The sequence below is a fragment of the Columba livia genome, chromosome 25 (assembly GCF_036013475.1).
Source record: "Columba livia isolate bColLiv1 breed racing homer chromosome 25, bColLiv1.pat.W.v2, whole genome shotgun sequence".
NCBI classification, from domain to species: domain Eukaryota; kingdom Metazoa; phylum Chordata; class Aves; order Columbiformes; family Columbidae; genus Columba; species Columba livia.
Window position 1 is genome coordinate 4,144,734 of NC_088626.1, and position 559,164 is coordinate 4,703,897.

At 49.9% G+C, this 559,164-nt stretch overlaps 26 protein-coding genes, 7 long non-coding RNA genes and 1 pseudogene across 52 annotated transcripts in view; 25 read left to right on the plus strand and 9 right to left on the minus strand.

Moving 5' to 3' along the window:
* Window positions 1-4,537: 4,537 nt before the first annotated feature.
* BMP10 (bone morphogenetic protein 10) lies at window positions 4,538-9,752 on the minus strand. Its single transcript, XM_005505239.3, has 2 exons — window positions 9,249-9,752; window positions 4,538-5,651 (listed from the first exon to the last, which is right to left on the minus strand). Exons 1-2 carry the CDS (start codon window positions 9,580-9,582, stop codon window positions 4,708-4,710), a joined length of 1,278 nt encoding a protein of 425 aa, XP_005505296.1. The 5' UTR covers window positions 9,583-9,752; the 3' UTR covers window positions 4,538-4,707.
* A 14,900-nt stretch (window positions 9,753-24,652) lies between these two features.
* Window positions 24,653-28,286, minus strand: GKN2 (gastrokine 2). The gene is made up of 6 exons (XM_005505237.3): window positions 28,179-28,286; window positions 27,595-27,648; window positions 26,942-27,073; window positions 26,352-26,462; window positions 25,476-25,629; window positions 24,653-24,903 (listed from the first exon to the last, which is right to left on the minus strand). Exons 1-6 carry the CDS (start codon window positions 28,188-28,190, stop codon window positions 24,812-24,814), a joined length of 555 nt encoding a protein of 184 aa, XP_005505294.1. The 5' UTR covers window positions 28,191-28,286; the 3' UTR covers window positions 24,653-24,811.
* Window positions 28,287-36,078: 7,792 nt separating this feature from the next.
* Window positions 36,079-39,433, plus strand: GKN1 (gastrokine 1). The gene is made up of 6 exons (XM_005505236.3): window positions 36,079-36,569; window positions 36,921-36,974; window positions 37,344-37,484; window positions 37,681-37,791; window positions 38,556-38,697; window positions 39,159-39,433. Exons 1-6 carry the CDS (start codon window positions 36,507-36,509, stop codon window positions 39,254-39,256), a joined length of 609 nt encoding a protein of 202 aa, XP_005505293.3. The 5' UTR covers window positions 36,079-36,506; the 3' UTR covers window positions 39,257-39,433.
* Window positions 39,434-42,971: 3,538 nt separating this feature from the next.
* LOC102085574 (gastrokine-1-like) lies at window positions 42,972-45,816 on the plus strand. Its single transcript, XM_005505235.3, has 5 exons — window positions 42,972-43,229; window positions 43,999-44,124; window positions 44,583-44,690; window positions 44,948-45,089; window positions 45,457-45,816. The coding sequence occupies exons 2-5, from the start codon at window positions 44,053-44,055 to the stop codon at window positions 45,552-45,554; spliced, it is 420 nt and encodes a 139-aa protein (XP_005505292.2). The 5' UTR covers window positions 42,972-43,229; window positions 43,999-44,052; the 3' UTR covers window positions 45,555-45,816.
* Window positions 45,817-47,565: 1,749 nt separating this feature from the next.
* LOC135576318 (gastrokine-1-like) lies at window positions 47,566-50,437 on the plus strand. The gene is made up of 6 exons (XM_065040721.1): window positions 47,566-47,861; window positions 48,213-48,266; window positions 48,545-48,685; window positions 48,903-49,013; window positions 49,508-49,649; window positions 49,960-50,437. Exons 1-6 carry the CDS (start codon window positions 47,799-47,801, stop codon window positions 50,064-50,066), a joined length of 618 nt encoding a protein of 205 aa, XP_064896793.1. The 5' UTR covers window positions 47,566-47,798; the 3' UTR covers window positions 50,067-50,437.
* A 2,296-nt stretch (window positions 50,438-52,733) lies between these two features.
* LOC135576319 (uncharacterized) lies at window positions 52,734-53,307 on the plus strand. Its single transcript, XR_010467982.1, has 3 exons — window positions 52,734-52,794; window positions 52,886-52,954; window positions 53,225-53,307. It is a non-coding gene; the product is annotated as an uncharacterized LOC135576319 (long non-coding RNA).
* Window positions 53,308-56,354: 3,047 nt separating this feature from the next.
* LOC135576320 (gastrokine-1-like) lies at window positions 56,355-60,153 on the plus strand. Its single transcript, XM_065040723.1, has 6 exons — window positions 56,355-57,780; window positions 58,132-58,185; window positions 58,464-58,604; window positions 58,822-58,932; window positions 59,416-59,557; window positions 59,869-60,153. Exons 1-6 carry the CDS (start codon window positions 57,718-57,720, stop codon window positions 59,973-59,975), a joined length of 618 nt encoding a protein of 205 aa, XP_064896795.1. The 5' UTR covers window positions 56,355-57,717; the 3' UTR covers window positions 59,976-60,153.
* A 3,120-nt stretch (window positions 60,154-63,273) lies between these two features.
* Window positions 63,274-64,461, plus strand: LOC135576321 (uncharacterized). Its single transcript, XR_010467983.1, has 4 exons — window positions 63,274-63,438; window positions 63,530-63,598; window positions 63,869-63,946; window positions 64,038-64,461. It is a non-coding gene; the product is annotated as an uncharacterized LOC135576321 (long non-coding RNA).
* Window positions 64,462-67,256: 2,795 nt separating this feature from the next.
* On the plus strand, window positions 67,257-70,971 carry LOC135576361 (gastrokine-1-like). The gene is made up of 6 exons (XM_065041115.1): window positions 67,257-68,424; window positions 68,776-68,829; window positions 69,108-69,248; window positions 69,466-69,576; window positions 70,060-70,201; window positions 70,512-70,971. The coding sequence occupies exons 1-6, from the start codon at window positions 68,362-68,364 to the stop codon at window positions 70,616-70,618; spliced, it is 618 nt and encodes a 205-aa protein (XP_064897187.1). The 5' UTR covers window positions 67,257-68,361; the 3' UTR covers window positions 70,619-70,971.
* Window positions 70,972-73,117: 2,146 nt separating this feature from the next.
* Window positions 73,118-74,521, plus strand: LOC135576362 (uncharacterized). Its single transcript, XR_010468068.1, has 4 exons — window positions 73,118-73,347; window positions 73,439-73,507; window positions 73,778-73,855; window positions 73,947-74,521. It is a non-coding gene; the product is annotated as an uncharacterized LOC135576362 (long non-coding RNA).
* A 3,750-nt stretch (window positions 74,522-78,271) lies between these two features.
* LOC135576382 (gastrokine-1-like) lies at window positions 78,272-80,731 on the plus strand. Its single transcript, XM_065041221.1, has 6 exons — window positions 78,272-78,334; window positions 78,686-78,739; window positions 79,018-79,158; window positions 79,376-79,486; window positions 79,970-80,111; window positions 80,423-80,731. Exons 1-6 carry the CDS (start codon window positions 78,272-78,274, stop codon window positions 80,527-80,529), a joined length of 618 nt encoding a protein of 205 aa, XP_064897293.1. The 3' UTR covers window positions 80,530-80,731.
* Window positions 80,732-83,899: 3,168 nt separating this feature from the next.
* Window positions 83,900-84,775, plus strand: LOC135576322 (uncharacterized). The gene is made up of 4 exons (XR_010467984.1): window positions 83,900-83,960; window positions 84,052-84,120; window positions 84,391-84,468; window positions 84,560-84,775. It is a non-coding gene; the product is annotated as an uncharacterized LOC135576322 (long non-coding RNA).
* A 7,630-nt stretch (window positions 84,776-92,405) lies between these two features.
* LOC135576323 (uncharacterized) lies at window positions 92,406-93,800 on the plus strand. Its single transcript, XR_010467985.1, has 3 exons — window positions 92,406-93,170; window positions 93,460-93,531; window positions 93,628-93,800. It is a non-coding gene; the product is annotated as an uncharacterized LOC135576323 (long non-coding RNA).
* Window positions 93,801-99,160: 5,360 nt separating this feature from the next.
* LOC135576324 (gastrokine-1-like) lies at window positions 99,161-102,132 on the plus strand. Its single transcript, XM_065040724.1, has 6 exons — window positions 99,161-99,584; window positions 99,936-99,989; window positions 100,268-100,408; window positions 100,626-100,736; window positions 101,220-101,361; window positions 101,673-102,132. The coding sequence occupies exons 1-6, from the start codon at window positions 99,522-99,524 to the stop codon at window positions 101,777-101,779; spliced, it is 618 nt and encodes a 205-aa protein (XP_064896796.1). The 5' UTR covers window positions 99,161-99,521; the 3' UTR covers window positions 101,780-102,132.
* Window positions 102,133-105,077: 2,945 nt separating this feature from the next.
* Window positions 105,078-108,452, plus strand: LOC135576325 (uncharacterized). Its single transcript, XR_010467986.1, has 3 exons — window positions 105,078-105,403; window positions 105,674-105,751; window positions 105,843-108,452. It is a non-coding gene; the product is annotated as an uncharacterized LOC135576325 (long non-coding RNA).
* A 4,080-nt stretch (window positions 108,453-112,532) lies between these two features.
* Window positions 112,533-114,728, plus strand: LOC102086250 (ciliary microtubule associated protein 1A-like; annotated as a pseudogene).
* Window positions 114,729-122,355: 7,627 nt separating this feature from the next.
* Window positions 122,356-223,748, plus strand: ANTXR1 (ANTXR cell adhesion molecule 1). Of its 2 annotated transcripts, none has more exons than XM_065040687.1 (18): window positions 122,356-122,824; window positions 133,995-134,066; window positions 134,733-134,804; window positions 136,726-136,807; window positions 137,975-138,008; window positions 139,216-139,295; window positions 139,931-139,999; window positions 142,014-142,094; window positions 148,476-148,536; window positions 151,412-151,510; window positions 162,936-163,005; window positions 163,279-163,357; window positions 179,292-179,387; window positions 189,954-189,995; window positions 198,519-198,614; window positions 199,090-199,257; window positions 204,111-204,191; window positions 221,728-223,748. In XM_065040687.1, the coding sequence occupies exons 3-18, from the start codon at window positions 134,746-134,748 to the stop codon at window positions 221,992-221,994; spliced, it is 1,464 nt and encodes a 487-aa protein (XP_064896759.1). In that variant the 5' UTR covers window positions 122,356-122,824; window positions 133,995-134,066; window positions 134,733-134,745; the 3' UTR covers window positions 221,995-223,748. The 2 variants fall into 2 exon arrangements, with proteins under 2 accessions (XP_064896759.1, XP_005512471.2); XM_005512414.3 differs by lacking the exon at window positions 122,356-122,824 and adding an exon at window positions 126,706-127,255.
* Window positions 223,749-235,050: 11,302 nt separating this feature from the next.
* On the minus strand, window positions 235,051-280,826 carry GFPT1 (glutamine--fructose-6-phosphate transaminase 1). 4 transcript variants are annotated; one of them, XM_065040680.1, is made up of 20 exons: window positions 280,712-280,823; window positions 269,782-269,889; window positions 268,814-268,921; window positions 267,395-267,520; window positions 266,349-266,407; window positions 263,662-263,796; window positions 262,737-262,798; window positions 261,879-261,958; window positions 260,958-261,011; window positions 257,493-257,598; window positions 256,092-256,255; window positions 255,415-255,510; window positions 255,023-255,120; window positions 253,754-253,874; window positions 251,450-251,607; window positions 248,847-248,961; window positions 248,441-248,568; window positions 247,732-247,899; window positions 247,257-247,418; window positions 235,256-235,592 (listed from the first exon to the last, which is right to left on the minus strand). In XM_065040680.1, exons 1-20 carry the CDS (start codon window positions 280,716-280,718, stop codon window positions 235,563-235,565), a joined length of 2,085 nt encoding a protein of 694 aa, XP_064896752.1. In that variant the 5' UTR covers window positions 280,719-280,823; the 3' UTR covers window positions 235,256-235,562. The 4 variants fall into 4 exon arrangements, with proteins under 4 accessions (XP_064896754.1, XP_064896752.1, XP_064896755.1 ...); XM_065040683.1 differs by lacking the exon at window positions 235,256-235,592 and adding an exon at window positions 241,774-246,666 and having other exon boundaries at window positions 280,712-280,826; XM_065040682.1 differs by lacking the exon at window positions 260,958-261,011 and having other exon boundaries at window positions 235,051-235,592.
* A 4,079-nt stretch (window positions 280,827-284,905) lies between these two features.
* On the minus strand, window positions 284,906-299,778 carry NFU1 (NFU1 iron-sulfur cluster scaffold). 2 transcript variants are annotated; one of them, XM_065040694.1, is made up of 8 exons: window positions 299,664-299,778; window positions 297,004-297,110; window positions 294,439-294,574; window positions 291,344-291,410; window positions 289,783-289,897; window positions 288,946-289,009; window positions 287,141-287,315; window positions 284,906-286,470 (listed from the first exon to the last, which is right to left on the minus strand). In XM_065040694.1, the coding sequence occupies exons 1-8, from the start codon at window positions 299,708-299,710 to the stop codon at window positions 286,426-286,428; spliced, it is 756 nt and encodes a 251-aa protein (XP_064896766.1). In that variant the 5' UTR covers window positions 299,711-299,778; the 3' UTR covers window positions 284,906-286,425. The 2 variants fall into 2 exon arrangements, with proteins under 2 accessions (XP_064896766.1, XP_064896767.1); XM_065040695.1 differs by lacking the exon at window positions 299,664-299,778 and adding an exon at window positions 297,292-297,459.
* A 1,479-nt stretch (window positions 299,779-301,257) lies between these two features.
* On the minus strand, window positions 301,258-389,826 carry AAK1 (AP2 associated kinase 1). Of its 10 annotated transcripts, XM_065040697.1 has the most exons (23): window positions 389,465-389,825; window positions 389,038-389,365; window positions 362,847-362,965; window positions 360,939-361,047; window positions 357,671-357,813; window positions 351,272-351,393; window positions 349,804-349,885; window positions 347,342-347,474; window positions 346,056-346,159; window positions 345,052-345,131; window positions 343,473-343,627; window positions 343,096-343,361; window positions 342,075-342,272; window positions 338,810-339,039; window positions 337,502-337,659; window positions 337,006-337,122; window positions 335,239-335,334; window positions 322,835-322,936; window positions 321,163-321,264; window positions 320,339-320,449; window positions 303,648-308,134; window positions 301,609-303,427; window positions 301,258-301,576 (listed from the first exon to the last, which is right to left on the minus strand). In XM_065040697.1, the coding sequence occupies exons 2-21, from the start codon at window positions 389,198-389,200 to the stop codon at window positions 307,008-307,010; spliced, it is 3,717 nt and encodes a 1,238-aa protein (XP_064896769.1). In that variant the 5' UTR covers window positions 389,201-389,365; window positions 389,465-389,825; the 3' UTR covers window positions 301,258-301,576; window positions 301,609-303,427; window positions 303,648-307,007. The 10 variants fall into 10 exon arrangements, with proteins under 10 accessions (XP_064896769.1, XP_064896768.1, XP_064896770.1 ...); XM_065040696.1 differs by having other exon boundaries at window positions 301,258-303,427; XM_065040703.1 differs by lacking the exons at window positions 301,258-301,576; window positions 301,609-303,427; window positions 303,648-308,134 and adding exons at window positions 313,605-315,675; window positions 317,038-317,142 and having other exon boundaries at window positions 389,465-389,818.
* Window positions 389,827-398,507: 8,681 nt separating this feature from the next.
* Window positions 398,508-410,621, plus strand: ANXA4 (annexin A4). Of its 3 annotated transcripts, none has more exons than XM_021281178.2 (14): window positions 398,508-398,776; window positions 398,877-398,965; window positions 403,034-403,090; window positions 403,984-404,059; window positions 404,775-404,869; window positions 405,147-405,260; window positions 405,441-405,531; window positions 406,695-406,774; window positions 407,185-407,241; window positions 407,453-407,546; window positions 408,056-408,151; window positions 408,562-408,620; window positions 408,952-409,074; window positions 409,322-410,621. In XM_021281178.2, exons 3-14 carry the CDS (start codon window positions 403,088-403,090, stop codon window positions 409,379-409,381), a joined length of 948 nt encoding a protein of 315 aa, XP_021136853.2. In that variant the 5' UTR covers window positions 398,508-398,776; window positions 398,877-398,965; window positions 403,034-403,087; the 3' UTR covers window positions 409,382-410,621. The 3 variants fall into 3 exon arrangements, with proteins under 3 accessions (XP_021136853.2, XP_005513813.2, XP_021136854.2); XM_021281179.2 differs by lacking the exons at window positions 398,508-398,776; window positions 398,877-398,965 and adding exons at window positions 399,146-399,406; window positions 401,934-401,990; XM_005513756.3 differs by lacking the exons at window positions 398,508-398,776; window positions 398,877-398,965 and adding an exon at window positions 399,066-399,406.
* A 2,023-nt stretch (window positions 410,622-412,644) lies between these two features.
* Window positions 412,645-433,201, plus strand: GMCL1 (germ cell-less 1, spermatogenesis associated). Of its 2 annotated transcripts, none has more exons than XM_065041118.1 (14): window positions 412,645-412,945; window positions 413,788-413,911; window positions 416,705-416,801; window positions 417,404-417,501; window positions 417,966-418,078; window positions 418,758-418,823; window positions 418,998-419,082; window positions 419,297-419,387; window positions 420,529-420,669; window positions 424,605-424,674; window positions 429,530-429,605; window positions 430,426-430,571; window positions 430,772-430,859; window positions 431,868-433,201. In XM_065041118.1, the coding sequence occupies exons 1-14, from the start codon at window positions 412,764-412,766 to the stop codon at window positions 431,994-431,996; spliced, it is 1,506 nt and encodes a 501-aa protein (XP_064897190.1). In that variant the 5' UTR covers window positions 412,645-412,763; the 3' UTR covers window positions 431,997-433,201. The 2 variants fall into 2 exon arrangements, with proteins under 2 accessions (XP_064897190.1, XP_064897192.1); XM_065041120.1 differs by having other exon boundaries at window positions 413,788-413,896.
* Window positions 433,202-433,730: 529 nt separating this feature from the next.
* Window positions 433,731-465,293, minus strand: LOC102090555 (hexokinase-2). Its single transcript, XM_065041116.1, has 18 exons — window positions 465,160-465,293; window positions 456,653-456,815; window positions 449,942-450,090; window positions 448,940-449,059; window positions 447,557-447,652; window positions 447,321-447,420; window positions 446,890-447,073; window positions 446,163-446,318; window positions 445,140-445,373; window positions 443,704-444,008; window positions 443,076-443,224; window positions 441,543-441,662; window positions 440,793-440,888; window positions 439,722-439,821; window positions 439,394-439,577; window positions 438,984-439,139; window positions 438,306-438,539; window positions 433,731-437,242 (listed from the first exon to the last, which is right to left on the minus strand). The coding sequence occupies exons 1-18, from the start codon at window positions 465,220-465,222 to the stop codon at window positions 437,098-437,100; spliced, it is 2,754 nt and encodes a 917-aa protein (XP_064897188.1). The 5' UTR covers window positions 465,223-465,293; the 3' UTR covers window positions 433,731-437,097.
* LOC135576364 (uncharacterized) lies at window positions 465,212-471,164 on the plus strand. Of its 2 annotated transcripts, XR_010468069.1 has the most exons (3): window positions 465,212-465,349; window positions 468,026-468,209; window positions 468,809-471,164. It is a non-coding gene; the product is annotated as an uncharacterized LOC135576364 (long non-coding RNA). The 2 variants fall into 2 exon arrangements; XR_010468070.1 differs by lacking the exon at window positions 468,809-471,164 and having other exon boundaries at window positions 468,026-468,314.
* A 7,576-nt stretch (window positions 471,165-478,740) lies between these two features.
* On the plus strand, window positions 478,741-483,697 carry FIGLA (folliculogenesis specific bHLH transcription factor). Its single transcript, XM_065041122.1, has 5 exons — window positions 478,741-479,146; window positions 481,318-481,470; window positions 481,711-481,856; window positions 482,091-483,096; window positions 483,555-483,697. The coding sequence occupies exons 1-4, from the start codon at window positions 478,922-478,924 to the stop codon at window positions 482,245-482,247; spliced, it is 681 nt and encodes a 226-aa protein (XP_064897194.1). The 5' UTR covers window positions 478,741-478,921; the 3' UTR covers window positions 482,248-483,096; window positions 483,555-483,697.
* Window positions 483,698-484,083: 386 nt separating this feature from the next.
* ADD2 (adducin 2) lies at window positions 484,084-496,805 on the plus strand. Its single transcript, XM_065041117.1, has 14 exons — window positions 484,084-484,336; window positions 485,206-485,344; window positions 486,763-486,914; window positions 489,599-489,679; window positions 489,763-489,912; window positions 490,032-490,175; window positions 490,252-490,350; window positions 491,381-491,557; window positions 491,642-491,899; window positions 492,813-492,932; window positions 493,050-493,139; window positions 493,224-493,380; window positions 493,471-493,557; window positions 494,328-496,805. The coding sequence occupies exons 1-14, from the start codon at window positions 484,157-484,159 to the stop codon at window positions 494,609-494,611; spliced, it is 2,118 nt and encodes a 705-aa protein (XP_064897189.1). The 5' UTR covers window positions 484,084-484,156; the 3' UTR covers window positions 494,612-496,805.
* A 1,020-nt stretch (window positions 496,806-497,825) lies between these two features.
* Window positions 497,826-501,991, plus strand: SNRNP27 (small nuclear ribonucleoprotein U4/U6.U5 subunit 27). Its single transcript, XM_005513753.3, is given in 6 exon segments — window positions 497,826-497,877; window positions 499,045-499,165; window positions 499,288-499,400; window positions 501,103-501,182; window positions 501,268-501,332; window positions 501,745-501,991. Coding segments are annotated over 6 exon segments (471 nt in total). The 5' UTR covers window positions 497,826-497,840; the 3' UTR covers window positions 501,800-501,991.
* A 554-nt stretch (window positions 501,992-502,545) lies between these two features.
* On the plus strand, window positions 502,546-511,761 carry MXD1 (MAX dimerization protein 1). Its single transcript, XM_065041121.1, has 6 exons — window positions 502,546-503,115; window positions 503,201-503,297; window positions 505,890-505,919; window positions 508,434-508,548; window positions 509,948-510,107; window positions 510,182-511,761. The coding sequence occupies exons 1-6, from the start codon at window positions 502,920-502,922 to the stop codon at window positions 510,367-510,369; spliced, it is 786 nt and encodes a 261-aa protein (XP_064897193.1). The 5' UTR covers window positions 502,546-502,919; the 3' UTR covers window positions 510,370-511,761.
* A 4,706-nt stretch (window positions 511,762-516,467) lies between these two features.
* MRPS24 (mitochondrial ribosomal protein S24) lies at window positions 516,468-520,360 on the minus strand. Its single transcript, XM_065041124.1, has 4 exons — window positions 520,275-520,360; window positions 519,017-519,085; window positions 518,804-518,915; window positions 516,468-516,795 (listed from the first exon to the last, which is right to left on the minus strand). Exons 1-4 carry the CDS (start codon window positions 520,305-520,307, stop codon window positions 516,512-516,514), a joined length of 498 nt encoding a protein of 165 aa, XP_064897196.1. The 5' UTR covers window positions 520,308-520,360; the 3' UTR covers window positions 516,468-516,511.
* Window positions 520,361-526,211: 5,851 nt separating this feature from the next.
* Window positions 526,212-531,761, plus strand: SFTPB (surfactant protein B). Its single transcript, XM_065041126.1, has 8 exons — window positions 526,212-526,354; window positions 527,088-527,209; window positions 528,045-528,113; window positions 528,200-528,325; window positions 529,106-529,204; window positions 530,206-530,544; window positions 531,488-531,595; window positions 531,675-531,761. Exons 1-8 carry the CDS (start codon window positions 526,288-526,290, stop codon window positions 531,708-531,710), a joined length of 966 nt encoding a protein of 321 aa, XP_064897198.1. The 5' UTR covers window positions 526,212-526,287; the 3' UTR covers window positions 531,711-531,761.
* Window positions 531,762-531,900: 139 nt separating this feature from the next.
* Window positions 531,901-539,081, minus strand: USP39 (ubiquitin specific peptidase 39). The gene is made up of 12 exons (XM_065041125.1): window positions 538,682-539,081; window positions 538,063-538,132; window positions 537,870-537,964; window positions 536,954-537,090; window positions 536,726-536,878; window positions 535,414-535,639; window positions 534,242-534,319; window positions 534,072-534,139; window positions 533,659-533,990; window positions 532,421-532,556; window positions 532,226-532,312; window positions 531,901-532,066 (listed from the first exon to the last, which is right to left on the minus strand). Exons 1-12 carry the CDS (start codon window positions 539,034-539,036, stop codon window positions 532,019-532,021), a joined length of 1,785 nt encoding a protein of 594 aa, XP_064897197.1. The 5' UTR covers window positions 539,037-539,081; the 3' UTR covers window positions 531,901-532,018.
* Window positions 539,082-539,175: 94 nt separating this feature from the next.
* Window positions 539,176-541,486, plus strand: C25H2orf68 (chromosome 25 C2orf68 homolog). Its single transcript, XM_065041127.1, has 4 exons — window positions 539,176-539,428; window positions 539,503-539,618; window positions 541,046-541,164; window positions 541,244-541,486. The coding sequence occupies exons 1-4, from the start codon at window positions 539,334-539,336 to the stop codon at window positions 541,364-541,366; spliced, it is 453 nt and encodes a 150-aa protein (XP_064897199.1). The 5' UTR covers window positions 539,176-539,333; the 3' UTR covers window positions 541,367-541,486.
* A 2,143-nt stretch (window positions 541,487-543,629) lies between these two features.
* Window positions 543,630-546,728, minus strand: VAMP8 (vesicle associated membrane protein 8; the record flags this gene model as incomplete). The annotated part of the gene is made up of 3 exons (XM_065041222.1): window positions 543,630-543,842; window positions 545,025-545,225; window positions 546,555-546,728. Coding segments are annotated over 3 exons (519 nt in total), but the record flags the coding sequence as incomplete, so codon positions are not given.
* A 136-nt stretch (window positions 546,729-546,864) lies between these two features.
* GGCX (gamma-glutamyl carboxylase) overlaps window positions 546,865-559,164 on the plus strand; it is a 21,111-nt gene continuing 8,811 nt past the window's right edge. The window contains exons 1-8 of one of the 2 annotated variants that reach the window (XM_065041129.1): window positions 546,865-546,955; window positions 547,029-547,253; window positions 547,840-547,998; window positions 549,652-549,817; window positions 551,557-551,635; window positions 551,709-551,815; window positions 554,071-554,234; window positions 556,755-557,017. In XM_065041129.1, the coding sequence (XP_064897201.1) occupies window positions 546,940-546,955; window positions 547,029-547,253; window positions 547,840-547,998; window positions 549,652-549,817; window positions 551,557-551,635; window positions 551,709-551,815; window positions 554,071-554,234; window positions 556,755-557,017 (1,179 nt within the window). In that variant the 5' untranslated portion in view covers window positions 546,865-546,939. Of the gene's footprint in view, window positions 546,965-547,028; window positions 547,254-547,839; window positions 547,999-549,651; window positions 549,818-551,556; window positions 551,636-551,708; window positions 551,816-554,070; window positions 554,235-556,754; window positions 557,018-559,164 lie in introns of both variants that reach the window. The other variant, XM_065041128.1, reaches the window with a different exon arrangement.

Genomic DNA, 559,164 nt, shown 5'->3' on the forward strand with positions numbered 1-559,164 from the left:
CGTTTTGCAGCTGGTTTCTGCTTTTTGCAACACGGGCACCTCCCCGACCATTCACTCCCAACATTGCCTGTGCTAGAAATACAGAGCTCTGGCCAAAATGCCTTCTCCCAGCACTAATATTCAGTAATAATTCCCTCTATATAATAAACCTCTTCTCCCAAGGGGTGCTGATAAGAATTTCCATTTTTAGCCAAGGGCAACTGAACTATTCAGCCTTTATTTGTTGCTGTTGCAATTGAAGAAGGGGCAGAAGCTAATTTTTTGAACTTTTCCTGTAAATAATGCATTAATGAAGACAGATGGGTCAGCAGTATAAACAAAAGCTCTATCTCAAGCTAGTTTGGTTCTGGCTTTGTTTCCCAATATAGTAAGGAAAGCACCACCACCCCGGTTCCCAGCCTATTAACAGTGTTTGCACTCCAAATGTTGAACTGGGTTATAAGGAAGTTTAAATTAACACTGGGCTGTAGTTTTTCAAACGCTTGAAGCAGATGTTCAAGTGCCAGGAAATCTTCCTCTCTTTTTTTTTTTTCTTAAAAAAAGATAGATTTTGCTGGGGTTTGGCTCAGTGTGTTTCACAGACAATACTTAACTGAACCTCTCCTGTTATGCCGTAGGTGACAAACTGTCCACGTTAAAAACTGCGGGATCCTTTGATGTTTCTGGGCTGCTGGTGGGTTTTGTTCACTTTGCTCTCCGGGCCGTGTAAAAAGGGCAGCGCAGTAGCTGGAGCTCGGGATGAGGAGCTGGGCACACATTTTTGCGGCTGCTTTGGGTGACAGTTGCTTTGGGAGATGATTTTCCCCCATTTATGGGGTGGTTGACCCTCATGCCTTTAGCTCCAGAGTTGCTGCTCACCTGCCTTTGGAAGAGAGATGTGGCCATAACAGTCAGGAATGATTTCCCCCTCTCCCCCCTAAAAACTGGTATTTGGGCCCCTGCAAAGGGGAGAAGCAGGAGCTGGTAGGGAGAGGGGGTCCCCACTTTCCTCCCAGAACAACGTGGGGCTTTGTCCCTCCCCCCCAGCTCCCCAAACCACCCCAAACAGCCTGTCCCCTCAGAGCAAGGGGGCTGGGGCAGCCCTGGCAGAAAACATCAAGTTCAAAAAGCTGGGAATCTGTATTTTCAGCTACACAGGGCACCACAGAGCGAGCCCGGACCCCAGAGATCACACCCCAAAAAAGGGTTAACACCAGAAAGCTTTGGGGAGAAATCCGTTTGAGGCATTTTAGTCCATGCACAGAGAGCTGAGAGATCACGGATCAGTTCAGGGAACCCCACGTTCCCAAGTGTTTTGTGAAATCCGGTGCTGAGTGTTTGCACAGGAGACACAGGTGGGGATTCCTTCAGAGGCCAAGACATGAGGAAGTTCATGCCCTCCTGGAGCATCGTGTGTGTTGGTTTAAGAGCAGCAATCCAAGACCAAAGCTCTTCCCTCAGCTCCCTCGTTGATACGTTATCCCTTTCTATCATTTATTTCTGCAAAAACCCAGCTGGTATTGCTGGTTTCAGTGAGACAGGGTTGCTGCCTCCTTTAGGTGCATGCAATAATTCAGAGATGGATGGGTGGATGGATAGAAAGACAGAGATTTCCATTCTGAAACCGCCTTTAAGATTTAAGTCAAACATCTGCCAGCATGTCGAGAAAAAACAGATCAGAAATGAAAGGAAAATCAATGCACGCTACTATTTAATGTGAAAAATCAACTCTTTTAGAAACAGAAGTCACAGTACGGATGTGGATGGAAGGAAGGGAGTAAAGAAACAAAGGAAATGAAAACATGCAGTGGAAGATTTTTCCAGGGCCCTCTTGCTGACGTTGCCAGCACTGAGAGCTCGTAGCACCGGCTCTTGTTGTGCACTCACCACGTTATTTGTGTGTGTTGTATCTATACGGACAGGTGCATTTAAAGCCAAGCACTTCTGAGTTTGCAGAGGCAACCTTAATTTACCTACATAGGTCAAGCTCTTTAGAAAATAACTGCCTTCATTTTTTTCAGTGCTATTTTGCCTGATCTCCGCCATCTAATTGCATGAACACCCAGCGAATGTCTTTGCACAGTTCTAGCCAAAGGTGGGGCAGAATTCAGGTACGGTTTTGCTCACAAAGCAGCCATGCAATCCTAGCAGACACACAATGAAGTGAAATACTCTCTGATCTCAGGTTATGAATGGTACAGATGCTGCTGAAGGATTCAAGAGATGCTCAGTTTTCCTCCCAAATAGCACTGTAGGATTCATCTCGTGCTTTATGGTTTTTCACCACGAACTCTGGCTGACATCCCCTTGTATCAGTACAGTCCTTATTTCTTTATGAAGAAAAGTTACTAATATCAAAAGACTGGCTGGCCCCTAATCCTGGGTCTTTTAGTTCACACATGCCGATTTACTAACTGATCAAATCCCCTGCCTACCCATGTCTGCATTGCTCTGTTACTGTATCCCATCTGCTCCAATACAACAAAGCTCTGGCAACAAGGGAGCACCGAGGCAGCCACTCTGCTTTGAAAATGTATGGTGGTTATGGGCGATCAGAGTGGGTTATTTATTATATTTAAGGCACAGGTTCTCCACGTTGTTCAGAAATGTTGGTGCTGTTGGGCAAAGGGCAGCGGTGCAAAGAGCACGCGGGTCAGATCACCGCCCAGCAACAGTCGCGGAAAAGAGATGATAAAAGCAAATGTCGGATTATCTCCCTAACGCTGGATTATCACTCCTAACAAGGTGAATGGTTTGTCTTGGCAAATGGCTTCAGAAGAATCATGGATGGTTGTGAAAGGATCTGAGCGGTCACACTTCAACCGTTGGCTGCCGCAGTTCATGTCAGCAGGGGGAAATATCGCACCTCTCACGGATTCTTTTAGCGTGCCATTAACCACAGACTGAGATTGCATGCGAGCCGTGTCAGTCACTCGCAGGGTGACATCTGTAGCAGGAATAAAGCGATACAGCCCCACGGCGCAGCTATCTGGAAACACGCGGCACGAGTGGAGACTGCGTAACTCGACAATAAACTACATGGCTGAGCACTTAAGGCAGAGATACCCTTGCAAGAGTGGTTATACATTGGACAAGACTATACTATACTATTTAAATCACCGCGGCGAGCAGATGTTTCTGTAAGCAAGGGAGATAAATGTGACATACGCTATTTACAAGTATCTAGGGGAGAAAATGAATCAGCAACCCCGATCTCTGTACAGCACAACTCAACAGAGGGATTCCACGTGGAACAGGAGCGGTACAAGGTTTGATCCAAGCGGGATTACACACAAGCACAAAAATAAAACGTTCTGTATTCTACATTATATTACAAAAGCAGGCAGTCAATAAATAGGTCAATAAATTATGGGAAGCGCAGAAGAGTATGTGTGAAAAATCAGTGAAACTGGTTTTAGTTGGTGTATGATAAAGACTTTTGTGTTCATTCCCATGAAGTGTTAGAGTGATTCTTTCAAAGGCCCTTATCACTTCCAGGGTAGATAACTTTCCCTTAAAAGTGTAAAACCGATGCAGGGACAGTACAGGAGGCTCAGGGACAGGCTAAAAGAGTCAACGTCACTTACACTTTCCCAAGAATCTGACAAATTTGCAGCTTAGTATAAATAAAGTGACGGGTCTATTGTTTCTCAGCTCCGACACCTTCTTATCAGCAGGATTTGTTGTAGAAGAGTGGCGGAAACATGGCATGTGACTCCGTCCTATGGAGTTTACATGGGGGGGCAAGATCTTTATGAATTGACAACTTCAGCACATAAATAAAGGAAAGATCCTTCTCTACCTATGCAGACTAAATGCAACACCACCGCCTGGCCATTGGAACTGGATTACACAGCTGGATTGTAGGTGATGTACTGGACTGGGTAGGGAGACGAGTTTCTTAAGTGGTCTAAACTGGTACAATTTCAAGGGTTCAGGAGATTTACTGCACTTATTTCTGCCACCTGAAGCTCTGGCCCTTGAGAGACAACACAAGGCTAAGGCAACAAAGCCAGCGCTGCTTTATCCAGGGTGCTTGGTAATAAACATGCACAGGGGGAATTTCTTGCCATTGCACGTTGCTCCTGGGCCTGTTGCTTTACTAAGAAAAATAGGAAAGGGAACGATGCCAAATCATCCCTGGGACAGGGAAAGAGTAAAGAAAGGATTAAGGAAAAAGGGAAAAATCTAACACCTTGCTGTGTCTTAGTGATTTAGGAGCTTGAGAATTATCATGACATAAGATCTACATTAAAAAAAGAAAACTGAGCATGAAAAGATCTTTATAAAGATTTTACACAAAACTAGACAATCTAGGTGTGTATTGCTCATACTTCACCTGTCTTGAGTAGCTCTGGAAAGCCCTAGAGATGCCAATCAACATTTCTAAAGTACAAAAATAAGCCTTTATTTCTGTGAATTTGAATGTGCCCCTTTGGCACGAAATGCCCTCCCAAGTAATCCAGTGATCTGCTCTACGCCCTTATAGGAAGAGAGACTCGGTCATAATTTGGACAGCGAAGAACAGCAAGAAGCAAGCAATGGAACAAAATATACACTCCCTACAGTCGCACGACTTGCCCATTCCCCGTAACAGGAAACATACAATTATCTGTACATGCCTCATTAAATAACCTTATTAAATAGGAAATCTGAAATGTACAAATTTACAGACTGAATCATTAAATACTCCCCCTGTGCACTCCCCTGTGCGCGTGTTCCCTGTTACTATCTGCAGCCGCACTCCGATACCACCATGCCTTCATATTTGAACTTGTAGGTGACCACCCCAGCATCTAAGTAGAGAATGGAGATGGGATCGAGTTTGGTGGGCACGCAGCAGGCCTTGGAGGCTTTCTGGGGATTCTTCAGGTGAACCAAAGTCTGGACAATGGCATGTTTCGTCGGCGTGACGTGCTCCGTCAAGGGGTAGGCGCACACCCCGTGGCACTCGTAAGCTTCATATCCCGCCGGGGCGATGATCCAGGAATCCCAGCCGATCTCCTTGAAATCTATGTAGAGCGGAGTCTTTTTGCAGTAGTTGCCCTTCGCGTTCCTCCGGATGCGGGCAGTGGAGTCGTAGATGATGTTGGAGCGCATCTGGAGCAGCGCCTCCTCGCCAGGCTGGCCATGGAAATTGCCAACCTCCAGGTTCTCCAAGTCCAGGAGCTGCTCGTGGTCGATCATCTCGTTCAGCTCTTGCTTCTCCTCTTTTTTGTCGTTGCTTTGGTCGTCAGAGAACACAATCAAGAGGGGCACGTGCTTCGCCTCCGAGTTGATGTCGATATCGAGTTTCCCCTCGCCGTTCTGCTCCTCCCCTTCCCTGCTCTCTATGTGAACTTCCAGCCGGTGCGTGGTCAGCCCGGCCCTTCGCCAGCGCCTGATGGCTTCAGTGACCTCGAAGCTCTCCCACTCGCTGCTCGTGCCGTAGATCTGCCTGGATGCCAGTGCCACCGTCTTTCTCTCTTCTCCTACCCCTATATGGTCGTTTTCCAGCACTTCAAAAATCGTGACCTTCCGGTCAAGCCCATCGTAGAGCCTCTGGTCCCGCTCCACCAAGGTGTAGAGCCTCAGCTCTGCCATTGTGATTTCTTCATGGTGAGGGATGGAAACATTGAACAGAAGAGGGTATTTCCGAATTCCTGTAACACCAACGGGGTGGGAAGCCAAGTCTGGAAATGACAAAGATCAAATATTTTAGAAGGGTCAATACATCCAGCAAGACATGCACTGAAGTTCATCTGACATGTGTTGCATTGCTTCAGCTGAACAGTTCCAGGACAACGGTTTTTCATCATTTCCCAAAACCGTACTTGTAAAAAAGGCTGACTTTAATTTACATGTCGAAGGACAGCAAGATCCCAGACACAATAAACACCATAAATGCGGATTTATAGATTCTCCTCTCCTGTGCTTTCCAGGGACTTCCTTGTCACCTGATTACATATTAAAAGTGTTGCCTAATATTGAAATCACTTCTAGGTTGCTGCACAGCAACTATTTAAGAAATGAGGGAAAACAACAGCATAGGAGAGGAAGGGAAGAAAGTTATGACACTGGAGTGAATATGGGATGGGTGATACATCTGCATAGGCAAGAACAGCAGGCTGTATCTGGGTTTGCTTAGTGCTTCTGTGCTAGACAGTGTTCCCCTCTGCTGAAACAGCCCTCAGAAAGGGAGGAAAAGTGCTTTTGGAAGATGTAAAGGCTCCTGGTTAGGAAGAGCAGGCGATGAACACCCAGCATGAACCACCAGTCCACAGGAATCCTACCATGGACTCAACAGGCTTCCAGGGAGCAAACAGCTGGACCCAGCCAGGCACTTTTGGCAGCTTTACTTAATAAAACATATAAGAAGGACGTGATATCTGCTTGTCAGTCAGGCTCTGTCCTATCTGCGCTGTTTGTTTATACATAGGAAAATGCACTTCTCCACACAATGCAGGGATCTTAGCTAACAATCATGTGTTGGTTGCTGAATTACCGCGCTGTCTACTCTGTCAGAAGACAGATAGGACAGAGTTGGGCATCATGACAACAGGTAACATTTCTGCAAAGGCAAATTGCTTCCAACCTGTTACTGTCTTCATCTCTGACCTCTCCCATTTTGATATGTTTGTAGAAAAATGACACTGATAAAGCTGCAAGTACTGGCCGTGCTCCATCAGTGCACTTCAGCGAGCAGTTCACTTAAGCACGTGACTTGTCTTATTTAATTCCAGTTTTGAGGTTTTAAGGCACCTGCCTTTTTTTTTTTTCCATTTTGCACTTTCATCTGTTCATAAATAAAAAAATGAGGGGTGAGTCTGCTTGCATTTCTCTACTTGTCAACTGATAAAGGTGGGAGCTGAATACGCGCTGCACAGCATCAGAGTAGGAGCGGACTGAAACACGAAGCCATTAAATCTCAGCTCTAATCTCCGTACTGGAACTGATCTTCGGGATTTCCTAGACGCTGAGATGCTAAAGCAAATCTGCAGCGATCACATATAATGACAGGGTGGAGAAAAACCACCTGAGCACACAGAAGATGAGCACGAGTCATTAATCAGGAGGCAGGGAAAGGCCATGCTGTATGTGAGAAGCCGGGTGAGCGCTACCAGGGCATGAGAAATGTTTATTTCTAGGTCAGGATGTGACTCTGCTCTTTAGCTGGAGTGAACATGGGATGGGTGATACATCTGCATAGGGAAGAACAGCAGGCTGTATCTGGGTTTGCTTAGTGCTTCTGTGCTAGACAGTGTTCCCTTCTGCTGAAACAGCCCTCAGAAAGGGAGGAAAATCCCTTTCCGGAGGGTGACATTTCTCCTGCTGTTACCAGTGCAGCCCTGGCGGGGTCAGGAAGGGAGATTTGAAGTCTGGAGGGAAAGAAAACTTTCCCTTCAGACCTTTATTCAAGTTTTAAGAGCTGATTACAGTCCGTTTACAATGGAGACGTGCTGGTCTGTGGGTTAAAACAAAGAGCTAATTCCAGCCGTGCAGCACATTATATTTCTAGAACATTCAAGTTTAATAAAAGCTGCAGTGGATAGTAATGAAACTATCACTACTGCTGATTATCGGTAGAAAGAAAAAATACCATAGTATGATCTGTTTCTACTGTCCTGATTATTGCAAGTAATTAATTTCTCTATCAAAAGAGCTCTTTAGCATGTCATGGATGGTTCATAGTTCTACAGACACATAACAAACATTAATTGCACGGTCCCTCTCAGTGCGTGTGATTCTGAAGCTGTCTGAACACCAGCAGTCTCACTCTGCATCCTGCTGGTTTGGGTAGGAAAAGGTCAGAAATACTGAAAGCACGGAAAGTTACATTTAACCCAATGGGTGCAGAACTTCTGCAGTGATGAAACAGGCAGCGAACATCACAGTTACAGAAAAGCCCACAACTGCGAACCACTGAGTGTGTTATGGTGAAAGGTCAATCTGTACCATCCACTAACCTGAAAGAATTTCGGTTTTACCAGTGGCGTCACTTCAGATTTATGTCACTAAACCACACCGTATTCTATTCTTTAGCACATTGTACTTGGCAATTTTTATCTCGTTTATTTTCCAAATAGTGCAAAATGAGCAAAGAGCAGCACGCATTCCTGCTCGTGTGTTCATTGATACTGAGGGGCAGTGACAGACACGGCTTTGGGATGACTGACTGGTCACCAGTGGGTGTAACTGGTTTGGCATCAACAAATTACACTGGAGAAAATAAGATTTAAACCACAAGTGCCTCTTCAAACCAGAAACACTTTGTTGGTTGAGTGTGAGGGCCTGGTAGATTCTCTCCTTTCATCTCACTGTGCTGCAAAACCAAGGAGACTTGCACGTAGCCTCTCCCTATAGCTCATCTCTGAAACTGCAAATGTAAGAAAAAAGCAATTATGACTTCTATACTTCATTAATTATATGATGAGAGAACCTCCATGGCAGTTTAAACAGTCACATGTACCCCAGAGTAGCTAAAACGCATCAAAGCACTTTGCCAAGTGCAGTAAATTGGGATTTGGAAATGACCAGCTGAAAAATGTTTTTAACATAAAATCTGTATTGGTACAAATAGGGGTTGACAAACTATTGAATGTTAGCACTGAAACGCTGTCTGGTCCTCGTGGAACTGAGAGGAAATGCTGAAGCAGAAACATACAGTGAAGGTACCTATGGTCACAATTAGGCTTTTTCTTTTTTAATAGGAAATATTCTAGTCCTCAAAAGTAGCACCTAAGTGTTACTCAACATTCTGCTCTAGGTATTTCTATGGACTATGCTCAGATGTCAAAGAAAGAAATCATTACAAATCCCATGAGGATCAATAGTGAGAGGATATTAACAGAAAGCTGGGTTTGGTTAAATTCACAATGGGAGAATATTGCACCTTTGAACAGTGCGTAAAAACATTTCTTGCTTTAATTTCAAACGTTACTTAAGGTATCCATTTGAAAAAATCAATCAGGTGATTGCAAATGATGTCTGTCACCATGGGGATAACGAGAACTATGCACCCAAATTATAGTTGGTGCTGTCCAAACATTAAAGAAACATCTTCCTCCAAAATCTCACAGTCTGAAAGGGAAGGACGAGGGATCTGTCTCGCAGAGGTGGGATCTGGGTGACGCTGGGACCAGCAGCGTTAGCTGCCGGTTTCCAATGCCATCCTCGCTGAAAGGCCTTTTTTCCCCTAGTGCTGTTCACGCTCCACACCAGGTAAATACATTTCACACTGACTATAAGGACACTTATTTCTATTTACTTTCAAGATTCACATATCTTACCTTCATTTTTGAAGCTCCTAATAATATTTGCGGATGGCATAGACGTCCTATCCGTGGCAAACCTGTTGTACAGCTCTAGCATGTACTCTGGCGGATCCACCTTGGCCGTTTCGTGCAGGGGAATGTCCGAGAGGTTCAAGGTCTTCAAAAACTCATTTTTCATATTCTGAAGCAGCGTGTTGAAATCAACGCCATCCTGCTCGGAGAGAATCTCATCGAAAAGAGGCACGTCTTCCTCCAAGGAAGAGTGTTCCAGGCTCAGGATGGGGCTACAAGTGGCAAGGTGACCCAAGAGACAGAGGGCAGCCCCCAGCTGGAGGACCACGGAATCCATGGCTTTGCTCAAGCCTCCAACCGCACTCAACAAGCAATAGCTCTCGTGAGGGCTAAGTGGCGGTTTTATCCCCTGGGTTGTAGGCGGCTCGTGTCACAGAGAGATGACAAGTTTGGAAGCTCTTGTCTTGAAACTTGTGATCTCCCCCCTTCCCCCTCCCCAAAAGCAGGTCTCGGTAATTGGATATGGCTCGTTCTCTTCTATGGTCGCCTTTCCTCTTATCTCGGGTAGTGTAAGCTGTTCACCAGATTTGTTGCTATCTCGCAATCCCCTTTCCCTTAATGAGCATTTTGTAAACATTCTGCGCTAGGACACTCAGATAGGATGAGTTTCTCCTCCGAGAAGAACTGTCTTTTCTTTCTGCCTCCTGGTAGCCGACTTCCTCTGCTGTGCGCAAACGGCTTTGATCCGCGCAGATTTGAAGCTGTAATAACACACAGATTCTACACAGCCTCTATCCAAACTCATAGATTTTGCGCAAACAGCAAACAATACCCCTTAAGGTAACAACTCTGCCCTTCTCAAAACTATTTTAGAGCTTAATCTTGATATTGCAATTACAAAGGAACCTCTTTGGGAAAAGGTCCATTCATCAAGGGTGACCCCTGGATTTTTCGTGCAGGCACAATACACCTGCATTGGCACCACCCAAAGGACTTGATTTTCTTTGGTTCAGTGCCTATTTTTGCTCTAAACCACTCTTTCTTGACCCCCGACACTAGTTGAATGCTGGCACTCGGTGCTGCGTGTCGTGTAAATGCTCAGAGACAGAGGACCGGAATATTTGCAAACGGCTCAGAAAACTCTTTCCTTCCTTCTTTATCTTGTATATGTGACTTGGCAGGTTACAGTTATTCTTGATTAGAGTGACATTCAAGCCATGACTGGTTTAATTGTTGTTTGTTTGTTGTTTTTTTAAGTAAATATCAGTATCTTTGTGAAAATCTTGTTCGGTGTTGATGTCACAGAGCCAGACTTTGGCACAGCCTTTAAACCTCGTTCTATTCAACTTTTCTCCTTCGCACCATGGGGAACTTGACAATAAACGCTAAGTTCATTACCAAGGTCCCTGTTATTGCTACACTACATTAGAAGTAGATGTTTGAGCTTAGGAAGATTGATTTGGATGTCATTGTGGAGTTCATGGTTATCTGTGCAAGTTTATCTATAAGTCCTCTGCAGCCTTGTCGGAGGCTCATCCCCGAATATTGTGGCTTTGCAGAGCCAAGCACAGAAAACGTGGGGAAATTTTGGAGCTGAGTTCAGGCCGCTTCTGTTAATTAACTTAAAAAGAAAAGCGCAATCTTCTTTTTGTTGGTGATTCATCACCTGACTATGCCGAACTGAGGTCCTTGTGACCATAGGAAGTGAGATTAACATTAAAAGCCCTGAGAACAGACTTAGGCTTAACTCTTTCATGCAGCACAATGCTGGGGACTGTAAAGGCAAGTCCTCAGGGTGGTTTGGCCCATCCGGCTGTGCAGGGACTGGATTTGTCATGAGAGCCATAGCACCTCCACAAGTGGTTTCCCTTCTTTATGCTAATTTCAGAAATGCAATTATTTCATATATAGACACATATTGTAAGAGCTGCTGCTTGCTACCCTCTCAGCACCTCCCAGCATGTGGCCTTATCCTCAGTCCTTGCTCATTTTTGGTTTTGCTTCTCAGACAAACACAAATAAAGGCTTCATTGCACAGGCAACAGCCTTGCAGAGCTTGTAAGCACTGAGATCTATGGTATTAAATTAAAGTTTTTCTGAGGGTTTGGGGGTTTTGATGAGATTCAGAGCTGGAGGTTTAGAATTTAAAAGGATTTCTTTAGCATCTGTATGGCTCCAAGGCTTTTAGCTGAATCTCCTCCCTCCCTACGAACACACTGGCCGCCCATCAGACATCGAATGAAATTCTTCTCTCTGTAACTCTGTTAATCCAAAAGAAGGATTCTAGAGGAGCTTTTCTAGGTTCACTCCTCTTTCCTATGTACTAAAACTTAGCCTGCTGTGCAACTCTGGTTCACTGGGTGACAAAACTAAACAGCGTTATTGTGACTGCTCCAAATAACATAAGCAGCGCTGACACTGCCTTCGAGCAGAGGCCGGGCCAGTGACCTCTCCAAGCCCCGCTAAGTCCAGACATAATTTCTATGAATCTGTAATTTCGCAGTCTGCAGATATAAATATGTAAAGTAAAACGTAGTGCGCACACAGCGATCTGACATAGATTTCCTAACCCACAAATATGCCATCTCGATTCAGCAGCTCATTAGGAACACAATTACCGCCCAGACATTCCAACTGCCTTTGCGTTTCCGCTTGGGGTTTGATAACTCCTTGAACAATCGTGTACCGAAGGGCACTGCAGCCCGCTGTGCTATATCCAAACCGGCTTTTGCCGAGTTTCCTTGCTTATTCCATTTAGAGCCTGCTGGGGATTTGCCAGATGAGGAATAACTATGGAGTACATCGGATATAAAAGCAGTTTCCTGTTTCCTTAGCTGCAGGCTGAGCAATTTAACATATACATATTTTTTGTTTTCTGAATTAAAATGTATAACAGAGGAGCTTTATACCATGTCACTGAATTGAAGAGGTTTGGCCTTAAGTATCTTAGAAAGCAAATTGCCCTCAAAAAAATCTACGCTAAATAGATTAACTCAGGTAGCTGGAGAGGGACCATTAATAAGCATCACTGATTAATTATTATTAAATCTGCAGCATAAACAATGAGCCCATTTTGCTAACGGTGCATCAGGCAGGCAGACTTATAGAACTCACTCCTAGGAAGTTTGTGTTCATTTCCCCAGTGAATTTGCAGCTGTACATGGGAGAATGTAGGTAAAGAAAAGCTGAGCCTCTGCTCTGACCCTGGCAGTGCCAGGGAACAACATCACTGTGTATTTAGCACCGTTTAATTAATGTTTCGCCCTTCCTGTGGGATCTGGCACTATGGGCTGGACAATCTCCGTTCTTACGCCGTGGTAAGAACTGGAGGGGAAAAATAAATCAGCCCAGAGAGCACTTTCCTACTCACAGCACCAAGCAGGGCAGCTGACACAGCAACTCCTGGGAACAGCTGTCGAAAGGGTCAGTCCTGAAGATTGTGGGGCTCCAAAATAGCCGCTAATCTCATGCACCCCACAAGTTCCTCCAGGCCGATGCCTCCATGGCTTCTTCTGTCAAGAGGCAGCAGAAGAACGGGCTGGAGCAGGAATGTGTGAAGCGAGCTGGGTGCTGAAAAGCTGGAAAGCGAAGCAGAGCTGACCAAGTGTCAAGGTTGCCGATATCTGGGATCAAAAGGGGGTGATGCTCCTCTGGGGAAGAGGAAGTGGAGAAAAGGAACGTGAAGTGGTTTTTCAAGCATCCTCACCCTTCCTCAGGCTGGTTTTCGGAACAGAGGAACACCTGCTGTCCACTAACACACTCCAAGCAGATTGGGATGGGCAACGTTTCCAGGAGAAAGGGTTTCATGTTTATGTGTCCTGGGCTTTCTGGACACAAATGGTTCCTCAGTGAATAAAAAGAGAGTTTGCCAGTTACTTATTATAAATCACATATAAGTTCTCCACATGTTAACTCAGGTGGATTTTGGTTCAGTAGCTCAGACCTTAACAAATGTAATAAAGATTTTTAAATTATTCATTACAATTACTTAAAATTATGATTTAAAATTATGATTTTAAATGATTCTATGATTCTAAGTATTAGGCTTTTTTAAAACATTCAGGTTTTGGGTTTTTTTTTCTTTTTTTTCCTTTTGCTCTGATTGTTTTTAGTGGCTTCTATTGAGAGAGCATCTCAGCAAACCCCACCAAGGAAACCCAACGAGATGAAGGTTTCAGCACAGGAAAATACAACTGTTCTTGGTCTAAATACATCAGCTTTACTGAAAAGCAGATGTTCCTTAGGGTTCCTGTCTTGTTTGTTTGTTTGTTTGTTTGTTTTAGAAAATATTTGAAGAGCCATTTAATGAAAAAAAGTCAATTCAATAATCTGTTAGAGGGGGAGTCCAGTTTATATATGAAGGTAAATATCACAGGTAAAACTGTGGCTGGGATGTGGAGCTAAGAGCATTTCATTTCAGATTTCACAAGGAAGGACTTGTATCCACTACCGGCTTTCAGGGACATTTCTTATAGATCTTCCACCTGCAATTCCAAATGCCCATATTTAGAGCAGGTGGGACAGGAAACCCAACAAACATCAAATAATTCCAGTAACTTATGACCTCAAAGAGCTTTATAATTTTCATTTAAGCTTTATGCTTATTTGTCTGCAGCACAGTTAGACACTTGCATGTGCAATAGATAAGACATACACATGAAGAGATACACAGAGTAGCAGAGGGAAACATCACTGTTTCGTAAAAGAAAATGTATCTAAGGATTTGCCTGAGGTAGCAGAGGACAGAGAGCAGAGCCAGCAATAGCACCTGCATTTCCAGAACTCAAAATGCAGCGTCCTGTTTCACCACAAGAAAATAGCCTTTTCCATCCTGCTCCTGCAAGGGATTGCATTGTGGCACAAGGGAACCTTGGTTTCTGTGCTAAAACCTTTAAGGAAAATAATAATAATAATAATAATAATAATAATAATAATAATAATAATAATAATAATAATAATAATAATAATAATAATAATAATAATAAAGGCTGAGAGTCTTTTCTATATGAGGCAAAGAGCCGCCGTCACTTGGGAGTGACACAGAGAGCAGCCACATGACTGCTTTTGCCCATAAGTACTGGGGCGTCAATAAAGCACAAAAGGGTGTGTTTTGATGGAAGGACAGAAGCGTCTTCGGTGACGTTAATCGGCCCTCAAAACACTGAGTTCAATGTGAAAATATCCCACCTATTTTTCCGCGGCACAGCGTAAGGATGTACAAGACACTTCTCTATCACTCTATCTGGATCGAATCTCAACGTTCAGACTGGATCAACAGCAAGATATCTTGTTGAGAAGGTTTTAAAACTCGTGCTGGGCAAACCTGAGCTCCTTTTCCAAAGGGATTTCAGCTCCGGGCTGCTCTCTAATCAGGACACCGCGGACGCGTGTGTGATTTCAGAGGAGCAGGAGTGATGCAAGCTAATGTGCTCTAGCAACCATCACGGCATGTGATTCCAAGTTTTCCAAAATACAGGGATGAAATTATTACAAAAATGCCCCACAACGGTCTCTGTCAGGAGATAACTGTGGCATGAGGTAACCGTCGGATGTGATACGGGAGATAAGGACAAGTGTGACACTGACAGTGTGATACTGACAGTGTGATGAGCTTGCAATGGAATAACTAAAATTAGTTTCCATTCCTGCATCTGCCTGAGTCCTTATTCCTGTGTCCCTCGGTTCGTGACTGCTCTGGATTCCCCTTCCATAAACGGGCTGTTCCCAGCAGCTCCATGTTCTGATTTCGGGTGTCACTGGAAAATCAGAAGACGGTATTGAATGAAAGAGCGGGGAGGGAAGTGTAGGAACACATTACAAACAGAGTGATGGGGAAAAAAGAACAGAAATTAGGGAGAAGGAAAGTTGCTGTGCAGCAGCAAGGGCAGGGAACTACTTAAAGAACTACTTAAAGGGTATAACAGAGACAACACAAACGCCATCGATAGCTTTACATGGGAAGCCAGCGGCACGTCGTCTTCACCAGCGATTTCCAGGCAAGTGACAAGGACGGGGGACACACTAATGAGCAGAGCACACTAACGACCTGCGCTATTACTGGTAATTCCCTTTCCTGTCGTCTTTTTTCCCCGCTGAGGTGGCAAAAGGTCCAAGCAGGGACCCCATCACATTTGCACAAGCGCAACCTGGCCACAGCTGCAGGTCTCTGGCCACGCAGCGTTACAGATAAATAATGATAAGCAGAGATTTTTAAGCCAGTGGAACTGAAACAGAAATAAAAGAGCTGGAGATAGGTGGGAATTGCCTTCCTGGCTGTGTCCTCATGGCCACGTGCGGCAAATTCATGACGAGCTCATGGCTTCGTAGTTACCGTGAGTCCCAGCTCCCTGTGTGCTCGTTGTGCGAGCAGCTATTTGGAAGAGCTGCTGTTTTCTAGCATGATTGGGTTGGCTTTGTGTTTCATTGGGAAATTTCTAGCACGTGCTTGCATACATCGCTCTGTCCTGCAGTCAGAGAACCTTACACAGAAAATTCTTCAATCTTTCCATGAGGAAGACAAAGCAGGCCCTTGGTTTTGTATCTGCTTCTGTACATTCCACATATAACCTGTCTTTTTTTCTTGCTAGGCCTCAAAATGAACTAAAACAGGCAATCAAAATGCTTATATTTAGTGCAAGCACCTTACTGCTCCTGGAAGTAAATATTTGCCTACAGGGAATGGGAGATGTCCCAAGAAATCCATGGATTTGTCTCCACTCCCATTACCTCCATGCAGACAGAGGCCCGAAATAATATTAAAATTTAGTACCCTTAAAGGTGACCCAGTGTATTCAGTCTAACAATTCAAACCTGCTGAGACACGGCCAAAAAGCAATCAATTACTATTTGAGAGCTCGACGCAGAAAGCAATTGTGCTGCAGCACTAATGAACAGCATGGTAGCCATGCTGTTAATACCAGGAGGTTTGACTCCGCAGGCTTCTTATCACACTTGCTTCACAGAACGAGGTCAAGAGAGAGTTTTAATTTTACATTTTTGAAATTCTTTCATCATCTAGTTATTTTATGGAGCTTTGGCATTTGTGTGTGTGTGTGTGTGTTAAACTTCGGGCAACTCTGAGCAGCTCCAGTGACACTGACAAAAGCAAGAGTCCTGAACAGAACTTGACAGAAACCTCCCAACTTGTTCCTCTTTCTTTGTCAGCTACCTCCGAATGGGCTGTTTGCACAATACCATTATTTTTCATAATGAGAACTCCATTTAAATACTCCCACAGCCCTTAAAGCACAAAGTTCTTGGGAACAATTACTAAATGTATCGTGTCTTTGGTTTTTAGAACTGTGGATTCTTAATCTCGAATGATGGGTTGGAAGCAAACAGGCTCTGTTCACTCCAAATTATTTTGTTGACAATTTTGATTAATAGCTTGCAATTATTTAATTGACAAGTTGAGTACTAAGCAGAGGTGGAATATTTTCTGGCAGTGTTAGCTGATATCTCAGCACGAGTTAGTAATTACAAAGCCAACAGCTTGTAATCATATCAACAAAACATGAGGAAAAATTAGACAAGCATGTCTAATATTTGCTCTGTTTATTTGATGTTAGGGCTGGGATCAAAAAGGGAAAGCAAGTTGTACATAACAGCAGAAGAGATTGATTTAGTAAAAAATACTGGTTAAGCACAGCTTTAAAAATGCAAAGATTAAAATGTGTTACATTTCAGTTTCTGTAACTTGATGATTTGAATGATACTGGATAAATTAGGGTTGTCAGCAGCTTCTCTCATTTATGTTTGCGGTGAAACTGAGTATCAAATTTTGTCTATTTTTAAGGGAAACTGTACAGAACTTCTCGCTAATTTTGGCTTCAATTACAGCAAGAATTCCAAAGATGGCCTGGCCTTAGTCTGGTTTCTGCAGCTTTGTTTAGGATGTTCAGAACACTTACGTATAGGTCAGAATTACTGAGGAATTTGATAAAGGCTGTTAAGAGCTCACTTCACAAGGCAACTACTGAACTCTCCTTGCCTGAAAGAGTCTTAAATATATCCAAGACCAACAAACTGAAGGACTAATTGCACTCCAAATTTAACTAGCGCATAAAAGACGGTACTTTATCTTGGCAGCTTTAAAAACAATATCACAACAGGCAGGGAAAATGAGAGTCCAGAGGTAAGAGCTCTACAGCCAGGAAACTCACCTCAGTGATACACAGATTTGGTTTCTGATTAGCTCTCACATCAGTTTGAGACCATTTTAGTGGCAGCATATGCATACAGAGACTAGTCTCGGGTACTATTTATACATTGTTAACATTTGTGAGGCTCAGGATCATGAAAACACGTATTAATTGGAGAATTTGGAATCACTTTCCCACTTTTTAGCCTCAATTTCTGCTAGCTCCATCATTCTAGTTGTGCTGCAGTTATCTCCTCCCCAGCTGTTTAACACCTGTAAGCTGTGCATGAACACCCCTCTATCTGCAGGATTCCACCCCTCTGGTAATTTTAATTAGCAAGACCCCCCCATTTAGGATTGTGGCTTGAGAGAGGGGTCTGTAATGTGCTTTAAATCACGCTGCACATCTCCCAGTTTTTCTCAGAGCAGCTTGGCAGATCGGAGTGTCTCGTGAAGCGCGGATGGCAGCTTATCTCACTGAGAGCACGGAACAAGCCCCTCGCAGTCCATAGTGTTAAAGGGCTCGACTTATCTGGAATGAGTGGCAGAGTGGCCTGGCTCAGCTCCCCGTGTCGCACCCAGGGACATTGCTTAATGTGCTGCTGTCAAACACCTCCGGGTGTGCTCAGGGCAAATTTCTTAATCAGGGAGCTTCTTTAGGTGAAAACAGCCCCTGCTGCCTATCGCAGGGGGTCGGAAAGGTTCTTGGCTGCCATTGTTGGCTCGAGCCTTAACGTCCTTAGGTCTCTATTTAAATATATTTTCAAATGCTTACCGATTTTTACATGATCATCTGTATAGCGGTGCCGACATGAGAAAGGGGAAACTCTGCGTCAGTTGGCATCCTGACTATCATGGGATGGACGGGATGTGCTGTGTCCTACCTGGGAAGTGCCAGGCAGGATTTACAGCCTGCAAACAGATAAAGGCTTCAGCCACCTTCATAGTCTGGGTTGTCCTGGAAGCTCTCGGAATTACAAGAACCTGCTCAAAAAACACAGCTCAGCTTCACCCCTCTGCTTTATATCCCCACATCTGCTCTCATTATACCAGTATTAAGTGATTTTTAAAGGATGCTTTCTCCAATCCGAGCATAGCCACAAAAGGGTCTGTTTTATGCTACATACGCTCTTCTACCCAACGAGAAATGGCTGGAGTGACATGAGGACCCCACTCAACAGGTCTGAATCACCTCCATCTCTTCATACGCACCCTCAGAAAAGGAACCACCAAGTCACATGAGTCTGGCTGCCTCTTACTGAGCTGAAAGAGCAATGAAAAGAACATGGGGAATAGGAAGACAGATGCTAAAACCTGCAGAGGATGTGGCCATGATGAGAAGTAAGAACAGCAGGACCTGCCAGCAAGAGACAGAGACCTCGCTACAAAACTCCGGCCACATTTCTCCCAAAAATTCTCCAAAACAAACAACAAGCCAAGTGACTCTGTGAGATACTCCTGAGGAAAGAGCCTGGCTCAGCAGGACTGGGCAGAGGCAGAGACAGTTGAGGCTGGTTAGATTTCACTTGGTGGCAACAGGGTCATGATAAGGAGAGGGAGATAAGAAAAATGCCAAAGTGTTGGGGCTTCCCCCCTTACCGGTGCTCACGGTCGGTGTGCGATCGGCCTTTGTCAGATTGATTTTTCATCTCTTGCTGCATCCCTTTTCTGAAAGAGAAAACATTTCACTCAGTCTTCCCCAGGAGGGTGGTGAGACACTGGAATCGGCTGCTGTGGATGCCCCGTCCCTGGAAGGTTCAAGGCTCTGCTGGACCAGGCTCTAGCAACCTGGTTTAGTGGAAGGTGTCCCTGCCTGCGGCAGCGGGGAGGAACTAGATGATCTTTAAGGTCCCTTCCAACCCAAACCATTCTATGATTCATGTTAGATCTTGTGAATCTTTGCTACCTATGTTTCTAGAACTTTTCAAAATCTTTCATTAGTAAACCTTGTGCAAATGTAATGCCTTATTAGATAATGGAATATGTATACTTAAATTAATGAAAAAAAAAAAAAAAGACAACTATATTAAAGGATCAAAAATATTTCCATTAGTCACCAGATTTACACGTGAAACAAATATCCTACTGGTTTGGAAATCTGAAAGAATTCCAATCCTCTGCATCCTGACTCAGCTTTTACATCCCGGGGAACAGGTCTCAGGTTGACAGGGATTCATTTGATTTTAGAGTTATGGTTTCCTCCTAGTCAGTCTTTTTAGTAGCCTAGTGACAGTAAGATCTGATTTAATAACAACCCTGGGCTTGGTTTGCAATAAGACGACTCAAACTGCTGAGGTTGCTGTAACAATTTGCCATCTAGTGGTCAATGGACATCACACTCTGTTCTCAGCTCCAATAGAAAGCAAAAATGTACCAACAGGATTGGATTCTTATTCTTATTCTTATTCTTATTCTTATTCTTATTCTTATTCTTATTCTTATTCTTATTCTTATTCTTATTCTTATTCTTATTCTTATTCTTATTCTTATTCTTATTCTTATTCTTATTCTTATTCTTATTCATCTTAGAAAATCTGGGATGGCTCACTGGCCAAGACATTTACTTGTTTTAAACAAGTAACCGTGCAAAACCCAGCTCTCCAGACAATCATTTAAAACCTGAGGATTTAAGATTAGGCACCTTGTTTTAAACTGAGCACGTACTTTCCCTTTACTGGGATGTGTCCTCTTATCTTCTTGCACAGGGATCTTGCCATGGTGTTCAGTGCCTGACCACAGCAATTTGCTCCTGAGTGCTTAGTGGTTATAACGACACACTCAAGGGGCAAGTTTTCGTCTTCTAAAATTAAGGGGTTATTTTTTTCCCCACTATTATGCACTGTTAGTGTAGAAAGGGTGGGAAGACCCATGAAATGAGGACACACATTCACACCTTTGCCCAGACTGCACCATTTTTGTTTCAAACAGCCACTCTCCAAGGCTGATCTTGTTTTTCTCTGCTAGTGGAAATTCTCCCTCTAAGTGAAAATTTGCTGACGTTAATAGCTGTCCCTTTCTGTTACTTGATAGACACTGGAAAGCTTGTTTTCTTATATCAGACAAGATATATGAAAATCTGCCACTCTTAATTTAAGCAGTCTCTCTTATTTAAATGGTATTGCTCACCAGGGTAAGAGTTTCCAGGTTAATCTCTGATTTCAAAACGATCACAACAGGCAAGGGTGTCGTTCAGTGCCCTTGGTAGTCTTGTACACTGGGAATTTTGGGGAGGTTCTCAGTGGGATGGATTCCACACCAAGAAGATCTTGGGTGACTGCGCAGCACAGGTGACTGGACAAACTGGTGTCCTTGGCAGTGAGGAAGCATCGAGGCTTCCTGCCCACTGATATGCGCAGGGATCAGGAAAGGTTAATTGCAGCAGAGCTGGAGATGTGACTGGAATGTGTGCTAATTCTGCCCTCCCCAAAATGCTCCGCATATTTTAGCTGCCTGTCAGTGTGCATCCAATGATACCATTGTTTGGATTCCAGGCATGTCTTTAAACACCTTTCAGGCTTTTTTAAAAAAGCTGGGAGCAAATAATAAGCATTATTCTGATATCCCAGCCTAGGATAAATATTGTTTTAACTCACAAGAGCTGCCAATGCACGCACAGATACTCAGGCACACCCGGACACCCTCCCAACGTGCCCTCTTCCACACAAAAGAAATTCCCTACCTTTTATAGAATAAGCCTAGCTGTGAAGCTGGCTTAACTTCCAAAATGTGTATATTACTCTGATGGAAACTCTTGGAAAGATCAGGTAACTTTCAAGACAGTAAGAGTCACATCCTGATACTCTCTTCCTTTCTAGACTCTTCCTGCCAATATATCTTCAGGATCTAAGCTTGTACACTGGCTCCTTTCTTTATTTTTGTGATAGAGCTGGGTACGATCACCACAGCCCTGCCCCTCTCCCGATGCAGATATACCAATGGCCCGTGCTGTTTTCAAGGTGTTAATCTCAGGCTTAAGGCTACTAAAGCCTCATGGACAACCCACTCTGCATATTAACCTTAAGCGGTTGTTACTAGGATAAGCTTTGTTGACTCTCCCATTGTTTCTGGGAACAGGCACTGGCTGCTTTCCACTTAGGAAGCCTCCGCAGGCCCCAGCTGTGGCAATCTGTGGGAATTTTCCACCCATTCCATGGATCATAATATAAAAAGATCCTTAATGACCAACTACCCATGAGGCCACAGATGCCCCACGAGCTCTACGACAGCAGATGCTTCATATACACGTCTGAATTAAGTCATAAATAAGAGCAAAACTATATATTTCCTTCAGATCATGAACATTCATTCCAGAGCCTCTGCTGACAGGCCATGGATTTCAAGATTGCAAACATTTTCAGACTACAGTTATTTAAGGTGACAAATGGACCATATATTCAGAAACACTTTACCTGCTGTTGCTGTTTTTTACTTCATTGGTCTTTCCTTTTCCACAAATAACATCCATCACCTTAAATGATAAGAAGAATAGATTTATTATAGTCCAAGGCACGCAGGTAAAACATGAAGTAAACTGTGGCAAAGTCAGCAAAGAAGGAAATAGCACCGGCCAAGCATTGAATCAAATAGATAAAATATTAAAATTCTTTCTCCTGTATAGGTCCTTTTCTCTGTTTTTGTTCAGAGCTGGGTGTACATTCCTGTTTGTCCTGTGGCTAGTTACTAAATTCAGAATATACTTCTTTTGCACTGTGGTTATTTCTAGCATGATCTTTGAAACCAGCAATATGTGTGTGATAGCAATAGACCTGGGCTCAACGCCTGTAAATTCAGAGCTGCAACGTGTCTGTGATACTGTGATACTGTGTCCATCCATGTGCTCATGTGAAAACAAACCGTTGTCTGAAAACCAGGGGGAAGGAGAAGGTGGGTGTATGGGGCAAGCGGTACATGATTCCTCCTGTGCTTCCTTTTCTCTTTGTTGTGACCTGCACCCCAAAAGGGGCAGCAATGTCACAAGAGATTTGCCTCCAGGGTGCTCCATCCAGAACGGTTTCCTGTCAGCTGCACACCCTGGATTGGAGGCGCTGGTTATCAAACTCTAAACACAGGAGTCAAAACGCAAATATGTTGCTAACAGGCCTCACTGATACAATGAGATTGCAAACTAAAAAGCAAGGAACAATTTTCTTCCTTGTTTGAGTACACGAAGGGCAGAAACACTACCTCCCTAGCTCAAACAAAATTAAATAGCAGATAATATGGTATTGAGGTGTTTCAGAGTCCTTTGTAGCAATATTTGCTCTAGTATTGAGTGCGAATCAAACTGAGCTTGTAACACTGCCTGCAGAATTAGTAGGTAGTAAACACTAGAAGTTTATTGGTAAGCTTTTAGATGTATATGCAATACCTGCTATGCACGAAGTATAAAAGCTCAGATATGTTTATAATTTAAATGAAATTCAGTCAAACCGTAGAAAGGGATTTTTTTAAGCCATCGGGGAAGACTGAAGAGCTGGACTGAGTTCCTGCCTTGGTCACAGACAATTTCCATGACAGCTGTCAAACCACACGAAGTAGATTATGCTTCAGTTTCCCATTGACAGTGTTAGGGCAGCAACACATCCCTTATTTTGTCAGTTCAGAAGAGTCCTCACGATCTGTAATCAACTATACAAGAGGAGAACAGGACTCTTCACACGAGCAACACTATTTATCCCTGGGTCAACGGAAAAGTTTAGCCCTGCTTTCTTTATAACCATGTATCACCACTCTGTTTTATTCAGCTCTCAGCACATGTGTCATAAATAACACTGTTCAATTAATAAAATGAATGTGGTATGAAGAAGGTTGCTTGAAAGTAACTAATTCTGATTAAACTTGTAGTGACAGGATGAGAGTCCCAAAGGACCGATCATCACTATACTGCACACACAGTAAAGGTTCAGATTCATCTATAGAGCAGTTAGACAGAAAAACAGATTGCAGCGATAAGAGGGTCATTAGGGGCAGTCAACATGGCTTCACCAAGGAGAAGTCGTGCTTGACCAACCTCATTGACTTTTATGAGGACATAAGATGGATGGATGATGGCAGAGCGGTGGACGTGATCTCCCTTGACTTGAGTAAGGCATTTGACACAGTCTCCCACAGCATCCTCACAGCTGAACTGAGGGAGTGCAGTCTGGATGAACAGGTAGTGAGGTGGACTGCGAACTGGCTGAAGGGAAGAAGCCAGAGAGTTGTGGTCAATGGGGCGGAGTCCAGTTGAGGCCTGGATCTAGTGCAGTGCCTCAGGGGGCAGTGCTGGGGCTTGTATTATTCAATATATTCATCAATGATTTGGACAAGGGAATAGAGTGACTGTCAGCAAGTTTGCTGATGACACCAAGCTGGGAGGAGTGGCTGACATGCCAGAGGCTGTGCTGCCATCCAGAGACCTGGACAGGCTGGATTGTTGGCCAGGGAAAAATTTAATGAAATAGAACAAGGGCAAGTGTAGAGTCTTGCATCCGGGTAGGAACAACCCCGGGGTCCAGTATAAGCTGGAGAATGACCTATTAGAGAGCAGCGTAGGGGAAAGGGACCTGGGGGACCTGGGGGTCCTGGGGAGAGCAGGATGACCATGAGCCAGCACTGGGCCCTTGTGGCCAGGAAGGCCAATGGTACCTGGGGTGGGTTAGAAGGGGGTGGTCAGTAGGTCAGAGAGGTTCTCCTGCCCCTCTGCTCTGCCCTGGGGAGACCACACCTGGAATCTTGTGTCCAGTTGTGGCCCCTCAGTTCCAGCAGGACAGGGAACTGCTGCAGAGAGTCCAGCGCAGGGCAACAAAGATGCTGAAGGGAGTGGAGCATCTCCCGGGTGAGGAAAGGCTGAGGGAGCTGGGGCTCTGGAGCTGGACAAGAGGAGACTGAGGGGGGACTCATTCATGTTTCCAGATATCTAAAGGGGGAGTGTCAGGAGGACGGAGCCAGGCTCTTCTCGGTGACAACCAGTGACAGGACAAGGGGCAATGGGTTCAAACTGGAACACAAGAGGTTCCACTTAAATTGAGAAGAAACTTGTTCCTGGTGAGGGTGGCAGAGCCTGGCCCAGGCTGCCCAGGGAGGTTGTGGAGTCTCCTTCTGTGCAGACATTCCAACCCGCCTGGACACCTTCCTGTGTAACCTCATCTGGGTGTTCCTGCTCCATGGGGGGATTGCACTGGATGAGCTTTCCAGGTCCCTTCCAACCCCTGACATTCTGGGATTCTGTGAAACCTAGCAAGGGACATTTTACTTCTGCTTTTGAATGAAGAAAAAGGACAGGGCATTTTAATTACTGCATCAACTTTATTTGTGTATCACAGGTGTGTTGCACTCAAAGCTTAGGACAGACAAGTTGAGTATAACACCGAGTGCTGTTCCAGATGGAGAACAAGGCATCATAAGAGCATGCAAAGAAACGAGCTGTTTCCATGCAGTGGAATTTTCAATATCCCTCCGCAGTGAGGTTTTCACAGATATTAATGCCCAGAATGCTTGGAATCCCTGCACTGGCACAGGCGCTAGCATTCGTTGGTGCTAAAAGAACCAAGAAAATGAAGATATTATCAAGGTACAAGATTCCAGTATCCAGCAAGTCTGTTAAATACACAAATTTCAAATCCCCAGTTATGGCCCTATTGGAAGCTCCTGTTGGTCTCAATGGATATCGTGGAAAACGTCTGTGGTGTAACTCAAAGGGAGGAAAATGTCTGTATGGGCTTAAATCAGCTTTGTGCTCCTCCTTTCCCATAACCCGCATACGGCAGGTATCATATACTGCCATACAATAGATGCCTTGTGGGACCATCATACCGTTGGGGCATAAGCTGGGTACAGCAGCTCACAGTGGCTTCCTCTGACACAAGGAAAACCACTTGGGAAAAGCTGCTGCAGATATTTAGATGCCTTACAATGAAAAACTGCTTTACTGGATCTTCCGAATCATCCCAGAGCTTTACCCTTTCAATCCTGCTGGGTAGTTTACTCCTCTTTGCTAAAACAGGGCAATATGTTCCTGCCTCAAAGGTACCACGTGGACTTTAGTTTAAAGGATGGAAAGGTGTTTATGCACTGTAACAGAAATGTATCTTTCTGATCACGGAACTTACGCTGAGTGTTTGAAAGCTGGTAGAGAGGCAGACCTGCGCAGAGGCGCTCAATGGGTTTACCATAGCGAAGCCAGTCTTCCACATCCCCCAACCTGGAACGGCCAGATTGAAACTCTACCCACACATTGTCTGGAGAGTATACTGTCCTCATGGTCTGAAAAGAAAATGTTAGATATCATCAATAATGTAGGTTTGGTTCCATTCTACTAGGACACCCTTTGAGAAAATCCCCAAATCTAAGGTCAACTTCCTTTGCCTCACACAAAGCACGAGCTAAAGAAGCTACATGTTGTTAAATAAATATTTTCTATCTATTCAGAAACAAAGTTCACTAGATACAAATTCTGTCAATATAGCAAAACTGAGCTGTATTACTATCACAATAAGTTATGTTAATTAGCAGTACGTTTTGCTGTAACTTCACTACTGTTAGGCTGTCAGAAATCAGGTCAGAACTCAAGTTCAACTGCAGAGAATATTTCCAGTCACCTGCATGAAACCTTTGCCTGAATAGGCAACTTAAGGTCTGGTCGAAGCGAACTGATTTCTAAATTCTGTTCTGCAAACAAAATAATTTCAAGTTCTGTCAAGCTCAAAATATCCACATGACAGTGAAAGAAAGGAAAAGCCTGTCTGAACTCACACTGCGAGCACTTCAAAACAGATAAATGATGCTAATTCCAAGAACAAGGGATCTTACAGTTTTAGTCACAATGACAACCCACTACAAAACTGCAGAGGACGCCGTAATTGCATTTAATAATCTTAAACCAATGTTCTATATGATATACCCTTGAGGTTCTATGTTGTCAGTAAGAGACATTGCTCAGAACAAGCTGTTCCTTGGATACAGTACAGGTTTCGCTACAAAGTCACCTGTCTCTCAAAAGCCACGCGGCTGAGTCTTTCCAGCCCTGGGATGCGGTCCTTATCTAGTTTCATGATAAAGCAGGCGTTCCGTGAAAATAACCTTGTTGCAACATACCCCTGTGGTTAAAAAGAAATAAATACAGAGAGTTAATTAATTAAAAATGGCTACCACTAATATTAGTTGATTCTCTACTGTTTAGGACAATCTAGAAGAAAGATGAAGTGGCTACACATGCTACTACTGTGGAATGACTCTGCATTTACACTGTTGCCTTTGGGGAACAGAAGCAGCATGGGCACACTAATGTCTGTCCAGAAGACTGGAAAAATCTTTCCTGCTGCATTTACTATCCTGTTCTCAACCCTCTCGCATTGAGGTCAGTGGCATTCTTCTCACTTTGATGAATCACCAACACAGGTTTCATTATAAGTCTTTTAAACTGCACCATCATATGGGTGAAACAGATGGAAAGGCAATGGAGTCTTCAAAGAAACAGCATTTCAGGGCAACTCATGGTGAGAATATACTAAAATAATTTCTGAGTTTAAAAACTCCCTTAGAGATTAAGCCTAGGTAGATTCTTAGATGTACTTACAGTTGAGTAGTCAAAAATGGTATCAGAGGAGAACACGCCAGAACGGACATGGACATCGACAACGTGATTCCCACCGTCGATGGTCATAGTTCCAGTGACGTAGCCATTGACAGGGTCCAGCAGGGAAAAGCCCTTTGGCAAAGAAAACACAAAATCATTGTTGATCATCTGGCTTGCACCTCTAAAAGGTGGAATATAAACAAATGCTTTCTCTCAGAGAAACAAGTACAATTGCTTTATGTAAACACTAAATCCCTTAAGAGCCCTCTAGCAGTCTCAGGAGGCCCTTGAGGTGGAGATCAATTATTCAAGAGCTCGTCGGGGTGAGAGAGGAGGGGACATTGCAGGCCAAGGAGAAACAACGTGGAGCAGCCCAGTTGTTATGTGTGGCAATAGGGACTGTCGGGAGATAGCAACAGTCTCCACATTTGAGCTTGAACTAAGGGGACCTATGGCCCGACCCCCTTCAAATTTCCTTTTTACCGTTCACCTGCACACAACTGCCTCTTTGGCTGATATAACTGTCACCTTTGGCAAATACTATTTTTCTCTACACTTGGCAATAAGCTTTTCTTCCTGTATTTGCCCTTGGCCCCAGGATCTAACATATTTTTAATGAGTACATGCACTAGGAGGCTTATCAGTGTACTTACCTCCAATGCAGAAATCGGAGCCCAAAGGACTCCCAGCAGAACGACGGCTGCAGCCTGCAAAAGGAACAAGAATTGTCACTCAACGGAAACACTGGGCAGTGCTGTAAAAATAACCCCGTTCATTAATTGAGGGAAGCAGCTGTAGCATTAGGTTCAAAAATTACCCACTTAAACATGTGTATTAGTTAAAAACTATTACAATTCTCATTGTAAAATTCTTGCTATTAGGCTGTTTTGTCTGTAACTGAAAAAGTAGAATAACTTAACCGCTATGCTTTTTGTATTTTTTGAAAGTGTTTTTTTTCTCCTTGATTTGCCTCTACAACTGTAATTATTAAATTATAACTAAAGCCCCCTTCTGAATTGTAATCAAGCTGTACACTCTTTGGTCAAGCGATGCTGCCACCAACTACAAGGGGGTTCCGCACACCCAGGAAATGCACGTTTCCCACTGAACAACCCAAAGAAACAATACACAGATCATATTAGTCCCAGTACTGTACCGCTTCCCCAAGCATCTTCTCTATTTTTTAAAAATAAAGAGCTTTTTATAATAGAAGTTCAGCAAAAATGGATATACTCACAAATCCGTTCATTTTTCTTTCAGATAAGAACAAGAGGCTGCAGAAAGGAAGAATGCAAGAAAAGCCCAGAGACCTTCAACTTTTATATCTTGCTGGAGGTGTGGGAAACACTTCCCAGAACTTTTCTTCATGACTCAAGCAAGCCCATATCTGCAAGCCACACTACCGTAAGCCTCATATCTGAATTTTGGCTTGACACAGATAACCTGACCCCAATATGTTAAAAGCACTCAATAAGTCAGCTTTTGTAAAATCAATCACTCCACAAATGGCTGTTATTTACTGGTTTAAACTTTAAAGGAGTTCCCACTCTTCTGGTTCAATTTTTTAAAATAATTAACAGGATATTGTCCAGAATTAAACGGCATCAGGGATAACTATGCTATTCATTCACACAAACTGCGTTTTGTTTTCTCAAATATAATCCCTAACAGCCCAATTATCTGCAGACAAATGCTGGAAAGAAATATCTACGTCATGCTGGTTCTTCCATCTAATACATGCACAACCTCTTAACAAGAAGTGCTGCTTGTTTTCCATCAGTTACCCTGACATAAAAACACACACACTGAAATGAGTGGTTTGAGTAGGAATAACAACTGTGCTTCACAAGACAACGCGAGTAACCTCTACCCTCCTCAGCATGCAAAGGAGGGACGTGAAACTTGAGACGACGTGTGGTTCACACAAGGTCACAAAACAAAAGGAGCAGGATGGAGATTCCTTCTTTATAGCTACCACTGTTCTGTATTTTATGAAAATATAATAACTGTATGATTTTGCCATGGGAATTGTTCTCCCATGTCTACGACCTTGCCTGGACTCCTCATCTGTGACTCCGTATCAGCCAGTGCCGGAACCTTGACAAAAACCACATTCTACTTTCTACTAGAAACTAATAATTGAGGTTTATTCCCTTCTAATAAAACAAAAACTCAACCTAATAGCCAACTGATTCCTGTAATCTCACGCATCGGAAAAAAGGTGAAAGAGATTATATGGAAATCTCTCTCAGCAAACAGGCCTCAAGGAAAACAACAAGGAAACCACACACATTTGCTTTATTCCACCTAACCCCACGTGGAAAATGTTATCTCAAGTGTAACAAAGCTGTGCTACTAGGCAGTATATCAGAATACGTATAAACAGATATCAAGTTGTGACAAACACAGATTAGATTGGTGCTCCCCTCCTCCCGAAAGCTGGCGCTGGCCCTTCTTCTCAAAAGATTCTTTGTTTCTAAGATCACAGATATGTCAGAAATAGAGTAGATTTCAGCAGTCAAACCTTTCATAGCAGGAGTCTAACAGGATTCAGGCACCACAAAAAACTTTAGCATGTTGTAAATGCTTTTAAACTAAAGGTTAAATTAACTTTCTATTAGTCATTGTGTCTTCATATACTCATTTCTTTTGAAAAAACACCCAAGAAGCACAAGCTTCTGCTTTCTTAAGCATTAATATGTTTAGGCCCAGGTAAGAGCAGAGCAATATCTGAAATGGACAGTTATTTAGTGGAGGAGAATTACAACAACAGCCACAACCTCATGTTTTTCAGCTTACATTGGACTGAGTGTTGCTGATCCAATCAGACAAGGCCAAAAATTCAGGATTAATTTCTAAAAAGCATTTGATAAATTGATTTGATTGGTCATATTAGGGAAGCCAACAGAAAATGGAATTTGAGTAATGTTCAGAACAAGTAATATATTGTTACAACACAACAACGTTTATTGTCACAGTAAACTTAATTTGTTATTGTCATAAGGCCAAATATTTTCAAATACATTCTAATTCACCATGAAGAAACATGGTTAAACTACAGAATTACTTCTAATCTAAGTAAGTAAAATTCCCAGAAGAATTTGACCCATTATTTGGAGCTGTCTTGGAACCATTTAAACAAAAGAACCTTGAACATCAATTGAAGAGAATAATTGTACCATTTCAGTTTAAGTCTAATGACCAAACAGGAATCACAGAATCCCAGGATGTCAGGGGTTGGAAGGGCCCTGGCAAGCTCATCCAGTGCAATCCCCCCATGGAGCAGGAACACCCAGATGAGGTTACACAGGAAGGTGTCCAGGCGGGTTGGAATGTCTGCACAGAAGGAGACTCCACAACCCCCTGGGCAGCCTGGGCCAGGCTCTGCCACCCTCACCATGAAGAAGCTTCTTCTCAAATTTGAGTGGAACCTCTTGCGTTCCAATTTGAACCCATTACCCCTTGTCCTATCACTGTTGTCACCGAGAAGAGCCTGGCTCCATCCTCCTGACACTCCCCCTTTAGATATCTGTAAACATGAATGAGGTCACCCCTCAGTCTCCTCTTGTCCAGCTCCAGAGCCCCAGCTCCCTCAGCCTTTCCTCACCCGGGAGATGCTCCACTCCCTTCAGCATCTTTGTTGCCCTGCGCTGGACTCTCTGCAGCAGTTCCCTGTCCTGCTGGAACCAAGGGGCCACAACTGGACACAATATTCCAGGTGTGGTCTCCCCAGGGCAGAGCAGAGGGGCAGGAGAACCTCTCTGACCTACTGACCACCCCCTTCTAACCCACCCCAGGTACCATTGGCTTCCTGGCCACAAGGGCCCAGTGCTGGCTCATGGTCACCCTGCTGTCCCCAGGACCCCCAGGTCCCTTTCCCCTACGCTGCTCTCTAATAGGTCATTCCCCAACTTATACTGGAACCTGGGGTTGTTCCTGCCCAGATTCAAGACTCTACACTTGCCCTTGTTCTATTTCATTAAATGTTTCCCTGCCCAACTCTCCAGCCTGTCCAGGTCTCTGATGGCAGCACAGCCTCTGGCGTGTCAGCCACTCCTCCCAGCTTGGTGTCATCAGCAAACTTGCTGATAGTACATCTCCCTCAGCACCCACAGGTAATTTTAACTTGTAAGGGAGATGGATTCAGGCAAGTTAAGGTGAGATTATACAATCATAACAAACTCTCCTGGTGACTCATGGGGGTTTTTTCAGGTACTTTCTTTTCAGAAGTATTTACTTTATCAGGGAGGGAGCAGGTAGTGGGAGAAAAGTAAAGAATGAAGCAACACCTCACAAAATCAACAAAGTTCTCTATGCTTCCATTCACATTCAGCTGCTCACACCACACACGAGATAAAGATGGGGTGGCACAGTCTAGGAAAATAAAAAATATGTGGCACAAGGACAGGTCAAACAGAATTAATCACATTCTGTAGTTACATAATAAACGAAGTTTCAAGAATGAATCCAGAGATAATTTCAGCAGTTGTATTCTTACTGGAGAGTAAGGCCTAGAAAAACATGGGAAAACATGGACGTGTGTACAAAATTAATTTGAGAAAAGGGTTAAAACGGAACAGCTTTTGGGAGTTTGCTGTACAGTGGTACAAGAATTTAGGATGGAAATGGAAGAGCTTTAAAAATGAAACAAACTTATATTGGAAAAAGAACAGGGTCTCACAGAGTGAAAGCTCCTTTCCCTGCCCCTTTTCCTGGCTTCTACCACTATAATTAGTTTGTTAAGCCATTCTTAATGTCAAACGCTCCAGCTGTCCGTGTTTGCCATACAAACTACTCAAGAAATCAGAAGCTGATGGAAGATTTGGAGATTCAAGATCCCAAGCGTGACACATTACTGTAATGGCCAAATTGGCTACGGTTGGTGGAAGCAGCAGACAAAGCGCTTGCCAACTCATCGCTAATGACACCGCAGGGATTAGCATTATACTGTGCAGTTTCCTAAGAATCAGATGATTAATTAAGTTTCCAGAGAGGATTTCGTGACATACAAAATAAGACTTTGCTGTGTATTTTGGATCTTGGAGGCTAAGGACATACCTGTCTCCATTTGGCATCCACAAACCTGGCTGATTAGGAAGTCTGTAAATATTTTCCCTTCATAATTTATCACTTTCATTCACCATATTTTGCACCTCGTGCAAATTGCAGAGTGGGTGCAAAAGAGATGAAAAGCAGAGCTCTCCACTCAGTGCTGGCAGATTGCTGCACTTCCACACTCACCACATCACTTCGTAGCAGAATGATGGGGTAACTGGTATAAATGAGAATTGGAAAACAAGATTCCCAGGCTTTTCCAACAACAGCTGCAATGATGATGCTCAGCAATCGCTGACAGTGGAGAAGTTAGTGCAGAGACATTAGTTTATAAAGCCACTGAGTTCCCATCCTGCCTTTCTGGCAACAAAAAGGAAACTTTGAGGAAGTTGATGAGGCCTCTACAGACAGCTGAGAGCAGCCTCACAATCACAGGCCCTGGTTGTGGTGGGGATTTTAACTTCCCTGATGTTTGTTGGAAGGACTACTCGGCCAGCCAGCCACAATCTAGGAGGTTCCTCCAGTGCATTGACAATAACTTTCTGATGCAAAGGGTGGAGGAGCCGACTAGGAGAGGTGCACTGCTGGACCTCATCCTCACTAACAAGGAGGGTCTGGTTGAAGCGGTAAAGTTTGAGGGCTGCCTTGGTTGCAGCGACCACGAGATGGTGGAGTTCAGGATCTCATGTAACAGGAGCAAGATAGCAAGCAGAATTGCAACCCTGGATTTCAGCAGGGCAAACTTTGGCCTTTTCAGGCAATTGATGGGGGAAATCCCATGGGCAAGGCTGCTTGAAGGTAAAGGGGCCCAAGATAGCTGGTTAGTGTTCAGGGACTGTTTCTACCGGGCACAAGATCGGAGCATCCCGACACGTAGGAAGTCAAGGAAGGGAGCCAGGAGACCTGCGTGGTTAAACAGGAACTGCTGGGTAAGCTCAAGTGGAAGAGGAGAGTTTATAGATCATGGAAGGAGGGGCTGGCCACTTGGGGAATATCTAAGGCTGTTGTCAGAGGGTGTAGGGAGGCAACTAGGAAAGCTAAGGCCTCCTTAGAATTAAACCTGGTGAGAGGGGTCAAGGACAACAGAAAGAGCTTTTTCCAGTACGTGGCAGATAAAACTAACACCAGAGGCAATGTAGGCCCACTGATGAACGAGGTGGGTGCCCTGGTGACAGAAGATGCAGAGAAGGCAGAGTTACTGAATGCTTCTTTGTCTCTGCTCTGCCGGAGGCTGTCCTGAGGAGTTCCGTACCGCTGAAGCCCCAGAGGAAGGCAGGACAGTGGAGGAATTTGCCTGGGTTGATGAGGACTGGGTTAGGGAGCAGTTAGGCAATGTGGACATCCATAAATCCATGGGTCCGGATGGGATGCACCTGTGGGTGCTGAGGGAGCTGGCTGAGGTCATTGCTGGACCGCTCTCCATCATCTTTGCCAAGTCTGGGGAAACGGGAGAGGTACCTGAGGACTGGAGGAAAGCAAATGTCACTCCAGTCTTCAAAAAGGGCAAGAAGGGGGACCTGGGTAACTATAGACTGGTCAGCCTCACCTCCATCCCTGGGAAACTGATGGAACGACTTATCCTTGGTGCCATCTCAAGGCATATCAGGAATAAGAGGGTCATTAGGGGCAGTCAACATGGCTTCACCAAGGGGAAGTCGTGCTTGACCAACCTCACTGACTTTTATGAGGACATAACAAGATGGACGGATGATGGCAGAGCGGTGGACGTGATCTACCTTGACTTGAGTAAGGCATTTGACACAGTCTCCCACAGCATCCTCACAGCTAAACTGAGGGAGTGCTGTCTGGATGAGCGGGTAGTGAGGTGAGTCCACTTCAGTGAACTGGCTTCTCCAAGCTAAAGAGCCCCAGCTCCCTCAGCCTTTCCCAACATTCTGAGATTCTGTGAACTTCAGTGTTCAAACCTGTAAAGAGCACAATTAGTATACAGAGGGACAGACAAAGTACTGAGCACTCTTATAAATGATGACCTCTGAAAGTACTACTGCAACGGGCACAGCTAAGAATCAACTCCACTTTATCTGAGGCTATCTAGAGATACCTCTCAGTTATTAAACAGCAACGGACAATATTCCTGGGCAAAAAGACTCACACATCTATAATGGCCAATTAAAAAAAAAAACCTAAAGGTTTTGCTAAATAACTAGACTAGATGATCTTTTGAGGTCCCTTCCAATCCCTAACATTCTGTGATTCTGTAACTCAGTGACTTCTATTATTTAGAACCAACCTCACAGTTTCAAGGAGCTGACTTAACATTTTTAACAGAGCAAGATTATGACTTCTGTTGATTTAAGAGATGGTATCAACTCTGGATAAAATATCAGGGCAAGTCCTTTGCCACGTAGGCACAGAGCATTGCTACAAGTTTTAGTAGGAGTCTATTCGCTGATTCGCATTATTTTTTTCTGTTTAAAAGTTACTATAAACTACACTGAATTAATTACATACTGGAAAGATGAAAGAAAACTTGTCCTGGTAAGTTCAATCAGGCCGGTATCCAAGCCTCCTCTTATCAGAGCACTTCCCCAGGAAACCCGTCACGCTTCTGTGAACACAGAGCACGTGCCAATAAGATAAACTCATTTCAAGATTTAACTTGAATCTACAAAACTGGTTGTGTCTACTCTTGTAGTATTAGCCTTGTACTCAGAGGCATGAGATCTACTCTGAGGATTCAAGGCCCTTTTCTGCTGTGTTCCAAGTACAGAGCTGCGCACCCAGATTCTAACTCTCTACAACAGGTGCCCATGCACATGGCCACTGCTTGGATCTGCTCTGTATCTAAAATCAAAACCTCAGGCTGAAAAGTTCACTCTTGATACAAAATACTTCAGAACACCTTTTCCAAGGAGTTTACTAAACTGTGGCTGAACATATTTCAAATCCCACTGTTTTTTCAAGGATCTTCTTACCTGTGCAAAGTAAATCACTGGGGTTAACACTAATTTATATGAATTGATGATCTAGTGTAAGCTCATTAATAAAGAATTCTTCTGCATATTGGAAATAAGCTTCAGCTAGACCTCACTTCAGAAAAGCCCTAAGCATGTACACAAACTTCAACAGGAAGTCAAAATCATTTTAAGACGGCAAATAAGTTGATGCAAGACAAGCAGTCACAATGTTCAGTGTTGTGAATCTCAGCTGTGCATTTCAGATTGTGGCGGCTTCCGTGTAACCTCATCTGGGTGTTCCTGCTCCATGGGGGGATTGCACTGGATGAGCTTTCCAGGTCCCTTCCAATCCCTGACATTCTGGGATTCTGTGATTCTGTGACGCTTAATGCATCTCCCAGCTTTTTTTATTCCATTAGAAGCTTACATGAATCATGTCTTGCTCTTCTTGCAAGAAAAGATCCTGCTCAACAAGGACGAGGCCTGAGCTTTATGATCTAGAATGATCACTTCAGTAACTCAGGTTGTCTCATCACCTTCCCTCATTTAATTACAATTGTCATTTAAATCCTGAGGGCCACCCAGGCCACAAGTCACAGGACTTTCTCCTCAGTTCTGCTGCTGCTTTTCTCACATTCTGGATGCTGAGACAACCTGACCTCTCAGGAATTATTTTTTTTTAAAGAGAAAAATAAATATTCTCATTCGAGACACCAACAAGAGGCCTAGCAAGAGTCTTTTGAGAAAAAAAATGCATCATTGACTGTAAACTAATAAAGCTGGAGCTACATAAATGTGCGGAGCCCTTGCTGTCACCTCAGCCATCTCTTCCCGCTGTTTTTCCTGCCCCTCGTGCTTCTCCCCTCAGGGCCCGGCGGCCCCTCAGTGTATCCCGCCACCACTGATTTTTATACAGTAAAAACCCTCTTTTCTTAAATAAAGTGCTGTTCACAAGTAATTCTGGAATCTTTACAGTGATTCTCTGCCACAGGGTCAGTTTGCACACAAAAGAAAACGGAGGAACTTGACACAAAAGCCCAAGTGTTCATGAACCTCCCTAACTGAACAAGCATGGCTTTCAAGAAGAATTGACATCACAGAAAATCAGCTGAGGCAAGGTGAAAAACATTATTGTTGCCAGATACCAACAGCCTTGAGTTGCTTATTTATTGTAAAACAATTTCCAGTGGCAATGTTGTATTCGGGCCATGTATTTTAGTGGAGTCTATGGTTACATGGTACCTTAGAGCACATTTTGCAAGGCACAAAGACTCTTATTTATTTTGTCTACTGTAAGATCTTTTTTTTTAAAACGACAGTCTATCTCTGCTCTAAAGTTTGATGTCAATTTTCAAAAGTAATTAGTAAATGCCGGAAAGTTCCTATTAAAAAAAATCCACTGCAAATGGATTCTTATCTGATAATGACCTGACTCTGGCCAAAAATCTGCACAAGTACAATCCCCATGTTGATGAAGTACTTACAGCAGGAAACAATTTTCAGTGACACGCAGACAGAGATACAAATGACAAAATAAAATTAATTCAACACTTAAGTGCTCCACACCTAATGCCGAAAACGTATATAAGTGGATGGTTCCCATTGCTCATTCCACCTGCACCAGCATCCGCTCTGCAGTCAAGATGAAACTCACCGTGAGTATGCGGCTTTTTTCCTTATACACTACAACGTTGATTCGACACCATTGCCTTTGTCTCTCTGAAGTGTCTTTAGCAAAGTGTCTCTAGAAAATAAGGAAATTATCTAGGGAGGGTTTTGTTCTCCACAGTGAGCAACTCAGACCCCAGTAAACTAATCAGACGAGGAGGTAAGGATTTTGTTAATGGTTTAACTGCACATTATTCGATCTACAGGAAGCCTAACCCATGTCCATTTTTGTCAACGCTTTTGCACAACTGGATAAAGGAAAAAGGCCCTCGGATTCTCCTGACCAGCTGTGTCAGCCAGAGCTGCAGTTACACTCTTGGTTTTGCTTTTCCTTTCAGGTTGTGACCACCGTCCTGCTCGGACTCTTGCTGACTCCAGCCCTCGCTCAATACGTGAGTACAGGGACCAGCTCTCACACACCTTGTCGCTGTTTCTCTGGGCCCTGCTGCCGGAGCTTTCCTTGCTTCTGTCCCATCCCTTGGGCACAGAGAAATCTGAACCTTCTTTCATGCATAAACCGCTAAAACCTCCAGATGACCGTTGTAAGAAACAAAAATTATTCATTGAATCTATTAAAAGAATTCTTTCAGCTACTCCAGAATGTCACAGCCTTAATTCTTTGTCATTTTGACAATACTCTGCTCACTAGAGGGGCTCCCTGTGAACCCACATTTCTTCTACTACAGCCGTGATTTTCTAAAGCTTGGGGGAGAGAACTGACTAACTTGCAAGTCTAAAGTGTTTTTCATTGTGTGTTCTAGTTTCAGAACCAGCAAGTCACCAGGGAAATCAGAGTTAATGGCGGTGTCCAAATCCTGAACATCAACAGGGAATTGCGTGTGGTCACTGTCGAGCAAAGGAGCGAATTTGGGACATGGAAAACCATTTGGAACTTCAACACGGTGAGTGGCAAGGAGCAAGCTTGTGCAGAAAATGAGAGAGACTAAAATACAGGACTTGTTTCTTTAGTCTTAACGTTTTCAGTCCCAGTGTGTCGGTAACAACTCTCTGCATTTATGACTTTTTGAATGCGGTTTTAATTCCAATCTTAATTATTGGAAAGCTGAATTTCTAGTTGTGAATAACTTTATTTTCCAGGGCTTTATTGCAACTGAAGTGTTCCCAGAGAGAACTTGCTTCATTTCCCCAATGAACAGAAACCTGATACCCACCTTTGAGACATTCCCCACAGTGGTTGAGGGCTTCCAGGTAAGACCATAAAGGAGTTGTTACTTGTAAAGTTGTACAGCAATAACTCAAAGTAAACTGATGTCAGAGACTTTGCAATTCTCAAAAGCTTTTAAACTAACCATTTAGATCACATCATTTACATTAACATAATTTTGGACTCTGAAAAGTTAGAAAACTGAGGCTGTTTTAGGGTTATAGAGTTTAGATTATTGGCATGGTACTCTTCATAATCTCACTTTGCTCCAGCTGAGGAAGAACAACTAACCCAGTAATGAGGGGTCCCAAATAGGATTTGAAGCTTTGAAACCTTTTTGAAAAGAACTCTGCACCACAGTAGCATGAGTTCAGCCCACAGAATTAGCACAGACATTGTAAAAATTATCTCAGCATCCAGCATACAAAGCTTTTGTAGACACTGGCTTCTCCTGAAGTCTGGGAGCTGAGTCCTTGTAAAACTCCAGGCTTTGAAGGGCAGGAAGGCCTGATGGGGAAGGAATATGGGAGAGTTCCATCAGTACAGGCTGAGCAAAACCATTCCCCTTGCGCTGCAGTTCCAGGCTGGTTTGTAGTGAGGTCCACCTCTGTGACCATGAAGCTCATCTCAACTCCTTGCTCACCAGCAAGAGGGCAGCACATTGCACTGGGATTTCAGGAACCCTGGGATAGAACACACTCCCGAGGAAAAGACCAAACACTGAGTCATTCTTCCAGACACAGGAACATGCACAGCATTAAATGGACCAAGACACTGATCTTGCTGAATTCTGTTCTTTGATGTGCAGGGTCTGAAGGGTCAAATACAACCAACACGTGTGATCACATTCGTCCTCAGCCAGAGACTTGTCCCTGACCTCAGGATTTATGGACCTGACATCTTCAACATGTGCAGAGAGGTCACAACTGTGGTGGCTACTCCAGTTGCCGGTGAGTACAAATTAATTATCTCTGCATAACATATATGTACAAATAACTTGTGTTTCTGTGGATGCCATAAGCATACTTTGATCACTTGCAAGGGAATGAATTTATTTTATTGTGGGGGGTGAAAAAAGTATTATTTAAAAGTACAAGTAAAGGAACCATGTTTTACTCAGAGGAGTTAACCTTGAAGCAAAGTACTCAGAGCCTTACTGCAGGCTGATTGTCTGCAAACCCTGTATGACAAAGACGCTCTACAGATCAGATGCAGGCTGTTGCATTTGGAGACAGCAGCATTTCCAGCCCCTCATGTTTGTTTTTCTTTTGTCATTGCTTTGGTACTTGAGAAGGCTCAATTTGATTAAAACACGAGTGCAACATGCCAGTATTAAGGGCTGCCAAAGAGCGTACAGATCACTTAACACCTTATCTCATGGTATTTGTTTTTGCTTTTCTTGTTTGTAAAGAACTCCCCGTCTACAACGAAGGAGCCTGCACTAGACTCAATGTCCTGAACCTTGTGCAGCTGAACTACTGCCGTACCAACGTCAACATCAAGGTCTGAAAATCTCACCTTTCTGGAACCACGTACAGATGCCCGATCACTGCTGCACAAAGCCAATCCCAATGCTGTTCTTCCCTGACATCTCCTCTGCCAGGAGTTCCCTTCCTGATGATTCTAATGCTGAAACAGGTCAATTGTTGACCACAACTTTCAATAAAGCGCCTTAGCATGGATTAACTCTGGCTACTTTCTTGTTGCTGTACCCTCCATCATCTATGAGCACATCCAGAAACATAGTTTGATTGTACCTACCCCTTTTGAGCCCTTCAAATGCTCTTTCAAAAGCCTGATCTTGACACAGGGCACAACCACAGGGGTGGGCGAGCATCAGAGTGTGGCCATCACAAATAAGCCACTGTCCTAGACAAGAATCAATAATTCAGAGAGTACAAAGCCAATGCTAAGGATCTGAAAGTAGAGAAGTTTAGAGGGAATTAAAGGACAATTTTTAAAAGCACTAGGGTCATTAAAGGCTAAAGCTTTAGTAAGGCAAGGTCCCTGTAGCTCAAAACTTTAACATCATAATTATTTCCTCTGTTCTAACGAAGATGGCAGGATGCCCTGCGTTACCCAGTGAATACAAATCTCTCTCTCAGAACACCAGCCATGCAACATCCCGCAGTTTCTGTTCCCCTCCCACCCATCCCCAGAGGTTTATTCTGCAGCAGTTGGGAAGGAGACAGAGTTCACTTTGGCCCATCTCAGGCCAAAGCAGCTGATTTCCCTGCATTAGCACACACCAGTCCCTGTAGAGGAGACAGACAGGAGTTTGTTGCTGCTCATCTCCTTCCTTTTGCTGTTACACAAATTATTGGAATCCCCTTACATACCATCAGTTCTCCTTTTGCTCAAGCTGACACTAAATATGACAGAAAGAGGCAAGAATCAAAGCTGCTGAGGGATTTTCACTTTATTGATAGTCACTAGATTCTATCCTAACAGAACCCTTCAGCTCTCATCATGCCCTGCTCTGCCTTGGTAGTGGCATTTCGCTATTGAACTCCCTTCCTAGCGGAGACTGGAAAGAGACATTTTAGCACTAGTATGTGTGTTTTAATGCCAAATGCACATGAGTGAAAGAAAAGGAAATGTCACCTACTTAACAAACCAATGAAACTTCTCACATCAACAGATATACAGCTCTGATGCTGATGGGATTTATTTTTAAATCCTGCAGGATTATGTGAAATGTAGTCAGTAAAGCTGCATCTTTCACTCCATGCAGCTCTGCTCCCTCCTGCTGGCCACATGTGTGTGTACTTGTGCCTTAAACCAGGGAAAACCAACTGCAGGAGATACGAATATTCATTTAACCAAACAGCGCTACATCAGAGCTGTTTGCGTGTTCCCCTGCTCAAAGTCAGATGTGTGTTTCCAGATAATCACTGTTACTTTAGCCTTAACTGTTTCAGGATTCACACACCTTAATGTCTCCAAGGGGTTAATTTCTGCTGTGTAAATATCTGATGAGACTGAATAGACTGTGAAGGAAAATACTGAGTTTGCATCTTGGGAGTCGCAGGGAAGTGAGAATCCGGACACCTGTGCCGAGGGTTGGACTCAGTCTCTAGAGCATTTGGAGTTTTAGCTCTGGTTCCTAGAACGTGGCTTTAACTGAATGCTGTCATTTATGACAGGAGGTCAAGCTCAGCCACCCAGTTTTCAGAAATGCAGAAAACCAAAAGCTCCTAATGATTTTCTCAACATTCGCTCCAAACTCAAGATCAGTGGGAACCAGGCAGATCACCTTTGAATTCAGTTAGAGAGAAAGACGCCGCTAACAAGAGATGTCCCTTTGAGTAGACTGGGCTGAATTTCGTCCAGCTATAAGTGAACGTAAAAACAAACAAACAAAACCAACACAAACCACAACCAAACCAAACCAGGGGTGCAGAGGTGCCGCAAGGCTGCTCCAGCCCTGGGAAAATGCTCAGAAATGGTTCAATTAAAGACAAACAAAACGATAGACATGCAGCACTGAGAAGCGAGGGCCGGCTGTTGAGGAGCGCACAGCCCTGTTACACAACCCTGTTTCCTACAGCACCAAGCAGAGGGGACAACAGCTCGTCTGACTGCACCCCTGCTCCTGGGCAGGTTTGGGCAGCAATTAAACAGCACTTGGAAATCAACTGCATGGCTACCTTAGGTTATGCTCAAATTATTCCCTACACCACATTTTCTACTGTTTTATTTCCTACATTATTACAGTATTTTATTTAGCACATTACAAGCAATATATTTCCACCAGCATACTTAGCATAATATTCCTCTTCAGGAATATATGCAGAGTGAGCACCCTTGTTAAAAAAGCTTATTCTGGTGCTGCTTTTCTCAGTGTCACAATAATGATGCTGCTATTACCAGCTCATAAGGATACATTCTTAAGACAGGCCTATGAAGAGGACTAGCCCTAAAAAAAGCCAGAGTTAAACAGCAATGGACAACTGGGCAAAAAGACCCAGACATCTGTACTGGACAATTAAAAAAAATAAACATTTTGCAATGTTGCTGCAGCAAACAAGGCAAATAAGCTCTCATGCTCTGTATATGATTACCAAATATGGAGAAATATTAAATTCCACATTTTAAAGAATAGTTGATGTAAAATGCCCGTTCGCTCTGCTCCTCCCTTCCTCATTTCTTGTCACCTCTAGTTTATGATCCCTTCCTAGAATTAGCCTCAGTCCCTAATCAGGTACTATTGTCATAAAGCGGCTCTGATGAAGATAGAGGCCATGCCTGAAGACTGGAGAGCAGATCCCAACTGACCAAACCCAGAAAGGAAGGCTAACAAAAGAACTCCGTGATTTCTGTGATTTAGAGCCAACTTCACAATTTCTGCAAACTGACTTAACATTTTTAACCTAGCAAGGTTACCACTTCTGTTGATTTAAAGGATAGTATCAGCTCTAGATAAAATATCAGGCCAAGTATTTGCCACGTAGGCACAAAGCATCGCTACAAGTTTTAGTAGGCATCTATTCCCTGGTTCTTTTTCATTTAGAAGGTACTATAAAAGATACTGGAGTTACCATAACAAGTTATTTTTCTTTTCTTTTCTTTTCTTTTCTTTTCTTTTCTTTTCTTTTCTTTTCTTTTCTTTTCTTTTCTTTTCTTTTCTTTTCTTTTCTTTTCTTTTCTTTTCTTTTCTTTTCTTTTCTTTTCTTTTCTTTTCTTTTCTTTTCTTTTCTTTTTTCTTTTCTTTTCTTTTCTTTTCTTTTCTTTTCTTTTCTTTTCTTTTCTTTTCTTTTCTTTTCTTTTCTTTTCTTTTCTTTTCTTTTTTCTTTTCTCCCTGTATGTAATGAATTCTATCAGGCCGGTATCCAAGCCTCCTCTTATCAGAGCACTTCCCCAGGAAACCCGTCACACTTCTGTGAACACAGTGCACGTGCCAATAAGATAAACTCATTTCAAGATTTAACTTTACGATATTACTGTATAAAAAGTAAGAGTACACACCAATTGCCAGCAGATCGTGCCTCACCTACCATCACAATGAGGTTCACTGTAAGTACTTGTATCACTTTCTCATAAAAATCATGAAGGTGGACAGCTGGAAAAGTATTCGGAGTCTTTCTTGGCGCCTAGTGAGCCATTACTGATTGATGTAGGGATTATGGAGTAAAAATGACAAATGGGTCGTTACTGCACGGGTGAAATGTCACTTTTGGCAGGGACCTCACGCCGTGTGCCTCCTCAAACGTGCAAGAGAGAAGTGCTGTGTTACGGGGTGAGACGCACCCGTGGAATGTTGGAAGGGCAATGTCCTCTCATTCACGGCTCAGATGCAAATCAATAGTCTCCACTGAGCATGTGCACAAAGCTAAACAGGAAATAAAAATGTTATGACAGCAAATAAGTGGATGTAAGACAAGCAGTCACAATATTCAATGTTGTGAATCTCAACTGTGCATTTCAGATTGTGGTGGCTTCTCTGCTGGGAGTTCTCTTGGCTCCAGCCCTTGCTAACAGGGTAAGTCCGGAGCTGTGTGTGCTCATACGCTGCTGCCATAGGAACCTCTAGCTGTGGCCTCTGAAAAAGCTTTTCTGAAAGGGATGCTGGATTTTAAAGACTGATACCTAGCAGGAAACTGTCTTTTTTTGGTTGTTATTATTACACCACAGAAAATGTTTCAGTGCTTGATAGATCAAGGGAAAGAGACACTTGCTAGATATGAAATCAAATCTTGTCTTGAGGTTGGTATAAATACTGAAAATAATTCTGTTCAGGGAAACAATACTATTAGCATGAAGGATCTGACCACAACATACAGTGAAATACTGTAAATAACCCTCTGCCTACAAGGTCCTGCCGGGGAAAGAGCAAGAAGGAAGCATTTTATTTTCCCAGAAATTTTTCTGCAAGTCTGGCTCTGCACATCCCATTTAGTGCTTAACTTTAAAGGGAATTCTCCAGAGTTTAAATGAAACCATGTTCTTTTCCACCTGGTCTCATAGGCCTGCAGAGGCATAGAGCCGTACTGTTAAAGCTGCTGTCTTGCTGAGCTGGATGCAGCAGGCACAGGAAAACCAGGGCTGGATACAGCATGAATGTGAGGTTTGACCCAACAGCATTAGTGGCTTCCCAGCCTCCCCTCTGTGGCCAGAAATTATCTCTCCTCTTGAAGAACACTAATTTTGCAAAGCATGGGCACTAGAACTATTGATTTCTTCAGTGAAAGACTATGGGGAATGTGCACACCTCAATCCTTACACCTCCTTTCAACTTCTTCACAAACCAGAATGACACGGAAAACTTTAAGAAGCACCATGGTGAGAACTCGCTCCGCTACGTCATGGACACTGGGGTCTGCGTCGACTCTGAGGAGGGTTTGGAGGGCTGGAAATCTGCCTGGGACATCAAGACTGTAAGTGGTGGCCACCATGGCTCAGAAATGGAAAACTATTAAATGGTTTAAAAAAAACCCTAAACTCCAACAAAACTTAACAGGATTTTAGAGGAGATGCAGAAAGCGTTCTCATTTAACCATTTCGTTGTTGCTGCTGCGCTGTCTGTGCTGCAGGCACCTCCAGCAGTGAATTCCTTCACCTGACTCAAGTCTTGGGATGACGTATCGTACACGTGGCACTGCTGGGGAAGGCAATTCACAATTCACTTGCCCTGTCCCCAACGTCCCTCATCATTCCCCATGACACATTTACCTAGACAGCATAATTGAAAAAACAATATTTTCCTTCCCTATGACTATTTGCACTGTAGAAAGCTTTTGGTTTTTTTTTTTTTTTAGCCCGTCTTTCTATCTGGCAACCCACTTATCTTTCACTGTATATTATCCGCAACAATGAGCTTTTTGTATGTTAACAGGGCTACGTTGCAACCAAGGTATTTTCAAAACACGCCTGCATCGTTGCTAAAATGGACAGGAGGTTTTTACATGATAGACGGTTTCCTGCAGCACCTCAAGGACACAAGGTACGACAGTGAACAACACAGTGAGAAAACAATTCCATGTGCAAAGTACTCACCCCTGACCCACCAAGAGGAGAAAAGGCTCCAAGAACCAAAGACAAGATTCTCAGCAGGGCTGAGCCACTTGAGTTCAGGCTTTCAAAAGCTGCGCTGCACTTGAATAACCCCTTCTCCATGCCCAAAGATGCACGTACAGGTACTGAATGCCAGGTTTTATTTTTCTAAATGCACTTTCATGTGTTTGTTTCTTTGATGCTTAGGGACCCGGTTCTCGCCAATATCTCCCCAGGGAGAATCGCTTCATTATCTCCAGAAACAGACTCCAAAGCTTGCGCCGATATGGAAAACGCATCCAAACCCTGTGCAGAGGAATCCCCGCTTACCTGGCTTACCCAACTGTGGGTGAGTATCCCAGTGACAGTGCTTTGTGTGACAAAATAAAGAGTAACTTGTTCACCTTCACTTAAACATTATACATCCCTGTTTGTAACACTGTTATTGAAATCCTGAGGTTGCCCTATGATTTTCCAGAAATCAGCAAACGCGTACATAAAGAAAAGCAGCAGGTCTGTCCATCTGCTGCACCCAACTGCAGACCAGACCAGGCTTTTGCTGGAAGGTTTTGGGATTCAGCTGTTGACAGTCTGAGTTTTGTAGGCAGCTTCCCGCATATACAATACGAGCTTCCAATATGAAGTAGAGCTATATAAGCCACATTGTCCTCTTATTGTGTCAGTCCAAGTCTAATCAGTTTTTCCTTTTCTTTCAGGTTCAAACCTCTCAAAGCAAAATGTTTCCTGCTTGAAAGTTAAGATTAATAAACTGCCCATCTACTACTGTGATTATTTATTCCTGATGAAGTTTTGAGGAAGAATATTCTTAGAGCTTTGTACCCATGAACACGACTTTTCTCCTTGATAATCTTCTCTTGATCACTTTCTCAATCATTCACATGTCTCTTGTGAAGGAGGCTCTTGTGTCTCAGTAAAATTTATCATCAACCTACATTGGTCTGCCCTGTGTTTTTATGAATCCTTTAAAAACATGGAAGCAATTCCCAAGACAGGTTGCTAAACTAGTCTTCTTGCAAAATCCCAATTTTGGCATTTAAACTTCATCCTGTACAATTTCCCAGTGAGATTTTTCATGTGCTACTCTAAGCAATTATTCATCGCTACTCAAAGCAAGTGGTGCTGGATCTACTGCACAACCATATGTAAGGTGATATGAAATCCAGATTTACAGAAATATGTGTAGCTGAGATATTTTAACTTCTTGGTAGCACGCCAGGTACTACACTGTGTGATTTTCAAAATAAGCACTGCAATGCAGTATGGCCAATTACAAATAGACAGATCAACCCAGAAATCAAGCTGCAAATCATAGAATACGTGTATTAAATGCAGTTTGGAGTTGAATATAGATGTTAGTTCACAATGCTTGATCAATGTTTAACACAGGCAGCAAAAAAAGCATACCCATACCAATTAAAAGTGGAGTTGGAAATGTCAAGGAGTCAAACGATGGGCCTAAAGTTGGGTTCTGTAATAGTTAGTTGACCTGAAAACTGAAGCAAAATGTCATCCAAAATATTTTAACACCTGCAATGTAAAGCAACCATATGGTTCAGTTTTTAAACAAAGTTCCAGCCTGACGTGCTGGGGAGTTTCTGCAGAACGTCTCCTCTCCTTTTCCAACATAACCCTGCATTTTCCAGGGAAAGATTTCCAGAGGGGAGGGCAGAAAACATTTGTCCAGCTTTTCACAAAGCTAATTCAATTGCATGTCCATCAATCCTCATTTTACTATCATATTACGCATTGCGATGCTTCATGTATCTCCTAGCTTTTTTTATTTCATTAAAAGTTACATGAACCATGTCTTGCTCACTGTGCAAGAAAAGATCTTTCTCAACAAGGAGACCTGAGCTTTACCACTAAACACAACTCCCATGATCTACAATGATCATGTCAGTAACTTGGCCTACCTGGAAAATACAGCTCTTCACCCTTCCTCATTTAATTACAATTGTAATTTCAATTCTGAGGGCCACCCATTAGCATTACAAAGTCACAGGACTTTCTCCCCAGTTCTGTGGCTGCTTTTCCCACATTCAGGATTCTGAGACAACCTGATCTATGAGGAATTTTTTTTTTTTTTTTTTAAGAGAAAAATAGATATTCTCATTCGAGACACCAACACCAGGTCTAAGAAGAGTCTTTAGAGAAAAAAAACCCACTTCCATTACTGTAAACTAATAAAGCTGGACCATCATAAACATGGCTCCACGGCCGCCTCAGCTGCCTCTTCCCGCCCTTTGTCCCACCCCTTTTTCTCCCCTCAGGGCCCGGCGGCCCCTCAGCGTCTCCCGCCGCCGCTGCCCCTGCCCTGCGCCGCGCTGGCGGGACTGCGAACGGGGACTTTATACATTAAAAAACTATTTTCTAAAATAATGTGCTGTTGACAAGTCATTCTGGAACCTTTTCAGTGATTCTCTGCCACAGTTCACACACAAAAGGAAACTGACCAACGGGACACAAAAGCCCAAGCATTCATGACCCTCCCTAACTGAACAAGCACGGCTTTCCAGAAGAATTGACATCATGAAAATAAGTTGGGGCAAGGTGAAAAACATTATTGTTGCCACCTAAAGTAACAGACACCCACAGCATTGAATTACCTATTTATTGTAAAACAATTTCCAGGGGCACTGTTATATTTGGCACCTGTACTTTGGTGCACTCTATGGCTACATGGTACCTCAGAGCACATGTTGGAAGGTACAAGGGCTTTTATTTACTTTGTCAACTCTAAGGCGCTTTTTCAAAAAAACCCGTAGCCTATGTCTGCTCTAAAGTTTGATGTGAATTTTCAAAAGTAATTAGTAAAGGCCGGAAAGTTCCTATTAAAAAAAAATCCACTGCAAATGGATTCTTATCTGATAACAACCAGACTCTGGCTGGCCAAAATCTGCACAAGTACAATCCCCATATTGATGAAGTACTTACAGCAGGAAACAATTTTCAGTGACACGCAGACAGAGATACAAATGACAGAATTATTTCAACACCAAACCGCTCCACACCTAATGCCGAAAACGTATATAAGTGGATGGTTCCCATTGCTCATTCCACCTGCACCAGCATCCGCTCTGCAGTCAAGATGAAACTCACCGTGAGTATGCGGCTTTTTTCCTTATACACTACAACGTTGATTCGACACCATTGCCTTTGTCTCTCTGAGGTGTCTTTAGCAAAGTGTCTCTAGAAAAAAAGGGAAATCTCTGGGGACGGTTTTGTCCTCCACAGTGAGCAACTCAGACCCCAGTAAACTAATCAGACGAGGAGGTAAGGATTTTGTTAATGGTTTAACTGCACATTATTCGATCTACAGGAAGCCTAACCCATGTCCATTTTTGTCAACGCTTTTGCACAACTGGATAAAGGAAAAAGGCCCTCGGATTCTCCTGACCAGCTGTGTCAGCCAGAGCTGCAGTTACACTCTTGGTTTTGCTTTTCCTTTCAGGTTGTGACCACCGTCCTGCTCGGACTCTTGCTGACTCCAGCCCTCGCTGAATACGTGAGTACAGGGACCAGCTCTCACACACCTTGTCGCTGTTTCTCGGGGTCCTGCTGCTGGAGCTTTCCTTGCTTCTGTCCCATCCCTTGGGCACAGAGAAATCTGAACCTTCTTTCATGCATAAACCGCTAAAACCTCCAGACGACCATTTGTCTCCGGTCAGTGTAGGCGCTTACAGTGAGCCCACATTCCTTCTGTTATAGCAGTGATTTTCTAAAGCTTGGGGGAGAGAACTGACTAACTTGCAAGTCTAAAGTGTTTTTCATTGTGTGTTCTAGTTTCAGAACCAGCAAGTCACCAGGGAAATCAGAGTTAATGGCGGCGTCCAAATCCTGAGCATCAACAGGGAATTGCGTGTGGTCATTGTCGAGCAAAGGAGCCAATTTGGGACATGGAAAACCATTTGGAACTTCAACACGGTGAGTGGCAAGGAGCAAGCTTGTGCAGAAAATGCACAGAGAGACGAGCTCTGCTAAAGCTGACTAAAACACAGGACTTGTTTCTTTAGTCTTAACGTTTTCTGTCCCAGTGTGTCGGTAACAACTCTCTGCATTTATGACTTTTTGAATGTGATTTTAATCCAAATTTAATTATGGGAAAGCTGAATTCCTAGTTGTGAATAACTTTATTTTCCAGGGCTTTATTGCAACCGAACTGATGTCCGAAGGAATTTGCCTCATTTCCCCAATGAACAGAAACCTGCTGCCCACCTTTGAGACATTCCCCACAGTGGTTCAGGGCTTCCAGGTGAGATCAGAAAGGATGCTTGCAGTGGGGGTTTTCATGGGTTTGTGCCGCTGTAGATAACCCTTGGATAAAATTCCACCCTCATTTTAAAGCCAGTCTCAATCCCCGACATCCTGGCTGCCTACGTCCTTACCGTGGCCCCTGTGCTTTTTCTTTGTTAGAGGATGAGATTTTCCAAGCAGCAGGACTGTTGTTCTGAACAGTAACGTTGCCTGGGATTTGGCCACGGGGACGGTTTTCCCTGAGCAGGTTTAGGTTGGCAGGTTGCTCTCTTTAGCCTCCCGGCACCTGGACTCCCTCAGGAACATCTGCCGCAGGAGCTGAATCCAGCGCTTGCCAAGGGCCCCAGAGTCACCCAGGGGATGAAAAGCCCACACTAAATACACTGCTGAGGAAAACACCAAACACCGAGTCACCATCCAGACACAGGAACATGCACAGCAACCCAGGGGCCAAGGCACTCATCGTGCTGCATTCTGTGCTTTGATGTTCAGGGTCTGAAGGGTCAAATACAACCGACACGTGTGATCACATTCGTCTTCGGCCAGAGAGTTGTCCCTGACCTCAGGATTTATGGACCTGACATCTTCAACACCTGCAGAGAGTTCACAACTGTACTGGCTTCTCCAGCTCCTGGTGAGTACAAGCAAATGAATTATCTCTGTAACTAACCGGTATGAACCGGAGCCTTACTGCAGGCTGATTGTCTGCAAACCCTGTATGACAAAGATGCTCTACAGATCAGGTGCAGGGTGTTGCATTTGGAGACAGCAGCATTTCCAGCCCCTCATGTTTGTTTTTCTTTAGTCATCGCTTTGGTGCTTGAGAAGGCTCAATTTGCTTAGAACACGAGTGCAACGTGCCAGTATTAAGGGCTGCCAAAGAGTGCACAGATCACTTAACACCTTATCTCATGCATTTGCTTTTGCTTTTCTTGTTTGTAAAGAACTCCAACTCCAACCCATCTACAACGAAGGAGCCTGCACTACACTCAACGTCCTGAACCTTGTGCAGCTGAACTACTGCCGTACCAACGTCAACATCAAGGTCTGAAAATCTCACCTTTCTGGAACCACGTACAGATGCCCAATCACTGCTGCACAAAGCCAATCCCAATGCTGTTCTTCCCTGACATCTCCTCTGCCAGGAGTTCCCTTCCTGATGATTCTAATGCTGAAACAGGTCAATTGTTGACCACAACTTTCAATAAAGCGCCTTAGCATGGATTAACTCTGGCTACTTTCTTGTTGCTGTACCCTCCACATCTATGAGCACATCCAGAAACATAGTTTGATTGTACCTACCCCTTTTGAGCCCTTCAAATGCTCTTTCAAAAGCCTGATCTTGACACAGGGCACAACCACAGGGGTGGGCGAGCATCAGAGTGTGGCCATTACAAATAAGATCTGCAGACTTCAGTCCTTCCTCAGGGAAAAGGAGTCTAATTGGTAGGATTTAGAGAGTTGGTGTGTTCCTAGAGTGGAGTCCTGTATTGCCTCTGCTCTAACAAAAATGGCAGGATGCCCTGCATTACCCAAGTGAACATAAATTTCTCTCTCAGAACACCAGCCATGCAACATCCCGCAGTTTCTGTTCCCCTCCCACCCATCCCCAGAGGTTTATTCTGCAGCAGTTGAGGAGGGGAAAGAGTTCACTTTGGCCCATCTCAGGCCAAAGCAGCTGATTTCCCTGCATTAGCACACACCAGTCCCTGTAGAGGAGACAGACAGGAGTTTGTTGCTGCTCATCTCCTTCCTTTTGCTGTTACACACGTTCTTGGAATCCCCTTACACACCATCTGCTCCCCTTCTACTCAGGCTGAGGCTGAACACGACAGAAAGAGGCAACAATCAAAGCTGAGAAGGGATTTTCACTTTTGCGGCTGCTCAACCCCTCCAGGGATGGTGACTCCAGCACTGCCCTGGCCAGCCTGTTCCAAAGCCCAAGAGCACTTTGGGGAAGAAATTGTTCCCAAGATCCAACCTCAGCCTCCCCTGGCACAACCTGGGGCCGTTTCTTTGCGTCCTGATGCTCGTTCCTTGGGAAAAGCGACAAATTCATCGGATGTTGCCAGCTGACTTCTCTATTAGCTTGCACAAAACTTTCTTTTCTGAGAAGCAGGGATGAAGTGGATCCATACTGGGACACTGATCTATACCACACTGTGCTGCCCTGCTTGCTAAGGCCTTTGTGTCACTGGATCTGGTATTGTCTGACTTAAGTCCCAACCCACCAACACAAGAAAAGAGCATTTTTAAGGATGCCAGAGCAATGAAGACACTTGTGTATCATGGGACATTCCACTCTATGGCTTGAATATGAACTAAGGAGCATCAATTCCTACAAGTTTTACTCCATTTGAAATATGGCATCTATAAATCTATATGGTACTCTAATGAGGCGTGAAGAAAGGAAAACTCATGACTACTGTAAAGCCTATGTAATAAAACTGCCCAGATTTAAGATCACAGATATATTCCAAATATTTCAACGTGACCATTGCGCTTGCAGGCTCTTGATCTGCTCAGGGACTCCAACCATTCCATCATCTGCATGGCTTTTGAGACCATGGAATAGCCCTGGGGGATGAAAATTTGGGCGCGAGTCGACATTGTGAGCTGGCAGCTCAGAAGGCCCATGGTATCCTGGGCTGCACCTTGGGCTGTGAGGTCACAGAGCCGCTCTGTGTCACACCCTGGTGTGTAGTGCTGTGCACGGACACCGCTCCGGCAGTGCTGGCAGCGGCAGCAGCAGCGGCAGCAGCATCTGCAGCGGCAGCAGCATTTGCAGCGGCAGCAGCAGAAGCGCCAGCATCTACAGCAGCGGCGGCAGTGGCCAAAGCAGCAGCAGCATTTGCAGCAGCAGCGGTCACAGCAGCAGCATCATTTAGAGTAGCAGCGGCAGTGGTCACAGCAGCAGCAATTATTTGCAGCAGCTGCAGTGGCCACAGCAGCAGCAATATTTGTGGCAGAACTAGTGGCAGAGCCACGATGAAGGGGTGGGGGGTCACCTCACTCCTTATCCTCCTCCTCCTGGTTCTGCAAGCCCAGGAGGTCGGGGCAGCGCCGTGCAGACAACGGGAAACTGGTAGGCAGGAGGGCGGGGGTGGGCACCCAGTGCAACGATTTCCAGTAAGAAATCCCCGAGGATCCGTGTGTTTGTCCATCCAGTCCTTGAGGGGTGTTGCACACGGCCTGGAAACAGTATTTTGAGAGCTGCCAGGAGCCAGCAAGCAGGTCATCATGGACCCTCTGCAGCTTTGGGAACCTCCACCCACGTCTGGGTCCCACATCATTACCTGACCTCCCCTCCAGTCACCGCAGGTCACTGAGAAAGAAGGAGATGACAAGATCTAACAGAATGTGCTTGATTCCAGATGTGCCTGTAGCCGATGGCCTTGCCACTCCACAGCCGGCTCTTGTCCAGAAGCATCGCGGCAATCCCTCAGGTCTGTTGCTTGAACGAGTGAGCATTTAGGGTTTAATATTCTGAAGACGTCCATTGAAATATTTCCTGGGAGCTTCTCTGTTGTGTCTGTCTGCAGACACGGCTGGACGCAAGGGATTTCTAGGGTACCAACTGGCTTCCGGAACTGACACTCAGGGCCGTCTCATGGGTACGTCGTGGCTTTTTGCTTCCTTCGGGAGCTGCCAGCTCAAAGCTATTCAGTGATGATGGTATGCATCACAGTGTGTGACGGAAACTTCTCTTGGGTGTTCAGGTGCAGGTGTGAACACCGGGAGGGCTTTTCCAGCATCGCAGCTCACCTGGCGTCACCAGGGTGAGTGCTCAGCCTTGGCTGACTTCACGGGCTACGCACTCGTGTACAGTATTTTATTTCTCAGGAATTTAACTTCATACTTTCCGTTAAGGTCATCAAAGAGCAAAGCCTAAGGCAGGAGTACAAAAAGCTTCCCAGCATCCCTCAATCGTCAACGATGGTGGGTATATATCACTCTTCAGCAGAAGTGCTTCTCACAAGGGCGCTTTCCCCAACTGAACTGGCACCCTCAAATGCTCTGACTTTGTTTCTGAGTGTTGTCCATGTATTTTGAGAAATATTGCCTCCTGAAGATATTGGTTCTCGAAGAGGTTACTTGTAATTAAACAGACTCAATTTCTTTTTCAAGACCTAGGCCGTGAGCCTGCAGAACGAGCTGTTCTGTGGTGTGTGTCACAAGGTCTAATGGAAACTTCTCGTGGCTGTTCAGGTGCAGGTGTGAGCACAGGGAGGGCTTTTCCAGCTCCTCACGTGGGTCCCGAACCACAGCTCACCTGGCATCACAAGGGTGAGTGCTCAGCCTTGGCTGACTTCACGGGCTGATCACTTGTTTTCGGTTTTTTATTGCTCAGGAATTTAACTTTCTACTTTCTGTTAAGGTCCACAAGAAACAAAGCCTAAGGTATTAAGACGAAAGTCTTCCCAGCATAAATCAGTCCTCAACCAAGTCCTGGAGGAACTGGACAAAGTAGAGCATGGTGGGTATATATCGCTCTAGAGCAGAAGACTTGGGAAGTGGAGGTTTAGATACACATGCTCTTCAGAAGGGCGCTTTCCCTGACTAAATTGACACCCTCAAATGCTCTGGCTTTGTTTCTGAGTGTTATCAATGTATTCTGAGAAATATTGCCTCCTGAAGATATTGGTTCTTGAAGAGGTTACTTCTCATTAAACTGATTCCATTTCTTTCTAAAGACCTGAGCCATGACACTGGGGAGACCGTGGCGTTTCAGAAAAGAGGAGACCAGGTAGTGCCGATCTACGATGAAGGGACTTGGACAATGAAATCACGAGGCATGCCAGGTAATTGCTGTCCTTTGGTCATCCACTGTCATGAACCAAAATCCCTGTGTCTGCAGGCTCTTCAGCAGCCAAACTCTTGCCTTGAGTGCCCCCCCAGCACAAGGGAGGGGTCCCTCCTGTGCACTGAGGTCCAAAGGGATGCACTGAGAGATCGAGCACGGTTTAGGGGGAACCTGCCCCGAACTCCTGCATCCTCTGCTGAGGCTTTACCTTTCTGTGATTCTTGGCAGAGCTGCCCAACCCCGGGGAAGCCCGCCAGGCTGGAATCAACGGCCTCCTTGACAAGATTCCAGGTACGGAGCAGCCTTGCAGGGCCAGAAGTGGGAGACAAGGCCTGAAGGCTGGGGGCATGCGAGCAGTGCCCGTGCTGGAGCAAAGGCAAAGGGGGGAGCGGGGTTCAGGTGTCTCCCCATGGGCCGGACTCTGTCCTCCTGGGGTGTGGGTTCCCCGGGGAGGGAGAGCTGGGGGTGGCATTCCCTGACACAGGGATGGTTTTTGTCTGTCTCGCTCCAAGGGACAGTTGATCAAACTGCTGTCAGACCTCATGTGAGATCAGCCGTAGTGTGCAGGACACACTGAGGTACATAATTGTTCATCCAGGTTGGAGCGTCAAGAATAAGAACAATACTACTGACACCGCGACCTACAAGAACCACTGCTTAGAAGCCGTCGTGGGGGTCTTGGGCTCCATCCTGTTTGGGATAGTGCTGTTTTGTGCATGCTGGCTGTGCAAGAGGAGAATACAAAAGTGAGTTGTTGAGCAGGGGGTGTTGCCAAACTCCTGTATCAGATGGCGGCCATTAGCCTTGAAACATTTAGAGGCAGGATATTCTGAAGTGCCCGCTTAGTTACTGGCCAAACTCCACTGAGGTTCCTGCTGAAAGATGGCTTAACCTGCGCTCAGCTCCTGGCTGCTCTTTTCCAAACCCGCTCTTCCTTTTCCAAGTTTTAGTTTAAAGTGCCCCAGCCTCGACGAGGGCTGACCCAGCAACAATCGTACGCAGAGCAAGGTCAGGAAGAAAAATGAGGGATGACATTGCCATGGACAGGGAGAATCACAATAGTGATGTGTTCCTACGAGCAGAAATCACCCTCTTGGGTCCTGCTGTAAATCCCAGGTGTTCACCTCGGCCAGGGTGTCCCTGCAGCTCCAACTGCAGCTCCCCCGTGCAGCCGGGTGCCCGCACCCCACGGGTCGCCCAGCGCTGCCCCGCAGCCTCGCACCCCCCGGCACCACGGCCACGGCGGGGCCTCAGCAGCCTCTTCTCTCCGCAGGCGCCGCGAAGCCAAGGCCAAGGCAGCTGGGAACGCGGCATAACAATAAACACAGTTGAGCAGCACAATTGTCTGGGCACTCACCAGTTCTGCGCCGAACTTCATGTCAGGGCACGCAGGGAGGTGGATGCCGCGGTGCCAGCGGGCAGGGAGCTGGGCGGGGGACGCTCCGTCGGGCTGGGGCGACACAGCTTCCCTGGTGGGACCGGCCTGCGGAGCTGGGCCAGGAGGGAGAGCTGCAGAGAGAGGAAACATTGGGGGCTGTTCACAAAATGACGTCAACCTCATGTCCATCAATTCCCACTTTTACCATCTCATAACACATCGTGATGCTTAATACATCTCCCAGCTTTTTTATTCCAGCAAAAGCTTAAATTAACCACGTGTCCTACAGTCACCATTAAAGCTTTACAGAAGACAGGAAACTACTGCTGAACCACGTGCTGCTGAACCACGTGCTGCTGAACACGGGCCACGATTTCTTTGTATGAGCTGCCATTTCTTTCTGACAGTAATTGCAATGTATGGAGCAAGAGACCTGAGAAAACGCCTTTTTTAGATTCCAGATCAATAAATATGTATGTGTGTGAAAAGTTTAAACTCATGAAGGAAGTCCAAGTTATGTTTATATCACGGGCCATGGTAATTTCTGCAGGTGTGGAGTGCTTTATTCAGCTTTATTCACCAACTGAAACATTTTCATTGAAATAGTTTCATCAAAATAAAGTAGTTTCCTGTCAGTCTGCTGATTTTCTTAATTTTTGAACGCTATTCTGTTTCACTGAAACACAGAGGCTTTGTTACCATTACTTCCAAGTAACTTCCTGGAGGCTTGACATATTAATTTGATGCTATTTACTGCTATATTTTATTATTTTGTTTTGACAAGTGTCAAATGCCGTGTGTCAGAGTGCTGTGATACTGGTCCCACAGGAAAGCGGAACTTTTTGTATCTGCATAGTTGGTGATTAAATCTCATACATTCACAATAAGCATCTAAATGAGCTTCTGAGCATTAAGTGGTCTGTCAGAAGGAAATCCCATATTCCAGTAGTAACCAACGAAGCAAAGTGTCTGCTGCTTACAGACCACAGGAATTTAATTGTCATATCACATTTTGGCAGGTTTCTTGCACTGACGGGGCTCTCATGACATTTCACAATGATAATAATTATTCAGATTTCAATGGATTCAAATTTAGACTGCCGAGGAAGAGAAGGGGACTCAAAAAGAGATTGCTGAGCAGAGACATGGCAGCAAAGACTCCGGTGAACCTGAAGAGACGGCAATACTGGGACTCTCAAACTCTCCATGTCTGCACATAGATAGATAGATATTCTTAACAGCGCAGAAATGTGGAGCTGCTCACCTTGCAAGAAAAGATCCTGCTCAACAAGGAGGAGGCCCAAGCTTTACCAGTAAACACAACTTCCATGATCTACAAACATCACTTCAGAAACTCGGGCTGCCTGGAAAAACTGCTCTTCACCCTTCCTCGTTTAATTGAAACTGTCCTTTCAATTGCAAAGGCCACCCATTAGCATTACAAAGTCACAGGACTTTCTCCTCAGTTCTGCTGCGCTGCTTTTCTCACATTCAGGATGCTGAGACAGCCTGATCTCTGAGGGAAGTTTATTTTGTTTTAAGCAGAAGAAGAGATATTCTCATTCGAGACACCAACAAGACGCCTAACAAGAGTCTTTTGCGAACAAAAATACTTAAAGTACTGTAAGCGAATGAAGCGGAACGCGACAAGTGCGGGGCTGGCCCTGCGGGTCCCTGCGGCGCAGCAGCCCCGGCCCCGCCGCCGCCTCAGCCGCCTCTTCCCGCCCTTTGTCCCGCCCCTTTTTCTCCCCTCAGGGCCCGGCGGCCCCTCAGCGTCTCCCGCCGCCGCTGCCCCTGCCCTGCGCCGCGCTGGCGGGACTGCGAACGGGGACTTTATACCGCAAAAACACTCTTCTCTAAAATAATGTGTGTTGACAAGTCATTCTGGAACCTTTTCAGTGATTCTCTGCCACAGTTCGCACACAAAAGGAAATTGACCAACGGGACACAAAAGCCCAAGCATTCATGACCCTCCCTAACTGAACAAGCACGATTTCCAGAAGAATTGACATCACAGAAAATAAGTTGGGGCAAGGTGAAAAACATTATTGTTGCCACCTAAAGTAACAGACACCCACAGGATTGAATTACCTATTTATTGTAAAACAATTTCCAGGGGCACTGTTATATTTGGCACCTGTACTTTGGTGCACTCTATGGCTACATGGTACCTCAGAGCACATGTTGGAAGGTACAAGGTCTTTTATTTACTTTGTCGACTCTAAGGCATTTTTTCAAAAAACCCATAGCCTATGTCTGCTCTAAAGTTTGATGTGAATTTTCAAAAGTAATTAGTAAAGGCCGGAAAGTTCCTATTAAAAAAAATCCACTGCAAATGGATTCTTATCTGATAACAACCAGACTCTGGCTGGCCAAAATCTGCACAAGTACAATCCCCATATTGATGAAGTACTTACAGCAGGAAACAATTTTCAGTGACACGCAGACAGAGATACAAATGACAGAATTATTTCAACACCAAACCGCTCCACACCTAATGCCGAAAACGTGTATAAGTGGATGGTTCCCGTTGCTCATTCCACCTGCACCAGCATCCGCTCTGCAGTCAAGATGAAACTCACCGTGAGTATGCGGCTTTTTTCCTTATACACTACAACGTTGATTCGACACCATTGCCTTTGTCTCTCTGAAGTGTCTTTAGCAAAGTGTCTCTAGAAAAAAAGGGAAATCTCTGGGGAGGGTTTTGTCCTCCACAGTGAGCAACTCAGACCCCAGTAAACTAATCAGACGAGGAGGTAAGGATTTTGATAATGGTTTAACTGCACATTATTCGATCTACAGGAAGCCTAACCCATGTCCATTTTTGTCAACACTTTTGCACACCTGGAGCAAGGAAAAAGGCCCTCGGATTCTCCTGACCAGCTGTGTCAGCCAGAGCTGCAGTTACACTCTTGGTTTTGCTTTTCCTTTCAGGTTGTGACCACCGTCCTGCTCGGACTCTTGCTGACTCCAGCCCTCGCTGAATACGTGAGTACAGGGACCAGCTCTCACACACCTTGTCGCTGTTTCTCTGGGCCCTGCTACTGGAGCTTTCCTTGCTTCTGTCCCATCCCTTGGGCACAGAGAAATCTGAACCTTCTTTCATGCATAAACCTCTAAAACCTCCAGACGACCATTTGTCTCCGGTCAGTGTAGGCGCTTACAGTGAGCCCACATTCCTTCTGTTATAGCAGTGATTTTCTAAAGCTTGGGGGAGAGAACTGACTAACTTGCAAGTCTAAAGTGTTTTTCATTGTGTGTTCTAGTTTCAGAACCAGCAAGTCACCAGGGAAATCAGAGTTAATGGCGGCGTCCAAATCCTGAGCATCAACAGGGAATCGCGTGTGGTCATTGTCGAGCAAAGGAGCGAATTTGGGACATGGAAAACCATTTGGAACTTCAACACGGTGAGTGGCAAGGAGCAAGCTTGTGCAGAAAATGCACAGAGAGACGAGCTCTGCTAAAGCTGACTAAAACACAGGACTTGTTTCTTTAGTCTTAACGTTTTCGGTCCCAGTGTGCCAGTAACAACTCTCTGCATTTATGACTTTTTGAATGCAATTTTAATTCCAATCTTAATTATTAAAAACTGAATTCCTAGTTGTGAATAACTTTATTTTCCAGGGCTTTATTGCAACCGAACTGATGTCCGAAGGAATTTGCCTCATTTCCACAATGAACAGAAACCTTCTACCCACCTTTGAGACATTCCCCACAGTGGTTCAGGGCTTCCAGGTGAGATGAGAAACGATGCTTGCAGTGGGGGTTTTCATGCGTTTGCAGTGTTCTGGATAAATTCAATATCAATCCCACTCATTCCGGCTGCCTACATCTTTACCCTGGAGTTCATCGAGCTGTTTCTTCCCTCTGCTTTTTCTTTGTTAGAGGATGAGATTTTCCAAGCAGCAGGACTGTTGTTCTGAACAGTAACGTTGCCTGGGAATTGGCCACGGGGACGGTTTTCCCTGAGCAGGTTTAGGTTGGCAGGTTGCTCTCTTTAGCCTCCCGGCACCTGGACTCCCTCAGGAACATCTGCCGCAGGAGCTGAATTCAGCGCTTGCCAAGGGCCCCAGAGTCACCCAGGGGACGAAAAGCCCACACTAAATACACTGCTGAGGAAAACACCAAACACCGAGTCACCATCCAGACACAGGAACATGCACAGCAACCCAGGGGCCAAGGCACTCATCGTGCTGCATTCTGTGCTTTGATGTTCAGGGTCTGAAGGGTCAAATACAACCGACTCGTGTGATCACATTCGTCCTCGGCCAGAGAGTTGTCCCTGACCTCAGGATTTATGGACCTGACATCTTCAACACCTGCAGAGAGTCCACAACCGTACTGGCTTCTCCAGTTCCTGGTGAGTACAAGCAAATGAATTATCTCTGTAACTAACCGGTATGAACCGGAGCCTTACTGCAGGCTGATTGTCTGCAAACCCTGTATGACAAAGATGCTCTTCAGATCAGGTGCAGGGTGTTGCATTTGGAGACAGCAGCATTTCCAGCCCCTCATGTTTGTTTTTCTTTAGTCATCGCGTCGGTACTTGAGAAGGCTCAATTTGCTTAGAACACGAGTGCAACGTGCCAGTATTAAGGGCTGCCAAAGAGTGCACAGATCACTTAACACCTTATCTCATGGCATTTGCTTTTGCTTTTCTTGTTTTTAAAGAACTCCAACTCCAACCCATCTACAACGAAGGAGCCTGCACTAGACTCAACATCCTGAACCTTGTGCAGCTGAACTACTGCCGTAACAACGTCAACATCAAGGTCTGAAAATCTCACCTTTCTGGAAACACTTAGGGATGCTCGATCGCTGCTGCACAAAGCCAACCCCGATGCTGTTCTGCCCTGACATCTCCTCTGCCAAGAACTCCCTTCCTCATGATTCTAATGCTGAAACAGGTCAATTGTTGACCACAACTTTCAATAAAGCGCCTTAGCATGGATTAACTCTGGCTACTTTCTTGTTGCTGTACCCTCCACATCTATGAGCACATCCAGAAACATAGTTTGATTGTACCTACCCCTTTTGAGCCCTTCAAATGCTCTTTCAAAAGCCTGATCTTGACACAGGGCACAACCACAGGGGTGGGCGAGCATCAGAGTGTGGCCATTACAAATAAGATCTGCAGACTTCAGTCCTTCCTCAGGGAAAAGGAGTCTAATTGGTAGGATTTAGAGAGTTGGTGTGTTCCTAGAGTGGAGTCCTGTATTGCCTCTGCTCTAACAAAAATGGCAGGATGCCCTGCGTTACCCAGTGAACATAAATTTCTCTCTCAGAACAACAGCCATGCAACATCCCGCAGTTTCTGTTCCCCTCCCACCCATCCCCAGAGGTTTATTCTGCAGCAGTTGAGGAGGGGAAAGAGTTCACTTTGGCCCATCTCAGGCCAAAGCAGCTGATTTCCCTGCCTTAGCACACACCAGTCCCTGTAGAGGAGACACACAGGAGTTTGTTGCTGCTCATCTCCTTCCTTTTGCTGTTACACACGTTCTTGGAATCCCCTTACACACCATCTGCTCCCCTTCTACTCAGGCTGAGGCTGAACACGACAGAAAGAGGCAACAATCAAAGCTGAGAAGGGATTTTCACTTTTGCGGCTGCTCAACCCCTCCAGGGATGGTGACTCCAGCACTGCCCTGGCCAGCCTGTTCCAAAGCCCAAGAGCACTTTGGGGAAGAAATTGTTCCCAAGATCCAACCTCAGCCTCCCCTGGCACAACCTGGGGCCGTTTCTTTGCGTCCTGATGCTCGTTCCTTGGGAAAAGCGACAAATTCATCGGATGTTGCCAGTTGACTTCTCTATTAGCTTGCACAAAACTTTCTTTTCTGAGAAGCAGGGATGAAGTGGATCCATACCGGGACACTGATCTATACCACACTGTGCTGCCCTGCTTGCTAAGGCCTTTGTGTCACTGGATCTGGTATTGTCTGACTTAAGTCCCAACCCACCAACACAAGAAAAGAGCATTTTTAAGGATGCCAGCGCAATGAAGACACTTGTGTATCATGGGACATTCCACTCTATGGCTTGAATATGAACTAAGGAGCATCAATTCCTACAAGTTTTACTCCATTTGAAATATGGCATCTATAAATCTATATGGTACTCTAATGAGGCGTGAAGAAAGGAAAACTCATGACTACTGTAAAGCCCATGTAATAAAACTGCCCAGATTTAAGATCACAGATGTATTCCAAATATCTCAACGTGACCATTGCGCTTGCAGGCTCTTGATCTGCTCAGGGACTCCAACCATTCCATCATCTGCATGGCTTTTGAGACCATGGAATAGCCCTGGGGGATGAAAATTTGGGCGTGAGTCGACATTGTGAGCTGGCAGCTCAGAAGGCCCATGGTATCCTGGGCTGCACCTTGGACTGTGAGGTCACAGAGCCGCTCTGTGTCACACCCTGGTGTGTAGTCCTGTGCACGGACACCGCTCCGGCAGTGCTGGCAGCGTTAGCAGCGGCGGCAGCAGCATCTGCAGCGGCAGCAGCATTTGCAGCGGCAGCAGCAGAAGCGCCAGCATCTACAGCAGCGGCGGCAGTGGCCAAAGCAGCAGCAGCATTTGCAGCAGCAGCGGTCACAGCAGCAGCGTCATTTACAGTAGCAGCGGCAGTGGTCACAGCAGCAGCAGTTATTTGCAGCAGCTGCAGTGGCCACAGCAGCAGCAATATTTGTGGCAGAACTAGTGGCAGAGCCACGATGAAGGGGTGGGGGGTCACCTCACTCCTTATCCTCCTCCTCCTGGTTCTGCAAGCCCAGGAGGTCGGGGCAGCGCCGTGCAGACAACGGGAAACTGGTAGGCAGGAGGGCGGGGGTGGGCACCCAGTGCAACGATTTCCAGTAAGAAATCCCCGAGGATCCATGTGTTTGTCCATCCAGTCCTTGAGGGGTGTTGCACACGGCCTGGAAACAGTATTTTGAGAGCTGCCAGGAGCCAGCAAGCAGGTCATCATGGACCCTCTGCAGCTTTGGGAACCTCCACCCACGTCTGGGTCCCACATCATTACCTGACCTCCCCTCCAGTCACCGCAGGTCACTGAGAAAGAAGCAGATGACAAGATCTAACAGAATGTGCTTGATTCCAGATGTGCCTGTAGCCGATGGCCTTGCCACTCCACAGCCGGCTCTTGTCCAGAAGCATCGCGGCAATCCCTCAGGTCTGTTGCTTGAACGAGTGAGCATTTAGGGTTTAATATTCTGAAGACGTCCATTGAAATATTTCCTGGGAGTTTCTCTGTTGTGTCTGTCTGCAGACACGGCTGGACGCAAGGGATTTCTAGGGTACCAACTGGCTTCCGGAACTGACACTCAGGGCCGTCTCATGGGTACGTCGTGGCTTTTATCCTCTTTGGGGAGCTCCCAGCTCAAAGCTGTTCAGTGATGATGGTATGCATCAAAGTGTGTGATGGAAACTTCTTGTGGGTGTTCAGGTGCAGGTGTGAACACCGGGAGGGCTTTTCCAGCGTCGCAGCTCGCCTGGCGTCACAAGGGTGAGTGCTCAGCCTTGGCTGACTTCACGGGCTAAGCACTCGTTTTCAGAAGGCGGGTAAGAGGTTGTAGGCACCCAGCCCAGAGATCTCCAGGTAAGAAATCCACGAGGATCCATGTGTTTGTCCATCCAGCACTTGAGGGGTGTTGCACACAGCCTGGAAACAGTATTTTAAGAGCTACCAGGTGCCAGCAAGCAGGTCACCCCGGTCCCTCAGCAGCTTTGAAAACCTCCACCCACGTCTGGGTCCCACCTGATCTCCTCCACATTTTACCGCAGGTCACTGAGAAAGAAGCAGATGACAAAATCTAACGGAATGTGCTTGATTCCAGATCTTCCTGTAGCCGACGGCCTTGCAACTCCACAGCCGGCTCTTGTCCAGAAGCATCACGGCAATCCCTCAGGTCTGTTGCTTGAACGAGTGAGCATTTATGGTTTAATATTCTGAAGACATCCATTGAAATATTTCCTGGGAGCTTCTCTGTTGTGTCTGTCTGCAGACACGGCTGGACGCAAGGGATTTCTAGGGTACCAACTGGCTTCCGGAACTGACACTCAGGGCCGTCTCATGGGTACGTCGTGGCTTTTTGCTTCCTTCGGGAGCTGCCAGCTCAAAGCTATTCAGTGATGATGGTATGCATCACAGTGTGTGACGGAAACTTCTCTTGGGTGTTCAGTTGCAGGTGTGAACACCGGGAGGGCTTTTCCAGCATCGCAGCTCACCTGGCGTCACAAGGGTGAGTGCTCAGCCTTGGCTGACTTCACGGGCTACGCACTCGTGTACAGTATTTTATTTCTCAGGAACTTAACTTCATACTTTCCGTTAAGGTCATCAAAGAGCAAAGCCTAAGGCAGGAGTACAAAAAGCTTCCCAGCATCCCTCAATCGTCAACGATGGTGGGTATATATCACTCTTCAGCAGAAGTGCTTCTCACAAGGGCGCTTTCCCCAACTGAACTGGCACCCTCAAATGCTCTGACTTTGTTTCTGAGTGTTGTCCATGTATTTTGAGAAATATTGCCTCCTGAAGATATTGGTTCTCGAAGAGGTTACTTGTAATTAAACAGACTCAATTTCTTTTTCAAGACCTAGGCCGTGAGCCTGCAGAACGAGCTGTTCTGTGGTGTGTGTCACAAGGTCTAATGGAAACTTCTCGTGGCTGTTCAGGTGCAGGTGTGAGCACAGGGAGGGCTTTTCCAGCTCCTCACGTGGGTCCCGAACCACAGCTCACCTGGCATCGCAAGGGTGAGTGCTCAGCCTTGGCTGACTTCACGGGCTGAGCACTTGTTTTCGGTTTTTTATTGCTCAGGAATTTAACTTTCTACTTTCTGTTAAGGTCCACAAGAAACAAGGCCTAAGGTATTAAGACGAAAGTCTTCCCAGCATAAATCAGTCCTCAACCAAGTCCTGGAGGAACTGGACAAAGTAGAGCATGGTGGGTATATATCGCTCTAGAGCAGAAGACTTGGGAAGTGGAGGTTTAGATACACATGCTCTTCAGAAGGGCGCTTTCCCTGACTAAATTGACACCCTCAAATGCTCTGGCTTTGTTTCTGAGTGTTATCAATGTATTCTGAGAAATATTGCCTCCTGAAGATATTGGTTCTTGAAGAGGTTACTTCTCATTAAACTGATTCCATTTCTTTCTAAAGACCTGAGCCATGACACTGGGGAGACCGTGGCGTTTCAGAAAAGAGGAGACCAGGTAGTGCCGATCTACGATGAAGGGACTTGGACAATGAAATCACGAGGCATGCCAGGTAATTGCTGTCCTTTGGTCATCCACTGTCATGAACCAAAATCCCTGTGTCTGCAGGCTCTTCAGCAGCCAAACTCTTGCCTTGAGTGCCCCCCCAGCACAAGGGAGGGGTCCCTCCTGTGCACTGAGGTCCAAAGGGATGCACTGAGAGATCGAGCACGGTTTAGGGGGAACCTGCCCCGAACTCCTGCATCCTCTGCTGAGGCTTTACCTTTCTGTGATTCTTGGCAGAGCTGCCCAACCCCGGGGAAGCCCGCCAGGCTGGAATCAACGGCCTCCTTGACAAGATTCCAGGTACGGAGCAGCCTTGCAGGGCCAGAAGTGGGAGACAAGGCCTGAAGGCTGGGGGCATGCAAGCAGTGCCCGTGCTGGAGCAAAGGCAAAGGGGGGAGCGGGGTTCAGGTGTCTCCCCATGGGCCGGACTCTGTCCTCCTGGGGTGTGGGTTCCCCGGGGAGGGAGAGCTGGGGGTGGCATTCCCTGACACAGGGATGGTTTTTGTCTGTCTCGCTCCAAGGGACAGTTGGTCAAACTGCTGTCAGACCTCATGTGAGATCAGCCGTAGTGTGCAGGACACACTGAGGTACATAATTGTTCATCCAGGTTGGAGCGTCAAGAATAAGAACAATACTACTGACACCGCGACCTACAAGAACCACTGCTTAGAAGCTGTCGTGGGGGTCTTGGGCTCCATCCTGTTTGGGATAGTGCTGTTTTGTGCATGCTGGCTGTGCAAGAGGAGAATACAAAAGTGAGTTGTTGAGCAGGGGGTGTTGCCAAACTCCTGTATCAGATGGCGGCCATTAGCCTTGAAACATTTAGAGGCAGGATATTCTGAAGTGCCCACTTAGTTACTGGCCAAACTCCACTGAGGTTCCTGCTGAAAGATGGCTTAACCTGCGCTCAGCTTCTGGCTGCTCTTTTCCAAACCCGCTCTTCCTTTTCCAAGTTTTAGTTTAAAGTGCCCCAGCCTCGACGAGGGCTGACCCAGCAACAATCGTACGCAGAGCAAGGTCAGGAAGAAAAATGAGGGATGACATTGCCATGGACAGGGAGAATCACAATAGTGATGTGTTCCTACGAGCAGAAATCACCCTCTTGGGTCCTGCTGTAAATCCCAGGTGTTCACCTCGGCCAGGGTGTCCCTGCAGCTCCAACTGCAGCTCCCCCGTGCAGCTGGGTGCCCGCACCCCACGGGTCGCCCAGCGCTGCCCCGCAGCCTCGCACCCCCCGGCACCACGGCCACGGCGGGGCCTCAGCAGCCTCTTCTCTCCGCAGGCGCCGCGAAGCCAAGGCCAAGGCAGCTGGGAACGCGGCATAACAATAAACACAGTTGAGCAGCACAATTGTCTGGGCACTCACCAGTTCTGCGCCGAACTTCATGTCAGGGCACGCAGGGAGGTGGATGCCGCGGTGCCAGCGGGCAGGGAGCTGGGCGGGGGACGCTCCGTCGGGCTGGGGCGACACAGCTTCCCTGGTGGGACCGGCCTGCGGAGCTGGGCCAGGAGGGAGAGCTGCAGAGAGAGGAAACATTGGGGGCTGTTCACAAAATGACGTCAACCTCATGTCCATCAATTCCCACTTTTACCATCTCATAACACATCGTGATGCTTAATACATCTCCCAGCTTTTTTATTCCAGCAAAAGCTTAAATTAACCACGTGTCCTACAGTCACCATTAAAGCTTTACAGAAGACAGGAAACTACTGCTGAACCACGTGCTGCTGAACCACGTGCTGCTGAACACGGGCCACGATTTCTTTGTATGAGCTGCCATTTCTTTCTGACAGTAATTGCAATGTATGGAGCAAGAGACCTGAGAAAACGCCTTTTTTAGATTCCAGATCAATAAATATGTATGTGTGTGAAAAGTTTAAACTCATGAAGGAAGTCCAAGTTATGTTTATATCACGGGCCATGGTAATTTCTGCAGGTGTGGAGTGCTTTATTCAGCTTTATTCACCAACTGAAACATTTTCATTGAAATAGTTTCATCAAAATAAAGTAGTTTCCTGTCAGTCTGCTGATTTTCTTAATTTTTGAACGCTATTCTGTTTCACTGAAACACAGAGGCTTTGTTACCATTACTTCCAAGTAACTTCCTGGAGGCTTGACATATTAATTTGATGCTATTTACTGCTATATTTTATTATTTTGTTTTGACAAGTGTCAAATGCCGTGTGTCAGAGTGTTGTGATACTGGTCCCACAGGAAAGTGGAAATTTTGTATCTGCATAGTTGGTGATTAAATCTCATACATTCACAATACGCATCTAAATGAGTTTCTGAGCATTGAGTGGTCTGTCAGAAGGAAATCCCATATTCCAGTACTAACCAACAAAGCAAAGTGTCTGCTGCTTACAGACCACGGGAATTTAATTGTCATATCACATTCTGGCAGGTTTCTTGCACTGACGGGGCTCTCATGACATTTCACAATGATAATAATTATTCAGATTTCAATGGATTCAAATTTAGACTGCCGAGGAAGAGAAGGGGACTCAAAAAGAGATTGCTGAGCAGAGATGTGGCAGCAAAGACTCCGGTGAACCTGAAGAGACGGCAATACTGGGACTCTCAAACTCTCCATGTCTGTACATAGATAGATAGATATTCTTAACAGCGCAGAGATGTGGAGCTGCTCACCTTGCAAGAAAAGATCCTGCTCAACAAGGAGGAGGCCCAAGCTTTACCAGTAAACACAACTCCCATGATCTACAAACATCACTTCAGAAACTCGGGCTGCCTGGAAAAACTGCTCTTCACCCTTCCTCGTTTAATTGAAACTGTCCTTTCAATTGCAAAGGCCACCCATTAGCATTACAAAGTCACAGGACTTTCTCCTCAGTTCTGCTGCGCTGCTTTTCTCACATTCAGGATGCTGAGACAGCCTGATCTCTGAGGGAAGTTTATTTTGTTTTAAGCAGAAGAAGAGATATTCTCATTCGAGACACCAACAAGACGCCTAACAAGAGTCTTTTGCGAACAAAAATACTTAAAGTACTGTAAGCGAATGAAGCGGAACGCGACAAGTGCGGGGCTGGCCCTGCGGGTCCCTGCGGCGCAGCAGCCCCGGCCCCGCCGCCGCCTCAGCCGCCTCTTCCCGCCCTTTGTCCCGCCCCTTTTTCTCCCCTCAGGGCCCGGCGGCCCCTCAGCGTCTCCCGCCGCCGCTGCCCCTGCCCTGCGCCGCGCTGGCGGGACTGCGAACGGGGACTTTATACCGCAAAAACACTCTTCTCTAAAATAATGTGTGTTGACAAGTCATTCTGGAACCTTTTCAGTGATTCTCTGCCACAGTTCGCACACAAAAGGAAATTGACCAACGGGACACAAAAGCCCAAGCATTCATGACCCTCCCTAACTGAACAAGCACGATTTCCAGAAGAATTGACATCACAGAAAATAAGTTGGGGCAAGGTGAAAAACATTATTGTTGCCACCTAAAGTAACAGACACCCACAGCATTGAATTACCTATTTATTGTAAAACAATTTCCAGGGGCACTGTTATATTTGGCACCTGTACTTTGGTGCACTCTATGGCTACATGGTACCTCAGAGCACATGTTGGAAGGTACAAGGTCTTTTATTTACTTTGTCGACTCTAAGGCATTTTTTCAAAAAACCCATAGCCTATGTCTGCTCTAAAGTTTGATGTGAATTTTCAAAAGTAATTAGTAAAGGCCGGAAAGTTCCTATTAAAAAAAAATCCACTGCAAATGGATTCTTATCTGATAACAACCAGACTCTGGCTGGCCAAAATCTGCACAAGTACAATCCCCATATTGATGAAGTACTTACAGCAGGAAACAATTTTCAGTGACACGCAGACAGAGATACAAATGACAGAATTATTTCAACACCAAACCGCTCCACACCTAATGCCGAAAACGTGTATAAGTGGATGGTTCCCGTTGCTCATTCCACCTGCACCAGCATCCGCTCTGCAGTCAAGATGAAACTCACCGTGAGTATGCGGCTTTTTTCCTTATACACTACAACGTTGATTCGACACCATTGCCTTTGTCTCTCTGAGGTGTCTTTAGCAAAGTGTCTCTAGAAAAAAAGGGAATTCTCTGGGGAGGGTTTTGTCCTCCACAGTGAGCAACTCAGACCCCAGTAAACTAATCAGACGAGGAGGTAAGGATTTTGTTAATGGTTTAACTGCACATTATTCGATCTACAGGAAGCCTAACCCATGTCCATTTTTGTCAACACTTTTGCACACCTGGAGCAAGGAAAAAGGCCCTCGGATTCTCCTGACCAGCTGTGTCAGCCAGAGCTGCAGTTACACTCTTGGTTTTGCTTTTCCTTTCAGGTTGTGACCACCGTCCTGCTCGGACTCTTGCTGACTCCAGCCCTCGCTGAATACGTGAGTACAGGGACCAGCTCTCACACACCTTGTCGCTGTTTCTCTGGGCCCTGCTGCTGGAGCTTTCCTTGCTTCTGTCCCATCCCTTGGGCACAGAGAAATCTGAACCTTCTTTCATGCATAAACCTCTAAAACCTCCAGACGACCATTTGTCTCCGGTCAGTGTAGGCGCTTACAGTGAGCCCACATTCCTTCTGTTATAGCAGTGATTTTCTAAAGCTTGGGGGAGAGAACTGACTAACTTGCAAGTCTAAAGTGTTTTTCATTGTGTGTTCTAGTTTCAGAACCAGCAAGTCACCAGGGAAATCAGAGTTAATGGCGGCGTCCAAATCCTGAGCATCAACAGGGAATCGCGTGTGGTCATTGTCGAGCAAAGGAGCGAATTTGGGACATGGAAAACCATTTGGAACTTCAACACGGTGAGTGGCAAGGAGCAAGCTTGTGCAGAAAATGCACAGAGAGACGAGCTCTGCTAAAGCTGACTAAAACACAGGACTTGTTTCTTTAGTCTTAACGTTTTCTGTCCCAGTGTGCCAGTAACAACTCTCTGCATTTATGACTTTTTGAATGCAATTTTATTTCCAATCTTAATTATTAAAAACTGAATTCCTAGTTGTGAATAACTTTATTTTCCAGGGCTTTATTGCAACCGAACTGATGTCCGAAGGAATTTGCCTCATTTCCACAATGAACAGAAACCTTCTGCCCACCTTTGAGACATTCCCCACAGTGGTTCAGGGCTTCCAGGTGAGATGAGAAACGATGCTTGCAGTGGGGGTTTTCATGGGTTTGCAGTGTTCTGGATAAATTCAATATCAATCCCACTCATTCCGGCTGCCTACATCTTTACCCTGGAGTTCATCGAGCTGTTTCTTCCCTCTGCTTTTTCTTTGTTAGAGGATGAGATTTTCCAAGCAGCAGGACTGTTGTTCTGAACAGTAACGTTGCCTGGGATTTGGCCACGGGGACGGTTTTCCCTGAGCAGGTTTAGGTTGGCAGGTTGCTCTCTTTAGCCTCCCGGCACCTGGACTCCCTCAGGAACATCTGCCGCAGGAGCTGAATTCAGCGCTTGCCAAGGGCCCCAGAGTCACCCAGGGGATGAAAAGCCCACACTAAATACACTGCTGAGGAAAACACCAAACACCGAGTCACCATCCAGACACAGGAACATGCACAGCAACCCAGGGGCCAAGGCACTCATCGTGCTGCATTCTGTGCTTTGATGTTCAGGGTCTGAAGGGTCAAATACAACCGACACGTGTGATCACATTCGTCCTCGGCCAGAGAGTTGTCCCTGACCTCAGGATTTATGGACCTGACATCTTCAACACCTGCAGAGAGTCCACAACCGTACTGGCTTCTCCAGTTCCTGGTGAGTACAAGCAAATGAATTATCTCTGTAACTAACCGGTATGAACCGGAGCCTTACTGCAGGCTGATTGTCTGCAAACCCTGTATGACAAAGATGCTCTACAGATCAGGTGCAGGCTGTTGCATTTGGAGACAGCAGCATTTCAGCCCCTCATGGTCGTTTTTCTTTCGTCATCGCTTCGGTACTTGAGAAGGCTCAATTTGCTTAGAACACGAGTGCAACGTGCCAGTATTAAGGGCTGCCAAAGAGTGCACAGATCACTTAACACCTTATCTCATGGCATTTGCTTTTGCTTTTCTTGTTTTTAAAGAACTCCAACTCCAACCCATCTACAACGAAGGAGCCTGCACTAGACTCAACATCCTGAACCTTGTGCAGCTGAACTACTGCCGTAACAACGTCAACATCAAGGTCTGAAAATCTCACCTTTCTGGAAACACTTAGGGATGCTCGATCGCTGCTGCACAAAGCCAACCCCGATGCTGTTCTGCCCTGACATCTCCTCTGCCAAGAACTCCCTTCCTCATGATTCTAATGCTGAAACAGGTCAATTGTTGACCACAACTTTCAATAAAGCGCCTTAGCATGGATTAACTCTGGCTACTTTCTTGTTGCTGTACCCTCCATCATCTATGAGCACATCCAGAAACATAGTTTGATTGTACCTACCCCTTTTGAGCCCTTCAAATGCTCTTTCAAAAGCCTGATCTTGACACAGGGCACAACCACAGGGGTGGGCGAGCATCAGAGTGTGGCCATTACAAATAAGATCTGCAGACTTCAGTCCTTCCTCAGGGAAAAGGAGTCTAATTGGTAGGATTTAGAGAGTTGGTGTGTTCCTAGAGTGGAGTCCTGTATTGCCTCTGCTCTAACAAAAATGGCAGGATGCCCTGCATTACCCAAGTGAACATAAATTTCTCTCTCAGAACACCAGCCATGCAACATCCCGCAGTTTCTGTTCCCCTCCCACCCATCCCCAGAGGTTTATTCTGCAGCAGTTGAGGAGGGGAAAGAGTTCACTTTGGCCCATCTCAGGCCAAAGCAGCTGATTTCCCTGCATTAGCACACACCAGTCCCTGTAGAGGAGACAGACAGGAGTTTGTTGCTGCTCATCTCCTTCCTTTTGCTGTTACACACGTTCTTGGAATCCCCTTACACACCATCTGCTCCCCTTCTACTCAGGCTGAGGCTGAACACGACAGAAAGAGGCAACAATCAAAGCTGAGAAGGGATTTTCACTTTTGCAGCTGCTCAACCCCTCCAGGGATGGTGACTCCAGCACTGCCCTGGCCAGCCTGTTCCAAAGCCCAAGAGCACTTTGGGGAAGAAATTGTTCCCAAGATCCAACCTCAGCCTCCCCTGGCACAACCTGGGGCCGTTTCTTTGCGTCCTGATGCTCGTTCCTTGGGAAAAGCGACAAATTCATCGGATGTTGCCAGTTGACTTCTCTATTAGCTTGCACAAAACTTTCTTTTCTGAGAAGCAGGGATGAAGTGCATCCATACCGGGACACTGATCTATACCACACTGTGCTGCCCTGCTTGCTAAGGCCTTTGTGTCACTGGATCTGGTATTGTCTGACTTAAGTCCCAGCCCACCAACACAAGAAAAGAGCATTTTTAAGGATGCCAGAGCAATGAAGACACTTGTGTATCATGGGACATTCCACTCTATGGCTTGAATATGAACTAAGGAGCATCAATTCCTACAAGTTTTACTCCATTTGAAATATGGCATCTATAAATCTATATGGTACTCTAATGAGGCGTGAAGAAAGGAAAACTCATGACTACTGTAAAGCCTATGTAATGAAACTGCCCAGATTTAAGATCACAGATGTATTCCAAATATCTCAACGTGACCATTGCCCTTGCAGGCTCTTGATCTGCTCAGGGACTCCAACCATTCCATCATCTGCACGGCTTTTGAGACCATGGAATAGCCCTGGGGGATGAAAATTTGGGCGTGAGTCGACATTGTGAGCTGGCAGCTCAGAAGGCCCATGGTATCCTGGGCTGCAGCTTGGGCTGTGAGGTCACAGAGCCGCTCTGTGTCACACCCTGGTGTGTAGTGCTGTGCACGGACACCGCTCCGGCAGTGCTGGCAGCGTTAGCAGCGGCGGCAGCAGCATCTGCAGCGGCAGCAGCATTTGCAGCGGCAGCAGCAGAAGCGCCAGCATCTACAGCAGCGGCGGCAGTGGCCAAAGCAGCAGCAGCATTTGCAGCAGCAGCGGTCACAGCAGCAGCATCATTTACTGTAGCAGCGGCAGTGGTCACAGCAGCAGCAGTTATTTGCAGCAGCTGCAGTGGCCACAGCAGCAGCAATATTTGTGGCAGAACTAGTGGCAGAGCCAAGATGAAGGGGTGGGGGGTCACCTCACTCCTTATCCTCCTCCTCCTGGTTCTGCAAGCCCAGGAGGTCGGGGCAGCGCCGTGCAGACAACGGGAAATTGGTAGGCAGGAGGGCGGGGGTGGGCACACAGTGCAAAGATTTCCAGTAAGAAATCCCCGAGCATCCATGTGTTTGTCCATCCAGTCCTTGAGGGGTGTTGCACACGGCCTGGAAACAGTATTTTGAGAGCTGCCAGGTGCCAGCAAGCAGGTCATCATGGACCCTCTGCAGCTTTGGGAACCTCCACCCACGTCTGGGTCCCACATCATTACCTGACCTCGCCTCCAGTCACCGCAGGTCACTGAGAAAGAAGCAGATGACAAGATCTAACGGAATGTGCTTGATTCCAGATGTGCCTGTAGCCGTCGGCCTCGCCACTCCACAGCCGGCTCTTGTCCAGAAGAATCATGGCAATCCCTCAGGTCTGTTGCTTGAACGAGTGAGCATTTAGGGTTTAATATTCTGAAGACATCCCTTGAAATATTTCCTGGGAGCTTCTCTGTTGTGTCTGTCTGCAGACACGGCTGGACGCAAGGGATTTCTAGGGTACCAACTGGCTTCCGGAACTGACACTCAGGGCCGTCTCATGGGTACGTCGTGGCTTTTTGCTTCCTTCGGGAGCTGCCAGCTCAAAGCTATTCAGTGATGATGGTATGCATCACAGTGTGTGACGGAAACTTCTCTTGGGTGTTCAGGTGCAGGTGTGAACACCGGGAGGGCTTTTCCAGCATCGCAGCTCACCTGGCGTCACAAGGGTGAGTGCTCAGCCTTGGCTGACTTCACGGGCTACGCACTCGTGTACAGTATTTTATTTCTCAGGAATTTAACTTCATACTTTCCGTTAAGGTCATCAAAGAGCAAAGCCTAAGGCAGGAGTACAAAAAGCTTCCCAGCATCCCTCAATCGTCAACGATGGTGGGTATATATCACTCTTCAGCAGAAGTGCTTCTCACAAGGGCGCTTTCCCCAACTGAACTGGCACCCTCAAATGCTCTGACTTTGTTTCTGAGTGTTGTCCATGTATTTTGAGAAATATTGCCTCCTGAAGATATTGGCTCTCGAAGAGGTTACTTGTAATTAAACTGACTCAATTTCTTTTTAAAGACCTAGGCCGTGAGCCTGCAGAATGAGCTGTTCTGTGGTGTGTGTCACAAGGTCTAATGGAAACTTCTCGTGGCTGTTCAGGTGCAGGTGTGAGCACAGGGAGGGCTTTTCCAGCTCCTCACGTGGGTCCCGAACCACAGCTCACCTGGCATCGCAAGGGTGAGTGCTCAGCCTTGGCTGACTTCACGGGCTGATCACTTGTTTTCGGTTTTTTATTGCTCAGGAATTTAACTTTCTACTTTCTGTTAAGGTCCACAAGAAACAAAGCCTAAGGTATTAAGACGAAAGTCTTCCCAGCATAAATCAGTCCTCAACCAAGTCCTGGAGGAACTGGACAAAGTAGAGCATGGTGGGTATATATCGCTCTAGAGCAGAAGACTTGGGAAGTGGAGGTTTAGATACACATGCTCTTCAGAAGGGCGCTTTCCCTGACTAAATTGACACCCTCAAATGCTCTGGCTTTGTTTCTGAGTGTTATCAATGTATTCTGAGAAATATTGCCTCCTGAAGATATTGGTTCTTGAAGAGGTTACTTCTCATTAAACTGATTCCATTTCTTTCTAAAGACCTGAGCCATGACACTGGGGAGACCGTGGCGTTTCAGAAAAGAGGAGACCAGGTAGTGCCGATCTACGATGAAGGGACTTGGACAATGAAATCACGAGGCATGCCAGGTAATTGCTGTCCTTTGGTCATCCAGTGCCATGAACCAAAATCCCTGTGTCTGCAGGCTCTTCAGCAGCCAAACTCTTGCCCTGAGTGCCCCCCCAGCACAAGGGAGGGGTCCCTCCTGTGCACTGAGGTCCAAAGGGATGCACTGAGAGATCGAGCACGGTTTAGGGGGAACCTGCCCCGAACTCCTGCATCCTCTGCTGAGGCTTTACCTTTCTGTGATTCTTGGCAGAGCTGCCCAACCCCGGGGAAGCCCGCCAGGCTGGAATCAACGGCCTCCTTGACAAGATTCCAGGTACGGAGCAGCCTTGCAGGGCCAGAAGTGGGAGACAAGGCCTGAAGGCTGGGGGCATGCAAGCAGTGCCCGTGCTGGAGCAAAGGCAAAGGGGGGAGCGGGGTTCAGGTGTCTCCCCATGGGCCGGACTCTGTCCTCCTGGGGTGTGGGTTCCCCGGGGAGGGAGAGCTGGGGGTGGCATTCCCTGACACAGGGATGGTTTTTGTCTGTCTCGCTCCAAGGGACAGTTGATCAAACTGCTGTCAGACCTCATGTGAGATCAGCCGTAGTGTGCAGGACACACTGAGGTACATAATTGTTCATCCAGGTTGGAGCGTCAAGAATAAGAACAATACTACTGACACCGCGACCTACAAGAACCACTGCTTAGAAGCTGTCGTGGGGGTCTTGGGCTCCATCCTGTTTGGGATAGTGCTGTTTTGTGCATGCTGGCTGTGCAAGAGGAGAATACAAAAGTGAGTTGTTGAGCAGGGGGTGTTGCCAAACTCCTGTATCAGATGGCGGCCATTAGCCTTGAAACATTTAGAGGCAGGATATTCTGAAGTGCCCGCTTAGTTACTGGCCAAACTCCACTGAGGTTCCTGCTGAAAGATGGCTTAACCTGCGCTCAGCTCCTGGCTGCTCTTTTCCAAACCCGCACTTCCTTTTCCAAGTTTTAGTTTAAAGTGCCCCAGCCTCGACGAGGGCTGACCCAGCAACAATCGTACGCAGAGCAAGGTCAGGAAGAAAAATGAGGGATGACATTGCCATGGACAGGGAGAATCACAATAGTGATGTGTTCCTACGAGCAGAAATCACCCTCTTGGGTCCTGCTGTAAATCCCAGGTGTTCACCTCGGCCAGGGTGTCCCTGCAGCTCCAACTGCAGCTCCCCCGTGCAGCCGGGTGCCCGCACCCCACGGGTCGCCCAGCGCTGCCCCGCAGCCTCGCACCCCCCGGCACCACGGCCACGGCGGGGCCTCAGCAGCCTCTTCTCTCCGCAGGCGCCGCGAAGCCAAGGCCAAGGCAGCTGGGAACGCGGCATAACAATAAACACAGTTGAGCAGCACAATTGTCTCGGCACTCACCAGTTCTGCGCCGAACTTCATGTCAGGGCACGCAGGGAGGTGGATGCCGCGGTGCCAGCGGGCAGGGAGCTGGGCGGGGGACGCTCCGTCGGGCTGGGGCGACACAGCTTCCCTGGTGGGACCGGCCTGCGGAGCTGGGCCAGGAGGGAGAACTGCAGAGATAGGAAACATTGGGGGCTGTTCACAAAATGACGTCAACCTCATGTCCATCAATTCCCACTTTTACCATCACATAACACATCGTGATGCTTAATACATCTCCCAGCTTTTTTATTCCAGCAAAAGCTTAAATTAACCACGTGTCCTACAGTCACCATTAAAGCTTTACAGAAGACAGGAAACTACTGCTGAACCACGTGCTGCTGAACCACGTGCTGCTGAACACGGGCCACGATTTCTTTGTATGAGCTGCCATTTCTTTCTGACAGTAATTGCAATGTATGGAGCAAGAGACCTGAGAAAACGCCTTTCTTAGATTCCAGATCAATAAATATGTATGTGTGTGAAAAGTTTAAACTCATGAAGGAAGTCCAAGTTATGTTTATATCACGGGCCATGGTAATTTCTGCAGGTGTGGAGTGCTTTATTCAGCTTTATTCACCAACTGAAACATTTTCATTGAAATAGTTTCATCAAAATAAAGTAGTTTCCTGTCAGTCTGCTGATTTTCTTAATTTTTGAACGCTATTCTGTTTCACTGAAACACAGAGGCTTTGTTACCATTACTTCCAAGTAACTTCCTGGAGGCTTGACATATTAATTTGATGCTATTTACTGCTATATTTTATTATTTTGTTTTGACAAGTGTCAAATGCCGTGTGTCAGAGTGTTGTGATACTGGTCCCACAGGAAAGTGGAAATTTTGTATCTGCATAGTTGGTGATTAAATCTCATACATTCACAATACGCATCTAAATGAGTTTCTGAGCATTGAGTGGTCTGTCAGAAGGAAATCCCATATTCCAGCACTAACCAACAAAGCAAAGTGTCTGCTGCTTACAGACCACGGGAATTTAATTGTCATATCACATTCTGGCAGGTTTCTTGCACTGACGGGGCTCTCATGACATTTCACAATGATAATAATTATTCAGATTTCAATGGATTCAAATTTAGACTGCCGAGGAAGAGAAGGGGACTCAAAAAGAGATTGCTGAGCAGAGACATGGCAGCAAAGACTCCGGTGAACCTGAAGAGACGGCAATACTGGGACTCTCAAACTCTCCATGTCTGCACATAGATAGATAGATATTCTTAACAGCGCAGAAATGTGGAGCTGCTCACCTTGCAAGAAAAGATCCTGCTCAACAAGCAGGAGGCCCAAGCTTTACCAGTAAACACAACTTCCATGATCTACAAACATCACTTCAGAAACTCGGGCTGCCTGGAAAAACTGCTCTTCACCCTTCCTCGTTTAATTGAAACTGTCCTTTCAATTGCAAAGGCCACTCATTAGCATTACAAAGTCACAGGACTTTCTCCTCAGTTCTGCTGCGCTGCTTTTCTCACATTCAGGATGCTGAGACAGCCTGATCTCTGAGGGAAGTTTATTTTGTTTTAAGCAGAAGAAGAGATATTCTCATTCGAGACACCAACAAGACGCCTAACAAGAGTCTTTTGCGAACAAAAATACTTAAAGTACTGTAAGCGAATGAAGCGGAACGCGACAAGTGCGGGGCTGGCCCTGCGGGTCCCTGCGGCGCAGCAGCCCCGGCCCCGCCGCCGCCTCAGCCGCCTCTTCCCGCCCTTTGTCCCGCCCCTTTTTCTCCCCTCAGGGCCCGGCGGCCCCTCAGCGTCTCCCGCCGCCGCTGCCCCTGCCCTGCGCCGCGCTGGCGGGACTGCGAACGGGGACTTTATACCGCAAAAACACTCTTCTCTAAATAATGTGCTGTTGACAAGTCATTCTGGAACCTTTTCAGTGATTCTCTGTCACAGTTCGCACACAAAAGGAAACTGACCAACGGGACACAAAAGCCCAAGCATTCATGACCCTCCCTAACTGAACAAGCACGATTTCCAGAAGAATTGACATCACAGAAAATAAGTTGGGGCAAGGTGAAAAACATTATTGTTGCCACCTAAAGTAACAGACACCCACAGGATTGAATTACCTATTTATTGTAAAACAATTTCCAGGGGCACTGTTATATTTGGCACCTGTACTTTGGTGCACTCTATGGCTACATGGTACCTCAGAGCACATGTTGGAAGGTACAAGGGCTTTTATTTACTTTGTCGACTCTAAGGCGCATTTTCAAAAAAACCCATAGCCTATGTCTGCTCTAAAGTTTGATGTGAATTTTCAAAAGTAATTAGTAAAGGCCGGAAAGTTCCTATTAAAAAAAAATCCACTGCAAATGGATTCTTATCTGATAACAACCAGACTCTGGCTGGCCAAAATCTGCACAAGTACAATCCCCATATTGATGAAGTACTTACAGCAGGAAACAATTTTCAGTGACACGCAGACAGAGATACAAATGACAGAATTATTTCAACACCAAACCGCTCCACACCTAATGCCGAAAACGTATATAAGTGGATGGTTCCCGTTGCTCATTCCACCTGCACCAGCATCCGCTCTGCAGTCAAGATGAAACTCACCGTGAGTATGCGGCTTTTTTCCTTATACACTACAACGTTGATTCGACACCATTGCCTTTGTCTCTCTGAAGTGTCTTTAGCAAAGTGTCTCTAGAAAAAAAGGGAAATCTCTGGGGACGGTTTTGTCCTCCACGTTGAGCAACTCAGACCCCAGTAAACTAATCAGACGAGGAGGTAAGGATTTTGTTAATGGTTTAACTGCACATTATTCGATCTACAGGAAGCCTAACCCATGACCATTTTTGTCAACACTTTTGCACAACTGGAGCAAGGAAAAAGGCCCTCGGATTCTCCTGACCAGCTGTGTCAGCCAGAGCTGCAGTTACACTCTTGGTTTTGCTTTTCCTTTCAGGTTGTGACCACCGTCCTGCTCGGACTCTTGCTGACTCCAGCCCTCGCTGAATACGTGAGTACAGGGACCAGCTCTCACACACCTTGTCGCTGTTTCTCTGGGCCCTGCTGCTGGAGCTTTCCTTGCTTCTGTCCCATCCCTTGGGCACAGAGAAATCTGAACCTTCTTTCATGCATAAAGCTCTAAAACCTCCAGACGACCATTTGTCTCCGGTCAGTGTAGGCGCTTACAGTGAGCCCACATTCCTTCTGTTATAGCAGTGATTTTCTAAAGCTTGGGGGAGAGAACTGACTAACTTGCAAGTCTAAAGTGTTTTTCATTGTGTGTTCTAGTTTCAGAACCAGCAAGTCACCAGGGAAATCAGAGTTAATGGTGGCGTCCAAATCCTGAGCATCAACAGGGAATCGCGTGTGGTCATTGTCGAGCAAAGGAGCGAATTTGGGACATGGAAAACCATTTGGAACTTCAACACGGTGAGTGGCAAGGAGCAAGCTTGTGCAGAAAATGCACAGAGAGACGAGCTCTGCTAAAGCTGACTAAAACACAGGACTTGTTTCTTTAGTCTTAACGTTTTCTGTCCCAGTGTGCCAGTAACAACTCTCTGCATTTATGACTTTTTGAATGCAATTTTATTTCCAATCTTAATTATTAAAAACTGAATTCCTAGTTGTGAATAACTTTATTTTCCAGGGCTTTATTGCAACCGAACTGATGTCCGAAGGAATTTGCCTCATTTCCACAATGAACAGAAACCTTCTACCCACCTTTGAGACATTCCCCACAGTGGTTCAGGGCTTCCAGGTGAGATGAGAAACGATGCTTGCAGTGGGGGTTTTCATGCGTTTGCAGTGTTCTGGATAAATTCAATATCAATCCCACTCATTCCGGCTGCCTACATCTTTACCCTGGAGTTCATCGAGCTGTTTCTTCCCTCTGCTTTTTCTTTGTTAGAGGATGAGATTTTCCAAGCAGCAGGACTGTTGTTCTGAACAGTAACGTTGCCTGGGATTTGGCCACGGGGACGGTTTTCCCTGAGCAGGTTTAGGTTGGCAGGTTGCTCTCTTTAGCCTCCCGGCACCTGGACTCCCTCAGGAACATCTGCCGCAGGAGCTGAATTCAGCGCTTGCCAAGGGCCCCAGAGTCACCCAGGGGATGAAAAGCCCACACTAAATACACTGCTGAGGAAAACACCAAACACCGAGTCACCATCCAGACACAGGAACATGCACAGCAACCCAGGGGCCAAGGCACTCATCGTGCTGCATTCTGTGCTTTGATGTTCAGGGTCTGAAGGGTCAAATACAACCGACACGTGTGATCACATTCGTCCTCGGCCAGAGAGTTGTCCCTGACCTCAGGATTTATGGACCTGACATCTTCAACACCTGCAGAGAGTCCACAACCGTACTGGCTTCTCCAGTTCCTGGTGAGTACAAGCAAATGAATTATCTCTGTAACTAACCGGTATGAACCGGAGCCTCACTGCAGGCTGATTGTCTGCAAACCCTGTATGACAAAGATGCTCTACAGATCAGGTGCAGGGTGTTGCATTTGGAGACAGCAGCATTTCCAGCCCCTCATGTTTGTTTTTCTTTCGTCATCGCTTCGGTACTTGAGAAGGCTCAATTTGCTTAGAACACGAGTGCAACGTGCCAGTATTAAGGGCTGCCAAAGAGTGCACAGATCACTTAACACCTTATCTCATGGCATTTGCTTTTGCTTTTCTTGTTTTTAAAGAACTCCAACTCCAACCCATCTACAACGAAGGAGCCTGCACTAGACTCAACATCCTGAACCTTGTGCAGCTGAACTACTGCCGTAACAACGTCAACATCAAGGTCTGAAAATCTCACCTTTCTGGAAACACTTAGGGATGCTCGATCGCTGCTGCACAAAGCCAACCCCGATGCTGTTCTGCCCTGACATCTCCTCTGCCAAGAACTCCCTTCCTCATGATTCTAATGCTGAAACAGGTCAATTGTTGACCACAACTTTCAATAAAGCGCCTTAGCATGGATTAACTCTGGCTACTTTCTTGTTGCTGTACCCTCCATCATCTATGAGCACATCCAGAAACATACTTTGATTGTACCTACCCCTTTTGAGCCCTTCAAATGCTCTTTCAAAAGCCTGATCTTGACACAGGGCACAACCACAGGGGTGGGCGAGCATCAGAGTGTGGCCGTTACAAATAAGATCTGCAGACTTCAGTCCTTCCTCAGGGAAAAGGAGTCTAATTGGTAGGATTTAGAGAGTTGGTGTGTTCCTAGAGTGGAGTCCTGTATTGCCTCTGCTCTAACAAAAATGGCAGGATGCCCTGCATTACCCAAGTGAACATAAATTTCTCTCTCAGAACACCAGCCATGCAACATCCCGCAGTTTCTGTTCCCCTCCCACCCATCCCCAGAGGTTTATTCTGCAGCAGTTGAGGAGGGGAAAGAGTTCACTTTGGCCCATCTCAGGCCAAAGCAGCTGATGTCCCTGTAGAGGAGACACACAGGAGTTTGTTGCTGCTCATATCCTTCCTTTTGCTGTTACACACGTTCTTGGAATCCCCTTACACACCATCTGCTCCCCTTCTATTCAGGCTGAGGCTGAACACGACAGAAAGAGGCAACAATCAAAGCTGAGAAGGGATTTTCACTTTTGCGGCTGCTCAACCCCTCCAGGGATGGTGACTCCAGCACTGCCCTGGCCAGCCTGTTCCAAAGCCCGACAGCACTTTGGGGAAGAAATTGTTCCCAAGATCCAACCTCAGCCTCCCCTGGCACAACCTGGGGCCGTTTCTTTGCGTCCTGATGCTCATTCCTTGGGAAAAGCGACAAATTCATCAGATGTTGCCAGTTGACTTCTCTATTAGCTTGCACAAAACTTTCTTTTCTGAGAAGCAGGGATGAAGTGGATCCATACCAGGACACTGATCTATACCACACTGTGCTGCCCTGCTTGCTAAGGCCTTTGTGTCACTGGATCTGGTATTGTCTGACTTAAGTCCCAACCCACCAACACAAGAAAAGAGCATTTTTAAGGATGCCAGAGCAATGAAGACACTTGTGTATCATGGGACATTCCACTCTATGGCTTGAATATGAACTAAGGAGCATCAATTCCTACAAGTTTTACTCCATTTGAAATATGGCATCTATAAATCTATATGGTACTCTAATGAGGCGTGAAGAAAGGAAAACTCATGACTACTGTAAAGCCTATGTAATAAAACTGCCCAGATTTAAGATCACAGATGTATTCCAAATATTTCAACGTGACCATTGCGCTTGCAGGCTCTTGATCTGCTCAGGGACTCCAACCATTCCATCATCTGCACGGCTTTTGAGACCATGGAATAGCCCTGGGGGATGAAAATTCGGGCGTGAGTCGACATTGTGAGCTGGCAGCTCAGAAGGCCCATGGTATCCTGGGCTGCAGCTTGGGCTGTGAGGTCACAGAGCCGCTCTGTGTCACACCCTGGTGTGTAGTGCTGTGCACGGACACCGCTCCGGCAGTGCTGGCAGCGTTAGCAGCGGCGGCAGCAGCATCTGCAGCGGCAGCAGCATTTGCAGCGGCAGCAGCAGAAGCGCCAGCATCTACAGCAGCGGCGGCAGTGGCCAAAGCAGCAGCAGCATTTGCAGCAGCAGCGGTCACAGCAGCAGCATCATTTACTGTAGCAGCGGCAGTGGTCACAGCAGCAGCAATTATTTGCAGCAGCTGCAGTGGCCACAGCAGCAGCAATATTTGTGGCAGAACTAGTGGCAGAGCCACGATGAAGGGGTGGGGGGTCACCTCACTCCTTATCCTCCTCCTCCTGGTTCTGCAAGCCCAGGAGGTCGGGGCAGCGCCGTGCAGACAACGGGAAACTGGTAGGCAGGAGGGGGAGGTGGGCACCCAGCGCAAAGATTTCCAGTAAGAAATCCCCGAGGATCCGTGTGTTTGTCCATCCAGTCCTTGAGGGGTGTTGCACACGGCCTGGAAACAGTATTTTGAGAGCTGCCAGGTGCCAGCAAGCAGGTCATCATGGACCCTCTGCAGCTTTGGGAACCTCCACCCACGTCTGGGTCCCACATCATTACCTGACCTCGCCTCCAGTCACCGCAGGTCACTGAGAAAGAAGCAGATGACAAGATCTAACAGAATGTGCTTGATTCCAGATGTGCCTGTAGCCGATGGCCTCGCCACTCCACAGCCGGCTCTTGTGCAGAAGCATCGCGGCAAACCCTCAGGTCTGTTGCTTGAACGAGTGAGCATTTAGGGTTTAATATTCTGAAGACGTCCATTGAAATATTTCCTGGGAGTTTCTCTGTTGTGTCTGTCTGCAGACACGGCTGGACGCAAGGGATTTCTAGGGTACCAACTGGCTTCCGGAACTGACACTCAGGGCCGTCTCATGGGTACGTCGTGGCTTTTATCCTCTTTGGGGAGCTCCCTGCTCAAAGCTGTTCAGTGATGATGGTATGCATCAAAGTGTGTGATGGAAACTTCTTGTGGGTGTTCAGGTGCAGGTGTGAACACCGGGAGGGCTTTTCCAGCGTCGCAGCTCGCCTGGCGTCACAAGGGTGAGTGCTCAGCCTTGGCTGACTTCACGGGCTAAGCACTCGTTTTCAGAAGGCGGGTAAAAGGTTGTAGGCACCCAGCCCAGAGATCTCCAGGTACGAAATCCACGAGGATCCATGTGTTTGTCCATCCAGCACTCGAGGGGTGTTGCACACAGCCTGGAAACAGTATTTTAAGAGCTACCAGGTGCCAGCAAGCAGGTCACCCCGGTCCCTCAGCAGCTTTGAAAACCTCCACCCACGTCTGGGTCCCACCTGATCTCCTCCACATTTTACCGCAGGTCACTGAGAAAGAAGCAGATGACAAAATCTAACGGAATGTGCTTGATTCCAGATCTGCCTGTAGCCGACGGCCTTGCAACTCCACAGCCGGCTCTTGTCCAGAAGCATCGCGGCAATCCCTCAGGTCTGTTGCTTGAACGAGTGAGCATTTAGGGTTTAATATTCTGAAGACATCCATTGAAATATTTCCTGGGAGCTTCTCTGTTGTGTCTGTCTGCAGACATGGCTGGACGCAAGGGATTTCTAGGGTACCAACTGGCTTCCGGAACTGACACTCAGGGCCGTCTCATGGGTACGTCGTGGCTTTTTGCTTCCTTCGGGAGCTGCCATTCAGTGATGATAGTGTGCATCACAGTGTGTGATGGAAACTTCTCATGGGTGTTCAGTTGCAGGTGTGAACACCGGGAGGGCTTTTCCAGCATCGCAGCTCACCTGGCGTCACAAGGGTGAGTGCTCAGCCTTGGCTGACTTCACGGGCTGCGCACTCGTGTACAGTATTTTATTTCTCAGGAATTTAACTTCATACTTTCCGTTAAGGTCATCAAAGAGCAAAGCCTAAGGCAGGAGTACAAAAAGCTTCCCAGCATCCCTCAATCGTCAACGATGGTGGGTATATATCACTCTTCAGCAGAAGTGCTTCTCACAAGGGCGCTTTCCCCAACTGAACTGGCACCCTCAAATGCTCTGACTTTGTTTCTGAGTGTTGTCCATGTATTTTGAGAAATATTGCCTCCTGAAGATATTGGTTCTCGAAGAGGTTACTTGTAATTAAACTGACTCAATTTCTTTTTCAAGACCTAGGCCGTGAGCCTGCAGAACGAGCTGTTCTGTGGTGTGTGTCACAAGGTCTAATGGAAACTTCTCGTGGCTGTTCAGGTGCAGGTGTGAGCACAGGGAGGGCTTTTCCAGCTCCTCACGTGGGTCCCGAACCACAGCTCACCTGGCATCGCAAGGGTGAGTGCTCAGCCTTGGCTGACTTCACGGGCTGAGCACTTGTTTTCGTTTTTTTATTGCTCAGGAATTTAACTTTCTACTTTCTGTTAAGGTCCACAAGAAACAAAGCCTAAGGTATTAAGACGAAAGTCTTCCCAGCATAAATCAGTCCTCAACCAAGTCCTGGAGGAACTGGACAAAGTAGAGCATGGTGGGTATATATCGCTCTAGAGCAGAAGACTTGGGAAGTGGAGGTTTAGATACACATGCTCTTCAGAAGGGCGCTTTCCCTGACTGAACTGACACCCTCAAATGCTCTGGCTTTGTTTCTGAGTGTTATCAATGTATTCTGAGAAATATTGCCTCCTGAAGATATTGGTTCTTGAAGAGGTTACTTCTCATTAAACTGACTCCATTTCTTTCTAAAGACCTGAGCCATGACACTGGGGAGACCGTGGCGTTTCAGAAAAGAGGAGACCAGGTAGTGCCGATCTACGATGAAGGGACTTGGACAATGAAATCACGAGGCATGCCAGGTAATTGCTGTCCTTTGGTCATCCACTGTCATGAACCAAAATCCCTGTGTCTGCAGGCTCTTCAGCAGCCAAACTCTTGCCTTGAGTGCCCCCCCAGGCACAAGGGAGGGGTCCCTCCTGTGCACTGAGGTCCAAAGGGATGCACTGAGAGATCGAGCACGGTTTAGGGGGAACCTGCCCCGAACTCCTGCATCCTCTGCTGAGGCTTTACCTTTCTGTGATTCTTGGCAGAGCTGCCCAACCCCGGGGAAGCCCGCCAGGCTGGAATCAACGGCCTCCTTGACAAGATTCCAGGTACGGAGCAGCCTTGCAGGGCCAGAAGTGGGAGACAAGGCCTGAAGGCTGGGGGCATGCGAGCAGTGCCCGTGCTGGAGCAAAGGCAAAGGGGGAGCGGGGTTCAGGTGTCTCCCCATGGGCCGGACTCTGTCCTCCTGGGGTGTGGGTTCCCCGGGGAGGGAGAGCTGGGGGTGGCATTCCCTGACACAGGGATGGTTTTTGTCTGTCTTGCTCCAAGGGACAGTTGATCAAACTGCTGTCAGACCTCATGTGAGATCAGCCGTAGTGTGCAGGACACACTGAGGTACATAATTGTTCATCCAGGTTGGAGCGTCAAGAATAAGAACAATACTACTGACACCGCGACCTACAAGAACCACTGCTTAGAAGCTGTCGTGGGGGTATTGGGCTCCCTCCTGTTTGGGATAGTGCTGTTTTGTGCATGCTGGCTGTGCAAGAGGAGAATACAAAAGTGAGTTGTTGAGCAGGGGGTGTTGCCAAACTCCTGTATCAGATGGCGGCCATTAGCCATGAAACATTTAGAGGCAGGATATTCTGAAGTGCCCGCTTAGTTACTGGCCAAACTCCACTGAGGTTCCTGCTGAAAGATGGCTTAACCTGCGCTCAGCTCCTGGCTGCTCTTTTCCAAACCCGCTCTTCCTTTTCCAAGTTTTAGTTTAAAGTGCCCCAGCCTCGACGAGGGCTGACCCAGCAACAATCGTACGCAGAGCAAGGTCAGGAAGAAAAATGAGGGATGACATTGCCATGGACAGGGAGAATCACAATAGTGATGTGTTCCTATGAGCAGAAATCACCCTGTTGGGTCCTGCTGTAAATCCCAGGTGTTCACCTCGGCCAGGGTGTCCCTGCAGCTCCAACTGCAGCTCCCCCGTGCAGCCGGGTGCCCGCACCCCACGGGTCGCCCAGCGCTGCCCCGCAGCCTCGCACCCCCCGGCACCACGGCCACGGCGGGGCCTCAGCAGCCTCTTCTCTCCGCAGGCGCCGCGAAGCCAAGGCCAAGGCAGCTGGGAACGCGGCATAACAATAAACACAGTTGAGCAGCACAATTGTCTGGGCACTCACCAGTTCTGCGCCGAACTTCATGTCAGGGCACGCAGGGAGGTGGATGCCGCGGTGCAGCGGGCAGGGAGCTGGGCGGGGGACGCTCCGTCGGGCTGGGGCGACACAGCTTCCCTGGTGGGACCGGCCTGCGGAGCTGGGCCAGGAGGGAGAGCTGCAGAGAGAGGAAACATTGGGGGCTGTTCACAAAATGACGTCAACCTCATGTCCATCAATTCCCACTTTTACCATCTCATAACACATCGTGATGCTTAATACATCTCCCAGCTTTTTTATTCCAGCAGAAGCTTAAATTAACCATGTGTCCTACAGTCACCATTAAAGCTTTACAGAAGACAGGAAACTACTGCTGAACCACGTGCTGCTGAACCACGTGCTGCTGAACACGGGCCACGATTTCTTTGTATGAGCTGCCATTTCTTTCTGACAGTAATTGCAATGTATGGAGCAAGAGACCTGAGAAAACGCCTTTCTTAGATTCCAGATCAATAAATATGTATGTGTGTGAAAAGTTTAAACTCATGAAGGAAGTCCAAGTTATGTTTATATCACGGGCCATGGTAATTTCTGCAGGTGTGGAGTGCTTTATTCAGCTTTATTCACCAACTGAAACATTTTCATTGAAATAGTTTCATCAAAATAAAGTAGTTTCCTGTCAGTCTGCTGATTTTCTTAATTTTTGAACGCTATTCTGCTTCACTGAAACACAGAGGCTTTGTTACCATTACTTCCAAGTAACTTCCTGGAGGCTTGACATATTAATTTGATGCTATTTACTGCTATATTTTATTATTTTGTTTTGACAAGTGTCAAATGCCGTGTGTCAGAGTGTTGTGATACTGGTCCCACAGGAATGTGGAAATTTTGTATCTGCATAGTTGGTGATTAAATCTCATACATTCACAATACGCATCTAAATGAGTTTCTGAGCATTGAGTGGTCTGTCAGAAGGAAATCCCATATTCCAGTAGTAACCAACAAAGCAAAGTGTCTGCTGCTTACAGACCACGGGAATTTAATTGTCATATCACATTCTGGCAGGTTTCTTGCACTGACGGGGCTCTCATGACATTTCACAATGATAACAATTATTCAGATTTCAATGGATTCAAATTTAGACTGCCGAGGAAGAGAAGGGGACTCAAAAAGAGATTGCTGAGCAGAGACATGGCAGCAAAGACTCCGCTGAACCTGAAGAGACGGCAATACTGGGACTCTCAAACTCTCCATGTCTGCACATAGATAGATAGATATTCTTAACAGCGCAGAAATGTGGAGCTGCTCACCTTGCAAGAAAAGATCCTGCTCAACAAGCAGGAGGCCCAAGCTTTACCAGTAAACACAACTCCCATGATCTACAAACATCACTTCAGAAACTCGGGCTGCCTGGAAAAACTGCTCTTCACCCTTCCTCGTTTAATTGAAACTGTCCTTTCAATTGCAAAGGCCACCCATTAGCATTACAAAGTCACAGGACTTTCTCCTCAGTTCTGCTGCGCTGCTTTTCTCACATTCAGGATGCTGAGACAGCCTGATCTCTGAGGGAAGTTTATTTTGTTTTAAGCAGAAGAAGAGATATTCTCATTCGAGACACCAACAAGACGCCTAACAAGAGTCTTTTGCGAACAAAAATACTTAAAGTACTGTAAGCGAATGAAGCGGAACGCGACAAGTGCGGGGCTGGCCCTGCGGGTCCCTGCGGCGCAGCAGCCCCGGCCCCGCCGCCGCCTCAGCCGCCTCTTCCCGCCCTTTGTCCCGCCCCTTTTTGTCCCCTCAGGGCCCGGCGGCCCCTCAGCGTCTCCCGCCGCCGCTGCCCCTGCCCTGCGCCGCGCTGGCGGGACTGCGAACGGGGACTTTATACCGCAAAAACACTCTTCTCTAAATAATGTGTGTTGACAAGTCATTCTGGAACCTTTTCAGTGATTCTCTGCCACAGTTCGCACACAAAAGGAAATTGACCAACGGGACACAAAAGCCCAAGCATTCATGACCCTCCCTAACTGAACAAGCACGATTTCCAGAAGAATTGACATCACAGAAAATAAGTTGGGGCAAGGTGAAAAACATTATTGTTACCACCTAAAGTAACAGACACCCACAGCATTGAATTACCTATTTATTGTAAAACAATTTCCAGGGGCACTGTTATATTTGGCACCTGTACTTTGGTGCACTCTATGGCTACATGGTACCTCAGAGCACATGTTGGAAGGTACAAGGTCTTTTATTTACTTTGTCGACTCTAAGGCATTTTTTCAAAAAACCCATAGCCTATGTCTGCTCTAAAGTTTGATGTGAATTTTCAAAAGTAATTAGTAAAGGCCGGAAAGTTCCTATTAAAAAAAAATCCACTGCAAATGGATTCTTATCTGATAACAACCAGACTCTGGCTGGCCAAAATCTGCACAAGTACAATCCCCATATTGATGAAGTACTTACAGCAGGAAACAATTTTCAGTGACACGCAGACAGAGATACAAATGACAGAATTATTTCAACACCAAACTGCTCCACACCTAATGCCGAAAACGTATATAAGTGGATGGTTCCCATTGCTCATTCCACCTGCACCAGCATCCGCTCTGCAGTCAAGATGAAACTCACCGTGAGTACGCGGCTTTTTTCCTTATACACTACAACGTTGATTCGACACCATTGCCTTTGTCTCTCTGAAGTGTCTTTAGCAAAGTGTCTCTAGAAAAAAAGGGAAATCTCTGGGGAGGGTTTTGTCCTCCACAGTGAGCAACTCAGACCCCAGTAAACTTAATCAGACGAGGAGGTAAGGATTTTGTTAATGGTTTAACTGCACATTATTCGATCTACAGGAAGCCTAACCCATGTCCATTTTTGTCAACACTTTTGCACAACTGGATAAAGGAAAAAGGCCCTCGGATTCTCCTGACCAGCTGTGTCAGCCAGAGCTGCAGTTACACTCTTGGTTTTGCTTTTCCTTTCAGGTTGTGACCACCGTCCTGCTCGGACTCTTGCTGACTCCAGCCCTCGCTGAATACGTGAGTACAGGGACCAGCTCTCACACACCTTGTCGCTGTTTCTCGGGGTCCTGCTGCTGGAGCTTTCCTTGCTTCTGTCCCATCCCTTGGGCACAGAGAAATCTGAACCTTCTTTCATGCATAAACCGCTAAAACCTCCAGACGACCATTTGTCTCCGGTCAGTGTAGGCGCTTACAGTGAGCCCACATTCCTTCTGTTATAGCAGTGATTTTCTAAAGCTTGGGGGAGAGAACTGACTAACTTGCAAGTCTAAAGTGTTTTTCATTGTGTGTTCTAGTTTCAGAACCAGCAAGTCACCAGGGAAATCAGAGTTAATGGTGGCGTCCAAATCCTGAGCATCAACAGGGAATCGCGTGTGGTCATTGTCGAGCAAAGGAGCGAATTTGGGACATGGAAAACCATTTGGAACTTCAACACGGTGAGTGGCAAGGAGCAAGCTTGTGCAGAAAATGCACAGAGAGACGAGCTCTGCTAAAGCTGACTAAAACACAGGACTTGTTTCTTTAGTCTTAACGTTTTCTGTCCCAGTGTGCCAGTAACAACTCTCTGCATTTATGACTTTTTGAATGCAATTTTATTTCCAATCTTAATTATTAAAAACTGAATTCCTAGTTGTGAATAACTTTATTTTCCAGGGCTTTATTGCAACCGAACTGATGTCCGAAGGAATTTGCCTCATTTCCACAATGAACAGAAACCTTCTACCCACCTTTGAGACATTCCCCACAGTGGTTCAGGGCTTCCAGGTGAGATGAGAAACGATGCTTGCAGTGGGGGTTTTCATGCGTTTGCAGTGTTCTGGATAAATTCAATATCAATCCCACTCATTCCGGCTGCCTACATCTTTACCCTGGAGTTCATCGAGCTGTTTCTTCCCTCTGCTTTTTCTTTGTTAGAGGATGAGATTTTCCAAGCAGCAGGACTGTTGTTCTGAACAGTAACGTTGCCTGGGATTTGGCCACGGGGACGGTTTTCCCTGAGCAGGTTTAGGTTGGCAGGTTGCTCTCTTTAGCCTCCCGGCACCTGGACTCCCTCAGGAACATCTGCCGCAGGAGCTGAATTCAGCGCTTGCCAAGGGCCCCAGAGTCACCCAGGGGATGAAAAGCCCACACTAAATACACTGCTGAGGAAAACACCAAACACCGAGTCACCATCCAGACACAGGAACATGCACAGCAACCCAGGGGCCAAGGCACTCATCGTGCTGCATTCTGTGCTTTGATGTTCAGGGTCTGAAGGGTCAAATACAACCGACACGTGTGATCACATTCGTCCTCGGCCAGAGAGTTGTCCCTGACCTCAGGATTTATGGACCTGACATCTTCAACACCTGCAGAGAGTCCACAACCGTACTGGCTTCTCCAGTTCCTGGTGAGTACAAGCAAATGAATTATCTCTGTAACTAACCGGTATGAACCGGAGCCTCACTGCAGGCTGATTGTCTGCAAACCCTGTATGACAAAGATGCTCTACAGATCAGGTGCAGGCTGTTGCATTTGGAGACAGCAGCATTTCCAGCCCCTCATGTTTGTTTTTCTTTCGTCATCGCTTCGGTACTTGAGAAGGCTCAATTTGCTTAGAACACGAGTGCAACGTGCCAGTATTAAGGGCTGCCAAAGAGTGCACAGATCACTTAACACCTTATCTCATGGCATTTGCTTTTGCTTTTCTTGTTTTTAAAGAACTCCAACTTCAACCCATCTACAACGAAGGAGCCTGCACTACACTCAACGTCCTGAACCTTGTGCAGCTGAACTACTGCCGTACCAACGTCAACATCAAGGTCTGAAAATCTCACCTTTCTGGAAACACTTAGGGATGCTCGATCGCTGCTGCACAAAGCCAACCCCGATGCTGTTCTGCCCTGACATCTCCTCTGCCAAGAACTCCCTTCCTCATGATTCTAATGCTGAAACAGGTCAATTGTTGACCACAACTTTCAATAAAGCGCCTTAGCATGGATTAACTCTGGCTACTTTCTTGTTGCTGTACCCTCCATCATCTATGAGCACATCCAGAAACATAGATTGATTGTACCTACCCCTTTTGAGCCCTTCAAATGCTCTTTCAAAAGCCTGATCTTGGCACAGGGCACAACCACAGGGGTGGGCGAGCATCAGAGTGTGGCCATTACAAATAAGATCTGCAGACTTCAGTCCTTCCTCAGGGAAAAGGAGTCTAATTGGTAGGATTTAGAGAGTTGGTGTGTTCCTAGAGTGGAGTCCTGTATTGCCTCTGCTCTAACAAAAATGGCAGGATGCCCTGCATTACCCAAGTGAACATAAATTTCTCTCTCAGAACACCAGCCATGCAACATCCCGCAGTTTCTGTTCCCCTCCCACCCATCCCCAGAGGTTTATTCTGCAGCAGTTGAGGAGGGGAAAGAGTTCACTTTGGCCCATCTCAGGCCAAAGCAGCTGATTTCCCTGCCTTAGCACACACCAGTCCCTGTAGAGGAGACACACAGGAGTTTGTTGCTGCTCATCTCCTTCCTTTTGCTGTTACACACGTTCTTGGAATCCCCTTACACACCATCTGCTCCCCTTCTACTCAGGCTGAGGCTGAACATGACAGAAAGAGGCAACAATCAAAGCTGAGAAGGGATTTTCACTTTTGCGGCTGCTCAACCCCTCCAGGGATGGTGACTCCAGCACTGCCCTGGCCAGCCTGTTCCAAAGCCCAAGAGCACTTTGGGGAAGAAATTGTTCCCAAGATCCAACCTCAGCCTCCCCTGGCACAACCTGGGGCCGTTTCTTTGCGTCCTGATGCTCGTTCCTTGGGAAAAGCGACAAATTCATCGGATGTTGCCAGCTGACTTCTCTATTAGCTTGCACAAAACTTTCTTTTCTGAGAAGCAGGGATGAAGTGGATCCATACCGGGACACTGATCTATACCACACTGTGCTGCCCTGCTTGCTAAGGCCTTTGTGTCACTGGATCTGGTATTGTCTGACTTAAGTCCCAACCCACCAACACAAGAAAAGAGCATTTTTAAGGATGCCAGAGTAATGAAGACACTTGTGTATCATGGGACATTCTATGGCTTGAATATGAACTAAGGAGCATCAATTCCTACAAGTTTTACTCCATTTGAAATATGGCATCTATAAATCTATATGGTACTCTAATGAGGCGTGAAGAAAGGAAAACTCATGACTACTGTAAAGCCTATGTAATAAAACTGCCCAGATTTAAGATCACAGATGTATTCCAAATATCTCAACGTGACCATTGCCCTTGCAGGCTCTTGATCTGCTCAGGGACTCCAACCATTCCATCATCTGCACGGCTTTTGAGACCATGGAATAGCCCTGGGGGATGAAAATTTGGGCGTGAGTCGACATTATGAGCTGGCAGCTCAGAAGGCCCATGGTATCCTGGGCTGCACCTTGGACTGTGAGGTCACAGAGCCGCTCTGTGTCACACCCTGGTGTGTAGTCCTGTGCACGGACACCGCTCCGGCAGTGCTGGCAGCGTTAGCAGCGGCGGCAGCAGCATCTGCAGCGGCAGCAGCATTTGCAGCGGCAGCAGCAGAAGCGCCAGCATCTACAGCAGCGGCGGCAGTGGCCAAAGCAGCAGCAGCATTTGCAGCAGCAGCGGTCACAGCAGCAGCATCATTTACTGTAGCAGCGGCAGTGGTCACAGCAGCAGCAATTATTTGCAGCAGCTGCAGTGGCCACAGCAGCAGCAATATTTGTGGCAGAACTAGTGGCAGAGCCAAGATGAAGGGGTGGGGGGTCACCTCACTCCTTATCCTCCTCCTCCTGGTTCTGCAAGCCCAGGAGGTCGGGGCAGCGCCGTGCAGACAACGGGAAACTGGTAGGCAGGAGGGCGGGGGTGGGCACCCAGTGCAAAGATTTCCAGTAAGAAATCCCCGAGGATCCGTGTGTTTGTCCATCCAGTCCTTGAGGGGTGTTGCACACGGCCTGGAAACAGTATTTTGAGAGCTGCCAGGTGCCAGCAAGCAGGTCATCATGGACCCTCTGCAGCTTTGGGAACCTCCACCCACGTCTGGGTCCCACATCATTACCTGACCTCGCCTCCAGTCACCGCAGGTCACTGAGAAAGAAGCAGATGACAAGATCTAACAGAATGTGCTTGATTCCAGATGTGCCTGTAGCCGATGGCCTCGCCACTCCACAGCCGGCTCTTGTCCAGAAGCATCGCGGCAATCCCTCAGGTCTGTTGCTTGAACGAGTGAGCATTTAGGGTTTAATATTCTGAAGACGTCCATTGAAATATTTCCTGGGAGTTTCTCTGTTGTGTCTGTCTGCAGACACGGCTGGACGCAAGGGATTTCTAGGGTACCAACTGGCTTCCGGAACTGACACTCAGGGCCGTCTCATGGGTGCGTCGTGGCTTTTATCCTCTTTGGGGAGCTCCCTGCTCAAAGCTGTTCAGTGATGATGGTATGCATCAAAGTGTGTGATGGAAACTTCTTGTGGGTGTTCAGGTGCAGGTGTGAACACCGGGAGGGCTTTTCCAGCGTCGCAGCTCGCCTGGCGTCACAAGGGTGAGTGCTCAGCCTTGGCTGACTTCACGGGCTAAGCACTCGTTTTCAGTAGGCGGGTAATAGGTTGTAGGCACGCAGCCCAGAGATCTCCAGGTAAGAAATCCACGAGGATCCATGTGTTTGCCCATCCAGCACTCGAGGGGTGTTGCACACAGCCTGGAAACAGTATTTTAAGAGCTACCAGGTGCCAGCAAGCAGGTCACCCCGGTCCCTCAGCAGCTTTGAAAACCTCCACCCACGTCTGGGTCCCACCTGATCTCCTCCACATTTTACCGCAGGTCACTGAGAAAGAAGCAGATGACAAAATCTAACGGAATGTGCTTGATTCCAGATCTGCCTGTAGCCGACGGCCTTGCAACTCCACAGCCGGCTCTTGTCCAGAAGCATCACGGCAATCCCTCAGGTCTGTTGCTTGAATGAGTGAGCATTTAGGGTTTAATATTCTGAAGACGTCCATTGAAATATTTCCTGGGAGCTTCTCTGTTGTGTCTGTCTGCAGACACGGCTGGACGCAAGGGATTTCTAGGGTACCAACTGGCTTCCGGAACTGACACTCAGGGCCGTCTCATGGGTACGTCGTGGCTTTTTGCTTCCTTCGGGAGCTGCCAGCTCAAAGCTATTCAGTGATGATAGTGTGCATCACAGTGTGTGACGGAAACTTCTCTTGGGTGTTCAGGTGCAGGTGTGAACACCGGGAGGGCTTTTCCAGCGTCGCAGCTCACCTGGCGTCACAAGGGTGAGTGCTCAGCCTTGGCTGACTTCACGGGCTACGCACTCGTGTACAGTATTTTATTTCTCAGGAATTTAACTTCATACTTTCCGTTAAGGTCATCAAAGAGCAAAGCCTAAGGCAGGAGTACAAAAAGCTTCCCAGCATCCCTCAATCGTCAACGATGGTGGGTATATATCACTCTTCAGCAGAAGTGCTTCTCACAAGGGCGCTTTCCCCAACTGAACTGGCACCCTCAAATGCTCTGACTTTGTTTCTGAGTGTTGTCCATGTATTTTGAGAAATATTGCCTCCTGAAGATATTGGTTCTCGAAGAGGTTACTTGTAATTAAACTGACTCAATTTCTTTTTCAAGACCTAGGCCGTGAGCCTGCAGAACGAGCTGTTCTGTGGTGTGTGTCACAAGGTCTAATGGAAACTTCTCGTGGCTGTTCAGGTGCAGGTGTGAGCACAGGGAGGGCTTTTCCAGCTCCTCACGTGGGTCCCGAACCACAGCTCACCTGGCATCGCAAAGGTGAGTGCTCAGCCTTGGCTGACTTCACGGGCTGAGCACTTGTTTTCGGTTTTTTATTGCTCAGGAATTTAACTTTCTACTTTCTGTTAAGGTCCACAAGAAACAAAGCCTAAGGTATTAAGACGAAAGTCTTCCCAGCATAAATCAGTCCTCAACCAAGTCCTGGAGGAACTGGACAAAGTAGAGCATGGTGGGTATATATCGCTCTAGAGCAGAAGACTTGGGAAGTGGAGGTTTAGATACACATGCTCTTCAGAAGGGCGCTTTCCCTGACTAAATTGACACCCTCAAATGCTCTGGCTTTGTTTCTGAGTGTTATCAATGTATTCTGAGAAATATTGCCTCCTGAAGATATTGGTTCTTGAAGAGGTTACTTCTCATTAAACTGATTCAATTTCTTTCTAAAGACCTGAGCCATGACACTGGGGAGACCGTGGCGTTTCAGAAAAGAGGAGACCAGGTAGTGCCGATCTACGATGAAGGGACTTGGACAATGAAATCACGAGGCATGCCAGGTAATTGCTGTCCTTTGGTCATCCAGTGTCATGAACCAAAATCCCTGTGTCTGCAGGCTCTTCAGCAGCCAAACTCTTGCCTTGAGTGCCCCCCCAGCACAAGGGAGGGGTCCCTCCTGTGCACTGAGGTCCAAAGGGATGCACTGAGAGATCGAGCACGGTTTAGGGGGAACCTGCCCCGAACTCCTGCATCCTCTGCTGAGGCTTTACCTTTCTGTGATTCTTGGCAGAGCTGCCCAACCCCGGGGAAGCCCGCCAGGCTGGAATCAACGGCCTCCTTGACAAGATTCCAGGTATGGAGCAGCCTTGCAGGGCCAGAAGTGGGAGACAAGGCCTGAAGGCTGGGGGCATGCAAGCAGTGCCCGTGCTGGAGCAAAGGCAAAGGGGGGAGCGGGGTTCAGGTGTCTCCCCATGGGCCGGACTCTGTCCTCCTGGGGTGTGGGTTCCCCGGGGAGGGAGAGCTGGGGGTGGCATTCCCTGACACAGGGATGGTTTTTGTCTGTCTCGCTCCAAGGGACAGTTGATCAAACTGCTGTCAGACCTCATTTGAGATCACCCGTAGTGTGCAGGACACACTGAGGTACATAATTGTTCATCCAGGTTGGAGCGTCAAGAATAAGAACAATACTACTGACACCGCGACCTACAAGAACCACTGCTTAGAAGCTGTCGTGGGGGTCTTGGGCTCCCTCCTGTTTGGGATAGTGCTGTTTTGTGCATGCTGGCTGTGCAAGAGGAGAATACAAAAGTGAGTTGTTGAGCAGGGGCTGTTGCCAAACTCCTGTATCAGATGGCGGCCATTAGCCATGAAACATTTAGAGGCAGGATATTCTGAAGTGCCCGCTTAGTTACTGGCCAAACTCCACTGAGGTTCCTGCTGAAAGATGGCTTAACCTGCGCTCAGCTCCTGGCTGCTCTTTTCCAAACCCGCTCTTCCTTTTCCAAGTTTTAGTTTAAAGTGCCCCAGCCTCGACGAGGGCTGACCCAGCAACAATCGTACGCAGAGCAAGGTCAGGAAGAAAAATGAGGGATGACATTGCCATGGACAGGGAGAATCACAATAGTGATGTGTTCCTACGAGCAGAAATCACCCTGTTGGGTCCTGCTGTAAATCCCAGGTGTTCACCTCGGCCAGGGTGTCCCTGCAGCTCCAACTGCAGCTCCCCCGTGCAGCCGGGTGCCCGCACCCCACGGGTCGCCCAGCGCTGCCCCGCAGCCTCGCACCCCCCGGCACCACGGCCACGGCAGTGCCTCAGCAGCCTCTTCTCTCCGCAGGCGCCGCGAAGCCAAGGCCAAGGCAGCTGGGAACACGGCATAACAATAAACACAGTTGAGCAGCACTATTGTCTGGAACTCACCAGTTCTGCGCCGAACTTCATGTCAGGGCACGCAGGGAGGTGGATGCCGCGGTGCCAGCGGGCAGGGAGCTGGGCGGGGGACGCTCCGTCGGGCTGGGGCGACACAGCTTCCCTGGTGGGACCGGCCTGCGGAGCTGGGCCAGGAGGGAGAGCTGCAGAGAGAGGAAACATTGGGGGCTGTTCACAAAATGACGTCAACCTCATGTCCATCAATTCCCACTTTTACCATCTCATAACACATCGTGATGCTTAATACATCTCCCAGCTTTTTTATTCCAGCAAAAGCTTAAATTAACCACGTGTCCTACAGTCACCATTAAAGCTTTACAGAAGACAGGAAACTACTGCTGAACCACGTGCTGCTGAACCACGTGCTGCTGAACACGGGCCACGATTTCTTTGTATGAGCTGCCATTTCTTTCTGACAGTAATTGCAATGTATGGAGCAAGAGACCTGAGAAAACGCCTTTCTTAGATTCCAGATCAATAAATATGTATGTGTGTGAAAAGTTTAAACTCATGAAGGAAGTCCAAGTTATGTTTATATCACGGGCCATGGTAATTTCTGCAGGTGTGGAGTGCTTTATTCAGCTTTATTCACCAACTGAAACATTTTCGTTGAAATAGTTTCATCAAAATAAAGTAGTTTCCTGTCAGTCTGCTGATTTTCTTAATTTTTGAACGCTATTCTGTTTCACTGAAACACAGAGGCTTTGTTACCATTACTTCCAAGTAACTTCCTGGAGGCTTGACATATTAATTTGATGCTATTTACTGCTATATTTTATTATTTTGTTTTGACAAGTGTCAAATGCCGTGTGTCAGAGTGTTGTGATACTGGTCCCACAGGAAAGTGGAAATTTTGTATCTGCATAGTTGGTGATTAAATCTCATACATTCACAATACGCATCTAAATGAGTTTCTGAGCATTGAGTGGTCTGTCAGAAGGAAATCCCATATTCCAGCACTAACCAACGAAGCAAAGTGTCTGCTGCTTACAGACCACGGGAATTTAATTGTCATATCACATTCTGGCAGGTTTCTTGCACTGACGGGGCTCTCATGACATTTCACAATGATAATAATTATTCAGATTTCAATGGATTCAAATTTAGACTGCCGAGGAAGAGAAGGGGACTCAAAAAGAGATTGCTGAGCAGAGATGTGGCAGCAAAGACTCCGGTGAACCTGAAGAGACGGCAATACTGGGACTCTCAAACTCTCCGTGTCTGCACATAGATAGATAGATATTCTTAACAGCGCAGAAATGTGGAGCTGCTCACCTTGCAAGAAAAGATCCTGCTCAACAAGCAGGAGGCCCAAGCTTTACCAGTAAACACAACTCCCATGATCTACAAACATCACTTCAGAAACTCGGGCTGCCTGGAAAAACTGCTCTTCACCCTTCCTCGTTTAATTGAAACTGTCCTTTCAATTGCAAAGGCCACCCATTAGCATTACAAAGTCACAGGACTTTCTCCTCAGTTCTGCTGCGCTGCTTTTCTCACATTCAGGATGCTGAGACAGCCTGATCTCTGAGGGAAGTTTATTTTGTTTTAAGCAGAAGAAGAGATATTCTCATTCGAGACACCAACAAGACGCCTAACAAGAGCCTTTTGCGAACAAAAATACTTAAAGTACTGTAAGCGAATGAAGCGGAACGCGACAAGTGCGGGGCTGGCCCTGCGGGTCCCTGCGGCGCAGCAGCCCCGGCCCCGCCGCCGCCTCAGCCGCCTCTTCCCGCCCTTTGTCCCGCCCCTTTTTGTCCCCTCAGGGCCCGGCGGCCCCTCAGCGTCTCCCGCCGCCGCTGCCCCTGCCCTGCGCCGCGCTGGCGGGACTGCGAACGGGGACTTTATACCGCAAAAACACTCTTCTCTAAAATAATGTGTGTTGACAAGTCATTCTGGAACCTTTTCAGTGATTCTCTGCCACAGTTCGCACACAAAAGGAAATTGACCAACGGGACACAAAAGCCCAAGCATTCATGACCCTCCCTAACTGAACAAGCACGATTTCCAGAAGAATTGACATCACAGAAAATAAGTTGGGGCAAGGTGAAAAACATTATTGTTACCACCTAAAGTAACAGACACCCACAGCATTGAATTACCTATTTATTGTAAAACAATTTCCAGGGGCACTGTTATATTTGGCACCTGTACTTTGGTGCACTCTATGGCTACATGGTACCTCAGAGCACATGTTGGAAGGTACAAGGTCTTTTATTTACTTTGTCGACTCTAAGGCATTTTTTCAAAAAACCCATAGCCTATGTCTGCTCTAAAGTTTGATGTGAATTTTCAAAAGTAATTAGTAAAGGCCGGAAAGTTCCTATTAAAAAAAATCCACTGCAAATGGATTCTTATCTGATAACAACCAGACTCTGGCTGGCCAAAATCTGCACAAGTACAATCCCCATATTGATGAAGTACTTACAGCAGGAAACAATTTTCAGTGACACGCAGACAGAGATACAAATGACAGAATTATTTCAACACCAAACCGCTCCACACCTAATGCCGAAAACGTGTATAAGTGGATGGTTCCCGTTGCTCATTCCACCTGCACCAGCATCCGCTCTGCAGTCAAGATGAAACTCACCGTGAGTACGCGGCTTTTTTCCTTATACACTACAACGTTGATTCGACACCATTGCCTTTGTCTCTCTGAAGTGTCTTTAGCAAAGTGTCTCTAGAAAAAAAGGGAAATCTCTGGGGAGGGTTTTGTCCTCCACAGTGAGCAACTCAGACCCCAGTAAACTAATCAGACGAGGAGGTAAGGATTTTGTTAATGGTTTAACTGCACATTATTCGATCTACAGGAAGCCTAACCCATGTCCATTTTTGTCAACACTTTTGCACAACTGGATAAAGGAAAAAGGCCCTCGGATTCTCCTGACCAGCTGTGTCAGCCAGAGCTGCAGTTACACTCTTGGTTTTGCTTTTCCTTTCAGGTTGTGACCACCGTCCTGCTCGGACTCTTGCTGACTCCAGCCCTCGCTGAATACGTGAGTACAGGGACCAGCTCTCACACACCTTGTCGCTGTTTCTCTGGGCCCTGCTGCTGGAGCTTTCCTTGCTTCTGTCCCATCCCTTGGGCACAGAGAAATCTGAACCTTCTTTCATGCATAAACCGCTAAAACCTCCAGACGACCATTTGTCTCCGGTCAGTGTAGGCGCTTACAGTGAGCCCACATTCCTTCTGTTATAGCAGTGATTTTCTAAAGCTTGGGGGAGAGAACTGACTAACTTGCAAGTCTAAAGTGTTTTTCATTGTGTGTTCTAGTTTCAGAACCAGCAAGTCACCAGGGAAATCAGAGTTAATGGCGGCGTCCAAATCCTGAGCATCAACAGGGAATTGCGTGTGGTCATTGTCGAGCAAAGGAGCGAATTTGGGACATGGAAAACCATTTGGAACTTCAACACGGTGAGTGGCAAGGAGCAAGCTTGTGCAGAAAATGCACAGAGAGACGAGCTCTGCTAAAGCTGACTAAAACACAGGACTTGTTTCTTTAGTCTTAACGTTTTCGGTCCAAGTGTGCCAGTAACAACTCTCTGCATTTATGACTTTTTGAATGCAATTTTAATTTCAATCTTAATTATTAAAAACTGAATTCCTAGTTGTGAATAACTTTATTTTCCAGGGCTTTATTGCAACCGAACTGATGTCCGAAGGAATTTGCCTCATTTCCACAATGAACAGAAACCTTCTGCCCACCTTTGAGACATTCCCCACAGTGGTTCAGGGCTTCCAGGTGAGATGAGAAACGATGCTTGCAGTGCGGGTTTTCATGCGTTTGCAGTGTTCTGGACAAATTCAATATCAATCCCACTCATTCCAGCTGCCTACATCTTTACCCTGGAGTTCATCGAGCTGTTTCTTCCCTCTGCTTTTTCTTTGTTAGAGGATGAGATTTTCCAAGCAGCAGGACTGTTGTTCTGAACAGTAACGTTGCCTGGGAATTGGCCACGGGGACGGTTTTCCCTGAGCAGGTTTAGGTTGGCAGGTTGCTCTCTTTAGCCTCCCGGCACCTGGACTCCCTCAGGAACATCTGCCGCAGGAGCTGAATTCAGCGCTTGCCAAGGGCCCCAGAGTCACCCAGGGGATGAAAAGCCCACACTAAATACACTGCTGAGGAAAACACCAAACACCGAGTCACCATCCAGACACAGGAACATGCACAGCAACCCAGGGGCCAAGGCACTCATCGTGCTGCATTCTGTGCTTTGATGTTCAGGGTCTGAAGGGTCAAATACAACCGACACGTGTGATCACATTCGTCCTCGGCCAGAGAGTTGTCCCTGACCTCAGGATTTATGGACCTGACATCTTCAACACCTGCAGAGAGTCCACAACCGTACTGGCTTCTCCAGTTCCTGGTGAGTACAAGCAAATGAATTATCTCTGTAACTAACCGGTATGAACCGGAGCCTTACTGCAGGCTGATTGTCTGCAAACCCTGTATGACAAAGATGCTCTACAGATCAGGTGCAGGGTGTTGCATTTGGAGACAGCAGCATTTCCAGCCCCTCATGTTTGTTTTTCTTTCGTCATCGCTTCGGTACTTGAGAAGGCTCAATTTGCTTAGAACACGAGTGCAACGTGCCAGTATTAAGGGCTGCCAAAGAGTGCACAGATCACTTAACACCTTATCTCATGGCATTTGCTTTTGCTTTTCTTGTTTTTAAAGAACTCCAACTCCAACCCATCTACAACGAAGGAGCCTGCACTAGACTCAACGTCCTGAACCTTGTGCAGCTGAACTACTGCCGTACCAACGTCAACATCAAGGTCTGAAAATCTCACCTTTCTGGAAACACTTAGGGATGCTCGATCGCTGCTGCACAAAGCCAACCCCGATGCTGTTCTGCCCTGACATCTCCTCTGCCAAGAACTCCCTTCCTCATGATTCTAATGCTGAAACAGGTCAATTGTTGACCACAACTTTCAATAAAGCGCCTTAGCATGGATTAACTCTGGCTACTTTCTTGTTGCTGTACCCTCCATCATCTATGAGCACATCCAGAAACATAGTTTGATTGTACCTACCCCTTTTGAGCCCTTCAAATGCTCTTTCAAAAGCCTGATCTTGACACAGGGCACAACCACAGGGGTGGGCGAGCATCAGAGTGTGGCCATTACAAATAAGATCTGCAGACTTCAGTCCTTCCTCAGGGAAAAGGAGTCTAATTGGTAGGATTTAGAGAGTTGGTGTGTTCCTAGAGTGGAGTCCTGTATTGCCTCTGCTCTAACAAAAATGGCAGGATGCCCTGCATTACCCAAGTGAACATAAATTTCTCTCTCAGAACACCAGCCATGCAACATCCCGCAGTTTCTGTTCCCCTCCCACCCATCCCCAGAGGTTTATTCTGCAGCAGTTGAGGAGGGGAAAGAGTTCACTTTGGCCCATCTCAGGCCAAAGCAGCTGAGTTCCCTGCCTTGGCACACACCAGTGCCTGTAGAGGAGACACACAGGAGTTTGTTGCTGCTCATCTCCTTCCTTTTGCTGTTACACACGTTCTTGGAATCCCCTTACACACCATCTGCTCCCCTTCTACTCAGGCTGAGGCTGAACACGACAGAAAGAGGCAACAATCAAAGCTGAGAAGGGATTTTCACTTTTGCGGCTGCTCAACCCCTCCAGGGATGGTGACTCCAGCACTGCCCTGGGCAGCCTGTTCCAAAGCCCAAGAGCACTTTGGGGAAGAAATTGTTCCCAAGATCCAACCTCAGCCTCCCCTGGCACAACCTGGGGCCGTTTCTTTGCGTCCTGATGCTCGTTCCTTGGAAAAGCGACAAATTCATCGGATGTTGCCAGTTGACTTCTCTATTAGCTTGCACAAAACTTTCTTTTCTGAGAAGCAGGGATGAAGTGGATCCATACCGGGACACTGATCTATACCACACTGTGCTGCCCTGCTTGCTAAGGCCTTTGTGTCACTGGATCTGGTATTGTCTGACTTAAGTCCCAACCCACCAACACAAGAAAAGAGCATTTTTAAGGATGCCAGAGCAATGAAGACGTTTGTGTACAACGGGACATTCCACTCTACTGCTTGTACGTGAACTAAGGAGCATCAACTCCTACAAGTTTTACTCCATTTGAAATATGGCATCTATAAATCTATATGGTACTCTAATGAGGCGTGAAGAAAGGAAAACTCATGACTACTGTAAAGCCTATGTAATAAAACTGCCCAGATTTAAGATCACAGATGTATTCCAAATATCTCAACGTGACCATTGCCCTTGCAGGCTCTTGATCTGCTCAGGGACTCCAACCATTCCATCATCTGCACGGCTTTTGAGACCATGGAATAGCCCTGGGGGATGAAAATTCGGGCGTGAGTCGACATTGTGAGCTGGCAGCTCAGAAGGCCCATGGTATCCTGGGCTGCAGCTTGGGCTGTGAGGTCACAGAGCCGCTCTGTGTCACACCCTGGTGTGTAGTGCTGTGCACGGACACCGCTCCGGCAGTGCTGGCAGCGTTAGCAGCGGCGGCAGCAGCATCTGCAGCGGCAGCAGCATTTGCAGCGGCAGCAGCAGAAGCGCCAGCATCTACAGCAGCGGCGGCAGTGGCCAAAGCAGCAGCAGCATTTGCAGCAGCAGCGGTCACAGCAGCAGCATCATTTACTGTAGCAGCGGCAGTGGTCACAGCAGCAGCAGTTATTTGCAGCAGCTGCAGTGGCCACAGCAGCAGCAATATTTGTGGCAGAACTAGTGGCAGTGCCACGATGAAGGGGTGGGGGGTCACCTCACTCCTTATCCTCCTCCTCCTGGTTCTGCAAGCCCAGGAGGTCGGGGCAGTGCCGTGCAGACAACGGGAAATTGGTAGGCAGGAGGGCGGGGGTGGGCACCCAGTGCAAAGATTTCCAGTAAGAAATCCCCGAGGATCCGTGTGTTTGTCCATCCAGTCCTTGAGGGGTGTTGCACACGGCCTGGAAACAGTATTTTGAGAGCTGCCAGGTGCCAGCAAGCAGGTCATCATGGACCCTCTGCAGCTTTGGGAACCTCCACCCACGTCTGGGTCCCACATCATTACCTGACCTCGCCTCCAGTCACCGCAGGTCACTGAGAAAGAAGCAGATGACAAGATCTAACAGAATGTGCTTGATTCCAGATGTGCCTGTAGCCGATGGCCTCGCCACTCCACAGCCGGCTCTTGTCCAGAAGCATCGCGGCAATCCCTCAGGTCTGTTGCTTGAACGAGTGAGCATTTAGGGTTTAATATTCTGAAGACGTCCATTGAAATATTTCCTGGGAGTTTCTCTGTTGTGTCTGTCTGCAGACACGGCTGGACGCAAGGGATTTCTAGGGTACCAACTGGCTTCCGGAACTGACACTCAGGGCCGTCTCATGGGTACGTCGTGGCTTTTATCCTCTTTGGGGAGCTCCCAGCTCAAAGCTGTTCAGTGATGATGGTATGCATCAAAGTGTGTGATGGAAACTTCTTGTGGGTGTTCAGGTGCAGGTGTGAACACTGGGAGGGCTTTTCCAGCGTCGCAGCTCGCCTGGCGTCACAAGGGTGAGTGCTCAACCTTGGCTGACTTCACGGGCTAAACACTCGTTTTCAGTAGGCGGGTAATAGGATGTAGGCACCCAGCCCAGAGATCTCCAGGTAAGAAATCCACGAGGATCCATGTGTTTGTCCATCCAGCACTCGAGGGGTGTTGCACACAGCCTGGAAACAGTATTTTAAGAGCTACCAGGTGCCAGCAAGCAGGTCACCCCGGTCCCTCAGCAGCTTTGAAAACCTCCACCCACGTCTGGGTCCCACCTGATCTCCTCCACATTTTACCGCAGGTCACTGAGAAAGAAGCAGATGACAAAATCTAACGGAATGTGCTTGATTCCAGATCTGCCTGTAGCCGACGGCCTTGCAACTCCACAGCCGGCTCTTGTCCAGAAGCATCACGGCAATCCCTCAGGTCTGTTGCTTGAACGAGTGAGCATTTAGGGTTTAATATTCTGAAGACGTCCATTGAAATATTTCCTGGGAGCTTCTCTGTTGTGTCTGTCTGCAGACATGGCTGGACGCAAGGGATTTCTAGGGTACCAACTGGCTTCCGGAACTGACACTCAGGGCCGTCTCATGGGTACGTCGTGGCTTTTTGCTTCCTTCGGGAGCTGCCAGCTCAAAGCTATTCAGTGATGATGGTATGCATCACAGTGTGTGACGGAAACTTCTCGTGGGTGTTCAGTTGCAGGTGTGAACACCGGGAGGGCTTTTCCAGCATCGCAGCTCACCTGGCGTCACCAGGGTGAGTGCTCAGCCTTGGCTGACTTCACGGGCTACGCACTCGTGTACAGTATTTTATTTCTCAGGAATTTAACTTCATACTTTCCGTTAAGGTCATCAAAGAGCAAAGCCTAAGGCAGGAGTACAAAAAGCTTCCCAGCATCCCTCAATCGTCAACGATGGTGGGTATATATCACTCTTCAGCAGAAGTGCTTCTCACAAGGGCGCTTTCCCCAACTGAACTGGCACCCTCAAATGCTCTGACTTTGTTTCTGAGTGTTGTCCATGTATTTTGAGAAATATTGCCTCCTGAAGATATTGGCTCTCGAAGAGGTTACTTGTAATTAAACTGACTCAATTTCTTTTTAAAGACCTAGGCCGTGAGCCTGCAGAACGAGCTGTTCTGTGGTGTGTGTCACAAGGTCTAATGGAAACTTCTCGTGGCTGTTCAGGTGCAGGTGTGAGCACAGGAAGGGCTTTTCCAGCTCCTCACGTGGGTCCCGAGCCACAGCTCACCTGGCATCGCAAGGGTGAGTGCTCAGCCTTGGCTGACTTCACGGGCTGAGCACTTGTTTTCGGTTTTTTATTGCTCAGGAATTTAACTTTCTACTTTCTGTTAAGGTCCACAAGAAACAAAGCCTAAGGTATTAAGACGAAAGTCTTCCCAGCATAAATCAGTCCTCAACCAAGTCCTGGAGGAACTGGACAAAGTAGAGCATGGTGGGTATATATCGCTCTAGAGCAGAAGACTTGGGAAGTGGAGGTTTAGATACACATGCTCTTCAGAAGGGCGCTTTCCCTGACTAAATTGACACCCTCAAATGCTCTGGCTTTGTTTCTGAGTGTTATCAATGTATTCTGAGAAATATTGCCTCCTGAAGATATTGGTTCTTGAAGAGGTTACTTCTCATTAAACTGATTCCATTTCTTTCTAAAGACCTGAGCCATGACACTGGGGAGACCGTGGCGTTTCAGAAAAGAGGAGACCAGGTAGTGCCGATCTACGATGAAGGGACTTGGACAATGAAATCACGAGGCATGCCAGGTAATTGCTGTCCTTTGGTCATCCACTGTCATGAACCAAAATCCCTGTGTCTGCAGGCTCTTCAGCAGCCAAACTCTTGCCTTGAGTGCCCCCCCAGGCACAAGGGAGGGGTCCCTCCTGTGCACTGAGGTCCAAAGGGATGCACTGAGAGATCGAGCACGGTTTAGGGGGAACCTGCCCCGAACTCCTGCATCCTCTGCTGAGGCTTTACCTTTCTGTGATTCTTGGCAGAGCTGCCCAACCCCGGGGAAGCCCGCCAGGCTGGAATCAACGGCCTCCTTGACAAGATTCCAGGTACGGAGCAGCCTTGCAGGGCCAGAAGTGGGAGACAAGGCCTGAAGGCTGGGGGCATGCAAGCAGTGCCCGTGCTGGAGCAAAGGCAAAGGGGGGAGCGGGGTTCAGGTGTCTCCCCATGGGCCGGACTCTGTCCTCCTGGGGTGTGGGTTCCCCGGGGAGGGAGAGCTGGGGGTGGCATTCCCTGACACAGGGATGGTTTTTGTCTGTCTCGCTCCAAGGGACAGTTGATCAAACTGCTGTCAGACCTCATGTGAGATCAGCCGTAGTGTGCAGGACACACTGAGGTACATAATTGTTCATCCAGGTTGGAGCGTCAAGAATAAGAACAATACTACTGACACCGCGACCTACAAGAACCACTGCTTAGAAGCTGTCGTGGGGGTATTGGGCTCCCTCCTGTTTGGGATAGTGCTGTTTTGTGCATGCTGGCTGTGCAAGAGGAGAATACAAAAGTGAGTTGTTGAGCAGGGGCTGTTGCCAAACTCCTGTATCAGATGGCGGCCATTAGACATGAAACATTTAGAGGCAGGATATTCTGAAGTGCCCGCTTAGTTACTGGCCAAACTCCACTGAGGTTCCTGCTGAAGGATGGCTTAACCTGCGCTCAGCTCCTGGCTGCTCTTTTCCAAACCCGCTCTTCCTTTTCCAAGTTTTAGTTTAAAGTGCCCCAGCCTCGACGAGGGCTGACCCAGCAACAATCGTACGCAGAGCAAGGTCAGGAAGAAAAATGAGGGATGACATTGCCATGGACAGGGAGTGATGTGTTCCTACGAGCAGAAATCACCCTGTTGGGTCCTGCTGTAAATCCCAGGTGTTCACCTCGGCCAGGGTGTCCCTGCAGCTCCAACTGCAGCTCCCCCGTGCAGCCGGGTGCCCGCACCCCACGGGTCGCCCAGCGCTGCCCCGCAGCCTCGCACCCCCCGGCACCACGGCCACGGCGGGGCCTCAGCAGCCTCTTCTCTCCGCAGGCGCCGCGAAGCCAAGGCCAAGGCAGCTGGGAACGCGGCATAACAATAAACACAGTTGAGCAGCACAATTGTCTGGGCACTCACCAGTTCTGCGCCGAACTTCATGTCAGGGCACGCAGGGAGGTGGATGCCGCGGTGCCAGCGGGCAGGGAGCTGGGCGGGGGACGCTCCGTCGGGCTGGGGCGACACAGCTTCCCTGGTGGGACCGGCCTGCGGAGCTGGGCCAGGAGGGAGAGCTGCAGAGAGAGGAAACATTGGGGGCTGTTCACAAAATGACGTCAACCTCATGTCCATCAATTCCCACTTTTACCATCTCATAACACATCGTGATGCTTAATACATCTCCCAGCTTTTTTATTCCAGCAGAAGCTTAAATTAACCACGTGTCCTACAGTCACCATTAAAGCTTTACAGAAGACAGGAAACTACTGCTGAACCACGTGCTGCTGAACCACGTGCTGCTGAACACGGGCCACGATTTCTTTGTATGAGCTGCCATTTCTTTCTGACAGTAATTGCAATGTATGGAGCAAGAGACCTGAGAAAACGCCTTTCTTAGATTCCAGATCAATAAATATGTATGTGTGTGAAAAGTTTAAACTCATGAAGGAAGTCCAAGTTATGTTTATATCACGGGCCATGGTAATTTCTGCAGGTGTGGAGTGCTTTATTCAGCTTTATTCACCAACTGAAACATTTTCATTGAAATAGTTTCATCAAAATAAAGTAGTTTCCTGTCAGTCTGCTGATTTTCTTAATTTTTGAACGCTATTCTGTTTCACTGAAACACAGAGGCTTTGTTACCATTACTTCCAAGTAACTTCCTGGAGGCTTGACATATTAATTTGATGCTATTTACTGCTATATTTTATTATTTTGTTTTGACAAGTGTCAAATGCCGTGTGTCAGAGTGTTGTGATACTGGTCCCACAGGAAAGTGGAAATTTTGTATCTGCATAGTTGGTGATTAAATCTCATACATTCACAATAAGCATCTAAATGAGTTTCTGAGCATTGAGTGGTCTGTCAGAAGGAAATCCCATATTCCAGTAGTAACCAATGAAGCAAAGTGTCTGCTGCTCACAGACCACGGGAATTTAATTGTCATATCACATTCTGGCAGGTTTCTTGCACTGACGGGGCTCTCATGACATTTCACAATGATAATAATTATTCAGATTTCAATGGATTCAAATTTAGACTGCCGAGGAAGAGAAGGGGACTCAAAAAGAGATTGCTGAGCAGAGACATGGCAGCAAAGACTCCGGTGAACCTGAAGAGACGGCAATACTGGGACTCTCAAACTCTCCGTGTCTGCACATAGATAGATAGATATTCTTAACAGCGCAGAAATGTGGAGCTGCTCACCTTGCAAGAAAAGATCCTGCTCAACAAGGAGGAGGCCCAAGCTTTACCAGTAAACACAACTCCCATGATCTACAAACATCACTTCAGAAACTCGGGCTGCCTGGAAAAACTGCTCTTCACCCTTCCTCGTTTAATTGAAACTGTCCTTTCAATTGCAAAGGCCACCCATTAGCATTACAAAGTCACAGGACTTTCTCCTCAGTTCTGCTGCGCTGCTTTTCTCACATTCAGGATGCTGAGACAGCCTGATCTCTGAGGGAAGTTTATTTTGTTTTAAGCAGAAGAAGAGATATTCTCATTCGAGACACCAACAAGACGCCTAACAAGAGTCTTTTGCGAACAAAAATACTTAAAGTACTGTAAGCGAATGAAGCGGAACGCGACAAGTGCGGGGCTGGCCCTGCGGGTCCCTGCGGCGCAGCAGCCCCGGCCCCGCCGCCGCCTCAGCCGCCTCTTCCCGCCCTTTGTCCCGCCCCTTTTTCTCCCCTCAGGGCCCGGCGGCCCCTCAGCGTCTCCCGCCGCCGCTGCCCCTGCCCTGCGCCGCGCTGGCGGGACTGCGAACGGGGACTTTATACCGCAAAAACACTCTTCTCTAAAATAATGTGTGTTGACAAGTCATTCTGGAACCTTTTCAGTGATTCTCTGCCACAGTTCGCACACAAAAGGAAATTGACCAACGGGACACAAAAGCCCAAGCATTCATGACCCTCCCTAACTGAACAAGCACGATTTCCAGAAGAATTGACATCACAGAAAATAAGTTGGGGCAAGGTGAAAAACATTATTGTTGCCACCTAAAGTAACAGACACCCACAGCATTGAATTACCTATTTATTGTAAAACAATTTCCAGGGGCACTGTTATATTTGGCACCTGTACTTTGGTGCACTCTATGGCTACATGGTACCTCAGAGCACATGTTGGAAGGTACAAGGGCTTTTATTTACTTTGTCGACTCTAAGGCGCTTTTTCAAAAAAACCCATAGCCTATGTCTGCTCTAAAGTTTGATGTGAATTTTCAAAAGTAATTAGTAAAGGCCGGAAAGTTCCTATTAAAAAAAATCCACTGCAAATGGATTCTTATCTGATAACAACCAGACTCTGGCTGGCCAAAATCTGCACAAGTACAATCCCCATATTGATGAAGTACTTACAGCAGGAAACAATTTTCAGTGACACGCAGACAGAGATACAAATGACAGAATTATTTCAACACTTTCAATTGTTGACCACAACTTTCAATAAAGCGCCTTAGCATGGATTAACTCTGGCTACTTTCTTGTTGCTGTACCCTCCATCATCTATGAGCACATCCAGAAACATAGATTGATTGTACCTACCCCTTTTGAGCCCTTCAAATGCTCTTTCAAAAGCCTGATCTTGACACAGGGCACAACCACAGGGGTGGGCGAGCATCAGAGTGTGGCCATTACAAATAAGATCTGCAGACTTCAGTCCTTCCTCAGGGAAAAGGAGTCTAATTGGTAGGATTTAGAGAGTTGGTGTGTTCCTAGAGTGGAGTCCTGTATTGCCTCTGCTCTAACAAAAATGGCAGGATGCCCTGGGTTACCCAGTGAATACAAATCTCTCTCTCAGAACACCAGCCATGCAACATCCCGCAGTTTCTGTTCCCCTCCCACCCATCCCCAGAGGTTTATTCTGCAGCAGTTGGGGAGGAGACAGAGTTCACTTTGGCCCATCTCAGGCCAAAGCAGCTGATTTCCCTGCATTAGCACACACCAGTCCCTGTAGAGGAGACAGACAGGAGCTTGTTGCTGCTCATCTCCTTCCTTTTGCTGTTACACAAGTTCTTGGGATCCCTTTACATCAGCTCTCCTTCTACTCAGGCTGAGGCTAAATACGGTATAAAGAGGCAAGAATCAAAGCTGAGGAAGGATTTTAACTTTATCACTAGATTCTATCCTAACAGAATTCTTCAGCTCTCATCATGCCCTGCTCTGCCTTGGTATTGGCATTTCTCTATCTCCCTTTCCAGCAGAAACTGGAAAGAGACATTTTAGCACTAGTATGTGTGTTTTAATACCAAACGTACATGAGTGAAAGCAAAGGAAGCATCATGTACTTACAGACCAATGAAACTTCTCGCAGCAATAAAAATAGATCCATGATGCAGATGGGATTTATTTTTAAATCTTGTAGGATTATGTGAAATGCAGTCAGTAAAGCTGCGTCTCTCACTCTGTGTAGCTCTGCTGCCTCCTGCTGGCCACATGTGCACGTACTTGTGCCTGAAACCAGGGGAAACCAACTGCAGGAGATCTGAATATTCATTTAACCACACAGCGCTCCATCAGAGCTCTTTGCAGGTTCCCTGCTCAAAGTGACGCATGTTTTGGGGTAACCGCTGTTACTGAACAGACCGCAAAGGAAAATACTGAGTTTGCATCTTGGGAGTCACAGGGCACTGAGAATCCGGACACCTGTGCTGAGGGTTGGATTTGGTCATCAGAGCAAGATTATTCCTGTGCTAATCTGAGGGTGCGAGGGAAACAGTGATTTGGGGAGGATAGGATACTTTTTATAGCTGTCACATTTTTTGCAACACAGTGTTTGTGGGTCCCTGACATGGACAATCAGAGATGTGGCGGCTGAGGTTCTGTAGTGGAAATGCTTTTCTTCTGCTATTGAAGCCCAAATCTCCCTCCAACAGTCTTAGAGTAACGAATCTGGAAATATTAGTTTGCCTCAGCAGGAAAAGCCTCTGGTACCCAGCGGTGCTGTGTGAGCGCTGTGTCACTTGCCACCTCTGTCACTGAGTGTAAAGACAGTGTAAAAACCAGGTGCTTTGGAAAGCTCCCCCAGTCTCTGCTGATGTTCAAAATCAGTCTCATGTGCACCCTGAAAATACACATGGAGACAGGACAAGCAGATCTCAGGAAGGTCTGGCCCTGCAGGCCAGACGTTCCCAGTTCCACATCACCAGCTGATGCCATCACACAGCCTCCCAATGTCACAGAGCATTTCCAGGACGATCCCAGGCTGTCCCCAGGGTCCCCTGGTCGCTGCCACCACAACCTCTCTTGCCAGATCTCTGACTGCCCTCACTGACAACCTCTCTTGCCACATCTCTGGCTGCTCTCACTGCTCGCCACGCTCTGTGCTGCAGAGACGAAGCAGACACAGACATTGTCATCCTCATCCCTTTTGACTGCCGCAGCTGAGACAGGTGAAGTGCGGAGACTCCTGCTTCCCTGCCATGGTTCAGCATTGGCCATGAGCTCCCCTGTGACCAGTGGGATTTGCATCCTCAGGCTTTGAACAAATCCAGTGGTGGGGAATCCACAACTGCTCTGGGCAGAGGGTCTCGACACCCTCATCATAAAATCTGTTCTTCTAACAAGACTGTTTGTATTCTTGGGTGAGACAGGAATCACTTGGTACAGGACCAAGATGTCACCAACAGGTGACTGAGATCATTTAAAGAACCACTGTCAAAGATATTAATCAAAGTGGTTTTAATATGATGTCAGAAAAGTGTGACTTAACAAAGTTCCATGGCAAGGTTCACTAGTAATGTACAGCACAATCATTTGAACAGTAATTCAGAACTACTACAACACAAACCAAGACACAATTCTGCTTCTTCCTCAGGCTTTTGAAGCAGCTCCCAGCATGGACGGAGCTTTCGTGGGGACTTGGAGACCTCATCGTCCACGGGGCCTCATCACAGCCCAGTTCACCAGCCCTGGACCCAAATACTCAGTCCACGGGACAATGGGTAAGACAAAGATCAGAGTGGTGTGTGGCACGTTGAGCACACCCATGGTAAAAATCAGTTACAAACCCACTTTCCTTTTCTTCCTAGGTTACATAAACCACAACCCCACCAAAGTCAAAGCCCCTGCGTACACATGCAGAGGGGCAAAAGCTCCTGCGGAAGGTGGCTGCTCCCCAGGCCCTCACTATTACGTGGAGCCCTCCATGACCAGGACTGGGAAGTACGTGGCTCCAGCCTACGCCATCACTGGACTTCCCAGGATAAAGACAGAGATCATACCTGGACCCAGTGAGTAACATTCCTCCAGCTGTTTGTTCAGACAAGGCAAATATGTTTTCACCTTTCCCTGCCATAGTGGTACAAAAGATAGATGGCTACAAAAGGCTCAGCTCACCCTTCCAATGAGCTGTCGAAGTTTTCCAGCAGTTGGCACTTCTGCAGCTGTTATGGAGAGCAGCTCTTGGTGAAATTGCCTCCTTGGCTTGAGAAAAATGTCAGAAATTCACCGCCTTTGTGCTGTTGTCCTCTGCCCTAGGCGATTACAGCCCAGAGAAATCCAACAGACACGTCTTTAAGTGCCCGCCTGAGCAATCCATGGGCTTCCGGAACTGGGGCGTGAAAACCAACCTCAGTCCAGGTCCCAGTACCTACACCTTGCCCAGGGTGCTGGGCCCCAACACGGCGCACACGCCTGCCAGTCCGTGTCACTCCATGAAGAGCAGGAGTCAGCGGGATCGCTACGATGCTGACCTTGCCAAGGTGAGAGTCACATCCAGGGGCCACAAAAACACACAAAGAGAAAAATCACTGCCCATGCCTCCACCAACTTGCACTAGAAGGGCTGTGTGGTTCCCAAATCCTTTGCCCAGCTCGCTGAACTGGTGCATCCTGCGCCAGGCGCAGGTAAGAACAAACACCGGCTGTTTTCACCCAGCAGCTCCCCTGACTCTCTTACAGACCCCAGGCCCTGCAGCGCTCCCGAAGATCGAGCTGGACTTTTTCAAAACCAGAGCTCCCAGTTACACCATAGGAACCCGCTCCTAGCTCCGAGACAAGACGGTCAAACCGGGGCCGGCGGATTACCGCACGGGAAGGGTAAGGCAGCCGCCTTCTGCTCCTGCGCAGCTTTGCCAAAGCATCTCCCCTTCCGCTGGGGCTGCCTTGAGCTGCACAGTGTCCTGCTGCAGTGACAAGCTGCAGGACAGCCCTCCTGTCCCTTCCCTTGTCCCCAGCCCAGCAGAGGGAAGGCAAGGAACACTGTTTTCCCCTTACGCTGTCTCAACCAGTAAATGTTATAGGCTCATACATTGCGAGCTCTTCAGGAGGCCACTCCTCAGAAGGGACAAGCAGACACAGGTCCCTGCCTTCCTAATGCTGGGAAGATGATTTTGGAGGGGAGGGGAATCCAGTAAAGTCTGGCTGGAGCTCGACGTCCTCTGGACTCAGACCCAGCTCAGCTCAGCTCAGCTCAGCTTTCCACACCAGCTGTGATGAACTTTTCAGTCTGTTTGCTACTGAAAACCAGATTTTTGTTCACTGTCTGCAAAAACAAACTCAATGGATGTCTTTTACCTGTCACTAAACTGTTTTTCTCTTTTGTTCACATACGTCCCCCAAAATGAGAAGGAAATCCAATGAATCACAGCCTCAGGACATCTCGAGTGCTCTGCTAATACTTGAGGTTTCCAACAAGCGTGCTGCACGAATAGGTGCAGCGAGCTGGAGGCCGCAAGGCACACGTACAGCGGTGTGCGAGGAGGAGCTGCCAGTGCCCATCGGCACCCTTGTTCCGGCAGACGGCCGTCGCTGAGGACAAGTCTGCTGGGTCAGGACACTGAACTGCGCTGCACCCACAGCCAGCCCTGACCAAACAGAGACACAGAGAGATGCAGAGTGACTGTCCAGAAATGGCACTGGGCTCGGGGCCACGGGCAGGGCAACAGGCACCCAGACAAGCGATGACAAGGGCCCATGGTCACCTTTTTCTCCTTTACCTCTTCCAGGTGGTGCTGATCAAGCCCCAGGCGCCTGCAGCCACGTTTGGACTGCGCCATTCCATGTACACCACTCCCCTGATCCTTGACATTTGAGATGTGTTGAATAAAACAACGTGTTGCTCAGAGAGGTTTTCTCTTCACCTTGAGACATGGGGAGGGGTTTCTGTGGGTGAGGAAGAGCTGCTTGCTCTGTTTAACCCTAGAAGCAGCTAAATCACTACAAAGTTCAGACTGGAGAGCATTGAAATCCTATGAGGAAGCGACGCAGACAGGTCTAACTGCACATTTTCTCCTGATTGCCCTAAACACAACCAAATGAGGACCCTGATTGCTCACTTCACCCTGGACTTGTCTTGTTCTTCCTCTGACACCTGCTGCACACCTGGCTGAGGACAGATACAATCCACACAGTGCGACTGGAGCTGAACGCTGCACCCCAAAACCAGCCGGGTCCTTCCCTGCACGCTCTCAGCAGAGAGCAGAGCATCCTGGGGACAGCTCAGGAAAAGTAATCACTAATTCCTGTTTGAAAAGGCAAAAAATAGTGATACAGCAAGGATTTCTCCTGGGTGATATGGGATATTTTTTATAGGTTTGCAATGATGTGTCCTGGAGGCTCAATTGCATAGTTATGACTTTGGATAGTAACACTTTGATTTTGGTCACTAATCCTATGTCACTGAAGGATGTTCTTTAACCAGAGACACGTTTCGGGTGTCAGACCAGGCCTGTCCAAATCACTCTTGCTCTGAACCAGCTCGTAAAAGGATGCGTGTTTGCAGTCATTAGAGCTTTATCCTGGGATATGCGATGGGAGACAAAAACAAGTGTTTGCAGGGGAAACTGGCGATTTGCACATTGAAGCTGTTATTTCAGCCCCAGCAAACGTCAAGTGCCAGCAAACTCTGTGCAAACTGTGCACAGGCATAACCTGGAAACAGAGGCAGGACCTGGAAACAGAGGCACAACCTGAAAACACATGCACAACCTGGAAACATGGGTACAACCTGGCAGCACAAGCAGCAGGAGCCCGAGACAGCTCCAGTTCATGTCCTCTGCCAGTGTCTAGGTGCAAACTTAAAACACTGGAGAACATCCGCTGCCTCACCGGAGGTTCCCATGCCTTTGCCTCCCAAGTTTCAGTTTTGAAGTCCTGATCTTAACAGAAAATACTTAAATAATTCCTTTCTAAGAAGCAGGGATGAAGTGGATCCATACCGTGACACTGATCTATACCACACTATGCTGCCCTGCTTGCTAAAGACTTTGGGTAACTGGATCTGGTATTGTCTGACTTAAGTCCTGACCTACCAACACAAGAAAAGAGTATTTTTAAGGATGCCAGAGCAATGAAGACGTTTGTGTACAACGGGACATTCCACTCTACTGCTTGTACGTGAACTAAGGAGCATCAACTCCTACAAGTTTTACTCCATTTGAAATATGGCATCTATAAATCTATATGATACTCTAATGAGGCGCGAAGAAAGGAAAACTCATGACTACTGTAAAGCCCATGTAATAAAACTGCCCAGATTTAAGATCAGAGATATATTCAAAATATCTCAACACGACCATTGCCCTTGCAGGCTCTTGATCTGCTCAGGGACTCCAACCATTCCATCATCTGCACGGCTTTTGAGACCATGGAATAGCCCTGGGGGATGAAAATTTGGGCGCGAGTCGACATTATGAGCTGGCAGCTCAGAAGGCCCATGGTATCCTGGGCTGCACCTTGGGCTGTGAGGTCACAGAGCCGCTCTGTGTCACACCCTGGTGTGTAGTGCTGTGCACGGACACCGCTCCGGCAGTGCTGGCAGCGGCAGCAGCGGCGGCAGCAGCATCTGCAGCGGCAGCAGCGGAAGCGCCAGCATTTACAGCAGTGGCGGCAGTGGCCAAAGCAGCAGCAGCATTTGCAGCAGCAGCGGCAGTGGTCACAGCAGCACCATCATTTGCTGTAGCAGCTGCAGTGGTCACAGCAGCAGCAGTTATTTGCAGCAGCTGCAGTGGTCACAGCAGCAATATTTGTGGCAAAGCTCGTGGCAGTGCCACGATGCAGGGGTGGGGGGTCACCTCACTCCTTATCCTCCTCCTCCTGGTTCTGCAAGCCCAGGAGGTCGGGGCAGCGCCGTGCAGACAACGGGGAACTGGTAGGCAGGAGGGAGGGGGTGGGCTCCCAGCGCAAAGATTTCCAGTAAGAAATCCCCGAGGATCCGTGTGTTTGTCCATCCAGGCCTTGAGGGGTGTTGCACACGGGCTGGAAACAGTATTTTGAGAGCTGCCAGGTGCCAGCAAGCAGGTCATCATGGACCCTATGAGCTTTGGAAACCTCCACCCACGTCTGGGTCCCATATCATTACCTGACCTCGCCTCCAGTCACCGCAGGTCACTGAGAAAGAAGCAGATGACAAGATCTAATGGAATGTGCTTGATTCCAGATGTGCCTGTAGCTGATGGCCTCGCAACTCCTCAGCCGGCTCTTGTCCGGAAGCATCACGGCAATCCCTCAGGTCTGTTACTTGAACCAGTGAGCATTTAGGGTTTAATATTCTGAAGACGTCCATTGAAATATTTCCTGGGAGCTTCTCTGTTATGTCTGTCTGCAGACACGGCTGGACACAAGGGATTTCTAGGGTACCAACTGGCTTCCGGAGCAGACACTCAGGGCCGTCTCATGCGTATGTAGTGGCATTTTGCTTCCTTCGGGAGCTGCCAGCTCAAAGCTATTCAGTGATGATGGTATCAGAGTGTGTGCTGGAAGCATCTTGTGGCTGTTCAGTTGCAGGTGTGAATCAAGGGAGGGCTTTTCCAGCATCACAGTTCGCCTGGCATCGCAAAGGTGAGTGCTCAGCCTTGGCTGACTTCACAGGCTAAAGTACTCGTGTTCAGTAGGTGTGTAGTTGGGGGCGGGCACCCAGCCCAGAGATCTCCCAGTAAGAAATCCCCGAGGATCCGTGTGTTTGTCCATCCAGCCCTTGAGGGGTGTTGCACGCAGCCTGGAATCAGTATTTTGAGAGCTGCTAGATACCAGCAAGCAGGCCACCCTGGTCTCTCAGCAACTTTGGAAACATCCACCCACGTCTGGGTCCCACCTGAACCTCCCTCCAGTCACCGCATGTCACTGAGAAAGAAGCAGATGACAAGATCTAACAGAATGTGCTTGATTCCAGATGTGCCTTTAGCCGATGGCCTCGGGACTCCACAGCCGGCTCTTGTCCAGAAGTATCACGACAATCCCTCAGGTCTGTTGCTTGAATGAGTGAAATTTTAGGGTTTAATATTCTGAAGACATACATTGAAATATTTCCTGGGAGCTCCTCTGTTGTGTCTGTCTGCAGACACGGCTGGACGCAAGGGATTTCTAGGGTACCAACTGGCTTCCGGAACTGACACTCAGGGCCGTCTCATGGGTACGTCGTGGCTTTTTGCTTCCTTTGGTAGCTGCCATTCAGTGATGATAGTGTGCATCACAGTGTGTGACGGAAACTTCTCTTGGGTGTTCAGGTGCAGGTGTGAACACCGGGAGGGCTTTTCCAGCGTCGCAGCTCACCTGGCGTCACAAGGGTGAGTGCTCAGCCTTGGCTGACTTCACGGGCTACGCACTCGTGTACAGTATTTTATTTCTCAGGAATTTAACTTCATACTTTCCGTTAAGGTCATCAAAGAGCAAAGCCTAAGGCAGGAGTACAAAAAGCTTCCCAGCATCCCTCAATCGTCAACGATGGTGGGTATATATCACTCTTCAGCAGAAGTGCTTCTCACAAGGGCGCTTTCCCCAACTGAACTGGCACCCTCAAATGCTCTGACTTTGTTTCTGAGTGTTGTCCATGTATTTTGAGAAATATTGCCTCCTGAAGATATTGGTTCTCGAAGAGGTTACTTGTAATTAAACTGACTCAATTTCTTTTTCAAGACCTAGGCCGTGAGCCTGCAGAACGAGCTGTTCTGTGGTGTGTGTCACAAGGTCTAATGGAAACTTCTCGTGGCTGTTCAGGTGCAGGTGTGAGCACAGGGAGGGCTTTTCCAGCTCCTCACGTGGGTCCCGAGCCACAGCTCACCTGGCATCACAAGGGTGAGTGCTCAGCCTTGGCTGACTTCACGGGCTGAGCACTTGTTTTCGGTTTTTTATTGCTCAGGAATTTAACTTTCTACTTTCTGTTAAGGTCCGCAAGAAACAAAGCCTAAGGTATTAAGACGAAAGTCTTCCCAGCATAAATCAGTCCTCAACCAAGTCCTGGAGGAACTGGACAAAGTAGAGCATGGTGGGTATATATCGCTCTAGAGCAGAAGACTTGGGATGTGGAGGTTTAGATACACATGCTCTTCAGAAGGGCGCTTTCCCTGACTAAATTGACACCCTCAAATGCTCTGGCTTTGTTTCTGAGTGTTATCAATGTATTCTGAGAAATATTGCCTCCTGAAGATATTGGTTCTTGAAGAGGTTACTTCTCATTAAACTGACTCCATTTCTTTCTAAAGACCTGAGCCATGACACTGGGGAGACCGTGGCGTTTCAGAAAAGAGGAGACCAGGTAGTGCCGATCTACGATGAAGGGACTTGGACAATGAAATCACGAGGCATGCCAGGTAATTGCTGTCCTTTGGTCATCCACTGTCATGAACCAAAATCCCTGTGTCTGCAGGCTCTTCAGCAGCCAAACTCTTGCCTTGAGTGCCCCCCCAGCACAAGGGAGGGGTCCCTCCTGTGCACTGAGGTCCAAAGGGATGCACTGAGAGATCGAGCATGGTTTAGGGGGAACCTGCCCCGAACTCCTGCATCCTCTGCTGAGGCTTTACCTTTCTGTGATTCTTGGCAGAGCTGCCCAACCCCGGGGAAGCCCGCCAGGCTGGAATCAACGGCCTCCTTGACAAGATTCCAGGTACGGAGCAGCCTTGCAGGGCCAGAAGTGGGAGACAAGGCCTGAAGGCTGGGGGCATGCAAGCAGTGCCCGTGCTGGAGCAAAGGCAAAGGGGGGAGCGGGGTTCAGGTGTCTCCCCATGGGCCGGACTCTGTCCTCCTGGGGTGTGGGTTCCCCGGGGAGGGAGAGCTGGGGGTGGCATTCCCTGACACAGGGATGGTTTTTGTCTGTCTTGCTCCAAGGGACAGTTGGTCAAACTGCTGTCAGACCTCATGTGAGATCAGCCGTAGTGTGCAAGAAATACTAAGGTACAGAATTGTTCCTCCAGGTCGGAACGTTGGGAATAAGAAAAATACTATGGATCCTGCGACCTACAAGAAGTACTGCACAGAAGGCGTCTTGGCAATCTTGGGCTCCATCCTGTTTGGGATGGCGATGTTTTGTACATGCTGTGTGTGGTGGAAGAAGAGGCAAAAGTGAGTTGTTGAGCAGGGATTGTTGCCAAATTCCTGTATCAGATGGTGGCCATTAGTCTTGAAACATTTAGAGCCCGGGTATTCTGAAGTACCCGCTTAGTTACTGGCCAAACTCCACTGAGGTTCCTGCTGAAGGATGGTTTAACTGGCCGCTCAGCTCCTGGGCGCTCTTTTGCAATACCTGCACTTCCTGTTCCAAGTTTTAGTTTAAAGTGGCTCTGCCTTGATGAGAGCTGACCCACCAACAGACATAGGCAGAATAAGGTCAGGAAGAAAAATGAGGGATGACATTGCCATGGAAAGGGAGAAGCACAATAGTGACGTGTTTCTACCAGCAGAAATCACCCTGTTGGGTCCTGCTGTAAATCCCAGGTGTTCACCTCGGCCAGGGTGTCCCTGCAGCTCCAACTGCAGCTCCCCCGTGCAGCCGGGTGCCCGCACCCCACGGGTCGCCCAGCGCTGCCCCGCAGCCTCGCACCCCCCGGCACCACGGCCACGGCGGGGCCTCAGCAGCCTCTTCTCTCCGCAGGCGCCGCAAATCCAAGGCTGGGCTGTTTGGGAACCTGGCACAGCAATAAACACAGTTGAGCAGCACAATTGTCTGGGCACTCACCAGTTCTGCGCCGAACTTCATGTCAGGGCACGCAGGGAGGTGGATGCCGCGGTGCCAGCGGGCAGGGAGCTGGGCGGGGGACGCTCCGTCGGGCTGGGGCGACACAGCTTCCCTGGTGGGACCGGCCTGCGGAGCTGGGCCAGGAGGGAGAGCTGCAGAGAGAGGAAACATTGGGGGCTGTTCACAAAATGATGTCAACCTCACGTCCATCAATTCCCACTTTTACCATCACATAACACATCATGATGCTTAACACATGTCCCAGCTTTTTTTATTCCAGCAGAAGCTTAAATTTACCATGTATCCTATAGTAGCCATTAAAGCTTTACAGAAGACAGGAAACTACTGCTGAAACCACATGCTTCTGAACCACGTGCTGCTGAAACACGTGCTGCCATTTCTTTGTATGAGCTATGATTTCTTTCTGACAGTAATTGCAATGTATGGAGCAAGAGACTTGAGAAATTGCCTTTCTTAGATTCCAGATCAATAAATATGTATGTGTGTGAAAAGTTTAAACTCATGAAGGAAGTCCAAGTTATGTTTATATCACGGGCCATGGTAATTTCTGCAGGTGTGGAGTGCTTTATTCAGCTTTATTCACCATCTGAAACATTTTCGTTGAAATAAACAGTTTCATCAAAATAATTTCCTGTCAATCTGCTGATTTTCTTAATTTTTCAATGCTATTTTGCTTCACTGTAACACAGAGGCTTGGTTACCATTACTTCAAAGAAACTTCCTGGAGGTTTGACGTATTAATTTGATGCTATTTACTACTATATTTTATTAGTTTTTTTTCACATATGTCAAATGCCGTGTGTCAGAGTGCTGTGATACTGGTCCCACAGGAAAGCGGAACTTTTTGTATCTGCATAGTTGGTGATTAAATCTCATACATTCACAATAAGCATCTAAATGAGCTTCTGAGCATTGAGTGGTCTGTCAGAAGGAAATCCCATATTCCAGTACTAACCAACGAAGCAAAGTGTCTGCTGCTTACAGACCACAGGAATTTGTCATATCACATTCTGGCAGGTTTCTTGCACTGACGGGGCTCTCATGACATTTCACAATGATAATAATTATTCAGATTTCAATGGATTCAAATTTAGACTGCCGAGGAAGAGAAGGGGACTCAAAAAGAGATTGCTGAGCAGAGACGTGGCAGCCAAGCCCCCGGTGAACCTGAAGAGACGGCAATACTGGGACTCTCAAACTCTCCATGTCTGCACATAGACAGATAGATATTCTTAACAGCGCAGAAATGTGGAGCTGCTCACCTTGCAAGAAAAGATCCTGCTCAACAAGGAGGAGGCCCAAGCTTTACCACTAAACACAACTTCCATGATCTACAAACATCACTTCAGAAACTCGGGCTGCCTGGAAAAACTGCTCTTCACCCTTCCTCGTTTAATTGAAACTGTCCTTTCAATTGCAAAGGCCACCCATTAGCATTACAAAGTCACAGGACTTTCTCCTCAGTTCTGCTGCGCTGCTTTTCTCACATTCAGGATGCTGAGACAGCCTGATCTCTGAGGGAATTTTTTTTTGTTTTAAGCAGAAGAAGAGATATTCTCATTCGAGACACCAACAAGACGCCTAACAAGAGTCTTTTGCGAACAAAAATACTTAAACTGCTGTAAGCGAATGAAGCGGAACGCGACAAGTGCGGGGCTGGCCCTGCGGGTCCCTGCGGCGCAGCAGCCCCGGCCCCGCCGCCGCCTCAGCCGCCTCTTCCCGCCTTTTGTCCCGCCCCTTTTTCTCCCCTCAGGGCCCGGCGGCCCCTCAGCGTCTCCCGCCGCCGCTGCCCCTGCCCTGCGCCGCGCTGGCGGGACTGCGAACGGGGACTTTATACCGCAAAAACACTCTTCTCTAAAATAATGTGTGTTGACAAGTCATTCTGGAACCTTTTCAGTGATTCTCTGTCACAGGGTCAGTTTGCACACAAAAGGAAACTGAATACCCAGACCTTCACCCTGAAGTATTCATGACCCTCCCTCGCTGAACAACAGACGGCTCCTCGGCCAATGAGATGCCCAGGCCCAGAGAAGCCTCTGGACCATGCGTGTACTTATCACAGCCAGATCGACCTGGCTTTATTATAAAACGGGGCTGCAGCCACAGCTCGCTTGGAGTTGTGTTCTGGGAGCAGCAGGACTCCCAGCAGAGCCCTCTCCTGCCATCAGGGACGCCATCTGAGGAGCCTTCCTGGGATGGAGAGCCCTCACTTTCTCTTTGGTGAGTGATTTCCTTCTGGATATATCCTTGAGTGAGCCCTTACCCACGCCAGCCCATCAATTATTTCTTCTGGGCGCCGTTGAGTGAAGGAGGCCTCTTCTTTTTGTGAGTGCATTCCAGCATGATGTGGCTCATTCTTCTTGTGTGCTGGTATGGTAATAATATGTCCAACTGGTATATTGAACGCGCAGCTTATTAAATGTTGCTGGAGTGCTGAATACTTTAGGATAAATTCCATTTCTAGGTGGTTTCTCTACTAAGCAGTTCTGGTTAGAATGTTTGGAGCTTATCACCTGCCTATGTTGATTTCTGGGTGTTTCTGTGACAGGCCGTTAGAGGCTAAAACTGTAGTAAGGTGTGTTCACTGTTGCTCAAAACCTTAACTTAAAGATTATTTCATCTGTTCTAACGAAGATGGCAGGATGCCCTGGGTTACCCAGTGAATACAAATCTCTCTCTCAGAACACCAGCCGTGCAACATCCCGCAGTTTCTGTTCCCCTCCCACCCGTCTCCAGAGGTTTATTCTGCAGCAGTTGGGGAGGAGACAGAGTTCACTTTGGCCCATCTCAGGCCAAAGCAGCTGATTTCCCTGCCTTAGCACACACCAGTCCTAGCAGGGAGCAGAAGGAAACTTTTTAGTAGTAGTGTGTGCATTTTATTGCAAACATACATGAACAAAAAGGAAACTTCAGCTGGCTTACAAACCAAAGAAACTTCTCAGAGCCACAGAAATACACCTGCAATACCTATGGGATTTCTTTTTAAATCCTGCAGGATTATGTGAAATGTAGTCAGTATAGCTGAATATTTGATTCTGCTCCCTCCTGCAGGCCACGTGAGCTTATCCTTTTGTCTTGAAACCAGGGAAAACGAACTGCAGAAGGTCATAAAATTCATTTAAACAAACAGTGCTTTGTCAGAGTTGTTTGCATGTTCCCTTGCTCAAAGTTAGATGCATATTTCTAGATAATCTCTGTTACTTTAGCCTTAATTGCTTCAGGATTTACACACCTTAATGTCTCCACGGGATTAATTATTGCTGAGTAAATATCTGATCAAACTGAACAGACTATGAAGGAAGATACTGAATTTGCATCTTGGGAGTCACAGGGGACTGAGAATCTGAACACCTGTGTATGGTTTGGACTTGGTCATTAAAGAACTCAGAGTATTGAGCTCAGGTTCTTGGAAAATACTTTGAAGTGAGTGCATTCATCTAAGTAGAGGTCAAACTCAGCCACCCATTTTTCAGAAATGTTAAGGAAAACATAAGCCCCTAATGATTTCCTCAACATTTGCTCCAAACTCAGAGTCAGTGGGAACCAGGCAGATCATCTTCATCTGAATTAGAGAGAAAGATGCCACTGAAGAGAAATGTGTCTGAGTAGACTGGGCTGCATTTTGTCTGGCTCCAAGTGAGTTTAAGAGGTGCTGCAAGGGTGCTCCAGGTCTGGGAAAGTGCTCAGAAATGGTTCAATTAAAGGCAAACAAAAGCGATAGACATGCAGCACTGAGCAGGGAGAGCCGGCTGTTGAGGAGCGCACAGCCCTGTTACACAACCCTGTTTCCTACAGCGCCAACCAGAGGGGACAACAGCTTGTCTGACTGCACCCCTGCTCCTGGGCAGCAATTAAACAAGACTTGAAAAGTAACTGCATGGCTGCCTTAGATTATGCTCAAATTTACCCCCTACATAATATTTTCTATTTATTTACTACATTAGAAGCAATATATTTTCACTTGTATACTTAGTGAAATATTCCTGTTCAGGAAAAAGTTACATACATATGCAGAGTGAACACTCTTGTTAAAACAGCTAGTGGAACAAACTCCAGTCACCAGAAAAATAACACAGTGAAGCCTTATGTGTTGCAGCAGAGTCAAATAAAATCAAAGCAGAGCAGCCAGATAAAGGTAAGAGCCGGGGGAGTTGACACATCCCTTGAAAAATTAGAGCAATCCAGGGAAGAAAAAGGCCCTTGTGGACACTGGGTGTCAGCCTTGAGTTACATGTTGGACAGTTGCAGTGTAAAAGTGCACACCAGCTACCCAAAGCAGTCAGTGATCCTACAGCACCTAAGACGGTGAAGTTCTGCTGATACAAGCAGAGCTGTGCTGAATTATTCAATCTGAAAACACAGCCAGTGAATTTAGGGACATGGAAGTAGTTCCTTATACAGTGATGATACATTTGTGATAAAAATATTGGTCCGTCTAGGCAATTAGTTAAAATTCGGTTATCCATGCAGACTGCTGTAACAGCTTCTGAAATGCCATGAAAACTAGGGAACATGATTGTGAGATGTTGATAGAAGCCACCCTGCACATCAGACATTGTGAGCCAGTTGCAACCACCACTAAGGATGCCCAAGTGGGTGCTCACAAAACCCACAGGATGCTGTCTCGTGCTACATCTCACCTATCACAACAGCACAAACTGACAGAACCGGCTTCTTCCAATCTGTGCATTTCAGAAAAGGTGCCACAGATACATGTAGGGGAGTAGATGATAAAACGAGAAAATCTGCTGATACCACTTCCCGTCTCATTTACATATGCAAATGTGGGAAACTGCAGCGGGTCTGTGGAATCCTTGACAGAAAATGTGGGAGTAGAGATCAGCCTTCAAGATATTAAGATTTACCCTTGAGAAGGATGGGAGTAAAGGAGTATCCGGAGGTATGGAGATGTACCCTTGAGAGAGAAGGGGATAGAAGAATAACATGGATGATAGAAAGATTGACCAATGAGATGTTGGTGCTGTAACTTGTAACCAATAGTGAAGAGACACATGAATTGGTAAAACTGTATAAAAATGCACTTGTGGCAATAAATGGCATCTACTACTTTCATCCTGGAAGAACTTGGTCTATGTCATTTGTCCGTCTCAACCACGACACGCAAATTCCATTCAGACATGGGCATTACTTGAAGCTTAATTACTCCTTAGACTGTTGGATGCAATTTAAGCACCTTACTTCTGATCTCTTTCACACTAAGAATACAGCACACCTAGTCTCTCCAAGAACTGTCAGGTCTTTCACACAAAGCTATAGTCTTCATAATATTTTTCTTTCTAGTATTTTTAGTGAGGGACAGAAAAATTTCAACACCCCCACCAGTGCCTCGCCTGAGCTTCCTATTATGGAGCTGATTTTCACACGGTGTCACAATAATGATGCTGCCAGCTCATAAACAAAAAGCCACATTCTTAAGATGAACATATGAAGAGGACTAGCCCTGTAGAGTCACAGCACAAAGCACGGTGTGTTGCTTTTTCAGCAGCTCCCCCCATCTTGGAGGGTTCTAAACTTCATCTGATGTCTCCCTCCTTCATTGGCTTTTTCCCAAGTTTTCCTGTCAACCTGAATCCACAGCTACCCAGAGATTCTGATCTCCTCCTCCACCCCTCTTCTTCTCCCTCCACTAGCTTCAAGCCACAATTGTTTTCCCAAGGTACTCTGCATGTTTGTTCATCTCAGGGCCACTCAGAAACAAATGAAAGAGATTCTCAGTCTGCTTTCAATCTTTAGGCAGACACGGGTCATAAGCCAGTGACAAGAAACTTCTTTATCAGGCTGTGGCAGAGCCTGAGCTGTACCTCAGATCAGAAGCTGAGCCCAAGTGCTTTTCCAAAATTGCCCAAAACTGAGCAGCCCAGGGGTCCAACTCATGTCCAGTTTTTCATTCACCAGCGCAGTGTGTGGGCAAACCATTTCTGTGTTCGCATCTAAAGCTGCTGTGCTATGTTTTTATTATGCTCGGTGCATGAATGAGATGCTTAAAACCAGAGACTCTCGTCAGCCTGAGTTATCGCCACAAGGTGGCATTCTCTGAGCTTTTTTTGCTAAGAAAAAATAAAACTTGCCATTCTTAATAATAACAATAATAATTAAGGGGGGGGAAATACCTCAAACCCTCCCTGTATTTTCCAAAGCCTGTGACAAAGCAAGATTTGTTAGGAGGCTTCTCCTTCTCTTGCAAAACAATGGTGCTGCTTTCAGAGCTGGGAGTGAGACTGAGGGTCAAGTCCCTTTAAAAAAAAAAAAGTGAAATACAGTATTGTGCATCTTGAAATCTGAAACCAAGAAACAGAAGTGCAAGCGAAACAAGGGGAAAATCTTCCAATTCCCGAGGACGACTGTTGCGAGTGGAGTTTCAAGGAATAAAATATATGTATATACACATTTAAAGGTCATTGAATGGCTTTTTTGCAGAAAGCTGTAAAATAAAGGAGCCTTGGAAGAAGAGATTTTTTTTTACTCCTTTCTGGATAGAATGGCCATTGCAAAGCAAAGCATCTTGAGATTTGGCTTCAAATGGCTCATCCTAGCAACTTTTCTGCTAGCCTGTGACGGACAAGGTGGGAAAAGAGAGAATGGTGGTCCTGCCTGTTATGGAGGATTTGATTTGTATTTCATTCTAGACAAGTAAGTCAGTTCTACTTTGTTCTTTTTCAACTAAATCTTTGTCTAGGCATGAACTGAAATGGCATGCACTGATACCGAGGAGATCTTCTTTGCATTTTGGTTTTGTAGAAGTCACTGTGTCCCTGAGGGACCTGCCAAACTCCTTACTACTCTAGCTTTGTTTTTGTTGTGGTCACTTCTTTGGTAGGTCTGATAGATAATCCCGTTGTACTCAGTAAATCAAATTGTTCTAAATTTTGCTGTGGCTGACAGGGCAGCTTTGTTGTGTTCTTGACCCTGTAGTTTCTTAAAAGAGTGGTTGGGAAAAGGGCAGCACCCTGGTCACCTCTGGGTTCCCTGCGAAGCGTGAAAGTTGTGGTGCTCGTGAAAGCGGGGTTTGGTGAGTCCTTATTGCAAGCGTTAATTCTGTAGATGAAAACATGGAGGAGATGCTGCCTGGCTGGAGCTTTGCTGCTGTCCCGCTTGCTCCTGAGCTCTGAACCTTCTAGAGCAGCATCTTGCAGGTAAAGACCTGGCTCTGCAAGGTGCCTGCTCCCTTTGAAAGGTCTCATTGTGGTCACTGAGGTGGAAAACAGCTAGAGTGCCTTATTTAAAGAGAACTTCATTTTCTCCACTCTGAGCCACATTTTCTTTGTTTCCTGTTCATCAAATGCATATTTTGATTGCTCAACTGTTTATACTGAAGATAACTCCCTACCTCACTTTTTTCATCACTAATTATCATTGTGTCATCTTCCTGGCAGTATTAAGTTTGCCTCTTTATAGGTCTTCAGATTGTAGATAATGTGGGAGAGGGATATGCTGAGCTTTGGAAAGCTTCATATTGAAGCAATACAAGAATTTACAAAGAGGTGTAAGAAAGTACTAGCTAAAATGATTTTCCTAACTTTCTTAAGAATAGTTATTTTGAACCAAAGGTTTGGAAATACTGGAGAATATGCATACCAGAGCCATGGTGCTGACTGTATTGACCATAAATTTCAGAGACAGGAAAGTACTTGAAAGTTGCCAGAAGTGCTCGCGGATGAAGCTTTCTGACTGATCCTCTTGAGCGTTTTGCAGTAGCTCCCACATTCCATTAGTATAAATGACTTGGAATTACATAACACTTTATTACCAAGTACTGGGGGAAAATGTAAGATTGAGACACTGGATATCACAGTATGCCAGTTGTCCTAATGTTCCAGGGCAGAGTTTTGTCATGGGTTTTTTTGTGTGTTTTTTGTTGGTTTGGTTTGTTTTTTTGTGTGTTTTGTTTGTTTGGTTTTGGTTTTTTGTTTTGTTATCACAGTATCTAACAGAAAATCCTGCTTGGGCAGTTGTAAGATTCCTGTTTCTGGGATTTTTCTGGTGCAGAAATGAACAGGGTCTGATGTGAAAACACCCTTGGTCTCTGGTGGAATTTGGAGGAGAGTTTTGGTGTTTAAGCTGCTTGGAGTGGGTACAATGTGCTGTGGACCCGATATTTCAGCCTTTGAGGCTGATGAGAGACTGTGGTGGAGCAGGTTATGCTATATCCTTCATCTTTAAAGCTTTCTTTCGTTCCTGAGATGCTGCTGGAGCCCTGAATACAGAGAGAGGTGATGGCAGCAAAACATATGGCAGAAGATGGTGCCAAAGAACTTACAGCCTGGTTGTGAGATAAGATACAGGGCCTTCATTTAGAAGGAAAAGAAGGAAGCAGTGAGATGTTAATATCATCCATGCAGCTAATTAATGAAGACTATAACCCATTCCCTAATGGACATGGTGTCTAATGCTGTAGCATGTAAACACCTCACACGAGCATGGCTGGAACATTTAGAGGCAACTCCTAGGTTAATTTACTTGCAGGAAGGGAGGAAGAAGTAACAATGAGTAATTCTCTTTAGTACTCTTTTGTTGTATCCTCTGTATGTTGAAGGTGTTATTTCCTATGCTCTTGCCTGTTGTGTGCAAATAGTAGGTGTTTTATACCCATGTGCGGAGTATACATGCAAGGGCCTCTACATGTGTGAAAGAAAACTTGGCTCTCAAAGGTCCTTGGCAAAATGAAGCAAGTAATCCAAGCTGTTTCCTGTGATCCCTTCATTAGTCAGCCAGACAGCTGATCTATTTTTAACCAGTTGTATTGAAGTGAAACTCCTGCTCTAGAGAGGCTACTAGTTGTTTCTTTGAACCTAGCTTTAGTAGCTGTAGTTACCATGATGTAAGTGGGACTAAGTCCAGATTTACTCTCAGAGTGTAGGAGAATATAGGGACCATGTGGGGTGGACAGCTGACAGACACTTTGCATCACCTGGCAGGGACATTGACCTACATGAACCGCTTCTGGTAGCGGTGACTCTTCCTGTGGGAAACGTCAGCCTTCCAGCAGAGCTAACCACAGGACCCTTCCAGAGCTGAATAATATTCAGCTGCTCTGATCTGCAAAAATACAAGCCTTTAGTAACTCATGATAAAATTGTGTGAGGAAATAGTCAAAATCATCTCTGCTCTTCATTGACCAAGTCAATGATTCCTTGATGGTTTTTCTGGAAGCACAGGCCTGAATCCAAAATAATGTATGCATTTTGTTTGGATGACAGCAGGTTGGAAGTATATGGAAGGATAGTTTTTCATTGTTTGAGCGTGAGGGTTGAGGGATGTTAGCAAGGTAGGGTGGAGAAATTAGTGCGTTGCTGTGTCTTTTTCTTGTTGCCTGAAGGAATGTAATTCACTCCTAAGTCTGCTGTAGGCAGGCCTTTGCAACGAGGTTAAGTTAGTATGTGAAATCCTTGCCCATCAAGACCTTTGTACATATTTTTAGCCAGTGACAGGTCAAAAGTTAACTATTTCTTTGTAAAAGGGGTGGGCTTAGAGGTTTATCCTGCTCTGAACTGGACCTCTGCAGACTCTGTAATCTCAAATGTTTGACAGTATCCTTGGTGAGCTGTCTTGTGTGAAATGTGATACAAAATAGTGTGTCCTCAAAGAGTTGTGTCACCTCTCTAACATCTTTGTGTTATGTAGTGTTTTCAAAACTGGAGTATTTGAAAAGACAGATGACACTTTTTGGCTCATTTGTGTTGTGTTTAAAGAGCTCAATAAAAAGATGCTGCAAAACTTGGGTCAATGCCACCTCTGACAGTTATGGGACTTCTTGAAGTTAGTCCAAAACTATGGAAGTTTAAGGAGAACTTGGATCAACATCAGTCTCTGCATCAGCTCTCTTCTGTCAGCTGCAGTGCACGTAACCGCTGTGAAGTCTTTGTTTAGGAATTTGTAGGCTTGGTTCTGTTTTCTTCTAGTTTGTGAATTAGGTAAAACCATGGGTATTCTGAGAAGGTGCAATGACAGAAGTGGAAAGTGCAAGGACGTCAAAGCGTAGGCAGGTTTGAGTTGCTGCAGCTTCAGGTTACGGTGCATCTTGTCCCATTGAGGAGGACAAAAGCACCTGCTGGGGGCCAGGGCTCAGCCAGAGTGTGGCTCTCTGTGTCTGCAACCACCGATTCTCTCTCACATGTACAAAATGCCAGCACAGTTGACCACAGATGTATCATTCTCTTGTTCAAAGGCATAATGGTTTACTTAGTCTTAATTTCCATTCATTGGGCTTTTCTCCAGCAGGAGAATTTGGCATCCTCATAATGAGCCCTTTCTTAAATTGCAAGTTTATAGCGTCGACCATTCAGCTGTAAAGTGCTTGCTGATCATCTTCTTTCTCTTTAGGAATATGAAGAGATAACAATTTTAAATTTGGCTTTTTTTGTCTTACAGTTAGGCTTTAGAAATACTTATTCTATTCAGAGTTTGTGGCCTGCCTAATGAGAGGCTTTACAAGTGACAAGTGTCTTTTGCTTTGGGGTTTCCAAATAACAGCCAAAAGCTGTGGAGTTGAATGCTATAAACTAAAGTCGGTTTTGTAAACCTTCTGTTGACTGTTGAAAGTTTAGTTGTATTTGGTTTGTCCACTTTATACATAGTGAAGATTGTAAGAAGTCTGAAGTGAGTTTCAGAAGATGTTTTTTATGGATTCGAGGGGTACTTTTCTTTTTCCTAAATGCATACCTGGGCATTTATGGCCACTGACACCTGGGTATGACTAGATGAAGAGATAACTGCAAGCAGGCTGCAAGCTGTCTAGCTACAGATGGAAACTGCTGTGCTAGAAGGAAAGACAAAGGTCAGCAAAAGCAGGAGCTTTCATTTTGGGACCCTTTTACAGCTTCCTGTGGCCGAGATAAAGAATAAAAGTATTGTAGGCTATTCTGCTGCTTTTGAACCTCAGGTTGTTCCTTTTGTGTGTTATTAGATGTATGGGAGGGCTTAATGGAAAAAGGGCTGTACTTCAGCTGCTTGGAGTTTTGTTCCAGAGGGTATAGAGATGAGACTGTTTGTGGGAGAATGGAGCAAGGATGATAACGGGGAAGAGATGCAGCAGAAGCTGAAGCTGTGTCTGTGTGAAGAATTAAAAAGCACTGCTTACCTGAAAACAACTGCCCAAACACTTGGAGACCAACAGTTGCAATGGCAAACATTTAAACAGGCCGTGCGATTGACTGGCACATTGTTGAACTGAGATACTGGTTTCCAAGCTTCATTCCAGCAAATGCTGTTTTCAAAAAATACATGACTTCTCAGAGCCATGGAAAATGGCAGGAGTTTTAGGTGACGACCTACATACCTTCTGTGCTCTGTTTCTGGATCTCATTCCCAGCTGCCTTGCTGTAATAGCAATTTTGAGTGACGATCAACTTTTGTTCAGGAGTTTATAATGAAAGGGAAGAAATTATCATACCTTTAAAGGCTAATGCAGTGTCCTGTTCCAAGTGGGGACTAGTGAGAGCTTTTGTGAGGTGCATTTTTTTAGAGAGGTGGATATATGGTCTAAAGCAACATACGTTTCACTGAAGGAGGTAGTAATTGTTAACAAAGCCTTGGCTTCGTGTGTCTTCTGGAGACTGATGTAACCATTGCTATAAAATCAAGTATTTCTTTTATGCTTCACTATATAAAGATAATAAATTGTTATTTTCCAGGCCAGTTCTTGGAAATTATTTGGACTACTTGGCACTGATAGGACTGGAGTGCCTGTCATATTCAAGGTGTCAGAGTTATTCCATACATTTGAGAGGAATTTACACCTGGGTTTGAGCTTTGTGTCCCTATCAGTTTGCAGTTGGATGCAGTTGGGGTTAAATTTCTTGTTTCAGAGGAAGTCCTGATGTACCTTGCCTTTCATCAATTTTTCCACCATCTGTGTGGTTTAATTAGTTTATCAAGGCCCTTGCTATTGGTGTTTCTTTGGTCTTCTTTGATACACATTTCCATGGAGAACAAGTAATGATTTCAAGTCCTGGTCTGCTGAAAGGAAAGAGAGCCAAGAAGCACAATTAGCATTTGCTTGTGATTAAGTCTCCTCTGCGATATGTCCCTTACAATCATGAACAAAACGGGAGTGCCTATAAAGTTATCTTTAAAGTGGTACCTTTGAGATCAGGTCCTTTGTACAACGAGCGCCAGAGCGTTCATTGTTTTTCCAGATGAGCCATAACTATCTCAAAGGAGGTTGTAGCATAGAGGATGTTGGTCTCCTTGCCCAAGTAGCAAGTGATAGGGTGAGAGGAAACGGCCTCAAGTTGTGCCAGGGGAGGTTCAGATTGGACATGGAAAGGGCTGTGAAGCAGTGGAACAGGCTGCCCAGGGCAGTGGTGGAGTCACCATCCCTGGAAGGGTTGAACAGAGGTGTGGATGAGGTTCTCAAGGACATGGGACAGTGCTAGAGTCAGGTTATGGTTGGACTCGATGATCTTAAGGGTCTCTTCCAACCAAAATGATTCTATGATACGCTCTTGTATCTGCACAAGGGTCCTCATTGCCTTTGGACATATCGGGACCATCTAGAGAAAGAATGGCTTAAGGTATCATGGAGCAAGTGGGTAAGGACAGGTGTTTTACTGAACAGCTGGAATTGAAAAACAGATGTGGGGAGAACAGGGAAGGTAACTTGTCTGACCTACACAGTGTGGTCTATGCACTTGCTGTGCTTCAGGGAGGTGATGTGGTGCTCTTTGCAGTAAAGCTGGGGTTGGCGGTACCAGGCGTGCAGTGCTTAGGTGAATCTATTCATGGCTCTTCATTTGCGTTCTCAGATCTAAGGTAGAACCGAGTCAGGTCAGATGCCTTTTCCTTCTGTGAAGTGAAAAAAGTGTCTTCTCAAATGTTCACTTTTTCTTCCTCAGGCTGTGGGTCACTGAAGTTGCTCTCAAAGCTGGAATGGTTATTTCCCCTTATAAGTACTTTTAATTGTAGTCAATGAATTAAATAAGTGATGACACATTTCTTTTCCAACTCTAGGTGGGATTTTTTTCCCAATTTTAATATTCCAATGTCCATTTTATTCTCAAAATACACTTGAGCTACGAGTTCTGCATAATGGTATGGCAAGTGAGTTGGTGGGATAATCTAAAATACTGTGCAGAAAGACTTCACCCACAGGAGGTTTGTTTAAGACCGTACTAAAGGTCGACCATAACTGCCTATGTTATTGCTGAGTATAGCCTCAAACACTTGCATGGAGTGTAAATTATTCTTGCTTTCCAAAGTTAAATAGAAAATGTCTTTTGCAGTTTAATATCTCTTTAAAGGAGGAATCCGGACAGTAACTGTTAAAATAAAACCAAATGACTAGCTCAGCAATGTGTAACAAAACATTAGGCTGGGAAAACTACAACAGCAAAAATTAAACTAACATCTCCTGTAATACTTGTTTCCTTAGATCAGGAAGTGTCCTCCACCATTGGAATGAAATATATCATTTTGTGGAACACTTGGCCCGCAAGTTCATAAGGTAAGACGTGCAGCTTTCCAGATAACCGGGAGGGGCGATATGTGTGCTGGCGACTGGAGTCGTGCTCTCAGTCACAGTCAAGCAGCACATGCAGCTTTACCAGGGGACCTTGTGGAGAGTGAATTCCTAATGCTGTTTTCAGATCACCACATCGACTGCTTTTTCTTTTTTCTGTCTGACCTCCATGGATCAAATAATATTTTTCATGGGGAAGGGATCCTCTTGTTTTTGAGGTGTTTGGCTACTGCCCGATATACAGAAGTTTGGGTCTGCGGGGAGACGCCTGAGGTCTGTAGCTCTCAGGCACCGAATGCCTTGTGGCTGGATGAAAAATCCCCCAGGCCAGTGGGTGGAATGTTATGATAAACATAATTAGCCTTTCTTTGTCTCCATGGTGATACCAGGACACGCTTAAGCCTTTCTGGCTCTAGCAATCATAAGATCACACTGGAAGTGCTATTGACATCTTTTAGAAGGATTCTTCATGGTTTGCCTTGACTAGGAAGGCCCAGGGCAAAACACTTTTTCATGCTTATTCCCGTCTTTCATCCTGTTGAGTTATAATCTAGATAGCAATCAGAGCACCCTGTGTGTTTGCTGTTGTGCATACAGTGAGCTCAGATCTGGACCATCAGAATAATGTACTCTTTTTCTCTCCTTCTCCAGCCCTCAGCTGAGGATGTCCTTCATTGTTTTTTCAACTAGAGGGACAATTCTAATGAGGTTAACAGAAGACAGGTAAGAAGAGGTTTAAAGCAGCTTTTGTGTCCTTGTTGTAGCTTCGTTCATCTACCTTGCTCAATGATTTCCAGTCAACAGTGAGCAGTGTTGTGATCTCTTTGTGCTTCTCAATTTAATTGTGTGAATCACCTGCCCATTTTCATGTATGTAACTCATTCCGCTAGAACGTATTAAGGACTCTTAAGGCAGAGTTTGCTTCTTTAATTTTAACTCTTAAATGTCTGTCAGCAATAAGGGTTTTAACTCAAACTGCTTTCATTGCGGGAGTCTGATTTCCACTGTTTTTCAGGCTTCTGTCAGAGAACAAGGGCCTTATTGCCTTTGAAACATCCTGCGGGAGTTTCTTCTGCAAACAAATAGGAGACACTCTTTTCCTATAAAAACAAACTTGAAAGCTGTAGGTGATACCCATACTCTCAAGGTAGACATGAATGTGATTTCTTCAGAGGTCTGAAAGTATGTTATAGGCATTCAGTGTTTAAGAAGAATTGCAAGGGTGTATATTTTTTGGTAATGACAGTTTGGTTGCCATGTTTCTGAAGCATGTTCCTGTCATCCCCTTGTAGATTTTTACTGTGACTAAGTTGGGGATCTATAGGTTGGATGTTTTTATTCACTATTACTTCAAGGAGAACTGGATGAGGTCCTTTAAACGCTCTTGCTTCCTCTGTTAACTTCATTGCCACGTGGAGCAAAAATATATGTAACATATGTGAAGACTGTATAAGTCAGCATGTGTTTTGCATATTGGATGTCTATGAAGTTGCATACCAGAGCAGCTACTATAGAGGAATGAACAGGAAACTGGTCGCTTTCCTGAGGAGCAGTCCACATACATACCAACTGTGAAAAATGTCGTTAAACCCAGCCAGCCTAAGCATCTCTTGCCACTTACTGCAACAATAAGTGTAAAGAGAATGTGCCATATCAAACTTGGTACCAGAGAAAAACCTGTTCCCTGCCTCTGTCTCCCACTGCGGCAGCACACCCCATTGCAAAGAATCTAGTCTGTAAAGGCTCTAGACTATGAGACTTAAGTGTTTCCCATGTGGAAATGTATTTCATATTTACCCAGCTGTCCTAGAAATGTTGACTGGGAACAGGATATTGATATGGTATTAGTCTAGAAGCCAGCTGACTGGAGAGCTGTTGGTTTTTATTGGAGGACTGACAAACGAGGTGTGGGCTTCATGCTGGTCGCTTAGTTAACATTTTGTGAGGTGTACCTTGTTATTAAAGACTTCTGGCCTGGACTTGGCTTCTAGAGTTTGGTGTCTGCAACTCAGTGGAACAACAAATGGGTGCCCACCCCATTTAGCCCACACTTCATCTGTCACTGTGCCTGGAATTCCCCAAAAAAATTAAAACAGATACCCTGACTCATAGTCAGCTATTGGGAAAGGCTTTAATCCTTAAGTCAGTGTGAACAGGAACTGGAGGTCCAGCTGGGGTTGCCAGGATGGTTTGAGATTGTGTCATTTTTTGTGGCTGTTTGACTACATTTGTATAGTCAAGTCAGCAAGCGTAAGTGAGGCAAGGGAGCCAGGTGCGAGCCAGCTGCTCTGCTTCTGCATCAGGTTTGACCAGGGTTACACAGGAAGTATTTATTTAGAAAGAAATGCATGGATATTGACACAAGAGATGCTGCTGTTGTGATGCTTTCCTTGGGCTCTGGGAACAATGGGTGCACATCTGCTCTGTTTTCCACATCCATATAAAGGTATCTACTCAGACACTACCTTAGCCTATATAAACATTGGGTTAATTTTCTGGTTGGTTGGTTTGGGTTTGCTTGTTTGGTTGGTTTTGTTCCTTCCCCCCACCTCTGTGTCTGGTTCTACCATGCACGTCTTCACCTGAATATCAGCTCCTGATAAATTTGATCTCAGATCTAACAGTGCATCTGCGTTCATTTCAGAGAACAGATACGCCAGGGTCTAGAAGAGCTGCAGAAAGTCCTCCCGGGAGGCGACACATACATGCATGAAGGATTTGAAAGGGTAACTAGACGCATGCTATGGTGCCTCTAAACTGTGTCTGGGTGCTTCTCAGGAAATGTTAAACAAAGGAATGTGGCTAAAATAATTCTCTGGTAGCTAAGTGGGGCTATTTCCCTTTTATGCAACAGATGCACTGAAGTGTATGCATTCAGTGTTGGAGCTCATACAAGGGAGCTACAAAACCTACAGTGTATCTTTTTGCCTTCAGCTTTGGCATTCCAGCCCCATATTGGAACCGCATTCCTGAAGGGTGGAAAGCTCTCTAGAGTCCTGCATGGGTGCTGTAGTGGGTTTGTTAGAGCTGGGTGGGGGCTGAGGCCATGGCTCTAACCTGGCCTCACTGGTGGGCGAATAATGCTGTCCAGAAGTTGTTGCCTGCTCTGATCTTCTGTATATTTTACAAGCTCAAGAGTTTCTCTAAACTTGAACTCCTGAACCCCTTCTCACTTCTGTACCACACATGCGTTTAGGAGGATTGTGGAACTGTCTGCCTGTTGAAAATGCACATGAACACAACCAAAATTCAGGTGACCTGACAGAGATGCTGATTCTTAACTAGGAGTCCAAAACTAAATCCTGGAGTTTGGTGACTTCAGAAACTTTGCAGAAGTCCAAAAAACCCCCAAATATAAATTCAGAGCAGAAATGAAAGTCATAACCCAAATATGTCCAGGGTGGCCTCATTTCCAATTTGGAATTGGCACACACTGAAGCGTTTGTGCTTCTACCCTGCAGAAGATGCTTGTGCACAGACCAAGTGGGAGACAGAAGTGTAAGAATCTCTCTTAACTTGGTTTATTTGCAATTAGAGTAGTTGATCTAGTGGTGCTAGGGAATATTTATCAAAGGACATAGGATGTTTCTTGAGGAGGAAGGTGAATGTGATTTGCAGACAGCAGAATAGTGGAAAACTAGATTATTGTTGCCCTCTGGCCTTAGGGTTGGTGTGACTGATTTGTTCTTTTGAGAAGACCTTGGAGTAACACAATCCAAACCATAGGCAAGGAACTGGTTCTGTGAAGGAGGTACCTCTGAAAACAGAGGCCACGTGCAGGCTGCAAACACGACATCCTCACTGTCACCTTCTCTTTCTTTCTGGTGCATGTGTAGGTGCCTATGAAGTATTATTATTCATTTATTGCTAATAATCTTCTGATTTCATTTCAGGCAAGTGAACAGATTTACTATGAAAATGTTCACGGTGAGAGACTTTCTTGATCCATTGAATGTTTTATTGTTTTTCTTTTTGACTGATAACTTTAATAGATTTGAAATGCAGCTTCACCATGGGAAAGGTGGGGGGTGGCTCCTATTCTTACAGGAATACAGTGCTGCTCAGGGTAGTATTTTCATGAAAAGGAAAAAGAACGGGTGGAGCTTTAAGGCTCCAGAGTAGTCAATGGAGGAAGAGACATCTCCGGAGGTCGCTTGGGCTCTTAAATTTGTACAAGAAACACTCACTTTATTCCGACAGAAAGATCCTGGGCACTTGACTTTGGCATCTGCAACACAAATAATCCTGCTTGTTGCTTATTGTTTGTCAAGCACTTGACTTTCTCATTGCATTATTACCACCTTATTTAATATTGGGAATTTCTCAGTGGCACCGAGCAAATTACACATCACATCTCTGTTCTGCACTGATTGTTTGGATTTTGTGTCCTCAGCAAGAGCTTGTTAAAGGCACAGCTACTCGTAACGGCATGAAAAAGCCCTGGAGGGCTGGAGCAATTGAACATTTACTGCTTAACATGCCTTGACATATTGAGCCCTTACTTTTTCCATAGCAGCATTTGTGCAAAAGGTACCTATGGAGCCCTTCAGATCTGTAGCAATTCTGTTGTCAGAAATAGAAATGAGTTCTATTTGGCCATTCCTCAAAACTAATACAAACTTGGCAAACCGAAGCTATAATCAGTACAAGGGGAAGACTGCAAGGTTTAATGATGTTGCTGAAATGATACATAGGAAGGTTGAAGATTTTAGGCCATTTTCCTGCTATATCAGTTTAAATCCCAGCTGAGCTTTTTATCACAAGCTGTAAAAAAAATCTCTGGAAAAAATGCCAAGAAATAACTAGAAACACATTAGTGTTGGGGTTTTTTGATGGCTGCACTCTGAAATAGCGGTGAATGGCTGTCAATTAAAAAATCACTGGCACATCAAAGGAGTGTGGTATAAAATTGGTGTTGAAGGCAGGTGCCTGAGTGACAAAAGTGTGCAGAAATTCATGTCTTCTGAAAACTGGGTGGCTGAAGGGAGGTAAGGACATGGTGGTAAGGACATGGGCTTGACATCCGCCGTTTCTGGTCTTCAAGTGTGCTAACAGGTCACTAGCAGGATGTTTTCTAGGCTAGTTTAACAAATGCAGCTCAAAACCAAGGGACTAAAGAAGTTTGTGTATTTAGGTTACAGAACGGCAAGCGTCATCATTGCATTGACAGATGGAGAACTCCATGAAGACCTGTTTTTCTACTCTGAGAGGGAGGTAAGTGTCTTACACATTCTTAGCCAAGGAGACAGTGAAATGTCTGGGCCTGCTGCTTGGAAGGCAAAAGACAGGGAAAACCTTTCTCCTAAATAACAAGACTTCCCTATGGTGCTCTTTAGATATGAATCTTTAGGATAAACATCTACAGCAGCAATGCTTCTGACTCTTCAAAACTGACACTGTTCATAAGAAGCTTTAAACTTCCAGTTAAAAAAACAGAAATAGAAAATACCGAAAAAGTTTAGGTTACTCTTGTACGGGAACGTGTCCTAAGTGATGGAAAGAAAATGGGTTTAGTCTGTGTTGCATCTGGTGGACAGACAAACGTTAAGAAGTTGATATAGCTGGGAAGGTTAGCTGATTAGGTTTTAAAACAACCCTTTGGTTTTCTTTACTAAACAAATACCTACTCTAGTAGCAGATAAAACCTGTTTGTTGTTTTGTGGTGGGTTTTGGTTTATTTTATGAGTATTTTTTCAGAATTGGGGAGGAAAGCTTTTAAAGTGCTCTTTTGATAAGACCCCACCCATTGCTCATTTTACAGAAAAAGACTAAACTTATGTTTAAGACCTTTCAGAAACCTGCATCCCATCATATTCATATCTATGGCATCCTCTCTTTCCTTGTTCCAGGCTAATCGGTCGCGTGACCTGGGAGCGACAGTGTATTGTGTTGGCGTGAAAGACTTCAATGAGACCCAGGTAAACGAGGCGCTCGTGCGTGTTGAACACAGGCACATGCCCCTGAACCACTTTCTCAAGACTTCTCAAGGGCTCTTCCTCTCCTTCTGAGTGTTTGACAGTCTGAAGCGACTGCCTGAAGGGTCTTCATCTGGGTGTTGGGTTTAAGCTCTTTTCAGTCTAAACTTCAATATGTGCACAGCTGTTCCTCTGCATGCCACAGTGACTCTTGTTAATACTGGAGAAAAGGAGAGGAAAAGTCACAGCAAATCAGCCTGGCTTAAGCTCTAGGCAGGTGGAGATTGTGGAGAATTTCCCCCCTTGCTGCCCCCCATAAAGCTGAGGTATTGCTTTATACGCTTCACTTTCAGTCCAGCTTTTCTTTCACAGGAAAACTATGCTGTAAAAAGCAAACAGCATCATTAGTGACACTTACATTTTAGTGTCTTCCCATGTTGGTATGTCCATGAATTACATTCCCCACCAAGTGTAACAGTTGATATTATATTTTTCTAACACAAGTGTAACACTTGCACAGCCCCTAACTGCAGCACTGAAATCATTATTGGATAGCGCTTTTCCAGGTTTTCAGCTTTCTAACAAAACTTCAAGCACTGATTCAAAAAGGAGTCAAAACAAACTTGGTTTAGAACAATTTCCTTTGAATCAAAACCAGACACTAGTGTAACCCAGAGTAATTAATTGAAAAAGCAAAGAGGGAATAAAAAGAATAGAGACTAGATCTAAAGTAGCAGACCTCAAAGACAGTTGCTACTTGAAGTCATTTAGATGCCGAAGGAATTAACTGGAATTAGATGACTGTGTCTGAAGAGCCAGAATGCACAAGGAAGATGACCACGGAGAATGAGTTGAGGAAACTGTCAACATCCTGGTTTACAGAAGCTGCTGGGTCTTGGCCAGCAAGCCCTAAGCAGCTTCACTGCCCTTCCCAGAGCAGGCAGGGCAGAGCTGCCTGGAGTATTTCTCCGGATGCAAACCAGGAGGTTGCCAGGTTGGTGTTTCACTTGAGAAGTGGGGGTGACATGAGCTGGAAAGGTGGAGCCAGTGAGGTTTAGGTTGGAATGTGTGGCGCGTCTGCTGCCTCCAGCTCTCAGTGCTCCAGGAAACGCCAAAGAGGCCGGCTGGGTTGATGTTACCTCTGCCATGGGAGAGAATAACTATAACAAACATTGGCCTTGCAGCACTGAAACTTGGTTCAGCTCCCGCAGATGCATGGAGAGCTCATTACTTTTGAATTGGGCTTGTATTTTTGCCTTAACCCTTTGCATGCTGTTGACAAGTGAACCTGCACGTAGCTCTTTCAAGGTGATGTCCTGTATCCCCTTATCCTGCCACTGCCTCATCAATGGCCCCTCTTCCTTGCCATGTGGGCTTCTAAATGCTCTTCTGCTCCCTGCCTGCCCCGCCTTGGAAGATACCTTCTGTTATAGCTCCCTCTTTTCTCCTTCTTGGCTTTCAAATGCTTGAGCCCAGGGCAAACAGTCAAATCTCTCTCCTGACAGGAAAGGTGCATCAGGCCTTTATCTCCAGGTGGGGTATAATTTGCATTAGTCTTCTCTATATGTGAAAATACTGAATAATTTTTATTAGTTCCCTGGTATAAATGATGTGCTGAAGTGTTTTGCTGCATTAGTGGCGTTGATTCCATGGCCTGTTTTGGTTGGGGAGTTAGTGTGGTGGGTGATTTACAGTCATGTGGGAGAAAGCTTTTTGCAATAAAGACCATTAAGGTCTGGGCATCAGCGAAAGCCACATTCTGTCTCATCCTGAAAGCCAAGAGAAGCCTGTTGTGATTCCTGACACAGAGCTTTCTAAAATCAGTCAGGATAAAGAGATAAACTTTTCAATGCTTGACAAACTATAATGCACTAGCAATCCAAACAGAGTACTTGGGAGTATTTGGGGTTTTTTACTTGCAAGTGGATGGGTCTGGAGAAGTCTTAATTTGCTGCCTGCTGGCTAATTTATCTCATTCTTTGCATTTCTGTTTTATTTGCTTTTACCGCTCTGTCAGCTGGCTAGAATTGCCGACAGCAAAGATCATGTCTTTCCAGTGAATGATGGTTTTGAAGCCCTTCAGGGGATCATAGACTCTGTAAGTATTTTTAATTATGTGTTTGCATATGTGCATGTTAGTTTGTGTTAGCTTGCACAGCTGAAGGTTTAGTTTTCCTGTATTCACAAGGACCTGCTGACTGCTAATCAATCATAGAAACACTTGGTCCAAAGAAACTGACCTTTGTTTGTACTAATATTGCTACTTCAAGGTAGAGTTTATCAACCGGTCACAATACAGGAAGTTTTGAGCCCGAATGTTATTTTTGTCTCCGCCTTGATGGGAAATACTTGACTGAATGGAGTAGGCGCATGGGGACAGTGTACAAAACGACCACCAGACTGGGAGAGCAGAGATGTGTTAGAGCACATTCTGTTGGAAAAATCCAGGCACTCTTTCACCTCATATTTCACTTGATTAGCATCCTTTCTGTCCTGATGGATGTGCTGCACTGCTCACCTGTTTAGAATGGGAGAATGCATCGTACTATGGATACCAAAATCCCAAAAACTTGCCTTTCTACATTCGGCCTCTTGACAAATGGGCTACTTTTTTCCTCCCCGGACCTAGGTTTCCTGATTCAAATGGATCATTTCTCTAAAGGCTGGGTGTAGCATAGCAGAGCTGGCCCATTCCCGAGTGCCGGGGGTAAGAGCAGCAGTTTGGGTGACGGAGGGAGGGACACAGACCGATTCCTTCCCTACAGCCTGGGTACAAGCCACACAAATGGCCCCATAGGCTTTACTGGCAAATAAGAGGCATCCCTGTCTCTCATTCTAGAACACTGAGCAGCCTCATCCTCTCTCACCTAGGACCAACGTTTCCCTTGACTGAGGAGGAAAAGCAATATATGAGAGGATGTGTGTGTCATTTTCTTTATAAGTGTAAAATGTGCCAGGTGTTTTAATGTTTCTCTGTTCCTTTTGCTCAGTTGTGTCCCATAACTGTTCTAATTAGATTGCTTCCCATGGCTACGAGAAAGGATGGGAAATCTTTCTAAAGACATGTGTTTTGTTCATTTTGGTAGACGCTTTTTAGTTGATAAACCCCAGATGAAGTATACAACTTGAAGCCAGGCAGGGTAGATTCACCGGGGGGTGTCTCAGATTTCTGTGTTTGCAGTGGTTACACACTGTTCTGACCATGTAGTACCAAGCAAAACTGTTCCCTCAGTGCAGGCTCAGTTTTCCCTAGTGCTCTTGCGTGTAGACGGAATACAATCCCTGGCTTATTGGTTTTCCTGGCACCATCCAAGTGTGGGGCTACTGGCTCAATTCTCTTGGACAATCAGGTGTTGCATGTAATTTAAGAAAGCAACAAAACAACAAAAACCCTTAGTTTGCTTCCCAGTCCTGCATTCCCTTTGCAGCTGTTTTTAATGAATTCCAGGAGCAGTTCTGACTCCTTTTCCAGTTCTACTTAACAAAATGGGAAGACTACAGCCTGCAGAAACCTAGGCAAGAACTGCTTCAGCTGACGGGTGCAAGATTTACCAGCCCTGGAAAGGAGGGTCACAAGGAAGTGTAATCATACAGAAATGAATCTGTGACGTGATCACTTGGAGTGGAGTGATTGCAGTAGGTTGGGTAGAAAGGATGTGTGTAAAAGGAATGGCAAGAAGGACATTAATGGCTCTGTAGAACAATGAGTGTGTAAATTCTTCTTCTAGCTGGAAAACACACTCCCTCATTCATTTTTTTCTTGTCCTTGCTAAGCACCCCTGTCTTGGACCAAACAAACAAAGCATTTGTGTTCACACAAAAGCATTTTCATGTTAAAAGAGCCAGGAGATTTGGAAGCTTCTTTCAATTCCTGTGTAAGAGCTGGTATAGCAAGGATGCTCAGCCACATGTAGAGAGGATCAGTTAGGCTACTACCTGCTGTCTGATGTAACAGGGCAAGGAAAGATGAAATGATGAGCCTGGCAGACATTAATGTTTGAAATCATTCTAGAGATGTGAAGAGCTGGGTTTGTTCTGGTCTGCGGTGATTTGGTGTGACTGAGGTGGTTGGACTCTCCCTGCCTCCCCTTGTCCTGAGGGGTTGATCTATTTCAACCTTCTGTGTGTGCAGAGGTGGTGGACTTAGAAGTCCCTCTGAAATTAAGAGGGAGCTGAGAGTGCTTGGAGCTTGAAGCTGGTCTCTACATCTGCTGAGCAAAGATGTTCAGGGTGGCGGGTCTGCAAATGTCTCTGTACACCTGCCCTTCTATTTTTGTGGGAGCCAGCAAGATTTGAGTTAGCAGCTGCAGGAAGATCTGCTGCATGCTCACAGAGAACTGTCTCCCACTAAATACCACCAAGCTATTCTGGTGTGTGCTGGAGTCTGCTTAAATGAGTTGAAAATATAGACCCACGCTGAAGTCGTGCTTAAAAACATGATCCCTAAAGTGGGAACTGAAGGTGTTCAATGCCCTGTGGTAATGATCATGCTTTCTACTTTTTTATTCCCCCAAATGCATACTTAACAAGACTTCAATATATTTTTTACTTAGCTCATGCAGATATTATTGGCCAGGAAACACTTAATAAATAAATTACTGCTTTGTAATTGGCAACAGACTTCGTTATTTAGTAATTCAGCAGAGCTCAAGAGCGAGTACCTAGCCTCAGGCTGCAGTTCATTCACACAGGCACCGATTAGGGCGTAAGCTTCTATTAAACCTCAGCATCCTGTTTGCTAATTAGAATTCCTGAATTTGGTGAAATATTTATAAGAAATATGCAGCTGCTGTGGTGGAGTGATCTGCCTGCATGCTTGTGGACCAGAACAACAAATGGAAGCATCCAGCAGCCACAGGATTTCACTGCCCTTCTTCCCTTTCCTTCTCGAAGGCCCAGGTGACCTGCAGGGCTGCTCCTGGCCTGACAGGAGGCTGAATTACTCACAGGTAGTTGCTAATTCAGTTCTGTGCTGAGAAAGATAACTGAGGCGAATAATAAGCCATGCTTCCACAAGCACGTGTTGCACTTTTTATTTGGCATGTCAAGAAATATTAACAAGAGACTCTCCCAGGAGCCTGTGTGAAGCTGGAGCATAATCGGAGCCCCACAGAATACCCCAAAAAACTGCTCTGGGAATCTGCGCTTGGTTATTAAGCCTGTGCTGCTACAGACAATGAGATGTTTCCTCACAACAGCAAGCATGTGCTTCAAGTACTTTTCTGCACGGATGCCAAGGCGAGCTGCCTTGAGGCCTGCAGGCAGTTACCAAGTAAACCAGCGCTGTCGGAGTTCTCCCTGCGAACATGAGGATGCGGACTCAGTTTGTCTGGGTATGGGGTGGTTTATAGGCGCTCAGCCGGGAGATTGCATCACCACTCTTGCATGTTATTTTGCTTTCCTGGAAAGCCAGCCTGCGGTGAACAGAGCGCACCTACAGCCACACAGGGCTGCGCGGTCCTCAGGAAGACAACAGACGACTTGCTGAAACCTCCTGTGATGAATACATTGCAGTCCACTTTGGGTCTATGTTTATAAAGAAGACAAAGGAATTCTTTAGCAATAGTGCTGCCTGATTTTTCACTTTAAGTTAGGGCGGATCAACCAATAGGAAACTTATTATTCTAAATCAAAATAAATTTTGGAGTTGGCACCATCAAAAGTCGTTCAAACCAGCTTTTTGTAGTCAGATAAATTGATTGGATTGGGCTGGAAGGCAGCTCTGCATCATGTAATTGAGATACCTGCTATTTCACCCCCCCAGCTGAGTTGGCTTACAGCATAAATGTTTGCAAATGACTGAACAGACCTCATGAATTTCAAACTTAATCATGTGAGGATTTCACATACTAACTTAACCTCGTTGCAAAGGCCTGCCGACAGCAGACTTAGGAGTGAATTACATTCCTTCAGACAACAAGAAAAAGACACAACAGTGCACACATTTCTCCACCCTACCTTGCTAACATCCCTCAACCCTCAGGCTAAAACAAAGAAAAACTATCCTTCCTATACTTGTGACCTGCTGTCATCCAAACAAAATGCATATGTTATTCTGGATTCACAGAATCCCAAAATGTCAGGGATTGGAAGGGACCTGGCAAGCTCATCCAGTGCAATCCCCCCATGGAGCAGGAACACCCAGATGAGGTTACACAGGAAGGTGTCCAGGCGGGTTGGAATGTCTGCACAGAAGGAGACTCCACAACCCCCCTGGGCAGCCTGGGCCAGGCTCTGCCACCCTCACCGAGAACAAGTTTCTTCTCATATTTAAGTGGAACCTCCTGTGTTCCAGTTTGAACCCATTGCCCCTTGTCCTGTCACTGGTTGTCACCGAGAAGAGCCTGGCTCCATCCTCCTGACACTCCCCCTTTAGATATCTGGAAACATGAATGAGTCCCCCCTCAGTCTCCTCCAAGCTCAAGAGCCCCAGCTCCCTCAGCCTTTCCTCACCCGGGAGATGCTCCACTCCCTTCAGCATCTTTGTTGCCCTGCGCTGGACTCTCTGCAGCAGTTCCCTGTCCTGCTGGAACTGAGGGGCCACAGCTGGACATTAAAGGAGACATTCAGTGAGGAGGAAAAATACTTGTGTCACAGGGGCACCCCAGAAGTCAATTGAGACAGGCAATAAGCTCCAAACCAATTTTATTCTAACCAGAACCGTTTAGCAGAAAACCAACTAGAAATGTGGTTTATCCACAATTATAGTAGTCGTTTATGGTAGTGGTCCAGAAACTTGTGTCAGCTGAGGCGTTTCATTGATCGAGGGCCCTGTCCATGAACCAAGGAGTGGGTGCATGACCATAGTGCTCCAGCAGCCTGGATGTTTCTGTGCTTGGGGGATGGTGGGACGGGGGGAGTTCATCTGCCACAATGTGCAGAAATATCAACTCTTAATTGTGTTCATTAGCCTTGGCAGTCACTTTGGGAGAAATACAATATCTTCAGAGAAGATACAATACAATACAATACAATATCTTCAGAGAAGCAGAACCTGGAATGAGTAAGGGGCGGGTAGTATGGGGCTGACAGGAAATGGATAAATGGGATAGCTCCAGATGGATGCTTTGGAAGAGTGTTCTTACAGTCTTTATTTTTTGTGTATTTTCTTTATTCTGCCTTTCACATTCTTGTAGTGCTTTTCAGTTGAGGTCTCAGCTGTTGACTTTCTCTCTTTTTCTTTCCACTTGACAGTTCCTGTATAACCTTGTTCCTGCAAATCTTCTTTCTCCTCACTTGCCAGGCTGCCAGCAGCTCAGACGGTCCTGGTTCCTTCAGCCCCTTGGTACTTTCCAGTCTCTACCAGCCGTGCTTCTGAGTAACTCCAACTTTCGTTTAAAAGTTTCAGAAAATAAAGCATGGCTCTCTCTGTACCTTTTGCGATTTTGAGGCAGAGAGCCATGATTATAGAAAAAAATACATTGTCTTTTTCGTACAGAATTTACTGTGTTGGTTGCCGTTCTTTCCTTACAGATGTTTCAATTTAAAGTTGGGAAAATAATTTTCATGTTGGATTTGAGTCATGATGCTTGGCTGACATTTACTTGCCTTTTGGAGCTGACCTAAATTTTGATGGGGAATAGCTTGTCTAGGGGCTGCTCAGCCCCATGCTGGACACCCACGGTCCTTGTCGCTGCTGCCATTGCCACAGGGGCTTACGGACACTGGCACAAGTTTGCTGACTGTGTGCAGTGAAGAATTTGAGTTGGTCCTCAGGGCAGGGAAAGGCTGCTGCATGGAAATAACAGCTCCAGCGATTTTAGCGCCGTATGGGAATAAGGAGTATCCAGCCCTAGCATGCTCCTCCTGCCTCGCAAGCTGCCTGCCAAGCCTCATGCCAAAGTGTTTCTGTTAATCGCTGTCTACACGTAAAGTGGTCAAAGGCATGCTGCTTAATTTAAGTTGGGTTTAAGTAAAGAACAGTTGTCTGGACAACTTGGTTACAAATCACGGTGCAGCTTTGGGGATGTGCTCAGGTGTGCTCTCATAGATCGGGTTAAGAACTTCAGAACTGCACGTGCTGAGACTTGAGAAGTGACTGTAGATACTCCTAGGATGCTTTAGTGCAAAACCAAACAGCTTGGCTTAAACTTGCGATGTTTTATTTGGAATTTTGGGCTCCAGAATAGTTTTGGAGAGGCACATGCAAAGAGAGGGCAGTGCCATTGCCTCACGGAGCCTTCAGAGCTCACCTCGGTTGTTCCAGGTCACAGGCCAAGTGATAACTTGTACCATGACAAAGATACTGGAGGGCGGCAGCAACTGTCACGTTCCTCCACAGCAACAGCTTGGTGTGGAAGCGCAATGACACCCGTGTGGCTGCTTTACAGTGGAAAGCGAGGATGGCAGAATTGTGACATGAATGCCAAGTGCAACACTGAGTAAAGCGTCTACCTGAGAACAAGTGTCACGCCTTCAGATTTGTGTTTCTATAGAAACGAGTCTGAGATACTTCATGACGTTTTTTTCTGTCTTTTAGATTTTGAAGAAATCCTGTATAGAAATTCTGGCAGCAGAGCCTTCCAGTATATGTGCAGGGGGTAAGTATGAATTGAGGCCCTGGTTGTTCATGATTCCTAAAACACACATTTCTCTCTATCTCTAATTGCTGGAGAGTATGAAAGGAACTAATTAACTGGAGCTAAAACTTTTGCTTTGTTGGTGAATTTCTTTTTCATCTCTCAGTCACTTGCACATTTCCCATTTCTGCCAAATGATATCAAATGGGATTGTTGAGGGAAGTGTTTCTTAAGAAACTAGCAAGCAAGTCAAATGAGAACACTTGGTTGTGAAGGCTTCTAGTGTTCTCTGAACATTTCTCAGGCATTTAGGGTTGATACAGTGACTGAGGACTAGAATTTAAATCCCATTCAGGTGACCTGTGTGAGTAGCACTGTCCCCTCTGTGTGCTTGTTCTAGTATGATTGTGCTATGGACACTGTGGCTTTAAAGTCCTGGCAAGCACTTCTGCATTCAGCAGAACCCAGACTTCTTTGAAGAAAGCTTGAGAACCATTTGAGCCTCTTCCATCTCCTTCCTGTGAATTCCTCACATTTTGTGAAGTGTATCCTACCTGTTTGTTGAATGTGTAGCAAGTCATTAAGTAGAGAGGTTGGGAGCAGAGCTGAGGTTTGTAGAGGATGAGTCCCTGCATCTTCCTCTTTCTTAAATAAGTAGTAAAAATAAGAAAGCAAATTATCATTACTTCTTTGTTTTCACTTCTAAAGTATGTGCTTTAACCATCCTTCCCGCGTCTTGTTGGAGCAACTGCCTGGTTACCTAAACATATCTGGGTACTCATATTTTCCTAGCAGATGCAAGACACCAGGCTGAATACCCACTAAGTACCAGGCATGAGTTTTGCATTCCATGCATGCCACTACAGTAGTTTTGGCTTTTGAAGCCAGGATGACGTATTTGACATGAATTATAGTACTCAGTCCTTTATTTCTCACTTTGACTGGCCATTTAAATAGTTCCCGTGTTAAAAAGGTTCCAAACCAGGGCTCTGTCTGCCTGAGCGTGGCAGGTGATTGTTGTTATGACAGTCTATATGTTCCATAAATGCTTGGTAAAGGAAATGAAACTGAAGATTTAGATCCACTTTATACCCTTAGTGATTTTTTTTAATATATTTACTTACACAAGTGATACAGAGTAATGCTTACGTAATGTCATAAGCCAGAAGATGACTTGAAACCATCTTTAATGCTTTCTAATACACTTGTCAGTTGCTTATCGCTCCCGTTCATTGTGTCAGAATGAGAATGGCGGGGGAATGTACAGCCGTGTCCAGCAGAGCCAGCTGAGAGGAAACGGAGAGGGTTTTATAGAAACCATTCCTGTTGGAGTTTGGCCAATGCTTTGCAAGAGGAGAAATGTTAACCTTGAAAAATGCCAGCAGTTATTTAGACACTCAGTTCATGGCCTCATCTCCAAGTTTGGGCAAATACTCCATTGCTCTCGACTGCAGGTAACTCCATCTCTTAGGACTTTGAGACTAAAGAAAGTGCCACTGAATGTGAACGTTATGTGCACTAGTGTCTTCTGAAATGACTTTTTGTAGGTGTAGCTCTGCTACCTTGTGTTCTCTTGTTGCTGTGCACATCCTTCAAGAGTGGTGGCAATTTTTGCTGCCTTTTTGGAAGGAGAGACTATGAGAGCCCCTCTCTAGCACTGTAGGCTGGTCCCAGGCACTTGAGTAATGAATTTCAGCAGCAACCAGTCACTCTGAAATGCCAGTTTCTTGATGATTTGGTTTTGCAGCAGTACAGACGTGCAGAGAGCAGAGTGTATCTGTTCATTTTCACTCTCAAGCAGAGACAGGATCCCCGTGGTTAATCTGACATCATTGATATGCTGTTCTTTGACTGTACATGAACTCTCGTTCCCCAGCAGTTGAGACTTCTGTGATTTCTCTTAAGTATTCATCAGCCCCCGTACTCCAGAACAGAGCTCTTCTCTCCTCTTCTTCCCAAATGCTCTTGGACAACACATAATGGGCCTGCGCGGCAGCCTCCCTGGCTCAATGTGGTGGGATGATTTGCAACTTGGCTGTAAGCGAGTGGGACCTGGAAGAGAGCCCAGATTCCAGAGCAAATCTGCTTTTTTTGACAAGTACAGTGTGCGAGCCCTTAAGGGAGATGAAAGAAGATGGAGACTGTAAAGTGCAAGAGGAAAACTTCAAATCTGCAAAAACTAGGTTCCTTGTTGCTCCTGGGAATTCTAAAACCAGAGCGGTGATTCTGATTCCTCCTGCTTGTCCTGGACGGTGAAACACTTTGCGTTCAAACCACGTTCACCAACAGAACATGAGTGGGATTATCTGAGTGCCTCTCCTCAATAGTAACAGGAATTACGGGGGCTGTTTCCTTTGCTGGAGTCCCCATGGCCAGCGCCAGAACTTTTCTGGGACTGTGGCCCTGTTTCAAAACCTGAATGTCTGCAAACAGTGCTGTCCTTGCGAGGCAGCCTTAATGGTGGCTGCAGGAAGCTGGTAAACCTTTCCCAGTACTTTTCAAGCTAACAGGGCCAAAACTCAAGGTAACTGGTACCATTTTGAAGCTACGTAGGCAAGTGGCACTTCAGCTTCTCTGGGTTGTCACTGGAAGGCCTTTCTTCACCCAAAACACTCTGCCATTTAAAATGGCAACCTAGGGAGGGGAAAGCTCAGTGTCCAGATCTGAAGCTTCATGTTTTCATTGCAGGTCAGTTAAAAACTATCGGTTGTATTTCCTGGTTCTAAAAACTCAAGTTGAAATAGGGTAGGGAGAGACTTTTAAAACTTAAAAATTGTTAAACTTCAAATTATAGCTCAAGAGATCTCAAGTGAAAACTTTTGACATATATGACTTACCTAAATGACTGTTCTTTGCCTCACTGTGTATCAATAATCCTCTATCTCTTTTGTTACAGAAACGTTTCAGGTTGTGGTGAGAGGAAATGGATTTCGACACGCCCGTAACGTTGACAGAGTGCTCTGCAGTTTCAGGATCAATGACACCGTTACTCTCAGTAAGCAGTTTTGATTTTGTTCTTTCTGAGTGCACTGGCAGACGTTTGGTTTCAAAACATTTTGGACCTTCAAATAACTTTGCTGTGAAGGTAATAATTATGGGATGAGGAGCTATTAAGTTTGCAGAATGGTGTGAAGCTGAGGGAAAAGCAGCCTCAGCACGTGGCTCCAGGAAGGGCTGAGCCAGGCAGGTTAAGCTTGGATCTAAGGGGAAGTGTAATGACGTGTACTAGGCAGAGCTGCCCTGAATGTAAAAAATGTTGTGAACCTAAATGAAATCTTATCTAGTTTGTTTTGGTTTCTTTACTGCACAAGCTTTTGCTGTAGGTGACAAGGTTGGAAGAGACATGGCCCTTTGGGGTTTTACAGACAGTACTCAAGGGTTTGTAAAAGTGGCCCCAGTTTGGGCATGTCTAAGACATAGGTGAGAGGAGGAGGCTGCAAATAAGCTTAATTTGAATGGACCCTGCCAAGCAGTGAAGTTTAAGAGATGGTTATGATCTCTCTGAAACTCAGCATGCATCCTTGGGCTCCAGTAAAAGCTTAATCATCTGTTCCAGTTGAGCAATAGGCCTCTTGCAAAGAGATTCTTGTTTTAGAGGAAAATTGCTGGTGGTATTGTATGCTGTGACTCTGACAAGTATGTGGACAGATAAGCTTGAGCAATGGAGGGGACAAAATACAGACAGCAAGTAGCTTGTCTGTAAACAGCATCTCTATTTATCTTGCTGGGTTCAGCATGTAGGGGGATCAGGTGTGTTTGTCTCCTCCCCTGTATTATGTGGTACTTAGCAGGTCTGGTCATGCATCTTAGATAATCAGTGGTGTTGGAAGCTGCCTTGGAGCAGTGACTGAGGCATTGCTGGGCTCCTGTGGGTGCAGCTTGGAAAGATGTTTCCCCTACAGAGTTCACCAAGCCGAAGAACTGAAGTAAGAAGCAAATTAGAGCCTGAGTGTCTGGTCTTTTTGTGAATTGTACTGAGTGCTATTTAGCTGGAAGAACTAGTGATCCTCTTGTCCTCATTTGTCATGCCGGCAAACCCACACAGGAAACCCGATAGCATAACTCACAGCAAATACCACCAGTGACAGTAGAATTCATCTTTTCTAATATGGAATCTATTCAGAAGCTGCCTGATGTTTTGGTGGTGGCTTTGGCCCTTCTGAGTATAAAATAAACGCATAAATTAGTTTCTTACATGTGGAAATCTAATGGCTCAGTGTTGGACTTGCCCATGGTTTGAGCATCTATGTAATTTGCTCTTTGGAGCAGGAGAACAGTTTGCTGAAGCTGTTTGCCCTGTGAGGAATGCCAGTGAGCATTCAGGGTATAAGACAGCTAGCGTATAGAATTTGTCCTGCGTGGTTTGTGTACTGTTACACTGGCCTCCTCTGTAGGAGGCAGGTTCTGGAATTGCCAGCTCTTGTGTAAGTAAGTAGAGAGCTTGGCTGGCTCTGCCTCATGTTTGCTTGATTCAGATGTTGTGTGTGTTGACATGAAGAGCAGAAGCTGGAGGGCCACATCGGGAGGGCTGAAGGATCTGGGAAGGAGAAGGATCTGAGTAAATGCGCTGGGATGGGGAGAGCATGGTGAATTATCTGCTTTGGAGGCACCTCCATGTGGCCCAGAGATAAGCGCTGGAGATGTGTGAACAACTGAGAGGTGGCTTTCAAAAAAGAACAGAAGAGGCAACCACAGATTCATGCTTTTCCTTTTAAGCTCCATAAACTCAGACCCAAACCTGACATGTGGCCAGAAATCCTTCAGCCTGCATCATGGCTGCGTTTAGGTTTTAAACCATGCTTGGTTTCTCCCCAGAGTTCAGATCCAAAGTTTTGTTTGGATCATGTGTGTTACAAAGTCTCTCGTAGTTCTCTAGAGCTGGGCAGGAAACTTTCCCTTCTCTCACCACCTGGAGGGTTCCAGTGGAAATGAAATTGTTGTTTAAATATTTAGAAGTTTTCTTTTCATCAAAAGTCTGAAACTGTGTGGTGCAAACTCAAAAACCTTTGGGTTTGGTTGCTGGAAGCTGAGTTTGTAGCATTCTTAGTTTGCATGCCTGCTGTCCTTTTTTCAATTAAAATGTGAATATCCCTTATCAAACATAATTAGGGTGAAAATTCCCACTGCTTACAGTTGGAGAGAACTGTTAGTGGAGGAATTTTCAAGCAGTTCTGTTTTATGCTAAGAAATGCATGGACTTGTATAATGGAAGTTATAGGAGTTACAAGATCACCACTCAGCATGACGGAAGCCTGAAGGTTGCAAGATTTAGCAGTGCCCACGTCACGCTGCTGTAGCTTGGCCTGGCCTTGGTGTAAGTCCTGAACATCCCTCAAAGCCGATATCCCTTTGACTTGTGCTGTTGATCTCTAAAGCAAGACTCATTGGGTCAATGTGTGCAGCATTGCAGTCTTAGCACCATCAGGAGCCAGATTTGCAACCTGTGTGGGAGGGGATAAGAGCTGGGTTTTGTCTTTCCTTAGTGGAAGGGCATCATTACTCTGTTCCGCAAATACCTTTCCATTTCTCCTTCTATAAATTGCTTTCAAGAGCTGCAGAACAAAGGTCTTTGAGTGTGAGGTCTTGATCCGGAGGCCTGAAAAACTTGGGCTTAGTTTGAGTTTTTTCTTGGAAGTGTTAAAATCGATCTGTATCTTGAAGAGAAAAAGCATTGGAAGCTGTGTATGAAATGAGGAAACTCTACTGCCCTGGTTCATGGATGGGGGAACTGAAGGTACCTGCTCCAAGTGGGCTGATTGCAGACAAGCACATGGTGTCCTTACACCCAGCCTAGTGCTCTTCCTACTGGTTTCTGGGGCCTCTTCAGAAGGTGGATATTTGGTACAGGTCTCCTTTCTCCATCGCCCAGTCTTCATTAATTTCTGCCTCCATATCCATCCAGCAATTGTCCTTCTTGTGTCCCCTTTGCCTTGTGAGTCTGGGACTCTGAGCCTGAATGGAAGGTGAAAGTACCTCCTGTTACTCCAGCTTTGTGAGGTAGGGAAGCGATATTAATGCTCTTCTTCTTTTCTCTCCTATGTAAAATCTTTTCAGCACTTGATTTGCTGTTCCACTTTTTCCTGCAGAGAAGACTATTTGCTCCCTTCATGTCATGACCTTGAACGTTCCCTCTGTTACCTGAGGCTGTTTGCTGTGACCTGCTGTTGCATCCCAGTTACTTCTCGGAGCAGGTTCCTCAGGGCTGGCTGGCGCTGGAGCGAGACATTCGTTCCTGGAAACATCCTCATGTCTTCACAGCGCTAAGAATGTCATAGCTCAGCTTTCCACTATTCAGTGTGTCCTGTCTGCCGAGACACAAAAACATCCAGTGTTGCCAATGGGAGGAACTTTTTGTAAGTGTTACCTCACTCCCAAACACTGTGACCTGGTGTTGGTGGGGTGAGGAGGAAGACTCCTTCCTCTCTTTTTGTGTGCTGATTGCTTGTCTAGCTGAGTAATTTATTATGGTGTCTGTCATGATTTTGTAGTAGCTTTCAGGAAAGATCAGCTGAGCTTAGCTCAACCTGTGGGCTTTGTTCTCGTTTGAAGATGTCTTCCTGTGTCCACAAAATGGCTGTGGAAAATGAGGATAAGGGCCAAAAATGTTCCCCGCTCTCTGACCTGACACATGCGGCGTGTCCTGAATCGATGCATAGGTGAAAAGTGAGCTCATTCTCCTTGGCGTTGCACCACGGCTTCTCCGTTCATTTTGCACAGCCCTAGATAGTTTGATGGCGTGACCTGGAAGCAGGAGTCCTCCAACCCTGCGTTCAAGCTGTTCCCGGATTGAGGGAGCTCAACAGTTGCTCGTCAATGTTACAACATCAAACCCAGCTCTCCCCTGGTGGGAACTGGCACAGCTCTGTTAAATGTGAGTTGCTCTATGTGAGAATGTGTCTCAGTGTCTCTCTTTACTGGAGCCCACAGCTCCAGCCTGTGTTTTCCGTACACCTTTGTGGCGCTTGGTTGCAAACAGCTTAATGTGAGTTAACCAAATGAGACTTTTATGGAAACCTTATGGAGATTGATAGCTCAGCTGTTTTTGTTTGCTTGAAAACTCTCAGCCTCTGATTGTATCAGGAAGGGAGGTATTTTCAAAGATAACACTAAGCCAACAGTTCCTGAAACCTTAAATTATCCCAGATGAGATGTAGAGCAGCACAGCTAGGACTTGCTGAGGTTAGGAGCATGAGCTAATAGATTTTCATTAGGTTTCTTGGCAGAGAAAAGTGGCAGGTGAAGGGAGCATCGGCTCATAATGTTCATAACTATGGGCTAAAAAAAAGGAACATCTGTAAAAACCATGAAGAATATTTGGCTGAGCAGAACTGTAATCAGATGCGTGTTCAGCGTGTTCAGGGTGTTTTCTGCCAGCAGCAGGACCTGGGAGAATTGATTTCAGACTGTACAGTGTTAAAAGTGATTATCCAGTGCAGTGACTTACGACTGCTTTGCGGTGCTAAAATGTCTTTGTCTGCCCAGATGGTGCAGGAACCAGCAAAGATAGTTCTGGGCATAGAGGAGAGCTCTGTCCTATGCAATTTAAAACGGAATAGAGAGATGAAAGCTTGGTGAGGAAACAGCATGCACCACAGCGGAGGTGTGGCTTGATCCTTTCCTTCTAGTGAATGCTCTGGAGGCCTGGCCAAAGCTGATCCATCACACCAACTAGTCTGATTATGTTTTTCATCACCAAGTACCAGACCCAAGGGAAAAAGAGGCTGAGACAGTGAGAGCAGGACTGTGCCCACTATCAGCAGAGAGTGAGCTGTACAGGGAGCTGGATCCCAAAACTGCCCAACAAGTGCCTTCTAAAAATCATCTTCTGTTGCTAAACCCTAGCAGGTTGCTCCATGTCTTTCCTGGCAGCACAATACTTTTTTTGTGATATCTTCTTTACTTTTGCACAGCCTGGTCAGTCTTAGCACAGGAATGTTTTACTTTGCAGTTCCACTCTCTAATCCCCAATGTCCCCACTTGATCATGTCACTTTAACCCTCCACTGAATCTTTTTCTGTCATTTTCTCGTAGTAGCTTTTCCCTCCTTCTGCTGTGGTGTTAGAGAATGTCCATCACTGTGTACAAACTCCATCAGGTGTTTTTAGGAGTGTGACCTTTCTGAAGGATACAACCTATGCCTCAAATTTTTCCGAGGTGAAAACATACACCAAGGTGAGTTTGGTGTCCTGTTTTGAAGGGTGGCCCAAGTCATCGCTTGATAAAGAATATGAAAGCAGACAAAATGATCAAAATGCTTCCCTCAGATGCTCTCCTAGCCTCCAAGAAATTGCAGTGTAGGCACTTCTAAACCAGGATTCCTGTGCATTTACCTCCAGCAGACTTCTCTGCGGTTGTCCAGGAAAGAACAAGCACAGAGCAGTCAGGAAACTCGGTCTGAGTGAGGAGGAGAATCTCTGCGTGTTGTGAGTGCTTTCCCAAGCTCGCTTATTTATGCTGCGTGGCGACCGAGATGGTCTCTTGCTGTGTCATTAGTATATTGGTGCAAATAAGCAGGCCAGAGCTCATGGTAACCGCTCTGAGGTTGGAGTGGAGCTCTTGCAGGACTGGACCAGGACTCAAGCCTGGGAGTGAGCCTGTTGGACTGGGAGTGAGCCTGTTGGACTGGGAGTGAGCCTGTTGGACTGGGAGTGAGGCTATTGGACTGGGAGTGAGCCTGTTGGACTGGGAATGAGCCCATTATACTGGAGTGAGCCTGTTGGACTGGGAGTGAGCCTGTTGGACTGGGAGTGAGCCTGTGGGACTGAGTATCAGGCCGTTGTACTGGGAGTGAGGCCGTTGTACTGGGAGTGAGCCTGTTGTACTGGGTGTGAGCCTGTTGGACTGGGACTAAGCCTGTTGTACTGGGACTAAGCCTGTTGTACTGGGTGTGAGGCTGTTGTACTGGGTGTGAGCCCGTTGGGCTGCGAGTGAGCCTGTTGTACTGGGTGTGAGCCCGTTGGACTGGGACTAAGCCTGTTGTACTGGGACTAAGCCTGTTGTACTGGGTGTGAGGCTGTTGTACTGGGTGTGAACCCGTTGGGCTGGGAGTGAGCCCGTTGGGCTGGGAGTGAGCCCGTTGGGCTGGTAGTGAGGCTGTTGGGCTGGGAGTGAGGCTGTTGTATGGGGAGTGAGCCTGTTGGACTGGGAGTGAGCCTGTTGGACTGCACCATGAGCTGCTCTCCTGAGCTGCCAGTTGTGAGCATGAGCAAATTACTAGCGTGCTGCTTTGCCAAGTTCTCTTAGCAGTCCCAAAGCTATGTGTGCTTGTTGAACAGAGCTGTGTGCACAGCAGATGAACCCATCAGAGAAAAAGCGATTTCTTCCAGATCCCTTCTCCCCATCTAGAGATTGTTATGAATGTGATGTCATTGTTCTGTGCTTATCTGCCTCTTCCCCCATCCCCTAACTCTGAATGGCTTTGGCATTCAAAGCTCATGCATCCCTACACAAAGCAGAGCGATTATAGCATGATCTCAATGTGGTTTTCATTACAGCATTAACAAAACATTTCTAATTTATGGGTATTTCTCATAAGCAGTTTATCTAGCTCGGAGTGTCTTTCTGCATGCCTGTCTCCCCACAAAATGGGCTTAAAATACAAACTTTGCTTGCAGAGTTGTTGCAAGGAGTGGCATAAGAGGAGGAGTCAGCCAGGATGAGCAGAGGTTGTGCTTTTTTGTGCAGTGCAGAGAATTATGGAGGTATTTTATCTCATCTTAGGTGACAAAGGGACAATGGAAATGCTCAGAGCTCCCTGGTCTCACGTGGGCTGAGGTTCAGAGGAGAACAGACACCTTAACACGGATGTTCCTGAGGAGTCTTCTGTGACAACAGCCAGACTTCACACCCCCGGTGTGGCTGGACTAGTCTTATAGACCAGAATCTTCTCTCCTGCAGAAACAGAAGACTGGGTCAGAGCATTTTCTGAGATGTGCTCTAATTGAAGGCAAATCCTAAATACAAAGATAGCAGAAGGAAATTGTTAGTCCAATATACGGGAAGTTTGGCAAATAGCTTTTACAACCTTTTCTGGACTAAAATATTGCTGATATTGCAAGCCCAGCAATCAGCACTTGTAATATTGCAGTTGCAATTTGAAAACGTGCTTTCTTAAATCCTTTCGTAAAGGATGTTTGCAGTCAGTTTTCAGTATGCCAGTTAATTCTTAGATGAACCATTAACCAGAGAAAACACTGTTCATTTTAGCTTGGGTATGTGGCTAAAAGAAAGTACTATGGTCTGTCTCAGTCGCCTTCTTTGGGCTTTTGTAACTCTCTTTTATTGAGATTTGCTCTTCTTTGTTAAAACATCATTCATATATTGAGGCTTTTATTATTGTGGTTGGGAGGTACTCCAAGTCCTGGCTTGCCAAAAGGTTACACCCTGCTGATGGCAAAAGAAACTATTCATTAATGCTGGGAATAATAGATTTTACAGGCTGCAGATAGTTGTTAAAAGGTGTAGGAATGCTCAGTAGTGAATTACAGGAATTTGAGCAGTAGAAAATGCCTCGTTGAAAGGGCATCGACAGAAAACAGAGATGTTTGCTCCTTCTCCTTTCCTGCACACTGCTTTGAATGGCTGATGCCTCAGGCCTGGCTAGTTTGGGTTGCCCACGTGTGCAGTGTTTTTCAGACAGCGAGAACCTCGTTTTGCTTGATGCAGTGACTAGAGGTGCACAGGTAAGGAGGAGATTGTGCCCATTGCTGGTGGGGCATTGCAGTATTTATTGAAGATGTCCAAGCTCTACCCTTGATTGGTGTCTGAGATGCAATCGGGGCCTGAGCATCCTTTCTATAAAACTGACCAAGGAGGCAAAGCGATTCCTTCATGGTTCCCCAGCCCGCAGGACAGAAATCACTTCCTGGGCAGCAAATTCAGCGACATCGAGTCTGGCGCTCCACCCCCTGCCTTCCACTACTATTGTCAGCTGAGAGGAGTCCAAACCACAAAATCCAGATTTTGGCACAAGATGTAGAGTTAGGGAATATTCAGGCCCATCTCTTACTGCACAGGAATACAGCAAGTTTTTTGTGTAGCAGAGGAGCAAAGCGATGTCCTTCCGCACGCATCCTGCAGATACAGATGCGATAGCGGATGAGAAGTGTTGTTTTGTTTGGTTTCCCTATGTAAGTTTTCCAGGAAGAAGTCAGATGGCCAGAATTATGCAAACTAAATGGATCTTCTTTTGTTTAGAGCAAAGGAAAATAGTCACTCATTTTTGTGGTGAAACACAAACATTCTCCAAACAAAATAATCTCTCCCTGTAGGCAGCCTGGCCAGCCATCAGTCCCCTCCTGGGACGCCGGGTCTGATAAAGCTTCTAGAGAGGCATAGACTTGACTGCAAGTTGGGAGGAGGAAGGGAGAGAAAGAGACACAAAAAGCTAATGAGATCTAAGTAAAAATGCCTTGCAAAATCAAGCCAGCTTTTGTTTTAGTGGAGAATTCTTTGGCTTTTGCTACCAGTGTTAGCAAAGGAGAAAACAAGCCGTTGGTCTTCATTCTCTTGGCACGTGTCATGAATTTATGGGAGGTAATGATATCTTCAATAATCAGGGTGAGAACAGGACCATAGGGCCAGATTCACCACCGCTGTGTATCTGCCTTGCTGTGCAGAGTGGGCAATGCCACTGGTTTGATTGGGTAACTCCACTGCAAAACTGACGCCTGTGTATGATGAAAGCTCATAATAAATCCAGTGCCTGTGCTGCAGGCGATGGGAAGTGAGGGATGCGCGCTGTATCCCTGCATTGCATACTTTAAATGCCTGTTGTCTGTCTGCCTCTTAATGAGGACATAATCTGGGTAGCGTGGGGATAGCGGAGGAATACTCTGTGCTAAAAGCATCTGCTCCTAATGATCAGCGCAGTGGAGACGTTTGTATGTGTTCTTGCACTGAGGCTGTGGAAAAACAGCGATAATCCGGTGCTTTCCAGGCAAAGAGCAGGAGCAGGGTCCAGGGGGATGGCAGAACCGTGCAGGCTGCTCTCAGCAGGTGAACCACCATGTGGAAGCAAAACCTGAGCGTGAAAACCATATGGCTGTATAAAATGTCTCACATGCAGCTGCCTGCTTGTGTCAAATAGTCCTTAACAAAATAACTGCTGTGCATAACCCCAAAATTCAAGTGTCTATATGTAGGCGTGGAATCTGCTGGAAACATAAGGAAAACGTCAGTGAAGGCTACAAATTTCACTACAATATAATTTTTTTAACCGAGTGTAAAAAATAAACATTTGCTAACCCCCCTGAGGAAATAATCTTTTATATTGCTGCCAAAGGAAAGAAATACATGGGTATGAAATAGGGATCAAAATGTGTGATAGGAATTACTAGAGCAGTATTTGGTGGCAGCCCCTCCTGTAGGGATGTGTGGGGAAGAATGCTCGACTTGGTGAGTCCTGCTTCTGCGTGATGGGACCAGCTCTTGCAGTCTGTATCTCTTGTGCCTGCAGTAAAACGTGCTGCATGACGCTGCTTCAGAGACAACCCAGCTGAGCTGAGCGCTGGGAACGGGCCCAGGATCAATCGTGCACTAGTGCTCTTGCCCTCATCGTTATTAGACACCATCTATGTGAACAGGTTTCTCTCAGCAGCCAAGTGAAGAACGAACAAGGCCCACAGCTGATGCACAAATGGCTTTAGAGAAGGCTGCCACATTATTTGGTTACTGTCTCTTCATGTTTTTTCCTCTTTCCACTGGCACCTTAAATGGAATCGTAACTTGCACAACTTTCCTCAAAAACAAAAGACCAGACAGAATAGCTCAGCTCTTTGTCAGGTTGCTAAACAATTTGGTTAAACTTTTATCCTTGCTCCTTTCCCTTCCCTGTTGTTGTCAGTGATGCGCTGAACACCGAATTGGGTTTGGTCGTGGGGGGAGCTCCAGGGGTCACTTCTATGAGAAGCTGCTAGAACTCTGAATGAACTCTGTCCACACCAACCAGCCCATCCCAGGAAGCAGAGCCCTTGTCTCACAAACCGATGCTGGAGAGGAAGAAGAGGCACGAAAGCCAAGAGGCCTCTGCAAATGGCAGGACGGCAAAAGGATGAACTAATGAAAGTCCCGAACAGAACTCCCCTGGCTCGAGCAAAGAGAGCAAATAAAGCAAGGAAAAAACCAGAAGATCCCGACTCTCCTTAAATAATTAGCATGTGCTAATGGGCTGGAACACTCCCATTGCTCGGTCTGGGTGTCAGTCAAACTCTGCCTTATCTATCCCCCTTCCTCAATGCCTCACACCTGTGGGCAGAGCTCAGAACATCCTTGGCTCTCAGACCAGAGCAATTAGAAACATTAACTGTCCCGGGGTGTTACCTCTTGTTCTCAAACTAAATTCAAACGACTGTGCTCGCTATGCAAAGGAAAGGTTTCTAACTGCATGCACAAAATTAACTCATTTTTCAGTCAAACCAGCACATATGTGTACCATGGGAATTGATTAAGTGCACTCTGCAGCTGTGAAGAGACTTTAGATGGTCAGAGACCTGCGGTTTGCTGTCTGTATTTCAAATAGCAAAGCAAGGTGGTGATGGATTGTATTCCTGTTTCACATGGCCCTGTAGAACAAAGGGCTCTTGCACCCTGCAGTATGTAGAGATAAGATTCAGGATCTGGATTGAGGATGAGATTTGAAACCTGCAGGTCTGAGAGGAAAATTGTAAGAAATCTGTCAGTAGAGACGCTTAAGAAACAAACACACACAACAAAAAAACCCTGGAAAATGTTATAAAGCTGGTAATATTGGCTAACAGCTCTCAGTTCAGGTTTATAAGCATCTCCACAGAAGGGCCTAGAGATGGTTCTAAGTAGAGCTGGTAGAAAGCTTTCTGATGCAGTGACGTGTTTCTGGAAAATGCTGATTCAGCAGAATCAACCCCTTTGCGGGAATGTGGAGTTTCCAGTCCTGAAAACCAAAAACCACCCAGCCTGTCTGCCCGGTTCTCTGCCAGCCCGCCTGACCTCTGCCCAGCTGGCAAAGGGGCTTGGAGGTTCCTGGGGATCTCCATCTCTCTGGTCACTAGAGAGCTGCTGTAAAACTCTGATTTAAGTGTACAGCAGATTACAATTACCTGATGTTCCTGTTCCCCAGGCAGTTGCCTCTTGGTAACATTTCTCACTCTGCTTTTAAAACCATAGTGAACTTAGGTTGGAAGATATCATGTATCATATATTCCATAACAAATGAGTTTCTTAACCCAGGAATTTCCACTTGTCTGTGATCTGTCGCAACTCCATTTGGTCTCCTGTGTAGAGTGGCTGTGATCATTTACTCAGACCCTTCAAAAAGCTTTGTATTTTCAGTTTTATCCCTCACAACCTTGTTTATGTATCGAGAGCAAGGAAAAACTCTCAGTTTGGTCTTTAGGGCATCTGTTTCTGATCAAGCAATAAAGCCCGGTATTTCTTTTTTCCAGATGAGAAGCCTTTTGTAGTGGAAGATACCTACTTACTCTGCCCAGCACCTGTGCTACGAGAAGTTGGCATGTATGTTTTATTCTACGTACTCAAATTTTTACTTTGCCTGAGGGAAAATGAGTCTATGTTGTCTCACTATATTCTGTTGTTGCACACATCTAATTCTGGCGTTATCTCTTGTGCTTGTTGGGTTAATTGGCACTTGAAGAGCATGGGGGAAAGAGCAGTAGCAGGTGAATTAACCTGTACAAAAGGCTTTTCTGTGCATCAGGAGCCAGAGGATATTATTGAGCAGAGAACTGGACTAGCTGGCCTGACTTGGTTCTTGTGGTTTTTTTGCAGGGAAGCAGCTCTCCAAGTCAGTATGAACGATGGTCTGAGTTTCATCTCCAGCTCCGTCATCATCTCCAGCACACACTGTGTAAGTTTGGATTCATGTGCCTAAAATTACTTAACAACAGATGGTTGTTACACCAGTATTATGGCTTCCGAGTTGAGTAAGCCTGGTGTGTGAAGGACCTGTCTCCCTCTTTCAGAGGTGAGCTTGTGAGTGTGGTAATAAGACATTTTGTGCATCACATGTGCCATAATGTGGCAGACCCCGTATCCGCTGTAGGATGCAGATCAGACCAGGACTAACAGCCAGTGGTCTGGTGGTGTCTATGCCCGCTTGACCATTGCACGCTGACCAAGAAGCAGGTCTGCTGGCTTCGTTAGCGACTCGGTTTCCTCTACAGCAATGGTGCTGCTGATTGTGAAAGCATATGGCAGTTGTGCTCACACCCTTTGGCTGGAAACCAGTATGGTTGCCAAAAACAAATGTGAGATTCTCCACTGAAGCAGCTGGCTTAGAGCTGGCACCCTTCACTGCCAGGAGAGAACTGCTGGTGGAATCAGGCAAAGAGCAATGAAACCATTTATATTTCAAGGTATTGGTGAAGATGCTGCTTCTGCTAAGTCATGGTTGTTGGGAATAGAGCATGAAATGGCTTGTGCTAAAGGATCACAGAATGTTAGGGATTGGAAGGGACCTGGAAAGCTCATCCAGTGCAATCCCCCCATGGAGCAGGAACACCCAGATGAGGTTACACAGGAAGGTGTCCAGGCGGGTTGGAATGTCTGCACAGAAGGAGACTCCACAACCCCCCTGGGCAGCCTGGGCCAGGCTCTGCCACCCTCACCGGGAACAAGTTTCTTCTCATATTGAAGTGGAACCTTTTGTGTTCCAGTTTGTACCCATTACCCCTTGTCCTATCAGTGGTTGTCACCGAGAAGAACCTGGCTCCATCCTCCTGACATGTGGAAGAACTCGCTTTGAGTTCTGAGCAAGTCCTTCATGCTTCAGCATATTCAGATTTATTCATCTGTGAGAAGATCCATCTTCTCTACAGGGAATGGTTGAGGCACTGCTTTCCTTTTCCCCTGTACTGACTCACACTGTTTTGGGGAAGCCAGAGAGGTCTCACCAGAAACTCTTGAAAATCTGTCCATGGGCGGCTTTTCTCCCTGTTGGTTAAAGGTACACGGTAAGTGAAAGCCTGATCTGTACAACATTGGATTACCAGCAGTCTTCTGTGGTCCAGGAAGGCTGATGCACAAGAAGAGTCTTTCGTGTCACTCGGTCTTGATACTTGTTCAACAAGGACAAGGTTGTATGGAGAGACAGTTTCCAGCGCTTACATGAGGGGTTAGATTCGAAAACTTACAAAGGCTTCCTTATGCCTTAAAATAAGGGAATTTATTTTATTGTTTTTTTGGTTCAAGTTCTCTTTGCTCACTGGCAAAAATGTATTTGTATGTTGTCAGCAAATTACAGGAATAGTTTTTTCCTGTGTTTTGTTCATACGAGGCAAGACCTGGGAAAGAATTCTTATTCCTTCCCAATATGCTTTCTTCCAGACAGAATTATTATTTCTAGGCTATAGGAGATGAAATACCTGTTCATTTTCTATTGTTTTGATAGCTGTCAGGAAACTTTCTAAAATACTGGTGCTTCACAGCAGCAGCTACTACTCTGATGGCTCCAGACTGGGCAACTGGATCTGATTGCAGCTGAGCAGCCAGAATTCAGCTCTGGATCCTACACCCAAACCCACGTGCAGCGACATTCAGTGGTTGCTTTGAAAATTATATTGCAGGCTTTGCTAATTGAGGAAATTTCCTCTGGCTAAACAGGCGTTTTGTCTTTGTACTAGTGTTTATATTTTTCCAGTTCTTTTTAAAGACAAAACCGTTTTCCTGACACTACAATCCCCTCTGTAAGGTTGCAAGGGCTCCAGCACTGGAAGTATCTTTGTATAAAGTGTGCACTAAATGACTTGTTTAATTGACTTACAATGAAAATGAGGTCTCTTTGAAGGCGTGCAGCTCAAGTGGGACAGTCAGAAAGCTGTACAAGGAAGTGATGGTAACAATACCTATCCTACCTGTTTTCAAGGACTATTCCAAGGAAGAAAATGCAATAAGAGCACAGCTGAAGCAGACAGCTCCATTCCCAGCAAATGAACACCAAAAATGAGCAATCGGAAAAGTCAGCCAGATTTTCACTCCTAAGTCATGAATGTGGGCATTTGCAGATCAGGACAGATGGAGCCTATATGTTCAACTGTCTAATAAGCTTTTTTTATCATCTTAGCTTGCAAAACCTTTACTGTAGGTTTTCATGCTAGGGAAACTGGGCCAGTTTCTTATAGGTTAATAGAGTAAAGCTGTTTTATGCTAGCATAGGTCCTGAACTTTCTTTAATATCTAAAGACTCCTAGGAACAAGACAATAATAATAATAATAATAATAATAATAATAATAATAATAATAATAAGAAGAAGAAGAAGAAGTCTGTTTTATTGAGCTGTGGAAACTCTAAAAGAAAGAAGCCACTTTTCATCTTGGGCAGACAGGTCGCTTTTTGGAAAGAAACAACGGATCGAAACCTTGTGTGTTTTCTAGAAGCATCAGGGCTGGAACTCGTAAGGTCTGAGTCCTGCGATAGCCAGAGCGGGCGGGCAGGGTGCTGAGTTCTGCTGTGCTCACGCCCTGTCCTCTGACACCAAGTGCCAGCTGCTGCAAACGGGATATTGGGATTATTTTGCCCTGCCCAGCGCCGTCATTTTTGTGAGGTTGCCAATTCAAAGTGCTTTTCGCAGGCTGTGCTGCCTTCATATTCAAACACTGAACGCGTGGCAGAAAGTGGTGTGTGCGCTTGTCCCCTCTAGGAAACGTCACTGTTCTGTCTCTGGATGCAATAATGCACATACCTCCCTGCTATAAACTGACTTCCTCTGGGAACACACAGCTTTTGCTTGAGCCCATATGGCCAAATTGAAGGGATTATTTGCTTTTTTTCCCCTTGAGGTATAAAATCTGCTATAGCATTTCGAGGGGGACAAAATTACTGAAGGTTAGGAATGAAAATGTACATAATGACTGATTTCATCTCCTCCTTAGTCTGAGAGACACGTAAATACATCTCACTTTCCAGCATGAAGTGATACCACTTGTCAAACCTGTCTGTTCCAAATTAGACCTGAGTGTTTGAACACTGGTCGGGGTTTGGGGTTTTTTGTTTTGTTTGAAGGAGCTAAAACAGCCTCAGAGCATCTACCTACACTTGCAAGTCTGAGCACTTTGGAATCCAGCTCTGAAGCGCACGTGATCTGTTGTGCTTTGAGGGACTTGTGGTGTTCTCCTTCCTGATCTGGGGCAGGTTTCAGAGTCTGCAGCCCAAATAAAAAGTGCAGGGACTGTCAGAAATTAAACTGCTTGGGGTCCATTGGATTCACAGAATCACAAAATCCCAGAATGTCAGGGGTTGAAGGGACCTGTCAAGCTCATCCAGTGGAATCCCCCCATGGAGCAGGAACACCCAGATGAGGTTACACAGGAAGGTGTCCAGGCGGGTTGGAATGTCTGCACAGAAGGAGACTCCACAACCCCCCTGGGCAGCCTGGGCCAGGCTCTGCCACCCTCACCGAGAAGTTTCTTCTGATATTTAAGTGGAACCTTTTGCGTTCCAGTTTGTACCCATTACCCCTTGTCCTATCATTGGTTGTCACCGAGAAGAGCCTGGTGGTGAACGCGAGTCCCTCACTCACCCTCATGTTAGTTCCTCAGGAACAGAGCTTTTGTTGTGCTTTTTTCCATCTTGGCTTTGCTGCTGATGCTGGCGGCTCTGAAGTCTAATGGCAGCCCTGGCTGCACAGCGCCAGGTGCTGTCACGATGATAAAGTGTCGGAGCATGTGTCTGTCTGTCAGGGTGGAAAATAAAGGCACGCTGGAAAGAAGCCAGGGTATTGCACCCCCTGCTTTGAGGTTATAAAGCAGTCTTACGCCAGTTAATCGCATCCCCACAGGTGGTTGGGGGCTGCAGATCCCACAGATCCCCAGCTGGTGCAGGGGGGAAGGAACTGGGGTCTGTGTCCTGCTCCCCCCACAGCCCTGGGCACCCAGGCCCATGTGTCAGTACAGAGCTCTGCGCACAAAAAGCGCTTTTGCTTGTTGAAGGAATGCAGCGATTTCCATTTCTCCGTCAAAAATGGGCCAGACACAGAAGCTGTTGTGGTTGGGCAAAGCATTTGTTTTATTGAATTATGGAATGCAGATGAAACCCTCTAGCTTAGGGCAGAATGATACTGTGAGTAAATATCCAGCTTGCTTTTGCCCGCTCTCTGGATGGCCAGTGCTATATCTCATTGAAAGGTCCTGCTGACTGCACACCCCAGACTGAGGATTTCTGGCTGGCTTCTGGTAAAGCTGCTACCAGTGGATGGGCTCATTGCAGAAGCAAGAGGGTAACACCGTGTGAATCGGGGACTGCGGACAGAAGTTTAATCCTGCTCCCCACTAACTCAGTATTACCCAGTTAAACTAAGACAGGGCTCTCCTGAGCGTAATTTAGGGTGTTACTTGGCCTGGGCTGTGTGACCGTTGGCAGCTACCCCAAGAGAACAGGGGAATGGCTGGAATGAGTGTTCTTTAGGTCTGGAGACAGTGTGCTGTTTATGTGCTTAGCCGGGGGATGAGATGCCAGCATCTCCAGTATGACAAAGCTCAGCTGGCTCTAAGTGTTTGCTGAATTTTTCTCCTGGCTTGTTTGTGTTGCAGAGTTACTCATTTATTTGGTTTTTTGATATCTGTACCTTTTAAATAATGTTTTTCTTCCATTTGCAAGTTCCCTATGAGGAAGCAAATCCCCTCTTCCATACAGTGGGCAAAGAGATTGCGTTGTTATTGCATTACCTGAGCAAAAGAGAGCAAAACCATGCAGGACATCCCAGTGACCTCTGCTGCTGGCAGAAGATGCTAAGTGGCAGCCCTAGAAGCAAAGGCCGGCACACGATAGAGGCAAGGCATTGCTTCTAAGGGGATGTCTGTGGCATCACCCTGGCCCAGAGGGAAGCTGGGCTTGTTCCCCGGTGTTCTTTTGGAGAAGGTAGTGTCTTCTCTACAGAATCCAATGTGGATTTAAAACCCTTTCTCCAGCCTTTTGAATCAGTTGTGACTCCTTGAACTGAACCACCAGGAGGAGACTGCCCTTGAGAAAAGCAGGAGGCTTGCGGATGGATCGTGGGCACCTGCGTAGCAACTGGCTCCTCCAGTTCTGAGTCTCAAAGAGCTATTTTGGTTATAAATCATAGAATCAGAATGTCCTGAGTTGGAAGGGACCCACATTGATCATCAAGTCCAACTCCTGTCCCTGTACAGGACAAACCCACAGTTCACACCATGTGTCTGAGGACGTTGTCCAGTTGTCCAGTCTCTTCTTGGGGCCGTGACACCTCCCTGGGGAGCCTGTTCCAGTGTCCAGCACCTCTGGCTGAAGAACCTTTTCCTGATGTCCAACCTGACCCTCCCCGACACATCTTCTGCCATTCCCTGAGGTTCTGTCACTGGTCACTAAAGAGAAGAGTTCAGTGCCTGCTCCTCCTGCTCCCCTGCTGAGGAAGCTGTAACCACGATGAGCTCTCCCCTTAGTTTCCTCTTCTCCAAGCTGAACAAACCAAGTGACTTTGACCACTCCTCATAACGTTTAGTTATCAGAACTTGCCACTATCTGTCTTTGCTGCTTGACTCAAATTAGAGGCCCCTTCTGGGGGCCAGCACCCCCCCCACCACCACCTTCTGCTGATGTTTTTGCCTCCGTGGCCTCTGTACTTGCAATCACCATTATAGATCTGACTTGCTCGCGGTGCTGTGTAACCACCAGGGACAAAGACACATCCTGCCCTGGAATCCCTGCTGCCTGACTCCTTGCAGCAAGGCCATTTGCTGCCGGCGTGATGCTGCTCTTGCTGTCAGCCAAGCGCTCTCGGAAAGGGTCTCCCAGGGTGTGCTGGTGGCTCTGCAGGTAAATGCAGTGCCCTTGTTCTCCATCGCAGAGGTCTCGTAGTGGCCAAAAGTACCGAGTAACCAAATAAAGCTGTCAGTGATTACAGTAATGGCTTTGGAAAAATTGGACGCATTTAAGTGTGGCTTTACAGTACCTGGACACTATATTTTCACTCAGCATGAAAGACTGAATTCTTGTTGCCATGGTCGGTTTCTTCTCTTTTAGTTTTTAATACTAGAGCTCTTCTTATCGTGCCTGCATTTATTAAAGAGTCATTAAGGCAGAAAATAAAGATCAGTGTAGCCTCCAGTGCCAGTCTGGAAGTTGACAACTTACATTGCTGCAGGTGCTATCGTGTGGTTGCGCACTTTCTACCTTTTATCTGACAGAATATCTTAATTGGGTGGCAGATAATTAATGATCAGACTTTAAAAAGTAGTTTCATTCTACTGCTGATGTCAGTGGAGCTTTGATACCTGAAGGCACCAAGAACTATAGTTTATTCTCTGCTAAACATAAAACCCCATCTTGCAATAGGACCCCAAGTGCAATGGGAACTGAGCATCCTCAGCTTCCACTAGTGCTAAGACTTCAAAAAACCCTCAAAAATCCTGTTTGTTCTTCCACAGCTCAGCATGCCACCACTTTCATATGAAAAGCAGCCCCTAATACTTTAGTGGTATGAACAGAGTGTGCATTGCATTCATTTGCACCTGTAAATGTCTGGGGAGCGTGTGCTACAGGGGTTGCCCGGCTGCTTGAGGAAGAATTCGCAAGTGATGGCTGATGGAGTTGGGAAGCTCTTAAAAGGGGATTTGCTCCTGTTCGCGTGTTGGGAGTTTAAAGAACTAAAAGAGGGAGAAAGTATTAAATGCTGCATTCTGAATGCATCCACATGCACGTACACAGAGCAGGTTGCACACCCAGCATTGTCAGGAGAGCAAACGTGCAATAGAGGAGATAATTTCCAAGGCAGCGTTTAGGGGCAGGATGTCTGTCCTGCTCTGCTGACAGAAGGGCTGCTGCCAAGTTCTTCAGTGCAAAAAGAGAGCATCTTGGAGAGAAGCCAGGATGGGAATTAAAATAAGTCTTTGTTCGTTTTCTAAAATGGTCCCAGAAGAGGGAAAACCACTAATGACCTCTTGCACTAGTAACGCTCAGAACTGGAAAGAGGGTGAAAAGTGCAGGGCTGCAGTGACACTGTAAAACGGGTCTTCTGGACTGGAAGAGGAAGGAGCATCAGCAGGTGACATTGCTGTACTCCCTGTATCACGTAATGAGGAAGATATAATGCTTCTTTGCAAGAGGGTGGGACGATGGAGGTACCCACACGTGGGCTGGGAGAACGTTTCTGTGGCAGGATATTAGACTTGCATTGGACTAGCACTGATTGAAGCTCATTTTTTATTTGCTATGTATATCCAGTTCCTAAGCGGTGTCTTCCCAGGTCACAGGCTGTTCCTGTGGGAGGAGAGCTGGGGAGTTATGCTGGAGAAATGAGCACCTTTCAGCTAAAAAAGGGACATGTTGCGTCAGGGCAATTGAGGGAAGTGACCGCAGGACCTAAACTGGGCCTGCCCTTGTGAGCCAGGGTCCTATCCAGTGCCAGCAGATACCAGCCCCTCTTTACCCGAGGTGCTGGTGCTCCAAAAATGCTCTTGGCTGGGAAGATCTCAGGGTGGTTCAGCACACTGCCGGGCAGGTGCCCCTTCCACAGTCCTGGGTGGCATTTCAGATTTTGGAAACCAGAGGAGAGCTGCTGGCGAGGAGCTGTGCCAAGCCAGCCCTCAGCTGTGGGAAAGGGGCTTCTTGAAACTCTATGTGTGGAAGTGAGTGGATCACAGTATTGAAGAATGGTTGGGTTGAAGGGACCTCTGTCGATCCCCATCCCAGCCCTGCTCACGCAGGGTCACCAAGCAGATCACACAGGTGGGTCCAGGCGGGTTTGAATGGCTCAGAGAAGGAGCCTCCACACTCTGGGCAGCCTGGGCCAGGCTCTGGCACCTCCCAGCAAAGACATTTCTCCTCATACTCAGGTGGAACCTCCTGTGTTTCAGTCTGTGCCCGTTGCCCCCCACCCTGCAGTGGCTCGTTGCACCTGACAGCAGCTGGGGGTGGGAGAAGGTCTTGCACAGGCAGATTAGAGAGCTGCTTATCTTATAATGAAGCAGTTATGATGGCAACCATTAATAAATGGCTTGGGATTATCCATGAGGTGACATGTGGGGAACAGGCCTACCATTCTGGAAAGAAATAGTCCCTCTGCTCTCACATTTCCATTCGCAAGGCTGCAGAGACACTGAAGTTAGGCCAAAAGCAGAGCTCAGTCTCTTAAACTCAGCTTTTCGTTGGACAAAAGTAGGTGGGTACTGGTGCAGCTTTACTCCATCTAGGTATCCTGGATTTCTTCCCATGGTTGTTTGAAAGGCTGAAGGATTTTGCACCTTCGAGTTAAACAATAGTGGATGGATTTGATCTTTAAATGTGGAGAAAGAAAAAGAAAATCAAGAGAGCACTGCAGGCTGGTAGTGGAAACTAATGAAGGAGGTTTTTATTCCAAAGGAATGTCATGCAGTGCCACAGTTGGGTCTTTTCAATTGTGACTTTGTTCTGGGCTGCACAATTAAGGCTGCTAGTTATCAGTGTTCCTAAGTCTGGAGGCAATTAAAGTGCCTTCACTGTTGTATCAATAGAGGCTTTATGAAACTGCAGAGTAAATTTAATGAGCACTTTTCTAGGCCCTTGACCTGTATATTATTAGTTGAGGTATTGCTCTGTGGGAACTCCAGGGCATACGATTTCAGGTTTGTGTCTAAAAGAAATTGCTCTTAAATGCTTTATGCTGCAAGTATAATAGGCAGTGAAATGTTTTTGCTGACACTGCTAAGAATTAAATGTGCAGAGATGATTTTGCTCTAATGTTGCTCCATGAACCGGTTTATAATACCCTTAAGTATGGTAGGCATATTACAGACAGCGTGTTCCTATGGTTTGGGAAGCAGAGATTCACAAAAGAGACTAATAAATTGGAGGTGGGGGCAGAACCACAGAAGTTTTGATTTGGAAACATGGCAACAGTTTGTGGACATGCAGACTTTCCCTGTGACACCGCTGAGACTGGCCAGAAAACACATGCTGTGATATCCGCACGCGTGTCCTCCTCTAACAGCAAACTCCCTTTAACAGGTTGAAAAGGGGACCTGGAAAGGGTGCATTTGAAACAGTGTTTTATTTTATTGGACTATTTTTGCATTGAAAGTGTGAGTTCAGTTTAAGCTGGGTTTAAGGAGGGGATTTCTCCCAAACAGGTCTCGTTGCGTGGGTTCAGGCCGTGCTGGCAGCCTCGTGTCGAGGCGTCTCCAGTTCACCGCGATGCAGGGGCACACGGATGTTAGTTCAGGAAAGGTGCTTCTGAGATTTCTTTTTTAAGTGCTACTTTAATGCTACAAATCTCATAGACATGCACAGAAACAAGACATTCCAAGACCATAGCGTGCTGTTTTCCTTCCTTTCCCGCTTCGCAAAGAAGTAAACCCAAATCAAGCCATAAATGATTGCTCTTATGACAGTCTAATTCTACAGAATTTTGTCTGCTCTTTATTCCACTTGCTTTTCACCTCCTCAAATTGATTTATCATCCTTCTTCAGGCACAAATGGAAACCGAAATAACTACTTAGGTTTCACCTGAAAGGTTTTGTTGTTTAGCTGCAAGCGCTCGGGGGCAAGAGGTGACTGTTTGGGAACGGGAGCTCCTCAATACTTCGTCAGTCAAAACAGCAACATCTACCACCAAACGCGCTCTGTCAGGCTGCCGGTATTATATTAGTGCAGGTGTGTGTGCAGATTGAAGCTGAAAAGAGCCCTCAAGAGGCCTTTGTGCCAGCTGATGCCGGGGACGATGTCCTGGGCACAAAGGCAGGGCTGGCACACAAAACCCGAGTCCTGCCCCAGTGCTGTGACCGCTGTCTGAAGCTGCAGGGTGTGATGGTTCAGATGCTCATCTGCAGTCAGAATGCTGGAAGTTCGTGGGTAAGAGGCTGTGCTCCCTTTAATCTCTGCTGCTTTCTGACGTGAGGCTGTTAAAATGGTGACAACTGCATTTTTATGATTGACAGGTAATGGCATGACTAGTAGAGACCTGAGCAAATGTTCAGTGGCAGGAAGTCTTACCACTATTTTTAGCCTTTGTTTCAGAGGTGGTGAAATTCAGGGGTCAGGAGCTTTGATTCAGAAACAGTAACAGAATTTGGCCAGATTGGATGGGATGTCCCAGTGAGCTAGAAAACCAAAGAGGATGGCAAAGTCCTTTGGACCTCAACATCTCTGATGGGGAGGTGCCCCTCATCTGAAGACTATGGAATCCAGTACCGGTGAAGAGTGTATACAACTGAAGAGGGAAAGCTCATCAGTCTGCAGGGTTTTGTCACGTTGTGGTTTTTCATAGACTATCCCACCAGACTCTGTTGTATTTAGTGTGGGATCCAAAATGCAGCACTAGGCCTGGACTGGGCAAACTTGAATTCTGCCGTCAGTTCTGCTGTATCTGCCTTTCAGAATTCTTGCTAACACTTCTGTTTAGCTGGAAACCTTTAAGCATTTTTTTCTGAAGGAAAAGTTCAGCTTGTTTTCCTAAGCATAAACACAGCAATCAGGGATTAGAGAGTTGTTTTCCCTGACCAAAGATCTTTCCTTGTAACAGAGGGACTAATGATTACTCTTCCTTCCCACCATATGTTTGCCTGCTCTGTTTGGAGTGTGAACTCTTCGGGACAAGGGTTGAAGGGTTGCTCTGGGTTTATACAGCATGTGGTGAAGTGAGGCTTCGCTGGTGTTTATACTGGGCCGTAAAGCACATCATAGAATGTCCTGAGCTGGGAGGACCCACACGGATCATCGAGTCCAACTGCTGACCCTGCACAGGACACCGTGTGTCTGAGGATGTTGTCCAGTCTCTTCATGAACACTGTCAGGCTTGGGGCCGTGACACCTCCCTGGGGAGCCTGTTCAGTGTCCAGCACCTCTGGGTGAAGAACCTTTTCCTCATGTCCCACTGACCCTCCCTGGCACATTCTGTGATCTTCTGCCATTCCCTGGGGTCTGTCACTGTCACAGAGAGAATTGCTCAGCCCTGCCCCTCCTGCTCCCCTGGTGAAGCTGCAGCCCCATGAGCTCTGCCCTTAGTTTCCTCTTCTCCAAGCAGAACAAACCCAGTGACTTCAGCTGCTCCTCACACGGCGTCCCCTCCAAACCCTTCACCAACTTTATCCTTTTGATCCTGTGTCCCCAGCCCTGCACACAGTGAATGCCCCAGGTGAGGCCGCTCCAGCACGGAGCGGGACATGCTGGGCTGACCATGCTGTGTGGATGCACCCAGGACACGGGAGCTGCTCTCCAGCATCTCGTCCCGCAGTCTGTCTGTACAGCCAGGCTTGCCGTGTCCCAGCTGCAAAATCCAGCACTTGCCCTTGTTGAGCTTCATGCGGTTGGTGATTGCCCCGTTCTCCCATTTGTCCAGGTCCCTCTGCAGGGCCTGTCTGCCCTCCAGAGTGTCGACAGCTCCTCGCAAATTAGTGTCAGCAGCACACTTGCTAAGCAATCCCTCAAGTCCTGAGTCTGAGTCATTTATGAAGACATTGAAGAGCGTGGCCCTAAGATGGATCCCTGTGGAACCTCCTAGTGACTGGTCACCAGCCCAACACAACCCATTTACCAGAACCCTTTGAGCCCGGCCCGTCAGCCAGTTGCTCACCCACTGCACTGAGTGTTTACCCAGCCGTGTGCTCCTCTTCTCCAGGAGGATCCTGTGAGAGACTCCATCAGAGGCTTTGCTGAAATCCAAAACGATCACATCAACAGGTTCCCTGGGTCGACTAGCTGCGTAACCTTGTCATAGGGAGCAATAAAGCTGGTCAGGCAGGACTTTCCCCTTGTGAACCCATTCTTGCTGGGACCAACGAGTCCATTGTCATTGAGATGTATAATGTAGGATGCTGGAAAAGTCTTCTGTAAGCAGGCTCTCATCTTGCAGCTCTAGAAGGAGAGGAGGGAAGGAGATCCTTGCCAGAGGGGCATCTCATTTCACAGCACAGAAAACTTGGAAAAAGAAGCTGAGAATACCTATAGTGGGTGACCTGGAGCAGGCGTTTCTTGCTCCATCCCCTGCTGAGCTTGGCTCCCACTCCAGCAGCTTCACGTAAATGCTGATCCAAGCGGCCTTGCAGAACAGCGCATTCAGTGAGTTTTCATTTCCTTTTAGAAATTAGACCAGATTGTTTCTGTTATATTAAAAAAATTCCTGTGTGTGATAAAATAAATGGTAGACATCAGTTGCTGTGATGGGAGAGTCCCCAAGAGAGCTGGGCAGAAATGTTGCCTTCACAATAAAAGGGGCCTGGGTCTCTCTGGTGTGAAAACGCAGGATCATCCTTTTTCTTCCCCCCGCTGTTGACTACAGGACATTAAAAGCGTTTCTCCTTCTCTCCAGGGAGAAAACTTCTGTCAGATTTTAAATATTATTGAAAACTGTAGTCAAGATTTCCATAAAGCTTTTTTAAAAGCACTTCATTCTTTTCCTACTAGCACCTCTGAACGCTTTCAGCACGTTATTGCTCTTTCTGCTTGGAAAATGTAACAAGAATTTTTTTCTAATGTACAGGACACAGGAGACATTCACATCTTCCCTGTCTCTGGAACGACATAACCACGTTTCTCCTCTTTGTGAAGCACCCAGGGTTTAGCAGTACTAAGTGTTATTGAAGTTGCTGTTGCTGCAGAGTCCCTCTGAAGCGAGACTTGGTCGTTCGGCTGCATTTGCGCCGCTGTTCTCCGTTCCTGGTAGCAGCGCAGGTGTTTCTGCAGTAATGCCGTCAGCTTTCCAGCCTGGAGGTGACATGGCAGGGCTGCGTATCGTGTGTCCTCTGCTGCAGGTGACAGCTGGGGGGGCTCCCACGAGCTCTCCTGCCCAGCACAGGGGACTAATAGATTGTGGTCCTGAGAGTAGCTGATAGGGCACATCACTTTGGTTTGATGGAGCAGTGAGTGCAGAACCAGATTAAACAGAGCATTCAGGCTTTCTGAAGTCTGCAGGAATTAGGACTAAACCCTTTCGCTAAAGCCAAGCGCTTGATGCATGAATTTAGCAGAATTCCATCCCTCTTAGGCACAGCATGAAGTCAGCACATTTAAACACATGCTTAAAGTTAAATCCATTTACCACTGTGGTAACAAACATGCACGCTACCCACCTCCCTCCCCCTATAAATCAGCAGTGCATTAATTTGTCAGCCACAGTACAAGCTCCCATTTATTAGATGCTCCTAGTACTTCATTCATCACTCCTGAACATCAGTATTCCAGCTTTGGAGGGTTTGTGCACTTTGGGGTTGTTATTCCAGGTTACCTTTCTGGAATAGCTGATGTATGCTGCAAATGCCGGTGCAGTAAAGCAGCAAACTAGGAAATAAAATCTTAGACAAAAATAATAAGATTGGGAGGAGAAATCACAATGAAAAATGTCTCTTGGTGCACAGTAGCATTTTTTTGGAAAACCCTCAGAAATAAGCCATAGTTCCATTGAAATGCTCATGAACTGATTTATGTTTGTCTATGAACTAACTTACGTTTGTGTCTATGAACTAACTTACGTTTGTGTCTATGTTGAAAGCATCGAGGAAGAATAAGGTGAAATAGGAGGCTTCAGATGACAGTTTCTGCCTTAGCTCTGTCTCCATGATTGGGTACATGCTTCCTGGGGCAAAACTTTAGGAGCTTGGTGGTGAGCAGCGATCTCAGGACGCAATGGTGAAAGAACTCTGGAGGATGAGTCATTTCCGCTGTGGACGACTGTCAGTGGAGCGGTCATCCCTGTTCCCTGTTGAATGTGCCCACACCTGGTTTATACCAACATTTTCATTAGGTGCTTCCCAGGGATTGCATCCATGCCTTGGAGGAGCACGTTGCTTTGTAGGACAGCACACAGCTGGATGTTTGTGGGTAGATTTAAGGAAATAGAGTCATCGAATGTCCTGAGTTGGAAGGAATCGTCGAATCCAACTCCTGTTCCTCCAGCAACAACCCCCACAGTTCACACCGTGTGTCTGAGGACATTGTTCAGTCTTCTTGAACACTGTTAGGTTGGGGCTGTGACATCTCCCTGAGGAGCCTTTTCCAGTGTCCAGCACCTCTGGGTGAAGCACCAGCCCACACCATTGACTGGATCAGACTTTGCCGTTCCTCTCCTCTTCTCTCCAGGAGTCCTTACAGCCCCAGAGGTGGCCCAGGCTTTGTCTGGTGACACAAGGATTCCCCCACTCACAGGCTGGCTCCTCACGGTCTGTAACCACTCCACAATAACTCCTGAATAAAAGCATAGAGAGAGAGAGAGATGCACACACACCTACCTATATACGAGGAAATGCCTCTAATGTGTCCTGTTTCAGATTTCTTGATATATTTTATAATATCTTCCAGAAGATTAAATGCTGGTTAAAAAAATATGTTCAGAACAAAACAGTTAAAAGGCGGCTTTAATTTGTTTTGTGTTTTTGGAAATTGATTTTAGAGTATTCATAATGATAACATGTTTGTTTCAATATAGGGGCGAAAGGGGCAGATAACACTTTGACCTAAAGAGCCTTATTTCTTCTTCAGTTTCATGGCAACAAAGAGTCGGGGTCACATTCTCTAAAGCCTTGAATATCAGCAGGTTCCATTTTGCAGATGATGGATGGGACTTTATGCTGTCGGTCTAGAGGAACGGCACCAAATGTACAGCTCTGTCTTCTCAAATGAGCTTTCATTTTGTGCTGGGGTCCAAGTTCCATTTCCAGAGATGTCTTGAGTGAATTCTTCTCCTATGTGGACTCCCTCTCTTTTGTTTCCAAGTGTCAAAGATCAGGTTGTCTTGATCCAAGTTCTCCAGAAGTTCCTTCTACACCAGAAGAGAGTTTGGAAAATGCTCTAAACCTGATTGTTTTTTCCATTACTCTTCCCATTCTGGTATGATGGGAAATCGTCTGGCCATTGAATTACACTGACTTAAGCAGGCACCCAAATTCCCCGTGCTGCAGGTCAGTCTGCTCTTGAATGTGTCCTTCATCTGGCGTTGTGCTCTTGACACTTGGCTGGGGTTGTAAAACGTCTGGCTCTCACACCGAGAACGTCTCAGAGGCTGAAGCCAGGACTGGAGAACGGGGTGACCCCGGGAGCAGCGGGCCAGGGAGCTGGCACGGCTCAGGGTGCCAACAACATCTGCTTTGGCTTAAATCTGAGCAACAGCAAATAGTGCACGTTTGCTTTTGATGGAGCTGGCTCCTGCAGTATTCTGCATCATTAATCAATATCAGCGAATTGCAAACGCCTTTTTAAATGGGGGAGTATCCTCTTTAGGGAGGAGAGGGACCTTCTAGAGTTTTATGTGGATAAACCCTGTGTATTGCTGCCATGGGGTGTATGTTGGAATCTCCTTGAAAAGCTCATGGCTGGACTGCCCTGACTCAGCACTGCTCACAAGAGCAGGATGACCCCAGTCGTGGCCCCATAGAGATCGTGCTCCAAGTTTTCTGTTTGGAGCCAATTTTAATTCTAGCATCACTTTCAAGTTTATGCTGCAAGAGGGGGAAAGAGTTGCAAAGAAAGGAGAATGCTTAAACTGCAATGAAGCATGTTGTTGTGAGTTCTTTTGAAACAGCTTTTTTCAGTCTTCACAATACTCTGAGGAGAATGTTACATTAGTTTTGATCTGAAGTGAAATAAGTGTTTTACATAATTGTGAGGTTCAGAAAGCTGAGACAAAACCTACAGCCCCTCAGCAGTGAACTAGAGGTCTCAACCACTGATGGGGGGGGGCAAGGGGGCAAATGTCACATTTGAATGTATGAGGAGGGAGTAAAATTGCTTTTTGTCTGAAAAACAGTGGCACATGGCAGTGGCACGTGGGACAAGCACCTGCCTGCAAGCAGGACTCACAGGGGAGGTGTCCTGGAGAGGTTTGTGTTTGTGGTGCTCACACGCTCTGTGTTTCTCTTCCAGTCTGATGGGACCATCTTGGCTATTGCGCTGTTGATCCTCTTCCTCCTGCTGGCCTTGGCTCTTCTCTGGTGGTTCTGGCCTCTCTGCTGCACGGTGGTAAGTGACAGAGATCACTAGCACAAAACAGCAATTCAGCACTGCCTGGATGTAAGAAATGAGTGGGAAGGAGACAAAAGTTTTCCAGTAAGAAAGAGCAAAGGACTGGTCCTTGAACAAGACAGCGTTTCTTCAATTGCTGGCACTGTTTTGTGCGTTTATTACACTTGCTTGACCTTTGGATTATACCCATGAAATAGGAACATTGCTAACATACAGACCGAGTCAGGAGCCTTGTAATCTTATTTATGGATTGCAAAAAGGAAATGGTTTGCAGAAACGTGTTAGTCGCTGTGCCCTTTTAGGAAGGAATGGCCTTTCTGGATTTTAGTGTTAGTGTCCCAATGCTGCAGGCTCCTGTAGGCACACAACCCAGGCTCGAGTCCTTGTTCTGCCTCAGCTACAAGGAAAAGACATTTCTAATCATGCACATTTTTGCAAGATTAACTTTTTTTCCTGGCTCACCATGGCTGAAAAGCACTTTGAAATATCCAGGCGACACTTTCAGTCGAGGTGTGACTGTGCTTCACTGAGCAATGTCTTTCCTCCATGGTTTTTCACAAAGTATTCTGTGGGGTTCAAAAGCACAGTCGCAGAGTTAATAAAGCCAGACAGAAATCAGGAGAAAAGAGTGAAGGAAGAGGTCAAGGGAGGCAAGAAGGAAATCACAGGACTTGAGACAAGCTTTTCTCTCACACTTGGCCCTCCTGTTTGTCTGCAAGGTCCTGTCATACCCCTGTGCATCTTTGTGGATCATCCATCACCCAGGGCCACCTTTTCCAAGCTCTGCTCTTGCTTTGGGTCTTGTTTGTGCTACAAATATAGAACAGAAATTAGACATGTGTAAATGTCAGCAGAATTAGAGCCTGGTTTTGGTGACTGTGTGTAATGTTTCAGATGTTTCTTTTAAGACTGCCCAAACTGGCCCCAGTTTCTGGGTCACTGTCATGGCTGATTTTAAATCACTCAGTGTTGTAAATTTGCACCGTGTTGTACCCAACCTGCAATCTGGTGCTGAGAGCTTCGGAGCCACGAGCTGCAAGGGCCGTCACATTTGAGGATGAGTCTTTGTGGTGAGATGTATTTCTCCATCCAGAACCAAGAAGGAAATCTCGCAGGAAAAAAATCTTGGTTGTCTGTTTCTGGTTTTGGCTGGAAATGCTTGGGTAAAATGCTTCTTCTCACAGTCGTTTGGCACTTCTGTCTTGAGATGAAAACCAGAAGGGAAAAAGTATTTATTTGGGTTTTTCAGAACAATAAAAGAATGGGTTCTAAAAATGGACAAAGGATTAGCAGTGTGGTAGGTTGCTCGGAGTTATTTGTCTAAACTAGATGGCACGTTCCCAGAGAAGCTGGGCCAGGTTCTTTGTTGGCACATCTGCACTGAAGGTGATGGAGATGTGCAGATGTTTACTATGGGATTTGGTGGAGTGTTAAGGTGATAGAGAAGAAAGGATCTAAGTGATGCTGCCATGTTAAGGTTCTGTTACAGTAGAAAGGTGAAGCTGACAGGGAAAAGCATAAATGAAAGCAGCAGGGCATGGAGCAGAGGGGATGTGGAGGTGCGTGTTGTGAGGCTGGGATGGGATGGCTGCAGGGGAAGGATGTGAAGAGAGTGCTCATATAACAGCGTTCTTCAAGTGTGAGAAACACAGGCCAGATAAGCAAGGTGGGTGCAGCAGAGACAGGGAGTCTCTTGTCCACATGGAACTTTAGAAGCTTAATATTTTCCAGATTTAATTTCTGTACTTAAAAAAAGGGTTGTAGATAAAAGTCATTCCTCACCCTCTCTCCTCCTTTACCTCCCACATTCCCCACTCAGCAAGGCCTCCAGGTGGGGACTATCTCACTGATATTTTCCAAATGTAAGTCAAACACATCCCTCTACTTGCTGGAAAGATTTTTAATTCAAGATCCTGTATGAAATCTCTTGCATCTCTCCGGGTTGGCAATCTGGCGTGTTTGGCAGCAGATCAGCAGACACCTCACTGTGTATTGCTTACCCAAAGACTCTGTAAAATGAAAGATAAATCCACAGAGGGGTACCCAGCCTGTTTGGCTTGGGGTGGGGAGAAAGAGAGCAGAGCAGCGCTTATTTACTCGTTTGGTAACGGCACATTAAGGAATGTAATGTTGTCAGAAGCACAGAGTGAATTAAGGGCAGAGGAACTGGCTTGCACAACAAACAAGAGAGACAGGCAAGCAATAACCTCTAATAATCAAACCACAGACCCAGGGACACTGCTGTGGATTCAAGCCCAGGGACGTTTCGGAGATAATTGTGTTATGTGTCCAAGGGGAAAAGAAAAAAACAACAAAAACACACACAACAAACTTTTTTCTTCCCAAGTATAAATTTGTTTCTCGGTGACAAACACATTTCTAAACCCTGAAATTCCTCGTGGTGAGCTTTTTAATTAAATAGGAATCATTATTATCCAGCAGTTCTTCAGGAAAGACACCAAGCCAGCTTCGTCCCTGGAGTAAATGGACTGAAGTCAATAGACTTACTCTGGAGATTTATCTGGAGCCCGGCATCTCCTTGGCGTGCACCCATAAAGAAATGCTGTTTCCAACTGTATCCAAGTTTATTGGTCTCAGAAGTATTTTGGGATGAAGTCTGGAATTTACCACTCAGCTTACAGTAGATGCAATTGTTGCTTAGTGTATCAGAATAATAATTAGGTTCTTGCTGTGCCTGATACCAGCACTGGCAACATTTCCAGTGATATCTGTGGGAGGATATTAGACAAGCATGGGAGCCAGGTGCCAACCTTTCCAAAGGTTTTGAGGGTGTTTATTAAACACCAAGAGAAAGCAAAGGAAGATAATTCTACTGAGCTGATAACTCCAGCACTGTACACATCAGAAGAGTGATGGCAAATAAACACATCTGTAACAGGATGACCCCGCATGTCCTGAGCAGGTAATATCTGCAGCCCAGCAGATGCCAGATCTTGGCCTCCTGGATGTTAGTGAACATTTTGCTGCTGTCTTCCCATTCCTCCTCTTTCCTGAACACAGTGCAATGTGAAGGAGTCCGTGCAATCATAGAAGTGACCACGTGTGCAAGAGCCTCTTCAGGTTTCTGAGGGTGAAATTGTTCCAGGTAGGAGACCGACATAAAGCTTAGGTTTCATACTGATGTCTCAACCAAGTAGATTTTAATATAGATGTAAGCCAAATAGATAATAAGCCTCCAAAACCATCTTAAGGAGGATTTTGCAGGCACATTGCTAGATTGGCTTGCTTAATGTGTTTTGGGTGTATAGTGAAAGCATAATTAATGAAAGAGTTGGAAGGCTCATCTGTGCTGGGACAGTTTCCCTGTGCCAATATGCAGCATCACCCTGAGCAAGTGTCTCCCACAGGCACTAACACTTGGCAGGCTGAGCAGGTTGTGTTTGGACCCTGCTTTGCACCTGAACAGGATCTGGATCAAAGATCAGCTCTGGCATAGTTGAAGAGGTGGCTACAGTCAGCCTTGGGCTGCAGCTTTTCGAGGGCAGTCCAGGGGATCAAATGCAGAGGATATGAGTGGAAATATCTCCCTGGTGCAGCAGAGACTGCGAGACTCAAAGTGTTTCCCCACATGCTGGTACATCACATCTCCTTGCAGTTTTATGAGGTAAACGTGAAACTTTTCCTCCCTTATACATCCACACAGTGTGGCCTGAGGGGGCGAGGGGCATGAGAAACTGCTCTGTGTTAATTGCCCACTTAAAATATATACACCATCATAGTCATTTTTATACTGCCACTTTTTTAAATGCGTGGGTGTGGCTGGGTTGTAAATGAGGTGCTGCTAGTTAAGTATCTAACACCAGTTTTAATGTGAAAGCTGCTTTCTGGAAGGAAGCGTGGAAGAACCCAGCAATTTGTTTGGCTCTCAGTCTGTACTGCAGCTGACCAGAAGTTATGGAAAAAAAAAAGCTGGATAGAGAAAATACAGAAAATATATATTAAAACCACATGAAAATCATGGCTAAGCTGGAGGAAGAGGAGGGGAGGAAATGCATAGACTCTACAGCAGCCCTGGAGAGTCATCAAATTACATGGGACATCTTGGCTCGATGGAGATTACTTACAAGGGTCCACGTATTCTGATTCCCACCTGCTCCCATGTGCGTGAGACACAGTTTTTCTGCAGTTATGATGATTTTGGGAGAAGAGAATGCAAGTTCAGGAGTCGTCTGAAACATTATTGCGGCAAACCCAGAGAAAGAGAGAGACACAAACGTGCAGGCAAGAAGGTGCTTGTGGACCACGCTGCACTGCGCTTGGTTTGGATCTCACAGAATCACAGAATCCCAGGATGTCAGGGGTTGGAAGGGACCCGGCAAGCTCATCCAGTGCAATCCCCCCATGGAGCAGGAACACCCAGATGAGGTTACACAGGAAGGTGTCCAGGCGGGTTGGAATGTCTGCACAGAAGGAGACTCCACAACCCCCTGGGCAGCCTGGGCCAGGCTCTGCCACCCTCACCAGGAACAAGTTTCTTCTCAAATTTAAGTGGAACCTCCTGTGTTCCAGTTTGAATCCATTGCCCCTTGTCCTGTCACTGGTTGTCACCGAGAAGAGCCTGGCTCCATCCTCCTGACACTCCCCCTTTAGATATCTGGAAACATGAATGAGTCCCCCCTCAGTCTCCTCTTGTCCAGCTCCAGAGCCCCAGCTCCCTCAGCCTTTCCTCACCCGGGAGATGCTCCACTCCCTTCAGCATCTTTGTTGCCCTGCGCTGGACTCTCTGCAGCAGTTCCCTGTCCTGCTGGAACTGAGGGGCCACAACTGGACACAATATTCCAGGTGTGGTCTCCCCAGGGCAGAGCAGAGGGGCAGGAGAACCTCTCTGACCTACTGACCACCCCCTTCTAACCCACCCCAGGTACCATTGGCTTCCTGGCCACAAGGGCCCAGTGCTGGCTCATGGTCACCCTGCTGTCCCCAGGACCCCCAGGTCCCTTTCCCCTACGCTGCTCTCTAATAGGTCATTCCCCAGCTTATCTGAGCTATTGAGACCAGCACTCGCCTGGAGTAATGCGGTACAGTTTCACTGAATTTGTTGAAGCCTTATATTGTGTGAGATCCAAGCTCTGAATCTGTGCATGCCAGCACAAAGGAGTGTCTTCATGTATTGCACAGTCAATCCAAAACAATGCTGTTGCTGCAGATTTAAGGTAGTATAAATAACAGAACCTGACTTTGCAATTGCACAAAGGGCAGCAGGAGGCTAAAGACAAGTCTTTTAATCATCCAGAGTATCCGTAGCAGTTCACTGCTCATCTCAGCCTCCTGTCAGTTAGATCACAATGGCTTAGATATGGATATAATGCTCTGTAACTGGCGGTCGTTAAGCAGACTCACATGGATCCAGAAGATGCACAGCGTGGTCAGTAGAAGAGTGTGCGTGCCAGATGCCAAACTGGGGTGTTTGACATGCTGCTGGGATTTGTCATTACCAAAAAGTTAGAGCCACATTCTCCAAAGCATCCATCAGTTCTGGGGTGTCCAAACTGAAAGATCTTCCTGGAGTTTCCTTTTTGGAAAGTTAGAAGGGAGACATTTGCCTTCAGATGAAACACGTAGACTTCAGATTCACAAACCATTTGACACGCTAATGCATTTCTTTAGGGCCAGATCCATAGACCAGTGGTGTTAATCGTGACCACGCTCAGCACCCTTTGCTCCAGACCACAGCAGACAGAGGCACAGTTGTTCTTTGCCCTGCATGGGGAGTAATTAACTCGATAAAAACTAATTCTTCCTCTGTTTATTCCCTGGCCGCCTCTTTCCCCTTGCAGCAGGAGTTGGCTCAGCCCAGCTAATGAGAGATAGGTCTTTGGGACATTATCTTACTTAACGAGAAAACTCACTCAAATCAGTGCGTGCAAGCACGGCATTCTGCGTATAGCTGAAGTAACTGTGATGTTTTTCTTTAGTCCAGAGAAGGAATTGCATTTATATAGCCTTCCAAAGAAAGTGGGTCAGCCACTTGGAGCAAACCCCGCTGATTCTGGCCCGGTTTATCTGTGTAAGTGGAATTGCCTAGGAAAGGGAATGACCTTTGCAGATGCTACATTTTTTTCATGCATTCCCTGGAGAACTGCGTGTCAGCCCCATTCAGTTCCAAACTGTACCAGAGTTAATTAAATGAAGGGTTTTTTTTCGCTCCATGATGTCGTGTCTTTCATAAGTGAATGATTTTGACATGTGCTATGATCTTTGTGCACATCACCTTGAAGTCTTTGGTGTGAAACAGCCTTGTCTTCTAGTTTTAATGAGTTAAAATTGAGGTTCCTGGATCTGCTTCCAGGCTGACAAGAGAGGTTAACTCAAAAGGATGTATTAGCTTTCCTATTGAACTTCATTTACCCCTTACTGATATGTCTAGGAAGAAGAATGTATTGGAGATGAAGAAACAGGGACAGTCCCCTGCTTGTATTAGAGATTTTGAAGTGTAGACCAGATCTCCAAGGATTTAATGGGTACTTAAAAGACACGGCAGATATGAAACAAATAAAAAGGAAATGTTCCTTTACCCAGCTCATAACTAAGCTATGAAACTCTGTCATGGGACTTGGAGGTAAAAATTATAAATGTGTAAGGGTAAAAAAAATAGATGGGTCAAATGGGTCATAGTGAATGCTATAAAAAAAACCAGACCCGCTGCTTATTAGAATAGCAAAAATATGTGTTCCAGAGGAGTGAAGGCAAATTAAGGACAAGAAAATCTGCTCAGTTAACTCCATGGTCCCTTCCCAAATTTTAGTCTAAATTAGAAGCAAAGTCCTTTATTTCTTATTTTTAACTCTTTTCTCATGTAGCCCTCGTTTTCAATTATGATCTCTTCCACCTTAGCGCAGTTAGCTGACAAGAAACACATTGCCCTTATTTATCATATAAAACTCCAGAGACAGCCACTGAGTATGTGCTTGTTGGACACGATCAACTGGTGGAGTTTTCTGGTCTCCCAGGAGGCAAAACATCCTAGACACATTCCTGGAATCTGCAGAATTTGGGTTCAACATGTGCTCTCTTATGCCTGAACAGCTACAGAAATTTCAGGGTAGCATCACACCAAGGCTTTTGAGCTTCTTGGAGGTGTCTGATAGCATTCCTGTGCTTTTAGCTGGGGTGTTCATCAGAAACAGCTGTGACATCGGGCTGGGTCAGCTAACACAACTGTGTCTGTCACGTGTATGTTGGGATCCGTGATGAAAGGTGATTGATAGAAAGGCAAAGAATTACTTTGCTGTCCTGGATTTTCGCAGCTAAGTGCGTGGAAGTGCTGACAACTACTTTCGAGTTTTCTTCCGCCAAGAAAAGCCGGTGGCCGCCTCTCCATCCCACACACCTTTACTGCTTGAAAACAAAAGGCCACACTGTAAGGTTTTTATAGCACAGCAATATGAAGAAACCCTCAGATATTCCTCACCTAGCAAGCAGATATGGTCGCTGAACAGTCCTATTTTTCCTCTTTCAAACACAGGGACAGGAGATACAGTTGCAGCAGCAATCACAGAAATGGCTTGGGGTTATCAAAACAATTGCAGCACACATGAACAAACACTTGGGTCTTGCCAAGCTAAACTGGCTGAAGCGTTTTGCTTGGCCAAGCGTGTTCCCAGCTGATTGCGTTCAGCAGGTCCATGTGTGTCAACTGGCGAGGCAGAGGGAAGGCGAGAGGTGCAGCCCGAAACAAAACGTGACGGACTCGAGTCTTCCGTGCCAGCGTGGGCCGCATCCTCACTGGCTTCCCTGTAATGGCATTTGCTTTGTGGTACTTGAGTAACTGTTTCTGTTTGTGCAAAATGAGCCTTTCGCATCCAGGACCTTGTGATTCTCACTTGTGTGAGATGGCACAAAGATCCCATTTGCTTCTCTGCCTCCAGTACCCAGAGCGAGGGTCTCGTGCATAAACAGCTGTAACTAGAAGAATCCAAAAGAGAGAATGAAAAGATCTGTGCTGTTTGTGGACCAAAAGCCTTTCCAGATCTGGGCAGCAAGACAGAAAATAAAGATTTTGGTAAGGCTTGAACTTTGAAAGTTCATACAGGCTCAAAGGCAGGGCGGACTGAACTCTCCCCATCTCTGGACTTGTCCAAACTAACCAATCCATGTTGCCAAATTACGGAGTGTTCAGTTGCTCTTAGAAGTGCGTAGCACTTAAAAATGGAAGGAATCTCTTTTTTTCCCTCTTGGACCATGATAGAAAAAGCTTGATCTGTTTATAGAAATCAGGTAGTTTGCGTTATGTGTGTGCCTATGTTATGAGAAGGAATGCAGATGTGTGAAAAACGTGGCCATTTCTTCATTTCCAAGTCTGTAATCTCAAGAGTTTCTGGTGCTACGGCTGAGAAGTTGTGTTTGAATGCCTGCCTGGACCAGGTGTGTTGGATTGATTATCCTGATGTTTTGTGCCAAAGCAAGTGAGAGAAACTCCACTGAAACCCGTGGTGTTCCACCAGGATAATGTTAGAGGAGGGAATGAAGCCACTTCCAGTAGGTACATTGTGGCTCAGATGTCTGAAGTTTCTCAGCATCCTATGGGTTTGAATTGAGGGGTTTGGCTCAAAAGATGGTCTGTTGACAAGTGTCACCCCTCACACTGACAAAAATGTATCTGACAACGTGGCTAGAAAAGCCTTCTGTGTATTTTGGTGCATTGTGCACGCTGTGCAAGGATTTATCATGTCAAGAGACATTTAAGAGATTATGCTACCTCCATCTTCACAGTATCACAGTATCTTCTTAAACCAAGGAGCAGCACTTTGAGTAAACCATGCCGGTACCCATGATTTCCTTTCCACGGAGCAGCACTCTGATACAGGCGACTTTTCATCATTTGCTTTCCAACGGGGAAAGGGCTGGAGTCCCACAGAGCTGTGAGCACAAGGCTGGGCAGGACCGGGTGCTGTGTCAGATACTCATCTGAGGTCCTGTGGCCGCGCAGCCGCAGCCTGTCCCACGAGACGCTGTGAGCAGAGCAGCGACTGCACCTGCTGCACCCCTCCATTGTCATTTCGTGCTTCAACACGTGCTTTGTGCTTCTCCGTGCACAAAGATTGACGGTTGATTCCTAAAGCAGGAAGGATCTTTAGTTGCCCGAGAACAGGTAGTGGCAGAGCTGTACAACCAGCATTGCTCTGGGCTGAGATACAAAGGACTCATCCAGCCCTGCTCTCCTCCCTAGCCAGAGGCACATGCTCTTCATTAATGGCCACATTGCATGACTTGCAGAGGAAAATAAAAACAGTGAGCTCATCAGAGAAGGAAAAACACGAGTGAGAGGATTTGTTGTAAATATTTATATCTTCAGGGCCTTTAATATGATTGTCATTTTCTCTTTCTGCATTTAAGCAGCCAAGCTGTTGGGACTGTGATTTGGTTTTGCTTTGAAGGGTGGTTTTTATTCCTACACCTCTGTACCCCAGACCCAGGCAGCCTGTACACCCAACACCCTCCTGAGAAGAGCTGAGGACGCTCAGTGCTGTTCCACAGCCGCTCAGCACCCTGACAGCATCTGACTCGCAGCCGGGTGTGCAAAGAGCTGCCTCATGAGATGGACATAAACTACTGCAGAAGACCCATCCCTAGGGCAGCTGCATTGACATGACTGGCTGGATTCGATCTCTCGACTGCAATGGCTGCGCGCTGGGGTGCGTCCCGTGTCAGGCAGAGATATTTGACGTGCCTGTATGCAACTGTTTTCCCTTTGGAAGGCTCTCTGTTGCTCTTGGAGTGGAGGGCTGTGATAAAAGCCAACTGCCTTCGGAGCCCTAGATGCAAACTTTTTGCATGAAATAATAGCCTCACGCCCACATAAACTTAAATTGTTTCTATGGAGAATATCCTGGACCAGTCTAAAACCTCACCCTGCCTGCTTTATTAGAAATCAAGGAAGAGCCTCAAATGTATACATATTTTTATATTTTTAAAGCTTTTAAGAGTGAACTATATTAGCCTGATAAAGTGAAAGGCATTTTTCATGAATGCATGAGGTGGCGCAGCCTTCTGGAATGAAGTACGAGCCGCAGAGGCTGGGGGTTTATTACTGCTTTGCAATGTCTCCAGGGCATTTTACTTCACCTTGGTTTCACTTCCCAGCCTTTGTTCGGACTGTGAATTATTTGAGGCAGTATCTGTACACGTGTGCAGTGGCTGGTGGAAGGGGATGCTGATTTTAGCATGGTTGTTCAGGTGAAACAGTGATTGCTGCCAGTGTTGCACTGACTGTGGCTCCTCCTGGGATTGGGAGGCTGGAGAATCGAGGATCAATGGCTTTGATTTTGCTGTTACCTCACATAGGGCAGGGGTCAGCTAATGGGCCAAATGAGTCTGGAATTAATTAGGAAACAGGGCCTTGTGTTGCCTCCTGTTTCCCCTCTTGGTGACTGAGACACCAGTAGCCCATGCAGCCACCCTGGAGTCACGCAATATTATAACTAAGTTCAGATATGTTCACAGTGGCACATCCTGGTTTGTTGTTTGAGGGGGTTTCTAAGTGACATTTGAATTGTGCTAAAGAACAAAGTGTAGATTTACGCTTCTCTTTGAATTTTCTAGATCATCAAAGAGCCTCCTCCACCTCCCGCAGAAGACAGCGAGGTGAGTAACACTGACAACCTGATTTCCTCAATATTTAGGACAAGATTTTGTTCGGTCTCCTCACAAGAGGTTGTGATTCTGCTGCGTGGCAGAGTATGAACCATTTAAACCCTTATGCTCAGTTCTGTAACCTTAAAGCCAGTAGCTAAACTGGGGGCTGTTTAGCTGATGTCTGCTGTGTGTGTTTCACTCTGCTCACTTTGCTTTCTGCACAGGTAGAGATGTGGTTTTTATTTAAGAGATGTGTGTGTACAGAACCTCCACAGAGCAGGTCAGGAGGCAGACAATACTTCCAAACGGTCAGAACAGAACTAAAGAAAGGACAACTCTTAAGAGTATGTTTAACTTTGAAGCTAATGGAACCTAAACATATGCTTAACTGCCTTCCTGGAATGGCAGGATAATGATTTTGCTGGTTTAGCATATATAAATGCTCTTGGCAGCTGAGCAGTAACTCACAATCCCTTGGTCTGTGGGGAAGGCAGATCACAGTGTGTCTGAAGATTCTGAGCACATGGAAAACCCCAGCAAGATCATCTTGGTATCAGAAGAGCTGCACTAACCTGGGGAGTTTTAATGGAGAGAAATGATAAAGTAACATTAAAACCTTCATCTTAATTCTGCTTACTCTTTTTCAATGAATCTAGCAACAAATGGTTTAAAGCTATGTCACCATTACATAATTAGTAGACTGCTCACAGAAATGCGCCCAGTTTATCATCTGCCTCTTTCCATGTCTTTTAGCACGCAATGAGTCTCTGCTTTGCTTTCACTGTTTTGCACGTGGGATTTAATTGAAAAGTCACTGGGCTGTGTTCATTCATGTCAATGGGGGCTTTTCCATTGACTTCACTGGGGTTTGGATCAGTTTGTCTTAACTCTGCCAGTGAGGGAAGACTTAGATCTGTGCTCAGAGTCATTTGGTTGGTTAGTTCACGTTGCTTATTAAAAATTAATTGCGTGCTTCAGCTTGCAAGTGGAAAAGCTTGCTGAACTGATCCTCTTGTGCTCTCCCAGTGAGTGTTCTCTGTGCCAAGGCAGACAGACACCCTCACAGCTCAGGCCTCTGTAACGCTGGTGGAATCCAACCCGGCTTCTGCCTGCACAGGGCACAGAAGAGCAGCTCAGGGCAGCTGAAGCCAAGGCCACTACTAGAACCTCCGTCTTGGTGGGACTTCAAGCCTGAAGCAAAACTCCAAATCTGAACATTTCTGGACTCAAGGGAGATCTGCATTTGGATCCAGTGCTCCCCTGCCTCTATATGTGGGCACCTGGCCTGTTTTCCTAAGTAGACATTTCTGTAAATCCACTAGCTCTGTCAGCTTCTACCCTCTGAATGAAAAGGAAAATATGAACCTAAAATTGCACATACTGTGTTCTGCATCACACACGCCCCCAGGCCCAGGGGTTCAATTGCTGAAGTTAATTAAAATACATCATTCTGGAATGCTGGCTCACTGGCCAGAGGCTGGAAGGGGAAATGACATCTCTGTGCTTCACATACAAGGAGGCCTTTTCTCAAACCAGTAGGTGCTGCAAAAGCAGATCAGTTGCTGCAAACTAAACTAGCTGCAGAAGACGTGTTTGCCTAAGGTTAAGCTCAGTTAAGCTGTTGTCAAGATATTTCTGGACATGTTATATTTTCTTTTAGCCCTGATTCTGACAGAGGAACAGTCTCTGTTTCACAGCTTTAGCAATATATTTGCCACTGGCTTTTTATTTTAAACTAACCTGGTGTTGTAGTGTGGAGACATGGGGAAATCCGCTTTGTGTGGAAACAGAATGTTGCTCTGCTTGCTCCCTGTCGTTGAGCACTTTAAATCCTTCTAAATGCAGTCCAGGCGTTGGTTGTACCCAGCGTAGGGCACTGCACAGGACCTGAAAAACTGCATTAACTTCTACCTGTAGCTCATCTGCTCCCTCATTAATACGAGAGATCTGCACAATCTTTTGGCTGTTATTCCTATTTGTTTGGGGATGAGGGTGCTTTGGTTACAACAAAGTGCCGACATCGTAGGGACTAAAATGATGTTATAATTTCACACGTGCTTTCTACCACACCGCATCCCTGAAGTTCAGTATTGCTCAGAAAATAGGGAGGCATGAAGCTCTGACTTGTCTATGGAGTTTTTCCCATTTTGTCGGTCCGATTTACTTTTATAGAGCCTGGTCCACAGAATGCCGGTGGTATGATGCTTTCACAGAAGTTTCTATACTCCAGATTTGCTGCTTTGCTCAAAACAAATGGAAGATGGAGTTGATTTTCTGTGATCCAGGTTTTCTTACGTGTTGCAGATAGCTTTCTCCCTTGCAGAAAACCTAGCAACTGCTCGTCTCCAGCATGAGGGTGCTAATCCCTTAAACAGCAGTGTGACAGTTACAGTAAGATGTTTTTCCTCTCCCAAAAGCCTTGGCACAAAAGAAATAGGCGAGAGGAACTATTCCATCAGCAGATTTGGGAGCTGAGGCCCATATGTCTTTGCACTGCAAGGAGAACACGTTATACTGTAACAATGATGGGAAAACAGCGTTGCTGTCAAACCCGCGAAAGGTCTGATTGAACTCTACTTTAAAGGCCTTTTGAAACATATTGGAGACACACTGCCTGTTGGCGAAGGAAATAATTATTGGCTAGAAACTTCCAATTAATTCATTCAGAAATTGTAAATGTTGTCAACTTAGCGCTGCGCTCCTCAGACAAGGCAGGACACTGGAGCAGGTTAAGCCCAGCTGAAGGACAGATGGTTTAACTTACAGCCAGAGTTAGTGCCCATCGGAAGAGCTGAATGCCCCGAGGAGCCCGTGAGCACCTTCCTGGCCTGTGATTAGTCATTGGTGGTGGATCAAACCCACATTCTTCTACCTCCAGAGGATACAAAGTCTTTTCCTAGCCCCGTTGGAGGAAGAAACAGCTGCTTTTATTCACATATCCCATCACCTTCAGGCTGGGCTTATTGCGTCAACGCTTACTCAGACCAGAGTATTTACCATGAGGCTGAAGCTGGTTCTCACTGTAACCATCCAGCTTCTACACCAAAAAACCCCGACCTGCAGGACTGCAGCTTCCAACAAGTTCCTGTTCATACCTGGCCCGTGCCAGAGGTCTGTCCCACCAAAGGACAGAGCGACTGCAGTCAGAGGCTGCAGACAATGGAGCTGTCCCAAGTGTCCCCAAGAGTCACACTCTCTTCTCGTTGCTTCCCTGCCCTGTAAACAGAGACCAGGAGATGTTAAAACACACCGCTGGATCTTCATTTGCTGTCATGGTATCACTTTCTGCTGAAAAAGGGATTCAGGGACACAAAGTTCCCTGAAGACTGGCAAAACCACGCAGTGGATCTACCAGGTGAGCAGAGCGTGGTCCTTGTCACCCAGACCCGTTTTCTCCGTGCTGCTGTGTCACCCGAGCACCAGAGCCAAGCCACCAACCAGCCAGCAATTGGATAATTCTCATGTCTCTTGTCGTCTTACCACATACACCAAAGTAAACACACACAAGAAAGTCCTGGAGAGAAAGGACCATTCAGCAGCTCAGTCACGAGATGCTGAAGGAAATTGTCACTGTTATGAGAGGATGACCATGAGGATGAAGAATTGAACTCACTGCATGGCAGCTGTTAGTTAAGCCAACAGATGAAACCACCTGTTCCGCTCGAACCGCTTCGGTCTTTGTCATCTCATCTCTTTCTCCCATGGCCGAACATTCCTGAGGCCAGGAATGGTTACAAAGGGATTCATCTGCTTGGGGAGCTGCTTGCACCCTCACTCATTGGTGTTTATTAATCTTTTCCAGATTGTTTTCTTCTCTCTTCCTGAAAAGCCTTGCTGGGGAGATAGCAAAATAAGCTCCAGAGAAAGGACCTGATGGGAGTTTTTTTGTAGACACCAGGCAGGAAATGTATTCTGTTATTCCTGAACTAAAGCCAGGTCACAGTGGTATGCCAGCTCTTTTCCTTCCCCTTTACTCCCCTTTTACAGTGACTTGTGGAAATACGAGAGGAGGAGAAAAGGAACCTTTCGAAAGAGAGATATTTAAAAGATTTGGGTTGCTATTGGCAGCAGAGGAGGTGTAGGTATTACACCATGAAGGTGTGGACTTCTTTAGCCAAATTCCACGTGAAGGCCCAGCAGAGCAAACTCAGAGTAGAAGCTGTGAAAGTTGGGTTTAACCACATCACAGTTGCAATGGGAGCAGTGATATCCATTCCCTTGACCATGTCAGACCTTAGTTCATCTTCTGTAGTGTCTGAGCATTGAAGTGGGAATAACTCATCATCCTTTCTTCTTCATCTTCCTGAAAACGGTGTTTCTCTTGACTGTGCACATGCAGTGCTTTGCCCTTGGAGGATGTAACTCCTTGGAGAGGATGGGAGGGGACGGGAGGGGGAAGGAGAAGGAGAAGGAGAAGGAGAAGGAGAAGGAGAAGGAGAAGGAGAAGGAGAAGGAGAAAGAAGGAGAAAAGGAGAAGGAGAAAAGGAGAAGAAGGAGAAGGAGAGGGAGAAGGAGAAGGAGAAGGAGAAGGAGAAGGAGAAGGAGAAGGAGAAGGAGAAGGAGAAGGAGAAGGAGAAGGAGAAAGAGAAAGAAGGAGAAAAGGAGAAGGAGAAAAGGAGAAGAAGGAGAAGGAGAGGGAGAGGGAGAAGGAGAAGGAGAAGGAGAAGGAGAAGGAGAAGGAGAAAGAGAAAGAAGGAGAAAAGGAGAAGGAGAAAAGGAGAAGAAGGAGAAGGAGAGGGAGAGGGAGAAGGAGAAGGAGAAGGAGAAGGAGAAGGAGAAGGAGAAGGAGAAGGAGAAGGAGAAGGAGAAGGAGAAGGAGAAGGAGAAGGAGAAGGAGAAGGAGAAGGAGAAGGAGAAGGAGAAGGAGAAGGAGAAGGAGAAGGAGAGGAGGAGAGGGGGAGGGAGAGGGAAAGGGAGAAGGAGAAGGAGAAGGAGAAAGAGAAAGAAGGAGAAAAGGAGAAGGAGAAAAGGAGAAGAAGGAGAAGGAGAGGGAGAAGGAGGAGAAGGAGAAGGAGAAGGAGAAGGAGAAGGAGAAGGAGAAGGAGAAAGAAGGAGAAAAGGAGAAGGAGAAAAGGAGAAGGAGAAGAAGGAGAAGGAGAAGGAGAAAGAGAAAGAAGGAGAAAAGGAGAAGGAGAAAAGGAGAAGAAGGAGAAGGAGAGGGAGAAGGAGAAGGAGAAGGAGAAGGAGAAGGAGAAGGAGAAGGAGAAGGAGAAGGAGAAGGAGAAGGAGAAGGAGAAGGAGAAGGAGAAGGAGAAGGAGAAGGAGAAGGAGAAGGAGAAGGAGAAAAAGAAAAAAACAACAAGGCAGAAAGGCCCAGAGGCCTCTGCAAATGGTAGGATGACAAAAGGCCGAACTAAAGGAACTCCCAGCCAGATCTCCACTGAAATGGAGCAGAAACCCAAACAGGTCCCAGTCCCTGTCCATTGCTCCCCTAGCTGGAAGATCTTGACTCTCCTTAAATATGAAGCATGATGCTAATGGCATGAAATGTTTTCAGTGATAGTCCAGGTCTGACCCCCTTCCCGGCTGCCTCGCACCTGTGGGCCGAGCGCTCGGAAACACCCTGGCTCCCAGACAACAATTAAAAGCTTTCACTCTGTCCCAGGGTTCTATCTTCTCATTCTTAATCGAAACAACCACTGTGCTAGCTACAAAAAAGGAAGGTTTCTAACTGCCTGGAAAAGAAATGAGCTCACTTTCAGTCAAACCAGCACAATAACGTAACAAGCAAAACCTGCCCCAGCAGGGAGATGTTTCTGGAGAACGGAGCAAAGTGGTCTCGGAGTGTAACAACCCATCCGAGATGTGGCCGTGCAATTCAGAAATGAGTCCGCTGTTGGGAGAAAAGGAAGGAGCCAGAAGCCTTGAGGACGTTATATTCACCTCCATGGTTCTTCAGCTGTAAAATTAGATGATAACATCTCTTAGTCAGAGGAATGACTGTCCTGTCATGTCTTAGAGCACTTTGTGCAGGCAGAGCACTCTATAAATGCCGAATTCTGACAAGACTCTGGCATTGCAGAGGCAACTGTGAAAATAATTATAAGGGTGGGGAGAGGCGTAAGTCGTCCAGATTTTTTAATGTGTGGCCAAATTGAGTTTTAATTTTTACCCTGAGTGGCTCAAATGTCCCCAGAGGAGCCTGAATTGCCCTCGTGTTACCCACAGATGAGGTTCCCTCAGGTCAGGGTCAAGGGATGCAGAGCCCAGCATGGACTCTGAGATAAACACAGATCTTTGTTTTCTGAGATCCAGCAGTTAGGAATCTGAGATCTCTGGCTGTGAAATGGAGCTCTGTCCTGTTTCTTATTTTTCAGAAGAAACTCTAGCTCCATCTAAAGCAGATTTTGGAGGTGGAAAGATGCCAAGTTCTGTACAGTCCATTTCCAGCATCCTTAAATGCACTTAAATTTTCCGGGCTTGTTTATACTGCTGCTGGTTCCTTTTGCAGCTCTTCCTCAGGCAAAAAAACCCATTGTAGTATCTAAGTGCAGAAGAACACGGGCAAAACCGAGCTGGGATGTGAGAATTCAGCCCTGGTTTATTGGCTCAGATCTTGTAAACAGGGTGGTGAGCGGGGACGCTGGATCCTGTGTCTCTTCCTCCTTGTTTTCCTGCCCCCCATGTTTCCAATTGATTTCCTTAAGCCACGCGTGTGTTGCAAACACCTTTGCCAACTGTGTAGGACGTTACCTGCATTTTGGGTTTGGTTTGTTTTTTTCTCGTATTGCAAAACCTCCAGTGCCCTTCAAAACATGTCAACAGACTCATTTTGCAGCAGGCTTGTGACTCCTTTGTTTTTCAAGTGTCCGCTGCTGCCTTTTTGTGCGTGTGCAGTTTCTGTTGTTGTTCTGGCAGAAACGCTCCTATCTCAGATTGACTCGCAGGGCTTTTAAGGGCTTGTGGGGAAGATTTCCTAAACCTTGGTATTTCCTGTTGTGAGAAGTCCAGTCTGTGCTAAACTGAAAAGAGAGAAAGAGAATTGCTGAAGGAAAATATTTAGATGGCTTTGATTCCAATTTTTTTCAAGTCCTCATGGAAAACTTCATGCAGAGATATTAAGTTCTTAGGTTGCAGCACAGAGCTCTAACCAGAGAGAAAATCAGCTATGAGAGACGAACCTTGTATTTACAACTCAATTGTTCACTCTTCCTTTAGATCAGGATGGATTTTGCAGCCGAATTTATGTGTATTTTGTAAAAACAGAAATGCTTTTGTTTGCCATGAAGAGCATTGTTTGTCTTGGATGTTTTCCCTCCTGGGGAGTGAATTTGCAAAGCATTTTTGGCTTTCCCGGTTCTGGAAAGCTCTTAAGTTTTGGAGTTTTGCCAAATCCCTGTGAAAAATTAGCGAAAGAAAAAAGTAGACGGGCCATTTTTCATTTCTCTCCACGTTTTGCACAGGAAATACTTCACGTTTTTGGTGAACTCTGCTTTTCTGCTTTGCCAGTTCACAGCCTCCACTGCAGGAATTAAAGGGAAAGGCACTATATAGGTCAGAGCATACGTGGAGTTGTTATATAGTCTAACAAAGAATATAGAATACGTAGAGTAGACTTGCTAGAACTTTAGCTACGGGCATTTTAAATAAGCTTAAGAAGATTTTTCTCGATCTGTTCATTTTGCTGTATCTGAACAGCATCATGAAGTCCTAAAGACATTTGATGGTGATGTGCCGTAGGTTTCTGTATGTGGTATGTATGGGAGAGTACACTGACATTTGTACAGAATTGAAGTCTCATTTTTCACACCAGGCCCGACTTTGTGCTGGCGTAAGCTCATGAAAATCACTGAAGCCGCATGGGCTTCCATGGGCAGCCTTCCTAGCAGGGGCACAAGGCCAGTGTAAAGCTAATTCCATTCTGGTAACTTTTCCATTAGACTTTTCCATCCTATTACACTTGGCCAGCTCATCTTCAAAGAAACCTTCATCTCCATGTCGGGCATTCACACTGGGGTTGTTTCCGAATGTGCTCCTAACTTGCCTTCACTCAGGAGCAAATTTGATTCGCTTCGTTTCTTGCTTTCCTCCCCCAATTCTGTCAAATCTGAAATACAATATGATGATTGATCTGGGCCCTTGAGGGTTCCCCCATCACCGGTGTCAATGAAGGGATGGCAAAGAGGTAATTCCCTGCTGCCATCGCTCATGGCCAACATATCAACTGGACTTGCAGCCAAGAGATCCAGCTTTTGAGCTATGCTGAATGCCGGTTTGGTGGCTGCTTCAACAATCTTCTAAATTTGGAAACAGTTTGCTTCCCTGAATGTAAAGATGCTGAAAGAAAGAGTCTCCTATAAGGGCAAAAATCACATTCTTGTGGGAGCTGGACTGTACCTTTCAAGTGGTGGTGTTTATCTCATGAAACATTCTCTTCTCATGAGTGTGCATCCTCTAGGAAACAGCCAGTGGGAGACCTCGACTGCTCTGGCTCCAGCAGGATCAAAGGACCATGTAGCCTGGGACTGTTTATTCCCTTCCATCTCTTAATTTTGCTTCCTAACAGTGCAACCCCTTCCATCTGTTTTGTAGGAGGAAGATGATGATGGCCTTCCAAAGAAGAAATGGCCAACAGTAGATGCCTCTTATTATGGTGGACGAGGAGTTGGTGGCATCAAACGAATGGAGGTAATTAGATACCAGTTCATGTATCAGAAGATCTCGTAAGTGAACAGAGCTGTGATATACACCTACAATTTACCCAGAAACAAACTCGGGAGATAGTTACAAAGTTCTTTCAGCTTTTTTGTACATCTGAGTCCAGATCATTTTTATATAGGAATATTTGAGAGCCAAACATAGATTCCTTAGGTTTGGGACCATGTTTTTCTTCTAGTACAGTAAGATTCTGGTCCACTCCTGGGATACAGGACAGTGTTGCCATGCAAGTTACAAGGAAATAGTTTATCTGAAAACCTTCCCCACTCTCACGTTCCTCATAAATCACAAAGAAGTTGTTCAAATTTTGGGCTCTAGTCCAGCAACATGCTTCACGTGCTGCAGCTCACGCTTCACCTTGGATTAGGACACTGGGAAAATATGGGTCAGGATCTCATTATTACAGCAGCTACTATTGTCATATGCCCTGATGCCGTCTTTCCAGGTGCGCTGGGGAGAAAAAGGCTCCACAGAAGAAGGCGCTAAGTTAGAAAAAGCCAAGAACGCCAGGGTCAAGATGCCAGAACAGGAATACGAGTTCCCCGAACCCAGGAACCTTGCGAACAACATGCGCAGGCCTTCCTCTCCTCGCAAGTGGTATTCTCCAATCAAGGTAAGTCCAGCCCAGCGTTGTGCTGTGCGCGATGTTTCCAGAGCTGAATGAAGTGTTCTATCGTCCCAGGCTAAGATGTAGAGCTGTCAAGCCTGTGATCTCAGGATGCTGCTGGAGTAGCTGTGAATGAGGGAGTCCTGTGAGCACGTGCCTAGGGAGGTGCTGTAGAAAGGAGCCACGTGGGACAATGGGAATTCCCCACCAGGCTGATCAGGTTTTGGGGTTACATCTCTTTCTTAGACCAGAATAGGATCCTGATCTCTTGCGGTGGTGTAGCTAGCTTCTGTAAAGTGCTTACAGACTTGACCGCACTTCCAAGTGCAAGCCCTTTAGTCCACGCTGCTTATTCCCTGAGACACAGGGAATGAATAGCATCCTCTTTCCTTAGAAATAAGGGAGAAAATAGGAAGAAAACTGCTGCTAAACGTCACCATAGTTGTCCTCAGCGGGTGAAGGATCGCGGTGCAGCAGGGGGGTCACAGGGCCAGGGGATGTCCTGCAAGAAGTGTTTGGCTGAATTAGAGTGCCTTAGATGTGGAAGGTCGAATTCACACTGATCTCAGGTCACATGCAATGCAAATCTGCACAGCAGTTGCCCAGAGGAACTGGGAAGACTCCTCCTCTGCCATCTGTCCCAAGGGCAGGCAGCTGTTCTGCCGTTTGTCTGCCCTAATACAAACGCTTGGCAGCGCACAAAACGGGAATGAGCAAGCAATTGGATGCTTCACTGAAGCAAAACTCTTCATTGCACATGTGAATGCTTCTCGTGGATTAAGAGAAACAAACCACACAAAATAGATATTATTTGCATCATCTATGGCCTGGCATGAGGGCATTCCAGTGTCAGAAGGCCAAAGTTTTGCATTTAAGACAAATTAAGGTGTCCTCAGGAAGGGAGAACAGCTTAACTACTGTAGAATGACTCCTGTTTCTCAGGTTTAGCTCTTTTGGGAAGTGCTAATACCCTTTCTCGTCTCTTCAGTCTCTTCAGCCTGGGGCTGTTTGTAGCAGCACTGTAGTTATCAGTCTCAAATAACCTGAAAACGCTCAATTCATATCCACATGCAAACCTCAGTCTTGCAGCTGGTTCAGATCCAATGGTGGGAATGGTGAGGATGCACAAGGGAGTACGAGTGGTTTCCAGAGGATACAGAAACGTGAGCCTCTTTGAAAATTCGGTCCAGTGTCCTCTCTCTTTTCCCCCTTAAACATTATCATCTCATAAACATTGCCTACCAACAGGTCATTTGCAATTGTGTTCTAATGACTTCAAAATGTGTTCACAAAGGTTATTCATTCCCACAGTGGGACAGGTTAGAGAGTCGACTGTTTTCCGTTCCGAGTTGGGAATGCAGGAAGCACTGTCCCATATAGCTGCGCCTTTGTTCCTAAATGCATTGCATTATCATTTTGCATCAGTGCAAAGTGTTTGTACAACATACTCCTCCCCTCTGGGAGACTTTTCACTCCTACTCTGTGCTCTGGAAGTGACCTCATCCAACCGAGAGACAGAGCTCAATCTGCAATCAGAAGGGTTCACAGCACACAAAGCCCCGAGGAGGCGACAGAAACACTGATTAAGCACAAAGAGCCCTCGATACAGGCTCAAGCAACTGCAATCCGTGTGGGTACAACTTCCTGGGTCCTTTCCCATTGCTGCTTAGTTTCTCCCCTCTTCCTTCACCATTCCACGCTCTTGGCTCAGGAGACTTTCAGATGATTTTCAGAGTTTATCTGGCACAGTAGGAAATCAGTTCTGAACAGGCGAATCACGTTTGCAGATCTGTGTCCCAGCTGGAAATTCTCCAAAGTTCAAGAGAAGCCTGGAGAAAAGGTTCAATATGTGTAATGGGCTCAAGTTCAGTTCTGACTCTGACTAGTTTTTGCTTTGTAATTGCAATTATTAGGAGGCATGCAAAAATTCGGAGTATCTCATGGGTAATATATATTCTTAATTCCTTTAGAAATACCTCTCTTATTTACCATTCAAATTGTATACAGTATAAGGACAGTTCCAATCCAAGACCCCATATCCAAATACTCCCATACGTTTGGGACGTTCCACATCTGGATAGTATTAATGTTTAGCAGGCTGAGTCTGTCGGTGGTCACGAATTTACCTAATTATTAATTGCCACCACCCCCCTTATTGAACTGCACCCAAAAACACAGTGTATGCAGATCGGATACTGTATCAAACGCTTTCCCCAGATGCGATCATGAGCGCTCATCAAAAGCAGGGCATCGGTGCTCTGAAGCAGGAATCCTGCTGTTACCTTCCCTGTGCAGTAAGGAATTAGAAGAATTGGCAGAATTCTTCAGTACTCTTGGCAGAAGCTCTTCTGAAGACGTGAGCGTATGGAGCTGGACGTGCGTCGTGCGGTGCAGCGGAGCTATCGCGGAGCTGAGGAGGGACGGCCCATTAGGTCATGGGCTCTGTTCTCTCCGCCAGAGCAGGGCGGTTAACTTGAAGCTCTCCCTCACTGCTTTTTCCAGTCTGGTTTTTAAAATAACATAGAGGCTTCCACCACTTTTCAGGGGGAAATATTTCACACACTACCAGACCTCACCCATAGGAAATATCTCCTGATACTCAGCTTCAGTTTTCCCTTATTCCCATGCTCCAACTGCACTCGGCTTCTTTGGTTAAAGCAGATGTTAAATTCCTACTTGGTCCACTGCACTGGTTGAAACACTTCTTTGGAAGCAAAATAAATATGCAAATCATTGATAAATGAGGAGGGCAAGGAATTACATCTCAGGAGCAGCTGACTAAGGTGGCTTGAATCTGACAAAGAGCCAGGAAGGTCACGTTTTAGGGCCAGTCATCTGGCTTTTGTCCATGCAGCACAAGTGCCAGCCATTACTTAGAGCACTTGCCTTTTACCAGTTTTATCTGATGGATTTTTTCTTCCCTGTCTTTGTTACTCTTCCCAGAGTAATGTCTATAAGGTAGGTAGACAACTGGGAATGGGTAGATTGCTTTTGAAATGCTCCGGGGATTTATTTGCTACCAAATGTGGCTGCTGACACTTAACAGATTGTTATTACTATTGTTATGATTCTTATTTGTAGCTATTCCTTCTTAGCACAATGCCAACGGGGTTATCCTGCTTTTAAAATACCATTTCAACAGTTGAGAAGGTCAATACAAATAATCCAAGGAGAATGACAAGTCTGAAAGCTTCATAGCAAACTTGCCAAATCCTCGTTTCATCTGACAGTGGAGGGACCGCACAAAATGTAGATGCAAGTGAAGGATCATAAAGGACCGTGCCTTTTGTTTTAATTTGGTTCAGGACGTGTTCCCTGCTACAGAATACAGCTCTGTATGCTTTGGCTTGGTCAGCAGCTTTCCTCCTACCTCTGTTTCTACCTCTGCTGTTATCTACCCATTTACCTAGCTACATCTCCCTTCTTCCTCCTCCTCGGAACCATTTCTAGTCCTTCTTTGCCTTCAAAAGGACCACTATCAGTCTCTGAAAAACAACGCAGAAAGGACCACAAGGCAAGGCTAAACTCACTGTTCAGCCACAAAAACTCACGTGCAGGACCTGCCTCAAGGCTGAGGGTGACGCAGCTGGTGCTCTGGAAACAAACCTCAGGTGTATCCTGAGTGGAGGCTACTTCAGCATTTCCTAAGCCACGTGTCCCTGGCACATTTTCTAGCCCTTGTCCCTCCTGTCCCTCTTTACAAAGCTGACGTGGCACAGCTTCCTTGCTGGAAGAGGCCCGAGGGCAGCTTGGATTTACAGGCAGCGTACAAAACCACCTCAAGGTGACACCGCCGGATCCCAGGAGCACTCTGGTGTCACTAGACCAGGGTCTGTACAGTGCTGAATTAACCATTCATTCAAGAAGAGTTAAAGCGATGGCTGAAACTGTGCCCTTCTCCATTTGCCTCTGCTCTGGTTGTTTCTTCTTTCTGGACTTCATATCTAGTTGGACTCCAAGCTTTGTTTGCCTCCAGGACTTCTTTTCCCCAAGCGACCTCACGCTTCGATTGTGAAGGAAGTCCCAGAGACACAGCCCGTCCACTGGAAAGCACAGAAGTGTTTGTGTTTCCAAGTGAATGCATTCCCATTTTCACTTCTTTAAGCAACATCATCCTTTCCATGATCCACTCTCTCTTTCTTCCACCCTGATGTCTCAGGCAGACCCCGAAACTCCATTCAGACTCCTAAAGATGGAGCTCTTGGCTTTTCTCGAGAAATCTCGGTAGGCTCTTGGAAATTAGGACTGCAGAATAAAAAGGACATTTTGTTCCATGGAAAGTTGTAATTTTCCCTGGAAGGGTTTAAAAGGCGTTTAGACAAGGTTCTTAGGGACATGGGTTAGTGCTAGAGCTGGGTTATGGCTGTACTTCATGATCCTGAGGGTCTGTTCCAACTGAAATGATTCTATGATTCTGTGTCACAGTGGTCACCTAGAGATAGAGACAAGCCACTCAGCCAGCTAGAGGAAGAGGGAAAACCATTAGGAAATGCATCGTATCAATTCACTTGATTGCTTTCCGCATTGATTTAGCATTTTGCTAACGTCAGGTATCGGACTCTCAGCTCAGGAGGTATCCAAGTCACCTGTTACCTTTGGAGATTTCCAGAAGAGTATGTAAAGGCTAAACATACAGGTACTGTCAGCTGTCAGACATAATATGCTTATTGCTTGTCTGAGAGCCTCTTCAGACTTGCACACGATTCTGTGAGAGAAAACATTGCCCTCCAGCACCTTCCACAAGCACAGCAAGTGGTTAAGTAACAATTGTGTAGGTCTAAGCTGTGTTGCCCCTGCACTGTACTTCACAAGGCACTTGTTCTTGCCCAAAGATAACACTGTGTTGCTTTTGATTCCAGGGGAAACTGGATGCTCTCTGGGTCTTGCTGCGGAAAGGTTACGACCGTGTATCTGTGATGCGCCCACAGCCAGGAGACAAGGTACCGGGCCTCAAAATGTTGCTTGGTTGGGTTGGTTTGTTTGGTTTTGGTTTGGTTTTGGGTTTTGTTTTTTGGGGGGTTTTTTACAGCTATGGAAAAATAAAATCCCTCTGGAGTTTGGCCGCCTTTGCATGTGGGGCTGAAGGTAAATCTCAGGACAGCTTAGAAACAAGAATTCAGTCATGTCTGTCAGCTTTGTCTGCAATTGCAGTTCACGCAGTTTGATAGAGTTTCAAGTACAAAAACTGTCCAGACACCCATCAAAGAGCCCAGTATGGTCTTGCTCTTAGATAATGTAGCTGCTTTCAATTAATTACATAATTCATTCTAATGAATAGTAAGGAATATTTCTGCATATTGTCCTTCATTAAAATCTTACATTCTGGAATAACACTCTGGACATACACTTAAATATATATATATATATTTTGTTACATAGATTTAAGCTCTACAAAGCAAAGTTTGCAAAATGAGGTTTGGACTGGTGTGTGAGAGGGAGGAAGTATTCCCATGTATTTCTAGTAAAAACTGAGTTCACGCCAATTTCTATACATTAATGTGTGCTTACGGGTGGAAGCAGAAGCCATTGAAGAGAATGGACTAATGTCAATTTACAGGAATGATACCGTCTGAGAGCAATCCCTGTGGTAGCCATAAACCATCCCCTAAATCCATGTTATTTAGATGGTTACACCCAGTTGCTCGGGGCTGTTCCCAGTCCAAGGATGGACACTGCGCATCTTTCTGAGCCCCTGGATGTATTCACCTCATGGTCAGAAATTGCCTTTATGTCAATGTCTTTTGTGGTTGGTTTGCATACATGTGACATAACTCAAGAAAGGAGACTGGAATTGCTTCAGGAATATGTTTGGCCCAAAGTGTGAGTAGCTGTGTAGCATTGCAAAGGCTTCAAGAAACTCAGCTGCACATGAAACAACCATGTAATTTTCCAGTGGAGATTCATAGTTCTGTACCATTCATCTCCCTGTAAGGTTTTCCATTGAATGCAGGGCAAACCAGCTTTTGTGAAGAAAAGGATTTAATATTTTATTCCTTCAGGGAGAAGATTTGCTAAAATATCTTCACTGAGCGTGGTGCATTTCTGGGAGAAAAGTTCATAACATACAGATTGCTAATGCCTGGCAATTCTCCCACAGAAATAACGGTTCGAAGAACGACTCTCAGACTCGCAGGTCTGTGCCCTGTCAGCATAAGCAACTGCAGAAATAGCCCATACAGGTGTTATGTGATGAAGTAAATTAAGCTCTTTATGATTCTGTTGTGTTACATATGATTTAGTGTGAAAAAGAAGCCGGCTGAATGTGCACCCAGCTGCTAAAATACCTGGGTTTGTCCAGCTGAGTCCTGGAAGATTTGCGAATGTTTGGGTGCTTTCCTGTGTAGGTACGAAGTGCTGCTTGTATCCTGCTCCTAGAACATTCATTTTCCTTCACAGAAGCAAAACTATGAGCCTGAGCATCTTCTTTGAATAACCACGTGTGAGCCTTTGGGTGTTTTTAATCACTTTAAGTGAGCAGTGTATTCCTTTACAGTAGTGACGTGACTACCAGGTAATGTCACCACTGACAGAACAGGGAAAACCAATATGAGAACCCGCTGTAAAACACTAAAAAGACATTCATTAGTTTACACAGCTGAAGTGGCAGAATTAGGCAGAGCTTTCCCTTCCCCTGTTCAGCAAAAGTTGGGGAGGTTATTTCCCTTTAAAGATTAACCAACCTTGTAATCATAGAATCTTTGTATAAGCAGACCTTGTAACCATAGAATCTTTGTACTTAGTGATCATACCCCGTTCTTAAAATTGACATAGATTTACGACATATTCATTTAAAACAGGTAACTGAGAAACATGCAAATGTTACTTAGTGTTGCTTAAACAGCTGGTGTTAGAATAGGTGTGGAATATGTTAGTGGTTGTCAAGAATTGTAATGAATATGTAGTTTTTCTGTCAATATAAGCCATGTATGACCAACTGGTTGTTGGTGACCTCTGGAGGGGCACCCCTGGTCCAGCCCCAGTGCTGATTAAGAAATGCTGCTTTTAGAACCTTAAAATGTGGTTTTAAGAGTCTCTTTGCCAATTTTACGGTATCAAAGGGATGAGGCAATATTGCTGTTTACTACCACAGTCTGTGCCTTTGGAGACAAATTAGTCAAAAAGCAAAAGGTTGCAAAAATAGTTCCAAAATTTGCACCTCACAAAATAAGGAGACTCTAAGCCCTCTGTGATCCCTGCCGGTCTCCCTCTATTCTTCTCTGTGCCGCTGTTCCTCTAAGAGAAATGTAAATGCGTGTCCAAACCTTAGGATACTAAGGCCGCGTGATTCAGGCCGCATTAAGGTGAGTGGCTTCTCCCAGGCCAGCAAAATTCAACGTGTTTTATCTCATAAAACACATCACTGCTTTGGTGTGATTGGCAATCCAGAGGGAAGGTCAGTGCTGAACCGATGGGGACGACAGCGTGGAAACATCGGCCAGTGCAGGTCATCCTGGGTCAGCCTGTGAAGAGTTTGCTTTCCTTGCAAGAAAAAATACCAAGGAAAAGAAGTAATTCCACAGAAAATCTTTTTCTAAACGAAACCTGTGTCTGTAGGACAGCGTTGCGAAAGAAAAGGATCAGATGTGTTGCACTGAAATGATGGGGAATTTCTACCCATGCAAATGACTGTGTGGCCAGAATCCCCTGCGTGGGAGGTCAGGGCTGGTCTTGATGAGCTTGGATCCCATCCCTTCCATTAGCTTGGAGATCTCTCACCACCCTCACAATGAGAGGGCCTCCGAATTGCTTATAAACACAGCCCTTTCTCTGAAGTGGATGTTCGATAGTATAAGTTTAATAATCTGTTCATCATTTCCTTCATCCAAGCCAGGACAGAGTTCTTGGCTTCTCTCTGGCTTGCAACAACACTGACAGCAGCAGCATTTCAACTCTTTGCTGTCGAAAGACAAGACCAGGACCAGTTTTGTAACGGATGCATCACCTGTGCGCTGGGTCACTTAACAGGCACATTTATATTCCTCGTCACCTGCCGGGAGCACTGCCGAGTGTATGGTATGTCTGACAGCTACTGTGAGGAAGGGCCTTTTGACACAGCTCTCTGAGAAATGGCACATCACCTGCTTGATCTGACATGCAGACTGAGGCCACGCGGCTGCATCCAGCAGGTTTCGATGATGTGGTGCAGGGGGTGCACTGTGGAGGAATTTCACACCCAGCAGCCCTGCACATTCACTCACAGACACCTACATGCTCTCCCAGCTGCGTGTTTCTGGTGCAGGGTTTGCCAGCGGGGTAGAGCTGAAAGAGTCGTTTTGGCAGCGATGAGCTCAGCCATAAATTCCTGTGGCCTCTCCATGTGACTCCAAATAGCTCCTTTGGACCAGAGGCACAGCAAGGACAGACTCGGGCCTCACCAGGTTGCAAAATCTTCAGCAGCAAGTCTGCAGGCTTTCACAGCTGTCCAGTGCACATTTGGATTTGATGCTGGGAAGCGTAGGTAAAGGAGTGAGTGCTGTACCCAGCTGGTCAGCACAGGCCCCCTCAGAGCTGGTCTGACAACTGCAAGTCGGTCGTGCGGTTTTTAAAGTGGAGGCGCAGCTGGTTTGAAACTTCAGCCCTGATGCACTGGTGTGGACCCATCCCTGCCAGTCGTGGAAGATGGGGAGCTCCATGCGCAGGGCTGCGAGGTCTTGCTGCACAAGACAGGGCATCTCCAGCTTTTCCAGCTTTTTCCTGCCTGCCTGACTTCATCCTGCTGCCGTCCTTCCCCAGGGGCTGTGGTGTGTGCACGGTCCCTCCTACAGTATCGTGCAGTATTGCCGTGAACCATATGTTGATCTAAAGAAAATGGGAAGAGTAACAGTAACTCCAAACTGTCAGAGAATATTTAACGTTCAAACTTGTTTTCACATGGACCAAAAGCCAGAGCTATGAAGATGCTGAAGGGAGTGGAGCATCTCCCGGGTGAGGAAAGGCTGAGGGAGCTGGGGCTCTGGAGCTGGACAAGAGGAGACTGAGGGGGGACTCATTCATGTTTACAGATATCTAAAGGGGGAGTGTCAGGAGGATGGAGCCAGGCTCTTCTGGGTGACAACCAGTGATAGGACAAGGGGCAATGGGTTCAAACTGGAACACAGGAGGTTCCACTTAAATTTGAGAAGAAACTTGTTCCTGGTGAGGGTGGCAGAGCCTGGCCCAGGCTGCCCAGGGGGTTGTGGAGTCTCCTTCTGTGCAGACATTCCAACCCGCCTGGACACCTTCCTGTGTAACCTCATCTGGGTGTTCCTGCTCCATGGGGGGATTGCACTGGATGAGCTTGCCAGGTCCCTTCCAAACCCTGGTATTCTGGGATTCTGTGCCATATTCAAATACAAAGCCTCTTATCATCAGTAACAGTGGCCACTTTGGCATGATCCAGTTCATTGCATGCTGAAGCAACGTTGCTGGTCAAGAAACCAGTTTCTGGCATAGTGCTATTTGTAGTTACTTTTGCTTTCTCTGAGAGACCGCAAATAATAAGCTGTAGACATTAACACCTTGTGCATACATTTAACTTTCCATTTAGCTATAGCTTTATTCAGCATGACTGTAGATAAGGGTAGCAGCAAACAATCATTGACATTTAAAGAACATTTTTAAAATAAGTACCAACGCCTCATATTTGTTGTGAAACTGTTTTATTTTCAGGGAATACTGTTTAACTTAATTGTCTTGATTTGGTGGGAGTGCTGGGCTGGGCCCTCCGGTTCACCTGCCTGGCACTCACCCAGGCGAGTTTCAGACTAACCAGCTCAGTTCCAAGTCTCAACTTCATCACACAAGCTGCAAAAATACTCCAGAGTTGCTCAGCGGTGAACTACAGTGCCCACGCTGCCGGCTCTGTGCAAACCACCAGCCGCAGCAGCGTGGACGTGCCCTGGGAACGACAGCACCGCTGAGCAGCAGAGCATCCTGCGGCAACCAGCAGCCTCAAACAGCCACCACATTACAACCCAGCGCGTGGTGCCTCCTCGGGCTAGATAAATATTCAAATCCTTGCAGCTAAATTTATGGCTAGTAAAAATTAGCCTGAAATTTGCAGAAAGGAGCCTTTGATCATATGATATTCCTAAAAGCTACAAAGAGGAGCTGTTTTGAAAGCAATTTGCACCTTCATCTTTCTCTTTCCCGAAGTAGGATGATTTCAGACTCCTGGTATTGTCAAATGGGCACCTTACTTCACCCTCTGGTCAACATAAAAAAGTGAAGCCAGATGAAAAGTAACCAAAAGGCATCTCTGTCTGCCTCGCAGCTTGAAAAGGCGTTGAACTTAATCCCATGGTTACATCACGTTCATGTATAAGCAGTCCCTTGCTATAATCAGTTACTTTATCCACTGCAAGCACAGGAGCTGAGCTGTTCAAAAAGTCACTTGTGTAGAATGAGACGTGGATTCAGCCTCAAATACTGAGTTGACTGATTTTACTGTTTATCTGCTGTAGCCCACGCAGCTTCCGAGTTACCGTATAAATTGCCAAGGAAGACGTCCCGTGCTCTGAAGTTCACATCGGTTTGTAACAAGACGTTAGTTCAAGGGTAGTGACTAATACATTAGCAATTTATATACATCGCGGTGGATAATGTAAGGGACTGAGGCTTAGATTCCAGTCTTTGTGACCTTGGACAATCCCTTCCCTTTGCCTCTGGTCCATTCGTGCCCCGAACCCTTTAATCAAGGTTACGGTGACTTGTATCAGCAACAGTGTGTTGGAGAAGATGGGGATGTTCAGGACCTGGTCTGAAGTGCACCCGGAGAGGCTGAGATGCACAAAAAGGTTGGGAAATTCCTTCTTTGGAGTCAAACCTGGCAATGGTCTGAGGTTACCAACAGACGCAGATGTTTCCAATCAGGCAAGGAAGTCAGAGTCACATGGGATTCCTGTGGTCTTCTCACATTTTCGAGAGACTAGGTTTGCATTCTTGTCAGCATTAATGAGGTTATTTTTACATTCAAAACATCATCAGATGGGGTGATGTAAAAAGATGTATTTTTTAGAAAACCTTATCGCTTTTCTAATGGAGTAAGGGAATGCGTATTTCTGCTAATTGCTCGCTAAGCACAGCATCCAGATAATTGGTGTCTCTTTGAAGTGTGAGTTGCGTTTCCTTGATCAACCTTGTCAGGAATTTATAAGGAGATTGTTAAAACTCGTTTCAAGCTCAGACTTGGCCAGGAGCATCTCCATCTGGGAGGCAATGATATTTTAATTTGATATTTATATTTTAATTTTTTAATTGCATTTTAGTTTTGTGTTTGTATAGGTAAATATAGATACAGGTGGGTACAAACGTGGATAAAAAGTACAACAAACCCATGTGTAATTATGTGTGAAGATGTATCCTACTTCAATTAATGAAGACGCAGGGAAAGGAGCTTTTTCTGAAACTAGTTTTGCAAGTTCACTGGTGAAATCACAGGAGCTCATATCTTGTTAGATCTCAGTGACAACAGCTCTGGTACAACTTGTGGTCAGTTATGACGAGGAGATGAGTCTACAAAATACATGAAAATGTCCTCATTAAAGTGATCGCGATTGTTCTTTTTCCTATGAAAGGAAGAATGTGTGTGTGTGTGCATGTGCTGACATAAAAATGTTAATATAAACAGAACAGTCGGAGTATGAAATGAGATAGTTTTTCAGCCAAATTGCATGAATCTTCACTAGAGCAAAGCAGTGTTTTTCAACAAAGGCTTACAAAACTCCCTCTGCCCTGTGATCGCACTCATGTTTTTGTACTGCAGTGGAGTGTCAAAACCTCTAATAACTCTTTGAGTTTGCATCCTGCTGTTGTGATTCTAGATCTAAATGTCCAACTGGGCTGTTCTTGTACAGCAGCATCTGGGATTTGGGCACTGGGGTCGCTCCACTCTCTGCCACCGACTCCCAGAGTGGTCTTGACCAAGCCACTTAACCACCTGCCATTTACCAGAGGCTTTTCCTGTCCTCTGAATGAGGCTAATCCAATGTGTTTTCCTCCCAAAGCATTTGTGAAAATGAAGGCTGGAACTCTAATAAATGTAAAGGATTAGCAGCAGTGATGGCTGTGAGCAGGGACACCTGTATGTGCAGGTTTGTGTGTAGGTTTGCACAGTGGCCTGTGGGTTCTTGCAGTTCTAGCGTGATGCTCATAGTCCAGAGGTTCAGACCTGTGTGATGCTCAGATAGTAGAAAGTAGAAATCCAGCAGTGTTTCTTACATGGTGTGTTGGGGGTTGTTTTTCTTTTGCAAGCTGAGGTGTTACAAGAAGCAGCTCAGTGGGAACAGGTCTGTCCGCATCCATCTTTGGCACCTGTGTCAGAGCTGAGCTGGTTGAGCAGACTGTGATTCTCAGCTCATGGACAGTCCAAGTGCTCCTGGCTGAGCGATCGTCATCGTGTCTGAAGAAGACAGAGGAGGAAAGAAGCGGCCCGAATCATGACCATGTTAACAGTAACATTTCCTTCTTCTCTGCCCATTCTTACCCTTTTAAAAAACCTGAAAAACCTTTAATCTGCTGCACTTAATTGGGTGTTTCGCAGAGGAGATGAGCATTGGCCATGGTACTATTTGAGGAATTTTAATGTCTTTTTATTTCTGGCAAATTCAAACTCTCAGAAAACAAAGTCTCCTTTCTGTGGCTTTCCCTGTCCCTGTGTACTTGCAAAGACCTGTCTGGGAAGTAACTAGTCATGTCTCACTTCTCCCACCGTGCTGAAATGGAAGGAAATTAAATCTTAACAAAAAAAGAGAGGGACGGTGTTGTCATACAGCCTGGGGCCCTGCTCCTGGTTTATTATAGCGCTGTATTCATATGCACCATCTTAAATTAAGGCCATTGTGCCGGGTGCTGTACAGGTGTAAAATAAAACCTGGATCTCAGACCTGTTTGGGGCAAGGAGCAGAGCAAGTACAGGCAGATACACTGAGAAACACCGAGACAGTGCGGCAGTGCTAATATGTCTGAATGGCAAACGGGATCTGCAATACCAGCGGATAATTCATTAAGGTAGTTCAAATCTTCCATTAATCACAAGGAACAACTTTTCTTGCTAGTTTATTCTCCTGGAACACATCTGGGCAGGAACAACCCCAGGGTCCAGTATAGGCTGGGGAATGACCTGTTGGAGAGCAGCGTAGGGGAAAGGGACCTGGGGGTCCTGGGGACAGCAGGGTGACCATGAGCCAGCACTGGGCCCTTGTGGCCAGGAAGGCCAATGGTACATACTGGACATACTCTCCTTATCCTTATGGAAAGCAAAGTCATTTTTTTCTTGTGGGATTGCAGTAAATTCCTAAAAATGAGCAGCAGCCCCAGATGAGAAACTTGGACTGTGTTTGGGTCCATCTGCACTGAGAGGCCGTGAGGGGAACCCTGGGTCTTACATCAGCGATCAGAGGGCCCTCAGGGACTTGCAAGGCACACAAAGCCACCCAGAAACAAAAGCACTGACAGCAGATGCTTCACCTATAGTCCAAGGCACAGAAACGGATGACTTAAACTACAGCTTAATTCAATCCTTAGCTATGTGGACTCCCACTCACACCCCTACACGTCACTATGTTGCTGCTTATCTGATGATTCTTCTTTCTGCAGACTCAAAAATGCACAGACACTGATAAGGAGCTATTGTTTTACCCACTGATGAGTCTAAGCAGGTTTTTGTTGGTAAGCTGCAAAGCTTGAGAACAAAATTGTAACCTTTCCGCACGTACTGTTGCTGTGTGGTTTTCCATTAACAGCCATGGAAAAGTTAACCTAAACATTAGCTCTTTTTCCTGGAACTAACAGCTCCAAAGCCAAAAGCCTGGCGACCTGCTCATCAGCCTGCAGACTGCGCAAAGCAAACTGCTCCTGAGCCAGCTCATGAAGGGGAGCATCCCAGTCGTGTCTCGATCCAGGGCAAACTTCACCCTAGACAGAATTACAAGGTTATGCCTTTAACAGTGCTGGTCAGAGATCTGCCTCAGAAGCCAAGGCAAATCAGCAAACGGATTGCATGGATGGGAATTATGTCTCACTGAATACTCTTAGGGCAATATTCAGCAGATAGTCGTTTTCATTTCCTCGAGGTGTTAGTGCTGCCCTGCACAGGGTGATTTTCCTGAATTAGGTAATGTGAAAACAGCCATTGAGTTGTGTCCTTCTTGCATGCACATCACAGAAGATCCTGTCCTGAACCTTGTTTGCCCAAGGACAAGTTGCACCCAGAGGGATCCTCCCCAGGTCGATTAATTCTGGAAGAATATACCCTGCAGGCTCTTTCTTGACTAGTTGTTCCAGTTATCATTGCCAAAAGAATGTTTCGTTTCTGGTTTGAATGTTCCTCTCTTTCCCCGTGCCCAGGAGGTTTGCTTATTCACCCTCGGGCTGAAGGATTGCAGTCCTGGCTGAGGCCTTGTCTTTGATGTGTCACTCAGCGCTTCTCCAAGACTAACTACCTCTTTCCAGAAAGACAATGGGAAGAATGACCACATCTTCCTGGAAATGACAGCCACCCTGCAGTGTAAATAAGCCACAACTAGGTCCTGCTAAAGTAATCAGGCCTGTTTGCTGACATACAAATGCCCGCTGGTCACTAAGAGCCACACTCCCAAACTCCGACATGACTCAAAGACTGAGGCTATCGAGCTCATTCCCACGCTTGAATTTGGCGAGGTAGACGCTTGTATCCTCTTGTTTCACTTTCTGGAGGAGTTTGCACCGAATGTTTTCTTTTCAGTAGGTTCCCCAGCTGGTTCAGCCCTGCATAATGTAATTACAGACATCAAGACCCAGAGCCTGGCAGAGCAGTGGGTGTTATGTGGGTTGTGGTAGGTCTGAAGAGCCCGGCACGGATGAGGAGCAATGAGTGAGCTCACGAGTGAAATTTCAACTGGGGGTTGAACTGTCAGAACCAGTCTTTGTATTGGGGGGCCCTTTGAGGCAGTGCTGTATACATGGGTATATGCAAGATGTAGTCACAAGCCAATGCGACTGAGCTGATACTCTAAATAAGCTCTTACTTATTTCAAATTCTGTGAGAGATCTCTGAAAGCTGCAATACTTCGTGTAGTTTCCTCTTATTCCTCAATGTATATTGCTCTGGTGTTACTTGAACAGGACAGGTAACAGAAATACATCTAAATAGACCAAACCATATCAAGACGTCGAAGAAAGTAAGGTTGTTTTTCTGCTTCTTTTTTCCTTTTGAATTCAGACAGGATGGGAAACCGTGCTTGATAGAATTAGATTTCAGTGGCCATGTGTAAGATCATTTGTCATTAGTTTTGGTAATAATATAATAATAAATCCCACCTCCTTAGTGGCTTTAGAAGGAAACACCATTTTGAACCACTCTGTTGCTGGGAGTTAGAAGGTCAAATCTATCATGATGTGTAGCACTGAGATCTGACAGAAAACTCTGGATCTTGCTGCAAACTTTGTAACTCTGCAGTTCTTTTCACAAGGGTTTTTAAGGTAAACCAGAAGTCTCCGTAGTTTTCAGCGCTGCCTCTGAAATAAGACACCAGATTATTAGAACCCTGTTGGAGTGATGTTCTTATCAATGGAAGTCTTCCTCTTAATTTTAGGAGAAAATAGGTCAAGCCTCTAATGTATTATTTATAGAGTGGCCAAGGTGGCAAGAATGCCTTTGGAGTGGTAGGTTTCATGAGCAACACTGAGTTCTAGGGCCTGTATTAAGTAATGAGACACAGATGGGAATGGTTTTGTTGCGGTGATGTTTTATCACGAAATGAGACAGTTTTAATAGTTGTTCGGTGACTAACAGATACCGAGGTAGCCGTATAATGAGCGTGCTTGCTGCAGGAGGCAGCGTTTCCTGGCATTACCGACGCGCTCAGGACAGACGGATCTCGCTAACAAAGGCCAGAAGCTAGTTATCAGTTTCCTAAAACTGCCTCCAGACACCCTTCTGATGTAAAAGGCAACACGCTGCCAGCTCAGGTCGTGCAAGCAGGGATATTTCAGGTTCATAGCATCCTACCACATAGCAGAATCCACCTGGTATTGTGGGGCTTATCTCAATAGGGGCTCAGAGCAGCAAAACCCTCTGGGAACCCAAGAGCTCCCCAACAATTGCTGTTCCCAATTGATAAAATGTTGGTGGGAAGCACATATGGATTATTTGCACCTTGGTCTTTTCCCAGTATCGGGGCATAAAGGGACCCAGTTTTGCGGAGGGGTTTTGTAGAGCCCCCTATGCAAAGACCACGGTCACAAGGGCATCCACAGCACGGTGGCTACAAACAGCTGCCTGTGCCATGGGGTTCAGAGCTGAGATCCGTGACTCCCGTGCCCTGTCCCTGCTCCTCTCCCCGCTCATCGCCCTCACGGATGTTTGTGGAGGTTTCAACTTGAGCATTCGGGATCTTTGGTAGGGAGGGTTTGGCTGGGAGACTTTAGCATTCATTTATCTTCCCTTCCCTTCCCTTCCCTTCCCTTCCCTTCCCTTCCCTTCCCTTCCCTTCCCTTCCCTTCCCTTCCCTTCCCTTCCCTTCCCTTCCCTTCCCTTCCCTTCCCTTCCCTTCCCTTCCCTTCCCTTCCCTTCCCTTCCCTTCCCTTCCCTTCCCTTCCCTTCCCTTCCCTTCCCTTCCCTTCCCTTCCCTTCCCTTCCCTTCCCTTCCCTTCCCTTCCCTTCCCTTCTTTGCTTTTGAAGTAGCTACAGGTTAGTAAATCATCTCTTTGCAGACACTAGTGGTAACTCTCACATTTATTTAATATATTTAGTGTTTGCCTGTTACTCATTTAGCCCATATCTCCTACAAGTTTTTGTGCATGCTTGATTCAGAATCAGGTATCAAATCATACATTAATTTTTACTTTTTTTTTTCCTCTCTTTTCCTTTTTATTCCTCTTTCTCTTCTCTTGTTTCTGTATATCTTTTTATTTCTCTCTTCTTTTTCTCATAACAACAGGGTAAACCAGGATATTGTTTATGGAACATTTGAATTACTAAAGATCCATATAAAATAACACTAAAGGTCGTATCTTTTCCAGTGCCTCCTTTTAAACCCAGGAGCTCAGAAGCCAGTCCCAGTGCTTTATGATCTTAAAATGCTGGTGTTTTGCCAGGTATTAATTCCAGCTTGATAGGAAACCAAGAGAAACAGAAACATTTTTCATCTTCATTTCAGGAAAAATGTGCTCTGTCTCCCTTTGTTAAAGAGATATCTTCTTAGGACTGTGGAGGGCATGTCACCGCTCTTGGACTGACGTACCTTTCCTAAATTGCCTTTCCACGGTGTGAGCCTCACCCTGAACAGCTGGAACCACAGAGAGCGGGGCCGAAATGGAGCAGAAGAAAAATCATCCTCCTGGTTTGAGTCCTGCTGCAATGGGGGCTGGAGAGCACCCTGCTTAGAGAGAAAGGAAGCACTGCGGTGTCCATCCTCCCTGCAGCTGGATTCAGCGTCCCGAATCGCAATCTGTGCGCTGTGCTCTCAGTGATAGTCCCTCTCCCCGCTAGTTTCCAGGCTCAGATAAAAGCAGAGAGGCAGGAGGAGGTGGGAAGTGGCTTGGCCAAGGCTGTGGAGTTCCTAGGAAATGCCACAGCTTGGCCGAGGCATCTGCTGCTCTTTGCACCTCTGCTTGCCAGATCCGCATCCAAGGCACAAATGCTCCAGCTCACTCTCTTGAACACTCAGCAACCACCACCCTGTGCTGTGACCTCAATAGCTCCTGCCCCCCTGCCCCAAATCCCACCCTTCTCTTTGAGCCCTGGCAGCCCTCCGCAGCCAGCCAGATGTGGGGAACAAAAGGAAGAGCTCGCACCCCGCGTGCAAAGAGCCCACAGGACAAGAGGAGACGAGCCTCCAGCAGCTCAGAGCTTTGTTGTCCTAAGCACAGTGCTGCCTCCCTTCATCCCTGAGATAATTAGCTGTTGAAGGTGAAAGAGCAAGGCTACTCCAAGCAGAATTCATTATGCATGTGCCTGCAAATCTCTAGAAAAACAACATAAAATGCGAGAGTGAATTGCCCTTGCTGATTTTGCTGATTCCACTAAATTTCAAATCCAGTAATGTCTCCATATTGCTTCAATTGTCTCTTCTGAGGCACAGCTGTGACTTCCCCCCCCCGAAGTGTCGTGGCTGCAGAAGGGGAAATAAAACCTCGCCAAGGCGTTCAACACAGCAGCCTTTTAATATACACCCTGTTCCCCGTGTTCGTTCATTCTCTGTCCCCAGCTACAGTCCCCTGCTGGAAAGACTAACAGAAGTGGTTTTTCTCTTGGGGTGAAAGGTGACTTCTGTTTCAGGATCCCTAGTAGCATGTAGTGGAAATGGGTTCGTTTCCCACCTCCTGGATGTTCTGCCACCAACTCCCTGATCTAAATACGGACACCTAAATGAGGTGATAAACCTCGGTGGGTAGCCCAGAGGGGCTGCTAACTTGTGACCCTCCTAAAATCACAGTCATGTGAAGGTCCTTAGGTTTCCACTGATTGTGGAGAGATCCCGCACTCCTCTTACCTGTAGTACCTCAAACACTCACTCTAGTTTTGCATTCAGATGTCAAGGCTGAACAAGGCATTTGGACCCATTTATTTAGAGGGTCTGTTACTGCTCACATCAGCTTCTCTTATCTCTGGGGTGAACTGAACTGTGCTGGCAACGGAGAGCCCTGTAAAAGCTTGAATGGATGGGTGGTTATCCAGCCAACTTGATCTTCATCCAGACACTTTTCCAGATCAAACAGCACTGAACCATGGAGTAGGTCGATGATGCTGATGTTTTATTTTTCTATTGCAATTGCCGGGTTCGATGCCCAGCTGTGAATCAGGGCCCCCTTTGCTAAGTGCAGGTGGGAAAACACATCGTTTGCCACACATTTCGGAGAAACCTGGCTCTTCCAGAGCTCTAGGATTACTTGTTTGTGGTCACACTCTGGCTGGCACAACCTCTGCACTTTTGTGTGTTATCGTACTGCTCGATACAAGGTTAAAGCTCTGTTTAACATCCAGCTTTCCGGTTGAAGTATCTCTCTTCCTCCTAGGTCTGCTTTGCATTTGTACCCAGGGCACTAATAACACGTTTTCTGCCTCTCCTGTGCAATGGCATAGTAATTTGCTTCCTGGATATCTCCTTGTCATTCAGTCTGACAGTTCTCCTCCCCTAGGAGATGTTGGCTTCTCCATCTCCTTTGAGGCAGTGTAGCTGCCAAAGTCCATTTCAGCCCATTTGGACTGAAAACTCCTGTCTGGCATTTCCCCTGCAATCTGCATGGGCGAGAGAAACGTCAAGCCATGAAACACAAGAACTCAGTGGTCTGTCAGTTCACGTGAAAGGAGGAGGAAGCCCGTCCTGTGTATCTGCCCTTCACACGTGTTGAATGCCCTGCAGAATTACCCATTGCACAGTAGCGCAAAGCGTTGCCAAGCAGGTCACTGTCAGTTCAGCGCAGAGCAGCTGACCCAGGCAGCAAAGGAAATAGGAGGAGATAGGGAGCAGCGTGCTGAGACAAAGTCACACTCTGGCCTGTTTTAACGGGAGGAAGGTTTGAACTCTGAAGTGGTAGAAGTTTGAAAAGTTTTGTCATATAAACAAGCCGTAAGAATAGCTGTTCCCAAACTTTTTGACTGGGCACAGTTATCAAGGACAGTTGATGGTTAGTCATGTTTGAAAACAGAGCTCTTTAATTTCAAAGCAAGCCTGTTACTGGAGAAGAGCTGTCATTACTCATGGGTGTAAGCAGTTCATGGACACAGGCTCACTAGGTCATCACTGACTACAAAAACTAGTGCAGCTATAGGTTGGTGTGAAATTCTAGCATCTTTTTATTATAATGGCACCGCTGATCTATCCAAGCCAGTTTTCATCAACAAGAAGTCAAATCTTTTCTGGCCCACAGGATGTACTCTCTTACCATTTTGGACCATGGTTTGGGCATTGCGATGGGTACTAGATGGTTTTTAGTCCTCAAGCCCTGCCCTGGCCCCAAAGCCAAAGATTCCTGAGCCTCACCGCATCCTCTTGCATGCTCTTAGGGCAGTGCTCAGTTCCATTTGGATCCGCAGCACCATAACCTCACCCCTGGAGCATCCAGACAGAGTATCTCTCTGCACAAAAAAACAATTGCAGCTTTTTGTTCTCTGGCGGAGATTCCTGGACTGCTACTTTTTGTTCGGGTTTATTTTATTCTCAACATAAATAAAGAAAACAAAACTCGTGCAAGTAATAGTCTGAAAGTACTAAAGTTGCATTGCAGGAGACGTGGAACGATAGCAAGGAAAACGTTCTCATGGAGGGGGTTTTGTCCGCAGGCCTGCCCGACATTATTCACTTAAAATCACAGCAAAGTGCGTTAACACAAAGTGACACCAAAAAAAGCAGTGACGCCAGCCCAGAGAGAGCAGATAGAAGCAGGGAGATGCTGGGATGCTGCGGAGGGAGCGCGGCGTTCCTGGGGAGCGGCTTTGCCCACTCCGGCACCTCCTTTTGTGCTGGGATTTTGTCCCGTGCAGGGGACAGAGAACACGTCCCCGCTGCAGGGAGGCTCACGGAGCAGTGCCCGGGCCTCGCCGTCCTTGGCCCGTCTGTGTTGTGCTGTAGGACAAGCATTGACAGAGAGAAGGTGAATCCTCAAGGAAGGGCATCACCAGGGGTGTATTCGTGACTGTTGCGTGGGTCTCTGCTCTGCCCCGGGGTCTGATTCCTGAGCTGAAGCCAGAGATCAAGCCGTGCAGAGGGTTCAGCAGCCGCCGTGATGCCCTCATCTTGAACTCGATGCAGTTCGAGGTTCCGTTAAATCTTTGTTTTCCTTAAACAACCTTTGCTTGCACAAGCCAGCCTGCGCTCAGCTGTGGGCTGCTCCGCGTGCTTCATCACTTTGCAAGGAATCCACTTTCCAGTGCTGAGCGGCCGAGGCTCAGACGGATGTTTCTTCACATCCACAGAGCACAATGACAGAATTGGCAGAGCGCTTGGAGAGGAGCTGTGGTATCTCTTTATATGTCTGTATCTCTTTATATGCCACGCCAGCTCCTCTCACTCCTGTCAGACCCCTTTCCAGCACCTTCTGCCTTTCTACCAGCGTGTCCCTCACTTCGCTTTGGGTCCCTTTTCTGCAGCGTATTTGCCCGTAGGCTGGTGCAGCAGGGAGAAGACAAAGAACCGTGCAGAGGATTAAAATGACCGTTGTTATAACCTCAGCAGATCAACTCCAGCCGGCATGGGCTCCATACTCCATTTGGCATTTTTTCACCAGGAAAAAAACATTTACTTTGGGAGAGGAAAGAGGAGAACAGAAAATAAGCTCATGCTCACAAATCCTAAGACAAAGTATGGACTCAGAAATCCTCTAGTGCCTTTTTGGATGATTTCATATCTAAAAGAATGAATCCATAATACAGTAGTGCTGATTCTGACATTTGAGTATTTACAGTGGGATCTTTTGCAGGTGGAACTTAGAAGAAAAAGAAAACAAAGAACAGCTCAGAGGGCAAAGGTTTTGTTTAAAAATGTACAACAAACTGTAGCTTAGCACCAAAGAGCGAGAAAAGCAGTTTATTGGCTTCTCACGAGCACTAGAATATCAAGACATCCTAATGAAGAATGGATGTATATCAGGAAAAAATCCAAGCTGTCTTAGTTAAACAAATCTCCCCTTTTGCCTGATTGGTAAATGATTAGAAATAGGACACAAAACCCAGATGTTTGAAGGAGAGAGAGGCTTCAAAGGTGCGAAGTCCAGCTTTCATGCTGCTGGAAGGTTAAGACAGAGGTGTGGGCATAGGGACCACAAGCCGGGCACTGACTGGAGAACAGAAACAGCTCTTGGCAGCTCTGGCAGCTTCAGTACGACTTGGAGGTCTTGATGCTCTGTTTAAAGATCCTGGAGTCAGAAAACAGTGTGAGAGGATTTAATCCTCTTTCGCTACAAAAGCTCTTGTTAGGGCTTGACCTCGTGGTTGCTCCGTAGAGGACTTGCTCTTCTCCATCTCTGAGGTGCAGGGCAGCAAAGATGCTGAAGGGAGTGGAGCATCTCCCGGGTGAGGAAAGGCTGAGGGAGCTGGGGCTCTGGAGCTGGACAAGAGGAGACTGAGGGGGGACTCATTCATGTTTCCAGATATCTAAAGGGGGAGTGTCAGGAGGATGGAGCCAGGCTCTTCTCGGTGACAACCAGTGATAGGACAAGGGGCAATGGGTTCAAACTGGAACACAGGAGGTTCCACTTAAATGTGAGAAGAAACTTGTTCCTGGTGAGGGTGGCAGAGCCTGGCCCAGGCTGCCCAGGGGGGTTGTGGAGTCTCCTTCTGTGCAGACATTCCAACCCGCCTGGACATGTTCCTGTGTAACCTCATCTGGGTGTTCCTGCTCCATGGGGGGATTGCACTGGATGAGCTTGCCAGGTCCCTTCCAACCCCTGACGTTGTGGGACTCTGGGATTCCGAGAGAGGGAACATCAGACCTCTACTCAGCCGGGCGGGTATCTCAGCTGCAATGCCGTTGCCTCGATGGGTAACCCAGCTTTTCCACTTCTTCTCTTTTATTTTAGGGCCGTTGCATCAATTTCACCAGAGTGAAGAACACGGACGCCCCACCCAAATACCCTCTGAACAACGCGTACCCGCCGGCATCTCCACCTCCAGCGCCCATCTACAACCCCCCGGCCCCCATCTACACCCCCCCTGCACCCAGCTCCCCCACACCCCACACCCCGTCCCCATCCTCCACACTCCCCCCACTTCCCCCACCCCCGCAGGCCCCCCCACCCAACCGGGCCCCCCCTCCATCTCGTCCCCCCCCTCGCCCAGCAGTCTAGGGGGTTGCCCTTGCTCCCGGCTCTTCCAGAAGCATTCGAGAGGCTTTTTCAGCAGTACTGTATCACATCCATCTTCGGGTTGGGGGGTGGAGGGGGCTAGAGGAAGCCGGACCATTTTTTCAATGGGTGCCAACAGAATGAACGACTTTGTAGTCACGTTTCTCCTTTAGTTTTCTTTTGTTTTTTAAAATCCCTCGTGCATCAGTGCCACCAAACTATCAAAGCAAGAAAAGCCAAGAGACTGCAGGAACAAGGCAAATAACTCAAGCGATTTCAGCAAGGCTCTCCCCCTTCTTTGTCCCCGACGCTTCCCTGTGCCGTACCATGGTGATTCCAGGATATACTAAAGAAAATGAATGAATAACTAGAGGAAACTCTCCGGAAAGACAATTCTCCTCGGGGAACGACTGCAAAAGACTCTTCCAAGTGCAGACATCCCGGCTAGTTACTGGGAGACAACTGCACAAGTTTCATGGTACAAGAGTCATGGTATATAACAGAAAGCCGATCATGTCTTGCTCACATGCCAGCTGCCAAGCAAATAATGACAACAGCAGGTCTGCGAGTACGGAAAGCCTTGTAAATCTGAACAGAATTGATGACAGGCAGCTGTTCCCATGGACCGTGAATTGGAGAAGGGAAGGTATTGTCATCTCGGAGGGCCCGGAAAGGAGAAGGGGTAGGTCTCTGGTGTCTGGATTTGCGTATGTTCATATGTGGAAGTGCAGGTGAATGGAAATGGAGTGCCACTAGGAAAACTAATTACGTGGAAAAATAAACCAGTCAGTCTGTCACAAGGCTCTGACCCCATCCCCTGAGGACAAGGAGTAATTGATGACCGGTCAGCCTTCAGCGCTACAGAGGAGTTCATAACAATCGAGCAAAGGAATCTGGGAAAGGTGTAGTAGACAGAAAGTCTCTGCATTCAGTTTGGACTAATTACGTCCATCTAATAGCTCTGCAGTTCGGCGGCGTAATTTAATGCTGGTTTACATTTTAAAAGGAAAGTTCCTGAATATAACCAAGAGGTTAGGTGTATCAGCTTCTATAAATCCAGTCTGCTTGGGCTCCTTGTTGTTGTCGGTTTGAAATGGTTACCACTGATGCATTTCTGTTTTTTCTGCAAATTGCCCTAGAAATGTTTCCACTTGGATTTTTATTCTTTATTCCTCTTTTTTTGAATAAGTAGCAGATGCCTTCCAAACTCATAGTGAAGAAGAGCCAGCGTGCTTACTTGCTCTTGTCAACTCAACAACATCACTTCCATTAGCGGTAGTTGACTGAGGCAAAAATCAACACACCGGATGTGCAAGATGGGAATCAGTCTGCCCAGAAATGCACTGGCTGCATTTCTCCACGCTTTCGCCTCACCTTCGTGGGACCCCCCGCCCCGTATTCCACGACATTGCACACGCACATGTTTTATCCTATAGTAAACCTTCCGAGCACCTGCCTTTGCAACACAGTGCTAGAAATAGGTGAGATCACTCAGCACCTCAGACCTCTGCCTCTTCAACTCACCGTCAGGATCAGTTCTCACTAAACTACTCTCTCTGGAAATTGTGAAGTCATGAGAGGTAAACCGGCTTTGTAGCTGCAGTTCTATGAATATCTAAGGGTTCTCATAATCATAGCATTTTTTACCAGGTAAGGAAATGCTTTGCCAAGTACTCCAGTGCTGTTGGAAATACTAAGTCTAGCTTTTCTAGGAAAAAAAAAAGGAAAAAGTAAAAAAAAATGCTCAAAATTAAAAAGGAACAGACAAAAAAGACCCAGTGGAGACTTGACCTGGGACCCTTTGGGTAAGGCTGTTTGTGAATGAAGTCGGTCTGTCTGTCATTCCCCAGCCTTACCCACCGCCAGGTCAGTGTGTCATCTCTGAGCTGAAATAAATACATTGGTCGTGATGGATCTCAAGGCTCAATCTACAGCCGGGGCTGGCGGGTCTGCAAATTCCTGATGAATTCTCCCTCATCGCTGTTTTGTCTGCAGGCAGCACAGAGCAGTCCCCTCTTAGGAGTAAAACCAACAGTTTTACTACTCGCGATGTGCGATTGTAGCAGCTACAGGCCACGGTTCGTTCAACGAGACGACTTTGTGATCATAGGTGGGAGTGGGAAGCTTTTGCCACCAGTTTGGTTGGACTCCCTCTTGTGATGGATGGGATCTGCTTAAATAGCTGTTTGATTTGGTTTCACGCTGAAAGATGTAAGAACGGGGAATAGTGTAATACAGGATCAATAGATATTTCTCTTAACAGATCCTCAGTCTTTCATAAAGAAGTTTGGAAAGGAAATTAATTTTCAACAATGTGGCAATGAGAATTCTTTTTTAAAGTCAATTAAGCAATAAATTAAAACTATTGCTGGGGAAAAATAAGAGCAGTCTATACTCCATGACCAGAGCTAACTTCTTGCAGATGTATATAGAAATCTTCGTTATCCCCAAACTAAGGGGAAAAAACCCACTACGGTATTAAAGACGAAAAATAAAACCTAGATCAGGCTAGAAAAAACAGTAAATTTAAAATACCCCCTATGTAGTCATTCAGTTTATGAATAAAAAAACCAACTCCAAATTTTTTGTTGTACATATTGTTACTGCATGCTTACCATATGTTAGATGGAAGCATTTCCTATCCATTGTGGATAAAAGAACATTTTTCAAGTTGTAGTAAATTATTATAAAGCCAATGACATTTCATGGCATGTTATCGTATCAAGCTGTGCTTGTTGTATTTGTTTTTTTCTTTATGGTTGTATTTCTTTTTAATAAATGTACAAATATTTCCTGTAGTGACGAATACCTGTTTTACATAGCATTAATTGAAGCGCTAGAGCTCCCTTGGTCCATTGGCAAAGAGTTTTGCGGATGGATCCAGGGTGGGATGTGGGCAAATGAGACGGGTGTGGGGTCACTGGGTGCCAAAGCAGAGCACCCATGGGTTGAATCGCTTTGTGGGGACCCTTGGTAACGTTTTCAGAACAATCAGAGCACGTTTGGTGGCGGACTTTGGACCTGGCCTTGTATTTAGGATCGACCTAAATGTGGCTGCTAAAACGGCTTCCCAAAAGTACCGCACATGCTTCTAAAAATCATACTCTTTTTATGCCGGTCCCTCAAGGTTAACTGAGGAACTTAATGGGGAGGCAATCAAGAGTGAATTTAAATCACCTTCCACTGACAATTAATGCTATGTAAGTGAGGTTGAATTAGCTGGTGTACCATATCCTGACATATGGTACCCTATGTATTCTCTGTCTATAAAAGCTTCCTAGAAACACGTTACACAGGCTGTCATTCCACACTAGCCCATTTTTAAGTAAACGTTCATTATAGATCCAAAGGAGCTGAGTGGCACTACATCTGCTCTGCAATTCCAAAGGACTTCAGCAGGTCTCACTGTTTACTAGTTGCACATGCTCCCATATAGGCTGGTCTAAACAGCAATAAACAGATGTCTAACGGCATTAAATAAAGGGTTGTTTCATTTGCTCTAAAGACGTCACTTCGATTACTCCCATTGTTTTTCCTTCGTGCAAAACTTTCTGTCAGTGTCTTGCAGCCTCAAAGGACGAAACAGCTGCATTTGACAAAGATTCCGTTTTGGTTTAATTGCCGAAATGCTACACATTGTTGCTGGCTGTATTTTGAAGCATTCACCCACATGAACTTTGTGGTCATCCGAATTCTCTCTCCTTGGTGTGCGAAGGCATCTTCTGTCACTGTTTATTTCGGGGAAGGGGGGGATGTCTGGCTTCTGGGAGCTCTGGCAAGAATTGAGGGTAACCAGTGGGTAAAATTGCCTTATATGTGGTGCTGATGCATCAAAGAACCAAGCCTCCCGTTTCCATGTCGAATTACATTTTGTCAGTTCAGCCAGTGCTGTGCAATGATGTTTTTACTCCCTCTGTTTGTTGCATGTGTCATTTGTTTAATTCAGTCATTACTCTTGCTGACCTTGATGTTATTATTAAAGAACTACACCAATTTGCGTTGGGCTCCATAAGATTCATTGACTAGAGAAAGAAACAGGAGGCAAGAGAACCCTGGTCAACGAGTTTTCCCGTAAAACTGCATTTTCATCATCCTGGAGAACTTGAACGTGGTGATTTTCCTCCCGACAGCCCAGAGCGCTTCTGCCTGACACAAACACTGTTGTCATTTGGACTGTCTGTCTGTCTGCTCCCCGCTGGTACCCAGGATAACCGCTCATGTCCGCTAACTCCCCCGTAACCAACGCATCCTTTACCGAGGCGTAATGACTGCTAGAAATAACCAAGCATGTTTCCTCTCGCGTTCGCATTAGTCCTTTCTTCCTTTCCGCTTAACTATCACTAACTCATCTGAATTTTGATATCATTGGAATACTTCATTCCACAAAGAAGATGAACGGAGCGTGAAGCAGTTCAGGTCTTTCAGCAGAGCATGCCAGCCCAGGCTTTTTAGCTTCCTCCAAATATGTGAGCTGTGAGTCTCCTCAGCAACCTCACACGTCTACGCTCAGTCTGGAGTTTTCTCACTGTGTTTTATTTAAACTTGTATCTGGGAAATGCAAAGAGGGAAGCCACAGTACTCAACAGGCCCTGCTCTCTTGCTCGGACAAAAAGTGCCTTTTAAATGGAGACCATAGTTGCTTTTCTCAGATGGGGACAGGTAAAAACAAAAATGTGAGGGAAGTTAAACCTCAGCAGAGCCCAAACTGAGAAGAGGTGATGCAAACCCACCAAGCCTTGGCGGGAGCTTTTTCAGGAGACGCGTTTACACAGAAGTGGCTGCGCAGCTGGGCTTTGTGTGAAGTTCCATCACTACATTGAGGAAAAAGCTGAGAAAAACACAGTAGTGAGAGGCAAGCGGGCTGGTTTGCCCCTGCAGCCCCAGGGAACGCTCGGGTTCCCTGCTCAGGGAGCTGCACGGTGCTCCCATCGCAGCACACGTCACCCAACAACCACCTCAGAGAGAACGTTCTTTGGAGCAAAGCTGGTCCAAAGCAAGGACATACAAACCCGAGTAGCCCTGAGTGTGTGGCCACCCCCCACCTTGGGCTGGTTCCCAATTAGCCACCTGTGTCTGTCAACGAGCCCACCTGGGAGCAGCCTGGGCTGCACAGCTGGGCCACAAGGGCGGGAACGGGCAGCATGGCTGCCTGAGGGGACCCTGGTGACAGACACCTCCGGAACCGCTTCTCCACAGAGCAGGGAGGGGAAGGACACTGGATGGTGCCTGCAGCAGATGGAAGGAGGCAGAATGGTGAGTCCTGGCTGGGCTGTTTCCAGCAATTTCTTTTTGTGTTGGGGCTGTGCTGGGGGTGGTGCTGGGGCCGCGGTGGGGAGGGCCGTGTTGGGTCTGCTTGTGGGGCGCCCCTCGCACATGAACCCCACTCGTTCCTCCACGCTCACCCGCCTTTGTGCACATGAGGAGTTCCTCATTGGCAGGGAAAGAAATTGCTGCTTTTTCTAATTCTGGTAGACAAAACCCCTTCTGAGTCGTGGGTGAGGCTAATGGCAACATGAGTGACACTCAAAGCACAGTCGGATTCTCTTTGTTAGTGTTGCTGGAGGGTGTAATGCACTTTTTTGAAGAAACAGCCATAAAATAACTTGTTGAAATTACATGAGCTACAGAATAAATTGTGTTGGACACAGACAGTGGCTGAAAGTTTGTAGCACGTTGCCAGAACAAACTTCTTAAGATTATTTAAACATCTTTTAATATGTAAATGCTTTCAAAGGTCCTTCTTGCTAGCAGGGGAAGGTAGAATATCTCTGAAAGGTCCAGAGCCCCAGGGAAGGTGTTTTCTCATGTCACTAAGTCTGGTGTAGCTGTTGCCCAAAGTAACGTGTCCCTGGCAGTGCAGGACTGTCCCCTCCACCCTGCACATGTCCTGGATCATGCTGGATGTGGCCGAGACCCGTCACCTCCTGCCACCTCCTGCCACCTCCTGCCACCTCCTGCCACCTCCTGCCACCTCCTGCCACCTCCCCAGCTAACCATGAACAGCATTTCTCCAGTTCTTCACTGATGTTAAATCATGGGGCCTTTTCCAAAGCTGGAGGAGTTAATAGGGGTGGAGAAACTATAGTGTGCAAAAATACCACAGAGTGGAAAACTGAACTGAGCAGATGAGGTAACTTTTACTTGCAAGAAAAGTGGGGATTTCTATATTCAACTTTCCATTCTCACTTAAAATCCTTCCTGGCAGATCCTGGGCCTCTGGGACTGAATGTCTTGAGCTGCTTCTTGAAGATGCTTATTGCCTATTTCTTCTTGCATGTGGGACCTTGTGTTCTGTGGGTACACCCAGGGCTCACTAGTGCACAACCGGGAATAGGGGTGTCAGGATCCTTTTTCTAAGTCTTTCTTACTCTCTGGAAAGTCTCTGGCAAAGCAAGAGCCAAGCAGAAATAGAGTACATCTGCATTCCTTAAATCTGGTTTGGTGATGGGTGATATGTGAAATGTGAGCACCTTCAGCCTTAGAAAGGTTTGTCTGCCTGTCAGCATTGCCCCGTGTTATCCTGTCTTGCCACTGCTGTGGCCTGTGTAGGCAAACCTTGATCTGGTTTTAAGAAAAGCTGGGAAAAATCCTCTGAGAAAGAGATTTTTTGACTCCTCTTGGCTCTGCAGTGTCTGCATTCAGATACAATTAATGTCCATCTCCAAAGCTCCAGACTGGCCTGAAGCTGAGGAGGATGCTGGTTTTGTTTCTTGGTTTTAAGGTTGGGCTCGCAAGCACCGCGACGAGCTGCGATCTTTTTCAAATGAAATCAGAAATCAGCTGCTTGCATCCTGCTTTGGCCCCAGCATTCCAATGCCTGCTGGTGTTTTTTTGGTGTGACTTGGGGATTAGAGCTGCAGGCAGAGCTGGAAAATCACCAGCAGCGGGGTCGGGGATCGAGCTGTGCGTCCACACAGGAGCAATTTATTGGGGACAGCGAAGGGGAAGCAGCGGCTGGTTTGGGAAGAGCCTCTGCTGCCAACAGAGGCCGATTCCAGGTTTGCCCCTGGAAACCACAGCAAGTCCTGCACCCGGGGGATTTCACTGTGTGCGTTTAACAGGGACGGTGTTTCTGGACGTCCCCTTCACTGCTCGTGGCTGAGCGAAGTGCTTCACCCTCCCTACCCAGAATGGCATAGCAGGCTCTCTGGTAACTACGGCAACGGCAGATGTGGAAAAAATATTAGGGATGGATCGCAAGTATTTTTAGCTGTCTGTAATGCAGCGCAGCAGCAGGGAGCCAGCACGAGAGGTATGGGCAGCGTTTCCATTGGCTGCCAGGAAAGACCCCATAGGATAAATATTGGGAATGTCTGTTTTGATGTCATACAGTGTGAATTTGATGGCAGTTACTTTTTTGGGGGGGTAAGACTGGTGTCTGCGTGTGTGCGCGTGGTACACGGTTGGCTTAAAGTAATAGTGATTACAGATGCCTATTTCACGGGCTGTCATGGAAACCGGAGAGATCTGCAGTTGCTAAAAGTGTATTGAAATAACAGTAGTGGCATCAGTTTGGGGATTTTGTTTTGCTTTGTTTTTTTAACAGACCATCTCAGAAGGTCAAATTCTGAATTCATTCTCACTTATCTGCCTCTGTTCCTGGCTGGGTAGGGTCGTGGATGGCTTGGGCCAGACTGCTCCCCAGCCTGCATGAGATCAACTGGTGACAATTATTAGCTCAGAGTGGCTGCAAAATACAATAAGGTGTGTGTTTGTTTTTTGTTAGAGAAGGATGTGAAGGTAAATAACCTGCCACGGATGAAAGAGGTGGTTGTGGGCAGAGCTATTGCATCCTTAGGCATGACGACAAACCATTGTTTTCTTCTTTTCACTCGTAGCAGATCTTATAAGCTGCTTTTTTAGGAGACCATCATTTGCACTGACGCAAACAATGCAGTGGGTTAGAAATGCGGTTTTAATTCTTGAACTGAGAGTGCACTTGGCACCGTCAGCCCTCAGAGGTAACAAAACCAGAAAACATCCTCAGTAATATTGTTCGTGGTCCCTCTGGCTTTGCAGAGCAATGGGACCTTCCTGGCCAAGGTCAGTGATGTTCTGAAATAAGGGTCCCTTGCAGTTTCCTTCCCTGCAGCACAAACTAGTCTGAGGGTGCATCCATCTCTCTCCAGTGACTGGCAATGCCACCCACTTGCTGCTTGAGACGTAAAATTGGAGCTCAGGTGACTGGAATAACAGGTTACAATTAAAGCCTTCTTTTAAAATACTTAAAACCTGGCTGTTTGCTGCCTCGCAAGCTGTTTCCAGCTGGTGCACATTATTTGGCATTTATGGTTAATGACTCAAACCAGGTGTTACACATGTACACTGAAGAGGTTTGTGCTCCTGCCCCTGGCTTTGGGCTCCTCATGGTGCCTGTGTCCTACAGCCTTGGAGCAGGACCTGGGGCCAGGTTCTTCACCAATGCCATCTCCTATAGCTTCACCTCGGTTCCATTCCTATTCTTTTAGGTCTGGCATGACTACACAGTTTTTTAGGGGCTTTTTGAAAAAGAAACCCTGGATTGGTTCCTGTTAACAGATTGCTGGTTCTTTTAATATCCAAACATTTCCCTACAGCAGGCAGGGGAAAGTTTGGGTAATGCTGCAAATATGGAGGTAACTCTATCTACTTATCTGAGGCCAAATTGGCAAGGTTTTAAAGAATGCCCATTAGCAATGGAAGACATCAGAGATAGTGACTAAGCAAGCTCTGCTCTGGCTGCTAATCGCGACTGGATGCTGTCAGTACCCCATCCCGTCTCGTTTCCATGCAAAGGCCAAGCAGACAAAGGAGTTCCCTGTTCAGGGCTGGTCTGTCTGACATGTGGGAATAAATGAAAGGCAAATGTTAAAGGGGAGCGAGTGCTTGGGTTTTCTTCTCAAAGCCAAAAGCTTCCTGAGAAGCATCTCAGAAGAGGGAGGACCTGTGTCAGTAACTGTATCCTATGATCTTAAAGTCCTCTGCAGACTGTGAGAACTCCCCAAACTGATTATTCTGGGGCACAGTGTGAAGTGATAGTACCACAGTATCTTGATGCATGTGCTGGATATAATTTGTTCTCATTTCACCGTGCAGGCCACACGTGTGCTGTTGCCTGTTCAGTGCAGGTAGGAGAGGCCGCGGCAGCGCTCGGAGCTTTGAGACGCTGGTACAGCAGGACTTGGGCCAAACAAGCACTCTAGGATTTAGACCTTGATCTATAGGATGCCATAGAAGGGAATCTGGCTCCCTTTGCAAAACAGCTTTTGATTTTTCTCTTGGCAAGAGCTTCACTTTGTCTCCAGATATATCATCAGTCTCTTGTGTGTTCCAGCTGTGACTCCATACCCATGCTTAGAGCTTTTCAAGCCTGGACTTTAACAACAAATGTCCTCATAAAACAGAAGGGCCTCATGTGCGATATATACCAGACAGCTGAAACAGGCGCGTGTGTGAATGCCAGAGAAATGCCACGTTCACTTCATGCCGCCCATCTTCCACAGAGGAGCTGCTGCGAGCAGGTTGTGAACAGCAGGTTTGTGCCTGGTGTTTCTCTCCTGTTCTTGCAGCTGTTTCAACAGTCAGAAAGCACCAGGGTGATACACAGGGGGTGCCCACAGCCTGCGCTGTGCCCTGGCTCACCCTCTTGGAGGTGTATTTGCAGATCCCCATTCTGGTGCAGAGTGAAGTACCATCACACACCTTGTAGCCTGCGGTCTTAGGGCCGAGTACCCTCAGTGTCTGGCTGGCATAAATTGGAGGGGTCCTGCGTCACCGGCTGTGCCTTTTTCTAGCACAGATTTTCCTCTTTGCTTAACTCACCCATCCCCATCTCTAGCATGGACAGAGTTTGTGCGGTGCCATCCCCAGCGTCTGCGTTGCAGTGATCCGGAGAAGGGCCTTGTGTCTGGAGGAGGCTGTGAATGCTGGGCCGTCCTGCCCCTCGCTGCTCTGTGGGGATTTTTGCCTGAATAAGGGCTGTAGGATTTGGCCTTTGCTTTATACCTCTTCAAAATGATTTCTTACTGAAACAATTTGGCTGAAACAGACGCCAGCTGCGGCCAAGGGCTGGACCACCCAGGCCACCGGCCTAATCCGCTGTGGCACATTTTTACATTCCCACAACATAAAATTAAATAAATAAGAAACAGACCAGAATGTGAGAAACAAAAAAGAAGGCACGAACTGCTGGAAACGCGCCAGACAATCCATGGATTCAGTAGGATAAATGCAGATCTTGATCGGAACAGTAGGTAGGGAGCACAGTAGCTTCTGAGATCTTTCAGTACTTTGGTGTTAGCAGGCAAAGGTCATAAGAACATAATAATCTAGATTTAGAGACAGAACCGGACTGTTGCAAACGCCTCTGAGCACCAGAGGCAGGAATGAAAGGGGGTGAAACTAGTTTAACCAAATCGCTGTGCTGGATTGCCAAGGACAAACCCCAATGCCCCCGTGTCCCCCGACTGGTGCTGAGAGGGGCCACGATCCCGGGGCAGCACATCTGGGGATGGGGCAGCACATCTGGGGATGGGGCAGCAGTTTCGGGGGCACAAGGGCCCCATGGAGCTGCAAACCCGCTGGCGGTGCCCATGGTGTTTGCAGGGCAGAGCTGTCTGCACACAGGCAGGGATCCTTCTTGGACATCTTCTCCTTTGTCCCTGTTTACTGCAGTATTTAACAGGGAGGGCTGTGCTGATGAAAATCCAAAGGGGAATGTTTTCCCTAAAAAGTAATTCAGGTTTGGGCTTTAACAAGTGAGCTTTAGTTGTTTTATTTATTTAAAAAAACAACAACATATTATTTACCTGAAAAAGCAAACAAGTCACATCTCTCGCACTTGATATGCTGCTCCTGTTTAATCTTTGCCCCTCTCCTTCCCATGGATTTCCTGTCCAAAAATTCCTGCCTTCTCTTTTTCGCTTCCTTTCCGCCCTTGTTGGAACGTGATTTGATCACAGCTAACTGCACTGGGGAGACACGCAGGACTCATTTGCAATGGTGATGTGTGTCTGTCTATTTGCAGCCAGCACCATGCTACATCCCTTTGCTGCAAGCTCAGGATGTTGGTTTGGGTGGGATTTTTGTTGTTTCTTGCTTGGTTGGTTTTGTTTGTTTCACTCTTGCCTCATTTTCTGCGGAAGAGATGAAAGAGCTGAGCTGTGCTGAAAGCCGTTTCCACACTCACCTCCCTCCTTGGAAGGGTTTGCAGCTGGGGGTGGGACGCTGTGTGCTGCCCGGTTCACAATGCTGCAGTTTGCTAATGCATAAAACACTGCAGGATTCCACAGCTGGTTCCCATGCTTCGGGGAAGACAGGAACACACCGGGGCTGTTGGAGGAGCTATGGGGCTGTCAAAAAGGGGGCACGTTGTCTCCTTGCCCAGCTGCTCAGGTTTGCAGCAGGAGCGGATCTGCTGGTTGTGCTGTTGCTGCAGACGCGCTGGAGCAGGAGGCGCCGCCACCGCCGTCGGAGACACTTCACTGTGCTTCAGCTTTGTTGGGAAGCATCACGGCTTTTTCCAGCTTTGCTTTGTCGATCTAATTTAGGCTGGTACAGTCTGGAAAGATTTTTGCTCTGTATTGATTTTTTTTTAAAAAGCATTTCAATCAGGGGAGCAGATTTGTGCCAGATTCGCCTCGTGGTGTCTGTGAGCGAGAGTTGTGCAATGGGGACCGATGCAATGCCGCAGAATGAAGTTCAGCTTGTTTATTTAGGCCTCTGTGCCATTCTTTTGAAAACAGCGTAAATTTACTGTCACATACACACAACTGTCCTTTATTATCCTAAAATGTGCCTCTGGCAAGCAGCAGCCGCTCTTGTTCGGACGGCAGGACGAGCGCGGCCGGTGGGGGCTGAGGTGGAGCTGGCCGTCCTGGCGCTGACGTGCGGGTGGGATCTGGTGGCACGGTGACCCTGGGCTGTCACCAGAGCTCTTCCAGCCCCACGTCCCCTCTCCAAAGCCTGAGCCAATCTTGCTGAAGCAACCAGGAAGATTTTCCCCTTCCCGCAGTGTCTTACATCAGCCCCCAGTGCCCGTGCACATCAGTGTTATGAGTCAGGCAGAAAACTCATCTACTGGCTTTCAGTGCATTTACCTCTGCGACGCTGCTGTAATTAATATATGCAATAGGCTGACGTCTGCTAAAGAATGAGCTTTGTCTGCATGTCTTTCAGTCTTATTGCGTGCCCTTGATCTGGAGGCACAATTGCCTGCGCAGCTCCCAGCCCAGGGCAGCCAAACATTGCAAGCAGCATTTTGGATTCACAGGATCGCTGTGATTCTGTGATTTGGTGCCTGACTGAGCGTCCCGGGTTGTATTTAAAAACAGAAAAGCTTGATCTTTCACTCCAAAAAGCTGTGAGCAGAGGGAGGCAAGTGATGGCTCCCAACTATTGCCTCGAATCACACCAACACCTCCTTCACTTCCCACCAAGATCTGTGTTACCAAAGCTCTGAGTGCTTTGCAAAAGAGCTTTGGTCCTGAATGTGAGTGCTGTGTGTGCAAAATGCTCATAGTGCTCACAGCTAAATAGGCTGGGCGAGTCCTGGTTGTTTCTGGGGTAATAACAGCCAGATAGCGACAATCTGGGACCAGGCGGGGTCTGGGGTTATTCTGGCTGGCTTGGTGCTTGATACCTTCAGGGATTCATAACTCGCTGGGTTTCTAGCAGTGGGATCTTTATGCCTCTGCAAACCAGAGCTCAGGGCTCTCCAGCTCTGTCCTCAGCCCGTCTGTGCCCACAGTTACTCTGAGCAATGTTCCACATGGGACCAAGAGGCATTTCTTGGTGTCCCCCCGCAATGTGAACACCAAGCCACCCTTCCTCTGCCTCTTGTACTGTTTTTGTGGTTTTCTAATCTAATCATATGGAAGGCAGTGCTTTTTCCCCACTCCCAGGAGCTTGCCATAGACGTTTCAGCAGGTTTGGGGGGGTTTTGTGGTGGGCTTTTTTTGGCTATCTATTCTTGTTTGCGCGGGTCTGGTGTGTTAAACACACAAAGTGGGATGCAGGGCACTGGGCATCCCCATCCAAAGTGGGATCCAGAGTTTTGTGACAAAGCCATCACAAGGACTAAAGGTCTAGCTGTCTATATAAGACACATCCTCGCCATGCAGGCTAGAAATTCAAGTCAAAGTAACACAGACTTCAGCCATCAAAATTGTGATTAAACAGGGAAAGAAAAGGGGGTGGGGGGAGGAGTAACGAACTTGGCTTTGTTTCTTGGGCTGCAGAAACCATTCAAGACAAGACAAACTGGCATCTCCAAAGCAGAACGCTCTTCTTTAAAATCCAAGACATCTTTGGTGGCTTTTATTGATAAAAACCTAAAACCAAGGCAAGTGCAAAATGCAACCAGCAAGTAATCTGCGACTGTCGCTTATCCGGGGAGGGGGGATTCTGTGCCTTAGTGCAAACCCCTCCAGTGTGGGTGCCAGCCTGTGCAGAGCGGCGCTCACTGCGGGCAGGGAAGGTGGCAGCACGGGGACGTTGTTCTGGCTGCTGGCAGCTCACCCCCCTCGCTCCTGCTCCTTGAAGCTCTGGGATCGCGGCACCAGAGGCGAGTTGCTCACGAAGCGGCGGTGGCATCAGTCTCTGGAGGCGGTGATGCGATCCACCTGCAAAAAGCAGAGGCAGCGTGAAGAGAACAGCCCTGCGCCGACACCGGGAACGGGGGCTCCGCCAGGCAGGAGCAGCGTGGGGTTTGAAAAAGCCCGGAGATAAGGGTATCTGCTTTCTGTGGTGTTAATTCTGGCCTTAAACAAAGGAGGACTTTGTGTCTGCCGCATAAGAATCCAGACTCGGTGGGATTACTCACTGTAACTGAGATACTACGGGAAAAACTCTGCATGATGGGCGGGTTAATCCGTGCTCTCAAGGGGACTGTGATGTAGCCTATTTCCACTTCTCTTTCTTGCCGATTTGTGAGGCTAACGCCGCCTCCTCGGCACCTTTGGGACCGCGGTGGGAGTTTGCAAAGCTGTGCAGCCCTATGGGGGGAAGTCGGGTGTGTGTGAATCAGAGATTGTATTTTTGGGACAGCGAGATACGGTCGCTGTTGAAACACTGCAGGGCAGGCTGGAAATTGGGTCATTTGCTGCAAGTCCAGCACTGAAACAGGTCTGGTGTCTGTGGAACAACCTTGCACGGGGCCCCTGGCAAAGCGGCGGCTCTGGACGTACCAAGAGTTGGGGGCAGGAGCTCCCAGACTCCTGTGGGGACTCATCCCTTACTTGGGGCTTTTCTACCTGTTCCCATCCTGGGAAGCAGCATCCACCTGGGCTACGTGGGCTTAGGAGCAGCTGTATTCTCCCTCTGTGCTTTTTCCAGCCATAGAATAATGGCAGATATTTCCCTTTGGAACAGAACTTAATAGAGTGCTTTCCAGAGTCACTGAAACAAGCAGAAAATGCCAAAGACCACAGCATCCCCAGGCTGCTGAGCCCTTCTCCCAACCCAATGTTCCTACTGATGAGAAAAGTGTCTTGGAGCTGATGTTTCCATGGTGTTAACGCCCAGGTCTCGCTGCAGTTTTTTCCTATGCTAATCGCAGCCACCCACATCTACTCAAGAGCAGTTTTTCTCGGAGCTGTGACCAGTGTAGCTCCAGTTACCCACAGCCCTCTGGCTGCTGGCCTGCTGCAAACCAGCCGCTCACATTAAATTGAAGACAGCTACAAATAAACTACTTGCTTTATTGCTTTTTCGTGCGGGCATTTGCCATGATGCCACTTAGACATGTGGCGACACAAACAGGAGGGGTGAAGCGTTGAGCTCCAGCATGTTTTCTAGAGAGATGTGACGGATTGGGAGCTGCCACAGGTTCGGGAGCAGGTTTGAGCTCTCGCTTTGTCTCGGCTGCTCCCCAAGAAGCCGCGGTTGCCTTTCGGTGACACCTCACGCTGCACAAAGTGGCATCTAGTGACTAGGTTCGAATCTAGAGGAGGAAGGGAAAGGCCAGATGTCCCTTTCTGGATCCAGCAGTTGATCCAGAGGGGATGGCGCCCCGGCCATTCACGACGTGACTGTCACACACTCTCTGGAGCTTGGAGGAGACTGAGGGGGGACTCATTCATGTTTCCAGATATCTAAAGGGGGAGTGTCAGGAGGATGGAGCCAGGCTCTTCTCGGTGACAACCAGTGATAGGACAAGGGGTGATGGGTTCAAACTGGAACACAGGAGGTTCCACTTAAATTTGAGAAGAAACTTGTTCCTGGTGAGGGTGGCAGAGCCTGGCCCAGGCTGCCCAGGGGGTTGTGGAGTCTCCTTCTGTGCAGACATTCCAACCCGCCTGGACACCTTCCTGTGTAACCTCATCTGGGTGTTCCTGCTCCATGGGGGGATTGCACTGGATGAGCTTGCCAGGTCCCTTCCAACCCCTGACATTCTGGGATTCTGTGACACGACGTGGCTGTTCTGTAGACTCAGGTCAGACCTATGGAGAGGAGGGGGATGAGAACTGCTGCTCTCCTTTAGCAACACAGTCAGCGAGGGGTGTAACGCACACTCGCACAGCAACCTGTGGCTCCTCAGTGTGCTTCTGAGGGAGTGTTTCCTATACACGTAACTCCCAGCTTTCTGCAACGTGGAATTCCCCCCAGCATGGCTGGCAGCACAGGCTTGATGTTCTGTTAGTGGGAGGGTCATGAACCTGTCTTGGCGTGGGATGTGTGTCGTGAGTTTTCCCCGGACGGACCAGTCAGGGCTGTTTGGATAGAAGAGAATTTGAATTTTCAGCAGCATTTCTTGGAAAAGTGTGTCTTCCCAATGACAGGAGATGCTGCAAGAAATGCGGGAAGGAATGCGGGTCCGTGCCACAGCTGAGAGCAGCGCTGTCCGGGCGGTGACCGCGGGGCCGTTCTGTGTGTTCGGTGCTGCTCTTGCACGGCTCTCATGCTGCAGAGGAGGTTTTGCAGCTCAAGCTGTGTTTTCCCAGCACGGGTGTGCTGGACCGAGAGGCCTGAAGAGCAGCTTTGATTATGAAACCGACTTCAGGCACCTCGCTGGGCTTTGCCAGTGCAACGTGAGTCATCCTGTGCCGGCAGGCGGTGTCTCACCCATTGTGGGGTGCTAGAAAGCACCCGCTCGTCAGCTTGAGGAAGGCTTGTTCAAGCGCCCACTGGCACTGGAGGGGAGGAGAGGCGGCATCTCTTTCCTGGCAATGACTGTGGTGCCACCAAAGCGGGGAAGCTGATGGCCATGCCGTCAGTGTCCGAAGCCCCGCGGTGCTGGGGTGTAGAGATGGTCGGGGCAGAGCAGGCGCATCTGCTGCCGGCTCCCGCGCGTCCCCGGACACGCACCCGTCTGGTGCAGGATAACTGGGCAGAGACACAAATCATAGAATCGTTTCTGTTGGAAGAGACCCTCAGGATCATCGAGTCCAACCATAACCCAACTCCGGCACTAAACCTAAGAACCTCCAATGCCTTTTAAACCCCTCCAGGGCTGAGAGGAGCAGGGAGGCTTTAGCTGCGTCCCGTGCAGGTTTGCCGATTGCTCCCCTTAGCGGGAGCTGCAGTGTCGCTTCGGTACAGCCGAGCTGTGGGATTTGCCTGTCCAGGGTGATTTTTCTGCTGAAAAAGGTCTCAGGATGAGCTGCCACCCATTCTGCACGTGGTCCCAACGCGTCTCCTGATGCACGGGAGCCCTTGGGAGCCTAATTGGCTGCGGGACCGTGAGCGTCTCCAGCGTGTCTGGGCTCACCGCCGCTCTTGGGCTCCTGCGTTAACGCTGCTGCTCGCTGTCCAGACACAGGCGAGCAGCTTGTTTGTTTAAACTTGTTTCCATAGGAATTTGTAAGGACCATGGGAACATATTTTATTTGACCTAAACAATAAAGAATGAGACTGAGGAGGGGGGAAGGAGTCCCGGCACGTCTGATTTGTTCGTCTGATTTTTCTCTTAGGCCGGGTAACCTCCTCAACACTTAGTGGACTATCTTGGCAAGTCAGCTTACTTTTTTCTTCTTTGTTTTTTCAAATGCCTGCAATTGGTTGATAAATGCATGGAAACGGGTCAGGAATAGCGTCTTTTAAGTACACAAGGCAGCTTTTAGGTCAGAAACTCTGCTTTTAAGTCTGAGCTGGAGCTGCAGAGGCCGGTTTGTCCAGGTGTGCGCAGGCTGTCCCTCTGGTGAACCAGCTCACCGGCTCCGCAATCTCTCTGTGTTCGCCTGTGCCGCTAAAGTGGTACCAAAGAACTTTCCCTCTTGCTGCTCTGGGATAGACCAGCGATGCCTCCTGCCCGATCCAGAGCAACACGGGCTCCTGGGCTGCTGTGACTCCCCGAGGGGCAGGTTGTGGCGGCCCCAGGGGCAGTGATCGCATGGGGAGTTGTTGTAGCAGAGATGGGAGATGAAGCCGAGCTCTTGCAGCGTGTTGCTTGTTGGATCTTCCAAGCTGTAGGAGCTGGAAATGTGGCAAGACATGCTGGAAGAGCGGCCCAGCAAAGAGGGTGTGTGGGCAATGAGAAAGGCAACCGCTCAACAGTGCAACTGGCCAAGAGGAATTGCTGTCCTCATACAGTCTTTGTTAATGTTTCCCAGGGAGGCACATCAGCGGTCACTAAAGCCAGCGCCCCTAAATCCTCCTCATTAACGCTCTGAAGGCCAAGGGTGCTGAAACCACCAGGAGCTCAGGACCCACCAGCTCGGCAGGTCGGTCTGTCCCTGGGTAGCGCTGCCCTGAGCATTCCGGTCTCTGCACAAAGTGGGGGTGGTTCATTCCCTTTGTGTGTCATCTCCACACCACCACAACCAGGGTGGCCGGCTGCTTTCTGAGGGGGGGAAAGAATAGAAACAGCTTTCACCGCTTTCTGAGGTGTAAGGAACGGTCGCTTATCTCACAGCAGCCGATGGGGCTGATGTGTAAGAACAGCTCCACTGCTCCGGGTTTCTGTGCAATAGCAGCCTGTAAAAGGGAGTCAGTTTACAGGCAAACATCCCCTCTTTGTTCCTCTGGCAAAAACGTTGCAGTTCTCTTTCCAAACTTGTGCCCAAAACGGGGCTGGAGCAAGAAGTCCCTATAGCATACCCTATGGACTGTGCCCTCCCCATTGACAGTGAGTGACCTCTTGTGCAGGGCCAGGTGGCGTTTCTCCAGGCCCAGCTGCCACATGGGTGTTTGTGCAAGGGGCTGCAGGTGTGCCCTGCAGTGGGGAAAAAGAGTTCACCAGGGAAAACAGGCAGATGCGGTGTTGGATAAACACTGTGCCCAGAGTCCTGGCTGTGCACAGCGCTCCTGCAGCGAGGGCGAGCGCTGCTTCCCAGCAGAAAAGGCAAATATGGGTAAATTAAAGAGCTTCGCATCAATGCGTAGAGTCAGCAGCTGGGGGCTCAGCACTGAAGGCTGATGCGCCGTGGAAGTGTCTGAAGGGTGAATGTCAGGAAGCCAGTTGCTCTGCAACTGGGAGCGCTTGGAGCAGGGAATCTGCTGTAATCTATTCAAATCCAATGCTCATGCCCTCCTGTAAATCTCAGCTTTCAGGAGTGTATTAATCTTCAAATGTCATATTGCGTGAGGCCAACTGTATGTGGGATTGAAGAGTTTCTGTGCAACGGGCCTGCAGGTCTTTTGCCCCTTAACTGTTGTTAGGCGCACCAGGATTTAAGGCAATGGCTTTCTTGCACCCAGAGCTCAGGTCCGACTTGCTAAGGACCCTGGATGTGTCCCTTCGCATTTTTCTCACTGCTCTTTTCATTAGCTTAAGGTAAATGTGCCATATAGTGTATGTACTCAGATGGCAGTGTCCCTGGCGGTGTCCCACAGTTACCCCTGAGGATACAGCGTCCCTGCTTTTCAGAGCATAGGCCTTGGAATGTATTAAAGGGGTCCCCGTCCCCTCCCGGAGACAGCGCCGTGATGATGAGACTCTCCCTCCTCTGCTTTGTGGTGGACCTGGAGCCACCGTGGGAGGTTCAGCTTCCCCCGCTGAGCAGCTTTGAGCTGTTTAGACCCATTTTTCTTTATGACTCTAATATACTCTAGAACCATTTTTGCAGATCAGCACAAGCAGAAGTGGAGTCTTGCTCCCAACATCTGCATAGGCGCCAACTTTTATTGCAATACTAATGTGCGTTGTTTCAAGGCAATAAGCCTTAAAAAAAGTGGCATGGTGACCTTTTACTACTTCTACAGGAAAGGTGTTTGTGAGAGGAGCAAGGCCAAACTGCTCATGTCATCTAGGAAATGCAATGGTTGGTTGTGATGTTCTGCCCCTGGAGAGGTGAAGGTCCCTGAGGAAACGGATCCGTGAATGGCTCGGACTGGATGAGGGCTGGGATTTCAGACAGTCTTTTGTCGTTGTGCATTTCACTTACAAAGTCATCCAGGCATTTTCTAGACATGACCACCCCCTAAGCCCCCAGCTGTTCTCTTACAAGAATGTGCGCTTAATTGTCCTGTCTCAGCAGCTGTGTCTTAGTCCTTGCGAAGCAGCCTGTCTGCACGGCACCCAAACAGGCTCCTCCTTGAAAAACAAACCACGAGGGCTATTCACTAAGCCTGGCTCATGTATGGGCTGCGCTGACTGTGATAGACCTGGTGATAGAAATGAGAATTAAGGTAACAGCGACAGTTCTGCCTTAGGGGTATTTTATGGGCTTTCTTCTTGGTTAGTGGCAAAGCACAGTTAGGAAAGGGCAGCTGGAGTATATTCTATCTCAGACACGACAAAAAGCCTCCGGTGAGGAGAGGGGAGTTAAGCCCCATGTTTTTCTGCTCTGTACACACTACCCTTAAGTTTCACAGGGGTTACCTATTCCTCAACGGATTTAACTAAAGACCAGTAATTCCGTTTGGTTTATGTAGGGCACTTGATTTTATTCAAAGGGTGAGATACAAAAAGTAAGCAAAAAGACAAAACCCAAATTATAAAACACTACAGACAAAAGTAAGACATCTTCTGCGTACAGCACACAACAGGAAACAAGATACAGACTGGTCCCCACAAACCAAGCCAGCTGGATATGTACAAGCAAATAGACCTAGAAGGGAAGGGAGGGTGGGATTTGCCACTTCAAATGTCTATTTACGTAAACTGAATCGAAGGCAAATAGTTTTCTTTCCTTTTATTCGAACCAAAGACTGTGTTTCTTCTTCTTCCCGATTCTGAGGAGGAGGGACTCCATGTCTGAGGCGAGTTTGGTACGTTCAGGTAGGATCTAAAATTCGCCACAGCTAACCCCTGAGAGCTCCCTGCGCTGCGCTGCCGCCCGCTCCTGCTCCTGGGGTCGAACGCTGCTCGTGGCAGCTGGAGAGAGAAGCCTCCTTTTGCACTAGCGTGTTGGTCTTATGCCTCTAGATGTTTCATTCTGCAGCTTTACCAAATCTAGTGCGTCTAGGCTCGGCTTAAGGCTCCTAACTGAGCGTCGTGTCACATCCATGAGCTCCTTCCCGCTTGGCTCGGAAACTGTTCAGCTCTTTCCGTACAGAGGGGCTGAGATTTCACAGACAGGCTGTCAGGGCAACTTTCCGGCCAGAAAGGCGTCCCCATGCTCCTGGTGCAGAACCACCTCTGGGTAAGCCAGCACTAAAGAGGAGACGGCGCTCAGTGGGTCATTGTCGCACCTGACGAGGACACAGCGACCGAACGCTGGTTTGGGCTCTCGATGAGAATATGGAGACGGACGGGACTTACTGATGGGATACGCTCAGGAGAGAACTGCCTGTGGCCTTCAGCAGAGCCCTACGGGAGGAAGCCCCTTCTGACACAAGTAAATTCCACGTACAACTTCATTTCCCATAATCACCTTACTCGTGGTGTAGAATTAGTCTGAGATTTGTGCTGGGCCTGAAGTTCTCTGGCTTTTATCCCTAAGACCTATTGGCATGTGCGTCCCTTTAAGCCTCTGTAGACACAGATGAGGAAAACAGTCACTTAAATCAAGATAAATGCTGACAAAAGCACACAGTGGTAGGCAGCTGCTATTCCAAATGGCAAAGGCCTTGATCTGTATTTACCTGTGGCTGAATTTTAGTGACAGGGCTACTCCATTTTTAAACACCTCAATTAGGAAGGAGGGATTTTGACTGGCTCAGTAAGCAACACATTCATTTTGGAGAGCAGAAGACTGGCTGTTAATAAATATCACAAGACATTCTAAAGGTTTGCTAAGGAAAAAGAGAAACATCATCTGTTCATCAAAATGCAACACATCTAGACAAAAATGAGGTAAGGAAAGCTAAGGAGAGTCCTTTATACATTCTCACTTCACACAGGCATGGCAATTAACGACGAGATGCTTAACGGGTTCCCTACCATGCTCATCAGAGAAATTCTTCATAGCAAGTGTGCTCCGCAGCATCCTTTGATACTGAGCGTTACAGCATCGCACAGCCCAGCTGGGAGCAGCTCAACCTCTGCTTTGGCAGGCGGAGCTTTATACACGTCAGGCAGTTTGCTGGCAACTCGCAGAATGGGGTGAGCGCTACCTCGGCTTCTGCCAGTCAACAATCTGGCATGAGTTTAATGCCTTACATTACAAAAAATAAGGGTTTGTCTATCACAGCACAAAACCAAATAGCTCAGCAGTATCTCTACAGTTACACCCAATGTGAGAGTGTTTGACTTCTATTTCTAACTTAGACTCCTGTTCTTTGGTCCTCTTTGTATACAACTTTCATAAATATTTAACAGCCTGCGTTATTGGAGTTTGACTGAAGAACAACCTGTATTGTGACAGGGATGTCTCCCATCCTGCTCTAGGAGACTCGCTAAGCTAGCGGCCAATCATCTGTACAAGGCCAGATAAAGACAATGCTTGCTGCTCTTCGTCTGAGTGGAATAAGAGAAAAAGACCTTAAAATAATTCTCTCTCAGGGTTCTTTCACACGAGAACACGGGACGTGATCCTGCAGGTCCTTGTGTCCGTGTGCTGGGGGCGCAGGGGGACCCTGTCTGGGTTCTGTTCCTCCATGTGGAAGGTTTGCACAGTTTCCCTTCTCTTAAGGAAGCTGAGAGGAGGAGGAAGCGGAACCTTCAAATTGTCAGCACTGAACACGCGTCATGTTTTCCTTGAGGACAAGTGTTGCCTTCAAATGAAGCAGGAAAGCTTCTGGTCATGTTTAGGCAGAGACAGAGCTGCCAGGAGTCAGTGCCTCATAAGCAAATGCTGTATTGGCTGCTTCGTTCGTAGGCACTGGCAGCACAGGGTGTTCATAAGTTAATAATCTGAATGTATTAATAAACATACACATATTGGTTTGGAGAAGCTGTTACCAGGCATGCAGCATTTCATTCTCATAATAAAGATAAGCTTAGAGCTGAAGCTGAATAGTTACTGTGGTTTATATAAAATGGAATTGCTACAGAGCCCTGGGGCTGAGCAGCCTCAGCACCACGGCTGCCCCAAACGTCACTCGCTGCGAGCAGAACCGGCCCCAAAGGGCAGTACTGGGGCCTATATTATTAAATATATTCATTAACAATTTAGACGAGGGAATAGAGTGTACTATCAGCAAGTTTGCTGATGACACCAAGCTGGGAGGAATGGCTGACACGCCAGAGGCTGTGCTGCCATCAGAGACCTGGACAGGCTGGAGAGTTGGGCAGGAAAAACCTAATGAAATAGAACAAGGGCAAGTGTAGAGTCTTGAATCTGGGCAGGAACAACCCCAGGGTCCAGTATAAGTTGGGGAATGACCTATTAGAGAGCAGCGTAGGGGAAAGGGACCTGGGGGTCCTGGGGACAGCAGGGTGACCATGAGCCAGCACTGGGCCCTTATGGCCAGGAAGCCAATGGTACCTGGGGCAGGTTAGAAGGGGGTGGTCAGTAGGTCAGAGAGGTTCTCCTGCCCCTCTGCTCTGCCCTGGGGAGACCACACCTGGAATATTGTGTCCAGTTGTGGCCCCTCAGTTCCAGCAGGACAGGGAACTGCTGCAGAGAGTCCAGCGCAGGGCAACAAAGATGCTGAAGGGAGTGGAGCATCTCCCGGGTGAGGAAAGGCTGAGGGAGCTGGGGCTCTGGAGCTGGACAAGAGGAGACTGAGGGGGGACTCATTCATGTTTACAGATATCTAAAGGGGGAGTGTCAGGAGGATGGAGCCAGGCTCTTCTCGGTGACAACCAATGATAGGACAAGGGGCAATGGGTTCAAACTGGAACACAGGAGGTTCCACTTAAATTTGAGAAAAAACTTATTCTCAGTAAGGCTGCCAGAGCCTGGCCCAGGCTGCCCAGGGGGTTGTGGAGTCTCCTTCTGTGCAGACATTCCAACCCGCCTGGACACCTTCCTGTGTAACCTCATCTGGGTGTTCCTGCTCCATGGGGGGATTGCACTGCATGAGCTTGCCAGGGCCCTTCCAATCCCAAACATACTGTGATACTGTGGGACAGTCCCCAGCGCCGCGGTTGTCAACATGGTTCTTAGGGGACAGCAAACCACCTGGAATGTTCAGCAGTGACTGGCAAGCATTGTTTTATGCCTTGTAGCATTTTGGTTTTAATTTCTATGGTACGTGTGTAAAGCTAATTCAAAACCCATCAAGCTGATAGGAAAGTCACCTTTTTGCATTAGGAAATACATTGCTAACTGCCCTTTAATGACTTTGAAAGCGCCAGTGCTACGTCTTGAAGGCATATTTTCTGTGTAATTTCTGATTCTCTGCAAGCTTGTTATAAAACTCTAACACTTCTGTCGTGTCTATCGAGCCTTTTTTATCCCCTCTGGTTTTAAACCAGCTGAATTTGACACAAGTCACATACGAACTGATCCTAAACCAAGCAGCACCTGCACTTTGAGCGAGGGTGACACAGGGGGGAACTTTGTGTGACACGTTCAGGGCGGTAAGTGAAGCTGGTTCCTTAGGGTGTGTTTATAGTGCCCCAGTGCCCAGTTCAAAGGGACAAAATCCTCGACACAGTAAGACCTCCACTTGTTTAAGACCTAAACAACAGCAACGACGCACCAGGAGCACAAGCTGAGCACTGCTGGGAGTCCCCGCCGTGCTGAGCCAGCGAGGGGCGAGTTCCACGGGCACAACTACAGGTATACGCTGGGGTTACTCAGTGCGAGTAACCAACTCTACGAGATTGTCACTTGCTAGGTATTTGGCATAGATAAAATCCTTCTGAAGCAACGTTATTTTGTTATCACGTTTACCACGTGCCTAAAATACAGGAGGTTGTGACCGGTCAGTTGAATTCCCTTTTGTACATGAGGCAGAAATTTACCCCAAATGCTTGTTTACAGTTTTGCTCGCTGTTCAAATACCTGCACAAGCATGACCAGTAACAGCTCTTGTTCCAGTTGTATATTCTGGGATCCTGCTTCACTGCCTGAGAGCATGACAGGTAATTCATTCCATGGTTTCTCATCAACAACTGGAATGAGCCACAATGGATAAGAAACAATGACATTATCTAAAAGTAAAGCGGAGGGCCCCTTCCCTAGAAGACTCAGTAATCTTTAAAGAAAACCATTTAACATCTTTCGTGGAAGCCTATTGTTCAAAAAAACCCAAAACTATTGACATAGCATGTGGAATCAATTTGACAATCACTAATGTAATGGAATCACGGTGATCTTATACAGAAACAATGATTTACCAAAATAAGATTTACCTAGGGGTCTTTAAAATCAAGTTATTTTGGTACCAAAAAAAGTCTTTCATTTAATTCCCCTTTGCCCCTATGAGTCAGATGATCTTTCACTCTACAGTTACGGACTTGGCCAGATTTCTTGGAAAATCAACCTGCAGAGAGGGAGGAGAAAGAACACGCTTGTGAGTATTTACACACTTTGTGTATAACTTCGTAACGTGTGGAACGTTTGTTCTGCATTTAAACTGAAAACAACTGAATATATTTCCATGTTAATTTAGGATAACGGGTGTAGAACAAGTCCATCAACCTCAATTGTTACGACTCCACTGTCAAGAACTAAAGAATCATTCTCTTTATCCTGCACGGTTACAGTGCTCACGTGACACAAGGTCACTGCGATAAGGGGTCGAGGCCGCTGACTGTACTAAGATCAAATACCGAACACAGACTCAAACATCCTTCTGTGGGTCGTTACCTTCCTGCCAGCCCTCCAGAAGCTGCACTTGTACCAGAAACCACACGTCCCAACTCAAGCTGCGCAAGATTCGGCCGGGTGTGCTAGACTGCCTTCCGGTTTTGCTCACAAAAGCATCTGCTGGCTCTGCCATTGAACCTGCTCCTTCCAGGAGCTCAAGCAATGACACAGACAACCCCCAGAGTTCCAGCATCACCCAACACGGCTTTTCCAGATCCACAGACAGCAAATACGGGTGCGGAAGGGAAGGAACGTGGTACTCACATCGTATCCTCTGAGAACTGCCAGGTGGAAAGCCAGAAGCTGGAGGGGGATGACGCTCAGGATCCCCTGTAGACAGTCCACCGAATGGGGAACTTTGATTGTTCTTTTGTTGTTCTTAATTGTCTCGATGTCTTCCTTATCACAAATCACGACAGGTCTCCCCTGCAACAAAGAGAAATGTTGATGACAAACAGGTCTGGAAGGGTCTTGTCTCACTTCTGTTCAGAGCCCCAGCAGCAAGAGCTTTTTACTTAGAAGAAAATGGCTTAGCATCCTGTAGCATATTTTAGGAGACAAACAAGCCACACTAAGCTTCTGCAATCTGTTGCAAAAATTGCACGTAAAACACCCAGAACATCTACTAAATTCACATTTCAGCCAGTGACACTAAAGCAAATAGTTTGGGCGCCCTATAAGCTGCTTTTATATTCAAAGCAACATTTCTGATGCACTGTAAATTTTCCCAGGTACTTACTTGCCGCGCAATGACCTGCTGGAGCGCGTTCTGGCACTTGGCGTACGTGTGGTCTCTCATGATGATCATGATAACGGGCATGAGTTTGTCCACCAGCGCGAGAGGGCCGTGCTTCAGCTCACCTGCCAGTATCCCTTCCGAGTGCATGTAGGTAATCTCTTTAATTTTCTGGATGGGGAAAAAGTCATTTGTAGGACCTGTATCTTTCCCTGCGCGGGACATCGGTCTGTGCATAGCAAATTTTTGAAGCAGCGTTTTGTCTTTGAAAACAGTGTAAGACAAAACTTCTAACACTAAACCCACCCCAGGCCTTATGATTTGCCACTAGTCCACACGTCTGCCATCGCAGTCTTGAAGCAAAGAGGACGCTTTTGCACGCCAGTAGGTGATGACAGCGCTTACAACAACAGGAATCTCCCCAGAGGTCAAAACCTGCAATATCCAGGTTTTACAAAGCAACACGCTCAGTTTTTGATGCTGTGCATTCCTGGAGATGCAGAAAACACACCCTTCCAGCCTCCTGTGACTGTGACAAGACCTGGGGATCTTTAAGTGGAGTCTCAGCAGCGTTACGCTGAGTTTGAGCCCCTATATCAGCCAACACGCCAGAGCTGTTGGCTGCTGTTAAAACAACTTGTAGCCACTTGCTGTTTCCTGCAGTCCGTAGCTAAGTGTGCTTGAACCAGCTTGAAACAAAGAGAACTCTTACCAAAGCTCCCTCAAGACACGTGGCATAATGGTAGCCACGTCCCATGATGAGAACAGACTTCTGGTGGTACAGCTCCGTGGCCAGCTTCTGGATCTCATCATCCATACTCAGCACTTCTTTAATTAAGTCTGGAAGGAAAGAGAAGAGTTCCAGTTGTGTGTGTGCCTCTCAAATTCTGTTTAGACTTCATACGCACAGATAGCTGTGACTTGCATAAAAACTGGAGTCGGTATTTTTTAATAGTCCGGTTTAGTGGTGTGAAGACATTAGAGAGAACGTTGGTGCAGGAGCCACATTGCACACGTGATCCCCTCGGGCTGTCACAAGCAGAGTTTAGGCACTGCTCAAGTTTGTCTCGCTATTGAGTTTCACTTGGTAAGACGCAATAGAAGCAGCAGTTCCCCACCTGGCAGTCCCTTTAGGCCGCGCATGATTTCCTTCCGCCGTTCCTGCATAGAAATTCTGTCATCGCACATCATCAGAGCAAACATCACCAGAGAGACAAACTGGCTGGTATAGGCCTAGTAAGGGGGGGAAGAGAGAGAGAGAGAAAACACATCATTACAACAGTAACCAAACAGTTGTCAGCTCCTACATCAAATCCTTAGACCAGCTGTGGGCTCCATTCTTAATGTGGCACCAAATGGCAGCTTTTAATCCAATGAAGCAGCAAAGATGGATATGAAACTCACAGGGAAAAATCTGGAGGTGTGCGATGGCACCATCTCCTTATACTCCAAGTGATTAAGATACAACAAGCAAAATGAAATATTTCTAAGATTCCTTGGCAACTATTTAAATTCTATTTTGTGACAACACCCGTTTTCTTCTTTACTGCAAGCAGATGCTGAAACACTGAAGATGGACAGAGCCACTGATTGGAGATGTCCAGTGGAAGCCCATCTGGCCATCGCCACAGCACAGCGACCTGAAATCACTCTGGACCACAGGGAACACAAAGGCGGCTGAAAAGGTCAGGGATTAAGAACAGATTCTGAACGCTTCACCTTGGCAAGCTCCAAATTTGTCTAAAAGACCATAATGTCACTGGCTTTGGGGAAAAATAATCTGCACAAGCAAGTGAAATTAGTGCTCAAGTTGAGGCAATTCTATTCGCAAAACCATTTCAGGCACAGTATCAAGCAGCTATTGCAAAGTCTGGCCTCTGGAGCCCTTGTAAGACAAATGTTATGAAATGGTCTGCGGTGCCAGTCTGGGATTGAAGTTGCTTAGAAATAAGATGACGGTTTGTGGTATTTCTGTCCCTTCCTAAACAATCATCAAACAATCATTTTGCTACACTGGGGAAGATTTAAATAGCTCCAAAGGAATCAGGAAAAGCTTCAGTGATGCCGACGGGCAGAGCTCGATATGGAATGTGATCTACATTGTTTGGGTGCAGCTGAAGGTTACCCAAGTAAATAGCACCACACAGTCACGCTAACGATGTTTATAATATGTTCTCAAAATGAAGTTCTGGACAAACTTAGGGCAGAATCTTTTCAAGTTTGTATTTCCTATACGCACAGCTTTGGTAACTCCGCATCACCAGAGAGAAAATGCCATTTCCAGTTTTCTCCAAACTGTAACGCTGGCCTTGTGAAAACAACCCAGGGACAAACAACTCGCTCAAGAGTTTCTTGTAAGAGACTCATGAATTTTCCATTATCAAATTCCCCAATGAACTATTAAACTCAAATGTGGTTTTTGGCTGAATTTATGTAACAGATTGACATCATCTCGCCTCTAAATATAACTAAATCAAAGCAGATTTCACCATGCAGAAGCACTTCATCAAAATGAAACGCAGGAAAGCGAGTTATTTTATACTGTATCACACGTAGCCAGATGCACCAACCACAGAATAATTCTGGTAGGAGGACACAAATACTGGTGTTCTGTAAAAGACCGTTCCCCCATTTGCTGTAAGTTTAGTTTTACTATCACACTTTCTTCAGTGCCAGTAAGGGCAGTACATGCTGTCAAACTTTCTATCATCTTGTATTTCCATTTCCTTTTTCATCTTGAAAGAGTGTTGTACAGGGTCATTACCTACACAATCAATAGTCAAAAGGGAATGGAAAGCATTTAATAGGACGTGTGCTAGAGCCAACACTGTCATGGGGAGTTTCAGTAACAAAAATCACAGAATCACAGAATCACAGAATCGACTGGGTTGGAAAAGACCTCAGAGATCATAGAGTCCAACCCTTGGTCCAACTCCAGTCCGTTTACTAGATCATGGCACTAAGTGCCATGTCCAATCTCAGTTTAAAAACCTCCAGGGCTGGTGAGTCCAGCACCTCCCTGGGCAGCCATTCCAATGCCTGACCACTCTCTCTGCAAATAATTGCTTTCTAATCTCCAGCCTAAATTTCCCCTGGCAGAGTTGAAGCCCATGGCCCCTTGTCCTATTGCTGATGCCTGGGAGAAGAGACCAATCCCCACCTGGCTAGAACTGCCCTTCAGGTAGTTCTAGAGAGTGCTGAGCTCAGCTCTAAGCCTCCTCTTCTCCAGACTAAACAAGCCCAGCTCCCTCAGCCTCTCCTCATAGGTCTTATGTTCAAGTCCCTTCACCAGTCTTGTTGCTCTTCTCTGGACCCGCTCCAGCACTTCAATGTCTTTCCTGACCTGAGGGGCCCAGAACTGAACACAATACGCCAGGTGTGGCCTCACCAATGCAGAGCACAGGGGAAGGATCACTGCCCTTGTCCTGCTGACCACGCTGTTTTTGATACAGGACAGGATACCATTGGCCTTCTTGGCCACCTGGGCACACTGGTGGCTCATGTTGAGCTTCCTGTCCATTAGTCCCCCAGGTCCCTTTCTGCCTGACTGCTCTGCAGCCACTCTGTGCCCAGCCTGGAGCGCTGCAGGGGGTTGTTGTGGCCAAAGTGCAGCACCCGGCATTTGGCCTTGTTGAACTTCATCCCATTGGAATCAGCCCATTTTTCCAGTCTATCCAGATCCCTCTGCAATAATAATGAGGACTAGAAACTCATGACTTACCTTGGTACTGGCAACCCCGATCTCTGGCCCTGCGTTGATATGGACTCCGCAGTCTGTCTCTCGCGATATGGAGCTGCCGACTGTGTTAGTTATTCCTACGGTTAAGGCTCCTCTCTCTTTGCAGTACCGAAGGCCCATCAGAGTGTCTGCCGTCTCACCTGCAGAGACAGGGATGGAGAGCCCCGTGTTGTTACTGCTGGCACTGCGGACGGAACAGCACAGCGGCTTCCCAAATATGATCCTAGAGCTTTGCACGTGTCTACAAGTCAAGGCGTTAGTTGTTATTTTAGCCCCAGCGCACTGTTCTAACCCCAAAAAGAAATTCAGAACACACAAAACCTAATAGTATTTGGTGCAAGGAAAAGTCACTATTGTGCTATGGTTAAAAGAAAAGAAGTGGGGGCGGAGTTCAAGTGTATCTTCTTTAACCAAAACAACTTTCTCCCTTTTCCTGGTTAATAAAAGTTCACCTGGGGCAGGGTGGGGGGGACAAGATGTGTCAGGGACAGCTGGAGAGCATGGCGGATGCAATGGCACCAGCTCCCCCCTGCCTCCCTGCCATTGAAACCCACGGAGCTGTTTGCCGATGGTGCTCACCAACACCGGCAGAGCTTGAAAATCTGCTATAAAGGATGTTATGTCAAAATCTAACTATCCCCACTCAAAACTGAACCTCGCTTAACATGTTGATTCAAAAACTCCAGATATAAAGAATCAGAAAAAGTTGATTGAAATGAACACGATGGGAAACCTTGCAGGGATGACGCCAGCAGTGCTGGGTGAGCTGAGCGCCAGAGACGGGACTAGAAACCAAAGTTACTGTGTATTCCATCTAGTGTTACCCATTTGCTTTTGTCCTAAAAGGACACAACCCCCCTCTTTTGAGTGCTCCTGAAGGTGACAGTAGAGAACAAAAGCCCCAGGGCTGGGTCGGTTCGCTTTGTCAGCACCGGAGCACATAACTGCCGCTCTGCATCCAGACCTACTTAAAGCAAGTCTTAGAGGGTGTAATCTAAAGCTAGAACACAGATTTACGGGCGGGGGGAACTGAGGTTATCTGAGCTCAATATTGGCTTTGTATTGAATCATAGAACAGAATCATAGAATCATTTCAGTTGGAAGGGACCCTCAGGATCATCAAGTCCAACCATAACCCAACTCTAGCAATGCCCCATGTCCCTGAGAACCTCATCTAAACGCCTTTTAAACCCCTCCAGGGCTGGTGACTCCCCCACTGCCCTGGGCAGCCTGTTCAAATGCTCCACAGCCCTTTCCATAGAGAATTTTTTCCTAATATCCAATCTAAACCTCCCCTGAAACAACTTGAGTCCGTTTCCTCTCGTCCCGTCACTTGGTACCTGGGCGAAGAGACCAACCCCCTCCATGCTCCAACCTCCTTTCAGGTACTTGTAGACAGCGAGAAGGTGTCTCCTTGCCTGGCAACCAAGCTCAGGGTGCAGGAAAATCTTTGTTAGTTTGGCACATCCAGCACTTGAGGGGACAGTCGCACCCCCAGTGTGTCCTCAGCGTGCTCCCTGTCACACTGGGAAGGGACAGTTGCCAAGGGGATGGAGGAACATCTGCAGGTGTATTCCAGAAACCCAGGGAAAACTTCAACGTCTACGTGAGCCCCAATGAAGAGAGGAAATTCTGAGCTATTCGATACGGAGAAGAAAAAATTGCTACCAAAAGAGTATTTTATACCTATGAAGTAACTACTAGTTTTAGTATCAGACCTGAAAATCAGTTATGACAATTTAAAATGGTAAATGCAACAGAGAGGAAAAAAATACTGTAGTTTTGTATTGGCTTGTCCTTGAAAATATTTTGAATATGATATACATCGCTTTATTTCTTTATGCTTCAGTATGTCTTTTTCGATGCAGTATGTATTTTTCGATACTTGTGATAGTTTCATTTCTTCCATGTAGATTAGTATTTGGTAGTGCTTTAAACAGAGAACTAGAACTATTCAAAAGAAACCATGGAGCTGCCTTTACCCAGAGCTCAGTAGCATTTTTTCCATCTGTTGACTGATGGAATATTTCCTCACAGAGAAAGGAAACAAAACTACTGTTACCATATGTAAGACTCAGCTCACTCCTGCAGCAGCACGCAGACGGATGGGAGAACCGCTCTATTTTTTCCCCTTCTCTGGTGTGTGTGTGCCAACTCCTCTCACGCGTACCACATGCGATCCAATGCTACGGGCAGGCGCAAACACTTGGCCCTGCTGCCTTTTCCCTCCCCAGCGCACATGGACAGGAAAGAGGGGAGCGAGTGGGTGGTAAAGCAAGACCATACCTGACTGGCTGATGAAGAAACAAACATCATCTCTGAAGACGGGGGTGTTTCTGTCCAAGAAGTCACTGGCTAGTTCAACCATGACAGGTAATTCAGTCAGTTCTTCCAGAACCTGACGGGTCTGGTAACAGATGTTAGAAAGTTACATATTACATCGTATTTTAAAAAAAAATAAAGTGTTTGGAGTATGAAAAAAAAGCCGCCTAGTTGCCACACTTTGGAAAATATTACTGTCAAAATACCATGTGAAAATTAGCGCTGGATTGTATTTTGATTACTCAGTTTACCCACACTCAAGTCACGCAACCGCCGCTGTGAAAAGCAACCCTGCTTTTGGCACCGCAAAAAGCCCGTGAGGCCAACTCCTTCCTCACATGGAGCCTCTTCTTAAATGGTAAGTCTCACTTATTATATAATACTACATATATATTGGGTAATACAGGCTGTCCTCTATCAGACTATAACTTGTATTACTGAAGAGCTCAGAAACCACCCCCTGTACCCAGGCCAAGCCAGAAACTTGTTTTGGCCAGTCGATGGGTTACTGTTAACATTATCTTACAGCACCAGCCAAGACGAACAAAAATCTTCTTGTCTGGTCTTCGTAAATCAGTGACCATAGCCGTGTTTTGCAGCATTTCTGAGAGAAGCTAAAGGATTCCTCTGGGAAGTCACAGAGTACTTTTAATTGCAACATTATGGGCTGCCAAGCTACAATCTGAAAAGCCTTCATCTACAGCCATCACGTTTTAACCAATGATTAGGTCAGACCTTGATGAAACAAAACCCCACATTGGCTCCAGGCACAGCCTGTACTTCTGTGAGGTGCAAAGAGAAACCTCTTCCCCATCCTGACAGCACAGGGACCAGCGCCGGCACCAGCGCCGCCTGCCTAAATAACAAAGGAGGGAATCCTTTTGGCTCACGGCAGCCCCTACCTTGCTGCAGCACTTGCATTCTGCTCTTGCATTCTCTTCCCCCGCCAAATGTCTTTAATCACAGAGCAGGTTTTGTTTTTTAAAGCCCTCCATACCAAGGAAAGTCACAGGCAACATTTTCATAAGTACTGGGGTTCTTCAGCTTTTCCTTCCTATTGCTGTTGGTGGTGAAAGTCTGGCGTGCACAGCTCTCAAAAGGTCTCCATTCATCAGTGCGCACTTGCTCTGTCTTAACCTCAAATCAATTCTTAACCTGCTCGACACAGGCAATACCGGCCTTGCTGTTCAATTCCAGCTACAGTTGGCACACAGATCAAGACTGACCACTTACCGCAACTCCAGCGTGATAACTTGTCCCACAAGCGATAAGGATTAAGCGACGACACCTCTGAATCTCCTTAATGTGATCCTTCAATCCACCAAGATTTACTGTAAGTAAGATTTAGACAGAAAAATTAGGCTGAGCAGGCAGCAGAAATTCTCAGGCTTACGGGTGCTAACACACAGTGTGGTACCATCTCCATCACCCGCTTTTCAAAAAATACATCACAAAAGTAATCTTGCCACCAGTGCACGTAATTCTGGAATTGCGCCCTGTGAGACGTGCACATCGCCTTACACCGGCGTGTTTTACTCTCCCATATCATCGCCTGCTCTATAATTACTGTGAATAACTGTGACATACTGAGCTGTCGAAAATCAAGGTGGTTTAATCTCAATTACCAGTGTAGTCATCGAAGTTGACCCTTCCTCTCATTGTATTAACGACAGATTCTGGCTGTTCAAAAATCTCCTTCTGCATAAATGAGCTGAAGTTACCTATAAAAGAAAGAAACGAACCAAATGAGAACATTTTAAATTACATCCTAGTAAGTTACATTTTTCCTATGTATACGGGGAAAAGATTGGACCAGAGTCACTAACAGGCCAGTTACCAGTTAGAGATTATGAAGCTGATACATCCTTTTTCTGCTCATCAAGAGCAGTAGATTCAGGTTCCTAAAATGTGTCAGTGAAGGTTCAGATCCGGAACGACGAGCCTGCTGGGGATCATGGGAAAAATGGATCCCTTGGAGCAGGACTCCAAACCCTCAGCCCCACAGCTCTCCTTGTTACGGTGCCAGCAGCTGGAGGGCAAGTCCCATTAGATGTAAGGACAATTATTTTCACCCTGAGGGTAGTAAAGCACTGGAACGGGTGCTCAGCCAGGCTGTGGGATTTCTGTCCTTAGAGATATTCTAAGCTTGACTAAACAAGGCCCTTTACCAGGTACTCTGCTCTACTGGGCCCTGCTTCTAAGCCAGAGCAGACGACCTCCAAAGGCCATCTTCATCCTGACCGACTCTGTGACCCCGGGGAGGACCTGTGCATCTCCACAGGTGACATCCAGAAGATTTTACCCTTCATAATTTGCTGAAGTTCCATCTGCAGGGTTTGGACGGCGCGTCCGGGGTGGTCGCCTGCTGTGCGTTTAATCCGGTGGATGGAAAGACGGCCATCGACCACAGCTGCTACGTCATCGTCCTCAAGGAAAATCACTCGGTTGGTATGCTCAATGACAGCGCTACAAAAGAACACACCATTTGCCACAAGACGTTATTCTCCACAGAAAGATGAGGGCTACAGCCCTATTTACAACCCAACATACAGCTTTAGATTCAAGAAAGTTACTCATTTCAATGGAATTTCTTTTAAAATAAGAGGAATACTGTAAAGTACATTTCTACACTGCCAATATACCTGGATTTTTTTCCATCTACCTCATTATTAACTTCAGTGCCTGCTTTAAGAAGAAACTATGAATTCCTCAGACAAAGCAGCATGTGCAGCAATGTGATCGAACCATTAGGAGCTAGAGAGCGGGAGTCAGGAGCACAGGGAGCCCAAGCACACAGGGTGCTCAACTACAGGTGCAGATCCACTCTTTGTTTCTCCAGTGATGAGCCATTGTCCCTCCCTGCATCTCATTTTCCCATCTATAAAACTGGGGACAGCTTGGCCAGCTGGTAAAGTGCTTTGAGATCCACCTAGGAGCATTCCAAGGATTACATTCTATTGAATACCTTCCCTGCCTGCAGTTTACTTGGGGAACGTCAATATTGGAATTACCACTGGGGTTTAAGACCTTTGACAAGGTCTTCGTTTGTACTCTCTCTTAACTGAACAAAGCAATTTGTACTGAAATACATCAGCTCCCGATTTTAGTAGCTTTTGTTCTGACCTTGGGCAAGTCACTGAAAAGCTCTCTAAAATCAGAACACATCAGCTGTCCTAAGACTGTCCAAAATGCTCTGACCAGACGTCAACCACAGCAGTATTTACATTTCTGGAAGACGTACTCATTTCCTTAATGTAAAGAAGACCAAAAGCTCTGGGAAGGCTGCTGTCAAGTGAGTCTTTCCTCCCTTCACTGGGATTAAAATAAACTGCCTTTGATGACAAAAGAATTGCGTGTGTGCAGAGATCCCTGGAGGATCAACACAATTCTCCTGATAATTAGCATCTGTCCTGTTAATTTAGGTGAGTACTCAGGTTTTCTATCACTTACCTCTGGATGCGCTTCAATAAGGGTAACACCACTATTCCAAAATGAGCGTTCAGTTCTTTAACAGAAACTCACCTAATCCAACTTTATCTCAGGGCCACATGTGGCAACTAATTAATGTTTGTAAAGTAACGGCCACTTATATATAATGTACTATTATTCATAAAGAAACCACAACCTCCCCATCTCTTGTCCAAGGCCCCAGCTTTAAGTGGTATATTTTTATATATGCTAAAATATACTATAGAAATATTACCTCGCATCAGAAGCAAAGTAGTACTCCACAGCTTTCTCCTCAACGGGGAAGAGGCAGGTGGTGCTGTCAACACGAGACAGGTTGCAACTCCCCTTCTTGTCTTTACCTAAAAGACACACGGGTCAGGTAGAGCACGGAGCAACACAGCTGGAACGCGGCTGCGGAGTCGCCTCAAGCAGGGGCCCCAAGGCACGGTACCAACATGAAGCACTATTTTCATCACCGGGAGCGCTCGCAGTAAATTGAACAGTGACAACAGAGGAGGGCAGAATACAAGCACTCGTATTATTGCGCCCTTTCTCGGTTTGCTGGCAAGGTTTTTGAATTAAGTCTGCAAGTGTAACGTTGGTGCAGTGTTTTAAGTTTAGAGGAAAATATCAGTAAAAATACAAATGAAAGTTTATGTGTGGCTCTACTAGGAAAAGAGAATTCACGCTGCGTTCTGAGCAGCCACATTTACCGACATTTTCCCAGTTGAATCTGCCCAGTTTATCATTTTATGTTTCTCTTGTGCTCCTGTTTCACTCACTTTCCCAAGGCTTTGAGAATTCGAGAAGGATTGCTCTTATTTTGTCGTTATTCTCAGCACTGGGCAAAATTATGGAATCAGAGAATAATTCTGGTTGGAAGAGACCCTTAAGATCACAGAGTCCAACCATAACCCAGCTCTAGCACTAACCTGTGTCCCTGAGAACCTCGTCTAAACACCTTTTAAACCCCTCCAGGGATGGTGACTCCAGCACTGCCCTGGGCAGCCTGTTCCAATGCCCCACAGCCCTTGGGGGAAGAAATTGTTCCCACAACCAACCTCAACCTCCCCTGGCGCAACTTGAGGCCGTTTCCTCTGCTCCTGGCGCTTGTTCCTGGGGAGCAGAGCCCGACCCCCCTGGCTCCAAGCTCCTTTCAGGCAGTTCAGAGATCAGAAGGTCTCCCCTCAGCTCCTGTTCTCCAGCTGAACCCCCAGGTCCCTCAGCCGCTCCATCACACTTGTGCTCCAGGCCCTCACCAGCTCCGTTCCCTTCTCTCAACTTGCTCCAGCACCTCAAGGGCTTTCATGAGGTGATCCCGCCACCCCTGGGGCCGCCATTTTGAGCCCTGAGGTGATTTTGGTGCTGCCATTTTGAGCCCTGAGGTGATTTTGGTGCCACCATTTTGAGCCCTGAGGTGATTTTGGTGCTGCCATTTTGAGCCCTGAGCTGAGGGGCCCAGAACTGCCCCCAGGATTCGAGGTTTTTCCTCCCCAGGTCCCAGCACAGGGACGGTCGCTGCCCTGGGCCTGCTGGCCACACAGTGCTGGTACCAGCCAGGATGCTGGTGGCCTCTTGGCCACCTGGGCACACGCTGGCTCATGTTCAGCCGCTGGCACCAACAACCTCCAGAAATTCTTTCAGAGCTGCCACCTGTACACCCACACTGTTCCACTGAGCACCAGCAGATGTAACTCCAACCTATGTTTTTTTGGCTGAGCTAATGTGTTCAGACACAGACGAGAAAATCAATGAGTAAGTATTTGGTGCTGAACTATCAAACACAGCCACCTCATTCTGATCCAAAAGTTGTACAACTGGCAATCTGCTGCGAGTCTGCTATTGCCAAGGAAGTATCCATGAGTGCTGAAGGACCCAGGACTGAGTCTGAAAAACTTGAATTAAGCCTTTTTAAAAGTTCAGTGTTTCACTAGGGATCCTCTCTGAAGTACTCTGGCAATTCCCAATATTCTCTAATCCTCCACCTCCTCTTTAACTGCGGAGAATACTTCTCAGTGGCAGCGCTCATCAGGAATGCAGATGAGAACCAAAACACCTACTGCTCAAACAGAATTACTTGTAAGTGGTAATGGGTGGGGGTTGATTAATCAGCTTATCTGGCAAAATGTGACTATTGCTGAAGAATAACAGCATTGAAGGTCCTTTCTTACATATCTATTCCATAAACTCTAAAGTCATGTTTCACCTACTGGATACTGATCTGATTCGGTGATGTCAGTAAAGCTCGTGATGTTTAAATTTGTACTTCTGGGCATGAAAATGTGCAGATAAAATACTGCTTTCATGTTGATACTCAGGAAGAAGGTTCCACTCAGCCAACAGCTTCGAGCCCTCCACTTTTGCGATTAAATCAGTAAATGAGGAAAACAATTCCTTTGTTGTTGAGACAGGACAGACTGATTTGTTGACGAAAAAGGACAGAGCAAAGGTGTTAGTGGCCGTTCTCCAGCAGAAGCACCCATTCTTGACCAAAACATGCAAATTTTGTTTCTCAAAATACAACATTTCCCTGCATTGACTTTATTATGTCGCATTGCTTTCCTGTATTAGATTCCCCCCGAGCTGTAACTGGAACATGTTCTTGTGCACGTGGACTGGACGGGTATCTTACCAGGGAGTGATTGAAAAGGTACTGTGAGTATTGTCAGCCAATTATGGTTGTTATGTTACCTATGGATTTGTCCATACGTTGTCCATTTGCCTATGGATAACCTGAGCCACTGCTCTACAGCACCTACCTCCCATTTACTACAATTTAGAAGCAACCTAGAAGTAATCTTTTAACTTTTTCCCTTCTAAATCACGGGACGGAGGTGTCACAGAGAATTAACACAGGTGTAGGAAAACTGGGGTGGGGGACACATTTTGAACATATTTTGATCCCACCTCACTCTCTATTTTTGACAATCCTAAGCACATGGCAGCTCTGCAAAGGTCCTACAGCACAGGTGCTGCTTAACAGATTCTACCAGGCTTACCTGAGCAGCATTAAAGCTTTGATTTCTGTAAGAAGAGTTCTCAGATGACAGCATTATACAACTAATGAAGCAGTGATTAATAGTCAAAGATTCTCTAACCCATACATTTCATATGGTCCATTTTTCAGAAGAGCCTTAGTGCCACTGAAAGCTGAAGGACTGTGGTTCTTGAAACCCCTGGGAATTAACCTGACTTCAGAATTTTACTCTAAATACTTCACACTAACTCGGTAAAAAGAAACAAAACCTTGTAAATGTTTGGATTCAAGTAAAGCAGCTCCTGGAATCACAGAATGTCCTGAGTTGGAGGGACCCACATGGATGACGGAGTCCAACTCCTGTCCACACACAGGACACCCCACAGTTCTCACCGTGTCTGAGAACAGTGTGGGTTTATTTTAAGGTAGTTTAGTGTTTCCTCCTGTGCTCAGAGCTGCACGGAGCACGCAGCACAACCTGCGCCAAGTCATCAATCTTGTGCACAGGCCGAGCACAATGTCAGAATATTTGAAACGGGATGGGTGGATTTTCCTGTGTCGCTCTTGGTGTTTATGATCCATAAGGAATTCTGATTATCCCATTTTTTTCACTACCTTACATGGAAAGCAATAACCACATATTAAAGAGACAATGCATATCTCCCTCATTGATGATTTCTTTTCTAAGGAACTGGAGGATTTGTCTGAAATTTCAAGTATTAGATTTTCTCTGGTAGGCACCTTCCTCCATTTTTATGGATATTCCATCAAAAGAATGATCCATAGATTGTACCGCTGAAAGTGTAATTGGAAAAACAAAACAAACTTCAGATAATCCATGGAAAACAAAAAAGTGTTACATACATACATTAAGGATTACTGCTAATTATCCAGCATCAACCAAGAGTAAACACAGGCACAGCTCGCTGGGACTGGTTCTTCTCGCTACACGGCATAGCGATTGTTAGCGGCTCTGCCAGGAGCAGCGAGACACCGTGACAGCGAGTCCGGAGAACCAGCCCAGTGGGAAATTACAGGGTAATTCTGAGCCGCTTTTCATTTGCCAGGGCACAATTATATGTCTACAGTGGTAAAACACGCGTGTGAGAGAAAGACAGACAGACAACATAAATATGGATTGCCACGCAAAGGGTAACAGCATTCAAATTCAAAAGTTCTCTTGGCGGGTCGGGGGAAAGGTTTGTGACAGTGGAAAGCCCGTGGCCCACGCCGCACCGTCCGTTTTGTTCTTGAAAACAACCCAGTCCGTGAATGACAACCTGCCACACACATATCAGTATCTAAGTTAATTATACTGTTAACTTTACTATTCTGAACTATTTTATCCTATTCTGCTGCATTAAGATGTGTTTTACTTGCAACCACTGGACATTAAAGCTTTGATTACAAACCTGGTGTACAGGCAGACACTGGAAAGCAAAAGCACATCCCTCAGCAGATAAACTCGAGGTATATGATGGCACAGTGTGTGGTTAAAAACTTACTTTAAAAAGAAAAATCTTGTTTTTATAATGGTTAAATTTACAGGTGCAAGTTTAAAAGTGTAACATGTATTCCAGAGCACACAAGTGTGGGTTGTCTCTGCCCGTCCATGGGTCTGGGTGTTCGGGAAGGTCCTGGGGAGGGGGTGCTGGTGCTTACCCGTCCGGTACAGGATGGGGATGTGGTCGGTGGAGAGTTTGTGCTCGCTGCGCACTCCGATGAGCAGGGGGCTGCCTCGCCTGCAGAAACACATTGAATTACAACCCTCCGTGCCCCAAGATTCATCACCCTGATGGCCAACTGGAAGGGACTGCGATTCTCTGAACTGAGCTAAAAGAGAGCCAGCTCCTCCCGGGTAAGTTGTTGGTGCTACGGACAGGGGAGGCCACAAGACAGAGTGAAAGAATCTCTGAATAAACAGAGCACAAGGACATGAGGAATCCGTCTCAAGTTTAGCGGAAACTCTGCAAGAGTAACTGCGATCCCATGGACGCTTGAACCACGAACGCACCGGCTCTTGCTCACGGTACGGACACAGACCCATCAGCACCCAAATCCAAACGCTGTGCTGGCGCCCACGGTTAAATGTGCTGGTGCACGTGGTGAAACCAACCCGACTGATGCTGATATTTAAAAGCAGAGTCCAAAACTCAAACACCAGGCTGGCCCAACTTCAAGTCTAACAGAGGACTTGTCCACATGCTGCCACAGTGGCAAACAGAGGGAAAAGATAAAACCACCTCCTTTCAAATCTCTCACAGCCAGAGTCTACAAAACAAATTAAAAAGCTGTTCCAGACCAGTTGTGGTACAGGTGGTCACTAGGAAATTTTCATAACATTTTGGGAATTTGCTGTTATGATTAATGGAAAACAAGAGAAAGGAAATGGACAAACAACAGGCACCCTCACCCAGCATGTACAGCCTGATGAGAACAATTCTACTCCACCATCTAACTAGGGGGGTGGGGACGAAAAAAAGTGACATATAGAATGTACTTTCCCACAGTGAGACTTACCTGGTACCGACCGCTTGACCAGGATAATGGACACTTTTGAACACAAGGGCAAAAGCACCTTCCTGGAACAAGAGAAATACAAACTGTTTATCCTTTCGTTTGAGGCCCAGGACACCACTTCAGGGTTCCCAGCACAGCAGCTGCAAATGAATGAGATACCGAGCAGGTGGCTGTGAAGCTTTCCGAGCCCCCTCATTGAAGTGTCACTGCTCCCAGCCCGGGGAGCTCATCCTCAACCACAAAATGAGTCTTCTGAACCCCCAAACTGACACGGTGCTCAGCGGTCACCCCTGAAAGTGCTCCTGCCTTAGGTCAGAGGGCAGGGAGGCGACTTGCAAAGCTCCAGTTAAACAAGTGCTCAAACTGGGGTGTTTGGATGGTGCTACCAAATGTTCAGGTGAGCCACCACAACCTGCCAGCAAAACGTGTTCTTGGTCTATTGGTGCTGCAGCTCCTGCCACGCAAATCACCGAAAAAGCACCTCCCGAAGATGTGGGATGAGGCGCTGGGCGCTGTTCCCGGAGCCCCGGCCGTGCGGAGCAGCTCCCACAAGGGGTCAGCACCTCTCCGGATGGAGATTTGGGGAAGATGGGAAGCAAAAACTTATTTTCACTCTGTCCTGCTCCTTGCACACTCACCACCCAACACACCAGGAACCAGCTGCCTCGAGATGCTGTTGCACCACCAAATTTAGACACTTTTCACGTGACTGATGTTAAAGATGAATGTAAATGTCTGAGGTGAACCGTCAGAGGTGGGAAAGACAAAACCGCTCCCAGCGTGTGCTGCAGAACGGCCTGTGGCACAGTCTGTGCTGCACTAGCCTGCTGACCCTGGGCAGTACTGGAGTACAGGCGGTTTTTGTGCCTGTGTCTGTCTGTCTGTGTGCGTGTGTCTGTCCCCGTGTCCCCGCTCCCAGCGTTACCAGCTGCTGGATGACCCTCTCCACAAGGGTGGTGAAGCTGATGTCGTCGCTGTCGCGGTTGTCGTACATGTACTTGACCAGTTTGGCAATGGTCTCCGTGTCCGTCTCCGACTCGAAGTCGTAGCCCTTGCTCTCCTGCAGCGACAGCACGCGCTGGGTGACCGGCCTTCCCTTCCCGCCTTGCTCTTCCTTTCTTCTTTCCTTCTCCCAGCTGCCTTTCCTTCCCTTTCCCTTTTTCCTTCATTCCTGCATTGCCTTTTCCTTCCTTTCCTCTGCCGCCGCCTTCTTTCCTGCCTTTCCTTTTATTCCTTCCTTTCATTCTTTCCCTCATTTTCTCATGCTTTTCCTTTTGCTCCTGCCTTCCTTCCCACCTTTCCTTTTCCTTCCTTTCTTCTTCTTGCCTTTCCTTTTTTCCTTCATTTCCTTTTCTGCCTTTCTTTCATCCTGCCATACTGCATTTCTTCATTTTTTCTTCCTCTTTTTCCCCCATCCTTCCCTCCTGCCTTTCCTTTTTCCTTCTTTCCCCTCCTCTTCCTTTGTACCTTCCTTTCATCCTTTCCTGTCTTTCCTTTTTCCCCTCCTTCCTGCCTTTCCTTTTCTTTCCCTCCCACATTTCCACTTCTTTCCCTTTTTAATTCCCTCCTGACTTTTCCCCTTTTAATTCCTGTCTTTCCTCTTCTGACTTTTTCATTCTTCTTTCCTGCCTTTCCTTTTTCCTTCATAATTTCCTTTCATCCTTCCTTCCTTCCTTTCCTTTTTCCTTCCTTCATAATTTCCTTTCATCCTTCCTTCCTGCCTTTCCTTTTTTCTTTCCTTCCTGCCCCCTTCCTCCTTTCCTCCCCTCCTGACTTGTCTTCCTTCTTCTATTCCTTTTCCTTTCCCATTCCTTCACTTCCTTGCCCTCCTTTTCATTTCCTCTCCACCTCCTTCCCTCCTGCGTCCCCGCTGTGTCAGCACGAGTGGGGCAGCAAGGGAGGAAGCACAGGAGTGGGTGTGTGAGCAGAGGGGGAAATGCGAATGCAAGAGCGAGCGTGGAAGTAAGCGAGCGAGTGTGAGTGCACACGGTAGTGAAAAAGGGATGGGAAAGTGTGTGTGTGTGAGTGCGAGTGAGGATGAGTGTGAGTGCAAGTGGAGAAGGGAGTGGGGAGGGTGTGTAAGAGTGTGCAAGTGGGACAGTGAGTGTAAGTGCGAGACCTGGAGTGTGAGTGAGGGAGCGGGTCTGAGAGCAAACGTGGAGTGAGTGTGCAAGTGTGCCCCTGAGTGTGAGCTGGGGAATGAGCATGAGTGGGGCTGAGCACGAGGGGAAGAGTGAGTGCAGGATGATGGAAGAGTGAGTGTGAGTGCACCAGTTGTGGAGTGTGAGTGGAAGGGTAAAGGGAGCGAGTGTGAGAATATGAATGGAGTGAGGAGTGAATGAGGAGTGTGAGATGAGTAGAGTGAGTGAGGAGTGTAAGAGGAGTGAGCTGGGGAATGGGGTAGTGAGTAGAGGAGTATATGAGTGGGGGAGTGAGTGTAAGTGGGGGAGCAAGCGGAGGAGTGTGGGTGGAAGGACAAGTGTGAGAATATGAATGGGGGCGAGTGTGAGTGGGGAGTGAGAGGAGTGAGTGTGAGTGGGAGAATTAGGAGAGCAAGTCTGAGGGAGGGAGTGAGAGTAAGAGCAGTGGGGGTGTGAGTGGGGTGAGTGGAGAGTCCCGTGTGAATAGGAGAGTGAATATAAGGGAGTGAGTAGTATTAGTGGGATGGCGGGTGTGAGTGGAGGAGGGTGAGTGGGAGGATAAGGGGGCATATGAGAGGGGGAGTGTGAGTAGTGAATCGAGTGTCAGAATGTGAGTGGGGGAACAGGGGAGTGGGAGGGTGAGTTAGAGTGAGGAAGGGAGAGTGAGAATGTAAGTGGGGAGGGAGTGTGAGGGTGAGTGGGAGTGTGAGGGTGAGTGGTGAATGTAGCGAGGAAGTGGGAGAGTACAGAGTGAGCAGAGTGTCAGTGGGGGGTGAGATGAGTGGGGCAATGAGAAGTGGGGTGAGGGGAGTGACAGTCCAGACTGCGTGTGGGTGGGAGTGGAGAAGAGTAACGAATGTGAGTGGAAGAGTGAGGAAGAGTGTGAATGGATGAGTGTGAGTGGGGGAGGAAGTGGAACAATGAGGGGTGTTTGAGTGGGGGAGTGTGAGAATGTGCGTGGGGAATGAGTGGAGGAGTGTGAGCAGGAGGGAGGGAAAATTTGGGCAAGTGGGAGAATCAGAGTGGGGAAGTGTGAATGGAGCAGAGTGAGTGAGGGTGTAAGGGAGCGAAGGGGCAGCGCAAGTTGGGGTGAGAATGCCAGAGTATGAGTGGAGGAATGTGGTGGGTGGGGAGTGGGAATATGAGTGAGTAGTGCAATGCCAGTAAGGTAGAGAGGGAATGTGGGGATGTAAGTGTGAGAATGTACTCACGTTGTAGGAGAGTTAGTGTGAGAGTGTAAGTGGAGGAGTGGGAGTGTAAATGAGTGAGAGAGTGAGTGTTAAGTGCAAAAATATGAGTTGGGGAACATGAACAGAGGAGAGTGAATGTGAGTGTGGGAGCGAGAGTGAGAACACGAGGTGGGGGTGAGTGGAGGAGTAGGACGAGTCGGGAGTGAGTAGGGAAATGTGTGAGAGCAAACGTGAGGGGAGCAGGAGAGCGAGGCTCACACACATACACACAGATCACTCACCAGGAACTTCCGCAGGTCTTTGTAGTTGGTGATGATGCCGTTGTGGATGACGATGAACTCTGGGGACAGAGGAAAGGCCCCACTCAGCCCCACACCAGCCCCGTGTCAGACAGCAGAGAGCACAAAGCTTTGTGTGGAAAGTGCTTGGCAGAACAAGAAGAGTTTCACCTCCTGGTGATATCTCCTTGCTCTGCCCCATTTGGTAATGGCAGAGGATCATGACCTGGCTGGGAGCAGGGCTACCCAGACCCAGTGTTAAACCCCACGCTCCTCCTGCCACCCCATCAGTGCTGCAGATACACCCAATACCAACCGAGCTGCACAGAGCAGACCAACCCCCTTCCCTACAGTGCTGATCATGAAAAAACATTAATAAATGGGGAAAAAAAGTATAGAAAACTCAATTCCAAAGAGCAGCCACAATTTCAGTTGGAAGAGACTCTCAGGATCATCAAGTCCAACCATAACCTAATCTAACGCTGGCACTGACCCATGTCCTGAGAACCTCATGTCCGTCTGTCCAACCCTCCAGGGATGGTGACTCCAGCACTGCCCTGGGCAGCCTGTTCCAATGCCCCACAGCCCTTTGGGGAAGAAATTGTTCCCACATCCAACCTCAACCTCCCCTGGCGCAACTTGAGGCCGTTTCCTCTGCTCCTGGCGCTTGTTCCTGGGGAGCAGAGCCCGACCCCCCTGGCTCCAAGCTCCTTTCAGGCAGTTCAGAGATCAGAAGGTCTCCCCTCAGCTCCTGTTCTCCAGCTGAACCCCCAGGTCCCTCAGCCGCTCCCATCACACTTGTGCTCCAGCCCCTCACCAGCTTCATCACCTCCTCTGCACTGCGGCCGTGCACCCACTGGGCACTAATTCCCATCTTTCACATGACCACTCACTGCTGTGAACCTACCCAGCACACAGAAATCACGGCCAAACCCCCCCCAGCTTCACACAACAGGGCTGGGCACCCCAGCCTGCAGTGGCCCCCCAGCCCCAGTCACCGCGGGCACGGGGACGGCAGCTCCGGCGGCTCCTCGTGCCGTCGCACTCACCGTTGTTCTTGTCCGAGCGCTGCGGGTGGCTGTTGACAGGACTGGGCTCGCCGTGGGTGGCCCAGCGGGTGTGGGCGATCCCAAGGTGCACATCAAACTCGATGTCCAGGTCCATGTCCTGTTGCTCTGCAGCAAAAGTAGGAGAAGTTTTTAGCACCAAGGGGCCATCCCCACCCCACAACCAGGACACAGGGCCACAGGACAGTAACAGGAAACCAGAATCAGCAAATCAAACAAACCATCGGGTGTGTTTTCAGGAGATTCTGAATGCAGAGGCACACAAGCAACCTGCCTGCACTCCTCACAGCATCAAAATTAAAAAGGAACATCTTAAGAAAGAATCCAACCCTGATTTCCCGCTCTGGGGTGCACCTTGACATCTTGTCACCTGATGGACACCATCAGTTGCGGCCAAACCAACCCGGTTCACGGTTCCATATCGCTACGGTTAGAATATTACTACTTATCATTCACACTTGTCTCTAGAACACACACCATTAGCATCCTTTTTTTCCACAACTGTCTCCACAATCTCTTTAATACTGTATATCCTGCAATTTTCTTGAGAAGGCAAACATTTTGTCAGAAATATTTTGTATATCCTGTTTCTGCAATGCACACACCACCTCACCCAGCCTTTTCAGTTCCCAGTTGTCTCTAAATGTACCCACCTTCCTTTTGGATGAACAGCACCCTGCACCACGAGGTTAACACTAACTAGGCTTAAAAAAAGCAGTTAAGTTACAGCAACACAGCAGCTCTTGGATGCCAACCAGAGCCCCTGACTCCCCTGAAAAGCATCTGCCTGACCTGTGTTCCACACCCAACGACTTGGTGGCTTTTTGCATTCTGCACAGATTTAATCAACGTTTATATCAAGGGAATATAAAGAGGCAGAAACACACAAAGCCCTGACTCTCTGCTTTCTCACCAATCCAACAGTTACACACATACACGCTCCTGAAACCTGTTGCTTAGTCCACCACTACAGCTTTAGTTGGGACAAGCATTACATATGAAAATTTATAATTATACTGGTGGCGTTATTAGAGCATTTCTCATTTTGCCCAAGCTCTAGGTCTCTGATAATTATCTCCCAGTAACTGCCCTTTCCCCAGTTTAAGGAGTTTTTTGTCTGGGTTTTCTTCAGTCTGTTTTCTAAAAATGTTTCTTTTATTTCAGAAGGATGTGATTCATTTGTCCTGAGAAATCAGGGCTTCTCTGGAACTTGGTGACAACACCCCCAGGGTCACTGGGTTCTTCACAACATACACATCAGCCTTCACATCTCTGGCACTTCATACACAGTTATTTGGAAATAGTGTTTCAGGGCAAAACAGGTGATATTCAAAACACAAATGACATGAGAGGACATTACAAGGAAAGAGAGCAGGCAAAGAACAAAAGGGAAATACATACTGTGAACCTCCTCGTCCAGAGCCTTCACCTTCCCCTTCTGTTTGATGAGCTGGATTTTACAAGCGTTGGCTTCCCAGTCTTTGTCATTCCCGCCATCAATTCCCACACCTGACACCGCCACGGAACGTGAGAAAGAGTGTAAGTGCAGGAGGTATATTACAGCACTTTCTGTGAACAAATACTGTCTACTTGATTTTTTTAGAATGCTTCCTTTCTCCCCCCAGCTGACTCTCCAAATAAAGGCAAAAAGCCCCTCAGATTGGAAGCGAGTTTTCCCTTTGTTATCTTGAAGTTACTTTCAAAGCCTTAGACAACAGGCATCACGAATGTTTATAGAGGTTAATATATAGGGGTTAATGGGAGTCAATGGGTATCAACATGGGTCAATGGGGGCAACTGCATGTCAATCAGGGGCAATGGGAGGGATCAATGGGGAGCAACTGGGGGGCAGTGGGGTTCAACAGGGGTCAATGGGGTTCAATGGGGGTCAACAGGGTGTCAGCGGGGTTCAACAGGGGTCAATGGGGCTCAACAGGGTTCAATGGGAGCCAGTGGGACTCAACGGGTTTCAGTGGGGTTCAATGGCGGCCAATGGGGCAACTGCGTGTCAATCAGAGGCAATAGGGAGTCAATGGGGGGGTCAATAGGGAGCAACTGGGAGGCAGTGGGGTTCAACAGGGGTCAATGGGGTTCAATGGGGGTCAACAGGGTTCAACAGGGGTCAATGGGGTTCAATGGGAGGTCAGTGGGGCTCAACGGAGTTCAACGGGGGGTCAATGGGACTCAATGGGTTTCAATGGCGCTCAATGGGGCTCAAATCTGTATATTGAAAGCTAATCCAAACCTCTGACCACATGATCACAGGGATATCCAATTTGTGTTTCAGCTTTCTTCACAAACACACCACAAAACCCATCATTTACAAGCCAAAATTCAAACGAGAACCATTACTGCTCCGAGAGCGGTACCTGCAGAGTCGTAGCCTCTGTACTCCAGGCGCTGGAGCCCTTTGATAAGGGTCTCCAGGATCTCCCGTCTGGTCCGGGGAACATGGTAGTTCAGGTAAGCAAAGATCCCTGTATGGGGGAAAAGAGCATGATCTTCTAACAAAGCCACAGCTGAGGAAACTCCATCCGCGCCATCTACTTAGTACGGGCAGTAAGTTAAAACCCAGACATGGCTCCGTGCGGAACTCGTGCACAAAGGTATCTCCACATTTGCAGCTTGTCCTGACCCCACCTGAGGTCCGACAGAGATGTCACCAACATTTAAGAGATCAAAACTGACCACAAAACACCAGCGTCCTCATCATGACGCTGAAACGGGACAAGCCCGGGCGCGATGCGAGAAAGAACGTTCATGTGAGATGCACCAGCACAACTTTCAGGAGACACCGCGGGACAGGAACCTCGTCACTGCACACAAACCCTCGGTTCACCACCACCGAGCTTCACCTGCCAAAGAACCACCTGCAAAAGCAATTCCTCCTCAAACAGCTTTCTCCAAGTCCCTCCCACAGACCCACTAAGGAAAAAAAAGATGAATTTAACTCATGCAAACTAACACCCTCAACTAATGGAGCTGCTTTCCCTGTAGGTTGCAAAGAAGAGAAACCGTTGCTCCTATTTTTAAGCAGTGATGGGGACACACAAATTCCTAGATCTCTAATGCCAATTATAGCACTATTTCAGTAAAATTCCCTTTGGTGGAATCATGTAGCAGCAGCATGAGAAGAGATTTACTGGACGCTAGAAATACTTGTACTTGAAATCTACCTTTCACCCCGCCTAAAATTTTAAAGGAGAAAAATATCTGCATGGAATAAAAGCAAGATAGGTTTCACATAAACCTCTCTATACGTGATTGGCAAAGTTTGTAATTTGAGAAATTATGTCAAAACCTCTTGAGGGGAATGGAGTTGAGTCAAACAAGCACAAAACCAAAGTCTTAAGGCATCCCAAATCTTTAATTTTGCCCTGACGGTACTGCCATTCAGTTCCCCAGCTTCTAGTCCTGTGAAGAGTTTTACCCTCAAGATGACTTTTGGAACATAAATCTTTATGTTGACACACAGATTATATCTCAAGGAACATTTGAAAAACTGTGTTCTTAAGCTGTTTGTGCCTCGGAATTAAACTAAATAATTCAAAGCCTTTTGATGTCTGAATTTATAAGCAGAAATACAGTGCTGACACCACTGAACACCACAGAGCATGGACATGTTTACAAGGGACATTTCAGCCCGAGCGGGGCTTGTACATTGTGATATTCTCCCCTTCCTTTCCCTTTTCCATGGACTCCAGAAACAGGTCTCAGGACAAGTTTGTCATAACCTTCATCTTCTCATTCCCAAAGCACCAGCGTTAGAAGTTGCATCTCCCTGCAGTTCTGCTGGAAAAATAAAATGCACACCACTTCTTGCTTATTTTCTTCTACATCGCTAGGAAAGAATAATTGGGTGCATGTTCGATTTTTCCTCTTTCTTAAACGACCTAGTCAGATGAATTTTAAAAAAAAGGAGCTTTTCACTTGGTTTCTTTACCTTTACTTCCACAAAACCCGAAGTTTCTTCTGAGAACCGCTTGCAAGACGATAAATGTTATAAAAATGGGCAGTTTTGCTCCCGTTGCTCCCACCACCCCCAAGCGACTGTGCACAGGCTGCCGCCGCCTCCCGAAGGCATCGGTTCAACGTGAGCGTTGGTTCCAGTAACCGCATGGCCAGGGTGAGCTCACAAACCTCCCGATCCACGGCGGAACACTCAACACATAATAAAACACCCACGGCAGTCAACAACCCCTCTTGTATTTCCAGAGCCTCCTCTGAAGGATATTTCCCCCACGCTCTCCGTCTCCAAACCTTCCTCCCCACCCTCCTGGCAAAACCAAGTTTTCCAAATGGAGATACTTAGTTCACTCTGTTTCTAAAAACTGCGTTCTTCAGACAAACAGCAACCTCCCTGTTTACAAGCGAACGGACTCCAAACAGCTGTCATCCCGGTGAAGGATGGCACATTTCAGCTATATCCCAGATATTTAAAATCCTTTAGTGACTCCCAGGTCCTGCACCAGGAGCACAGAGCAGGCGGCTTTGTGAGCGGGCAGCTGCAAGAGTCCCGCTTGCCACATTTACCAGAAACCTCCCAAATGGACGCCCAACGCAGCAGTAGAATTGCACATAAAAATAACGAGTGTGCACCATAAAGCAGAGCAAACAAGCACACGAGATGTCTTTGAAAAGGCAGCTGGGGTCCAGCGTTTTCCCTTTACTGCAAAGCCACCTACCATGGCATCCAAAGTAAAGCTGCTTCGGAAGGCATGATTATAACCAGGGAATAATAATAGCGTCCCATTTCCACCCAAATCTTGGAGTCTTGCACCCTTTTTGATGGCGCTGGCATTAGCTGGGCCCATCAAACACCTCACCAGAAGCACCCACAACACCTGCACCCCCTCGGTGGCACCTCGGCCATGGCAGACCCGGCCCCCAGGAGGGTGTTCCACAGCCACGGCACAACACCAAAGGCCACACAAGTGGCTCTTTCAGCAAATGGGGTATGATGATCAGCCTTAAAGTTCGGATGTCAGGCTGCCCACAGCCACACAAGTGTGATGGGAGCGGCTGAGGGACCGGGGGGTTCAAAATGGCGGCACCAAGATCACCTCAGGGCTCAAAATGGCGGCACCAAAATCACCTCAGGGCTCAAAAAGGCGGCACCAAAATCAACTCACGGCTCAAAATGGCGGCCCCAGGGGTGGCGGGATCACCTCATGAAAGCCCTTGAGGTGCTGGAGTGAGTTGAGAGAAGGGAACGGAGCTGGTGAGGGGCTGGAGCACAAGTGTGATGGAGCGGCTGAGGGACCTGGGGGTTCAGCTGGAGAACAGGAGCTGAGGGGAGACCTTCTGATCTCTGAACTGCCTGAAAGGAGCTTGGAGCCAGGGGGGTCGGGCTCTGCTCCCCAGGAACAAGCGCCAGGAGCAGAGGAAACGGCCTCAAGTTGCGCCAGGGGAGGTTGAGGTTGGATGTGGGAACAATTTCTTCCCCAAAGGGCTGTGGGGCATTGGAACAGGCTGCCCAGGGCAGTGCTGGAGTCACCATCCCTGGAGGGCTGGACAGACGGACATGAGGTTCTCAGGACACGGGGCAGTGCTGGGGTGGGTTATGGGTGGACTCGCTCTTGGGGGGCTTTTCCAACCAAAATATTCTATATGCCAAAAAGGGAGAAGAAAAGGGCAACACCACCAGGCACAAGCCACAAAACCCAACTCATTCTCAAGCTGTGATGTTGCATTTTAAATGGGGGGATTTTCCACTGACTGGGGAGCCCAGCGCAGCCACCTGGATGGCCCAGCAGGACACACGGACCACATGTCCCCTCCCAACCTCCCCATTGACACCCAGGACGGACAGAGCCTGGTGGGGACACGCCGGGAAGGTCCCATTGCACAGCATAGTCCCTCTGTGCCCAGCAAGGCCAGGAAAACTAAGTCCTCCAAAGGAAAAAGTCTAACTAAGATGGGCTCTATTATTAGGAGAAACTCCGTTTCCTTTCATAGAATATTTTTGTAAATGTGAATTGATCACGTTAGTCTCCATCCTGCTTCTGGCACAAGGCTTAAAACCAGAACTACTTCCCTCTAGCCAGGGCTGACTTTGGACATCTTTGTTAAATCTGAATCTGCAAAACTAAAGTCTGAATCTAAGACTAAGAATTCCACCAAAAAAAAAAACCAAATCCACACAAAGAATTTAGTAAATCAGTAAATACGGAGAGTACAAAAAGCAAGGCAACTAAAAGAAATGCAAATACAGCATTAATGCTGCAAAATATGCAGATACACTCTTCAAAAAGATGAGCATGTAAACGCTGGGAGATTCAGTTTTGATTCAGTTCGGCTTTTAAATTGTGACAGGAAAATAACTAAAGTGATAACGGAGACGCCACTAAGGAAACAGCTCCAAGAACTCACCTGTGATCAACACATTTTATATGAGAAGGCGAGCAAGACAAGCAGGTTTAAAACTCACCTTAGAGAAAGCAGAAATAATAGAATAACACGTAAAAATGATGCAGAATTAAAGTAAAAAACTGGACAACGTCGCCAGTGAAAATGAACGCAAGCCTTTCAAAAGGCACGGCTTCCTGATTTGCAAGCTAAGATCAAATATTTGAAGGTTTATGATCCATATGAAAATAACAGTTTCATTTACTGGAAGTATATTCAAATGCATTTCATTTTCTCCTTTTTAAACATCCCTTCATGGCTGGGGAAAATTTCAACCCACATTTAATAAAGAGCATTTTTCCCGGCTCTACCCTAACTATTGGATTATTCAGGAACACACGAGCATCTTGTAATCATTTCCATTTTTAACTACAACTCCGCTGCCACCGACAGAAAACACCGATGAGAAGCAAAAAGAAAGACCCGAGGCAGTAATTGCTTGTTACGCTTCACTGATCTAAGTGTATTTTGGGGCTCTGCAGAGGCAATTTTCCTCTGGAATTATCCATCTACGACCGCTCAGGTGACACTCACACAGTCACCAAAACAACCTCTTCTTCCTCAAAAGCTGAACAAAGGGTCGCTTCATCCCGCTACAAACCACGGTTCGCTCCAAGGTGGAACGTGGCGACTCAACCCTGTAGTTTATAGGCCATAAAAGGCCTTTTTGTCCACACGCTGGAGACGTGTTTTTCTCCAATAAGTAAACCTGTCGTATGCCACGACTGCTTTTAACGACACAAAGGGATTGTAGAATTTGGGTCTTGTATTACTAGTGATTGCCGAAGATTAAAACCAGCTTAAGAAGGAGTTTCAGGTAGGCCTGTGCTTGGGGTTGATGGCTCCAGACAGAACCCCTGCCCTGTGGAGCAAACAAGCCAAACAAGCCAAACGGTTAATGCCTGTACGGTATGGGGAGTGATGGTTAAAATGTAAGTATGGAGAGGTATCCAGTTCCGGAGAGAATTAGCTGTGCGGGAGATCATCTGTTTTGAGCCAAACAGCCAGGAGGGGACAGATGCGCATGGAATCCGTTGTCCGTGGCCTGTGTGGCGCAGGTTTGTACAAAGCGCACACGTATCCTAAATCATCGGCATCCATGACCTGTATAGCTACAGTCCAACAAACCGGGACTGAGCTGATTGCTGCTTTCCCAGCGCAGCCTTGATGGGTTGAACACAAACTCTCCCATATACGCAATAACGATCGTCTGCTTGTTTCTGACCTTTTTCTCGTTCAAACTGTGCAGGATTAGCCTCGTTCCGTATGGAGGGATCGGCGCGATGTTCCACCTCCCTGAACCACCAGGCAGCAAATAACAGGAGCTCTGGTGGGTTTTGAGCGTCGGTTCCGGAGCGTTGTTCTGCGCCACGATGAGGGTCTGGGCTAGAACATGTCGCTTTGGAAGACAAATAGTTCTATCACTTTAGCCAGTCTGTAGCATATATTATATATATGCTATTTAGTAGCCTGCGTCTAATTTGTTGGAGACTTGAGGTCTAATAATCGTCACCAGGATGAAGGATTCTTTGGGACTGCCGAGCGGATGTACTGATAACATCACCTCGTTCAGGTCCGCCTCGTTCGCTCCCTCCCCGTCCTGATATTCAAATTGATCTTTAGAGCTGCTGGAAGACACACAAAGCGCCGATTTTTCTGTCAAAGTGACGATGGGTTTAAATCACAACAGTCAACGCAAAAGTGTTGGTTGGGATGGAATTCCAACGCAAATCTAGCGAATTCCCACCCGCTGCGGCTTCTCCCCCTGCCAGCCCTGCTGAAAACGTAGAAATGGTGAAATCCAAACGGAACGTTCCCTAAATGGACCCGCCGTGAATGTCAGACCCAAATGGACCTGAGGAGTTTGAATTTCAGCTCGATTTGGGCATTCAGACACCATTAAACCCAAGTGGTTTTCGGTAGGAAAGCCACAGCCGACCTCGGTAACTCACGCTCGAGAACAAGCCAGAAAAATGAGTTATTACAGCAAACCAAGATACCTGAATGACGTTTAATTAGGCCGGCTTGACGAGCCTTGAGTGGGCATTGTTTGGAGTGAAATACACACTACGTGAAACCACAAAAAACCCCCGTGAACTTCATTCTAGTCCAGCACTGTTTATAATGTCAACTCCCAGCAAAAATAAGACAGGAATTTATATCTGACAGGCCCGAATACACTAATATACTTCAGGATTAGAACAGCGGCCAAGCTTTACAACAGAATAAAGCATTTCAATTAGTAACCTGACACAGGACTGCACTGAAGAGATTTGTTTAAAGCACGCCGGCTTATCATACAATTCCTGAATCCCACTAAGAGGTGCCAGGGTAAGAAGCCCTGCGTGTATTTCTCTGAGTGAGATACCTTGAACGATACCCTTTAGAACATAAAACGTTTCCTTGCTTGCAGGTTTGCCTTAAAAAGGTGAAGCAGAACAGGTATTCGACTGCTTGTGAAACTCAACTCTCTCTTAGGACCGGTTTTTAGCCTTTAAGCACAAATCGGGGTGTTCTTAATGACAGCCGCATAAAGATTTCCCTTTAAATTGCTGACGGGTTTAACACAACAGCATTTTTACCAAATGGACAGTGGTGATTTCTACTGTTCACAGTCACCAAAATGCTGTTTCTGAGAACTTCATTTTCCCATTAACTATATGGTTCCTTTATTCCATGGTAAGTTCACAGGCAAATGAAATGATTCACCGCTTCCAGGTAAGAAGAAATTACCCTCTCCAGTGTCTTGAATACATGAAGTTACTCAGAACAGCTTCTAATCCTGCTCCCACAAAAGCAGAAAAGCCTTCAGGCTGGGTTTGCTGACAGATTTACAAATTCCTTTATGCCATACCGTATTCTGTTTAAACCATTTCAACAGGTGATGTTATCAGTACATCCGCTCGGCAATCTCAAAGAATCCTTTATCCTGGTGATGATTATTAGACCTCAAGTCTCCAACAAATTAGATGCAGGCTACTAAATAGCATATATATAATATATGCTACAGACTGGCTAAAGTGATAGAACTATTTGTCTTCCAAAGCGACATGTTCTAGCCCAGACCCTCATCGTGGCGCAGAACAACGCTCCGGAACCGACGCTCAAAACCCACCAGAGCTCCTGTTATTTGCTGCCTGGTGGTTCAGGGAGGTGGAACATCGCGCCGATCCCTCCATACGGAACGAGGCTAATCCTGCACAGTTTGAACGAGAAAAAGGTCAGAAACAAGCAGACGATCGTTATTGCGTATGTGGGAGAGTTTGTGTTCAACCCATCAAGGCTGCGCTGGGAAAGCAGCAATCAGCTCAGTCCCGGTTTGTTGGACTGTAGCTATACAGGTCATGGATGCCGATGATTTAGGATACATGTGCGCTTTGTACAAACCTGCGCCACACAGGCCACGGACAACGGATTCCATGCGCATCTGTCCCCTCCTGGCTGTTTGGCTCAAAACAGATGATCTCCCGCACAGCTAATTCTCTCCGGAACTGGATACCTCTCCATACTTACATTTTAACCATCACTCCCCATACCATCCAGGCATTAACCGTTTGGCTTGTTTGGCTTGTTTGCTCCACAGGGCAGGGGTTCTGTCTGGAGCCATCAACCCCAAGCACAGGCCTACCTGAAACTCCTTCTTAAGCCGGTTTTAATCTTCGGCAATCACTAGTAATACAAGACCCAAATTCTACAATCCCTTTGTGTCGTTAAAAGCAGTCGTGGCATACGACAGGTTTACTTATTTACAGAACAGCCTCTTGAGCCTGGCTACCTTGAAAAACCTGTTTTCCAAACCCTTTCATAGATGCCATTGAACTGGTTTGGTGCATTCAGACCAAAGCACACCCAATTTACACCTGGCTAGGTCTTCAAGCTGTAAATTTGTAACACACACCAAGAACAAAAGCTCTTTTTCACTGAAACCATTAAAAACAAAAACCCAGCACATCTACACAGCAGGTCTGTCGTTCGTGCCACACACCAAGACCCAAATTTCGAGGCTCCTTTCCTTTACTTGTCAAGTGGTACAAGCACATCAGACTCTGTAAGGTCAACATCAACACCACGTTATCAGTATGTTGAAAACGTTGTGTTGGTAACTCCAGTCTTGACGCTCTCACAGGGAGAACTCAGATAACAACAGCAGCATTATCACCTTTTTTTTTTCTTGTAAAAACTCATTTTAATAGATGATAATATCAGAGATGGGTTGGATGAAAATCTGCATGTGGACCGTGTACCCGCCAGACAGCGCGGCAAGATAAAGCGATGCATATCCTGACTTAGAGCAATGTTGTCTGAGGGTTTGTAAGAGCAGCCAGGCTGCAGGGCTGTCACCACGCGGGGTACCACGGCCACGCAGACCTCCTGGAGCCCACAGCACTGGCGATCAGAGCCCTCTACTCCGAGACGTAGGCTGCTGTCACTTAGGAGAGACCATTAAGTCTTGTTAGCGTAAGTACTCAGAGTTCCTACAAGCCAGCTGTGCTATTTATGCCATTTGCAGGGCTATCTGAGAAGACAACGCCTCAATTTGCTTACTCTGTTCCTTTGCTGGAGTCTAGTGGTGTACGGAAAAGAGCCCAACCTGCCGCTGCAGTTAATGGTTCACAAAGTCACGGGATGGTTTGGGCTGCAGGAGCTCTGTCGATCCCCATCCCAGCCCTGCTCACGCAGGGTCACCAAGCAGATCACACAGGTGGGTCCAGGCTGGTTTGAATGGCTCAGAGAAGGAGCCTCCACACTCTGGGCAGCCTGGGCCAGGCTCTGGCACCTCCCAGCAAAGACATTTCTCCTCATACTCAGGTGGAACCTCCTGTGTTTCAGTCTGTGCCCGTTGCCCCTCACCCTGGCGTTGGGCACCACTGAACTGTCCATCCTCTGACACCCACGCTGAGATAATGATCCCATTGATCAGATCCGTCTCAGCCTCTCTCCTCCAGGCTGAACAGACTCTCTCAGTCTCTCCTCATCAGAAACGTTTCCCAACGTGAGCCAAAACCACGCTCATCATCGCCGCGTGCTCACCAGCCGACCCCGGAGCTCCGGTTCTGCCCAACCGCTCATCACAGGGGTTCACGTGGCAGCACCGCGGGCCCCAAACAGCTCTGCTCCTGTTCTCCAAACCCCGACCACGTGCTCCCGGCCTCCAGAGCCTCCTCCGTTCCCAAAGCTTATCGTTCTGTATTAGCACGCTCAGTTGACACTCTCCTTTTTTCACTATGTCTCTGGCTCCCAAAAACAGACTCAACTACACGGCCAATAATCCTTGATGCTTTTCTTACTGTTTCATAAAATGTTTCGGTATCCACCAAGAACTTCACTTATGTGGAAAAGGGGAGAAACACGCTGGATCTTGAATGCAACTACGTAACCACTCACAGCACTTTCAGGACTTACCTCAGTTAAAAAGGCAAAGAGCGGAACGATAATGCTTCACCTTTCAAAGGCTGGACGTCAAATAAGGCAAGCACAAGGCACCAAAACCATCCCTATTCCTGCAGCAAGCTATTTAGAATAATAACTATCCCCTCTATTCTTAGCTTTGCTCCACTTTGTACTTTTAACACAAACTAATATAGCGTTAGATGTAAGCGGAACTGTGAATCTCTGATTGTCTCTGTAGCGCGACACAGACTTGAGGGTTTGAAGGTGATATTGGTTCTATCTCGCAAAAACAATTAAAGAAACGGCAACTTGCACATTAAGTATAAAAACCACAATCTTGCTTAGAGCATCGTTTTAATTTTGCATTAGAAGGAAATGCAGAAAGACAACCAAGAAGAGCCAAGAGATCACTGTTGCATGAATTTCCATGGCAAAAACACGAAGCTGACGGGATAGAAAGGAGGATAAATTACATTCCTATGTCCAAAAGATGAGGTAGAGTAATTGTGCGAATGGGAAGTAGCTGAGCGGTGGTTTGTGCTGCGGGTCACTGAGGGCAGGTGTTCAACACCGAACAGCCCCGATGAGCTGGAGAATAACCCCACAACTGACACCGCTCCGCCGCGTTTACACCCATTTACCTCTCTGCCTCGCAACTTAGAGCGAGTCAACTCGAATGGATGTACGAGCATCCACACGGCAAGCTGTAACGCCTGAAAACGTAACAATAAACAACACTTTCCATCTAAAAGCGGGAGTGGTTATTTTGATATGACCAGAACAGCGTTTGGAAGCGCTACCGGTGAAACCTGTATCGCTTTCCTAGGGCGGACACGGCACCGACAGGCACCGGGGATGCTTTGGAGAACTCGAGCCTCTGACCCCCGGGGGTGTCCCCACCACCTTCAATATGGGGGTGTCCCCACTGGCAACACTGGGGTTTCCACACCACCCTCAGCACGGGGGTGTCCCCCCGTGACCACGGGGGTGTCCCCACCCTCCGCGCCACCCGTCACCAACAGAACCCGCCACCATCCCCGGCTGCCCCGAACGCTCCCGCACCGAGGAAACCGCGTATGTGCAGCGCTGCGCGGCTCGGGCAGAGCGAGGGCGCTGCCCCTCCGTGCGCTCCGGCCACATTCGCACAGAATTTGAGGAGAATTCGCCCTTTCAAATTATTAAAACGTCGCGAGACGCCTCCTCCGGAGAAACGTGCGCGGAGCGCAAGACAAGATGATGACATTTTCAGACAGCGGAGACGGGGCCCCTTCTCGCTATAACGGAGAAGCGCAGAACCGCTCAGCCCCCTTTTATCCGCTCAAATTGCCGGGGGTGCCCGGGCCGGGCTGCTCCGCGGCGGCACCGGCCGGCCTAGCGCTGCTCCGGCGGCCGAGCGGCGTGCGCAGCGCCGAGACCCGGCCCACGCCGCCCAGGGAGCCCCTTCCCCGTCCCGCGGGGTGCGCCGCGCCGCCCCAGCCCCGCTCCCCGCGCCGCCCTTACCGCACATGATGCGCTCCGCTCCGCCGCCGCGCTGGCTCTGCGCGCCGGAGCCGCCCGCCCGTCCGCCCCCCGCGGCGGGGCGCAGCGCGCATGCGCGCCGCCCGCGCCGCCATTGGGCCGGGCACTCGCTCCGCCCCCAGCCCGGCCCCGGGACGTGGCACTGGATCCGCGTCCGCCGGCGCGGGGGGTGGGACCGGCCGGCAGCGGCAGCTCGGGCGCTGAGCCCCGGGCGGACCCCGCGGGGCGTCTGCGCTGCTGCTCGTCCCGCCGCCCCCGGGCTGCAGCGGGGGGCGATCCTGCCCGTTACTGGTATTAACGGGATTAGCCCCAAGAGTTCACAGGATCACAGAATGTCGGAAGGGACCTGGCAAGCCCATCCAGTGCAATCCCCCCATGGAGCAGGAACACCCAGATGAGGTTACACAGGAAGGTGTCCAGGCGGGTTGGAATGTCTGCACAGAAGGAGACTCCACAACCCCCTGGGCAGCCTGGGCCAGGCTCTGCCACCCTCACCAGGAACAAGTTTCTTCTCAAATTTAAGTGGAACCTCCTGTGTTCCAGTTTGAACCCATTGCCCCTTGTCCTGTCACTGGTTGTCACCCAGAAGAGCCTGGCTCCATCCTCCTGACACTCCCCCTTTAGATATCTGGAAACATGAATGAGTCCCCCCTCAGTCTCCTCTTGTCCAGCTCCAGAGCCCCAGCTCCCTCAGCCTTTCCTCACCCGGGAGATGCTCCACTCCCTTCAGCATCTTTGTTGCCCTGCGCTGGACTCTCTGCAGCAGTTCCCTGTCCTGCTGGAACTGAGGGGACTTCCACCAACAGGCAGCACTCGGGAGGTCTGAGTTACGGATCCTGAACACCAAGGGGCTTTTCCAATCTCAGGCACCATCAGCCTCCTGTACCCACCAGAGCCATGAAATCTCCCTCCCTAATCTCCTCATTTTCTACCCCAACATCTCCACAACAGCACCTATTCAGAAGAAAGATAAACCAGTAAGATGAACCTGCAAAGCAAACAGGGACAGGCACGACTGACAAAGGAGTGACATGCTTGTTCATACAGTCAGACAGCTCAGTGTCTGCATGCAACTGCCACCATCAAACACTGCTCAAAAAACTGTTCAAAAGCCTAAGGTTACAAAAAGGTAGCAATCCTTTAAGAAAAGTGCTGTTCTTAGCTTAAGTCTAAAAAGTCAATACGGGACGACTTCCTTTAAAAGCCCAGAAAACAACCAATACCAAGACAGGGGTAGACTTTGAATCTGGTTCTAGAAGAACCTGGCCGAACAGAACCTGAAGCAGGAAACATTAGAAGTTTGCCTCTGTGCTAATGATGACAGCAAGGACACCTCAGGGACATCCCAGGGACAACCCAGAGCAGTTGGTCCCGGTCCCCAGGACCAGCTTGTGGAGAGCGGCAACCTGGAACCAACCTGCTTGGTGCTTGGGTTCCTCTTTCTCAGCTGTGAAGGGACGAGAGGGCTGACTTCAAATTCTGATTCTTTCTGACTTCCACATCTTTAATTAGGAAGCTGAATGCCTTGTGGCAGTGGAAGCTGATTTCTCAGATGAGAAGGGAACTACTAACACATCAAAGGTGATCACCAGAACGATACACAGTATACACTGCCGCAGAAATATTCCTCTCACCAGATTTGGCCACTGTTCAAACTCTGTTACTGATCTATAGACATACCGGGTTCACCCACAGGTTTATTTTCATACTATGGGTTTCTTTGCTGCCCTGTAGTAGCTCCCAGTTTATGACTTCTTAGTCCCTTGTGCAATTTCTTAAGGTATTCGCAGAATCATTTTGGTTGGAAAAGCCCCTCAAGATCATCAAGTCCACCCATAACCCACCCCGGCACTGCCCCATGTCCTGAGAACCTCATGTCCGTCTGTCCAGCCCTCCAGGGATGGTGACTCCAGCACTGCCCTGGGCAGCCTGTTCCAATGCCCCACAGCCCTTTGGGGAAGAAATTGTTCCCACATCCAACCTCAACCTCCCCTGGTGCAACTTGAGGCCGTTTCCTCTGCTCCTGGCGCTTGTTCCTGGGGAGCAGAGCCCGACCCCCCTGGCTCCAAGCTCCTTTCAGGCAGTTCAGAGATCAGAAGGTCTCCCCTCAGCTCCTGTTCTCCAGCTGAACCCCCAGGTCCCTCAGCCGCCCCATCACACTTGTGCTCCAGCCCCTCACCAGCTCCGTTCCCTTCTCTCAACTCGCTCCAGCACCTCAAGGGCTTTCATGAGGTGATCCCGCCACCCCTGGGGCCGCCATTTTGAGCCCTGAGGTGATTTTGGTGCCGCCATTTTGAGCCCTGAGGTGATTTGGTGCCGCTATTTCGAGCCCTGAGCTGAGGGGCCCAGAACTGCCCCCAGGATTCGAGGTGCGACTTCACACCTAAAACAATCTAAAGTGTTATCTGAAGACAAAAGGATGTGACCCAACTTGTAACGAGGGAGGCCCCAGACCTGAAGGAGCACAGACAGGCTCTAGAAACACTCCCAAAATACATTATTCACATCAGCAGCACAGTAAATACCAAACTTTACGAATTAAAACCTATACCAGACTTGATGATATAAAAACGCAACCCTCAACCCGAGGCTAACGCATCCATGCTTATGTACTAAAATTCCTCAGAATTTTACATAGACAGAAATTTAGCTCTCTGTGTTTAGTCTTGAAGTGGCCATTTGAGTTCTTTTTCCCCATAAAAGCCAATATTTATCACCTATGGAATTTGTTCCGTTGAGGTTTGCTGTACATGCCACACAAGGTTTTACTACCATATAGGGTTCATATGGATGTAGATGTGCAACATATTGCCAGAGAAACGTGAAAACGGTTTCCCAAACTGCCTATTAGACATGAGCCTTTTTAAAATTAACAGAAAGGGGTTGTGGTTGGGAAAAACAAACAACAAAGCGCTATTTTTTTCTCCTCTAAGCTCAACATACTTCACCGGAAATAGTTCTGGCTCAAGCCCTGAATTTGAGACAGACTGCAAACTTACCTCCTGGAAAAGAGTATGTTTTGTGATCCCCACCATAATGCGTTTTGAATATTAACACGGGTAACACGAGCTGTTTCCTCCTGTTACTGTGCTGAAAGAACCTGCTGTAAAAACGCTGCCGGCCGTGACGGCTCCGCTGCGACTGCCGGACAGACAGATTTCTCCCAGAAGCACAGAATGAGTCACGTCCTGACAAAACACACGTGTCCACCTGTGAACAGTTTCAAGATGACAGAGTTTAGCCTGCTGTAATCAACTTTTCCCCTAAGAGAGTCCTACAGCACCGCTTGGGAAACATTCATTTTGTGTTTTTTCTCTATCTGACATGAGTGAAAACAAAAATGGCTGAACCGTAATATTGACCTTATTTATGGCACAGCAAAAATACCAAAGCACTTCTTTAAAAAAACACCAGAATGATTTCAAGCAGTCATTACTATTTTAAATGTAACTACCAACTGTAATTTATAGAACTTCACAGAACCAAAGGGCGCTCTTTAAATAAAGAACAGCGAGAACGTCGGCTCACACACCACAGTGCTGGAGGACACTGGCCACCTCACCAACTGCTGAGCAAAACGTTGAACAGTCATTACTATATATTCCCGTTCACTTCAATGCCCGCGAATGCGGATTTGGGGTGAGCGGAGGAGCCAGGATGCCGCTCACTCCCAGGGCTTTCCAGCAACTGAGCTGTTCAGACAGCTTGGAAAGTCCACACAGATACTCTGAATGATTTGGGATGATGATTTTACCACGCTGGGCTACCATAATATTAGAGTTTATGGTTATTGTTGTGAAACAGTTGGGTTTTGATTTGTTCTCCAGTTGGCACTTATCCCCCTCATCAAGAGTTGGAAAGCGCACACCCCCCTTCGGATGTAGAAACACAATTGCTGCTCTAATCATCTTCTTATACTTCGTAGTGGGACAGGATGGCTAAGGGAGAATTACATTACGAGCTTCTCTCTGCACGACGGGGCTTGAGGAACTTGAGGACACAGCAGATACTCGCTGGACAGGGTATCTCTTCAGTCTCAACGTCACAAGATGCTTCATGTCCCACCTCGGGGCTTCATTTGGTCCTATTTGTACACATCAAGACCCAACAGAACCAAGACTGGAATACAATGAGAGATCCAGGAGTACTGCTTAACAAAAGAACAAAGACGACATCTTTAAGAGAGACATTTTATTTAACACATGAAACAGCTACTTTTCTGCCTAAGTTGTGGCTTATAGAGTGCATTAATATGGCACATTAGGCCTAAAATCTCTATTTTTGAGAAACCAGGAACACTACTTGCCATTCTATGCTTTGCTGATTCTTATTGAACACGGGGGTAGGCTCATTGATACACTTCTAAGATGCTTCATAACGAAGTAAAGAAAACATGATAATTTCAAACCAATTTCCAAATCCTGAGAGGGTAATTCAAACGACTGTAGGTTATTACTCTCCATGAAAGCCGAACAAACATTTTGCTAAAATATTGCTTTTCAAATTTCCAGCAAGTAATATGTTTATGGCTACCACATGCTGATCCGCACGCTGTCTAAAGGATTCTCCGCTGATTTAATTGATCCTGTTCAGGACCGGGTGGAATTGCACTGGCGAGGAGGGAAGGAGGGAACAGGCCACTGTCAAATCCTTGCGCACAGGGAACGCGACCACAACCAAAGCCAAACAACGACCACAAACCCAGCTCGGCTGCGGCAGCGCAAAGAAACAGCATTTCCGTCAGCAAACCATCTGCTAAAGCCGGTCACCAGAAGAAATCCAATCCCACGCGCTCAAGGAAACAGAAGCACTCGCAAAGCGTGATTTACGTAGCTCGATTTCGGAACAATAAACATTTTTCTTCCATGGTCTCTAGAACTGGAATGTGTTCTGCTCCACCAGCCAAGCTCTGTGCGCGCTGCGGAACAACAGGACACGGCCCAGGTAAACGCGTCCGCTTGCTCTGCTGTCCCACCGGTGTCATTCGTGCTGTCAGCACCGCACGTTGGGAATATTATGTTGAGAAACCATCTTTTCCAATTTTAAGCAAACAATTAGCTGAACGATTTTACTTCTAAGCAAGTTAATTAGTCTCTTTACTTACTAAGGCTGATAAGGATCATCTTCTTCTAACAGTTATTTTAAAAGATCTGATTTCTATAACAATCAGCTCCCTTTCTTTGTTTCTGTTGCTATTTCTTTGCACAGTGGTAGCGAACACGTAGGTCACTTTCCACAAGTGATGGCAACACTACATCCTCTAAAACGAACAAGACTCAACAAAATGAACTATCTGAACCTCCCAGTTGTAAAGGCAGATAGTCCTGCAAACCCCATGAGGTTTGGGGGTATAAAATTTATATATTATTGCACAAACGACAATCAGGAAGCTTTTGCCGCCTCTTTTTTTTCAGTCTTGAATAGTTTGTATGGGAGAACAACGGAGAGATGCATCACCATTTTAAAGCCCGCCATTTCTTTAAGACACAGCACAAAGCAGAGCAAAAGGATTCATTTTTGAACGCAGGGCGTTTAATAAATTAGTGGACAAACTGCTTAAACTGATGATACATTTTCACAGACGTTAAGTGCAACTATTTTTCTGAAAAGAAAGGCAAATTTGGTTGTTCCTCAACACGAAGGTTCTTTGCATACACCACGAGGTAAATACTTATTTGGCCGTAGATGATGCCAGCTCAAGTAGAATTTGCTTCTTTCTCCACATCATCATCATCAATAACCTGAAATCAGATCCAGAAGTAACTTGGGTAAATGGTTTGAATTCTCAGCCCCACAGCACTGCATAGAGAACGCACGACATTAACCCCTGCTGCGCCCAACCAGAGCAGCGGTTCTACAGCGCTGAACGACAGCGATCACAGCAACAAGACAAACTTGCAATCAAAAATGCCAGGAGGAAGTGTGGCTGAAATAACAGAAGCTCATCAAGTTATTACGAAGGTTGTGAGATCACTACAGCGTATGGGATTTTTAACGGGGAAGCAAAACAATCTGCATTTAAGGGGACAAAAGCTTGTCCCGTATCACACCAAAGCACAGAGGTAACAATCAGTGGCGAACACAGTGTGCAGGTGTGGGCTCCTCAGTGCAAGAGGGACACGGGCACATTGGAGAGTCCAAGGAGGCCGGGCCATCGCCACCTTTGCCACAAAGCCACATGCAGCACAGACTCCGCATGGAGCCTTTTCTGCAAGGCCGCTTTCCACCGGGCAGCCCCAGCGTATTGTGGTGCACGTATTTGTACAGGACTTTGCACAGTTCTGCTTCTAACTCAGACAAACTGCAGCTATGCACCCTGTGCTTTCACTTAAACTGCCAACCCGTCCGCGGTGGAAAGGGACAAAGACGTCGTTTTCCATGCAAAACAGCTGTTATTGCTCAGCAACCCACCTGTTCCACGCCTTCTACTTCGGGGATGTAGAACTGGAGCATGTTCTGTATCCCGTTCTTCAGGGTGATGATGGAGCTGGGACAGCTGGTGCACGACCCCTGCAACTTCAGCTGCACGATCCCATCCTCGAAGCCTTTATAAATAACATCGCCACCATCCTCCTGCACCGTCGGCCTGAGGGAGCACGACACGCAATTTAAAGCGAGTATGGCTGAAATATGTTCCTTTCTAGACATCTTTAGTAAAGCTCAATTTAATATACTGGCAAGAAATAGTAACTGAAGCTCTCTACAACCACTTGGCTCCAATTTCCAACAATTCACGCTTTGCCGGACTCTCTCACATTGACAGTTACTGTCACATTAAGCAACACAGACTTGTAATGAATGCAACGGCACACAAGGAATCATCGAAATTCTAGGGGCAAAAGAAACACTGGTTTGTCCTGAGACCCTCCCCACATGGAATGATGACTGCCTCGGTTATGTGGCAAATATAATAGGTGTGAGTCCCACCATGCGATGCGTGTACATCTGTTACCTGAACACAGACACTGGTAACAAGTTCTTCAGTGCTTCCATAAATACGTAGCTCACCATAGTTTATACAGGGCAGAAAAAGCTCCAGTTATAGAAAAGCTTAATCCCGGTAAGAGGTGAAGAAAGGAGCATCTGATAAGATCAGCCCCGGTACCATGAGCATTTCTGCAGCCCGGTCGCCTTTCCCAAGCGACGAATGCCCAGCATTGTAACTGGGTCCCCATAGCAACATTTTTCCAGACCAAGCTAAAACCATCAAGTTACTCTAACAGAAGCTCTTTATACTGATTTCCAAAATACCTCTTTTGAGAACTGGGCTCCTCAGAGAATCTGACACGTTTATTAACAACTCCTCCATTCCGGAAAGCCAAAGAACACGACGAAAAAGTCACTTTTTCTCATTTGAAATGAACTTCTTTAACAGGACCTTTCAGAGCTACATTCTCTCCATCCCGCACCTTCTGACAACTCCTCTGCATGTATTTCTGATTGACTAAACAGTAAATTCTCTGTCCATACCACCGGTTTAGATATAGTTTCTGTGAACTATCCTGCTACAAACTGAAGTATGATACAGCACTGCTAATATTGTCATCAGCAGCTTCTTGGTGCACAGGAGGGAGGAAGGAGGGAGGAAGGAGGGGAGGAAGGAGGGGAGGAAGGAGGGGAGGAAGGAGGGGAGGAAGGAGGGGAGGAAGGAGGGGAGGAAGGAGGGGAGGAAGGAGGGGAGGAAGGAGGGGAGGAAGGAGGGGAGGAAGGAGGGGAGGAAGGAGGGGAGGAAGGAGGGGAGGAAGGAGGGGAGGAAGGAGGGAGGGAAACACAAAAGCCCAAGTTCACCATAACCTCTGGAGAAACTGAACTGAATTCTGTGATTCTGACCAACATACAGGTTGTTGGTTCCTGCAATTGGTGAGCTGGGGAAGACGTTGGCATCAGATCCCACAGCTTCAGAAAGCCAGCAGACATTTTCCCCGCATCTGAAATGTCAAGCTGCTTATTCCTTTCAGTTCACCTTGGAAGACAATTAACGAGCATAAAAATATCCTCAGCACAAAGGACTCTGTTCAGCAAACCGTCTCCTTAAATAGGACAACTAGATAGGAAGCTTGCAATGAGAGGAAACAGCATTCTCAAGTCTGGCACTTCAAACCCCCTCACTCAATACCGAGCCATGAATTCCCACACACCCAGAGGAAAACGCACTGCGCCCTAAAGAAATCCAAACCCAGGACTAACTCCAGCCAGCAGTAACGCTCCCAGTTTACCTTATTCTTGTATCCAGCAGTTCTTTAATCATGAGCACGACCTCATCATCATCATCTGATGCAGCTTGGGAAGGGAAAAATGTACAAATCAGAAACTGGAGAGAACTCAGATAGGATTATTAACACTCTGTCTCCATAATGGCAGAATAGAACAGCATTAAAACGCTGCTGAGAGGGCTGAAACCAGAAGGCTGAAGTCTTAATTCGGAGTAAGAATCTTTTCCTGCCTTATCCTTATTTATATCGCAGGCTTTCACCAACAAAACCCAGCACTGGTACCGTGTTCTTCTCAACAGGCAGAGGCCTTAACACACAACAGCCTCTAAAGGAAGCAACGAGTAACGTTCAATAACGATTCGTGGGTTAAGGAAGGGTCCTCAGCATGTTTTAGCAACGTAAAAACATTCAGCAGGAGAACAATGATGAGCACGGCTGGTTTAGCAGCTCCGGATGCCATTTCAGGCTCATTGCTGGGCTCATGGAAGCATTCTTAAAGACAACTTTTTCAAAGGAAATAAAGTCTGTATTAATACTGACATTAAATATAGACGGAGCAGAGAGGAATTCAATGGTTGTCATCTTCCTTAAAAGGCAAGAAAAATCATTTTAAGTCGGTAAGTTGCAAACGAGAAAATAAAAGTTGAGTTAAACTGTAAGTTATTCTCACTTCCTATTACAGTTTGGAATAGACTTCTTACTATTTCTCGTTCATTTAAGACCATAAAGCTATCAATAAGACACAGACATTAAGCCTGGGCGTTCTTTTTTGATTCAAGGAGGGAAATAACAAAAACTGCACTCCATGGCAGTCACCTGGGCCTGAAGGGTTTGATTTACCTGTGTCTGTCCGAGGTGCCTCGTCAGTAACTACAGGTAAGCCAGAGGCAAAGAAATCCATTATGGTCGCATAAATATCTGGTTTCAATAAGTTCCAGTCCAGATCTTCACTCTCCTATGAGAATCAGCAGAAAAAAATACAAGAATAAAACCAGAGTGTGTGCCTCCTAATAAGAAGTTACGCAGAGATTCTTCTTACGTTCGAAAAATATAATAGGCTCTCGTGTTTGACGCGTGGATTTGATTTCGTAGTTTTGTCAAGTCCAACTTTGCCAAAAAAGCTCATCAAGACTCTACTTAAAATAGTCGGCAGAAAGTTTTCCTTGTTCGCAAGCCGAGTGCTATTAAAATATTACCTAAAAACAGGTGAAAAAGAAGCCTCCCAAACACATTATTTGCCACATGTTTTTCCCAAACTTTCAGATCCTCAAGATCATTTGGTTCTATTTCATTTCGAGCCAAATTCTCATTTGCGGCATTTCCCACAGTACCAGCAGACACGTTATCTTATCTCGGCTGCCACGAGCTCCACACCTTGTGCAAGCACAACCCCACCCGCAATGAGCTCCGTCCTGCTCGCACACCCGTCCATATGTCTGTCCGTTCCTGTGGAACCGCTCCAGAACCTGCAGCTTCTCTGTGCTACCCACCCCAGTGCTTACCCACACTTTAGGATTCTTTTTTCTATTAAAGGCAATTCCCTTTATGCCGCTTGTGAACGTCGCCTCTGGTACTTTAACTACACGTGTCCAGGAGTCTGACTGGATCTCCCCTATGGGCACCTACCACGCAGCTCCATCTCAGCTCATCTTTTTGAAACTCTGGGTCTTTCACAGAATCCCAGAATGTCAGGGGTTGAAGGGCCCTGGCAAGCTCATCCAGTGCAATCCCCCCATGGAGCAGGAACACCCAGATGAGGTTACACAGGAAGGTGTCCAGGCGGGTTGGAATGTCTGCACAGAAGGAGACTCCACAACCCCCTGGGCAGCCTGGGCCAGGCTCTGCCACCCTCACCAGGAACAAGTTTCTTCTCAAATTTAAGTGGAACCTCCTGTGTTCCAGTTTGAACCCATTACCCCTTGTCCTATCACTGGCTGTCACTGAGAAGAGCCTGGCTCCATCCTCCTGACACTCCCCCTTTAGATATCTGGAAACATGAATGAGTCCCCCCTCAGTCTCCTCTTGTCCAGCTCCAGAGCCCCAGCTCCCTCAGCCTTTCCTCACCCGGGAGATGCTCCACTCCCTTCAGCATCTTTGTTGCCCTGCGCTGGACTCTCTGCAGCAGTTCCCTGTCCTGCTGGAACTGAGGGGCCACAGCTGGACACAATATTCCAGGTGTGGTCTCCCCAGGGCAGAGCAGAGGGGCAGGAGAACCTCTCTGACCTACTGACCACCCCCTTCTAACCCACCCCAGGTACCATTGGCTTCCTGGCCACAAGGGCCCAGTGCTGGCTCATGGTCACCCTGCTGTCCACCAATCACTGTATTAGAAACTCTTTACTCTGTCAGTACATTAGAAACTCTTTGTCTTTCAGTACATCTGGAACTCGGTCCTGCTTACCTTGGTGATGGTGATGAAGTCTGGTCCAAAGAAAACACTTTTCACTCCTTCAATTCTGAATAACTGTCTGTCAGGAGAACAAACAAAACAACCCCCAAATGCATATATATTTCAGGCAAACTCCTAAAGATTTAGTTAATCCGTCACTGAAAAAAAGTTATAGAATATATTTCTAGACAAAAATAAGCACTAAAACCAGAACCATGATGAGGAACTCTGAGTTACAGCTTAGTAAGAGCCAGGAGATCCTGCTGTGGGCGTAGTAAAACCAAACACACCTTACAGGGCTTCTCCACAGGGTGTGGGAAAGAGTCACTCGCTCTCCAGTTTTAATTTGGAGGCCAAATTAAATTCTGTATATAAAAAGGTACTGGATCGGCATCAAAACCAGTCGGTAGCTGTTGTTTCAGGTAGGACTAGTGTGAATACAGGGAATGCTCTTTAGGTTAAAACAAGTTATTTAAAGTAACTGAGCTCAACAAAAACCTGCCTTCGATTCTGCTGCCTTTAAATAAAAGGATTAGTGCAGAGTAGCCCCCAAGGCTTTAACACCCCAACTCGCTTTGTGAGCAATCTGCAATATTTTGAGTTGTTTGTATGGCACAGGAAAAACTAGAGAATTTGGTAAAGGCTTAAGACTCGTAGTAAATTGCTTGAAATGGCCCCATCCAGCACCCACTAAATCAGCACCCATCCAAAGCAACACACCAACTTAGCCAAGGGGAAAGAGCACGCTTTGGGCAATATTTCAAGCAGAAAACGCAGAATGAGAATTTACAGACCATTTACAACCCGTATAGTAGCCATTTATTTACACATTCTAGCACACACATCTGCGTTGATGAAAATGTCTATTCGCAGACATACGACAACAAAAAGCCACTTTCTGCCAGCGAACTGCATTCCGTAACCGGATCCAGCGTTCCGCTGACGCCTCCTGACGTCCTCAAAACCATTTCACATTGTATTTATTACTTTAAGTCATACGACTTCGCGTGTAAAGATTCTGTTTGCTGCCAAGCAACTCTGCCAGAGTTGGAAGCGTCAGAGCTGTGTGTCTGATCAGCCTGCAGTTCCTGGAGAGACTGGCACATGAAGCAGATTCTACCCTGTTTCCTCGAAAATAAGACAGGGTCTTATACAATTCTTGCTTCAAAAGATGCTTACTTTTTTACATTTATAGCTACACTATTTAAATTGACTTTTAAATGAACTGCAGCTAGGGCTTATTTTTGGAGTAGGGCTTATATTTCGAGCATCCTCAAAAATCCTGGAAAATCATGCTGGGGGTTATTTTTGGGGTAGGCCTTATTTTCAGGGAAACATGGTACTATTCATACAATTCTTCCGACAGACACCAGATGACTCAAACAGGGATCTCTGGAGGTACCAACTGCAGCATTTCGGGATCTCACCCTCAAATCAAAGCCCTTTCATCCACATGACAAAATTTCTTTTCAGAGGCTGGTGTGAAAGCAACGCCAAACACACAAAAAATGCGCTTCCCAGTATTCCCAGAGGCTTGTGGTGGCGCTCTGAGCCCCTTCTGCACCAAGATGATGTAAATCCATTATCTGCTCGGTGACTCTTACTCACAGAATCACAGAATCCCAGGATGTCAGGGGTTGGAAGGGCCCTGGCAAGCTCATCAGTGCAATCCCCCCATGGAGCAGGAACACCCAGATGAGGTTACACAGGAAGGTGTCCAGGCGGGTTGGAATGTCTGCACAGAAGGAGACTCCACAACCCCCTGGGCAGCCTGGGCCAGGCTCTGCCACCCTCACCAGGAACAAGTTTCTTGTCATCTCTAAGTGGAACCTCCTGTGTTCCAGTTTGAACCCATTACCCCTTGTCCTGTCACCGGTTGGCACCGAGAAGAGCCTGGCTCCATCCTCCTGACACTCCCCCTTTAGATATCTGGAAACATGAATGAGTCCCCCCTCAGTCTCCTCTTGTCCAGCTCCAGAGCCCCAGCTCCCTCAGCCTTTCCTCACCCGGGAGATGCTCCACTCCCTTCAGCATCTTTGTTGCCCTGCGCTGGACTCTCTGCAGCAGTTCCCTGTCCTGCTGGAACTGAGGGGCCACAACTGGACACAATATTCCAGGTGTGGTCTCCCCAGGGCAGAGCAGAGGGGCAGGAGAACCTCTCTGACCTACTGACCACCCCCTTCTAACCCACCCCAGGTACCATTGGCTTCCTGGCCACAAGGGCCCAGTGCTGGCTCATGGTCACCCTGCTGTTCCCAGGACCCCCAGGTTCCTTTCCACTACGCTGCTCTCTAATAGGTCATTCCCCAACTTACACTGAACCTGGGGTTGTTCCTGCCCAGATTCAAGACTCTACACCTGCCCTTGTTCTATTTCATTAAATGTTTCCCTGCCCAACTCTCCAGCCTGTCCAGGTCTCTGATGGCAGCACAGCTTCCAGTGTCACCACTCCTCCAGCTTGGTGTCATCAGCAAACGTGCTGACAGTCACTCTATTGCCTCGTCCAAATCACTGATGAATATATTGAATAATATAGGCCCCAGATCATGCATTTTGGCATTGAAAGCTGCAACTCTGGAGGCTCATTATAGATCCTGAAAGAGGATCCACCCAGACATCATAAAGCTTTTGTGAAGGAAAAATCCATCTGGCTTTGAAGTTCAGGTGAGCGCAAACATCTGCCCAAGCAAGCAAGCTACTACATTTAGTTTGTAGTATTTGGGGACTATTTACTCCCTTACACCATCTTTCCCAATTGTGAAATGCTGCATGATCTCCGAGTAACTACTTGAATTAAAAATGATTTTGCAAGATCAGGGCTAGAGGTCCCACCGGCCATGCAGCAGCTGTTCAAGAACGCTGATTTATAACCCAGTTGCATAAACGAGACACATTCTGGTGCAACACAGCACACAGAAAAACTTGGTAACCGTCTTCCCAGCTTTAATTTTAAGCACAAGTAAAGCAGCGTTTAAAACTTATACACGGCAGCAGTTTGGTGCATTTAAAAAGGCGCAGAGTGATCAGAAGCCGTGCTTAAAAACATCAGTTGTAGACACACAGCCCATAATGATCCCCCCAACAAATGATGATGTGTTTAGTGATACCTTGCTAAGGGTGAGCAAAAGGCCGCTGCTGGCGTGGAAAACTCCATAGTCCTCGATTCCAGCACTTGTTTACCTGGAATAAACTTCAAGCTATTTGGATTTGGCGTGTCCTGAGTTTGAATGAACATGCCTCTTACTGGAAAATAAAATGATGAAACCGTATCAGCTTAAACGAAAGTTGAGGATCCCGATTTCTTTTACTAACCCTCCTGATGATACACATAAGCTATGAGGATTTAAGACCGTACATTTAATAGTGTAGATACACCCATGCAGCACATGCCTGGGGTCCCACTGAGGCTGAATATCAGTCGGGAACAGTTTCCCATGTTCCAATTCTCCTTCTAGTTCTCCTTCACAGTATCACAGTATGTTTGGGATTGGAAGGGACCTCAAAAGATCATCCAGTGCAATCCCCCCATGGAGCAGGAACACCCAGGTGAGGTTACACAGGAAGGTGTCCAGGCGGGTTGGAATGTCTGCACAGAAGGAGACTCCACAACCCCCTGGGCAGCCTGGGCCAGGCTCTGCCACCCTCACCAGGAACAAGTTGCTTCTCAAATTTAAGTGGAACCTCTTGTGTTCCAGTTTGAACCCATTCCCCCTTGTCCTATCATTGTTTGCCACCGAGAAGAGCCTGGCTCCATCCTCCTGACACTCCCCCTTTAGATATCTGGAAACATGAATGAGTCCCCCCTCAGTCTCCTCTTGTCCAGCTCCAGAGCCCCAGCTCCCTCAGCCTTTCCTCACCCGGGAGATGCTCCACTCCCTTCAGCATCTTTGTTGCCCTGCGCTGGACTCTCTGCAGCAGTTCCCTGTCCTGCTGGAACTGAGGGGCCACAACTGGACACAATATTCCAGATGTGGTCTCCCCAGGGTGGTGTAGAGGGGAAGGAGAACCTCTCTGACCTACTGACCACCCCCTTCTAACCTGCCCCAGGTACCATTGGCTTCCTGGCCACAAGGGCCCAGTGCTGGCTCATGGTCACCCTGCTGTCCCCAGGACCCCCAGGTCCCTTTCCTCTACACTGCTCTCTAATATGTAATTTCCCAACTTATACTGGAACCTGGGGTTGTTCCTGCCCAGATTCAAGACTCTACACTTGCCCTTGTTCTATTTCATTACATTTTTCCCTGCCCAACTCTCCAGCCTGTCCAGGTCTCTGATGGCAGCACAGCCTCTGGCGTGTCAGCCACTCCTCCCAGCTTGGTGTCATCAGCAAACTTGCTGACAGTCACTCTATTCCCTCGTCTAAATCGTTAATGAATATATTGAATAACATTGGCCCCAGCACTGCCCCCTGAGGCACTGCACTGGATACTGGCCTTCCTTCTAACTCTCCCTGCTCGTCAAGTAACACAATGAGATACAAACATTCAGGAAAGAAAAATGAATTTTAAACCCAAAAGAATCTCTAGTAACTAATATTTAGAAATTACATTTGAGAAACAACCCCACATAACTTCAAAAAACATGCAACAGAGGGATTTAAAGCAGCAAAAAGAGCTGACATATTGACTTCCGTAAACTGCTGCTTTGCCTGTGACTCCCTCATATTAGATGACAAATCACGCTATTTATAAATTGCCGAATTGTGACTTTGTTATGGTACCAACCCACTTGAGTTGAACGTACACAATGGCACAGTACGCACACACTACATTTGCACCTTTTTTAACAAAAGAGAGGCATGAAAATACTTTAACACAAAAAGAGTAACCCCAAGAGAGCAAGAAATAGTTAGCTGGTCCTCAGGGGTGGAACAACAACCCATCTCTTCTCAAAGCGTCACCCACCATCCTAAGGGCAGGTTTTTCCATCACTAATCAACCTGGAGAGCTCTTTGCACAGCTGTGAGTAATCGCTTTGGAATTTATTATTCAGTCCCTGAGAGCGGGCTGTATTTACATCAAACACCTATATAATTTCTTTTCGCGAGCGCTGTGGATGCTGCTCGTGACTGCTCCGCCACCTGCTCCAGGGAAGGACCAGGCAGCACATAAGTCCCTCGTCAGGGCCCGGCGATCAGAACTCAAACACAAAACGGGTGCTGGACAGAGAGGATTTGGCCACAATGTGTTTCCAGGGTAATACCAAGTTGCAGATAATATTAATGGAGAATGCTATTAATGCACCATACACAGCTGCATGCTCAAGAGAAGGAAAGTTTAGAATATATATATATATGGCAGCTCTAAGAATGAAAAGCTTTGCTTTCATTGGTGCTGGGTCGTGTGAGCGGGCAGTGATTTCACCTCAGCAGCTGAAGCGGGACAGAAGGGAACACGAGCCCTTCACAGGGGACACATTTACACAAAGAAACGTGGCAAAGCCCAAATATTTTGCACTGACAAAGGCCCTTCTAAGTCTCAACAGCTAAATGATGTAGAAAAAACGTGTATAATCATGCCCAGGGAGCCATCCACACCCTCTCCCCAAGCTCCAGATGTGCTAGAGCTTCATCAAAAACCACCTAGGAAACGTTATTGTGCTCAGATTTTCATTATTACCGCAAGACATACAAACACACGACGCTCATCTTTTCATTTTTAACCCGTATTTACCTGCATTATGCCACATTGCAGGCGGAAGAAATGGTTTCTTCGGTGCAAGCTGGTGCAAAGACCGTTGCGTTGTCAAGTTATGATCTTTTAACATCGTACGACAGAGCCTAGAGAAAGAGCATTTTAGTCACAATTTGCAAATTACAAAATATCCCTCATTTCTTTCCCTTTTCAGAGCTCCTTGTCTCTCATTTCATGACAATAGACATAAATCTCCAATTTTAGCCACCTAAAAATTAATCTAGGCTCCTTCAGAGTTACTAGAGGCAAGCAAAGCACCTTCCTTACCTGCAACAGAACAAAATCACCCTAAGGGAGCTTTATCTTCCTTTGGACAGCACCTGGAAATCTAGCTTGGACTAAATGCCCCATTTTCAGAAGCTTACAGAAGGCTGAGATGGATCCGGCCTCAGGCACCTGAGACTAAACCAGGGCCAGCATTTTCTCCTCTGCTTGGTGGGTTTAGCTGGTCCAGCATCAGACTCTTATTTGTAATGCACCAGCTGCTCTTGCACAATCAAATCTCACAAGAAAAAAATACCAGGGCAATATTTGGATAAAAGATAAAAACTCTATTAGCCACACGTACCTCACCCCTGTTCACCTCTGTGTATTTATTCCCATTGGGGACTAAAGAAATTCAGTATATTCCTGTACAAGTACTGTTCCAGAATGAAACCAGACCAGCTAAAAAGAGGCTCCATACTGGCCACATAATTGGCATTAGCAGTGAAAATAGGGGTGGTGTCCAGATGGAGTTGAGAGTGGGAAAGAGGGGAGGGGAAGGGAAGGGAAGGGGAAAGGGAAGGGAAGGGGAAAGGGAAGGGAAGGGGAAAGGGAAGGGAAGGGGAAAGGGAAGGGAAGGGGAAAGGGAAGGGAAGGGGAAAGGGAAGGGAAGGGAAGGGGAAAGGGAAGGGAAGGGGAAAGGGAAGGGAAGGGGAAAGGGAAGGGAAGGGAAGGGGAAAGGGAAGGGAAGGGGAAAGGGAAGGGAAGGGGAAAGGGAAGGGAAGGGGAAAGGGAAGGGAAGGGGAAAGGGAAGGGAATTAAGCTAAACCATAAGTGACAGGCCTGGCTTTCAGTGGTGTAAATACTTGCTTGCACCTCTGACTCCAGTAGCTGCACAAAGCAAACAGCATCCAGGTATTTCAGAGCAAACTGAAATGTAACCACCCCAGTGTCACAGACAGCACAGATAAATATTACCTACAGAGGAGTAATTATCACATTTCTCTCGTCCTTATCACATACAGAGGGGGAAAATCTGGTACACTAAACAAACGAGCTCCGCAGGGGCTGCTGCTGAGGCTGGTTGTCTGGGAGGGTCACAGAGCTCAACAGCAGCAGCTGGGGCAGAAAGAGGAGGAAAAGCTCCATCTGCCCACATGGGCCTCCCCGCTGTGAGCAAGGGGGCCGCCAGCACAGAAATGTCTAAGTCATGTTATTTACATACTGTTGTGATCTTGGTAACAGGTATAGAAACCACAAGGGGATCTGTGAGGAAGGTCTCCAAGAGCAAAGTTGTTCTTTCTTCCCTTTAGCTTTGGGGAACAGAGACTGTAGCCCATTTATAGGCCACTTTATAACCCGCAGCATGGGACAGGTTCACCCATCACCACTCTTGAATTTCCCCTTATTGCACTGTCTTTCCCCACCCTAAAAGGGAATTTCCCCTCATTACTCAGCCCTGAGCACAGGTGTGTGCTGGGGAGTTCACAGCCCCTCATGGCACAGTCCCATGTATATGTGGGGGAATTTCACACAGAATCCCAGGATGTGAGGGGTTGGAAGGGACCTGTCAAGCTCATCCAGTGCAATCCCCCCATGGAGCAGGAACACCCAGATGAGGTTACACAGGAAGGTGTCCAGGCGGGTTGGAATGTCTGCAGAGGAGACTCCACAACCCCCCTGGGCAGCCTGGGCCAGGCTCTGCCACCCTCACCGGGAACAAGTTTCTTCTCACATTTAAGTGGAACCTCCTGTGTTCCAGTTTGAACCCATTGCCCCTTGTCCTGTCACTGGTTGTCACCGAGAAGAGCCTGGCTCCATCCTCCTGACACTCCCCCTTTAGATATCTGGAAACATGAATGAGTCCCCCCTCAGACTCCTCTTGTCCAGCTCCAGAGCCCCAGCTCCCTCAGCCTTTCCTCACCCGGGAGATGCTCCACTCCCTTCAGCATCTTTGTTGCCCTGCGCTGGACTCTCTGCAGCAGTTCCCTGTCCTGCTGGAACTGAGGGGCCACAGCTGGACACAATATTCCAGGTGTGGTCTCCCCAGGGCAGAGCAGAGGGGCAGGAGAACCTCTCTGACCTACTGACCACCCCCTTCTAATACATCCCTCGCTCCTCAGTGAATGGTCCCTCAGCACCCGTGTCGAGGCAATTAACTCTGTAGTAATGGGGCTTGGGCAGGAAACAGCCTGTCGCTGCCCGCGTGTTAGGAGGAGAAGTAACTTCTCCTCGTCCGCGCTGCTGCAGCGGGGAAGGAACGGGAAGGAGCGAGGAGAGGCCGGTGCGGCCCGGAGGTCGCGGTGCCGCTTGCTGCGACACGGCAGCCCCAGCCGCGCGGGAAAAGGGCGAGAGGAGATCCCGCCGGGAAAGAACCGGGCTCCCTCCTCCGGGCAGGGGCAGCGAGGAGCGGAGCGAGCCCCGCGGTCACCTACCGGCCGCCCAGCCCCGCCGCCGCGCAGACCCACCGCGCCGCCGCCATCTTGGCGCTGCCCGCCCCGGCCCAGCAGCGGCGGCGGCGCCCCCTGGAGGCGGCCCTTGGGCAGCGCCAAGATGGCGGCGGCGCCGCCTCCACTTCCGCCCGCCCAGGGAACACTTCACGGGATCCCAGAATGTGAAGGGTTGGAAGGGCCCTGGCAAGCTCATCCAGTGCAATCCCCCCATGGAGCAGGAACACCCAGATGAGGTTACACAGGAAGGTGTCCAGGCGGGTTGGAATGTCTGCACAGAAGGAGACTCCACAACCCCCTGGGCAGCCTGGGCCAGGCTCCGCCACCCTCACCAGGAACAAGTTTCTTCTCACATTTAAGTGGAACCTCTTGTGTTCCAGTTTGAACCCATTGCCCCTTGTCCTGTCACTGGTTGTCACCGAGAAGAGCCTGGCTCCATCCTCCTGACACTCCCCCTTTAGATATCTAGAAACATGAATGAGTCCCCCCTCAGTCTCCTCTTGTCCAGCTCCAGAGCCCCAGCTCCCTCAGCCTTTCCTCACACGGAACAGAAATACTTTACCTCTCCCCAAAAACCAAAGCGCCACCCCAAAGGTAACACTTTTCTTTAAAAAACAGGTCCTTTTTGCGGCCATGGCAGCACATCCCGGTGTCCCTGTCCCAGCTGCTGGCGTCGCTTCACTGAAGAACCGCAGGTGTTACCACATACAAACGGGGTTTCACCACAGGGCCCAGTAAAACACAAAAAAACCTTCCCCCCTCACCCCCAGGTCTCACAAGCCATCAAGAAATGGCAAATTCAGCCCGTTCCTGAATGATCTTCCATGACGTGGGCTGTAGAATAAGTCGGAGCTAAGGGGTTTTAATTACAATGTATTTGAGGTGGAAACTCCTGAATTTGCAGACGGCTTCTGCTCAGGGCTGTTGCACAAGGAGCAAGAGGAGGAAGAGTCTCCCTGGGGGGAGAAGACACGTTCAGCACGACGAAACTGCAGTTTGTGCGAAGGTTCCATTTTGTGTCCGTGCCGTGGCTGCCTCTTCCTCACCCTGATCACAGTCCTGCTCATTTTGGACCAGAAAATCACTTACATCAGGCCGACCTCTGCTTGTTCTCTTACAATTAACTAATACAACCGAAAAATGCAACAAAGCTCTTCAAACAGACTTCCAGCCCTTCATTTCGGTCATTCCTGGCCGCGCTCGCTGTCCCGTGGCGCTTACAGAGAGCACGTGGGCTCTGCCAAAACCTATTCCCGGACACCCTGTGCTCCGCACAGCTGGACACAGCTGGGCAGGGGGCGGCAGCGGGTGGTCACGGACCGTTCGCTCTCACATGGCGGATCCTCTTCGGTTTGTTCTGCGTCCCCGCTCTGCGGCAGCTCCGACACGAAGGTTTCTTCCCCGTAAACTGGAATATCTACTGCTCAAAGCCATAATACAAAAAACTGCCAGATAAAACAGTAGGGACAGACCGAGTTCAGTACCTCGGCAGGCAAAACTCATTAAAACCCAGAATCTTTGTATCCAGCAAAAATATTTTGCACAGGGAGGGGAGAAGGAATGCACAGCAGAGTCAATGTATTGTAATCAGATACAGTTTTAATAAAATGTACATAAGTTTACAACTTGAACTTTTCTTCATAATGATTACCAGAAACACAGATGGTCACACCCGGAGTGCAATATTGACTCCAATCGAATCTGCAAGGCAGAGGTACTTCCAGCACCGCTATGGATCGCCTTAACAACAGTGCGGTGCAAAGAAACGCTGCTCTCCGGACACGCGTCGCGGATTGTTCGTCACAGTTCGCGGAGACCACGGGTGCTCCAGCTCCGACCGCTCATGAATGAGGGAGTTTCATTCTCTGCCAGGCTCGCTGTGTAGTGATGCTCAACCACTGCATCCTGCACCCGCTGCATCCCGCACCACCTGCATCCCGCACCCGCTGCATCCCGCACCAACTGCATCCCATACCAACTGCATCCCACACCAACTGCATCCCACACCTGCTGCATCCCACACCTGCTGCATCCCACATCAGCGCCCTGAGCAAGTCCCTGCCCTCCCCACCCCACCAGGTGATCCCCTTTGTGGGGATCAGGAACAGGGGATCCAGCATCATCCCTCTGACATGCCATGGGAGCATTTCTAGGTGCGTGTGACAGTATCCACCCTACCTACAATGGAAACGACAGGCTGTGGCTTATTTTTAGGGACACCAACGCAGCTGATCAGGTTTCAGGAATGTGTTTCAGAACCGGAACAAGATTTTGCTATCAAGATATTACTGTAAAAATGCTTTGGAGTCTTTCGGTGCACTGAGAGGCCTTGATTGAACACCGTCAGGAAAAAACAGAACAAGACAAACACCACAAAAATTCAACTCCCCAACACAAGAGTCTTTGGTGGAAGCTGAGTTAAAGTAACAGATTACCACTTTGGAGTGATTAAGAGTTCAGTGATTATGCAGATCTCACTCAGTTTTGCTTAAGCGCCACTGAAGACACGCTCCAGGTGCTGCGTGCCACGATTGCTCACGCGGGTTTGTTACGAGCTCACTATCACCTACGTGCTCCATGCACAGCGTGCGGTACAGATTGAGTGTGCGCTGCCCGAGACCCCGACCGTGAACTCCGCAAGGCAGGACCAGCCCCGCACTCCGAACTCCACGTCAGAACCAGCGCCGAGGGAGAACAGACGCGGGGAAGGTCTTGGCAAGCGCCGGTTCCAGCGCGGCGGCCGGTCCCGGTGCGTGCGCTGGACGAGCGTCACGGCAGCGAGGCACCGAGAGCCAAGCCCACCGCGTTTATTTCTGCGTGCAGAAACCCTGACCCATCGCTTGGAAAAGACTTAAGTGCATTCAAGCTGAAGCTGGCAATGGGTAGGAACCAGTCCCTTTCCCAGCACGAACGGGAGATTGACGCAGGACAAACCCTCTGGCCGGGCACGAGGACCCAGGGCAGTTTACAGAATTTACTACAGCTTGAAAAAGAGATGAAACCAGCGGTTCTCTTCAGAAAACCAACTTTGAAAGGTTGCATTGAGGCCATACCGGTCTTATTTCATTGCGATAACCGGTTGCGTGGTAAAGAAAACAATTAGCATTATTCTTCCATATTCACTAAAAACATAAGCTTCAGAGACTATGGAAATGCAATTTCCACTTACAATTCATGGCGCTGAAGCTGCAGTACTGGCAGTGCAGGATTAGGAGGAATACAGGCTGGAAATGAGAAGGATATTGGACTAACTGGCATTGAAATTCCATTTTCTGTCCATAACCACAAGTCCCATTAATTCATAGGTCACATGAAGAGATACAAACAAGCTGCCTCCACCCCCCAAAAGAGATTTAAAACCATTTAAGCACTGGATGTTGGCTGGCAGCATCATTAGCTTCTGGGGCATGGTTAGCTTGCTCTGTGTGTAAAGTGCTTCAAGAACATAAAAGCTGCCAAAATACCAGCTGGAAATTCAGCCTGATCTGACCTGAATCGGGGCTGCAGACCAGCCCACACACCTCGCTGTGCCCGGCGTGGCTTCCCTCCCTCCCTCAGCCAGCGGGATGGGACTGCGAGGGCTGAATGCGCCGGACAACGAGGGATGGAACCCCGGTACAGCGAGGGCTGAATGCGCCGGACAACGAGGGATGGAACCCCGGTACAGTGAGGGCTGAATGCGCCGGACAATGAGGGATGGAACCCCGGTACAGCGAGGGCTGAATGTGCTGGACAACGAGGGCTGGAACCTTCGTACAGCGAGGAATAAATGTGCTGGACAACGAGGGCTGGAACCCCGGTACAGTGAGGGCTGAATGTGCTGGACAACGAGGGATGGAACCCCAGTACAGCGAGGGCTGAATGTGCTGGACAACGAGGGATGGAACCTTGGTACAGCGAGGGCTGAATGTGCAGGATGGAACCTTGGTAAAGCGAGGGATAAAAGTGCCGGACAACGAGGGATGGAACCCCGGTACAGCGAGGGCTGAATGCGCCAGATGAGGGCTGGAACCCCAGTACAGTGAGGGCTGAATACGCCAGACAACAAGGGATGGAACCCCGGGGTACAGCGAGGCCTGGACCCCTGGGACAGCAAGGGCTGAATCTGCTGGACAATGAGGGCTGGAACCCTGGGACAGTGAGGGCTGGAACTACCTGGGACAGTGAGGGCTGGAACCCCAGGACAGCAAAGGCTGGAGCCCCTAGAACAGTGAGGCTGAACCCCACAAGACAGCGAGAGCCGAATCCACCAGAAAACAAGGGCTGGAACCCCTGGGACAGCAAGGGCTGGAAACCCCAGGACAGTGAGGGCTGAACCCCAGTACAGCGAGGGCTGGACCCCCCAACAGTGAGGGCTGGACCCCCAGGACAGCGAGGGCTGGAGCCCACAGCTCCGCTCTGTCGGGACAGACACGGGCGACAGGAGCCGGTGCGGGTGCGAAGGGGAACAGGCTGACGCTTCTCCAGCACCAGCGACGTGAGACCTGGACATAGTGCTGAAAGAAGCTTCACAGAATTATCCAAAAGCCGTTTTTCAAGTATAAATGAAGAAAAGGAAGGAGAACCTGAATCCAGTTAGCAAAGGCAATGCCTTGAACCTCCATCTTTTGTATCTGTGGTACCTGTTCGCTCCGGTGAAGCATCTTCCCTGTCCCACGGACTCAGCCGAGGCCTGAGCTCCCTCCCAGCAGCTTCCTGAGCGAATTTAACAGCTCGAGGCCAAATCAGCCCCCTGGCCGTGACACGGGGCGCGTGCTCAAACAGCTCTGGGCCCTCACACTTGGTATCCCTTGAGTTCACAGTTTGCTATCACAGCCGTTCTCGGCATCTCTCACTGACCCAATCCAGCCACAAATGACTTGGGGGGGTATATATTTAAAATAAAAACAACCACCGCCTTTTGGGTATATATTTAAACAGAAAACCCAATGACAACAAAACACAAGGAACAACAGCCTCAGCTTTGCTGAGGAAACACCTCAAGGGAAAGCCAAAAATCTCTTTGCAGCACTTCTGTTTTCAAGAGGTGCTGATGGAGGACAGAAAAAGCCCTGAACCACCGGTGTGCACCAAGATGACTCAACTCTGAGCACAGCAAAGCAGGGCAGAGGGTTCCAGACTCCGCACACACGACCTGACCTGGTTCTCCTTCACCCTTCCAGCGACCCTCATGGCCAGCAGAACGCTTGGGTCATCTCCTGTAACTGGAGATATGCTGGAGGAGAAGTGAATTTGGGGAGGGGAAAGGAAACACGGAGCAATGGGTAACGCAGACGCTTCGCTGGGCAGCTCTTGCTGTCGGGGTTTTTCCATCCGTGCTCCCTCAGGCTGCTGCACTTGGAAGTCGGCAGCGCCTCAGCCCCACACCGCGCAGTGCTCTGCTTCGTTCCAGCAGCCTTCGTGTGCACCTTTAATATCCTTGTTGCATTCCTTTAGCGCTTATTATTTGGACAGCGGACAGAGCTACGTACTGGAGGTGGTGTTGGGTTTTTTCCCGTTTTTGGCTGCAGAAGCTCTTCAAGCTGTGACTCCAGCGGGTTCGGAGCAGCCACGGCCGATCCTCCCCTCTCTTGCAGCGCTGATGCTCCCAGGGCTTTGTCTCCGAGCACAAACACGGTACAACCCACCTCAACCGCTCCCTGTGAACACCCAGACAACCCGAAGCCACCGGTGGGAGACCCCAAAGGCAAAACGTGTCCCCTCCCCGCAGCACAAGGCTCCAGCTCACGTGATAACGAACAAACTCTCCTAGGAAATGGTCACCACGAGGCTTTTGAGACTTGGCCGGATGCTATTGGAGGCAATGGGGACTTTTTTTCCATAGATATCAAGTCCTTAAAAGTAAAACCACCACTAATTCTTCTTGGGAGACATTCTGCAGCACCAACACACGTCAGGAGGAAGGGTGACTGCACAGCAAGGACTCACCAGCGACCGGGAGCCCAAAGATGCCCTGTAACGGGGGATTTTGAAAGCCAATCCACACTTAGAAGGAGCCTTTGCGGGCCAAAAACTGCAGATCCAAGACAACTTATGCAACCAGGCAGTTTGTAAAATAAAGATGGGAGGTTTCACTCTTATCTCTGTCTTACATCGCTGAAAAGCAAAGGGAGCAACGTCTGCTTTATTTCTGCTCAGCTGCCAGCCCTGAACTCCCAGGGGATTGTTCCTCCAAACACCGTTTTGGGACTCACCGAACAAAACATAAGAAGTTGTCTTTCCCTTTGGGAACACGGTAGAAAGCACCGTATTTTGGAAGCAGAACAAACGTTACCAAAGGAGTGTGAATGAATTTTGTTTAGGCTCACCCTTAATCAGCAGAAAAAACAAAAGGCAGAACTTACAAATACAGAGTCAAGTTTTCTGCTCATATAAATCAGTCTCACCAGATCGCAGCCAACACTGAATTACACCAAATGAGGTATGTAGGTCAGGACATCTATTGCGTTGTTTGCATAATAACTTTTTCTATAAGGCATATCTTTAATACTGTAAAAACGCACGGCTCTCTCCTTCACAACACCGTAAGCAAATCTCTGGGTCCTACACTTTGGCATAAACCAGCCAGGGAACACGCGTGTAAAACCAAAAGCGTCGCCTGATCATTCGATTTCCCGAACAGCAACAGCCGGACAGATGCTGTGTTCAAGTTCACGCACCCCAGAGTTTGCAAGCCAAGCGACCGAAGGCACCGGGCGTCCTTCCACAGACCCCTCGGGGCTCCGGCACCCGGGCAGCAGCACGTCCGGTGTCACAGCCGCGGTGACGCCGCGCACGGTGACGCCGCGCACGGTGACGCCGCGCACGGCTCCGCTCAGCCCGGCGCGGCCATCGCCCGCTCGGCTCCGGGTGCGTGCAGAACCCGCACACGTGGAGCATCCGAGCAGCAGCAACATCCAACCTCGCTCTTCCGCCAGAGAGGAAAGAAGTCACCATAACCCTTGAAGCTGTGAAATCGCTTCCTTTCCAGAGCACTAGCAAGTCCCGCTTGACTTGCTCTGTAATTCATAAACCTTTTAATTCATCTTATAATGCATTTCCCCAGCCGGGACCAGAATATATGGACTATTACTGGTTTGGGAAAGCATCTAAAAAATAAAGACAGTGAGAGGAAAAAGAAGCAACTGAAAAGGATATGAAGGTCCTGAGATGCAGGCATTCCGACTAACTAACATAACTTAAAATGGTTCAACTATGTATCACTGCAAATAGAGTTCTGACCAAAAAATAATAATTATTTTATATATTTATATATTGCTATATCATCCATTTCAACTAAGAGGTTGGAGGTCCTGCGAGAGGTGGTCACACCTCCCAGCTCACAGCAGATTAAGGCTTTTGCTTTCCTGCTTTGGAAGGAAAGGGCGCGGACGCAAAGGGATCCGCGCCGGGCAGCTCCGTAGTCCTGGAAGCCAGAGGGGCAACAGAGACAGATCCTGCTATCACCTGCCTGTTGGTCTGAGAAACCACCTTGTAAGCAGCTATGGGCTTCACTTCAACACCCTGCCCATCTTCTGGACCGTAGTGACGGGAATATTTTGACAGGGATTGTGGATGGAAAGGCTTGTTCTCCTGGGGCAGCGCCTGCCCGTGGCTCCGCTCGGTGGACGCGCCGGCCGGCTCCGGTTGCACGGCCTTGGGAGGGATGTTCTCCTGGGGCTCCACGGCCCTTACGGAAGAGGGATGAAGATTCCCTGGCTGAGGAAACCCGGGAGATGGGTACGGAGACCTCGCCGAGGCCGCGGAGACACACGTTGCCGAGTCCAGGCTTGGGAACATGGGGTTAGCTCGGTGCTGGACATCAGCTCCTTGACTTAGGAAAATGGGCGGTGTGAAAGTCTCCTTCGGCAGACTGTGGGACGTCAACTCTTCCGTGCTTTTCTTTTTAGTGAAAGGGGCTCTCAGAAATACATCTGCTTCTTCTGGATGTCTAAGAGCCGCGTTGCCCTTGGACATAAAAGGAGCTTTGGTAAAGACATCCACCTCATCAGGCACTTTTCTCGAGCTGCGGAAAGGAGCCGTGGCAAAAACATCTGGTTCGTTAAAAACCTCGCCGGTGTGCGACTGGAAGGCGGGGAACAGCGTGGCCCCTGCTCTGGGCTGCGAGCGGGGATCTTCTCTAGTGGCCTCGTGTCGTTCCTTGGGCGCGGACTCGAGAAACCCTGGGCACAACTTGCAGGCTTCGTCTTCTTCTTCCGAGTCCATCAGTAAAGGCCTGGACCCACTGCAGCCCAACATATCTCCCTCGTGGTCGGTCCCTTCGCCTTCGCTGCTGTAGAAGGAGCTGTTGCTCGAAGGACCGTCTTTCACCAAGTAGTCGGCCTCTGAGTTGTGCTGTGTTCTCACCTCCGCTCCCTCAGACTGGCCCTTGTACAAAGCGAGTCCGTCGCCGCCAGAAGGTCCTTTGCAGAGTTCAAGAGCTACAACCGGGAACAGGGCCGGATCCCTCTGCAGACCTGAAAATGCAAGAGAAGAGCGTTACCCAACGAGCTCCATCTCCGCAGTCGTAAATAAGAATGAATGAAAGATATTTATTACATACAAAATGCCACGTCAGATTTAAACCACCACGCATGGAAAATGGAAAGGAGAGGGAGGGCGAATGAAATAAAATAACAATGCCAGGGAAGGTATTTACGACACACAAAGTGACACACGACTCGCCGCCGCCTCACAGCGCGGGGACACCACGAGCACCGGTTTCCAGAAAGAGATGGAAGATGTTTGGCACAGGGATGGGCACAGCCAGCGCTCTCTCGGCACCGTTCCACGAGGTTTCCTCTGCACCCCCGTGACGAGCACCCTCCGAGAGGTTTCCACTCCCTAACGCTGCCGCCTGGAGTGAAGCTCCAGCAAACAGACTATTTTTATCGTTTCATTCTGCACTGTTGCTTATTGACTGCCCTACAAGCAGATAGAAGCTGGTCATAGCCTCTGTTTCTGTGAGCCATCCCACAGGTACGTGGAATTACACTCGAACAGGTAAAATACCCAGGGATGCCTTATGATGTGCTACAGTAACATCCACATTTCAAGGAATGAAGGTCAGCCTATAGCTTTTAATGAATCCTGGTGAGTACGGCAGCATTATTTTAAACAACTGCAAGACAAATTCTTTTCAATGATCCATCCCACGACTTCAAATCAAGCATCTACCAGAGTTGTAACGATCAGGGCTAGCGCAACAAAGTGCAGGGAGAGCCTTGCTGGTTGGCTCCTCTCCAGTGACAAGAGCCCAGGCTGGGTTGGGTTTGCCTTACAACTCACACAGACAGAACAGAAGATTTCTTACCTTCCAAGAGCTACTGGCAGGTTAGGAGAATGTCATTGGACTCATGTTAGCAAGAGGACAGGAAAAAGGCAGGTGAAAACTAAGCAGTGTGAATTGCAGGAGGAAGGAGGAGGAGGTTTGGTACCCGCTGAGCGATGGGCGAAGAGGCCCTGACCTGTCAAAACAGCATCAGCGCCTCCAAACCCTGCCCAGGCTCAGCGGCCACCGCAGGCACCGTTTCCTCATCAACAACAGACACAGATGCACTAAACCTGTGCGCTCGGCCGCTTCGCACGATTGAAGACACAGCAGTCGTCCGTTAGGCATCAAAATTGGTCTTTATTGGGAAACTATTCACTTAGATACATTACACTGCTAAATAAGACAGTGTAGATATGTGAACATTTTGTAAGTTACTCTACAAAAATAATACCTAGCTTTCCTGAAGCCTGTGCTGTCAGCAATGGCCCAACCTTAGATGCTAATCTGAACGGTACGTCTGCGGTGCTGTTTTCTTCCAGAAGGCTGGTTATATATTTACCACATATTATTGTGAGAGTTAGAGCATACAGGCTGAAGCAGAGCAAGACCGGTTTGCCTCGGAATTACCCAATCCTCATCGAAATACAGCGCGCAGGAAAACACAGAGAGGAAACAGGCATTTATCGTGGTGAACAATACACCAAAGCCACCCAACGGCCCCACTCTTCACAAGAACAGCGCAAACACGGCATTTGAGCAGAGTTTTCTTTGCACGGAGTGACTTGCGTTAGCAGGCGTCTGTGTGAGGTAAGCGATGACGCTTAGGACAGAGCGAGAGACGGGCTGACGGGACTTAAACCCGCTTGCTTAGGACGGGAGCAGCACGTGTCTCTGAACTTGGAGGCACCGTGCAATAGGCAGACGCCCTATTTGCAGAACAATTAGGTTTTCCGATGCTTTCGTGCCCTCTCTGCGAGTGAGAAGGGCACCAAATGCTGGGAAGCAGTTTTCCCCCTTGCTAAGGCGAGCACAGGAGCCGTGAATTGCTCTGGGGGGGAAAAGTGAAGCGATGCGTGGGCAGGAGCTCCTTCTGGCCTTTAGTCCAGAGCTGCTTTCACTCAAAGCTGTCAGACAACACAGCAAGAAGGGCCCTGGCAATCTGAAAACAACAAAACTGGGCACAGCGATATTAAAATGCAGTGGGTTACCTAGGGAATCAGGGATTTACTGCCAAGAGCACCACCCACACTCCCATGTCGTGTGTTTCTGACGCTGGAGGAAGCCCCGGGTTCCAACACCATCCCAGTACCCGACCTCAGGCACCTTTTCCTTCCCTTGTTCTGGGGTTCCCTCCCTCTGTTTCTTTTGGCAGAAATACAAGCCAGTCCCAAAGGAGCTTGGACAGCATCACTACAAGGAAGACAACATCATGCCAGCATTTATTTGCCTAACATCTGTCCCCATGTCTAACTAGACAGCGGCTTAGACACCTCAACAGTTGTTCATCTTTTATATTAAACAAGGTCTGAGCTACACTTGGACACCGCAATGTGCAATCAAACCAATAAAACCCAAACCTCTTTGTGTAAAGGTCAGGCTAGAGCTGATGAGACAAGGTTGGTGGGTTCCCAAAAGCAGCCGTAGCTGCAGAACCTTTGAGGAGACAGAGAATTGGTCTGTACGGTCTGAGAACAGGGACCTGTACGGTCTGAGAACAGGGACCAGCCCAACTGAAGCTCTCGAGGGGCCGTTTCATGGCACAGTTCTGTGGGTGACCCCACAAGCTGGTAACAGCATGAGGATAAAGGACAAATCATAGAATGTCCTGCGGGAAGGGACCCACACGGATCGAGTCCAACTCCTGTCCCTGCACAGCACAACCCCGCAGCTCCCACAATGTGTCTGAGGACATTGTCCAGTTGTCCAGACTCTTCTTGGGGCCGTGACACCTCCCTGGTGTCCAGTTCCAGTGTCCAGCGCCTCTGGGTGAAGAACCTTTTCCTGATGTCCAACTGGCACATCTTCCTGCCATTCCCTGGGGTTCTAGATTTCAAAAATCTCATGAAACTAAGCCAGCGCCTGCTTGTTTGAAGCCCTGGCCCTGCTGTGCTGACCTGGCCGAGACGGACACGGTCACCATGCAGATGCCTCTTGTCCCCTCCGGACTCCTCGAATCTCTACGTTCCTTCATGGCAAAGCATCCCTTATGCTTTCCGTTACCGCTCAGGGTTTAACACAGTCACGCTCTTAACAGCGTGAGCCTTACAGCATAAAACCTTTACAGAAGCTGCAGTTTAGAGATAAGGTTTCTCTCTACCCCTGTACAACATTGGTGTATTTTTTATTCCAGGGTCATCATATGTACTAAAGAAACAATTCTAAACTACACTCAGGCTCCCTCCTCTCGGTAACAAAACCACTTATCGCTTGGTACCCCAGGAACATGTATCCAGCCAGCAACCTGGAGAAAATACCATTTACATGCGAGTTAAAGCACTGACACATGGAGCTCCCCCATCCTTGTAGGAAAACGGGGCGCTAAAGCAGCAAAATACTGAATGAGAAAGGGGAGACAGAAGCACCCCTGGAGATAAAAGCTGCTCATCCCTGGAGCCTAAAAATGCTCATTCCCTGAGTCCAAAGCTGCTCCTCCACCCAATAACTCCCAATTGCATCAAGCCAAAGCCAGGAAGGTTACACATGTTAACACGCGGCTAAAAAGCAGCATGATTAGTAGTAGGCAAGATTATTAGTTTGGCATTTTAAAAGGATTTGTTGTTGAAATGGGGGAGTTTTTCCTTTTATTCTGATTCCTTGAATCATTGCACAACACCACAGAACAACCCTGACAAGGCTTCCAGGGAGGTACCAAAGCAGAACCCAAAGGTCCGTGTGACAACCACCCGGATAGCAGAACCGAGCACTTCTGCCTGAAGTCACCGCATGGGGCAGCTCTGGGAGCAGACCTGGGCTTAGTGGGGTGCAGAAGGAGCTCAGTGTTCTAGTTTGGGCACACTCGTGCAGCTATTTGCTGCGTGCAAAGTGAGACAGGGCGGGCGTTAAATGCGTTCACCCCGCACACCGTGTTCAAGCAGCTCACAACAAGACTGACCGACTGGAGACCAACAGCGGCGTTCCGGTTTCCCTCCTGTGCCCTGCGCACGAGCCGACTGCTCCACGTGCAGTTTTAAGACGCAGTCTGACCATCTGAGAAGAACACGCTGGTGGTTTCCAGGGGTTAAACTCCCGCTGCGGAGGGCAGGAGCACAAGCGTCCCGCATCAGCGATGGGAACCGATGTGCGGAGTCTGCACAGCTGCTCAGCCACCCAAATAAGCTACACAGGAACAAAGAATAAATACAAAACCACCTTTTTCTTTCCTTTTCCGAGCCCGTGTCCGCTGCTGGAGTGCTGCAGTTTTGATGTGCGGCGCCCACACACCCCACACAGAGGGGACAGGACCCAGTCTGACCCAAAAGCCTTGTTCTTTGAGCTCACCCCACAGGACAGCCACATCTCCCCCACATCCACACCAGCTTCTCCCCAATTCCGACTGATTCCTGACTGATTTCTAGCTCTTGAGCTCGAAAACACACTGGCCAACAAGCAGAACCTGCTCCAGGCCAACACGCATGCACTGCAGGCCCGATGATATTTGGAGCCAGAGGCCCAACACCCGCCACGTTTTGTGTTTGCTGGGATGCCCCAAAACTTGCTGAACTCCGTCTTTGAATTGCATTTGAAATTTCATTGTAATAACAATTGTTTTTTAAAAATCAATTTTAAAATGAAGTTGTGTTGGAAAGCTGAAGAACACCACCGTCGCTCTTTTGCGGGAAGCTCCCTCTAGCAATCATTTCGCTCTGCGCAGAGGTTCCCTCAAGCTGTCACCTCAAGCCACCAGAGGATGCAGAAGGTCCACAGAACCAGCAGCACGTTCCCTCATCTCTTGGTCTTTCCCATCCCACAGAACCCCGTAAAGACCCGGGCAGCCAGAACCCCACAAGCCGCAGCACCTTCTGGTTTCAGGACAGATGCTGCCAACACAATGGATATCGTCAGAAACAACACAAGGTTGCTGATGGCTGAACTGTGGGTCCGACAACGCTGTTCTAGTGGAAAGATGAACTTGGGCGATTCAAAAGGCTGAGGCAGATGAAAAGCCAAACCCCCTCAGAGCAAGAACCAACATCTAAGTTCCAACTGTTCCCTTGAACATCTCAGCCCCCGAAGCACAACCGTGACGTGAAAGGACATCGCTGCATGTACCGGAGTGCATTTGTAGGATCCCATCAGGGGATGCACCAAGAAGCCCAGGCTGGCGGGGTGGGGAGGCTCCTCCGTCACCCTGACGGAACGAACCGCTCTGCTGGGTCCAGGTTTGTGTTCTCTTAACAACGCTTGACCCTACGGACATTAAAAGGGGACAGAAATACCTCCCACGGCTCCAGCCAGAGAGACCAACACCAACCTAACGCCTGTACGACAGTCGCTTCTTCTGAGAGCTCGACATCAAGCCCAAATATCCACTCGTTTCATCTCTCGCGCGTTTTCCGTTCGTTCTGCAAAGAAGTGGCAAGTGTTTTCCGATGGAGGTCTAGATAACAGACATCTCTGCCTCCATTGGTTTGTATTTCCCACCCAGATCCAAGAATAGCTACTTGAAAAAGCAATAAAATAAACATTCACATCTGCTTATTTAATAGCATTATTAACAACCCAGTGCATTTATACTTTTTTCCAGAACCCTTGAACAAGCGCCATCGGATTTAAAATCTTAAACATTCTTTAAAAGTACTTTAATTCACAGAAATCTTTGTTTCTAATATACAGTAGATGGTTACTTTTTAAAATCCATATCTTTTCATATAATCTCAGTATCTGACTATACAATAACTTTCTATCTATAGCGTCTCCATGTTTTCCAGTCCAGCTTGCCTGTGCTTTAGGAATATAAAACAAAAAAATAATAAAGTTCTATCCACAATTTTCCTAAGGTCATTTCCATAGTTCTCATGTAAAGCTTCTCTTGGAAAGTGCAGTATACACATGTAATGATACAACACACTTAAGCAATACTTTTATTATTAAGTGTAGGTTTTAAAAGAAGAGTAATGGAGAGCAGACACAACCGATGGTAGTTCTATGTACAGAATTTGTTAAACTAAGGGTGAGGGAATAGCAGAGACCGGGAAGGAGAAGTCACCAACTTGGATTTCTTTCCTTCTTAGAGGTCGGTACATACACAGTTCAGTCGTCCAAACTTTCACACGTGGGGAACTGCACTTTTACTAATACAGCTACATACACATACACAAGGTCAGCGGTAAGCGAGTAATTATTCCACTAGAGAGGAAGAGTCCTTCTGGTCAGAAAGAGCTTTCAAACACAAGATAGAAATTCCGGACTCCATGACCATAAGCCAACGGAAACAAGTTGAGCGGATGCAGCTTGTTGACAAACTAAGCGTGTGACGGGCAAAAGAAAAGGTCAAACCCATCGAGTTGGAGCAGCACTTATTTCAAACCATCTGAACCAAGTGCATGCGTGTTCCACAGGGACCCAGGAGTGGAATGAAGTCCACAGGAATCTTTGTCTACTGAAACAAACGCTTCCATACTTAACTGCTTTGCACTATATGCAGGTACAAGAAGAACCCAGAACAGATACCAGCTGCTTGACTAAAACCAGGATTAAAAAGAGACAAACAACTGGAGGACAATTTGTTTCATACACAATTTACAGTAGGTTGGGGAATTTTCTTTTCTTTTTTTCCACTCAAACACAGAAAAGAAGTCACAGAATATACATCTGCTGCTGCCACAATGCCCTTTTCATCCAAAAAAGGTGAACAACACGCCAGGCACAGCCATACTCACATGTACTTGGTTCGAAACCTTGTTATATTTCACTGAGGGTCATTTTTGCAGCTTTCATGTATCTGGTTCTCTCTTTTTCGCCCTCCCCAAGGAAGTGGTTCATTCACAAGCAGGATTGTCAAACCATGAGCTGGGGGCAGTCCGGAAAACTCTCTTCACGTGCACCATGGCCAGAGGTACCGGGCCAGGCTGCTCCAGGGGAACTCGGTGCTTCCTCCTCCTCTGAAGCACATCCTGGCCATTTAGAAACATCAGCTCTCCTAACACGGATCCTGCGGGAGAGGGAAATCCCTCCCGACGTCCCCCATCCCTCCTGCCCATCCCTCAGCAAACAGGACCGAAACAGAAACCAAACCCAACGACACAAATGCAAAGATTGAAACACAGTTGTTCACGCGCTACTCTAAGGAGAAAGGAGGCTGTTGTAGGCAGGGATCGAACATCAGCTACGATTATCTAATTGATTTAGGGTCAGGCTTTCCGTGGTGCTACGTGTACAGCTCAGCGGGGCGGCTACGGACGGTGCTGCCTTTAGACACGGGCGAGCAAAGACGGTGCAGGAGGAACCACGACGGTGTTACCAGCTTTAGAGAGGACTACCTGGAGAACTGACACAGGATCTTTCCCAGGGCAGATTGGATTTGCTTGTAATTAAGGAAGGAAATAAAAGAAAAAAAGCCCCAAAGAACCACAACTGAAGGTAACTCTTCTGGAAATGAAAACGGAGGATTAGGTACGTTACAGAAACTGCGTCTGCTACTGTGTCACTGCTACAGGTCTATGAGCTGATCCACCAGCAGCAAAGACCTGGCTATGTTGGGAAGACTGGACTCAGAGCTTCCACTGTTGTTTCTAGAATGCCCACCTGAAAGTGTGAGAGATAGGAATTCAGTATTGAACAGGACACACACACACGACAGTTTCAGATGTTCAAGAGCAAGCAAGCAAGAAAAAAAAGTCAAAGCAAAGCAGAAAAATTGCTCAAGCTCTTCTCATTACTTGCATCACGATAGCAACAACATTCCCCTGCGTGCTCTTCCACCCGCTGCCCACCCCACACCGGCCTCGCGTGGGTAAAACATCACCACGGCCAACAAGATGTACAAACCACTGCTTCTCTCCAGGGTTTACATCCAGATTCTGGCCTTACTAAAGAGTCTATAAAACACTTATAAGAACAAAACCTATAGAAAGGGCTGTTCAAAGTTTTAAACCTTAGTTTAAGAGTTGCCAGCTGCTTTGAGGACTTTCTACAGCTTTTGATATGGAGGGAAAGATGCTCCTCTGTATTCGGGACAGCCTATCTTGGCCCAGCTTGGGTAGAAATCGGCTCTGACTTTGGGCAGGAGCAGAGGTTGGAACAGCTGAGAGCTGTTTCCAACGAGTGTCAGTCTGCACGGGGTGCAGAGCGGGTTACAGCACATTCCTGCCCTAAACAAAAATGGAAGTTGGGGATGTCAAAAAGTTCTACCATCAAACTAAAAACAAAACAAAACCAAAAAAAAAGGAGTGTTGGTGTGTATTTTTAAACCTATGCTAGCATATCAAAAACTGTAATGAGAACTTTTAAATGGCCTGACTGCAGACAGACCTGTTTGATGGAGCAGGCTGCAGAACGCTGTGCCCAGCACAGCTCAAACACAGCACTGCTCTTTCTTTTAAGCCAACAGTGCTGCTGCTTAGACTTAACCCTACAGACTGAACCTGTTTGCAAAGAGCCCGTTAATCTAGGAAGGCTCTGAAAGGAGAAACTTCCCAGTTTTTGTGCTAAGGACTCTACTCAAAGCTCTTCAAAAAAGACATTGGTCAGCAGTAGGAAAAAATCCACTTGCAGCAGGAGTCTCAGAGTTCCGAAGGACTATCGTCGTCTCCCATTCTTGCACCTCATGCCAGGTTCACTCACAAGTCCCCGATCTCTTTCTATTGGCTCGAGCAGTAAATAGGAACGGCAGAGAATGCAGTTTTCCATTGCACTTCAGCCCCAGGCGGTTTGTGCCCGGCCTGGCAGGCTGGTACCAACTGCTTCAGGGGACCTAAACATGTTGGCATGTCCATTATCTGTTCGGACATTCCCACAAAGAGAATCTACAGGAATTTCAAGGCCAAGGTAAGACTAAGCTCACTAAATACTACAATGACACTATCTGACAGTTTAGGACTTGAATTACTGCACCACTGCCCCAGAACTCCTCCTTTTTTCCTTTTTCACCCCGGAATCCTGGCTTACCTTGTGAATTTTTGGATATCAACACTGGAATTGGGTCAAACTCATCTTCTGTCACTTTTTCAGAGCCCTCAGGAGCATCAAAGCCTGATATCAGGTTAGTATCTTCTGCAGCACAAAGGAGAAACAGAGGTAAAGAAGCAAAGACAGCAGAGAAGGCTGGTTAGAATTGTTAACAAGTGTTAGGGTATCTTTACTTTTTCAGAGACAGGGTTGAAAAGCAGAAGTTTCATTGAAAAGGTGAAGTTAAGTTGGTAAGTCTTTGGTAAAGGAGGTAAGAAGAGAGCTGATTAAATACAAAAGTGGAGGGGAAAACAAACCAACCAACCAACACAAAAAGCAAGCCCAGTCATGAGAAGCAAAATAAAATGTGGGGGCTTCCACACTCTTGCTATGGATCACAACTTGTTACTTTAGATACCTAAAATACCTTCCAAAATCTGGTTCTCTGTTACTACCTGAAGTATTTCCAAAAGCCTCAGAAGGACATGTACAAGTCGATGGTTTCCAAGGAACAGAACATTCCTGTTTGACTCAGATGAAGAAGAAAAGCTTTTTACTTAAAGCCAACAAATACACTAACAGGTTTTGGGTGAGACAATGAAAGAAACCACTTGTGGAAATGCACCGTCCTCTGGAGGATTCGAGCCAGAAAAAAGCCACAGATTCTATAGGAGTCAAAATACAAAGATTTCATCTTAACAGAAAGTCTCATCTTGTCACCACTCTGTCTCTGGAGCTATTTATTTGTGGCTCTTCTCAACCTGCTGGTTGTCCCTGTTTGGGCGAAACTCCTTCAAAAGCGTCTGAGGTCGCCTTCGTGACCGTAGAGCACCATCAGGAGAGAAATTCTCCCCTCTCACTCACATGCAGCGTGGTGCTGTGTTCAGCACACGCAAGTTAAGAAATCCTGAAGGCTGAGCAGAAATTCAGAGGCCAGAGAACTGCGTGGTAAAGCACAAAGGATGCTGTGGTGTGGCCGGAGTGTTAACCCACCCCCAGACCATGGCCGAAGCCTTAACCCACGCCCAGACCACGGCTGGAGTGTTAACCCACGCCCAGACCACGGCCGAAGCATTAATGCACACCCAGACCATGGCCAGAGCAATAACCCACACCCAGACCATGGCCAGAGCAATAACCCACACCCAGACCATGGCCAGAGCAATAACCCACACCCAGACCATGGCCAGAGCAATAACCCACACCCAGACCACGGCCAGAGCAATAACCCACACCCAGACCATGGCCAGAGCAATAACCCACACCCAGACCATGGCCAGAGCAATAACCCACACCCAGACCATGGCCAGAGCAATAACCCACACCCAGACCATGGCCAGAACAATAACCCACACCCAGACCATGGCTGGACTGTTAACCAGACCATGGCCAGAGCAATAACCCACACCCAGACCATGGCTAGAGCGTTAACCAGACCATGGCCAGAGCAATAACCCACACCCAGATCATGGCCAGAACAATAACCCACACCCAGACCATGGCTGGAGTGTTAACCAGACCATGGCCAGAGCAATAACCCACACCCAGACCATGGCCAGAACAATAACCCACACCCAGACCATGGCTGGAGTGTTAACCAGACCATGGCCAGAGCAACAACCCACACTCAGACCGTGACCGGAACAATAACCCACACCCAGACCATGGCTGGAGTGTTAACCAGACCATGGCCAGAGCAACAACCCACACTCAGACCGTGACCGGAACAATAACCCACACCCAGACCAAGGCCGTATCTTCAAATCCTCCTGGTCCCACTGAATCTGCAGCGTTGCAGTTCCTGGGGCTGATTATACCCCTGGAGCAGCACCTGCCCCATGGCTGCTCTACATCACCAAAGCCAGGACTGGCTCAACAAAGCAAACAAAAGACTGAGATGTGCAGTCAATGACCGCACCCACAGCTGTAAAAGCAGGGTTTGAAAACCACAAAAAATGTATTTTGTAAGATTTTAATATTTACGCCCCTCCCCATACTCCTGCTAATAGAAGCCCCACTTTCCTCGTCAAACATGAGCCTTTCTCATCCCAGAGGGAACAGCAGCGCAGACTCTGTTAATTCATTTTCTCATTGAATCACATCAGCAATGTTTTGGCTTTGCTGTGTTCCAGACGTGGAGTAATAACTGCTTGACATACATTTCAAGCCATTTACTCAAAATAAAGCGGCACAGAAGTGCATTATAGCAACGAGCAATTAGAACAACTGCTTGTTTAAACCCAAAAGCTCTATGAAAAACACAAACTCATTTTGAAGTGCCATCAAGTGTAAAAAATGATTCCAGCCTGATTTTACAGCAGTTCCTCTAAGGACAGATCATTTTCCGTTGCTATAGGGATACTTCCTAAAAGAGCTACACAAATCCCACCAGCAAGGGGGACCCGGCTGGACCACTGGTGCTCTGGGCCTCTTTTTTGATGCAATAAAATAGCACAGGAGTCCTGGCCTTCCCTCCCACCCTGATGGATATGGATATGGCTTCTGCGAGAGTCATCTGCTAATGTTTGGCGTTGTCCCCAAGGGACACACGGTGCTCCAGCTTCTCAGGGTCCTTCTGCGCTTGTTAGTGAGAAGAGAACAGAAATCTGATTGTAACATTTCCACGATTCCACTGAGGAACTACAAGGGCTGATTTGCAGCTCATAGGAAGGACCACACTTCTCTTCTGCAGCTGGTTTTTGTGGCACTATGAAACTCTTCCATTTTTCAAGTGGATATTGCACTCAGCCTTTCATTCCTATTTCCTGTGACACCGCAGTTTGACTCAGGAATCCCCCCTGATAACCCCAGATCTCCAAGAGCTCAGTCGCACACTATGGACGCCAACTCCAACAAACCAAGAAAGAGGCCTTTTTTTTGTGTCACACCAGTGTTGACGATTATCAGGCTCCCTTCCAGAATTAATAATGCAGCATAAAAGCAGGTCTTAAATCCCACGTGCAAAAAGCAAAAGCAGAGAGCATCCACTGACAAACCTGAGGAGGGATTGACGCTTTCAGCCTCCTGTATCCCTATTTCACAGAAGATGCCGCCTGACTTGAAAAACCTCTTTACAGTCAAGCTGAATACTTCTATCTAGATTTTTCCCTTAGTGCTTCAATGTGCATTCCGAGTTTTACCAGTTTGGGAAGAAAAGAAAACAGCTTGAGGGAAAACAAAGCAGCAACACCAGAACACGGGTCAGAGCATCCCTTGTGTAAACCAGTACCAGTTTTACTCCACAACAGCTAACGACTGAGTCGCAGGACTGGGTGGGTATTAGAGCAAAGAGACACTTTACCTTTGTGAGGTTGAGCTGCGAAAGCTACGGGAGCAAACTCATCCAGGAGGTCAGCAGCAGGGTTAGAAAGCAGAGAACAGTCAAGCAGAGAGTCTTCCCCAGTGAGCGAGTCTGAATCCAGGTGAACGTCCAGGGCCGCGGGGCAGCGTTAAACAGGACACAAACACCGTTAAGCTCATGTTCTCACATTGCTGTTCCCGGCCGCTTAGCGTACAAACAGAGCTTTGATGCAAAGCCAGTACAAGAGCTACTGTTTTCTGCGGTGGAAAACATTTCAGTGTGGGCAGAGGGGATCCCAACACCTGTAGTGGTGTGTAACGCGTCCTCTGGGGCCAACTGGCCTCTAAAACTGAGGATACAACAACCAAATCGCACACAGATGACGGGTTAAAGCAGAGGCAGTGAAGGGGAGTCTCTGGCAAAACTAAGTGCCCTGGTTATTTCACAGGAGACCTCTGAAAAGATGTTGGGTCAGCCTCCTAATAAAGGTGGCCGGATCAAGGCCTTCACAGTAAAAAAAGACACAAATTGCTTACGATCACGCCCCAATGAACAGACAAAAAAATCAGTGACTGCTCCAGATTTCAAAAGCCCTTCATCAGAGCAATATCGTGGCACCTACGGATCTGTACCGGTGGGTGGAAGGAATATGGCACCATCCTTCTCAAGGAGACAAGTAACACTGATCTTCAAGGAACCACGCGGCACCCGCACAGAGACAAGCCCAGTGGGCAAAGCATCGAGCGCAGACGCTGATGTTGCAGCAGACGGTGCTCTGGGATGGACACAGCCCCAGCAGCCCCCCCAGCCCCTGCCTCACCAACCTGTTCTGGTGGAGGCCACCGATTCGCTCTGGGACACCAGCCGCTGGGGCAGCGGAGCCTCCAGGCCCGGTATGAGACTCTCAACAGCTATGTCAGGTTTTCCTTTCCAGATGTGCGGAACAGCAGAGCAGAGGAGAAGCAACAGGTTAGTTTGCAAGGCACAGCAGCAGTAGGAACTAAGGCGGCAGTTGTCTGAATGCTTTAGAGACCCTTTGACACGTGTCAGCAACAAGAGGCTGAAGTTGGATGTCAATTTAATCACTGTCACACACTCGTGTTTGTTAAGCCAGAGTGTTTACTGTGGGTTTATTGATTTTGGTTTGTGCAAGTGCAATTTGAGAGGGCCAGAGGGTGGAAAGGGAGGCTAACAATGCCTGCCCGGCAGTGAAGCAGCAGGTCTGGGGCTGGGCAAATAACTGTGAGCTTCTGCAAGATCCTTTGCCAGCAAAAGGCAAACGCTGACCTGCAAGGAGTCCCCTTGCATTAGGAGTATCAGATCATGAACATCCCCGCTGTGGAACCCTCGGCATATTTCCAGTTACTCTTGTAAAAAGCCAAGAGTGGAACAGGGTGTCCAGGGCAGTGGTGGAGTCACCATCCTACAGGGGGTTAAAAGACGTATAGATGAGCCTCTTAGGAATACAGGTTAGTGCTAGAGTTGGGTTATGGTTGGACTCGATGATCTTGATGGTCTCTTCCAACCACAATGATTCTGTGAATCTATCTTTTTCATGTTGAGTGCCCAGTGCAAAGACTGCAGACCCTACAGGAAGTGATAAAGCTTTAGAACTTAACGTCTTATTGTCTAATATTGATGGCCATTATGTGGATAAAAAAGATGTTTACACAGCCAAGTACGACGCTTGTCTGCACCTCTTCCTCAAGGACCAACATCAAGGTAACGACCAAGAAGTTAAAGAACAAGGATTGACTCAAACGCCAGGACAAGAAATGGTCTAGTTGGTCAACTTAAGAGACATTAATGAATCTTTTTTTTTTGCATAGCAACACGTGTGTCTGCGATTTGGAGAATAATTATCTAAGAGTACTCAGACAACTGCCAAAAATCGCAAAAGGGAGAAAAAGTCTGACTGTGAAGGTGACTCATTTCCTACCTTCCCATTCAAAGCTACCAGGTTGCGACCAGCTTGCCAAGGGCCCTTGGCTGGGACCCAAACCCACAAGAGCAGCTGATGGCAACAAGCTGCAGCCTGCAATTATTAGTCTTTAGTACATTTGGCAAGTAAATCAAAATACGATTCTGCAACGCTCTGAAATCTTCGTACTGCCTGGAGCGGTTGCCTCTGGGCTCATGGCAGAGGAGCAGGTTTATTGTCAGCACATGTCCCAGGTCAAGGGCTGGGGCGGGTGGACAGACAAACCCTTTCGCAGAAACGGAGGGATCTTTTGAATCTTCTTCAGTCAACAATTAACTCTCTTCTACCACGACCAGAAGGACACACTGTGCCAAATCAGTAAGCAAATGCAAATAGCAAGTGTTTGCTGTTGAGGTGTTAGTCTCACGTGGAAAAGGCAGATCTGTCTCAGTGGAACCTGTAACTTCCTACCAGCATCAGCAGCTGCTCGAGCACCCGGGGGAACACGCAGGGCCCATGCAGGACAAGACATGCCATGTAAGAGGGGACAGGAGGGGCCCTGGGTTTGTTTTTACCATTCACAGCGTCTGACGTGCTACCGAAGGGGTCAGCGAGAGGCAGGATATCAGGGAGCAGAAGCGCAGTCTCAGGAGATTTGAGGCCCTCAATCAGTTTTTCTGGGGAAAGCGGGAAAAGGAGGAAGGCAGGCAAGGGAGAAAAAGGCAAAAAAGAATACAAGAAAAAGACAAGGTTAATCAGGGGCTCGGTTCAGCGGCTCACAGTTCAGGCTCACAACACCTGCGGGATTTTGTGTGCAAATAACACTATTTCTTAGAGGTATTAGCGGGTTCATGGTCACCTAAGACATCAGAGGACATCCTCACCCACCCAGGGCTGCTCTACTGTAAACCAGCACACACTTCTTTCACTCTTACCTAAAGCACAAAAGCTTAACGTGACCCACTTAAAATCAAATTTTAAAAGAATTTAAAAAATTAAACTTGCAAATTTTCCCCTTTCACCTCCCAACACTGGGGAGGTCTTTGTATAATGAGTAGGAACAGAATTGCTGCTCAGAAGGCCGAGATGGCAGAGCTAGGTGTACAATACAAGTGATTTGCTCAAGAATGCAAAACTTACAGCCCCGAAAAGCTTAAGCAAAACCAGAAAGCACTGAGACGCTATGGTGCCAGACATCAGAACTTCCCCTCGGGTTACAAGGCTAATTACCAATTAATTATTTCAACCATTCAGGTTTCAAACCAGACGCATCACCCTCAGCAGCACAAGTCCTGTGCACATCATCCTTCACACAAAGAAATTTCAATAGTCTGGGCAAAAAGTTCATCTCAATTATAAATCTGATGGGTGAGCGATTTCACAATCATACTAATCAGGTTTGTCAATGATGACCTTAATTATTTAGCTTTCACAAGAGTTTTTTCACAGAACAAGGAGATAAAAACATTTCAATAGACCAGCACTGATAGAATTTGCTCCACGTGGCCAAATGCAGCCGTTCCAGCTTGTTGGAACAACTGCATTTCTAATCGAACATTAGAAACCTTCACACAATTTTTACTTATGTTTTGAGTTCCAAGCTGGTGTTGTTATTTATTACCCAAAGAAAACGTGCTCATAAACTGCACAAAAGCACAAGCTCTGGAATAACTACTGTCTAAAAGAGTCACCGCGCTGAGAAAGGCAAAGAAAAGCTTCAGTTGCACTACTACTGTGCTGCCATCCAGAGACCTGGACAGGCTGGAGAGTTGGGTGGGGAATAACCTGATGAAATTTAACAGGGGCAAGTGTAGAGTCCTGAATCTGGGCAGGAACAACCCCAGGTTCCAGTATAGGTTGGGAAATTACATATTAGAGAGCAGTGTAGGGGAAAGGGACCTGGGGGTCCTGGGGACAGCAGGGTGACCATGAGCCAGCACTGGGCCCTTGTGGCCAGGAAGCCAATGGTACCTGGGGTGGGTTAGAAGGGGGTGGTCAGTAGGTCAGAGAGGTTCTCCTGCCCCTCTGCTCTGCCCTGGGGAGACCACACCTGGAATATTGTGTCCAGCTGTGGCCCCTCAGTTCCAGCAGGACAGGGAACTGCTGCAGAGAGTCCAGCGCAGGGCAACAAAGATGCTGAAGGGAGTGGAGCATCTCCCGGGTGAGGAAAGGCTGAGGGAGCTGGGGCTCTGGAGCTGGACAAGAGGAGACTGAGGGGGGACCTCATTAACGTTTATAAATATATAAAGGGTGAGTGCCATGAGGATGGAGCCAGGCTCTTCTCAGTGGCAAACAATGATAGGACAAGGGGTAATGGGATCAAGCTGGAACACAAGAGGTTCTGCTTAAATTTGAGAAGAAACTTCTTCTCAGTGAGGATGACAGAGCCTGGCCCAGGCTGCCCAGGGGGTTGTGGAGTCTCCTTCTGTGCAGACATTCCAACCCGCCTGGACACCTTCCTGTGTAACCTCATCTGGGTGTTCCTGCTCCATGGGGGGATTGCACTGGATGAGCTTGCCAGGTCCCTTCCAATCCCAAACATACTGTGATACTGTGATACTACACTTGTAGTAATATCATCCATCTTTTTTATTGCCCTATATAAATAATAAAATAGCCTAGCAGCTTCAGAACTACTTAATCAAAGCAGGACAAATTCTACTCCCCGTGAAAAGCTTCACAAGCCAACACACCAAAGCAACCAGGAGGGGAAGGAAACCACAAAAGAGATCCCAGAGGCGGCTGTTGGAGCATGAAAGGCCTAAAAAAGGTCAATGGAACGGGAAAAACCTGATGGGAACAAAAGCCTTGAGTGGACTTGAAACCTTCCCACCTCTACGAGGAATTTTAAAGGTGGGATTTGCCAAAGAAAATCCCCCCTGGCTGCAGAGGTGTCACAAAGAGCTTTTCTTTGGATGAGCGGAGAGGCTGGAGCAGGGACTTGGCACCAGGGAGGTGCTGATGGTTTGAAAGGGGCTAAGAAAGATGGAACAGATTATGGTGCGTTGGGAAAATGTAACAACACAGGAGAGAGCGGGGGAGCAGACACCAGGGAACACGCTGGGCTTGGAGGGCAGCGGTGGGACAACAGGTACGACCAGAGCACGGCCAAGTCCAGCTGCTTTAAATCTATTAATCAAGATAGCAAAGCAAAGGACACAACAGCTGGAGAAGTTATGGGTCGTCTCGGAGTCAGGCAGCTTCAGATCAGCTTTGGCTCCTGCTTTGAGGTGAAGTACAAAGTGACATTTATGTACATTGTGACCGCATTGTCATTTTGGAGCGTCAGGCCTGAGTCAGTGATGCCAAAGCAATGCTCACACCAGCCTGTGAGCCAAGGCCCAGCTCTTCTCAAGGCACTCGCACCAACTTGTATCTTCAAACCCACACACACAGCAATTGCTCCTTTCATGACCCATTTCCAAGTGTTTTGCCCCCTCAAGTCTCCCTCACCTTTCCTAACACTTTCCTCCTTTTTCATTACTGCAGATTTTCCATTGGACACAGTGGAACTGCCTCCTGATCAGCTATTAGAATGTTGCCTATTGAGCTCAGCCACACTTTTAAACATGCAGAACTTATACAAATAAATATGGTGATCTTCCCCTACATGTCTGTTTTCCCTCCTGCCCCCTGAACTCAACTGGTTTTACGCAAAGCTCTGGACTGTCAGTGCTTTTAGTTGTATTTTATTACTTGTCTCACAAGATCTTTCTTGTTTCCTTGAGGGTCGGTGCTGATCTGCCAACGCTCTTACAGGACATGATTAAAAGGGACTTTATCCCTTTTTAGTGAGGCTGAGAGGTTCAAAAACAAGAAGGTGTTGGGATGAACGGGAAAGGAGATCCCAAAAGGAGCAAAAAATCAGATGTTCTGAGGCCTCGTGGTTCACTTCTCTGAGTTCTGTGTTGCACCTTGTACTAGAATGGAGGAATAAGAGATATAGGGATGATAATAATAATAATAAAATATAAAGGAACAGGGATCGCTGTAAGTGGTGGGAAATTCCTGTTAAAATAGGAGCAAAGGGAAAGTTAGTGAAGGCCCAGCGCAATCCACAGCTCTGCATCAGTTCACGGCAACACCTTCCCTGCAAGAGTTTGCTTTCTTCTCTCTAATAAATGTGTCGTGCTAACAACACACGTGTGCTAAAGGAAGGATTTTCTGAATCCACGTCAACACGCCGAGCCTCTGCAGCGGGAAGGAAACCCGGCTCCGCAGCCTCCGTCTCACCATCGCTCCACCGCAGCAACGCACGGAGGGTTTTCCTGCACGTGGGACTGCGCTTAAACTGTCTGCAGGTCTAGAAAGAAAAGTCAGGCTCTCATATGGTACTGAAAAGCATTTATGGTCCTGCTACCAAGGAGAAGAGGAGGCTTAGAGGTGAGCTCAGCACTCTCTAGAACTACCTGAAGGGCAGTTCTAGCCAGGTGGGGATTGGTCTCTTCTCCCAGGCAGTCAGCAATAGGACAAGGGGGCATGGGCTTAAACTCTACCAGGGGAAATTTAGGCTGGATATTAGAAAGAAATTCTTTACAGAGAGAGTGATCAGGCATTGGAATGGCTGCCCAGGGAGGTGCTGGACACGCCGTCCCTGGAGGTTTTTAAACTGAGATTGGAAATGGCACTTAGTGCCATGATCTAGTAAACGGACTGGAGTTGGACCAAGGGTTGGACTCGATGATCTCTGAGGTCTTTTCCAACCCAGTCGATTCTGTGATTCTGTGAATTCTCTAGAATTGTAATTTCTAAGAGCAAAGCTGCTTCACCTGCAAGTGAAGCCGCGGTTGGGAGGGTGAGAAGCCAGAAACGCTGAGGAATCTGAGGAAGAAATCCAGCAGCGCAAGAAGAGAAAAAACGGGTCATGAGCCTTGTTTCTGTTACCTGTACAAACACAACAGCGCCAAGTCACACGTCTCCAAAGGGATCATCGACTGCAGAACAGGCTCCACCAAAGCAAAGTGCATGCAGAACACATCTGCTATTTGCAGACGGTGAAGAGAAGCTGCTAAATTAATGTACGCTGTGATTAAGCTACAAAGGATGTATCCATCATTAACGAATCGACATGATCAATGCTTTCTGACCACCTGCAAACCAGGGGATATTTCTCAAGTTTTAGATCCTTCTACATGATAAGAGGGAGACAGAAGATTGAGAAACACATTGTCTAGAAGCAGAGTGCTGAGCGTATATTTGACTAGTAATTAATAGATGTATTGTAAGCAAGAAACTGATCAATTACAACTAACTTCATACTAACCTTAGGATTAGGTTGTGAGAGCACTTACGGAGGACGATCTGCAGCGCTGAGAAAACAAAGAATGCTGCTGAACAGTATAAGTCATTCTGCTGTTAGGTTTATTTGTGGTATCTTTGTTTCGAGAGGAAGGGTACGGGCTTCTCTGAGCACCTTTTCCCTTCTGCTGTCCGCTCAAAATGCTTCTACTGGAGGAAAACAAGACGTTTTGGCACCACAGCACCGGTTTCCTGCGACTCTCCAGGCTGCGCTTCAGAAGGGGTCACGGTGGCAAAGAAAGTCAGTTACGCAGCAACGGAATGAGAAATAATAGAAACAAGTGCTGCAGTTTCAGGGCCTCTTGCAACTGATTTTGCACATTGTCCTGGTTTTGTTATAAAACAAGTTTCTCTTTCAGTGATTTTGCCTGTCAGCTAAAGCTTCATATTAACTGCGTTTTCCTGGAGAACCAGACACATGTTTTGGTAACATAGCAATGGAATGGGAAGTTATTGATAAGCACGGATGGACATCTCGGGAGAGGGGTGACGAGAAACAGGTGACCAAGAAACTGACCAACTGTGTATAACATCCCATTCACGTGAATACTTCATATAAAAGTGCGAGATCACAAGGATCTCGTCCCTTTTTGCCATTGCTTTTTCCCTTCTGCTTATGGCGACATTAGCAGAGCACCTTGCTAGTTGTCCCTGCGAACTGAGGCCAGTGACAGACTGAATCCAGCTCCGGTTGGCTGCAGAGTCCAGTCCAGGACTTCGGGTGCCGGCTCTGCAGTTGCTGAGACTTTCAAGATTGGTTTTGTATATTTTGTATTATTTTCTCTATTCTTATTAGTAGCATTAGTAAAACATTGTTAATTTTCCCAAATCTCTTCTCTCTGTCCTTCTTTCCCTCCCCATCGCCTCTCCTTAGTGGAAAGGGGGGAGAGGGAGGGGCAAAGAAAAAGGGGGAAGTGTGGGGAGAGGGGGTTAACAATACATCTGCCAGGGTTCTACTGTCACCCCGCAATCTTAACCCTCGACACACATGTATAGAGCTCAGACTGGAGCGTGACAGAACAGGACACATTCCATATCAATCACTGTGCGGTTAAATTAGGATTTTGTAGTATCAGAGCTCCTTCTGCCTCAGATCCAATAGATGTATCCAGATTATTCACATGTAGAGATACCAACAAGTGCGAGGATAAACAAGGTTAAGAAAATGTGACCCAATACAAAGATATAAGATATCTTACAGCTCCTGAAGTGCTCTCGGGAAGGGCTGTTACCAAACTCCACTGGGAAGCTGTGCTTTAATCACTAACCACTCAAACACAAGGCTGCCTCTTCTCCCCCAGACGGCTCCCAAAAACCTGCCCGATGCTTCCCAGCTCCGCTCAGCTTCATTCAGGTCAGGACTGATCCGATCATCGGTATTTCATTTGCTGTCGAGGTCTCTGCTTCGCCCATTTTCAGTCCCACGGATGGCAGCGAGTTTGCTGTGGCTTCGCACCAGCTGGGAAGGATGCAGGCTGAGCACACGAGATTTAGCCTGTCTAAAGAAGGTGTCTAAGCTTAAAAGCGGGAAGCGGGGATTGAAAAAGTGCCCTGTCAACCCTCTCCAGAGCTAAAGCCCAGCCACACGCTGCCACCTCTAGAAAAACGTTTCACGTTCTTCCTAAGCTCCCAGTTATGGGAAGAAACTACAGGTTGTTTCCTATCAGAGAAACACGTTGCAGAGAAGGGGAGGCAAGAGCCGAGAGCTCTCGGAGCTTCCCCAATGGCAGATGGCGGCAGCGTTGCACCGGAAAACCAAATCGCTCCCTTGGGAGCGACAGCAAGAGCCTTTGTCCACTTTGCGCCAACACAAGGAGGACGAAATGCCGCTTAACCCCACAGAATTAAGTATGGGTTTCTATCATGGGACAAGAAAGCAAGTCCAAACCTCATATGCAGGTTGAGGAGCACAGATTTGGCCAACCCAGAGAACATTTTGACCTTTGCTTCAAATCCCTTCTTTTCCAACACATGCACAAATCTGATTTTTGAGACTTACAATTAGTCAATTTGCACAGACTTTGCATCGCTGCCGAAGACCATAGGCTGGCATGCTGCATTTATACCTGCGGATATACCCATTAAGCGACCGAGTATACGCAGAAAGCATTTAACAAGGACTAGAGTTATGAAAAATAAATATAAACCAAGAGATGAGGCAAATGGGTTTTTAGTTAGAGCAGGCTATTAGAATAAAGAAAGATCCCTGAGAAACTTGCAAGTTAAAGGAACGGAGGGTGAAAATCTGTCATAGCCGGAAACACACGGAGCGATCAAGATGCAACATCTCAAAGCTGCCGAAGTCCCCCAGCCAGGCACGGCACACAGAGAACGTTACTCACTCGGGTACTGCGGAGGAATAGCAAAAGGAAAGAGAATTCAACAGAGCACACAGCAGAGTTCTTTTCTTCCGATGTCAACTGAGAAAGAAAGACAAGGTTGTAAAAATCCAGCCGGTAAACTGCGCTGCGAGCGGGAGGGCAAACAGCACGGTGCGGAGATTTCTGCCTACGGATTCATCGGGTGTACGGACTAAGGGAGTCCCTGCGCATCATTTAGCACTTGGACCTTATGTAGCACAAACAAAGAGAAGGAAAAAAAATGTAGCAATTGGTATAGTTGAAATACACACGCATACGACTCTGCAAACAGAGCAGGATATTTAGTGTCGTCTTAACAGATCAGAATCAAACAATTGTAGTTGAACTTTCAAAATCTCAACTAATACCCCTTTGGATGAAACACAAACCAGATAGAAACACCACTAGATGTTATTTCCATTCATTTAGTTGGGACTGCAGTGCTCCATTCACTTTCTTGCTCCAAATCATCACAACACCATATTGTACTCTCAGTTAATAACGCGGCAATTAGTTAGTGGATGTGTAATTCCCCTTGTGCATTTTCCCAGCTCAAGACAAACTGAAACCATTAGTACATATCAATAGGTGTTTGTGCACGTCTGCAATCACTGTATCCCAATGTGGCACCTGCAAAGCAGGTGTAAAAACCCCAGGCTTGGGACTAGTCAGAGTGACAGTGGGAAATACCTGTTTTGAAGCTTCATAACTCGGTTATTTTTAGGTCTCTAGAACATCCTGTGCAAAATTGAGCCCCCCATGCTCGTAGGAGCTAAATTCCTACATTAAGTAGCCATATGTAGCAGAAAAATTACCATTCTGATTAAATACTCCATGATGATTAATCAGCAGTGGAGCCTGCAATAAGCTCATGAAGAAAAACTCGGCTTGCTTTCCTACACATGCACAAGGAAAAATGTTTTCAGCATGAATGTTTAATTCCCCCTTATTTTAACAGATGTTTTGCTATATTTCTACATATCTCTTGCCAGCTCCTCTTACTAGTGACAATTCCATTAAGAACTGCAGTCATTATGCATTGGAGAAGGACTATACTGAAAACCACTCTATTTCCACTGGATTACTGCCCAGAGCTGGTATTTCTGCCTTTTGTAGGGTGCTACGTTACCCCTTTGTGCTATTAACAACCCGGGTGAGCCAACTTTGAGCATTCCCTGCTAAATAACCAGCTGTATGGGGATGGTTTTACTACTCACAGGTCAGTGGATGAGCCCAATTTAAGTTCCATGTTAATAAGTTAGCTAAGTAAATGCATATTGGATATAACGAATCATCTAGAAGTACAGAGCTGTGCGATTTTTAATATACTCTCTGCTTCATGTTACTTGCTAAGCTGGATTTGCTGAAATCTGAAGTTGTAAAGTTCTGCTAGTATTTATCAAAAGCAACTACAAACTACACTGAATGCTGGCAAGATAATGCCAGTTTGGCACTTTTCTGAGAAGGAAAGGATTTATTCAGACAAAACAGCACCTACAAGGCTATAATCAGTGTCTACAGCTGAACAAAACAAAGGCACATGTGAGATCGGTGAACAGGATCCAAAGAGAAGCAAGAAGACTCCAAAGTGAAATTGGCCTGAGTCCTGGTGTGAGTGGTCTGTAGAGAGATAAAAACGTGTTGTTTTCTACGCTCAGGTTGGATCCCTACACAGGTACCAGCTCAAGCCAGCCCTCCTCTTCCTCTACTTCATTAAAATGACTTTTGTCTCCTGACAGTCTGCTCTGCACACGGTTATGAGGCCTCACCTGACAGTTCGCCTAAACACAGGCTCCGGAGTGAACAGTTATCAGGGGGAGAAGAATCCTGCAAGTTTGCACCGCGGATACAGGACTTGCCTCCAAGTTCATCTCTGGAGCTCCAACATACAGACTCTGGAGCAAAGACGCCTCAAGGTTTGCTCCGCGAACGGGTCCAGGCTCCTGGAGAGGTCACAGCTCACCTTGGTGTATTTCCCCCATGCAGTAAATAAGAGCAAACCCACCACCGACCTCTCAAGTCATAGTTCTCTTTGAGAAATCCAAACGCTGTTCTGCAGTGAGCAGAACCCTAAACTACCCCCTTGCGACTCTCTTCTCTAGAAGCACTGAGAAGCTTCTTAGCAGCAACAAATGCAAACCGACCTCCGGGATCCTGCGCATCTCCAGCTGCACAGCGGATGGTGCCGAAACTCGGCCCAAGCTTTGTCTTTGTTGGACACATTTAACCGACCCCACACAACCTCGCTAAACCCAGGAATGAGTGGTGCCTAAAGCCACATGGGTTGTTGTAGCCTCACAGCAGCACAAACCTTCACCTGAACGTATTCTGGCTGGCTGGGGATTCACCCCACTGCCATTTGTCATGTGTTCAACATAATTGATTTGTTTCTTGGGAATCTGTGATAGAAAAGCTCATCTGGCCCCCTGAGCACCCTAAGGATGTCCCTGGCCAACACTCAGTGATGTCACCTGCACCCTCAGTGCCAGCACAAGGAAAGAGTTTGTGGCCTAAGCAGAAATAAGCAGCAGAGCTCTGAGCGGGAGTCTCAGTGGCTGCAGGGTGAGAGCGCTGGGAGCCAACAAAACCCGCTCTGTATGACAAACGGGAAATCCCAAATAAAAGCCTCACTGACACTGAGAGCCTTCCTGAACAACACCACGCTTGTAACCGAGGGGGAAAGGCTGATGGTTTTATGTCTCAAAGGGCTATGCATGCTGCCAGTCTATACAGAAAACAGTTTCAAAGCGACGAGATTTGCTATCAAGGTCTTCTCAGAAATAAAAACATTCCAGAAAGCAAACATTTAGTAAGTATTCAAAGAAATTCAGCTGCTGCTGCTCGAAATTAAGGCAACTTGGAGATGTGCAGCTGGGGATGCTGATCTACAAAGAGACTGAATCAATCCCAGCCCTGCTGACCAAGAGCCACACCTGAAATCACGTTGGCACATCCCAGCCCTCCCCGCTTGCTGTGGGATGGACCTGCACCGGTGTCCTGGTTTTGTTAAAACAAGTTTCTCTTGTAGTGAATTTGCCTGTCAGCTAAAGCTTCATATCAGCTGCATTTTCCTGGAGCACCAGACACATGTTTTGGTAAACCTAGCAATGGAATGCAAACTTAATGATAAGCATGGATGGACATCTCGCGAGAGGGGTGACGAGAAACAAGTGAGCAAGAAACTGACCAACTGTGTATAACATCCCATTCACGTGATACTTCATATAAAAGTGGGAGATCACGAGGATCTCGTCCCTTTTGCCTTTTCCCTTCTGCTTATGGCCGACATTAGCAGAGGACCTTGCTAGTCGGCCCTGCGAACTGAGGCCAGTGAGAGACTGAATCCAGCTCCGGTTGGCTGCAGAGTCCAGTCCAGGACTTCAGGTGCCGGCTCTGCAGTTGCTGAGACTTTCAAGATTGGTTTTGTATATTTTGTATTATTTTCTCTATTCTTATTAGTAGCATTAGTAAAACATATTTAATTTTTTCCAACTCTCTTCACTCTGTCCTCCTTTTCCTCCCAATCGCCTCTCCTTAGTGGAAAGGGGGGAGAGGGAAGGGGAAGTGGGGGGGGAAGAGGAGGTTAACAATACATCTGCCAGGGTTTTATTGTCACCCCGCAATCTTAACCTTCGACAACCGGTAACACACACACAGAACAACAAAGACAACCCTGTTCTGCTTGAGACACACACAGACTGAAAACCTGAGTCCAAATAATCCAGGATTTTGATCTTTTCTGTTGAATTTACAAGCACAAACAACCCCTCTGTTTTCAAAGCTAAGGATACACCTGTAGCTCTGGCCATTGAAAACATCCATGAGCTTCTGGCCTCAAACTTGATGTTATCAAAAAATAAAATACAATAAAATCAGAGCTATCTTTGCTTGTCAGAAGCCACTAAAGCCACATCTCGCCCCACTGAACCCACCAGGAACAGGATCAGCCGAAGGAGCTTTAGCACCTGCCTGCAAAGATCCACAACCGACAGGGCCAGATTGGTGAGATGAGCGACCTGGCACCACAACAACCACAGACAACTGCTGCTCCGGTTGTTTGGACCCAAGGGCAGGTTGAAAGGCAATTTCTCTGCAGTGGTTTCTGCACTATAGAGAATTTTGGATCTCCCACAGCTCAGGATGCGACTGCTGCTTCGTGCTGTACCAAAACGCAGTAGGCAAGGAGGAAAACAACCGTCTTGGTGTGCAACTGTATGTGCTGAGCATGCTGGCAGAGAATTAAACAGTCGTCTGGGTTGACAGACTCCATGCCAGGAAAACCAGCATTTCCAGTCATCCACCCACTGTGGGTTCTTCTCCCGTGATCGCTGGGCAGGTCGGGTCCTGGCAAGCGCTCGCATGGGGGACACAGCCTGGACCGGCAGCTTCTTGTCCCAAACTACAGCATTTAGGAGAAAAATCCCTTTTGAATCAAAACACATTTCTCATGCTCTCTTAAGCATCAACCAGAAGGAAGTTCCACACAGTTACGGAAAAAAATATGGTTTCTTTTTTCCCCGAATTGCTGAACTTTCCATGGCGAGATGCCGTCTTTAAACGCACAGCATTTTGAAGGCTGGGTCCTCCACTGTCAAACCACCAGCAATCCAGAGCTGGAGCTGAGGACAAGGATCGGAGCTCAAACAAGCGCTTGTCCTCTGGGGCCAGCTGACAAAAAGGGACCTGTCACATTCCGAGAGCTTAGAGAAACTCCAATATTAAAACCTTGCCATATTCCAAATCCCACCGATTCGCAAATAAGCTCCGAAGCACTTATATAATCTTGTGCTAAAAAGTGTTGGCTGCTACAGTCAGAAATGTGCACACAGGAAAGACTTGGGTAATACTGCAAAGTCAATGGAAATAGCGACCAACTGCTCGAGAAAATTCTGCCAAATGAGGAAAGGTTACGTGTCCGCTTGTGCTTCACACGCATGCATTTGGAAGCCAAAGAAACACCGACTGCTACGGGAAAGAAAGACTAACAATAATAAAAACTACAATTACAAAGTCAGGGACCAATTTGAAAATGGCTCAGGTCAGAACAGATAATTACTCACTGACTATTTTTGGCTTTGAATATTGAACCGTTGAAGACACCAGCATTGCTGGCATTAGAAACAATGCGATAACCCTGGGGTCTGCCATGAAAATGGAGGGTTCTTGTGCTCGGCACCGCTCCCAACACCATACGGATCCTCCCCAGCAAAAAAGCAACTACACTGCCCAGGATTTCACCTGTGCCCAGAAACAGAGCTGCAAGACTCAGAGTACAAAGCACATGACAAATCTTTCCCCTCCATAAGCTCAGCTGGAGTTACCTGGTGTGTCGGACAACGGGAGAGGAATGAACGGGTCAGGCACAGTCAGAAGAGGAGGGCTAGCGTCCAAACTCAGAATGTCTTTCGTTTTTTCAGCTGGTAAGCAGGAAGAGAAAAGGCAAAGTGAAGGAGAGAAAAGCAGAAAGCGTCAAGCAAAATCTCAACACGGGCACAGCTCGGTATTAGAGCCCAAGTTAGGACCTGACAGCAACAAACGTGCGTACTCAGAACAAGTTTCTGTTAAAAAAGAGACAAAACCCCAACTATTTACCATGTAGCTCTCCAACACAATTTAACCCACAGATCTCAAACCACTCCTTGAAAGGGAAGTACTATTATCTCACTTTACAGCAGCCAAAAGGTGAAGGGTCTTAAAGGACACACAAAAGGTTGGTACTTTGTCCCAAAGAAAAGATCCAGCATCGCGCACCTGACAGGCTCCTATCCATGAGGAAAGACAAAGAAAAGGGCTAGAAGGGCCAGTACCTTCCTCTGCCAAAGCGCAGGACAGGAGAGGCAAGAGGCACATTTTACAGACAACTGCTAAAAGAACCGAACACGCCTCAGCGTCCAGAGAGCCCAGAACACGCAGATGTTCCTCAGGCTTCACAGAAGGTAAAGTTACAGCTGAACCTGGAGCTCAACATCACTGCATGAAGGCTGATGGAACGTCATCAACAGCTCACGGCACTGAAGAGGTGGATAAGCTCAGCAGCAGCTCCCTAGAGCAGTTCTGCGCCTTGGGCTTCAACTCCTGAGCAATCAGGTGAGCACCAACAATACCACAGTCAGTAATCAGCTCCTCTAAATCTTTATAAATAGAAATAAGCATAACTGGACTGGTCACTTCTTGCCTCACAGAGGATTCTGCAACCTCTTCCCAGGACTCCTCTCACCAGGGGCTGGGGCACTTCCACAAGGAAGCGTCACCATTGCGTTTGTCACCAGAACAACAGCCACACAAAACGGGGGAGCAGATCACTTGCAACAGGCTCCTGGGAGCGGTTTTCCAATACTGCACTTGGAATACTGTGTTTCCAACACTTCTTTGCTGCCTTCAGTGAGAACTGATGCTGAAGAACTAGAAACAAGCAGTAGCACCCAGAGAACTTTTTCGGCACCGCAGGGGCTGCTCGAGGCAAAACCTCAGTACCCAGAGAAGGTCACACACGCAGAGGCCTCTGCAGAAAAGCTCCTTAGATCAGGCTCTGGAGCAAGATAGCACAGCCAGGGCAAAGCTTCTTGCCTTTGCATTTAATGTGTCAGCTGGGAGACTGTGCTCTCCGCTGCGGATTTGCCCTGTTCTCTCCTGTTCTCCTCACTCTGCAGCACAGACATTCTGCTCCTCTCCTTCTCCATACAGCCCAACTACTGCAGGCAAGGAACATCCGCCAGCATTCCGACCAATGTCTCCAAGTCCAGTTCCCTCACTGCATGCTACGTATTTTACTCCTAATTATGACCTGCACAGAACTTCAACAAGTTAAGAAGCTTTCTTATGAACTTAAAGGGTTCACTTAGTTTCTTCCCTCACCTATAGGCAGCGTCCTCATCTCTGCTGCCCAAATGTGCCGTTCACATACACGTGCTATACTTGCTTTCCCTTCTTTACTGAAGTGCCAGCTCTACCCTGCAGCTCTCAGTGCCAAGGGCTAGCTTAATTTAGATCAGTTTTACCTTCCTTTTAAAGAGGCTATGACAAAGAGCTGCCGTTTTCCCGCAGTGCTGTGCGGGGCATTGCCCTGTAGGACGTATTCACAAACTCACCTGACCCAGCAGTGAAGGAAGAGCCACCAAACGCATCTGCCTGGGTTGCGGATGGAGCCGGCTGGAAACCTGGAATCAAGTTCTCTGTGGAACTGCCCATCTTTTCCGGAGCCTTCCCTGCAACACCAGACACAGATTTAGGGGGAAAACTTCCATTCTGAAGGCTGCTTGCTTAGCTAGATTTTTAGGACACTATTTCAGTACACAAAATGTAAATCATCACTTCCTGCAAATCATCACTTGTAGATGAAGCAGTTTCAACTGTAGCTTCTACAACCAACTGATCAAGCAGTTAGTGCCTCTCCCTTTGAGGATCGTGCTCCTTCAATTGCAATTGCCCAAGGAGGCCAGGGACAGAAGGGAGATGGGACAGATTTAGCTCTGACGGGCACAGATGATCCTCATGATACAGGAGCATCTGACCGAAAGCATCTTCATTCCACACCACCTTCCATTTTGGGAGCAGGCTGGTATTAAACCACCTCCATGAACCTACCGTCACCCAGCTTTGCAAAGTCCTTGTTCAGCAGCTCCTCAGCTGTGAGTTTGGAGAAGTTATCATCATCAAACGGATTCCACGTGGAGACATCGGGCGGGTTATAGACGTTCTGCTGTGAGGTCCTTGGGGAACCCGAGGGTGTGGTGGAAGCAGATCTGGATGTGATCATCCCAACCAAAAAACAGTTGTTAATAATAACCCATCGACATCCCCTGGCCAGCACTATGAGCTGGTCCAAGCTACTGCATTAGAATTACTTCCTATTTAAGAACACATGGCAGAAATTGTACTGACGTGCCCAGAAAGCTGGGACCAGTCAGCCTCACCTACTCATAATCTGGTTGAGCACCCCAGTGTCAGGGGTTGAAACGAGCATCACAAGCACAGCGCTATTTGTAGTTACTTTTGCTTTCTCTGAGAGACCGCAAATAATAAGCTGTAGACATTAACACCTCGTGAGTACATTTAACTTTCCGTTTAGCTATAGCTTTATTCAGCATGACTGTAGATAAGGGTAGCAGCAAACAATCATGGATGCTTAAAGAACATTTATACAATAAGCACCAAGGCTTCATATTTGTCCTGAAATGGTTTGTTTTATTTTCAGGGAATACTGTTTAATTCAATTATCTTGTTTTTTGAAACTATTTTCTGCAATGCCCATGTGGAGGTTTCCCGCTTGCAGACACTGTCAGAGCGACCCGGCAAGTGCTGCTGGGAAGCGCCACCATGGAGCAGCCAGCGTGCCGGGTGCGCCAGCCGAAAGGACAAAGGCTCTGCTGCTGGGGAGCAGAGCAGCTCTCAGGAGCACTTCTGCCCTTGGGGAAGTGTTTCAAAACTTGCTGCCAAGCCCTAAACTGTGCTTTTGGGGAAGACAAAGACTCAGTTAGACCTCAGTTTGCTGCCTGCCTTCAGCCCAGCACTTCACTGTGAAATCACGGAATCCCAGAATGTCAGGGGTTGGAAGGGCCCTGGCAAGCTCATCCAGTGCAATCCCCCCATGGAGCAGGAACACCCAGATGAGGTTACACAGGAAGGTGTCCAGGCGGGTTGGAATGTCTGCAGAGAAGGAGACTCCACAACCTCCCTGGGCAGCCTGGGCCAGGCTCTGGCACCCTCACCGGGAACAAGTTTCTTCTCATATTTAAATAGAACCTCCTATGTTTCAGTTTATACCCACTGTCCCTTGTCCTATCACTGGTTGTCACCGAGAAGAGCCTGGCTCCATCCTCCTGACACTAGATCTCAGAGCCTCATCTACTCCCACCCTCCATCCTCTTTGACACCAAGCGAGCTGCCACCTACTTGGACTTGTTGAGACTGGCTTCAGCAGCAGCCGCCTGCAGGAGCTGCGTGGACTTGCTGGCTGGAACCCCGAAAACCGCACTGTGGGTCACGTCGCTCAGAATCCTCCTGTGCCCGGCACGCTGCGTCTTGGGGGAGGACGGGGGGGTGAGAGAGCCCAGTTTCTGCCCCGGCACAGCTGCCGGGGGGGTGGTTTGAGGTTGTTGCTGTTGTCTCATTTGCATCTGCATCTAGGAGAGAAAGTACAACGGTTTGTAAGCATTTGTTCGTGACAAGAAAATGGCTGTATGGTGGAGGACCTGCCCTTCAAGTCATGGACTGGGGATCATTTGAGGGGGAAACAACAACCAAATGGTGAAATTTCAGGATTAGGACATGCAAGCAGCTTTCTTAGGTTTCTCTCAGGCAAATAAAGTAACATTTGCCATTAAAATCTGGAAGAGAAAACCAGGCATGTTTGGTTTAGGTGAAAGCCAAGACAGCCCAGCTACACACTCTTTGGAAACTTCAAAAGGTTTCCTCAAGCTGATCTTGTTTTTCCATTTCCCTAGTCTTGTGTTAACCTTACAAGCCCATAACTACTTGAAATACTGTTTTGTATAAACAACAGCATCACTTTTATTATGTGATTTTTTAAAATCTGTCAGTGAAATGTCCCAGTTGTATTTAAAGCAGGAAAACCAGGATGTGAGGAGCAGAAAGCTGCCCATGTCACCTCTACCACCCAGGCACTGGCTCCCTGTTCCCCACCCCAACCAAGGGAGATGGACAAAAGACTTGGAAAGACCTAAGAGGGTGTGGAATAATTACAGAGAGGGCAAATTCTTGAAACTAAATATCAAGGATACACTTATTAAGAATAAAGCTATATCTACATCTTCAGATTATACAGCAGCTGCGCAGAGGGGAAGAAATCTGCTCTCTGTCATTTCACCCCACATCCCTGGCCAGCATCCTTAATTGGTGGTGAAGAAGCACAGTATCAATGAAAAGATAAGGGGGCAGAGTGATATGAAGGTATCATGGCCAGGCCTGTTGTAACAAGGCACAGGTGCTACAACCAGATGGTAGAGCTGCTGTCAGTTTTGAAGATAAGGTACAGCTGCTGTCAATTGGAAAGGATAACTGTTCATTTCCATCCAAAAATGCTAGTTACCGAGCCAGAAATTGGTCTGATGGATGAACTTTCCTCATTATAATACCAAATCACACCTCCATCTCAAAGGATACCCACTTCAACAAGGTTTTCACCTCAAAAATTGGAAGCGAGAATTTCTAAACCAATCCGTAACAAAGGCATGTACGACTAGAGCTGCTCAAGCTCCACCTAAACCTAGAAAACCATATAAAATACCCTAATGATAGAGGAAGGGTGGGGGAAGACACCATCACTGAGGAGTCAAGGGAACAGCATAACGGGACTTGTGGGACCATCCGACAGGCTGAGCCTGGGATCACATAGGCTGAGCTTATCTTCCCCGCCCTCAGGAGGACGCTCTTGGGTAAGATTTGTGCACTTAGTTACACCAAGCTTAGACTTCAAGCTTGTATTTTGGAAGCACATTAACAGCGCTATGTAGTCATCTTAGAATATACATATATATATATATGGTACCAATACTTATTTCTTGCAACTAACATCTTATTTCAACTAAAGTGTATATTTGCAACTCAAGTGTGTTTTTGCAGACAGTGTATTTATCAACAGCATCTCAAAGAACCTGCACCTGTTGCTTTAATAAACCTCATTATTTGTGGATCTGGTCATGAGAACTTCTCACTGATTGCACCCAGACCTACAGTACTTATTGTGCTATTTGTGAATCTGTGCAGCGTGAGGATTCCGTGGTCACGACTGGCCCGCGCTATTCATTAACCTAATTGTGCAAATTCAATGTTGATGCGCCAAGACCTACAGTATATATCGTGCTATCAGTGAATCTGTGAGCCAGAATGGCCGTTGAGCATGATCAGACTTCTAGTGCCGACCTGAGGTTATTTGACCCAGCCACCTTGCACGGGGCTTAACGTCTGCTAAATTAATTATCTTAACGCAACAGAGGGCAATGAGCAAAGAGTTACAACCCCAGTGCGGCAAGACAAACGGATGGTTAGCTGACCTGACTGCTTCTGATGCACCCACCTCACATCTCGCTATGTAGGTCACTGCGGAACGGTACATGTGGTGCTGAGAAACAAAAGGGCAGTGCTGAAATCTCCGCAGAAATGAACGCAGAGCTTATTAAGCTGAAATCTCGCAATGTGAAAAGGTTTTGACAGGTCCTGGCTTGGTGTCTTCTGTCTCTGCAGAGACCGTATCTCACTACTGGTTTTTAAATGAGCCAGCCACTGCTTTTCCCCGACTGCTGCAGGACAGGAAGAGTGTCCAGATGTGTCCACTCTGATCAGCCTTCCAGGGCAATAAGGTTAATTTTCAATCAAGCTGATTTAATAAAATTAGGACTGGTTTTGTGGCAGCGAATCACAGCAAAGCTCTTTAGAAATAAGCTTCAATACCGCATTTCAGGCATTTCTCCTCTAAAAGGAACAGGGTAATAATGGGCCTCACCGAAAACCTGTCTGCACATACTGAAAAATCTCCCACCAGTTTCAATAAACTGACTTGCCCCGGGTTATTCAGCAAAACAAAAGACTAGGAACACAACAGCTCCAAGCTTGTCACCTACGCTAACAACCCACTTAGTGCTGAAAATTCATGTAAAAGTTACAACAGGACAAGAGGTGATGGTTTTAAACTAAAGGAGGAGGGATTCAGGCTGGACACGAGGAAGAAATTGTTGGCCCTGAGGGTGGTGAGAGCCTGGCCCAGGTTCCCAGAGAGGTGGTAGATGAACCATCCCTGAGACATCCCAGGCCAGGCTGGACGGGGCTCTGAGCAACCTGAGCTGGTGAAGATGTCCCTGTCATGGCAGGGGGGGCTCTGGGGGAGCTGGGAAGGTGTCTAAGGCAATGTGTAGGGCTAGAGAGAAGCTGCATTAAGCAGCTACCTAAACCTTTGCATCCGCTTCCTACTCCTCATGTACTCTTCTTCCTATGGGCCCAGAGGACAACCCCAGAGTCCAGTATCCTGTTGGAGAGAATGGCCCAAATAATCGCACGTGTCTCTGAGGCAGCCAGGTTAGTGCTGACACCTGCGATGCACCAGGGCCCAGCAGGCCCTAGAGCAGCGATTCCCTGGGCTATGGAGGCCTGCAAAGCCAGCACCCCAAATCCCGCTGCCCCACTCCTTCCGAAAGCCTCTCACCACTTGCTCCTGCGGCGGTGCCGCCTGGGCCACGCTCGGCTGGGCCTGAGGCTGCGGCGCTTGTTGCTTTTGCTGAACCGTTGCCGTCTTCTGCTGCATGGCTGCCTGCTGGGCCATCATCTGCTGCTGCTGCTGCTGCTGGTAATAGTTCTGCATCAGCTGCTGCTGTGCTGGCGCTCCTTGCTGCATCACTGGGAACTGGGAAACAAGCACTTGGGTCACTCGTTGCGCGGCTGGGAAGCGGGGTAGAACCACCAGCAGAGCTCGGGGCCACCACGGGAATGGTGACAGCCACTGCGGGTGGCAATGCAGCAATAGGCTGCAATGGCCTGGAGAACATCTGCACAGGAGCCGTGGAAAACAGCCCCCTGGTGTAAGGTGAGATCCTCCTGTCCACACGGGGCTCCCACAGCACAGACTGTCCCATGGTCCCAAACTCCCTTCTCCCCTTTTATCAAGTCTAAACCTTTCCCCAGCAAATCAAGATTTACCGGCCCTTTGCCTGCACTGTTAAATATGCTTTAGCAGAGATCTGTGCTGCTATAAACACCGCAGGTCAGCACAGAAGTCTGTCACTGAGACACATCCCGTCTCACATCCCGTGTTCACAGGCCTTCCTGTCACCGCAGTCACCACAACACCAGACTCGACTCTTCTCGCTGAGCACGTGCCAGGCTGCTCGTACCACGGCGAGGAAAGACGACAAAGAGCAGCGATCTGCTCATCAGCTCAGCACTGGTGTCAAGACTCTGAGACAACTGGAGCTGTAAGTTCTGAACCAGCACTGCTTATTTTATGTTTGTAAATGACAAAAGCATCTTGAGGCCTTTCAGACAGGCAGCTAAAAACGCCAGCTTTACACAGCAAAAAAAACTTGCTAGAGAACTGGAGATGCATTGGGAAATGCCTAAAAACTCTATCTGTCCCCTCCAAAACTAGGAGGCTTGGCATAAATGCAAAAAACAGCCTTGCAGGCCTCTGGCACAGCGAGCATGCGATAAACGCGGCCGCACACACCTACCTGCTGAGCCTGCATCATCTGCTGCTGCTGGTAATAGGCAGCCTGCTGCTGCTGCTGCTGCAGGAGCTGCTGCTTCAAGAAAAGCTGCTGCTGATGCTGAGGGGTGGCTTGTGGCTGAGTAGAGGGGACCTGGGGCTGCGCCTGCGGGGTCTGCGGCGGAGCTGCCGCCTGCTTGGCTTGTGGCTGCGCTGGACTCTGCTGAGGTGCCGCTTTCTGCTGGGGGACGCTGGCAGGCTGAGTGCTGCCCAGGGCCGCAGGCCCGGCAACTGGGAGGAGGAAACAACATTAATACCAAAATGTGTCAGCTCAGGGTGCACCGCAGCCCTGCGGCGCACGGGGCCCGACGAGAGGGCACGGCACAGGGAATATGGTTTCACCTTGCGACTGAATGGCTGCTGGAGCCGTGGGTCTCTTGCGAGGCGTCAGCGCTGGCTGGATGGGTAAAATCCCTGGGTTGGGTTGTGTCTGTCCTGCTTTAGGTCTCTGGCGGGGTGCTATGGAAGTTTCTGTCGTAGGGATGGGATCTGTCAGCCTACAAAGTAAGGTAAGGAATAAGAGGAAGAGCAGTAAGAGCTGAGTCTTCGTTAGGTTGAGAGCTGGTTCACATAACATACATCACGGGTTTAAAAACTCAGCCATACTTCAGCAGTGCATGACTGGTAAAGGTGAAACACTTGTGAGCATCCAGACACACACAGACACTTTCCAGAAAACTGGAAGCAGAGTAAAACTTCATGGATGCATTCACAACAATTAATCCAACACTATCATTTTGACTTCTTTACCAACTGTGGCATCCTGTCCTGCTGGACAGCTGGAACTTGTCAAAACCACTAGACTCATTCCAATACTTGCTACAAAATACTATTTAAATCCACTTAGAGCTCTGGATGAGCAGATGAGGGACATAAATTAGCTTAAGAGCAGCTGGTGGCTTTGGGCAAAGTTGTCCAAATTGCCATCTGCAGAAGTACCTTAACTTCAGCACGTCCACCCCAGGATCAAGCCACTGGACCTCTTCTGATCTCTGCCCAGCATTTACTGAGCTCCCAAAACACACGGTAGAGCTGAGCAGCCCCACACCACCCTGCCCTTCTGTGCACATATTAGCTTCTCAGACACCGAGTTGTTCGAGTAACGTGAGAGTAACTGCACACCATTATAAAAAGAAACCAAACAGACCCTGGGACTGACAGACAGGAGGAGAGATGTGCTGTTTCAGAGCCTGAAGAAAACTGCTGGGTTCAGGCTGCCCACTGCTGTGCTGCTCACTTGGCAGGAAAATAAGGTACAAGTTTTGTCCAAATGATTTTATGAATCTCAATAACAGCATCATAAGCAGAGCAAGAAGCAGCAAGAGAGGAGAAAAGCCACAGCAGTACAATGGTTTCCCCACTAATTGGGCTCTTCAGACACAGACTGCTCAGGTTTTCCTGTGTCCCCCCCGAAGAAATTACACGACTCTCGCAGAAATCACAGCGATTTCATCCAGTAATTACGGGGTCAGGTTATCATCTGCTGAGGGTCACGCTCGACCAGCAACAGCCCCTAGTGGTGTTTCTGGGCAGACTCGTGTTCTTTGGGGCAGTTTCAGGCCTGACTCTGCTCAGGTGCTGCCGCCGGATGGATGACACAGTGAATTCATCTAAGTGCACCGACTTCCAGTGCTGCTGGTAAGCGATGTCTCCAGCAAATGCCAAGCTGTGGAGTCATGCCGAGCATCAGCCAAGTCCACCCCTGCTCCCACACAAAAATGTCCCCTAATATCTGCATTTTCCGCCTTTCGGATCAATGGGGTTTTTATGTGGTCAGAACAGGAGCCTCATGACCACAGTGTTTGTCTCCAGGTATAAACACGAGCCCACGAGGAAGCAGCTAAATATACCAAACATCCTTCCTAAAACCAGCAGAAAAACAACAGACAAAAAGAGAAAGGGCTGCAGCTAACGTGGTTACCTGGCCTTTGGTTGACTCTTCTTTGCAGCAGCTTCACTTGCTTTAACCGGGTCTGGGAGTTTTGCAGGGATTGGAGAATTCTGCAGATCCCAAACCGCCAGGATTTGGATTTGGAGGGCAGAAAACAGAGGCAGAAATCATTTGCAAAAGCATCCTAATGAAACAGGGAGACTGGGGGATGCCCAAAGCAATTATTCCTCATGCTGGACATGGGATAAATCCCTCAATGTTAATGGCACAAGGAGAAAGTACTTCAGGAGAGTCTTTAGAAAGGAAAAATAGGGTTCAGCTTTTTGACCTTTTACTACATGTGGAATCTGAACACAAAGCTTCATAGCACAACCTGGGTATTTTTAAGACAACCTTATCAGTACTGCTATAAAAAATACCAAAGCCATGTCATAAAGATCATAAATAACCACCTGACCATGGGGAAAAAAAAGCCAAACAGGTTTCTTCTTACCTGGAAACAATAAAATAAAATGTCATGTCACAGATGTCCACAACATCATGAGAAAATACTTGTCTACAAGTCTACAAAGACACGCTAAGAAGGGGCAGATGGTTGTGGAAGGTCTGATGTAGTTCAAATGTGAATCGGCCAGTCCCAAAACTGCAACGTTTCAAACCAACTGCAGCACTAATTACACACGCTAGGATGAACGTGCCCGGAAATCAAATGGGTTTCACAAGCACGGCCTAATTTTCCATGTTGGCACACAAGAGATCTCCGGGTTGGCCTTACCCTGGTAACTGGGTGAGGAGGTAAATCAGGGACAAACAGAAATAAATAATGCATTAAATGAAACCCTAATTCCTGCCCCCCAAGAAAAACCCCAAGTGGTGCTGCTAATTACAAAAAAAAAAAAATAATCAAACAAAAAAACCCCACACCAGCAAAAAACAACCCTCCTAATTAAAGAACCAGGGAATGCAGAATGCTCAATATTCTGCAAATGTGACCCATCTCCTCCTGCAAAGCACCACATGAGCCCCCTCCTCACCTGCACGTTCTGCACTGGACACTCCTTCTTCGCCAGTTTGAACGCAAAGTAGGAGACCTGATAGATATCAGGTCTCTTATCGGGGTCTGGCTCAAGCATATACCCTTGAAAAGACACAGATGCAAATGTCAGAGCAATAGAACAGGCAGGTGCACGTGAGCCGTTCGTGGTAGTGAAACAAGGAAGAAATTGTTGGCCCTGAGGGTGGTGAGAGCCTGGCCCAGGTTCCCAGAGAGGTGGTGGATGAACCATCCCTGGAGACATCCCAGGCCAGGCTGGACGGGGCTCTGAGCAACCTGAGCTGCTGAAGATGTCCCTGTCATGGCAGGGGGGGAGCTGGGGGGGCTGGGAAGGTCCCTTCAACCCAAACTGTTCTATAATTCTGCGTTTGGTACAAGTAGATGCTGACGGGGCATCCTGCCCCTTTCAGAGCTCAGTGGGGCTGAGCCGATCATCAGGGGCATGACAGGATGGATTAAGAGATATTTTCCTGTGCAGCTATGAGCAATTTGTAGCTGCTGCCCAAGTCAAGGAGGGGAAACGCAGCCTGCTCAGGGCGCAGCATTGCTTTGGAATTCTGCATTTCCAAGGGAACTCGCAGGAAAAGAGCGTGACCCAGCCTGCTGTGGCACTGGGGCAGAAAGTCAGACCAGTCGCATTCACCATCCCCTTTGCATAAGCAAAGAAAACCCCAGGCTGCTCTGCAGACACATCCAACTCGGTGTTAGTCAAGAATGTGGCTAGGAAAATAAATAAATAAATCAATAAATAAATCAAATGCTGTGCTGAAAACAAGAGCGGCCACAGCTTTGCCAAGAGTAGTGCATTGTAGCCTTAATTACACATTCACTCTAGTCAGTGGGTTATTTATAAATCATTTCAGTTCTGTTTCTCAGCTCACAGAAGATGAATTCTTATCACTAGTCTAAGTCACTGTGGTTCTTTTCAGTTCTTTATCCAAACAGATTTATTACTGGAGAAATACGTTTCTGCATAAATAGGCTTATTGTGCAAGTTTCTGTAGGACTCTTAAACCGAATGGTCGTCTGTTTTCCTGCCTTTCCACAGAGCTCCCTACAGCCCAGCCTAATAGAAACCTCTTTGTCATAACTGTCCTACCAAGAGCAATGTCCTAAACTACTAAAAGATACTTTAACTACCGCTGCGTTCACATCTCTTAAAAGATGAGAAATATGAATGGTTTTAGTCTAGGAGCGGGGAATATAAGAACAAAACGTGGCTGCTATTTGTTGAGTTCTGCGGACGCCGCCGCTGCAGACACTCACGGATGAGGCAGTGCATGTCCTGCGAGTGCCGCGAATTGTCCGGAATGGTGAAGTTGCCGTCACAGATCGCCACCTGGCTCTCCCCGAACGGCAGGGTGAAGTAACACAGCTTGTACAGCAAACAGCCAAGGGCCTGGGGAGAGAACACACAAACCTGAGCAGAGCAGGGAACGGTACAATTCAAATACCCCAAAAGGATGGGGAAAATGCTTTGGCTTGTTCTACTCTATGGGTCCCACATGGTGTCAGGCCTACGTTTTACCATCGCTGTGATCGACGTGAAAACAAGCACGGTTACAGGGAAAATAAATACATGAAGAGCTCTCCCTCGCTTGGTTGAGACACTGAAGCCTGGGGGACTGTATCGTCACACACCCCTGCACGGCACGCAACAGGCAAAGCCTGTGGTTGCCACATACTGGGAGGAAAAAGCAAAGTAACAGCAAAAATAAATGGTAACGATCATCCTTAATACATTTATTCTGACTGAGAAAAATCCAAATTGTTTCCAAGCTTAAGTTCAAACAACCTTTCAACCATTATAAATATGCACCAGGGAGAGATCCACAGATACGTCTGCAGGCTGCTGGCTCTATCACCCTTCCAGCTACTTCCGTGTTGCTTTTGACAGCAAGAGCCACCTATTTCAAAAGAAAATACAAGTTCTGCACAAAGGGCTAATTATGAAACACTCCCACCAGCTCAGAGGGGAGAGGGGGAAACATTTCCTAATCCTAAGCAACTCATCATCAGCATCTATCTTTTGTCACAGGATTTCACAATTCAATCACACTCTAGTTTAAAATAACCTCGGTAAGGTTTAAGGAAAGGGAGGTTTCTGGCAGGACAAGGCCTTGAAACTGAGGCCCCACTGTGCCCATCGCCACTGATGGCTGGAAACGCTCGGTGGGCCCCTGGAAATCCATCCCTTCCATGCCAGGAGGAGCCAAGCCCTTGGGTCTCCACCTTTCCGCATCACCGCAGGAAGGAGCGTAAATCCCAGGTTCTCCCCTGGCTGCTTGAGGCCCTGATAATGTTTTCCTGGTGTCACAGCTGTGACATTCCCCCTCCAGGTCCCCAATACCAGGGCAAGTGGTTCCACAAACCTGCCCAACCCCACAGAGCAGGAGCCGCCGCTTCCCTGAGCTCCGGGAAGGACAGAGGCTCTTCAGCAGATGTCACAGCAGTGATTTCCCCTCTTGCATATGCAGAGCTATTGGGGGTACGTTAAAACTCTCCTTATGCTGCTTCCACCTCGTTCCTTCCTGTCTCAGGGCTTCAGAAACCACAGGAACACGCTCTGAATTAGCGTTCTAGACAGCGCATTTGCTGAATTGCTGCTATGCTACAAATGGCACTGACTTTTTTTTCACCTGCTGAGACCACACCTGGAATATTGTGTCCAGCTGTGGCCCCTCAGTTCCAGCAGGACAGGGAACTGCTGCAGAGAGTCCAGCGCAGGGCAACAAAGATGCTGAAGGGAGTGGAGCATCTCCCGGGTGAGGAAAGGCTGAGGGAGCTGGGGCTCTGGAGCTGGACAAGAGGAGACTGAGGGGGGACTCATTCATGTTTCCAGATATCTAAAGGGGGAGTGTCAGGAGGATGGAGCCAGGCTCTTCTCGGTGACAACCAGTGACAGGACAAGGGGCAATGGGTTCAAACTGGAACACAGGAGGTTCCACTTAAATTTGAGAAGAAACTTGTTCCTGGTGAGGGTGGCAGAGCCTGGCCCAGGCTGCCCAGGGGGTTGTGGAGTCTCCTTCTGTGCAGACATTCCAACCCGCCTGGACACCTTCCTGTGTAACCTCATCTGGGTGTTCCTGCTCCATGGGGGGATTGCACTGGATGAGCTTGACAGGGCCCTTCCAACCCCTGACACTCTGGGATTCTGTGAATAAAGTGCAGCCTTCCATTCTCCGCCAGGTGATCTGGTGGTGGGTTACACCACAGCTGCATTTTGCTCTGAGCATGAAAAGCGTGGCCAGATCGCCCTGATCACCAGAACTGCAGTGCAAACCTGACAAGTCTGACAGCTCCGGCTGGGGTTACACTGCCCCAGATACACAGAATATTGCTCCTGGGGGAACATCTGTTTTCTCAGTTTTCTACTAAATTCTACCAGTAACTTTGCTTTCGCTTGCTTGCCACCCAACCCAGTCACAAGGAGTCAAAATACTCTGAATTTTCTGTTTTAAGACACAAAGTCAGGTTTGCACCGTTCAACAGGGGAATTTAATCCATTTCTAAATGAAACCACGTGTCAGGTGGCACAGAAAGAAGCACGCACGTTTCATCCATAAGCTCAGTAGTAACTCATTGGGAACATCAGGCAGAGGAACTCTTTACTCAGAAAGTGTCAAGTCTCTTACAGAAACCAGATCAGCCCCATCCAGGAGGTTACTGCATCGTTATGGTAATGAAAACAAGCTGCAGGCTGGACCAAAAGCAGTTTTTATACGTACCCATATGTCTGCTTTTGTAGTTATAAGTTTGCCGCTATACAAGTTGACCATTTCTGGTGCTCTGTAGGATAACGTAGTGTACCTGCAGCAGAAAGATCCATCAGCGAGTTCAAAACTGACATCAGATGCATTGTCACAATGTCACATTGCCAAATAATTCAAAAGTCACTCTTTCCCTAGGGAAAGGGATACTAAAGAAGATAATGATTGGACGTATCTTTTAACAGCAGCGTCTGCTATGGATTTCTAACAATAAAATACTAACGGCTGCAAACTGCCCTGTGAAACCAAAGCAAACCAAGACTCTTCCTAAAGCAAGCACCTCACTCACCAAGCAGTGCAGTCATTTTAAGAACCAGACCAGAAATATTCAAGGATTCAGAGTATTAACAAGGTCAGTAGGCAAATATCCTCTGCAATGTCCTCACTGCTGGGGCTTTGGCCAACTGTATGACAGAGATTCTAACCGGACACGTGGCTCCTAATAAATGGGCTCCCATAGCAGGTCTCCTGCTCAGAGTCATTGTAAAGTAGGGAAAGGTTATTTTATATCTCAAACTATAGCTGGAATCTGCCTCATTTTAACAAATCACCACAACCAGAAAAGCTGGAAACCACACCACAGTTTAAGAGACTCTTACAATAAGGTTTCCTACCAGTAGGTCCATAATTTGTGCTGGTGCACTTTGCTTGCCACCTTTATTTTGATCACAAGAAAGCATTGCTGAAGGCAGTGTCTTTGTGGATTTGTTAATAAGCGTACAAACAGGGCATTGCAAACGGACTGCAAAGCCAGATGAGGAGCGCTCTAAATACTTCAGTCAAACAAGTCTAGGAAATCTAACTGAATCCTAACAAAAAGGAGGCATTTGCACACACTTCTAACGTGCTGTTTTCTAGCCAGAATATTTTATTAACCAAACCGGAGAGTTTGCAGCAGTGATGTTGTTAAGAGTGAAGCAAGACCAAGGACCTGGAGCCCGCTCCATTGCTGCTCTAGGTCCTCCTGAAGCTCTTTGGTACAGCTGCCCGGGGCCAGACAGGAGCCACGAGACACCACGAGGCCGCGGCGATGCCTGCGAAGGGCTGCGGAGTCAGGCCACACATCCCCTTAGTCACCGCGAGGATTTATGACAAGTGGCTGGCGGAGGACAGGGATTTTGTCATCTGCTGTACTGCGGTTCAGACCAGCCAAGACGAGGGACAGACTGACCCCGATGTCACCACATCGGCAAGGCGGGCAGCTTCTCTGCATTAGCACGCAAAGTCTTTTAGGTCTAAAGCAATTACATCAAGCTCAATTTATTGTTTCACCTCCCCCCGGGCGTTTATTTACCTGCAGCAGACACTTCTATGCAGCAGCATCCAATCTGCTGCAACAGGCCAAGTAAAATTTAGTCCCAGGACAAGAAAAAATTATCCTGCAAACAAAAACTACGGCTGAATTGAAAAGGAAAAGCACACTTACTTTTTGATCTCCTCCTCTACCGCATTCACGCCTTCTGTCTGAGGGTTCTGGAATTTGTTGGTAGCGCTGCCGAAGTCACACAGGACGTAGTGGCCACGATCGTGCAGCAGGATGTTTTCAACCTGTGAGCATCACAGACAAATACAGAATCGCTCAGACAAAAAAAAAGCCACGTTCGTTTTCTTTAGATGAGACAGGGTTGCTAGTGCCTGAAGACACATCAGACACACCTGAAATAAAAGCATAACATGACAGCACAGAAAATATGCATCAAAACTCTGTCATGTCTCCTAAAACAGAAGTCAAATCGTTAAAGCACAGTTGTAACGTGGCCTTCCATCCTGTCACCTCTCCTTTCTCCCTCTGCAGGCACATCACCTTCCTCTACTCAGGCCTACGTGTTTCAGAATAAGAACCGTGTCCTGGTGTCCTTAGCACTCAGCTTCCCTGAGCTGCCATGACCTGATCTGGACGAGGGGATGGAGTGCACCCTCAGTAATGTCACAGATGACACCGAGTTGGGTGGAGTGTTGATCTGCTGAGGGCAGGAGGCTCCACAGAGGGATCTGGCCCGGCTGGGTCGATGGGCTGAGGCCAATTGTCTGATGTTCAACAAGGCCAAGTGCCGGGTCCTGCGCTTGGGCCACAACAACCCCATGAACGCTGCAGGCTGGGGAAGAGCGGCTGGGAAAGGCCCTGGGGGTGTTGGTGCCAGCGGCTGAACATGAGCCAGCGTGTGCCCAGGTGGCCAAGAGGCCACCAGCATCCTGGCTGGTACCAGCACTGTGTGGCCAGCAGGACCAGGGCAGCGACCGTCCTGTGCTGGGACCTGGGGAGGAAAAACCTCGAATCCTGGGGGCAGTTCTGGGCCCTCAGCTCAGGGCTCAAAATGGTGGCACCAAAATCACCTCAGGGCTCAAAATGGTGGCACCAAAATCACCTCAGGGCTCAAAATAGAGGCACTAAAATCACCTCAAAATATGAAATGGCAGCCAGAGGCGTGGCAGGATCACCTCATGAAAGCCCTTGAGGTGCTGGAGCGACTTGAGAGAAGGGAACGGAGCTGGTGAGGGGCTGGAGCACAAGTGTGATGGAGCGGCTGAGGGACCTGGGGGTTCAGCTGGAGAACAGGAGCTGAGGGGAGACCTTCTGATCTCTGAACTGCCTGAAAGGAGCTTGGAGCCAGGGGGGTCGGGCTCTGCTCCCCAGGAACAAGCGCCAGGAGCAGAGGAAACGGCCTCAAGTTGCACCAGGGGAGGTTGAGGTTGGATGTGGGGAACAATTTCTTCCCCAAAGGGCTGTGGGGCATTGGAACAGGCTGCCCAGGGCAGTGCTGGAGTCACCATCCCTGGAGGGTTGGACAGACGGACATGAGGTTCTCAGGACATGGGGCAGTGCCGGGGTGGGTTATGGGTGGACCCATGGGTGGATCTTGAGGGTCTCTTCCAACCAGAACGAATCCGCAACCCACGGTCTGGCAGCAGATTTTGGGACAGCTCACACAAGCTGAGCACAGCTTTCTAAAGCCCTCACTGTCTAGTGGGACACAGAAGGCAAATGGATGACAGCGGCATTCACAGCATGTTCTCTCAAGGGAACACACACAATTTTCCAGGTATTTATCTTCAACGTCAAATATTCAGATACAATGATGAACTAAAACATATCACTCATATATTAAAAATAAAAATCCACCACAAGTGTTTTCTAGCAAAACCTTTTGGAAGCTGACACCCCATCAAGGACGATCTTTACAACAGGAAAGAGAAAGGAGGAGTCGGTGTTTCAAACATCAGAAAATGTGGCCAAATTAGAGCAGCTGAGGGGGAAACGCGGGCTTGAAACCGAGGGTCAGACGACACCCCTTCCCGCGCTATCTGCTCTGAATAAAGCATCACACGGATGTTGTCCCCAGCAGATCGACACGGGCAGCGTTATTCCCCTGCGAACACACAAACGTTCCCACAAGACTCCTTCCACTTTATCTGCTGAGGTGATTTCTCACTGAAGCATCTGCAAGTTTTATTAAGCACCAGGACTGGATTCACCAGCAACCGGGTTGTTGAGTAACTTCAGAAAAGGGAAAAAGACCCAACAAAACAGCAACCAACCTGAATTAGTGCTACAGACTGCCAGGCCAGAGAAAAGCGTCTCTTCAGAAGAGCACGGAGGTGCCTCTTTTCAGTCAAACACTCAGAAAGCTACAGTTCAGTTTCCAGCACTACTCACAAATGTGGCTACAGCCTTCAATATTCACCGCTTCCCAAGTCAGATTTACACCCCAAAACAAAGCTTCTAAGGGAAAGGAGCTGCCTGAAGTTTTGTTACAGAGTGCGGCAGCTTCTGGCTCTGCTCCCCGAATCAAACACCTTCCTTTGCTAAAACCAAAGTCATAAAGCCACTGCACAGACACGGCCTGGCAAGGGACAAGCAGTGAGGAATTCTTTAATAGCAAATTCAACACACATGAACCTCTTGTGAGAGCAACATCTTCTCAGGTTGGTATTTCCAAGCTCAGGTGGTGATTTGGGAGGGATGCCTGACCAGGGTACACACTTTCCAGCTGCCTTCCAGAACCTTCAGGTCTCTTTAGAGATGTTTCAACCTCACGCTGTCCCCTGGAACCATTTACTGTTTACTTCTGAAAGCTTGTTTAGCACATCAGAGCAAAGAAAAGAACGTAGTGTGACATCTAAGAGCGCTACCTGATTTTGGCACAGGCACATTCTGAACACGGCCAATCCAAGAGAGGACGGAACAATTTGACACGCTGAACACAGATCTGTCCAAACAAACCACAGGCAATGGCTCGTTGGTGGCACCAGGGCAAACTTGGCATTACAAAGAAGGATGATGGAAGAAGGAACAGAGATAATGGCAGCACAGTGTGACTGTCCTGTCACAGCAGAGAAGCGCAGCGCTGGGAGGACTCTCGCTAAAATGAAAACAGAAGGAACTAAATCCTCAACATGAGAGCACAACCTTCTGGTTGTTTCAGAAAGCAGGGAAAGGCAAAGGGAAAGATGCGTGATCGGAAGAGAAGCTGCCAAAGTCATGTAACCAACTGGCATGATCAATGGTTTCTGACCACCTGCAAACCAAGGGGGTATTTTTCAACTTCTAGATCCTTCTAAATGACAAGAGGGAGACGGAAGATTAAGTGATACATAGTTGAGAAGCAGAGTGCTTAGTTTATATTTAATTAACAATAAATGTATTGTAAGTAAGAAATTACACAATTATACCTAACATCATCAATTATTTCTTAGTATAGATGTATGTCAAAATTTTCAAAAATTGTAAAGTATATGTAATAATTATGTGATGTAAGAATTAAGCAACACAGGAGCATCCAGTGATTGAAGCACTTATGGAGGATGGTACCCACTGTTCCCCAGCGCTGAAAAAATAAAGAATGCCGCTTAACAGTATAATTAACTCTGCTGTTAACTTTATTTCTTCGTTTCAGATCAACAGCATCCTCTGGGTTGGCTGCCAGAGTATTTTGCTGGATAAGTTGGGAAGTGACCTATTAGAGAGCAGCGTAGGGGAAAGGGACCTGGGGGTCCTGGGGACAGCAGGGTGACCATGAGCCAGCACTGGGCCCTTGTGGCCAGGAAGCCAATGGTCCCTGGGGTGGGTTAGAAGGGGGTGGTCAGTAGGTCAGAGAGGTTCTCCTGCCCCTCTGCTCTGCCCTGGGGAGACCACACCTGGAATATTGTGTCCAGCTGTGGCCCCTCAGTTCCAGCAGGACAGGGAACTGCTGCAGAGAGTCCAGCGCAGGGCAACAAAGATGCTGAAGGGAGTGGAGCATCTCCCGGGTGAGGAAAGGCTGAGGGAGCTGGGGCTCTGGAGCTGGACAAGAGGAGACTGAGGGGGGACTCATTCATGTTTCCAGATATCTAAAGGGGGAGTGTCAGGAGGATGGAGCCAGGCTCTTCTCGGTGACAACCAGTGACAGGACAAGGGGCAATGGGTGCAAACTGGAACACAGGAGGTTCCACTTAGAGATGACAAGAAACTTGGTGAGGGTGTCAGAGCCTGGCCCAGGCTGCCCAGGGGGGTTGTGGAGTCTCCTTCTGTGCAGACATTCCAACCCGCCTGGACACCTTCCTGTGTAACCTCATCTGGGTGTTCCTGCTCCATGGGGGGATTGCACTGGATGAGCTTGCCAGGTCCCTTCAACCCCTGACATCCTGGGATTCTGTGATCCATTACTGTGTGTCTACTACAAGCAAACTCAGCCAGTCACCTACTCCTGGATCCAGGGTGGGAGCAGCAGCAGCATCGGGGTTGAAGTGGGAAACCTCACACCACAGAAAGCTCTGAGCTGTAGAAATCAAAGTTGGCTCTAAGCCGGTGCTTTAAACAACACATTATGGGATGTGAGACTGGAAAGACGAGGTCAAATATAATACAAGTTACACAAACAACTGCCACTAGGTATAGAGTAGTTGTGTTAATCATTATCATCAGTACCAGATTCTTCCCTCCCTCCACCTCACTGAACTCTGCTCCTTTGGGATCTCACAGTTACAGTTTCACTGCATAGATTCCTAATTAGAAGCAGAAACATCACAGGAGGGCAACATAACAGATAGTTGTAGGAAGGTCTGGCTGGCTGTTCTTCACTGTTAAAGGACCTAAAGACATACCCTGTATCCCCAATAATAAGCCCTACCCCAAAAGTAAGCCCTAGCTTGTTTTTCCAGGATGTTTGAGGATGCTCCAAGTATAAGCCCTACTCCAAAAATAAGCCCTAGTTACAGTTCATTAAAAAGTCAATCTAAACAGTGTCCAGGCAGCTATACATGTAAAAAAGTAAGCATCTTTTGGAGCAAAAATTAATACCCATTCTGTCTTATTTTCGGTGAAACAGGGTAGGAATTGTTCTAACTCCAGAGAGAGGACAAGAAAAGCTTTTTAGGGAATGCCCAACAACAGCAACTGCCTATGAACCCTGAGGGTGATGAAAATATCTTTAAGAGCGAGCAAAGGTAACGGTGCGAGGCAAGCGCACCGTCCCTACGGGGTCCTAAGCAGGGCAGAGGCAGCACACACAGGGCTTCCTCAAGTTTAGGAAAAATTAGCATCAATATACACCTGGTTTTGTGGCAGTCAATCCAAGCACGTGTCAGAGCTCCAGAGGTCATCACAAGAGGAATAATCCAATATTCAACTGGGAAACGTGTCTCAAAGCAGAGAAGAGCCAACTTGGGCAGAGCTTACCAAGAGCCAGGCCTGGTAAAAACCTCACTGACCTGAGCAGGCAGCAGTGGGCTGGACACCAGCCCGGAATGGGGCATTTCAGCTGCAAGTCAGTGCAAAAGAAACACTCACAAATGCTCCATCACAGATGGCCCAGAATTTATTCACAGGCCACATGAGTTTGTTCTCTATTAAAAAACCCCAGCGATCCCAAAAAGGTAACAGCAGGGGTTAATATCGACTGCAGAGGTTCCTGAGCCTCCTCCCCTCACACCAGTCTACACAAACACCTGCAAGATGCTCACAGACTTTAACAGACAAGTTAAACAAACCTATTAAGGCTCAAAAACCCCAGATGTCAGACTTGTTGCATATGTTCCAACTGCCCGAGCGCTGGGCTCACAACCATTTGAAACTCGCTCAAGCACACCAAACCCCGGGGGTTTTTCCCCTGTGCTCCCTGGCTCTCGTTGGCACACGTGGCGCCGTTCGCTCCTGCAAAACAACAGCCAGCGGCACAAAAACATCTGCTGAGGGCTCTGAAAGCAGCACTTGACCTACAAAGCGCATCTGAATTACAAATGTCCACAGGAGCCTCCTTCTTGGCTGAATATATTAGTCGGGCATTTTACAAGGTCATTGAGAGGAAAGGGAAGGGCTTTTTGGTTTGTTTGTCTGATTACGGGTATGGGGTTTTTCAGCAGCTCTCCCCACCGAGCACACCGAGGTTCACAATGCGCTTTCATGGTCAACAAAGAGTTAGAGGCCAAAAGCTTGACACGACTCCTGCCCCAGAGCCAACATCTCCAGCAGGATCCTTTTAATGTGGGTCTAGGAAACATGTTTACAGCAGGTTTTTTGTGCGCTACCTTGTAACATCAGTAGTGTTTCAGGTGGTGGAAAGTCGCTCTGAATAATTCATCAGATACATTCTGGCACACCTCCTGTGCAAAAGAGTTATTCACAAACATTTGTGTTTTTTAATTAGATCTATGGATGGTAAACATATGGTAAGCAGCAATGAGGCTCATTTCTTTTTTTAGCTTCCAATAGAGAGGTATTTATGCGCACTTCTCCTCATTGCTAACAACGGACACCCAGGTTCAGAGCCCGTCTGCCGCGGCGTGGGCAGCAAACGGAGGCGTTAAGGACGTGGCACGCTCCCTGCTGCATCAGGAGGCCACAACTCACCTTCAAATCCCGGTGGATTATCGGCGTTTTACACTGATGCAACCTGGCGACGGCTTCGCAGGTGTCGCAGAAGATCTGCAGGACCTCGCTCTCCGTGAAGCCCGTCTGCAGGCGCTGGTTCATCAGGTTCACCACTTGGCCTCCTGAGGAGAAACAAGCACCAAGAGTCAGGGCAGGCGCACGAAACGAGGTCCAGCCTAAGCTCAGCCTGCTGCGGAGAGAAATCCCATCAGAGTTCCAGACCCGAGCGGACGGAGGAAGAAATGCAGCCGACTCAATATGAGTGATAAAGCATACTTCAACTTTATTGCCCGAGATAGCGTGCATTTATACCAAATACCATAATTATGCATACTTTATCTAATAGGCTAAGCACTAAAAGGTTACATTTACTTACTCCACCTACTTGGGTTTAGCTAGCTATGCGCATCCCGCATTCTTCTGACTCTTATCTCTTCAAAAATATCCTGACCCTGCCTTAGTTAGTACTTTTCCGTTCCCCCCTTTCCCACGGCCTAATAGACAAGCTAACTAAGGCCTACTTATGTCAACTAAAATGGGCTCTGCTCGTACAGTTGCTCGGTGGACTCATGTCTGTGCTCCTTGAGCCAATCCCCGACAGCCTGCCGCCCCAACTGCAGCCGCACGAGTTCACGAGTTCCAACTCCAAATTCGCACCAAGAGGCTTTTTGCAACCTGCTTACTCAGCTTGTTTCGTTCTTATTTCCTCACCTAAATCCCAGGGGGTTTTGCATTTGATTCTGTCTTTGAACAACACACGTTGGCTCCTAAGGCCCACACTCACCGGCTAAATGATACTCGCATGGAATTCTGACTAAGCCACGTATTTCTCTTTCTTGGTCAAAATAAGGCGTTTTTGTCACACTGCAGGAACAAAGGGCTGAATTTGGGGCACCCACAGTCCACAAAACAGTTTGTCATGTGTAAGCAAGAGGAGGGAGAAACAAAGATACTCAAAACCTCCATACACAACTAAATGGCTCGGCTGAAATCACAGACCGGCAAAAACAACTTTAAAAGCATCTGTCTGCAATTTCCCTTCTTACAAACAAATGCAAGTTTTCATGAATGAGTCCTGAATTTGCCCCAACTTTGAGGTTTTGTTGCTGTCAAGAGGTTCTTCCCCCCTCTAAACACCCTAAAAACTCCTTCCTGACCCTCTGGCAACACAAAACTGTCTCGTTTCACATCACAAGTGTCAGAAAAGTTGATTGCATGGTACAAAAGAAAAGCTCAGCTGAATAAGTAGTACAGCTGTGAACATTTTGCACTCAAAACAAGTGCAGTTCTGCACACAAAGACCCACTGATTTGCTTTGGAAGCTGTTTGACACAAAAGAAAAGTAACAAGGAAAAATGGTATGTGTAACAGCAATTCCTGAAGCTGGAACCAGAGGCAGGTGTGTGCCAAGCAGAGCACGGGGCAAGAGCAAATCGTGAGAAACACCACCTGGTAGCTCTCCTCCTTCTGGTGGAAGGAACACCTCACACAGACATTTTACTTCATTGGAGAGTGGTGTAGGGGAAGGGGACCTGGGGGTCCTGGGGACAGCAGGGTGACCATGAGCCAGCACTGGGCCCTTGTGGCCAGGAAGCCAATGGTACCTGGGGTGGGTTAGAAGGGGGTGGTCAGTAGGTCAGAGAGGTTCTCCTGCCCCTCTGCTCTGCCCTGGGGAGACCACACCTGGAATATTGTGTCCAGCTGTGGCCCCTCAGTTCCAGCAGGACAGGGAACTGCTGCAGAGAGTCCAGCGCAGGGCAACAAAGATGCTGAAGGGAGTGGAGCATCTCCCGGGTGAGGAAAGGCTGAGGGAGCTGGGGCTCTGGAGCTGGACAAGAGGAGACTGAGGGGGGACTCATTCATGTTTCCAGATATCTAAAGGGGGAGTGTCAGGAGGATGGAGCCAGGCTCTTCTCGGTGACAACCAGTGACAGGACAAGGGGCAATGGGTTCAAACTGGAACACAAGAGGTTCCACTTAAATTTGAGAAGAAACTTGTTCCTGGTGAGGGTGGCAGAGCCTGGCCCAGGCTGCCCAGGGGGTTGTGGAGTCTCCTTCTGTGCAGACATTCCAACCCGCCTGGACACCTTCCTGTGTAACCTCATCTGGGTGTTCCTGCTCCATGGGGGGATTGCACTGATGAGCCTGCCAGGTCCCTTCCAACCCCTGACATTCTGGGATTTTTGTGAAAACGTGGCCCAGCGGGGAGGTGAGCACAGCAGGAGGGAGCGCACTGGGGATCACCATGGTTCACACCGCCCTCCACAGCACGGTCCCTGATGCAGAGCCGGATACGGATTTACCAGCACTAGCAGGCCTGTTTCTTACTGCACTCCTTGTGACGTTCAGGTTTAAGCTCACAGAGAACTTGCATAATGATTCCTTCAGTAAAACTACACATAAGGTTCTTGCTTTCACCAGCAAACAAACTCAACACAAGTCAAGATTCCTGCATCCATGGCAGAAGAGAAAGCTGTGCCGTACACATTGAAAGGCATTTTAACACCGAGTTGTTCTTGCTACACTGCGCCTGGCTTCGGTCAAAAGCCTAATAGTCCCAAAACCACCTTCTTCCCATCAGCTGCCACCATCCAAAACAGCCACGGGCTTCTGGAGTCACCTGGCCAAACACTATTTGTGTTTAACACTATTCCTGCGAGAATAGAAGAATCTGAGCACAGCACATGCGTCATTTTCCAAACACCACATCCCAGCCACAAGAGATCAAAGCTTTGGGACAGCTGGAAAAGACTGGAAAAGCTTGTCTGGCTAGAGCAAAAAGGTCAGAGGTAAAAGGAATACTTTTTGGCTTCCCATTGTCCATTTCAAGCTTCTTCCAGAACAATCCCAAGTCAGGCTAAAGCGGAAAAAACTCGCAATATGACATGAAGTGAAGAAGAATGTCATTCCACAGCCTGGCAGCTTTAGAAGAGCCACTTATTGTGCGGACCAGCCTACAGAAAACAGCAATAAATATTTCAGGGTTCTGCTTCAGAACAGAAAGGATCTAGAACCACCCCGGGCAGGGGCAAAGGTGGCACCAGGCCCATTAACAGGGTCAGGAATCATCCACTTCTCCATGCTTGGTTCTGGCTTTGCCTTGTCTAGAACTGCTCCTTGGCACCAAGGAACTGCCAGGCCTAGGAACAGGTTTGGTTTTTTTGAAAGGAAGATGTCATACGAGTTTCCTCTTAGTGCCCGAACGGGATAAATCTTCCAGCAACCAATACCTGGAGCCCACACTCACCTCGACAGAAATCCATCAGGATCAGCACTTCCCACACGTCCCCGCTGCTCACCGAGTTGATGCTGGAATCAATGTATCCCACAATGTTCTTGTGGCCAGAAAGATCCCGCTGGAGAGAAAGAAATTCAAAGCATAAGCCAGCCATGCAGAACAAGTAACATTTGCATCTGGTTTCTCTACACTGAAGAGCTTTCCTGGCTCTTATACACAGGCGCAAGCTTCTGTCACTTTGGACTACTTGTCACGCAAAACCTGAATGAACCCGAGGTCCATCTCTACCTGTTTTCCTTCCAGAAGGATTTGAGACAAACAGCAGACAACACAGCAAAATTCTGGTGGCACGAACAGCACACGTTGCGTTTCCTTTTCTTATCTCCTTCCACTGGCAAACAGTATCTCAAATCTTCACGTGCTCAAAAAAACTCACTAAGGTAATAGATGTTGACCTTGGTTTTAGAAGTAGCTTATTTTAAGCAACTCGATGGATTAAAGCACAAGTTCTCATCTCAATGACTTCACCATGACACACGCTAAAGTTGCAGGGAAGAGTTCAGCTTCACCAGCAAAACAAACCAAAACTCTGCTGGCCACATTCTGCTTGAATGCTGTAGCGTTGCCTAAAGCGCAGTTAAGTTTAAAACACATCCTTATTGCACAAAAGCTGAGAAAGAAGAAAACATTTCCTTTTAGTGACACCGAGGTTCTTCAGGACAGGGATTAGCGCTTCCGAGAAGATTCAGGCAGGAGCGGAGGATGCTCCTCACCATCGCTTTCCAGGCCAGCCACACGTTTCAAAGAGTCACCGAAGACATGGAGACAGCGGAAACACCAGCAAGTGAAATCCAAGTGAACCAGCTTTGCGAGCACAGCTAAAACCTTTGATGTAAGGCCTAATCTCAACTTGTCCCGTGTAGCGATAGCTACGCTGATGACAAAGCACACCCAAAAGCGTCACTGCACTGTTGTACAAACTCCAGAAGGTAACTCTAAAGGTCTTAACTTAACTAGAAGCTACTTCTAGAAACACATGCGGAATTGCTACCGTTAAGAGCTTCTGATACCAGGATCATCCATCCAAACCTGTACCTCATGTTGTAAATTAGCAGAATAAGGATTTTATATTGCCTTCCCCACCCCACAGTTGTTCTAAATATTCATCAATATATTTGAAAGCAACTTCTAAAGTGCCACTTTCCTTGTTTACCAGGCTCCAAACAAGACTACACAAACCTATTCACATCATCTCCATTTCTTCTTTGTTTAGAGATGCTAAGTTTAAAACAGCTATTAAAAACAGCTGTCCTATCCTATAGCTCCTTGTACCCCATCATCTAGAGAGATATCCCAGTGCCTATTATAACCACTGCCCTGTTTCAAAAGCCCCAGCAGTAACTACCCCACACTGCTTTAATCTATCACGCTCACCAATACCGAGGCAGCCTCATCCCAGTCCCAAAGATTAGAATCTCTGGATGAGATTCCACCTTCCGTTCACACACTGACTTCAGAGAGTCACATCGGAATCATGCTGATCAAGTCTAAGAGGCTGAAGACTTCACCCCTGAAGACTGTGACACTTGCAAGTCTGACACCCCACCTGTGCTCACCTGTTCAACTCTTCCCTTCCCCATTAAGGCTGACATAGGAGTTTTTCCTCCCCTCATCTTTCCGAGATTCCCTGTGCTTTTTGAGCTCCCAGTTTTGTCTTCTCCACTGAAACTATATACATTTTAAATCATCCGAGCTTTTCACATAGCCGCATAACTCCAGGAGTTCGGTCTTTCCAAAAGAAAGAAGGTTTGCTAAGAAATGCCCTGTTTGGAGGCACGATGCTGCTCAGCTCACAGGCCAAAGGGACTGCACTGGAGCCTGGACTGGGAGTGGAATGGTGTGAGAGTGGTGACTTACCATGATTTGGATTTCTCTTTTGCAGACTTGCAAATCATACTCGTTATTGACGTACATCCGCTTCAGGGCACATTTCATCCCATTGTTAGTCCTCACAAGAAACACTATCGCGAATCCACCTGCAGAAGACACAAAATCATCCTGTTTATTAATATTAAAAGACAGAACCTCTCGGTGCTTCCAGCCGGTCCCTGACTCCATCTGCCCTCAGAGTACAGAAGCGGGAACTAAAAGGAACCCAAGGGGCAAACCTGCAGTTAATGGAAGCAAAGTTAACATTTAACACCTCTGTAAAAACAAGCAATTGCACCAGTTACTTGTCCTGCCAGACCATTCTCCATTGCACCATTCATTTCCATTATGAAGGAGAAAGCTGAAATATAAACAGCAATGTTGCCTTGGACAGAAATCAGAGCTACGGACCATCCACTGAATTACTAAAGGCCTGAACTTAAAAGGCTTCCCAACTTTTGAAGCATCTAAGTTACATTACAAAGCTGATTTGTGGGAGAAGCAGAAAAAACCCGTCTCCCACACGTTTTGATGTTGATGATTTTAAAAACAGGATGGAAGAATAAGAGGAAAAAATAAAAATAAACACACGTTTCATTTTGTGGTCATTGCTATGAGTAAAGTCAATACTGCCAGGCCGTGATTCACTTGTTTGGGATGAAAGCCTCTCATTTCTGTTAGCAACGCATCCAAACATAGGGGTTACGTTTATAGTCCTGATGGAAATCGGAAGCTGAGGATGGAGATAAAGAGTCTCACACCTGGCTCCCAGAGGTCAGAACGAACCACAACAGTCGCTCAGATCCAAGCAGCCAAGATGTGACAAGGTGACAAGGGAAGCGCGGTGACGCTGCCCATGCAAACCTGACGGCGCTTCATTTGCTCTCTGTTACCTTACAGCACGGATTTCTTTCATGCTTAAGGATATCTACAGAATCAGCTCAATAATAAGTTATGATTCGGTGCTGCCGCAGCCTTCAGAAGTCCCACGATGCCAAGAGCTGCAGTTACACACCATAAAAAGACACTCACACCCCAAACAACTCTCATTTTAGAAGTCTGAGCCCTTTGGTGAATCCCATTCTTTACGAGCTGCCAGAACCCATCAGATCAACAATACGTATGTAGTTACATTTGACATGTTCGCACATGATTATTACTACTGGTTATTTGGCATTTAAACGAGTCCTTTCCCATCAGGTAAAGAGGGACAAGCCAGAAAGGCACATTTGGGTAAAATTCAGTAGGTGGCACTTGCCAATGCCGGTCTTGCAACAACTGGCACTTACAAACCATTCCGGGATCAACCACCACAGCCAAAGGGCCCACTGAAACTTTCACTAAAACTGGGTTTGATTTATTTTTATTAAGAAAATATCAAAAAGGAGCAAATGACCAGAGAAGGTCGCTGCGTTCAAGGTATAACCCCCCTGCCCCGGTTTGTTTTATGGACACATCACAGCCCATCTTGCAAAATAAGCCCAGAAGTTACACATGCAAATAAAATGCCTGGTTTTGTTTAATGGCTCTGGTGCTGACACTCTCTCTTAGCATGCAAAAATCTTAGTTTTATCATATTTTTGCCATAGGAACTAGCCCAGGTTTTCCAAGGAAGCCCCACTGACTTTTAGGAGCAGAACTAACGCGCAGCAGCCCAAGAGAAGAAGAAAAAAAGTGTCAAGACTTCAATTAAAGCTCTTAAACTATAACCAGGCTGCAAAAGGGATATTCACATTTGGGAAAATGTGGCCCTGGGATCCAGCAAGCCATGGAGATGCTGCTCACCCCTGCAGCTCTGGAGAGCCTTGTTGCTCCATAGTGCTCATGTTCAGCCACAAAAGTAACCCCGACTCTCTACCTTATGTTGCTTCAAGTCGAGGATCTCAAATGACAAGTCATTTCTGAGGGCTCCCAAACCCGCAGTGGTAGCGTTATTGTTCTGGCCCAGCCAAATGTGTCATTTCTGGAGAACAAACCTGCACATCCCGCTGTGCCACCTTCAGCCCAAGGACGTCTGTGGGGGAAAGAAGCAGGACAGTGCTCGATAGAGTTTTTCAGCCCTCTTATCACCCACGCTGGAGCCAGCGAGACATAAGGGACCTATAACCAACCATATCTGCTGAATTCCAGGACCTTCTAAAGCTTTGCTTCAGCTGAGGTGGGACTGGTACCTCTTACCAACTGCTGATGTCTCATTAGCAAAGCCTTGGGCGAGGTACCTCTAGTCTGGATCTTGTGCTAATTAAAGTCACTCCTAGAACACCCTCACTGGAATATCGACATCCTGCTGGTTTGCTGAGAGGGCCAACAGGCAAAGAAAATTACAGTCTATACAAGCGAGAACATAGCTAAGCCATGCAGAGAGCTCAAAGGAAAGAGAAATTTAGAATTAACAACAAAATAAAGTGAATGCTTTCAGGACTGCAGCATCAGAGCGACCTGGCAGAGACACATCCAAGGAAGAGGGAGCACATAAGAGGAAAATCACATCTGCGCGTCCTTCTCTCCTTTAACTCCTGCAAACTTCAGCTGCCAACGCCACACATGGAAGCTGTGCAAAACCATTTAACGTATTTATCTGCAAATACACCTACCAATTTGGTTACTTTATTATTAAACTCCCACTGACTGCAGATTAAAGCATGACAATTTTGCTGCTGGTAAAAGCAGCATGCTTTTCTCTAGAGAAAACAAGTATTGATTTAATTGGGGTACATACAGCAGTTCTTACGCAGCAATCTACAGTGACTTTGCCACCAGAGAAGCAAAATTTGATGATCCACATCAATTTGAGACGTTGCAAAGCTTTACTTTCTGAACAACTGATCCATCACCTGGTCTGATTGCCTCAGTTAAAGCCGAGCACGGTTTACTGAGCCCAGGTTTTACTGTACCCAGGATTCACTCCAGAAAGGCGCAATAGAAGCAAGAATGTCTAACTTCCCTCAGGTAGTCATCCCACACTTAAATCAGAAACGGTGTGGAAAATGCCACCCTCCTTTGAATTTCTATGCATTTATTACGCCTTCCACTGCTAATTGGCTTCAGTTTGGCACGTGGAAAATGGGACTATAAAACACTCGGTAAAACAGCAGCAGGACGGGGGAAGCACAAAGGGACAGAAAGAACATGAAACAGCAGCTTTTGCCATATTCCTCATGCACATGCGGCTCTAGAAATTCCCAAGTCTGCCAGCAGGACATAGGGGCCGATGTTAGGAGTACAGAGAACGTACAGCTGCGAACTGGCATCCAAAGGAAGCAGCGGGTGCCCAGACAGGGCAGGGACACCGGGCACTGCCTGGAGGCGTCGCACATGTGTTCACAGACCCCGATCGCACCCGTGCGCCAGAGCAAACCGGAGCTGCCCCGGGAGTCCTGCTCCTTCCAGGGCTGTTTCCCCTGCCCCGGCCAAGCACAGCTCAGAGGCTGCTCACACAACAACCACTGTATATCCGAATGTCTGCAAACAGCAGGGAGTCCTGTAGCGGTCCATACCTACACCTAGAGAGAATTCCGGTTAGGTTCCTTGAGCACAAGAGATGGTTTCAGACCTCAGGTCTATCCATCCCCTCCTGTGTCCCTCGCACATCTGTTCCTGACGGCTCATGAGCTGCATCCTGCTGAAAATGACACTCACACAGAATTGTCGCATTGCAAAGAAGGTTAACAATAACATCGCAGCACGATTTTATGGCTAGGGCTTCAGGTGTTTAATCAGGTTACCAGCTAATACACTTGAAGCATTCTGAAGCACTTGAAACCTTCTTATTGGCAACTGTGGCCAGTACTACTGATTTATGCTAGAAGAGCAACCCCACAAGGATCTGTGCTCCTACAGCTACCTCAAAAGCAGCAACTTTGTTGGTAAGCAGCAGACAGAAACCCAGTTCATATTTTGGGGGTTTTCACGGCATCATGCTGAAATTAATCCGCCTGCTTTTGCTTGCAACTCTCTTGCTAACAGCTGCTCCCCACTGGTTAACCCTGTCACCTTGTGCACTACAGATCTACAAAACTACCACCTCGTCACCCTCAAGGACAACCTTCTGCTTCCAGAGCCTTGGAACACAACCAACTTCTCCCTTGTTATTCCAGTCCAACCCCCAACTTTGCTAAATCTGGGCAAAGTTGAAAGGAAATAGATCAAAGACAAACTGACAAGCAATGATTGTGAAGCGCTGCCAGATGCACATTACGGGACCATTTACTTCTATTCTCAGCGCATGGCAAGCGAGACAACCCTTCCAATGGGCAGAACTGCCAGCTCTAATGCAGGACGCCAGCCCCAGTACAAACAGAGCTGCCAGGATTTGTGCAGCTCCAAGTCAGCCAAGGTCAGCTCAAGAACCTGCTCTGCTCAGGTGGAGTCGGGTACCTGTGCACACGTGGTGCAGAAAACAGGTCACACACCAGGCACAGCTCAGGAGTAATCCAGGCACCAGGAACATCCTCATGGCTTGGCCGGGAGAGATTTTTTTCCCACTTTGAAAGCAAAAGGCAAGAGACCAGTCCAGGCTTCAGATGCAACAGAGCAAATAAAGCCAGTGGCTGCACAAGCAGCAGAAGGGACAGAAACAGCTCAGCCTGAGTCCGCCCAGAGCACAGGTCTCCCCCGCACTCATCAACAAGTGCCTGGGATTTAAAGGTCTGAAGGAAATTCAACTCTTCTCCCATACAAACCAGCAGAAGCTAAAATACCATTCTCCTACTAAAACACAGTAAGTTATTTATATGCTCATCCTGAAGAAATATTAGCATTGAGGTAGCACTCAGTATTGCAATCACAGCCATAGGTCTATCGGGAAACAGTCTTTTGCACCTACACCTGCATTCACCTCTACAACAGCATGGGAGCGTAGTTATCTTGCTACATGCTTCTGGTCTGACTGTTGTTCTTGCTAACTGGTTTTAGAATAAGCTGAAAAAGAAAAAAAAAAGGAAGTTCCAATTATCTCCAGTCAATACAGATGCCAGAGCAATTTTCCATGCAGGTTCGTGTCAGCGTACTGGCCAGTTTCCAGCACTGTGAGTTATATTTTCAGACCTTCTGTAATTTCAGCAGGATGCAGAACTCTTTGCAGCCGGGCAAGCGCTTCTGAAGCGGGTAAAACCAGCCGCACAAAGGTGCACGTGATCCCCCCGCAGCTCCTCGCAAGGTAAGAAGATCGCGCTGTGCTGCATTTCAGTTGCGCACGTGTATTGTGAGCTCGGAATCCTCTTGCAGTCACAGGCAGCCAGCACCGCCGACCTGCAAACACACACAACGTGCTGCTTCCAAGGCAGCTGCACTAATGCGTGTTGTGGTGAGGAAGTTCACAGAGCAATGAGTCGCTCCTTCCATCACCTTTTGTGACAAGCTCGTCCAGAGCTGCCTTTCACTGGTGAATAGAATGGAATCATTCCGGTTGGAAGAGACCCTCAAGACCAAGTCCACCCATAACCCACCCCGGCACTGCCCCATGTCCTGAGAACCTCATGTCCGTCTGTCCAGCCCTCCAGGGATGGTGACTCCAGCACTGCCCTGGGCAGCCTGTTCCAATGCCCCACAGCCCTTTGGGGAAGAAATTGTTCCCCACATCCAACCTCACCCTCCCGTGGCGCAACTTGAGGCCGTTTCCTCTGCTCCTGGCGCTTGTTCCTGGGGAGCAGAGCCCGACCCCCCTGGCTCCAAGCTCCTTTCAGGCAGTTCAGAGATCAGAAGGTCTCCCCGCAGCTCCTGTTCTCCAGCTGAACCCCCAGGTCCCTCATCACACTTGTGCTCTGGTCCCTCACCAGCTTCATCACCTCCCCTGCACTCTCTCCAGTGTCTCAATGTCCTTATGATGAGGGGCCCAAAACTGAACACAATATTCAATGTTTGGCCTCACCAGTGCCCAGTGCAGTGGCACAATCACTTCCCTAGTCCTGCTGGTCACGCTATTTCTGATTCAAGCCAGGATGCTGGTGGCCTCTTGGCCACCTGGGCACACGCTGGCTCATGTTCAGCCGCTGGCACCAACACCCCCAGGTCCTTTCCCAGCCGCTCTTCCCCAGCCTGCAGCGTTCATGGGGTTGTTGTGGCCCAAGCGCAGGACCCGGCACTTGGCCTTGTTGAACCTCAGACAATTGGCCTCAGCCCATCGACCCAGCCGGGCCCGATCCCTCTGTGGAGCCTCCTGCCCTCAGCAGATCAACACTCCACCCAACTCGGTGTCATCTGCAACATTACTGAGTGTGCACTCGATCCCCTTGTTCAGATCATTGATAAGGAGATTAAACAGAACTGGCCCCAATACTGAACAAGTAAATCAGCCAAGCTCAGGAAGTGCCTGGGTAGATGATGGAACAGATCCTCTAGAAGCTGTGCTAAGGCACATGGAGGACAGGGAGGTGATTCAGGATAACCAGCACAGCTTCACCGAGGGCAAGTCCTGCCAGACCAACCTCATGGCCTCCTACGATGGAGTACTGACACCAGTGGAGTACTGACACCAGTGGAGTACTGACACCAGTGGAGTACTGACACCAGTGGAGTACTGAGGTAGCTGGGAAGGTCCCTTCCAACCCAAACCATCCTGTGATTCTATTCTATGGTTCCACATGCTGCTACTGCAAACTGTACCTGAGCACTGCACCCCTCACCCTCAACAGACTCAACAACCCCCCAGCACAGCCCAGGGCCCCTGGAGCAACAGACCCACCTGGTCCTTCTGGGCCGGCACCGCGGTGGTCAGGGGAACCAGCAGACACAGCTTGTCCTGAGAACCCCCTTGCTACCAGCACCATTACTGTATCTTCTCACACTATCACTTACTCAGCTGCTTGAGCTGCATTAAGTTCTGCTCCAGCTCCTCAAACACACGCTATCAGATAACAATTTAAACAGCAGAGAAGAAAACAAGGGTATCACTGCAGGCAGGTTTTGTGCCTGCCAGACAACAGGTCCCCACAACAAGCCTGTGTTTTTTCATGCTGAGCCAAAATAAAGCAAGTTAAACCATAGCCAGGCAGTGTTCGAACCGCTTTACCCGAGTTAATCACAGGCCAGCACAGGACCCGCTGGACCCTGCCCTGTGCACACCAAGTGAAGCAGCTCAGGTTTCACAGGATCTGCAGGACCAAAGGCCTTTCACAAGCCGTTTGCGTTCCCAGAACATGCTGCATTTTCTGTTATGCTGATCCAACACCCTCGGCAAGAGCCAGCAGGTTCACCAACCAACCAGCAGCAGCTTCATCCAAACACAGTTTTGCAGAACACCTTTAAAACCCACGCTGGCCGTACCTCCCGGAGACACCAACTGCTGTTTGCACAGGAGCAAACGGGACACACGCATTTCGAGCTCTGCGATAACATCATCTCGACTGCATGGATGTGTCTTCCCTTTGCAAACATTTTCTTGTTTTGTCTTCGATAACATACCTCAGCTGGCCTTCAGGAAGAGGAATCACCCCCCTTTTTAGTTATGTTAGTTAAAAAAGACTTGGAAAGGCTTGAAAGAGCCAACTATCAAATCATCAATTACCACTTAAAAGACAAAAAAAAAATCACTCCTTTATTTTGGATTTTCTCCATCACCCTTCTACAAATAAATTAACAATATCTGGAATTACCATAGCTCCTGATAAACATTCTGGATGCCACTAAAAACTTTATTCTTCAGGGATTAAATTCTCTTCTGAACCGGACAAACAATGGATGTGGTTTCCCACTGAATTGTTTCCAACCTTCTGTGGTTTTGCTCTGTGTTATCCCCCTCCAAGCTCTACATCAAGACAGCCCACGGTGCTCTAGTCCTGCAGCTGAGGGGACACCCGAGAGCTTTTCCGATGTCCCCAGGAACATCCAGCCTCCAGGGACACCCAGCGCGGCGTTTTAAGCCCCGGTTGTGCTGGCAGGCACTTAACTTTAAGTGCTTTGCTGACCCAGGCACAAAGTCACTCCTCATTTGCACAATTCGAATACTTATCGATTCTTATCCATCAAGAATCACGTCATACGTTGCCTTATCGCACAAGCCAGAAGAACTTCCTTAGCACTTACTTTCCTAAGTACAAGGGGCAGGCTCACTTGATTTGTTTATTCTTTGCCCTCTAAGTCAGGATGCTCTGACCCAGTTAGAGGAAAACCACACCAGCTCCCTTGCACAGTGTTTGCAGCCCGCCATTCCCCAAATTGTACTAAAACACAGCTCCTGGCACTTAATTTTCTTGCCGTCGTAGCCCCAACAAGCTGACACGCGTTTCCCATCACTGGGCATCACCACTTAACACCAGAACCATTTTCTTGGTGCCGCCATCCTGCACCTCGGACACCTCTCTAGCTGCCATAACCTGCGGTCCTTTAACCAAAAATATAAAGCTTTTTCTCTAGTTGTGTATATACAATAGTCATTTGTCATTGTAAAGCACTGAAATATTGGGGAATCTTTTCTAAGGATGGAGATGGCTTAACAAACCTCAACTTTGGAATCACTCACCCTTCACCATAAAGACAAAAGGCCAAGGAAAACACTTTGGGCAGTGTTAAGCAATAATATCATCTGGAATTATTTTAGATAACGGCTGAGTTGGCTAAGGTTAACATCAAGCTCTGCGAGCACATCAGGGAAAAGCACCCGGATCTCTTTGTTTTCGACAACCCAGGCTCGGTTCTCCCCACCTACAAACCAAGGATGAAGACGGACAAGTGGTTCACCTGTAGCAGGGGAAAAAACCCCCGAAGTGCCCTGGTATTATCTCACAGTATCACAGTATGTTTGGGATTGGAAGGGACCTCAAAAGATCATCCAGTCCAATCCCCCCATGGAGCAGGAACACCCAGATGAGGTCACACAGGAACATGTCCAGGCGGGTTGGAATGTCTGCACAGAAGGAGACTCCACAACCCCCTGGGCAGCCTGTTCCAGTGCTCTGTCACCCTCACTGAGAAGAAAGTTTCTTCTCAAATTTAAGCGGAACCTCTTGTGTTCCAGCTTGATGCCATTACCCTTGTCCTGTCATTGTTTGCCACCGAGAAGAGCCTGGCTCCATCCTCATGGCACTCACCCTTTATATATTTATAAACATTGATAAGGTCCCCCCTCAGTCTCCTCTTCTCCAAACTAAAGAGCCCCAGCTCTCTCAGCCTTTCCTCACCCGGGAGATGCTCCACTCCCTTAATCATCTTGGTTGCCCTACACTGGACCCTCTCCAGCAGTTCCCTGTCCTGCTGGAACTGAGGGGCCACAACTGGACACAATATTCCAGATGTGGTCTCACCAGGGCAGAGTAGAGGGGAAGGAGAACCTCTCTCGATCTACTAACCACCCCCCTTCTAATACACCCCAGGATGCCATTGGCTTCCTGGCCACAAGGGCACAGTGCTGGCTCATGGTCACCCTGCTGTCCCCAGGACCCCCAGGTCTCTTTCCCCTACGCTGCTCTCTAATATGTAATTTCCCAACCTATACTGGAACCTGGGCTTGTTCCTGCCCAGATTCAGGACTCTCCACTTTCCCTTCTTAAATTTCATCAGGTTATTCCCCGCCCAACTCTCCAGCCTGTCCAGGTCTCTGATGGCAGCACAGCCTCTGGCGTGTCAGCCGCTCCTCCCAGCTTGGTGTCATCAGCAAACTTGCTGATAGTACACTCTATTCCCTCGTCTAAATCGTTAATGAATATATTGAATAATACTGGCCCCAGTACTGACTCCTGAGGCACTCCTCAAACCACATCAAGTTGCTGAGACTGTCAGAAAAAGCTCCTGTTCCTGCAGATCACAGCCCAGTCCGGCTGTTGAGAGGAGACTCACCCAGCAGCTCCTGGAAAAAGCTCCACACAGGTCCCAAGAACACGGCGATAACAGGAAGGAGCAAAGGGCAACACTCTCTTCCTGACAACACCTCATGTGTGATGTTCTTGTGTCACTCTCAGACAAATATTTCCTAGTTAATTTTTATATGGGCTTTTTATTTTCATGATAGTTCCGCTACTCAGCTATGATGGGCATTAGGATTATCCTGCTATTTTTGTCAGTATTAATCTGCGCTAATATATTCTTTCTGCTGTCTTTTATTCCACTCTCCCGTTGCTCAGCAAAAGGGTATTACTGCAGCAGACCTGCCAAAAAACTTAATATTTCCAATCCCATTTTCCCCCTTTTGATGCAAGTTCTCCATCACTTCTGAGCTTTTTGTGTCCATACTTCACCCCGAAATAAGTTTTCTGCTCCAATATTACCCCTTATGATTACCAAATGCACCCACAAACCAGGTTAAATACTGGCTTTTCCAGGTTACTTGGCACAAAGAGACTGCTTGTATTTGCGTTCTTCTTCATGTTTGTATTTTGCTGGTTTATTGATACATGTCCGAGTGTCATTCATCCTGACACCTGGGGTTTGGGATTTAATTAATGCCTATGACTCACCCTCCCACCCAATTCCATAATCCCCTGGTTACATTAGGGTATTTACATGTTATTTTATATCCATATAAGCGAAGATTATTCACCCTCAAGTTGCACACACAGGAAACACACAGCCTGTGCTAGAGGTACAGCTTGCATCGTGTCTCAGGAGTACGTGGACATCATTGTTGTTTGTTTCCCACAATCCAGGCTACAAAATTAAAATATTTATTATTATTATTATTTTTACACGTAGGCTGTGTCAACAGCCTGCAAGCTCAAGCACAAAGCGGGACCTGGACAGGCTGGAGAGTTGGGCAGGGAATAACCTGATGAAATTTAACAAGGGGAAGTGTAGAGTCCTGCATCTGGGCAGGAACAACCCCAGGTTCCAGTATAGGTTGGGAAATTACATATTAGAGAGCAGAGTAGGGGAAAGGGACCTGGGGGTCCTGGGGACAGCAGGGTGACCATGAGCCAGCACTGGGCCCTTGTGGCCAGGAAGGCCAATGGTACCTGGGGTGTATTAGAAGGGGAGTGGCTAGTAGATCGAGAGAGGTTCTCCTTCCCCTCTACTCCACCCTGGTGAGACCACATCTGGAATATTGTGTCCAGTTCTGGGCCCCTCAGTTCCAGCAGGACAGGGAACTGCTGGAGAGGGTCCAGCGTAGGGCAACCAAGATGATTAAGGGAGTGGAGCATCTCCCTTATGAAGAAAGGCTGAGGGAGCTGGGGCTCTTTAGTTTGGAGGAGACTAAGGGGGGACCTCATTAATGTTTATAAATGTATAAAGGGTGAGTGCCATGAGGATGGAGCCAGGCTCTTCTCGGTGGCAAACAATGATAGGACAAGGGGTAATGGGATCAAGCTGGAACACAAGAGGTTCCGCTTAAATTTGAGAAAAAACTTCTTCTCAGTGAGGGTGACAGAGCACTGGAACAGGCTGCCCAGGGGGGTTGTGGAGTCTCCTTCTCTGCAGACATTCAAAACCCACCTGGACATGTTCCTGTGTGACCTCACCTGGGCGTTCCTGCTCCAGCAGGGGGATTGGACTGGATGATCTTTTGAGGTCCCTTCCAATCCCAAACATACTGTGATACTGTGAAAGCGGTGACAGGGTGTGCGCAGCGACCAGCTGCAACAGAACAGGCTCAGGCACAGAAACCACAGCTGGAAGTGCCACCTGAACGACTTTATGATGGCAGCAACAAGAACGGCGGTGAAACGCAGGACACGCAGCACAAACACAACAACCTCTGCGGAACCAGGAACGGCCGAACGTGGATCTCTTGGTCTTACAACAACCGAGTTCCTCTAACTCCAAGCAGCGTTTGTGTTATAAACCAAAGAGTCCCATTCTGAACAAGAACAACACAAACCCCCTTATCCCCTGCCAAGAGGCTCTCCAGCTGAGAAAAGCAGATAATAACGCTAAACTAAACAGGTCTACTCTCAGCTGAGGTTTTCTACCTCAAAGGAAATAACAAGCTTTACTTAGCTGGGTTTTATTTTCTTAAGTCACTTGATTTACGTTAAAATAAAACAGTGCCAAGTTCAGGGAATGGCCTCTACTCTGAACGTCCTGCCTGCCCCAGCATCTCCGAGCAGTTTGGAACAAACTATTAAGATGAACTCTATGTATCAGGAATCCAGGTCTGTGCAGGGGTTTTCTCCTCCAGCTCAATGGCTCTAAAACACAAAGATAAAAGTGCTTATAGGCCGTGCAGCCCAAGAGCTGTGGAGCAGGAGACCACAGCAAACAATGCCCCGTGGTTCCTTCCACGCAGGAGCAGCCCCTGGGAAGGTCCCCACACTCCTTTCCAAGAGGGAAGATCCAGCTCAGTGTCTCACCACGCTCACCTGAATGGTTAAACACCATGAAAACAAGACAAAAATCAGCGCAGATTCTGGTTGGGTTATTAAGCTTTCAGCTGTGGGTTAGTCTCTCTCTATCAGCTGCTTCCATTGCCCTTAAATAGCACTTTAAAAGGTTCAGTACCAGAGCGGAGATAGAACTGCTCTGGGAAACTTATCAAATCACAACTTGAAATATCAACCACCAGTCAAATAGTCTGAATATTTACAAGTTATCTTGAGGGCAAGAAAAAAAAGCCACTAACTCCAGCTGAAAGAGCTTTGTCTGTGTAAGCGGCAATGGTCACAACCACTCCAATTTCACCCATTTAAGTGGCTGTAGGAGTGAATCGGAGCTTCAGAACCGCAGGGAAAGTAGATAGTGCCTAGATAAAGCATAAAGGACACCTAGGATTTCAAGGCAGGAAACCTGAAACAGGCACAAATATCAGGAGAATCAGCTGAAACCTGCATCTCCCCAGATGAGATGACAAGCAGATGGAAAATTAGCTAAGCAGGTATGTTTGCAACAAGGTCAGGAATTTAATAGCGACCATACTCAAAAGAAGATTGTAACAGTGAAACAACTGTATGAAGTCAAGAGAGCTCCAATTTAAACTGACTGACGGGAAATGCAGCTTCTCATTTTATAAATCACAGAATCACAGAATCGACTGGGTTGGAAAAGACCTCAGAGATCATCGAGTCCAACCCTTGGTCCAACTCCAGTCCGTTTACTAGATCATGGCACTAAGTGCCATGTCCAATCTCAGTTTAAAAACCTCTAGGGACGGCGAGTCCAGCACCTCCCTGGGCAGCCATTCCAATGCCTGACCACTCTCTCTGTAAAGAATTTCTTTCTAATATCCAGCCTAAATTTCCCCTGGTAGAGTTTAAGCCCATGGCCCCTTGTCCTATTGCTGATGCCTGGGAGAAGAGCCCAATCCCCACCTGGCTAGAACTGCCCTTCAGGTAGTTCTAGAGAGTGCTGAGCTCACCTCTAAGCCTCCTCTTCTCCAGACTAAACAACCCCAGCTCCCTCAGCCTCTCCTCATAGGTCTTATGTTCAAGTCCCTTCACCAGTCGTGTTGCTCTTCTCTGGACCCGCTCCAGCACTTCAATCTCTTTCCTGAGCTGAGGGGCCCAGAACTGAACACAACACTCCAGGTGTGGCCTCACCAATGCAGAGTACAGGGGAAGGATCACTGCCCTTGTCCTGCTGACCACGCTATTTTTGATACAGGACAGGATACTGTTGGCCTTCTTGGCCACCTGGGCACACTGTTGGCTCATGTTGAGCTTCCTGTCAATTAGCACCCCCAGGTCCCTTTCTGTCTGACTGCTCTCCAGCCACATACTTCTAGAGTCGCTTTAACTAAAGAAAATACAAAAGGAGCACGCACACAGGTCATGTCTGTGTCAGGTTATTCAAGGATAGAGTCCTCCTTGCATAGGACAAACCCTTGAAGGATATTCAAACTTTGCCAGGACCAGGGACAGCCCACTGCCTCCTACATGGGCTGGTCCTGCTGCCAGAGGAAACAGCGCTGGGACATCCATGAATCTTCTGAGTTCACCTGGTTCGCATTCATACCAACCCCAGCACAGAGCAGCTCACAAACTATCATTCAATCCTGTTTCCCAGCCTGCGGCAGAGAGAATTCTATGTGCAGCCCTGCGGTGTCCAGGTTCAGGCGAGATGCTCCGCTCTCTTCCACCAGCGATAACCTGTGTAAACAGCAAAAAATTCTCTCCAAAAAATTCTAGAAAGAATTTGGCCTCCACAGCGTAAATTTGCACATATGAGCAATACAGTTTGCATGTTCTATTGGCTTAAAATAAGAGGAGCCTCCGTTGCTGGCCAGCAACAATCTGTTCGGCAGCTTCGCGCTGAGCAAATTTGCCGGGCATGGAAAGCCCGGCATCTGCGTCAGCTTTGTGCAAATACCAAATGCAACTGCTGCACAACTGATTCAGTGGTACAGGGAAAGCGAAAATATAATAGACACACACAAAAACCCCACAACGGCTACAAAGATATCTCCAGAATCACGTGCATCCATTAGACAACACACGGCAAAGATCTGTACCCAATATCATAAAAAAGGCCCAAGCGTGCAGGCAAAACCCAGCTATTTAGAAACTCCTCTCACTACCGACTCAAGAAAACAGCAGCTCTCACAGCCCCGGCTGCAGCGCTGCTTAATCTCGTCTTTAAATACCACCAGACAAACTTTAGCAGAGCGCCTGGCAAATCTAACAGAGCAAAGGGCTCCTCTCCAGGTAACACACGGGCTCAGGTCAGGCCCGGCTCGTGGCTCAGATTCACGGCAGGAGCAAAGCAGGGACACAGCGAGCCCTACAGATTTACCATAGCTGAGAATCCTAATGTGATTATCCAATATTACCACCATAATTATAGGGCCCTTGCTTAGTGTCATTGCTGCAATATCTAGGCCATGACAAGACAGATTTAGATTTACAGGCTCCACCTTCTTCTGGGCGCATTTTAAACGGGCAGGATGTCATAGTTAATGTTTGAGTGGCAATCACGGCCACAAGTGCCTAAATTAGGCAAAATAATACAGCCAGAAACATCACTCACCACAGAACAGAAGCATGGACTTTACCTCTCCTGATTTTAGAACAAGGCTGGCTGGCTAGGGGCTGTCATGGGTTTTTGGGGTGAACATTTAGTTTATCAGCTATGACACTCACAACTGCAATCAGCCACAAAATATTAATACAGTCCCAGGCATTTTCACTGCACCGATGACAGGGAAAAAGCTTAACTGCCTCTTCCTCACTTCTCTGGGTTTTAATTTGATAGGTCTGTTTGAAAGCTGTTTAACTTCTTTTCTTTGTGTTAAGGGCCCTGTCCCATTACAGGTCCATAAGAGCCACTCCTCTCTAGACCATATCCCTCCTGGTTCATGGAAAAGGTCAAAAAAGGAAGCTGTAAGTCACAAGACGGCAGAGAAAGGAGGGGAGACAAACAAGTGGGGCAGGGCGGGAGGGAAATTAATCTCTGCCATGGAACAGCATATTAAAGGCCTAAAATGACCAGTGGGCAGAATTCATGCTGTGCATTAACTCTGTGTTCCCTTTCCAAAAGCTCCGGTCCAAGGGCAGCAACAGCCCGTCACACGACCCGTCCTCCAAGAACACAGAACACAGCCTGGATACCTTAATTGAGGGGTATTAGAGTCTCACAGTGTTTGTGACAGCAATTTTGTGACAAATAACTCACTAAATGCTATGGAGTTGTACTGGCCGTCTCAGAAGGCAGCACATTTAGATGTTCACGTGGGCAGATTCTCCAGGCATGTGCTCCGTGCTCTACAGGCTTGTGCATCCACTCGGTTCCTCCCTGACAGGCAGGCTTGGAAACCCAAAGCTGATGGAACAGCGTGTTATTACTATGCAGCAAGATACGCTGCCTCCGAGCAGATTACTTGGCAGAGCAGACTCAGTCCCTCTCTATTGTGATAATTTTAGTCCTTGAACTTCCACTGTAAGACTAAAAAAAAATAAATTAATGGGTCACGAATAACTCGCAGCTTAAAAAAAAAAAATCATTTGTTTAGTTATCAGTCAGCCCTCTAAGAAGAACATTTCAGCTGCTATTATTCCAAGCAGCTGCTAATAGCATCTGAAACCTCGTTCATCTCCAAGTGAAATGAGCACTGGCACAAACATGCTGCGGAGCATGACGGGGTTTGAGCGAACGCCACTGAAACCGCCAAGCCAGCAAGAAGCTGCAGCAGCCGCGTGCGGCTGAGAAGCTCCACTGGAAAGGCATAAAGTGGTGAATCACAGGAGAGGAGAGAAAAAAACACAACTAGTTGAGCAGAGAGCACATTGGAGCTGGAGGTGGGGAGGAAGGAGGAGGACTAAGCTGGGCAGGGCTGGGAATGGTTTTGAGCTGGGCCTGCAGGGCCAGCCGGAGCTTACGGGAGCTGTGGGAACAGCAAACTGCACTGGGGAAGCGGGTCTGCCGGGTTCCAAAGGGAGTTCATGGCAACAAGTCAGGCCTTTAGGAATTTTGATTGCTATGGTAGCATCCAGACATCCCCACTGAGCAAAGCAGCATGAAAAACAAGAGATACCCCAATACATATTATACATTCCGGGAAAAGCTCAAGCTTACAGCGAACACAATACTGTAAGAGCTTCACAACAGCGGATGGTAGTTTGTGTCAACCAAATCTTCTTAAACCCAGGAATTTCAACCTTTTCAGGTCTCCCATATAACTACAGGAATACTCATGAGCCGCAGAAGTGCCATCTCACTGAGTAACAGGAAAACACAACTTAAAGGCTCCATAATATTCTTCTCGTGGATGATATGCTAATCGGACCCTGAAGACAGCAATGAACTTTTCAACTCCGCAGTACAAGCCAAGCATGGAGAGAGGCGGCTCCTGTCCCGCCAGGCAGCGCTCAGGGAATTCAAACAACCGTGTACGGTCAGGAGCACACGGGATCCAGCATTCAGCATAAAGAAAAACTAAAATTAAAAAAATCAGCCCTAGATGATGCAGAGCTTTGAGCTTTTCCACATGTCCACAGGTGAGGAAGGAAAGAGATGGAGAGAAAGTCCAGCATAGGGCAACCAAGATGATTAAGGGAGTGAAGCACCTCCCTTATGAGGAAAGACTGCGGGAGCTGGGTCTCTAGTTTGGAGAAGAGGAGACTGAGGGGTGACCTTATTAATGTTTACAAATATACAAAGGGTGAGTGTCAGGAGGATGGAGCCAGGCTCTTCTGGGTGACAAGCAATGACAGGACAAGGGGTAATGGGCTTAAGCTGGAACATAAGAGGTTCCACTTAAACTTGAGAAGAAACTTGTTCCTGGTGAGGGTGGCAGAGCCTGGCCCAGGCTGCCCAGGGGGTTGTGGAGTCTCCTTCTGTGCAGACATTCCAACCCGCCTGGACACCTTCCTGTGTAACCTCATCTGGGTGTTCCTGCTCCATGGGGGGATTGCACTGGATGAGCTTGCCAGGTCCCTTCCAATCCCTAGCATTCTATGATTCTATGAATAGGCACATGTCTGTCCATCTGTCAGATGTCTGGGCACAGGAAGGGGCTGCAGGGGTCCAGAACCTGCAGCCTTGTGACTCTTGCTCACAAGCTCCATCATTATTAGAGGGTTAATTCATCAGCCTAAAAGAACTTACATAACTGCTTGAGAATCCCAGCTTACATATAATATACCAATACATGCACTTCTAGCCTGCTCAGCAGCACAAAAAGCTTTGGAAGTACAATGTAAGTACTTCTTCTGTTGTTAAGTTTAAAATAAAAGCAAAAGGTAGAAAACCACCCTGACCTACTCCAAAAATAGCATAATTTTAACTAAAAAAAAACACAACATGTTTAATCCTGTCACATGTTCCACTGAGTGCTGCGTGCACCGAGTTTGTGTGTTCCCTGCCATCTCTGAATAACATCAGATCATTAGCAGATACTGTGTTAATTATCACATCACAATCAGCTGTAAGATTACAGCCGCTCGCACGCAGCGAAGCCTCTTTCTGAACATGTGTCCGGAGGTGGCAGCACAGGAGTTGTATTAAACCCAAACACTGGGCCTGAGCAGGGCCAGGCAAGGGCAGCCCAGGACCTCCAAGCCCAGCCAGACTTTGCTCTGGGTTTGCACTGGGTGACACAGCGCCCAAGTCCACGACAGAAGTTCCTCGATGCTATGGTGACATGAATATTAATGACGGCGTAGTTAAAACACCAGACAATGAGTTAGATTTGCTTTTAAGACAAGGCTTTGTCACTGCTTTCTTACATAGCCCTTATCAAATCGTGACATCTTCATGGGCTTCACTTTCTCGTTTGTAAAATAATTTTATAAGCCTTCCTTCCACCACCTATTTATTTTGCAGAGAGGGGAAGGGGAACAACCATGCACAGAGCCACAGGTTGTTGTACACAGGGGTCTGAATGTTCGTTGAAGAGCAGAGACAGCACAACAGTTGCAACTGGTAACTGGGTATAGAAACAGGAGAGTGAACTCATATTCACATATCTGTAAGCACATCTAACTCAAAAGCAACAGGTAAAGGCTAAAAGAAACGCTCTGACTTCAGCACAAATTTTTTTGCCTGAAATATGAACTCAAGGCAGCCCGGGACAGTTTGCCTACAACCTTACTGCCCCTTCCCTTCCTCTCTGCCACACTGTCCCTCCTTCACCCTTTGCCACCCCCCAATCCATACGGCAGTGCGCTGCAATGCATTCCTTGAGTTCCTTACAAAACATAACCAATAATTAATAAAAAAAAAAAGAACCAGCAGGATCTTACCAGATGACAAATGGCTTCTTGTGTCATCTTACACTCACCGACTTCTAGAAGGGCTGTAATGAACATGCAGCCTCAGAGCTTCAGTCAGAACACTCAGCTCCGCACGCAGCACTTGTGATATTCCAGGGAATATCCAGCGCACACCAGCTGGTGTCCAGACCACCTGCTCCCCAGCATGGTCATGGGCATCCTGCTGATGCTGCCTGGCCTGCAATGGGGAACTACGGCACAGAGACATCGTACACGCTTGGGAGGTACCTGCTGAAGTCGTAAATTGCTTAATGGGACATAGGCAGAACTCCAGTCAAAGCACCAGGGATCCTGCGGCAAGAGAACCTTTCTGGCCCAGCCACAGAGCCATCCTGGCTTCTCTCTGCCCAGAGACGTGGTGCTGCCTCTTCCCCCAAGCAGCAGCTCCTGGTGGTACCGAATCCTGCCCGGCTGCTGGTTCCTTGGTCCTCATCAGCTCTGCACACCACACATATGTCTGCCTGATGAGAGGTGCTACAATATCCAGCTAAAATAGAAATACAGGTGTGACGGTGCACAAGGACACGCACACAAGTGCTTTCACAGATCCTCCTCGAAACTTCAAAGGATACTTTCTTTAAGAATTTCAGCATATCTTTGACAACACCAACCATTTGTGTATCTTCTTGCCAAAGGTCATGAAGAGAGTTATTGGACCGGAGCCCAAGGGTCAACAGCAGCCACATATCTTCATATGCACACATGCAGTCATAAGGCAGGGATTTGCTATCGATCCAGCTCACTCCTCCCAAGCACCAGCTAAACGCTGGAAAGAAGGTCTTTATTTCTGAAGCACTTCTCAAGTCAGAAGCAATTAATCCTTCAGAGGCTCATGACAGGTAACTAAAGCATCACTGCTGCAGGCAGGTCGCTCAGAGAAGGCACATAAAGCAACAGGTCTGCCCTTCTGTGCTCCTCTCACATCAGCACTGCTTATTTGCGTTCATTTTCAGTACTTTAAAACACTTGGAAAAGTCCAAGTTTCGTATCGTTCTCACTCCCGTAACATCTGAAGAGCTTCCATGCACAATCCAGGATAGCAGGAAAGTCACAAGAACAGGTATTCCACACCAAACCAAGGGTTCATCTCGCTTGCGATGCTGCTTTGAACAGAAACCGCTGTTCAGGGAAAGCCCGCGTTGTGCTTCTCACTTCTTGAAGAGACAAGCTCCGAGTTTATTTTACTGCTGTCAGAGTTGTGCCGCAAAAGCACACGTCGACCTTGCAAGCACCATTTAGCTTAGAGAAGTAAAGGGGATACAAGCTAAGATTTCATCTGAATAACAGATGTGCATTTGGATAGCTTCAGAAGAGCACGTATTTCACTATCACACCCTCTAGAGCAGCGTGCCAGGCTGCTTTTTTAAGTTCACACAGGCACGTTTTGGGGTCACCTCCCTATTACAGCCTTACGAACACTAAATAGGAAGTAAACCCAGCACATTCCTAACAGGGAAGGACCGCAGATCAGATCTACCCGTGCTCATCGCAGCACCAGCTCAGCTGCGGAGGGACACGCACACAAAGTCTGTGCTTGGGGAACTCAGCTGCTGACGGCTTTTTTTATTTTTAATCTATGAGATCACCCGTCACCGGTATGTAATTTGTTTCAGTAAAATCATGAAGCAAACCAGATGCTACAAGCATCTTGTTCCAAAAAAGTCTTTAATCCAATCCTGTGACACATGGCCCAGGGTCCTGATGTCAGCAGGGGTTCTGCCACAAAGCAAACATAAATCTATGCCCAAATCACATGTGTGCCAAGAGCACGCCCATTTAAAACACACGCAGAGGCCGCGTTTGAGAGAAAACACAGACTGCAATTAAAGCACTCAATCTGGAAGGCCAGAGATCAATTCCTGACTTGGCCACACACACTGTACTGCTTCACCTTCATATCTCAGTCTATTATTTCCCAGCAGCCCCAAAAGGAACAGAAGGACACTTTTATAGATGATGGTTGGGCTCAGATACTCTGGCAACAGGGCAGCGAGGAGCTGTGGCCGCTCTCCTGTGCCTTCATTCTGCTGCATCCTACTGTGAGCAGATAACAATAACCTGTGTTTAGCTTTGCGCCAAATCCCGGACCTCCCACAAAAGGAAAAAGGAAAGTTTCCCTAATGATAAAACGCCACAAATGAGAGAATTACCTTGCAATTGTGTTTCACTTGAGCCTTTCCAAATGTTTTCCTTGTGCTTACAAGGCACTGTCAGTATTGTTCCCACATTGAAAGCAGCACAACAGCCAGGATCTGACTGAAGGAGGTATGTTTTCAAAACAAACAATATCAGCACAAGGACATCCTGCATGTCTCTCCATCCAAGAAAGAAGGCAACCCTCCCTGGGAAACTTATTTATCCAGTTACCTCTCATTATCAAAAGAGAGCTCCTCTGCAAACCGAGTTTGCTCATGGCATGTTTCTCCTCAGAGACTTCCCGTCTCCTTCCACATGTGAAACACAAGTAAACACACACTTACTACAAACAAAGGCAAACTGGTTGTGACTCTCCAGAAGAGCAGCAGCAAGTCCTGCAGCTGGCAAGCTGCTGCTCCAACAGTCTGTCCAAATCACCATTTTCACTGAAAAAAGTCACCTTCAAAGGCAACAGCTGCCAGTCCCAATGCGAGTGTGCAGCACCAGTCAGTTCTGACCCCTCATTAGCTGTGATTAATGCAGGTGGGTGAACTTGGAAGGCAGCAAGTGCTAAACCCAAAGTGGATTCCAGCTTGTCTTCAGCACATTTATAACTTCCCACCTGCTCCCTTCAACTGCTGATCAGCTCCATACAAAGGGGAGAAGGCCTGTGACACAATAGAAACATTATAGTGGCCCATGCTCTCCTTAAATACAAAAATATCACTGCTGGTGTCACAACCAGAGGTAACCTGTCCATATACAGCTACTAGAACACTCCACAAAGCCTCAGTTAGATAGTTAAACCCCATATTTTCCACGGCCAGAATCCCAAAACTAAGCTAAGTAAACGACAATTTCATAAGGCTGTTGCAGAGCTGCTTGTACTAGAAACTATTCTGTTCTAACAGGGAAGATGACTGCAGAAAACAGCCCAGTGCGGTCACGGGGGGACAACTGTGCCATTAAACACGCTTTTAGCCACTATAGCTGTTATGTAAGAAACAAGCCACCCCCTGTACGATCACAGCCCCTTTCTCTGACACATTGCATAAACCTTCCGAGCGCGGCTCGACCATGCAAGTCTCTGGGCTACACAACTTCTTAGGCAGTTAAATCCACTAACACCTTTTGCATCCTGATGACACGTAGGGACATGGCGCACACTCTGCCCCAGCAAAACCTGCACTGCTAAAAGCGCCAAAGCACTTGGGATCCCTCAACATTTACCCAATAACTCACTTGGGATTCCTCACCGGTTTGTCTGGCTTGTACACTCTAAAAACCAGACTACTAAAACACAGAGGAGCCAATATCCCCCTATCACTGCAGAGCACATGTACATGCCCTGCATCACAAGGTACACGGGAAAAGCAACAGAGAAAAAAAGAATTAAAATCACATGTCCCATTCCAAGAGGAGAAATAGTTTAATTCCTAATCCAAATGTCACTGGTCAGCTGATTAGCAGCTGGCACTTGGCAGAAGCTAGAAGGCAAGAGCTGGTAAAATACGCTTCAAAGTGATGTCTTGAACGCAGCCACACTGGAATTGGATTGAGGGTCATGGAAACCTGCAAAATTTATCTAAGATGGGGTTTGGTTTAAAGTTAAGTTATTTCAGAAGAAGTTACCATGTAATTTTAGTGACTTCAGGCTACGGTGCTGTGGGGAAAGGGAGCGCTGGGTGTAAATTCTCTGCAATGGGGCCAACCACACATTTCAGCAGCTCTGGGGCCTCCGTCTCCACTGGGCACAGGTTGGGCACTCGCAGCTTTACCAAGCTCCTCAAACACGTGCCGGTCTGCAGGTCTGCCCAAAACCCACAAGGAAGCTGGCAAATTGAAGCTAATTTTGCATTGGTTTATAATGTCTACCGTTAATGCTTCAAAATATACGTTAGCTAGCAGCACACATCTGAAAAAAATGTCAGGGAAATGCCTGACAATTATTAAAGCTGAGTCCCCTAATTTACACATTTTTAAGGGGAAAAGACTACAAGTAGCACCTTCAGAAAAATCCTGCTAATTCAAAGAGAGACTTTTCACAGGCCTGAAGAAATGCAGCCTGTATCTTTTGCTACAAGGAGACCAAGACAAAATCCTAACTCACACACCCCATCAGTATTTACAGGCTTTGAATCAACTCACCACTCTTACAATGTGGCAGATACACAGAGTAACAAAAACCAGAGCCCCTGAAAACTGGACCCTGGGGCAATCCGCACCTTGGCTGCTTGAGCTCACAGTACACGTGGCTTGTGGTGCCAGATCAGCCACACATGCACATCCCACAAACTCCTCAGTCAATTTCTGACTCTTGGTAACATCCTTCTAAATGTTTCTGCTGTTCTGGCCCTCATCACAGAGACACCACCCGCCTTATAGCTCCAGGTGGGGTTTGGGGATGGGGTTTTTGTTTGTTTTTCCCTACACAAAGGCATAGACAAAAAGCAGCGTCCAATTTGATCACACTGTTTTATAAGCAAACCAGTAAGATAGTAGCCTGACTCACCCTCACGCTCAAATGCCTCCTGGGCACCCATCTCAGCTCCTCAAACACCTTCAAGTCTGTAAACCACCCCCAGCCCACACAACAGAGCTTGGCTGACGCCCTCGACTCAGTCCCGGCCTTGCAGAACTCCCTGGCTAATCCTCACACAAACTTTGAGGGGAATTTTCAAGAGATTATTCATACTACCACATGGATTAGAGCAAAACGACTACAGACTCAACCAAGAATCACCTATTGCAATATACTGTTTGTAAAAAAAAACAACACTGATTCACTGGTATTACAACACCATTGATAAACAACCAGGCAAGTTCCTTCTGTATTACTCCCATCTACTTCCTTCCAAAAGGAAGAAATGTTCCTCCCCGCCCAGGAAAGCAAGCATCCAGACACAACTATATTTAGGGGGGTGAGGAGCGTACCTAAGCACAGTGTATATTTTGGGGGATCTACACAAGAGGCTGCGAGCCTGTGGAGCCGTCTGCCATCTGGCAGCCGTCACGGTGCCTGCGCCACGGGCTCCCGGCACCCACAGCAGCTGCTCAGCAGAACCATGGTGCCCAGTCACAGGTAAATCCCAACACTTTTCATCCCAAAAGTTCCGCTCCAAGCAGTTCCTTGGGCTTACAATTCAAGTCTCCTCCACACCATCCACTGCCATGTCAGAGGCTTGCTCTTTTAAGCTACTTATACATCTCATTTATTTTGTAGGCTTCACGTGCTGCAAACAAAACATGGGCCTCTCCTCTCCCTTCTAAAGCAACAGTGATGAAATACGTTCCTTTCCCACACAGCATACGCCTCTTCCTAAGTGCTTCCCAGGGGACTCTTCCTTTCAGCAGAAATAGCCAAGACTTCACAAGTTGCCTTTTCAATGCTGCTGAAGCACCAAAATTCACTGCAGGTACAAAAGTTTTCCAGATGAGGATTCAGACATCAGTCGTGCAGGGACCAGATTGCCAGCGAGCTTCCCAGGTCTCTAGCTGAGTCAGCGAAAAAATGCTGTTTGCCAGCACTTGGGGAACACACACAACTGCACCAAAAGGCCAGAATTACATAAAGCGGCAGCACCTCTGACCCATGCTGACTCCCCAGACGTACCTTTCCTATAAAGGAAACAGCATTTTCCCCGCTCTGTTCCCAGCAAGAGGCGACAACCAGCAAACCTACAAGCTGCCTTGCTCTGTCCCCTTGCAGACTTCACTCACCACGTGGAAGGATTTCAGATTGCCCACACCAGAAGTCGAACTGTGGGGAAAACAGTTTACCAAAAGAACTTCCATCGCCTTGCAGTGTGTGGGCAAGAAGAGAATACAGCACCTATTTCACAGGCCCACTGCAGTTCGCTTGGCCTGTGCGTGCAGATCCAAGGGCTGCAGCCAACACCAGGCTGTGCTCTATCCAGCTAAGACAGCAGAAGTCAGAGGAAAAAGCCCCCCAAGCAGCAGCTCCTCCAGGTCAGTGAGGTACAGAGGGGAGGCACTTCTGTGCAACCTGTGCTTCCAGCTTTGGTGGCTGTAGCTTCAGCCACCGAGCAGGACAGAGCCCGGTGACACACCGGCTCGCTTCCCGCTGCTGTCAGCGCCGGGGCAGAACCTGCCAACAGATTATTCATCAGCAAAAAAAAGCCTCTGTTTGCCCATGTTAGCAGGATGAGGCCAGTCTGCATTAAAAAAAAACACCGTGATGGCTTCTCAGGCTTAGTTCTTGTAGTTCCTAAGCTCCTAGGGCCAAAAAGGCCTTGGAAATATCAGCCAAGGCAAACCTATATTGCAAATGTCAAGTCAGAAAAAAAAAATCACTATAGTTACTGGCTGAAGGATTGTTTTCAGAGCTGTTCTCAGCCCAGCGTGCAGCACAACATATCAGAAATCGCATCTGAAACATGAATACGGATCTATTTTCTTGTACACTCTTTACAAACCTGAACGCACACAGCACGCACAGAGTCTCTTTTCCATTTTAGGGTTCTTTCTGTAAAAGCCAACACCGGTCCTCCCACTCAGCTCCCAGGCAGCAGCTCCCCTCTCCTTCGCAATTACAAGAGCAAAACAAAACACTGTTTTGACTGAAATTGCAAAGGATGCTGCGCAGGAGATGGACCAGGAGCAGCTCTGAGGAGACCAACATCTCTCTGAAGGTCGAGGGTAAGGTTACCAGCCAGAGCCGCTCAGAAGGTTCCTTAGAGCCCAAACAAATGAAACGTAAAATGATAGTTAAAGCAGCAGTGCTGGTTACAGTTAAAAAAATACCACCAGCAGCTTGCTGCACTGCAAGCACTGCTCACCTAAGAGTTTTATAATCCCTTCTGTTCATTTTCAGTTCTTTAAGTGTTTTATTTTGAAAAAAAATGTGATTTGGATTACCACTTCCCCTGTAGAAACAGCACACAAACGGAAACACCTCATCCCAGCCCACAGGTAGCTCTGCTCAGCCTACCTATAGGTATGACATTCCTACAAGGAATTTATCCAGTGTTTTATTCCTCTCTGCTTAAGGTAGGAAAGGAGACAACTGGCTGAAGAAAGTTAAAGTGAAGACCACTGCTCACTTTATTTACAGCACCTTGTTTTGCACCAAAACACTTGATAATTTTGGGTCATCTTGGGGTTGTTTCTTTGGTTTTGGGGTTTGTTTTTGTTTTTCTAAATCCCAGTTTAGGGAGGGTGGGGAACAGCTTCAGAAATTCCCTCCATTTCTAAAGCATTATAGAAAAAAAATAACCCCAACAAAACCAAACCAAATCTAGCAAACTCACACTGGGTTTACACCCGAGAAGACCAGAAATGTCAGTTTGCAGATGCCACTGGATGGCAAGTCTGTCAAGGACAGTGAAATATTCGGGGAACTAGGGGCAGAGAGGGAGGCAAAACGCAAGGGCAAGGCCAGAGCCTCCCTTCCCAGCTTCATGAGGGAAAGGGGGAGGCAAGAGAGGCCAAGGCCAAAGGCAGCAGGGTCTTACCTTCCGCCAGCACCTCGTCCACCGTCACCTGGTAGCGGCCGACGCTGAACACCCGCCCGATGTACCCGCTGCCGGGGCCGCCGGAGCCGCCGCCGCCGCCGCTGGTGCCCGACCCGGGGCCAGAGCCGCCCTGCTCCCGGCGAGAGTCAAAAAACTTCTTCATTTCTCCGGAGGCAGCAGCCGCCTGCTGACGGGGTCGACGCTGTCTGAAGGTCCCAAGCCCCTGCTGGCTCCTCCCGCGGCCGGGCCGAGGCCGCTGAGGGGACCCGGGGCCCCTCGCCTGGCGGGGCCGAGCGGAGCAGGCGCGCGGTCCTCCGGGGATTCACACCTGCAAAACCACAGCGGGTCACGGGGAGGGAAAGGCGCCGATCCCCCCAGCGTGGCCGCCTCAGGGCCGCCCCGGCTGACAGGGCCCCCCGGCCGGTACCTCTCTGCGGGCGGGAGGTGCCTCCATGCACCCCGCAGCGGCGCCCAGGGCCGGCCGGCCGCAGCCCCACAGGCTGCCCGCGGCGGGTCACGGCGGGGGCCGTCTGCCGGCAGGGCCCGGGGCCCGCATCGCTGCCTGGCGGAGCTCCCGGCGGCCACCGAGCCCGTCAGGGACCGACCCCTGCGCCGCCGCCAGCCCCCGCCGGCCCCATCCGACCAGGAAATGGGCTGTCACAGGAAGTCCCGGCTGCCGGCGGGAGCACCGCCCCCGCGCCTCCGCCAGGCCGGAGGACTCGGCCCAGTCCCGGCCACGCCGCCCCAAGATGTCCCCCCGACACCGGCGGAGCCCCCCGGGAGCGCGGCCACCACCCGCCGCCCCACAGCGCGGAGGGGCGAGCGCCCTTCGGGTGGGGGGGTGGGTGGAATGGCGGCCGCGGCCCTGCCGCGAGGCGCGCTGGGAGCGGTAGTTCCCGCCCACCGAGCAGGAGTTGCCGCGGGGGCGCATTGGACTACAACTCCCGGCATGCAGCGCGGCTCCCCAGGGCGGGGAGGGGGTGAGGGGGCGCGGGCAGGGGGCGACGTTTTGGCGGGGCCGTGAGGGGCTGTGGGGAGAGACCCCGGTGCGGGGGAGAACGGAGGGTGCACGGGGGCTATTGCTTCCTTTCTACGGGACGGTTGAGCACAAAAATCCTGTCAGCGAGGAGCCGCGGCCCACGCTGGCACCTCACCACACCTCTTTACATTTATCTTTGAAGTAGTGCCCTTAAACTTGACATTTTCGTGTCATAAAAATAGAAGCCCCCTGCTGTGCCATCTTGGATTTGACCTGAAGCACAAGGCTTGTCTTCCCACAGGCCCTGCTAGTGCTTGGTCCGAGAGCCTCAAATAAAACTAAAAATAAACCGGAGATATCCCCAGCTCTCAAAATCACTGAGTGTTTTAAACCTGGCAGTTGGTTTTGTAAAGCCTGCGTGTTAGATTAACCGTTAAATGCCATCTTTCTCCTCCCCACTCCTGCACCTCACACAGCTTGAGATGTTCACACACAACGATGCGGCTCATCCAAGAGCCCAAAGCCTTTGGGTCTGGCTTAAGCGGAGTTTAGTTTAACTCGAATCTTGTGAAATTTCCTTTAAACGCATTTTGTGTTCTTTTCCCCTCAGAAATCAGGAGATTTTTCCAGCCTACAGCATCCACGGCAGCTGGCTCCTCTCCTTTCCATATGCAATAACAGGGAAGCCCAGAGCTGGGATTTCAAACAGCAGAAAGAAACGTTGAAATGGCAAAAATTGCTTTCCCCAGCCTGCAGCCCAGAACACAAAGCCCTGAGGAGCGTGTGGCTGCCAGAGGAACGCCTCCATGACAGCGCCGCTCGCCTTCCTCCCCTCGGACTGAGGCACAAGAGGAAACCAGAGCATTCTCACATTTTCCCCTTAACTATTATTTCCTGTATTATGGTAATAACTACAGCCGTCCTGCTGACAAACTCCTATCCCAAGCAGATAGTCTGGTTACTGTGGGATGGCAAAAATATTTAACTTTTGCACAGCCCTTTTTCCTGCATCGCTTTTGGGCACGGGCTTCCAGGAATGCCAACAAGATTGGATGGGCATGTTGTAAACAGACTTAATTGATTTTTCCCCAATGTCTGAAGACTTTTAAGACGCATCTAGCTCTCCAAATAAGCAAGTAAAATTGCCAGTGATAATATTTAGCATGTTGGATACACAGATCTAAAAGCGCATCACTGTATAGTTGCTTTTGTGCTGAGGCAGAGTTAATGCTACAGGTCTCCCATCCTTGTTTTCAGCAGTACTGGTAGGTAAGGGTCTACAAGCCCACTCTGCACCTCAATATCCTCCGTGCGCCCCCTCATTCACCCATAGTTTGTAGGGGCTCCTGTCTGCACCCAATTTCCAAGTGTCATGTAGCAGACACCCTGAGTCCGCACGGCTGGAACTGCAATCACGTCGGCAAACACAAGTGCGAGAGTTGTCCTTTCTCATTTCACAGGTTTTAATCCTCATTAAACCTTTCTGGGCTGTGGTTTGGGGCTGTGTGATGAGTTGCCAATGGTCCATACAGAAGGTTCGCTTGCCCTTCACGTTAAATATGAACTGGGTAAAGTCCCAGTTGCTTCTATTCTTTTTGTTTTAAAATTACTCTAACCTGCGAAACATGCCTCGATATCTATTAAGAAACACCCAGTACAAAAAAGCCCTATAGTCAGTGATTTCTGGGGACTCTGCAGAACTGAACGATTTCCAAGGAAATTGGGCATCTCTGTACAGCACAGGGAAATGACTCATTTCCAACTGGAGAAGATAAAGCCTGCTGCCATGCAGGGAGTGCAGATGCACTGCTGAACACCCTCGCCGAGAAGTACTTTACTTAAATGTACCTGGGAGTGGTGAGGTATAACGCAGACGAGCGTCAGCCCCATGTACAACTGCAGGGCCCTGATGTTCTCGCCACAGGCACCAAACTGTCGGTGACCGGTTTGGGGAGCAAAAGCTCAGCAGGTTCCTCTGTTGCAGATGCTGATGTTCTTTATTCAAGAAGGCACGAGGCTCCGCTGCTCTGCTGCAATCCCCGTGGCCTTCACAGGGATCAGAGAGAACTGAGCCTGAAAGCTTTAAGTGAAAAAGCTGATCAGCGATTACCAGCAGAGACGTGGTCTTAGTATTAACACTTTTGTGTTAGCCTGGAGCAACTGCAGGGTGCTCGTAGATTTGTTCCACTGCAGAAAAAAACTTCAGCCTGACTAATACTGTCAAGCCCAAACACTGAAATGTAGCTGTTAAATCTCGTGATGCTGCTTTTAAAATATTTGCGTCCCAGTGCTGCGGTCAGCAGGGCTGTTTGCCTGCGTATCGTCTCCCTGAGCCCTGGCTCCCCTGTGCAGCTAAGAAAAGGCATTCAAATCCCCAGGAAGAAGCACATTAATACAGCTGCATCCCTCTTGATCAAACTTTCCAGACAGCTCAGCATTTTCTAAATAAAAACAGACGTTTGGAAAGGTTTCATGAGATTAACCCACAGGCGAAGGCACACTGTCCTCTCCTGGACATTTCGAGAGTGGCAACAAGGTGGAAAAGCCTCTGTAACTATCCAGGGGCAACCAAGTAATAATCTTATTTTCCTGTGTTCAGTGCATAATAATTAAGTCTTCTCATGTCATTATTTTTATCTTGACAAGGATGTTGTCCTAAACACATACGTTTACTGCAAAAATTTCCATTGAGTACTAGAGCCACTATTGTATCCATCTCTCTTTCTGCCTGTGTTTTCTAGAATCCAAGGATTTCTTTTAAGCACAAACACGCCTAGCATAACCCACCTCTAAGAAAAGGTCAGCTCTCAAGCACACCATCATCTAGTTTGTAGTTTGGCTGGGTTCAGGGTTCTGCAGAGGAACAAAAAGAAGACTCCAAAATTCATACCTGTATTTTACCTGGTTAAAAATTAAAACTTTCCACTTCTTACATGCTCCTGTTTGTCCTTGGAAGACATACCCACCAGCTCCAGCAATGGCTACACTTCCTGCAGCTAGAAGCCAACATCTTCCATTAGTGGTAATGGCACTCATGGACTACATATATATATATATATAGTAGAAGCACATGGAAATAATTGAGCCATTTGAGGTCTGTGGGCTCATACATATTTGATATAATACTATACATAGTGTGGATTGATACTGTGTACCTCAATAGGATTGACTACCAAGTCAAAGAGCCATGTTTCTCAAGGAGCCTGGCTACGCACTACAGATCTATGCCATCTTTTAAAGCAGCTATCATTATATTAAGAGAACTTGAAGACTGAGGGTACCCTCAGGCTTTCCTGTCCCCAAGTCATCCCCTCTGGGCCTCTACCCAGCACCCCATGGTCACTGTGACCTTCACTTGGGTGCAGCTGTAGGACAGGCCTGGCTGTGGTTCAGTCTTTGGAGCTTGCTGGGTGAGCTCCAGACTTGAGTTGTAAGCAGAGCAGTTTCTTAGTTCTGTTTAATCTCCTTATCAATGATCTGGACAAAGGGATCGAGTGCACACTCAGTAATGTTGCAGATGACGAGTTGGGTGGAGTGTTGATCTGCTGAGGGCAGGAGGCTCCACAGAGGGATCTGGCCCGGCTGGGTCGATGGGCTGAGGCCAATTGTCTGAGGTTCAACAAGGCCAAGTGCCGGGTCCTGCGCTTGGGCCACAACAACCCCATGAACGCTGCAGGCTGGGGAAGAGCGGCTGGGAAAGGACCTGGGGGTGTTGGTGACAGCGGCTGAACACGAGCCAGCGTGTGCCCAGGTGGCCAAGAGGCCACCAGCATCCTGGCTGGTACCAGCACTGTGTGGCCAGCAGGCCCAGGGCAGCGACCGTCCCTGTGCTGGGACCTGGGGAGGAAAAACCTCGAATCCTGGGGGCAGTTCTGGGCCCTCAGCTCAGGGCTCAAAATGGCGGCACCAAAATCACCTCAGGGCTCAAAATGGTGGCACTAGGGGCACCAAAATAATCTCAAAACACAAAATGTCAGCCCTTGGGCCATGGGGATCGCCTCAGGGCTTGAAATGGTGGGACCAGGGGCACCGAAAGCACCTCAGGGCTCAAAATGACAGCCAGAGGGGTGGCAGGATCGCCTTATGAAAGCCCTTGAGGTGCTGGAGCGAGTTGAGAGAAGGGAACGGAGCTGGTGAGGGGCTGGAGCACAAGTGTGATGGAGCGGCTGAGGGACCTGGGGGTTCAGCTGGAGAACAGGAGCTGAGGGGAGACCTTCTGATCTCTGAACTGCCTGAAAGGAGCTTGGAGCCAGGGGGGTCGGGCTCTGCTCCCCAGGAACAAGCGCCAGGAGCAGAGGAAACGGCCTCAAGTTGCGCCAGGGGAGGTTGAGGTTGGATTTAGGAACAATTTCTTCCCCAAAGGGCTGTGGGGCATTGGAACAGGCTGCCCAGGGCAGTGCTGGAGTCACCATCCCTGGAGGGTTGGACAGACGGACATGGGGTTCTCATGGTAGTGCCAGGGATGGGTTATTGGTTGGACTTCATGAGTTTGAGGGTATCTTCCAACCCAAATAATTCTATTATCCTGTTAAGATATCTAAAGTGTTTTCCCCACTCCAAGGACTGCATCAGCCTGTGAGTTTTTATCATATTTCCATGAAGTGATGAATACGTGTGTTCCTTCGAAGTCCCCCCTCACTGGGCAGTCAGAGCTCTGTTTCTATCCCCCAGAGCTGGGTTGTACCCAAATTACAGAGCAGCTAAGTAAGATAAAGCTACATAGAGGCAGATATTAATTAAGAAGAAAAAAATGAAAGCTATTCATTTCCTCTTCAGAACTCTATGCATGCTAATTGAAGAAAACATTCATTAAGCCTATTAAATGAAATTTAGGTTTGATAATACATTTAAGGCTGCTGGCAGCAATGGTGCAGCAGTTCATAGGCTGCAGCTTTGGGGAGAGGGTTTGGGTTGTTCCACAAATGATATTTGGCTTCCACAGGGGCAGGAGGAGTTTCCCTCACTGGCTGTGTCTCCATGGAGCTGGCAAACGCCCTAAGGCCTTGGGCTTAAATGGGATCAATTAGTCTTGACAGTGGTTTGGGGTTTTTTTGAGGCTAAATTATTATATTTGTACAAACTGTACTGTAAATGCAATTATAGTGGTCTAGCTCAGATTTTGTAAGGAAGGAGACTCTGCAAAGGAAAAGGAGAGTGCTTGTGGCTTGAACGCTCTCTCGTCCCTAATGTTATATCATGACAAGGAGTGTAATTCTGATTGCACTGTATCCACACCAGGAGAGGTCTTCCCAGCAAGTAATGGGAATGGCTTCTCAAGGCCGGGCAACCCCAGACCACTTGAAACCCCATGGGCACCTTCTGCCCCAGCCTGTGCCCCAAGCTCTGCTGGGATGTCAATGCCAACCTGTTTGCCCCCATCCAGCTTGAGCAGCGGAAGGTGAGACAACACAACCAGGATCGAGAGCTCTTTGGAAGGTAAAAGTGTCACCCCACAAGCACCTTAAGTGTCTTCGCAACAGCGCTGCGGAGGTGCTTGCTGACTCCATTCCCCTTGGACAGCGCTCATTAACGCAGGGGCCAGCAAAGCCATAGAACAACCAGTGGCCCAGAACTATTTGCCTTCCCCGCTGTTTATAGCTTTAGCTAATAAAAGAAAACAGTAGACTGGGCTCATGGCCAAGTGCAGCCTTGAGTTTCTGGGTAAGAGAAAGGCAGAGCGTGTGGGTGTTTCTGAGACAGTGTCAACGCAGCATATGCTGTGGGACAGCAGCGCGAAAAGCACCGAGCCCAGTAGCACCCGCGACACCGTTCTAGTTGTCACTGTTATAAATCGTAGCAGCACCCAGGATCTCCTCTTGTGTGCCCGCCCGCAGAACACGCAAGCGTTCCTAGCTTAAAAAATCTTATCATTGAAGCACACTTGAAATGTGGAGTTTGAGTCCTGGCTCTTCACCGTCTCCCATTACCATTTATTTTCTAAGGCGCATAGACCACCATGTCTAAGTTGTCTCTTGTTTTAAAGGCACTAAGAGGGATTTTCTCAAATAATTTCTGCTCCCTGTTGCTTCTTGGCCTTACATGACATGTGAATTTATGTAATCAGCCCAGGTCTATCCATAGAGCCCTGGCACGCTGTGCTCAGCGCTTTGGAAGGCCCTGCCTGGATGGGTAAGATGTGGAGAGCTGCACATTCCCCTGGTGATACTGACTGTACAAACAGTGTTTCTAATGGTTATGGTAGGTAATGAAGAGCTAAGAACACTTTAATTTCTTACAGGAATTGGAATATTTCCGTTTTCCCACCTCAAATAAACCTTGCTTACCTATTTCTGGGAGTGTATTGGTCACCTTCCATCTTCTCTTTGTAATAAAAGGGCTTTGCTCAAATAATAGAACAAAAGCTTCAGGCTGGCTCTTTCCAGTGTCATCCCCAAAACACCCCTGTTTCTACACCCAAGTTACCTCTGATTTGTGGAAACGAACTCTTAATCTTACACAGTGCGGAACTGGCGGTAAGGAGACATGCTTGCTCTAAGCATCCAAAGTACCCCTCGATTTCTGCATCAAGGCCCAGTATCTGCTATTAACTGTGATTAATCTGATATTAATCTGCAGGATGTGAGGATTCTTCACCCTCTCACAAGCATGAAAATGAGTGCTGGTTTTCAGCCTCCATCCTCTCTACGTGCTGCTATGGAGACAGTGTGAGCCGCAGCATCGCTCCCACTTGGGCAACAGCTGAAGAACTTCATGTGCAGGGGCTGCCGATTGCAAACTACTGGTGCTCCGGCACAAAAAACGAGCATCCCCTTATGAGCTTCCCAAAAACACCTGCATAATCCCCAAAGCCCCAAATTCTGGTCCCAGCTTAAATCTGTAGGAGGTTGGCTAACGACTTTGTTAGAGCCAGGATTTGGATCTCAGTGAATGAGGCTGTTTCTCTAAAGCTAAAGGCAGATACCTGCTAATCAAATGACACGCTGAAAACTCCTTTTTCCAGCACCAGGTTCCTCTGCTCCCTGAGGTGCAAATTTAAAAAGCCACGTCCTGGAGGCAAAACCAAAAATGCTGCCGTTTTCCAAGAGGTTCAGCTCTGTTCTCACTGTGAGCCCTCAAATAAATACTCCCTGCTTAACAGGCGGGCTGCTTGAGCTCTGTTTATTTACTTAATGCACACTGCCCTGTCTCTCTGTGACCTTTCATTTTTATTATGTCCTTTGTAGAAACAGGATAACAGCAGGATGGAGTGGGAATACAGAGCAGGCACGCAACGGAGTAAAGTCTGGGGATTTGGAGAGCTTTATAACAGGGGGGGTTAACATAAGCGATGGGACAAACAGTGAAAAGCCATGTGCTTTGTCACTTACTACACCGCGAGCAACTGTGGGTTTGATGTGAGGACAGCGAAGTTCTGCTAGACAGTGCTTCAGGCTGCACGTATTTAAGGAGAGCTGCAGCTCTTCCATCCTTTAAGAGATAAAAAGCACATGCTGAAAGATGAGCAGGCCCTACACAAAGGGCTCCTGCAGAGACAAAGTTTGTCTCCTGAACCTTCTATAGGTAATTCTTCCTACAGCATCAACCCTTCCCGAGCGGAGCAGCTCCTGCAGCAAAGCACAACAGGGTGCAGACATCACTGCCCCAGATCCCCTGTCCTTCCATCCACCTTCCAGATCAGCTCAAATCACCCTCCGCATGGTCAGAAGCTTTTGTACTTTGTATATTTTGTTCCTTTCTTGTCCAAATAATAGTGATTGTCTGAATCGGACGGCTACGGAGCCAGCATCCATAACCAGCCAAGATTATAGGCAACGCGGCTGCGTGTTGGGTCAGGATCTGGTTTCTGAATGGACTACGTTACATGACTAATTTTGGATGGCAAAAAACATTCACACAACCACTTCGCACCCTCAAGTATTCCTCCCTACTTGGAGCCTCTCCCAGGGGGAAAGTAAAGGCTAAATCATGAATGGCAGGATTGGTGCGATAGTTAAGGGATAAATAACTTCCAAAGAAGATTAATAACTTATGGTCTAGAATAATTCCTGCTGCATACACCATTGACTGCAGCGTCAGAGCCAGCCAGTCCTCAGGGTTGAAGAGGCTGGAAAGCAAACAGAAGAATGAAGCTTTGAAAATACACAGGCTAAAAAAATCAGAGGCAACATAAGATGGAGAAACACGACAATTCTGCTGGTGGATTAAAATAAGCGGGTATGGGCCCAGCTGACGTGCGAGGAAGGGATGAGAATGGAAACTTTAGCAGACGTAGGAGAGAAAAGAGTTTCTCCTTAGTGACTGTTGACAATATGTACTAGTCCACACTCAATCCCGCTGGGCGCAAAGTGCCAGAGTTTACAAGGAAAGAGCCTCTGCAATGGAAAAGGAAAGTGCTTGTGGCCTGAGCGCTGGTTTTGCCCCCCGACGTCCCCGCAGCAGCAGGAGTGGGTGGGTTCTGCTCCGTGGGGTGTAGGAGACGGAGCTGCAGCGGGAGCGAAAATAAACCAGCGACACAGCCGTGCGCTGGAGCACAGCCTGTGTTCTGGATGCTAAATTTAGGTCTCTTCCAGCAAAAGAGCATGTGCAGAGAGGCACAGGGATGAGAGATGGGAAAAAAAAGAAGAAACAACCGAGAGGGTTGATTTACTCATTATAATAACTGTACATTCAGCGTCAGAGGAGGCCAAAGTCCCTGAGGATAAACACAGGGAAGGCAAGATATGTATTATTGCAAGGCTGATTTCCCTCTGTCAGCCTCACAATCTTGCCCAAGTGTGACCCTGGCAGCAGCACATTGGGGTAAAACTGAAGTCCCTTTGCCTGAAGCGTTTTGGCTTTAGGGCGGTGCCATTTGTTGGGTCAGGAGTAATCACCTGTATGAAAATAATCACTCTTACAGGAGTTATGGCTGGTTTTGATGCACAGGCAAAGGGGAATGACGCTGAAGATGTGGAGAGGTGCTGTGAGAGCAAAGGAGACGCAATACAGGTAAGAAATGTCCACAAAGAGAGAAGCAGGATTCCTGCTTGGGGTTGTGTGTGCTCCACACTGTCGTCCCCCTCGCTCCCCCCTCGGCTTTGCCCGTTCAGCCGCAGCACAAAGCGAGACGTGAGGCTGGAAATCCTCTGCTCCCTGAGCCTTAACAGGCAATGCCGGGCAGCGCGGACGCCGCCCGAGCCTACCAGGCCACCTTTATTTGCAAGGCCCTCTGTGCAACCCCAAACATGCATTTCCTACGTGTGCATGAGGTTCCCTGGAACTCTCGCAGCTGGATTCCAGCCAGCTGTTTGCGGAAGGGCACAGCACAGAGCCGAGAAATCTGCTTTGCGACACCAGTCCCACCCCGCTCCAGGGCGGGGACTTTGCCATCCGCCACAAACCCAGCAAAACTCTCGCCATCCCCACCAAGGCACCCGCTGGGGACAGCAGGTGAGCGCCCAATGAGCCGGGGGGTCCCCTTGGGCACGGGGAAGGGGCTTCAGGGCCGGAGGGGCTTGGGGTGATGCCAAGAGCCGTCCCCGCTGCATGGGGGTGCAGAGTGGGACACCCCTTGGCTGGTGGGTGCCCCGTGGCCACCGCGACACCGGGGCAATGGGGCAGGGGGTGCAGGGCTGGGGGCGGCCGGCGGGGCCGGGCCATGGCAGCAGGAACATGGCAGATTCTCCAGCACGGCCTGCGCAGGTTTTACTTCTCTGTGCCGTGGCTGAGCTGGCACGTCCTCCAAAATTGAAAACATTTTTGGTGGGGTTTTTTGCAGTTTTATTCAGTTTTACAGCTTTTGCAATTACATAAAGTGCTTCAAAACTGAACGTTACATATAGGACAAGCGTCTGTTTTCAGTGGACAAAGCTTTGTAGTAATTTCTCTTCAAGCTTTATATGAATTTCTCTTCCATGCAAACCCATTCTAATTTCTAGGAGAGCATTAAGCAAACCTTCAATTAGAATGGTTAATCAATATTGATAATTGTACGAATAAAGATATTGCTTTGCAGAATTTAGCAGCTGTATTACCTTGTTTTTGTGCTATTCTTGATAGCTGATAATATGCTAGCACCACTCCCTAGTTGGTAACAAGTTTGGGCATGGAAAACTAGATAAAAGCCCAAAACCTGAACTCTAGCAAAGGGAGATTATTATTCCCTCCTATTCCCTCTCTTGCTGGGGAGGAATCTGAGGAGGTGACACAGCTCAAAAGACACTAGATTGTGCCAAAATAAAGATTTGAAAAAGATTAAGGTGTCCATGGTAGGGTATCAATTCCCGCTGTACCCCGCTGTACAACATCTACCTCTAACTCCAACTCACGTTGCAGATGAACATGCATTTGGTTCCCCGGATGCCGGGGTGCGAAGGGCAGGAGGTTTGTGCAGCAATGGGAGCACAACCTGAAGGTGGGACCACAGGGCTCTGCTAACTCCGCATTATGTTTTTATTCCTTTTGAGGGCAGCGGCCCAGGAAAAGGTCATCGTGTGGGAGGTGCTGGGGTGTTGCAGCTGGCTGAATATTTCTGAGCTGCAAGGCGGGCTGGGATCGTGGTCAGGCACCCAGAGCTACCCTGTCTCCCCCAAAATAAGACCTACCCCAAAAATAAGCCCTAGCATGATTTTTCAGTATTTTAGGGTGCTCCAAATATAAGCCCTACTCAAAAATAAGCCCTAGTTAAGTAGTGTCCAGGCAGCTATGCATGTAAAACAGTAAGCATCATTTGGAGCAAAAAATTAATATAACGCCCTGTCTTATTTTCAGAGAAACAGGGTACGCCAGGGCACCGACCACACAGCCAGATGTGGAGGCAGCTGGAAACAGCTGGAGTGGCAGAGCCATGGAAAAGCTGATGTGGTGCAGGGTGTGGGTTTGTGTCGGAGTTAACGAACCAAAGAACTAGTCAAACGAGTCCAGTGTTTGCCTTGCCACAGGCCGGGTTGCAGTAGAGTGGTTTTCCACTCCTTATCCTAGGTGTAGGACTGGCAGCATGTCTGTGAGCTCCAATTTGGGGAAAAAAAAACCCTGTATTTATATCCTGTGGAGCTGTTGGGAGCATTGCTCTCTGTGTGTGCTCTGTGCACAGTCAGGAAAACTTGATTCAGAGCAAGCCTAGATTTGAATTGGCTGGCACATGCGATAGTCTTGGCTGTTTTCTAATAAATGATGTTTATTCTGGATTCAGCTTTCGGAAGACATTGATGGGGACTTATAACTGCCCGATTAGCTGATAAAACCTGCCAGGAAAATGTCATCCGTGGAAAACATTTGAATAATGGGAGGGATGCTTCATATACCTCTATTGATACCACTGTTCTAAGCCAGGTTTACTGTATCAGCAAACTCAGGCTTTTATTGAGGGATGAAGCAGATAAGATCAGGATGGATCAGCAGGCCACCTCAGCCCCTGCACACTGTCCTTTCCTCCTGGTTGACTAAGGCAAATAAAGTTGGCTTTATATTTCTATAAAAGATTGCAGCAGAGCAAAGATGACTTTTCTGAGGTATAGGTCATAATTCAACCACTGAAATCTATAATTAAATGAAAGAAAGCAAACTCAACACTAATAATTTTCCATATGTTGCCCGACTGCACAGGCTGTAATAATGTACAGATGACCTGGAGAGCACCGGGAGTGCCCGTGCGTAACACAGCAACTGTCACAGGGGAGTTCACTTGCTGATCGTATCCCGGATTTGTAAGAGTCATGTGAAGCATGAGCAGGGACACTCCTGCTCTTGCACAACTGTCTGGGCTCATTGATAGCAGCAATTAAGCCCCATGCACAGGATTAAGGGGAAATATCGTCAGGCGCTGGCATCACTACTTCTGCTTAAGGGCTTTAATGTGAGAACCACAGCTCATGCTGGGTTGAGCTGGAGCTGCAGGGACGTGCACCTTGTCCTAGTGCTGGACATCCTGTCAACTGACCGGGGACGTGGGAAATACTTTGGCTGTGTTCATGTGTAGGTCCTGTGCATGAAAACAAAATTACAAGCAGAAGAAATAACCCTGGGGAGAACACAAGTAAGCCTCTTTTATCTCTTTTCTCTTCTCTTCTCTTCTCTTCTCTTCTCTTCTCTTCTCTTCTCTTCTCTTCTCTTCTCTTCTCTTCTCTTCTCTTCTCTTCTCTTCTCTTCTCTTCTCTTCTCTTCTCTTCTCTTCTCTTCTCTTCTCTTCTCTTCTCTTCTCTTCTCTTCTCTTCTCTTCTCTTCTCTTCTCTTCTCTTCTCTTCTCTTCTCTTCTCTTCTCTTCTCTTCTCTTCTCTCTTCTCTTCTCTTCTCTTCTCTTCTCTTCTCTTCTCTTCTCTCTTCTCTTCTCTTCTCTTCTCTTTCTCTTCTCTTCTCTCTTCTCTTCTCTCTCTTCTCTTCTCTTCGCTTACTCTTCTCTTCTCTTCTCTTCTCTTCTCTTTCTCGTCTCTTCTCTTCTCTTCTTCTCTTCTTTCTCTTCTTTCTCCTTCCTTCTCCTTTCCTTTTCTCCTTTCCTTTCTCCTTTCTCCTTTCCTTTCCTTTCCTTTCCTTTCCTTTCCTTTCCTTTCATTTCCTTCCTTTCCTTCCTTCCTTTCTTTCCTTTCCTTTCTTTCCTTTCCTTTCCTTTCCTTTCCTTTCCTTTCCTTTCCTTTCCTTTCCTTTCCTTTCCTTTCCTTTCCTTTCCTTCCTTTCCTTTCCTTTCCTTTCCTTCCTTCCCTTCCCTCCCTTCCCTTCCCTTCCCTTCCCTTCCCTTCCCTTCCCTTCCCTTCCCTTCCCTTCCCTTCCCTTCCCTTCCCCCTTCTCCTTTCCCTTTTGTTCTTTGGATTACTTCAACATTCAGTCAAAAACTGCAGTCCTACAGGACATTACACATTGCACCAAACGGAGCAGATGTTGAACCCAGCAGACTGTAAGAAGGAAAACAATTCTCCTGTCCCGCCCGGCGTGGGGTTACCCTTCATGTGCTTATCTATTCCTTGATGTTGTCGCTGCGTCCCAGGAGTGTCTGTGGAACCTGTCAGGTCCCATTAACTGGTGAGAGTTGGTATATTCTATTAATAATTTGCTAGAAAACTAAACTTCCTCTGTTTTTTATTACAGTTGTCTAACCGCCTGAGGACTCAGACAGTACCAGATTGACCAAATACAAGAGCGATGGTGAGTGCGTGTTTTCTGTGCCACGCTGTGCCAAGCGTTTGATCAGATAAATGTGGGGAGTGTAGCTCAGATAAGGACACAACAGGAAGAACACAGTCACCATCTGTCCCTTTATGGGGGGGACTTTATCACTTTTTGCTGCTTCCTCATGCTAGAGGAGAATGACCCACACATGGGGGATTTTCCATTTTGGAAGTTAATGGCAAATCCAATCAGATATTAGTTCAAAGAGCAGGAATTTCTCTAGCTAAACTTCCTGGGCATATTATTCTTTCAGGGCTCAACCTGCCAGGTAACCATCTACACAGCAGTTATCCCTGTGCCTGTTTCAGAAAGCCCAAGCTACATGGGTGTTAAGCAGAGTTTTGCTGATGATTTCCATGGGAACATGGAGAGCTTTGTAAGAGCTGGTGCAGTCCCACAAAAAAGCAGCGGACAGTTTGTGAATCACCCTTTTGAGTAAAACACTGCGCTTCCCGGTGCATTATTTTACAGAATGATGGTCTTGGAGAAGTCAGGAATAGGGCTTTGATGGGAACAGCTTCTTCTATGGTTTACATAGAAAACTGCTGAGAAGAAGCTGCAGCTGGACTGAACAGAGACGTCAGGCTGCCTGCCATGATTTAATTGCAAACCAGATACTCCACGGACAGCTGTATGAAGAGATTTTCTCCGTTTAGTTGTGTCCCTGTGCCTTATTTCTTATGTGGCTGGGAAGTCCCTCTAGAACAAACAGTTTGTCTTTAGTGTGGAACCCTTGTAGAAAATCATTTGTGTTTGGTGGGTGGACTTTCCTTGCTATCACTGGTTTGCATATTTTGAGTTGATTTTTTTAAGTTCAGCTTTACTGTGTGTAATATCTGCCTTTCATAACTCCTCTCCTGTGGGTTTAGGCGACAATCAAGGGGGTCTCAAGCTTCAGTGCTGAGCAGGAAGCACAGGCGCTAAGGAAGGCTATGAAGGGATTTGGTAAGTTGGTCTCCCTCTGCTGCTAAAACCTCTCTTTTTCCCCCAAGCATTGGGAACGTTTTGTCTGGTGGTTCGTTAGGAGGGGAAGTCTGCCATTTGCAAAGCGACTTGATCAGACTGAGGCCTGAACACAGCTGGAGATCCAAGTCTTGGCCACAAAAACATCGCTGGTCAGGCGCTTGCCTTCTCTCTCCTGCAGGAGATGTTGAGAGCCATAGAATCATAGTACGTCCTGAATTTGAAGGACCCACAAGGATCATTGAGTCCAACTCCTGTCCCTGCACAGGACAACCCCCAAATTCACACCATGTGTCTGAGGACATTGTCCAGTCACTTCTTGAGTCCTGCCAGGTGTGGGGCTGTGACACCCCGACAACCAGGTTGTGTATAGAATGGAAGACGTTGACAACCAGGTTGCGTAGGGAACAGAAGATGTTGAGAACCAGGTTGTGTAGGGAACAGAAGATGTTGAGAACCAGGTTGCGTAGGGAACAGAAGATGTTGACAACCAGGTTGCGTAGGGAACAGAAGATGTTGACAACCAGGTTGCGTAGGGAACAGAGGATGTTGAGAACCAGGTTGTGTAGGGAACAGAAGATGTTGAGAACCAGGTTGTGTAGGGAACAGAAGATGGCTAATAACACACTTTGGACAAGACCAGAGCAGGCTTCTGGTTCCTGTGCAAGCTTGACTGGTTTCCATTGGTTTCTTCCAGGCACAGATGAAGATGCCATCATCGAGGTCTTGACCAAACTAAACGTTTCCCAACGTCAGCAAGTTCTGATCACCTATAAAAGCAGCATTGGTAGGGTAGGTGGTCTTCAGAGATGAGTGACTGTGGCTTTAACTGGGAGATGCAGACAATTTGGGGTTATAACACTTGGGTGAAACGTGAACAACATCCCAGTCCCCACAACAGCAAGGTTGGCACAAAGTTTTCCTGCCAAGTTCATTTTGATTTGGTTCACTTCAGAGCAGCCGTTCATCCGAGGAGGGCTGGAGAATGAAGAAAAGGGGTGAATGAGTTCTTCCCATTCTCAAAGGCTGCATCTGCTCCCGACTCCTTTCTCTTCTCTCCATCTTGCAGGATTTGATTGATGACTTGAAGTCTGAGCTGAGTGGGAATTTTGAAAGGGTGATCATAGGTCTGATGACTCCTACCACCATGTACGACGTGCACGAACTGAGGAGGGCTGTGAAGGTTTGGAAATCTTCCTTTTATGTTGCTTAAGTTCTGGTCAATTTAACATGATATGGCATAATTATACATTTATTATTATGTAATATATATATAATTATATATTATATATTTTAAAAATCCTAGTTGCATATCAAACCAGTTGTCATTATAATCTGGGATCTCATCTCTGCAATTTCCTAGGGTGCAGGAACAGATGAAGGTTGCCTGATTGAAATTCTGGCTTCTCGCACAAACGAAGAGATTCGTCGCATCAATGAGAACTACAAACTTCGTATGTAGTACAAACTTCAAGCCATTGTCATACTGACTGAAAAGTCACTTGTGTGTATGCATGGGCATGTAAAGAGGAAAGAGAAGGGTCTGTTCACCTTTAAATGTGACAAATCAGCCAACACAACTATTATCATGTGTCTGGAGAGAAGTTCTGTGCTAAAGAGCTGTCAACAGCGGGACAGCTACCAGCCTCAAGAATTAGAATTTCACCCACAAATTAAATCGGTGTAAATAAAATGGGCTCAGGTGGTTATGTCTATCAGTCAGATGTCTGTCCATGTGTGGTTCTATTGCCAGTTTTAGACTGGCTGTGCTGCTTAATTTTACACTGAAGCACTAAATATGATGGCTGGACTGCTGTGATGACAGTCAAGAAGGCCACCAGCATCCTGGCTGGTACCAGCACTGTGTGGCCAGCAGGCCCAGGGCAGCGACCGTCCCTGTGCTGGGACCTGGGGAGGAAAAACCTCGAATCCTGGGGGCAGTTCTGGGCCCCTCAGCTCAGGGCTCAAAATGGTGGCACCAAAATCACCTCAGGGCTCAAAATGGCGGCCCCAGGGGTGGCGGGATCACCTCATGAAATCCCTTGAGGTGCTGGAGCGAGTTGAGAGAAGGGAACGGAGCTGGTGAGGGGCTGGAGCACAAGTGTGATGGAGCGGCTGAGGGACCTGGGGGTTCAGCTGGAGAACAGGAGCTGAGGGGAGACCTTCTGATCTCTGAACTGCCTGAAAGGAGCTTGGAGCCAGGGGGGTCGGGCTCTGCTCCCCAGGAACAAGCGCCAGGAGCAGAGGAAACGGCCTCAAGTTGCACCAGGGGAGGTTGAGGTTGGATGTGGGAACAATTTCTTCCCCAAAGGGCTGTGGGGCATTGGAACAGGCTGCCCAGGGCAGTGCTGGAGTCACCATCCCTGGAGGGCTGGACAGACGGACATGAGGTTCTCAGGGACAGGGATCAGAGGTGGACTTGGCAGTGTTGGGCTAACAGTTGGACTTGATGAACTTAAAGATCCTTTCCAACCTAAATTCAGTGATTCTATGATGTTTAGACCCCTGAGCAGAATTCTACACTTACCTGGCTTACAGCTGGCAAACGTTGTGCACAAACATTGCCCAGGTGGTAGATGTGTTGCTAACATGTCATTTGTGTGGGTGCTCTTGCTAGAATACGGCTGTACCCTCGAGGAGGACATTGTCTCTGACACATCTTCCATGTTCCGAAGAGTTCTCGTGTCCCTCGCCACGGTAAGTCCAGGCAAAGGAAAATGGGGGTGAATCTGCCCGTTGCTGGTGGACACGTCTCTCGCTTCAGTGATGAGGTGTTTCAGGGTGACTTTTATTTCACTTATCTTGCATTTCACCTCGCCTGCATTTCACACGTACCTTCTGCAGGGAGAGGAGTCTGACACTGGGTACGTGTTAATGCCATGTGCTCTTCTTAAAATGGCCCAGTTAAAGTGGATTGTTGCTTGTTTCAAAAGGAAGTATTATATAAATCACATCTGGGCCATGTTTTGCTGTATTTGTGAGCTACCATTCAGTTTTAAGGATCCCGTTATGCCCCTCCAGGAACTTGTCTCGAATGGGGAATTTGCAGGACTTGCTTCCATTGGCTGCTCTGGTGAAATGAGTTTTTCATCCTTCTACCCCCACAGGGAAACAGAGATGAGGGAACATATGTGGATGGTGCCCTCGCTCAACAAGATGCTCAGGTGTGTAGCAATTTTCTTCCTTGCTGTTCCTGTACATGTGATGTGTGGTGAATCCCTGCTTTTCCTAGACCTCCTATTTTTCCAAGGTAGAACAGTAATCCCGAAGCTGTGTGACACAGCAGCAGCCCAGGTGGAGACCTGGGCTCTCTTCTCAGTTTTCCCCCTCAGAGAAGCCTCTTCACTTACTTTGTCTGTTCACAATGTCTTCAAGTGCCTGTATGAAGCTGGGGAGAAGAAATGGGGAACAGATGAGGTTCAATTTATGACCATCCTCTGTACACGGAACAGATTCCACCTATTAAGAGGTAGGAGCTTCTGCCGTGTCCTGGATTTTTTCCCTTGTTTGAGGACAATACTTCCATAGTCGTTCATTAACTGATTGTGAACTCCTCCTGAGACAGCAGGTATCCTAGAGCCCATTCACATTAAATTCTTTAAGACCGTTTTATTCCCTCCTGAGACAAAAAGAGACTTGAGAAAAACATCGATACAACTCACTCCGGCCTGTAAATTGGGGATAATGAAGTGTGACTCCCACCGGGGCAGAGAGGGAAAGAAGCATTTAAACTGCTCTCATTAACTAGCAGTTCTTGAAAATGCTAGCAGCAGTGGTGGGCCAATTAGCAAGACGGTTGATAATTAAAATGGATTATTTCTGTGGGGCAGCCCTGATTTAGCTTACAGTGTCACAATAATGGTACAATGTTCATACAGAGTCTGAGGGGCTTGATCTTGCCAAGCGATCCTTGGTGGTTTACACTCTGTATGCCCTGGAGCATCTCACTCACTCTTTATCCCTGACTCTTCCTTCTAGTTTTCGATGCCTACAGAGAGATTGCTAATAAGGACATAACAGAGAGCATTAAATCTGAGATGTCAGGAGACCTCGAGGATGCTCTGTTAGCCGTGGGTGAGTTCCCCGCTTTTAAACTTTGCCTACAAAGTAATTAAATAATTAGAGATATCGTCTCTTGCCCTGGCTGGCTGTAGCTTTAGGAGGCAGATACTGTTTGTCTTTTTTTGCAGCTGCAATCGGGTGAGAAAGCTCTGTGCTTTATGGCATCGTTTGCTTTCCCAAGTGATGCTTTGGTAGCTGACATTTGCTGTCAGGAAGCACTAAAGCCTTAAAGAAAGTGTTACTGTGCATGGAGACATTGTTTCCAGCCGGTGACTGCGGGTGTCTGCGTTGTCCTTGCTGTTTGCTGGCCCTGAGCTGCATCTTTACCAACACCTTCACTGAGAATGGGCTGGAAAGGTTTGGAAGACCAGCTCCTTTGGTTTTTATTGACCTGCATTCTCTTGTTCTTGTCTCCCTTGCAGTGAAGTGCATGCGAAATAAACCTGCGTATTTTGCTGAAAGATTGTATAAATCCATGAAGGTAAAGAGCTTTTGGTGCGAGATCATTATTATTTCCCCCCCTTGCCTTTCCATGCTTGAGTCAGTACCATGACAGCAATCATTAGAGAAAGAGAATCTCTCAATAACTGGGAAAAAAGGAAAATCTGAGCTTATTTATGGACCTATTTTCCCATTGGGAAGCTCAGAGCGATACACTTACTGGGGAGCACACTGCTAGGGATCCCTCCACTGATGTAAAAATGCTCTGATTAGGAACAGATCCCACAGAAAACCAAGTGCTAAAACCTTTGTGCCTCTCACTGATTTAGCCAAAAGTCTTGTAGTTGCACGTGGTTGGTTTATTTCTTTAGGGCTTGGGAACAGATGACAACACGCTGATCCGGGTGATGGTGTCCCGCTGTGAAATAGATATGCTGGAGATCAGAAGGGAATTCCTGAGCATGTATGGGAAATCGCTCTACTCCTTCATTAAGGTGAGATTTTCAGTGTTAGAAATGAGCTGGATTTGCTAAACAGCTTAAAGTAGACAGGTCCCCACTTGACACCTCTTGGGTATTTCAGAGGAGCTGGAAATAAGGAGACTTTACATGTATGTACTGAAAATGTTCCTGAATGTTCTTAAATTGTCAGAGAGGATAAAAACCCTACAACCAATTGTACCTGCTGGAAAGAATCCAGCACAGAGCGCTACAACTAATTGTGTTCCTTTTTCCTTTCTAGGGGGACTGCTCAGGAGACTATAGGAAAGTTCTGCTCAGACTCTGTGGCGGGGAGGATTAAAGGATTCCTGCTGTACTGCTGGGTGATGGGAAGTAGCTGATCATGAGGATTTCTTTCTTTTTAATTTTTCCCCATTATCTTATTAGTTGCTAAGAGCATTGACGTTGGTTAGTTAATGCTCTGGTTAGATAACGGCCATTCTGGTTGTCCCTTTTGATACGCTTTTATGCTCGGAACACCTATGTGTCTACTAATCGGGCTAACAAAGCCCATCTTAAACAGAATGCTGCAACCAAATATATAGAAGCTAAATGATTTCCTGACCAGCTGTCGCTTTGCCATTGCATTGACGAGTAAAACTCGATCAACTGAAACAAACTGGGATGCAGAATGCGAGATGCTGCACGAGGAGAAATTAACCTCATCACTACATGGAGAATGCAGAACGCAGGCTTGCTTCGGTCTTTGCAAGATAATTTAAACACAAATAAATCAATCATCTAAAATATTAGCACGATCAGATCTTAACTTGCCCTCTGTTAGTGTGGAGCATTAACAGGTTGGCTGCACTTAATATATATGTTGCCTATAGATCTGTAGGTAGGGAAGATGTCACGGGTGACATCAGAAAACTTGCTGCTCTGGTTACAGGGCAGCCTCATGTTCTTGGTCTGTCTTGACTCGTGGGACTATAAATCATCAGGGTTACATTACTAACACAAACCCTTCCTCTGGCCAAAGCGATGTCCTTAGAACGGTGCCTTTTCAGCAATGGTCTGTCCCCCAAACCATGTCCCACCAGCACTCCCTGGTGCCTTAGGCCGGGATGCCTTGTCCGGGGGTCACTCACCGCGTCTCCCTGGTGCTGGCTGGGTGGACGTGTCACCGTGTCACCATGTCACCAGCACAGGGTCCTGTTTTTGTGCCTGTGCCAGACTGGGACGTCCACACCAACCTCTGGAAGAGACTTTTCCCCAGGCCCCACGCAACTGAGTGTTGTTTTCACTAGAACTATTTGGTTCTTGTTTGGCCTCGCAAAAGGCCGATAGGCTTGAATAGGAGATACTTTCATGGCCTCAAATAAAACAGCTTACTTTCTTGCTCGCTGTGCTGCAATTGGAGATACATTCCTTAGTTTTGGTGGGAGATTTTTCCAGTTCTACTGGAGCATTCTGCTCAGTGAAAGAGAAATTGTCTTACCCAGTACAACAGGCTCACAGATGCGCTCAGGCTTGGGTTGGTGTTTAAATGCTTTGTGTTACGTTGCTTTTTAAAAATGAATAAACAATTCATTTCCATACCTTCTGCCACTATTGTGTGTTCTGGGAGAGGAAATGTGAAGTAAGTGTGTCCTTATTTAACAATTTATGTGCTCCACAGATGCTTTCTCTCCCTTTTTCTTCTGCACGCACCTTCCAGTCACAGAGTGGGGTGCGCGGGGCCCTGTCTGGGGTGATATCGCCCCAGGGGACACGTCTGTAAATCCATCACCTGTATCTCTGCAGGCCATTCACGTGGCAACACCGTAAATTCTCCTCCAGCAGGGCTTTGGGAAATGGTTTATAATGGTTTATAAAATCCCATCTCCGTGGTGGGAACTCACCGCTATGTGGGGCAGGTTTGGGGTGCAGGCCCGCACCCCCCAGCTGCTGCAGTTGGGTGGCTGTTGCTGCGCTCACTTGCAGCTCAATAATCATGTGCAGATCATGGAATCACAGAATGTTTTGGGTTGAAGGGACCTTCCCAGCCCCCCCAGTGCCCCCCCTGCCATGACAGGGACATCTTCAGCAGCTCAGGTTGCTCAGAGCCCCGTCCAGCCTGGCCTGGGATGTCTCCAGGGATGGTTCATCTACCACCTCTCTGGGAACCTGGGACAGGCTCTCACCACCCTCAGGGGCAGCAATTTCTTATATCCAGCTTGCATCTCGCCTCTTTTAATTTAAAACCATCACTCCTTGTCCTACCACAACAGGCCCTGCTAAAAAATCTGCCCCAATCCTTCTTATTGTCCCCTTTTAAGCACAGAAAGGCTGCAATAACGTGTCCCCGGCGCTTCTCTTCTCCAGCTGAACACCCCAGCTCTCTCAGCCTGTCCCACAGCAGAGCTGCTCCAGCTGAAACGAAGCAATAAACAGCAGAATCAATGATACTGTTCAGCAACATTCTTTATTTTATCACTGCTGGGGACCTCTGGGCATCATCCTCCATCAGTGCTCCAAAGACTGGATGCTCTTACGTTGCTTATATTCACTTAATTATTACATATGCATTACAATTTCTGAAAATTTTGACATACAACTATACTAAGGAATAATTGATGTTAGCCATAGTTGTTTCGTTTCTTGCTTATATCTATTAATTATTAGTTAAATACCAACTAAGCACTCTGCTTCTAAACAATGTGTCACTCAATCTTCCATCTCCCTCTTGTCATGTAGAAGGATCTAAACCTTGAAAAACATCCCCTCGTTTTGCAGGTGGCCAGGAAGCATTGATCATGTCAGTTCGTTAACGAAGGTGTAAGGAACGTTTAACAAAGAACTGCTGTTTTTACGTAACTGAGGACCCAGCGCGGGGGAAGGACCAAGAGACATGGGACTATGAATCCCTAATGTAAAACAGTCTCTTCCCGGAATATATACCGATACCTGTATTTACAAGTTCATCTAGGTGGAAGGGTAGCCAAAGAACTAGGAATCCATATCTTAAATAGATTGATAAGGGGAAGGGTATTGTATGTAAACTGAGGCAGGTCGGGTGGACTGTAAACCCTGAAGTACCAACCAATGGGGAACAGGGGAGGGAAATTGCAGCCGGGATTTTGGGGGGATATAAGCAGGGGATTTTTACCTTTAGGTAGAACACACGGTGTTGCAATATCATTACTTAAAAAGTTGGTTTGCTGAGAGATCCTGCCTGAACCTATTATATTTGCAAAACAATTGTTTCCTGCAATGGGTAGGTCCTTTGCAACTTAATCACAATATAGATTAATTTAGCAGCTTCTCCTCAAAGCTTCGGATCATTTCTGCGGCTCCCCCGGTCCCTCCCCAGCCGGTCCGTGTATCCCGTGCCGGGCTCACCCCGCTGAGTCCCCCCGACAGCTCCTCCCGCCCCGCAGAGCTGCGGAGCAGCCGGGGCCCGACACCGGGTCGCGGTTTGGGGTTTTCCGGCAGCACCGGGACCCCGCGGCAGCACCGGGATCCGCGATCCCACCGGCAGCACCGGGACCTGCCGGCAGCACCGCGATCCACGATGCCCCGGACCGGCCACAGCGCCCCCGCGCATGCGCAGAACGCAGCCACCGCCCCTGCGCATGCGCCCCCGCCGCTCCCGCGCAGGCGCCGCCATGGCCGCCACCGGCAGTTGCTGAGGCGTCGCTGTCGCTGCTCCGCTCCGGGCGGCCCCATGAGGAAGCGGCGGCGGCGGCGTTGGAGCGGCGATGGGCTCGCTGAGCAGCCGGGTGCTGAGGGGGCGGGCGAGCCCCGCGCGCGGCGATGGGGCGGCCGGAGACGGCGACGGCCGGGGCGGCAAGAGGAAGCGCGGCGGGGCCGAGGGGCCCGGTGACAGCGACAGCGATAGCGAGGCCGAGCGGGAGGAGCGGCTGCTCAACACCCCGCGCAGGTCCGGGGCTGCGGGTCTGTGAGGGCTGCGGGTCTGTGAGGGCTGTCCCCGCGGTGCTGAGGGACGGGTGGTGGGGCTGAGACGGGGACACTCGGGGATTGAGCGCGTTTCAGGGGCTTGTGCAGAGACAAGAAGGGTTTGGTGTGAGGTGGGTCTGAGGGGGGGCGCTTCTTATTGGCTTTGGAAGGTCCCGGCAGCAACTGCAGTAAAAGAGGGAGAGTGCATCTGGAATATTGTGTCCAGCTGTGGCCCCTCAGTTCCAGCAGGACAGGGAACTGCTGCAGAGAGTCCAGCGCAGGGCAACAAAGATGCTGAAGGGAGTGGAGCATCTCCCGGGTGAGGAAAGGCTGAGGGAGCTGGGGCTCTGGAGCTGGACAAGAGGAGACTGAGGGGGGACTCATTCATGTTTCCAGATATCTAAAGGGGGAGTGTCAGGAGGATGGAGCCAGGCTCTTCTCGGTGACAACCAGTGACAGGACAAGGGGTAATGGGTGCAAACTGGAACACAAAAGGTTCCACTTAAATTTGAGAAGAAACTTGTTCCTGGTGAGGGTGGCAGAGCCTGGCCCAGGCTGCCCAGGGAGGTTGTGGAGTCTCCTTCTGTGCAGACATTCCAACCCGCCTGGACACCTTCCTGTGTAACCTCATCTGGGTGTTCCTGCTCCATGGGGGATTGCACTGGATGAGCTTGCCAGGTCCCTTCCAACCCCTGACATTCTGGGATTCTGTGAGTGGGGGAACCGTGGGGGCAGGGAGAAAAATACCCTGTGGTGTGTGTTAATGCTGCTTCTGGAACAGGAAAAATTGAAGGAGTGTATCTCTGTTTGCCTTTTTTTGTGTAGGAAAAAACTGAAAAGCACTTTTAAGTATATTTATCAGACTCTGTTTCTGAATGGCGAGAACAGCGATATCAAAATTTGTGCCCTGGGAGAGGAGTGGAACTTGCATAAGGTATATTTGCGTCAGGTAAGCAACCTATTTATTACAATAGAAACTCTTTTTAATAAAATAATACCTGGTAAATGTTGTGATGAGACTTTTTTTTTCTCTTTTTCCTTATATTTTTGACTTCTCACTCTTTCTGTGGATGCAAACAGTTAAACTGCTTGTGTTGTGCTTTTGATAGTAACGTTAGGAAGTGTAGCTGGAGCTTCCTGTTTGAAAAGTTTCTTCACTTCTGTCACTATTTAATTTGTTTTAATCTACTCATCTTAACCTTGGCACATCCGTTGTGCAAACAGCCCTGAAAACTGTCTTTTGATGTCCTGAGAACACATTCGTGTTTGCTAAACAAATGACCGAGAGTCTTCTGCGATGTTAATGTTATTGCAGAGCGAAGAAGGCGCTTCCAGAATGAATTTGTAAAACATGTGCTGGCCCGGTTCAGTTTTACTGTTTGTTGGTACTTGGGTGTAGGAACCTGAAGTGAAATTGCTGGAGCTGGGTCTCTCTATTTGTTATTTCTTCATGGAAATTGGTGTATTTGTTATTTCTTGAGGAGGGTGTGCATAGAAGCTCTGGAAAGGAACACATCTTAGTGCATACCTGCAAAAAAGATGCTGTTTCTACCACTGTTTTATTTTGGACTTCTATGAAGGTGATGTTCTTTGTGTTACTCTTTGGGAGTGAAGAGGTGCAGTTATCTTTACTGACTGTTCCCTTTATTGCTTGTCCTGGGACAGAAGTGGGGAGAAACCATGGGTTTGTGTTGAAATGTCTAATTCACTTGTGCTGCTGACGTTATAGTGGAGTCTGACCTTGGAAGCAATTTATTTGAAGCAGGAAGAGGACGTAAGATGAGGTACCATACCTGAAAACGTGCACTTTGGTAGCTGTAGGCAAACACAAAGCAGTTTTATGTTTGAAAGATGCGTAGATGAGGTTTGTAGGGACATGGTTTAGCGCTAGAATTGGGTTACGGTTGGACTTGATGTAAAGGGTCTAGTCCAACCAAAATGATTCTGTGTGTTACAGGGCGCAGATGGCGCTGTGAGACACTCAGCAGTTTGAACACGTTTTCTATGGTGTAATAAGTGATGGTAGAAATGAATTCTTGATTTTGTTGTGTAAAAGCCATGATCACAGTGCAGGTAAAACAATTCCTTGCGTTGGCTGCTTTCATTGCTTTCTTGTAGGAAAAAGCCCTTTATTTTTGCATGTGTTAGAACCTTTTACAGAGCATAAAACAAGGGCAGGAAAATCACTTGTGTCTAGCCCAAGGTTGAGCAGTGGGTGTGTGTGACCAAAGAGGACGCTGCAGATACAGCGTTAATCACGCTTGATTTAACGAAGGGGGGATATAAATGGGTTGGACAGTCAGACTTGGGCTGTGCAGCATCAACAGGGTGGGCCCATTGCTGATGCCTCCTTAGGCCGGTCGGCGATGGCGTTATTAATTGTTGCGATTCTGTTGTTGCTGCGTCTCAAGTTTGTGAAGCTAGTGGGCTGGTGACTACAACTGATTATTAATCGCTTCCATGGATGCTTTATAACAGGCTTTGAAAAGTGAGGATTTGTTTTGTAGGGGCCTTGTACAAGCAATGTTCTCGTGAGATGAAATGTGCTCGAGTTAATTGCTCTGTTTCGATTCATGCTCTGTCGTTGGAATTGTGTTACTATAGGTAAAATATTTTGGAAGTTAAATGACTCTTAAATGAAATTTTGACTCCGTTTCTGGCTTGTTGAGCAGAATAACTCGCTCTGAATGTTTCCGCTTCCCGAGTCTCCGTGCCTGTGTTTAGTTTGGTAAAGGGCAGTGGGGTGCTGCCCTACCCGTGAGCAGCAAACGGGAGAAACAGAGGGTTTCCTTTTGCTGATGCTCTTTACTAAAATGATGAATTCTCAGCAAATCGAGGAGTCGATCCTCCTGGCAAAGCTAAGGTGGCCTCATGAGGACTGGTACGATGAATATGGTCATGGTTTTGAGAGCAGCGTGTTGTGTGTCATCGGAGTTAGGGGATGTGTTGGAGGTATAGAAATATTTACATAACGTAAAATGCAATTTTGATTTTGATTTGATTTGCCACCCTGGGTTGAAATGCTGAGTTAAGGGGTCAGGGAATATGGTGCTGTACAAATAGACTTTATTTTTTTGATCTCTCAGGTAAACTTCAGTGAGTGATAGCATCTCATAATGGGCACATCTGCTGCTGAGAAGGAAAATCATGAATCCTAGTAGAGCAGTGTATTTCACTTCATTGGGATGGAAACCTATCAAATTCTAGTTTTATATGCCTTACACTTTATAATAAAAGGTATATTTACATAAATGGTGTATGTGTATGTGTCCTTGGTATGAGACTACAACCTTGTACATTAATTTGTATGTCTTGCATGCCTGTTATTTTCTTTTCCCCCAATACCCAACCTGGCATTTCCTAATGCCTGCAGGATTTGTTGTCCACTGATAACATTAAGGACCTAATTCTTGGACTAATTATATCCCCATTGGTGGTGTGGTTTGTAGGAAAAGAGCTTATGTGGCTTTTCTAGCCCTTTAAAGCTCTTTAGTTACTCTGATTACAGACACATGGTCCAAATTTTCTATACACGTTTCCACCTTCAGAAATAGAGCAACTACAATTAGCCCTTTCTCAAGTATGTCAGAATGTTTTAGCTTGTGAATGGTTCCTTTAATACATTTTGCTCTGCGTAAAGGTAAATATTAACGATTTTTCGTTCCATGTGCTGCTTTTGACCATCTTCATCTGAATGAAATCTCTCACTCGAGTTGTTTTGCTCTCATCTTCCCTCATATAGTCAGGCTACTTTTCCAGTATGTTCAGCGGATCTTGGAAAGAATCTAATATGAACGTCATAGAGTTGGAGATTCCTGACCAAAATATCGATATAGAAGGTAAGTGGGAAGCTTTTATTTTAACATAAACACTGAACATAGAGGCAAAGCTGAACCTGACCAAAAATAACTGAAAAAAAATACATTTTTAAAGAATAATTTTCAAACTACTAAATAAGAAACTTGAGAGAATGAGTTCTGTGCTCATTCAGTTTTGAGCTTGACTGGGGTCACCAGTGGAGTTGAACTCAGACGCAGTGGGACTGGGCAGAGTGGTTTTTATGGCTCTGAGCATCGTGGAGTGAAGAAGTTGTGTTGTCCAGAAGAATCACAAAGGAACTTGTAGCATCGTAGCGATATCTCAACATTACACCAGTGATCAGTGGCAGGGGAGGATCACGAGGTTTAGGTGCTTTTGATCGAGTTTTCCCACTCTCCACGTTGCCCCGTCCCATGTCTTGGTGACTGTTTAAGGTGAATATTTTGCTTAAATAGTGAAAAGAACTGTATTTTATCGATTAACGCCGTGGTCTGCGTTTGCAGCTTATGTGTGTGCTTGGGCTTTTTATCCCGAGCACTGGTGCGGTTTGTTTCTATTTAAGGATTCTCTTAGTTATCTGTACTCCACGTCCCATATTTGTTTGATACTTGTGTCTTTTCAGCTCTCCAGGTGGCTTTTGGTTCACTGTACAGAGATGATGTCTTAATAAAACCCAGCCGAGTCGTTGCGCTTCTAGCAGCAGCCTGCATGCTGCAGCTCGTAAGTAACATGTCTGCTGTATCTTTATGTTTTCTTTTTACATAAAGATAACAGTTCATATATACTCACACGTGTGCACTGTTTCATCCAGAGCAATGAATCATCTCTTCAGACCCAAGCGTAACGCAGTCGTTTTGTTTTAAGATGCCGTGACTAAGATTCAGTTGTAATATTAAGTTTTGCTTTGAGAATCCTATCTAGGAGTAGAATAAAATATGTTTTAACAGCTCATTTGTTCTACCCTGAGGGTATTTATTTCTTTCATGTGATATATTCTTAAGAAAAATGTACTTCTCTGAGGAAGATTGCTTTAAATTTTCTGGATCGCGTAGCGTAGGTCACTGTAGCCAGCGTGACTTGGGTAATTGTTTGGGCATGAACATTTGTATGAACTGCACAATCTTTGACGTATCCTGTTAGTAAATTAAAACGTTGAATATTTGTGGGTTTTCTCCTCCCCGCAGGATGGCTTAATCCAGCGATGTGGTGAAACAATGAAGGAAACCATTAATGCAAAAACCGTCTGTGGTTATTATAATTCAGCGGAGACGTACGGGTTAGACTCTGTGAAGAAAAAGTAAGAATTACTTTCTCCAAGCTGCTTTGTATGCTGCTAATTAAAAGTGTGAATTTACAAACACTAAAATAATGCCCAAGTTGTTGGTTTTTAAGAGCTATCTGGCTTGGGTTCTCCTTCTATTTAGTTTTTGAATTTCTACTATAATCAATTACCTTCAAATTGGTGTAGATTATAGTAGATTGATTGGCCTGTGCTGTGGATGAATTAATTACATCAGTAAAGACAATATGTTTGGTCTTCAGTGCGACAGTGAAATAATACTTGTGATCATTGACTGTTTTATCGTAAAGCTGCTTTAATAAGCAGAACTTAAGCTTAACTTTATCTTAATTAGGAGGGATAATTACACATTTGGGAGCAGAATGCCGAGGTTAGTGGAAACTGTTTCCTTCTGCTGGGAGCGAGTGTGTTCTCAATGCTTTTTGTGGCATTACTTTGGATTTAGCTTGCACTGTACCCTGAGAGAAACTAAATGCCACTTTAAAAGCTTCAGAAAATTTTGGGGTAAACTTTGTTTTTGTAATAACTCTTTTGCATATTTTTCTGCATTCATGTCTCATGTTATTTCAAAATTGTGCGGTACCTACCCAGGCTTTGTGAGCCTGAGCAACTGTTGCAGGAATGTTGACATACATGAGAAAAAGATGAAGGTATTAATTCCTTGCTTTTAATGCAGGTGCCTTGAATGGCTCTTGAATAACCTGATGACTCACCAGAGTGTTGAACTCTTCAAAGAACTCAGGTATTCGGGCTTCAATTAACGTTCAGTGTTGAAGTACAATTTATTTCAGAGTATATAACGCACTATGAATAAGTTTCCAGGTTCTTGGTGGTTGGTTGTTACTTAGCTTGTTGCTTGGTGTTATCTGTACTGTCTCGTAGAAGTCTTATCATTTTCTTCTCTTTTTTTCTCCAGCATAAACCTCATGAAACAGCTGATTAGCTCTTCTAACCTGTTTGTAATGCAAGTGGAAATGGATGTGTATACTGCTCTCAAAAAGGTGTGTGGCAAAGGGGCTGACTGGGGCTTTATCAAGTTGAACTCATCAATAGTAACATTATGAGAGTTTTACCCTTTTTGGTATTTACCAAAAGTATTTATTAGAGTATTGGAATCTTTGTAGGAATTAATGCATTATGAAAACGGCTCTTTAATAGTACATGTGTTACTTACCTGACAACTTCAATTAACTTGAGTTCGTTTGTTTGACTTAGTGGATGTTCCTCCAGCTAGTGCCTTCTTGGAACGGCTCTTTGAAACAACTCCTCGCTGAAGCTGATGCCTGGTTTGCCAAGCGTATGAAAGGTAGGATTGATCAGCACGGCCTTGCTTTGGGGAAGATGTGGGTTAGATTAAAATACAACAGTCTTCCTTCACTTCCAAGCATTCTCCCCTTTTCCAGCAGGCTCTCAACACCACCAAATCATAGAATGCTAGGGATTGGAAGGGATCTGGAAAGCTCATCCAGTCAAGTTTCCCCGCTGGAGCAGGAACACCCAGATGAGGTTACAGAGGAAGGTGTCCAGGCGTGTTTTGAATGTCTCCAGAGTAGGAGACTCCACAACCTCCCTGGGCAGCCTGTTACAGTGTCTGTCACCCTTACTGAGAAGTTTCTTCTCAAATTTAAGTGGAACCTCCTGTGTTCTAGTTTGAACCCATTACCCCTTGTCCTATCACTGGTTGTCACCGAGAAGAGCCTGGCTCCATCCTCCTGACACTCCCCCTTTAGATATCTGGAAACATGAATGAGTCCCCCCTCAGTCTCCTCTTGTCCAGCTCCAGAGCCCCAGCTCCCTCAGCCTTTCCTCACCCGGGAGATGCTCCACTCCCTTCAGCATCTTTGTTGCCCTGCGCTGGACTCTCTGCAGCAGTTCCCTGTCCTGCTGGAACTGAGGGGCCACAACTGGACACAATATTCCAGGTGTGGTCTCCCCAGGGCAGAGCAGAGGGGCAGGAGAACCTCTCTGACCTACTGACCACCCCCTTCTAACCCACCCCAGGTACCATTGGCTTCCTGGCCACAAGGGCCCAGTGCTGGCTCATGGTCACCCTGCTGTCCCCAGGTCCCTTTCCCCTACACTGCTCTCTAATAGGTCATTCCCCGACTTATACTGGAACCTGAGAGCTTTGCCACTGTTTTGTCCACATATTTTCAAGTGAGCAGACGTCATCGCTATTTGTGCTTTGTTGTTTCTGCTGTTGTTCAGTTAGGATAAGCTTTTGTTGCCCTCTCAGTGGAAGACACTAGTATAATTCAAATTTGGCCTAACATTTCTGCTGAAGGGACTTGAATGTAAGGAATTTCTTAATTTTTAGCTGCAAAACGTGTTTTGCCTGGCCGTAATAACTGCATCTGATCACCAAGTTAAACCTCAATCTCAAATAGAAACAGGATCTGGAAAACCTTTAGGAAAAGAAATGATAACACAGGCGCTGTGTCTTACAGATTTTGAGGGTGACGTTGCGTTCCTGGAATCAGAACAGGGGAGCGCGTTCCTGCCGGTGTTCACACACTTAAGGTTGCCATATATCGTCAGTGATTTGGCATCAGCCAGAATTGTGGAGAGAGATTCCCTGATACCCCCAGGTGAGTGAAGGCGCGGCTGAGCCGGCTTTGTGGGCCTTTCCCAGCAGATCAACTGGTCTTATCGCTCTTGTGTTTATCTCCAACATCTCAGTTGTGGCTGAAGGTTCAGCAGAGGCTGAATATTAAATTTACATGCATAACAGTCTTAATAGGCACACACGTAGGTGCGTTAAGCGTTGTGTTGATCAGTCAGTTTATCAAAATACTCTATAATCAATATTTAGTACATTACCAGACTTTAAGTGCAAAAAAACCCCAAAAACTTTTCCTTTTAAGAGAGCAAGACTCTCTGTGACTCAGCTGTTTCCTAGCCATTAGCTTTCTAAAAAGAGCTGGGTAATTTTTGATAGGATTTGGAACAACACCTAAAAATGAAAATGCTGTGAACTCTTCTCCCGTCTTCAAAGACAAGTGTTATTTAGTAACAGATACTTAGGATGTTTTTGGAGGAGAAAGGGTATTTATGTATTCTGCTCTTGTCCTTTTATTTGCTTTTGGACTTATGTAAAATACACCCTCATTCTAGGTCCTGGTGCTTTTTGGAGCCCATGGGGTGAAATGCCATTTAATATTATTACAGAATACTGCTATTAACATTATATTACCACTAAACAATAAAAACGCCCATTCTCATCTCTCTGCTCAAGTCTGAGTTCAGAGCTGGTTTATTCTTTGCTTGGAAGCTCTGTAAACCTGGCTGCTGATACATGAGGAAGGCTGGACATGAATTCTCATGTTGGGCTCGTGCTTGAAAATGTTTTTCCACTCTCATTCATGTCTTTTATCATGTGAAACACCTGCACCTCCTTCTTTTTCCTTTTGTTTTTTAAATTCATTTTTACTTTTCAGAGCGAGTTGTGCTCCCTGTCTCAGTGTTCGGACACCTCATGCTCTGCCTTTGAATTTGGCTCCTGCTGTCCTCCCTCCGTATTTCACTCTGTTCAGGGTTCCCTTGTCAGAGTTGAACCTTAGCATTGAATTTGGCATCTTAACTCTCTGACAGTTTGGGGTATTTTTGGTTTGTGGGTGTTTGTTGTGTTTTGGGTTTTTCCTTAGCTCTCACATACACAGCTTTGCTATTTATTTCTGTCCATGCTGTAGCTGTCCATTCATCTATGCCTCTGATGTCTGGTTTTAGGTGTAATTGCCAAAATCAACCCTGCTTCTTTGAGCTGTTTATCACTCCTATTTGTAACTCCTTGACATCTGTGTTCTTGTCATCTGTAGCCTTGGGGGTCACTTGGGACTCTTGTCACACATAAATAATTTACCCTTTGAGTTACGTTGCTCTCTTCCTATAAACTTAATTTCTTTTTCATCTCATATTGGCTTTTCCTTCTATGCTGCCATAGATGTCAACACAACTATGGTATAATGCCAAAACAGACTCTTCAGGATATTTCTTTAGAGCCTGAGCAAATTGTTAGATGCTTTTGAAACCCTTTCCTTGCCATTAAGATGATGTGTGAGTCGTCCTGCTGTACCCTGTCTGTTCCACAAATAATGGCTTGATTGCTCTTTGTAGCTGAATGTCTGGACAACCTTGAGCAGCTCTTTCGCTCTGAAATTCTCGAAGAACGTGGCTGTCAAAACCTGAATTGTGACTCTGCGATGGGGGTACCTGTGGGGAGGGGGTGACGTCCTTTCCTCGCTAGAAATCTGTCCATCTCATGAGCGCAAGCGGACAGTTCCCACTGCTTGAATGTCCTGGCTTTCCTCCTCCCGGTTCTGGTTTAAATTAATACCGTAAGAGATGGAGAATGCCTTCTGCGCTGCTTCGAAGTAAAATATGAAGGAATTTGGTTATCCTGTGCTGAAATGTCTATTCCAAGTGCTGTTTGAACAGCAGGTGGAGGCAGCGCATTGCTCAGAGCTGCGAGCCGTGCGCTGGTGATGCTCCATCCCTTGTGTCCAGTAGATGGGGCAGGTTTGGACCTTGAGCGAGGGAAAACGTTTTGTGTGACACACAAAACAACGCGGAAAAAGAGATCTCATCTTGGACGTGTGAGATTTTATGTGCTTAACTGATGTGTAAAGTAAATATAATCCATCTTGTTTAAGATTGGGATTGGCACAGATTGTAACCCAAGTGTACAGTTTTATTCTGTAATAAAAAATAAGTTAACTTGGGGTGAAGGACCCTTTAGATCTTTAATGATATAGGAGAACTGTGGGTTATTTCCGTGCAAAGTGGCTTTGTCAGCATGTGAATAAGATATTGCAAACCAGAAATGTTTAGTACTGCGCTTGATTTCCTTGTCAGTGTTGCTGCTGTTATCGGCACTGCCGTGGGCAGCGTTCCCTTAGTGTTCTCCCATGAATAAATTGTGCCCACACTAAACCCAGAAGCCTTCTATCTATGTTTTCCTTAAATTGTTACAAGATTAATGGCAACTTTGAGGCTGATTTGCTTGTGCTTTTTAGAGAGAACGTATCATTTTTGCATAGTTCACAAGGTGCTGGAGAGCAAGATGTTTTCTCTTTCAACGCTGATACAGGGTTGATTTGTAGTCGTACAGAGGGAAAGTAGAGCAATGAGAGTTTGTGAGTGTGTGGTTAGGGCAGGAAGAGTATCTGATGTGTTTGTTCTACCACTGATTAATAATAATAAAAGAAATAAAAAGCTTTTGCAAAGGTTACTGGCTGCCAGCATCCAGGATTTCAGGTGATTTGCACCGCACCCAGGTCTGCACAGGTGGAATTGCTGGGTGGTTTGTATTGTAGTGGAAACCTCTTAGATTATTGTAGGTGAAATTGTTCTCAAGGACCTGCAGGAGAAAACTGCAATACTATATTAGGAGTTCTTGTTTGCATAGAAGAGATATAAGAGAGAGCAGTCATTCTAGCCAAGTGTTCATTGTTCAGCTGCAGTTGGAATATGGTGTATTAAATAGATATGTACATGTACAAAACTAGAGAAGATGCTCTATGTCCTGATTTTGGTTATTTTCTTCCTTCTAGCACATCCGTTCTCTGTTCCTTCCCTGTGCGGTTTTCCTTAACTCATTTTTATACTTCCAGCTGTGCTTTGGTTAATGCCCATTTTGGCCCTGTCTCAGTCTGAATCTTTACTCCAGGGTTAGCAGGGCAAGGCCTGGGTTTAATTTTTGCATCTGGGACTTGCAGGGAGATCTCAGCGCTGTGATCTCCCCTCTCCCTCTATCACCTTCATCACCCACCTGGTGTGGTTTTGTGCTAACAGTGATTCGCACTGCTCCTGCCATCCCTGTTGAGTTTGTTCTCGTACGTGACCTTGTGTACTTGCCCCTGGTCGTTATCTCCACTGAGAAGAACTTACACACTGTGCTTTTGGGTCCCTGTGATCCCTTTTGTGTAACTGACTTGCAAGCTGTAAGTTTTTGTTCTGATTTATCTCTTGGTTGCAACTGTTAAATTAATACAGCCGATAAAATCTTTATGGTGTTCTCACAGGAAGACATGATTTATGTTTATTCCCAGTAGGGGACAATTTCTGTTCGTTTTCACCGTATCTGTGATAAGTCTCTGTTTCCTTTATCCTTTGGTTCTGTTTTCTTCTTGTTTAACTTGTGTAGAATCCTGTTGGGGATTCAGAAATCATCATCTTCTCCCAGGAGCTCGTTAACAAGCTCGTTAACAAGCTCCTTGGCAAAACAGAACGTTGCGCGCTGAGAAAACGGGTTGAGTTGCATCACTTCTGGCAATGGCGAATGCTCCATGAGACGAGCGTGGTCCTGAGTTACTGAGCGTTAGGTGTTGGTTTTATCTGTGCCGCTGCTTGCGAGTTGAGGCCTGGAGATGAATAACACAAGTGGTGGGTTTGCACAGGCCATCCAGTTAATGTGTAACCTTATTGTTTCAATGTTGTTTTATTTCTGTATTTCAAATGTTTATGAATATCCCCATTCCCAGCTCCAAAGACAACGCCAAGCTTATTTATTTTTTTTTAATTTTAGAATGGCTGTCCTCTGTTTACAAACAGCAGTGGTTTGCCATGCTCAGAGCAGAACAAGACAATGATATTGGGTAGGTATATTACAGGCTTTCCTTTATTTCTTTCTTAAATTAGAAACCTTCCTCTCGTATAAATACTGACATGATTAACCTTTGGAGTTCACATTAAGAGGAGTGGGGGGGGAAGCACAAATCAGGGGGTTTCAACTCCGCTGTTCTCTGAGGAACCATCTGTTCCCCTGGACTGGCTGATCTCCTTTGAACAGCAGAACTATAGGAAACTTGTATAACGCGACCAGAGGTGAACACGGGGGAGGGATATTCTGTATTCTCTTTTACGTTGGTTAATGCTTCTCACCGGTGCTTTGCCTTGAAATATGTGTTGAGGCTGTGACAGAGTAACTTATTAGCCTTGTGTTTTAGGGACAGCTTTAAGAAAAGTGCTGCAGGTGGGAAGGAGCCTTATGGTCCTGCTACCCTGGGCAAGCTGGGCAGGAGCTGGCGGTGCGTGGAGGCAATTTGACATTTTTTGTTCATGCAGGATGACAGAATCCCAGAATGTCAGGGGTTGGAAGGGACCTGGCAAGCTCATCCAGTGCAATCCCCCCATGGAGCAGGAACACCCAGATGAGGTTACACAGGAAGGTGTCCAGGCGGGTTGGAATGTCTGCACAGAAGGAGACTCCAGAACCCCCCTGGGCAGCCTGGGCCAGGCTCTGCCACCCTCACCAGGAACAAGTTTCTTCTCAATTTAAGTGGAACCTCTTGTGTTCCAGTTTGCACCCATTGCCCCCTTGTCCTATCACTGGTTGTCACCGAGAAGAGCCTGGCTCCATCCTCCTGACACTCCCCCTTTAGATATCTGGAAACATGAATGAGTCCCCCCTCAGTCTCCTCTTGTCCAGCTCCAGAGCCCCAGCTCCCTCAGCCTTTCCTCACCCGGGAGATGCTCCACTCCCTTCAGCATCTTTGTTGCCCTGCGCTGGACTCTCTGCAGCAGTTCCCTGTCCTGCTGGAACTGAGGGGCCACAACTGGACACAATATTCCAGGTGTGGTCTCCCCAGGGCAGAGCAGAGGGGCAGGAGAACCTCTCTGACCTACTGACCACCCCCTTCTAACCCACCCCAGGTACCATTGGCTTCCTGGCCACAAGGGCCCAGCGCTGGCTCATGGTCACCCTGCTGTCCCCAGGACCCCCAGGTCCCTTTCCCCCACACTCCATGCAAACCTTTGTTCCTGCCTCTCCCATCCCAGCCTCCCAGCCGGTGACCAAGGGTCCAGCACCTAGCAGGGCCCAGCACCCTGTGACCTGTTTGCCTTATTCCCTTTGAATTTCCCGCTGTGTTTTTTTGGCAGCTCTCTGCACTGCCAGCACCTCCGGCCCTTCCCTGGCAGCACATCCTCCCCTTCTAAGACCCTGTGCCCTCAGTTATACTGTGTGTTCTCCTTGCTGTACTGTTGGCGTTGCATTGCCATTGAGAAAACTCCATGAGAATGACCGTGTTTCTGTGCCCTTTCAAAGATTTGCAGGTGGCTCCACTGGTGTTTGTGTGGAAGGCGTAGCTGGGCGTCCTCAGCCTGTGCCCCACACGGGTTATCAGGCTTGGACGTTGATTTAACATATGTCACATGTACATGTGTGATCACAAACTGTTTCCTTCTGCTTTGCTTTTTGCCATGTTGCTTTGAGCCAGGTCCCTTAATCACTTTCTAAATACCAAACCTCTGCCAAAATGTGACTGGGGGAGCTGTTTGTGCCTTTATCCTCTCTCATGGTTCTTCATGTGCTTTGTGGAGAATAAATGTCGGGTCAGGAAGCTGAAAAACGTTTGTTACATTTCAAATACTGATAAACCAGCTTCTTTATTTTCTTCCATCAGTTCTGTTAGCCCACTGTTTGCCGTTCTGAAGACGAGCGTGTTTGATTGCGGTGGTAGGTTCACTTATTAATTGCAATCTGAAAACGCTGTCCTGGTTTGAGGCAGAGGCCGTGCAGCGCTCAGCAGAGTTACAAATCCCTCCTCTTCCTTCGTGGTGAACAATGGATGTTCCTGATGCGCTTCTCCGGCAGTGGGTGGTTAAGGATTTGCCAGGTGGAGGTTTTGGCTGGATTGTTATTGAACGACCAGCCACCAACAGACCTGTTGTTAAATAGAGACAGTTGTGTTTTGAAACAGCTTATGCTTTAGCATCCTGTGGCATAATGGTGTATTATATAGGAAATATTCCTTAATTACTTCCTTTTGATGTTATTATAGCATTAAAAAATCCCCAGAACTCTTTGAATAAGGAGGATTTTGAAGAAGTGGTTCTCTTTGGCCATAGCAGCGTTCAGGAGGTGGTGAAGTACATCATTGTGATCTCATCATTTAGCTCCTCAAGATTAATGTCAGGTGGTCGCAGCTTGTTTCTGATACTATCGTTTTGGGAAGATTTTTCTTGTAATGCTGTCGTTGACGTATCTGATAGTAGATGGTTGTAGATTGTGCTTGTATGGGAAGCACAGTTAATGTGAAAATGAGTATTAACATAGTCATAAAAATTCTGACACAAGATAAGACTGTATATTTGCTTTTTTGATGTCTTTTGGTAGCTCACTGTAACACAGTGAGAGCATTTGAACTGTCAGCTTCATAGAAAACTGCGGCGAAGATGGTGGGGATCGTACCAGCTTTTAAAGGAGCAACTTTCACGTTCAACTACAGGGCTGATGATTTCAGTGCCTTTTAGAACGAGCAGAGTATTTCACCACGTTTTTCTTGCTTGTCTAGTTTGCTCTTTCGCAGTATGGGATTTCTTTTTCTTTTCTAAGTCGGCTAAAACTGAAAATCTCAGGCAGAGGGAATTTTACTCTGCAGCAGAATCTGTTTGCCCGCATCTCTTTGGAGTAAGAGATTCATTGCCAAGCTCTTCCATTAATGGTGATGGGAAGAAGTGAGTAAAACGTCGTGTTTCTTCTCAGTATTTCTTAGGTTCTGACTTTAGTAGTTTACCAACTGGTTCAAGGTGGCATCCAGGTTACTGTTTGTTTAATAGGCAATAATGGACTAATTATCTTTGAACAGGGTGTTCTGTGGAGATGGGGGTGTGGGTACGGGTGCCTGGAGACCTTCCCTGTAGTTAATAATGCCTGGAGTGTCATTAGTGCATAGCGAGCGATCTCTGAGAAAATCAATGTCATTTGAAGCCCTGAGATCCCTTTTTGGCCTGGCGAGCTCTGGTGTCTTAGAAGGGAAGACGTGCAAATGTTCCTTTGTATTAAAGCAGATATTTTGGGCATTTGACCAACCTGTAGCTAAAGGGAACGAATTGAGGTTTTGTGAGAACATCTCTTCTCCAGCTCTGCCCTTCCTCTCGCCCTCACTGCCTCTATCAGTGTCTGAACACATTTTTTCCTGTAGAGATAAGGGTGCAAACTTAGAAAGCTGGACAGACTGTGCAGCCTTAGATGCACTAAGGCTCTATTTTCATATCCCACCTGGTGCAGAGCAGAATTGCACCTTCTTATGCCAGGCCTGCCAACATGGAAATGATATTGCTTCGGAATGTGTGATGTGGTTTGTTCTTTTGAGAACTTCAGAGAGGAGAAGAAAACGTTTCTCTCCTATGTAGTTTGCATTTAAAAGGGCTGGAGTTTGTTCTGTGGCAGATGCAAGACGTATCTTTCGAGTCCATGACTGGAATTGCTTCTACTCTCATAGTCTCTTTGGCAACGTTCAAGCGGGAAATAGAGTAACCTGACTGTTCACTAGGCCAGTGCAAGTGGTTGAAACTGGGAGTTTTGCATCTTCTGAGGCTGCTTGAGGAGCTGAGAGAGGGAAATACTAATGTCTGGCTGAACACCACGTACTAATGTTTGTAAAATTTGTTACTAATTAAACAGAAATAAATCTTTTATCACCATTACTGAATTTGGGTCAGCTAACCAGTTCAGCTAGAAGATGTGGAAAAGGCGCATGGGAGGCTCTTGGGTGAATTTGCTTAGCGTCATTAACTTATTTGCTTAACTTATTCACAAAATACTTAATCTTTCAGGATTTATTTTTACAGAAAGGGGGTGAAAAGCCCACAGACCGAGTTTATTCGTAAAAGCTGTAGCCACAAGTTCCTGTGTGCTGTAGGAAGAGAACAGACGCTGCATTCCTTCTTGCTCGAAGGATATTGTTTGATATTGTGGTTTAATTGAACGTGCGTGGGGGGGTTGCCTTTCATTGTGATTTATAATACTCACTCGAAGCGTTTCTCCTCAGTGTAACTTGAAGACTTCCTGGCAATGGTGACTTATTTGGTTAATGATGTAATCGTATCTAAAGTGAGTAACATACCTCTGGAAAACCGGGGCCGATTTTACTCCTGCTGGCTCTGCAAGATTTTCTTGCGTATTGAAGCACCTATGGAAACTGTTGGGTGAAACAAGTTCACGTTGGTGTAGGGTGACAGAACCCAGGAGCTTGTGGCACTTCGTGATTGCTGGGGGTAAACTTTTTATAGCCAAGTTGCGTAACCAGCCGCTTGAGAAACCTTCCACCATCTGCGGGCGCTTCTTCACAGCACGGCTGCTCCGCACTGCCCTGTTGGTGGTGGTTATTTGTGGCTCCCCACTCACACCACTGCACGTTAAAAGGACTCGGTGGTTTTTAGGAGGACTATTTCATTGCAACGGCTGTTATTTTCTTACCTGGAAAGGTTCTTTTGTACAAGTCCTACCTGACTGAGGTGTGTCGACCGGCTTTATGTTGCGGTTTTGTGCAGTGTTTGGATATTCATGGGACAGCTCAGGTAGGAAGGGGAGGTCATCCAGTCTAAGCTCTGCTCAAACAACAGTCGGTCGTACAGTCAGACCCGTTTACTCCGCTCTGTTCACCTTTCCCGCATTAAAGCACCACACAAAGCTGAAGTGTCCTTAAAGTTGCATTTTTCTTGTAGGCCTCAAGAATTAAATGAAGAGGAAATGGAAGGAAACAGCATGAGGTGTGGTCGAAAACTTGCAAAGGACGGTGATGTAAGTACGGCACGTGGCGACGCCTGTGTGGAGCTGACATGTCTTAGGCATGTTCTGTATTCTCAAAACACGTAGGTCTTAATTGTCAAGCTTCATCCAGAAGATGTAATGGAGATGGTACGCTAAATTATTTTGCTCTCCCTAGAAGGATGAAAGAACTTGCCGTGTTTGCCGTGAATAAGGATCTAGTGTTTTAATTGCGTTCTTGGGCTGCAAGCAAGTCCATGTTTGGCAAAACCTGTAGTGTGTGAAAGGAGGGGATGTAGCCATGACTTGTCATTTGAGACTGTGAAATACACACAGCTCAAATATACCCGTGATCACTGGTGTCTTTTTCTTTTTAACTGGAAAAAGCAGCTTTCTAGATAAAACATGGAACAGCCACAGCCAGAACCCCCATGTGTTCCATATACACGTGCGTGTCTTTAGGTAACAGGTCTTGCGAAAATATAGGAAACATGCATTTGTTTCCCACTGAAGTCGCCAAACGTGAGGCTGTTGTGCTCCCAGGAGCGCGCTGAGCGTGGATGGGACCTGTGGTGAAGTGCTGCTCACAAACGCAGCACCGCTTGCAGACTAAATGTGCTAAATGTATTTCTGTACATTTGGAAGGCAGCTGGTACTGAGCTTGCAGACAGATAACTACACAAGACAAAGGCCACAAAGTGCATGGTTGCCTACCAAGATGTGTTATATTCCAAATAAGCATCCAGGAACCACCACACATCTCTGTAGCCGAGAATCCCACTCCCCAGTGTGATTTATTGGAGAGGTGACACTTATTATTCACGTCAGAACCCATTTTTTTACTTCTTTTCAGTACTGCTGGCGGTGGACGGGCTTCAACTTTGGCTTTGACCTGCTCGTTACTTACACCAATCGTTACATCATTTTCAAGCGGAACACGCTGAATCAGCCGTGCAGCGGGTCGGTCAGCCTGCAGCCTCGGAGGAACATCGCCTTCAGGTAAACCCTGCCCACCCAGGCAGGCCCTGCCGTGCATGCTAAAATGTCTTCCTGTTACCACATCTTTCCATCGTGCTTGCGTTACATTTTGTTGCCGCCAAGCTTTGAAAACGTTCTTCTGTCTCCTTGGGAGAAACTCTCTGAGCTGGAAAAACTAAGCTCTGGGAATTTAAGTAATATAAGTGTTGTTCTATCCCTAGGTTACGTCTGGCCTCTTTTGACAGCAGTGGGAAAATCATTTGCAGTAGAGCAACAGGATATCAGATCCTAACCTTTGAGAAGGACCAGGTATGTTTGTGGATTTTTGAGCTGTTGAACTTGAATTGTGGAGTCCAGGGCATGAAACAAATGCTGAGAAATCAACAATGCTTTTGAAGATAAGTTGCTCTTCTCGTTGTTATTGCTTATGTGGAATTCCAAGCGTTCCTTTTAGATGTGGTGGAAGATAACGCTGGTTTGGGAAGTGTAACTAGAGCAGGGTAGCGTGGGTTTCATTAAGGTGGATAACCGTGAGGTTGGTGCTGCTGTGGGGTCGCGCTCGGCTGGACGACGACTTCCCCAGCGCTGCTGAGGTTACTGCAGAACGTGTCCAGCAGCCTCCTGCTTATTTAGAGGCAAATCTGAAGCTTGTTTGAAGACTCTTGTATTATAAGCTGAAGAGTTAAAAGAACATCTACATATTGTTCAAGGGTGGTAGTTATTATTCTGTCAAAAAGCCTCAGAGAGGAGTGGAGTTTTCTGAAGAGAACGTGCCCATTTCCACCTCTGTGGCAGCAGAATTTAGTAAGAATGTGAAAGACTTGGTCATCAAGTTTCTTAATTCCTAATCAGCAGTGATATGTAGAAGGTGAGTAATAGAAAACTTGTTCTTGTAAATGCCATCCTTGCTGTAGGAGAAAGTTTCAGTTTTGCTAGGCCAAAGTTCTTGGGGTAAAACCAGTTCCTACCAACCAACTGGAATTTAACCTGGGTGGTTAAATCTCCCGAAGCTGCTGGTGACAGAGTCGTCTCCTTTTCTCCCCGGGGTGCCCGAAGGTGACGTTTGCTCAGCCATTTCCTACGGTTCTATTTTCTTTGGTTGGCAGCACTGGGGCAAAGTGTTATAAACATTTTGAAAGTATCTTATCAGTGTTAGCGTTATCAAACCTCTGCTTAAGGTGAGTTACTATCTTGGGGGTTTATCTCCTGCTTTTTAACCTATGGTAATTAAAATGATAGAACGACTGTTAGTATCAACCTCATGTGGTTTTATGTGATCCGCGTCGCTCACTCTGCAAATGTCCCCTTGTTTCACAGGAGCAGGTGGTGATGAACCTGGACAGCAGGCTCCTCATCTTCCCGCTCTACATCTGCTGTAACTTCTTGTACACGTCGCCGCAGAAGAAAACGGAGGGTGAGGCGCTGCCGGAGAATTCGGAACCCTGAGCCCTCTCCATTGGGACGCAGTAGCGCTTGTAGGACTCTCTGCTTTCCGTTACCTGCCTTGCTGACGCACAGAGCCCTGACAACAAAGGCCTTACACTGTAGCTGATATATCCATGGCCTTAGTATACTCCTATGCATATCTGAAGATCAGAAATTATCTAGGCCAAAACTAGTTATCCCCTATTTTTTTAATTCTTATTTATGTTCCGCATCTTCAGACAGTAGCCATTCCGTGTTTGGGAAACGTTACGCTTTGATTTCTCTGGGTGAAAACTGAGCCAAATTGGAAATAGGGGGTTTGCGTGAACATCTTAGGAGGTTACCTGTGGGATTCGGAGCACACGTGATAGGACGTGTGGGTTTTGTGTTGGTTTTTGGGTTTTTTAACAACTAGTTTGTACATACCAGCTCCATATTCTGCTTTATTTTGTGGTTCTTTTCCATTAGGGCCACGTACATCTGTGTAAATGTTGCCTGTCAACTTCTGTTAGTTATTGAACTGTACGGACTTTCAGACCTGCTGGTTTTTAAGCCTTTATTGCATCTCCCACTCATGCATTTCTTTCTTGTTCTTGGACTTTTTTAACGTTGCGGCAGATATTTCCCTTTCTTTTTATACCACGTGAATTTGCTCATAAGGATGCTCATAAGTGAATTATCATTCTCCATGTGCTGAAAACCTGTATTAACCATCCTTGGAGTCTGTGACACAGCAGCAGCTTTCAGCCAGGATTCCACTTACTACACTCACGTGAACCAACCACCACCTTCCAAACATCATTTTTTGTGACTTGTTTCAGCTGTAACATTGGGAATATATCCCCTTTTAGCTCAGGAACTTGTGACCTTCGAGTGCCTTTTGAGTTGTGTGTGTTACCAAACTTCCCATCAGTTAAGCGAGGTCACAGGATCCGAAGGAAGAGCCGGGAGCAAGGGATTCCTTTCCGTTGGTTTGACAAAGGAGTCGAGTGTAAGTGATACACCGCGTTCATTTTTTCTGTCTGTTGAGTTTTATGCTTGTCTGTTTGAATTTTGAATCCCTACAGCAGGATTTGGGGGTTCAAAGTGGGAATTTTGCCTCTTTAGCCTATTTTTTTAACGTTGTCAGAAAAGTAGAAAACCATTTGTACTTTATAACAAGGATAAAAATGTGTTGGGCAAGATGGAAAAACATGGCAACTTGTCAATAAATGATTTCAAGTGTCCATCCTTTTCTACCATTAATAGCTTTTTCTCCTAGAATTAGCCCATGGATGCATCTCTAGAATCTTGCACTGTATCCTATTTATTGGGAAGCAGAAAGAAGCATTTTAAGGCGTTCACCTGCATCAAATATTTAAGTAAGCACTTTGTCTTTTTATACCTAGAAGCACCAAGTTTTTCAGACTCATTGATTCAGTGGAAAGAAATAGGGGCTGCTTGTTAATGACAGAACAAAAGGGGTACATTAAAATACCTGGGTTGAATTTATGTGCTGAGGGTTCAGGTCCAGGTCCTGCAAGAGCTTATGTTAAACTAACCATGATACTTTTTCCAGACATAACCAACTCCTTCCCTTGTTCTTTGGGGTCCTGGTTCCCTCCCCCTCCTGCTTGTGCAGGGACTCAATGCAAAGAAATAAGCACCAAAGCTGGGAAGGGATTCTTCCCTATGGACAGACCCGGGGATTTGGGATGGGGATGGAGCACAGAAACCCAAACACATCACAACTCACCCCAGAAAATGGGTGCTCGGTTGGTTTTTTGTCGCTTTTATTTGTCACCGACTAGGAGCAGCAATCGTGGCGAAGGGGAGCAGGGGAGTACACCACCACACTCGGGAAAACGGTATGAAAAGTACAAAAATAAGGAAGCCTATATATAATATAATCGCAGTCAATTACTAAAAATAAATATTGTAAACACGAAATAACATCAGGTGAATCTACAGTCACTCATTTCCGCTAGCAGCCCAACAGTCTTTGGCTTTATTTAACTCCCCCTGGCCCAGAGGGAGCCGACACCCCCATCAAGATGCATTTTCTTTGCTCCAGACTTGTCAGGGATGTCACCAACTTGTCCAAACGAGCAGGAATCGCCTCCTTTGCCTTCAGTGGCCGTTTTTCTACAAGCAAGCGCAACGGTTCAATAACAACGATGTGTCAGAAGAATTTTCCTCTCTTTTCTCTGCCAGGAGGGCAGGGGGTGTGGAGGAGCAGGGGTCCCCCCATCCCAGGTCATTTTGTGCTGTCATGGACCTTGTTATTTGTGGGTTTTGCTCCCCTCCCGTGCACGGGGCCTTTTCACCCCCTTATCTCCCAGCCAGCTTGAATTGCCTGATAAGAGACCTGGGGTCAAACCACCGCACATCACGGGAGCTCTCGTGCTCCTCACACATCGCGGTGACTCACTGTGACGCTTCTCCCTACGCACCCTTTGACTTCAAGAAGAGGCAAATTCCTTTTGAAAGGCTCAATAATTTGCTTGCTTGCATATATATATATTTTAATTATTCTTTTTTTAAAGCAGCAACAATAAAATTCTGTCTGAAGTAGCAATGAGAGAATTGCCAGGGAGGAAAGGTCGGTGTCTCCAGCGTCGCAGAAGACCCTGGAGAAGGTGCCAGCACAACACCAGGAGTGCAAAGAAAATGCATCTTAATGGGACCAACCCAAGCGAAACAAAAGCCATCCTCAATCCACAGAGCAGCGCTTCGTACTGGAGGAGAGACAGACCGCACCAGTCCGCTTGGTCAGTCTGTCCATCCCTCCCTACATATAGATTTGATCTTCCCTTCATAGCAATAGTTACAATTTCATCTTCCCTTCTTCATTTTAAACACATTCACATAACATCCCGTGGAACGTTTTGGTGTGAGGTTACAGTCCCACCCAAGTTACAATCAGACTGTGCAGTGAACATCTCTGGTGCTCATCGCCCTGGACACAAAACGGAGCAGAAGCTTCTCCAAGTGGTTAATAACGCCCGCAGCTCAACGTGGGGGTGTCCTAACGCTTCAAGTCGTGCTTTTTCCCCGGGAACGCGCCAGACCCTGCTTTATTCTGATGCAAAGCAAAGGGGAAGCAAAAGCTTTCAAGGATTACGGGATCCTCGTGGGTATCCAGCCAAAAATCCTCCCTGACCTCATGAAGCTCAGATCCGTATCGAGTTCAGCACGTGGGCTTCATGGTTTTGTGACCCCCCAGCCTGGGTGCTTTGGACAGACCCGAAGCGGCTGGAGCTCCAGGAACTTGCGCCACAACTGAATTTCCTCTGTTCCAAGAGGGAAAGGTCTCCCCGCTCCGCCGGAGCAGGGACGGAACCCCACGTTCCTTCTCACCCCCTGAATCCTGGAGCTACAGAAGCAGAGCTGCCCACAGGCCCGATCCTTCCCACTCTCCCCCCAAAACTACAGCTCGCTACGTGATCCGAATGCTACGTGTTTCCAAAGGGGCACAGCTGGATAAGAGATTGAAAATACAGCCGCTAACACGACTTTCTGCGCGGCGCGGCGCTTAAACCACGTCTGGTTTGGTTTTCCGGTAAGCAAAATGCTGGTCTGGTCAGGAAAGAATCACACACAACTGCTTGGTACCGTATTAGAGGATTTCTGTGTCATCTTTCAGCAATTTATTTAATATCTTCTAAAACTTCCACTAAACTTGGTTTCTTACATCGTTTCTATACACAGATTTGTTTTAATTGTCTTGAGGCTTATAAAAAAATAAGCATTTAAAATGCCCAAAGAGTAATTTTGCTTGAAAGTTGTGCTACTGAACTTGACCCCCAACATAGAAGAGATAGTTTTGGTAATGAGGCTGCCCCAAGCAATATAAAAATATACACAAAAATAGACAGAAACTCTATCCTCCAAACCGAAGGTGTGTTTGTGGGAATTATTAGTAATTTGCTGGTTTCCCTTTTGTTCTGGTGGTAAATTCAGAAGGCCCAAACCTCTTGTACAACTGTCCTCAGGAATCTGGGTCTCTCTCTCCAGTCTACCCCAAGAAAAACTTAAATTAAAAAATAACACAAGAAAATAAGTACTCTGTACCGCTCTTAAATGACATTAAAAGGTGAAGCTACAACTAAACACTATACCCCCCTCCCCGTCCCGAGACTATGTACACATAAAGACATATGATATCCTGAAACATAAATATACAGTGTATAAACCCAGGTGTCACCTACAAGGCTGAGGACGCAGCACTATTTCACAGACAAAAAGCAAACCGGACCCGCCGCCACGTTTGGGGCGCGGGGACGAGACCGACCCGGCGCTGGCTCCTCGTGCCGCGCACGCACCGGGGAAGGGGCCAGTGGTTTTGGGGGGTGTAACACACAGATATACCACGTTACTACACGATGTAGGGTGCGGGTGAGAGGTCGGGAAATGGGATTAGACCCTGAGTCCCCAAATTATTTCCAGGCACATGCTCTGCTGGAGCAGTCAGAGGGAACCTCAAACTGGGGTCCAGCAGTTCTTTAGTATTGCTCACCAACAGAGATACTTGGTATCTTGCAGCGCAGACTCGGAACACGCCGGTTGAAATTCTGCACCCTGTGCTTTAAGAGTTACCATGACTTTCATGGAAATAAAACAGCCTTGATCAGGGTAAAAGACTAATGCAGGTCTTTAGCCCAATCTTAAAGAGGTTTGCTTTCTACAGCACGGACATGCTACAACTCCGACATACATAAATAGGTACCAGTTACTATAAAGTGACAATGCAGTGTCTTAATTATTCTGGCATTATCGATTCTGCTGTTAGGGAAGATGTGAGAGTGGTGAGGTGGGAGGAAAGCTGGTGTTTGGGGGAGGCTGCACGTGGAACCGTCCAGCTCTAACTGGAGATGCGGGTAGACAGCCAAAAGACACTTTTAGCTTTACTTGATGTGCACTTTTATGGCATGCAATAAAACTCCCAAGACAACTCTATACAAAGCACACAGCATCTCCAGTCCCACTGGCGGTATCTCAAGAGAACAAGTAAAGCTAAGAGTCTGCTTGCGAGGGGAGGCCACGGACGTGTGTGTGTGTGTGTGTACGGAGGGGGGGGCAGCTGGGGAAATGTCCTGTTTTAGCTGAAACCAAACTCTTCGGCAAACCTCCATCCTGCCTCCTATCGCTGGCCGGCCTCCCGGATCCGGCAGGCCACCGCCGTGATGAGCGCCGCGCCCTTGCCGCTGCCGTCTTCCGACTGCAGGAAGGTCACTTCGCACTTGGGAGACAACTGCTTCACTGTTTCGTGCATGACGGTGGAGAAGCTGTGGGGCACAGGGAGGGAGAGGCTGATGCAACCTGCTGTGGACAAACCCCTGCGCACCCCCATCAGGTCCACACCACCGGCAGCTTCACGCTTAGCAGAACACACTCATAGAACTGTAAATCCATCCGTAACCCACCCCCGGCACTGCCCCGTGTCCTGAGAACCTCATGTCCGTCTGTCCAGCCCTCCAGGGATGGTGACTCCAGCACTGCCCTGGGCAGCCTGTTCCAATGCCCCACAGCCCTTTGGGGAAGAAATTGTTCCCACATCCAACCTCAACCTCCCCTGGCGCAACTTGAGGCCGTTTCCTCTGCTCCTGGCGCTTGTTCCTGGGGAGCAGAGCCCGACCCCCCTGGCTCCAAGCTCCTTTCAGGCAGTTCAGAGATCAGAAGGTCTCCCCTCAGCTCCTGTTCCCCAGCTGAACCCCCCAGCTCCCTCAGCGGCTCCATCACACTTGTGCTCCAGCCCCTCACCAGCTCTGTCACCTCCTCTGCACTCTCTAGTCCCTCAATGTCCTTATGTCCCCGTGGCCAAATCTGTCTCCTTCTCTAGTCCCACGAAGCCCTGAGAGCACTAACAAACCTCCCAACCCTGACCAGCCTCACCCCCCTCCGTAGCCCTCCCTCCCTCTCCCCATGCGCCTTGTTTAAGCTCAGCCCTGTGCCTTTAGTCCCAGTCTGAGCAACATTTTCTTAGGAGTTCCAGCCTTCACTCTGCTTGGCTATGGGCCTTTTTAACCCGGATCAGGGACCGGCTGCTCGGATCAGACCTGCTCATCCCCCTGACTGCTCCTGTGGGGCTGGTTGAAGCTGGTGGCATCTCCATGTCAAACTGGCCTCAGCTGCTGTGTCACCTGCCTTGGTGACCCATCCCTTAGGGAACAGCCGGTTCTTGCTGCGCCTCAACAGCGTTTAGATCGCTGAGCTACTGGCAAGCCCTGGAGAAGCCAAAATACCTCCTTTCCTCCCCAGCTACCCATCCCACACCAGCTCTTACTGGGCAGATGCACCAGTAAGAGTGTCCCTCCCTGGAGAACCGGTGCCCACCGCTGAGCAACTCACTGAGGGTGCAGCTTGTAGAGCGTGCCGTCCACGCCGACCGTGACCTTGAGGAAGTCCAGCCCGCGGTTCTCCCGGATCTTGTCCACCACGGCCGCCATGCCGGCCCCGCAGAGCTGAGCCGCCCGCCGCGCCACCACCGTGCACACCTCCTTCACGATGATGCTGTCGTCGCACGTGCTCTCCAGGCCGAGGTGCTGCAGGATGGAGCGGACCTGGAGCAGGGCCAGGCAGTCGCTGTGGGGACACGAGGGACAGCGTTAGGAGATGGAGCAACCTGAGTGTGCGGCTTCTTCCTTATCTACACCCTGCAGAGCCCAGGGATGCTGGTGACACCGACCGCAGGGACCCTGCAGCTCCCCAACCTCAGCGCTCAGACCTGGACATGGCTCTGGTGTCACATCCCAATCAATGGGGTTATCTCAGGACAAAGCCACTGACTCGGAGCACGATGGTTATTGAACCTTCTCTATCCCAGGCTGAGGATAAAGAGGCGCCTGTGTTGCCAACCCCAGTTTCCTTGTCTCTCAACACCACACAGATCTTGATTTATCTACATTGCAGCACCCTATGCCGTCCTGGCCTCATTCTGGGGCTTCCACAGGCCCTGGGAACACTTTCCCCCAAATGACAGCTCTGCCCTGTTCCGCAGCTGTAAGGACAGAGCCTGTTGGGCCTCACCTTTCTATCTGGGACAGGAACTTGGTCTCGAAGATCCCTCTGGTCTTCAGCCTCTCTGAGATGCGTCCGCGGAAGAGCAGCCCTCGCTTGGTGAAATCCATCAGGATATTTCGGACGATCTCCCCCAGGTACATCCCGCTGATCATCTTCTCAAACCTAGGAAGGTTAGGCAAGGCTGCACATCAGGATACGAAGGGACGCTGGGTCTGCATCGGGACCCCAGCCCCGCCAGATGCCATTGACACAACCCCCTGGACCAAGCCCAGCAGCGCAGGGGGACAAGGGACACATCGGTGTGTTGCAAAGCCAGACTTGTCCCCTGATGATCCACCAAGTGGGGCAGCACTGACCTGTTCCTGGACACCCAGCCTCATCGGAGGCCCCCCCAGCCCCCCAAAGCCACCACGCACCTTTGCTTCCCAGGGTTGAGAGACAGCTCATCCACTGCCATGTCAAACTCTGTCCGTATGTCATCCAAGCACCCGTTGTCACCAAACGCCCCCCACTCCATATTGACACACATCCTGCCCTCCTCCCCTTCCACCAGCTCCACGTTCCTCATCTCCTCCATGTAACAGGCGTTGCTGCCTGTGCCTGCAGAGAGAGAAGCAGCTTTCAAAGGGGCTGTTGGAAAAGGCGCGAACGCAAGAGAAAAGCCCTGGGACACGTTTGGCAGCCCGCGGGGACAGGTTTGGGATCACGGGCAGAGGAGTTCTGTAAGAAAGTGTCAGTCCTCACCGACTATCAGCCCAACTTCGCAATACGGATCTTCGTACCCACAGGTCATCATAGTGCCAACTGTGTCATTCACCACCGCGACCACATCCAGGTCAAATTCCTGTAGAGGGATCACAGAATCCCAGGATGTGAGGGGCTGGAAGGGCCCTGGCAAGCTCATCCAGTGCAATCCCCCCATGGAGCAGGAACACCCAGATGAGGTTACACAGGAAGGTGTCCAGGCGGGTTGGAATGTCTGCACAGAAGGAGACTCCACAACCCCCTGGGCAGCCTGGGCCAGGCTCTGCCACCCTCACCAGGAAGAAGTTTCTTCTCAAGTTTAAGTGGAACCTCCTGTGTTCCAGTTTGCACCCATTACCCCTTGTCCTGTCACTGGTTGTCACTGAGAAGAGCCTGGCTCCATCCTCCTGACACTCGCCCTTTAGATATCTGGAAACATGAATGAGTCCCCCCTCAGTCTCCTCTTGTCCAGCTCCAGAGCCCCAGCTCCCTCAGCCTTTCCTCACCCGGGAGATGCTCCACTCCCTTCAGCATCTTTGTTGCCCTGCGCTGGACTCTCTGCAGCAGTTCCCTGTCCTTCTGGAGCTGAGGGCCCAGAGGGATGGGATTGCAGGGGTTACTGCTGCGGGATACAGGCTGCTCATCCACTCCCACCGCTGGGAAAGGACCCGCCTGCTGAGCACCCGAAACCTCCCGGCCCCCAGGAGCTCCTGCAGCCCCTCGTGTCTGCAGGTGGACGCTTGGACCTCAAGACTCCTCCAGCAAGACCCAAGCGCAGAGGAGCTGGGACAGCCCTCCACAAACAGCTGGAGCTCTGGGTGGGCTGCACCGCGGTGTCTCCCGAACTCACGGTGAGACAAGTCTGCTCCAGCCATGGCCAGGAGCCAGCGCTTAGCTCCGGGGGCTGAAAATCCAACCTCCAGTGATGACTAAGGGTAGCTGTTAAAACTCAGACACTCATTAGCCCTGTGCTCAGCCCATTAATTTGCTTTACAGGCCAATTAAAGATGCCCAAGCCAGCCGGGATGCGGGAGCAAGCAGACGGCTTCTCCCAGCTCCACGGACACTCACCTCCCTCCTGTGAATCGCCTCCTTCAGCAGGTTCACCACATCTTCTCCTTCACAGCCAGTCGCCTTGAAACCTTTTGTCCACTTCAGGAGGATCCCCTGTTGTGGAAACACCCCCTGGTGAGTCCCCGGGGTGCTGGGTGGGAGGCACGGCCACCCCCGTCCCCCGGCTCTGGGGGTCAGACACCCCGCAGCTCAAGGGATCTGCGTTTGCTTTGGTGCAGAAGCACCAGCAGCTCCGAGCTGCTGCCTCCCCCTCTCCGGGTCTCTGTCTGACCTGCCCCACGGTCACTGCTGCTGGTACGTTGCGTTTCCAGCGTGTTTTGGCTTTTCAGCCAGCCCTGGTTTTGTTGAAAACAAGTTTCTCTTTTAGTGAACTTGCCCATCAGCCAAAGCTTCATATTAGCTGCATTTTCCTGAAAAGCTAGATACATGTTTTGGTAGACATAGCAATGGAATGTGAGATCATTGATAAGAATAGATGCACACCTCACGAGAGCAGTGAACTGAAACACGTGACCAACAACTGACCAACTAAGTATCCCATCCCATTCATGTGAAACTTCATGTAAAAGTGGGAGATCATGAGGATCTCGTCCCTTTTCCTTATGGCCGTAAGGGGAGAGAGCGAGGGGCTAAAGGGGGAAGAGGCGGGCAGAGGGGGTTAACAATACAACAGCCATGGTTTTATTGTCACCCCGCTATCAAACCTCGACACTACCACACACGCGCTGCCACGTGGGTCGGGGTTACCTCGTCCAGGTTGGTCTGCTGGCACGGGAAGGAGAAGGTGAATCCGAGCGGGAGCGATACGCCCTTCATCCCCATGTATTCCAGGAAGTCGGAGATGCAGTGGACGATGTGGTCAAAGAGCTGGGTGTGCAAAGCCCACGGGAGAAGTTACCATCGCAGCAAGATGCTCAGCTGGCTGCCAGCCCGCCCAACCCACTGGGGATGTCGATCCATTCCCAAAGCCACAGAATCACAGGATCCCTTTTGTGTTCCAGTTTGCACCCATTGCCCCTTGTCCTATCACTGGTTGTCACCGAGAAGAGCCTGGCTCCATCCTCCTGACACTCCCCCTTTAGATATCTGGAAACATGAATGAGTCCCCCCTCAGTCTCCTCTTGTCCAGCTCCAGAGCCCCAGCTCCCTCAGCCTTTCCTCACCCGGGAGATGCTCCACTCCCTTCAGCATCTTTGTTGCCCTGCGCTGGACTCTCTGCAGCAGTTCCCTGTCCTGCTGGAACTGAGGGGCCACAACTGGACACAATATTCCAGGTGTGGTCTCCCCAGGGCAGAGCAGAGGGGCAGGAGAACCTCTCTGACCTACTGACCACCCCCTTCTAACCCACCCCAGGGACCGTTGGCTTCCTGGCCACAAGGGCCCAGTGCTGGCTCATGGTCACCCTGCTGTCCCCAGGACCCCCAGGTCCCTTTCCCCTACGCTGCTCTCTAACAGGTCATTCCCCAACTTACACTGGACCCTGGGGTTGTTCCTACCCAGATGCAAGACTCTACACTTGCCCTTGTTCTATTTCATTACATTTTTCCCTGCCCAGCTCTCCAGCCTGTCCAGGTCTCTGATGGCAGCACAGCTTCCAGTGTCACCACTCCTCCAGCTTGGTGTCACCAGCAAACTTGCTGATAGTGCACTCTATCCCCAATAGGGTTTGAACAGACCAGAACGCTGTGGGAGGTGAGTGAGCCCAAAACAGCTTCTCTTCCCCACCGACAACGCGGTCACGTCACCGTGACACCTCCAAGGCTCAGTAGGGACGGAGGGGCCAGCGGGAGGCAACCAGCTGCCCACGGGTGACACAGGAACCTGGTCCCTTTGCAAGGTGTCCCCAGAGCCTGTCTGCTAGAAACACTCCCAGTCCCTGAGCACCGCCCGGAGTGGTTTACAAAACTCTTTCCATCTGCAAATAAGGCTCTGGAGATGCCTCTTACTGCTTGTGTTGTGGTTTTGCTACCTGGGAAATGAGGATGGTGCTTGTCTGCCCCTGTGGAGTGTGTGGGATTCGGGGAGGATCAGTGATGTCTGGGAATGACATGATTTCTAACCTAAAAACCAGTTTCACGCTTCCTAAAGCGCATTTCCAACTCCAGCGCCTTGGGCAGAACTCGCTGCTCTAAAAGCGGGAGAGCAGCAGCCTTCTCCACCCTCCTGGTGCTGTACAAGGGCAGAGCAAGGAAAAGCAGCTCCCGTGGACACCCAGCACCCACGTCTGCTGCCGCCCCAGGGACTGTGCCTCAGTTTCCCACCTCAGCTGCCCGTCCTCACCTCCTCCCCCGTCCCCTGCATGATCTCCACCGGGATGGAGTAGATCTTGTTGTGCATCTCCACGCCGCGCCGCATCCCGTTCCTCACGCGCACCAGCAGCACACGGAAATTGGTACCTCCCAGGTCCAGGGCGAGGAAATCTCCCTTTTCTGAAAGCCGAGAGAGAATCGTTAGGAGAGAAATCTTGACATGGGGCATCACGAACGTGGCGCAAAGCTGATCTGAGTCTGCCGTCTTCCCGGGACAGGACCAGAAAGCAGGAGGCGTGAGGGAGCAGTGGGTGCGGGCAATGGGGAGGTTGCTCCAGCCTCGGGAGATCACAGGGCGTCAAGCCGAGGGGCAGGAACACACCCAAGCCACCGACAGAACCTGGAGCACAACCCAGGACAATCGTGGTGGTGAAAACCACAGTGAAAGCCAGGCTTTGTGTTAAGTCAAGTGCAGAACGTCCCGGAGGCTCAGCCGCTTTTCCCAGTATCGTACTGGAAGTTCAAGAGCTTTGTGCCACTCCCACCACAAACAGGGAACCGGCCATGGGAAAGGTCCCAGCCCTTCCCTGCACGGTGCGGGTGTTGGGAGCAGCGACGCTGGGCATGACACACGTGGGCTGATCCACCCGGTACCTCACCTGTCCCGTCCGGGGTTGAGCACACGTAGGTGGGCAGCATCTTCACCGTCGCCTCTGCGTGCGTCTCCTTGCCCAGCCCCTTCTCCATCTCCGTCCTCATCCTTTGCTTCACCTCCAGGAGCTGCTCGTGGCTCAGCTTCAGCGCTTCCAAGATCTTCTGCCGTGCCTGGTGCTGGGCGGCCAGTCTGTAGGCCACCGCCGTCACCATGGCCGCCCCTTTGCCGCTTCCGTCCTCCGACCGCACGAAACGGATCTCGCAGTCTGGCAGCAGCTTCCGCACGGTCTTGTGGAGACGCCGGGCGAAGCTACGGAGGAGGAAAGAGGAATTGAGTACGTGAGGGGGCTGGGGGCCCCTTGGGATCCAAACGGAGGTGCCCAGGGGAATATTTATAGTCATAGAACCATTTCAGTGGGAAGAGACCCTCAAGATGAGTCCAACCATAACCCAGCTCTAGCACTAACCTGTGTCCCTGAGAACCTCGTCTAAACACCTTTTGAACCCCTCCAGGGATGGTGACTCCAGCACTGCCCTGGGCAGCCTGTTCCAATGCCCCACAGCCCTTGGGGGAAGAAATTGTTCCCACATCCAACCTCAACCTCCCCTGGCGTAACTTGAGGCCGTTTCCTCTGCTCCTGGCGCTTGTTCCTGGGGAGCAGAGCCCGACCCCCCTGGCTCCAAGCTCCTTTCAGGCAGTTCAGAGATCAGAAGGTCTCCCCTCAGCTCCTGTTCTCCAGCTGAACCCCCAGGTCCCTCAGCTGCTCCATCACACTTGTGCTCCAGCCCCTCACCAGCTCTGTTCCCTTCTCTCAACTCGCTCCAGAACCTTAAGGGCTTTCATGAGGTGATCCCGCCACCCCTCTGGCCACCATTTTGTGTTCTGAGGTGATTTTGGTGCCGCCATTTTGAGCCCTGAGGTGATTTTGGTGCCGCCATTTTAAGCCCTGAGGTGATTTTGGTGCTGCCATTTTGAGCCCTGAGCTGAGGGGCCCAGAACCGCCCCCAGGATTCGAGGTTTTTCCTCCCCAGGTCCCAGCACAGGGACGGTCGCTGCCCTGGGCCTGCTGGCCACACAGTGCTGGTACCAGCCAGGATGCTGGTGGCCTCTTGGCCACCTGGGCACATGCTGGCTCATGTTCAGCCGCTGGCACCAACACCCCCAGGTCCTTTCCCAGCCGCTCTTCCCCAGCCTGCAGCGTTCATGGGGTTGTTGTGGCCCAAGCGCAGGACCCGGCACTTGGCCTTGTTGAACCTCACACAGCCCTTTCCAAGAATAAAGTTTTCCTAATATCCAGTCTAAACCTCCCCTGGTGCAACCTGAGGCCATTTCCCCTTGTCCTATCACTATCTGGAGGTGCTTTCCTTGAGCCAAGCTTTATCCACTGCTGGTAGGAATGGATCTGTGCTCTCTCCCCCCACCTTTTCTCCACGGACTTACTGGGGATGCTTCTTGTAGACGGAGCCATCCACGCCAACCGTGGAGCGCAGCCGGTCCAGCCCCTTGTTCTCCTTGATGCGCCGCAGCACGGCTGCCAGGGTGGCCCCGCACAGGTTGGCCGAGCGGGTGGACACGATCTGGCAGATGCGGTGGGTGGCCACACAGTCTTCATGAGACGGCTCCAGGCCCAGCTTGCTGAGGATCTCGTGGGCTTTCTGCAGCCCTTCCTTCTCCCTGCACATCAAAGAAGAAATAAGGATTCCTGCCTGGAAATCCAGCTGTTGCCATCTGAAGACTCACAGAATCCCAGAATGTCAGGGGTTGAAGGGCCCTGGCAAGCTCATCCAGTGCAATCCCCCCATGGAGCAGGAACACCCAGATGAGGTTACACAGGAAGGTGTCCAGGCGGGTTGGAATGTCTGCACAGAAGGAGACTCCACAACCCCCCTGGGCAGCCTGGGCCAGGCTCTGCCACCCTCACTAGGAACAAGTTTCTTCTCATATTTAAGTGGAACCTCCTGTGTTCCAGTTTGAACCCATTACCCCTTGTCCTGTCACTGGTTGTCACCGAGAAGAGCCTGGCTCCATCCTCCTGACACTCCCCCTTTAGATATCTGGAAACATGAATGAGTCCCCCCTCAGTCTCCTCTTGTCCAGCTCCAGAGCCCCAGCTCCCTCAGCCTTTCCTCACACGGGAGATGCTCCACTCCCTTCAGCATCTTTGTTGCCCTGCGCTGGACTCTCTGCAGCAGTTCCCTGTCCTGCTGGAACTGAGGGGCCACAACTGGACACAATATTCCAGGTGTGGTCTCCCCAGGGCAGAGCAGAGGGGCAGGAGAACCTCTCTGACCTACTGACCACCCCCTTCTAACCCACCCCAGGGACCATTGGCTTCCTGGCCACAAGGGCCCAGTGCTGGCTCATGATGGTCTGTGTATAGCTCTGCGATGGGTGCTGTTTTCCACCAGCACAGATGTCAGGAGATGTGCTAGAACCACAGGAAACCACCCAGATCCTACTTACTTCTCAATAGCAGAGACATATCTGGTCTCAAAGTGGCCGGTAGTGAGCAGATCTGGGGTGAGCCTTCCTCCAAACAGGAGCCCTTCCTTGGCCATCTTCACCAGGATGAGCCTGACCAGCTCTCCCATGTACATCCCGCTGATCATCTTCTCAAACCTGCCCCAGGGAAAAGCACAAGACGCGTTTGTTCGGCTGCCTGTGCCGTGAGATGGCGGCAGGTTGGTGTGAACAACACCTGGCAGCCTTCCAGGGGCAAAGGCAATCCAGGTAATCTGCTTCCAGAGCAGCTTATCCCTTCACTGAGAAAATAAACCACGCTGACACAACCGTCAGCCTGCAAGGAGAACTTGTGGCTACCTGAGGGGGGTCTGTCAGTTTGCAGAGAACCCCCCAAATCCCACCTGTGCTGCCTGAAGCCACCCAGGGAATGGGAAATCCATGGGACATGGATGTGAGGTGGTGGCGTTTGCCTGGGCTGGCAAGAAACCGAACCCAAAACACTGGAGCGAAAGGCTCAGAGGAAGCGGGTGTTGAGTGGTTCAGTTGGGCGCATCACCCCAAATTTGGGATACAGCCCCTGTGTGCATCGGCGTAGCTGGCACAGCGGAGGACGCGGTGACCTAGTTAACTAGGATGACCTCTGCGGTGCCACCACCGCCAGCGCAACGGGAGGACGGACAATGCAGAGCAAACCACGAGCCTGAGCCGAAGCCAAGAATCCGCTTACAATTGTTTGCCAGGGTTGAGCGAGCCCATGTCTATCTCGCGGTCGAACTCGGTGCGGATGTCGTTGAGCACGCCGTCGTCACCGAACGCCCCCCACTCCATGTTGATGCACATGCGGCCTTCGTCCCCTTCCACCAGGTCGATGTGTCGCATCTCCTCCATGTAACAGGCGTTGGTACCGGTACCTGAAACAGGCACAGGGATGGAGTGAGAGAGGATCCTGCCTTCCCCCATCCCCCATAATTAGCAACAGCCAAATACAACACAGAAAGTGAAGACGGAAGAAAACAAACATTGAGCAATGCTGGTTTCCTAACATTGCTTCCCCTTTCTTTTTCCCCAAAAAAGACCCTGAAAACTGCAAGAAATGTGATCTCCTCCTGGAGCTGATGCAGAAATCAATCCCAATTCTCCCTCCTTGCCGCAACTCACCCACAATGAGGCCAACTTCACAGTTATGATCGTCGTAGCCGCAGGTCATCATGGTCCCGACGGTGTCATTGACCACGGCCACGATGTCAATGTCGAAATCCTGAGATGGTGGAGAGAAGAAAAATGGAGTCAGTGCGGCCAAAACAGACCAAAACATCTCCTGTCATGGTCCCTGTGCCAGGGAACCAACTACTGGGGTGGCGGTCCCACCACCCCAGTCCTGCCCAACCTCTTACCCCTCTTTTCTTGATGGACTTGCGCAGCATCGACACCACGTCTTTCCCCTCCACGCTGCTGCATTTGAATCCTTTTGTCCACGTAACGAGGATGCTCTATGGAGAAAAAGCCAGAAGGGATGCAGGAGGAGGGACCCACAAGTGTTCCCCCCACCCAGCGCGCTCCCCGTGCACGGCGTGGGCTGGAGGGACACACAGCACGGCCGTGAGTCCCTCCTGTTATCAGCGAGAGCAGCAATTATTTCCGCACCTCTGTGCAGATAAAGTTTATGGCCACGAAATAGCAGGTGAGCTGCTCATTGCTCCTGCCGGCAGGAAGGAACACGATTCCCATGGCTCGTTTTATGGAGCCCTGAAGCAAAAGCTGTTCACAGGTGTACGGGAGCTCCCTGAGCCGGCCCAAAGGGGTGGGGGTCTGATCATCCCTGTGGCCAGAGGCACCAGAGCCACCGCAGCCACCCGCACAGAGGCTGCGCTGAGACTCGGGGCAAGGGAAAGGACTCGATTGCATTGAAATCTCCAGCCTTAGAGAGGCAAACACTCAGATGGGGAAACTGAGGCATGGAGAGAAGCAGACAAGGTCACTGGGGACAGATGCTTCCTCTCCCAGTGTCTTTGTTGGTTTGTTTTTTGTTTGTTTTTTTTATACAGTCCCCGCATCTACCACGAGGAAAAGCATTAATCTCCTTCCTCATTACTTCTGCTGAACCGCTCAGGCACGAGAGCACAACTTGCCCCATCGCTGGTCCAAAACACCGCCGCGCTCCCACGCAGGGAGGACGTGCCGGGTGGCCAGCGCGCCATGGAGCCGCCCGCCCTGCCCGGGACGCCGGGTGAGATCAGGGCAAGGAGCGGGAGCCGGCGGCGGCCGCGGGCGCAGGAGCGGGGCCACGTGTCCCCGCCGCACTGCTCGCCGAGATGTTTGGTCTCCCGGCGCGGTCGGCAGAGCCGGTGCGGCTGAGCGGAGCTGACAGCCCTCGGTTCCCGGCTCGCCCGGGGCTCGGCGACCCCCCCGCGTCTCCCCTGCGCCGCTGCGTGCCGGGGATGGGATGTGATGCTCGGCACGTCTGGCTGCCTTTGGCTGCGGGCGGCTGGAGCCGCTCCCGCCGCAGCCGCGCTCCTTCAGCTCTCTCTGCGCAGGGGAATAAGCTGCTGTTTTGTGGAGGCGACTGTGCCAGAGTGACCGGCACGTTAAATATCACCTTCTAGACCCCTGCAAGCCCCAGGGCGCATACTTTACTCCCTTCAGCACCGAGACCTTATACACTACCCAAACTCAATGCTGCTAATTAAAAGCAAAAGCTCAATCAGTGTGGGACAGGTGAGAGCTCACCCCGTCCCACTGCACTCCAATCCTTGGAAGGATGTGAGACCTTCGCTCACCTCATCCAGCTTGGTCTGGTGACATGGGAAGGAGAAGGTGAACCCCAGAGGGAGCTTCTTGTCTTTGATTTTCAGCTTCTCCATGAAGTTGGCCAAGCACTCGGCGATGTGGTCGAAGAGCTGAAAAAAAGGCAAAGAGTGAGGCGAGGTGATGCACCAGAGCAGAGCCCGCACCCCGGCCTGCCCGAGGGACCAGGGTCTGTCACCCCATCACATGCATGGGCCTCATCATCACCAGACTCAGTGTCAGGAGCTAATCACCCCAGGAAAGCAGATTCTCCTGATTCTCCTGCCCCTCTGCTCTGCCCTGGGGAGACCACACCTGGAATATTGTGTCCAGCTGTGGCCCCTCAGTTCCAGCAGGACAGGGAACTGCTGCAGAGAGTCCAGCGCAGGGCAACAAAGATGCTGAAGGGAGTGGAGCATCTCCCGGGTGAGGAAAGGCTGAGGGAGCTGGGGCTCTGGAGCTGGACAAGAGGAGACTGAGGGGGGACTCATTCATGTTTCCAGATATCTAAAGGGGAGTGTCAGGAGGATGGAGCCAGGCTCTTCTGGTGACAACCAGTGACAGGACAAGGGGCAATGGGTGCAAACTGGAACACAGGAGGTTCCACTTAAATTTGAGAAGAAACTTGTTCCCGGTGAGGGTGGCAGAGCCTGGCCCAGGCTGCCCAGGGGGGTTGTGGAGTCTCCTTCTGTGCAGACATTCCAACCCGCCTGGACACCTTCCTGTGTAACCTCATCTGGGTGTTCCTGCTCCATGGGGGGATTGCACTGGATGAGCTTGCCAGGTCCCTTCCAACCCCTGACACTCTGTGATTCCCCCTGGGAAGGGCAGCAAAGGGGTGCCCAGAGCTGCTCCAGCCCCATGGCCCAGCTCCAGGTCTCAGGTGCCACCAGCCCAAAGCAGCAGAACTGCCCCAGATGGGTGTTCCCATGGGGGGAAGTTCTGCAGGTGGGGGGAACCCGGGCGGGTGGGGATGGGGAGGAGGTGGGACCCACCTGCACCCCACTGCCCCGCATGAGCTCCTCGGGGATGGCGTAGATCTGGTTCTCCATCTCCACCTTCTGCAGCCCGTTGTCCGACACCTTGACCCTCAGCACGCGGAAGTTGGTGCCACCGAGGTCCAGCGCCAAGAAATCCCCATCCTCTGTGGGGACAAGAACCACCATTTGTTATCACTCTGCAGGTCCCTTTCAGCAGCGTCGGTGCCAGCACAGAGAGCCCAGAGCCGTGAAGAAGTAACAAGCTACCTCACAAATACGAGGATAAGGTATGATTTTTTTACATTTTTTTAAATTATTGTATTTATTATTATATTTTAGATACTATGTTTTATTTTATCAGAGCTGTGGCTGCATTTCCCACCCTTCCTCAGCACCCCCAGAGCTGATGGGGGATCAAAGCAGCTCCTTTGGGACATGTCCTGTTGCCCTGGGCTGGAGCGTGGGGATGATGGCTGAGCTGGGGGTGTATCTATTGGCAGAAGGACAGACCCCACCACCCCCCCCAGACCAGCCCGTGCCCAAACAGAAGAACAGAAGAAGGCAGCAGACTCGTTCCTGGCCCTGTTGACACAGGATGCCCACAAAAGCTCCTCATTCTCAAGTTAAAATCCTTCCAGCCAGCTGCTGAAACACTAGAGTTTGGCAAAACATTTGATACACGGAAAAGAAAAGCCAACCTGTGTTCAGGCTTGGCTGCCACGATCCAGCACAACCTCCCCTGCCCCAGGAATCCCGTGCACTCCTGGCATGTGGCTTCTCGCCGAAGGCAACATTGGGGTGTAAGCAGGAAACCAGGGAGGGAAAAAATCCTGCGAGACCTTCAGGGGCTCATTGTTGCCTTTCCTGGGCAGCCGGAGAAGCAGCAGGAGCGTTTTTCCACTGGTGTTAGCCAAGGGGAGCCCCAGGTCCAGCTGCCTCCAGGACCTGAGGGCAGAGCCCAGCGGGTTTCCCCTCCGGTTTGTGTTTATTGTCCCAGGCACCAAGGCAGTTTGCTGAATTTTGGACCAACCCAGACCCAGGCTGCGGGAAAAGCGCCAAGCTGGCTGTTTTAAATACCTAGCAGTGTGGGGCGAGGGCTGGGGGAAAGCCCTCTCTCAGCAGTGTTCGATTTCTGAATGCATTAAATGTGCTGCGCTGGCTCCCCGGGGCAGATCACAGCGCCCGGGGACCGCATTGTGCCCGCCGGTGCCTTTACAAAGGGGCTACAGTCGAAACAAAAAGCGTGGTTTATTAGTATTCAAACGCCACCAGGCCAGCCAGCATCTCCAGTGACTCCAGCTGAAAAGGCAGCTCGCGGTCCCAGCCCGCGGGGCGTCCATCTGTCCTGATGCCTTTCCTGGGGCTGACCCGCCGGGGACTCGGGGCGAGGGAACTGCGGACGGTGACCGACTCGGAGCCTGGGCCGAGGGCGGCTTTAGAAAATCCCTCTGCGGCTGAAAAGGTCTATGAAAAGCTGTCTTTGTGCTCCGAGGAAATGAGAAGATGAGGAATAAGACAGGCTGAGAGGTCTTGAACAGAGTTCAATAGCCTTGGCGCTCGGGATGGAGAACAGGGGGAGCACTGGAGGGTCAGGATATCACCCTGGGGTGGTCAGGATATCATCCCAGGGGATCAGGGTATCACCCTGTGGCATCAGGATACCACCCCAGGGTATCAGGGTGTCACCCCGGGCCTCCATGGTATCATCCCAGGGGATCAGGGTATCACCCCAGGGGGGTCACGGTGTCACCCCAGGGAATCAGGGTATCACCCTGGGGCTCCACAGTATCATCCCAGGGGATCAGGGTATCACCCCAGGGGGGTCACGGTGTCACCCCAGGGTATCAGGGTATCACCCCGGGGCACCACGGTATCATCCCAGGGGATCAGGGTATCACCCCAGGGGGGTCAGGGTGTCACCCCAGGGAATCAGGGTATCACCCCGGGGCACCACGGTATCATCCCAGGGGATCAGGGTATCACCCCAGGGGGTCAGGGTGTCACCCCAGGGTATCAGGGTATCACCCCGGGGCACCACAGTATCATCCCAGGGGATCAGGGTATCACCCCAGGGGGTCAGGGTGTCACCCGGCGTACCAGGGTATCACCCTGGGGTTGACACGGGGCAGGTGGGGTCCGGGATCTCAGGGGTCCCAGCCCATCACCCTGTGCAGGCCGCAATGCTCCGGCTGCTGTTGGCTGAGGTTACACCCTGAGATCGACTGGCCGGCAGGATGAGTTGATGCCAAGGCAGCTACACCATTATTTTAAGAAAAGCCAAAGTTCAGCTGAGTCCCTGCGTGGGCTCTGGCCAACCCTCACCTCGGGAGCACCACACACCCCCCGTGAGAGCTGCTAAGCAAAACCAGACCCCACCAAAGCTTCGTAACTCATCCCTCCTTGAACACTCAGAGCTGCGCCATCCAGCGCTCACCCGGCTGGAGAACAGCGTGGGAGCCAGCGGAGCACCCGCATGTCCGATCTCCCAGAAAACCATGGGTATTTCCTTCTCACACCTGAGTGACCCTTTGGTTTAAAGCAGTTTGGCAGCTCATTTGCAGACACAGGGCCCGGCCTTGGCCATGGCTCTTTAGCCAGATGCACCAGGGGATCCCTCAGCAAAGGTCTCGATGTTCCCAGCGTGGCCGCCATGGGGTGGGGACGGGTGGAGCGGGACGCGATGCCTGGCTGGGCACGGCTGGCACCGCGTTCTGCCCCAAGCACGGGTCAGGCTGTACTCCTGCCGCAGTACCATAGGCACAGATGCTGTTCTGCTCGCTAGCCAAGCGTGAAAAATACCTCAGGGGTGATAAATATGCCAGGGCTAAGGATGCTGGAGCCAAGAGGCTGCTCAGCTCCTTGGAGATAACGCAGGGAATCCAGGAGGAACAGATATCCAAAAATAAAATAGGCCAAAGAGCTGGCGACAGGGCCGTCCCCTGTCCTGCACACCCGCTATTTTGGCTGAACTGCCCCTGCCAGGCTTTCCCTGACCCGCCACCCACGGACTGTGGCCACCGAGCAGCAGGACCAAACCTACCAACCCAAAGCCCCCGTTGCTAACTGCTCAGCGGCCACAGAAAAGGGACAAGTGGTTCAAGTGGCGGCTGCTCAAGTCAAGGGGTGGATTCCTGGGTGGATCAGCTTTCAGGAAGGAAAAAAGCAGCAAAATCTCTCTTAAAAAATTCCCAGGCTGAAGCGATATGGCTGCGTGATGGGCTCCGCCGGCCGATATCACGTCTGGTTCCTCCCGTTGATTAGGGCTCCCTCGTTATGTGATAAGATAGAGACACAGCTCACAGCCCAAACAGCAAGGGCAAACACGGAGCTTTGACTCAAGGGTCTGTTTGCTCTCAACAAACCACCTAATGGTGAGCGTTTAGTGGCTTTAGAAACGCCTACACTCCCTGGGAGAAAGCGGGCAGGAGCTCAGTGGGGGCCGGGGGACCGGAGCATGGCGCGCGGGATCATGTCCGAGCCAACCTCGAGGCTTCCAATCCCATTTTGTAGGAATCCTCGGTCGAATTGGCTTAATAAAAAATAAGGGGAAGAGAAGAAGCCGGAGCAGGTCCAGGCTCATCTCCCCAGGGCGGCGCAGACCCCAGCAGGTCCCGGATCCCCAGCCCTGCCCGGCTCCTTCCCGCCACTCGAGCGGATTCCAGCCGAACCGGAGATGTGAAAGCCCTGGTGCTCACATCAGCATCTCCACCGAATTAGCGCTGGAGAGCAGCAAAGGGGCTTAGGATGTGAAGTGGTGGGTTTGCAGCAATGAAAGATCCGGGATTAACCTGGTGGCTCGTTTTGGACAGAACTGCGTCCAGCAAGGAGCGGCTCACATTGACCACAGCGAGAGGCACTGGCAGCAATTCCCCAGTGTGATTCATTGCTGGGGAGCAAACTCAATCACCAGGTGAGGGGCTCTGGGCATCAAACCAGCATCTTCTTTAAAGCCTTTCAAAATCACGGGCCATGTGAGCCAGTTTTCTTGCAGAAGCAGCTGGTTATTGGCAGGAACTGAGCCCCCCAGCCAAGAGAGGGATGTTGCAAAGACCCTTCAAGAAATCCAGCCCAGAACCACCCTTTGAATTTCCAGGATTTGAGCTCCAAAGCCCTGCAGCATCCTCCTGAAAAGCCCAAGCCACGGCTATCAGCTGCTGGGGCTTAACGGAGGATGCGCCAGAAGATCCTTGTGTCAACATGGAGGAGGAAACGCGGTGACACCAGCAAAGCCTGAAACAACCAGGAAAGGAGCAGGGAGGACGGTGGTGGAGCACTGGGGCTCTGAGAAAAAGCTTGTTTGGAGCACAGCAGGCGTCTGGTTGGAGCCAGAGCTGAGCAAAGCAAGCGAAGTTGCTTTTAGGAGAGATCCCACTTCAAAAGCGGAAATTCCCTTATCACGCTGCATCAGGAATGGCGAAACCACCACAAGGAGGATGGAGCGGTCGGGAGATGGGTCTTTGTTTTGACTTCAACCCACAGATGTGACCTTGTATTTCTATAAGCGTTTCTCATCCGCCTGGGGAGCTGCCGGCTGCGCATTAAATGGGACATAATCCAAAAGCAGAGACAGCCAGTGCTATGGCAAGGAGGGGCAGGAAGGCTTCGTGGGGGACGGTGCGGAGCCCCCGAACCCGTTGTGGCACCGGGTCGGGTCGGAGCTGCTGCAGCAGCGCTGGGAGCAGGACTACGTGCCCGGCCAAAGTCAGACTGTGCCCAGAGGCTTCCAAAAAAAGCAGAAGAAAGGAGGAAGCACCCCTGGACATTGAGCTTTTCTTGTCACACCGTCTCGTCACAAAGCCACGTGCCAACAAGCCGGCAGCGAGCTCCACTCAGGCTGGCCTCACATGGCCCCGACATGCCGCCTTCCAGCCCCCCCAAAACAGCACAGACACCGACGCCGCTCACAGCCCAGATCCCGCTGTATCCCGGCTCTCGGCTCCCCAGGACCTGGCACTGGACTAGATGACCTTTGAAGGTCCCTTCGAACCCAAACTATTCTCTGATCTATGACTTGCTCAAAACCCTCCCGCTCCCCAGGCCCTGGGCAGCTGCAGCCCCGTGATCATCCCTTTTGCGTAACATTTTCCATGCTGCCGCGCCGCTTCTCCCCACGTGCTGAGCTTGCTGCAGGCGAGAAATACCAGCTGGGACACTGGAGAAGCCACGAATGGGGAGGATATGGTGAAGGAAGCCGGGGCTCGCTCTTGAAAGGGCAAGGAGAGGGATTGTACCTGCTCCCCAACACGGGTCAGGGTGCTGAGAGATCTGCTCTCGGGAGCTCTGACACACTCCACCAGCACCCAGCTGAGATAGTTCCCATGGCCAGGAGCGGCATTCCAGCCATCCTTGTAATTAAAAATATTCTCAAATATTTAAATAGATTGAAATCTTGATCCCGGGGCAGGCAGCCAGGTCCAGTTTTTGAGTGTACGTGCACCGGGAGGGCCGAGCACATGGCACGTAGGACGGCTCTGGGTGCAGGGACACTTCTGTACTTAAAGGGGGCTTATAGGAAAGATGGGGACAGACTTTTCAGCAGGGCCTGTTGTGATAGGACAAGAGGTGATGGTTTTAAACTAAAGGAGGGAGATTTAGGCTGGATATAATGAAATTGTTGGCCCTGAGGGTGGTGAGAGCCTGGCCGAGGTGCCCAGAGAGGTGGTAGATGAACCATCCCTGGAGACATCCCAGGCCAGGCTGGATGGGGCTCTGAGCACCCTGAGCTGGTGAAGATGTCCCTGTCATGGCAGGGGGGGCACTGGGGGGGCTGGGGAGGTCCCTTCAACACAAAACATTCTGTGATGCTGGTGACCCCCCAGGGACTCAGGAGGTGCTGCCACCACCCCCCAGACCTCGCTGAGATGTTACCAGCAAACACCCACCCAGAAATGGCTGGTGGCACAGACCTTCAGCTTGTCACCTTGTCCTTGCCTTGGGAGACCACGAAGGTGCCAATGCTGGAGCAACTCCAGCTCTGAGCAGCTCCAGCCAGCAGGACCCCCCAGCCCAGGGACTCATCCTGGGGTCAGCTCCGGCTGTTCGGGGCTCCCTGTCCCCCCACCCTTCAGCAGCCAGGACCCTCCATCAGCTTCCAGCACCAGCAGGTCCCGGGTAGCATCCACATCCCACTGCACACCAGTGCAGGGCAGGGCAGGGGGTGACGCCACAGGGACCACAGCAAAGCTCCTTCCCAAAGTACCACGCTAGGAGAGGAGACATGCAGAAATTTCCCATATGGATGCGAAACAAGCTGGTTTTTGGGTTGAGGAGCAAGCTGAAGCCCAAAACGGGGATGTGCCCGGCTGGGAGGGTGCTGCAGATCGGGCAGAAAGGCCGTATTGTGAGAAGCGAGTCCGGAGATCCCCGTCCCCTCCCACAGCCCTCGTGGCTCTGGCTGGCACCGCTGCCCCTCCGCGCTAATGACGTCTATGAGCCGGACCCATGACCGTCCATGTCCTGCCAGGAAGGGCATGCGAGGGCTCGTTCCCACCCTCCCTCCCACCGGTAGGAACTGGGAGCCCCTCCAGTCCCAGCACAGAGGGAGGACGAGACCTGTTCCCATGCTAAGCCTCACTCAGCAGAAGCAGGATGAAGCCACCCCAGGAGTGAAGGTGGCCACGGGTGCATGGATTTTGGCAGCACTGCGAGGACGGGTGGCCCCAGCCCTCCTGGCCCATGTTGGCACCTCCAAGACCTCCCCACTGCTCATCCCCCATCTCACGGTACCTGTCCCATCGGGGGTGGATCTCACGAAGGTGGGCAGCATCTTCACCGAGGCGGTGGGGTTGGTGTCTGCTCCCAGCCCCTTCTCCATCTCCTTCCCAAAGCGCTGCGACACCTCCTGGAGGGTCTCCTCGGAGAGACGCATGTCGTAAAGGTACTTGTCAATCTGAAAGGTGGAGATAAAGCCAAAAAGTCAGCTGGAGAGTTGGGGACATAGGCACGACCCCCGTGACACACTCAGGACAGCGTTGAGCCCGCCTCATGTGTCTGCCAGGGCTGATGCAAGAAGCAGGAGTGGGTGTTGACCCAGCCGAGCGCAGGACACGGCTGTGCCAGCACATTGCCCGCCCGGCACAGCCGGCACAGCCGCGGCAGCTGATCTCCCGGTGCTGATAATGCACACTGGCCTCCGGCACCTTGTCCTGTGCATCGGGGCCGCTCTGCACAGAGCTCACAAAATGCCACCTGCGCCCTCCTCAGCATCCCCTGCCCAGACAGTGCTGGAAGCACCAAACCCCAAGGGGCTCCTGCTGCTCCGCAGCATCTTCCCCGCTCATTCACCCAAACAGGTTGCGACAGAAGTAGGACCCAAACTCAACAACCTTCCCTGCCATGAGTCAGGAGGTCGATGCCGGAGGTTTTCCAACTGCAGAGCCCTTCCCGCACCGCGGCAGCAACGTGTCTCGGCCTTCATCCCCAGGGCCGCTTCCTACGTGAGGGATGCTTGGCCGGAATCCACTGCCCATTCATCCATTCCCCACTGAGATCACCCCTACGAAGGGTTACGTGGCCAAGAGCTGCTCAACCCCCTTGAGCAAACAACACCGTGTGACACCAGTGGGTGCCACGGCCAGAAAGGGAAGAAATCCACCCCCCTGCTCCTGGCGATTGGTTATGCCCTTATGCTGAGGCTGTGAGGATGTCCAGCTCCTTCTAAATGACCTCAAAGCATCTTCTCTTCCCTGGAAAAGGCACAAAAAAGCTCCTCCCTGACACATCCATAAGCGCTGTGCGTGTTCCCACAGCCTGGCCGGAGCAGGGAAGGGAATCAGAGAGGTGGACAGACTGCCAGCTGCCAAACTATGCCCTGTTTCAATTAACTTCACTTAAAATTAATTAAAGGGCAGCTGCAAGCCCTGAGAACTCAAGAGGAAAACTCCACCCAGTTAGCTCACCTGTCTGTAGGCACGTAACATAAGGTCATCAGAAATCAAGCATGAATTTTCTTTTATAGGGCTACGCTATAGGAAATGGGCATTTTGTGGGCGAGTAATAGCCAAGCGCCCCAGCGTGACCTCGCTCACGGCTGCCGGGACCCTGGGCTGAACCAAACAGCTCTGCTGTGGTTTCGCCGCCTGCGTGTCTGGCTTGGGATGCTCGGCGTGGCCTTTCCCCAACCCCGGCTCCGCTGGGAATTTGGAAGCCGAGTCCCCAGTGTCTCCATTTGCTGTGGCGAGGTGGGAGGATGGAGCGGAGCCCAGCCGAGACGCTTTATTCCCTGGGGAATGGGATGGGTAAAACCTCCCCCTGATTTCTCCCAGCGCTTCCAGCTCTTTGCCATTAACCGGGAGCAGCCAGGAGAGCAGGCAGGCGGGAGGGAAAGGACAAGGAGAAGGAAAGCTGGAGGTTTCCCAGTGCCGGCTGTTTACCTGTTCCTCCCTATCCACCCCAGCAGCAGGAAGACAAACATTCCCCTCCTTGCCCTCCTGTTTGCTTTCGCTTGCTGAGAATTGCCGCGGTTCCCGGCACAGGGACGCGGCCGCTGCTCAGGTCACCTCCACCCTCCTCCTCCTCCAGACCCCAGTGTGCAACCACATCAGTGTGCAACAACTGCCCATTATATCATCTGGATTTTTGCACAATTGTCCACGAGGTAGCTTGAAAGCTACATTATTGGAACTGAAAGAAATGGTGTGAGAAAAGATCAGAATTGTCCCCATCTTTAATAAACGCCTGTTTGACTTGTAAGCACTTTTTCTATCTTCTAAATACATGTGCCCTGGTGTTCCAGCAGTTATGAGTATGTTGTTGGCCACTATAAATGCTTTCTATGCTCATACTACAGCAGCAACTAATGTATCTGCCTCAGGTTGATGTGCTGCTGCTAACCTCGGTATAAATCGACTTTATTTTCCAATAGAATACTACTCCTCATATTTTTATTTTTCCTAATATATGATACCATATTAACTTCCTCCACCAGCCCCAGGGAGGGAAACCTCCCATTATCGGTCAACATCATGGACCCAGGACAGACGCCATGGACCCAGGACAGACGCCATGGACCCAGGACAGATGCAATCGACCCAGGACAGACGCCATCGACCCAGGACAGATGCCATGGACCCAGGACAGACGCCACGGACCCAGGACAGACGGCCCAGCCCTGTTTCTCAGCTGTGCGGCAGAGATGGCGTTATCCTGGCTTACAGGGGCCTTTCACAACCTCCACAGAGCCACCAACCTGCCCTGGGGACAGAGGGGACCTCAGCCAGGCCCCGGCTCCGCTCCAGCAGCATCTGACTAGGCTGGGGGTGACAATTAGAGACAAACCCAGCCCAGCAGCGCCGTGACACCTTCCCTCCCTAGACTGCATGCTTGGGGGTCCTGGGGGACCATGGTGAGCACGGACAGGGTCCCAAGGAGGTGTCCCCATCCCAGCGTCGCCTGGCACAAACCCCTGTGCTGCTGCTGTGTCTCTGCTGCCCAACACCTGGCTTTGCTCGCTTTTTTGTCTCATCCCAGCAAAAGTGGGCGTTTTGGATGCTCAAAAAGCCGCCGTCGTTTGCTCCTCCGCTCCTGCCCAAGGCCCAGGGCGGTGAGGATGCTGCGTGCACGACCTACCAGCCCCAAAACCCCAGCCTGGGGAGCCAGCGTGGAGGCGTCACCTCCGTCCTCCGGGACAGGCACCGCTCGGCACGTTCCCCATGTCCTCCAGGCTGCACCGCACCAGGAATAACCAGCAGCCCGAGAAACAGGGTGACCTTCTGCTAATCTCCAAAGCCCTTTAAGACCTGGATCATCTTCTGTGGACGCAGCTCAGGCGGGTCAGGGCGTCCTGCGGGCAGCTCAGCCCCTTCCCACTGAGACCACCCCGGTGGGCACCGACCCCCAACAGAGCCACAACCACCCCAACTACCCCCCTGCACCCCAAACCATAGCAAAGATCTGCTAAAACAGGGGAATTAGTCTGCGGCACCAAAGCATGAGTGAATATCTTAATATCTTTCAAGACAAACAACTTTCTGGGTTGTTTAACCTTTTTTAAGATCGTTGCTAATTCCAAATAAACAAAGTCACCAGGTTGGGATCCGGAACGTGGCAATTGAACTTCTGGAAACCTTCCATTATAAATAATAGTGTTTACCTGAGGAAATCTAAACTGAGCGGAGAAGGAACAGATTGAAGCTGGGAAGCGCTGGGTGTGCGCACAGCCAAGGACGGCTGCTCGGGGCAGGACGTTTTGTTAGAGAAGCAGATTGCGAGAGCCACTGTGGGCAGAACGACTTCAATGCGTGAGTTTTTATTCTCTTTTTAATTGAAACTGAGCAAATCCGCATCTCCTGGCTCAGAACCGTGTCCAAAGGCTCGGCTGATTTCTACCCCCGCTGCTGAGGACGTGCCCGACATTGCCCGGCCCGGCTGCGCGGCCACCGTTGGGCAACGTCCACCGGCCCCAAGGCTGAAGAAACCTCGAGTTGCCCAATTTTGCTGGAAGCCGAGTGAGCTGTGCTGTGCCAAGCTGAGCTTAAAGCACCCCAAAAGCCAGGTCTGCCTTTGCAATGATGGGCATAACCCACACCTCGGCCACCAGCACCACAGCTGGACAATGCCCTTTTGCCTCAAGACTTCTCTTAATCCTCCCAACCACCCTAAGCGGTTGGTCCTACAAATGCATTAACCTGCGAGTAACTTCATTCCAACACTATGCCACTGTCCATGGAGAAAAATAATTAATTCCTAAGCTTATATGTTTGCAAGATGTTTCCCATCAACGCAGCTACTTGCTAAAGTGGAAAAACAGTCCCTGACAGATCTGTTCTGTGTCACTGTCCCCAGTGCATGGTGGTGGAATGACTCAGAATGGCTCGGAACAGCTCATGGGGACAATGGGGACCCTTTTCCCCATCACTCGGGGGGACGTGGGGCAGGATTGCTCTCAGTGATGGAAATTACAGCCCGACGGCAGCTTCCGGAGAAACGCAACCGCTTCCTGCCCGGCAAAGGGTGTCGGGGAAGGGGAAGGACTGGGGGTGGTTTATTTTCATGCAATAAAGTCTCCACATCTTCCTTGTTCATGTTCCTTGTCCCTGTGAAGGGGAAGCTGCTGCTCTTTAGTTTTAGTTTTGCTCTGAGTCTCTTTGCAAAGCCACGTGTCTGACGTGAACCAGACTGGGAACGAACATTTTCAGTCCCTATTGTTTTCATCCACATGTGCGTAATTTCAGCAGCGTAACACTGGAAGAGCTTAGCTGCTTTCTGGGCTGGATTCTTTACCTTTCTGGCAACAGAAACTCAATTATTTGTTGTGTACGAGAACAACAGAGAGATGTTCGACTTTGCGGAAGGTTTGAGCACTCCTAACCCACAAGTGTGCAGACTCAATCCTCTCTCCAGGGTAATCTCTGCCTGAAATTACTTTGTCTTTAGATTACTTCCCTCCCTAGCCCAGCTTTGAACTTAAAACACGCTGCTTTTTATAAAGGCCACTCTAGTTTTTCACTCTCTCAGAGGGGGATGCTGTGCAAGCCCAGGGCGAGCAGGCGGCCATGCCCCCGTCCTGCCCAGACCCACAGCGCAACACGATGGATTTGGGGAAACTGAGGCAGGGGGAGCGGCAGCGGGTCACCGAGATCGCAAAGCGAAGCTGGGAAAGCATCCAGCACGAAGAGCGATTTGTTTCCTGGCTGGGGACCGTCACCTGGCACACACTTTGCAACTTTTATTGCAAAGGGATGGGCGCCGCAGGACGGACCCGTCCGTACCGAAAACCGGCGCTCCGTGTCCCTGTGTCACCGCGCCGTTACTCAGCGCGGGGAACCAGCTCATCCCCTTCCCCGAGCTCCCCGCCTTGGGTGACACAGGACAGGGCTGCACCCACCTCCCGCAGCCCTGACCCCGCAGCACCCACGTCCTCGGCTGCTATTGAGGGCTCGGCGCCGAATTAAACCCCACGTGCCCTCCTCGCTGCAGCCAAGCCTCTGATGACACATGCCTGGAGTCATCTTGAACCCGAGTGAGTCAGATGGTTTCCTGCTCGGCCGGTTCCTCCCCATCCTCATCCCCCCGCCCCGGGACAGCAGCTGAACCCCACGCCGGAGGTGGAGCTGGGCACCCATGGTGAAGAAGTCACGCTGCAGAGCATCAGCGGCAGCCGGGACCCACCCTTGGGTGACCCCGCTGCTCCACGAAAAGCCCAGTTTAACTGTGAAAACGTTCTGGTTCCCAGCTCAGGAGCCAGAGATGTCAAACTGGTCCCCACTCCTACCAGCCCTGAGCAGCCCCCGCCGGCCTCCACGACACCCCTTTCTCTCTTGGTATCTGAGGGGGCATCGCCCTTGGATGCTGCTGGATCAGAAATCCGCGCAGGCACCGAGACCCCTCGGAGCACCCCCATTTCCCTGGGGAAACTGAGGCAGCACCCAGGGCAGCTGCAGTGACAAGCTGGGGATATGTGATGACTTCCCCGAAGGCATCAAGGACACGGGAAAGGCCGTCCCGCCCTTGACCTTAACAGAGAAGCTGTTAAGTTGGTTTCCAGGAATTCGCGTCCCTCCCACAGCCTGCGAGACACAGCCAGGGAGCCACGGGCTGGGTAAAACTAATCCCTCGGCAAAGGAAAACCAAAATAAAACCGAGGAAAACCTGCCCCTGCCTGGGAACGGCGGCAAATACAGGAAAATTAACTCCATCTCCAGCTTTTCCTTGTTACAAAGGATGGGGAGGAAGAGTCTGGTTATTTAGCTCATTCGCCTCCCGTCGCATGACGAGGTGCAGGGAGCAGGAAAGCCGGAGTGAGCCGGCACATCCCAAGGGAACGCGGTTCATCGGCGGCAAACTTTCAAGCCGGGATCTCAAAGGACGCTGCTGAGGTTAATTAAAGTTTGCACAATCCCTTGGGGGTTAGATAAGTCAGTCCTGCAACCCACGTCGCAGCTGGGCAAGCGAAGGGCAGGAGGAATTTGGGGCTGTATGTGACAACCCAAATGGGCAGCAGAGCAGGTAAAGCTGCTCCATGTCAAGAACAGGAAGAAAAACCCTATTTTGGGGTCTGTTTTGAAGGGCCTAATGTGGATAGAGCCTGGGTAAAGCCTTTGGGTTTGAGAAATCACAGCTTTCCAAGAATTTCAGCCCCTGTGCCGGGGACTCCCCCCTTCCTTACCGGGGAAGATTCATAACCCAGGAATAATGTTTGCATCCATGGTGGAAGCATCCAGCTGGGAAGCCCAGCTGCTTCCCCGCTTCTCCCCCTCCGGAGGCTGCACCAACCCCAGGTTTGTCTTTCCCGGAGGATTCACAGGCATTTGTTTAAAAATAACCCAGGGAAAACGCAGTTGTGGCAGCGACTGTTGGGCCGGGAGGGCAGCGCCATCTCCCACACCAGCCAGAGCCCCGGACGACGGCTCCTGGGTATTTTCCCCACACGCACACAAATCTCAACAACTCATTTTGTTCGAGCTTCGGAGCCGGGAGGAAAACGAAGCCGATTCCCGAGGCTTCGCACACCCTTTTCCCATGGGGCGACAAAGCCAAATACCTCAAACCAGAACCTTTCCCCTCCATTATTTCCAGCTCCCGATAAGGAACTCGTGAGCTGCCCGGCGCCCGAGCGGCAGCAGCCGCTGGCCTATTTCTGCCGTCGGGTTACACAACCCCTTCCCGCGGATTTGGCTGTTGCACAACCCAGGACACTTGAGCGGAGGGAGAAGCTGAGCCCCTATTTCCTTACAGACCGCTTTGCGTTGAGAAGTTATTTCTATGTACTTTGTTTATTGGGTTGCTGGGGTTTTTCTTTTAATGTTCTCTCTTGTTTTGCTTCCTATTTAACGCAGGCAAAAGGCCAACGTGGCAAGTTTTGTTTCTCATCGGCTTCTCCAGCGTTAGGCGATGGAGCGAGCCGGGGCTCTCTGCGCCCGTGTGTTTTACATTGTGCCTTTTATTAAGGGGACATTTGCAAATCCTGCCCCCCTGCACATCTTGGCACTGTGATCTCAGTAACAGGAACCACTGCACAACCTCAGGACTCAGAGCTGAAAGCTCTGATGTATCCTCAGATGCCCCAAACTCTGGCAGAGGGCAGGAGGAAGAGCCTGAGCCTTCATGTTGTCCCCCAGCCAGCATTTTTTTCCAGGAGTCATTTAACACTTGCTGTTTGGAGCTCGAACGCTGTCCTGACCAAATACAGGCCGGCTGCTTTCCACCAGCCAGAGGAAAGCAGAAGCACTCGCATTTTTCAAGTGCCTGAACTCCTGGTGACAAACGCTCCGAGCATCCCAACGGGACTGTCATCTGCAGTCCAGGAACATTCGCAGCCTGGTCCTTCAGGACCCGTAAATTAAGGTGGGGGAGAAGGCAAGGGGGTGGTTTCGATCCCATCAGTGCAGGAGATGGGGGGCACAGCCTGGGGAAGGGCAGCCCGAGGGGCACCCCCGGGTCACCCCGCGGTGGGGGACGCGGCCGGGGACAAGGTGGAGGAGGCGGGGGTGCAATGGGGGTTCCCGCCGAGGGGCTGAAGGTGCCGGTTCCGGGCGATGCTCCGCGGATGCTCCGCGGCGGGAAGCGGCGACACGTGGTGGCCCCGGGGGGCCCGAATCCCGCGGGGGCGGACGGGGAGGGGAGCGGAGACACGAGGCGCGCACACACACACACACACACACACACACACACACACACTCACACTCACACTCACACTCACACACACGTCCCCCTTCCTCCTCCTCCTCCTCGTCCCGCCGCCGGCCCGCGGGGGGCGCCCGGCCACGCGTGGTCCCGCAGCCGCCGCGGCACGTACCGCACGGCGGCCCCGCCGGGGCCACAGCGGCCACCCCGCCGCCCCCCGCCCGCTGCCCCGCTCCCCTTTTGCTTTCGCGTTTATCTCCTTTCGCTCTCTTCCCCTTTTTCTCTTTTCTTTTTACTTTTTTCTCCGTTTTCCTTTTCTTTCTCATCTCCCCCTTTTTTCACTTCTTTCCTCCTCTCCTTTTTCTTTTTTCCTTTCAGTTCCCCTTTTTTATTTTTCCTTTTTTGTTCACTTTTTCCTTTTTCTTTTTGCCTTTTTATTTTTCCCCTTTCTCTTTTTTTTTTTTATTAAACTTTTCCCTCCCCTCCTTTCCCTCCCTTTTTCCCTTCCTCTTTTTCCTTTCTCCCTTGTTTCTCTTTTTCCCTTCTTTCCCTTTTTCCTTTTCTTCCTACTTCCCCCCCTCTTTTTTTTTCCTCCTTTTTTTCTTCCCCTCCCACCCCCAACTTCTCCCCGGCCCTTTTTTCCCGCGCATCCCCCCCGTCCCGCCCCTCACCTTCTGCGCCTGGTCATGGTTGAGCTCGGTGAAGAAGTAGGCGAGGAGGTGGGAGGCGATCATGGTGCGGAGCGGCGCGGAGCGCTGCGCACCGCGGGACTCGCCGCGACAATGTGGCTCATTGAGGAGGTTCCCCCGGCCCACGAGTGACGCGGCGCCGCGGCGGCTTCTGATTGGCTGAACAGCGAGGGTGTGTGACCGGCGTGGGGGGGGCGCCCGGCGCTAGGGGGCGCTCGAGGGAGGGGGGAATTGGGGGGTGGATGGGGGGGAGAACGGGGAGGGAATGGGGGGGGAATGGGGGGTATGGGGGTGGGTGAATGGGGGGGAATGGGAGGTTGAATGAGGGTGGAACGGGGGAACGAATGGGGAGGAATGGAGGGAGATCAGGGAGTGAATGGGGGGGGAATGGGATGGAACGGGGGTGGGTGAATGGGGAGGGAATGGAAAGGAAATGGGGGGAATGGGGAGTTGAATGAGTGCGGAATGGGGGGGCGAATGGGGAGGAATGGCGGGGAGAACAGGGAGTGAATGGGGGGGAATGGGAGGGAATGGGGGGGGGTGAAAGGGGAGGGAATGGAAAGGAAATGGGGGGGGAATGGGAGGGAATGGGGGGGGAAACAGGGAGGGTATGGGTGGAATGGGGGGGGAAACAGGGAGAGTATGGAGGGGAGTGGGGGGGAATGGGGAGATGAATGGGGGGGGAATGGGGAGATGAATGGGGGGAGAATGGGAAGGAATGGGGGGAAGAACGGGGAGAGAGTGGGAGGTGAATGGGGAGTGAAGTGGGGGGAAAAGGGAGGGATGGGGGGGGATTGGCAGGGAATGGGGAAGGAACATGTGAGTGCATGGGGGTGAATGGGGGAGTGCAAGGGGGGTTGGAAATAAATGGGGGGGAATGGGAGTGAATAGGATGGGGCAGTGAATGGGGGGGCAGGTGAATGGGAGAGTAAATTGAGGGAATAAGAGTGAATGGAATGGGGGGGCCAATGGGAGGTACAGGGGTGAGCTGGTGCAGGGTGACGGGGTGTGAACAGGATCTCGGGTGCACACTGGAAGGGGATGAGGAGCAGATGAGTGTGAGTGGATGGGAGGGGCTGGGGGGCACTGGGGGTGTGTGGTACATTGGGGGGTACTGGGGTGAACTGGTGTGAGGTGCCAGGTCTATGAGGGGTGAGCAGGATCTCGGGGGGTCAGTGCAAGGGAGATGAGTGTCAACTGAGGTGGGGGCTGTGGGTACATGACAGGGGTGAGGGCTTATGGGGGTGTCTGTGCATGGACTGGGGGGTGCATGGGATCTTGGATGGGGGGGTATGAACAGGGTCTCAGGTGGGCACTGAGGGGGGTGGAGAAGGAGCGAGGGTGGACTCGGGGGGGTCAGTGTGTGCACTGGTGGGGTGTGCATGAACCGGTGTGGGGTGTGCACACAAGGGGCAGTGGATGCCTTTTGTGTGGGGTGTGCATAGTGGGGGGGCTGTGTGCACACTGTCTGTGCACACTGGCACGTGTGCACCCGGGGGGGTCACACAGCAGCATGTGTGGGGTCCATGCACACAGCGCCGTGTGTCCGTGCCTGCAACGGTGTGTGTTGGTGCCCGCACTGGTGTGTGGTGTTGGTGCCCGCACTGGTGTGTGGTGTTGGTGCCCGCACTGGTGTGTCGGTGCCCGCGCTCTGGGCTGTCCCCAGTGTCTGTGTGTGCCACCGTGTGTCCTGCAGATGCCCCGCGCTGCGTGTGTGCGCGGTCACGTGCGCCTCAACGTGAGCGCCCGTGTGCACCCGTCACTCCGCATCCATCAGCCCGCGGCCCGTGGGGCTCCAACCCCTGCATGCGTGTGAACCGCTCCTTGTGCACTGCTGCTTGTGCATGGGGAAGGGCTGGGGGGAAACACTCAGCACACCCCGAGCTTTGTGAAAGGCCAATGGTACCTGGGGTGGGTTAGAAGGGGGTGGTCAGTAGGTCAGAGAGGTTCTCCTGCCCCTCTGCTCTGCCCTGGGGAGACCACACCTGGAATATTGTGTCCAGCTGTGGCCCCTCAGTTCCAGCAGGACAGGGAACTGCTGCAGAGAGTCCAGCGCAGGGCAACAAAGATGCTGAAGGGAGTGGAGCATCTCCCGGGTGAGGAAAGGCTGAGGGAGCTGGGGCTCTGGAGCTGGACAAGAGGAGACTGAGGGGGGACTCATTCATGTTTCCAGATATCTAAAGGGGGAGTGTCAGGAGGATGGAGCCAGGCTCTTCTCGGTGACAACCAGTGACAGGACAAGGGGTAATGGGTTCAAACTGGAACACAGGAGGTTCCACTTAAATTTGAGAAGAAACTTGTTCCTGGTGAGGGTGGCAGAGCCTGGCCCAGGCTGCCCAGGGGGGTTGTGGAGTCTCCTTCTGTGCAGACATTCCAACCCGCCTGGACACCTTCCTGTGTAACCTCATCTGGGTGTTCCTGCTCCATGGGGGGATCGCACTGGATGAGCTTTCCAGGTCCCTTCCAGCCCCTCACATTCTGGGATCCTGTGCAACATCTCCCCGCGTTACCCCAGGGAGAGCCCGGGATCTGCCTCCACCATCCCGCCATCCTCACCGCCCCCAGCTCCTCTCTCCTGCTCCACCTGTGGCTGTGGGGCCGCACGAAGCCCCTCGCCGGGCGCTGCCGGAGCCGTACGAGGCCGGTGGCACGTCCTGCGCCCTCCGCGCCGCTCCGGCCGCCCAGCAGAGCCGGTCCCAGCAGCCCTGGGGCGGGAGTTACCCAACCCGTCTGCCCGCTCCCCGCCGCGCTTTCCCAACCTGTTCGGAGCAGCTCAAACTCTTCACAGCTTTACCTTGTAAATATTTCCTTCTAAGTGGTCATTTACATCATTTTTTTTTGTTACAAGGAATTGAAACTCCATTTCAAAGGAAAGAGAGGGGGAGAAGCAACCAGAACGGAGCTGGAGGAGCGTGGCCAAGCCAACCCGCTGCCAGATCCCGTCCTGCCGGCCCCTGCCCGGCCAGCCCCGCTTTGACCGGGGTTTCGGTTAAAACCCCATATCAGCAGCTGATGCTTTTTAATCCTTTTCGGTGAGCCTGCATTTCAATTCACCCTCTCATCCAGCTTTTTTTTTTTATTAAATACCCAAATTCTCAGTGGTTAAGATGAAATTAAAGCAGCATTTAGCCTAAAAATAGCCGGGTGCATCTGTCCACCTTCCCCATCTGCTGCCGGACCGGCTGGATGAAGGAAGCAACTGTATGTGCAGAACGAGGGCTCTGTCTCGTCCTTCTGTCCCGCTCGGTAGCTCAGTTCACCTCTGCAAAACCAGTTTATTTGGGGAGATGTATTCCCCAAGACTCAATTTATTTGCCAGATAACACCCAAGTCTAGAAAAGGCAGGAGGGTCGGCTCTCTGGCCTATGTATTCCTCTAAATAACACCTGCTTTTAAAGTGACTTTTTAATTTCAGATGAGTTTTTCTAACAGGTTTAGTAATTTCTTTCACGTAACAAACCTCAAAATCTAAATCTTTTCAAGTCATCCCTCCCAGCTGCTTCCTGACTTTGTATGGGCTTGTAATAATCTATCGGCATTTAATGCCGCGTTCCTGAGCAAAAGGAAATGGGCTGATTGCAGGGATTGAAGCTACAAACGGCTCTAATTTCTCTAATGCGATTCTTTAAAGACGAATGACTGTGGTAATGACAACGCCGGAGCTTGAAAGGAAGGGCCGTGCCCAGCGGCTGGAGCGGGGACGGAGCATCCCGGGGTCCTGGGACCGGCTCTGGGTGCAACGGGCGCCAACCTGAGCCAAATCCCCCCAGAGGGCTGGGAGCCCCGAAGAAGGAGCTTTGCAAACCCAACAAGGGCGATATCCCCCTTTTCTGCTGGGGAAACCGAGGCACGGAGTGGGAGGGGGGCAGGAATTGAGAACCAGACCCAGCACATCCCCTTCTTGAGGCCGCCGTGCGGCGCGGAGCAGCTGCAATGATCCGGGAGCTGGACCCGCTCCAGGAGAAGCATTAACTCATCCCAGATCACCTGCCCCGTGATTCACCGCTCCAGCGCTGCTCCACATACTTTCCAACAACGTTTCATTTGCCACACACACACACATCCCAAACGAACCCATCGGCACAAGAATGACACCGGTGACCGGTTATTTACTTTGCCTGGTCACCCAACGCACCGGAAGCCTTGAACTCGGGCAGACCCAGCCCTGTGTGGGGCCGGGAGCAGAAAACCGGTCCGAGAACTTTTCTTTCTTCGGCAGCCGTGGGATGGACCTTGGGGCTGAGCTGCCAAGGAACCTTTCCCTGGCTACGCGGCCAGGAAGGAGTTTTGCCCATCCCAACGCTCCGCAAAGGTGGAAGGAGAGGGGAGGATGGTACCGGTGGGAATCCATCCACCCGTCCTACTGCTGCTCCTCTGTGGATTCTCATAAGCACGCAGGTCACCTCCAGCCCACCCATCCTAAAACACCCAGCTGCATCCCGAGCCCACCCACCCCAAGCAGCCCACCCTGCAGAGGGATCCCCAGCGGGAATGGGGACCCCCGGCTGGGTCACCCCAAGCTCAGCCCAGCCTCCCTGCCCTGCACAGCCAGGCTAATCCCTGTTATACGGGCGGAAAAGGGAGATTAAATTAGATTAGACGCAGCCGCCTAATTTTAGCTTCCTTGCGTGTCACGGGTGCTCTGGCACTGCTGTCGCTCCCCTGAACCTCACGCACCCACAAAGGCACCAGCCAGCACGGGGGGAACCCGGACGGGTTTGGCTGGGAAGTGGTGCCCAGTGGTGGGGGAGACATGGGGGCACTGGAGCTCTGCTGAGAGGGGACCGCTGGTGACAGCCACCCTCTGCTGGTGACAGCCACCCTCAGCCTTGGGAACATCTCCAGCCCTGAGCAGTGGCCCCTGCCCAGGAGGATTTTTGCAGTGGGAGCCACAGCATTGCCAAACCCGGTTTGCCCAGTCCCCGCCAAGCACCTGCCGGTCCCTCTGCCTCCTGCCACATGGCTGTGACGGGACAGTGACGTTCTCCTTCTGCTGCCAGCCCTGACCTCCCTCGTGGTGACACCGGACCCTGCCAGCTCCATCGAATGTCTCCTGATCCAAGGGGACATCAGATCCCCTGTGGGACTGGGATCAGCCCTGTGATGTGATGGGGAGTGGAGACATCCGAGCCCCTTGTGTTTTCATGAGCTGCACTGTCCCCAAGATCCCAGCAAGGTCCCCAAGCCCCGGAGGGGATGTCAGAGCTGGCAGGAGCCCTGGAGGAGGGATGGTGTCCCCAAAGGCTGTCATGGCCAAACCCAGGGAGCACTGGGGGTGCCAGGGCTGTACAGGCTCTGCACAAACCCAGCTCACCTGAGGTCAAAAGGGACCCAGGACCTTGAGTCACTGGGATGAACAAACCCCGCGTGCGGCACTTTCCCAATCGCGGCAGAAGGGGAAGTTTCTCCAGCGTCCCCGGGCGCGTTCCCAGCCACCGGCAGAGCTGGGTCACCGCCACGTCCCACGGCATGGGGCGAGTGCACGTCCCCAGTGCCACCAAACATGGGCTGGGACACGAGCGGGCGAGCAGCAGCAGGCAGGGACATGCTCAGTGCCACGGACTTGTCCCTCACCTGCTCCACGGGACCCTGAGCCCTGGGTGTCAGTGAGCCCAGGGGGTTTGCAGCCCCTGTAAAGTGTGTGGGTGCCATTACCATTTCCAATACAAAGAGTGTGGATGCTGCCCCGGGTTTTCACCCTCTGCACCAGCCTCCCAGAGCTGGATCTCAGCAGTCCCATCCTGCAGTGTGCGGGCAGCGGGGTAACCCACCACCATCCCCAAATGGCTGTGGGTTAACCCATCACCATCCCAAAATGGCAGTGGGATAACTTGGCCGTCACCCCGAGATGCCATGGCTGCATCCAGCCCCATCGCGGTGCAGGGTTGGTCCTCAAGCCCCGGATGGCAGAACAGGAGCCCATGGGACATCCTGGCTCTCCAGGATGCTGCAGGAAAGGGCCATGGAGGTGGCAGCTGAAGGCTCAGGAGAAGCCCAGGGGCTGCACTGGGGTCAGATCCAAATGCAAACCCATCCCACACTGATCCCTGCAGGATCCTCCCCACCCAGGCTGGCGGTCGGAGGAAATAACCCAAGACTCAGAGTGGATCCCCCGTCAGCCCCCCCGGGCTCCAGCAAAGCCACCGCACTGCACCATGTCACCGTGGCAAAGCTACACGCAGGTGGATGCGCATCCCGACCCATCCTCTGTGCTTTGGTGAGATGTCGACAAGAGCTGTCACCAGACCAAGGAGCTGGGCACCCTCTTAAAGCCCAGGTTGATTTGGACATCTACCTCCCACCTTTCCATAAAACCCAGCCAAAAGCAGATGGCACAACTGTTGGGGAGAGAAGGGTTAAAACCCCACTGAGCCCCAAATCTGGAGCACAAGGGGGGACTTGCAGCTGAGGGGTCCTGTCTCCCAGCCCTTCCTGCTGCTCGGGTGAAATGAGGAGAGGCTGGAATGGGAGAGGCTTTTCCCCTGCTGAGACACAGGGGAAAAGTGGCTTTTCCAGGGAAACTTCCTACCGGGCGGCCCCGCACTGAGCACGATGCTCAGCATCCCGCCAGGGAAACGCTGCTGTTTCCTCAATGCTCAGCATCCAACCAGGGAAACGCTGCTGTTTCCTCAATGCTCAGCATCCTGCCAGGGAAATGCTGGTTTCCTCAATGCTCAGCATCCTGCCAGGGAAACGCTGCTGTTTCCTCAATGCTCAGCATCCTGCCAGGGAAATGCTGGTTTCCTCAATGCTCAGCATCCTGCCAGGGAAACGCTGCTGTTTCCTCAATGCTCAGCATCCAACCAGGGAAACGCTGCTGTTTCCTCAATGCTCAGCATCCTGCCAGGGAAATGCTGGTTTCCTCAATGCTCAGCATCCTGCCAGGGAAACGCTGCTGTTTCCTCAATGCTCAGCATCCTGCCAGGGAAATGCTGCTGTTTCCTCAATGCTCAGCATCCTGCCAGGGAAACGCTGCTGTTTCCTCAATGCTCAGCATCCAACCAGGGAAACGCTGCTGTTTCCTCAATGCTCAGCATCCTGCCAGGGAAACGCTGCTGTTTCCTCAATGCTCAGCATCCTGCCAGGGAAACGCTGCTGTTTCCTCAATGCTCAGCATCCCGCTAGGGAAACGCTGCTGTTTCCTCAGTGGTTCTGCAGTAGAAAAGCCGTCCCTGCCCCAGCCCATGCCTGCCCGGCTCTCCCGGGATGCAGGAGCTCACCCCGAGCAGCATCTCGCTTCCCTCCCTGCAGGCAGGACCACATCTCCAATTCCCCGCGTATGTATTTTTCCTTAAAATCACTCCAGCAGGCAGAAAAACACCCCAAACGTCACAGCCCACCTTACTTTGGCATCACCCAGCCTGGCTCAGGGCCAGAGGTTTGGGGAACAGCTCTCCAACACCCTTCCATGAATTATTTCGCCAGCATCCGCCCCGTGGTCCCCGCTGCCCCCAGTGACTCCCAGTATGACAATGGGAATTGGCCTCATGCTTCTTTGCACTGGGGCCGTGGCTACTCCTTTGCAAGGAGCAAAACAACCCTCCAAATCCCAAATCCAGCAAGAAAATCCCCTTACCTGGGTGAAGAGGTTGCTGTCCATCCCATCCGCTGTGTGCTCAGACGTCATCCCTGGAGCACCTGAGCCCGTTTGGTGGGACCGAGACCTTGTGCCCTGTGGTGAGCCAAGACCAGGGGACCTTTATCATCTCTGATCCCCGCGGAGGAAGGTCGTGCACGTCACCCCGAGGGCATTGGCTGGATGCTGCCAAGATAAATCTGGGATTTCAGCAGCCCCAGTGTAATCCCGGAGCCGTGGGATGAGCGTGACGGAGCTGCTCGTGATCTCAGGCTTTGTGTGTGGTGCTGGTGGGTTTGGGCTCCTCCTGTCTCCCTCGCCAACACCCCCATGGACACCCCCCAGTGCCGTCCACCTCCGCACGGCAATAAAGAGCAGCTGGACCATGGACCAGCCCACGGGTGACCCCCACGGTGTCCCCAGGTGGGGGTGACTTGCCTTGTCCCCAGCGCAAGTTTCAGCGCAGAGAGTTTGGTTGATGAATCCTCCCTCCTTTTCCCTGGGGAGGGAAAACAAAACGGGGAAATCACTGCTGGGGCGGGATGGATGTCGTTTGTGAGGGGTCGCTGGCAGGGGCTGGAGGGTCCCGGTGCTGCTGGGTCTGCACAGCCCCATCCTGGAAACACCCGTGGAGCGCCAGGATTGTGTCTGTGCACGTGTGTGTTGCACGTGCGTGCGTGCGTGGGGCAGGGACACGTGGCCGCCCGCCTCGCTCTTACCCGGCAAAGTGCTTAATCGGGATCTGCGGGCATCTGGCACGGCGGCAGTGGCTCCTCGGCGTACGCCGAGCTTTGAGGGCTCTGGGGAACCCCAAAAAACGTGGATGGGGGAAAAAAGAGCAGGGGGAGAGCTGCTGCGGTGCCTCGCAACCCCCAGCCCCGCGGCTCCATGTCCACATCCCTGCGTGACCACAGAAGTGCCCTCTCCCCGCTGCCGGAGAGGAGCTGCTGAGCAAAGAGGGTTAAGGTTGATGAACTTTCTAATTCCCTCAGACGGAGATTATCTGGCTCGCAGTGGCGATCGGCCGTTATCCGGGATGGGCAGGAATTGCTGCCGGGAGGAGGGGACGGAGCCGCAGCCCCAGCGTTCCCAGCTGCAGGCACTGCACTGTGATGGGGCTCAAGAGAAGGTGCCAGGCTCGTTTTGGGGGAAGCAGGATCCCCTCCCAGGCTCAGGCAGCACCTGGATCTGCTGAAGGTTAAACCCAGCCTTGAAGCTTAGTCTGGCCTCTGAACTCGGCACTTTCCCTTTGCAAAGTGCTGCACTGCTTGGGGAGAGTCTGGCCTTGTCTCCATCCTCATCTGCATCCTGGTCCCTGTTCCCATCTCATCTCCATCGCTGTCCCATCCCCATCCTTGTCCCCATCCCTGTCCTGATCCCCATCCCTGTCTTGGTCCGTGTCCCCATCTCATCTCCATCTCTGTCCCCATCCTGGGCCCTGTCACCACCTCATCCCTGTTCCCATCCCTATCGTGGTCTCTGTCCATGTCCTCATTCCCATCCTAGTCCTTGTCCCTATCCCATCCCTGTCCCTACCCCCATCCCATCCTTGTCCTTGTCCCTGTCTTGGTCCCTGTCTTCATTGCCATCCCCATCCCTGTCCCCATCCCATCCCTGTCCCCATCCTGGTTCCTGTCCCTGTCCCCGTCCTGCTCCCTTCCCTCTCCCATCCCCATCTCTGTCCCCATCCCCATCCCTATCCCCATCCTTGTTCTCGTCCCTGTCCTCATCACCATCCCTATCCCTGTCCCCATGCCCATCCCCATCCTGCTCCTTTTCCTCTCCCATCCCCATCCCTATCCCCGTCCTTGTCCTCGTTCCTGTCTTTGTCCCTGTCCTCATCACCATCCCTATCCCTGATCCCTTCTCCATTCCTGTCCTCATCCTGGTCCCTGTCCCCATCCCATCCCTGTCTGTCTCCCCATCTCATCCCCATCCCTGTTCCCTTCCCTCTCCCATCCCCATCGCTGTTCCCATCCCATCCCTGCCTGTCTCCCCATCTCATCCCCATCCCTGTTCCCTTCCCTCTCCCATCCCTGTCCCCATCTCCATCCCCAGGACACGTGGCTGACGGTCACCGCCCAAGACTAACGAAGACCTGGGCCAGTTGCCGGGGGCGGGTGGCAGCCAGAACCCCGACACCCCCCGGCGCTCATGATCCAGTGCCCCAGCAGCGCCCGCCTTGTGCCGGGGGGTTGGCAACACCTTCAGCTGGCGGAAATTGCTTTTATCTCCAAAAATCCTTGGAAGGGGAAAAGCGTGGCTCTCCAGGCTGGGATCCTCCCGCCGCCGGCCGCCGGCTTTCACAAAAAGGTTTCTTCAAGTGGGGAAGGACAAAGCGGCCTTTGTTCCCTCCTGCTCCTCTTGCTGTCGGCACGAAGGGAACGTCACCGAGCCCTCGGCACCGGCGCTTCACAACCACCTCCTGGCACGTCCGCGCCGGAATCTCCAGGAGAAAACAAAGTATAATAAAACAAAATGGGCCGTGAGCGTTGGGCAGTGGGAGATGTGCCAGGGGGCGAGTGGGGCTGGGGTGTCCACGCAGGGATTTGCCCCCTCTCAAGTCCCAGCAGGAGTTAATTTTTATTTAACCAACCGAGATAATTTAATCTCCCACCGTAATAAAGAAAGTCGGGTTGATGGGAGCCCAGCAACACTGAGTCCCATTGCCCAGATGTTGCCACCCATCCCTGCCGAAATCCAGACCTGGCTGATAAACCCACCACCGTCCCTCCCGCCTCACGGATAATTCAGCTCACGGGGGGGGCAGGACCTGCACTTTCCCAATGTGGGACCCCCACAGTGGGTGTCCAGGGACCGTCCCCCCTCCTGCGCTTCATTAAACGGTGACGTCCCCAGAACGTCCCCTGGGCATCACACCAGGAACCTGCCGGCTGCAGCTCCCACAATGTCAACAGCAGGGCTGGGTGCGCAGCAGCCTCTGGACTTTCCCTCACAAACACGCTCCAAATTTCCGGCTGGAGCGGCCGGGCGAGCTGGGAAAACTCCACCACAACAAGTTCTCCGCCTGTGGCCGGAGCCCCACGATGTTTTGCTAAGATAAGGTGTTCGGGAGACGCAGATATTGACATTGCCAGTAATGTTGATGGCAGCGGGAGAGATGATTTTATGGCTTTAATGGCAGTATAAAAGCTTTTAAGGAGGCCTCACCGGCTGTATGGCCACCTGCACCCCACATTTCCCACACTGGGAGCCCCATCCCGGGTGCTTGGTGCCCACGGGAAGCACAATGGGGGGTCCCGGTGTGGGTCGGGCTTGGACCCCCCGCCAGCTCGGGGTCAGGGACCTGCCGATGTGGCAGCACAGCCTGGAATCCGGTTGTCAGCGGTGCCGCCAATTCCTGGGAGATCGGGGTCTTGGGACAGTTTGGTGGCAGGAGGAGGGGGAGGGAAAGATGGAACCATTGGCTGCAGCTCCCGTGTCCTCTGATGCCACCGCTCAGTAAATCTTCTCAACATGTTTTATTTGGGCCAGCACCTGGCCAGCAGCCCATGGCAGTGTTCATGGGGAGCACGCAGCTGGCACGAGGACGGTGGCACCAGGGGGACTGGCCACCTCTGAGACATCTGGGGCCACGCCAAGAACTCTGCCCTGGTGACACCACACCTGGAATATTGTGTCCAGCTGTGGCCCCTCAGTTCCAGCAGGACAGGGAACTGCTGCAGAGAGTCCAGCGCAGGGCAACAAAGATGCTGAAGGGAGTGGAGCATCTCCCGGGTGAGGAAAGGCTGAGGGAGCTGGGGCTCTGGAGCTGAACAAGAGGAGACTGAGGGGGGACTCATTCATGTTTACAGATATCTAAATGGGGAGTGTCAGGAGGATGGAGCCAGGCTCTTCTATGGGACAACCAGTTACAGGACAAGGGGCAATGGGTTCAAACTGGAACACAAAAGGTTCCACTTAAATATGAGAAGAAACTTCTTCCTGGTGAGGGTGGCAGAGCCTGGCCCAGGCTGCCCAGGGGGTTGTGGAGTCTCCTTCTGTGCAGACATTCCAACCCGCCTGGACACCTTCCTGTGTAACCTCATCTGGGTGTTCCTGCTCCATGGGGGGATTGCACTGGATGAGCTTGCCAGGTCCCTTCCAACCCCTGACATTCTGGGATTCTGTGATTCTGTGAATCCCTGACCTTCCCTGAACCAGCCCCTCGGCAGGAATTACAAACCACTGGGTCATCTTTCCAACCTCGTGATAACAGCAAATGTCAGATCCCGCCGGAGCGTCGGCGCTGCCGGGTGCGATGGGTGCAGCTGCTGAGATGGAGCCAGCAGCTCCGGGGACGGCCGCGGGTGCCGGGGCTTTGGGACCTGACCTTGGCTCTGCTTCCAGCCACGCTCAGAGGAAGGAAAATAAAAGGGAAAACTGGGCAAGTTTGAGCCCCAAGCGTTGGAAAACAGCCCGGCCTGAGGCGCTCCCGAGGGCGAACCGCCGCTGGGACAGCTCTGCGGGAATTCCGCCCAGGCTGCCGTCCCATTGGGAGCTGTACAGGGGATGCTCAGAGCAAACCCCCCCCCGGGGGGTAACTTGGGGTGAACCCCCCAAAACTCAGGAATCATGGGGATGCCCTAAGCTTGGCTTGGCACAACTCAAGCCTTATCTACAACCGCTGGTGAGGCTTTGTTGCTGGGGGGGCTCTGCCCTTTCCCCCCCACCCATTCACCGCTCCCACGAGCTTGCAAGGCCGCCGTGCTTTTGGGGGGCTGTGTTGGCAGAAACAGAAAATAGAGGGGAAAAGGAAAGGAAAATAAACCTGTCTGGCTTTGCAGCATCTTCATCTGCTGCAGATTCTGTCCTGTGTTTGCTGCGAGCAGGGGTTGATAACTCTGGTCCCTAATAACTGCAACTCCTGATAATCATGGTCCCTAATAACTGTGATCCCTAAAACACGACCCCTAATAACCCCAACCCCTAATAACCGTGACCCCCAAAAAAATGGTCCCTAACAACAGTGACCCCTAAACAATGTGGTCCCTAAACAACGTGGTCCCTAATAACCATGACTTTTAATAGCTGTGACCTCTAAAAAGCACAGTGACCTAATAACCCTGAGCCCTGATAACCTTGACCCCTAATAACCCTGACCCAAATAACCTTGACCACTAGTAACCTTGATCCCTAGTAACCTTGACCCCTAATTTCCCCCCACCCCAGTCTCCCCACTCCCCCTTGGGGCGCGATTCCTACAAACCCCAATTGCACCAGCAGCCCCCAAACCCTCCATCTCCCACCCCCGTGGAGCCTCCCCCAAATTCCCATTTTCCCCTCAATTTTTAAGCCACAAACAGCCAAACTGGAGCAACTTTCCCAGCTGTAAAACAAGGGGAAAGGAGCAAACACCCACTGTTGTGGGGGTGGATTTTGGCAGCCCCCAATTTCCCCTTGGATGCTTCTAATGAGTAAAAGTGACCAAACAAGCACAGACCTTCTTTTGTGGGGGGGGTTTTAAACCCACCTGCCCTCGGATTAACATGTCAGATCTGCTCCCCCAGATCGGGGCAGTAATAACGTGATTATCCGGATCTGGCTGCAGGCAGGGAAGCTCATTACAGAGCATTAAAGAGGGAAAAATTGGGTTTTCTGAGGTTCTAATAAAAGCTCGTTTGCCTTCCAGGTGTCCGCGAGGCTCGTTTGGGGGCTTACTTGTGGGTTTCTTTGCAATATGCTCCTCCAGCCTTGCTCTCTGACCATGGTTTTGGTGGCAAAAGGGGAATTATCCCATTTTTCCGGCCGTGCCGAGGTTTCGGCGTTGCCCGGACTAACACCGCCATCTACCGAAACACCGTTATTATAATACACCCTCATATTTCCATTTTCCTCACCCAAAACAGTTTCTTTCCTGCATTTTTAGGGACACACGAAGCCCCCAACCAAACCCCTGGTTCTGCAGGACAACACCGCTGCCCATCCCCAGCCTGGCCTTGTCCCCTGCCGGTGCTCCAGGGGACAATTTTGGGTCGCTTTTTGGGTCAAAGTGGCATTTGCAGGCACTAAGTGGGGAAACTGAGGCACAGCCGAGCCCCCACCCCCTCGTTAGCCCAGCTGGGCCGCACCTGCAGCTCGTTGGGGTATTTAAGGCTCTTCTTTAGGTATTTTCTTGGGTTTAGGGAGAGCTGAGCTTGTGGTGTGGGATTTGTGGCTTCTCTAGGGATGGGGGAGCCCAGTGGTTTTGGGGGGCAGGTGCTGGGGGTTGTGCTGCCCACGCCGGCCCCCGAGGTGCTGGAGCTGGTGCTGCGGCAGCGCCACGGCCCCCTGCCCCGCGCCGCCGCCATCGCCCGCCTGCGCCGCGGCCCGGCCGGCGGCTACGAGCACACCGGGGACCCCGCCGAGGCGCTGGAGCGACGGCGAGCGGCCAACGCCAAGGAGCGTGAGAGGGTGAGGGCGCCCCCAAAAACACCCTCTGCACCCCCAAAAATACCAAACCATGCAGGGTTGGGTGCAAATTGTGGGAGGCAAATGTCTCATGGTGGTGGCACTCGGGGTCACCTTGAGTCGGGGACACCCTGAGGTTGCTCGGTAGCAGGTTATGGGGGGTCCTGCATTTGGGGGGCCCTGGGTTGATCCTAGAGAGCCCGGTTTAATCCTGGGGCCCTGGTTTAAACCTGGAGACAGAGTTTAATCCTTAGGGGGCCCAATTTAGTCCAGGGACACAGTTTAATGCTGGAGGAGGCCCCGCTTTAATTCTGGGGACCCAGTTTAATGCTGGGGGCACAGTTTAGTCCAGGGACACAGTTTAATGCTGGAGGAGGCCCTGCTTTAATTCTGAGGACCCAGTTTAATGCTGGGGGCACAGTTTAATCCTGGAGGGGCCCAATTTGGTTCAGGGCCACAGTTTAATGCTGGAGGAGGCCCTGCTTTAATCCTGGGGGCACAGTTTAATCCTGGAGGGGTCCAGTTTAGCCCGGGGGCACAGTTTATGCTGGAGAAGGCCCTGCTTTAATTCTGGGGACCCAGTTTAATGCTGGAGAGGTCCCAGTTTAATGCTGGGGGCACAGTTTAGTCCGGGGACACAGTTTAATGCTGGAGGAGGCACTGCTTTAATCCTAGGGACCCAGTTTAATGCTGGGGACACAGTTTAATTCTGGAGGGGTCTCGGTTTAATGCTGAATGGACCCCTGTTTAATCCTGGGGACACAGTTTAATCCTGAGGGGCCCTGGTTTAGTCCTGGGGACCCAGTTTTATCCTGGGTGAGGCCTGGTTTAATGGTGGAGACTCAGTTTAATGTGAGTGGGGGGCCTCGATTTAATTCTTTGGGGGGGACCAGTTTAATCCTGGGGACACAGTTTAGTTTTAGTCCTGGTTTAATGCTGAGGATCCAGTTTAATCCTGGAGGGAGCCTGGATTAATAATGGGGACCCAGTTTAATCCTGGAAGAACTCTGGTTTAATGCTGGATGGGCCCCTGTTTAATCCTGGGTACCCAGTTTGATGCTGGAAGGGGCCCATTTTTAAAGATGGGGCCCCAGTTTAATGCTGGGGGGGCCCTGGTTTTATCCTGGAGACCCGGTTTAATGCTGAAGGGACCCCTGTTTAATCCTGGAAGGACTCCAGTTTAATGCTGATAGGGTCCCTGTTTAATCCTGGGTACCCAGTGTGATGCTGCAGGGGACCCGTTTTTAAAGATGGGGCCCTGGTTTAATGCTGGAGGGGCCCTGGTTTTATCCTGGAGACAGAATTTAATGCTTGGGGGGGCCCTGGTTTTATCCTGGAGACCTAGTTTAATGCTGAATGGGCCCCTGTTTAATGCTAGAATGGCCCTGGTTTACTCCTGGAGTCCCAGTTTAGTGCTGGAGGGGACCCATTTTTAAAGATGGAGCCCCAGTTTAATGCTGAATGGGCCCCTGTTTAATCCTGGGCACCCAGTTTAGTGCTAAAGGGACCCCTGTTTAATCCTGGGGACCCAGTTTAATGCTAAAGGGACCCCTGTTTAATCCTGGGGACCCACCTTAATGCTAAAAGGACCCCTGTTTAATCCTGGGCACCCAGTTTAATGCTAAAGGGACCCCTGTCTAATCCTGGGGACCCACCTTAATGCTAAAGGGACCCCTGTTTAATCCTGGGGACCCAGTTTAATGCTAAAGGGACCCCTGTTTAATCCTGGGCACCCAGTTTAGTGCTAAAGGGACCCCTGTTTAATCCTGGGGACCCAGTTTAGTGCTAAAGGGACCCCTGTTTAATCCTGGGGACCCAGTTTAATGCTAAAGGGACCCCTGTTTAATCCTGGGGACCCAGTTTAATGCTAAAGGGACCCCTGTTCAATCCTGGGCACCCAGTTTAATGCTGAATGGGCCCCTGTTTAATCCTGGGCACCCAGTTTAGTGCTAAAGGGACCCCTGTTTAATCCTGGGGACCCAGTTTAATGCTAAAGGGACCCCTGTTTAATCCTGGGCACCCAGTTTAGTGCTAAAGGGACCCCTGTTTAATCCTGGGCCCCAGTCTAATGCTAAAGGGACCCCCGTTTAATCCTGGGCACCCAGTTTAACGCTGATAGGGCCTTGGGTTACTCCTGGGCCCCAGTTTAACCCCCGTGTTTCCTTCCCCGGCAGATCAAGAACCTGAACAGCGGCTTTGCGAGGCTGAAGGCGCTGGTGCCCCTGGTCCCCCGCGACCGCAAGCCCAGCAAAGCCGACACGCTGCGCGCGGCCGCCCGCTACATCCAGCTGCTGCGGGGGGTGCTGCAGGACACGGGGGGCTGCCAGGTACAGGGGGGCACCCCAAAACCAGGACTAGCGGGCCTGACCCCCCCTCTGACGTGGAGGTGGCGTTAGGAGGGGCTGAGCTGGATTTTCTTGCTTGACGTTTTTCCAGTCATTTTAAAACTAGAAGTGAATTATTATTCTGGGGAGGGGGCATTTTTCGGGGGGGGGGGCAGGAAAGAAAATAAATCTCAATATTGGTGATTTTTAATTCCCCGTTGCCGTTTCTCCCCATTTTCTCAGGGGCACAACGTGGGTGCTGAGCAGGAGATGGGTGACAGCAGAGAGGAGCCCCTGGGGGGGACACCCGGGACGTGGGGCCCCCCCACCCATGGGGTCCCCCCAGCCTGTGCCCCAACCCGGGGTCACTGCAGGACAGACAGGACCCGGTGAGTTGGGTGCACCCTGGGGGTAGGGGGCACCCATGGGCCTCACAGGGGCCTTGTGGCTTATGTCAGCATGACCAGGGTGTTGCTTCAAATCAGCTTTTAAGCCCCCCCCAAATTTTTTCCTCCTCCTTTTATTTTCCCCACCCATTTCCCCCCTTTCTCTTCCCACCCCCCCTTGTTTTTTTTTCTGTTCCCCCCCCTTCTTTTTCTCTCAATGTTTTTAATGTTTTCCAGGTTTTTCCTGCCAACCCCTGAAAATCCAGCGTGTTCTGAGGGTGATGCCCACGTTCAACACTCCAGCACCGATTTTGGGGTTGCGGGGGCGGATCCAGCCCTGGATCCCCAAACCGGGGGTGTCACCCCAACCCCACCACTGCCTTCCTGTCCCTAAACCGGGGGTGTCACCCCAACCCCACCACTGCCTGCCTGTCCCCAAACTGGGGGTGTCACCCCAAACCCACCACCGCCTGCCTGTCCCCAAACCGGGGGTGTCACCCCAACCCCACCACCGCCCGCCTGTCCCCAAACCGGGAGTGTCACCCCAACCCTGCACTGCCCACCTGTCCCTAAACCGGGGGTGTCACCCCAACCCCACCACTGCCTGCCTGTCCCCAAACCGGGGGTGTCACCCCAACCCTGCACCGCCCACCTGTCCCTAAACCGGGGGTGTCACCCCAACCCCACCACTGCCTGCCTGTCCCCAAACTGGGGGTGTCACCCCAAACCCACCACCGCCTGCCCGCCTGTCCCCAAACCGGGGGTGTCACCCCAACCCTGCACTGCCCACCTGTCCCTAAACCAGGGGTGTCACCCCAACCCCACCACTGCCTGCCTGTCCCCAAACCGGGGGTGTCACCCCAACCCCACCACCACCCGCCTGTTCCCAAACCGGGGGTGTCATCCCAACCCTGCACCGCCCACCCTGTCCCCAAACCGGGGCGGGGGGGGGGTGGTGTCACCCTAAACCGCGGTGGGGCCCCCGCGCTGTCATTAATTGCTCTGTGCCGATGTAATCAGCAATTAGCGGTGCTGCTCCTTCCCCCCCGCTTCCCCCCCCGCCCCGCAAGGTTATTTCCCACGATTCCCAATTAAGGATCTCGCAATGAAACTGGCTCCGGGGGTGTCTGTGATTTGGGGGGGGTCCCTCCGGGGGGCGGGGCCAGGCGGGGCGTGGCGGGAGCTGGACCTGCGCGGGGGGGCGGGGGGCGGCCCTTTGTCAGGATGCTCTGAGGAGGAGGAGGTGGGTGATGGCCGCAGCATCCCCCCCCACGGGGAGGGTTTGGGGGGGGGACGGGGGTACCATCTGGGTGACCCCCCCATTTTCCTGCTTTTGTCTCATCCCCCAAGCCGCCTGCATGTAGATACGGGTGGGTGCAGAGCATCATCTTCCCCCCCACCCAAGGCCTTTATCCTCCGACGGCGGTGGGTACCCGACCCCCCCACATCGCTGCCCATCCTTGCGGGGTGCCATGCTACGTATGACCCCCCCCACCAAAAAAAAAATCTCTATTTGTTTTATTTTATTCCCATCCGCCATCCCTGCGGCTGCCGCAGCGGCGCTGGGTGCGGTGCGGGCGGAGGCGGCCGGGGATGCTGGGGGGGGGCAGATTTAGGGTGTGTGTGTTTCCCCCCTACCCGGCACACAGGGATGTGGGGGGGCCCTTGGACACCTCTCTGCTCTCCCCCCGCGATGCTCAGGATCTCGCTGCCGTCTGACGCTCCCCCTGGGCTGGGGCCACCGTGGGACCCCCCCCCCAATTTGTGGGATCCCTCCCAATCTGTGGGACCCCCCCCCAGCCGTGAATACAGCCTGGAAAAGGCTCCCGCCCCCCCCCAGCCAGGTCAGTCCAGGGCAGCAAAAATTGGGGGACACACACGGGGGGCTGTGGGAGCTTGGATTTGGGGGGGATCTGGGGGTGCCCCCCCGTATTTGGGGGAGCAGGTTGGGTTTGAATAACCGGGTCCAGTTTGTGTCCCCCCCTGCCACCCGGCCATATTTTGGGGGTGGGTGTCGCTGCTCCCATCAGTGCACTGAGCTGCCCGTTCTCAGCTGGGTTTATGGGGGGGGACACCCCAAACACCCCCCGGGACACCCCGGCACCCCCCTGGGTGTCCCCGCTGCTCCTGACAGCTCATCACCCGGACAGGCCAGGGCGGGGCCGCGGGGGGGGCCTTATCTGCGCCCGCAGCTGCGGCGTGTTTGGGTATTTTCGGTGGTTTCTTCGCAATCTGTATCGCGGGGGGGGGCGGGGGGGGTGACACTGTCCGTCTGTCCCTCTGTCTGTCCGTCCCACCGCAGGATGAGCGCGGCCGCCAGCCCCGAGCCCCTACCTGAGCCCCCCGGGCCCCGCTTTGGGGGGGGCTCGGCCCAGGACCCCCCCGGAGACCCCCCTGGGGATCTGCGGGCACGAAACGAGCTGCGGGGGGACGTCGGTGTCACCGAGCAGAGGAAACGGGTGACAATGATCCTGCAGAGCCCGGTGAGGAGCTCCCGGCCCCAACCTGGCCCTCCTGTCCCCAACCCCCATTCCTCTTGTCCCCAACCTGCCCTCCTGTCCCCAACCCACCTGTCCTGTCCCAAACGTGCCCCCCATCCCCAATGCATCTCACCTGTCCCTAACCCTTCCCTCCTGTCCCCAACCCCATACTCCTGTCCCCAGCCCCCACTCCTGTCCCCAACCCCTTCCCTCCGGTCCCCAACCCATCTGTCCTGTCGCCAACCTGCCCTCCCTGTCCCAAACCCTTCCCTCCTGCTGTCCCCAGCCTGGCCCCCTTGTCCCCAACCCATCTGTCCTGTCCCAAATCCAGCCCCCCTGTCCCCAAACACATCCCTCTTGTTCCCAACCCATCTGTTCTGTCCCCAACCCCGTCTTTCCTGTCCCAAATGCCACCACATGTCGGCTCAGGGCATGTCCCCACTCATCTGGTGGTGCTACTGTCACAGCTGTGCCACCAAGCTGCGGATGTCACTGCCACCAAGTCCATGGTGCTGCTGTCACCGAGTTGCCAGTGTCACCATGCCACCAACCTGGTGGTGTTGACACCAAGCCAGTGGTGCCACCAAGCTGGTGATGTTCCCAGACTGGGAACAAGAGGGATGGGCTGGGGGCAGGAGGGATGGGCTGGGGACAAGAGAGATGGGGTTGGGGACAAGCCAGTGCTGTTGCTACCACGAAGCTGGTGGTGCCGCCATCACTGTGCCACCAAGACAGCGGTGACACTTCCACCAAGCTGGTGATGCTGCTGCCACCAACCCAGCAGTGTCCCTACCCCAATGCCACCAGACGGTCCCCATTGGGTCACCGTGTCCCTTCCCCGGGAGGTGACACCAGGGGACCGCGTGTCACAGTCTTTCAGGGAGGAGCTGGAGAGCCTCATCCAGGAGCAGATGACGAAGGGGAACAACTCGTCCCACGTCTGGGCCCTGCGGCAGATCGCTGACTTCATGGCCACCACGTCCCCCGCCACCCTCCCCACCTCCCCGCTCGGTACGGCCAGGCCCACCAGGGGCTTTTGGGGGCAAAATGGAACAGTTTGGTGAAATTCTGGAGGGTTTTGCTGAATTTCTGGGGTTGTAGGTGAGAAAACATCCCCCAGGACCTTGAGGACCACCAAACGTTCATGACCGCTCAACCTCAGGGCCCACCAAAGCCTTGGGGCTACCAAACCTTTGTGGCCAGCAAATCTTAGGGGCCACCAAAACTTCGGGACAACCAAACATTTAGGGACACCAAAATTTTGTGGCCAGCAAGCCTTTGGGGCCACCAAAACCTTGAGGTCACCAAACCTTAGGGGCCACCAAAACCTTGGGGTCACCAAATCTTTGGAGCCATGAATCCTTTGGGGTCACCAAACCTTTGGGGCCACCAAAACCTCAGAGACCAGCAAAGCCTTGGGACCACCAAAACTTGGGGAAAACCAAATGTTTGAGGCCACCAAATTTTTGTGGCCACCAAAACCTTGGTGTCACCAAACCTTTCGAGCCATGAATCCTTTGGGGCCACCAAAACTTGGGGACACCCAAACGTTAGGGGCCACCAAACTTTTGTGGCAAGCAAACCTCAGGGACCACCAAAACCTTTGGAGCCACCAATCCTTTGGAGCCACCAATCCTTTGGGGCCACCAAAACTTCAGGGACCAGCAAAGCCTTGGGGACACCAAAACTTGGGGACAACCAAACTTTCGGGGCCACCAAACTTCTGTGGCCAGCAAACCTCAGGGACCACCAAAACCTTTGGGGCCACCAAACCTTTGGGGCCACCAAAACCTCAGAGACCAGCAAAGCCTTGGGACCACCAAAACTTGGGGAAAACCAAATGTTTGAGGCCACCAAATTTTTGTGGCCACCAAAACCTTGGTGTCACCAAACCTTTCGAGCCATGAATCCTTTGGGGCCACCAAAACTTGGGGACAACCAAACGTTAGGGGCCACCAAACTTTTGTGGCCAGCAAACCTCAGGGACCACCAAAGCCTTGGGGACAACCAAACACCAGGGGCCACCAAACTTTTGTGGCCAGCAAACCTCAGGGACCACCAAAACCTTTGGATCCACCAATCCTTTGGAGCCACCAATCCTTTGGGGCCACCAAAACCTCAGGGACCAGCAAAGCCTTGGGGACACCAAAACTTGGGGACAACCAAACGTTCGGGGCCACCAAACTTCTGTGGCCAGCAAACCTCAGGGACCACCAAAACCTTTGGGGCCACCAAACCTTTGGAGCCACCAAACCTTTGGAGCCACCAAGCCTTTGGGGCCACCAAAACCTTGGAGCCACCAAACCTTTGGGGCCATCAAACCCTTGGGTGTCACCAAACCCCACTCCACAACCCTCCACTCCCCACCCCTGGGAAATCCCTGTTTTTTGGGGGTGTCCCCACTGACCGGGGGGGTGTCCTGTCCCCAGGGCTGGTGGCCGTGACCCCCATCAACGACCTGCATGGGGCAGAGGGGCCGGCGCTGGCGCGGGGGGAGCGGCTGATGCGCTGCAAGGTGGGGGCTCTGCACCGCCTGCTGGACCTGTACGGGTGGGCACAGCTGGGACACGCGGCCGTCACCGTGAGCACCGGGGCGCTTGGGGGGGTCTCGGGGGAAGTTTGGGGGGGAATGGGGGCAGTTGGGGTTGTTTGGGAGGGCTGGGGGCTTTTTAGGTGGTCCTGAGGGGTTTTGGGGGAGTTTTGGGAGGGTTTTTTAAGGGGTTGAGGGCTTTAAGGGGTTTGGGGCTTTGAGGGTTTGGGGGGAGTTGGGGTTTTGGGGGTTCGGGGAGTTTACAGGGATTGGGTTTTGGGGGGGTGGGGGTGTTCTGGGGCAGTTTGGGTTTGGGGGGATCAGGTTTTGGGGTTGTTAGGGGGGTTGGAGGTTTTTAGGGGCTCTTAAGAGGGGTTGGGGGGTGAGGAGGTTTAGGGAGGCTTTTAGAAGGTGTTTTGGGGGAGTGAGGGGTTTTGGGAGGGGGTTGAGCAGTTTTGGGGGTTTTCTGGGTCAGCTGGGTTTGGGGGGTTTAGGATTTGGGGGTGGTGGTTTTGGGGCTGGGGGCAGTTGGGGTTGTTTGGGGGGGTTGGGAGTTTTGAGGGGCTCTTGAGGGGGTCCAGGGGGGATTTTGGGGGAGTTTTGGGGGGCTTTTTTAGAGGATTTGAGGGGTTTTTGGGGGGGCACTTGGTGGGTTATGAAGGATTTGGGGTCTTTTTGGGGTGGTGCTTTTGGGGTTGGGGGCTTTTTAGGCGGTCCTGAGGGATTTTGGGGGAGTTTTGGGAAGGGTTTTTAGAGGGTTGGGGGGTCAAGGGGTTGGGGGGGTGAGGAGGTTTTGGGAGGTTTCTAGAAGGTATTTTTGGGGGGTGAGGGGTTTTGGGGGGACCAGGGAGTTTACAGGGATTGAGTGTTTTGGGGGGGTTTGGGGCAGTTGGGGTTTGGAGGGATCAGGTTTTGGGGGGTGGTGGTTTTGGGGCTGGGGGCAGTTGGGGTTGTTTGGGGGGCTGGAGACTTTTGAGGGGGTCTTGAGGGGGTTCAGGGGGGATTTTGGGGGAGTTTTGAGGGGTTTTTTAGAGGATTTGAGGTTTTTTTGGGGGGAATTGGGGTGTTAGCAAGGGTTGGGGTTTTTGGGGGGAGGTGGGAGGTTTTGGGGGTTTTCTGGGGCAGCTGGGAGTTTTGGGGGGAGTTTTAGGGGCTCCTGAAGGGGCTTTTTTTTGGGGGGTGAGTATTTTGGGGCAGGTTTGGGAGGGGTTTATTAAGGGTTTGGGGGCTTTGAGGGTTTGGGGGGAGTGAGGGGTTTTGGGGGGAGTTGGGGTTTTGGGGGTTCGGGGAGTTTACAGGGGTTGGGTTTTTGGGGGGGTTTTGGGGGTGTTCTGGGGCAGTTTGGGTTTGGGGGGTTGGAGCTTTTTAGGGGGTCTTAAGAGGTTTGGGGAGTTTTGGGAGGTTATTTTAGAGGGTTTGGGTTGGTGGGGGTGAGGATTTTGGGGGGAATTGGGGTTTTTCAGGGGTTGGGGGGTTCTTTGGGGGGTTGGGATTTTGGGACACATGGGGTTTAGCAGGGGTTGTTTTTTGGGGGGGGGTTCTGTGGACTTGAGGGGCTAAGGGGGTATCAGGATTTCGGGAGGCTGTGGGTTTTGGAGTTGGGAGTTATTTGGGGGGGTTTAGGGGCAGTTGGGGGTTATTGGGGGGTCAGGTGTTTTTTGAGGGGGTCTTGAGGGGCTTGGGGGGAGCTATGGGAGGGGTTTTGGGGAATTGAGGGTGTTTTTTGGGGACTGAAGGCTTTTTAGGGTGTTGGAAGGTGTATAAGAGGGTTTGGGGGAGTTTGAGGGGTGTTTTGGGGGGTGAGGGCATTTTTAGGGGAGTTGGAGAGGTAGCAAGGGTTGTTTTTTGGGGGGATGGGAAGTTTGGGGGGGTTTCAATGGGGTTGGCCGGATTGGGATTTTGGGGGAATGGAGGGATTGGGGGTTTAGGAGTAGTTTGTGTTGTTTTGAGGGGTCTTGAGGTGTTTTGGGGGGGAGATTTTTGGGGGGTTGAGGTATTTGGGGGGCTGAGGGTTTTGGGGAGAGTTGGGTCTTTTGGGATACATTGAGATACATGGTGGTTGTTTTTTGGGGGGGAGGTTTTTGCAGGTTTCAGGGGGAATTTGGGGGATTGGGGGAGCTGGTTTTGGGGACGCTTTGGGGGGTTTGGGGGGTGAGGCTTTTTTAGGTACTTTGGGGAGATTTGGGTTTTAGGGGGGGGGATTGAGCTTGTTTTGGAGGGGGTGGAGGTTTGGGGGACAGGTTCTTTTGGGGGGGATTGAGGGAATTTTGGGGTTGATTGGGGGGATTTAGTGGAGTTGGAGGCTTGGGGGGGTTGAGCGATTTGGGGGTGTCAGAGTTTGGGGGGGTTATTTTGGGGAGGTTTGGGGGGTTTGAGGTTCTTTGTTTGGAGTTCTGGTGGGTTTTGGGGGGGGTTGGAGGAGTTGGGGTTTTTTGGGGGGTTGGGGTTGTTTGGGGGGGTTGGAGGGTTGAGGTTGTTTTGGGGGGGGCTGAGAGTTTTGTGGGTGTCGGGAGTTTTTTGGCTGGTTTTGGGGGGGTCAAAGGGGTTGTGGTTATTTGGGGGGGTTGGAGTATCTTGGGGGTGTGTTGTTTTTTGGGGGGGAATTGTGGGTGAGTGGAGCTTTTCTGACGGTTGTTTTTTTGGGGGGATCTTTGGGAAGGGGGTAGTTTTTCAGGGCGGGGGGGGGGTGTGTGTTTTGTAACGCATTTATTCTCTATTTCTGCCCCCCCGCACAGCTGCGGGTCAGCAAGGAGCAGGAGCACTTCTTGGTGGCCCCGCAGGGCCTGGCGTGCAGCGAGGTGACAGCAGCCAGTCTGGTGAGCCGCGGCCCCCCAAAAAACCCCCCCACACCCCCGGCAGGGGGGACACCCCTCAGCTCTGACCCCCCCCGGCCCCCCAGGTGAAGGTGAACGTGCTGGGGGCCGTGGTGGAGCCGGGCAGCACCGGCTTCTCCCCCGACACCCGCAGCTTCGGCCTCCACGCCGCCATCTACGCCGCGCGGCCCGACGCCCGCTGCATCATCCACCTGCACACGCCGGCCACGGCTGCCGTAAGACGGGGGGAAACAGGGGTGTTTTGGTGGGGAAAGCGTGTTCTTTTTGGGGGGAATGGGATTTTTGGGGTGGGGGTGTTTGTTTGTTAGGCTGGGGGTGTCACGTCCCGCCACAGGTGTCGGCCATGCGCTGCGGGCTGCTGCCCATCTCCCGCCCCGCGCTGCTGCTGGGAGACGTCGCCTACTTCGATTTCCACGGGGAGGTGGAGGATGAAGCCGATCGGGTCGAGCTGCAGAAATCCCTCGGCCCCACCTGTAAGGTGAGGGGACGGGGATGTTTGTGTGTGTATGTGTGTGCCTGTCCCCTCCTTGTCCCGCTGATGCTGGGTGCCGCAGATCCTGGTGCTGCGCAACCACGGGGCGCTGGCGCTGGGCGACACGGCCGAGGAGGCGTTTTACAGCATCTTCCACCTGCAGGCAGCCTGTGAGATCCAGGTGAGCGCCCGGGGCGTGCGGTGGGCTGTGCAATGGGCTGGGCACGGCTCGGCTGCCGGGGGGGCTCCGGGAATCAGCACTGAGCTGGGAATGGCCTCGGCTGCCGGCACCGCGTCCCCAGAGCTGCATGAGCTGGGACAGGTCTCTGCTGCCAATACATTGATCTGAGACCACGCACTGAGCTGTGCCAGGTCTCTGCTGTAAATACATTGATCTCAGACCATGCACTGAGTTGTGCTGAGTCTCTGTAGCCAATATGTTGATCTCAGACCATGCACTGAGCTCCACCAGGTCTCTGCAGCCAATATATTGATCTGAGACCATGCACTGAGCTGTGCCAGGTCTCTGCTGCCCATACATCGATCTCAGACCATGCACTGAGTTGTGCTGGGTCTCTGCAGCCAATATATTGATCTCAGACCATGCACTGAGCTGTGACAGGTTTCTGGTGACAGTACATTGATCTGAGACCATACACTGAGCTGTGCCAGGTCTCTGCTGCCAATATATTGATCTCAGACCATGCACTGAGCTCTACCAGGTCTCTGCAGCCAATATATTGATCTGAGACCGTGCACTGAGCTGTGCCAGGTCTCTGCTGTAAATTCATTGATCTCAGACCATGCACTGAGTTGTGCTGAGTCTCTGCAGCCAATATATTGATCTGAGATGATGCACTGAGCTGTGCCAGGTCTCTGCTGCCAATACATTGATCTGAGACCGTGCACTGAGCTGTGCCAGGTCTCTGCTGTAAATACATTGATCTCAGACCATGCACTGAGTTGTGCTGAGTCTCTGCAGCCAATATGTTGATCTCAGACCATGCACTGAGCTCCACCAGGTCTCTGCAGCCAATATATTGATCTGAGACAGTGCACCGAGCTGCACCAGGTCTCTGCTGCCAATATATTGATCTGAGATGGTGCACCGAGCTGCGCCAGGTCTCTGCGGACAGCGCGCTGCCCGGCTTGGACACACCGGCGCAGCCGCAGGACCATTTGGCTGCACTGTTTGCTTCTCCCCGGCACAGGTGTCGGCGCTGGCGAGCGCGGGCGGCGCCGAGAACCTGATCGTGCTGGAGCGCACCAAGCACCGGCCGCACGAGGTGGGCTCGGTGCGCTGGGCCGGCAGCACCTTCGGGCCCATGCAGAAGAGCCGCCTGGGCGAGCACGAGTTTGAGGCCCTGATGAGGATGCTGGACAACCTGGTGAGCACCAAAACCTCAGCGATTTCCCCCAAAGTACACAATAAACCCTTTTTTTTTCACCCTGGGTGCCCTCTGCCTTCCCAGGGTTACCGCACGGGCTACACCTACCGCTACCCCTTCGTGCAAGAGAAGAGCAAACCCAAGAGCGACGTGCTGATCCCCGCCACCGTGACGGCCTTCGTGTTCGAGGAGGAGCCGGCGCCGGTGCCGGCGCTGCGGCAGCACGCGCAGAAGCAGCAGAAGGAGAAGACGCGGTGGCTCAACACCCCCAACACCTACCTGAGGGTCAACGTGGCCGAGGAGCCGCAGGGCAGCGCCGGCAGCCAGAGGACCAAGACAACGGTGAGGGGCGGCCCAGGGGTCCGTTTGGGAAGGGGTTTGGCTCAGGGAATTCGGGTACCAAAGGGGGGATGTGCGGGATGTTCTTGAGGCCGCCAAAATGAGGTGCGGTGACACCCAGGGAGGATCCAGAGCTGCGAAACGCTTCGTTCAGTGCGTTTATTGAACATGAGTTTCCTTTCTTCCTCTATTCCCAAACTAATAATATTTATTTTAAATTCCCACCGCCCCAGCCCAGCAGGCCGAGCACCACAGGCTTTATTGGGGTCTCCCCTCTATGTAACACACACAGAGGGGAGACCCCAATAATGTAACACACATTTATTGGGTTCTCCTCTATAAGTAACACATGTTTATTGGGGTCTTTTCTCTATGTAACACAGTTATTGGGGCCTCCCTCTATGTAACACACATATTTTGGGGTCTCCCTCCATGTAACACACATTCATTGGGGTTTCCTCTCTATATAACACACATTTATTGGGGTCTCCCTCCATGTAACACACATTAATTGGGGTCTCCTCTCTATGTAACACACATTCACTGGGGTCTACCCTCCATGTAACACACATTTATCGGGGTCTCCCTCTATGTAACACACAATTATTTGGGCTTCCCTCTAAGCAACACACATTTATTGGGGCCTCCCCTCCATGTAACACACATTTATAGGGGCCTCCCTCTATATAACACACATTTAATGGGGTCTCCCTCTATGTAACACATGTTTATCAGGGTCTCCTCTCTATATAACACACATTTATCAGGGTCTCCCCTCCATGTAACATACATTTATCAGGGTCTCCTCTCCCTGTAACACACACTTATCGGGGTCTCCTCTCTCTATAACACACACTTATCGGGGTCTCCTCTCCCCACAACATGTATTTACGGGGGTTTTCTCTGCGCCATGCAGTGGCTGAAAGCAGACGAGGTGGAGAAAGGCAGCAGCGGGACCCCCATCCGCATCGAGAACCCCAACCAGTTCGTGCCGCTCTACACGGACCCGCAGGAGGTGCTGGAGATGCGGAACAAGGTCCGGTCCCGTGGTCCCATCCCCAAAACCCCCGCAGTGTTGTGGCATGGGGTCCCCATCGACCCCAGGGCTCGGGGGGGGGGTTTCTCTGTTCTCCCCTCCCATCTCGCCCCCCAGATCCGGGAGCAAAACCGGCAGGAGGTGAAGTCGGCGGGGCCGCAGTCACAGGTCCTGGCCAGCGTCATCGCCGAGAGCAGCCGCAGCCCCGTACGTCTCCCCTGTACCCCCAACCTGGCCACCCAGCACCCCAACCCACAGCGGGGTGACACCACACCGGGGGGGCTGTTTCAGTCCACAGAGAGTCACCTGGGGGACGCAGAGGCTAAAGAGGCATCGCGGGAGGAGGGACCCCCTGAACCGGAGCCCCCCAACCCCTTCAGCCAACTGACGGACCAGGAGCTGGAGGAGTACAAGCGCGAGGTGGAGCGCAAAAAGCTGGGGCTGCAGGGTAGGAGGGGAATGGGGGGCCCTCACCACAAATTCCACACTTGGGGGGTGCCCCACGGACCCCAGGGCCAGCGCGTGTCTCTGCCTACAGGTGACAAGGACGTTGCGGCAGAGGAGACCCCGGTTGCACCCCCCAAATCGCCCCCGGCCGCCCCGCCGCCCACGGAGCCCTTGGAGGGTGAGTGTGTCACCCCCAGGGACAAAGAGAAGGGGCTGCAGTGCCAAACCCGCTGAAAGACAGAAAAACATCACCCCCCGTGTCCCTCTGCCCCCTGGGGGGTCCCCATGCCAATGGGGGTTCACACCACGATGGCACCGAAGCCACCGCTTGGTGTGAATGTCACAGCAGGACGTGAGTGTCCAGCGGTGGCTTTGGCAGGGGACACCCCTGTCCCTCTCCCAGCACACCGGGGCTGCAACGTTCCCATTGTTATACACCCCAAAGCGCAAATTTGTCACCCCCCAAACCGCGGCGGGTATTGGGGGGGGCAGGCGCGCGGCTTCTGGCTTTTCATCGTGTCTCATGGTGTTTGTCTGTCTGTCTCCACAACGTCTCCCTGTCTCTCCCCTCCACGCGTGGCTGTGGCCCCAGGAGTCCCCTCTGAGTCCTTGTCACCGTAGTAAGTACGGAGAGGCCGGGACGAGGGACGTGGCCACCGCGCTGGGGTGTCCCCACTCCCTGTCCCGGCTCACAGCAGGAAACCCCCGTGTCACCTCGTTTTCTTTGCCACCCGCTTTAATTTGCCCCGTGCTGCCCCATCCCGCTCTCATCCCACCGCCGCTCGTTCTGCGGGGACGGGGGGAGCTCAGGAACACAGGAGGGGGACAAATCCCGGCGTTTTCCATCCACGGGGGCCAAATCCGCCTCCTGCCTGGGTCAAACTGGTGCCTTGCGGGGGGGTTAAACCTCCAGCCCCAGTGTCACCACTCCCCTGTCCCCTTGCCAAGGTGACAAGAAGGCAGACGGTGGCCAAGCGCCGGGTGACACCGAGGAGCCACCAGCCGTGAACGGGAAGGACGAGGAACCGAGCACCGAGGAGAGCAAAGGTGGGGGGCAGCCGACTGCCCCCCCCAGCACCGACACGGAGACCCCCAAGGAGAAGGAGACGGTGACCAGCAGCCCCGTGTCCCCCGAGGGGTCACCCTCCAAATCACCCTCCAAGAAGAAGAAGAAATTCCGGACCCCGTCTTTCCTGAAAAAAGGCAAAAAGAAGGAAAAGATCGAAGCTTGAGGCTCCGGAGGGACAAGCCGCAGCCCCGCACCCCGGAGACGCGTCGCGTTCTGGGCATGAGGCACCTCGCCCCTTGTCACCCGCTTCTGGCGGCCGTCACCGAGCTCACGAGACGATCGTGGCCTCATTTGCCACTGTCACCTCCCTCCTCTCCCGCACCCAGGCTGAGAGTTTGATTCCTTCCCCACCCGCCGCTTGCAGATCCCTTGAGAAACGCGGGGCACAGCTCGGATCGCTTGGTTTGAGGAAGAAAAAGGTGTTTTTGTTGTTATTTATTATTTTTTACCTCGTGTTTCAAGCTCTGCTGCACTGGCGCTGGCTTCACCCCAGGGAAAACTGTTGGAAACGGGATCAAGCGGGACAGGGGAGGGATCGTGATCCTGGGCGTTTTTCCTTCCCGGATTGTCACCGTCTTGTCCCCGGGTTGGAGAGCCGCTTTGTCCCCTTGTCCCGGTGCCACCGTCTCACACGTTCACAGGACGAGCAGGATCTGGGACAGCTCGCGCCGCACCGCACGCACCGCACCTGGCAAGGGAGAAGCAAAAAGCCTCTCCGGGAAGATTTTGTGTTATTTAAAACTGAGCAAAACTCCACTCACTAAGTGCTACTTCGGGACGAACACGTGCTGCCAACTCACGCCAGGCACTGCCACCACCGCAGCCCCATCCGCCAGCCACGCCGGATCGCGGCTTTTCCCTGGCACGCGTTTCAAATCCTCCAAACGGCGACAAAACCATCGTTACAACCTCCCAGCAACACCCATTTGCCCCAGCGCTGGGATTTGGGGCACAAAACCAATGGGTTTGCCATCCTGGGGTGCTGGCCCCAAATGTGCCCGTGGGGACCCCCAGAATGTTCCCCTGAGGGCTCGGGGTTTTCTCACCCCAAATATGATTTTCCCACACGCTACCCCCGTGTTTTTGAAGCCTTTTTGCTGCTGTGAGGCAGCTCTTGGGTTTTGTTTTCCCATCTGGAAGAGCAGAAAGGCCGTGGGCCAGGCGGCAGCTTTGGGGGCAGCGAGAACACGGGGTGCGGGCAGGGAAAGGGGGTGCAGGCAGGTGGAAGGGAGGAGGTTTGCAGACACAGGCAGGGCTGTGATTTGGAGCGTGCCAGGCAAATTCTGCATCAAATAGTTAAAATGTCACAAGTTGTTAAAAATCACACAAATCCACACCTGGCTGGGGTTTCCCCAGAACCCACCTCAGCCCGGTTTTTGGGGGGAACGTTTGACCTGCCCGATGTCCCCCCTGAGCTCCAATTCCCCATCGCCCTCCCGCAACGCCCAGGGGGACCCTGAGCCCCCAAATTCCCGCCCAGCCCCCGCGTTCCGTGTCCGTTCACCCCCAAGACGCAAACCGCAGCTCCGCACCCGCTTCCCACGGGCCGGCGTTTACTGCCACGGATTTTCAGGCTTTTTGAGGCCGTTTTTGTCACCTCGCCTGTCCCCCCCGAGCAACCCAGGCCGGGAAAGCCGTGGCACGGTCATTCCTGGGGCGATTCCCTGAATTCCAACACTGCCGCTCGCCCCACCGGCCCGGCCGGCGCTGCCTTTGTCCCCAGGGGTTTGGTGACCCTGAGGAATGGGGTCTTTGCGGAGGAGACGGGGATTTATTTCCCCCCATGGAAGTTCAGGGTGCATTTGGCATCTCTTACAGTGCAGGGAAGTGGAGAAACCGGTGCAGGCGCAGGGAGGAAGGTGCAAACAGCCACAGTGACACAAGTCCTTGATGCTTGGCTAGAAACAAAGATATGAGGGGTCACACTGACACCACAACTCCCCCATTTTTCAGGCACCTGAGTAACTCCGGATCACCGTCCCCCTCTCCTCGGGCAGCGTTTCACCCACTGTTCACAGGCAGGATCCCGCTCGCTGCTGCTTCTCCCCCCTTTTTGGGTTTTCCACAGGGAAACAGGGACGTGGTCCCGGGAATTGCGGATCCGCCGCCCCAGCACTCGTCGCTCTCCGTATCTGAAACAAGAGCATCCAGATTTCCATCTTCACGAGTTCACCGGGACTCGGTGCCTGTTTGGAGGGCGCTGGCAACAGGGCGGCTGCCAAACCCCCACGGAGCGGGACCAGGACCACGAGGTTCTGCCGCCCTGGGGCTGTGGCTGGGGGGGGAGGGGACCGTGGGGGTGACAATGGGCATTGGGGAACCCTGTGTGTAAATAAACCCGAGTTTGGCACCTGGCAGCGCTGTGCGGTGAGGGGCGAGGGGTGGCACAGGCTCCATGGGGCTGGGGATGGGGCTGAGCCTGGGCCAGGGGCTGGGACTCAGGTTGGGGCTGCGGTTGAGCCTGGGCCTGAGGCTGGTGCTGAGCCTGGGCTGGGCCTGGCACTGGAATCACAGAATCCCAGGATGTGAGGGGCTGGAAGGGACCTGGCAAGCTCATCCAGTGCAATCCCCCCATGGAGCAGGAACACCCAGATGAGGTTACACAGGAAGGTGTCCAGGCGGGTTGGAATGTCTGCACAGAAGGAGACTCCACAACCCCCTGGGCAGCCTGGGCCAGGCTCTGCCACCCTCACCAGGAACAAGTTTCTTCTCAGTTTAAGTGGAACCTCTTGTGTTCCAGTTTGAACCCATTACCCCTTGTCCTGTCACTGGTTGTCACCCAGAAAAGCCTGGCTCCATCCTCCTGACACTCCCCCTTTAGATATCTGGAAACATGAATGAGTCCCCCCTCAGTCTCCTCTTGTCCAGCTCCAGAGCCCCAGCTCCCTCAGCCTTTCCTCACCCGGGAGATGCTCCACTCCCTTCAGCATCTTTGTTGCCCTGCGCTGGACTCTCTGCAGCAGTTCCCTGTCCTGCTGGAACTGAGGGGCCACAGCTGGACACAATATTCCAGGTGTGGTCTCCCCAGGGCAGAGCAGAGGGGCAGGAGAACCTCTCTGACCTACTGACCACCCCCTTCTAACCCACCCCAGGTACCGTTGGTCCCTTTCCCCCACACTGCTCTCCAACAGCTCGTTCCCAACTTGAACTGGGGTTGTTCCTGCCCAGATTCAACACTCCACACTTGCCTGGGTCTGAGCCTGGCCGTGGGTACCACAGCCCCGCCGAGGGGGCGGCCGGCAGGGGGTGGTTCAGCTGCCCCCGGCCCGTGTTCGCTGCGGAACCAAATCGCGATGGCGCCGGGGCCGGACCGGGGAGAGGAGGGCGGTGGGGCCGGAAGTGTGAGGCGCGAGGGGCCGAGCGGCCGGAAGTGCGGGCGCTGAGGGGCGGCTATGGGCCGCAGCCGCTCCCGGTCACCGCCGAGGCGGGGTGAGGAGAGACCGGGCGGGATGGGAGGGGCGAGGGGAGACCCGGGAGAGCCGGGGGGCGGGGCTGCGCGGAGCGGGAAGAGGCACCGCGGCCTTGGGGGACAAGCTGGGGCACAGACCCGGGCGGGGGGACAGACCTTCACCTCAGGGCTCTGAATGGCGGCCCCGGGTTGGCGGGATCACCTCATGAAAACCCGTGAGGTGCTGGAGCGAGTTGAGAGAAGGGAACGGAGCTGGTGAGGGGCTGGAGCACAAGTGTGATGGAGCGGCTGAGGGACCTGGGGGTTCAGCTGGAGAACAGGAGCTGAGGGGAGACCTTCTGATCTCTGAACTGCCTGAAAGGAGCTTGGAGCCAGGGGGGTCGGGCTCTGCTCCCCAGGAACAAGCGCCAGGAGCAGAGGAAACGGCCTCAAGTTGCGCCAGGGGAGGTTGAGGTTGGATGTGGGGAACAATTTCTTCCCCAAAGGGCTGTGGGGCATTGGAACAGGCTGCCCAGGGCAGTGCTGGAGTCACCATCCCTGGAGGGCTGGACAGACGGACATGAGGTTCTCAGGACATGGGGCAGTGCCGGGGTGGGTTATGGGTGGACTCGGTGAGCTCAAGGGGCTTTTCCAACCAAAATGATTCTGTGATTCCTCCTCCCGCACGCGGGCTCCCACCCCCCTGCACCCACCTCAGCTATTCAGGGCCTGATCTGCCAACAGGTTGCTCACCCAACTCCCAGTCAAAAGGATTTTCCTGCTTCTTTTCCCATTTCTTTGGGTGCTCAGGGGACCTTTGTGCCCATCCTGGAGGGATCGGGGTGATGGGGCAGGAAAGGAGGCACAAGATCCCCACAACACTCTTGTCTCTGACTTGGAGCCCAGAAGGCTGCATCAAAAGAAGAAATTCAATGAATTGTTGGCCCTGAGGGTGGTGAGAGCCTGGCCCAGGTACCCAGAGAGGTGGTAGATGAACCATCCCTGGAGACATCCCAGGCCGGGCTGGATGGGGCTCTGAGCAACCTGAGCTGTTGAACATGTCCCTGCTCATTGAGGTCATCAATGAGCTCAAAACGTCCCTTCCAACCCAATTCTGTGACTCGGGTGTCACAGAGCGGGTGGGATTTTAAATGACAAAGGGCTATGAGGACGCAGCCACTAACCCAGCGCTTTGTCTCCCCGAGCAGAGCGCCGGCGGTCGCGCTCGACCTCCCGCGAGCGGGAGAGACGGCGCCGGGAGTGATCGCGCTCCCGGGACAGGGACCGGAGGAGGAGCCGCTCACGCTCCCCGCACCGGCGGCGATCCAGGTGAGCGGCACAGACACCGGGATGGAATGGAGGCCGTTTTGGGGACTTGTTAATGCTGTCACACTGTCTGAGGTGACATTAGAGCTGGGAGGGCACAAACCGCCCCGCGTTCTTACTGTCAGGTCGCCGAGACGGCACCGATCGAGCTCATCCTCCCCGCCGCGGCTGAAGGAGCGACGGGACGAGGAGAAGAAGGAGATCAAGGATTCCAAAGGCAAAGAGCGACAGATCACAGGTGAGGGGGGGATTTGCCTCCCTAAGTTCATCTTGGGTTCCCCACCCCCCAAAAAATGCCTCAAACTACTCCAAACCCTCTAATAAACCTCCCCAAACCCTCCAAAATCCTCCCATAACTCCCCCCCCAAGCTCCTCAAGACCCCCTCAAAAGCCACTCAACCTCCCAATAGCCCCAACTGCCCCTAAACCCCCCCAAATAACTCCCAACCCTTCCAACTCCCCCAACTCCAAAACCCGCAGTCCCCAGAATCCTGATACTCCCTTAACCCCCCAAGGCCCCCAGAAACCACAAAAAAAACCCAACCCCTGCTAAACTCCCAAGACCCCCATGTCTCCCAAAATCCCAACACCCCAAAGAACCCCAAAGAACCCCTGAAAAACCCCAATTCCCCCCCAAAACCCTCACCCACACCAACCCAAACCCTCTAAAAAAACCTCCCAAAACTCCCCAAACCTACTAAGACCCCCTAAAAAGCCTCAACCCCCCCAAAAAAACCCAACTGCCCCCAACCACAAAGCCATCTGGGCTGTCCCAGCTCCTTTGGCCACCTCCTGTGTCCTCAAAGCCACCCCGTGTGCCACCTCATGTGTCCCAGCTCCTTCTGCCTCCTCCTGTGTCCCCAAAGCCACTTGGGGTGTCCCAGGTCCTTCTGCTACGTCCCATGCCCCCATGTGCCACCCCATGTGTCCCAGCTCCTTCTGCCACCTCTTGTGTCCCCAAAGCCATCCCATGTGTCCCAGCTCCTTCTGCCACCTCCTGTGTCCCCAAAGCCATCCCGTGTGTCCCAGCTCCTTCTGCCACTTCTTTTGACCCCCCAAAAGCCACTCGGGGTGTCCCAGCTCCTTCTGCTATTTCCTGTGACCCCCCCAAAGCCACCTGGGGTGTCCCAGGTCCTTCTGCTACGTCCCATGCCCCCATGTGCCACCCCATGTGTCCCAGCTCCTTCTGCCACCTCCTGTGTCCCCAAAGCCATCCCGTGTGTCCCAGCCCCTTCTGCCACTTCTTTTGACCCCCCAAAAGCCACTTGGGGTGTCCCAGGTCCTTCTGCTACGTCCCATGCGCCCATGTGCCACCCCTTGTGTCCCAGTTCCTTCTGCCACCTCCTGTGTCCCCAAAGCCACCCCGTGTGTCCCAGGTCCTTCTCCTACGTCCCATGCCCCCATGTGCCACCCCATGTGTCCCAGCTCCTTCTGCCACCTCCTGTGTCCCCAAAGCCACCCCATGTGTCCCAGCTCCTTCTGCCACTTCTTTTGACCCCCCAAAAGCCACTCGGGGTGTCCCAGCTCCTTCTGCCATTTCCTGTGGCCCCCCAAAAGCCACCTGGGGTGTCCCAGGTCCTTCTGCTACGTCCCATGCCCCCATGTGCCACCCCATGTGTCCCAGCTCCTTCTGCCACTGCCTGTGATCCCCCCAAAGCCACTCGGGGTGTCCCAGGTCCTTCTGCCACTTCTTTTGACCCCCCATAAGCCACTCGGGGTGTCCCAGGTCCTTCTGCCACTGCCTGTGATCCCCCAAAAGCCACTCGGGGTGTCCCAGGTCCCTCTGCCACTTCTTTCGACCCCCCAAAAGCCACTCGGGGTGTCCCAGCTCCTTCTGGCACCTCCTGTGTCCCAGGGACACCCAGGGGCTCATTTCAGATATTTTTGGCAAATCCCAACATCTCCTTTTACCAAACTCCTTCGTTTTGTCGCCGCGGCAGAGGAGGATTTGCAGGGCAAGACTGAGGAGGAGATCGAGATGATGAAGACGATGGGATTCGCCTCCTTCGACACGACGAAGGTGAGCGCGGCTCGGCCTCCCGCAGCCCTGCCCTTTTTGGGGACAATCCGCTGAGTTTTGGGACCCTTTTCTTCGTGTCTTTCAGGGGAAGAAGGTGGACGGCGCCGCCAACGCCTACGCCATCAACGTGTCCCAGAAGAGGAAGTACAGGTTGGTGCCAAGCCCATTTTTCTGATGAAAAGTGTTTTTGTGACGAAATAACGTGTTGCGGAGGAAACTCCGCAGCCACGGGGGTGATGGGCTTTGTGGGCCTTGGGAAACAGCGACATTTGGGGTTTTTTGGGTCAAAAAGACGTGAGATGCCTCCGTTTTCTCCTGGAAACGGTGAAATTAGATGAGTGGAAGAGCTGGGGTGTGCGGGTTTATTACCAAAAACCCCACTCAGTTTGTTAATTAAGCTCCTTTTTTAATGAAGATTTGAGCGTTCGGCTCAGACGGGCTCTGGCTCCAGGGTCCCCGAACCCCCCGAGACGCCGCCGGTTGATGCGAATCCGCGGGGAATTGGGTTCGCTCGGGGGGGTTTGGGGTATTTTGGGGGGTTAATCCGGTTCCCCCCCCCCAGGCAATACATGAACCGCAAAGGAGGGTTCAACCGGCCCCTGGATTTCATCGCCTGAGGGATCCCCCGGGATCCCCCCGCCCCGAGACCGGATCCCAGGCAAATTGGGGTTCTTCCCGGCGACCCCCCCGAGTGGGTACGAGCCACTGGATCTTTGATTTATTTGTATTTGTACAATTTCCCGTGGGATTTCGTTGTATTTTTCTTGTTTCCCCGTTATAATAAAACCCTGTGTATATTTTTCCTATTATTTTATTCCCTATTATTTTATTTCCTATGATTTTATTCACCCAGGACCTTCCGCCCCAACCCCCCACCCGGTTCCCACATCACTCAAATACATAGAAGTTTATAAAACCAATTAAACCACGTGTGGCTCTGCCCATTTGGGGCCTTTTGTTGAAAAAAACCCCACTTTTTCACTTATTTTTTGGTGGCCGGGCTGGGTGTTTCCCCCCAGCGAAGTGCTTCTTTGCTTCTGTCTTTTGCTAATTAACGAGGTTTGCTAATTAACAGCCGCTCGCCCCAGGCGGGGGGTGCAGAGGGTGAGGGAAGCCCTGGGGTTGAAATGGAGGTGCTGGGGGGGTAGATGGGGGCGGGTTCTGTCACCTCCAGGTCACCGGGTTGGGGGGGTCCCTTGTCACCTGCTGGTTGTCACCCCGGGGGGGTTGTGGGGTGGGGGGGAGTGGGGCTTTGGGTGCTTTTGGGAGGGTGCCTTGGTTCTCCCTGACCTGGGGGGGCCTTGGAGAACGGGGGGCTCCCTGTATAGAATGGGGGGGTTCCAGCACGGGGTGGGTCGGTCCCGGGGGGGTCCCTGGGGGGTTCGCGGGTTCCCCTTTGCCCCCCCCCTTGAGCCCGCGTAGCCAGCTGGAGCTGACGCCCCGCCCCTTTCGGCTTCCCGCTCTCCCATTGGCTGCCCAGGCAGGAAGTGAGTCAGGGCGAGAGGTGTGGCAGGGCGTGCCGCCCAATGGGGCGCGTCACGGATGAAGCCAGTAGGCGGGGCGTCGTGGGGGGGCCGGGCCAACGGCGGGAGGGCGTGGAGCTCTCGGCCAATGACAGCGAGCGTGGGGCGTGGCCTCGGGCACAGCCCCCTAACGCCCGCCCTCCCGTGAGGGCGCTGGGCGGGGTCTCCCTCCTCCTTCCTCCAATAGGCAGCGGCGGCAGCGGGACACCGCCCAATGAGCGGCGGCGAGGGGTGTGGCCTGGTGGAACGGCCGGGCGAGGCGGACAGACGGCGCCACCGCCCCCCGCGCTCCGCTCGCCGCCGCCGCCGCTCCCGGCCCGGCGCTCCCAGCGGAGACATGGCGGCGTGCGGCGGGCTCAGCATCCAGCTGCTGCTGGAGGCGGCCGATTACCTGGAGCGGCGGGAGCGAGGTACCGCTGGCTCCCCCCCCGCCCCGGCCCGGTGCCCCCTGAGGCGGGCCCGGTGTGACCGGCGGCCCCGGTTGTGTCTCCGCAGAAGCCGAGCACGGCTACGCCTCGCTGCTGCCCGGCGGGAAGGACGGGGAGGCCCTGCGGCGCCGAGCCAAGGCCAGGAGGAGCGGCGGCGGCAGCAGGTACCGGCGGGGGGACCCGCACCGGGAGCGGCCGCGGCCGGACGGGCCCGCCGAGCTCTGCGGGCCGGTCCGGGCAGTGCGGGAGGGGCTGGCCCCGGTGACCGGGCAGGTCCCGCTGTCACGGGGTGTGTGGCCGGGATGGGGACTCTCCTGTCACCGGGGAACCGGGCTCGGTAAGGTGCCCCTGTCACCGGGCATGTAGCCGGGGACACCCTCCTGTCACCGGGTGACCGGGCAGCTCCCGCTGTCACGGGACATGTGGCCGAGGAGGGGACCCTCCTGTCACCAGGTCCCACTGTCCCGGGGCACCTGGCAGGGCTGGGGGAACCCTCCTGTCACCGGTGACCAGGTCTGGTAGGATCGTTGTCACCAGTGGCTGTTGGGGCTGGGGACACCCTCCTGTCTCCAGGTCCTGCTGTCACAGGGCTTGTGGCTGGGGGGACCGGTGGCAGGGTCTGGTCGGATCCCACTGTCACCAGGTGCTGGCTGGGCTGGGGGACCTTCCTGTCCTTTGGTGACCAAGCCCAGTAAGGTCCTACTGTCATGGAGCACCTGGCAGGGCTGGGAGGGACCCTCCTGTCCCCAGGTGACCGGGTAGGTCCCACTGTCACCGGGTGTGTGTGCCCAGGCTTGGAGGACCCTCCTGTCCCCGGAGGTCTGGTAGGATCCTGCTGTCACCAGGAGCTGTTGGGGTTGAGGACACCCTCCTGTCCCCAGGGGACCCTCTTGTCCCTGGATGACCGGGCAAGTCCCTCTGTTGCAGAGCATGTGACAGGGCAGGTCCCTCTGTCACAGGGCGTGTGACAGCGCTGGGGACCGTCCTGTCCCTGGGTGACCGAGCAGGTCCCTCTGTCACGGGGTGTGTGCCTGGTGGGACCCTCCTGTCACCGGGACCTCATGTTCTGCCACCAGCCCCTGTGTCACCCCCGTGTCACACCGTCCCCTTCCCTCCCCTACCAAGGGCTCCCTGTTGTCACCCCCAATTCACGTCCCCCTCCCGGTGTTTCTCCGGCACCTCCCGGTGAGATACGAGGGAGAACCCGCCCGTTTGGGGCAAACCGGGGTGGGGACCGTGCGTGCGCCTGACGTGGCGGAATGTGGAACTTGGGCTTTTGATTTCAGCTTGTGCCGAGCTCGGGAAGTGAAACTGTCCCCGTCCGCCGGGATTCGCCCTAAAGAAAGAGAGACTTTGTTCAAGCAGGCGCAGGGAATCGCTTGGCTTTCGTTCAACCCTTAAATTAATCACCAAATCCTGCTTTCCTTTGAAAAAACTCCTTTTGTTGTGTTCAGGAGCAGGTCCCACCAGGTTTGGATTTTTTCCCGGGCTGTATTTAATTGCTCCTCGCAGGTTGGGGGATTAATCACCTAACGTTCCCGTGTCGCGTTTTATTTGCTCGCTCTCCCGTTCCATACGCAGGTATCGCCTGTGTCGCGGAGTCACCGCATGGGTTTTGGTTTATTCAGCCGCTTTAAGAGCGTTAAAACCCCTTGGGTGTCATCGCGCTCCTGAGTGTCACCCCCATGCCAGGACGTGTCCAGCACCTCGAAACAGCTTCGGGGGAAACACCGTTGTGTTCCTGCCGACACGTCGCCGCTCTCACCGGCTCGTTTCCAGCTGTTTGCCCAGGGAGGAGCGGTGTCACCAGACGTGCCACAGTGTCACAAACTCCCTAGCACGCCGTGACCTTTGAGAGCTGCCGGCACAGCCCAAACCGCGGCCTGTCCCCTCCCCGCGGGTTTCGGGGTGCGGGTGAAGCCTTGGGCTCCTCACCGGGTGAATTCGCGGGTGTTTTTCGCACACCCCGAGTTTCCTTTTAGGAAGATTTAGGGCTTGTTCTTCACTTCAGAACTGATCTGTGATACATTAAAACCACACGGCTGCGGTGGGTCCGTTCCCTTCTTTTTTGCTTAATTATCCTCCCCAAAATCCACCCAGAGCCTCGACGCGGGTTGTTCCTCACCGACATTAATGACGTTTCACCTTTAATTAGAGCCAGCGGCTTCTCGAGGTGTGAAGGAAGGAGCGGGTGGGAAGCGGCTCTCCCCACGTGTCAATGCAGCGATTTGGGGTTTCGAGGGAGAGAAAATAAGCAGCGCTTTATGTTTCCTGCCTCTTCTTGCTTTGCCGAAATCAGGAGCTTCCAGGGAATTTGTGAACGGATTTAACGCCCGCTGGGACTTCACATCGTGTTTGTTCGGGACGCAGATTCTCCCATTGCCTTCCTTGTGCGAGAAATCTTCAAAAAGCTGCTTTACAAACCAAACCCGACATGCCCCAAGGCACCAAAACCCGCGTTCTGTCCAACAGGGGCTGGTTGCAGGTTGAACCAATACAGCCGCTTAATCCTAGTCCTGGTTCTAAAACTTCAGCCTCTCTGCTTTACAAATGCCATATTTTAGGTTTACTGACCCTTTTATTGCCGTTTTTCTCCCATTTTCTCCATTGCACCATGCTGTCTGTGTCCTTTGGCTGTTTCATTGTCCCCACTTCACCAAGCGACGCCGAATTTGCCGTTTTTCCACGTTTTTCCTAAATTAATCCCGATCGCGGAGTCAAACGAAGGAGTCACTAATTGGTTCTTTCTCTTTCAGGTCGACGCACAACGAGATGGAGAAAAACAGGTGAGCGCTGGAGCTTTGTGTGAATCGCATGGGGAGCGGGGGGAACAACGGGACAAAGTGACACCAAAAGGGCCCTGATGTCGGCAGGAATTGCTGTCGGAGCAGCTACGTGATAAAGAGATGGGAATTCTATTTATCGGTCGGTTTGTATCTTGGGGCAGAACTGAGCCCGGTTTCATGGCTTAGAAAAGCCCAGGGATTTTTATTCCTCGTGTGAAAAGACCCAGAAAATGAGAATTTGGTGACTTCAGGCTCGCCCGGTGTCCCTCTCGCCGCCTTCAACCCGAGTGGTGTCGCAATCCCATCGCTAACGTTGCACAAGCCGTGAATGCTCCGTCTTTTCCGCCCCTTCGAGCGAGAAACAAGACAAACCCTCCGCGCGATGCTCGCTCGTCCCTTCTCATTTATTACCACAAACCAGTGGGATTCGGGGGGTTTTTAAGCGTGGCAGCGGTTTCAGGGGGGCAGAAACGTGCTTTGAGAGTCGGGGTTGGAAGCGGAACCCCCGGTTGGCTGCGGCATTGTGAAACCTGGGCGCTTTTCGGCGCTGGCCGAGCGGGTTGTTGCTGCTCCTGCGCAACCTCTGCTGGGCAGGGCCGGCTGGTTTTTTTCCATTCCTTGTTTTTCGGGTGCGAACGGGGTATTTTGCTTTAGCAGCAGCTGAAAAGGTTGATTTTGCTACCGCGGGGCCAGCTCCTCATCCTCATCTGTGCCCACAAAACCTCATCTTAGCCCACGTGTTCCATCCATGTTATAATCCCGAAGGGATTTGTGTGGCCAAGCGCCTGTTTCCTCCCCACATGCCCCAAACAGGCACTTGCAAAACCCCCGTCTGTCGGTGTCCATCGGGTGTTTCTAAGGTGGGTGTTGCAACCGCTGCCTGAGAACGTGCCTTGAAACTTGAGGTTGGGGCGTCTGTCATGATGGGACCCCAAAATTAGTTTTAGGTGGACAATCAAGGTCCAAACCAGACTTATTCTGTCCAGGAAAGTCCAGCAAAACAACCGATTAGAAATGGGGTTTATACAGTCAGTTAGCACTCTGGTAACATAAAATACAGGCTCAGATATCAGTTGAGGAAATTATCGGCGTGCAGCAAATAAGAATAATGGAGATGCACAGTGTGCATACACGTGGTTCACTAAAAACAACGCCAGAGCCGTCCCTGACCCCAGGAAATACAGTCGTCTAGTGAGGAAAACACCCACACACAGCGATGAGACAGTCCCAGTACCAGGAGGGTCTCCTGGTTGTATTTTGGCCCGTGGCTCCGAGGGGCCCACACAAAGGGAACATCGGCGGGACCCCCGTTTTTATAGTCTTGTCAGATCTGGCTGTGGGCATTCAGAAGCTTCTCGGCTGCTCTGCACCCCCGCTCTGGCTATGGGCACCCCAAAATGTCTTAGCACCCCCCGACTCTAGGTATGGGTGCCCCGAAACTTCCCGACCCCTCGGCACCTCGTCCCCTCTTCTAACCAGCCGACAGAAGGAGGTGTTAACTGCCCCATTGCGGGAGAGGGGGGATGTGTTGGGGAAGTGGGGGGCACAGGGGGATGTGCATCTGCCACGGTGTCAAACGCGGGGAAGCAGCCGTGCCGGGGCAGCTCGGGCACCGCGGGCCAAGGGATGAGCCCGAGGAGCCGGAGTGTCCTCGGCAGCGGTTTGTGAGCGATAGAACCTGAACTGACGCGTTAATGCTGAGAAAATCGGGGTGTTGTGACGCAAGTTCCCAGCGCCAAGCAGCCGGTGCTGCGTCCCTTTGGGTACCTGCTGCTGTTCCAACCGCGGCGATGGAGCCAAAACCGGCCCATTCCAACCGGGTTGCCAGCTCCACAGCATCTGTCCCGGTGCTACCAAAGCGACGCGGTGACCGAGCAGCGTCCCCGCAGCGAAGCTTTTTGGGAGGAGAAAGCCCAAAAGCAGGTTTGCTCGCCCAAAAAGCCGCGCTCATCGGCAGCTCCTCACCAGCAAACACCCCAAAAGGCGCCGTGGTTTGTCGGTGGCATCGGCCGGAGCTGCAGTTGTTTTTTGGGGATGTCCCGTTGTCCGGCTGTGGTCTTCCCGGTGTTTTCTATCATGTTCATCAGTCAAGAGCAGTTTGATCTGTTGACACCCAGACCTGATGGTCTAAGGTGAACTCTGAAACCTTTGGAAAGTCCTTGACAACTCCACATATGTTGCCTTATATTATTATATATTATTACATGTTTCTACTACCTCTGATCCAGAATTACCTCCAATTCTTTCCTACGGGTGCTTACTTACTTGGTTTTATATTCATTCATATATTTCATTATTTTACATCACACTTTCAGAATCACGAACCACAGTTCCCAGATAATGTGTGTTAAAGTAATGGCACGTTTTAGTTTCAAGTTGTAGGCGTTGGGGTTGTGTGTTTGTGCACCCGGGATGTGTATTCGGGTTGTCACAGGTCACAGGGATGGTTCTGTGTTGTATTTCTCCTCGGCGTTGCCGGGGGTGGACCCGGTGAACCCCGTGTTGTGTTTGCAGGCGTGCGCACCTGCGGCTGTGCCTGGAGAAGCTGAAGGGGCTGGTGCCGCCGGGCGCTGACGCCGGGAGACACACCACGCTGAGCCTGCTGACCCGCGCACAGTCCCACATCAAGGTGAGCGGCACGGAGCGCGGATCCCGGCGATGTGTTACAGATCAGGCTGCGGGATCGGGCACGGACGCGTTTTGCACAGAAACCCAGAGTGTCAGGGGTTGGAAGGGACCTGGCAAGCTCATCCAGTGCAATCCCCCCATGGAGCAGGAACACCCAGATGAGGTTACACAGGAAGGTGTCCAGGCGGGTTGGAATGTCTGCACAGAAGGAGACTCCACAACCCCCTGGGCAGCCTGGGCCAGGCTCTGCCACCCTCACCGGGAACAAGTTTCTTCTCAAATTTAAGTGGAACCTCCTGTGTTCCAGTTTGAACCCATTGCCCCTTGTCCTATCACTGGTTGTCACCGAGAAGAGCCTGGCTCCATCCTCCTGACACTCCCCCTTTAGATATCTGTAAACATGAATGAGTCCCCCCTCAGTCTCCTCTTGTCCAGCTCCAGAGCCCCAGCTCCCTCAGCCTTTCCTCACCCGGGAGATGCTCCACTCCCTTCAGCATCTTGGTGGCTGCGCTGGACTCTCTGCAGCAGTTCCCTGTCCTGCTGGAACTGAGGGGCCACAGCTGGACACAATATTCCAGGTGTGGTCTCCCCAGGGCAGAGCAGAGGGGCAGGAGAACCTCTCTGACCTACTGACCACCCTCCTGTCACTCTCTGTCCTTTACACTTGGACTCAACAGGTTTCTCTTGACTGGGTGTGATTAGAGCTTTATGAGCTGAGGGGTAACTGGGGCAGCGCTGGCGTCGGCCAGTGCTCAACTCCCTGGTTATCAAAGACTCTGAAAATGTATAAATAGGATAGGACAAGCTCCAGTGCAGCTGCACAGAGAAGCTGGAGTGAGTTGAGAGAAGGCAACGGAGCTGGTGAGGGGCTGGAGCACAAGTGTGATGGAGCGGCTGAGGGACCTGGGGGTTCAGCTGGAGAACAGGAGCTGAGGGGAGACCTTCTGATCTCTGAACTGCCTGAAAGGAGCTTGGAGCCAGGGGGGTCGGGCTCTGCTCCCCAGGAACAAGCGCCAGGAGCAGAGGAAACGGCCTCAAGTTGCGCCAGGGGAGGTTGAGGTTGGATGTGGGAACAATTTCTTCCCCAAAGGGCTGTGGGGCATTGGAACAGGCTGCCCAGGGCAGTGCTGGAGTCACCATCCCTGGAGGGTTGGACAGACGGACATGAGGTTCTCAGGACATGGGGCAGTGCCGGGCGTGGGTTATGGGTGGACTCGATGAGCTCGAGGGGCTTTTCCAACCAGAACGATTCACAGATTCTCAGACACCCTGAGCAGAGCCCTGTGCTGGAGCAGGAGCCCTCGGCAGCTGCTGGTGGTGGCGCTTTGGTACCTCAAGCAGCAAAGGTGACGTTTCACTTGGAGCTGGGGGCTCAGTCTCTTCTCTCCCGCCCTCTGCAGAAGCTCGAGGACTACGACCGGCGAGCCGTGCACCAGATCGAGCAGCTGCAGCGGGAGCAGCGGCACCTGAAGCGGCAGCTGGAGAAGCTGGGGGTGGAGCGGACGCGCACGGACAGCGTGGGCTCGGCCGTGTCCTCGGAGCGCTCCGACTCGGACCGCGGTGAGTCCCGTCCCGCGGCGACGCCGGGCCCGGCTCCGTCCTGCCGCGGTGTAACCCCAATGTTCCTCTTGCAGAAGAGATCGACGTGGACGTGGAGAGCACGGACGACCTCCCCGCCGACCTCGACTGGAGCAGCAGCAGCCCCAGCGACTCGGACGAGCGGGGCAGCCTGCAGAGCGTCTGCAGCGACGAGGGCTATTCCAGCGCCGGCCTGAAGCGCTTGAAGCTGCAGAGCGGCCACAAACCGGCTCCCGGGCTATAAGAAGCGGCTCCCGGAGCTGCTCCACCCATCGCTGTTTCCCCTCTGGATCTCCTTAGGTAGCCCACCCGACCGTCCCGCCGCTCTGCACCTCGAACGTCCCCGCGTCCCGCAGACCGACGCAAAGCTGAGCTTTGCCGAAGTCCTAAACCGCACGGGGCTGCGGGCGATGCTGCTCCCCGAGCTCGGCCCCGGCGCGCCCACCGGCTTCTCTTCCCATCCCAACTCCCTCTGCACACCGAACATTCCAAGCGCGCTCCGCTGCGCCCGAGGACGTCACGGCGGTGACAGTGACCTCCGCGCGCTCGCTGTCCCGTGTCCCCGATCTGCTCCACGTCTGCCCAGCGACCTCACGTACCCGCTGATCAGCGGCGAGGCCCCGATGCCGCGTTTTGGGTGAGGATCCAGGGACGGAGCCGCACTCAGGTGGTTTGGAGCGCGGGGACGAGTCGGCGTCGGCACGCGGAGCGTTTTGGCTGCGTCACGTCCCGCGGGGGCACAGGAATTGTACCGGAGTCCCCCAGACCCGCTGCCGTCCCCACGCCGTCCTGGCTCTGCGCGTCGCCCTCACTCCACCATCCCCTTCTCCTCTTGTCTCGGGGACAATTTAATTCTACCTCGGAGAGACGAACCAAGACGATCTCCAGCCCTTTAGCACAAAAAACCAAGACGATGCCTCAGCCGTTGGCCAGAAGCGACGCCGGGTCCCGTTCCAGCCACCGCTCAGCAATAACCGGGGGGTCCTACGGGTCCAAACGCTTCCCCGGCCGCGGGAGGAGCTTTTGGGGCACCGAATGGGCTCCCTGAGGATTTTGGTCGCTGCCAAACACGCCAAGAAAAGGGGCAGAGCCCCCAGCGCCCATAGCGGGGGGTCCAGCCCGAGAGCCCAGGGAATGTACAGAGACGCCAGCTAGAAATCCTATTTATTCCTTTTTCTACCCTATGACTTTCTGCCTTTTCTAGACGTTTGCAGACTTGGATGAGTAGATGTTGCGCTAACAGACGGTTCTTTGCCTGTCGAGCTCCGAGGGCTTTTCCATCCCATGGGGGGAACAAACCCGCACCCGGTACAAACCCCCCGAACACGAACTCAGCACCCCCGGCTCCCAAAAATGGGGGAAAAAGGCAAAAAGATGAAAAGCACAAAAGACAAAACTGCAGAATATCGGCATTTTGAGGCCCGAAACCGGGGAGGTCGGGGAAGCTCCGATGGGAGGGAAACACACGGGTATGGGGGTTTGTGTCGGTTGGACAGACCCAAATCTTGAGGTTTCGACTCATTTTTTGGTGGTGTGCCTGTTTGAGTGGCGTCTGTTGGTGAAACGCCACGCGGGGGTGGCTTTATTGGTTCCCCCCCCCTTTTCTCCCCCCCCCCCCTTTTCTCCCCCCCCCCCCCTTTTCTCCCCCCCCCTTTTCTCCCCCCCCCTTTTCTCCCCCCCCTTTTCTCCCCCCCCTTTTCTCCCCCCCCTTTTCTCCCCCCCCTTTTCTCCCCCCATCTTTCTCCCCCCCCTTTTCTTGCCCCCCCTTTTCTTGCCCCCCCTTTTCTTGCCCCCCCTTTTCTTGCCCCCCCCTTTTCTTGTCCCCCCTTTTCTCCCCCTCCTCTTCTCCCCCCTTTTTTCCCCCCCCTTTTCTCCCCCCCTTTTCTCCCCCCCCTTTTCTCCCCCCCCTTTTCTCCCCCCCCTTTTCTCCCCCCCTTTTCTCCCCCCCTTTTCTCCCCCCCCTTTTCTCCCCCCCTTTTCTCCCCCCCCTTTTCTCCCCCCCCTTTTCTCCCCCCCTTTTCTCCCCCCCTTTTCTCCCCCCCTTTTCTCCCCCCCCTTTTCTCCCCCCCCTTTTCTCCCCCCCCTTTTCTCCCCCCCCTTTTCTCCCCCCCCTTTTCTCCCCCCCCCCTTTTCTCCCCCCCCCTTTTCTCCCCCCCCTTTTCTCCCCCCCCTTTTCTCCCCCCCCTTTTCTCCCCCCCCCTTTTCTCCCCCCCTTTTCTTCACCCCCCTTTTCTCCCCCCCCCTTCCCCCCCCCCCCCCCTCCCCACTTTCCACCCCCGCCCCACTGCCAGCAGCACATCCCCCATCACCGACCCCCAGGACACCCCAGACCCGCATCCCGGCCCCTCGGGCCCCACAACCCACCAGCATCCCCATTAACAACCCGCAGCCAGAACCCTTTTACAGCTCACGCCGCACCCCGGGGGCTCCAGGAGCCGCTGCCGCCTCCCCCCGCACCAAAACCCCCTTTTTTGGGTTGGTTTTGGCATTTTCTGTTCACATCCCGAGCCAGGTTGTTTGGGGTTTATTTTTCTTACATTTTATTTCCGTTTTCCCATCGTTTTCCCATCGTTTTCCCCACTCGTTTCTTCTCCATCACCCACGCGGCTCCGGGTTCGTGTTGGTTTATCTGGGACCCCCGTTGTTGTCACCGGGACCCCCCCGTCCCCCTCCCATGGTGCTTTTTTTCGGACGCGTTTTTTAGGAACTCCGTGTTTTAGACCTTTTGCCGTGTTTTTGGATATTTCTGGATTGTTCCACTGTTAGAAATAAATTATTTCATTACGAAAGAGACGCGTGTGCTGGGGGCGCCTGGGGCCGTGCTGACTGGGAGGGACTGGGAGCTGCTGGGTGCAAACTGGGAGCTCAGTGCTGCATACTGGGAGTACCTGGAAGTGACTGGGAGTGACTGGGAGTGTACTGGGTGCCTACTGGGAGCTTCTCTGGGTGTACTGGGAGCTGCTGGGTGCAAACTGGGAGCTCAGTGCTGCATACTGGGAGTAACTGGATGTGACTGGGAGCGACTGGGAGTGTACTGGGTGCCTACAGGGAGCTTCTCTGGGTGTACTGGGAGCTGCTGGGTGCAAACTGGGAGCTCAGTGCTGCATACTGGGAGTAACTGGGAGTGACTGGGAGTGTACTGGGTGCCTACAGGGAGCTTCTCTGGGTGTACTGGGAGCTCCTGGGTGCAAACTGGGAGCTCAGTGCTGCCTACCGGGAGTGACTGGGAGCTCCTGCGTGCATACTGGGAGCTCAGTGCTGCATACTGGGAGCTGCTGGGTTCAAACTGGATGTGACTGGGAGCTTGCCAGTGCATACTGGGAGCTCCTCTGTGTGTACTGGGAGCTCACTGCTGCCTACTGGGAATGACTGGATGTGACTGGGAGCTCCTGGGTGCTTACAAGGGGGTCCTGGGTGCCTACTGGGAGCAACTGGGAGCTCGTACTGGGAGCTCACTGCTGCCTACTGGGGGTGACTGGATGTGACTGAGAGTGTGCTGAGTGCCTACAGGGAGCTTCTCTGTGTGTACTGGGAGCTGCTGCTGCTGCCTACTGGGAGTAACTGGGAGCTACTGGGAGTGACTGGAAGCTCCTGGGTGCAAACTGGGAGCTGCTGCTGCTGCCTACTGGGACAAACTGGGGGCTACCGGGAGTGACTGGGAGCTCCTGGGTGCAAACTGGGAGCTCAGTGCTGCCTACTGGGAGTAACTAGGAGCTACTGGAAGTGCCCAGAAGCTTCTGCATGCATACTGGGAGCTGCTTGGTGCAAACTGGGAGCTCAGTGCTGCCTACTGGGAGTGACTGGGAGCTGCGGCGTGCAAACTGGGAGCTCCTGTGTGCATACTGGGAGCTTAATGCTGCTTACTGGGAGCTGCTGGGTGCATACTGGGAGCTCAGTGCTGTATACTGGGAGTAACTTGATGTGACTGGGAGTGACTGGGAGTGTACTGGGTGCCTACAGGGAGCTTCTCTGGGTGTACTGGGAGCTGCTGGGTGCAAACTGGGAGCTCAGTGCTGCATACTGGGAGTAACTGGATGTGACTGGGAGTGTGCTGGGTGCCTACAGGGAGCTTCTCTGGGTGTACTGGCAGCTCCTGGGTGCAAACTGGGAGCTCAGTGCTGCATACTGGGAGTAACTGGATGTGACTGGGAGCTCCTGGGTGCTTACAAGGGGGTCCTGGGTGCCTACTGGGAGCAACTGGGAGCTCGTACTGGGAGCTCACTGCTGCCTACTGGGGGTGACTGGATGTGACTGAGAGTGTGCTGAGTGCCTACAGGGAGCTTCTCTGGGTGTACTGGGAGCTGCTGGGTGCATACTGGGAGCTCAGTGCTGCATACTGGGAGTGACTGGGAGCTCCGGCATGCAAACTGGGAGTTTCTGTGTGCATACTGGGAGCTTAATGCTGCTTACTGGGAGCTGCTGGGTGCATACTGGGAAGTCACTGCTGCTTACTGGGAGCTCCTGGGTGTGTACTGGGAGTGACTGGGAGCTTGCCGGTACATACTGGGAGCTCCTCTGTGTGTACTGGGAGCTCATTGCTGCCTACTGGGAATGACTGGATGTGACTGGGAGCTTCTGGGTGCTTACGAGGGGGTCCTATGTGCATACTGGGAGAGACTGGGAGCTCCCAGGTGTGTAATGGGAGCTTGCTGGGAGATACTGGGAGCAACTGGGAGCTTCTGGGTGCGTACTGGGAGCTCACTGCTGTCTACTGGGAGAAACTGGATGTGACTGGGAGTGTACTGGGTGCCTACAGGGAGCTTCTCTGTATGTACTGGGAGTTGCTGCTGCTGCCTACAGGGACAAACTGGGAGTGACTGGATGTGACTGGGAGCTCCTGGGTGCAAACTGGGAGCTCAGTGCTGCCTACTGGGAATTACTGGGAGGAACTGGGAGCTGCTGGGTGCAAACTGGGAGCTGCTGGGTACAAACTGGTAGCTGCTGGGTGCATACTGGGAGGTCACTACTGCTTACTGGGAGCTCCTGGGTGTGTACTGGGAGCGACTGGGAGCTTGCTGCTGCCTACTGGGAGCTCCCCTGTGTGTACTGGGAGCTCATTGCTGCCTACTGGGGGGTGACTGGATGTGACTGGGACTATACTGGGTGCCTCCAGGGAGCTTCTCTGTGTGTACTGGGAGCTGCTGCTGCTGCCTACTGGGAGTAACTGGGGGCTACTGGGAGCGACTGGGAGCTCCTGGGTGCAAACTGGGAGCTCAATGCTGCCTACTGGGGGTGACTGGGATCTACTGGGTGCAAACTGGGAGCTGCTGCTGCCTGCGGTGGATAGAGCAGCACCCAGGAGGGGGCAGGTAATGAATCAGGTAATTAAGCCCCAGGTAACGAAGCTCCACCAGCAGCAGGGACCGGGCAGGTGACACCAGCCCCACTCGTCCCCAACACCCCTGGGGTTCCCCCTGGGTCACAGGCAATGGGGTCACCAACGGGGTGACAGCAGCTGCTGCCACAATTGTCACCATCACCGCAGCTGACACTGTGGGCCGCTGGGATGTCCCCTAGTGTGGGACACATGGGGTGGCATGGGGGGTGACAGAAGGACCTGGGACATACAGGGTGACATGTGGGGTGGCTTTGGGGACACAGGAGGTGGCAGAAGCACTGGGGACACATGAGGTGGCACCTGGGGTGGCACATGAAGGCAAGGAGGTGGCAGAAGAACTTGGGACATCCCAAGTGGCTTTGGGGACACAGGAGGAGGCAGAAGGAGCTGGGACACACGAGGTGGCACATGGGGTAGATTTGGGGACACGGGAGGTGACAGAAGGACCTGAGACACCTTGGATGGCACATGGGGTGGCTTTGGGGGTGCTAGAGGTGATAGAAGGACCTGGGACACCCCAGGTGGCACATGGGGTGGCTTTGGGGACACAGGATGTGGCAGAAGCACAAGGGGGCACATGAGGTGGCACCTGGGGTGGCACATGAAGCCACAGCAGGTGGTGGAAGGACTTGGGACACCCCAAGGGGCTTTGGGGACACAGGAGGAGGCAGAAGGAGCTGGGACACATGAGGTGGCACACGGGGTGGATTTGGGGACACAAGATAGTGGCAGAAGGGGCTGGGACACACAGGGTGGCTTTGGGGACGTGGGAGGTGGCAAAAGGAGCTGGGACACATGAGGTGGCATATGGGGGTACAGGAGGTGGCAGAAGGACCTGGGATACACCAGGTGGCATAAGGGGTGGCTTTGGGGACACGAGGTGGCAGAAGGAGCTGGGACACCCCAGATGGCTTTGGGGCTGCTGGAGGCGATAGAAGGACCTGGGACACACAGGGTGGCACACGGAATGACCCTGGGGACACAGGCGGTGGCAGCAGGACCCGTTCCAGGCACAACGCGTCTTTATTCCCGCGGTGTCCCCGTGTCCCTAGAGGAACTTGTAGGGGACGCGCGCGGGCAGCGTCTGCAGCTCCAGGCGCACGGGGCACTTGTAGAAGTGGCCCAGGAGGGTCTCGCTGTAGCCCAGCAGGAAGTAGAGCTTGGGGGGCGGCAGCGTGCGCACCAGCGCCGCGCTCAGCACCAGCACGTTCCCGCGGCGCCGCAGCACCGGCGCGTCCGCCAGCGCCCCGGGGAACGTCCCGCGCAGGAACCGCCGCAGGAACGCGTCCTCCAGCGCCCGCTCCGCCGCGCCCGCCTCGCCGCACAGGTTCCCTGAGGGGACACGGGGACATGGCGATGGGGTGACGGGGAGGCCGCCCCACGCAGCCCTGGGCACGGTGTGTCACTGTGCCCCGTGGTGACCGTGTGGACCTGTGCACAGGATGCCCCAGTGTGCCATATGGTCCTGTCCCCACTGTGTCCCTGTGCCCGCGGTGACTGTGTGTCCCATCCCCAGGATGCCCCAGTGTCCCTCATGTCCCTGTCCCCACCATGTCCCTGTGTCCATGTGCCCCGTGGTGACCACGTGTCCCATCCCCAGGATGCCCCAGTGTCCCTCATGTCCCCGTGTCCATGCCCCTGTCCCCACCATGTCCATGTGCCCCATGGTGACAACGTGTCCCATCCCTGGGATGCCCCAGTGTCCCCTATGTCCCCATCTCCACCATGTCCCTGTGTCCCTGTGCCCTGCAGTGACCGTGTGTCCCATCCCCAGGATGCCCCAGTGTCCCTCATGTCCCTGTCTCCATGTCCCTGTCCCCACCATGTCCTTGTGTCCTCTAGCGACCGTGTGGCCCATCCCCAGGATGCCCCAGTGTCCCACATGTCCCTGTCCCCACCATGTCCCTGTGCCCCATGATGACAATGTGTCCCATCCCTGGGATGCCCCGGTGTCCCTCATGTCCCTGTCCCCACCATGTCCCTGTGCCTCACAGTGATCATGTGGCCCTGTGCACAGGATGCCCCAGTGTCCCACATGTCCCTGTCCCCAGTGCTGACATGTCCCATACGTGCCCATCTCCACCATGCCCCATCCCCACACTGCCCTTGTGACCCACATGTCCCTGTCCCCACCGTGTCCCTGTGCCCCATGGTGACAATGTGTCCCATCCCTGGGATGCCCCAGTGTCCTTCATGTCCCTGTCCCCACCATGTCCCTGTGTCCATGTGCCCCGTGGTGACCATGTGTCCCATCCCCAGGATGCCCCAGTGTCCCTCATGTCCCCGTGTCCATGCCCCTGTCCCCACCATGTCCATGTGCCCCATGGTGACGTCTCCCATCCCTGGGATGCCCCGGTGTCCCTCATGTCCCTGTCCCCACCATGTCCATGTGCCCCATGGTGACGTCTCCCATCCCTGGGATGCCCCGGTGTCCCTCATGTCCCTGTCCCCACCATGTCCCTGTGTCTCACAGTGATCATGTGGCCCTGTGCACAAGATGCCCCAGTGTCCCACATGTCCCTGTCCCCACCATGTCCCTGTGCCCCATGGTGACAATGTGTCCCATCCCTGGGATGCCCCAGTGTCCCTCATGTCCCTGTCCCCACCATGTCCCTGTGTCCATGTGCCCCACGGTGACAATGTGTCTCATCCCCAGGATGCTCCAGTGTCCCACATGTTCCTGTCCCCAGTGCTCACATGTCCCCATCCCCACCGTGTCCCTGTGTCCATGTGCCCCACAGTAACAATGTGTCCCATCCCCAGGATGCCCCAGTGTCCCTCATGTCCCTGTCCCCACCATGTCCCTGTGTCTCACAGTGATCATGTGGCCCTGTGCACAAGATGCCCCAGTGTCCCACATGTCCCTGTCCCCAGTGCTCACATGTCCCATGTGTCCCCATCCCCACCATGCCCCATCCCCACACTGCCCTCATGACCCACCCGTCCCTGTCCCCACCGTGTCCCTGTGCCCCATGGTGACAATGTGTCACATCCCTGGGATGCCCTGGTGTCCCACATGTCCCTGTCCCCACCGTGTCCCTGTGCCCTGCGGTGACCGTGTGTTCCATCCCCAGGATGCCCCCATGTCCCACGTGCTCCTGCCCACACGGTACCCATGTCCCCCCACCACTGTCCCCACAATGTCCACGTTCCCCATGTCCCCATGCCACCCATGCCCACGTGTCCTGTCCCCACGTACCACACACGTCCCTGTCCCCACAACCCCCTACAGCCCATCCCCACGACACCCTTCTCCCCCATGTCCCCATCCCCACGATACCCCCATGTCCCACACATCCCCACCACGGTGTCACTGTCCCCAGGTCCCTGGGTGACCCACCGGTGTGCAGGGACAGCCAGCCCTTGCGGTGGCCGATGTAGTGCGGGGCGTGCGCCTCCTCGTACGTCACCGGCTTGTCCCCTTTGCCCACGCGCACCCGCGCCGCCCGCGTCTGCGGGGACAGGGGGTCAGAGGGGGGTGACACCTGGGGGGTGACAGCTGGGAGAGGGGTGGGGACAGCCAGGAGCGGATGGTGACACCCCCAGGACTCACCTTGAGGCAGGCGGGGGTGGTGTGGAGGAGCCGGGTGCCATCAGGGACACGGCGGATGAGGGACACTGCCTGGTGAGGGGACAGGGTGAGGGACAGCGGGCCCTGGTGTCCCCAACACCCAGTGTCCCCCAGCCCTGGAGACCCCTGCCCTGTGCCCCCCTGTTCCTGTCCCCAGAGCGGAGCCACCACCCCACGGGGTGTCCCTGTCCCCTCCTGCGACCAGTGACCCCCATGCCTGGAGTCCCCTGTACCCAGTGTCCCCAGTGTCTCCCAGACCCACTGTCCCCTACACTCAGTGTCCCCCACACCCACGGTCCCCTACGTTCAGTGTCCCTGGTGTCCCCCATACCCAGTGATTCCTATACCCTGTATCCCCAATGTCCCCCCTCTCAGTGTCCCCTGTCCCCATTGTCCCCAGTACCTGCTGTCCCCTATTCCCAGTGCCCCCAGACCCCCCCAATGCCCACATCGCTCCCAGCCCATAACCCCCCAGCCCGGGGCCCCTGGTGCCCCCATAACCAGTGTCCCCCATCTCCAGTGTCCCCCTGTCCCCCACCCCTGGTGTCCCAGAGCCCCCCCAGGCCCACACCCCCTCCAGGCATGAGCCCCCCATACCTGGTGTCCCCTACACCCAGTGTCCCTTATACTTGGTGTCCCCAGAGTCCCCCCATGACCAGTATCCCCTATACTCAATGTCCCCCATCCCTGGTGTCCCCCATACCCAGTGTCCCCCACACCTGGTGTCCCCTATTCCCAGTGTCCCCAGACCCCCCCCATGCCCCATCTCCGCCAGGCCTGGAGCCCCCTGTCCCTCGTGTCCCCTATATCCAGTGTCCCTGGTGTCCCCAGAGCCCCCCATAACCAGTGTCCCACATACCCAGTGTCTCCCATGTCCCCTATATTCAGTGTCCCCGATGTCCCCATGTACCCCATACCCAGTGTCCCCCATACCTGGTGTCCCCCACGTCCCCTCTATTCAGGGTCTCTGGTTTCCCCATGCACCCATACCCAGTGTCCCCTATACCCAGTGTCCCACACACTAGGTGTCCCCCATACGCCATGTCCCCTATAGCCGGTGTCCCCAGTGTCCCCCATACCAAGTGTCCCCCACACCCAGTGTCCCCAGATCCACCCCCCAGCCCACAACCCCCCAGGCCTGGAGCCCCCGGTGTCCCCACCCCCAGTGTCCCCCCCGTCCCAGTGTCCCCCTGCCCCACCCTCAGTGTCCCCCTGTCCCCTCTCCTGTCCCGGCCCTCACCCGCAGCGCACGGGCAGCCGCGGGCGCCGCCATCTTGGCACGGGACGGCGGGCGGGGCAGCGCCCCCTGGCGGCTGGAGGCCGCGCCGGAGGAACGGGGTGCGGGGAGACGGGGGTACCGGGGTAATGGGGGACACTGGGAGCACTGGGGTAATGGGGATACTGGGGGTACTGCGGCAATGAGGATTAATGGGAGTACTGGGGTAGTGGGGTAATGATGGTTAATGGGGGTAGTGGGGGTAATGGGGGACACTGGGAGCACTGGGGGTACTGGGAGCACTGGGGATACTGGGGGCACTGGGGTAATGTGGGTAATGGGGGTAATGAGGGTTAATGGGGGTACTGGGGTAATGGGGGACACTGTGAGCACTGGGGGGTAATGGGGGACACTGGGAGCACTGGGGATACTGGGGGCACTGGGTTAATGTAGGTAATGGGGGTATTGGGGTAATGAGGGTTAATGGGGGCACTGGGGTAATGGGGGACACTGGGAGCACTGGGGTAATGGGGATACTGGGGGTACTGCGGCAATGAGGATTAATGGGAGTACTGGGGTAATGATGGTTAATGGGGGTAGTGGGGGTAATGGGGGACGCTGGGAGCACTGGGGGTACTGGGGGCACTGGGGTAATGTGGGTAATGGGGGTATTGGGGTAATGAGGGTTAATGGGGGTACTGGGGTAATGGGGGACACTGGGAGCACTGGGGGGTAATGGGGGATACTGGGAGCACTGAGGGTACTGGGAGCACTGGGGATACTGGGGGCACTGGGGTAATGTGGGTAATGGGGGTAATGAGGGTTAATGGGGGTACTGGGGTAATGGGGGACACTGGGAGCACTGGGGGGTAATGGGGGACACTGGGAGCACTGAGGGTACTGGGAGCACTGGGGATACTGGGAGCACTGGGTTAATGTGGGTAATGGGGGTATTGGGGTAATGGGGGTTAATGGGGGTACTGGGGTAATGGGGGACACTGTGAGCACTGGGGGGTAATGGGGGACACTGGGAGCACTGGGGGTACTGGGAGCACTGGGGATACTGGGGGCACTGGGGTAATGTGGGTAATGGAGGTAATGAGGGTTAATGGGGGTACTGGGGTAATGGGGGACACTGTGAGCACTGGGGGGTAATGGGGGACACTGGGAGCACTGGGGATACTGGGGGCACTGGGTTAATGTAGGTAATGGGGGTATTGGGGTAATGAGGGTTAATGGGGGCACTGGGGTAATGGGGGACACTGGGAACACTGGGGTAATGGGGATACTGGGGGTACTGCGGCAATGAGGATTAATGGGAGTACTGGGGTAGTGGGGTAATGATGGTTAATGGGGGTACTGGGGTAATGGGGGACACTGTGAGCACTGGGGGGTAATGGGGGACACTGGGAGCACTGGGGGTACTGGGGGCACTGGGTTAATGTGGGTAATGGGGGTATTGGGGTAATGAGGGTTAATGGGGGTACTGGGGTAATGGGGGACACTGGGAGCACTGGGGGGTAATGGGGGACACTGGGAGCACTGAGGGTACTGGGAGCACTGGGGATACTGGGGGCACTGGGGTAATGTGGGTAATGGGGGTAATGAGGGTTAATGGGGGTACTGGGGTAATGGGGGACACTGTGAGCACTGGGGGGTAATGGGGGACACTGGGAGCACTGGGGATACTGGGGGCACTGGGTTAATGTAGGTAATGGGGGTATTGGGGTAATGAGGGTTAATGGGGGTACTGGGGTAATGGGGGACACTGTGAGCACTGGGGGGTAATGGGGGACACTGGGAGCACTGGGGATACTGGGGGCACTGGGGATACTGGGGGCACTGGGGTAATGTGGGTAATGGGGGTAATGAGGGTTAATGGGGGTACTGGGGTAATGGGGGACACTGGGAGCACTGGGGGGTAATGGGGGACACTGGGAGCACTGAGGGTACTGGGAGCACTGGGGATACTGGGGGCACTGGGGTAATGAGGGTTAACAGGGGTACTGGGTTAATGGGGGATACTGGTAGCATTGGGGGACACTGGGATCACTGAGGGTACTGGGAGCACTGGGGATACTGGGAGCACTGGGGTAATGCGGGTTAACAGGGGTACCGGGTTAATGGGGGATACTGGCAGCACTGGGGGGTACCGGGAGTAGTGGGGATAATGGGGGACACTGGGAGCACTGGGGTGATGGGGGTACTGGAAGTTAATGGGAGTACTGGGCAAACTGGGGGTACTGGTGTTAGTAGGGGATACTGGGGGGGAGACTGGAAGTGCTAGGGATACTGGGGAAAATGGGGGGCCCTGGGGTTAATGGGGGATACTGGGCAAACAGGGTACTGGGAGCACTGGAGGTAGTGGGAGTAATTGGGGTACTGGAAATAATGGGGAATACTGGGGGCTACTGGGGAAACTGGGGGTATTGGGAGCAATGGGGGGCACTGGGGGTTGCTAGAGAAACTGGGGATACTGGGGTTAATGGGGGTGCTGGGAGCACTGGGTGTACTGGCAGTAATGGGGGTACTGGGGGCTACTGGGGAAATTGGGAGTCCTGGGGTGAATGGGTGGTACTGGTGGATACTGGGGAAACTGGGAGTACTGAGGGGTAATGGGAGGCACTGAGGACTACTGGACATTACTGGGGGGCACTGGAGGTACTGGGGGGCACTGTGGATACCAAGGGACAGTGGGGGGAACTGGGGGTTACTGGGGGTTACTAGGAGGTACTGGGTGCCCCAACAGGGGGGCGGGGGTGACAGAATGGTGGCTTCATAGCGGGGACAGGGTCCCCAAGGTCCCCAAGGGCTCCCACAACACCCCAAATTCCCCCGTGTCACCCCCATGTCCCCAAACCCCCCCCGGTCCTCCTGCTCTCTCCTTGCCCGCCCCGCAATGTCCCCACGGTCTCCTCTTGTCCCCCCCCCACAATGACCCCCGATGTCCTCTGGGTCCCTAAGGACTCTCCTGTCCCCGCCCCCCCAGCAGACGTGACCTGGGTCTCCCATTCCCGGATGCCTGGGTCCCCCTGTCCCCCTCCCACTGTGGCTACCGTGGTTTGGGGGGGGCCCTTCCTGTCACCTCCCTGGGTGCCACCCCACCCTGCGGGGACATAAATGTCCCCCGGGGCTTGGGGACAGGCAATGGTCCCCAGTGCCGCCGGCCCTGCTCGCCAGGGTCACCGCTGGGGACACTTGTGTGACCTGATGCCCCTGCATGTGCTGCCCCTCGTGCGACGCCCTCGTGCAAGGCAATGTCCCCCCCGCAATTCCCTTGTGCAAGGCGCTCGTGCAAGGTGTCCCCCTGTGTCCCCGTGTTTCCGCTGATTCCCCCAGTGTCCCACATGCCCCCGTGTCCCCTGGGACCCACCCCGTGTCCCCGCTGTCCCCACTGTGTCCCCCACGTTCCCGTGTCCCCACTGACCCCACCGTGTCCCTGTGTCCCTGCTGACCTCCTGTGTCCCCGTGTCCCCTCTGACCCCCCGTGTCCCCCCTGTCTCCGTGTCCTGGCTGACCCCCCGTGTCCCCGCTGACCCCCCCGTGTCCCTGCTGACCTCCCGTGTCCCTGTGTCTCCCGTGTCCCCTCTGACCACGCTGTGTCCCTGTGTCCTCGCTGACCCCCCCGTGTCTCCGCTGACACCCCTGTGTCTCCGCTGACACTCCTGTGTCTCCGCCGACCCCCATGTCCCCTCTGGCCCCCCGTGTCCCTGTGTCCCCAATGACCTCCCCGTGTCCCTGCTGACCTCCCGTGTCCCTGTGTCTCCCGTGTCCCCTCTGACCACGCTGTGTCCCTGTGTCCCCGCTGACGCCCCCGTGTCCCTGCTGACCTCCCGTGTCCCTGTGTCTCCCGTGTCCCCTCTGACCCCGCCGTGTCACTGTGTCCCCGTGTCCCCGCTGACCCCCCGTGTCTCCGCTGACACCCCTGTGTCTCCGCTGACACCCATGTCCCCTCTGATCCCCCCGTGTCCCTGTGTCTCCCTTGTCCCCTCTGACCACCCCGTGTTTCTGTGTCCCCGCTGCCCCCCGCCGTGTTCCCGTGTCCCCTCTGACGCCACCCGTGTTCCCGCTGACTCCCTCGTGTCCCCGTGGCCCCGCGTCCCGCGTGGCCCGTTTGTCGCAGCGCGTGTGCGGGCGGCGCCGCTGGGGGGCGCTGCGCAGGAGGCTGCTCGGCCCCGCTCTGGGGCGCCCCCGGGCGGCGCGGGGGCGGCACCACGACCCCACCCCCCCCCTGCGCTGCTGCCCCCCCGCAGAGCACCCGCAGAGCACCTCCCGCCCCTCCCCCCTCCCAGGGGACCCAGGCGTCCGGGCCGCGCCCGCGTACGAGGGCTCTCGAGTGGGGGTAGGGCCGCGGCGGTTCAGAGCCTTGACGGGAATGGGGGGAGGGGGGGCGCACCCATGGGTGCGGGGGTGGGGGGGGAATGGGGGGACATGGGGGTAAAAGGGCACATTGGGGGTGGGGGATGGGGGGGGACAGGGGGACATGGGGATGGGGGAATATGGGGTTGGGGGAATATGGGGGGGACACATGGCAGGGGGGACATGAGGACATGTGGGGCATGGGGGGATGGGGACATGGGGTACAGGGGGACATGAATGTAAATGGCACATGCCGGGGTTGGGGACGTGGGGACGTGGGAACGTGGGGGGGACATAGGGGGGTGGGAATGTGGGGACATGGGGGGACATGGGGATGGGGGGACATTAGGGGATGTGAGGACATGGGGATATGGGGGGACATGGGAATGTGGGGGTGTAGGAACACAGGGACATGAGGGGACAGGGGGATATGGGGGGTGGGGACATGAGGGGATGTGGGGACATGGGGGAATATGGGGGTACAGGGAGACATGAGTGTAAATGGCACATGGGGGGACATGGGAATATGTGGGGACATGAGGGGATGTGGGGACATGGGGGAATATGGGGGTACAGGGAGACATGAGTGTAAATGGCACATGGGGGGACATGGGAATATGGGGGGACATGGGGATGGGGGGGGAGACATGAGGGGCTGTGGGGACCTGAGGATACATGGAGATGTGGGGGTGGGGACATGGGGGGGACATGGGAACATGTGGTTGTGGGAACATAGGCACATGGGACAGGGGGGTATGGGTGGTGGGGACATGAGGGTACAGTGGGACATGAGGGGACATGGGGGTTTTGGGGGAACATGGGGGTATGAGGGGACATGGGAATGTGGGGGTGTGGGAACATGGGGACATGAGGGGACACTGGGGAAAGGAGGGGATGGGGGGACGTGGGGGTACAAGGGGATGGGGACATGGGGGTGTGGGGACATGGGCGGGACATGGGGATATTTGGGGTAAACAGGGACAGGGGACATGGAGACACGGGGGTGTGGTTGGGGGCACATGGGACATGGGGACAAGGGGGGGATGTAGGGGGACATGGGAGGACTGGGGGGTATGGGGGGACATGGGGGTTTGGGGACATGGGGGACATGGGATGTGGGGGTATGGGGACAAGGGGAGGTCATGTGGGCTTGAGGACATGTGAGCATGAGTGGAGGGGTAGGGGGACATTTGGGATATGGGACATGGGGCCATTGGGGGCCATGGAAATGTGGGGGGGACATGGTACACAGTGCTATGGTGACAAGGGGATAACAAGGGGGACAGGGACATGGGGACACAGTGCCTGGGGGTGCCCTGTCCCCACTGCCACCTCTGCCCCTCCAGGGACCAGCCAGCTCTGAGGGCACCCGATGTCACCAACATCCCCCCACGTTGTCCCCCGTGCCACCCCAGCCCTCGCAGCTCAATAAAGTCTTTGTCACCGCAGGGGTGGCACCGTGTCTGTCCCTACAGGGGCACCGGGGTGGGATGGGGACCCCAAAGGGGACATGTCCATGGGGCACACGGGACTGTGGGAACAGTGGCAGGACCACAGGGTGGGGGACAGGGTGGCACCTCCCAATGTCCCTGTGTCCTCATGGTGCTGGCACTGGCCCAGCGGCCGCCCCCCGCCGGGGCTATAAGAGGCCGCAGGGTCCGGCCGTGCCAGCGCCACCATGGCACTGTCACCGTCACCGTCACCCACACGGGCCCTGCTCCTCACCCTGCTCTGTGCCACCTCAGGTAGGGCCCCCCCAGAGCTGGGGGTTGTCCCCAAAGTTGGGTGCCCCGCCAAAAGCTGGGTGCTCCCCCCCACAGACCTATGGTGGGGTGGGAGGACCCTCCTCAGAGCTGGGGTTGGGGTGAGGGGGAACCCACATTGGGCGTGAAGGGCCCGGATGCCTGGGTCCCCTCTTGAAAATGACGGGAGGGGCCTTGGGTGGGGGGTCCCGGATGCCTGGGTCCCCACTTGTGGGCTGGGATGGGGCACCTTGGTGGTGGGGGACGTGTTGGGATGGAAGTCCCGGACGCCTGGGTCCCTTCTTGGTGTCTTGGGGTGGGATGGGGAGTGTACATTGGGGTGGGGGGTTCCCGGACACGTGGGTCCCGTGCGTGGGAGCCAGGGCTGGGGTGGGGCCCCTGTTGGGGGAGATGGGTGTTGGGGCACTCCCGGATGCCTGGGTCCCCTCCCGAAGAGGCAGGGAACCCTTGGGTGGGGGATTCCCGGACGCTTGGGTGCACTCATGGGGGCTGGGGGTGGAGTGGGGCACCTGGGGGGGAAATTGGAGTAGGGAGCCCGGACACCTGGGTCCCCTCTTGAAGATGGGAGGGGCCCTTGGGTCCTGGACACCTGGGTCCCTCTTGGGGTTTTGGGGTGGGATGGGGCACCTGGGGTGGTTATTGGGTGGGTGTCCCCGGACGCCTGGGTCCCCGCGCAGCCGGGGTGGGGGGTGGTGGGTGCTGACAGTGGCCGCAGGGCTGGGAGCCCCAGGGGGGGGCTGTGGGCTGCCCCCCTCCGCCTGGTGCCAGAGCTGGGAGTCGGCGCTGCGCTGCGGGGCCCTGGGGCGCTGCGCCCTGGCCTGGGTGCCCCCCGACACGGTGAGACCCACAACCCACCTGGCCCCACGGCCCCCACATGTCCCCATGCCTCCCATGTGTCCCCATGGCTCCCACGTGTCCCCATGGCCCCCACGTGGCCCCACACCCCCTTCCTTTGTCCCCATAACCGTCTTGTATGTCCCCATACATCCCCTTGTTCCCCATCTCCCCATGTCCCCTATCTCCCAATGTCCCCATGTCCCCATTCCCTCACGTCACCATGTTCCAATTCACCTGTGTCCCCATGTCCCAAATCTCCCTATGTCCCAAAAACTTCCCATGTCCCCTGTGTCCCCATGTCCTCATGTCCCCATTCCCCCATGTCCGCACCTCCCAATGTCACCCAGGTCCCAGTGTCCCCATTTCCCCATTTCCCCATGTCCCCTAGTCCCCTCATTCCCCACATCCCCATCTCCCAATGTCCCCCATGTCCCCCATCTCCCAATGTCCCCCATGTCCTCATGTCCCCATGTCCCCTACCTTCCAACGTCCACCGTGTCCCAGTATCCCCAGTCCCCCATGTTCCCTCATTCCCCATGTCCCCATCTCCCAATGGCCCCCATGTCCTCATGTCCCCATTCACCATTGTCCCCATTCTCCCATTTCCCCATGTCCCCTTGTCCCCTCATCCTCCACGTCCCCATCTCCCAATGTCCCCTGTGTCCCCCACCTGCCAATGTCCCCCATGTCCTCATGTCCCCGTGCCTCACATGTGTATGTCCCCACACTCCATGTCCCCACGTCCCCACCCACCTCTCCCTCTGCCCCTGAGTTCATGTCCCCACATCCTACGCCCCATACCATATGTCACACGTCCCCATGCCACCTCTCTCAGGACGTGTGCACCGACTGCCAGCAGATCGTCACCCTCCTCATCCGCATGGCCAATGAGTCAGCCACCAAGGTGCCCAGGGGACAGGGTGGGGAGGGGGTGAGTGACGAGTGTCACCGCGGGTGTCACCGTGGGTGCCATGGTGGCTGCGTGCGCAGGTGGCCGTGGAGGGGTTCCTGCGGCAGGAGTGCGCAGCGCTGCCCGTCCCCACCATGGTGACACCGTGCCAGAACCTGGTGCACCAGTACCTCAGCCTGCTCCTCACCGACATTGAGGGCCACCTCGTGAGTGACACCCGGGGTGCTGGGGGACAGGGGGCATCGTGACAGCTGGGGACACCTTGGGGTGCTGGGAGGGGGGGTTTGGGTACATCGTGTTGGTTGGAGATACCTTGGGGTGCTGGGGACATGGCACTGGCCAGGGACACCTTGGGTGCTTGGGGACACTATGCCAGCTAGGGAGACTGTAGTGCTGGGGACACTGGGGACACTGCACTGACCAGGGACACCTTGGAGTGCTTGGGGACACTGTGCCAGCTGGGGACACCTCAGGGTGCTCGGAGGAGGGGTTTGGGGACACCGTATTTGTGGGAAACACTTCAGGGTGCTGGGGACATCGGGGAGTTGGGGTGTTTGGGGACACCTTGAGATTCTGGGGGTTTGGGGACACTGTGCCAGCTGGGGACACCTCGGGGCGCTTCTGGGGAGATCAGGGACACCTCATGGGTGCCTGGGGACACCACATCAGCAGGGGACACTTCGGAGTGCTTGGTGGGTTTGGGGACATCATGCCAGCTGGGGACATTTGAGGTATTCGGGGGGTCAGGGACACCTTAGGGGTGCTTGGGGACACCTCATGGTGCTGGAGGGTTTGGGGACACTGTGCCAGTGGGGGACACCTCAGGGTGTTGTGGGGCTTTGGGGACATGGTGCCAGCTGGGGACACCTCAGGGTGCTGGGGCCACTGTCCATCCAGGGACAGCTGGGGGTGCTGGGGACACCTGGGGTGTTGGGGACACTGTGCCCCAGGTTACGGCAGGGTCCCCATGCCGGGTGTCCCCCCAGAAGCCCTCAGCTGTCTGTGCCCGCCTGGAGCTGTGCCCGGGGCAGCCAGGGGGGGACCCGGCCCTGTCCCCCCTGGGGACACTCAGCACTCGCCTGCAGGTACGAGGGTGATGGGGACATCAGCACTGGGGCTGCGGGGCACCATGGGGACACGGCTGGGGACATGGGCAGGGATGTGGGCACAGACATGGGTGTCCCCATGGGCATCTCCATGGACATGGACAACTCTGTGGGCATCTATGTGGGCATGGACATGGGAGTCTCTGTGGGCATCTACATGGGCATCTCTGGGCAACTACATGGGCATGGATATGGACACGGCCATCACTGTGGGCATCTCCACGGGCATGGGCATCTCGGTGGGCATGTCCATGGACATGGACAACTCTGTGGGCACCTATGTGGGCATGGACATGGCCATCACTGCAGGCATCTCTGTGGGCATGGGTATCTTCATGAGTGTCTTTATGGTCATCTGCATGGGTGACTCCATGGGCTTCTCTATGGGCACCTACGTGGGCATGGGCATCTCCATGGGTCTCTTTGTGGTATCTCCATGGGCATCTCTGTGGGTATCTACGTGGGCATGGGTGTCTCTGTGGGCATCTCCATGGACATCTATGTGGGCATCCATGTGGGCATGGACACACGTGGACTTGGGCATCTCCATGGGCACGGGCATCTCTGTGGACATCTGTGTGGGTGTCTCTGTGGGCATCCACACGGGTGTTTCTGTAGACATGGGTGTCTCTATGGGCATCTCCATGGGCATGGACATGGGTGTCTCTGTGGGTGTCTCTGTGGGCATGGGCATAGACTTGGGCATCTATGTGGGTCTTTCTGTGGGCATCTCGCGGCACGGACTTCTCCGTGGGCATCTCCATGGGCACCTCCATGGGCATGGACATGGTGTCTCTGTGGGCATCTCCATGGGCAATGACATGGGCACCTACATGGGCACCTTGGGCACCCCTGGGGGTGTTTCTGTGGGCATCTCCATGGACATCTGTGTGGGCATGTGTATCTCCGTGGGCGATTCTATGGGGATCTCCATGGGCACGGCCCCACCATTAGGCTCCAGAGTGAACGCCCTCCCGCAGGTGTCCTCCCTGCCCGTGCCCATGCCGCTGTGCTGGCTGTGCCGCACGTTCCTGTCCCGCGCCGAGGCCGCTGTCCCCACGGAGCGCGTGGTGGCGGTGGCGGTGAGGCTGTGCCGGGTGCTGCCGGTGGCGCTGGCCGGTGCGTGCCAGTGCCTGGCCGGGCGCTACGCGGCGCTGGCGGTGGAGGGGCTGCTGGGCCGCGTGGCGCCGCGGCTGCTGTGCCACCTGCTGCTGGCCTGTCGCGAAGGGGACGGCCCCGCGGCACCCCCCGAGCTGGCACCTCCCCGGCGGCACCGCAAGGTCACCGCGGCCGCGCTGGCCGGTTGTGCTGGCAGTGAGGTGAGCGAGGGGACAGGGGACGGGGTGGCACTGGGGTGGTGTGGCCGGGGAGGGCTGGGGATGTGGGTGAGGGGCCCCAGGGGGGTGACAGGGCACCCAAGGGGACATGCTGGGGACACAGAGTGTCACAAGCCCTGGGGACACATCCTAGGGTGTCACAAGCCCTGGGGACATGCTCCAGTGTGTCAGAGCCCCGAGGGACATGCTGGGGATCCAAAGGGTGTCACAGGCCCTGGGGACACAATATGGGGTGTCACAACCCCTGGGACACACTCCAGGGTGTCACAGCCCCGAGGGACATGCTGGGGATCCAAAGGGTGTCACAGGCTCTGGGGACACATCCTAGGGTGTCACAACCCCTGGGGACATGCTCCAGTGTGTCACAGCCCCAAGGGACATGCTGGGGATCCAAAGGGTGTCACAGACCCTGGGGACACAATATGGGGTGTCACAGCTCCGAGGGGACATGCTGGGGATCCAAAGGATGTCACAGAACCTGGGGACACACTCCAGGGTGTCACAGCCCCAAGGGGACATGCTAGGGACACAAAGGGTGTCACAGGCCCTGAGGACAAGAGGGGGACCCAAAGGGTGTCATAGGTTCAGGGGACACAATCTGGGGTGTCACAGCCCCCAGGCACACAGTCCAGATTGTCACAGCCCCAAGGGACACATTCAGAACTGTCACAGCCCCTAAGGACATGCTGGGGATCTAAAGGGTGTCACAGGCCCTGGGGACACATCCTGGGGTGTCACAGGCCCTGGGGACACACTCCAGATTGTCATAGCTCCAAGGGACACATTCGGGACTGTCACAGCCCCAAGGGACATGCTGGGGACCCAAAGGGTGTCACAGGCCCTGGGGACACACTCAGGCCACTCCAACCCTGGGGCGGGGTGTCCTGGGGGTGTCCCCACCCTGACCCCCATGACCCTGCCGCAGGACCCACGCCAAGGCCACCCCGTCCCCGCACTGTCCCCAAACTGGGGACCCTGTGCCCTGGGCCCAACCTACTGGTGCTCCAGCCCTGTGGCCGCACGCCGCTGCCAGGTCAGCTGGGGACACAGGGGGGGGACAGAGGGGACACGGGGTGGCCTGTCACCCACCTGTCCCCTCTTGCTGTCCCCAGGCCCTGCAGCACTGCCAGGAGCACGTCTGGCTGTAGGGGACAACGAGGACCCCCCTGCCCCCCAATAAAGCTTGGAAGCTGCCCTGCCTCAGTTTCCCCAAGTTTTGGGGGGGTGACAGGGTGGGGGTGACATTTTTCTCAGAAAACAGGCGGGTTTTGGCACCTGCCAGAAACTGTGAAAACCACGACCCCCCTGCGCCCCAAAAAGGAGCGAAAGCGGAAACGGTGACAAAAATAGAGCAGGGGTTTAATTGGGGAAGGGGGGGACACCAGGGGGGATGTCTTGGTGTCCCCAGGCGGGGGTTGGGTGTCCCCAGGGGGAGGGGGTGTCCCCAGGGGGGTCCTCAAGCGCCTTGTTGGTTCGTCTCGTCCTCCTCGCGCCGCTTCCAGATCTGCAGAATTGTTGGGGTGACAAGGGGACAATTGGCGGAGACAAGGGACAACTGGGGGAGAAAAGGGGACAAGTGGGGGAGAAAAGGGGACAAGTGGGGGAGAAAAGGGGACAAGTTCTTGGGGGGACAAGGGGACAATTTCTGGGGGACACATGTCACCTGGATGTAGGCCTCCGAGAGGGTGATCATCTGGGGCAGGATGTCGGTGACCTGCAGGTCCTGCAGCTCGTACCACTTCCCGGTGCCCTGCGCGGGAACAGCGGTGACACCGGGGTGACACGGGGGTGACACGGGGGTGACACGGGGGTGACACGGGGGTGACAGCGGGGTGACAGCGGGGGTGGGGACACTCACGTGGTGCAGCACGTGGATGCGGTAGGAGCCCTCGGAGGGTTTCCCGTCGTGCACGATGTTGGCGATCAGGTCGTAGGTGGTGTTGGCGTGGGCGGCCTGCACCTCCTCCGACAGGTACTCGCGCAGGTCCACGTTCCTGGGGACACCCGAACCCCCCCAAATGCTTTCAAGCCCCCCAGATGTTTCCAGCCCTTCCACAGATGCTTCCAACCTCCCCCAGATGCCTTCAACCCCCCAGATGCTTCCAAACCCTCCCCGGATGCCCACAACACCCCCAAAATGCTGCCAAACCTCCCTAGATGCTCATAACCCCCCCCACATGCTTCCAACCACCCCTAGATTCTTCTAAACCCCCCAAAGCCTCCCCAGATGCCCACAGCCCCCCCAGATGCTTCCAAATCCCTCCCAGATGCCTCCAACCCCCCCAAGATGCTTCCAACCCTCTCCTAGATGCTTCCAACCCACCACGTATGGTTCCAAACCCCTCCTAGATGCTTCCAACCCTCTCCTAGATGCTTCCAACCCACCACGTATGGTTCCAAACCCCTCCTAGATGCTTCCAACCCTCTCCTAGATGCTTCCAACCCACCACGTATGGTTCCAAACCCCTCCTAGATGCTTCCAAACCCTCCCTAGATGCTCCAAACACCTTCTAGACGCCTACAAACCCCATCCTAGATGCTTCCAAAGCCCCCCTAGATGCTTCCAAACCCTCCTTAAATGTTTCCAACACCTTATAGATGCTTCCAAACCCCTTCTAGATGCTTCCAACCCGCCCCCAATTCTTTCACACCCCTCCTAGATGTTCTCAATCTCTCCCTAGATGACTTCAATGCCCATGCCCCAATACTCTCAAACCCTTCTTTGGTGGTTTAATACCTTCCCAAGATGCTTTCAACCCATGATACATGGTTCCAAACGCTTCCTAGATCCTTCCAAACCCCTTCTAGATGCCTACAGACACCCCTTAGATACCTACAAACTCCTCTTAGATGCCTACAAACCCCTTCTAGTTGCTTCCAAACCCCTTCTAGATGCCTACAAACACCCCTTAGATACCTACAAACTCCTCTTAGATGCCTACAAACCCCTTCTAGTTGCTTCCAAACCCCTTCTAGATGCTTCCCCCCCACCATGTGCTTCCAAACCCCTCCTAGATCCTTCCAGACCCCCAACAGGGTGCAGGGAAAGGGGACACAGGGACCTCAAGCACCCCCCAGATGTCCTTTGGCGCTCACGTGATGGGGAAGTTGACGATGGTGGGGTTCTTCTCCACAAAGAAGTTGTTCTTGGTGAAGCGCTTGATGCAGAAGATGAGGTAGGGCGGCAGCTTGGTGAGCTGGAAGCGCTTGAGGAAGTTCTCCTTGTAGGTCTTGTACTCCTTCTCGGTGACACCGTTGAACTTGGCCAAGATGCTGAAGAGCGGGACCTGGGGGATGATGAGCTGCTCCTTCTCGTCCTTGTAGAGCGGGGCAGTGGGCAGGTCCAGCGTCAGGTACATGAAGGTGGATTCCACCATCATCTCCTGGTACTCGGCGTTCTGCAGGAGCTGCGCCTTCTCCTCGGCCGGCTGCGGGACACAGGGCTCAGCGGGGTCCTTGGGGACACCCCCTTGGGGTCAGAACCCACCATGACCCTTCCGTGGACTCACCAGATCCGGGTGAGGAAGCTTCTTGGTGAAGATGCGCATGGAGCCCTGGAAGACGTCGGTGACGATGGCTGCGGGGACAGAATGATGTTAGTGGGGGACACCAGGGGTGACAAGCGTCACCCCATGGGGTGCCGCAAGGGAATTAGGGGCCTTCATTGCCCTCTGCTCACTCTTCTTCTTCCTCTTGGTGCCACCCAGGGCTGAGTGCAGCGCGTTGAGGAACCAGGACAGGAATTCCACCCCGTCGCCTGAAACCAGAAGGTCCATCAGAACCAGGCAGGGTCAGACCCAGCATCTCGCCCCACACAATCCACAGAATCCCAGAATGTCAGGGGTTGGAAGGGACCTGGCAAGCTCATCCAGTGCAATCCCCCCATGGAGCAGGAACACCCAGATGAGGTTACACAGGAAGGTGTCCAGGCGGGTTGGAATGTCTGCACAGAAGGAGACTCCACAACCCCCTGGGCAGCCTGGGCCAGGCTCTGCCACCCTCACCAGGAACAAGTTTCTTCTCATATTTAAGTGGAACCTCCTGTGTTCCAGTTTGAACCCATTACCCCTTGTCCTATCACTGGTTGTCACCGAGAAGAGCCTGGCTCCATCCTCCTGACACTCCCCCTTTAGATATCTGGAAACATGAATGAGTCCCCCCTCAGTCTCCTCTTGTCCAGCTCCAGAGCCCCAGCTCCCTCAGCCTTTCCTCACCCGGGAGATGCTCCACTCCCTTCATCATCTTTGTTGCCCTGCGCTGGACTCTCTGCAGCAGTTCCCTGTCCTGCTGGAACTGAGGGGCCACAACTGGACACAATATTCCAGGTGTGGTCTCCCCAGGGCAGAGCAGAGGGGCAGGAGAACCTCTCTGACCTACTGACCACCCCCTTCTAACCCACCCCAGGTACCATTGGCTTCCTGGCCACAAGGGCCCAGTGCTGGCTCATGGTCACCCTGCTGTTCCCAGGACCCCCAGGTCCCTTTCCCCTACGCTGCTCTCTAATAGGTCATTCCCCAACTTACACTGGACCCTGGGGTTGTTCCTGCCCAGATTCAGGACTCTACACTTGCCCTTGTTCTATTTCATTAAATGTTTCCCTGCCCAGCTCTCCAGCCTGTCCAGGTCTCTGATGGCAGCACAGCTTCCAGTGTCACCACTCCTCCCAGCTTGGTGTCATCAGCAAACTTGCTGACAGTCACTCTATTCCCTCGTCCAAATCATTGATGGATATATTGAATAGTACTGGTCCCAGCACTGCCCCCTGAGGCACTGCACTAGACACAGGCCTCCAACTGGACTCTGTCCCATTGACCACGACTCTCTGGTTGTTTCCTTCACCCCGTTCCTCACCTTGCTTGGTGATCTGGAAGTTCTTCTTGCTGCAGAGCACCACGGCCTGCAGCATCTCGTGGGGAGAGACGTGGGCTTTGAAATTCCGGGGGTTCCAGAGCTTCCGCATGAGCTCCCCGAACCGCTGCACCAGCAGGAACATCACGTCCCCGGGCGGGCGCTGGATCCGCCCGTAATTCTCCTCCTCCAAAAAATAATTCCGCAGTGGCGGGACGTTGGACAAGGCCTGTGGGAGAGGAGCCGGGAGTACCCCGGGGTGAGGTTCTGGGGGCTTTTCACCCCAAAATTGAATCCCACAGCTGAGGCCAGTTTTGTTTAATCTCCTTATCAATGATCTGGATGAAGGGATCGAGTGCACACTCAGTAATGTCACAGATGACACCGAGTTGGGTGGAGTGTTGATCTGCTGAGGGCAGGAGGCTCCACAGAGGGATCTGGCCCGGCTGGGTCGATGGGCTGAGGCCAATTGTCTGAGGTTCAACAAGGCCAAGTGCCGGGTCCTGCGCTTGGGCCACAACAACCCCATGAACGCTGCAGGCTGGGGAAGAGCAGCTGGGAAAGGCCCTGGGGGTGTTGGTGCCAGCGGCTGAACATGAGCCAGCGTGTGCCCAGGTGGCCAAGAGGCCACCAGCACCCTGGCTGGTACCAGCACTGTGTGGCCAGCAGGCCCAGGGCAGCGACCGTCCCTGTGCTGGGACCTGGGGAGGAAAAACCTCGAATCCTGGGGGCAGTTCTGGGCTCCTCAGCTCAGGGCTCAAAATGGCGGCACCAAAATCACCTCAGGGCTCAAAATGGCGGCACCAGGGGCACCAAAATCACCTCAGAACACAAAATGGCGGCCCCAGGGGTGGCGGGATCACCTCATGAAAGCCCTTGAGGTGCTGGAGCGAGTTGAGAGAAGGGAACGGAGCTGGTGAGGAGCTGGAGCACAAGTGTGATGGAGCGGCTGAGGGACCTGGGGGTTCAGCTGGAGAACAGGAGCTGAGGGGAGACCTTCTGATCTCTGAACTGCCTGAAAGGAGCTTGGAGCCAGGGGGGTCGGGCTCTGCTCCCCAGGAACAAGCGCCAGGAGCAGAGGAAACGGCCTCAAGTTGCGCCAGGGGAGGTTGAGGTGGGATGTGGGGAAAAATTTCTCCCCCAAAGGGCTGTGGGGCATTGGAACAGGCTGCCCAGGGCAGTGCTGGAGTCACCATCCCTGGAGGGCTGGACAGACGGACATGAGGTTCTCAGGACACGGGGCAGTGCCGGGGTGGGTTACAGGTGAGCTCCATGATCTCGAGGGGCTTTTCCAGCCCCACTGTCCCCATGGTACCTGCAGCACGGCGTTGGCGTAGTCGTTGGCTTTGATGTTGTTGAGCCCCACGATGCCCGGCAGGTACGTGGTGCCATCGTAGGCGCGGGACAGCTTGGCCTGCCGGTCCAGGTTGGCGATCTGCTGTGCCGTGAACGTCGGCTTCAGCACGTACTGCAGAGAGATCTGGCGTCAGGACAATGGGGGGGACACCCGAACCCCTGGGGGCGGCCGTGTCACCCCCCACACCGTGATGTCCTCCAGCGAGGAGTCGATGATCTCGTAGTTGTCGGGCAGGCAGTAGAACTTGAGGGTGTGCAGGTTGAGGAAGACGTGGTGGCTGAGCTGGACGCTGTGGATGTAGGCGTGGGACTTCAGCCCGCGGCCTGCGGGGACAGGGGACACATGGAGGGGACGTTTGGGGGGTCAGGGGGAGCCTCCAGAAGGAGAGAAGAGGGATGGGGAAGGCGTAGGAAGGTGGAGGTGGAACATAGGTGAGTCTCCCCCACCCAAAGCTGGGGGTGGCTTATGTCCTCCTGAGGGTCCCTGTGTCCCCCCCAGCAGCATCCGTGTCCCCAGGTGTCCCACATGTTCCCCCCCACACCACTCCTGTCCCTGGGTATCCCCTGTCACCTCCCCAGCAGCAACCCAGTCCCTGGCTGTCCCCCCTTGGGCAGCACCCCAGTCACTGACTGTCCCCATGTCCCCTGCAGCTCACCCCACCCTGGGTGTCCCCAGTGTCCCCCAGCATCACCCCTGTCCCTGGGTGTCCCCAGTGTCCCCCAGCACCACCCCTGTCCCTGGGTGTCCCCAGTGTCCCCCAGCACCACCCCTGTCCCTGGGTGTCCCCACGTCCCCCACACCACCCCTGTGCCTGGGTGTCCCCAGTGTTCCCCTCAGGTCACCCCTGTCCCTGGATGACCCCATGTCCCCCTCAGCTCAACCCTGTCCCTGGGTGTCCCCATGTCCCCCACACCACCCCTGTCCCTGGGTGTCCCCAGTGTCCTCCCCAGCAGCACCGCAGCCCCTGGCTGTACCCAAGTCTCCCCCTGGTGGCATCCCTGCCCCTTGGTGTCCCCTCCCACACCACCCCAGCCCCTGGCTGTCCCCACGTCCCCCCATACCACCCCTGTCCCCAGATGTCCCCAGTGTCCCCAGGGCTTACCCTGGAAGTACTTCCCGCAGACCAGGCAGGCGTAGACGTTGATGTGGGACAGCGAGATGGAGCAGAGCTTCTCAAAATCGAAGTCCAGGACGCTCCTGTGGGGGGACACAGCTTGGGGGGGACCCTTGGGGACAGGGGGGACCCTCGGGGACAGGGGGGACTGCTGGGGACCCCAACCCGCCCCCGCACTCACTTGTTGATGGTGTCCAGGTAGGGGCAGTGGCGGCTGCGCTGGTCCTCGGGATCGAACCGCCCATAGCGCACTGGGGGCGGTAATTAACAAGGGGGGCATTAATAAAAGGGGGGGTCATTAATGAAAATAAGGGATCATTAATTAAGAGAGGTGCATTAGCAAAGAAGGGGGTCGTTAATGAGTGGGGAGAGCTACTAATTAAGAGGGGGAGTGTTAGCAAAGAAGGGGGTTGTTAACAAATGGGGGACTTGTTAGCAAGGGGGTGTCATTAACAAATGGGGGGCGTTAATGAAGAGGAGGATCATTAGCAAAGAGGGAGATTGTTAATGGAGGGGGGTCATTAATGAAGGGGGTCTCGTTAGCAAAAGGGGGATCATTAGCAAAGGGGCTCGTTAACAAAGGGGGGGTTGTTAATGAGGAGGTTTGTCATTAATGGAGAATTGTTAATGGCGGGGGGGGGGGGCGGGTCACAAGGGGCCCGTTAGCACGAGGGTGACACCTCGTATCAGAGACACAGCAAATGTCCCCCCCGGTAAGCCCCCCGGTGCCGCCGCCTCCCCGGACCGAGATCCCGGCTCAGCCCCGGTGCCCCCGGCCCCCCCGCTCTCCCGGTGCGCACCGGTGGGCTCGGGCTCCGGGTCGGAGTCGCCATCAGGCTCCCGCTCCCGCTTCACCCGCACGGGGCCGGCGGGGGCGGCGGAACCCCAGGAGGAGCCGGTCCCGGTCCCCGGCTCCCGCTTGATCCGCGCGGGATCCACCGGCAGCGGGAGGGCCTGGCCCGGCTCCGCCGCCTCCCGCCGCCCGCGCTCCCGCTCCGCCTCCCGCCGCCCCCGGGAACGCTCTGTGTCCCCGTCCCGGCGGCTCCGCGACGATCCCCGCGCTGCTGCTGACGATGATGATGATGAGGAGGAGGAGGAGCCGCCGCCCCGCGGGGCCGCCCGGGGCTCCCGGTCCCGTTTCCCGCGGCTCGACATCCCGCACAGCGCGCGGCGGGGGCGGGGCCACACCGGGGGGCGGGGCCACGCGGGGGGGCGGAGTCAGACTGCTCAGCGAGACCGAGTGCGCATGCGCTGTCTTCCAACCGGCAGCAGGCCCGCCGCCTCCTCGTTAATACGCATGCGCGCAACCGCCGGGCCGGTCCGCGCCCCTCCGGCGCCTGCGCAGTGCGGCGCTCCCACACCGGCGCGTGCGCGCGGGGCCGCGGCGGCCGGCGGGGCTTTTAAAGGGGCCGCGTCCCGTTAACGACGGGGCCGTTCCGGTGGCGGCGGCTGATGGAGGCGAGTGCAGGTTGGCGCTGTCGGCCGGGTGGGCGGCTCGATATGAGTCACGGCTTCGTGCGGCACATCCGCCGCAACCAGATCGCAAGGTATCAGCATCGGCGGGGCTTTCACCCGGTAACCCGGTAAATCCCCCTCCGGTAACCCTCCCCCCGGTGCGCAGGGACGCGTACGAGCGGGCGGTGCGGCAGGCGCGGGGGCGGGCGAGGGGGCGGCTCATCCCGACGCCCCCCCGGCCCCGCCGCCCCGACCAGCAGGTGTACCGGCCACGGCGGCCCGGTGAGCGGGGACCCGAGGGTGGGGGCACCCCTGGGGGGGTCACCCATGGGGGAATGGGGATGAGGGGCGAACCCCAGTGAGAATGGGGGGTACCCCGGGGGGGTCGCCCATGGGGGAATGGGGATGAGGGGTGAACCCCAGTGAGAATGGGGGGCACCCCGGGGGGGTCGCCCATGGGGGAATGGGGATGAGGGGTGAACCCCAGTGAGAATGGGGGGCACCCCTGGGGGGGTCGCCCATGGGGGAATGGGGATGAGGGGTGAACCCCAGTGAGAATGGGGGGCACCCCTGGGGGGGTCACCCATGGGGAATGGGGATGAGGGGCGAACCCCAGTGAGAATGGGGGGCACCCCGGGGGGGGTCACCCATGGGGGAATGGGGATGAGGGGCGAACCCCAGTGAGAATGGGGGGCACCCCGGGGGGGTCGCCCATGGGGGATGGGAATCGTGGGCACCCATGGGTGGGGGGAAGCCGAGGAAGGATGGAGACAGGGGTTGCACCTCAGGGTGGGGGGGAACCGCTGGCTGGAGGGGGGGGGGGCACTCCCAAGGGGTGTTTGGGGGCTGGGGGGGCACCCAAAGGTGGGGGAAAATGGGGGGCACCCGTGGGTGTGGGGAGGGTGCTGGAGCATGGGGGTCACCCAAGAAATGGGGGGGACCTTGGGTGGGGGGGAGCCAGGACGTGGGGGTATCTAGTAGATGGGGGGGCACCCCAGGGTGGGGTCCTAAGAGCTGTTTGGGGGCTGGGGGGCACCCAAGGGATGGGGAACACCTGGGGGGGGCACCCATGGGTGAGGAAAAATTATGGGGGACCTTGGGGTACTCTGGGACATGGGGGGCACCCATGGGTAGGGTGGAGGGGGGTTCCTGAGAGGTGTTTGAGGTCTGGGGGGGCACCTGGGAGTGGGGAAAAATGGAGGGGACCTTGGGGTGTGCTGGGACATGGGGCAGCACCCATGGGTGGGGTGGGGCATGGGGGTCACCCAAGAGATGGGGGGCACCCATGGGTGGGATCCTAAGAGCTGTTTGGGGCTAGGGGGGAACTCGGGGAGGGGGGGAGAAAAAGGGGGGCACCTTGGGGATGTGGGTGGGCACCCATGAGTGGGGGGAGGGTGCTGGGCCATGGGGGTCACCCAAGAGATGGGGGGCACCCATGGGTGGGATCCTAAGAGCTGTTTGGGGCTAGGGGGGCACCCGGGGTGGGGGAGAAAAAGGGGGGGACCTTGGGGATGGTGGGGGGGCACCCATGAGTGGGGGGAGGGTGCTGGGCCATGGGGGTCACCCAAGAGATGGGGGGCACCCATGGGTGGGATCCTAAGAGGTGTTTGGGGCTAGAGGGGCACCCAAGGGTCACCCAGCGCTGGAGAAGGGGCACCCAAGGGTGCGGGGGGGCGCCACTGTCCCCGCTGAGGGTTTGGGTGCCACAGGGGGTCCTGGGGGCGACGCCAGCCCGGATCCCCCCTCCAGTGACCCCCGCGGGCCCCGGCTCTTCTGCCTGGAGTACGAGGGGGACGACGGGCACATCACTGCGGTCATCGTGCACCAGGTGGGGACACCCCCACCCTGGGGTGGGGTTACAGGGGTGCTGGGGGGCCCTGGGCACCCCGGGTGACGCGGTGTGGCAGGGGGACAGCGCGGAGGATGTGACACGACGCGTCTGCGCCTGGAGCCCCCTGGAGCCCCCGCTGCGGCGGGCGCTGTGCCAGCGCGTGCAGGACGAGCTCAGCAAGCGCCGCGGGACGGGGTGACGCTGCCGCCCCCCCTGGGGACAGCGTCACCCCCTGGGGTGCTGCCACCCCCCGGGGACAGTGTCACCCTCAGGGGACAGTGCCAGCTGCTGTCTGGTGACAATAAAGGTGCTGTGAGGCGCTGGCGTGTGGCTCTGCTTGGGGAAACTGAGGCACAGGGAGGGGCTTGGGGACCCCAGTGTCACCCCAGGGTCTCCTCCCAGGCCTCCAGTCTTGGTGGCAGGGCTGCATCCCACACTTGTCCAACCCAACTCCTGGGTTGGTGGCACCTGGGGACAAGGCCAAGTGTCCTCAGGAGTGGTTGAACTGGTTTGTTATTGTAGGGTCTCCCAAAACAGATCCTGTTGGCTTGTTATTGTAGGGTCTTTTCAAACCAAATCCTACTGGCTTGTTATTGTATGGTCTCCCAAAATAGATCCTGCAGGGTTGTTACTGTAGGGTTTCCTCAAACATGTTCCTGCGGGGTTGTTATTGTAGGGTCTCCCAAAATGAGTCCTGGTGCTTGTTTATTGTAGGGTCTCCCCAAATGGTTCCTGCTGGTTTGTTATTGTAGGGTCTCTCCATAACAGATCATGATGGGTCATTATTGTAGGGTGTCCCCAAGCCATTCCCGCTGGTTTGTTGTTGTAGGGTCTCCCCAGTGCTGTCGGGCTCCCTGTGGTTTGGTGTATGTCCCTATAGTGCCCCCCCCCACCGGGCTGTATGTCCCTATAGTGCCCCCCAGGGCTGTGCCCCCTCTCCCTGGGGCTGTACATCCCTATATTGCCCCTATAGTGTGTGTGTGTGTCCCTATAGTGTGTCCCCTGGGGTTGTATGTCCCTATAGTGTGTCCACCTGGTGCTGTGTGTCCCTATAGTATCCCTGGGGCTATATGTCCCTATAGTGTGTTCCTCCAGGGCTGTGTGTCCCTATAGCTTGTGTCCCTAGGACTCTGTCTATAGTATGTCCCACTTGGCTATATGTCCCCGTGGGGACTTGAGGACATTGGGGACACAGGGACTGTGGGGAAGGGTGATGGTGGAGACAAGGAGACCACAGGGACAAGGGGACCATGGGGACATAGGGACTGTGGGGGAACTACGGGGACATGGGGGACCATGGGGACATAGGGACTGTAGGGAAGGTGGACGGTGGAGTTGTGGGGACTACAGGGACATGGGGACCATGGGGGGACTACAGGGATAAAAGGACCATGGGGACAAGGGGGAAGGAAAGGGGTATCATGGGGACATATGGACCATGGGGGTATAAGGGGATCATGGGGACAAGGGTACCCCAGGGAAGGGACATTGGCAGGGAGGGGACACATGGGGACATGGACATCACAGGAACGGGCCACACAGGGACAGTGGGGACAAGATCATGAGGTTTGTGGCACAGTGAGGACAGGGGGACACAGGCAATGTGGGGACACATGGGGCTGGTGGGGATGTGGCACACAGGGGTGACAGCACTGGGACATTCAGGGACCCCAGGGCTAGGACATGGGGACATGGCAAGTCCTGTGTGGGCCACCCCCTGTGACCGTGTCCCTCCCACTGGGGGTGACTGGGACTGGGTGGTGATGAGGGTGTCCCTTGTCCCCCCACCATGGGAAGCGAAAGCGGCAGCGGAGCTCCCTGCACTCCCCATGGTCCTGGTCCCATCTGTGTCCCCTCCCGCCCTGTCCCCCCCGGTGTCCTCTGCGGCCACAGAACAGGACCCTGTGTGTGTCCCCCCTCCCCGGGTCCGTGTTGCCAGGACCCCTCCGCCCCCTGCTACTCAGGGTCCATGTGTCCCCAGATGCGAGTCCCCCCATCCCTGGGGACCCCTGTGTCCCCACAGCCCCCCTGCCGCGGTCCCCACGGGGGTGGCAGTGTCACCACACTGCGCCCTTTGTTCCCTGGCACCAGCACCCGCCTGGCACCGCCCCCCCAGCACAGCACGTGTCTGTCCCCTCCCGTGTCCCCACTCATATCCCTACAATTGTCCCCACTTATATCCCCACGTGTCCCCATGCCTGTCCCCACTCATACCCTCCCCTGTGTTCCCCCACTCTGTCCCCCCCGTGTCTCCACATCTGTCCTGTGTCCCCACTCATATCCCCTATGTCCCCATAATTGTCTCTGCATCTGTCCCCACCTGTATTCCCCTCCATGTCCCTATGCCTGTTCCCACTTGTACCCGCCCCTGTGTCCCTCCCTCTGTCCCCCTCCATGTCCCCACACCTGTCCCCTCTACTGTCCCCCTGTGTCCCCACACCGCACACATGCAGCCCCACACATCTTGTCACCCCTGTATTTTCAGGGGACAGTGGTGACTGGGGGGGTCCCAGCTGGGGGACAGGGTGGCTCTAGGTGGGGATGGTGCCGGTGGCCAGGAGGATGATGAGGATGAGGATGATGACACCCACGAGGCCGAGGATGATGAGCAGCTTCACATTCTTCCACCAGTACCGACGGACCACCTTCTGCGATGTCACCTTGAAGTGCTGTGACTGTGGGGACACTGCTCAGGGGGACGTGGGGACACCCCCTGCCACCCTGGGGACATCTGCTGTGACCTCAGGGACCCCCCCTGCCACCCTGGGGACCCCCACTGCCCTCCTGGGACACCCACTGCCATCCCGAGGACAATTTTGCCACCCTGGGGACCCCCATTGTCACCCTTGGGGACACTGCTGCAACCCCGGGGAGACCTGCTGCTGCCCTTGGGGACACCCTACTGCCACCCAAGTGTCCCATGTCCCCACTCCCAGTGCGCAGCTGGACCTCAGGGACCTGGTGTCCCACAACCCCACGTCCCCTCTCTGGGGACCTGATGCCACCTCAGGGACCTTATGCCCACCCTGAGGACACTGTGGCCACCTTGGGGACCTCGTACCCACCCCAGGGACCTTATGCACATGGAGGGACTTGGTGTCACCTCAAGGACACTGTGCCCATCCTGAGGATGCTGTGACCACCTTGGGAACCTTGTGGCCACCCTGGGGACCCTGTGGCCACCTTGAGGACCTTGTACCCAGCTTGGGGACCCAGTATGCACTCTGGGAACCTTTTGCCACCTTAGGAGCCCTGAGCCACCAGGGGGACCTTGTGCCACCTTGAGGACCACTCCAAGGACCTTAAGCCCAAGCAGGGACTTGGTGCCACCTCAGGGACCTTGTGCCCACCATGAGGACTCTGTGGCCACCTTGAGGACCTTGTGCCCAATGTGGGGACCCTGTGTCACCTTGAGGACCTTGCGCCCAACGTGGGGACCCTGTGCCACCTTGAGGACCTTGTGCCCAACGTGGGGACCCTGTGCAACCTTGAGGACCTTGCGCCCAACGTGGGGACCCTGTGCCACCTTGAGGACCTTGTGCCCAACGTGGGGACCCTGTGCAACCTTGAGGACCTTGCGCCCAACGTGGGGACCCTGTGCCACCTTGAGGACCTTGTGCCCAACGTGGGGACCCTGTGCCACCTTGAGGACCTTGTGCCCAGCGTGGGGACCCTGTGCCACCTTGAGGACCTTGCGCCCAACGTGGGGACCCTGTGCCACCTTGAGGACCTTGCGCCCAACGTGGGGACCCTGTGCCACCTTGAGGACCTTGTGCCCAACGTGGGGACCCTGTGCCACCTTGAGGACCTTGTGCCCAGCGTGGGGACCCCGTGCCCCCCGGTGTCCCCGCGCTCACGGTGGCCTCCAGGTCCTGGCTCTTGTCGTGCAGCCGCTCCAGGTTCTCCCCCCGCGCCAGGATCTGCTCCACGTTCCGCGTCATGATGGTGGTGACGCCCTCGACCTCGCGCTGCAGCGCCCGCACGCGCCCGCTGGCCCTGTCACCACTGTCACCGCTGCCTGTGCCACCCGGCGTGGTGCCGCCCGTCCCGCCGCTCTCCTGGCAGCACAGGGCAGGTGTCAGGTGGGCACCCAGCCCCCTATGGGGACCCCCTATACACCCCATGGGCACCCCATACACACCCTATAGATAACCCCTGGGAACCCCATATGCACCCTATAGGCACTCCATAAACACCCCAGACACCCCATAGATACTCTGTGTACACCCCATAGGTGCTCCATATGTACCCCATAGGCATCCCCTGGACACCCCATATACACCCTGTAGAGCCACTAAATACACCCCCTTGGAACCCCATGTACACCCTATATGCACCCTATAAACACCCCAGACACCACCCACACACCCTATAGACTCTCCCCAGGCTCCCCACGTATACCCTATAGGCATCCCATAGGCACACTATATGTCCCCCATACCAACACCAAGAACCCAACAGTGCCCATATGCACCCGAGCACTTCCCCAAGCACCCCCCAGCCACCTCATATGTACCCTATATGTACCCCAGCCCCCCCATATGCCCCCTGGGCACCCTCTATACACCCCCTGACCACCCCATAGGTGCCCTGTGTCCACCCCACACACTCCATAGGCACTTCCTTGAGCACCCTATAGGCACCCTGGGAAGCTGCCAGCACCCTATAGCCCCCCCCATATGTAGCCCAGCCCCCCCCATATGCACCCTGGACCCCCCATATACATCCCATGTGCACCCCCAAGACCCCTATATGCAACCTGACCACCCCATAGGCACTTCCTTGAGTACCCTATAGGCGCTATGGGCACCCACCACCACTCTTTTGCCACCCCATACATACCTCAGCCCCCCCATATGCACCCCATAGACACCCCATAGGTACCCCATAGGTGTCCTGTGTCCACCCCACACACCCCATAGGCACTTCCTTGAGCACCCTATAAGCGCTATGGGCACCCACCACCACTCTTTTGCCCCCCCATACATACCCTAGTCCCCCCATATGTACCCCAGCCCCCCCACATGCACCCCATAGATACCCCATAGGTGCCCTGTGTCCACCCCACACACCCCACAGGCACTTCCTTGAGCACCCTATAGGTTCCCGGGGCACCCCTCTGCACCCTATAGCCCCCCCAAATGTACCCCAGCCCCCCATAATGTCCCCCAGGCCCCCCATATGTCCCCCAGCCCCCCCATATATATCCCACCCCCCCCATATGCCCCTGGGCACCCCCTATACCCCCCATGGACACGCCCTACCCGCCCCACAGGTGCCCGTGTCCGCCCCACAGCCCCAGGCCCCGCCCCAGCCCCCCGGTCCCCCCATTGCCCCTATGGGTCCCCGGTCCCACCATGGCCGGTCCCGCTCCCGCCGCCGCTGACCCCTGATCCCGCCCCCTCGGGGTTTCCGGGAGCGGCGGCACCGGCGGGGGGCGGGGTCAGGGGGCGTGGCCAGAGAGGTATGGGCAGGTGTGACAGGGGCGTGGTCGGGGAGGTGTGGGCGGGGTCAGGGGTGACAGGGGCGGGGCCAAGGGGTTGTGGGCGGAGGTCGGGAATGTGTGGGCAGGGTCGGGGGTGACAGGGGCGGGACCGGGAGAGATGTGGGCGGGGCCACGAGTGAATGGGGCGGGGATGTGTGGGCGGGGTTAAGGAGGGATAGGGGCGGGGCCGGGGAGGTGTGGGCGGTGTTAAGGGGAGACATGGGCGGTGCCACTCCGTGGCCACGCCCTGAAGTGGCACGTGATTCCGGGGGGGTGGGGCCGGAGCGATGGCGGCGGTGGAGGGTATGGAGGGTACGAAGCGAGGCGGGGGTCTCGGGGCGGTGTGACCCCTGACCCCTGACCTCTGACCCCGCAGGCTCGGCGCGGCGGAGGCGGCCGGAGCGGGGGGAGGCGGCGGGGCCGCCCCCGGGCCCTTCACCGCCCGGTGCCGACCCCAAAACCGGCCCCGGTACCGAGCCCGGGCTGGCCCGGCGCCTCCTGGGCTTCGAGCTGCGGGACCTGACGCGCTGGGACCGGTTCGTGCGGCTGCTGCACCGGCCCACCGACCCCGCGGGGCTGGGGGCTTTCCGGGCCGCCTTCGGTGAGGGATCGGGGCACCGGAGACACCGGGAGCCTTTGCGGGGCGGAGTGGGGGGGGCCGGGGGTCACCGGGAGTTCCAGGCTCGGGGAGCTCAGGAGCCTTGGGAGGGGGGATGGGGATTCTGGGGGACCCAGGCGTCCGGGAGGATGCCACTGCGGGGACCCTCGTGTTCAGAGGGGACCCAGGCGTCCGGGAGAGAGACAGCCATTTGGGGGGGACCCAGGCGTCCGAGGGGGTGTCACTGGGGGGGACCGTCGTGTTCAGAGGGGACCCAGGCATCTGGGAGAGAGACAGCCATTTGGGGGGGACCCAGGCATCCGGTGGGGACCCAGGCATCCGAGGGGGTGTCACTGGGGGGGACCCAGGCGTCCTGGGGGGACCTTGGTATTCAGAGAGGACCCAAATGTCCAGGGGAGAACCCAGGCATCCAGGGGGGGACCCGGGCATCTGCCAGGGACCCAGGCGTCCGGGCCGTGACACGTCAGCAGCAGAGCAAAGGCCGAGGCAGAGACCAGGGGTGGGGGTCGGTGTCCGGCCGGACGCCTGGGTCCCCGTGCGGGTCACCAACCCCTGGTCCCGTCCCCAGGGCTGCTGATGGCGCTGGACGTGCCGCAGGAGCGGGGGCTGGCGCAGCTGGACCGGCGCTTCCTGGACGGGCTGGAGGTTTGTCGGTTCCCGCTGCTGCCGTTCCTGCAGCCACTGCCCCTCGACTGGATGTACCTGCTGTATGCGGTCATGTTCCTGGGTACGGACAGGGGCCCCAAGGTGGCTCAGGACCCCTAAGGAGTGCACAGGGTCCCCAGGCTGGGTACTGGGTCCCCAAGTTGGGTACAAGGTCCCCAAGGTGGGCACAGGGTCCCCATGTTGGGCACACGCTCTCCAAGTTGGGCACAACTCACTCCAGGGTGGACACAGGATCCCCAAGGTGACAAAGGGTCCCCAAGATGGCCACAAGGTCCTCAAGGTGGCTCAGGACCCCTAAGGAGTGCACAGAGTCCCTAGGCTGGGTACTGGGTCCCCAAGTTGGGTACAAGGTCCCCAAGGTGGGCACAGGGTCCCCAGGGTGAGCACAAAGTCCTCAAGTTGGCACAGGGCCCCTAACGTGGCACAGGGTCCCCAGGGTGGGTACTTGGTCCCCAAGTTTGGTCCAAGGTCCTCAAGGTGGCCACAGAGTCCTCAGGATGGGCGCAAGGTCCCTGAGGTGGCACCAAGTCCCTGACTGGGCATAAGGTCCTTGGAGTGGTCTGCAAGGTGGCACAAGGTCCTCCGGGTGGCCACAGGGTCCCCAAGGTGACAGAGGGTCTCCAAGATGGACACAAGGTCCTCAAGGTGGCTCAGGACCCCTAAGGAGTGCACAGGGTCCCCAGGCTGGGTACTGGGTCCCCGAGGTGGGCACAGCATCTCTGAGGAGGCACAGTGTCCCCAAGATGGGCACAGGGTCCCTAGGCTGGGTGTTTGGTCCCCAAGTTGAGCACGAGGTCCTCAAGGTGGCTCAGGACCCCTAAGGACTTCACAGGGTCCCCAAGGTGGGCACAGCATGTATGAGGTGGCACAGGGTCTCCAAGATGGATCGACACAAGGTCCCCAAGTTGGGTACAAGGTCCCCGTGGTGGCTCAGGGCCCCTAAGGTGGCACAAGGTCCCCAGGTTGGGTTCAAGGTCCTCAAGGTGGCCACAGGGGACACGGGAGCACGGGGACAGGAACAGGGGTGGGTGCTGTGGTGGCGACAGAGACCGGGATGGGGAACTGGGAAAGGATGGGGACACAGGTGGGGACAGGGACCAGGAAGGGAAGTGGGGAAGGATGGGGACAAGCAGGGGGTGGCACTGGGACAGAAACGGGGGTGGGATGGGGACACGAGCCACCATGGGGACCAGCACTGGGGTGGGAATGGGAACAGGGATGGGCAGTGGCGTGGGGACAGTGACTGAGATGGACAGAGGGACTGGGATGGTCTTGGGGACAAGGACTGGGATGGGAACAGGGACATGTACCAGAAGGAGAACCAGGGAAGGGTGAGGACACAGATGGGGACAAGCAGGGGGTGACACGGGGACAGAAACAGGGATGGGGTGGGGACAGGAGCCACGGTGGGGACCAGCAGTGGGGGAATGGGGATGGGGACAGGGACTGTGGTGGGGCTGTCACCGAGCTGGGCCCCAGGGACAAGGGCTAAGAGAGGAACCAGGGCAGGCTGGGGACAGGTGGAGGGTGGCACTGGGACAGGGACAGTCCCCAGTGTCAGCGTGGGGACAGACACCACCATGGCACAGGGGATGGGACCAGGGTGGGCACTGGGGCGGGGGACAGGGACCGGGGGGCGCTGGGACGCGGGTGGGCGAACCAGGGAGGGCTGGGGCCGGGGAACGGTGACAGGGACAGGTGGTGGGTGCCGCAGGGGCGCTGGGCATCATGGCCGGGTGCTGGTACCGCCTGAGCTGCGTCGCCTTCCTGGGCCCCTACTGGTACGTGCTGCTGCTGGACAAGAGCTCCTGGAACAACCACTCGTACCTGTACGGGCTGCTGGGGACACAGCTGGCGCTGCTGGGCGCCGACCGATACGGGTGCGTGTGGCACGGCCACCGCGGTGGCACCGGCTGGCATGGGGGGCCCAGGGCACGGGGACATGGGGGGACACGGGGGGACACGGGGGAGGTGTTCCAGCTGATGCTGATGGGCGTGGACTGATGCGAGTGGGCATTGACACCACCACTTCCACCCTGCAGTGTCACCAGGGTGTCACCAGGGTCCCCCAGGGCACTGGGAGCTGGGGGGGACACAGGGGGAGATGTTGCAGCTGATGTTGATGGGCGCAGACTGATGCGGGTGGGCACTGTCACCATGGATGGCATCGTCACTGCCACTGGCAACCCAGGGTGTCCCCACAGTCCCCCAGGGCATGGGTAGCTGGGGGGGGACGTGGGGGAACACGTTCCAGCTGGTGCTGATGGGCGCAGATTGATATGAGTGGGCGTTGGCACCATGGGTGTCACCAGCACCACCACTGCCACCCTGAGGTGTCCCCGTGGTCCTCAGGGTACAGAGAGCTGGGAGGGACATGGGGGGACAGGTTCCAGCTGGCGCTGCTGGGCACAGACTGATATGAGTGGGCATTGGCATCACCACTGCCACCCTGCAGTGTCACCAGGGTGTCACTAGGATGTCCCCAGGGCACGGGGAGGTGGGGGGACATGTTGCAGCTGGTGCTGATCAGCACCAACTCATACAGGTGGGCACTGGCACCATGGGTGTCACCAGCACTGCCGATGCTGCCACCCTGGGGTGTCACCAGAGTCCCCAGGGCACAGAGAACTTGGGGGGGACATGGTGGGACATGTTCCAGCTGGTGCTGCTGGGTGCTGGATGATACGAGTGGGCATGGTGCTGTCACCATGGGTGTCACCAGGGTGTCACCAGCACCACCACTGGCACCCCAGGGTGTCCCCATGGTCCCCAGGGCACGGGTAGATGGTGGGGACATGGGGGGAGATGTTGCAGCTGGTGCTGCTGGACACTGACCGTTACGGGTGGGCACCACCACGGGTGTCACCAAAGTGTCACTGGACTGTCACCAGTGTCCCCAGAGCATGGGGAGCTGTGGGGGGACATGTTCCAGCTGGTGCTGATCAGCACCAACCGATACAGGTGGGCATTGGCACCATGGGTGTCACCAGCATGGCCACCACTGCCACCCTGGGGTGTCACCAGAGTCCCCAGGGCACAGAGAACTCAGGGGGGACATGGGGGGAGATGTTCCAGCTGGCACTGCTGGGTGCTGGCTGATATGAGTGGCCATGGCACTGTCACCATGGGTGTCACCAGCACCACCGCTGGCACCCCAGGGTGTCACTAGGATGTCCCCAGGGCACGGGGTGTTGGGGGGACACGTGGGGTGCGATGGTGTCACTGGGGCTGGCAGGTGGCACAGGCTGGGGGCACCATGGTGCGGGTCACCCAGGGGGTGGCACAGGACCCAATATCCTTAGAACCAGGGTCCCCTGGGTCTGTGTCCCCAGTGGGTGGCACAACCCCTAGTGTCCCCTGTAGCACCAGGGTCCCCTGGCTGTGTGTCCCCATGGGGTGACAAAGACTCTGTAGCACCAGGGTCCCCGTGGGGTGGTGGCACAGACCCCGGTGTCACCCACATCCGTGGGGTGACCATGGGGTGGCCCTGGTGTCCCCCACATCCCAGGGGTCCCTGTGAGGTGACCCTGGTGTCCCCCGCAGCACCGTGGTCTCCCTGGGGCTATGGTGTCCCTGGGGTGACCGTGTCCTGTCCCCGTGTCCCCCTGTGTCCCCGCAGGTCCGTGGACGGGCTGTTCCGTCCCCAGAAGCGCAACGCGCACGTCCCGCTGTGGAACTACGCGCTGCTGCGTGCGCAGGTGGGTCCCCCTGTGTCCCCCCCCCCCGGACGCCGGGGTCCCCTGTGCCCCCCCTGACCCCTGTGCCCCCCAGATCTTCATCGTGTACTTCATCGCGGGGCTGAAGAAGCTGGACGCAGACTGGGTGGGCGGCTACTCCATGAACAGCCTGGCCCGGCACTGGCTCTTCGCACCGTTCCGGTGAGGAGGAGGAGGGTGGGGGGATGAAGATGAGGAGGGTGATGGGGACAGGGTGGGGGTGAAGGGGGTGAGGATGAAGAGGTGCCAAGGAGGATGAGGAGGGTGACGGCGTGAGGATGAGGGTGAAGATGAGGAGAGTGATGGGGACAGGGTGAGGATGAGGAGGGTGGGGGTGAGGAAGATTAAGCTGAGGAGGGTGCTGAGGAAGATGATGCTGATGCTGAGATACTGATGATGAGGAGGAGGAGAGGGAGGATGAGGGTACTGAGGAAGGAGACGATGATGATGCTGAGGAGGATGACGATGATGACACTGAGGAACTGATGAAGGTGAGGATGAGGAAGATGAGGAGCACTGGGGAAGGTGATGGTGATGATGCTGAGGATGAGAGCATGGATGAAGGTGAGGATGAGGAGCACTGGGGAAGGTGATGATGCTGATGCTGCTGAGGTACTGGTGAGGATGATGAGGAGGAGGGGACTGATGAAGGTGAGGATGATGAAGATGATGCTGAGCACTGATGAAGGTGAGGATGAGGAGGGTGAGGATGAGTAGGGTGAGGAGCACTGGGGAAGGTGGTGATGATGAGGATGAGGGCACTGATGGTGAGGATGCTGAGCAGTGCTGAAGGTGATGATGATGAAGATGAGGAGCCCTGATGAAGGTGAGGATGATGATGCTGAGGATGCGAGCATGGATGACGGTGAGGATGATGCTGCTGCTGAGGGCACTGCTGGAGGTGAGGATGATGAGGAGGGCACTGAGAAAGGTGCTGATGCTGAGATACTGATGAGGATGAGGAGAATGAGGATGAGGGCATTGAGGAAGGTGATGATGATGCTGAGGAGGATGAGGAGCCCTGATGAAGGTGAGGATGAGGAGCTCTGGGGAAGGTGATGATGATGATGATGCTGAGGTACTGTTGAGGAGGAGGGCACTGATGAAGGTGAGGATGATGATGCTGAGCAGTGATGAGGGTGATGATGATTACGCTGAGGATGCAAGCATGGATGAAGGTGAGGATGATGCTGGCGCTGAAGGTGCTATGAGGAGGGTGAGGATGAGGATGCTGAGGTGCTGATGAAGGTGAGGATGCTGCTGAGGGCAGTGAGGAAGGTGAGGATGAGGAGGGTGAGGAGCAGGTGGTGATGATGAGGATGAGGGCACTGATGGTAAGGATGCTGAGCAGTGCTGAAGGTGATGATGATGAGTGTGAGGATGAGGAGCCCTGATGAAGGTCAGTTTGATGATGCTGAGGATGCCAGCATGGATGAAAGTGAGGATGAGGGCACTGATGAAGGTGAGGATGATGAGGGTGAGGATGAGGAGCCGTGATGAAGGTCAGGATGATGATGCTGAGGATGCCAGCATGGATGAAGGTGAGGATGAGGGCACTGATGAAGGTGAGGATGATGAGGGTGAGGATGAGGAGCCCTGATGAAGGTCAGGATGATGATGCTGAGGATGCCAGCATGGATGAAGGTGAGGATGAGGGCACTGATGAAGGTGAGGATGATGAGGGTGAGGATGAGGAGCCCTGATGAAGGTCAGGATCAGGATGATGATACTGAGGATGCCAGCATGGATGAAGGTGAGGATGATGAGGGTGAGGATGAGGAGCCCTGATGAAGGTCAGGATGATGATGCTGAGGATGCCAGCATGGATGAAGGTGAGGATGAGGGCACTGATGAAGGTGAGGATGATGAGGGTGAGGATGAGGAGCCCTGATGAAGGTCAGGATGATGATGCTGAGGATGCCAGCATGGATGAAGGTGAGGATGATGAGGGTGAGGATGAGGAGCCCTGATGAAGGTCAGGATGATGATGCTGAGGATGCCAGCATGGATGAAGGTGAGGATGAGGGCACTGATGAAGGTGAGGATGATGAGGGTGAGGATGAGGAGCCCTGATGAAGGTCAGGATGATGATGCTGAGGATGCCAGCATGGATGAAGGTGAGGATGATGAGGGTGAGGATGAGGAGCCCTGATGAAGGTCAGGATGATGATGCTGAGGATGCCAGCATGGATGAAGGTGAGGATGAGGGCACTGATGAAGGTGAGGATGATGAGGGTGAGGAGCCCTGATGAAGGTCAGGATGATGCTGCTGAGGATGCCAGCATGGATGAAGGTGAGGATGCTGCTGAGGAGCCCTGATGAAGGCAAGGATGATGAGGATGCTGCTGAGCCCTGTCGATGCTGCCGTGAGGAGGGTGAGGATGAGGATGGCGATGCTGAGGAAGGCCCCCCCGCAGGCTGGTGCTGTCGGAGGCGCTGACCAGCCGGCTGGTGGTGCACGGGGGGGGGCTGGCGCTGGATCTCTCCGCCGGGTTCCTGCTCTTCTTCGACGCCTCCCGCCCGCTGGGGCTGCTGCTCACCACCTACTTCCACACCATGAACTCCCAGCTCTTCAGCATCGGTGAGACCCCCCAGAGCCCCCCAAAACACCCCCAGAACCTCAGAGCACCCTCGGACCCCCCAGAGCATCCCCACACCCTTCAAAACCACCCCAGACCCCCAAAAAACACCCTCAGAGCCCCCAGAGCATCCCCAGACCCCCCTGAGCACCCCAGACCCCCCTGAGCACCCCAGACCCCCCAAAAACACCCTCAGAGCCCCCAGAGCATCCCCAGACCCCCCAGAGCATCCCCAGACCCCCCTGAGCACCCCAGACCCCCCAAAAATACCCTCAGACCCCCCAGAGCACCCTCAGAGCCCCCAGAGCACCCCCAGACCCCCCAGAGCACCCCAGGCCCCCCTGAGTACCCCAGACCCCCCAAAAATACCCTCAGAGCCCCCAGAGCACCCTCAGAGCCCCCTGAGCACCCCCAGAGCATCCCCAGACCCTATAAAAACACCCCAGACCCCCAAAAAACACCCCCAGCCCCCCTGAGCACCTCCAGAGCCCCCCAAACACCCCCCAGAACCCCAGAGCAACCCCAGACCCCCCCCTAAGACACCCCCAGCCCCCCAGAACAACCCCAGGCTGAACAGGGGGACCTAGACACCCTAAATCCCCCCAAAAAGCACCCCCCCCCCAGACCCCACCGAAACATCCTCAGCCTGGACAGGGGCACCCAGCCCCCCCGCCTCCAGGCCCCCATAATATGCACAGAGACCCCCCCAAACCCCCATAATCTGCACAGAGACCCCCCCAAAACCTCCATAATCTGCACAGAGACCCCAACATCACCGCCAACCTGGGTGGGGGCAGCCAGACACCCTTAAACCCGCCCAACAAGAGCCCCCCCAGACCCCACCGAAACATCCTCAACCTGGACAGGGGCACCCAGACCCCCCCAAAACCCCCATAATCTGCGCAGAGCCCCCCAAACCTTCATAATCTGCACAGAGACCCCCCCCAAAATCCCCATAATCTGCACAGAGACCCCCCCCAAACCTTCATAATCTGCACAGAGACCCCCCCAAACCTTCATAATCTGCACAGAGACCCCCCCCCAAAATCCCCATAATCTGCACAGCGACCCCTCCAAACCCCCATAATCTGCACAGAGACCCCCCCAAAATCCCCATAATCTGCACAGAACCCCCCCCAAAACCCCCATAAACTGCACAGAGACCCCCCCAAACCTCCATAATCTGCACAGAGACCTCCCCAAAAAGCCTCCATAATCTGCACAGAGACCCCCCCCAAACCCCCATAATCTAGACAGAGACCCCCCCCAAACCCCCATAATCTGCACAGCGACCCCTCCAAACCCCCATAATCTGCACGGAGACCCCCCCAAACCCCCATAATCTGCACAGAGAACCCCCCCAAACCCCCATAATCTGCACAGCGACCCCTCCAAACCCCCATAATCTGCACGTAGACCCCCCCAAAACCCCCATAATCTGCACAGAGACCCCTCCAAACCCCCATAATCTGCACAGAGAACCCCCCCAAACCCCCATAATCTGCACAGAGACCCCTCCAAACCCCCATAATCTGCACAGAGACCCCCCAAAGCCTCCATGATCTGCACAGAGACCCCCAAACCCCCATAATCTGCACAGAGACCCCCCCAAACCCCCATAATCTGCACGTAGACCCACCCAAAACCCCCATAATCTGCACAGAGACTCCCCAAAAAAGCCTCCATAATCTGCACAGAGACCCCCCCAAAAACCCTATAATCTGCACAGAGACCCCCCAAACCCCCATAATCTGCACAGAGACCACCCCAAACCCCCATAATCTGCACAGAGACCCCTCCAAACCCCCATAATCTGCACAGAGACCCCCCCAAACCCCCATAATCTGCACAGAGACCCCTCCCAAAACCCCCATAATCTGCACAGAGACTCCCCAAAAAACCTGTGTAATCTGCACAGAACCCCCCAAACCCCCATAATCTGCACAGAGACCCCCCAAAACCCCTATAATCTGCACAGAACCCCCCCAAACCCCCATAATCTGCACAGAGACCCCTCCCAAACCCCCATAATCTGCACAGAGAACCCCCCAAACCCCCATAATCTGCACAGAGACCCCTCCCAAACCCCCATAATCTGCACAGACACCCCCCCAAACCCCCATAATCTGCACAGAGAACCCCCCAAACCCCCATAATCTGCACAGAGACCCCCCCCAAAACCCCCCATCTGCACAGACTCCCCAAAAAACCTCCATAATCTGCACAGAGACCCCCCCAAAAACCCCATAATCTGCACATAGACCCCCCCAAAACCCCATAATCTGCACAGAGGCCCCCCCAAACTTCCATAATCTGCAGAGACTCCCCAAAAAAGCCTCCATAATCTGCACAGAGACCCCCCCAAAAACCCCATAATCTGCACAGAGAACCCCCCAAACCCCCATAATCTGCACAGAGACCCCCCCAAAACCCCTTTAAATTGCACTCAGACCCCCCCCCCCAAACCCTCCCTAATCTCCACCTGCCCCCCCGGTGTGGGGGGGTCGGTGCGCGCCCCCCAGGGATGTTCCCGTACACGATGCTGCTGAGCAGCAGCCTGTTCTGCCGCCCGTGCTGGCCCCGCCGGCTCCTCCAGCGCTGCCCCCCGTGTCTGCGGGGGGGGCTCCCCAGCTCCCGGCCCCCCCAGCGCAGCCCCGACTGCTGCTACAGCCCGCGGGGGGGGCCCGGGGGGGCCCTGCGGCCCCGGCAGCACCTGGCGGCCGCGTTCACCGTGCTCTACGTGCTGGAGCAGCTGTTCCTGCCGTACTCGCACTTCGTCACCCCGGTGCGCCATGGGGGGGGGACATGGGGGGGGCGCTTTGGGGACGTCGGGGGATGCTCTGGGGACATAGGGGGGTAATTCTGGGGATGGGGGGGGTAATTTTGAGGGATGTGGGGGATGTTTTTGGGGACCTGAGGAGCATCTTGGGGGCATTTTGAGGACATGGGGGCATTTACGGTCACTTTGGGGACATGGGGAGGGCACTTTGGGGACATAGGGGGGTAATTTTGGGGATGGGGGAGATAATTTTGGGGGATGTGGGGGGTGTTTTTGGGGACCTGAGGAGCATCTTAGGGGCATTTTGAGGACATGGGGGCATTTAGGGTAAATTTGGGGACATGGGGAGGGCACTTTGGGGACATAGGGGGGTAATTTTGGGGATGGGGGGGATAATTTTGGGGGATGTGGGGGGTGTTTTGGGGGACCTGAGGAGCATCTTAGGGGCATTTTTGAGGACATGGGGGCATTTAGGGGATGGGAAGGGTAATTTTGGGGACATGGGGGGATGCTCTGGGGACGTGGGGGGATGCTCTGGGGACATAGGGGGGTAATTTTGGGGATGGGGGAGATAATTTTGGGGGATGTGGGGGGTGTTTTTGGGGACCTGAGGAGCATCTTAGGGGCATTTTGAGGACATGGGGGCATTTAGGGTAAATTTGGGGACATGGGGAGGGCACTTTGGGGACATAGGGGGATGCTCTGGGGATGTAGGGGGGGCACTTTGGGGACATAGGGGGGTAATTTTGGGGATGGGGGAGATAATTTTGGGGGATGTGGGGGGTGTTTTTGGGGACCTGAGGAGCATCTTAGGGGCATTTTTGAGGACATGGGGGCATTTAGGGTAAATTTGGGGACATGGGGAGGGCACTTTGGGGACATAGGGGGGTAATTTTGGGGATGGGGGAGATAATTTTGGGGGATGTGGAGGGTGTTTTTGGGGGCCTGAGGAGCATTTTAGGGGCATTTTTGAGGACATGGGGGCATTAAGGGTAAATGTGGGGACATGGGGAGGGCACTTTGGGGACATAGGGGGGTAATTTTGGGGATGGGGGGATAATTTTGGGGGATGTGGGGGGTGTTTATGGGGACCTGAGGAGCATTTTAGGGGCATTTTTGAGGACATGGGGGCATTTAGGGGATGGGAAGGGTAATTTTGGGGACATGGGGGGATGCTCTGGGGACGTGGGGGATGCTCTGGAAACATAGGGGGGTAATTTTGGGGATGGGGGAGATAATTTTGGGGGATGTGGGGGGTGTTTTTGGGGACCTGAGGAGCATCTTAGGGGCATTTTGAGGACATGGGGGCATTTAGGGTAAATTTGGGGACATGGGGAGGGCACTTTGGGGACATAGAGGGATGCTCTGGGGATGTAGGGGGGGCACTTTGGGGACATAGGGGGGTAATTTTGGGGATGGGGGAGATAATTTTGGGGGATGTGGGGGGTGTTTTTGGGGACCTGAGGAGCATCTTAGGGGCATTTTGAGGACATGGGGGCATTTACGGTCACTTTGGGGACATGGGGAGGGCACTTTGGGGACATAGCGGGGTAATTTTGGGGATGGGGGAGATAATTTTGGGGGATGTGGGGGGTGTTTTTGGGGACCTGAGGAGCATTTTAGGGGCATTTTTGAGGACATGGGGGCATTTAGGGGATGGGAAGGGTAATTTTGGGGACATGGGGGGATGCTCTGGGGACGTGGGGGATGCTCTGGGGACATAGGGGGGTAATTCTGGGGATGGGAGAGATAATTTGGGGGGATGTGGGGGGTGTTTTTGGGGACCTGAGGAGCATCTTAGGGGCATTTTTGAGGACATGGGGGCATTTAGGGGATGGGAAGAGTAATTTTGGGGACATGGGGGGATGCTCTGGAGACATAGGGGGGTAATTTTGGGGATGGGGGAGATAATTTTGGGGGATGTGGGGGGTGTTTTTGGGGACCTGAGGAGCATTTTAGGGGCATTTTGAGGACATGGGAGCATTTGGGGTAAATTTGGGGACATGGGGAGGGCACTTTGGGGACATGGGGTAATTTTGGGGATGGGGGAGATAATTTTGGGGGATGTGGGGGGTGTTTTTGGGTACCTGAGGAGCATTTTAGGGGCATTTTGAGGACATGGGGGCATTTAGGGTAAATTTGGGGACATGGGG

Coding starts and splice junctions, on each gene's coding strand:
- GKN1 (XM_005505236.3), top strand. CDS start 36,507: ATGGTTCCCATTGCTCATTCCACCTGCACCAGCATCCGCTCTGCAGTC. Junction 37,485..37,680: donor CCATTTGGAACTTCAACACG/GTGAGTGGCAAG, acceptor TTTATTTTCCAG/GGCTTTATTGCAACTGAAGT. Junction 38,698..39,158: donor GGTGGCTACTCCAGTTGCCG/GTGAGTACAAAT, acceptor TTGTTTGTAAAG/AACTCCCCGTCTACAACGAA.
- MRPS24 (XM_065041124.1), bottom strand. CDS start 520,307: ATGGCGGCGCCCGCGGCTGCCCGTGCGCTGCGG. Junction 519,086..520,274: donor CGGCTGCCCGTGCGCTGCGG/GTGAGGGCCGGG, acceptor TCCCCTCACCAG/GCAGTGTCCCTCATCCGCCG. Junction 518,916..519,016: donor CCACCCCCGCCTGCCTCAAG/GTGAGTCCTGGG, acceptor CTGTCCCCGCAG/ACGCGGGCGGCGCGGGTGCG.
- BMP10 (XM_005505239.3), bottom strand. CDS start 9,582: ATGGATTCCGTGGTCCTCCAGCTGGGGGCTGCCCTCTGTCTCTTGGGT. Junction 5,652..9,248: donor TAGGAGCTTCAAAAATGAAG/GTAAGATATGTG, acceptor TGTCATTTCCAG/ACTTGGCTTCCCACCCCGTT.
- LOC102090555 (XM_065041116.1), bottom strand. CDS start 465,222: ATGATCGCCTCCCACCTCCTCGCCTACTTCTTCACCGAGCTCAACCAT. Junction 439,822..440,792: donor AGGCGATTCACAGGAGGGAG/GTGAGTGTCCGT, acceptor ATCCCTCTACAG/GAATTTGACCTGGATGTGGT. Junction 439,140..439,393: donor CTCAACCCTGGGAAGCAAAG/GTGCGTGGTGGC, acceptor TAACCTTCCTAG/GTTTGAGAAGATGATCAGCG.
- FIGLA (XM_065041122.1), top strand. CDS start 478,922: ATGGGGGAGCCCAGTGGTTTTGGGGGGCAGGTGCTGGGGGTTGTGCTG. Junction 481,471..481,710: donor AGGACACGGGGGGCTGCCAG/GTACAGGGGGGC, acceptor CCATTTTCTCAG/GGGCACAACGTGGGTGCTGA. Junction 481,857..482,090: donor TGCAGGACAGACAGGACCCG/GTGAGTTGGGTG, acceptor AATGTTTTCCAG/GTTTTTCCTGCCAACCCCTG.
- LOC135576318 (XM_065040721.1), top strand. CDS start 47,799: ATGGTTCCCATTGCTCATTCCACCTGCACCAGCATCCGCTCTGCAGTC. Junction 47,862..48,212: donor CAGTCAAGATGAAACTCACC/GTGAGTATGCGG, acceptor TTTTCCTTTCAG/GTTGTGACCACCGTCCTGCT. Junction 48,686..48,902: donor CCATTTGGAACTTCAACACG/GTGAGTGGCAAG, acceptor TTTATTTTCCAG/GGCTTTATTGCAACCGAACT.
- LOC102085574 (XM_005505235.3), top strand. CDS start 44,053: ATGGACACTGGGGTCTGCGTCGACTCTGAGGAGGGTTTGGAGGGCTGG. Junction 44,691..44,947: donor CAGCACCTCAAGGACACAAG/GTACGACAGTGA, acceptor TTTGATGCTTAG/GGACCCGGTTCTCGCCAATA. Junction 45,090..45,456: donor CCTGGCTTACCCAACTGTGG/GTGAGTATCCCA, acceptor CTTTTCTTTCAG/GTTCAAACCTCTCAAAGCAA.
- GKN2 (XM_005505237.3), bottom strand. Junction 27,074..27,594: donor CTCCGATTTCTGCATTGGAG/GTAAGTACACTG, acceptor TCTTTGCCAAAG/GGCTTTTCCCTGCTGGACCC. Junction 26,463..26,941: donor CCATTTTTGACTACTCAACT/GTAAGTACATCT, acceptor TTTTAACCACAG/GGGTATGTTGCAACAAGGTT.
- LOC135576382 (XM_065041221.1), top strand. CDS start 78,272: ATGGTTCCCGTTGCTCATTCCACCTGCACCAGCATCCGCTCTGCAGTC. Junction 78,335..78,685: donor CAGTCAAGATGAAACTCACC/GTGAGTATGCGG, acceptor TTTTCCTTTCAG/GTTGTGACCACCGTCCTGCT. Junction 80,112..80,422: donor ACTGGCTTCTCCAGTTCCTG/GTGAGTACAAGC, acceptor TTGTTTTTAAAG/AACTCCAACTCCAACCCATC.
- GFPT1 (XM_065040683.1), bottom strand. Junction 266,408..267,394: donor GCGCTCGGACAAGAACAACG/GTGAGTGCGACG, acceptor CTCTGTCCCCAG/AGTTCATCGTCATCCACAAC. Junction 261,959..262,736: donor GGTCAAGCGGTCGGTACCAG/GTAAGTCTCACT, acceptor GTGTTTCTGCAG/GCGAGGCAGCCCCCTGCTCA.
- NFU1 (XM_065040694.1), bottom strand. CDS start 299,710: ATGGCGGCGGCGCGGTGGGTCTGCGCGGCGGCGGGGCTGGGCGGCCG. Junction 291,411..294,438: donor TTTTGCTCACCCTTAGCAAG/GTATCACTAAAC, acceptor TTCTCCTGACAG/ACAGTTATTCAGAATTGAAG. Junction 287,316..288,945: donor CTGCTGGATACAAGAATAAG/GTAAACTGGGAG, acceptor GTGCTCCCTCAG/GCCGACGGTGCAGGAGGATG.
- LOC135576320 (XM_065040723.1), top strand. CDS start 57,718: ATGGTTCCCGTTGCTCATTCCACCTGCACCAGCATCCGCTCTGCAGTC. Junction 58,933..59,415: donor CAGTGGTTCAGGGCTTCCAG/GTGAGATGAGAA, acceptor TTTGATGTTCAG/GGTCTGAAGGGTCAAATACA. Junction 59,558..59,868: donor ACTGGCTTCTCCAGTTCCTG/GTGAGTACAAGC, acceptor TTGTTTTTAAAG/AACTCCAACTCCAACCCATC.
- ADD2 (XM_065041117.1), top strand. CDS start 484,157: ATGAGCGCGGCCGCCAGCCCCGAGCCCCTACCTGAGCCCCCCGGGCCC. Junction 489,680..489,762: donor AGGTGACAGCAGCCAGTCTG/GTGAGCCGCGGC, acceptor CCGGCCCCCCAG/GTGAAGGTGAACGTGCTGGG. Junction 493,140..493,223: donor CCGAGAGCAGCCGCAGCCCC/GTACGTCTCCCC, acceptor GGGCTGTTTCAG/TCCACAGAGAGTCACCTGGG.
- ANTXR1 (XM_005512414.3), top strand. CDS start 127,104: ATGGCCATTGCAAAGCAAAGCATCTTGAGATTTGGCTTCAAATGGCTC. Junction 163,006..163,278: donor GTGCTACGAGAAGTTGGCAT/GTATGTTTTATT, acceptor GTTTTTTTGCAG/GGAAGCAGCTCTCCAAGTCA. Junction 199,258..204,110: donor AGTGGTATTCTCCAATCAAG/GTAAGTCCAGCC, acceptor TTTTGATTCCAG/GGGAAACTGGATGCTCTCTG.
- GMCL1 (XM_065041118.1), top strand. CDS start 412,764: ATGGGCTCGCTGAGCAGCCGGGTGCTGAGGGGGCGGGCGAGCCCCGCG. Junction 420,670..424,604: donor AGATTCCCTGATACCCCCAG/GTGAGTGAAGGC, acceptor TTTTAATTTTAG/AATGGCTGTCCTCTGTTTAC. Junction 430,572..430,771: donor CGGAGGAACATCGCCTTCAG/GTAAACCCTGCC, acceptor TTCTATCCCTAG/GTTACGTCTGGCCTCTTTTG.
- LOC135576361 (XM_065041115.1), top strand. CDS start 68,362: ATGGTTCCCGTTGCTCATTCCACCTGCACCAGCATCCGCTCTGCAGTC. Junction 68,830..69,107: donor CTCCAGCCCTCGCTGAATAC/GTGAGTACAGGG, acceptor TGTGTGTTCTAG/TTTCAGAACCAGCAAGTCAC. Junction 69,249..69,465: donor CCATTTGGAACTTCAACACG/GTGAGTGGCAAG, acceptor TTTATTTTCCAG/GGCTTTATTGCAACCGAACT.
- USP39 (XM_065041125.1), bottom strand. CDS start 539,036: ATGTCGAGCCGCGGGAAACGGGACCGGGAGCCCCGGGCGGCCCCGCGG. Junction 538,133..538,681: donor CCCGGAGCCCGAGCCCACCG/GTGCGCACCGGG, acceptor TACCGCCCCCAG/TGCGCTATGGGCGGTTCGAT. Junction 532,557..533,658: donor ATCGTCAACTTCCCCATCAC/GTGAGCGCCAAA, acceptor GGGTGTCCCCAG/GAACGTGGACCTGCGCGAGT.
- AAK1 (XM_065040697.1), bottom strand. CDS start 389,200: ATGAAGAAGTTTTTTGACTCTCGCCGGGAGCAGGGCGGCTCTGGCCCC. Junction 321,265..322,834: donor CACGTCAGACGCTGTGAATG/GTAAAAACAAAC, acceptor ACATCTGGAAAG/GAAAACCTGACATAGCTGTT. Junction 308,135..320,338: donor CGCAGCTCAACCTCACAAAG/GTAAAGTGTCTC, acceptor TTGCATTTTCAG/GTCTGCAGAGGGATCCGGCC.
- C25H2orf68 (XM_065041127.1), top strand. CDS start 539,334: ATGGAGGCGAGTGCAGGTTGGCGCTGTCGGCCGGGTGGGCGGCTCGAT. Junction 539,429..539,502: donor CGCCGCAACCAGATCGCAAG/GTATCAGCATCG, acceptor CCCGGTGCGCAG/GGACGCGTACGAGCGGGCGG. Junction 541,165..541,243: donor CTGCGGTCATCGTGCACCAG/GTGGGGACACCC, acceptor GCGGTGTGGCAG/GGGGACAGCGCGGAGGATGT.
- SFTPB (XM_065041126.1), top strand. CDS start 526,288: ATGGCACTGTCACCGTCACCGTCACCCACACGGGCCCTGCTCCTCACC. Junction 526,355..527,087: donor CCTGCTCTGTGCCACCTCAG/GTAGGGCCCCCC, acceptor CAGTGGCCGCAG/GGCTGGGAGCCCCAGGGGGG. Junction 527,210..528,044: donor CCTGGGTGCCCCCCGACACG/GTGAGACCCACA, acceptor CACCTCTCTCAG/GACGTGTGCACCGACTGCCA.
- MXD1 (XM_065041121.1), top strand. CDS start 502,920: ATGAGCGGCGGCGAGGGGTGTGGCCTGGTGGAACGGCCGGGCGAGGCG. Junction 508,549..509,947: donor GCGCACAGTCCCACATCAAG/GTGAGCGGCACG, acceptor CGCCCTCTGCAG/AAGCTCGAGGACTACGACCG. Junction 510,108..510,181: donor GCGCTCCGACTCGGACCGCG/GTGAGTCCCGTC, acceptor TTCCTCTTGCAG/AAGAGATCGACGTGGACGTG.
- LOC135576324 (XM_065040724.1), top strand. CDS start 99,522: ATGGTTCCCGTTGCTCATTCCACCTGCACCAGCATCCGCTCTGCAGTC. Junction 99,585..99,935: donor CAGTCAAGATGAAACTCACC/GTGAGTACGCGG, acceptor TTTTCCTTTCAG/GTTGTGACCACCGTCCTGCT. Junction 99,990..100,267: donor CTCCAGCCCTCGCTGAATAC/GTGAGTACAGGG, acceptor TGTGTGTTCTAG/TTTCAGAACCAGCAAGTCAC.
- ANXA4 (XM_021281178.2), top strand. Junction 405,532..406,694: donor CAATGAGAACTACAAACTTC/GTATGTAGTACA, acceptor TGCTCTTGCTAG/AATACGGCTGTACCCTCGAG. Junction 409,075..409,321: donor CGCTCTACTCCTTCATTAAG/GTGAGATTTTCA, acceptor TTTCCTTTCTAG/GGGGACTGCTCAGGAGACTA.